The 576,716-nt window shown below is 40.9% G+C and overlaps 21 protein-coding genes, 1 long non-coding RNA gene and 2 other non-coding genes across 55 annotated transcripts in view; 13 read left to right on the top strand and 11 right to left on the bottom strand.

The window, feature by feature from the left end:
• Positions 1–22,968, top strand: part of ntrk1 (neurotrophic tyrosine kinase, receptor, type 1) — a 59,233-nt gene extending 36,265 nt beyond the window's left edge. For 4 of the 6 annotated variants that reach the window (XM_067510977.1, XM_067510975.1, XM_067510976.1 and 1 more), the window contains 14 exons: positions 1,202–1,270; positions 2,608–2,759; positions 3,902–4,044; positions 4,575–4,713; positions 6,853–7,185; positions 9,107–9,124; positions 9,226–9,278; positions 9,378–9,480; positions 11,245–11,400; positions 11,627–11,757; positions 12,543–12,715; positions 16,611–16,851; positions 18,115–18,273; positions 21,484–22,968. In XM_067510977.1, coding sequence (XP_067367078.1) covers positions 1,202–1,270; positions 2,608–2,759; positions 3,902–4,044; positions 4,575–4,713; positions 6,853–7,185; positions 9,107–9,124; positions 9,226–9,278; positions 9,378–9,480; positions 11,245–11,400; positions 11,627–11,757; positions 12,543–12,715; positions 16,611–16,851; positions 18,115–18,273; positions 21,484–21,669 — 2,056 coding nt within the window. In that variant the 3' untranslated portion in view covers positions 21,670–22,968. The remainder of the gene's footprint in view (positions 1–1,201; positions 1,271–2,607; positions 2,760–3,901; positions 4,045–4,574; positions 4,714–6,852; positions 7,186–9,106; positions 9,125–9,225; positions 9,279–9,377; positions 9,481–11,244; positions 11,401–11,626; positions 11,758–12,542; positions 12,716–16,610; positions 16,852–18,114; positions 18,274–21,483) is intronic. The other 2 variants (XM_067510979.1, XM_067510981.1) reach the window with 2 other exon arrangements.
• A 1,729-nt stretch (positions 22,969–24,697) lies between these two features.
• Positions 24,698–46,243, bottom strand: paqr6 (progestin and adipoQ receptor family member VI). 5 transcript variants are annotated; one of them, XM_067510982.1, is made up of 8 exons: positions 46,049–46,243; positions 35,692–35,963; positions 34,076–34,203; positions 33,056–33,261; positions 30,463–30,589; positions 29,774–29,870; positions 29,203–29,347; positions 24,698–27,951 (listed from the first exon to the last, which is right to left on the bottom strand). In XM_067510982.1, exons 1-8 carry the CDS (start codon positions 46,107–46,109, stop codon positions 27,686–27,688), a joined length of 1,302 nt encoding a protein of 433 aa, XP_067367083.1. In that variant the 5' UTR covers positions 46,110–46,243; the 3' UTR covers positions 24,698–27,685. The 5 variants fall into 5 exon arrangements, with proteins under 5 accessions (XP_067367083.1, XP_067367086.1, XP_067367084.1 ...); XM_067510985.1 differs by lacking the exon at positions 46,049–46,243 and adding an exon at positions 45,568–45,875; XM_067510983.1 differs by lacking the exon at positions 46,049–46,243 and adding an exon at positions 42,315–42,473.
• A 1,353-nt stretch (positions 46,244–47,596) lies between these two features.
• Positions 47,597–63,997, bottom strand: smg5 (SMG5 nonsense mediated mRNA decay factor). Its single transcript, XM_067510974.1, has 22 exons — positions 63,547–63,997; positions 63,076–63,174; positions 61,751–61,874; positions 61,233–61,389; positions 59,812–59,901; positions 59,336–59,425; positions 58,585–58,663; positions 58,374–58,499; positions 57,036–57,104; positions 56,114–56,355; positions 55,605–55,742; positions 54,302–55,231; positions 54,026–54,195; positions 53,855–53,930; positions 53,039–53,214; positions 51,628–51,786; positions 51,343–51,402; positions 50,808–50,967; positions 50,224–50,314; positions 50,024–50,098; positions 49,775–49,913; positions 47,597–48,993 (listed from the first exon to the last, which is right to left on the bottom strand). Exons 1-22 carry the CDS (start codon positions 63,609–63,611, stop codon positions 48,910–48,912), a joined length of 3,399 nt encoding a protein of 1,132 aa, XP_067367075.1. The 5' UTR covers positions 63,612–63,997; the 3' UTR covers positions 47,597–48,909.
• Positions 63,998–67,162: 3,165 nt separating this feature from the next.
• On the bottom strand, positions 67,163–187,146 carry syngap1b (synaptic Ras GTPase activating protein 1b). Of its 14 annotated transcripts, none has more exons than XM_067510307.1 (22): positions 186,762–187,144; positions 158,121–158,461; positions 144,084–144,189; positions 108,842–108,933; positions 105,434–105,555; positions 100,257–100,410; positions 99,836–99,934; positions 96,772–97,011; positions 95,896–96,225; positions 95,186–95,330; positions 94,345–94,489; positions 93,986–94,222; positions 93,055–93,256; positions 92,071–92,273; positions 91,766–91,967; positions 90,795–91,388; positions 89,266–89,706; positions 88,811–88,984; positions 88,222–88,433; positions 82,739–82,811; positions 77,449–77,510; positions 67,163–69,845 (listed from the first exon to the last, which is right to left on the bottom strand). In XM_067510307.1, the coding sequence occupies exons 1-22, from the start codon at positions 186,781–186,783 to the stop codon at positions 69,728–69,730; spliced, it is 4,314 nt and encodes a 1,437-aa protein (XP_067366408.1). In that variant the 5' UTR covers positions 186,784–187,144; the 3' UTR covers positions 67,163–69,727. The 14 variants fall into 14 exon arrangements, with proteins under 14 accessions (XP_067366408.1, XP_067366417.1, XP_067366405.1 ...); XM_067510308.1 differs by lacking the exon at positions 67,163–69,845 and adding an exon at positions 72,494–72,673; XM_067510316.1 differs by lacking the exon at positions 77,449–77,510 and having other exon boundaries at positions 67,163–72,673; positions 108,458–108,933; positions 186,762–187,146.
• A 3,711-nt stretch (positions 187,147–190,857) lies between these two features.
• On the bottom strand, positions 190,858–208,587 carry phf1 (PHD finger protein 1). Of its 2 annotated transcripts, none has more exons than XM_067511257.1 (16): positions 208,064–208,587; positions 207,313–207,391; positions 207,100–207,181; positions 206,385–206,471; positions 205,420–205,514; positions 204,732–204,880; positions 204,190–204,285; positions 202,371–202,439; positions 202,040–202,163; positions 199,837–199,904; positions 199,125–199,262; positions 197,527–197,605; positions 195,957–196,066; positions 195,007–195,093; positions 193,576–193,963; positions 190,858–191,759 (listed from the first exon to the last, which is right to left on the bottom strand). In XM_067511257.1, exons 2-16 carry the CDS (start codon positions 207,388–207,390, stop codon positions 191,709–191,711), a joined length of 1,701 nt encoding a protein of 566 aa, XP_067367358.1. In that variant the 5' UTR covers position 207,391; positions 208,064–208,587; the 3' UTR covers positions 190,858–191,708. The 2 variants fall into 2 exon arrangements, with proteins under 2 accessions (XP_067367358.1, XP_067367359.1); XM_067511258.1 differs by having other exon boundaries at positions 199,131–199,262; positions 208,064–208,585.
• A 3,220-nt stretch (positions 208,588–211,807) lies between these two features.
• rgl2 (ral guanine nucleotide dissociation stimulator-like 2) lies at positions 211,808–238,151 on the top strand. 2 transcript variants are annotated; one of them, XM_067511883.1, is made up of 20 exons: positions 211,808–212,208; positions 213,975–214,135; positions 222,397–222,444; positions 223,017–223,097; positions 223,208–223,374; positions 224,089–224,145; positions 225,437–225,633; positions 226,292–226,401; positions 226,865–227,080; positions 228,086–228,189; positions 229,222–229,306; positions 232,988–233,047; positions 234,017–234,103; positions 234,209–234,241; positions 234,504–234,625; positions 234,781–234,867; positions 235,356–235,449; positions 235,569–235,793; positions 236,012–236,126; positions 236,404–238,151. In XM_067511883.1, exons 2-20 carry the CDS (start codon positions 213,983–213,985, stop codon positions 236,583–236,585), a joined length of 2,223 nt encoding a protein of 740 aa, XP_067367984.1. In that variant the 5' UTR covers positions 211,808–212,208; positions 213,975–213,982; the 3' UTR covers positions 236,586–238,151. The 2 variants fall into 2 exon arrangements, with proteins under 2 accessions (XP_067367984.1, XP_067367983.1); XM_067511882.1 differs by lacking the exons at positions 211,808–212,208; positions 213,975–214,135 and adding an exon at positions 219,527–219,750.
• Positions 238,152–238,337: 186 nt separating this feature from the next.
• On the bottom strand, positions 238,338–245,396 carry dnase2 (deoxyribonuclease II, lysosomal). The gene is made up of 7 exons (XM_067511885.1): positions 245,238–245,396; positions 244,713–244,807; positions 244,373–244,547; positions 243,511–243,613; positions 242,346–242,510; positions 240,143–240,361; positions 238,338–239,889 (listed from the first exon to the last, which is right to left on the bottom strand). Exons 2-7 carry the CDS (start codon positions 244,805–244,807, stop codon positions 239,525–239,527), a joined length of 1,122 nt encoding a protein of 373 aa, XP_067367986.1. The 5' UTR covers positions 245,238–245,396; the 3' UTR covers positions 238,338–239,524.
• Positions 245,397–247,323: 1,927 nt separating this feature from the next.
• LOC137131075 (uncharacterized) lies at positions 247,324–250,217 on the bottom strand. Its single transcript, XM_067511886.1, has 5 exons — positions 249,946–250,217; positions 249,101–249,574; positions 248,620–248,785; positions 248,154–248,380; positions 247,324–247,967 (listed from the first exon to the last, which is right to left on the bottom strand). The coding sequence occupies exons 2-5, from the start codon at positions 249,554–249,556 to the stop codon at positions 247,827–247,829; spliced, it is 990 nt and encodes a 329-aa protein (XP_067367987.1). The 5' UTR covers positions 249,557–249,574; positions 249,946–250,217; the 3' UTR covers positions 247,324–247,826.
• A 545-nt stretch (positions 250,218–250,762) lies between these two features.
• On the top strand, positions 250,763–257,071 carry pbx2 (pre-B-cell leukemia homeobox 2). Its single transcript, XM_067511884.1, has 8 exons — positions 250,763–251,167; positions 251,807–251,880; positions 253,021–253,265; positions 254,098–254,288; positions 254,770–254,905; positions 255,103–255,244; positions 255,574–255,665; positions 256,291–257,071. The coding sequence occupies exons 1-8, from the start codon at positions 250,926–250,928 to the stop codon at positions 256,369–256,371; spliced, it is 1,203 nt and encodes a 400-aa protein (XP_067367985.1). The 5' UTR covers positions 250,763–250,925; the 3' UTR covers positions 256,372–257,071.
• Positions 257,072–257,166: 95 nt separating this feature from the next.
• LOC137131076 (transcription factor HES-2-like) lies at positions 257,167–259,934 on the top strand. The gene is made up of 3 exons (XM_067511887.1): positions 257,167–258,367; positions 258,576–258,671; positions 258,786–259,934. The coding sequence occupies exons 1-3, from the start codon at positions 258,323–258,325 to the stop codon at positions 259,326–259,328; spliced, it is 684 nt and encodes a 227-aa protein (XP_067367988.1). The 5' UTR covers positions 257,167–258,322; the 3' UTR covers positions 259,329–259,934.
• Positions 259,935–264,271: 4,337 nt separating this feature from the next.
• LOC137130524 (transcription factor HES-2-like) lies at positions 264,272–265,746 on the top strand. The gene is made up of 3 exons (XM_067510809.1): positions 264,272–264,503; positions 264,639–264,725; positions 264,817–265,746. The coding sequence occupies exons 1-3, from the start codon at positions 264,459–264,461 to the stop codon at positions 265,327–265,329; spliced, it is 645 nt and encodes a 214-aa protein (XP_067366910.1). The 5' UTR covers positions 264,272–264,458; the 3' UTR covers positions 265,330–265,746.
• Positions 265,747–267,109: 1,363 nt separating this feature from the next.
• LOC137130537 (transcription factor HES-2-like) lies at positions 267,110–270,399 on the top strand. Its single transcript, XM_067510839.1, has 3 exons — positions 267,110–269,298; positions 269,434–269,520; positions 269,612–270,399. Exons 1-3 carry the CDS (start codon positions 269,254–269,256, stop codon positions 270,116–270,118), a joined length of 639 nt encoding a protein of 212 aa, XP_067366940.1. The 5' UTR covers positions 267,110–269,253; the 3' UTR covers positions 270,119–270,399.
• A 3,706-nt stretch (positions 270,400–274,105) lies between these two features.
• On the top strand, positions 274,106–275,570 carry LOC137130581 (transcription factor HES-2-like). The gene is made up of 3 exons (XM_067510927.1): positions 274,106–274,462; positions 274,598–274,684; positions 274,776–275,570. The coding sequence occupies exons 1-3, from the start codon at positions 274,418–274,420 to the stop codon at positions 275,280–275,282; spliced, it is 639 nt and encodes a 212-aa protein (XP_067367028.1). The 5' UTR covers positions 274,106–274,417; the 3' UTR covers positions 275,283–275,570.
• A 5,865-nt stretch (positions 275,571–281,435) lies between these two features.
• notchl (notch receptor, like) lies at positions 281,436–291,935 on the bottom strand. Its single transcript, XM_067510925.1, has 11 exons — positions 291,707–291,935; positions 290,721–290,865; positions 290,150–290,476; positions 288,983–289,203; positions 287,320–287,644; positions 286,414–286,589; positions 285,446–285,507; positions 284,597–284,720; positions 283,414–283,511; positions 282,969–283,300; positions 281,436–282,331 (listed from the first exon to the last, which is right to left on the bottom strand). Exons 1-11 carry the CDS (start codon positions 291,756–291,758, stop codon positions 281,824–281,826), a joined length of 2,370 nt encoding a protein of 789 aa, XP_067367026.1. The 5' UTR covers positions 291,759–291,935; the 3' UTR covers positions 281,436–281,823.
• Positions 291,936–292,072: 137 nt separating this feature from the next.
• LOC137130579 (uncharacterized) lies at positions 292,073–296,280 on the bottom strand. Its single transcript, XM_067510926.1, has 5 exons — positions 296,084–296,280; positions 295,303–295,410; positions 294,584–294,721; positions 293,696–294,307; positions 292,073–293,572 (listed from the first exon to the last, which is right to left on the bottom strand). The coding sequence occupies exons 1-5, from the start codon at positions 296,127–296,129 to the stop codon at positions 292,641–292,643; spliced, it is 1,836 nt and encodes a 611-aa protein (XP_067367027.1). The 5' UTR covers positions 296,130–296,280; the 3' UTR covers positions 292,073–292,640.
• A 2,540-nt stretch (positions 296,281–298,820) lies between these two features.
• Positions 298,821–306,724, top strand: tap1 (transporter 1, ATP-binding cassette, sub-family B (MDR/TAP)). Its single transcript, XM_067510394.1, has 13 exons — positions 298,821–299,226; positions 299,619–299,951; positions 300,996–301,224; positions 301,483–301,597; positions 302,089–302,219; positions 302,583–302,788; positions 302,938–303,135; positions 303,673–303,801; positions 303,912–304,112; positions 304,407–304,580; positions 304,765–304,924; positions 305,257–305,393; positions 305,482–306,724. The coding sequence occupies exons 2-13, from the start codon at positions 299,631–299,633 to the stop codon at positions 305,686–305,688; spliced, it is 2,208 nt and encodes a 735-aa protein (XP_067366495.1). The 5' UTR covers positions 298,821–299,226; positions 299,619–299,630; the 3' UTR covers positions 305,689–306,724.
• Positions 306,725–307,625: 901 nt separating this feature from the next.
• On the top strand, positions 307,626–318,335 carry brd2b (bromodomain containing 2b). Of its 6 annotated transcripts, XM_067510392.1 has the most exons (13): positions 307,645–307,775; positions 308,027–308,147; positions 310,187–310,475; positions 310,807–310,944; positions 311,784–311,928; positions 312,226–312,389; positions 312,629–313,141; positions 313,388–313,516; positions 313,622–313,867; positions 313,958–314,211; positions 314,389–314,705; positions 315,289–315,417; positions 316,660–318,335. In XM_067510392.1, the coding sequence occupies exons 3-13, from the start codon at positions 310,215–310,217 to the stop codon at positions 316,788–316,790; spliced, it is 2,427 nt and encodes an 808-aa protein (XP_067366493.1). In that variant the 5' UTR covers positions 307,645–307,775; positions 308,027–308,147; positions 310,187–310,214; the 3' UTR covers positions 316,791–318,335. The 6 variants fall into 6 exon arrangements, with proteins under 6 accessions (XP_067366492.1, XP_067366490.1, XP_067366489.1 ...); XM_067510391.1 differs by lacking the exon at positions 308,027–308,147 and having other exon boundaries at positions 307,626–307,775; positions 311,784–311,913; XM_067510389.1 differs by lacking the exon at positions 308,027–308,147 and having other exon boundaries at positions 307,626–307,775; positions 313,622–313,855.
• Positions 318,336–324,218: 5,883 nt separating this feature from the next.
• LOC137131040 (vitelline membrane outer layer protein 1 homolog) lies at positions 324,219–327,530 on the top strand. Its single transcript, XM_067511818.1, has 4 exons — positions 324,219–324,487; positions 325,261–325,373; positions 326,204–326,510; positions 327,448–327,530. Exons 1-4 carry the CDS (start codon positions 324,278–324,280, stop codon positions 327,448–327,450), a joined length of 633 nt encoding a protein of 210 aa, XP_067367919.1. The 5' UTR covers positions 324,219–324,277; the 3' UTR covers positions 327,451–327,530.
• trnar-ucu (transfer RNA arginine (anticodon UCU)) lies at positions 327,179–327,270 on the bottom strand. The gene is given in 2 exon segments: positions 327,179–327,214; positions 327,234–327,270. It is a non-coding gene; the product is annotated as a tRNA-Arg (tRNA).
• An 11,128-nt stretch (positions 327,531–338,658) lies between the features above and the next one.
• On the bottom strand, positions 338,659–421,554 carry LOC137131099 (raftlin-like). Of its 2 annotated transcripts, XM_067511926.1 has the most exons (10): positions 420,940–421,554; positions 409,094–409,265; positions 384,237–384,414; positions 374,239–374,347; positions 369,537–370,023; positions 363,057–363,260; positions 355,072–355,190; positions 346,686–346,789; positions 342,029–342,104; positions 338,659–341,259 (listed from the first exon to the last, which is right to left on the bottom strand). In XM_067511926.1, exons 2-10 carry the CDS (start codon positions 409,239–409,241, stop codon positions 340,639–340,641), a joined length of 2,046 nt encoding a protein of 681 aa, XP_067368027.1. In that variant the 5' UTR covers positions 409,242–409,265; positions 420,940–421,554; the 3' UTR covers positions 338,659–340,638. The 2 variants fall into 2 exon arrangements, with proteins under 2 accessions (XP_067368027.1, XP_067368028.1); XM_067511927.1 differs by lacking the exon at positions 363,057–363,260.
• A 360-nt stretch (positions 421,555–421,914) lies between these two features.
• Positions 421,915–435,090, top strand: LOC137130181 (serotriflin). The gene is made up of 8 exons (XM_067510000.1): positions 421,915–421,922; positions 429,517–429,590; positions 431,842–431,942; positions 432,523–432,613; positions 432,968–433,110; positions 434,079–434,167; positions 434,359–434,441; positions 434,559–435,090. The coding sequence occupies exons 1-8, from the start codon at positions 421,915–421,917 to the stop codon at positions 434,681–434,683; spliced, it is 714 nt and encodes a 237-aa protein (XP_067366101.1). The 3' UTR covers positions 434,684–435,090.
• A 3,316-nt stretch (positions 435,091–438,406) lies between these two features.
• LOC137131098 (inactive phospholipase C-like protein 2) lies at positions 438,407–472,553 on the top strand. Of its 2 annotated transcripts, none has more exons than XM_067511924.1 (7): positions 438,407–438,807; positions 439,267–439,714; positions 454,911–457,394; positions 458,454–458,657; positions 462,195–462,270; positions 466,144–466,253; positions 468,766–472,553. In XM_067511924.1, the coding sequence occupies exons 2-7, from the start codon at positions 439,463–439,465 to the stop codon at positions 468,967–468,969; spliced, it is 3,330 nt and encodes a 1,109-aa protein (XP_067368025.1). In that variant the 5' UTR covers positions 438,407–438,807; positions 439,267–439,462; the 3' UTR covers positions 468,970–472,553. The 2 variants fall into 2 exon arrangements, with proteins under 2 accessions (XP_067368025.1, XP_067368026.1); XM_067511925.1 differs by lacking the exon at positions 438,407–438,807 and adding an exon at positions 438,868–439,146.
• Positions 464,735–509,288, bottom strand: LOC137131100 (uncharacterized). The gene is made up of 2 exons (XR_010914943.1): positions 508,839–509,288; positions 464,735–464,869 (listed from the first exon to the last, which is right to left on the bottom strand). It is a non-coding gene; the product is annotated as an uncharacterized lncRNA (long non-coding RNA).
• A 46,826-nt stretch (positions 509,289–556,114) lies between these two features.
• On the top strand, positions 556,115–556,187 carry trnav-uac (transfer RNA valine (anticodon UAC)). Its single transcript has one exon. It is a non-coding gene; the product is annotated as a tRNA-Val (tRNA).
• The last annotated feature ends 20,529 nt before the right edge of the window (positions 556,188–576,716 follow it).

Genomic DNA, 576,716 nt, shown 5'->3' with positions numbered 1-576,716 from the left:
GGCATCACCTCAGCCATTGGAATGCATTGCCTGACAGCCATAATTGTCTGTATTATAGTTTATGTCAGTCTGTTTAGCACATGCTGAGCTATGCCATAAAGACAGTGAACCATTTCATCTTTCACCCGTTGGAAGGCAGCATGATGGAAGAGTGGTTAGTAGAGTTTCCTCCTACCAACAAAAACATGTGTTTTAGGGACCAGGTCAAGTTGTTCCAAAGTGGGGGTGCACTCAGTCGCAGGGCCTCAGCAGTAGCCGTCCATCTGATCATCTGATGTAATTTCATTGTACAATGTATAATGACTTATTATAGCACTTTTTTTTTTTTTTTTTTTTTTTTTAGAGAGTCCATGATAACTGCACCATTTTCAACTTAACCACCCAGTTAGACAGAAAAGTGTCAGGAGAAGTTGGAGATCGACAAAGTCTGAACGTAAGTGTCAGCACAGAGTTATATAACCTATAAGAATCTGTCAGGTAGATGTTAAGATTCTCCAGTTGACTGATCGACAACCCTAGAGTCCCACAGCAGATGGCATCTCTGTGAAACTTTGGTTTCCAAATGCCTACAGTATGTAGTTTAGCAGAGACCTTCCTTCGTCACTATGGAATAATCACCTAATGGACCGAAAGCTGTGCAAACGGTGTGTGGGGGTGTTTGTGAATGTAGCTCCTGGCTGGTGTGAAAATCTTACCAAGGTAATTGATCAGAGCCCATTTAGATGCATTAAGGTTTTCCACGGAGAGTAATTCAAAGCACGTATGCATTGTTACGAAAGTGTGCAATCAGACCCAAGCACGTCGGCAGAACAGGAATAACAAAAATATATATTTTTTTTTGCTAGAATTATTATTTTATCTTTTTTGAGAGAGAAGTATTTGATTTAGGCTTTTTCCCAAAGCAATGTCTGAGCAGGCGGCAACAAGATTACTGCCTAATTTCAGATACACAGCTGGGGTGTATCTTATTGTGTACTGTACATGCAGTACTACATCAGCAAGTTTCTGTAGATCTTTTCAGTTTGCTGTTTACTCTCATGTTGGTCGTGTCGTTAGAAAAGTTTACTACAGGCAAAGTAAAAGTATCACAAGACAAACTAGACACCTAAAAGCCTAAATTACTGTTGTAGGACATTTAGCTACAGTGAAGCGCGGCATATGTCATTGAAAATATCATGTATTTTTCCTCTTGCTTTCACAGAAACCTGGCATCAAACGCTCTGGAACACATCTCCTGGAGGGTGTTTCATTTTCTACCACTGCTCAACTTGTGAGTCTCTTTTTTTTTTTAAACTGAGAATCTGATTCATTCAAATAGGCTTAGCATTAAGGTCAGGCTGGCTTTAAAAAAGGAAATATTCTTATGCTGATTATGCTGCACATCAACAGGAGGCAAAACAAAAAGATAAAAAAGGTTGAGCTATGTGCCAAATTTGTCCATAAGTTCAAGATATACCGATCAAAGACAAACCCTTTAACCCACCCACCCACCCACCCACCCACCGAAGAAAAGGTATTGAAACACCAGGGCCAAGGCACTTGTATTTACTGTGAAGACATTTTTTAAACATTAGAAGGTTAATATGTGATGAACGTTCAGAATTTGGGCTTTTATATCCTGGTATTTACATCTAGAAGCGGCAAACAACGTAGAACATAGCAGCTTTTGTATCAGATCACCCAAATTTAGCAAGAATCACATGACAATCACGAAAGATTAAAAAAGTTTATTTTCATGTTCAATTTTAAGAGATCGCGGTATCATGGAAGAGATCGTGGTATTAAAAACGCCAGTCCAATGTGTAACTTGTCATGTGACGTATCCTCAGTTAGCTTACTAGCTATAATCTATGTGTGGTGAACGATATTCTAACGTCACATGGTTTTCAGTTTGTATAAACGAGGTGCCAGGTCTTTAATGCAAGTGCAACAAACGCAGCACTAAATGCTCTCGTTGGCTCTTGTCTTTCCAGTTGTGTTCAAGTGCCACTTCGCCTTTGCTAGTTCTTTTACGTTGGTTTGGTGTGTCCCTGGCCAAAGAGACACAAAACGCTTAAAAGGACGCACAAACTGACAACAAACAAGTTGAATAATAAAGGGACAAAACGGTCCAAATAACACAATGTGAACTCAAAATGATGCACAGAGACAAAGGAAAACGCCAAAACAACCAAAAAGACTCTTGTAAATTGATGGACATCACAGTTTTTACTGGCAGCACCACTATTTTTACAGGTTATGTCACATAGTTGTTTTTTTTTTTTTAAAGCTCTAACAAAAGAAAAACCAATTAAAATTAAATCATTGTATGAAAGTTTTTTTTTTTTTTTTTAAAGCTGAAAAAACTTCAAGGATTTATACTATATCAGAGTTTTTTCATATAGATGTGTTTTCCAATGTATGTTGTATTATATCAATTGTGCTGGATGTTCAGAAAGGAAGCTGTGAGAGCATATTTGATCTCAGCTAAAAAGCTCAGCATGTTTGGGTCTAAATAAAGTGGTTTATTAGTTTCTTTGTGGAGGTTTTCATGGTGGAAAAACTTGTTTTTCTTTTTGTGCAATAATGTAGCTGTTATCCATTTAAAAAAAATTTTTTCCCTCTCAGGGTCTTGAGGGAAAACCCCCTTGTCTGCTCGTGTGACCTCCACTGGCTCCAGCAGTGGCAGCGTAATGATCGCGGCGACCTGGACGCCCAATTCTCTTGTTTCTCCGACAACCAGGAAATACTTCTGCACTCTTTGGTGATAGATAACTGCAGTGAGTTCAGCTTTCATTTTAATCTCTGAACCTAATTGTATTCATCGGACAATCTGCATGTCTGGTTTAAAAGATGCTCGAATGTCATGAAAACACGTTGTATACACATGCACACAACATGTGTACACCCTCGAGTCAAAGATGAGTTGTGATTATTATTATTATGACTTCCCATGGATGATTGACCTTCACTGTGAGAATGATGTATTGTGTGAAAGTATTAGCCAAACTGCACAAACTAAATCTGAAATATTTGGCGTGAGCCGCCTTTGACTTCGGTTCTCCACAGTTTTCTTAGGTTCCTTGCAGGTCGGTTGTTTTAAAACGTCAGAGAACCTGCAGCAGTTTGTCTGTGAATTAAGTTTTCTCTGTGTCATGTCAGAGTCCATGTTGATGAGATCAGAGCTCTGTGGGGGCAGATAAACTCTTTAATGACTCCTTATTCTACTGGAAGATGGTACTTAAGGGCTTTTTTGTGTTTGGGCTGGTTTTTATGCTACAGAATGAATCTGGGAACGATCCTAACGCTTGGCTGATGAAATACATAATTTCTAAGAATCTAAATATCTAAAGTAAGATGCAGGGTTGGATTTGTCTACCGAAGCACTTATACATCTTATTAACTGACTTATGTGAAGAACTAGGAACGATTTCATGTCTTGAGGATAAACTCTTGACATTTTCATATTCATACGTTCAATGGGGGACAAATGTAGATGTATTTTCAAGATTTTCTAATGAGGCAATTGGACTTGTTTATGGAAATTGTCTTTTAAAAACAAAAGTGTATTGATTGTGAAATATGCATGGAGGAGGAAAAAATCTTTATCATTTGGTTTAATAAATACTTGGTGCAGCTTCATCGACTTGGCTTGAAAAGGGAAAAATAAAAATAATCTGATTTGTGATTTAGTGCCTTCAACAAGCAGCAGCACCGAAATTCAGGGAAGAAATTGGCTCAGCATTGTTGCTTTAATCACATACGGTATGAACATCTTGTTGCCAGGAAACCTATAAGAGAGGCTTTGGTCGTGTGGTGTTTCTCCGAACCACAAAAAAAATAAAAAAATAAAAAATTCCAGGCTTAGTCCTACTATCACCAAAGTGACCTGTGCTCCTGCTGTCTGTTCTGCGTCTGTCAGGTTTGCCCGAGGTGACGATCATCCCCACCAAATACAAGATTCAGGAAGGAGGTAACCTGACATTTGAGTGTCATGTGACAGGAAGTCCTCCTCCCGATGTGAGATGGCGAACCAACGAGCTCAACTCTCCCTTCTTTACCCAGGTAGTGGAGAAATTTCAGTCTGTGCAAAAAGCATACAGACGTGAACAAATTGATTTTCTACCCGTCGCACAAAATGCTCTGTTTCCTGTTTTTTGTCATGTCAGATATTTTGTGGATTTATAAAAAAAAAAACCCTACCCATCCTTGTTCCTGTAAGATTCACCCCGCCCCCCTTCGCTCTTAATGCAGCCTTTAAGATTCAACTTCTGGCTTTTATTTAGTCTGGTTGTTTTTGTGTGTGTCTATATTTGTCTTCGTTGTTTGTTTTTGTTTTATTATAGCATTTCCTCTCCTTCCGTTTTCTGATTTTTCTCACTGTTCCATAAAGCTTTTCGGATCAACTGTGCAGCCCTATAAATAAGGTTCAGATCAACTCTGTAATCTCTTTATCTACAGTCGAGTAAATTGGATCCCATTTCATCCCTCTAACCTGTACACCTCTAAGTGATCCATACATAGTTGTGACCTGGCTGCATTAACCCCGCTCTCCTCCTCCTGCTAACCTTTGTGTGCACCGCTCGCTGCTGCAGGAGAGAATCTGGGGCTCCACTTTAGAGCTGGTGCTTTACCTCACCAACGTTTCCTCCAAAGACAACCTGCACAACCTGACTTGTGAGGCGGAGAACCAAGCTGGGCCCGGAGAGGAGATGGTGCAATTGGACATTGAGTGTAAGTGCCTGCAAAATAAAACCACACTCCTGAAAGCTCGCAGGCTCAATACAAGTCGTCGGGCTTAATGGAGGTTAGGGCGAGAGCACACTGGGGCCATTTTTGTAGTGCAGGCGGGGTGGACAGCCAGAGAAAAGAAAAATGCACTGCACTGATTTCTTCTAAATGCCCCTTCTACAAATACGAGTATGTACCCACCATGCTTCTAATGGAGCTCTCTGTCACCTGCCACTCACTCTGGCGACTGGTGAGAAGTGTTAAAATAATATGAGTGAAGTGCTGCAGGTATGGCTTGCCATTTCATGCAGGGATACAATGCGAGGACAAAAGGAAAGTGAACTTTCCTCCTCTTTGCTCTTAAAGAACTCTTTCACTTCATAGACACGGTGCTTCTAAATTACAGTTGCAGCTTGACCCAGGAGGTTTGCTGTTGTTTTCGGCTCTCACATGCATTCGATTTTGAGGAACACTAAGGAATGACAGCACCCAGTGGTCCCACAGAAAACACAGTAAGATGCATTAGTGATACATTACTGAAAATACTGCCCAAACAATATCGTATATCACCAACCCGGTCACGCCCCTTAGAAAATAAAGCCAAAAAGAGCAGGGGCGCCAATCATCTGAAGCCAAATGCACGAGCATCAAGGGACAGATGATGAACATCAGGAAAATGGGTCTAATAACCCGTGCTAAGATCTGATTTGATCCTGTGCTAATGGACCTTTCCCCTCCTACTCCGGAAAACCGCTTCATCCACAGTGATTGGCAGTCTGTAAATGCGTTAGTGCAGCTAATCTATCAACATCAGCCCCCCTGGTGGACGGACACTCGTTAACCGCTAGCCCTTTAATTACTCTTAATTACCTCCCTGAACAGTGGGTGTTTACTGCTGAGTGGCTCTCTGCAATTGATTCATAGTACTCGTGTGGCTTCCCTTTTATAAAAGAGCTTTTCTGAATTGTTTTTTTGCAATATCTCTTTTTTTTTTTTTTTTTTTTTAAGTTGAAAGGTGAATTTCAGAGCACAAGTTTTATCAATTTCCATCATCACAAAAGTTGATATTTTGTATTCAGAGAGAATGGGTAATTATGAATCTGCCTGGACTGATGCTACGAATCATTTTGTGTATTTGCCACAATTTTTCAAATGCTCATTTTCTAATTCTGCAATGAGGTCTGCGAACTGACAGGCTCATTAAACATAATTCTAGCCTTCCTTTTTACCCCTGCGGTTTAATAGCTTGTGTAAGATTAGAAGAGGTTGCTAATGGATGATTAGTAAAATGTGATAAATAACGCTAATTTTCACCCGGTGTAACTACAGCGAGCCCCTGAGTAAAGACACAAATGGCTCAGTATCCCCTTAGCACAGCACTTTCTGAGGCTGGGTCATGGGTTAAGAGCAGCAGAATAGCCTGAGCAAAACGGGGGTCTCTTCACTTGAGAGTCGTGTTCGATCTAAATGAGGCCATTTCCTGTAACTTTGTGTCCAGCGATGCTTCCAGGTAGCTTTTGTGGTCAAGGGTACGACGATGACCAGGATTTATTATTCATGGCAGGTCAGCCCAGGTTTACAGAGTAGATGGAGAACATTGATTCATGGAAACTGAATGGGAGCCTGTGGGGCAGTGGACTCCCCCTCGTGCCATATATGATCGAGCCAGTCATAAATTCATGGTGTACAGGATTGTAGTTTAGTTCTAGTTCATCATACATGTGATCTAAAATGTTAACGCAGCCAACCCTCACACTGGTGAAGCTGCAACGTGAGAAGGTTGGAAACCACTATTAAAACAGCTGTCAGCTGCGTATTTTTGTCCAATCGGCTAATCATTCAGCCATATCCCAGAGTTTTGCAAATACTGGGAATAGGGGGAAAAAGAAAGTCTGGCTCCACCAAAAAAAAAAACTTTAGAGAAGCTTTAGAAGAGCTGCAAGGAAGATTTTTGGGACTAGTTGTTTTCTTGTGTCTCAACTGAAGCCGGCTTGGCATCATATTTGCTGTACCCACATTTTCATCCGATCATGAGTTAGAAGCAGATCAGCAGTTTGCAGCTTAGCATTTGTCAGGATCAAAGGACTTGTTCTTCTTGCCTCCAACCTCCTCTGAACTCCCTAATCTGTTCTCTCCCACCAGTTCCAGTTAAAATCCTCTTCCTAAGGAATGCTGTGCAGCAGCACCACTGGTGTTTCCCCTTCGCTGTGGATGGTAATCCGGAGCCAAGCATCACCTGGCGCTACAATGGCAAAGAACTGAAAGAGAACATGTACAGATACACCCAGTTCATCACTGACTCAGGTGACGGATCGGTGAAACACGGCTGTCTCTTCCTCAATAAGCCCACCCACATCAACAACGGCAACTACACTCTGATTGTGCAGAACAAACTGGGAAGGGATGAGGCCACTGCCTCTGGCATGTTTATGGACAACCCTTTTGAACCATTCGATCCTGAGGGGATAATTCCTGGTTAGTTTCCTGATATTGTTTTGCAGCTGCAGGATGTTTTTATTTAATTATTTATTGTTTTTTGTTTCCAGAGCAGCGTGTCATAACCAGCAAAAAACGCCCTCATGGCAACTATTAAAAAAAATATATATAAATCTATATATATCATCTTTGCTTGGTCCAGTGCGGAAACAATTAGTTGATTTAATTAGTAACACTATACAGTAGGGTACAGAAAGTCTGTGTCTGCAGATTCTTAATAACTCTGCATCAAGGTCTGTTTAGAATAAAATTCAATGTGATGTCAGATCCGTGAATCGACACACGAAACGCTTTCATAAAGAGTTTCTACTGATTTGAGAGGCAAAATACTTACTGCAGAATTTCTAATTAGTAGCTTAATATGAAAGCTGGAGAGAGCAGAGTACACCTAAAATATTTTAATAATTATATCTATGCATATATATATCATATTTCATAGTTATAGCGATGCTAAAAGCCTGATCAATAAACTGTACAATTTTCCTGTATGTTTAAGTTTTATTCTGCCAATAAATTGGGACACAACGGGTCCCAGAAGCTGATCAATTCCCAGCTGAAGCTCCTTAGGAAATGCTTAAACATAAGAGTGGCGTCAACTTTCTCAGCCGTTTGGCCACAAGAAAGACAGAGGCAAAGTGTATTTGGCAATATGGTAAATGAATTCTTTAAAATATTATTTAATCCTAAATAGACTTAAAACTCTGTTTCATGAAAAATCTACCTATGAGATCGCAGTTGCGTCATCGTTCGGTATTAGAATATTGTTAAGAGATAAATATTTTCTTTTAGGAAAGTCAATCTGAAATGTAAGCAGTGTAACAAGAAAGCAGGTTGGGGTCAAAATTACTTTTTGAATAAGATGCATGCAGTATTTCATAGTATCTTACAATTGTTTCACTGATGTCAGTACACACCCAACTTCACAGTCCCAAGCCGCTCAAACTAAAGAGCTTTTAAGAATGAAGGCCCATGTTTCAGTTATTGCAAACTCCTGGTTTGAGGGAACAACGTAGCGTTACCTTAACGTGAACACAACTTTACCCCATGCAGCCACATTATATCAGTATTGCACAAAATTTACTGTAACAAGTAAAAACTCCCATTTCACAGTTTATTTATACCACGTTTCATTAGTGAATGCAAAGTGAATATATTAAACATTATTAATATTTCAGTCACATCACAATAAATGTCACCATAATTGATGTGCAAGTCATGTAGGTGATGTACTGCTAAACAGTAACACTGTGCTCTGTTGCCCATAGAAACACTAGGTAACACACAAGTACCTTTAAAAATATACGTACTCACAGTCTGACTATCTGAGTAAAGTAGTAAATGTTTATACTGTACATACAACAGATTGTAAAGCAGCTAATTTTCATTCATTGGATCTTGACTTCAACCATGCAAGTCATTGCATGGTTGACACGGCTATTGTGCCCGGGACCAGGGGCCTGAGGGATTGGATCCCATGGGCTGAAGCCCCTAAATTTACTTCACATACGTTTGTTTTTAAGAGCACAGAGTTGCACAGTAAACCCAGAAACACATTAAGTGACTCCAAAATGATGAGCTTGAACTACTCAAAAGGGAAGCAAAGGACTAAAAACTGAAACTACTCATCCAGAAATAGAAACAAATTGTCTAAAAACTTTTTGGAAAAAATTTCTAAAAAGCTCTTAAAAAAAACAAGACACTCGACTTCCAAAAACAAATGTAAAATTGCCAGGGGCCCGTTTTCTCATCATCATGCATATTTTCCATTGCCATTGAAACAGGCTGTGTGTTGATGTGTGGTATGTCAGTAAGGAGTCAGCCCATTGCACAGATTGCATCTTTTGGATTTGTTCACTGTGTGTTCATAAACGTGTTTGTGTTCTCGCTCCCCACATGCCAGTCCTTGATGTGGCTCCAAGTAAGTCTTTGATTGACCGAGTCTCTTCATAACAGCACAGTCTTTATGTGAGATATTCCTTTTAATAATCGTCCTTCCACGCATCTTCTTCTGCCTCTCAGTTCCCACGAACAAATCCAACGTCACAGAGAACTTGGAGAGTCGGGTGTTTGTGGTACGTTATCATTGCACCAAGCACAAATGCATTGACAATATTACATATTAACAATAAGTAACTACAGATGTGTGTGTGTGTGTGTCTTTGTTTAAACAGGTGTCTGTGGCTGTGGGTCTCGCTCTGTTTGCCTGTACTTTGTTTCTCATCATGGTTTTGGTTATTAACAAGTGTGGGCAGCATTCCAAGTTTTGCATCCACCGTAAGTCATTTCATTTTACTGCATGTGTAATGTAGCAGCTAGTTGACTGTAGGGATCTACGTCTACAGCCATTGCAGCAAATGCACTGTTTAGCTTCAGCCATGAGAGTTACAAAAGTACATAAGTGCAGGATTCTTCCTAACTTTATTAGAAATCACACGTTACACAAAATGCCTTGACCCGTCATACAATCCTACAACATTTAAAGAATAGTTCAGCTGTGTTCAGTTCTTGTGGAGAGTTACAATACACAGGAAGACAGCTGTGACCGTCCATGTAGCACCGACAATGGAAAACAGCTGGGATGTTTCTAAGGTACGTTAGAAGAGCTATAGAAGTGCTGGAAGGAGGGACTCGGGAGACCAATACCCGTCACAGGTCTTGTCGTTTGTACCTTTTTTAACGTACTGTACACGCGACAAAAATGGCTTCCAGCGCCTCTAAAGCTTACAGACTTATCCTGTCCAGACTCCCAGGGGGCTGGAGTCTAACCCAGCTGCCATTGGGCAATAGGTGGGGTACACCCTGGACAGGTCTCCTGTCTATCTCAAGGCCAACACAGAGAGACGTATACAGACAGTCACCATTTAACCTGCCACGTCTTTGTGTCTTTGGACACAAGCAAAGGCCGCAGCCAGCTGACGACCTTCTAGCCGTGATGCAGCAGCTCTAAGCCACTCTAGAACATCTGAAATGTAAACCATGTAAAAGAAGTGGACGTGTCGACTGTGACCTGCTCCTCAGCCAGCTCGAGATCCAAATCAGATTTGAACTTTTTCTTTTATTATAATTGATAATACTGTAGCAGCAAAATCCTAAATTAGTGGAATTGAGATGGGGAAAAAAAAAAAAGACATCTCATCATAACTTTGACTTGGTCTCAGTACAGAACCACATAAGAACCGGAATCTGAACTGCAACGAGCCATAATCAAACATTCTGCTAAATCACCGTTTCAAAATCAGATGTTTCTGTCAGGCGCAAGGTAATGCATAGGAGAGACGGACTAATAGAGGATTTCCACTGAGCTGGAACTTTGCACGCAGGCAGCCGCTGTGTCTGCCCGGCTAAAGTGCCTTAATTACTGCATGAGAACAGCGGCAGAAACCTCTCCTGGCCACCGCCACGTGGTGAGGGCCATTAAAGAAGATGGATGGATGGATGGATGTAGGAACAGCTAGATGTGCTATAGCTCCACTTGGACCCCACCCCCCCCAAACACACACACACACACACACACACACACACACACACCTACCCTTCTCACTCTCAAAGTGCCTAAGTGGGCCTGATTGCCTAAGTGGACCCTGCTCCCTGTTTCCTTCCCTCCATTGCCTCTGAGCTTTCGCTTTGTTGTTCCATTTTCTAGCGTGTTGGACTCTGGGGGTTCTGTGGTTTGCCTTGCTGAGTGGGTTTACAATTTGGGCCCCACTTGTTTGGCTTTTAATACGCAGCATAGTCAGGGGTTGCTAAACCATTCAGGCTTCCTATATGATCTTTTTTTTTTTTTTTTCAGTTCAATGTGTCCTGATTGCTGCATGGTTGATGATGGTGATTATTATAGAGCTTGTCATCTTCTGTCACCATGGCACCAATAAATGTGCAACCAAGTTGGTAGTGAAGAACATCAATTCCTCGAGGAGGAAAAATGGGCTCGGAATTGCTTCTTTTGATGGCCACTACAATCACAAATAGTTGGAGACTGATTAGGTGTTACACATATGCCTCAGTTTCGCTTCTTTGCATCCCTCCCGGTTTCATTAGGTTCATCAGTTTTGGGTACGGAGGACGACCTGGCCGTGTCGCTGCGTTTCATGAACTTTGGCACCAGCCCACCCTCCTCAGATGAAGACTCTGGTTTGTCCAGCTTTGTGGAGAATCCACAGTACTTCTGCGGCATCATCAAGGACAAAGACATGTGTGAGCGTCATTGCTGAGCTTTGTTATTTTATGCTCAACACATTTGATTGTGGATTTATTAGTCGCTGGTATTGATTTGAGCATCTTCACCACTACTAAGGTTAGATGATTAAATGATTCCATAATGCACAACAAAGTCAACTAAATGGGTGAAACTTTTACTGCAAACGACGACACCAGATGTGTTCATGCACGTATTCACTCTCTTTCTGTATTTCATGATCAGGCGTTCAGCACATTAAACGGCAGGACATTGTGTTGAAGTGGGAGCTGGGTGAAGGAGCATTTGGCAAAGTCTACTTGGCAGAGTGTGCCAACCTGAGCCCCAACAACGACAAGATGCTGGTCGCAATCAAAGTGAGTAACTGTTTATGTATTGTCATCCGCTCTAAACGTTGCAAGTGTGAGAACTAATCAGCAGCGTACAGAGACTTACTGTATGCTTAAGGGTAAGTTTAAAAAAAAAAAAAATAACAGTGGGAAATTGTCTCAACATTGTGCCAAGTTAGAAAAACAAAACAAACCATTCAATTTGATTTTCCTGTGCATTACAATCAAACAAGCAGTAACTGCATTTTCAAAATCAAAAAATAGTCATTGAAGTATCACCAACTTTACTAAAGTAAAGATGCCCCAAAAGCTTAAAGCTAAAGTAAATCACATCCTGTGGTTTCAGAGCATCTTTTGTTAAAGGACAATCAGGTGGTTTAATGCACAGCTCATGTTACTAAAGGTTAATGCAAAACCACTGTGAATAAAAACAAGACTATGAATCTTGATCATCAGACATTTCCTTTTATTGTGGCCCAGCTGTTTGCAGTGCATCTTAGTACTGGAAATAACAAGGTACACAAAATAAATCAACTTCTCTCATTACTTCTGCAGTCTATTTGTTCCCTTCCTTTACTTTAGGGTTGTTGTTTTTTATTCTTGTTTGTTGATTGAGCAAAATACACTGAAATCATGTTAGATTTCTTTTAGAATTTTAATTTTTCCTAGCTTATTTTTTTTTTGTTTCACAGTTGAGTTCATGGCTTCTACTTCTCTCCTACTGTGTCACATTGGTTTCATTTGTGATGGCTGGATTATCCGGCTGTACATTCTGGAAGAAATACCCAGCACGTGTATGTAAATGATTACAGACCCTGAAGGATGCCAACGAGTCGACTCGGCAGGACTTCCAGAGGGAGGCCGAGCTGCTCACCGTGCTCCAACACCAGCACATTGTGCGATTCTACGGCGTCTGCACGGACGGAGAGCCGCTGGCCATGGTGTTCGAATACATGAGGCACGGTGACCTCAACCGTTTTCTACGGTGCGTAGCAGTTTGATTCCCACAACAGCCAAACTGTTCCCGTTTTCCCAGGAACCTGCAGAGCCTTCCAGTAGCTTATGTGACCGAAACACATTCCTTATCTCAGTCACTCACAAAAAGTAATGGATTCTCGGTGTTTATCAACAGAAACATATTCTACTATGATCATGTTCAAGTCCCCGTTTGACTTTGATTTGAAATAGTAGGACGAGGCAATTCACAGGTGTTACTGAAGACATTAATGACAGACAAAACCAGGATCCTGAAACTGAACAGTGTTTTCAGGCCTTGTTTACTCCAGTTAAACTCTTGGTCGGGTTCCACCTAGACCCTTCACTCAATGTGGTCACGGTTCCAGGTGAATTCTACAGCATTGTGTTTTTGGCGAGAACCTGATTTGCCCCTTGATCTGCCCGAAACAACAGATTTTTGCTAAACCGATTGTTCCCATGTTTTCTTTTTTTTTTTTTTTTTTTTTTTTAAATTTTAATTCATTCAGCTTCTGCTTGGTTCATTGCCTAGATAATTCATAGTAGTCCACGAATGGAACCGTAAAATTATTTAAATTGGAGATAAAGCAATGGTTAACTAACACGTGCGACAATTTCTTTGATAATTTTTAAAGTACGTCTTTAAGCAAAAGTTGCATCTTGCTCCACAATATGAATGTGTTCTTAGTCTTATAGCCTCATAATGAGCTGGATCTCTGTGGGTTTTGCATTTTGCATTGCCGGTTTGAACAAAACGAGCAATTTCAATCTTAACTTTCCCTTTCAAATACTTCGGTTGATGTTCGCTTAATTTTATAACATTTTATAGACCAAAGTAATGGAGAGGATCACAAGTAGAACAGAATACAAAGGGCTGGTTAAGTCTGCTGAGGGAGAAGAAGTGGTGCAATAAAACAAGACAGTTTGTTTTTGTTTTGTCCTTTCGGCTTAAACCGTGAGTTCATAGTCGCCACAGCGGATCATTGTCCACACGTTGCTTTTGGGACAGTTTTTACGCCGACTGCCCTTCCTGACGCGACCCTCCCCGATGTCTACCGGCACTGCATAGGGGAATGGGCTGTTAGGGGTTTAGTGTCTTGCCCAGAGACATAGACGGAGTGTGATGCCAAATATTAAATGAATAGTCCAAAGTTAATCTTTTAAATTCTCTTTTCCAAAATCCATCTATTGAACATTTGTTCAATTACACTTTAGGCCGTCGTGAGCTGCAGAGCTTCTGCAGTATAAGTCAAACCTGACGTGTGTTTAAAATTTAAACCCACTTACAGTAGCTGACCTTGGTGGCCCATGTGGGCCCAGCGGCCACTCAGTGGAGCTGCGGCCTCCATGGTTAAGCTTAAAACGCTTGAAGCATAAACCACAAGGACAGCTGAGAAGGTCCTGGTGTTTGTGTTGCTGTGTTTCACGTTGCTTTTTTCTCCATTTTCTGAACTTCAAAGTCTCTTTAAAGCTCCGTTTGCATGAATTTAGATTGGTAGTCTGGAGACCTGGAGTTGTAAATAGACATGCCTTGATTTAAGTCAAAAAAGATGAACGAAGCCCTCTTTCTTTTGCTAAAGTGTCGCAAATTCTTGTTCATTTTAGCTTTTAGTCTTACCTCACACTTACCTTTACATGTAAATCACCCCAACGATACAGAAAATGGAGGGTGCAGTGATTTGCAGAAGGGGACATTCTTCTTTGGTACTGTAATTCAGAAATGAAAAATACAATCTGAATCTCACTCGGTACATTCAGAAACAAATGTGATCACAACATGTCAAGGTACAGGGCAAATATAAAATTACAAGATGTCTGCACACAATAATAGTAAATTGAGTGAATTTCAAATAAGGCAGGATTTCATTGGAATACTGATAGACATAGTAAATGACCAGACTCAACACTTTAACAGAAATAGACACGTTTCCTTGAACTGCACCGTAGCAAATTAGTTCATAACGACATGGAATTGTTGCGCGACAATGTGACGGAAACACACGAGAACCTCTTCATTCAACCGTTTAAACTGTAATTTAACAGCATCTAAGTTTAGAAACCCGTGGATGCAGCTGAAACAGCCGGAGAGGCCGGAGACAGCGTTGACCCATTAGAGGTCACTTGGCACCTTGGCACTTGGGGAAACGATCAGCGCAGACGGAGTTGATGATGTCTGCCAGGTGTCCTCCACAGGAGACAGATTAAGAACCAAAACACTCACGCATGCACACAGGCTTTGCCTAAGATATATGTTCACCAATGGATGGAAATCGCATTTCCAGCAGACAGAAAGGGTGAAACGTCTGAGGGCCCCCACAATGCAGCTGCTTTCCCACCCTGCCACCTGCCTTCTAAACTAATAGTGATTGTATAGACAACTTCCTTTGTAAGGAGGGGACAAAGTGGAGAGGAGATATATTAGGATGGATGGAGACACATCATCTGTGATTTGCTCATTTAGTCTGGAGTTAGACGTGAGAGTGGGTGTTTAGGATCCACAAGAACGAGTGAGACTCAATGTGCTCTGCATCTCCGAATTGCATTATTGCAAATCAATTGTAGGCATATTACAAGCCTTGTGTTTTCTATTAAGCATCATTGTTAATTGGCTTGATTATGGCGTGGTCACACTGACCACGTCTGTAAAGCTCTGAGGAGCTCATAAATGTCAGAAATGCTAAATCTGCAGATTGCGTGCTGACATCATTGTCCTTCAGGTCACCCAAGGTTGATGCCGTAGTTACCAATTATTGTGTTTGATTAATCAGTTCTGCCACAAGAAGCAGAAGAACAGTAGGAAACAGCAGGTGCTATTCTTTACAATTTAGGAAAAAAAAATCTTTTTACAGTCACTACACTTTGCACTTCACAGAGGAGTTCAACTCACGCAGGAAATGACTTTTTAATGATTTCAAGAAAATCTCTGTAAGTTGGCGATCTTTGGCAAATCAGACACATCGCAAAACTACAGCAGTTTTACTGTAAACATAATGAAACTTCATACTTTGACAAAATTTGACCCCTTGCAAAAAAAAAAAAAAAAAAAAAAAAAAGATGCCCACGGTTTTGGATTTAACAATTGTGCCAAATACCCTCCAAAGGTACCAGGTGCTTTTATCTACAGTTAAGTGCAAAAAAGTAAAAAAAAAAAAAAGAAAAAAAAAGCCTATATTTCTTCTATTTTTGGATTATGCTCGTATCTGGTGTCCAGTAATATTTTTAGGTCCCTCTCCAGCTTTGTGAAGGTTTACCAGTTTTCTTTTAGTTCTTCTGAAAGCTTCTTCCCTCGTTCCCTTTGTTGCTCTATTCAAACTGCTTGAGACTTCTGGAGATCGACACTCTTGCAATTTTGAAGTGGAAGCCCAATTTAACACAACTGGTGCCACTCATGAAGCATGAAATGTGTTTTTTTTTTTGTTTGTTTTTTTTAAGATCAGACGCCCAATTTTACATTTTACAGTTAATGATCGAAAGTCTTTAAGCTAGACTTTTTTTTCTGTTCACCACGGACAAAACATTACATTTTTACATCCTTAAAACCCAATGAATTGTCCCACAGCTCAAATAGATTTATTTGGAGAGAGAACTTGACCCCTAGGTTTGGGATCACTGGACTAAAGTACAGTAGCAAACTCTTAAATGCTGCTTACATGTTGATGCATCAGTGATAATATACTTTTTCAGGGGGGAATAAATATTCAACGCATAAACAAGTGTCGAATACTTATTTCCCTCGGTGTACTTTATATAATACTTTCTTAGTCACAGGGGGCATTTTTGTGCTGTAGTTTTACTTGATACACTATATTTTGATTTAATCAGTACTTTTACATGTTGGATTTTCACTTTTACAAACTGTTTAATTTCCCTTTTCTGAAATAAGCAAATCACTCACGTGTCTTTAGAGCACATGGTCCCGATGCTCGTATTCTGGAAGAGTCCAAGATGCCCCCACTGGGTCAGCTCACTCTGCCCCAGATGCTGCACATTGCCGCCCAGATCGCCTCAGGCATGGTCTACCTGGCGTCGCTGCACTTTGTCCACCGTGACCTGGCAACCCGCAACTGTCTGGTAGGGGAGGGCCTGGTGGTCAAAATTGGAGACTTCGGCATGTCACGAGACATTTACAGCACAGATTACTATCGGGTAAGTGACTCAAAGCTTTATTTATTTATTTTTATTGTTGGTTCTGAGATCAAAACTTTGTGCAGCCAATTTACAGAACTGTCATTGCATTTGGATTTGTATCCTGTAGTTTGACTCTCACAATACTTCTCATCTTGGGTTGAGCATTGTCTACCAAACTGGCATCCTGTGGGGCTTGAGGGTGACATGGTCTACAGACCCTATCCTTTTCCTCACCATTCTTATAAGAGGACCCAGACTGTGTACAGTATGGATGTGCCACTGTGTAGGAAAAATCATACCATACTTTAGTTTTGCCAATTAAAGCCCTCAAACATTATGTTTTAGCAAACTATCAACCATAATGTTGCCGAAATTAGTCTGAGAACTGGAATCAACTTTCTTGTTTCTAGATGCCGTATGGTCAACACTGTCCAATGCTTTGCCAAGGTTTTAAATACTATACTAATATTTTCTTTAGATGTTTAGAGTGGATACGCAGAAATGATGCTATCTCAGGGTCAACACACAGAGACATACACAGACAGACAACCATTCACATTCACACCTACGGCCAATTTCAAGAGACAACCCACCTGAGCATGGGGAGAACGTGCAGCCTCCACACAGAAAGGCTGCAGGTGGATTTTAACCAGGGGCACTAACCGCTGCTGTGAGGTGTTTTTTTTTTTTTTTTTTTTATTGTATTCATAGTCCATTAACAGCAGTTTCAGTTTTAGAGGCTTTGATTTGATTTGAGTTTTGCAGCTCAACATCACTCAATTCCGTTTTACTGAGCTTTTCTGTGTTACAGCATGCTTTTGTGCCTCCACGTTTGCACGACCAAAGATTCATTCCAGAGTGTTTTTCATGCTGCAGAAAAATTACAAACAAAAGAAATGATCTAGGTTGATTTTTGTTGGCACTGGGTCCATTTTCCCTTTTGCATTGAAATAAACTTGTATGAATTGAAGCGGTAAAAGCTCTTTTTGTCCACAATGTCGTGAATGGCCTCAGACTAATTTCAAGCCGCTCTTCCAGACAGTTACACTGTGGATAGGTCAAGGATGAACAGCAATAATAAGAATCAATTTGAGATTTGCTTAAAATATGTCTGTGGTACTAAAGGATGGGATGTCTGCCTAATTCTATCAGCTAAAGCAAAAGCTTTACCTTGACATTTCCATTATGCAATAATGATAACATGTTTCACATTCCCCAGCAATATTAATTTATACTGGATAAGCAGTGGGCATACATACATTGCCGTGTCTTCCTCCTCAGGTGGGTGGACGGACGATGCTGCCAATCCGCTGGATGCCTCCAGAGAGCATCATGTACAGGAAGTTCACCACAGAAAGTGACATCTGGAGCTTCGGCGTGGTCCTCTGGGAGATCTTCACCTATGGCAAACAGCCCTGGTACCAGCTGTCCAACAGTGAGGTGAGTTCTTCAATAGACTTTCTTTTTGGTTCTTTTTAACATTTTGTCAAGTGGTGATGATCTTCGCCCACCCAAAGCTAGACCTAGTCATTGCAGTCAAAGGAAACCCTCAAACAGCCTATACTACCTCATGTAAAAGGCCAGTTCACCCAAATTATACATACAATTTTGTGATTTTATTTTTCGTGATATGTAGCTACTCTGAAAATGTAGTTTTCACTTATTTCCTCTGTCAAGAGAGAGATTTGTCTGTGCCACTCAAAATACTGACAACAGTGTCAGCAGTTTTTACTGGAATTGCAATTTCTTTTGTTGAAAATAGTTTCAGTTAAAAAAAAAAAAAAACAACTTCATCCTCAAAACCTTGACAAAACCAAACTATCTGCATGGACGAATAACACAGTATTTAGATGAGCTGCAACTTTAAGCTACAGCCTAAAGATTGAAAGCTGAAAAAGGTGTACGAGCAAAAACAACACAAGAGAAACAGTCAAAAACAGTGATAATAATATGTCCATAATAATATATATATATTTAAAACATTAAATTGAGATTCGTATAATCCATGGAAAATGTTAAGAACAAGATAAAACAAAAAGTACAAATGTGAAAAATGACAAATCAGAGTAAAGTAATAGATAAAATAAATATGTAATAAATTCAATAAAATAATAAAAATAATAAATAATGAACATAATTAATGTTAATTCCAGCAGCCAGTTGGCCTCAACTGGATGGCTGGAAACCAATAAGATCAACGATAAATTTATTCGTTTTGCTACCTCCAGTTTCTTTCTGCTAAACTTGGCTTGACATTCATCCTGCAGACTGGTGTATGAAGCCATGATGCCACTCTCATGTCTGTGTGCTCTGCAGTGTGGCCAACAATTTTTAAGGAAAAGTAGCTAAAACCTGCTCACAAGACGATGCCATGGGCTCATTTGCACAGCTGTGACATCATGATGAAACGTCTGTATTTGCGAAAAAGTAAAAATCAAGATTACATTTAGATTTAAATGAAGTCAGCCAACATCAGTAGGTGCTTGTATTTTTATACTGCACTGGGGATTTTTCTCCAGTACAGTATAAGTAGTTTTACTAAAGTAAAGGCTCTAAATACTTCTTCCATCACCTACTTTCACACAACACGCAGAGCAAAACATTTTCACAGTAGTTGTTGGTGCTGCTGAAGTTTACGTCGCACTGCAGTCTTAATCTAATCGATAATTTCATAGTAATTAAGGGCAGTGCAGTCTAGCCTTTTCAACTTGAGCACCAAGAAGTGGGACTCCATTGTGACCACAGCAGTGCTATTACAGGCCAAAACCCTCTCCCCTTTCAAGAGAAGGGTAGATCACTTTTCCCTGGCACTCAATTCTAATCTCATTGGCTCTCATTTTTGCCCTGGGCCAATGAGCTCTAACCTTGTTAACCTGATCTGTCTCGGCCAATGAGGGACAGGTGAAATTATCGTGTTGCCCAAACACACAGCGGCGGAGATAAATCATCCTAAAATACCGAGTCTGCACGCGGTCGCGACAGCAGCCATTTTGAGCAGCCGCTCCGAGCCTTTTTGTTCGGGCTGTGAGGCTGACTGACGGGCCGTGTCGGCGAGAAGTGGCTCGGCGGTGACAGGCCTCCTCTGTTCATTTGATCAGGCCGGGGTTAACAATGGGGAACAGACTGAGTCAGTAACCCTTCAAATGGAGAGCGCGGTGAAGTCCTCTCTCTCTCATCCTCGACAGTGATTTATTCACTGAGCAGCAAGAGTGTGTGAACTCAATCAATCATCGCAACCATTAGTGTCTGAGCTGGAGGTTATTCATAATTTGGCTGCTCTCGTTTGTCACAAGCTCTCTATCGGACACACCCATGAACATATGGAGATGCTAAGGTCACTCTGCCTCCCCTGCAGTTAGTAAAATTAAAAATAAAACACATTTTCACAAAAGTCAAGAGCAGCGTCTCGCTTGTCACAGTGTCCCAGTTATTCTATATAATACAGAGAACAAACAATCTTTTCAGTGCATGTGCAAATTATCGATGCACAGTTAGAAAGCCATAACCTCTGAATTTTTTAAATGCAAATTCTAATCACTGATGTTGCATTGAAGTACAATTAAAAATCTGACACACAAAGATTTAAAACAAACAATACAGTACACAGACTGAGAATGTAGGAAACGTTTGTGCACCAGGAAGCACAGTCGAGCTTATTTCCAGCCGGAAAATGTATACAGGGTATATTTATGGTGTCTGTATGTATGTATGCATATTTATGAATCAGGTCAAAATTCATATTTGCCCAAACTTTGGTTTAGTAATAAAATCCACATTGACTTCAACTGTACTTTATGTTCAGCAGCATTTAACAAATGTCAGTTTGCTGTCAAGGTGCCGTCATATTTGCTGAAAGTGTTCCTGTAAACCCTCAGACCCCATCTAAAATCCATAAAATATTTGTAATTCTAAGTTTGAAGTCATAACTACATTCTAAAATAAAAGCTGTAGTGCGTTCACATGTGGATGTGGTGGGAGTGCAACACCCCATTTCTCAAGTATAAGCACAAATACTTGTTTTAAAAGAATACCCCACTACATGTAGAGAGAGTACTACAAGAATTGTAGTACTCAAGTTGAAGTATCCTTTTGATGCTCAAAAATTTTGTTGTAGTACAAAAATACTCCACTAAGAAAACAAATAAAATCAACATAGAAATGTTAGATTTGTTCGACAAACATTCAAGGTAAAAATTATTGCAAAGAGAATTTTTGTTTAAAAAAAAAGGGGGGTGGGGGATGAGTAGTAACATGGTGTGGAACAAAAATTGCACAGCTGATAAATATAAAGCAGATTTTAGTCGCTCTCCTGTACTGAAATGTGGAGAATCTATAATAACACAATTATTAACTAACTATAATAACACAGTCTGTATTTTGGTGAAGTAAAAAAACCGAGGAGCAACTTCAAATCAAATTAATAGTGTAACGACTCAAAAAAAAAAAAAAGTCTTGGTAGCATTAAACATGAGTGATGAATGTTGACAAAGTTTGATCAGTAGGAAATGTTTTTGCATGCTAGCTGCTAAAACTGTTAGCATCATTAGTATTAAACTGACATTATGTGTCTTGTCTACTCTGGAGTAAGGAAGCACCAACCCAGAGTGCAGCATATTTAAATATCAACGTTTTAAATTCCTACCTCAACAGGCCATCGAATGCATCACGCAGGGTCGTGAACTGGAGAGGCCGCGCACCTGCCCAAAGGAGGTATATCTGCTGATGCAGGGCTGCTGGCAGAGAGAGCCACAGCAGAGGATGGTCATTAAGGACATCCACAGCCGCTTGCTGGATCTGGTCAGGAACCCGCCGGTCTACCTGGACATCCTGGGCTAGAGGGGTCGGGAACCCAACTAAGGAGCTGAGATCGGATGCTCGGGAGGTTGGCGTTTTGATCTCGAGACTTAAAACCTCCAATTTTAATTCCACCAGGCTCCTCTCGGCCGTCAAAGTCGTCTTTTTCTGCTGTAGAACGGAGCCTGCTCGGTTCCCCCAGTTGCAGCTTTTCCAGCCTCGATGCTTGATGGAACACCGCAAACAACCCTCAGCGAACCTTTCTGTTTCAGTTTCGCTTCATCCCGGCTTGACCCCCGAGCCCTTTTAACTGCCCCATCGTTCTCTGGAAACCGGTCAAATGTTTACCAAAGTGTTTTAATTTTCTGTGAAGTGGAAGCAGCCTGATGGGGGGGACATGCATGGATAAGTGTTGAAGTAACAATATATGGGCTTTACATGCTGGGAATACGATTTCAGGTAATGGCTTGTCAAGGATTTTGGCTCTGAAGTCCCTGCAGAGGTTTATGAGCTGTGTTGTGGTACATTTTATACGACTCTACAACTGACACTCGTGTTGAAAGGCAATTGGAAAATAAAACAGATGAGTACGAGAGAGGGCTCTTCATGAGTGAAAAGTGAAAACCAGTTTTACAGCTTCGGGAGCAGCAGACAGACATTTGTATAGTAGACTCAGACATTTTGATATGAGAGGTTATTTCAGTAAATGTATGTAAGACACCAAAGTCGTAAAATCGAAAACCTCCGAAAGCTTCTTTGTTGTGTCAAATCTAGTGTATTACATATTATTATTTTTCGTAAACAAGAACAAATTGTCGTATTATCCAAAAGGTCTTCTAGTATATTGGCCGCTATGTTTACATTTAGTCCGTTTTTTTGTTGTTGAATGATTAAAAAAAAACAACACTTTTTTTGACCCATGTCTGGCCTGTGAGACTCTCTCAGAAGCGAATTAGCGATGTTTGACACGCTACTGTGGTGACCTTTTTGAAAATCAAAGCACTGCGGTGAAACTCGGTACGGGGGCCAAGATGGTGAGGAGCTGACACCGTGAGCTAACAGATGGATTAAAGGGAGTGAAACAACAGGAGAAGAGCCACAGATGGTACTGAAACAGACACTGGAGGTGAGGCCACCACCATGAAGGGGGGGGAAAAAGGAAAAATCTACCAGACTATACAAACCATTGTGATGCCTTTAAGTGTAAATACTGAATGTACATAAGCTGTATTAATGTCCATATATATATAAAATAGGTATTGTTACTTCAGCACTTTGTATATCGCCTGCCCTTAAAAATAAACAAACTTGATTAAAGTATGGCTGCAGCCTGCACAGGAACATCCCTCAGCATCAGTCAATCCATCATTATCGTATGCTTCAGAGCGAACAATGATTTCGGCTGCCTCCTGTACTTAAAGATAGACATCTTAACAAGGCTATTCAAGAGCTTTCTATTATTTTGACGAACTAATCAGCAACCTGCGACGTCTCCACGGGATGCTCAGCAGACAGTTATTGAAAAGGAATAATCAAGTTTCATATTGCCTTACCGCTGGCCCCTCCAGCAAACAAACACCCTCCAAAACCAAACCCCTCTTTCGCTACCTCCCACCACCACCACCACCCTCCCTCCATCACTCTGCATGCAGAGCATCTCCAGGGAGTGGTAATGGATTGTGAGTAATGCTATCATCCCTCTCTCTGTCTCTTTCTCCCTACCTCCTCTGGTGTACCGTGGGGGATGAAAACACTTGGAGGACTCGTGTCTGGCTTATTGTTTCTTCTAGTGTCGACAAGCAGATTCTGGCCAGATAGGATTAGTACACCTCTGTAGTGTTTGTCCCCGTTACCCTTAAGGGCTCCATTTGTGGTTTCAGAATGAAGCTTTTTAATAAGCACTCGAGTCTCCAGCCTGTTTAGTTATGGAATACGACTAGAACAACAGCTGGAAATGAAGCCATATTTGAGATGGAACTTCTATTAGAGCTTTGCACTGGGAAACTTTTTAATCTTCCACCTCATTATGCAATGTGTCTAAACTGAATATTGATTTCTTATGGTGATCATTTGTGCCGATTCATTTTGGACTATGTCTGCTGCTATTAATAAACCACGCTGTACGTCTCCTAAATATAATGTATAAAGGTTGAGTCAAACGCAAAGCAGGAAACTCTAAAAATCTAACTAGTGAAAAGAGGAGTGACTGTGAAAATACCTTAAGTTAGGAGGCAACTATTCCCACGTCCAGAATTTAGTGTTGCACCTTTGCATTTTGAGCTCAGTATTTTTCAAAACTGTGTTTTGATAATTCACTCAAAAGAAGTTAATCCTGACAAAATGTCCACAGCATCCTGCATCTTCAAATCGAAATTGTGGAGTAAGAGATAGTTTCACTTCAATTTGTTTCAAAGTATTTCTCAGTCTAATTACATTTTTTGCTTCTTGTTGTTGACACAGGATGCAGAAATTATATCCAAGTTACAATCCAGAGTCCTTAGGAAAATCTGGTCTAAAGACAAACATTTTTAAATATTTAAGATTTTTACTGTTTGGTTTTTTTTAAACATGAAGTTAATAAGTAGTTGGTTTTTCTGCAGATAGATATTTAGGGATTCACATGATTGCAATGCTGTAAATGCAGCTTGTTTTATTTATTTCAAATCTGATCAGCAGAGGAGTGAGGATACTCTCTTCCTATGCAGCTCTGCCCTCTGCTGGACGGACACACACACACACACACACACACACACACACACACACACACACACGTTAAAATCAAGGATCTTCAATCTTATGCCAACAAATTTCTTTTTTTCAGGTTTAATTTTAATCAAACTGTTTTTATGGTTGTAAATATGGACCCGATAAGTTACATGTCTGCATGTCACCAAAAAATGTTGCTTTTTTGAACACAAACCAATGAAGATGATAACTGACATTGATAGATAGTAAAAGGAGCTAATCATTTATTAATTATTAGGATTATATAGTGTATAAGATAAAATTATGCCAAGTATATTGCATTCAATCTCTTTCAAGATGCTTGAAATTATTCCAGTGACAAATCTTACATTTATAAAAGGTTTAATTAATTACACAAGCCTAGTAGAACAAAGTAGCAAATTACAACTTTTACACAGCAACAGAACATATGGTATTTATACATTTTAAGTGTAGTTTGTTTTTTTTTGTTTTTAAGGATAAGCAACAAATCCAACATACCATAGAAACGCTGTATAAAACATTTTTAAAAAGAGCACCGATAACTTTCAAAACCAGTTCCTTGTTTTTTTTTTTTTGGACAAAAAAAATCCTTATGTCAAACTCGCCATTGCTCTCTATTTCACTTTATCAAACATCCTTCAGTATTTTTTTGAAAAGTTGTCACAAGAAAAGTGCCCGGTTTCCCTGATAATTACAACCTGCATCAACCTGTCAAGTGAGGAGTAAACCAGCAAGGTTTCCCCGACAGAGCCAGCAGAGTTAACCGTGATCTGGTCTGTATTCGTAATTGGTAATTTGGTCAAAATAACTAACTGCAATTAAAAAAAAGAGTCAGTATCAGAATTGATCTATCTGATGAGGAAGCTTCGACACTGAGCTTCTCTCAGCAGCCTGAAACTGTTGAAAACCTCACACTGAAGGCACCATACGGCTCACAAAGAGTGAGATGACAAAAAACAGCAGCAGCTTAGAAATAAATGAGTTCCAAACTAGTTTGGGTCGATACCAAAGAACAACATCAAAAGCGAGTAATGAGTAATTCCAAGAATCCACAGGGTCAAACTGAGGACCGCTGTAAGATGATGACTGCAGAGTGAAATAAAAATCGATCAACGCTCGGCAGGGTTGGAGGTAAAACACAAGAGTCGTGGAAACCACAGTGAGGGCAAATGCTGCTCTGTTTTGTCTGCAACATAAAGGACGACTTTTATATTCTGCACACAAGCCGTGAAAACATCGTGAACAATCCTATAATACAAAAGTGTGTTTGTGTGTGTGCGCGTGCTCTATTTGTGAGTCTACACTTTTACTCTGCATCCAACGTGGACCTGTAACGCACCTCATTCCTATAATCACATACATTTCCCCTCTTATTAAAGTAGCTACCAACACAGATAAAAACATCATTAGTGTGAGTGTATTGTGGGTTGGGGGCAAAAACTACAGGTGGATTTAGGAGTAAATGTGCCATTAAATGCTTTAAAACATGTTTTATACACACGAGCCTTCAAAGCTCTTTGTCAAGTAATAGGAACACTACTGAAGTCTGTACCTGTTGTATGTTTAGTAATGTGATTCCCAGTTTCCTACTTCCTATTAAACAATACTTGGTTTCCAGTCTCTCAACGATATTGCTGTACATTTTTTGGATCTATAAAGTTTCAATTTCTTTAAAACAAGTTAAATAATCAGTATCTTTAAAAACAAACCTGGAGCTACATCTACTAAAAATATCCATTATTAATTGATCTGCCATTTTTTTTTCTTCTTTGTTTAGTCTTTAGAAGCTTAAAAAGGAGGAGAATTTTTTTTTCATGAATAGTGACTCAAACCATTATTTGGTTATTTTGTCATTCAGCTAAACTTTTCTGCTGCCAGATTTTTGTTTTTAACTCTTCAGTTTTGATATGTTATGTGAAAAAAAATTCCGATGAACACATTTACTTGTTTTAAGTAAAAGTGTTCAATAATCAAATAACAGCAATAAACTGGAAAAGATGGTGATTTTTTGGTAATTATTTGATTAAGAATTTTAGTTAGCTTATCTATAGTATCAGAGACTCTAAATCCATATATATTTTTTAGTATATTATAGTATTTCATGTATATTGATTGCTTGTTGTGCAAAAATGAGACAGCAAAAGAGAAGATCGTTATTTTAGTGGTGAATTCCACATGGAGCAACAACATACTTACTGTATATGGAGTGGTTTGTTAGCGTACAAATACTACCCCCGACAATCGTTAAATATACTTTTGTCTCACAGTTTCTCTGAATCCCACTAAAAGCTGATATAAAACAAGTGCTGGAAAAATCTGACTGGACTGGAAATGTGCAAATACCCAAAAAGGTGGAATCACAACGGTTCTTATTTTTTAAGTGCTATTGTACATGAAAGATGTTTATCATGGATCTTACAATATGTGATGGAAGAACAAGAGAAACTGGTGCCATTTGCTCAGAATATTAAAAAAAAAAAACCCACTGAAGACCTTCAGGGGGCATGAGGCCACTATAGCACTGCCATGGAAACACGCCATTATAAAAAGGGTACCTGTCTTTTAATCACCAGCGCACTGTAGCAGTTTTTCCCCACCGAAGGCAGATTGTGGGGCTCATAATAGGCTGGCAATCAGAAAAAGAACTACACAGGCCTGCAAATCAATTCCAGTCAGTGCAAAGTGGAATCAATAGGTAGATATATAAGTGCTAGCAATACAATCTGCATTATATTATGTAGAGCTGGATACGGTTTGTCCATGCTGCTTTATATTTTATACAATCACACTAACCATACAGCCCAGTTAAACAGACCACTTCCAATAAATCCTTAAGGTTGTGGTCTATATGCAAAAAAAAAAAAAAAAAAATTTAAAAAGCATCATCAACCCAAAAATGCAATCACTGCAGACATGAAATGCTTCCAGTTTTGGATTTAAACTTGCACTTGTAGTGATCAACTGTAAACACTGTAAATGAAGTGTAGGTCTCTAATAAAAGGCACTTATGTATTTTGTTATTATAGTGGGCCTTGTTCAGGCTTTTTGAATGCACACTTTAAAAATAAGTTAAACATGTATTCATGCTCTCACATGAGCTTAATGTACTGTAACATCAGAAAAAGGCTTCAATAAATGTAACTGGGTCCTCAGCTTCTTTGTAAACACTTGAACAAATAATGTGTGTAATGCTGTAATAGTAATTCTTCAGCACTGAACACATTGGATAAAAAAACAAAACAAAAACTAAACATATCTGAATGATAAAACTATTGGTGTTAAACGAGCCCTACTGCTCAAACCTTTCTCTTGGAAAGTGAAAAATACTCCCTCACTGCTCCTTGCACTCGCACTTGGTCTTGTGTGACTGGTTAGAGCCGCGGCAGGGTTTCCACAGCAGCGGGGTGCTGAAAATGCCGATGATGCCCAGGTTGAGGACGAGGCTGACGACCAGCGCCCCCATGGTCCCCAAGAAGGACGGCATCACTCCGTGGGCCATGAGCCACGCCCTTCGCGACGCCATGTCTGCTATTACACCCTCCATCTGGAAGTGAGTCCCCACCACCGCACAGACGTGGAAGAGCTGGTGGCTGTGGCCTGTGTAAAGAGGGCAACATTTAGTTTGTGAAACAGAGAGGTGGACGGGTAAAAATATTACAGCATGATAATCTTAAATAATAAACTAGAAGTGGAGAACGAGAGCAGAAATGATAAATCAGGGCACAGAAAACTCTTCTACCATTTTCACAGTTGATTAACTATTTGAATTGTTTAGCACACACACGAAAACATAAAGTTTTAAAAGGTGTTGTTTTCTGATATTTTATCTAGAGCTTTGATAATTAGTTGATTGGCAGAAAATTAATTTGCATCTACTGTTTCTATTGTTACAATTTTAGCCAAAGAAAACACTTCGCTGCATTGCTTTAACCTGTGGGAATTTGTTCAATTTTTTTTATAAACAACAGCTTAATCAGCTGGTACTCATAATAAAATAACTTAATTATTAATCAAACGGATGTGTTTGTTAGGAATAAATTATTGAGGCTCTTATGTACAGACACATACTATTCATTAGCGGGCCACGGGGAAAGTAGTCGACCAATTTGTGTGTGGAACAGAAAGTTCAATCCTTAAATTACTTTCTCTGTTTTTAACTTTAAATACATTTTCTCAGTATTAATCAACTTCAATGTGTTCAAGTTGACAACTACTGTTATTTTTTAACATCATCAGCGAATCATGTACTATTTTTTTTTTTTTTTTTTTGCACAATGCAGCTCTTCCTCTGCAAGGGAAAATCAGGCATTTGGAGACAAAAAACCTGTGCGAAACCTCAGAATGAACAATACAAGAAGCAAATAAACAAGCAGCGAGGTTTTTGAAAGTTTACGTGCTATCAAGTCGAAAGCCTGTTTGATACCGAGCTGTTGTGTGTTCATTGTCCATCAGTCAACAGGAAAACCATTCAACAACAGGCAAAGACAAAAGATGGACAAAATAACAAGTTGCAGCCTGATGTGGACTCTTTTCTAAATCCCACTGCTGAAAGCAACACCCTTTTTAAGAGAACACAGTGCTCACTATATAATTTGGACACCGACTGGGGGCTTTATACTGTATACTACACCACATGCTCTTTTTCAAAGTTTTAAATTACAAAGTCACACTTGATTAGACGTAGAAGCTACACAGAAAAAAGTGGCTGCCTACAACTCTGCTGAAACTGCTGACGATACAGCATCTTTGTTGTGGGTTGTGCATGTATTTTAATTTGAATGACAGTTAGCACTACGCTTCATAATGTCATCACACATCTAACAACATCTATGCAAGAACAACTCATACCGAAGTAGTCAAATCGCCCTGGAGCCAACCTCTCCGGGAGGTGGGCAGTAAACAGGAAGCAGGTGAGGAAAGCGAAAAGGAGGTGGTAACCGTGATTGGACAAGGCGTCGCTTGGAGTGCAGCTTTCCCCACAGCACACAAGGATCTAAACGGAGGAAAAAGTAACTAGATTAAAGCAAAAGATTTCTCTTTAGTCCTACAAACGTAACAGAGAGCACAGTCAGAAGAGACAAACTTATGGAGATTATCAGCACTGATGGTTACAGATTCTCTAGCACAATTTCTTTACAGAATTAATTACACAAGTGTATTACGTAACGTAATCATCACAGGGATTAGGGGGAATAATCGATGGCAGCTAGACATTTCTATTAGATAAGGACGGAAATCAGTTTCTAGGTTAGTGTGCCAAAATCCTGCTCAAAGTGTTAATGCCCGCCATCAAATCGGATCAGAGCCTTTACATAAGCAAAACATTCTGTGGCTTTTGCAGAATCGAGTAGTGAAAATTATGTCTTCAGGTGCTGTTTTAATATGTGGACAAAAGTAGAACTCACAGACAGACACTCACCCTATAAACAAGAGGGACAGTGTCAAATATGAACGGAACGACAAAGGCTGCTGTCCTTAGAACTTTACTTCTGTGTGGAAATTGTATCTCCAGAAACCTACAGAGACAAAGAGCAGTAATGACTGTCTATATACACACAGATGTTTTTACATTAGTTCATTTTACGACTAAACATCATAATTGTCTCATCACATTGTCAACCTTAGCTTTGGACATTTCAGTGGGTACCAGCACAGCAATGGTCTGGATTCTCGTGAACTGATCACTGATTGCTCACAGTCAGTAACAAGGCGGGACTAGATGACAACATTCATCAATTTCACATTGGCTTTAAAACTCAAATGTAAAGGAAAAGACTTTTTTTGTTTAACAGAGAAATGCAGACACTCATGCCACTGACGAGTTGAGCTACATCACTGTGCCTTTCATACTTGCTGAACTACAAAAAATGATTTGTTTGGGTTTTAGCTCAGAGTTTAAATGTCACATGATGCTTTTCCAGAGGATTTTTCATACTGGCAAGACCACAAATCTTAGGGAAACACTGAAACCTTGTGTTTTCCTGGAATAAAAAAGGTACATTTGTAATCGACGGCTACTGCAGTTACCTGGAATCAAAGCAGAGGTGTTGCTATAAGATCTTATGTTTGATGGCTTTGAAAACCTTTATTTTCTTTGCAGCTTCTTACCTGGAATAGCAGGACATGCTGGTACAGAACAATGTGTTTCCAATGGCAATGGGCACAAAATGTTGATGAAGCAAACTGTTTACCCAACAATCTGGCATGACATAGTATCCATAGCTTATGGCACAGCCTGGTCAGAAAACACAGAACATTTTTAATTTTAGTTACATTAAGATCTCAGGTCCTTTGTGTTTATCTTGTCAGGAGTTTTTAAGAGATGCTTTTGTGGCTTTTGTAGCTTCCCACCTCTGCTACACAAGCTTGTGTTTAATTCATTTGCATACGAAGTTAGAGGTTTCCTGCATATGCAGGGCACGTGAATGCATTTGTGTACAGATTATTTATCTAAAATAATGTAAAGTAAGTTTTAATAACAGTTACTTGTAGGTAACGTCTTAGGTTAGTGAAAGGAAAAACTACTGAACTAAGGGAAAAAAAGCATAAAAGGAAAAGATGCATTAATATATTAATATCCTGTACATTAAACCATTTCCTTCTGCTTGCTGGCAGACAATCAACACGATGTGCTAAAGTGTTTTCCTGATGCAACCACTAGGGGTTGCCAAAGTAAAAAAGGAATATTTTAAAATGTATACACTGTGGCTTTTAGGTTTTATAATACCTTTACATGGCCAGTGTGATTTCATTCTTTCATTGGAACTAAAAGCAAGCATCTGCCAGCCTGAAATGAAAAAAAAATTCTGGTACACTTTCAGGCTGGCAGATGCCTGAAAGCTCTGCAATGTACCAGAATTTTTTATAGACTTGCAATCAGTTCGAACTCAGGAGAGATGTTATGTTTTTCCCTAGAAAGCTCCTGCTGTATTTTTTATGAAAATAGAATCCTCCAATGGAAGCCCAGCTGCTGGCTGCAAAATTCTTGTTCTGTATAGACAACCCCCACCCTCCCAGGTCTTATCCCTAAGACAGACTTTTACAACACTTTAAACTGGGCAAACCTTGACACTAAGAAGCTTTGCAGTAGATTGAAAATGACTGTGCCGGGGCCACATCCCGTTGAGGAGACCTTCAGTTAAGGTTTGTTAATGTTTAACTGCTGGTCTGTTTGTGGAATCTTATACACATGAAGCAGAGATCATAAACACACCCACAAAGACAAATAGACTATAATCTGAATGCCCACGTGTGCAACGCATACACAGATAATACATACAGTAGGCTCACCTTAAAATACACAATTCTTTGGTATTTTATGTTGATGTGCAGATACAATCAATACACCGAGTGATATATGTGGGTGCATATTCCTCAGAATAGGTAGAAGAGGCTGGAGGAAAATTTGATTTTCAAGTGACCACATACAGCACCTTGAAACAACCACGAACATAAACGTATGTTATTGGGAGTCTGTGTGACAGACCAACGCAAAGTGGCACATATTTGTGAAGTAAAAAGGAAAATGGGAAATGGTTTTCAAACTTGTTTACAAATAAATATCTGAAAAGAGTGGTGTGCATTTGTATTCAGCCCCCTTCACTCTGATACCACTAACTAAAATCCAGTGGATCCAATTGTCAGCGTCCATCCGTGTGTAATTTAGTATAAATACAGCTATTCTGTGAAGCCCTCAGAGGCTTGTTAGGGAACATTAGAGAACAACCAGCATTACGAAGTCCAAGGAACAAGCCGGACAGGTCAGGGATAGTTGTAAGGAAGTTTACAGCAGGGTTAGTAAATACAAAAACATCCCAGGCTTTGAACATGTCACGCAGCACTGTACAATCTAACATCCAAAAATGGAAAGCATACTGTACAAAGACATGGCCATCCGCCTACACTGACAGGCTGTGCACGGAGAGCATTAATCAGAGAAGCAGCCAAGAGGCCCATGTTAACTCTGGAGGAGCTGGAGAGACCCAGAGCTCAGGTGGGAGAATCTGTCCACAGGACAACTATTAATCGTGCACAAAGGAGAAAGGCCAAAAGCTTCATTCTCTGTATGTGCAAAGCGGATAAAGACTCACAGGTGCAAAGCAGGTAAAGACTTACAGGTGCAAAGTATTGACTCATGGTGGCTGAATACAAATGCACATCACACTTACAGATATTTATTTGTAAAACATTTTTTCTAATTTCCTTTCACCTCACAAGTATGTACCACTTTCTGTATGTATATTACATAAAATGGTTGTGGTTGTAACATGACAAAATGTGGCAAATTTAAAGGGGTATGAATTCTTTTGGATAGGAATTCAGATGTGTCCAAGTAGATGCTTTTCTATCTGATCAGAAATGTCTTAATTTCTTAGGATGGTTAACAGTACGGACGTGATACGAAAAACAACTCTTTACCTCAATTACTATTATGTAGGTGCAGTATGGTTACTTGATATAAGCAGATGTGATATCTCAAACACTGCTGATCTTTATTCTTTATTCAGAAACTAACTATCTTCCTGCCTTTGTTGCCTGACCCATGAAGGACAAGACTGCTCTGTGTGAAACTTTCTTTGATAAACGGAGATGAAAGCAAAACCCACTTTTTGAACTTGCTAAGAAAACAACTCCACCTCTTTGACTTTGAGACCTTGTCCTTTTCCCACATGTCTAACAGGTAAACAAATGTGTGCCTTACCCAGGCTGTAGAGGCTGAGCGCGCCATAGTCAAAGAAGTAGCAAATGTGGCGGGATTCTGCAGACATGGTGCTGAAGGTGTGTGCACAGCTGGAGGTGAAAGGGTAAATACAAATGAGCAGCATGTACACCAGGAGGGGCCATGTGTAGCTGTCAGTCAGGAAGTTCAGAGTGGTGCAGAGGACGCAGAAACGCCACAGGAAGTACCTGCAAAATGCAATTCTGCGGTTATTGCAGTGCTTCACACATCTTGCCTCAATTTTCACACCTATACCATCCATGTAGGTTTTTGCAGTAGTATCTAAACAGCATTCCAAAGCTGATGCAATTATACTTCAAATACTAAAGATAGTTCCACTGATGGTTAAAAACCTGTTTGTACAGATGGAAAGGTAAATGTTCATTTCACAGCTTGCTTTGGCATCGTGCACAGCTAATCTTAACTTGGCCTGGTGTGTATAAAGCCGCTCAGAGTAAAATCATGCTGTTAAACACCTTAGAATGAAAACTAATTTTGATGCAACATTTTCCCTAGGTCCAAAATTATTTAGGATATCAGGAGTTACTAGCAGCCTCACAGGCTATAGACAACTATCCTTCTTTGGGAAGTGTACGATATTTACTTGCAAATACAAATACATCTGTCCTAGTTCCCACACTAATAATACAACATAAAAAGCTTGTGCTCTGATAGGTTCAACATTATATATAATTAGATGTCCAGATGCTGGTGTACATAACTGGCAATAATGTTCACATTAATCATGCTTTTATTATTATAGAAGTGAAATAGTTACAGTATGTTGGCTGGGCTTGAAAAGATTAGGAGTTTATTTTAGAAATGAAGATTATTCAAGACAAACAGTAACAGCCCTCATTTTTGAAGACTTGAAGAATTCCATGTCTGCAGTTTGTGATCAGGACCAATAAGACGATCTGAATATGTCTCTGTTTTGGTAGAACAAGCTAACGCATGAAACTGCACCGAATCAAATGAACGTAAATGTGGCCCTACACATACCACGTTGGCAGGAAATGGGTCCAGATGTTGATTGTCTCATTGTTCATCTGGAAGCTGCTGAGCACACAGTCCAGCGCTGAGCTCCGCGGGTGACGGTATCCAGAGATGATGCTGTCCTCCCTGAACACCTGAGGACCAACCAGAAAGTCCAGATGAGGACGGATACAACACCAAACTCTATTTCTCCCCACAGGGATCAACAAACTCCCCACCTGCTCTTAAGACAGATGATGAATGCACAGAAAGTGTACAACTGTACCTTTTGTTATTTAGGATCTCTCACCACTAATAATATCCCATACAAATTTTATGTTCTTATGGCGTGTGCTCGAGAGTAACTAGAGCCTTAATGACACTGGATTTGTCAAATGCTCCACTATTCATTGTTTTATTTGTATAAAAGCCACAGTAGTTCATATCTAGGCTTAGGGAAAGTGATAACACACACATTTGTGTAGCAGAATTATGAATTGAGCCAATATTAGGATCCACTGCCTCAGAACTTTTCTGTTACTAGATGTTATTATTTACATTCATTTTGAGGAAGTTATGAAAACCCGTTTCCCCTGGGCCCTAATGTTTCCGCGTTTGACTAAATATGCTAACAACAAAAACCTAAAAATAACTAAAGATGGAAAGATGGATTATCAACCTACCAGTTTGAATAAAGAACACAAGAGCAATACAGTAAAACAAGTTAGGGATTACAACTTTCGAGTCTAACAGGATTTTTCATTTGGTAAAATGTTGGATGCATCAATGTTACTGATTTTAGATAAGATTTATATGTGCCGTTTCAAAACTTAATTGTGCAGCTGGTCTCGCCAAATACAAATCTAGCTCGAACACACAGGAACCTTTGCGTTTTTACATTTGTGACCGCAGCAACACCAGTTTGGAACAAACAAACAAAAAGCAACATGCCAAATCTGGTCCACAGCAACGTGTATTTTTAAACTCTACCTCCAGGAAATCTGGGACGTGTACTGTATTTTTAGAATGTGTCAGTGACAGTGTAGACTGGAAATATAATGTAAAATTAATACGGCTATAACCACTTATCACCTAAGATAAAGTCTCTACACCAGAGTGGATGACTGTAGGGCTCTGGCTCCTGTTGAAGCACGCTCCACCCCAATCAGCTACTGTAGCACATGTCTTTCCTATGCTAAAAATAATACGACTTTCTGTTGTGCAATTTTATACATTTGGGTTTAGCAGTGTTTGATTTTTTTTTTAACTGACTCATAATTTAGCAATTTTACCAGGTATTTAATCACTGTACCGGATTATCCTAAAACATTAATGTCAGTCTCCCTATTTATCAGTTAGCACCAGAATCCATGTTGACAAGCTAGACTGCATTCACCTTCGGATCTTTTTTGAACTTCATATTCTTCCTGAATAACTTGATTAAGCAGGCCACCTATGACCTGTGCTATGAGCCATTTACACCAGTAAATAAACTTGACTGTGAAGAATACATGACCTCTCCATTACAGATGTTGCCAAACTGTTTACAGCTTACTGCCTAAATCAAGAATCAGCACAATAAAACAAACTGGAAGACACTTCCAGCTACAGTGTAAACCACATAGTTACGGTCTCGGCCTTACCTTTGGGACCTGATGGATGTCAAAAAGCTGGGGAAGCTTGATGCTAAGCATGTCTGTGGGTATTCTGATGGCACCTCTCCCTCTCTGACAAACCTCCCTGAGCCTGGCACGTCCCTGACGACAGAGGACCAACCAGACAGGGTAGTCAAATACTGGGATCCGGGCCCCTTGTCCTGGACTATCTGGCTCCCATCGCAAGCACCGTCCCCAGCCCTGGCTCCACCCGCCTCCGGCACCACTACTGGCCCCGATCCCCCGCCACACTGGAAACACTGCAGGAACACACAACAAAAAAGTCACAAGACCAGAAACCAATTTAAGAGTCCTCCACCATTTTAGTGCTGTGCATGTTCAAACACCTGCTTATATTACAGCTCTTCTGCAGGTCCATGTTATCAGCAGGCCTCTCAGATCTTCTGAATAAAATCTGTTGGTTGTTCTTGATGCTATAAGCACCCGATTTTACAGGTTCTGCTTCTTAAGATATTATGTCACATTTCACAATAAATCCATGTGGTGCTTTAAATGTTTTCTTTTATTGTAGATGCTAACTAGTCCCTTTCAGGCAAAGCAAGGCGCGGGTGTCTGAGTGTGTCGATAGCTGAATGCTTAGTTATATACATTTAAAAGTAAGGAAATATTTCGTACACAAATATGCAACTTCTTCAACATACATGAGCCTAAAGGATCATAACTACACACATTTGCATGAGTTTTTGTTGAAGCGATTTTGTGATTTTAATTACATAATCACAATCAATTAATTACATTTAATTACATGTTAAATCTATCTTATTATTGATTATAAGAAGATAATATTTAAAATGAGTGAGGGGGCAAAAACTTTAGAAACCCTCTTCATATAATGCACTCCAGTATCACTCCACAATCCACTATGACTTCAATAATAAACACATAGTACAATTATCACCTTTTTTACCGCTTTTGTTTAGAAAATAGTAAAAAATTTAAATAAAAACTTGATCATGTAATCCTCAAACCAAAAAAGGGTAAAGCCATAAAGCACAAACTACTGTGTTATTATAAAATAAATACTTCGATTGCATTCATGAAAATAACATACAATAATTGATATTTAGCCTGGTGCCAGAAAATGCAATCCTGTAGCGTAGTGCTTATTAAATGTTCTGAGGGTGAATGACTTTGCAGGTTATATAAAGGGAAGGGAAGAAACGCTTTTTAAGTAAACCGTCTAAGTAAAGTCTGAGCTCATATCGTTTCTTACTGTATGAAAATGACCTGAGCAACATCTGGCTTGTTTTGGTCACCACCTAGACGTATTGGAAGTATGGAAAATGCTGTATTTCTGAACACTGTGCTTTAGGTTCATCTTTGGGGTTATGTTCAAAAGGCAAATGTTTAAGATCAGCTTTAAAATTTAAATGGCAGAGTCCTCATATGTAATGTCTTTGTTGACTGGGGCAGACACTGACAACAATCATCTTTTGTGGTTGCTCTTGAGACATACCCAGACATCAACGTGAAGAATGCTTGGCATTGTCACACTGCAGTGGACTGGGACACAAGGCGTTGCCATAACAGAAATATTTCACAGAACATTCATTCTTTGACATGTGATAACTGTTTCTTGCAACACAGCATGTTTTTCACTTCACACACACACACACACAGGCTGCATCTACGGTATTTTGCCGGACATCATATTGTTAATGGTCAGTTATAGGTGGCATTGGCCTTAGAAGTCATTGGTCAGACTCTAAGGTGCATTGTGAAAATAATATGAACCAAGTTAGTTCAAATGTTTGTGAAAAATAACCCGTAGGCAGTTTCACTGTTTGGGTCTCGCTCATCGGCTTTGACAGGATAAAACATTTCCTAGCATCTCTGCTGCATGTCTCCTAGGAGCTCCTTTCTGGCAGTGTGGGAGCAACATGAGGCAAGTGCCACTCACTGCAACCCAGCTGTAGGCCCGAGCCTGTTAACTGTGACAAAGTGAGCTTTGTGGAGAGTACAGGGGCCAAAGGATGACTGTTACACACTGCACTGGATGGAAATGAGATGCCTCACACTCTCACATGCAAATCACCCCACCGCGGAGAACACGCACAAGTACTTGTGCACCAACGTGCACGCACAATGGTACAAATCCTGCATTCATCACAGCAGCACAAAAAATAAACACAGAGAAGACCAAAGCTTGTGTGATGACAATAGCTACTAAAGGGCACTGGGTTTATTGCGCAAAAAGACAAAACAAACCCCAAAAAATAAAAATAAAACGATAGGATCATTCAAATTCACATCGCTATTATCAATCACGTTGTGCTAATGATTTGAATAGCTAATTTAAGATTTGAATGTGTGTTTTTTTTTTTCCTTTTTTAATAAAGCTGTGTCCGTTTTGAATGTTAATTCTATGCATGCAAAATCTGGGCTTCATATATTAGACTATAACTGGCTATGGGAGAGGAGAAAAAAAGAACAAAACTTAATGAACACAAACACATACTTTAAGGAGCTAAACTAGTCAAGAATGTTAATGGTTCTGGTTGTGAACAAGGAGCAGAAAAAAAGGCCATACTTTTCAGCAAAGGCATCAGAGATGCCAGGACAAGTACTACGGACACACAGAGCAAGTAAATATATCGGCGTGTCTTGTCATGCTGTCCAACGACACGAGTAGAAATGTGACAAGAAGTGTTTACATCACAGCAGATGTTGGGAAGGGTGGAAAAGACACACTGGATTCCAAAACACGAGATACGTGACAAAACGAGTACTGAGCCCATTATCGTCCCAGGAAAGGAACAGCAGCACAATGAAACAAGGAGAGGCTGCAGAAGTCAATAAGGGAGGGTTGTCCTTTTACAGCTCTGTGCCAGACAAACATCAGGCCTCAACTTACAGGAACCTCAACCTCAACTCTAAAAAGATAAAAACATGCACTAAAGTTATTTATTGTGTAATACATCTCCAAAGAAGACCATACGCCTCTCAACTCCACCCATCTGCCTGAGGTCATCCTGTTCACATGATGGAATAACTGAATCACTTCTTCTCCAGGGACCAGAGGGAAGCGTTCACATGATATAGAATAAGCCACACAGATTTGTGTTCTGCTGGATGTGACACACACTGTAGCTGATGCAGTTATATAAGACAGGGTTAAAAATGTAGTTTCCCTTTGTTTAGCCTCCCTAAAACCTGGCTAGACAAGAGCTTTTTGTCTAGGTGGTTTGCTAAATCTTGGACACATCTTGCCTTAAAACATAACATCCACGATTACAAACTGTCTGTGGTTTCCTGAAGATTTTGAAAAAAAAATTACATTTGGCCCTTCCTGTTCAGTGTGTGTCAGAAAGGCAAAGTGAGCTGAAAAGGAGCTGTTTATGTCACGTTGATAAATCCAGTTAAACATCTGTGTTTCTTTTGGCCTTTAGCTTGCAGTACTGTCTTTCAAAATAGTTCCTCTTAAACAGCCAGTGCAAAATGTGCCTTCACTACACAGGAGTTTAGCTGTTTAACACTAGACCGGCAGATGATTCTTCCCTCTCTACGATGCAATGGATTTAAATCAAGCAGGTCAACAGCAACAACAATGACTAACAAAACAAACAAACAAAAAAAAACCCTACATCCCAATTTCACAGCATCTCTATGGTTTAAGTTTAAAAGTTAGCGACTGCAGTTTCTACCAGTCAATCACAATAAGCTAGATTCTTTGAGATCGTTTTTTTCTTCCTTTTGTTTTTGTTGTTACCATCACTTGCCAGAGATGCTTTAGTTGGCTGGAGGCTGAAAATGAGAAGGCTATGCAGATGGGCACACGTGCTTGCACTGCATGTGACTGCCCCACCTCATTCTTCTGCTTAAGCTATAGAGCATTCCACAGTCCTGCTGAAATTAGAAAAGACGACGCCAAGAAACCCTCACACAGACTGTAACTCACTGGTGATCTTGCTGTTGGTCGATGCACCGGGAAAATACTGTGGAATGATATGTTTTATGAATTCAAGCGTGGTAACATGGGAAGTTGTCATTAATCATTCTGACTGCTCATATACCATCCTTCGTCTTTTGAATCTAGGATTTCCTACAGTATTTCACTGGATTAGGTCTGGCAGCCACGTACAGAACGTGCCTAAACACGCCACACCAACACGCTTTCTGTCCGAGAGCAACACAATCAAGCGAGCCAGTTTTTCAAGTTAAAAAAAAAACGTTACGCGTTACACAATGCGTTAGAGGTGGAGACACTCATCCTCTTTGACATTTGAGCATCTGCTGTCAGTTTTCAACAGTAAAGTGGCTTTAAAACCTAAATTACGCCCAGCAACTACACAAGCCAAACAACTAAATAGTCACATTTTAACAGGGTACACATTTAGGTTAGCTAGTTATCTGAAGGTAAATCATTTTGATAACAATTTTGACTGTTTTCAACTTTTGGTTGCAGCTTAGACATATTGAAAATTCTTTGGTCTGTAAATATAAAAAAAATGGTAACTGGTTTCTAATATAATGCTCTAATATAGCGTCTTTTTACCTTTTTTTTTTTCCTTTCAGCCTATTCCCTGATTTCACAGTCACCACAGCGGATCATTTTCCGCATGTTGATTTGGCAGTTTTTTCTAACGCCGGATGCCTTCCCTGATGCCACCCTCCCCAATTTTTACCGGGTTTGGACTGGCACTGTGATGTTCAACTGGGGAATGAGAAAATGAGAAAGGGATGTTGGGGGTTCAGTGTCTTGCCCAGAGACAGTTCGACATATAGCAGGGACCGGGGATCGAGGCACTGACCCTGTGACCTCTGTGGACGACTGCTTTACCAACTGAGCTATAGCCGCCCCCAGTCCCTTTTTTAGCATATTGGTAGCCAAAGCCAGACCCCACGAGTGCTCTTACTCCTGAGTAAAAAGAGAAATTGGGAAAAGAAAGCCAACATTGACTTATTCCAACTGCTTGTTTGTCTAAAGCCCATAAATATTCAGTTCATAAAAGATAAGAAAACTAGCAAATATTCACATACGTGAACCTGGAACAGATGGATTTTTTTGGGAGTCTTACTTAAACCAAATGTGTCATTTAGTTAAAGGTTTAAATCAACTAATTGCTCAAGATTCTTTTGTCTGTTATTTAGCCTATTGCTTTGGATTAAATTGCTTGGAGTTTGGGCAAACAAAAAAAATCTGAGATCACATTAGGCACTGTTCCCAAATGTTCATTAAAACTTTAGACTATTTTAATCTAGCTACGCCATCTTCCACATCCCCTCAAACAGCAAAAAAAAAGCCTCAGAGTTTACTCCAGTATCTGAAACTGTATGAGGTAACCCTACACTGAGTCATATCATGAGATGTGTTTTAAAACTTCCCTATTTTTGCTTTCAGTGTGAAGTCATGCTGTATTTTTTTTTTTTTCTTTCTTTTTTTGTCTCTCCCTTTCTGGTAAGTGTCCACACCTCACATAGAAGAGCCAATGTCTACACAATCACCATGTTCCTGTGGGCTGCGTGCATCTGTTGTCACCCTGTGATAAATAAAGGGAACATGATGTCAAATAGAAACCACTTCCAACTCATTGCTAAATGGGGCATAAGGCCATAAATTTAAACATGAGATAAAAAGACAACTGGCTGGCTGTGCTGTAGAGCCTCCTCTCTGGTATGGTTGTCATTTCGAATGTTCTGCTCTCCCTCTCCTACATTTACTCAATAAAATCTATAAAATAGGAGAGAATATTGAAAAATGCTCAAATGTCGTTTTAGCTTTAGACAAAGTTAGAAATCCCAACATATTCAGCTTATCATCTAAAATAGAAAAAAAAAAGAAGAAGAAGGACAACTTCATATTACCGGGGGATTTGCAGGCCGATTTCTTGTAGAACAAACAGTTGTTTAGGCTCATATTAATTGCCAACCATTTAACTCATTAAGCGTTTTAGTGCTTTTAAAGCAAAAACAATCAATATTTGTTGGTTTCAGCTTTTCAAATGCAAAGATTTGATGCATTTCTTTGCTCTACATGACAGTAAAAGGGATGTTCAGGGCTTCTGTAATAATAATAATAATGTTAAAGTGGGATAGTGAAAATAATAGTGGATACTATAAACAACAACAAATCCATTAATCAGAACAATAAGCTGCATGTGTTAGTTGCATCCCTCTAGCAGCCTACTTTTTAAAATTGAGCTGCGACCCTGGAAGGGGACAAACATGTCAAACGTATGAAGCCCTATGGGAGCAGGGAAAGAAGAGGTTCAAGTTCGTCTGGCAGCTGCACGCAATTCCAACCACTGCGAGCTAGAAAAAAAAAAGCAGCTAGTGTGTATTTGCAGAGCAGCCGTATAGGAAAACATGCTAGTCACATGTAGCCAATTCTCAGAATGACTTTCAGCCCTTAAGCGCCCCCCACCCACTTATTAAACACCACTTTCGAGGAAACAGTTACAGCTGCTTAAGAAATTAGACACATTAAAAGAAAAAGTTCCTGCTGTATCTCGGGACCGTGAAGAGACAAAAACCTCATCAGCTGGAGGGAATCGGCAGAACTTCGCCTCAACGCAGACACGGAGGACAGTGAAGAACAACAGCCCCCGCGCCTGGTTTGTCTCACTAAAACCTGCAGAGTGTGGACTCACCGCGACCCTCGGGCATGCGGAGCTGACACGACCCCTCCCGGGCTGCTTCCTTAAAAAATTAAAACAAAACGATAGGAGCCTCTTGGTGTGCGGTGCCACCCGCGGCCGTGTGTCTGTCTTGGTTTTCTCGTCCCTCAGTTTTGTTTTGGAATTGTGACGGAATCTATTTTCTTTTTTTTTCTTCCTCCTGTCTCGCGCGAACCACTAAGAAGCGCTGCTCGGTGCTCACGTGGATCACTGGCGCAGAGACAACGCGACGTTTGTGCGCGCGCTGCTGCTGTTGGTTAACATATTTTATCCCAAATGGTTTTAATCACCGCCCGCCCTCCTAAAAAACTTGGAAACATATTGAAAAGTCACATGTTCTACTAATGCTCCTGCCGGTTTTTAGGTACCTGGGTGAGGTTTGTAAATTTGTATCTCAGTCATTAAAATGCATGGATGGATTATGAAGACCCCCCCCCCCCCCCAGCTACAAACACACACAAACACACACAAACACACACACCCTTAAGACTTTCAGACAGAAAAAAAGGAATCACACTGCAACAACAAACGAGGCCATCCTGCAATTTTTGTTTTTGTTGCTTCAGTCTGACATCATTTTGTGTGTTTTCTTGGCTCGGGTATACTTTACATTTTTGGGGGGTTATTTTACTTTAGCATTTATCTGTGTCAATGTTTGGTACTTTTTTCAGAACCAGATTTATTCACCAAATACAAGGGATTCTCGTCCCGTCTCAACATAAAACACATTATGAGCATCAACAACATGTGTTAGTAATAATAATAGTAACAGTGAGCCAGGAATGTTGCATCACTTAGATTCCTGCGAGTACACTAATGTGATATAGGTGTGAATTTAATTTAAGTATTGGTGTTTATGGGCTATGGAATGAAAACCTTTTGACCTTTAGACCTTTTGTCTTTCTAATTGTCCTCTGGGCCCTGGGCCTGTGTCCAGTAGGCCCTGTTTAGTAACATGAGCAACCATCCATGCCTGAATGTAAATAAAACTACAACGCCAATTTCAAAAAAGCTGAGATTAAAATACATAAAATAATAACTTTAGCCTATGAGTTATACTGTAGATTTGTATTAGTAACACTTGCTTTCTTGTTCTGACCCCATGCTGTAAACAGATGGATTCTGCAGCCCCGACGCAAAAAAAAAAATTGTTAATCACTTTTGAAATTGACTTCGACATTAAATGGGTGTCTAATTATTTCCCCAGGCACCTAGAAATCAACAATTACTCTAAGCAGTTATTGATTAGTTGCTTAAACAATTAGACAATTATCAAAAAATGATTTGGGAACAAATTATTATTACAACTCATTGACAAAAGGACACGGTTAAATACACCGACATGCATCAGCACACTAGCCCTCGTCAGGGTGTTTGGAGACGCTGAAACCAACCCAATTACCGGGAATTCCACTGTGAACTCATTGTAAACTAAATATGTGGATATGTGGTTCAAAAGAACATATTGTGACAAAATGGAGTAGCTTCATAAAATATCTAAATTAAAGAGAATTTCCCTTTTGCGCTATGGGAAAGGGGAAAAGTTAGGTTCCTATGACTTTGAGGCTTCAGAGCCTGTATGTCACTTGCTGCACGAGGCCTTTATCTCTGTCACCATGTTCCAACCTGGAGTGGAGCCACAGCCACACTGTGCTGTTGGATCACATCTGACCATACCCCAAAGTGCAGGCCCAGTACAAATAGTGATCAGCTACCTTATGTCTATAATTAGTTGGGCCTAGCAGGCATAGGTATGCAGAAAACGTGGGAGGTGGTTAACAACAAAAAAAAAAACTTCTGTGTTTTGAATAACATCATTGGTTTGTTTTTAACTAGTCCTGCTGTATTGTCCAAAGCAAAGATCACTCACCATAATGAAGCATCAAGACAATATCACACGTTTTACTATGTCGTTGGCTCGTTTACATGGCAGGCTGCAGGTATGGGTGCCCACAAAAACAGTTCTGGCTTATTGCCGGTGAAGCTTCTCAGTCATCCAGGTTTGGGTTAACCGAAGGTTGAATCATGACAACAGTTCTAGCTTATTGTTGCCTATTTATTATTAGTGTGCATTTTAGGGCATGTGGTGTAAATGTCAAAATAATTTATTATTATTATTATTATTATTATTATTATTGTTGTTGTTGTTATAATGTACAGGCATGTTTAATAAGCAAATTCAATACTGATTATCATACATGTTTAATACAAGTAGCTGATTTCCTCCTGCAGTGATTATGGCATGTTAACCGCTTCATCGTTTCCGGAGCCACATTTGTCATGAACTTAGCAGAAGTCAGGAACCCGTTGGCCTACGTGTTGGGGTAGTCCAGCAGCTACACCGTCAGTTTTCACTCTCCTCTTCTTATTACGCACAGACTTTACGCGTGAACGGAGCTATTGCTTTAATGGAGCCACGCCTCCTTTTATTATTTTTTTTATTACACGTGAGGTGCTCGGGTTTATTCGTATCCACTCGGGAAATAAACTGCCACACGGTCCCAAGTCCCGTGTGGGTAAAACGAGAGGATACCTAACCCCATTTAGACGGAGTATGCAGACCGACTGGAAAGCGACCAGTGCGTCTGGCTGCCACTTTTGAATGAAGTTGATTCAGGCGACACATCAAATCAAACCCATCTGCATAACATATTGGCCTACTTAGAATTCTTAAAATAGCACGGTATTTTAAATAGAAAATAACTTGATTGTCCCAGTAGGGAAACGCAAACACACACTTCCTTTTGTGTAACTGTTTACACAAGAAGCTGCTGCGCGCACTAAAAATACAAACCTAGTCTAGTGATTACTTTTGCAGGCGGTGCTCCAGGTTTTACGGACAACACAAAACAACGAGAGAGTAACGAGGTAAGAAAGGATGAAAGTGAGGGACATATAAAAAGTGATGTTCTATTAGGCGACAATGACTCTTGAAGCGCGAAAAGATCGCCACATTGCTGCGCAAACAACATCCGCATACATATTGCGCCAAAGCAGCGTTGTGTACTCTGCACGTTCAGTTCCCATAAATGGGAGTGACCCATAAAAATACCAGCCCGGGTCAGGGTCTCTTTACGTGAGAAAGGGGAGCGAGTGTAGTGAAGCAGTTCCGAGAAGAGATAGTTCTCAGAATAGGGAGACACGGTTGGGGAATCTGGGCTGTTATGATGGAAAACTGCTGCCAAACTAAAACATGCTGCAGGGGGGACCCCGAAACTTTTCTGACCTTTCAGCCTTACGTGTCCGAGCGGATCATTGTAGTCAGATGAAGCGACTCCGGAGTGTGGAGGGAGGAAGGGAAAAACACGTGCGCAAATACTTTTCTGGGAATAGAAAACTTATAATTCCATCACTGTTCCCCACGCAGGCTCGCGTCTATTGTAGCGAACGCCCGCCCTCTTCCTCTCCCTCTGTACATTCCTGCAGCGACCGAATAACAACACCACTGGATTTCTCGGTGTCGAAATCCCACCCTCGGTGCTGAGGCGTTTTTCCATTGGATGTGGCAAAGAAAGAAACCTTGTTTTTGCACGATCAGGAGACAAGACGGAGAGGACAAGAGCTGCAGGATCATAAAGACAGAAGCGGGGGGTAACATTCATTCTGAAGGAATGGCATTACAATTTCTGCATGTATGCATTATTAATTTCAGGTAAGCACATGTGGTTCAAACATGCAACAAAGGTAAACACACTGAAGTGACTTACGCATAAACTGCAGGCAGGCAAGACATTTCCCCACTGCCAGCACAGAACCCTGCATGGACATTTCTCAGACGAATCACGGGCGCCTCTGGCCAAGTTAGAAATCACAATAATGGGGTTTTTTGTATGTTAAAACCTATCATCCTGTCCCTGCAGCCCAGTGCGTGCACGCTCAAGTCCCTGCAACCCCGCAGCCTGAAGTGCGCACAGAAAGAGGAGGGCCCTTGGGTCAGTGAGGTTTCCCCAGCCCCATTACCCAATAAAAAAACTGGGCCAGCACCAGTGCCAGCAGTCTTTTTGGGGTGGCACTTGTTCTGCTGCCAGACGATTGGTCATTCTGTTTGCTCGGTCAGGGGCTGGCATGTGGCCCAGGACAGCATGGAACATGAGATGAGAGAGAGAGAGAGAGAAAAAAAAAAGATAAAAAGACATATGGAGATCCAGCTTCAGAGAGCAAGGTGTATGCACTGACTTCACATGTCAAGTTCAGAGGGTTCAGGTCAGGTTCAACGTGAGCACTTCTGACACAGGATTAGCATTAAGGCTGCACCTGCTAATTTCACTGCTGATTTAGCAATTCTTTTCATTCTACCACGCACAAGCCGATGTCTCCACATTGTTGCTCTGTCCAACCAACTTTGTCCTGAACTGGATTGAATTTACAGCATCTTTTTTCACATGCTGTATTTTGTTGTAGCAATATTTAATAATTACTGCATGACCACTAATACATAGAACACTGCACTGTTTCCCTTAGAGTTAATCAATTATATAAATGACAATTTTAGAAAATTCCCTGTGAATATGTGAAAGTGCTGCACATGCGTTAGCAATTATTACTGACATTTGTCAAATTAGTCCACAAACGTTTGAGACGTGACACACAAACAGTCAAAATTGAATCAGTGGGTTAAAGATATCCCGATTTTTAATCGTTAGCATGGGATCAAGTTCTGTCACATCTTACATCACTCTTCTGCCCTGTAAACACCAGTGCCTTCACAAATCCTCAGGCCAACGGTGTTAGAAATGGTTTTCTGTTCCAGGGGACATAATAGTTTTTTTTTTTTCATTATTCTAAATACTTGACCACTGGTAAAAACACAGCCCTTCCCCTCAACTCAGTCAACCTAGCAGCAATGCATGGGGCTACAGTTATATATTTAAAAAAAAAAAAAACGTGTTCTGGTATGGCCCTGCTTTGGCCTATCAAATGGAAAAGCACATTCCTAGGAGATATCTTTTGTAGTGTGAACAGTGTGTTTGTTCATCTCATGTAAAAGATACATTTGCTTCCCGTGATAATCTTACAGTTGTAAAATCATGCCTGCCGCGTGTCTTTAACACAAAGTTGTTTTTAGTTTCAACAACTGATTAAGAAATCTGTTTCTACAAACTCCTCATGATGAAAAACCTCAACTTCAAATGTAGAGCTGTCAGTTAATTTTCTGTCAATTACCCAATTGAAACAGTTTCTGCACTAATTATTATGTATATGGTGAGGAAGTGGTCAAGTGGCACAGAGGGATGAACAAAAGAAGGAGGTCAACATCTTTTATGAGTTTCATTTTAATGTTCAATGCATGGCCACACACGTATACTGTTTTTCTGTTGCACGGCGTATGACGGGACAGTCACTATGGAAATGGTGATGTAGATGGAATACATTTTAGTTTACAGGGGTCCAAACACAACCCACATTCTTCTGGAAAGGCACCCAGCCCCTCTCCTCAAAGTAACCTTTAAGGCTAGCTACAACATGAAGCCAATCAGCGTCCACCTCCCTCCTCCTCACATGACACCTTGATAAATAAATTCTAGATTATATGATTTTTTTTTTTTTTTTTTAAGAACTGAAGGACTTGTTCAGTGGATCAACACACAACAGCGTCTTCTCTTATACAATCTTGCATATATCATTCTGATTTAGCTTACAAAAAAGAAAAATAAACATAATTTGGGTACAAAAATAAAATCCAAATTAAAACCTTTTACAGGGCAACACCTGCCATGTGTTTTCTTCTTTTCTCATACAGAGATCATAACAATACATAAGTCACTGGTCACAAAAGACAACACAAATAAAGAAAACCAAAAAAAAAAGAAAAAAAGAAAAAAATAAGCCACCAGGAAAGAGACAATCCCAGAGAAGCATACATCTGTCTTCCTCAACCCTTTCTAGAGGACCATGAGCTACGAGACGCCTGGTTTATTTGTGAAGGCAGCAAGCCTCAGGTGTCAGGTGGACAGAGTGCAGTTTCTCTGTCTCAAAGTCGTCTTCTTACACCTTGAACTTTGCTAAACACAGCCCTGCCAGACTCTCCCATTTTAGAACCCGTTTCTCAAATACAGCCACAGGTAAGGGGAGGTGGGAGGGGGAAACTAAACCACTGCTCTAAATATCTATATGAAATCTTGTGAGTGTAAATGTGTTTGTGAGTGCATGTGTGTGGTTTCTCTCTCGACATGTATGTACTCATTTGCTAACATATACAGTGTATTCCTGGTTAGGGTGTGAACCAGGGGCACTTGAAAAGTTGTGCAGCGCTCCCCCACTGTTTCCTCACCCCTGACCACCAGGGGTCACTCATCATGTTTAGGTTTAAGGAGTGGGAGATCTGCTCCTTCTTATAGCGCCGTTTCGCCCGCATTTCTCTTTTTTTTTTAAACTCCACTGTATTTACTTTTTCAGCCCTCGAAGCCTTAACTCGTTTCCTACGATCCAGCTTTCTTTTGAGTTGGTTTTTTTTTGCCTTTGGAGACGCAGATACACACAGAGCAAAAGAGTGGGAGAGAGAGAGGGAGCGTGTGTTATGATCGATCAGCTGTTCGCAGCGCCGACAGCTGCCCCCCCTTTTGACCTCTCAGCCGATCTCCTTCCACTGCTGGTAGAACTCCACAATGTTCTTCATCTCCATGCCCGCTGAACCCGCTGCCTGGATCGCTGACTGGCAGGGGGGGAAACAAAACAAGCAAATCAAATAATGTTAAGAGGGAAAACTTGTCCTTAGTGTCGGCACTGTACATTGTTTAGCTACACCACCCATAAAATGTGTTTTCATATTTAATGGCTGGAATGCACAAGGGCTAGGGGCTGTCCTGAAGAAGTCCAAAACAGTGTATGTTGTACAGTAAACTACTTTTACTATCGAAGCATTATGAATATGATATTCTGAGCAAGTTATTTTACAGTATTAATCATACACTCTAAATAAACTTAATGTTAGATTATCATACGTTCAAGGTGTAAACAAACCGTGTTACTTAACACACATATGCAGTTATATCTGTCAACAACCAACACTAACTATATAATATTGGCCCACCCTCTTTATCAGTCAAGGTCCAACTTCTGCCATCAGCTGATAGTAAAAAAATCAAACATGCTTTCTCTCACAAATGACGCTTTGGGTCATTCAGTGTAAAAGTGACTAAAAGTCATCTCAGAGAATCCCGGCCAAAAGAGAAAGCTTTCATCTGGAAAATGTGATACTAAAAAATGGCCTCTGAAAAACTTAAAAAAAAGAAAAAAGAAAAAGAAAAAGAAAAAAGGATTTCTACTAACACAACACAACTAGAAAAAGTGCTTTTACACAGCAACAGAGAAACGATGAACATGAAGTCTGTAGCACAAGCAGCAGAAACGAAAATCCATTAAGCTTTGTTAGGTTTGGTGGTAAATGTCAACTTCTTGAGTGTTTCTTTGCGTCTCTATTATAACATACTGACCTTCATTGTTGCAGACTGAGTGCTAAGCTCTTCCACTTGATGGCCGGTAAGAATGGTCACCATACCGGCTGTATCTTCATCTCCATTGCTCTGAGAGACTGTTAGCTGACGACAACTGTCCACCATCTTGTACAGATGCCTAGAAATAAGAAAGAGGACCAGTGGAAATAAAGTAATTTAGTCATATTCTTACAATGAGCATGTTAAAAAGATGAAGAGAGCTACAGATAGAAGGCATGCAGGGCTTACCAAGCTTCAATGTCCTGCCGCTTCAGTTTGTCTCTTTCAAAACTGCGACCTGACTCCTTTTGACAGCGTATGTACCTACACGAGGCAATAAAGAACACTACATGAGCGTGACGTCACGTTCAACATATTACACCAATCAGTTTTTTAAAAATGTAGACAGTGAGGAGCTCAGTCACTGTACTTCTACTACATGCACCCACCTGTTTCCTTTGCGAAATTCAGACTCCAGAAAGCGTATGCTATCCCTCGCGCCAGCATTTTCCTTTTTCAGCCTGTCAAGTCCATCAATAACTACAACACAGAAACAGTCCAGATGAAGAACCTGAGCAACCATTGATTTCAGCGTAGCTCAGAGTTAACTTGAATCCACTTTGTAAAGAGACAGATCGGGTCTATAACAGCTAAAAGATGTTGCATTAGCGTTCATAGCACATTTACTGTAATTTGACTGACTGTATGAGTTGTTATTAAATCAAATTAGACAGTAGCAGGAAGGTATCAAGCTGACAATGTAAAAACCACAGCTGTCATATCGCTATTGACACATACCCCATAATGCACTGATAATACTAGTGTCAGGTCTCGTGCCAGATATCATTCAAAAGTATGTGAAAATACTAAACTGAAGGTAAGCTCAGTAATTAGAAAGTAGTCAAATAATATATTTTGCTTGACTGTTGCTATCCACAGTAAAAATCCAAAATCATGAAAAGTGCCCCTCACTGACACTCACAGCACAAACATCTCACCGTCGTGCAGACAGGGGATGAAGGAGTGCACTGACCTGTCCTTGGGATGATGATGATGAAACAGCCACTGCCCGCCAGCTGGCGGATGAGGTTCAGATGCTGGCAGAGAGCAGCTGTGTCTGGCACCAGGTACGGAGACATGGATGACTGGGCCTTAGGCTGTTGAAGGCTGCCCTCTAGTTGCGACACCTCCAGCTGCAAGGATCAAACCAAAACTCAACAGCTGATGGTGTGCGATTAATAAGAGGAATATGGGTTAAATAGTCAAACAAAAAACAAAACGACTATCCCTGGGTTCTTATACAGATCATAATGCCTCTTCATGATAAAGTCAGCTAAGCCACATCCATTCTAGAAAACATCAGCAAAAATTAAATGAAAAGATCAAAAAATTCCACAAAAGCTAACTTTATTAGCTTCTTCTCGAGTCATTAGACTAAAGCTTTTCCGACATTTTACATCTATAAAGGGTTAGGAAATCTGGGCTTCTGGCTGAAATTACTGACATTAGGACAGAGGGAAACATGGGCAGGGTAAGCAGTCAAAAGGAGAGAGTGATCATGTAAAAACCTGCAGTCGAAGTTGGGCCATGTCCCTCATTAAGCGATTTCGACGAGCCTCCTCTTCAGCCTGGATAGACAAAGATAAAAAAGGAGAGTCAACATTTAAGGCTGTTTTATTGAGAACTAAATCCATTCTTATTATGGCTCATTATTTAGCAAATTTCACATTAATTGAGGTTAGCAGTTACTCAACAACGGTGGCTGTTTGAGCAGCCCACACAGTAATGAGACATGACTGACAAAAGGCTCCTTTTGGCTCGTCTGGCCATTGTTGTATACAGATGTCACTCACCATTCGGAACTGGGCCTTGGCCTGCTGCTCTAGATTATCCTGTTTGGACTGGCTGATACTGGTGAAGATGCCCGCCTCTGGGTTGAAGTGTAGCACGTTGCCCTGGAGATTTGTTAGGAAATGGCCAAAACTGCGAATGCAACACACTCGCACCACACACTGGAAGAAAAAGAGAGAGACGAAACAACTATAACATCTATATATCTATATATCTATATATCTATATATCTATATATATATATATCTATCTATATCTATATATCTATATATCTATATATATCTATATATATATATATATATATATATATATATATATATATATATATATATATATATATATATATATCTATCTATCTATCTATCTATCTATATATCTATATATATATATATATATATATATATATATCTATCTATCTATCTATATATCTATCTATCTATATCTATCTATATCTATCTATATCTATTTTTTTTTTTATTTTTTTTTTCTCTCTGTAAAAACACTGAGCTGACAGAGGAACTTGGATTTGACAGACTTCCAGGAGACATTAACCCACATGAATGGTTCTTCCTCTTTGTTGCCAACATTTTGTTTTTTTTTTGTCCTTTCGGCTTGCTCCGTGAGTTCAGGGTCGCCACAGCGGATCATTGTCCGCATGTTTTTACCCTTTGCCCTTCCTGACGCAACCCTCCCCAATTTCTACCGGGCTTGGACCGGCACTGCACAGCTGGGGAGGGGAATGGGCTGTTAGGGGTTCAGTGTCTTGCCCAGGGACACTTCGACATATAGCCAGGGTCGGGGATCGAACCACTTACCCTGTGGTCAGCGGACGACTGCCTTTACCAACTGAGCTACAGCCGCCATATTCTACTTAAAGCTGACAAAGTGTCAATATTCAGTTAACGGCTAGTTGTCCTACCTGAAGTGGCCAAAACACATTACATCTAAGCATTTAAGGACATTTTGGGCTTCTATTACTGTCATTACTGACAACCAACACAAAGCAGTCCCCATTTTACCCACACACTCGTACTGGACAAACAAAGTGATAAAGTAACATGTTGGTACACATTTTTAACACTGCAGATGGTGACGAACATTGTGATTTGTCATCAAGTCCCAAACACAAGCAGCAGCACCTTTTCCCAGCAAAGAGGTAATAGTGGTGTGTATTGATTAAATTAAATTAAACCTGACCCAGAGAACACAAAACACAGAAAGGCCTTTTCACATCCGTACATTTTCTATGGTCTACTATGTATTTTCCAAGGCAATTTTACAAAATGTTACACATCTTAATAAAGTCACGTGCCAAGTTGGTAATACACCGGTAATTCTGTGACCTAAGTTATTGTTAACAAGCACTAAACATTTATAAATTTGAATCCTATGTATGTGTTTAAGTGTGTGTACCTCCTGTAGAGGGGTGAGCGAGGGGTTTCGACGAGTAAAGTCAAGGCGACGGTGAGCTACGTTGAGGGCAGGCAGGTGTCGCAGAGCCAGATCCTCAGGCAACAGAAGCCTCTGGACCAAGCCAGGCTGCTCACACTCGTTCACCAACTCTGTCACCTCTGCATTCAGACCAAGCTCTGCAGTGCACACATGGATAAACATAATAAGCATGCTGGGGTCTCAGAGCACAGTCATTAGTGTGTAAATATCACACAGGCAGACCAACATTCAGTGTGAGAGTTGAGTATTAGTACTGTTTGTAAAGTCAGTCAACATTCCCAGGTTGAGATCAGAGGTTGGATAAAGCTATACAGATTTACAAAAATCAGCTAAAATTGAAAATTACCAATATATGCAAAAGGAAAAAAAAAAAAATGATTTGTTTAAGTTTTTATTTTCCAGGAAATTCTTTATTTTCACATGTGGCATTTAGTCAAATGAAGAACCACCAGACAGATTTTTTACGTGGCTCATATAAATGATTTAAGAGTTAGTGGCAGACTGTGCGATAGTTAAAGTTACTTTGAATGTTGTAGTGTCGATTACCAATCAAGCAATGGTGCAATCTAACTTGTACACAACTAAAACTTGTAGCCTTGCAGGAAAATGAAGAAAAAGAAACTATTCTTGCATTAAGCTCTGCATCTCAATTTCGTGTCTGAAAGTATCAACAATGCAAAGCATTATAGTGTTAATGATTCCAGTGAAAATAAAAATCCAAGATCTGCCTGCTGTTGTGACAAGTGTACACAGCAGTACAGTCCATCAGTAACTCACCAGCCTCAAGCATCTTGTTGCCATCTGGTAGCAGGTTGAGCAGCACAGAGAGGCGGTTCCATAGGCTTTGAGAACTCTGCAGAAAGAATAGTTTGATTTTTTTTTTTTTTTAAAGATTAGTAGAAATACTCCTAAGATATCACTTTTTCATAAACAAAACAGTCCCCTCACCTGTGCACACATGACAATAATGTCAGTGTTTGTCCTTAGCCAGTCAACAAAAACCTTTACCACCTGGAACAGCCCCTGATTGCTCATGATCTCCAGCTTCTCTAATAGGGTTTTCTCACTTTGTACTGATTGAGCGCTGTGTTGACTGCCTTCCGAATCGGAGTCCAAATCTAAAGAGGAAGGTCACACAAAAATGAATTTTTTTTTAAAAAAAGGACAAGTTTAAGTAACGTCACTGACTCAATAATTGTTTAAAAAGAACACAAGGCACATTACCATTTTCATTGGTTCCGTTGGCAGTGCCAGGATTCATGTCACTGGGTGAAGCCTCCGGTGGTGGAGGAGGAGGAGTAGGAGTCTCTTGGGCAGGGGGAGCAGAAGCATCAGTAGTGGTGGGAATATCACAGGAAGATGACGCTTGAGGCTTTAACAGCATGTTGCTAAAGGTTGGTGCCAGGCGGAAGCAGCGCTTGGACTGGAAGAGTTGTGTGGACATGGCCTGGAGGTTACTGCTGATGCTGGAGTCACTAGGCATGAGGGGCCCATTGGTGGTTGGAGGAGTATCGCCATCCCTGTCTCCTGCCCCTTCCTTTGGTTGTTCTTCATCTTCCTCCTGGTGTTCCCGAGCCCGACCCTCCAAGTTTTCCGGGTTCTCAGTGTCCTCAATGTCTTCCAGGTCGGATCGAGACTCCTGGCTGTTCATGTCAGAGTCCGTCTCTACGTCAAACGCTGTTCCACCTTCCTCCTCCTCTTCCTCTGAGCCACTCCCCCAGCTGGCCTCCTCACCTACAGGGTCTCCCTTTGGCTCTTCCCTGATAGATGAAGAATTAATGGGGGTTTCTGTCACAGTACCACCTGTTGAATCAGCACGACTTCTCCTCTCTTCATCATCATCTTCATCTTCGCTCTCGAAGCCTTCGCTCAGGTCGCTTTCATCCTCTCCATGACCATCCTTGCGCGCACAGCGACGCCGTCTGAGCCTAGAGAGGCGGGTGTACTTCTTCTTCTGCCTTTGCTTCTCTTCTTGCAATTTGGACTGCTCTTCCACACTTACAAGCTTTTTGGCACCAACCAATTCACAGCCATTTTCATCCTTCGTCACCTCCTCCTCATCTTCTTGCTCTAAGGAGCCGTTCTGCAGAGGCTTCGCATCAGAGAGATCGGTCTGTGTAGCCGACAAATCCCTGATCTCCATGTCATCTAGAACTGGAAAAATATATTTTGGTTTTACTCATCCTAGATTTCAAATAAGTTTCTCTAATAACTTTAACAACATATTTCACATAAATGTAATGTTGTCCAATGACTTTTTCGTGAAAATGAGCTCAAATTAAAATCAACAGCCAGTTAAGCCAAGCACTAAGGCAGTAAATACATTGTTATAAGTTATGGAGTACTGCTTCTCTAAAAAATATCACTTTAATGATAAAAGATGTAATTTATCAACATCACCAACAACAGAGATGTTTGTCTGTTTAGCAGATGCTGGCTGGGAAGTTTCCTAGCTTCTGCTGGGCCAAGGATGTTTTAAGAACTTGCAGTGTAAGTGGCATATGCAAAAAAAGTGATTACGTCTCACCTGTGCCATCAGTATGAAGTGGAGGCACCTGGCTCTCTGCTTCCTCCAGTTCAGCCTGAAGTCGGATGTTGACATGGTTTACCAGGTGGGAGAACAGAGCCAGGGTAAAAGCTATGGATGCGCTGTATTGCTTTGACCCTGAAGACACAATACATCAACATTTGGTCGCGTAAAAATATTTACTTTCAAAGTTTTACATCATGAAAAATTAATACCAGTATGAGCAGATGTGTTTCCTCAGATTTAAATTTCAAGCTCTCCTACGATGGCAAAAAACATTTTCAACTTTAGTTGGTATAATAGACTAAAGTTGTGTTGCCTAGTTAACTGCAAAACTAACCAAATATAAAACCAAGTCTGGCTGGTGTCTCTTTATCTTCAACTAATTCAACTAAGAAAAATAATACAGTTTGGTTACTACTCTTAGAAATTATTTACCAAAATAAATATAAACATTTTAGAGCACAGAAATGGGCAGGCCAACATCATTGACATCGTGCTATGCTAACCTCCCCTCTTTAGGCTGTGCACCACCATCAGACAAGTGACCACCATTTTGAAGACGAGGGCGTCAGGCAGCACGGGGCAGGAGACTTCACTGTGCTGCTGCTGCTGCGGCTGCTGTTCCTCCTCTTCCTCGTTCGTGGAGTGGTGAGTGCTGCCATGTGGAGGCGGTGGCACGTAGAACAACACTAAGTTGAAGTCCTCCAGCACTGATTGGCAGAGTGGCGTCAGTTCTGTCTCCATCAAACTAAATGCAAACAGACCAAAGGAAGGAAAACGTAATGAAAAAGATGCATGCACTAAAATCTACATTTAGCAATGAATAATCCAACACAGAAACAGTTGAGTGGTAACTGGTAATGTTTGCTCAAGAACTATTTGTACACATTGCTGGTAGTTAAAGCATTGTGTTTGAACATTTTGCAGGCAGCCAACATTACGCTGTTAACCTCTGCCCACACTTTTCTTTGTCCTTTCGGTGTATCCTGTGAGTTCAGGGTCACCAAAACAGGATCATTGGCACAGTTTTCCTGACGCAACCCTTCCTAATTTCTAACGGGCCTGGGACAGGCACGTCACCGCTGGGGATGGGCTGTTGGGGGTTCAGACACGTGGCCGGGAAGAGAGGGGCGCGATCTTCCGACTCTATGGTCAGTCTACCACCTGAGCCACTGCCATCCCACTAACCTTTGCTCACACTTAACATCAAATATTTAACTTGGATATCACTAATAGAAGTAAGAGGTTAGCTAAAGTCACATTAACGTGACAATGTTTAAGCATACATAAAACCCTGTGCTCATTTGGCCTTAGCATAACAATAAAGCTTTTAAAGACTGAAATTCAGTAAAGCTGTGGATTTGGCTTTTGAAAATAGTGGATAAATACTTTAAAAAACAAGAAATGAGCCACAGCACAACCACTCACCTGTTCTTGGGCTGCAGCAGACTCTGGAGATACATGAAGCTCACCAACAAGCGCTTAATGTCTTTTGATCTGCAGAACAAGAATCCGAGGTTACTGATAAATGCCAGATGACAGGTATTTTGATTACATTTTAAATTGAGCCATTTGCGTTCATTTAAAAATGCTAATACCGTCACTACTTTTACTGTTGAGTGAGTGATTTTAAGTGTTTTTGCAATTTACAAACTGCTAAACAACATGTAATGAAATAGTTTAACATACAGGGAAATATGCTCATTTGCACAATTTTCTCTATGGGATCAATAAAGTTGTTGAATTCTAAATTTGATTTCTTTTCAGGAAACATATGAGAACAGATATTCCACATGGCAAAATAATTTGTGTCTAAGATAAATACCCTTAGTGTTCAATTTATTAGATGCACCAGTACGGTTCTATACATTCTAATAAAACTCTTTTCTGCTATAAAATCAGCATTTATGATGCCTATTATGTTCAGATTTTGTTGACACTGTCATAGTCTCAAAGACGTAGCAATCACGCTCAATCAAGAGAGGGCCATGCTCAACTGCAAAGCACCGATGGCGCTACAGTTTATTCCAAAAGAATTAAATGGAATGAATTTGATCATAAATACTGTCAAAGTCATATTAAACTGTTTTTAATTAATTAATTAATTAATTCGGCTTATGTATTTACATTTATGAAAGTATTACTAACATTTCTCAATATAATTTACCTTAAAGGAAAAGACCTCATCAATAAACCTATAAAAATTTACATATTTCAAACAATGGCAGCAAAGACTGATTGTCAGATGCTTTCAAAAGGCAGATATGGCAGAAGAGTTTTACTGAATTACACTACATTGTACGATTGCTTATTGTACATTCTACACTGTCTATTTGTTTTATTCCTACTCAATCCAGCTATGTTTGCTGCTTCAACAATCTAATTTCCCCACAGGGATGATCAATTATATAATCCCAGCAGAGAGATGCTGCTTTATCCCACCACTAGTTACAATGGTACTGATTTGCACAAGGTAAGCCGATAAAAATCATTAGTAATACCACTGCTGCCCTGAGGGCTTTTATGAGCTAGTGAGGCCTATGAGGAATTTGTGCAGATCAAAGTTAATTCTTAAAACAAAAACTGGCTGCATTGGTCTGCTGTAAGACAGAATACAAGTGAGTGCATTTTATTTCCAAAAAGTAAGTAAATAAAAAGAACTTAAAGTACTAAAAGTAAGCAAGAGTTACAAGAGTAAGGGAAACACTTGTTTTGTTGTAAATGCAGTGTCTTGAGACTTTCTAGAATCCTGCAAATTCTCCTCACCTTTGTCGAGATGGAGAGAGCTTTTTCATTTCGTGCTTTTTCACTTGATGGTACATCTTGGCAGCTTTGTCAAACAGGCGCTTTACGTTCCCGTAAGCGCCCTCAAAGGGAACATCTGATTGGATACTAAGCACAGATGACATTTCAGTTCAGACCTAGGAAATCTGAGTCCTAAAATGACAAGTAATAATGGCACATAAACATTCCTTACCAACGTAGGTAGTAGTAGGTAGCTTCAGCATTGTAGAACTTGCTGCCTGCCAGTGTGCCGAGTTGGTTAAATGGCATCCCTGTAGACAGGTGGGCAAAAAGGTGCGTAAACTAGTTAACATTATTTTTTGGAAATATGTGTGTCACATTGAAGAGTATGGAGCTTAATTACTGTTGAGCCAAATCTCTATAACATATGCGATTTGTGAAGATTTATTGTTAGTGTAAGGACGGATTGGAGGTACATGCTCGCAGAATTTAGATGCAAGAGTATTTTAGAATTTTGGCTTCAAGAAATCATTACAACTACAAATACAATTGTTGACAACGTACGTGACCAATGACCCATTTATCTTAAAGGAACTATGGCCCTATGAATTATCTATCCAGATCATCAAGGAACAGTTTTGGGAAATATATTTACCAGCAGATGTGCTGATAAGGGTATTTTGTTACCTTTGGACAGGGCCAGGCTTGCTGTTTCCCCACTGTTTCTAGGATGTATGCTAAGAGTAGTGTCAACCTTCTGATCTAACTATTTGCACGCAAGCAAACATGAATATTTGCCAAAAAGTTGGACTTTAGTCCTTGAATACAGTGCTTTTCCAATCTAATCTAAACATTACATTTTTTCACAATAACATAATAAACATCTCTGTAATTGCTTCTTTATGTACTAAACATTTGAGCTGTTGTTACAAGACCTCTGACACTCTCCCTGTGTTAATAAAATGTGGATTGCATTCACTCACCCACATGTGGCATGACGGACAGGGCCTGATGGTAAAACCTTTCTGCCAGCTGCTCAGCCTCCACCCCAGCAAGCTCATTTTGGTAACGGGCTGAAGAAAAAACATTAAACATACCAATAACAAATATAGATATCAGCAATGACAAAAGCTTTTGGTATGGCCAATGAATAGTGGCAGAAACACCTGATAATGATTTGAGTTAATAATGGACCTTTCTCTAAAATGTTTCTACAAACATTGGACAAAGAATATTAAGACTGCAGACACAATTTGCATTGATTGTGTGATGTTCAGTTAAATGATGCTGAATCTAAATACAAATATTTCAGTATCACATGACTTTAAATCAACCACACAATCTCTTGACAGTTACACTAAGCCAAAATTCCGAACACTGAATCATACACTCGCCATTTCAGACCTTTAAAAGCAGGACAGAGTTTAACTATTTGCATTTTCTATTATCATGTTATTACCTAGATCTCCGAGGTAGACCAGACAGCGATGACAGGCCATCTGTGCCCACTCCATCTCCTTGGGGGTGGCTGACACTGGTTTCTTTCGCCCTGTGGGGAACATTTAAACAATGTTTTTTTTTCTTTTTCAAGTGTTTAGTTGATGCACTTCTACAAAATTACTTGGAGTTAAGTAATAAAAAGAACACGCTTCCAGCTTCCAAGCATTCCATTAAGGCAACAAATGGAACCAGAGTAGAGCCCGCACTTTAGACCCCACTAAGACATAACACTTTCTGTGACTACGTTGCTAATGTGCAAAACTGCCTTTTTTTTAGTGTGACAAAGAAGAACTTGTGAATAAAATTCATGCTGAAATGTAGGATTACAGAACACATTAATCAATTGGAATTTCTAGACGAATTCACATTTTGAAGTGCTTCAATATAATATCATATTTCTATTAATCACATTTTTGCAGCGTGTTTGAAAAAAAAAAGAAAAGGTATGGAACCAAACAGTACAAGCAGGGCAGCTGCTGGCCATTTTGGCATCCTAAGCAGCCTTGCTCTATGTTTTCTTTATCTGCACCTATGCCTTTATAAATGGTTGCATTTTGTGTATCTAAATGATTTGTATGGATGGGTACCAATACCAGATATTAAACAGACACCAGTCATAAATTATTAGAGATTGCAGTATTAATCAGTATTAGTATATACTCTGCTGTCGGTACTGGAGAACGTAAGACAAGGGATCCAGACATACTTGCTGCACCTGCCGCCACAGATACCTGATGTCATAAGACATAAGCCAATTGATGAGGGGATAGAGAGATGACCCATTTATTACATTAATCTTCCACATTTTATCACACCACCTCCATTTTTCATTTAAGGTCAAGTTAGATTTTTGCTATTCCCAAAACAGAAGAGTGATCTCTCTCTCTGAGCCTGTGTGTGAGGGCTGGGGGCATTGCTATCTGTCTCATTACACAGACACAAACACACTGTGCTCTTCAGTGACAACAGCAGAGAGAACTAAATGTTCAAACGTGTAGTTACACTTCACAAGAGGTGATGCTGACAATGCTCACTGCCACAAGTGCAACAAGGCTCCTGTAAGCAAGGGCAGAAACACGAGCAGTCTCTTGAAATATCTAGCAAAAGTCCATCACACACTGGGAGAGAGGCTGAGTTTTCTAATGTCTACCTCGTAGTTCATGTCTCGTTGCCGAAAGTACTTCAAGTATGTCATTTAGGCAGGCAACATTGAGCCCAAATATGGGACAATGATTCAAAGTAAGCATTAGCCACCTGAATGTTATGGGTGCATTTAAAGACTCAATATAAAATAGACAGAGCATCATAAAGTACTAGATCAATAAGCAGTATGAATAAGTAGAGCGGTACTATTCAAAGGTTAATGATACCCATTCCTACCGATCAGTGGGTCTGTGACGTGGGTCCAGTCAATGCAGTCCTGCAGTTCCAGCTGGTAATGAGACTGGATGTAGAGCAGCAGGTGTTGGTAAAAACCCACGCCAGCGATCAGGTGTGTACGGTAGGCACACTCCAGAGTGCTGCGGCTGTGGATGTGCTGCAGGACAAGTAAAAGAAAGGAAAGAGTTAACATTAGACAGAGAGAGAAAGAATACATTGGATATATGGCAAGAATTTCAACATGGACAAAAATGTAATCCAGAGACAATCCAGCTGCATTTGTTAATGGTAATAATGTCACTTAGTAGTTGTAATGTGTTAGTTCAACAGCAGAACAAAGTGCAAAACATTTACACTGGAGCCACTATTGGGTAACATATACACATTCCAGGTACTCTGATGTCTGTTACAGGCCAGTGAACACAAAATGGCAGTGCTGACCTTTATGTGGTGGCCTTTTTGTTATGCCAGCTAACAAGAGAAAAACTGGTTTGCTAGCACATGCAGGAGGCAGTTACCTTCTTGTTAGTCTTGATAACCTGGATGACCTCATAGTAAACCTTCCTCCAGAGCAGCTCTTCAGCCTTGCGGCCGTAGTCGACAGGATGGAGAAACATCAGTTTCACACAAAGCTCCCTCAGCCTGAAAACACAGACAGGAGAGAGTTGGATCACTGGAGGACTGAGTGAACCTAGTCTTGCAGGAACAGGTGGGCCTACACCTGAAAGTGAACTCCTAATACGATGCTTACCAACAGATGATTCCCTCTCATCTCACAGTTACTCTAGCTTTAAGATATCAACCTATCGTTATAGTGTAAGACATTAGACAAATATTTAGACAATATTTGTCGTGTCACTACAATGTTTGCCTCTTTCTGTTTCTCACGATGTTCACCAGAATAATGTAAAGTGTGCAGCCTGATTTTGTTGATACAGTCAGATAACCACGTAGATACTCATTATCACTACTTCCAAGGGATGCTATATTTGATTTGTTCCTTTACTCTCGACTCCCTAAAAGGAAGTAATCTAATACTTCACAATAATAACAACTTCACTTGCATACTCACCAAATATGTCAGAGGGAATGTCACACTTGTATGTAATGCATATACACATGTGCTGTGGTATTAATGCAACTGCTTGTTCAGATATTCACTGGACCATATTTGACAGGGAAGAAAACCCGTTTTGTCAACTTTGTCTAAGTAAAGGTTAACAAAGCACTCGAGATCACAGAGACCTCCTCCTTCACTGTTTCTTATACAAATGCACCATGGTTCTGTCACATTTATCTCTAATTTCCTCTTTTTGAAAATTGTTATCATCAATATGCAAAAAAAAAAAAAAAAGCAACTGCTAGTTTCAGCTAGTAATTAGTGTGGATAAAATGTTTTTAAAACCTCCTCAGTTTCAGCTCGTAATGATTTCTTGTTTGCGTCATTTGCTGGATTAATTGAAGATATTACCTTGGGCTTTACGAATTCGTGACAGACAATTGTGGCAGTTTAAAAACAACACAACCAAGAAGACGACTGGTGCTGGAACATTATTCCCGAATTTAGTTGTTAATCATTCACCCACATAAAATGAATTGAAGTTATCCAGTGACATGTGGTCACAGTGGATGTACCAGAAATGTCTGAGCTTGATTTGAACAGTGAAAGACATTTGAACACGCTTAACAGTGTAATGAGGCACTAGCCAGGCACAAGTAGTTTAAACCCATGCGGATGTTGAAAACAACTGTGTAGATTCATAAATTCAATATACTCCTGCCTCTTTTTTACACACACACACACACACTCACACTCACACACAGCTCACAAATGTGAACGTACTTGTTACGAAGACTGATGTTCTCCGGCTTGAAGACCTCTCTGTAGGATGCTTTGTTGCCGATGATGGCATCCAGCTTATGTACAGACTCCACCACAGCCCTAAGTAGCATTCGAGTATGGAGCAGATCAACATTAATAACAATCTTCAGTTAGAGATAAAAAAGTGTCAACCAAGTGTCACACTAACGAGCCAAACCCTTTCTGTTTCGCCGCAATAATGACAGTCATGGCAGACTTAGCTACCTAACGGCCTGATTCATGCTACACTCACTCAGGGCATAATGTGCGTCCGGTTTGCCCGATGGTGCACTGACTCGCAGCGGTTGTGGGGGACTCGCTGTCGTGGCAGGTTATTTATACCATGTCGACAGTTCAATGTAACAGCAAACACTGACAGAGCTAAGTTAGCTAGTACAATGCCGTTTAATTAGCGCCTTAGTTAGCTTGGCAAAAACGGCCTCGTCAACTTACCTGTAAAGCCGCTTGATGAGAAGAACTTTAGCCTCTGGCTCGCTGTCCTGGCCTGGTCCACTCATATTAGCGACTATGCGGTTATTTGATCACACGCTCCAGCGTTTAGTCTCCGTTTCCCTAAATCCTTCCGACGCACAGTTATCACGGCTACTCGTGTTTGTTCCCCGGCAGTGACAACCGTGTTGATAGCCAGCTGACGCTAGCTATCAAAGTAGCGTTAGCTTTCCTCCCCTTCCCTCCAAGTCTCTTTCGTTTCTTGTGTCCTTTGGCAGAACCCCCTCTACCCATCCGTTCTGAAAACCGGGTAGGAGGGGGTGCCCGGTGATTTACGTTCTTCCTGGTCAGCTAAAACGCTCTGATATGCTTCTTGTGTTGTACCCTCTTCGAGCCATTGCTACAAAGATAGCCATTATTCCTACACGGCACTGAGCGCGTGAACATCGCGAGAGTACACAACGAGATTACTTTGGGTGTTGCCAGTTTCTCCGCAAATCCCTCGTTTCAAAAACATTTGATTGATGCGTATCCTGCAATTAACAAGTGAAAGCACAAATAAAAAGACCGGACCAAACCGAAATACATCTATCAAAATTATTAATATTAATGAAAAATATTAATATTCATCATTAATATTTATCATCAGATAAACTGATGCTGCCAATCATTATTTTGTGCCTCTTCTTCATATTTGTATGTATTTTTCTCCATAAATATAATCAAATACTATATGCAAACTCTGGCCCTTCTCGATATTATAATTTTGACACTTATTATTTGAACTTTCTTATTAGTCCTTGTTAATCAAGCTGTAGAGTCAGGGGCAGATTTAGTGGTTCAGGCAACTGATTTCTGGTTTTGCCTGGTGCCAACCTGTGAGTTTATTAAAGTTTTATAGCATATATTTCATTGTGTGGATTTTGACTTTTCTATATATATTTTTGTTTTCTCTTTTTTTCCCACAGTTTTTCACTTGCATGGAAATTACCAACCGAAAGACTTGTCTTGAACAAGAGATGAATAATGGCCGTCAGTTGGATCTCTACTAGTCAAGCTGCAATGGTAAACTAAAATCATTTTATCCTGACAACAGAGAATTATGACTTATTGCAAAGAAAAAAGGGAAATGTAATCTATTTATCACTGCCATAGGTAATTGTTAGAGCCCATATGAAGGTGTTCCAGTTTTATTGCTCACAGGGAAGAATAGTAGCCGAAACTAACAGAGTGGCTGTTATAGTTTATAGGGAGGAACCGGCGCTGTCTGTGCCAAAAGATGTTCAGATCTCATCAGCTCAGGTGATATGAGATGCCTTTTCAAACCCGCCATCTCAGGAATGGTCCATTTTTCTGTAATATGTGAGGGTGCGTTTTGGAGTATGGGCTAAATTAGGTGCTTAAAGTACAATTTGTCAGTAATTCCAGAGAAGGCTATGTCTATCAGTAAAGAAGTATTTGAGTATGTACTGTATCAAACATCATAGCAACCCTCTAGGTTGGGGGCCCCCAGGCAACTGCCTACCTTGACTAATGAAGTCCCTCTGCTTAAAGTTATTACACACCTCACTATGACTTGAAGTCATCACTCCTTTGCACACATCTGTTACAAGCTCTATGCACCTGCATGAACTGCCCACACAGTTAAATTTTGACTAATTTTGCCTGATTAGACTTCTTGTCAGGACTGTGTGGGCAGGTACACGCTGTTCGACAGACATCTCACCACTCCTGTTAGGCTACAAGAAAACAGTAATATCACAGCCTAAAAATACTCAAGTAATGTACACAAAGTGTGGCTTTGAATGGCCCATTTTACTGTAACATACACTTGTAAGAATCACTTTCAGGATGCATGTCTGTACTAATTGTATACACTAGTGTGTAGTTTAATCTATAATGCATCATAACTCATTTGTTGATTTTGCTGTGATAACGTGATCACGAATCTTGTCTTTTTGCTTGTTTGTTTATTACAAATATAAGGTTTATATAAAACTGCTGCCCTTGCTTATGGAACAGTGACCATGGCCACTTTAAACTCCGCTGTTGTAATTCCTCCCGGATTCCAGCAGAGGTCTTTAAAGATCATTGATTTGTTGGTGTCCCATTAATGCAATGTCAGAGTTAGACAAATGGATTTTGAGTGATGCTTACTTCCATTTTTTTAAGTATCTCCTGACTGTCATATCAGGATATTGTCATGGAGGAGGTGTCATTCAGAAAGGAAGCTTATGATTATAATTTCAAAGTAAGTCATGTCATCAATTGAATAGTTATGTAAATGCACTGGAAAAATGCACATTTTGTCATCTAATCTTATGGGTGCATATGGCAAACAAACATTATTGTTCATTTTATTGTGACGTGTATATTTTAGCACCTGATTATTGTGACTCAGAATAATTATTTGATGTATTTAACACTCAGGTCTAAAGCAACTCTGAGCTCAGTTTGTTCTGTTTACACAGCATGAGCCTCCATTTCTCTTCCATTGTGTGCTAATTTTTTTTTCCGGCTCTGTCCAAACTCAGAAATTGCCAACCCACTAAGGAACTGCAGGCAATGAAGTGTAGGAGGATGAGGATAATTACAAGCTTGCTATATTCAGTCAAGTCCCCTGTTTCCAGATCTTGCCTGCTATCCTTGTGCTCAGTATCTCAACTGGGGAGAGTGTAAGGAATTGGTTGGCTCTGCTCATTCGAAGAAGAATCACAGTCCTGAAACCCCAGATGAGCCAGAACCTTACCTGTGATCCTTTCACAAATCTGGAAATTGGATGAGCTCTTGTGTCTGGAAAACGATTAATTGAATTTATATTGCAAACATTTAAGGAAAAGTGTAGAGTTTCAGTTAGTGTTCACATGTAAAGTGCAAATGTTTTCACTAGAGAAATGTATTTATAATCTTGTGTACATATGTTGTGAGCCTACAAACTAATAGTTGATTAATTACTTAGTTAATAGGATTATGGTTAATTGAGAACAATGTTTCATAATAGATTTATCAAGCAAATATTTCAAATGTGTTAGCACCATTTTTAATATGGGAGGGTCTTTCGTTATTTGTTTGACATGATGGACTCTAAATTGAAATTGCCACAAGCATTTTTTATTTTTATTTCCTGACATTATGTGGTACAACTAATTAAGAAATTAATCTGCAAAATAATTTCCAGTACAGTCAGTGATTATGATAATCAAGGTCTAAAAAAAAGTGCCAAACATAATTTCCAAATGACAAAAACCTAGTCCATATCTTATATACTTTGTTGGCAAACACCAACAATGTTATAGTCAGTTTTGCATTTTCTGTGGCTTTCACACTGTCAATTTCCTACAGTTGGGAACTCATTTTTTTTTTTGTCATAAAGGAGGAAATAGCACATTTGTTAGGGACTATTTCAAGCTGCCAACTATGGCCACGTTTATTATAATAGAGGAATATGTGAACTAGTGCAACAGTTCACGTGATTTGAAAATAACTGGACAATAATGGAGGTGGAATATTGTTGCTTTTGGCATTTTCTTGAGATTATCACCTCACTAAACTGTCTTGTCTGAAATAGATGAGACGATCAAGTGCTTGGAAAAACAGAACACGCATTTCGACACCATGATAAGAATTTAATTATTTGTTTATTTGTTAATTTATTTACGTAATCCTATCTCCAGATTCACCCACCCGAAAAATATAAATTCCGGTGTATTCAAAAAAAAAAAAGAAGAAAAAAAAAAGAGGAACAATGGCATCTTCATCAACGGCATCAAGGGAATTAATCAACGAAATTAGAGTGGCGATAATTATTATCATTATTACAATAATAATTCAATGATCAGAATATCCACATTCGTAACAAATCCATATACAACTGCAATACACTCTTCAACACCACTCTTCCATTAATATACACAAAATCCCCAAATGTCTGTCCTGTCAAAACAACAATAGGAGTTTTGGGGAGATGGGGGGGGGGGGCTATGGCTTGTCAAGGGGTATGAATATGAGTGACCAGTGAAGTTAATGGATCTAAAGTTAGCAAGAGTATTAGGTGGGAGGCACACTTATTTAGTAAGGACCTATACAAAAACAAGCAATGTTAAGTAATGACAGAATACTTTCATGGAAAGATTTGCCAGTCTAACTGCATCCTATCAAATGGTTAGAAGGCTCCATGAGAGGCAGAATTTGGGGAACAAAATGTCAAGAAATATATAAGGGTTGTCAGAATAAATATATAACTCTGACTGACAACCGTTGCAAACATATACCATAGGAACCTAAAGTGTAAGTCAGATACGCAAAAACTCAAAACAGGTTTTCAAAGAAATGCAGATGGAGGTTTCTGGAAAAAAAAAAAAAAAAAAAAAAATTTGTCTTAGTCTATATATGTACAAAGATTGCTTGGTCACCCAGATCTACTTAGAAAAGCTTTTTAGTTGGTCACAAAATGAGTGCAAGCTTAAGATTACGTGAGTTCTTGTATGAGAGCTTCAAGATTGCAGCTGTTTAAGTGACAGACCTTGCTGATATTCTAAGCCTGCACAGAAAGTGCCTCTGGAGCTGTCAGTACATTTAAAAACCTTTCCATGCCTCAGTATTGGTAACTTGAGAAGACCTATTCATAGAAAGAGAGAGAAACATTAGAGGAAAAAATAACTGTACACTCTGCATATACAAACAAACTGTATATACACATAGACATACCATATATACACATTTACCCAGTATGTACACAAAAGATTTAGCCAGTACACACACTTATATACAAACACATTCACTCGTTTCAGCAGGACCTCTAACATGTCTCTCTCTGTCCTCGTCTCAGTCATAAGTGAAAATGGCAGGGATTTCAACTCAGATTGGTGTCAGTGGAGTCCGTATATAGAAATAAATTGGGCGGGGGGGGGGGGGTTTGCAGCAATTTGGCTGCAGAAATGTGGCCACACTGAAACCAAGAGTTCATCCGCTGCTCGGTTAAAAGTCTACAGACAGATAGTCAAAGTGGAATACAAAACAGCAGTTAGAATGTCCTTGTCCGTCGGCCTTTGCGTCGTCTGTCAATGGAGAGCTCCATGGAGACGGTAGGGCAAGAAACATCCGTCCACTTTTTGAGGGTGTGTGTGTGTTTATTGATTGATTAATACGAAGTGGAAGGAGGGCACAGGTCAAAGCAACGTGCAAACTGTTGTAGAGGGAGTAGGTAAAACACAAGTTCGTCCCTTTTGTCACAGTCCTTTAGGGGCAGCAAATCTCTCCACAAGATTGATTTAGTAAGAAAACGTAGTTCATATAAAATGGGTTATTTATGAACTTCCAGTAGATAGAGGCGTCTATCTATATCAAGAAATAAATATCTGCTCCGGAAGATTTCTGATGAAGAGTTGTTGTTTTTTTAAATACTATCGTAAGAATAAGCAGTGTTATAGAAATATAAATAATAACATTCTCTCCGGCTTTTTCAAAGTCTTCATTGAAGCAAGAGTTTTGTTCTGAAGCAGTTTCACTTGTTGTATTAGGCTGTGCATATTTAGTTTCCTTTAAAATCAAAGTATCAAAGTCTGAAAGAGATATAAACGGAAGAGCTAAACTTAGGACTTGAGAAAGAGATTAAGTGATCAAAATGGAGTAAGAAGGGAAGTGGTTAAATAATGTTCTGAGGATCCTAGATTGATAAAGAGTGAACAGATGAAGAGGAATCAAAGGTAATTTGAAAAGACTATAAAGAGAGAGAGAGAGAGGGAAATAAATGCTTTGAAAGAAAATCAGCTTTGACTGAAATTTTAAGAGAAGTCAAGCACCTTTGAAATACATTTCACCCACAATACTGTACATCTCCCCGCCCTCTCACGCCGGACATCACGCTTCCTTGGCCTTTGCGTTCCTCCGTTTTGCTGATTGATCTGAATGCATAGCTGTTCTTTGCATGCTCGGCAGGCCCCAACAAATTTGCGATTACATGTCCAGCCTACCTTTAAAAGTAAATTGCAGATCCAACCGCGAGGTGTCAAACACGTTTAAAAAAAATCCTGCCATCGAATCAGAGAGAGAGGGCCCAAGGAAAGTCAAAAATCCAAATTAAACCCCCCGCCCCCCCCCCAGCATTTCCTTACATGGTCCGCTGGGGTTCTGCACCATCCTTTGAGCAAACAGAATGGGACCAATGCCCCAAGTTCTCCCTTTGTCAGCCAATCGCGTCACGAGAGAGGGCTCTGGACATTTGGCCATGCCACCCTGTGGACTGCCGATGGTGCATCAGCCAATTAGGTTCCACATTGTCCTCCATGAAGCTTTGAGAGTGGCTAGGGGGAGAAAAAAAGGGAGACACAGAGAGAGAAGAAACGGGGGAGGGTGCTTGATCAGGTGCTATTGAAGCATAGCTACTGACCGAGAATCTGCATGGTGGCAGTCCTTTCCAAAGCTGGACTTATCTCTTTTTCTAGCTTTATTTTTTTTTTGTGTGTGTGTGTGTGTGTGAGTCTGTATGTGTGTGTTCAGCTCTGAGGCAACTGCTTGTTTACCTGAGTCACTGAGGTATTTTCACAGCAATGTTAATTTCTCAATCACAAATCATCTCACATCTCAGAAAAGACACTGATGTTCAAACCTGGCCGGCTTTAAACCAAACATTCGTCAAACAAAAGTAATTTTACAAGAAAAAAGTAGCCCTACAAGCTGTCTGAATAGAAGACAGTCTTTCCCTGTGTGAGACCGCTAGCGTTATTAACATTTGGTGGTTCAGCCGTGATTATGAGTCTAATCTGCGCTAATCCACCGGCGCTGGCCGGTGAAGTACAAGCATTGGCCGTTTTGACCTTTGACACTGCAAAGTAAGTAATTTGTTCTCTCTAAAGAGAAAAATGGCTGATGTGGTCCTTTTTAACGTCTGTTGGTTCAACCTGCACGTTCAAACAAGCTGAGTTGTTGCAGAGCGACACCAGTGTGTGAGGCTACGCGGACAAAAACAGATTCACATCCAGACAAACCTTACAACAGACAGTTCATACACAAAATGAAGGGTTATGGATACACATTACAAACAGTTTAAAAGACTTGTGTTGTCAGCATTTGACACATGAGAAACTGAAGAGTTCATTTCCAAAATACATCAAACCAAACGGCAAATGTGCTGCAAAGCAAACAGTTTACTCTAAATCTGTCAATTTGGTTTAATGCTGGTATAATGCTTCCAGGTAAAGACGCTGCAGTTTTCACATTTCATTTCCAAAATGAAACTTCAAATTATGAAAACTACACAAAATATGTAAGTATGCAAAAATTTGAACATCAGGGGCAATATGTTCTCGGTGTCGCAGGGCTTATAAGGTGCATTTGGTTAATGACTAGCTAGTCTACTGGCCAAAGGATGCGCAATTTGAGAATTACCAAAGTGATCCTGGAAATTTGTATATTGTAGAATGTACATGCACAAAATGAAAACCTAAGGGGGCGGATGCTAATCTGTCATTAGTATTCGTATGCACTTATATTCACATTACATTTGGTAAATCTTACAAGAGAAAACTGATTAAATGAGGCCAACACTTTTTAGATAAAAGGAACAAAAACCTTTGAGGTAACCAATTTGAGATAACCTGCACAAAATAGATGTTCCATCGAATCTGAACTGGTGAGCTGCTTTTAATATACCGAAATCAAACCAGAGATTGGAGGAGGGAGTTTCTAAAACAAAGACATGGAGAACCCCCCCCTCCCAACCACCGCCATCAGACATAAGAACACAACAGGATGAACAAAGAACAAATACAGAGACACATACAAAACATACTGGGGGAAAAACATGTCCTGTCAAAGACAAATTGCGGGGGAGAGAGAGAGAGAGAAAAGACAGTAAGTGAATCATGAAAGAGGCAGTGCTATGGCAGACACAGACATTTGACTTGGAAAATGGCACCATTTGTTTCTGTTTAGCACCAGTTTATCACATATCGGTTCTGAGATTGAGAAGAGAAAAATTGCACGAGCTCAGTCAAAAAACAAGAAGTTCCTTAGACAGAAAAAGAAAAAAACAAGTTCCCAAAAACATCTTCCGTCATTCGAGCCTCTACGACGCTTGATCATTTGCCTTTGAATCAAACTGTTTTCAGCCCGCAGATCATTTCTCTTACTAGCAAAGCTAACAAGGATCTCCACCTGTTACCTCTGTTAAAATTTAAAACAAAAAAAAACCCTGTTATAAAACACTCAAGGCACTAAGATAGCCAGACTACATCCTCGCATCTCTACCTCTAACCTTAAGCAGCCTGGCATGTTCAGGGTAGGCATATTTAATGCACCTACATCCATAGGAGTCAACAGTTACTATAAGCTGGATTATAGCACTTTCTTTTCTAATGGCTACTATGAAGTCTTTGGGCTGCAAGACATTCTATAGTTCTTGTTCCTTACGGTGTTTGTTTCTCATGAAGCCACAGGCAGGCAATGAGTGCACAGAGCAGGTGTTCACATATTGGCTTGTTATGTCAAAATGCTTTTGTTTTACTGATTCAAACAGTATGTGAGAAAGTATCGTTATCTTGTCCTGCAAGACTGAGATGAACTTTAGCTCCATGTGAGCATCAAGAGAACAAGTGTCCATTGAAGAGCCCTTTGTGTTGTGTGTTCATGTGTTATGCACTGCACAGTAGTTGAGTGAGTACTACTCGTCTCCTGTGCACTTTTCTTCTCTCTCTTGCCTGGAGAAGGAGAATACCTATGGTGATTTCTTTTCAAAGCATTGTCTTGCTAAAGAGGAAAAAGATGGAGGCAGTGTTTTCCTTTGCTTGTCATCTCTCTCTGATTTGGCTCAGTGTTGTGTTTGACCTACTCCCCCTTCTTCGGCTATGCCTCTAGTTGCTGTTGCCGTGGTTCCAGTTGTCTGTGAGGTTGTCATGGGGGAGGATGATGGGTTGCCACGGAGCTCTCCATTCTGACTAGGATGTTGATTAGGAGTGGGTAGAGAGGGAGGTTCTACGGTTTGGGGGAGGACTCCATTGTGGGGTGAGCTGTCAGAGGAAATGGCCGAGGAAGAGACTCTGAGGCCTTGATCGTTGGTTACTGCTCCTCCTCCCCCTCCACCTTCAGTTTTCACACCGGGGTCTGCAGAACCCAGGGAGGAAAGCTGGTCCTCCTAGTGAGATAGAAAGAGAGGGGAGGGGAAAGAGGAGTGGGAGCAGGGAGAGACGGTCGTAGAAGAGAGGCCATTCAATGAACGATGGGAGGGAGATGAGGGGTTGTATACGACATGTCCAATCAAGGCAGATAACGTCACATGTGAGGGGGGTGGGGGGGGATTCACATGTTAAGGAGATGTGAGAATGTGGGAGGAAGTAATAACAGCGAGATAAAGATGAGGAGGGGAGGACACGGAGGATAATGTGGTTGAATTGAAGTGGAAGGCATCAACATTGAGTAACAACAGAAAGAATCGGTTGAGAACATGGAAAAGCAATGGCAGGAACAAAGTAAGGAGGGTGTAGGAAATAAAAGACGAGTGGCAAGGGATTGGAAGAACCACACAGAAACAAAGAGAGAGACAGAGAGAGAGGGGAGAGAGACAGCCAAATGAGTTCCGAAGTTGATGCGTGACGTACACCAATAGAAATGGCAGCACAAGGAGAAGGGGACACAGAGAAAGAAGGGGTGAAGGGGAATTAAAATTCTTGAGGTCAAAGGGGTCCCGATCTTCTTTTGATGAGAAGCAAAGGGGTGTTTGTCATGTGCCAGGCGTAAGGGAAAATCAGCCGGTCAAGTGAATTAAATCACGCTGGAAAATGACTAAATTTGGATTTGAATATGCGTCTGCCTGAGTAGTACTGTAGAAAAACTCTACGAAATATATCTTAATAGCACATCCTGTAGCCTTAGCTTATGACTATAAACATGCAAAAAAGCCACATAGAGCTTAGCATAAAAAAAAAAAAAACCAACCAAAAAAAAAAACAATGATGTTAAAATGCATCCAATGAGCCTGGAACAAAATCCAAATCTCTGTCAAATCCACCAACCAAAATTTCTAAGCCAAACCCATTTGCTTGCATGGGTGTTGAGAATTTTGATCAGTGACTAAGTCAAAGTTTGGTTTTGCCCTCTTCCCTTACCTACGCTTGTGGTGAATAGCAGCAATGCAAATACTATTTTCATCATAAGTATATGTCAGGGCCCGTTTGAAAGCCTTCGCTCCCAGTGTTGTTCACTGACGTCCGTGCATTAGCAGTGGGAAGAGAAAACAATTGGATTATTGTGCCAACTGACAACTATATGAGGACTTTATTTATAATGGTGCTTCATGTATCCAAGAGCTTCTAAAGTTGATTTGCATATAGAAGCCTTTTGAAAAGCGGAATTCACAGTTTTAACATCAGACCTGCGTAGAAACCTCTCGAAATAATTGCACTTGATTTATCATGCCTGGCACATTTACTGTGTGGTGTCTAGACATAATTATAGAGACTCTGTTCCACTGACACTGAAAAAAGGAGTGTGGAGCAGTCTTAAAGAGCTTGTAAGTATCTGCTGTAATTTAAGTCAGGTTAAGTTACTGGAACATACGTATGACATCAAAAAGGACTTTTAACCTTACGAACAAGAAGTATGAGGTGCTGTAACACGAATGAGATAAAAGTGCGGTAGAGGGGAAAGACAGGAAAGAGGAGAGATAGTTTGATCTGCATCCAAATGAATCAAAAGCAAGCAACCACTGGATAAACTGCATCTGATGGATGTGTCCATTGTGAGTGGAAGGTGTTTCCACTTCACTTTAAAAAAAACAAAAAAACAAAACAAAAAGAAGTGAAAAGAATAAAGGAAAAAAAAAAGTTACCCCTTGAAAGCGTGGTGTTAATTTGCAGGCCTTTTCTCTTCTCAATCAGAACCAAAATGAATAAAGCATTTTCTGTTGCTAACTGGTGCTATGAACAGCTACGATATCCACTACAGACAATTACAGGATGCCAGTAACATGACTCCACTAACGCTGGGTTGGTTACTCTCAAACACAACCAACAGTGACATTTAATATCCATGTGTAGATCAATACACATGTCTATTAAACTGAGAAATCAAGCAGCTGAACAAAGAGATGGCAAAATGTTTACTGACATCCTTTTCAAACTTACCAAACTTGCTCCATTCTCTGTGGGTTGTAGTGTCTGATTACTAGGTGCATTCAATGACACCTTGGAGTGAGTGTGTATTTTTTTTTATGCTAATGAAAATTGCAGTACTGGAGACAGAGACACAAAACACTCAGTGGGAATATAAGGTGTATGGTAAATAATGCAGATAGAGTACACACAGGCTCTTACCCATCTCCTCCAATCTCCAATCAAGTCTAAAGCAAAGTGAAATTTTTCTCACCTCCACATTTTAAAATGAAAAAACCTGCTGTTGGTTTAATTACTCTATATTTCAAAATGTAAAATAAATAAATAAATAAATAAATAAATAAATAAGACCCTTTTGATGATAAGCCTAGCAGGTGGAAAAAAAAAAAAACGCCTATATCTGACGCAAATAAAACAAAGGAAGCAGGTTTACACATCATCAGACACACGAGAACGACTGGCCTGTGCCACCATTCAATCGAATAACTGAGGTGCTAGACACATACACAAACACATCAAAATCAGAAACACGGACCCTCGGAAAGACACAGAAAACACACACAACATGTGCACATTGAATCAGTGTTCTCCAGGGAGGGACTGGGTCAGATACGGAGATTTCCCATAATTCCCGTTGTTTGTCTGAAGGTGTGCTGGGAGGGATGAAAACTCGAATGGAAATGTAAGTTCATGTTTGTAGTACAACACACTGGTAGAAAAACATTTTTAAAAGGGTGTATTTCAGCTAAAAAAAATAATAAATCGACAGTAAAAGAAAATTCACATTACATTCCACTGACTTTCAGATTCAGATTTTACCACCAGGAGCGGTGAGCGTCAGAATTTGGGCTCGTTTTTAAGCAATAAACAAGCCAAATTGTCACGTTTCATATTCCTTCTCACAAATCTGGACTGAAGTCTGTGGAGCCATAAGAAATGTGTATTCTCTTTTCAGGTGGATTGTTTTTATCGCTTGCTTGGCAGGAAACAACACTTTTGCATTGAAAATAGTTTAACCAATCATTAAAAAAAAAAAAAAAAAGTTTTTTATTGAGTTATTTCTGACTTCAGGTACAAAGAAACATCAACAAAAGTAGGTGAAGCTTTGTAACAGTAATACTTTACGTTGGTGTTTAGAATAAAATGATGGATGCGCGTGTGTTGCCAAGAATAAATAAAAACACATTTACAGTTGATTTTTTGCAAATGCCAACATCTGAAAACGGTGGAACCTTTTTTTTTTTTCCTCTACATTTCAACAGCTAAGTCAACCTACCACAGAGTTACAGGAAGGTCTCCGTATATGACTTGAAAACCATTTGTGAATAATAATGTTGGCATATGCTGTGTGCTTGTGATTTCCTGGTTATGACTGTGTGTGAACAAGCAATGGTATTTTTATCTGTAGTGGGCTGCAGCAGTCGTACTTCAACAAGACTGAAGAGCTCTGTGCTACTGTAATACTGCTGTATACTTCTGCCAAGGAATGTAATGTGCTCATTTGTCAACATGAACCGAATTCATGCCAAATATTCCAAGTAAACTCGCTATTTGAGATCTGCCACAGAATATTCCTAAAGTTAAAGGTTGCCACCTCCTCCTGCCAAACCTGACAAGGAAAACGTCGATTTTTCTCGCGTGACGGAGGAGAAGGACGTTTACTTAACACAATCCTGCCGCTGCGCATAAACGACACCTTCCTGCCGTTTATTAGACAACAAGAGACTTTAAACTAGCAAACAACTTGGGTGCAATGGTGTCACGACGAATATTTGGCCCCTGTCTGAAAAATGCCTCACGAGAAACTAGCAGACTTTTGTGGGAGTAACGGACTTGGGGCAAGCGGTTTTTCACCTTAAAATGGAAGCACACTCTTGTCTGTAATCAAAGTGTTAACATCAGTTATTTCTTCTGGTCAAAATCACATTCTTAGTATTAGAAGGAAATGTATTGGAAAGTGTCCAGGGTATCTACGATTAACAATTTAAAGATGGGTATTTTTTGGGGTATATTCATTGTGGATATCTGCAAAACAAAACCCTTTTCCCTGATAATGTTAATGCTCTGGTAAGGCTGTGCTATGGACAGCACTCTAAAAATGTGCACCTTTCAACAGTTTGGCATGGTGGACGAGTCTGAATATCTCTGCGTCACAGCGAATTTGAAACAGAATTATTCACCATTGATGCACAAAATCTTTTTTTAACCTTAGGATTTTTTTAGTCTTTATTCTTTTCTGCAGAAATAACTTTTTCCCTGCTTTTTAGCGAGCGCGGTCAACGAGAGACAGAGCCTTTATTTGCCTTCGCTTTATTAAACACAACCTTATTTGCTGTGATAATGCTCTGTGTTGGGAACAAGTAACTGTAAATGGCAGCAAGTATCTTACAACACGACGTTTGTTCACCTACAGGAAATTGTCTCTCTTGTGACTACAGGCCGGCCTGAAGCTGTGTACACTGATATTGCATTACAAGATTTATGAGTACTACACCTCTGATAAAGTCTTCTCGCTGCCAAGTTTTTGCAGGGTGGAATGTTTGAAATGTTTCCTTGTCACTCTTTCTACATGAGGCAGGCCCCTCAGAGCCATCCGTAACCTCTGTCTAAACATTCTGTGACAGGCCTCTTTTTTTCTCAAAGATGAATGGAAATGTACAGTGGGACTGTCAGTGTGTTGGCTTGCAGTGAGTTCACAGGGTGCTGCAAACGGACAGGGACGCACACAGAGAACAGCAGAAGTGGAACAGAGGCAGCAAGTTATGGATGGAGAGTGAGAGTTTGCCGGTTTGTTTATTACCTGGATACTCGGGGTGGGACAGGCGCAAGACGGGGCTGCACTAGGATGGACTGACGCCTCCCCTAAGAGAAATCACCGTATCTCATCAACACAGGAGGAAAGGAGAGGAGAGGAGATGAGAGAGGAGAGGAGGGTTGATAGCAGGAGGCAGGAGGAGGAAGCTGACAGCAAAAAGAGGGGAGGGAGGGCTCGTGTGCGGTGGGCAGGATTCGGGAGGGCGGTGAAAGTTGAGGGAAACAGCCACCCACACAACAATACATACACAGTGCACAACGAAAAGTTTACAGAAACAAGGACATAAATATACAGAAAAATCCTTAACACATGGCAACAACGCACACAAGATAATCGGACAACCCAACAGCCTGAAAGCGTCGAAGCAGCGTGCCATGCTGTGTGTCGTTAGCAGGAACCATGCTCATAGGTCGAGAAAGAAAAGGCGTCGAGTCGTGCACTCCAAACAACAGCTGCTTCTGAAAGTAGCCGATTAAGAAATAATTCAATAGCATTTAGAAAACTGAAACTTTTTTTAATTCCTGGTTTAAAAAAAAAAATCTGTAAAATAGATTGTGGAGAACATGCTTATGTCAAACATGCAATCATCTACCCCATGGAGATGAATATATACACACTTGGAGAACTATTTGCAGCACATCAACTCTATAATATCATCAAAAATCACAGAGCAATTTGTTGTTCAACCACACACACTCCACATAAAAATTAAGGAGACTTCTGGAACTTCTGGGAGTCGTGGAATGGTTGCCGCCACACACTATGCAAGATGATTCCCCGATGCTTTACACCGAAGCGGAGGTAAAACAATCTCGTGACAAAACCCGAATAAAAATCACGGATTGCCAAACACTTTTCTCTGCAACACACACCAGGAAAATGGCTGAAACCCAGTGACAGAGCCGACGAGCCACACTGACAGAGGCTGCTACATCCGGATCTGTTGCAAGCGAATAAAGATTCAAGGTGATTTGCGTTAAACAAGCACTTAGTGCTCACAAAACTGGTGCGTGTGTTACTGAGAGCGGACAGAAGAGTGTTATTTCAACCAGCCTTGCTGGTATAAATGGGGCGGATAAATAAAAGATGTAACTGTCGGTAAACACCACAAACTTCGGCCTCTAAAAAGACATTACAGTTCAGTCTACTATTAACGAAGTGTACCTGATAAACTGGCGGTTAACCAATTAATATGAGCGACACCTAGATAAGTGGAAAAAAAACTGATAAATTAAATTAACAAATCCATTCATTTTGACGGGTTTGAGCTGCTGTGTGTCGCTGTGGCGACACTGTTGATGCCATGATGCTGATTGAAGCTCCCCGGAAAAAAATGAATTAAGAGCACAATGCACAGCGAGCTCAGACCATACATATTGAAAAATTAATTAGACCAACATTAAACATTAATTTGGCGACACAGGTGCAGGATTTAGAAAAAGAAAAAAAACAAAAAAACAAGCTGCAAACAAGAAGACACAACCGAATACGAGACACATTTACATGCGCGTTTCAAAATAATTTTTGCTTCGCTTCTGTTTATTTGGTCGTGGATTCTTGGCCTAAAAAAATAAAGTGCATTGACCTCTCAGGGCCACCGTTTATTAAACAGCCTTTCGCACAGCAGAACCACTTTTGCACCAGTCACTACGTGTATAATGTCTCTTGACAACCGTGACCAGGCAAGAAGAACTACTAAAGACCTTCACAATACTTTTCAAAACCTTCATTTACCCAGATGCTGGAGCATATTCATCAACACATCAGATACCAATGCACCCATGTCTCTAATGGAGAGCAAATGCTTTATTGCATCGTGTCTTTAGTTTGTAGGCACAGAGATGCTCTTGTGGGAAGCTTTATAGCATCTTGCACCTGTAATATGAGTGTTATGAGAGGCCTAATTAAGTGTGTGCTGTTGTTTTGGAAGCTGGTACCAGTGGCCCGAGGAAACAACGGCATTGCGTCTCTCCCCTCTCGCTCCCCATTAACTCACTTTCCCCCCCATCCCCCACCTCCCAGCCGCTGTGTGTGCACCACCTATTAAAGCTGAATGTCATCACATTGGACTGAACAGTTTGCTCAAGTCTGAAGAGCAGTGGCGATGAACATTGTGGCCTCGAGCTAAAACACCCAACTAAACAGTAAATGGCTGATAAAACATCCGCGCAGAAATTCTCACCCAAAAATAACGTCCACTTTAGCTTTGAGCACCATTAGCAACATGTCAATGAAAGGAGCCTTTCAGCGTAAAAGTATTCTCCGGTAACAAATCGTTATGGCGGAAGCACGAACACGTGCACAACACAACCCACCTGAATACACACGTTCAGAAGTTTACTTGCTTGCAATGTTTGTAAGAGTCGTATGCTCCATTTCCAATAGCACAGTGAAGGTGATCTGCAGGCTGCAGGGCACCTTTAGCTCAGTTTGAATGTTAAGCAGGGTGCTGCTCACAGTGTGCTCTTCTGTAATCCTATAAACACTTTAGTCAAGGCAGGCACTTGTTGGTATAAAGCCACACAATTGCTGCGGAAGAATAAAAACACATATACTGGTATAAAATGATTTATAAACTTGTTATCATTTTTGGGGGAGGTTTAAAAAATGGAACATTGCTGTTTTCCATACACACTATAATTAATTCTCAAAGTCTTCTTCTCCACTTCACAGATTAACTATAATTGGTTGCAATATTTCACTCGAATTCAATCACAGATGCGTCGGCCGAGTGTAAAGGCGAGGAGGTCAACGTGGCCTCATTAATACAAAGCACAAGTGCGAAAGGCTTTATGTGAATTGGCATTGAAATAAAGTGGAAGTTGAATGTGAGGAGAAATATGAAGGAAGGGAATCAACCTAAACGAGTCCTATTACTCTTAACTTCCATTGTTTCCTGGTTACAGACCACCCTGAGTACTGAAGCTTAGAATATGGTTTTCATTGATACTATTGATAATTTTGGCAAAACAATAAATTTCCAATGTCATATAATGATTTAATATTTAGGTAAATGCTGTCCTACAGCAACATCCCAAATATTATGTTTGTAATACAGAATTATTGCACATATTTTTTTAAAAACTAACAATTTACTGCATTTTGGAGATATATACATATATACATATATATATGTATATATGCACACACACTTTTTTTTTTGGTTGTATCTATTAATTTTCCTAGAATCTGCACAGTTTGATACTGTCTGATTACCTACTTCTGACCACACTAACCTTATCATTCCACATAGTAAACTTTATTCATCTGGCAACTAATTAGGTTTACAGGAAGACAATATTTGGAATTAATCCCCCCCCTAAAAAAAACATCTGCTTGTTCCTGTTTAATGATAAATATACGGTACATGCAGCCTTGTGCAATTTTCAGGATGAATCACTGTGATATTTGTTGGTATAATGACCATCATTGTGACGCTGTGAAGCACGTGTCAGCTCCGTTTCCTACTGCATGTTTCTTTTTTTATAGCTCGCGTGGCATTAACAACTGAACTGTTATGACAGTTGTGTTGCATTTGTCCTGTAGCAGAAGTAAATGTGGGGAGTAGAGAAAGTACTGTGCTATAAAACCCTCAGCGTCAGATTGTCCTCTCACTCCTCTGAGTCATCACTTAGTCACATCTGATCCCCATATTTTTAGATTCAGCCAAGCTTCCACGTTCGGACAACACCATTATCTATGATGTTCATTGCGAATAAACACCCATAAATCCACTTGGAACTCAGAGAAAAGTGACACATCCTATAGCTCCAGAACTCATCGTGTGTTAATGTTTTTCTCGAGGTTCAGAGTAATTCTGTAACAGGAAGTACTAATAGCAAATTCTGCTTACTTTGCTAAAATGCAAACAAACACACACTCACACACACAAAAAGGTTCCAGAAGCTGGAAGAACAATGTGATTAACTAAATCAATGATAACTATACTTTCTGTTTACATCACTAAACCATCACGGAAACTATGGATGATGGTAACATGACCTCAATGGGGGCGGGGGGAAAATTCACATCTCAGTTTTCCAACTGACCCTGCACTGCACATTGTTGAATGCCTGGATCTGGTGTGTTGTGGTATCTGGTATCTTCCAGCTTTGGATTGACAGAACACATGGTCCAGGTAAGTACATGTACTCAAGCGCTGTACTTATGTGAGCAAAAAGTTTGTCTATGTTCTGCTTCTTAACACTAGAACTCAGCCGAATGTTTAATGCCGTCATTTTAAATCCACGATTTGTATCGACACATTCGGTTTCTCATTACTTAGCAGAGTCACAAGCTTGAAAAGATGCTTAGCAGCATTTAAAGTCATTTCAATTATTCTTAGGTTTACTGGCTGCAAGATAAAAGGGATTTTTGCATTCATGCATAGATAATTGTAATCCAATAATAAATGATATTCAAACAGGCCATTCTGCAGAATTTACTTTACTTTTGGTTGAGTTTTTCTGTACTGGTGTACTGCCGCTGCACGTTTTGCTCGGTAAAAGGCCAGTACCTTGCTGGTGACAGTCATCTAATACATAAAATAAAGGTTATTCCCGTTTGAATATTAAGAATATTAAGAGGAACTGGAGCTGGACAAATGTTGAGTGAGGAAATTAGTGGCTCTCATTACTTCTTACATTCCTTGCATGTTTCCTCAAACACAACGCATAGTATGTATTTATATGTTCACACGCACACACTATATTTACAGCATGAGTCATGCGTGAAGGTGGGCTAGTTCAATATGACAGGAAAAGAAAGGGGGCGGATTGAGGGCATGAAATGAAAAGCACTGAGGAAAGGAAGCTCCTGAAGACATGGCACCACCAAAAGCAAAAACCACGCAGCATACAGGGCAGTGCGATTTGAGGCTCAGGTGTTCAATAACCAGGGTGCAAGTCTGAGCCTGTGGAACAGGTTTAAAGAGGTTTAACCGCAACATGCTTGGCAGAAGATTTGAAACCACAACGTCACAGACCCAGATACGCTCACAAACCCAGCTAGAGTCAGAGACGTCTGAGACAGCTAGAGCTGAGGAATGCAAACAGCCACAATCTCTGATCTTCAAAGCTCCCAGGTATGTTGGCAGACACATGGCAGTCAAACCCAAACACAGGGACTAGTCAGGGACGGGGGCAAGACAGTCAGAGGGACCACATACACACAGCAGACAAAATAATAGCAGCAGGGGTAAAGACAGGTAGAGGGGAAGAAAAGATAGCACGGGCCACCGTACGAACTCGACGAGAGAAGAAGCAGTCTCACAGACCTGATCAGCGAAAATCCTGGTTTTTGGCTCAATTATGGGTCCTCCCCTTAACTCATCCTCCACAGCCATGAGTCTTGGAAGCAGTGAGAGAAAGACAGAGAGAGAGAGAGAGAGAGACAGAGAAAGAAAGGAAGAGGGGGGGAGGGGTGGGGGTGATAGAAAGAGAGGGAGTATTGTGAATCCAAGATGACACTTAAGAAGTTAAGCAGAAGCGCCTTGAACATCTGTATCAACAGCAGCACACAGTGACAACATGCTGGTTACCTGTATCTCAAATCTGAATCCCAATCTTTTAAGCCCATGCAAATGTTGAGCAGCAGTAACTCAAGCCATGCTTTATGAGGCACTGCCAGTTTTCAGTGCTGGGGTCTGTTTTTCTTCTCGCTCCCGTGGGATTCATCAAAGCTTTGTTTGCCCAATTTAAGGTGTTTTCCAAGTGCAAATGAAAGCCAACTGTGGACCGTTATGCTCAGCTATGTGAAGTGAGTGGATCCCCGATCCTCCCCAGGGAATTGCCCATCTTGTGTAACATGGAGCGACCAAGGCACGGGTGGAAAATCCTTTGACTGGTCGTTTCAAAGACTCCGCTCACAGATATGGGCGCGCTCGCTGCTGCAGCTTTCACAAGCCAGCGGACGGTGCAGATTTTCCCAGCTCTCGTGATTATCCAAGTGCCAGGGATATGCTCCAGATAGGATGATTCAAGGATAACTGTCAGGGTTATCTTGCAGTTACACCGCCAACTGGCTAAACTGTGAGTATTGTTATGGTGGTGATAAATGCCAAATGGAAGTTAGTGTGAATAATAAAGAGCTCTTCATTTGATAGGTTTCAGTGCATTGCTTTCACCACTTTCCATCTGTTTTTTTCCTAACAATTTGTTAACATCAAATAGGTTTGCTGGGATACACGTTTGCCCCTAAAGTTGGAATAAAATATCTTTTGCCTCTTCTCGTGAAATCGAAACAATTCTTGATAGTTACACTTTATTGATCAATCCCTTCCAAACATATCGCAGTGAAAATTAAAACGTAATAAACGTGTCTGGACACGAAATGATTCCAACTTTTCGGGCAACGGTGTAGCACAATGCTGCACGAAGGAGTAACTTGGGCGAACGCATGTCAATTTAATTGGGCAAAAGGGACCAAAAAGATCGTGACAGGTGTTTTCTAATCCACTAAGCCAATTCGAGAATTGACAGCAAAGTTTAACTGCCACCATGTTTTTCAGTGCAGAGTAAATACACGACTAAACAACTCATATTGTATCACTCAAGGCCATTTTTCAGCACATTCATATTATTTTATTAAGAGAACACAGACAGGCACATGTTGGTCAATAAAGAATGAAAATCCACAGGTGAAGTTTCAAACAGAAGTGTTTGGATGTTTTATTCCATAAATAATGTACAGTGTTAAGAGTTATTTTACAAAAGAAGAGACTTGGAAAAAGAAAAGAATCAATCATAAGCACAGACAGAAATATCAGCACTGCCCTGAAAAACAATGGAATGTAACATGGGTATACAGCATTAAGATTCTGACATGACTTCAAAAGGCAGACAATGATTCATGTGGGTGATATGTTACAAAAAAGAAAATAAAGAGGAAAAGTTGATGTTTTTTATATCCAGTTGCTCTTCAAGTAGTGTGCTTTTGAGGTCAAGTCGTACATAAAGTCAAAACAATGTGTGTGTCTACCAACATGAGGTCAAAATGTCTGAATATTTGCTACAGAGAAAAAAGGCAAGAGACAAAGGTGTCCAATAGGATGTAAAGGTAATGTAAAGTCAACGGAAAGACAACAGACCTGGATCAACCGCAGCTGCAAATACTTTCTTTTTTGCCAAAAAGTGCAACGTAGTGTACGTGTACGACTGAAAACGTACCTCTGTGCATCTCATTTGTGGCGATGCAGCTGACCCCCCACCAATCCGCTTGAAACGAACTAAGACTTATTTGCAACTACTTGACACAGGTCTGGCCAAAAGTGGAGAAAAAAACAAAACAAAAACCCCTTGGCTGTTGCTACGAGCCATGTCAATCACACACACACACACACACCAAGCCAAAACTCATCATCATCATATGAATTCATTGCAAGATTAAAACATACGTTTTGCCGTAGCACAATCTGTACAGCCTATCGATATTTTGTTGCTACAAAAGAGAGACGGATATACTGACACCAGATATATTATCTATTTCTCTGTTGATGTGGAAACCACCAACGTGGTTGCAACCTTTAAATAATATTTAAATCATACTGTAACTGCATAAGTTAAATGACAGTACTGTCTGACTTTCTCAAACAACTAGTCTGATCACCATGTCACTGGACACCACCAATGACGGACTGCAGGTCAAAATTCATACCAAGGAAATATACAGGAAAACCATACAGATAGAAAAAGAAAATGCTTTGCGATTTCATCAAATAATATCCATTGCAGTCTTTCATTTCAAATGCAAATAAATTCACAAACACCATACAAATAAGCCCAAAAAACAACTTGAGAACTTAAGAACACACTTAAAATATGATGAAATACTGTTGTGAAAAAGTCACGTCATCCATGTCACGTTGTCTCTGTGGCATTTTGCACATTACAGTAATCCAGGTCTTTAACTTCTCTGTTTAGATACTGTGGATGGCACCTGGTAAAAGGTTGTTTTTATGTACACAAACTGCATACAATATACCTCGTCAGGATCCCTCGTGTGCACTTGCCCAACCAGAAGATGTAGACATATTGTATCTATTATTGCGCTTCTCCTGTTAAACTATTGCAAAGTTAAAATAGTTATAATCTCACTCTCCATAGGATTCATATAGATTTAATATATTATTATTATTATGGCTCTTGCATCACAGATTTTAATATGCTATAGATTATCATTAAAAATAGATTATTACTATGACAGCATTTTGTTCCCCCCCCCCCTCCCCTCCTGCAAACTCACCGCATTTCTCCAACCTAAAGCAGTTGTTCGGTTCACAGCAAACAGCTTGGGAAAGATAAATAGTTTCATTCATATTTATAATAACCAAAATACAACCCCCCCTCCCCGAAAAAAAAAAAAAAAAAATCAGAAAGGAGTGCCTGTAGCCAACTAAGTGGATCGATATACTAAAGGAAAAATATAGGAGATGCACGTGCTACAGGTAAAGTGGATTCAGTGTTTCTGTGGATTTAACCTAGCATGACCTAAAACTCAATATGTGGCTTTGGTTTAAATTAGAATGTTGTGAACAAGAAGTGGATCTGGTCTAATGACAGATTTGCTCAAGAGCTTAAAGTAAATTTGTATTTATTTTTTTTATTTTTTATTTTTTTTTAAACAGAACGTTAAGGCTTCTATGAAGAACAAATCTTTGAAACTGGAAACACAATGCTAAGATTTTTAGTTCTGCAAATAGAGAGATTTATTCAAGCGTACACAGGAGCCATGAATTCAGGATCACACCTGCTCCCGTCTGTAGAACCTGAGCTTGCTTTTGCATCGACTTTTTGAAAATTTTAACATAAAAGTCAATTTAGGATGGAAAAAAAAGTGAGGGAAAAGAAAATACAAAAAACATAAGTCTATGGTTACACTTGTCACTGAGTCCAATCATTTTCGGCATCCTCACTATGAATTGCTCATATCTGGATTAATATTCAAATGTGTCCAGAAGATGCATAATTGTTACAATGCATTTTGATGACATGGTCTGGCTCAGTTAATTGTGAGTAAAACTTGGAAGCATCCAGATCTGCTACTGAATTGGTCCTTGTGTGGTCGGATGACTAAAAGTCACACAAGTTACAAGTGTAAGCCTTGGAAACACAACCTTCCTGCACACTATTCGTGCAGCACATACGCTGTATTCCCCTTATACTCCAGGGGAGCACTAATCAGTGGGCGAGTGTTCTGATAAAGTTTCCTCTATCCCGTTATGCTTGAATCTTCACAACGGACAGAGCGATTCAAGTTTCGTCTGGGACTTACTTTCTCTCCTTCAGTTACACCGTAGCATCATATGTATGTAAACAGGAAAGAGGCATCAGTCCCCATTTTCACTTTGTAGAAAGACACGTCAGCAGTCCTTCGGTGAACAGGGTTCACCTTGTTTTAAGGGATGGAAGAGCAAATTCTAAACCATGGTCTTCCATAGTCCCGTGCCCCGAAGGTCCAAAACAAGGCTTTGAGTTGCTTTAAAAAGGTGCAGACAAGTTTGTGAAGGTATCAATTTTTTTTGTCCTCTTGTGCTTTTTTTACTGTGCAACCCTGTGGGAGTGTCAACTGGAAATTAAGCTAAGTGGAATCATCTCAAATGATCCCAAGATCCAGTTAAAAGCAAGAACTGTGTTCACACAAATGGCTGATGATTAGTGCAACAGCACAAGGACATGGGAAGGTGTTTGATGATGCTTTTATATACAAGGTTATGGCGTTAGAGATGCTATCCCATAAAAGGTGAGCAGGACTGTCTCTGTCTTCATTCCATGTCTTCTTTCCTGGAGTGGATTAGAAGTGGCAATATTCTCTGTCACAGATATCCACCCTTCAGTTATAAGATCTAAACATGAAAAAGTGGTGCTCGTTTTCCCCGCAGAGACTTTTAACTGACTATATAAAACTACATTTGAGCAGCATTGATAATGTGCAATCACACTTAAAGTCATCAAGGAATCCTTACAACACAGCAAACATTTTGGCTTTTTGGGCCCGAATACAACAATATCCCACTCGTTTCGCATCGGCTATGAAATTTTGTGGTCGATCAATGAAAGCTAAAAGATTCCGCTCAAATGCTGCACCATGACAGTTTCACACAAGCGCTCGATAAATTAGAACTCAGCCGAGAGAGTTCTCCACTCTCATCCAAATATGATGCTCCTAAAAGCCAAGCGAACAACTTTTCAGGTTATGATAGCAGCTTTTCTATAGCAAGAGCTTAGAGGACAATCGAAAGCTCTCTAAAAACTGTCTAGTTCTACTCAGTTGAACACCACCAGCCACGATGGGAAAGTGCCCTGGACGTTTACCATATCCTTTTTTTATATCGTCTCATTTAATTTGTCCCTCTTTACATGCGTGCAGCCTTCCACATGCGGCTGCTAGCCTTGCTCCTGGGGCTGTAGTTCTTCCTCCCACTAGCGCTACACCCTACTCCTCAGTAGCCTTTGCAAGATGAAAGCTTCGGGTAAATGGAGTCCAATCCAATATGCAACGTAGTTTTGGAAATGAATGCTTCGAGATCAGGTTTCAATCTGGTTAGGTATGCTGACACTCACTCCTCAGAGTAAAATAATTTAACTTAATGATTTCTATCCATCGTCACTTTATCCACGTAAAATGGAACAAAACCCATATACAGTAGTCTATTCACGGACGGTGTCATAATAACCAAAAACAAGGTTGATGGCCTCCCTATAAGACACCACGTGTCTTATCGGTCTTTTGCCCTCCATCCCAACAACAGCCTCCATTTACCTGTTAATTATTCCTTTAATTTGGGAGTCCTTCTCCACTTGCTGTTGCCGTAGCCTCCTCTCACTGTCCTCGAGCCGATTCTGGTACTGCAGGAGGATCTTATTGGTCTGCTGCTCCTGCATTAGGAGCCTCCGCTCATACTCCTCCAGCTTTTTGTGGGACATCACCAGGCGCTCCTTCAGGGAGTTGATTTCCTCCTCATACTCTCGTACCTGAGGCGGAGGTATAGAGAGTGAAAGCAAAATTAGAAGTGTTTATATTGGGGACATATTTACCAGCCTTGATTGCTTCATTGCAGCTACAGTGACTCTTGGGTTTAAATGTGCTTTATGCACTGTAAAGTGCACAAGCTGTAAAGTAGAATCACGCCTCAAAATATTCAGAAATACAGTGGCTGCCTTCCATGAATGCTGAGGTGCAATGACTATATCGAACACTGAAAAGGATTTCAAAACATGTGGCTGATGGCTGTTGTTTCTCACACTGTTTGAGACCTCTGGACTTCTGTGTTGAGACCAGATTCGAGGGCAATGATAGACATAACTCAGCGTTTAAAGCCGACTCTGAAACCTGTGATATGGATACCTACCCTGTCCATGCGGGACTCATCCATGCTCTTTGAGTACTCCTTTAGTTTGAAATCTTCACGGTCAATCCGCGAACTTTCAATGTCAGCTGACAGATGAGGCATGTTGGAGACCCAGGCCACTGTTCGCTCATTGGCTGGGGTCGGGGGATTGAGGGTAGATGGAGACTGGGAGACCTATGAAGAAAGGTCGGCATACTGAATATGAGAACATGAGCTCTTAGGAGGGTGAATTCATACATTTCAGGCAGGGTCTGCCCCTGGTGGGACTCATGCCCTTAATGCTGCAGTGTTACTGTCATTTTCGACTGCTCGCTGACTTACACACACACACAATTAAAAGCCATTCAGATTAGAGTAACTGGTATCTTAAGCATTGCTGAGAAATTGACCAAAAAGCTGAAGAGAAGAACAGAGAAAGAAGAGAAGAATATATATTCAGGGAGTGCAGATATTACCTGTTTGGTCATTGTGGGTTTGAGTAGATGTTGTTGCTGCTGAGACTGTTGCTGTGGTGATTGTTGAGTGCTCTGACTAGTGGTTCCCTGTGGACTCTGACTTTCCTTAACAGAGCTCTGCTGGTGGGGCAGGCCCGGGGCGGTGTTGTCTTTGACGGACAGCTGCCGGGACCCGTGCTGCCTGCCGCCGTAGCCGGATTCCGGCGACTGCAGGAGATTTCCGCTTTGTGGGCGTGTTTTGGCTGGAGCAGCGGGAGCGGCAGCTGCACTGACGGACAGCTGATGGGAGGTCTGGGACTTCATGCGCCGGCTGGGCGGTGGGGCAACAGAACTCTGGCGCACAGGTTGGACTGTGGAGGGGGGTGTGGTGGCCAAAGACGAGTGGGAGGTTCCTGTCTGGGAGGTCATGCCCATCATTTGTTGCTGCTGTTGGAGGTTATCCTTCCCAAAAAAAATAAAATAAATCACAAACACAAGGATTCGTTTTATTTCTTTGAACTTCGTTGGCTTTCAGAATGAACACGCCCTCTATTTAAGAAACACATTGCAATCCAAATTTAGTTTAGCGAGACATCGATGAAAAGGAAAGCTTTTCAACAAAATAACCACCGGGTATGTGCACTTGTATGTATTTGACTGAAGACACTGCATCATCCCTAATGCTTAACTGGAGCAGCGTCATTCAATAGACAGTGGAGGCTGCAGGTCTCACATCAGTCTCAGTGTGGCTTTAGCCTGTGAGCTTTGGCTTGAAGATTTTGCCTACTGCCTACAGGTAAGTAGTCTAATGGTAGGCAGAGCACATGATCCCTGTGCCTTGGCAAGCTAGTCACAAAATGCTAAAGCCACTATGTGGACGCAGTGTCCCAATTTGGTTGTCAAAGCTGCACCTGCAAAATGGTTAATGTTACATTATCTCTTTGAAATAGTTGTCGATTTCAGAATATTTTATTCTGGTGAATGGCTATAACATTACCTTTGATTTCATCTCATTTTACAAATAAAAGTTAATTGACAAAAAAAAAGACACATTTTAAATTTGACCTTAAACGGCAGCAAAAATTTGAATATAAAAGTGCCATTAAACAGTCTGAAGACTCTGATGTAAATGGGCAGAGATACTGACTATTTTGATCGGAATACTACAGTTGCTGAAATGAATCGTTGAGTCAATCAGCAGCAATTTTTATAATCAATTAACTGCTTATCAATATAAGCATTAGGTTCTTTTGTCTGTTTGCTTTCACATAAATATCTTTGGTTTTTGGACTAAATTAAAAAAGCACCTCAAACACCTTTTTTTTTGTAACTGCGACAAACATTTTCACAATTTTCTGTGTTTTTAAACAAACAAACAAAAATCAATAATTTAACAATGATTAGGCGAAGCCCTAAAACCATGCAATTAGAACCGATTAATTAGAATAAAGTAAAGTAAAGTAATTAGAATTAGGAGTAATAGGAAGCAAATCTACCCAAAGGGGCTTTAAGATGTCATGGGACACTGGTGAATATTTATGGACATTTACCTGCACATGCATGGACATCTGCCTGCGTCCGTACTCTGCCCTGCTGTAGTCGTCGCTGTAGCTGTGTGAATGGATGATGCTGGGTTGGCCCAGGTCACTGTCCCTGGTCCTGAGGGTGGACAGGTCCTCGCTGCGAGAGAACCCCCCATGGGCGAACTGTGGGATGTAGGACTGGTGAGAGGGATCAGGCTCTGGGGCCAGGAGCAGTGGTGCTGGAGGTTGAGCCCGGCTGTGCTGGTGATGGAGCTGTTGCTGTTGAGGCCCATCAGCAGTCGCCAGATGAAAGAGGGGATTCTGGAAGGAAAGCGGGTAGCGCATGGCGGCGGCCTGCTGTTGCTGCTGCTGGGATAGCGAGTCGGTGGTGGTGCCCATCTGGCTCAGCTGGCTCAGCCGAAGGCCGCCGGACATGCTGGAGCCGCCAGAGCCAGCTGACAACCTCCCACCGGCCCGCAGCTGGCTGCTCAGGCCCGACCCCAGGCCGCCACCGCCTCCGCTGCTCAGCCCTCCGAAGCTGCCCATGCCGGCGATGGAGGCCTGGGAGGAGTTGAGCATGTCCACCGACTGCAGGTTAGACACGCTGTTCATTCGGGAATCCTGGAGGTCCATCATAAATACGCTTTTATTGACACTGAGCACCTAAATAATAAGGGATATGAGAGGCTAGTGTGCCCCCTGCTACTTGCTATGTTAGGCGGCCACGGATGATATGGGTGAGGGTGGTGCGGGTGTTTTTACCGCGAGGCCTGGATATCGGAATGCCTCAAAGTATTTCCCAGGAAATACCGCTAGGATGAGTTGCGTGGTGAATCAGTGGAAAAAAAGCAGATGTCATGATATACTATAGCCTCGATCACACGATGGCAGATTGTATTAAGTATGACTAACATGCACGTCATACTAACCTCACTTTGGTAAAGATAAACCTAGTGGATGGGATGATAATTCCCCCGAGTCAGTGTGATAAAACTCACCTTAGGGTCTGGTTCTGTGATGTCTGAGCTGCTTGTGCAGTAGGCTGGGCTGGATCGTGCCAGGGGAGGGCGTGATACGTAAAACATGTCTTTGGAGGACGCTATATGAGGATGGTCACGGTCCTGGAAACTCATCTGGGAGCGGGGCGGCATGACCCCTCCGGTCGAGGTAGGGGAAGGTAAGCGAGTGATATCTATAGAACTGGAGAACAGCGGTGGGTAAGATCAATGGATTACGAGCGTAAGCATTTCTCCATTCGCTGGGAAAACACGGCTGTTATAGTCACAACGCAGATGTCACATACCTATTAAGATCTCTCATCATGAGATTTTGGAACTCGGATGAGATGCCCCTGTTGAAGCTTGGCCGTGACAGCAGCCTGTCTGTCTGTCTCTCCTGGACCCGGTCTGTTTGATGACTGGGCTGCCTCTGGAGGTGTGGGTTACGCAAGGCCATACTAATATCATTCAGGAGACGAGGCAAAGGACCCAGTTTTATAATGGCATCCTGTGGTTAAAGTAAAAAGAAAAAAAAAAGAGCTTTGCTGCAGATTATTATTATTTTTTGGTCATTCAATGCAAGCGTTTCATTAAAATGTCATATTTCCACCTCCACTTACTTGGTGTCTGTAACTTAATGACAGCTCAAGTTTGATTAATGATTTACAGCCTCGTGTAACCACAGGCTTCAGGTGAAAGATCAGTGAGACGTTTGTCAGAGTGAATGGTTGAAATTCAACGTTTAAGTGACATATCCAGCCTGACTTTAGTTTAGTTTGTCTGCACAGTATTGTACCAGAGCTGAAGAAAGCAACACAAACAGCTGTGAAACATAATGCTCAGGAAAAACCACTGGTGTGACTCAAGTCTAGCAATTTAATTGAATTTAAATCGTCATATTGTTTTGCACTGCATCATATTATCAAGTTTACATGTACAGTACAGAGTAGGTGTATCTATATGGCAAAGAGATAATATTGCCAAGAAAGTAGAAAAACGAATGACTGCAAAACCAATACCGTGCTTGAAGACAAGACATCTTAAAACGACACACAAATGCAAAACTGATGCTGATATAATAGGTATTAATGCATCAAAAATACAGCAGTATTAGTCAAAAATAAACAATCACTACAAAAACATCCTGCATAGAAAAAATCTATTCAATTAAAAGGCAAATAAAATGTAAACTACTCTAAAAACAGATACATTTTTAGTATTATATATGGAGAAAACTTAAAAAAAAACTTAAACTGTTTAAAGCTATAAAAGTAATTATACTTTCTCACCTTGCTGAGTTGAGCCATGACCTCCCAGAGGAGACTGTGCAATATAGACAGCTCTCTGCCCAGGTCGATGTATCCCTCAAAACCACCTGCATTGCTGACACTGTCCAGATTGGAGATCTCGTACAGAAACTGCTGCATCGAGCCCCACTCCATCTCTAGAAACTCATTCATGAAACACATGTACTCTTCTTTACTGCCAAACCTGCAGGTAGGAAGGAGAGGAATGTCGTGAAGGTGATGAGTAGGTGTTCGTATCTGTGTGTCTCTTGTAAATCTGGTTATTTATCTTCCACATAAATAGCCCAGAGTATGACTTTTAACCCCAGTAACTCAGCTTTCACCGTGGTTATGATTAAAAAATATAGCATAGTGGTTCTCACCTAAAAACAATTTCAGCATCACTGCGCTTAATGTAAAACTGTACTTCAAATTTGTTGTTGGCAAATTATGCAACATTTTATGATGCACAGTTGGGAAAGAGAGTGAAAATTGCCACTCACTGCCTGTCAAAATTTATGTAGCGCAACATTCGATTGCATATATTGAAACCGTGAACAAACATGCTAGTTTTCAAAGGCTTAAAATGAAAAAAAGTTTTCTGAAAGCATGAGTGTGAAGGTGTAACTCAGAGTTTAGTTTCTGACCCTTATATTGATAACTTTCATCATGTATCAATGTATCAATATGCAGATGATACTGTCATTTATTATTAAGTATTATAAAAAATTTAACAGCAAATACAGAAAGACATAGTTAAAAGCGAAATCAGTTTAGTATTTTGTTTATTGACTTAAAAAATGCATATTTCATTTTAGAGAGGACTGTTGTCTTGTAATTTCAGAAGAAATTGGTTTTTAGTATACGTTTTTAGGTTTGACTTTGTTAGTGTCCGGCTGCAAAGTGCAAAGGTTGTAAATAAAATAAAACTGACTTGGAGAAGTTTGCCAAGTTTTGCACTACTTTAGCGATGAGAGTGAGTGTGCGTGACGTCTGCTCATCGGGATACTCTTGGGTGAGGTTGAAGAGTGATGGGGACATGATGGCAGGACACAGGAAGCGTAAGAAGAGGGAACCGCTGATGAGACGGTCGGCAATGTCCTCCCGACCCCTCTCAGCACAGCGCACTCTCCAGGAGGCAAACACTTCCTTTAGCTCCCGGGGGAAAACACTGTGAAGATGATAAAAATATAAGGAAAGGACGGAAAGCGTGGAAGTTCTCTGAATAAGAATCCGAGTCTATTTTTAACAGAACTGAAAGCAATATGTTGTTTGAATTTGCTAACTACTCACCAATGGGAGTTAACGATCTTGCAGAGTGCCAGTTCACAGCACATTCGGAGATTGGCTTGTTGGTCTGGGAGCACGGAGGGTGGTGTTCTCATGGGGTCCACTTCACAATTTTCCTCTGACTCATACAAGGCCCTTATGAACTCCCCTACAAATGACATTTCATTAGTAACAACCAAACAACAGAACCTATAACAAAGATCAATTCAGTGCTGTTAACACAGAAAGCAGCAACAACAAGAAAGTCATAATGCAAAAGTTTATTAGGATTCATTCAGAGTAAAAGAGATATGACATAGCTTGAAACCCCTTGGCGGCAGACTAATTAGCCAACATGCTCCAGTAAATTCTCATACAAAAGCAAATACTGGCTGGAGGCGTGGACAGCACAAACAAATACTGTAAAGGCCAGTCGTGAATAAACGCACTGAGGGGAGCTGAATTATTGGCAGCCTACAACCACAACTCCCATGCTAAATTTAGTGTACTTTCTTAGTATACTTTCCAATTCTTTAATGAAACTGATGAGGACAACATCTCAAGTCCCTCCATTCTTTTTATGAACCTATATTTCCACTGTACTGCTCTGCTAGACGTCAGGCATTTGTGATGAGCTTGGGCAGTTATGTAATTCAAATATCAAACACTATGCAGAACTACGTTAAATAAAGTTTAGCCGTGAGTATGAAGGAAAGTAATAATCTTCCTCCACAAAAAGGAATGATATCTTTAGGCTGGTGTCCTTTAATTAACAGCTTCTATAATTTTAAAGTGAAATTGGAGTGAAAATTGCTGCTTCAGTCTATATCATGACAAACTCAAACAACGAGCGACCCTGGCTCACCTATAGCATCCTTGAGGTACTTGTGTCCGATCAGTTTGAGGTACTCTTCTATGGCTTTGGTGGCCAGAGTGTTCTCTCTGAAGATAAGGTGTTCTCGGTCGATGAATCTGTCTACCTCACACATTGCCATGTCCGAAAGGAAGTCCTGGCAATTAGGAGAACTAAATTATTTGGCTTCCATTTAGAGAAGACAGGAAAAAATATTACTAGATTTTTTTTTGGTCTTATAGGACACGTTCACTCATAATGAACTTGCTTCTTTTGGTTCTAGTTTGGGTGGTATATGAATGTAAATGAATGCCATTAAACTTTCCTCTGACTTCCCAATATTAAAATATCTCTCTACTCTCTCTAGCGAAACAAACGCCTCCAGATGACATCACATAGAGGAAGTTTCAGTTCAGATTATGGCACCTCGTCGCCCACTCTATGGAGTTTGTAATCATGGTCAACCTGCTTTTCCAGACCTCCACCAGATGACATCATCTGAACTCCTGATGATAAAAAACTCCTCCAGGTGATGTCACATGGAGGAACCTTTTAGCTAGAAGCAGAGAAATATTTTAATATAGAGGAGTTTTAATGAGGGATGTTTGAAAGCCATAATGTACACTTAAACGCTAAACTAAAGCCTTAGAAAGCAAGTTGAAAATTGGTGAAGTCGCCCTTAAAGATCAGAGAATATTGAATAGAGGAATCTTATCCTGTACCTTAGCTTTGCCTGTGCTCTGCAGTATATGCACCAGTGCACAGGCCACTTCCTCTTTGCTCTTGACACTCAACACGGGCTCCAGCACAGCACACAGAGTGCGGTAGTTATTGGTGACGTACTCTGCAAACTCCTTGTACAGCTCCATGGGCAGGATGTTCATGGTCTGGAAACGGGATTTGAGGCGTAGTGATGCGTTGATGATCTTCCCACCTCCGACACCAGCTCCCTTTGTGAGGACGCTGGGCTGGATGACCGGGTACCACTGCTCCACAAACTGACGTCCAGTGATGCTTGAGATGGGGATGCTCACAAGTCCTAAGTATGTGCTCTTTCCATCAAAGGGAAAGAGGTAGATATTATAGTCATGTGTTTTTAGACCTTAAAAAAAAAATGTAAATGACTGGAAATGTCAAAAGGTGTCGTCTGAAGTAAGAAACCAGCTGTTTTGGTATGGTGGGGCCAATCACGTACCACCATGTTTAGAATTAAAACTCTCACATTTGCGGCGCATAATTCATCCTCTTGATACAAAATATATATTTTTTCTTTTAACAATAAGCTAAATGGTCCGAATATAAAACAAATAACACAAAATGGCCATATTACAAAGTATCTGCAGGGGGTTGATAAGGTTGTTGAACCATAGCAATGATTCAGTGATTATGTCATCAATTATTTCAGCTGCTTTTATTTCTTTTCAAGCGGTTGTGGACTCACCGTGGTTTGAAAACACTTGGATTTCCCTCAAACTCAAGCTATAGGATGTTACAATCTATTATCACTTATCGTGACTTTGAGCAAAAGTACGATAAAATAAATCAAATCTAATGTTAACACGCTGCTGGTATGACAATCATTACCCCACAGTTCTTACCTTGCGTCTCTTCTTGTCTGTCTCCTTGTATAGATGAAGGCGTAGGTTGCGGACGGCTGGCAGGTTGTTGAATTCAAAGTGCTCTCCCCAGAAAACCGTGTCGGTGCGGGGTTTGCTGGTGGTGCGTGCGTACAACATGTCGTCCAGACAAAGTTCGCAGTAATAGCGCTTCTTGGCTGGAAGCTCGCGGGCCTCGATGATCCACAGTTTGAGCACATTGTCCACCCTCCGGCTGTTGTCCTGCACAGAGACGAAGTCAGGTCAAGTAAGGTCAAGTGCATCTAATAATAGAGTCATTAAAAAGCTGTGCAGAGAGAAGATGATACAGTGCAGCGTAAAATATGACAAAGATTAAAGAAAATAGACGTGGAAGCAAAGACAGGGTGTGTGTGAATAAAGGGCAACGTCAGGTCAGCCTTCAGGAGAACAGAGAAACGGGACAGGAAAGAAATGACTTCTGACATGGCGGCTGAGTTACTGTCTGATTGTAGGCTCTACATGATAAATTGCTTTGAACTTTGGACTTCAATACAGAGACATAAGACAGCATGTCAGAGACAGAAAAAAAGAAAAAGATATGAAGGATAAGAGAAGTGAGGGGCCTGAAAAACGTAATTCACACAAGCGCATAAACAGACAAATGATACAATGCACATGTGCTGCAAAAACGAGGGACAAACAATGGTGATGATGTTTCCCAGGACAGCTACACTACCTAATCATGAATGTAAGCTACATTTGACGTCCCCCATGGGTGGAGAGAGCGCCGTGTTGATTGCACAGCGAGGTTTTAGTGAGCGTGGGGGGGGGGGGGGGGGGGGGGGGGCACTGAAATGCCACAGTTGTTAGCCCTGTTTGCCTCAGAATATTTAAGTCCTAATTTAGACAGCTCAATATGTGAGCATCAGTGAGTTCCACTGTTGTAAACTTCTTCATTTGTATGCTCTTTGATAACCAGAGCCAAACACAAGGCATAATTAATTCCGAAATTCTGCGTTTGAATGCTGTGGGGCATCTGGTGGCTCAGTTTGCCAGTGCACATACAGCGCAGCAACACCAGCATGGGCTCGAGTCTTCTGCCTTAATATTATGTCACATCCTCCATAGCTTTTGTCTTATCTCAATTTTACTATCAATAAACTAGTAAAACACTAGAGCAGGGTGGAGTTCGTTCCCTTGCTTTTGAAAAGGAAATCAGAGGAATTAAAAGGCTCGGGAAAGTTTAGAAGCATAATGATAATCCCTGTCTCAGCGGTGAGTCTTATCTCTGTCGATGCATCTGGTCTGGGATCCGTGGTGCGTGTTGTTTAGTTGTGGGGGTTGATGGGGGGGGCATTTGAAGAGAGCCTCCACATGGAGACGTTGGAGCTCCATGACTCAGCCAGGAACCCCATGGCTTGAGCATCTGGACAAAGTCTTCGCCTTGGGTGACGTTCCATCTCAGTCTGGATTAATAACTCTTAAGTCCCTGATAGTCATCAAAGCTGCACGTGTGGCATCGCTGCTCGCTTTTTTAACATCACAAAGGGGAGATGTGGGAAAATGTCACCGAATTTCTGAAATCTGGGTGAAATTGTGGATACTAATTTCACTGAGCTGATATAAAGAGCTGAGATGTTTTGTTTTTTTTTGTTTTTTTCATTTTTAATAAAAGGTTCAAATATAATTGAAGTACCTTAAATTTGCACTTGTAAAATATTTTTTTGGGGGGTGAAAATACTGCTTCTCTTAATAAATAATATAGTAGAGCTGAAAAAAGTAAAATTTCCTTCCCCACTAATTGACTAGAAACTGGTGTCAGGACCTAAGGACACTGAGATGCAAGAACATTTTTGTACAAACTAAAACCTCTATTTTTGCTCTGAAGTTTGTTCACGCGAGTAGTTGGTTTAACTAAACCTCTTTAACTCCACAACCTTCAGCATGTTGAATGACACCTCATTGGGACGATGTGTATGTATATCAGCATAAAAAAAAGGTTTGTAAGTTTTATTTACAAAAATGTTGCAAGCAGAGTAGAATGAAGACTCCAGAGTTTTAGGTCCCGATCTCAGAAAACAGTATATGAAACCTGACAAGTTTAGAAGAGTCACAGATGGTGTTGAAGGAGCCGAAAGTTATCAGAGGAGCCGCAAACAGGAAGTGATCTAACAAGGGGAGACGCTAAAAACATCTTGTAAAAGTGAAGTGGTCTATGTCATGTAGATAATAGAGGAGAATGCTTGTACACTAGACTACAGTAGGTGCACTGCAGTGAATGATGATCCTGGACCAGCTGCTCAGTTTCAGTTTCCCTACTGAAATACATAAGTTGCGGTTCCAAAATGATCACAAATAATTGTAAAATGTAAAAAAGCTAGTGATGCACTTGTGACTGCACTTGCATTGCGTCTGTCTTTGATATATATTTGATGTAGTTCACTTTGTTGCCACTTAATCTAATTTCATTCAGATTAAGGGGTTGTGATTTGGGGGTTTTTCCCCTGCAAAGAAAAGCAGACTAATAAGTCAGGTCATGACCACTTATGAAGGGAATTTTCTCAAGCAGCAAATTTGTGAATGGGAGAAAATCTCTTAAAGCACTTGAAAATGCAACTTAAGAGCAAATCTGCTGATTGGCTGTTGTTCAGAGCTCACGTCTCCTTACGAGTAGCGGGAAAGGTGCTGAACTCATCAATGTTCAATCTTTTGCCTCTTCTGCCTTCGGTATCAAGTATCACAGACACGCTGGTCTGGTAGACGTGAGCTTGCTGTGTGCAATTTACTGACATCACAGTACTTGATTCGTAGACGTCAAATATTTTCCAAACAGCTATTTCGATCCTCCACCCTGCAACATTATCTCGTGCAGCTTCAATATTTGCTTGGAGAAGTGACTACATTGTTCAACACAGACACACACAGACACGAGGATGGAGTTCACACAGAGAAATGAAGCGGTGCGCTCTTATTGACAACAGACAACAACGGGAGACGAGGAGGAGAGAGAGAGACACACAGACAGAGGGCTCATCCTTTTTTTTTTTTTTTTCTTCCTCTACCGCATCCCTTTCTCTCCCCTCACCTTGTTGGGCTTGACAGCTCTCTGCAGGTTCTCGATCCATTTGTCTCTCTCTGCGGCTGAGCGACACGCAAAGCACTTGGTTCCCGATGCCGTAGTCACCTGAGGTTATAGCCAATGGTAAATTCAACAACCACAGCCATTAGTAACTATGGAGACTGCAACTAAGGCGCCAAAACAAAGTCTTGCATTCATTGTCAACCTTTCATGCTATGTTCCGTTAATGGAAAGGTGATGAAAAAGCTGAGCCTCCTGCAGCAAATTATGTACGGACTAAGGCTCATTTCATTGTCCCTGTTCCCTTTATTTTATTCCACATGAAAAAACATTTTCATTTCACATCACTGTCACTGCTCAGGATGGAACAACACATTCATTGTCCTGCACACTGTACTTTGTCCACAATGTTCCGCTCAGTTCTCACCTCAAAGCAGTACTCTTGTCCCAGGATGCTTGAGTGGACAGGCTTGATGATGGCGTCCTCATCCAGAGTGAGGTCCAGCGCCTCAGCAGCGCTGCTGGGGGACAGCAAGGACTCATGAGAGTGGGACTCTTTGAAGCTCTGCATCAAACGGGTCCTGGGGCGGGGGGCGTGACAGTTGTGTTCAGATGTGGAAAGGAAAGAGGGAGGTCTGTTATTGAAGGTGGCATTAAGTTTCAAGCCTGTGAAAGAAACTACAGGAAATTTCTTTTTATCTGTCTATGAGATTTGTGCTGCCAAATGTGTTAAACTGCACAATTAAAGCCATGTTTGTTAGTGTGTGAGTATCTGGTTCCAGAAAGAAGCCCTCTAATAAATAACAGATATTTACAAAGTTGAATAATGACAAACTGCACCAAACATCGAAAGAACACGGATTTGTTTTGTAGAATAGAAAAAGAAGAACTTCTATCCAGAACATGTTATTATATTTATTTTGAGACAAGTTGTTGGTGAAGGCCGATTACGATAAAGGACGCCTTCACTTCTCTATGCCAATAAACATCCCTTTGCCTTCCATATAATAAAATCTCTCTCTTCTTCTAGCCAAAACAAAAAAAACGACTCCAGATGACATCACCTGGAGGAACCTTCAGTTCTGATTATGTCATCTTGTTGCTCACACTATGGACTTTGTAATCATGGTTAAGTGTGTGCTTTTCAAGAGATCCTCCAGATGACATCATCTAAACTCCTAATGATGAAAAACTCCTCCCGGTGATGTCATCTGGAGGAGTTCAGCTAGAAGTGGAGATATAGGGAAGTCAGAGGAAGCAAGTTTACAAGCATTAATGTACATTTACACCTTAAACTAAAGCCATGGAAAGCAAGTTGAAAATTGGTGAAGTCGCCCTTCCAGATTTAACCTCAACTTACAGCACTGGAAATTACTTTTCAACACAGTTTGGACAAAATGTTTAACCTTTTATAATAAATGTTAAATAAAGTCCTCCGGCAACTAAAAAAATAATTATTTAAAACATGTAATTATTTAACAGACAGCTGTGAAGTGGGCAGACAGGAAAAAGGCTCTATGTGACAAAGTTAATGGGCTGAAATTGAAAGATAATCAAGTAGATTGACTGGACAGTAAAGAAGCTCTGATTTTCTGTTTTCCAATTCTGAAACACTCATTATAACCTGGATTGTAATGCGATTGGTTGCATCATGTCAGCAATTACACTTGATCAAAAGATGATTTTTTTTCCTCAGTGAGTTACTGTAACTAACTGCAGTATTCCATTACCACGTGTTTTAATCTTTGACTAAGCTGTCTTTGCAGATCTCTCTAGTCTTTTCAACTCCGCATACAATATTTTAAAATTATTCTTAATGATATCATCAGCCGTGACGCGCATTTGCAAAGGGCTCACGCTAAGTGACCGAGGTTACCACTAAAGCCCACCCATCATGCTCACCTACGCACCGACTCCCACCCACGCATGCACGCACGGAAGCATGTGAAATTACCGACCAGCTCAGGAGCAAGTCAAAAAGACGGACGTATGATAGAAGGGTGAGTCTAACCAGAGAGCGTGGAGGGATGGTCAGGTGTGTAGAAGCCCCTCAAGAGAATAAAAGGGGGGATGGAAATGAGCAAAAAAAGGGAAGATGCTGTAGAAAAGATAGTGTATATCCTCCGCGCTGCGTCCAACTCTCAGCGTCTCCCCTGCGTGCTCACACTGCTTTTGTCTGTGTTCAATCATAATGTTCATCAACAGAGCGCTGATTACAGGGGACCGGGGGGGGGGGGGGGAACAGAGACAGAGAGAGAGAGGAAGAGATAAAAATAGACCCAAAGGAATGAGTCAGATCGAAGGGAATTCAGAGTAGAAGAGAGAAAGAGTGGGGGAAGTCATGAGAGGATGGGAGAGAAGAAAAGGCAAGAGAGAGACCAAGGTGAGAGGTGGGGGATCGGGAGAGAGAGGACCTCTCGGTGGAACTCACATTGATTATGTAAACAGTGGATGCTCTGGAGAGGAAGAAAGTTAGATCAAATGAATTAGGGGAAAGACAAAGAAGGCTGGGAACGGTGTTAAAGGGCTGAAGTGGATGGAGAGATTAAGAAGGTCTCAGTGGGGAGACAAGAAAAGAAGACACGCAAACACACCTTGCAAATTGTATTTAACGCATCAAGACTGACGAACCACACATCTGAGAAAACAACCGCAGCAGGAGCGATCACTAAAAACGAGGGTCGATTAGGCAGAGGCCAACTTTTTATGTGCAATGTTTCTAGTTTCCTCTGCAGAACAGAAAGAAATTTAAGGGAAGAAAGAAAACACTAACAACAATTGTATCACTTGAAGTTTGTTCTATACGACAATCAAACATGTCCAATAAAAAATGTACAAATTTTGAACTGTTTGTGCGTCATTTTTCACATATTGCCTTAACACAAATACACTCCAACACTTATCCTGATGTAAGAGATGCAGTGGAAGCCTCCGGTCACACAGGCTCAATAAACAGCTGGCGGAGATATTCACTTCTGAAAGCGTTGAAAGTGAGGTTCAGCCAACTGATCAATCAGAGAAAAGCACATATTCGGAGATATTGAAACGAGCGGAAGAAACTGCTGAAAAACTGGTGAAGATTGACATTTTTTGGTGCCACTGTGACCTCTGGGAAATTGGGACATGCTTATTTCATTATTCATGGGCTAATCGACAAATCTATTATTTTAAAATGTTCAACAGATTCAAGTGGGTTAAAAAAAACAAATGACAGAGTGGATTAGAGTTGGTGAAACAGAAGGCTGTAAAATTCCCTTTGGGTCTTGTCAGGGCACAGAAACTCTGCTGGATTATCTCACAGTGGCCTACAGTGTTATGTGAGAAGGAAACATTTGTATTAAAAAAAACAACTAATTATTGTATAAATATATGTAAAATACATATAATTGCAGGTTTTAGAACCTGTTTCGGAGCCCACAGGCACATTTGCATGAATTTCAATCCATAATAAAAAAAAGGGGGGGCTCGTTTTCCCAGCAAACTCTCTCTGGGTAAATAAAACAAGAATGAGGAAGAATGAACAACGCTGCAGATGTTCGCCGACATTCCTGACAGAAAACATCTAGAGCAGACCAGAAGCTGTGAAAATGGATATCAGCCATCAGGGCTTGGCAAACAACCACGGCTTCACAAGGCTCTTGACTTTTTCTCCTCTGACCAAACAGGAATAATAGACATCCACAATCTTCCCAAATGAATAAATCATGCAGAAACCAGCCTTGGCAGACACCTGGCTCAGACAAGGTTTTTTTGCTCCCCTGTGTGCACGTTTGCCCTGGGTTTAAATTATCAAGACGACCTTGTTCACATTTGAAGTTTAAGTTTGTCTTGGCTGTAACAGTGGAAACATATAGAAAAACATTAAGGCTTCACAGTATTAACCACTTTTTTGATTAGTCGAATGGCATAAAACTAATTAACAACAGTTTTGTGTTCTTTTGTGATCTTTAAGCCAACTTTCAGCAGTTTCAGCTTGTCAGCTTTGACGATTTGCTACTGTTCGTTTTTTTTTTTAAATCACATATTAGGTGAATAATGAAGAAAAACAATCATTAGCTGCAGCACCATGGAAAAACACAATACTGTCACTTATTGGGCGAATTTCAAAATCTTGAAACACCATCCTTCATTTATTTCTCTCATTAAATCGACACCATTTATCAATATGGATCTGAAAACATGACGACAAACTGTTGTTGTTTTCGTGCAACAGAAGCAAAAAGTCAGTGGAAAAACTTGTTTTTTTTTTAAAGTGTGATTTAATTTTTTCCCTAAGCAAAATAACATGCATCTCTTGTGCTGCTGTGCCCGAAGGTCGCCAGATACAGAGGGGGTATAATTAAACAAATCTCCTACTGACTCATTATGGTCTGTACAGCCACCATATGGCTGTCTACTGGTTGCTGTAGAGAGAGCAGGGGTGTTTTTCTGCCCTGACACAAACAGAGAAGGTGGTAAGTGTTAAATGATTTTAATGACACTACTGTGAAAATAAAAACACTAATAATAACGTTACGTGGAAATAGAGACGGAGAGGTAGAAGTACTATAGATGGACACATTGATAGAAACAGCGCTCGAGATGACAGAAGTGCATAGTGAGGGACTGAGATGGAGAAAGAGACACAGGCAGACAGACAGTGATCAAAATATCTAGACAGCCCTCCACAAAACCAACGGGATCCAGCAGTCCGCTTATCTTCAGAAGCTAGAGCCTATCTCACCATGCACTGTGGCACACAATTGGCTGCTTGACACCATAAGGGCAAAGTGTAAATTCTACATTCTTACTCCAACTTTCTGTGAAGCAGGACATTTGACGCACTAATAGAGCCATTTGTGGTCCTCCCTCAATAATATATCTAAAGTCCGTACAGCCGTCGCCTTGTCATGTTTCCACATGAGTGAAGTGCCTGAACACCTCGCACAGAGCCACATTCTGATGAAACACAGATGACCTACATTTTATAGTGTCCGTGAACTCACTTCGCCTGCAGACCTCAATATTGTGAGAACTGTGACAGGTTTTGTAACCCTTTAAAAAAAAAAAAACGTTTTATGTGCCGCGACATCTCTTCCAGGTCACATCTCCACCATGATGTGGCCTTGTTTACAGTGTTGTGTCATCACTCACAGTAGACCATTGACTTCACAATGGACCAGTGAGCAAACACTGTGTCCAGCTTTTGCTCATGGGAGTTCTAGTGTCGTAGCGTCGCATTGTAATTATTTGACAGGACTTTAGGGACTGCACTTCTAAAAATATGTATAAAATTTTTAAGTAACCAAAGTAACTAGTGGAAGATGCAGTGTTACCTGCCACTGCTAAAATCCACCCGCATTTGGCGAGTTGGTGGGTGTTGATGTCAAGTCCGACTGGCCATGATTAACAGGTGTCAGAACACACACAGTGCATGCTGACCTTTGTCCACCACGACATTAACATCAGTGCGTAGTATTAATGTTGTGGTGGACAAGGGTTACTCACTGCTCAGTGTACAGGAGGAACACACAAAGCAAGATTTCATATTTAAATGCATCTGCACAGTGAAGGGATAAAATACAGACACAGCAGAGTAACACACACACACACACTCTTACTGACCTGTCTTGGTCGGCACTGCGGAAGCGGGGGAGGATCATGTGGCGGAAACTACTTGTTCGGTCCAGTTTGGGCTGGCTTTTAGCTCTCTTGATCGAGCCCTTCAACCTTCTACTGAGGAAACTCTGGAGCAGGTGGAGGAGGAGAGCAACAACAAGGGCAAACAGATGGAGACGGAGAGGGAGGACACGCGTGGCGTCGAGTTATCCAGACAGCATGAGTCGGCAAAGACGAGCAGTGAAAACAGGACAGAAGAGTCAGGGGTGGTTTGACGGGAGAGATTGACATGTTTGATGAGTCCCACAGTGTCAGTGTGATTTGTGTCAGATGCATTTTGAGTGACACCGAAATCAGATGGGAGACACACAAATGAAACACATGATGCATGATGGGGGAGAACACAAGGTTTATTATAATTATACACAAGGACTCACACACCCACACGTGTCCACTTGCCACAGGGAACTGCGGTGCTGTAACAGACCCTGTGGTGGGCATTAGTGTGCCATGCAGTCCAGCAACAGGAGCATCAGTTTGTCTTACACAAGCCTCCTTAGATGAGCCCATTAATAAGTACATAGCATGGGATCAAAACATGTATTTGGATAAGAATATCATCAGTAATTATTCAACATCAGCTTAATCGAAATGTTTATTTTAGTACAAAAAAATTATCAAAATTGTACCTGGTTTCTAGCTCCACTTGTTGAGAAAGTCTATTTTACTTTGTGTCATTTTCTGTTCTTTCTTAAAAAGCAATTTTAAAAAAGTGGAACTACTGCACCATTAAAAGATGCAACACTTCTAAAGCTGAACTATTCCTTCAGCAATTTTTATAAATGTGCTGCTTATATATTAAATATCTTTGGTTTTTAGCTATGTGATTACAGCAAATTGTGACATTTTGGCATATTTCTCTATTTATTTTTTAGACCTCTTAATTAAAAAAGACTGATAAAAAAAAAAAACAATCATTAGTTGCAGCATTTTGCACGTAAAAAAAAAAAAACATTTTTCTGTTCTGTTAATATCATTAACTTACAATAATGACACTGTTAGATCCGTAGACCATAAATGTCACATTTCCAGGCTATTTTCACCCTCTAAACCCTACTTACCTATGAAAGAAACTTAAAAGACGCATGAAATGTTATCTACCATCGTGCTTGAAAGGAGCTCAGGTGTGTCCTGTAAACCTAGAGTATTATCATTTATATACCTACAGCATAACAGCATTATTCAGTGGGAGAGTGACTGGAAGGAAATGACACATAGTCATCTGGCATGAGTCGAATGGCTTTGAAGCCTGTCTTAAGGATATGACTAAAGACTTGGCTCCATCTGCTGGTTCCAAGCTAATAGCCTGCATGACTAAATCTAATTTGATTAGCTGCCCCGTTTGGACACTTTCGGCCTCAAAAATGTAAAAGTATTCAATGCAGACAAAGAAAAGCCGGTATTATCTTTACTGGCTATGTTTGCATGCACATGGCAAGACGTGCAGATATATGTGGCTTATTTTAGCTGTGCATATTAAGCAAGTAAACGTAGCCGCCCAGAATGGGTATGCACGGGTACTTCTCCTGTAAGGTGGTGTACAGGCAATCACAAAAGCTGATAAAACCTTTTGTTTGCATTCTCGAATCAGGCTATGACTCTTCTCCTTTGTGCTTCAGGCCTGCTCATCCAATTAGAGAACCACACTCATTCTGGCCACTCTAATGCAATATCAAGCAATGATCCAAACACCAATAAAACACCAAAACTTTGACCACCCAAATGAAGGCTGCACATTTGCTCAAATGGATTTTCTGGCATCTGCAACTTTCTGCTCTATGAAAGATGCGTTTCATATTGCAGCGGTGAGTGGGCCATTGAAGAGAGGAAAACGAGTTCTGCTCATTCCAGCTGCAGTGACAGGAAGCAAACACTAGCAGGAATAATGGAAAGGAGATGGCCAACATTATAGACTACTGTCAGTAACTTAATAAGACAGCAATCTATTCTTTTATGTGCACATTTGATAACTTATGATTGAGTCACCATTAATAAAACTATAAACAGAGCATTTCTGTTTGGTGTTTTGCTGCCAGCTCCTCTCTGTCAGCACAATTTTTATTTTGCGCTTCTCTTTTTTTGACATTAAAGAATCGTACCAGGCGCTTAGTGTGTTTTAGTCAATTTACGACGAGCCACATTTAATATACATCAAAGTTTACCATTTGTAATACTGCTGTTTTACAAATTTGGACATATTTTCCCTGACATTCAAAGCATCCGTTAGTTTGCATTCATTTCTGTGAGATGAAATTGTATTGTCAGTCTCTTGAAACTTAAGTTGTCTATTTCATCAGAGTAAATACGCTGACAACACTGTGAATTAACCGAAAAATACAAAATACTACTACTAATATTTGCCACACAGACAGATAGATACACTGGGACTGTTTGTATTGGTGTGCATATGCAGAAACAGTGGATGTATGATACAGATGTTGTTATGTTGTCATGAAGGAGGGTTGTTTCATATATACAGTACATGTCTTTATGTCCTTTATGGAGATGCAAATAGAGAATTAAAAAAAGCAGTGCAGTGCATTGTTAAATTAATCTGCACTTAAACCTTATTACCAAGCACATAATAAACATTCATGCAGATTAATATGTTCAATTACATAACTAAAGTATGTTTTTTAAGAGCTGCTTATTGATTTTCCTGCAGTTGGGAAACGAATGGAGAAAAACAGATGCTTTATATGGTGGGAGAAATAATTCATAGGATAAAAAAATATATAATAAGACATTTTAAAATAGTCAGTTAGGGAAGGTGGTCTTACACACATACTGGTATGGGTCTTTAGCGTGTAGGACACCGACTAAAAGTGAAACGTGTTGAGATGTTTCCTACACTGTGAGATGTTTCCTCCTCACACCTGTCAGACCAACACCTGCGTATGTGAACATGTGTGATGCACGTAAACGTAAAGTAGCCATCGTGTCTCTGCCTCAGCCATGTTTGTCACATACCTCAACAGGGGGCAGTGGTGCAATAGACATTCCTCCCGCTACTGGACTCAAACCGGCAGCCCTCCAGTCTCCGCCCCAGTACGAGAAAGGGGGGGAGGAGGAGGAGGCGGCAGGAGAGTGGGGCAGGGTGAAGGAAAGGGAGGGAGAGAGGGGCAGTGAGAGCGGAAGGGAGGGTGTGCCTGGCCCTTTCTTGGAGCGCTTTTGGTGCTGCTGGCACAAGGCAAAAGAAGGGGAGACGGCCAGGGAGAGGGGAAATGGGTGAGGCGGAGTGCCACTGGCCCTACGGCCACAGGTGTGCGGCGGCCCCAGGACGGGAGGAGTGAGGAGGGACAGCGGGAGGGATGGAGGCAGCGAGCGAGGCCGGGGACAGGGGAGGTTACTCACGGATTGTCGGAAGGGTTGAATAGGGGCAGTGGGAGGGACCTCCATGCTGGGTTGCTTCCCGGTGGCTATGCTCTTTCGCCGGGCGCGATGATCTGTGAGAGAAAGAAAGAGGAGAGGGTGAACAGAAGACACTATTACGGGAGTAGTGCAAAGGAAACAACAAAGTTAAAATGAGGACAGCACCAAAAACTGCGGCTGCTGTAACAGGTAGAGCAGGAAGATGTGGAGAGAGAAAGACGGGGGCGCCGTGGAAATAAACAGCTACAGGAGAGATGTTATTGACAGTCTTCTTCAAGGAATGAAAGATGGGAATGAAAGCTAGATAGAGGTCAAAGGGGAGCAAAGGCAGAATATAACCATGTAGGGTCACATCCATCCATTGTCACTGCTGCATTTACTGCAACACACACGCAAACCCATAATCACCTTCATCTTTTGAAGGGCGGGGACTGACAAAATGGGCGAGGGACGATTGGAGAGATAGATTTTCTGTCTGGACGTCAGATGAGGAGAATGCTAAGAGTCTGCATGCTGGAGGGAGGGAGGCAGGGAGGGGGGAAAGGGTGGGGGTGGGTCGGGGGGGCGGGGGGGTGGTCTGGGAGATGGGAGCGTGGATAGAGAGGAGTGAGCATTAAACAAACAAAGCACTTATTGACTTCCGTTGGCAAGTTGGTGCCTAATGCATTGAATTGGCCAGTAAGGAAATAAACTCCTGTCCTATACTTGATGGGTGACAGAGAAGAGTGTAAAAGTACATCTACAGAACAGGAAACCTAACACAGGAGGTCTGGCTGACGTGCTTGGCCTGTTTTTCCCACTGCAGGACTATTACGTCACCAATCGGAGTTGACATTGAATGTATATATGGTCTTCTTGGGCAGTACGTCTTCCACTTTCCTGTCGTCCTCCCACCAAATGTCAAGAAACTCAACAAAATGTCAGTAATGTAAAGCTGCCTCTGCATCGGTGGCCTCAAGGCAAATCCCTGTACACGCACTGCGTGATGAAAGAGACTTCTGCGACTGGCAATAGAGAGAAAACGGGACGAATGGTGGCTGTAGTTCAGCCCGGCCAGGCAGTCGTCCACAGACCACGGGGCGGTCAGTGGTTCGATTCCCGGTCCCTCCTGGCTGCGCGTGGAAGTTTCTCCCGGGGGTTGCTCCCGGTGGGTCAGGTGGGTCAGGGCAGTACCTTGCATGGCAGCCACCGCCATCGGTGTGCGTGTGTGTGTGAAAGGGGGAATGAGAAGCAACACTGTAAAGCGCTCTGGATAAAAGCGCTCTGAACATGGCCACGCAGTGAGATCTGCCATTAAAATCTGTGAAAAATTCATAATTTGGCTATAACTCCGACTTGTAAATATGTGTGTTTCCTCATTGTTTGCACACGCTGCGTCTTAACTGCAATTAAAAGAAGAATTGAAACTGCAGTTCGGTACCACCGTCTTCTTTTTTTTTTTAAACGATTCTCGGTAGAAATATGCTCCAAATACATCCTCACATAGACAGGTGCCGTCCGTGGTTTCTGGGAGCAAGCCTTATTAAACAGCCCTGTCAGCAGCAATGCAGAGATACGATCTTCTAAAGGTTCCCGAACAAGGCCGGCCCTCTAATCAGTCAGAGGCAAAGGGATTTTTTTTGTACTGCTTGACTGATACGTTTTTCTCTTAGTTATTGTAATATCCTCACTACAAATTGAAGGCTGAGCGGAGCAGAGGGAAGGATGGCAGCACTGCTGTAGTCTGATCCCCGAAAGCTGCACATCGCCTTTAAAAAAAAAAAAAAAAATATCTGCGCACTCCTTCAAACGAACAACTAAACATTCAAAACTAATGCCACAAAACAATTTCCTATATAACGAACAGCATGTGTCCTAGTTTGCTAATACAGTTAGTTCATACAGTACGACCAGAGTTTATCAAGTATTTGTTGCCTCAAAATACTGATTTTGAAAAATATCACTCACTTCAGTCTCACTTTGGCTCCATGTAAACACAAACCTGCATTCGGTTTATCAAAGCCTGCAATCAAGTCTTATCTACACATTTTATTTGGTTTGTTTGATTTTAAAAAATTGAAAAATTCCTCTGATTCTTCACTTTGATAGCAGCCATGCACTCAGTGGGAACAGGAAGAGAGCGTACGTGTCGGATTTTTAACCCTTTACCCACTAAGTCTCACTTAAACAGTTTCCAACAACTGTCAGATTTATAGTCTCTGGAAGGAGCCCCCACCTGATCCGTGGAAGTCCCGATGCAAACAAATTCTGCAAGACTGTGAAATCTCACGTGTTCTCCAGTCAAAACAACTTTGCTAAAAAAAAAAAAAAAAAGCACAGTCGAACAAAGCACAGACTTGGGATGAGATCCTGGATGGAGAATCACAGACAAGGACTGTAAAGTCTACAGAGGAACATGGAGTTAAAGCAACTTTGTAAAACACAGCAAGTTAAAGCTGTAGTTAACGTGGGTCTCCCTTGGTTGTTGCCGACCTCAGTCACGAATATTAAAGTTTAAAATAATCTTTATGAGAAGCAGAGCAGAGCTTGCAGTCGGCTTTGCTTTTTGCGGTTGTGACTTATCTTATAACCGTCCCAGACCACAGAAGGTTTCAACCTGAGATTAGTATGTCTATAATAGAGTATGTTATGTCATAAAAATACAAAATGTCTGAGGTTCTGCTGCGTCAGGTTTTGATCAGTGTCCATCTTGAGTTCGACCGACACACCTGTATTAGCACAATGTTTAATTGAAGTAAGAAATTCAGGTTTTATTTTAGATTCATGTCATTTTGGTTCCCTTGTCTGAGACACAAACGTTAGTCTATCTGTTAGCGTTCTGACCTGAATGTCTACAGAGCCACGTCACTATGAACACTTTTAACAGTTGGACACACTCGTCCTCAATGAATATGTAAAATTATCTCAAGTCAGCAGCCGGTTGCACATTTGCACCTGATGAGACTAAAACTCGGCAAAGCCAGAGGAACCACCGCTTGGATAATCATTGTGTTTACGGCATTTAAACTACGGCCGGATGATGGGAAAGCTTTATACATCTACACAGCTTGTTCATCTCCTTGCTTTCTCTTTCAGTGCACTGCCCTCTCAAAGAGAAATCAATATCAACATGATACCCCTGATGCAAAATGCATCGAATGGTGGCATTTATTTGCTCTTATTTCTGGTCTATTTTCCCACTATTTCATCCTGTCTCACTCCGACTCTTCATGTTGATCATGTTATCTGTCTGTGCTCTTCCCTTTGCTCTCTCCCTCTCTCAGCCTCTTCTGTCACAGTCGCACTAATAACACACACACAGACGCACACCTCCTCTCTCCCACGCAGCTATTTTACATAATTCAAATAGTGCATTTATGCCTCTACCTATCCTCAGCCCCCGATCCCTCCTCTCTCTCTCTCTGATTTTCTTTCTTCTCCTCACACCCCTGTTCTTGTTTTCCTGCCGTCCTCTTCTTGCCTCCTTTTTAGATACGTGTGGCATCCACAACCCCACATTTACTTACCTTTATCTGTATTCCTCCTTTATCCGCACCATCCCTCTCCCTTCGCTCTCTTTCATTTACCTGTCCAAATGGCAATCTTTTCACTGTGAGCCTGCCCGTCTTTCTGTCTGCAATTCTAACATTTTTCTCCAACCCACGCAAGAAGGGAAAAAGATGACCATGAAGGTGTTTGTCAGCCAGCCGAGACATCAAATTATGCCAGTGTCTCTGCCCAAATCCACAGCTTCAAAACTACCAGATGAAACTCTGAACTGTTTGACTGACTGGTGGAGGACTCTTCTAAATTGAATTTGGGAAAGCAGGGGTCTTATATGAAGAGGTTGCTGACAAATCACAGGAGAGGGGGGGTGAAACTGAATGCCTACCTCTAATAAAATATGTCAAGAGCACGTTTGACAGCTGATTGTAACTGTCTGAAAAGTCAGTTCATTTTGATCTCTTTCAAAATGCATTTCGTCATTCTGGAAAATCAAAGCTTACACCTGTGGGATGAAAATGATAGCTTTACTACCTGCCACATTTCAAGAATCTTAAGACACTGATTGGCTAAATTGTTCCAGAAATTGATTCGCCTTCTTCTCACAATATGTTTCAATTCGTGAACTTATTCAAATAGATTTCATCTTAACTGGCTGCAACTGCTTTTGTCACTCTGCAATAGGTAACAACAATTATTATGGGTGATGTCCTGCACAGCTGGAGGTCGAGCCATCATCATGTATGTGTCATAGCTGCAGCCATCTCCGTTGGAAGGCCTCAGAATAGTGATATCAAAATCCGCTTTAGAATTTATTGCTTTTCAAACTAATCGCCTTCCCCTAAAGGTGCACATTATGCCAATGAAAGAGTGGTGATTTAGAATTGAGCTGGAATCTATGTTATGGTAAGAAAACCAAGTTTGATCGGGTTCAGCTGAACGGTGAGACTGGAAAAGAAGCCGTTTTTGAGATAATGTACTATCCCAAGCCTTAGGGCGATAAAAAAAACAAAACAAACACTCCGAACTCGGTGCCAATTTGGAGTTGTAAGATTCAGAGGGAGCACATGTTTTATTACATCCTCCAATGGAGGGTTTCATTGGGGAGACGAGTCTTGATTTCTCTTGGAAATCAACCAAGTTTTTGTCTGCTGTAAGAAGCTGCAGCTGTTGTTTTCCAAAAAAGTGTGTACTTTTTTGTACACACACGATGATGGCTTTACTTTTTTGACTGCAATGTCCACGCTGTTATGTCCCTGTCACTATCCAAAGAGCAAAGCAGAATAACACAGCAAGCTTTAACAAACCTAACTACTGCAGCAAAAGTAATTGTTATGGAGCCAGAGAGAGGTGAACCAGATGCTAGCTTCATTTCCTCTCCTGCCATCCAGCTGAGATCCGTTGACATCACTGTCAGCTGCCACACAGCACAGATAGGAATATAACACTGACGTGTGACTAGGACACATGCTTTTAATTTCTTGATCACTGTGGAAACCTGATGATATTCTGATATTCTAATGAGCTACAGTAGGTTCTTATGCCCAGTAGGCTGTTACCTGGGTTCAGTGTGGAGCTGTACAGTGCATATCCTGGTAGGGTTGCTGGGGCCCAGTGGTCACCGGCCAAGTGACAGGGCATAACCTATTATACAGTATGTTTCTCACAATCTTTTGTCTTTAATTAAAAACGAATAATTTTGAGTATTTATAAAAATGAACAAATTGTAACCACAAGCATGTGGCAAAAACATTTGGCAACCCTGCCAATTAAAGTTGCAGTATGGAACATTCTCCAATTCTTTTAATAGAAAAGAGTTCATGTTAGAGAGGCAATATTGAAGCCAGGCAACAGTGCAAACATATTCATTTTCTCAAATGTTTTTTTTTTGACTGTGGCAAAGCCCTTCTGATTAACAAAACGATGAGCAACAATTTCTGTTTCATTATTTAATTGGTATTTATTGAAATTTCAAGTTGTCGACTACTTGAAGGTGTAAAGTGTAAAGACCGAAGCAAAGCTACAAGAGAGCGGGAAGAGGGAGAAGTGCTAGTTTAAGCTGCACACTAACTTTAAGGGTCCATCCATCCATTATTTAATCTGCCCATCCTATCCGTATGCCAGCTTTCACTGAGCAACGGGTGGGGTACCCCCTGGACAGGTTCATCAGTCTACCCCAGGGCCACGCATATAGACAGACCATATAGACAGACCAATTCACACTCATGCACCCCTACAAGCAATTTACGGTCACTAATAATCAATCTGCATGTCTTTGGATTCTGGGGAAAAACCAATGCAAGCACAGGGAAAACATGCAAACTAAACACAGGTGCATTTGAACCTATAGCTTAGAGATGGCAGATCGCTAACCATCTCCAGCAGCATGCTGCACTCCAATTAAGACGCAAATTCTGAAGATGAAAATGAGACATCACCAAGCAGGGCGGTGTCTCATTAACGGCTATTCTGTATTAAACAGATGGATCAATGAATCAGAGGATTTTAGGGGAAAAACTAAATTTTTAGTTTATTGTTGATTTAACAAATGATCTGTAACCAGCAAAGGAGAACTCAAAGTCTTACTAAGCAATATGTTTAAAAAGAGCCACCTGCAGCAGTTTGTGTTCACATTACATTTCATTTGGAAACTGCTGAGCAAGAATCCGTAGCACTGCGTAAGCATTTACTTTGTTCATCTCCAAAGAGACTCGGGAGCGGTGCAGTGATTTGTGATAAGATGGTGTTGAGGAGTAACTAGTTACATGTAACGGAATTAAAAAGCAAATACTTCTTTCCCAGCACAAAAACACACGGCCTGCTTTTATTTTCATAATTCTGTAGAAAAAAAAAAAGCCAGAAGGTGCACGCTGAGATTAAGATCGTTCTGTAAAATATCCAAAGAACAACAAGCACAACACGACGGACAAGTGAATGTGTCTTCAGCAAGACACTAAATTCCAAGTTGCTGCAGGTGGGTCAGGTGAGCACCTTGCATGGCAGCGTCAGGCTCAGCTGATATTTGAGCTCCTGTTTAGTCCCACCACTGTCACACACAATCTTTAGCATCGCACCCAGATGACGGTCAACCGTTGTTGTTAAATGATCTCTCATTGTTAAAATCTTTGGTCATTTCTTCAAACACAACAACATTGTTGAAGGTGTCCTTGGCCACATCACTCTTTTATCTCCTGTTATTTTTAAAGAGTTGCCCTTTGCTTGACATTGTTGGAAGGACTTTGGACAACAGTCTGTCCACAGCCAGTCTGTCCACAGCCAGTCTGTGGACAAGATCTGAACGCAAAATTAGGTTCAGATTCCTCTACCTATGTTTCATTACGCACCTGGATTCCATCCACTTGTTGCATTTACTATTATTTTGTAAGAGTAGCTGTTGAGAGCAGATTTTTCAGTTTGGAAAATGATTTTCTCTAAGTTTAATACCGAACCAAATTCACTTTTTCAACACAAGCCACCGTACCTGCCCCTTTTCCTTTAACATTTAACATGCACAAGGTGAAGAAAGGTGGGCAGTAGCATGTGCAAAGACTCTTTCAGAACCAGTCAATCTTCCATTCCACAGCCTTTATGGGAGATGTGAGATGGCTGAGGTTAGCTGGGGGTATTGCGCAGTGACAAATTAACAGAAGTGACATGGTAATAGCCTTTTTATTTTTTTTAAACCCGCATTCTCATTTTTATAATAGCTTTAATAGCTGTCTAAATTAATCAAAGCCATTAAACATGCCTTTTATTAAAGTGTTAACAAAAGCATCAATCTGGAATGATAAAAGTCCAGCTAAGTCCATTTACATCCATTTCTCACTCACTCACTCATTTTTTTAAATCCCAACTCGGGCTCCATTTCGTTGCCATGGCAACATTTTTTCCTGAAGTACCTAACATTTTAGTTTCAAACATACAGTACTATACCACAAAGCTCAGAATAGAGAAAGTGATCCCCCCCCCCCCCCCCCCCCCCACACACACACACACACACACACACACACACACACACACACGATAAATCACGGTAAATAGCTTCATTAGTTTTAGGATCACAGCTGATGACTGACATGAAATGCTAATCTGTTTGGTTATGAGCAGCATTGAACAGAAAGTGTGAAGACATCTGGAGACCCGTTTTGATTCGCCTACTGTAAGTGTTTTAAAATGAAATTATGTAACCATTGTTTAGAGATGATGCAAAGCCTTGAAAAGCAGACTTGGGGAAAAAAAAAAATTTGCCAACCTCAGGCGCCCTCATTTTACGGCAGGCTGTGATTCAGTCTGGCTGGAGTCATGGTAAAGGTACAGTTGACTGGAAAAAGTTTTCAGGTTTTTCTGATGACGAAAGAACATTTGGACTAAATGTTATGTTGATGAAAAAAAAAAGGATTCTTTTTGAATTTCAAAGTAAGGGCATGGAAAGTTGTGCACTCAGTTGTATATTTTAAGTTGACAATGGCTGAGACCTGATGGGCTGTGCAGAGAATGATAGACTGTAGCAGGTGGTAGAAGAGCAAAGCAGAGAGGGCCATGGCTGCGTAAAGCAGAGTGGAGTGATTCTGAATCTTAAGCTAGCTGAAAGATACATTATGTAATCGTTTCTTCCAAATTTCTTCAGTAGATATGCTACACATCTTAATGCCTCCAGGAGCACAGACTTACAGAATGACACAGACATATTCCCTTGAAACTGTTTTTTTCAAGAGAGGGGCCAAAATCTGCGTATCTGCATTTCTATGTAATGCCTCAGGCTTTGTCACAGTGTCAGTATTACATCCTGGGGAGACTGATTGTGTGATACTACAGCCTGATTGCTCCCCCCAAAAGTTGCATCTTGTAGATTCAAGACAGAAACCTTAAATACAATTGGCTGAATGTGCAATACAAATGTTATTTGATTACATTTCTTGGATTTATTTCTTTTCCTATTTCAATAAAAGGGGTAGCAACATTTTTCACCGAACTGTTTTAAGAATGATTTTAAACATACTAAGCAAATAGAAATTGCTAGAAGTTTCTAATTTTTACCTGAATTTAGGTGAGGCTCACCCAGGCTGTTAGAAGCAATTGGACATCATCTGCACTGCTGCCGTTTAAAATTCACAGGAGTCATTGACAGCAGCCCTTCAAAATTATGATGTTCTGGTGCAAATTTCTACCAAACTATAGTTAATAAAAATGCATACTGTAGCTTCAAATTACTTTTTTGTTCAAGCAACAGTCTAAAAGACACAAATACTCTATTATCAATGAATTCCCAATTAATCTTCTATCCATCAGTGCATCACTTTCATAGTGGATCGGCATGTCCACACAGAAAACCAAACATATCATATCTCATAAAAAATCATATCTCCTATACAATATTGAACAACGCAGCATGTCTGCTTAGTGTGCTGACAACCAGCTTGCGTGCTCACATGTTTGTGTGTACAGCCATGTGGTAGGCAACATGTGAAATGCTGTGCTCGTTCGTTGTGAATGTAAATCTGATGTCAAGCTGAAAGCTGAAGAGGGAATGTGTGGGTGGCAATCGCTTCCAGCTTAGACCCTCTGAGAGAACTGAGAGAGAGAGACAGAGTTAAAAGAGTGGGAGGAAGGGATGTAGACACACATGAGTAAGAGGTTGGTCAAAAAAAAAAAAAAAAAAAAAAAAGGGAACACTGTGTGTGTGTGTGTATGTGTGTGTGTGTGTGTGTGTGTGTGTGGGGGGGGGTGTATAGTGGGTATGTTTTCGCGTAGGAGCAAGACTATACTGACTCAAGACAGGATGACAGAAAGAGAGATGGATTCACAGGAAACACAGAACAGAGTGAAATGGAGGAAATGCATTTTGGGGGAGCAGTTAAAAAACAGGGGGCTGTAACAGAGATGGGGGAGTTGGATGGAGAGAGGGAGGAAGCACAAGAGGCAGAGATGGAAGCTGGAGAGGGAGTGGGTGTCTTAATAGCGCTAAAACGCTCGTGGCTTTTTTTGTATGTTTGCCTTTGTTATGATAGAACGCTGGTTGGCTCCGTGTTTGCTTTTGATCCATGAACTGTGACTGCAAATGCAAGGCAGTCTCTCTCCCGTGTTTAAAGTATAATGCAAGGGCCACATGTGGGATTCTCGTTGCATAATTCAATGTATAAATGTCTCGGAGCCCAGAGCCCAGCATGCGGAACAAGGTACTGTACGGCTGCTGGAGGTTTGGGGTTTCATTCCCTGCCACATGCACAGAGCAGATTTCAGCAATGTAACATTTTAGAAGGATTCCTCAGGAGAGGTTTTGGTGACTTGCTGAGTTCATAAAGCTCTGCTGTGGCTGCACACAGCTGATTTTAACGGCAGATAATGTGCACTTTTTCCATTTGTTCATTCAGCAGCAGCCACATTTCTCTTTAAACCGTGGCCTCTGGGTCAAGTCGTTCTGTTTTCAGAACAAATCACTGACAGCATGCAAACAGCTACGCTACGTTTTCATAAACTATGAAATTATTCGGCCATAAAGCAAGGCCGGATCTAGCCTGTCTACTGCAGTAGACAAATGTCAGGGGGTCTACGGTTAATTATATCGTTTTGTTGTTCATCTGGTGTGGCTGTTCGGCCCTCATCAGATTTAAACTAAGCTGTATTTCTTATAAACTACCTGAAATTTTCAATAAGGATTTCAAAAGGATTTGAAATCAATAAGCAGAATCTAAATTGGATTCAGGTAGTTATTAAGAATCTGCAATAAAATGCTCCAAAACTTTTTCTGATTGGTTAGAAGCGCAAACCGTGTTCAGAAAACTTTTAGAAGCCAGTATCACCTACACTGCTGCCAGTGCCGTTCAATGAGTCTGGGTCATAGGAGCCTCCAACAGCACCTCTCCACATTAAGATAAATTTGGGTTAGAACAAACAAAAAAAAATGATAAGTCTTGGTGTAAAAGTACTGTGTTGTTCTTTGCAACCTATTGATTGCCCCTCACAATCTCCCAGAGCTTATAGCTCCACATTAATAGTTTTGTCTGACCAAAAATTGGCAACCAAAGAACATGTATGCAATTGCAAATCATGCCGAATGAAACTGAGAACAACTGCAACTCCTCCAAATCCATTTGAGAAGCTGGAAACAAGCAATTATTTGTCATTTTTGCTTTCAAAATGACAGGTGCACTCCACCGAGTTCCATGTCTGTTCTGAGTCTCTGGGGGAGCTTTCTGAAGTTTGAAAAAAAAAACAACAACAACAAAAGTCTCAGTTTCTGCTTGAGACTTGAAACTTTAACAAAGACACAGTGTTACAAACTGTAGGTTTGGAGTTTAAAAGGTGTGGGTGTTTATCAGACAGGAAACCGTTTCCATGTTGCTTTCCAGAACTAAGAAAACATCATTCAACATCCTACTGACATGTGCAATAATAATAATAATAATAACTAAAAATCCAACATTAAAACTGAGCCAGCGTCAAAAGTATGTTGTGTTACTTACTTCGAACCACAATAATATCAATGATAAATTAATATTTCTGTTTTTAGCTGCCTTAGGTCTAAACCACTGGGCCACTCATGAACGATCCGAGGGACCACGGTTAACACAGACGACGGAGGGGGGACTAAATGTGGAAGAGGGATTTAGATTTCAGAGATTACAGCTAAAACACAACACACAACAGCTAAATGTACAAAAACCAAACACTCAAATGTGCCGTTAGATGATGATTCTTGCGAAATGTCCTACTCTGAGAACTGAAAGCATGAGTGAGGGAGAAGCAGCCGCCAACAGTCCAATCATGAAACATTTTGACTCCAGATCACAAGTTCCTCCTCTCAACATGAAAAGTATGAGCCAAGTTGGCCGATAACCAAAAGTCTGGACAATCCTTTGTTTTGTCAAAGCTGATCTGAGCTTAATGTTTTGTTGTACTTTGCGAATCCACCAGCCTGTAGTAGAAACATGTTTTTCTTCGAGTTTCTTCTGTTTCTTAAGCGGATTTGTGGGACGCTGCAGCTCAACATATTTCACTGCTCTTCATCCCACAGTGTCGTAGGGAGAAGTTTACATTTTGTTTGAATCAGACACGAGTAATTTGGAGGAAAATGAGCAGCATCATCACAGTATATTAGTTTTATTCAAAGTGCCAATTGTGCTCTGCATTGGCCATTTGAGCTAAGCTTTTGAGAGCAAGACCTTAATTTGGAGCTGTCAATGAACTACCTGGGGAATGGAAGGAGGGGAGAGCGAGGGAGCGCCTTTCTGCTAATCCCCCCCCCAAAAAAAACCCACTGCAGCCTTAATGCTAAATAATAAAAAAGGTCTAATTTTGGATTGATCTTGTGTTTCACACTAGGGATAATTTGAGACCACAGTCTAATCTGAGTTACAGGTTTGTATAATTGCTATACATGTGCTTTTCCCTGGAGTGCAACACAAGACCATCAGGACCCAGCAGACACTTAGCCCCAAAGGCCCAAAAGTGGGCTTGCCCCCAGTGACCTACTCAATGATGCTCACAGGGCCACAGGTGTGGAATTTATCACACCTTTATTCCTGCATATTACTGACTGAACGGGAGGGAATAACACATGTTTGTGCTCCTGAGCTTGATGTCACACCCACATAGACACGGAAAGAGAGAGAAAAGTGATGTCACTGCACAAGAAACGGGTGTGAATGATGTGAAAATTATGAGCGCATTTATAGCATACTCAGAGAGTGCTTTTTACGCCTCACCTAAAAGTAAGAACGGAATCCCAAAATTAGATTAGGGCATTTGTAAAATTGAAACACCCACTGGGAAAACACTGGTGCTAGCATGAACGGCACACTCAGTGTTGAACATTATCAGCACCTAGTTTCAATCTTGGAATTAATAAACGGCATTTCTTGAGGACATAATGCATTTCTGCAATGGAAATTCACCACAAGATACATACATATTAGGGGGTGAAAGGTGAAATAATGTCCTACCTAGATCAAGTGGGCTTGTTGTGCTTTGGGTCCAGACTTGTCCTCCGTCTCCAGTCTATATGGCCCCACAGTGACCTGATGCCAGCTAAGCCTAGAGATGCATTCACTGACTTCCGCTTGTATTCCACTGAGTCTCGGGATCAGTTTCAAACTGCAGCAGCTTCGTAGTTTGTGTTACATTCCGTCGAGCATTCACACTGAATCGATACTCCAAAAGCACACAGTGATATTAGCGTCTATAAATAACTGAGCGTGTCGGTGTATCTGCAAACAGCCCCTGCCAGCCAGTGTCATAACACATGTGTGTCGGTCCGACTGTCTGGCAGGCAGGTGAGCATCCTCTGGTGGGTTTGTAAGGCCGTGTTCGAGTTCCAGAAAGGGAAGTATTGCTCAAATAGTCAGTACTTAAATCAGCCTAGAAAAAAAGCAGGAATTAAGAGGACTCCAACTAAAGCAAAGCAAGTGAAATCATTTCGGCTCCAAAAGCCCCAAATACAGCGAAACACTTCTGTGTAGGAAATGGATAAATGATGGTCTCGAATCAATCCAAGACTTTTACATATTTCATAGACAAATAGATATATGAATAAATGACGAGTCACTTGCCTCCACTACACCAGGCACCTGGAAACATCTGGATATACTCTTAGTAAGGCTATACAAAGAACTATAGTGGTCTTATAATAAAGTTCAATACTATACAAATATCACAGGAACTATAAACTATATATGTAATATTTAAATAAATATCATAGCTTAGTAATATTTAAGAGTAAAAAATACCATCAAGTGCAATATGGCGACCATAAACTCACTACTGAGCACCACAGACACACGAAGTCTCTATATAAAGATTAGGCTTTTTCTCTTGGGTAAATCTGCCCTGTCAACTATAAACAATTGAAGCTATTAAGAAATAAAATAATTACTACAGTTAAAGTGTGTGGCCTGCAGGTTTGAGGACGACGCTGCACAGGTGTATTCACAACTGCAGGCCCTCACTTTTCCAAAGTGCTGAATTTACCTTTAAGGTGACCCAAAAGTGCCAAACTGATAAAAGTACAGGACGACAGTTATTAAGTAGGCCACAGTTTGTTATCCTGCATCTTCAGACTAATTAGTGAGAGGTAAAGCGACAGAAAACAAACACTTCCGAAGCCAGCTGAGCGTTAGAATTTCACACCGAGGCACTGTTCATCTCCCCCCCGCCTCCACCCGGCAGCAGTTGCCTGCTTCTTGGGCACCGGCAGCAGCGGCTGTTCCGTGGCGGGTAGCCCGGCTGAGAGCTCCCCCTCCCCGCCTCTCCCTGTCCTCTCTCCCCGGTGCCCTCCGCCGCGACCCCGCACTCGCTTTTCCGGTGACCGACAGAAGATCCGCTGAGGCCAATTTCTCTCATCTTTTAGATGGGAATGTTTCTGCGATGGTTTCCTTAGTGCGCGTCCGCCTTGTGCATGTATGATAATTAACTTGCGAGGAATGGATGGGTGAAAGGCTTTGGACTCTGGAGAAAGCTGACGGCGATTAGTTGCAATCAAAGATTAGGTGCGTGTCTAAATGTGCATCCACGCGTGTGCGTGTGCACGTGAGCGTGTGTGTCCATGCCCCCTGTGTGCGTGCAGGCGCGGTACGGTGCGCAATAGATCAGCCTCCCCGTACGTATGTGCGCCAATGCACAAGAGGACGCGCTCCGCTCCGCTCTCTGCTGCGCCTTCTTTACTGATCCGATGCCTCCAACGGGGCAGCCAGCGAGCGAGCAGGTGACATCAAAACGGAAGCCGCAGTTTCCAATGCTGGCGAAAGAAACGTGGACCAATACCAAAAAGCACAGACCGTTGTCAGAAACGAGAAAAATGAAATAAGCCGGTGGAGCGGCCAAGAAACAAGCAAACGCCACAGACTAAAGTAGAATAAGACCTGCAGTGCCTAAAAAACTGAACGTGTGCCAGTAGCTGACAGGCAGAACAAGTTAAAAAAAAAATAAGGAAAAAAAAAAAAACAGGCGATAATGGCAACTTAGTCCCTCGTCTGTCTTCCCACCAAACGACGGTTCATCCTCAAGTAATCCGCTTGGCAAGCAATGGATGTTGTAGTGTCTTCTGTCTGCTGCCTGGATGGAGATTATCCCGCACAGGTGGACAGCAGCACAGTTTAGGGAGGGAGCAGCAGAGCACTGATGCCCTGCCTTTCTCTCCCTCTCTCTGTATTTCCAGTAATAGGGAGAGAGAGAGAGAGAGAGAGAGATGTTTAGAAGGGGTGGGGCTGACTGCATGCCCACTGGGACCTAGAGTGATTTTAAACCCTGCAAGAAGTCCTCATCACTTGTTTCCATACTACATCTGCCTCTTCCTCACACACACAGTGCTATGCAGGGATGTGCAGAGAGTTTCCCAGAGGCAGAAAAGAAGCGTCTACATGTATCAGCATGAAGCTACTTAGGCGTAGAATTAAGCAACTTTGTTGCCCAGGTTACTCACCTAAGCTCCCTTGTCGATTCATTTGGGGGAGCATATTTCAAATCTGGGGATGATAATGATGATCATGCAAAAATGCTGCTCACCGTCACGATGAGTTTAGCAAGAATGCTTGCACCATCAGCGTGCCTGTCTGCCACTCGAGTCCAAAGCAAGAATCAATGCGTAGCAACACATTGGCTTTCATGGCAACAAGATTTCAGAGTGTCTGAAGGCAGAGTTAGAGCAAACACACACGGAGACTCTTGACTTCAGTGTGATTCACTTACTGTGCGTTCTGGTTTTAAATTTAAATGCATCTGGTTTTATTAACCACAGCATAATGATGACAACCAACACTCCCATAAGCAAATCATGACTAATCAAAATTAAAAAGTACTCTCAGCGACGATAACCTGCATTTACAGAGGGGTAAAGGGCCTTTTAGATCTGTTTCCATGACAACTGTGGGTTTGAAGCAACTTTTTAAACCATTGTACTATGACATTGTATTGTTGCTGTACTAACACAGTGCCACACGACAGTCCGTTCGCACCCTAAGAGATAATTGAGCATTTAAAAAAACCATTGCATCCATGTTCTGTAGGTGGTGGATATCACTCATGCTTTTCTTCGGCCGCACACAATGTAGCTTTGTGTAGTTTCATATGAGAGTAAGCATTTAAGTTAGCAAAAGTGACTTAATGTGCATTTAAATTACGGCACGTCGCCGTTCGTGCCATCTTGAAATATTTCCCAATCATAAGAGACCACAGGGTTTAAAGATTCCGACAAACATTTTAGCTACTTTACCCCCCACAGTTTTCCTTCTCTCGTCCTCTCCTGTTGTCTTTTCCTCTCCCTCCCTTTCCCTCTTCCTCTGTAGCTCTCACTCCCTCTGTAACACAGTCTGTCGGTCTGCTCTATAATTATTTCCATGGTTACCATTAAGGATGTGAAGCTTAGTCTGATGTACTATGGTAGTAATCTTTTCCTCTCCTCTCATCCGTTGCTGCTTCTTCTTATGCTGTGTTGCTACATGAGTCTCTGCAGCCTTCTCTCACACTTTTCAGTTGCTACATGTGCAATCTGCTTAAAACCAGCATTCAAATTGGAAGCTTCTTCAACTCCAGTACACGCACAAATTCATACCCATCTAATCCATACGTGAGCAAGTCAACCTGTGCTATACAGTGGTAATCGCAGCATTGTGGGTAACTCTTACCCACAATGCTGCATTTTATTCCTTAAGTGGAAAGAATTTCCAAACATCTACTCTACTGTTCTTAAACAAGACACAGGGCAGCAGGGTAAAGAGTAATGTTTCGCATCCATTGGCCCCCCCCCCTTTTTTTTTTGCAACATTATTAATATCCTGTTATATCCGTGATCGTAACAAAACCATATTTGGCATGAATAAACTGGGTGCAGTGGTGAAATGTGACACTGATGCAACCTGCAATCTGTATTTAAGAAGTCTTTGCAAAATTTGGCCTTCGGTTCTGCAAAAAAATGTCCCTGAATGTTTTGCATGCAGGCAACTGGCAGTTCCAAGGTTCAGGTGGGCATAAATCATGAGCATAAACCCCGGAGCAACTATGTTTTAAAATATCTACACTGTTGCCCATGAAGTTGGAATAATTGTGTTTTCAGACTCATTCCTCTTTTTTGCAAAGGTTAATTGTGGTTTAATTTTTCACTGTGACATGTTTGGGAGGCATTGCTCAATAAAGTTTTGAGAAGCTATGCACCTTATCTATCAAGAACAAGTCACACTGTCACAATAATTTCATGAGAAGAGGTAAAAAAATATATTGCTCCAACTTTATGGGCAATGATGTATTTTTCATAAAGAGTGAAAGGCTCATACCTGTGTACATTTTAGAAAATATGCTTATCAGCTGTGTTGTAAAGAGTTAGATGAGAAGAATGATATCACTCTCATATCTGACAATTATAAGCAGCCAGAAGATGCTTACACTGTAACAAATTGCTGTAATTTCTACCGAAGCTTCTTGTTCTGTCGGGTCCCCTATGACATATTGTACAATTACAGGCAAGTTGTCTGTTGACTGTAGATGATGCACAATACAGCAGAATACTGTTGATTTAGTCGGTTGAATTTGAACGAAGAACAGGAGCATTTGATGACAGAAGCAGAGGAGCAGTCGTCTCTTGGTCCTATTGCAATTCCCATACGTGCGTTTGTAATATTGTACTAATTCTGTGCAGTTTTGGACGTTCATAATGCTAATTAGCGTGTTAGCATGAGCAAAACTGTCCTCCATGGACCCGTGTGTACAAACTAACTTTGTTTGTGTGTTATTTTATAATGTGTGGTTATTATTATTATTGAACCGTTTAGTGTCACACTGCCATGACTCCTTTTTACAGGAATTAAGTGCAAATTGTGCAAAGACTTTATTGCCAGGTAATTACTGTAAATTCTACAGGGAATTCGTTACAGTATAGCTTAACATGAAGACTGGCATAAGGGGAAAAGAGTTATGGTTATGTCCAAACTGTACCAAAGTGTGACTACCAGCACAGCTATAGCTCAAAAATTGTTTGTGCTGTAATTTGATTTAGACATTAGAGTAAATTCTATCAAAGCCCATTAGGCAACTACTAATAAGCCAGAGTCCCTCTCCCAGGGAACAGGTCATATGACTCCTGATTAATATGATTTCACACTGTCATGTCTCCCAAACCTCCCCTACATCCTCCCTGTCACTCTAAAGTTGACCAAGTGCCATCAGCTCCGATTCCACTGGAACCACTGCAGAGCAGACACCAGCTTGTGTCAGCCTCCATGTTTCAGACAGACAGATAATGGGAGCTTTGGGCTGACAGCAGAGGAAGGAAGCGCAAGAGTTGTAACAGGAAACACACTGTGACAGCTAGACCCCTGAAGAGCTGGAGGAGAAAATGGTAAGGTGGGAGGGGGCTGGGTGCCACACTGAAAGAAGCACCACATGGAAAGTCTTGTATTCTGTGACGGGATGATGGATGGTTGAACAAGAAGGACAGGACTAAACGTGCACATTGCCACCTGGCTGGGCCCGAAGCCAAGGCAGGATGGAGATAAGCAAGTGTGGGATGCTGGCATGTACACATTCCTTTTGAAATCGTCATCTGACCAGTAGGAACGCTACAGGCAGCAACTGGACTGGTATTTATTAAGACTTTGAAATAATAATGAAAAACAGAAATATGAAATGGCTTAATGCAAATTGACAAATGGCATCCTAACAGTTTTCCCTGCTCACTCCATCATGGCTGCCCAAACTGTGCCACCATGGACTTCTTGTTGCCGTCTAGTTTCACATTTATTCAAGATGGCCCTGCTTGATGCTACACAAAGCTACCGTGGATCTTTGGTTGGTATTGCTGTCACTGTTATTATCAGCTCCGTCAAAGAGGCCAGAAAGACAGACATCGATGGTAACCTGAGAAAGCCTTTTAGGCCTCACAACAGAAACCAGAAACCGAAACCACAACAAAACCAACCTACAGGGAAAAGATAATCAAGTGAGGAGGAGTATTATAAGAAGCTAATTTTACAACTGAAGAGCAAGAATGCATTGGATATGTCAGCTGTGTGGCTCTAAATACCTTGAATAACATCAATAGAAGAAGACGCAAGACCCATAATGCAGAGGAGCAACACTGGGGTTCTGACAGTAAGAGGAGATCGTCTTCATCAACCAGGGGCTTCTTCACAGCTGTGCCGGAGACAAGTGACCCAAGCCGGAGAAGGTTTCTAGTAACACCTGGCCTGGGAGTCTATAGGAAGACAGTCTACAGGGAGGCCTGTTAAGGGCAGAGGCGTACCTGAAGGCTATCATTGGTATCATGGAGGTGGTAGCAACTATGCTGCGCCAAACCCCAAAGAATCTGCTAGTAGTACCTTGGTTTAGCTGCTGGAATGACCTTCCACATAGTTCGGCAGCAACATGAACAACAAGTGCCCAGAAGAGAAGAAGAAGTGTGGGTGGAGAGTGGAAACAGCGACTGGGAAGTCATTCTGCTTCCAGGCCCAGATGTAAAATCCATAATATCCAAAATATTGAGAAAAGCTGTGAATGGCTGTACATTTAGAGAAGGCTGGTTCTACAAAGCCTACAAGCCTTTAATCTAACCTATTTATAACATCATCGTTTAGTTCGAGGTTTATATTTATGTTATATTAAAAGGAAGTAAATGAATCCATAGGATCTGGCCAAAAGCAAAGAGCGGAAACACCAAGCAGCATGAGAGGGAAGCAGAGCACACAAAACGGTCAGCATGGTAACCGATCCAAGTCCAATGTGGTCCTCAGCCACAGTAAATGACCGAGCTTTAGAGTATGTACAGCATCACATTTACATACTGGCCACTTTTCTAATAAGCTGTGTTTCAATCAACGTATGTTGGGGATCTTGATTTCTGTAGGATTAATCTTCTTGACCACAATAAGAAGAACTTTAGGTTTAGAGGAAATCCTCAGGATCAAACCAACAAAAGTCACTGTTTTGCGTTATTTTGCCCTGAATTTCATATTTTTCCAGTGACATTCTGCAGATTCGATTCAATACATTTCCAGATACAAGCCCACATTTTTAACCTTTAAAATACTGCCACCTGCCAATGGTGCACTAAACACCCACACATCTCTGCAGCTCCAGTTTTCTGCTCTCCGGTTGTAAAGTCATTTGTGAATCATCAATACCATGCCAACTTCTGCTGTGCAAGGAGATGTGGAAGAATGTGAGGAGGGGACTATTAACTTCAACAAGGCCAAGTCTGTCCTCGGTACATGCTTGTGGGTGCAATCTTCAGTGCGAGGGCATGATTATGGCATGAGAGCTATGACTTTAGACATACAGCTGGGCAGCTCGAACATTAAGTGCTACATTGACGACTCTCTGACAGTTGGACGCGTTACCCTGGATGCACTTGCATGATAGCCAAGCCGAACTGCTGTACGAATTCAAAGAACGACTAAAAAAACCCATTGTTGCTTGAACGCATCATGTCAAAGACTCATAAAAGTCTGTTGTTCATGGAAGAATGAGCACCTGTGCATCTGAAATGATTACTTGACACAGCCAAATTCAAAGTGTAAGGACAACAACAAGTATTCTCTCTACGAGAACTCACAAAAACATGCATCACAAGGTGTGAAGCCCAAACAAGACATTCTTGGATTTGGTTTACACACATACACAACTTCACTGACATATGTTAAATCTGTACGACAACATGAACATATTGCTTTCTTTGTCACATCCACCTACACACGAATTGGAAAAGAACCACTAGTATGAACACTGTACTGGATATACTGCATTGAACAAGATATGGCTCAGATCTACTGAGTTGCATCTGTTATTTTAGCATTTCACTGACAACTCTGTACAAAAAAATAAAAAAAAATAAACGAAAAATCAACACGTGAACAGGTGATGCATGTGAAAACTGATACATACTGGAAGCTCAGACGCTCGCAGACGTAAGCACCAACAGAGTAACATCTTACTCCGGGGTGAAGAAGACTGTGCACATCAGCATAGAAAAGCACAAAGCCTTGAGTTGGCAGTGAGAAACAGAGCTGGTGTTGGCCTGACAACACCAGCCTCCTCCTCTCTCCCTCTCTATCTAAGAACACTAACTCCTTCCCTCTGTCCCTTCTTTTTTTAGTTCCTCCCTCCCTTTCTTCACCTCCTGTCTTGCTCAGGCTGCATTACACTGCTGTGTACAGATATTCAATTAAAAGGCTGATGGGTATAAACTGAAAAACTTTATGGTGCCATACACAGCCACACACACACACACAGACACACAGATCACCAGGGAAGAGAATGAAATGGATGCAGTCTAATATCACACACCAGTAGGTGCAAAGGGATGGGGAGTTCTTGAGATATTTGTCATTGAGATACAATTGGATTTATGCAAGAACTGTGCAAGATTGCAGATTGTATCATTCCTCAAAGTTTTCTCTTTTTAATTTGTTCTAAGGCAACCAAAAAGAGTCCCTCGTTTTATTTTCTCCTTGAGAACACCTTTGACGCATTGTTGTTTTCTATATATAGGTCTAGAGCAAGCTTAAATTCATATTTCGTCCAGTTTAATTAACTATAATCTTGCAAAACCTACTAACCCTTTTTTTTTTATCATGCATGGATTTGCTTCCCCCAGCTACTGGATTTGAAGAAAATAAAGGATTTTAGATCCTCATATACTTTAAAATACACGTTAAAATAGCTTGCAGAGACAATCAGTATAAAAATCTAAAAAAAACAGCTGAGCATACACACACACTTAAAAGGCCAATAAAGTGCATTTCTTCCTTTTAGTTTTAGTGGTTGACTTCTTTCTCTAGAAGACTGCCCAGGTATTGATCCACGGCTGCGTAATGAAAGGACTGTTCATTATGCAAAGTTCAGCAACGGTCTATAGGGTGTTACATAACAGCCTCCTCCTTTTTGATCTCAGACATGGCGGTGAAATACATCACATGCATAGTTTAGCTGACCAAAGCATAAGGTGATTAGGGTGAAGGGACTGGCAGCAGTAAGTGGAAGAAACATCTGAATCTGAAGGAGTTTGATAAGGTAGCTGATCAACAGGCTGTGCATTTAAATTGCACAGCTAAAGCAAGGTCTCGCGTGTGATGTGGGTCAGTGTAAAAGGAATGTTGGCCCATTGAACTAAATGAAAAGCAGGCAGCAATACTTTTCCCTCTCACGCCTCTTTTCTTTTCGGAAAATGTTTTCTTCCACACGTGGAAATAATAGGAGATCTGCGAGATGTGCCACCAGAGTTGCACACAATGTTGTCATACATGAATAATCATCAGGAGGAAAATGTTTTCTGAAAGTGGTAAACTTTCTTTACTATGTCCAGGTGTTCAGCTCCATCTGTGCAAGCAGCAGACTTCGGTTTTGTTACACAATAATTCAGAAGTTTGCTTGCCATTGAGGAAAATACCAAATGCTAGCTGAGCTAAAGTGATGCAGCTTTTGTCTTAATTTCCCTTTTGTCCCATTTGATTTTTAATTTTTAAATTATTGTTTCCAGATTAAGTTCGCAGTAGGGCGTGATTTGTGATGCGACTGGTTAGTGTCCAACCCTGACACTTAGTAAAACTCGCTGGAGAGATAAAAATGATCAAACATGATCTTGTAGTATAAAAAAAAATAAAAAAAAACTTGCTATGTTTTGGCCATTTGGATTCAACAGCCAAAATTCATCTGAATCATTGTAATATTTCCCGTAAGAACCTTCTGCTTGAGCCATTTCCCTTTGTCCACAATACATCTGCTGATGTGCTGTGTATGTTTCTGAGTGATTGTACTTTAAATTGTGGTAACAGCCCATCATTGTCTGTCCTTTAAACAACAGCTTTCTAAATTTACAACACTTTTATCAGAATCCTTCAGTGGGTTCAGTTGGAGCCATGCAATTATTTAATCTACTGTACATCACTTTACTGCACTGCAATTAAAGCAAAGTTTCCTTTGGTGATAGATTAGCATAACAGTATTCATTATCAGCCAAATAAATACAGTAACTAAATTTGGATCTAGCTGAGGAAATGTTGGAGATTCTGTACAGTGTTTTATATTTTTGCCATCACTTAGGCCCTCGAGGATTTTGATGATAAGGACGGCACAGTAGATTTTCCATTAACATACCCTTAAAGTTACAAATGGGAAAAAAAAAAAAACGATTATTCAGGACTAGATGTCTTCAAATTAGAGGCCAAGTCACACTCCACTTTAAGCTTATCCCCAAAGCTTTGAGTTGCTTGGCTGTGAAAAGGTTCTCAACTAATATTGTTTATCATGTGTAACTGAGCTGGTGCCAAAGCCTCCATTCACAGTGTTTCTACAGAAACCAATACTTCAGCTGCTGTTTTCACGGGGGCCGCATCGTCCTTTACCGTTTCTCCTTTTGCCATTTCTGCTCTGTAGTCATGGGGGGCGTACAGTATTGCCAAGTCGTCAGCAGCTCTGTCAAGGTTGTTGCACGTTGATTTCATTGCGCATCTCTATATATTCTCCACTGTACCAGCACTGTGGCAACACTGCTGCTATTACAAAGCCATTCATGATTCGTGCCTGGGTGGCTGACAGTGTTGCAGGAAGGTCGCACAAAGTTAAAGGTTATAGCTGTGCTTTGAGCTTGTGTAAGAAAGGGAGTGGATTTTATACATGTACTGATACACACCCGTAAAAGAAAGATTTAACTTTACCTTTTTTTTTTTTTGGCAAGTCTTTAGTGTGTTCATGCAGGACAACATGTAACAATTTAAATCCAAACTAATTTCAATTTATCAAACCTTCCGGCAGACTTCCTTTATTTTTAGCTGTACTAGCAGCAAGGCCCTAGGGATGGCAATGTCAGTGTGCTGTTCATTTGATCTACCACTTTGAATATCTTTATTACAACTATTGCGTGGCCTGGCAACATTTGGTAAAAAAAATATCCATGGTACCCAAAGCAAGAATCCTAATAGAAGTGATGATCCTTTGAATCATCCAGAATTCTCAGTTATCAAATAGAATCTCTGCAGTCCTCCGATTTTATTATGTTACTTTGTTTATGGAAATGCTCTAAGCATGAATTTCCAATCTGGATTTTCATCTTATTTAATAAATAATCTTTTTTTTTTAAGCTGATGCCATTATTAAATTTATCCAGGGGTTCTGCAGCTAACACACATATAAAAAGACACCCTGACACTAAGGGCAATTTATAGTTACCTGTGAAGCTAACATGGATGTCTTTGGACTGTGGGAGGAAACCAAGCAAGCGCAGGGAGAACATGCGAACCCTAGCTCAAACCGGCGACCTTCTGGCTGTTAGGTGGCAGCGCCAACAGCTCCACCGCCAGGTTTCTGTCTTAGCAAAAACAACATCTCATGAAAATCCTTTGTTGCCTGATATTTCAGTTTTACATTTTCATATTAATATTTTCATGCACAGTTGTGTCCATGATGAGTGTATGTAAACTTTTGTTCGCAACTGGATCTTATTTAGCTATAAAATTACAGAAACATTCAGGTGACATAGCAAACAAGTGCCATGTGCACAAAAGTGGACATGCAAAATGTTACTTGACTGCAGAACAAATGAGAATACAAAATGAATATCTTATAACGTTGGCTCATATCAGAGAGACCAGCCAAAATCTTCACAGCTAATTACGAATTTTTCAATGCGGTGCCACTATATTTTTTTAGTCAGAATATACTGTAAGTCTGAATGTGTGGCAAACGTCCCACATGCAGCTGCTGCTGAGACGAGCCTGAACATAACACTTCACCCCAAACCTCTGCTTGACGAGCTGTGAAGTGGCTGATAGTTGTACTGGGCATGTGCCAGGTGTGAATGCATATAACTCAGCGTGAAGCAGGGTGTCACTGAGCACTCAGCAGAACTGAAAAAACCGAACAACTGCAGTGAGAATGTGACTTGCCATGTTTTATGGAGGTGAAAGATGTTGGGTTTGATCCTGACTACTTGAGTCCTGGGGGAGTTTAAACAGCTGTATGAAGCAGTTTATTTCCCAGTAGCATATATGCCAATCTGTCAGGTCTCCATAATGCCCCCCCCAGGGGAAACTGTCAAATGAGCTGATGTGGTTTGGTGTGGCACATGTAAGGGGCATGACCGTCTGTCTGTGTTTTGATGTATGTCTCAATCAGCGAGGCTGAAAGTCATAAAGGCATTTTAGTTGCCAGCTGAAAAGTATTATTGGACAAAATGATCAAAATAAAAAATAATTAGTCATAATTTAATAATTCATTGACCATGAATTAAGAAAATAGTTTTAGTGAATTACAACTTGTTTGCAATTTAGGCGATTATTTCTGTCAGTTCGTATAAACTGTAGCTTCCAACGTTGATGCTGACATCTGATAACAAGGAAACATTAGTACAGCAAAGTGTGACACATCAAGAAATGCAACAGGTAGATATGTTGTAAGCCAGTGGTTTAGCCATTGTTTTGACCAGTATCTTTTTACAGGACATCAGTGCTGCATATCAGAGGTCAAATGACGCTTCTCTGCCTGATGGCGGGCTCATCGTGTCTTTTTTTTTTTTTTTTTAAGAACCTCAAGAGGAAATGAAGTGGTCCTGTCCAATGGTTTTACATGTTGTTGTTTTGTCGTAACTGGTCATCCACAAGCAATAGTTGATTACAGAAATGAATCGGTCAGTAACTCAAAGTCACTATTTTACCGACATTTTATAAAAAGAGAAACAATTATGAAAATAATGATTAGTTACGCACTGATTTAACACTGAGGATAATTTAAGACCTTTTGAAAACTTGCACGCAATATTCTCAATATGCTGTCCCTGACCAACCTGCTGAATGGAATAAAACTGAATATCTCATGCTTAGAACATGAATTCGTATTTATTCTAAAATTCTTTTTCCAAAATACCAGAGTTTCTGTTGTTGCATTTGTATGTGCATGTACTGCAGAGCCAGCTGCTGCCAGACAATATGGGCAAATGGTAATGGTAAAATCCCAATGCACCGCAGGGTGTAGAACAGCAGAGGGTGAAAAGCAAACACAGATAAACAGTAACAGTGCAAACGTAAAACTCAGTGCTGCATTACTGAGTGAAATGTCGCTCTCTGCAACTCAAGCGTGTGGTGCCGGGCCTGTCTGAAGAGAACTGCATAATGTGGGCAGCGGAGTCTGCAGGTGGGTCATTTTCAAGTCATTTCCAGTGAACCACAGGTCAGGGAGGTGCTCGCTGGAAAAATGCAGAATCTGTGGATTTACAGTTACTGTGCCTGGTGAAATCTTATTTAAATTGATGCCATTGTGGCATTTTATCTCTTCAAAGTCATCTGTCAGTTCAGAGACTTAGTAAAATAAAAATGTATTTCTTAATTTACTCACGCTTCTACACAGTTTTCATAATTAAACTTTCGTTGTGATAGTTGGTGCCGAACATCTTTCGTTAATTCAAGTTTTTAACTCTGAAGATGATCTTGTTAATCCCTGCTACGACCAGCTAAATGTGTGTTTGAGATGAAATGACACTGGTGTGACACGTTCAAGTGATCTGAGACAGATTCCGCTGACATTTTGCTTTGGGCCCTGATTGAACTGAACTTGGGCTCTGATCTGGACCAAAGTTTGCTTACGGACTGTGTGAATCAGTTGTTTCTGACCTCTGTCTGACTTCCACCCACAGCTGCAGCATGTTATTTACCGCTATTAATTATATGAAAGCCTTCATACAAAAATCTCTCAGAGTGGCAGAAGATGGACATTTCTTGCATTTATCCATTACTCTCAACAGTTGCTCTCTGCTTGGTTGATAACAAGTTTTCATGAATTTGCAATTTCAGCGCTTGGCGTTTATTAAAAGAGGCATTCAGTGAATCGTAGATGGTATTTTATTATTACTTGTAACAAAATCTGTTTTAAGCCAGTTTGTAACATTTCTGTGTTTATTTTGCTCTTAAAACAACGACTCTGGGTATAGAAAAGAATCACCCACCCTGGAAATTTTCACATTTATTTTTAAAAACAATGGATCGTGGGCATTTTTGGCAAAAACCTGTAAGATGCCACATTGATTAGTGTGCCTTCATCTTCATGATGTAGTTGTGGCCAGGATACATTTAACCAACTTTGCGACTTCTGAAACCACATGGCTGCATCAATGACGACTTACAGTAGATGAAAGGGGAGACTATTTATGAAATCAAACTACTTTAGTAGTTGGTTACTTGGTTAAAAAAGGCAAAATAAAAATTAAATAAAACTGAAATAAAAACTAAACTTGTATTAGCATAATGTGGATATTTTGGCCAGTTAATGTTTCCAGATAACTTTTTTTCCCATCAAAATATCTGATCTTGCAGTAACATCCACGGCCAGAACGTAATTACACTTTTTAAAGATTATGTTTCTGCAGACCTGTGCTTTGTATGGGTTAGTACACTAATTGTTCACACGCTCTTTATTCGTACCTTCTGGCAAACTGCAGAAGTACCACCTGGTCGAGAATCACTGGTTTGGATCATCAGTACTTCAGTGATCACTGAGCTTTCACAACGCAGAGATGCTGTGAAGATCAATGAGTGCAATAAAACTGTCAGAATCAATCCAACACATGTTCCTGGAACATTTATAGATGATATGCAGATTCTAAATATGCAAACATATCAAACACTTAGAGAAGCAAAGTTCGCTGGATTGAAACCATCAGTTTCAAACACGTTGAAGGGAAACGGAGTTTAGTGAGTAAACCTTTCAGAGGCTTAAAATCCTCTCATCGCTGCACAGCAGAGAGAAGCAGTCCCCATGGACTTGAGAGCCAAAAGGATGCTCTGTGTGTGTGTGTGTGTGTGTGTGTGTGTGTGTAAGCTGACTACCACACCTGAAGCTGACTAAGAACTGCAGCGTTGGAGAGCTGAAGAACCTCGTGTGCGCTGTGCCGGTGGCCAGCTGTCAAACTGAGGCCGAGCTTGCTTGCTTTCTCTCACTCACTAGTTTTCACTTTATGCATGTTGTTAAGGTTTGATAATATAGCTGTCCGCTACATCACACCAGCCCACGGGGTATATCACTCAGATAGACATTTTGCGTTATATAATCCTTCCATTTACATATAATTTTGCATAAAATTCTTAATTCACAGTGCTGCTAAGATTGCCCCTGCCATATCTCCAAATGCCAGCTGTGACCAAACACATTTAAGAAAGCAGGGGATCTAATTGTTCGCCAGGTGGTGACAAGTTTTAGTCTAGAAATATCAGTCTCCTTCTTTAGATGTTTTCTAATGATGTCAGAATGAGTTGATATCACTCCATCTGACTGAATGTAACCACCCACCCAAACACAGCAGATTTCTCTGCTCCTGCTGACTCGCCTGTTTCGACACGAGACCTTAAATGTGTGACTATAAATCTCTGCTCTTGCAACGTTCTTTTAACGTAGTTATATTTTAGGCTTTGAATAAAGTTGTTCAGTTTTGTTTTCTGCAACTAATAACTAGTGAATATCTCTACAGACCTGGAAAAAGGTTACACATGGCTTCATTTCCCGATGGGAATGCCAGTCGTTTTTAGGTATCATGTCAAAAACTAATCTTTTGAAAATGTTCTTTAGTGAATATACATTTTTGTCAAATTTAAGGGGAATAATCCAAAACTGACACAATGTAGGCAAAGGGCTGTGACAGCCCACGCTGACATCAAAGAACTAGCAGCAACGAAGACCAACTGCTGCGTCGGCTCATGCTGGTTTTTACCTGGGCCGTCAAGAGGCACCTAAACACACCGCAAACTCCAGTTGGTCTGACACAGGCCCTACATTGGTCAAGGCTGGAATGTTGGCTTGATGTTTCATGACCCAAAGAAATATAGAAGGGATGTTTAGTTGATATGCCATATAAAATAGTTGTTTTTTATAACTGATATGATATAAACCTGCTGTCGTCACTGACACTCAAAGGAGTATAAGGCTTTCAAAAGTCCACCGTCTGACAAAGGGCTTATTTCATTAACATTTAAATCTTTGATTTGGTTTAACCCTGTCTAGGTGATAAATTACAAAACTTCCAAGAACCATCGCACCACGAATCAACACAGTGTAAAGCAGTTTTAGCAAAGTGCGGCATTACTCAGCCTATTGATCCAATCAGCAGATATGCAGCTTATTTTTAGGAGGCCTCTGTGTCTACGTCCATCAAAAACTGAACACAACAGCGCAGCAAACCATTTGTATTCATCCGGGGTTCCAACGGCAAGACAGCTAGATGATTCAGCAAATCTCTCCACAAACACAAGTCCAGGCTTTTGGTGGATGTGGGGGTTTTGGGGAGGACTTTCACTTTTCCCAGCAACTCACAAGGTTCATAAACTGCCACACTAGCTTTGCTACTCCAGCTCAACCCATAATACTAAAGGACTACTTCATCCCAGTTAAATACTAAAAAGGGAGCTGTAAGTGGTTAAATGAAGTTTGACTTTCCTTGGACCCACTAAGTAAATCTATGAAGTTTTTCAGACATTAAGGTCAGCCACAGCAAAGTGCTGAAAATTGCCCAGAAAGTCTACAGTATGCAAGGATCGTTCGGGGTTATATGAAAGCAGATACAGTATATTATGCAAGCAAATTCATCAGAATTCGGGACTTCGACTACTGACAGGTTAGCAGCCCACAGCTGGGTGCACTTCCAGAGGGAAAAGCTGGATGACTTGCTGTGATACTTTATTGGTTTTATTCTGCAGGCATGTTAATAAAAACCAGAGGTCACTATTCTTTTTAAACTGTGACATTTCTTAATTTTAATATTTCATGGTAACCCTTAAGCTCGGTGTATTTTGGGAAAAGTCCCAAGGGGAACTTGTTAGACCGCTGCACATAAAGGTTAGCGCTGCTACAGGGGTTTCAGTGTATTATGCAAGGACACTTCCATATTAGGTCTACGAGGAAGCTGGAATGGAATCACCAGCTCCCCATAAACTGCAGCCAAAGTGCCCATATACTGTGGCGTTTCAGTGAGGGCTCTGCTCAAGTGGCAACCTGTGGAGTGACTTACAAATATTTGAGGACTGAGTCTGTTGACATGAGTGAAAAACAGGAATGACTGTAAAAAAAAGATCTATACAGGGAAATATGTTTATAACCCAATTCAAATGAGTTGGCTTTTACTACTTTACTACCTCATTCTCAATCAGTAGAATCACTCACACTGGTGGTTGTAATTGATGTGCATCCCAAAGCAAGGCTTTAGGACACAAACTGAAAATAAGGAAGGGCCAGGCAATCTACATGGAATGCAATCAGTTTAATTTTTGTTTTAAAATTCTTAAGAGGACAGATTGGACGGTATCATGACACTTGTCTCACCACTAACAACAGTTGAGTTTTTTCTTATGTGATGTGTCTGGTCTGTCTCTGATTTGCTCTGTCACGGTTTTATCCTACTCTTTTTGGGTGGGAACACGTACGCTTTGGACCTGGTTGCGTGGGCAGGTGGAGCGGGATGGTGTCAGGACTTGACAGCATGGTGGGAATGGGATGGGGAGGGTTAGTTTAAAGTTGGATGTCCATGCTGATGTTGATTTAGCTATACACCACCTTGCTACAATATTACCACCGCCTGGTGGTTTTCGAATAAAAATACGATGTGTTTTTTATTAAAATAAGATGAACTAATAAATGCTGATGTATCATTATGGGTTTAACCACCTGTCAGCACAGAAAGTAGTTAAAATTAGCTCCACCTGTACCAACAGTGACCTCTGACCCTTATTATTTAATATTTACTGTACGTGTTTTGCGGTAATTAATATAATCAATATTGTATAAAATATATTGTTTTCATAGTGAAGTACTTTTGTACTGTACTGTACTGGTGTAGAAACTTCTACCGCCCCTTCACACAGTATGTCACATTTTGGGCTTGTGTGGCTGCAGACTGCTCAGAGTGTGCATGTAGAGGATGTGTGCACAGTATAACGGGGAAACATAGGAAACTCTCGGTTTCCCGGAGGATCATTAACCACATGTATATGTGTATTGCGAGTTGCTCCAGTGCAGCTACTTTTCTGATAAATGGAGCTGGTTTATCTCCAGGCTCTGTGAGTTTGACACATGAATGTTTGGGTTGTCTGGGCACTGGAGTTGATGTTATGGTGTTGACCAGTTATAGAAAGCAGGAGAAAGGGTGTAGAGACGTGCAGCTAATATTTAGGAATTATTTTGTTAACTGGAGCTGCATCATTTTATTTTACGCTGGACTAAATGTCTATTGGCATGTTTTACAAAAGTACTGCAAAGGTACTAAAAAGTATTAAGTTGCAACTTTGGAAAGGAATATTGTAACTCGTTACTTTTAATGAACAGTAATAAGTAATACGTATTATATTGTACACAAGGACAAACTGAGGACAAAACATTGCATTAAAATGCTGTTGCTAAAGAACTATTGAGGCGAAATTAACAATCTGCTTTGCAGTGCTATGTTTTTTTTTAACTACAGATAAGGTTTCTCTTAATAACAGAGCAGACTTAGATAAAGCCAATTTACAATTTGAACAAAAAACATTTAAGGCCAAATTCATTTATGGGGATTATCAGATTACAGTCTGGAGAGGTTAATGAGAGAGAGGGGGGAAGAAAGTGACACTGTGTAGTTTGCCTACTGTGCATCTAACTAAAAAAAAAAAAAAAATCAAAGTATAGATGACAATCTAATAATGCTATAGAAATTAGGTAGAAGTGGTCCTCAATACACTTGCAGCTTCATAATGGATTTTACTACATAAAGAGTAAAGAAAAGAAAGAGTATTTATGATAGCACCCAAACTGTCGTTGAACTGAATTTTGCAGAATCCATCTTGAGAGAGATCCTTGAGATGCCAAAACCAAACCACATGTCGTTAGTGATGCAACATAAAACAAACACGTGAAAGTGAAAAATATTTTTGCCTAGTTAAGACAAACCATTTTTCTCCTGTCACAATTATAACATTCTAATTAAGTCTTTTGTTGGTGGTAAATGCTTACGTTGCACTGTAATTATCCAGCAAAATAAATGTCTTCATTGTATGTTAATTACCTACTAAACTGTTAAATGTCTTCTGGACACTTGGTGCATGGCAGTGCATGAAAAAGGAAAAATGGATGCATCTGCATTGCTTGATGTGTTGCGACAGAAATAGAGAAGCCAAAAAACCTATTGAGGCATTGTGTGTTTGACTAATCGCAGATCAACTGTAGAGCCTGGTATCATATAATTGTGTCACTACATCAGGTATCCAGCTGGGATTCTTGTCAGATGTCTCCATTCATCAATATCACGTGAAAAATACAGGCTTTTACCCCTGTGATAAATAATGGATGGAGGTTGATGTATTAGTGTTGTCACAAACACACGGATGGGTGTTTGGCAGCTGTAGCAGCGACGCTATCTGCAGCTTAATCTTCTCTCAGCACATGGAAATGTTCTGAACCGGCGGGCCTTTGTGAATCTGAGGCCATGTCTTTCAATTTTGTGAAAGGAGCCTCTCATTCATAATTTTGGACGACAATAAATAGGTCCGAAGTGTTTGCAAAATGTGTTCAGTGTAAGCCCAGTTCAAAGGAAGATGCACAGCATCCTAAATTCAGACTGAATTGAATTCTCTAAATAAGGACAGCCACATAAAGCAGCCTGGTACTTGAACTCACCACTCCATCTCACCCTATACCTTCTAGTCTCTGGACCTTGGTACTGTTTCGGTCCTGGTTGTGACCCAAATAGCTACTGTGGTCTTGTGCTAGGCATTAGTATCAGATGAATATTATACTAACTGCATTTTGAAGTTGTAGACAAGCAGTGACGCAGGCCTAATGAAAGTTATGGAATATTGTAACATACTTAAAGCAAGACCATCCTATACTGTATGTATGTCATACTTCTGCAGAGACTAAACCTTAAATGCTGCTGTCACAAAGTGATAGTGAAATATTCAGCTGCTTTTTATGCATAGTGGGGATATGGATAGTGCATGTTCAACATTAGACTCTTCTGGATGGAAGTTCAAACTTCACACAGGGACAACCCATATGAGAACATTCTTGAGTTAGATGACACGATCAATACCTCTACCAGAAGCTGGTGACCTTAGCTTAGCCCAGAAACGGATCAGCACACCATTTTATTAAGATTAATAAGATGCAGCGGCTAATGTTTTGACATAAAGCAGGTCGGTTTTGATACCGTAGTTTGAACAGAGCCATGCGAGCACTTCCAGTTTCTACTCACCATTCTTAACTCAGACGAGCAGCTTGCCGGGTGTAGCATTATACTTAGGATAGACACGAAAGCAGTATCAATGTCCTCATCAATACGTGTATTTTCCAAAATGTCAAACTGGTTTTATAAATTGTGGTTGCAAGAATGTCTTTGTCTGTACACTTTATACTTTACCCTTCTCACCTGTGCCAGCACGTGTTTTTGAATAGGCTCAATGTATTTGGCATCTGCTGGGTGATTGTTTTGAGGCAGTTCCCTCCCTCCCACCCTATTATTTCACAGCTGACGTGATGTTTTTCAAATCTTTCTCTGGCCTGGAGATGGAGACCAGGAAACCTAGGCAGGCAAATTAGGGCAGCACACACATTGAGGAACGACAGCTTAAATCCATTTCAGACCACACAATACGGTATATTTTATTATAATGACCCATTTTGGTGAACACCAAAATCTCACTCAGACCAATTTAGTATCGTCACTGAGACCTTATCAGCTCATTGTAACGTGCAGGGGATTTTATAGGAACAGGTCATATGGCTTAGCACCACTTCCATCTGCTTTTTTGTTGATCTGTAAATAATTACTAATTGCCTGCTACCCCCTAATTTCTTTTTGTTCTTTGGGCATAGTAACCACACATGGTCTGTAGTGGTGTCAGTGTACAGTATTATGTGACTGTGAATATGTTTTTTAATATGCTCGCATGTGGTTAGGGCAAACTGGCCTTGCTTTGTCACCAAACTATGTGTGAACTGATGTGTTTGACCGGCTGCAAGTCTCATCACTCATGTGAGAACTGAGGTAAATATTCATCCAGTTGAATCGGCACTAATGTTTGGGAGGCAGCAACGTCACAACCAGAGATAGAGGACGTCGCTAGGGAGAACTTAAAATAGCTGAATGAGATGAAAAGGTGGAAGATAAAGGAAGAGGAAGAAAGGAGCAGGGACATTTGTACAGTAGAGAGACTGAGTCAGGCTAAACAAACAGAGGAAGACAGTTATCAGAGGGTCAGTTTCACAGAGTCCAAGGAGAGTTTGAGGTGACGCTACGGAGATATAAAAGTTTAAAAGCATACAGAAGGATGACGGAACAAAAAATGAGATAGACAACTCAAAGGATATGCATGATATTCAAGGTATCAATACATAACTTACATTTCAAGATAACTGATAAATCACCCAACCTGACAAAGGAAGTCAAGCCAGTCCAAACGTGGTTGAGAGAAAACAGCTGCCTTAAGCTCTGATCAGATGTGAAGCTTTTATCTCTGCTCAGAAGCTGAGTGCTGCTGTGAGCGCTGCTAGTACCAGTGAGAGTAATGGCTCAAAGGATGCAAAGAGCTTTATATCGTTGTCGTTGCTATGCAACAATCCTGTTATTATTAGCAAGCTAACCTGAAAAAATACAGGTGTTAATGTGTCTGAAAATCCAAACGGACAAGGGGAAGAGAAGTTGATTAAAGGTGACACATGCAAGGCGTCACAAAGTTAGAGTTGTCAGGCTGCCGGTCTTAAAACAATTCTTAAATGCCCCTAGGAACATGGAAAAATGTGCTTACTGTAATCATCATCAGGCCTATTTCAGTGAAGAAACGCGTTTTAAAGTTCTGTTGAAAGTAATAAAAATTAGGATCAGATATCAGACAGCGGGCTGACTTAGTCAAATCAAGTGGTTATGATCTGCAGTCACATAATTCACTCTTATCACAATCACTCAACTTCAGTTTAGCAAGAGGAAGTGTCTGGATAAATGCTAATCCGCAACTCTCTCCGCGGAACATTATGTTCATTATTCACATGCATTCATCAATCCATTATCAGTAACTGCTTATCCTGTTTGGTGTCACAGGGGGGATGGAGCCTATAACAGATGTCGATAGGCGAGGGACGGCGCACACCCTGGACCGGTAAGCATGGGGGGTTTAACCAAACTCCACACAGAAAGGCCACGGCCGACCAGTGATGTGAACCCACGACCTTCTAGCTGTGAGGAGGCAGTATAACATCTGCTTTGACCTAAACCTAACCACACACACACACGACTTAACGATCAAACTCAGGTCTGTGTTGTGAGAGTGGTGCATTTTTAACATCCACCACACTCGCACAACCACCACCTCCTTGACTCTGTGGCTAATAATAAAAGCAATGCTTCATTCATTAAAAAATGTGTTGCATTATAACAAAAGCCAGTCAGTGATTGGATTTTTTTCTCAGGAATTTGCAGGAGACAGAGTTAAAAGAGGACATTTTGTCCTAAAAAATGCAAAATGGATGATATTCACTTTGTTTTTTCAAACTTGGATTGTTGAAGCTTCATAAGAACTTTGGCTGACTTTTGAAAGACATTTTACACAGAATAAGGATTTTGTCCCTCATCACCTGCTCTGAAACAATTTCCGTACTGATCTCTACAGGGCCAGTACAGGAAGCTAACAGTAAGGACCTATTCTTTCTATATATAAATGTTTATTAAAAATGATGTAAATCTACCCTCTGATATATTTCCTTTCATTTAATAAGACCTCAGAGTAGTTTAGAGGAAGCCTGGCGGTAAAGGTTTGCTGCTCACCCATCTCTGGATGGTGCCTGCCCTCCACAGGAACGCTGACTGTCCTCCTCAGCAGCTTGTTCCTCTGAGACTCTGAGCGCCTCTCGCGCATCAGCAAAGGGTGTACCTGCACAGAGAGAGCACACGGTCAGTGCACACAGACACACCTAAAGTATTGCGTCCTGTGGTTTAAATATAGAATGTGCACAAAAGAATTCAACTGCACACTTTGTCCTTCTCTGTCGCATTCAAGGAGCTATTGTTTTGACTCAGACTGATTTAAAAAAAAAAAAAACAAATGCAATACAACTGAAATAACAGCTGTACAAAACAGCTGTGCTCAAAACTATCTTATGGCCGGCAATTATTAAAACACACGAATTAACTGACAAACATCTGGTGAAAGCAACAAGCAGTGTATGGGAGGTTAATGTGAGGTCAGGTGTAAACCACAGACTACAAGTTACATCATATTCTTTAAAGCACATCATTCAACAAAAGTAGATGGAAGAATGGCTTGTCTGGTGAAAGACAACGTTAGAAAAAACATCTTCCACAGCAGTTCTTTATATAGTGTGTCTGATGTAGAAGAACTGAAAAATGAAAGCAAAAAAAAATTGTTTTTTTATATATATATATATATATATATATATATATATATATATATATATATATATATATATATATATATATATATATATATATATATATATATATATATATATATATATATATATATATAAAAAAAACCACATTTCAGAGCTCCGCCATATTTGGCCCCACAGTCCCTGAATTCATAAAAGTGAGACTTGAGGGAAAATAAATGGGAGAATGTGCCACACTAATCAAAAACACCAGTTCTTTGGAAACATTGTAGTTACACTCTGAAAATACAGCATACACTGTAAAGTACAGAGCTATAAATCTTGAGCGAGCACCAAAGCTAGTACTTTGTTGCCACTCCGCAGCACAGCAGAACAATAAAAAGTGACTGCAGAAACTCATGATGCTTCCGTTCAAAATAACTTTGTGTGCTGCCCAGAAAGCTCAACAGTTGTACAACTTCCACTGCTTCCTACACACATTCTTTACACCTACAGCCAGGTTTGTACATTGACGATGGATAAAATCTGCTCAAGATTTTTCAACAAACTCTGTGTCAAACTGCTGCTATACGCTATTCAGTGTGTTATGTCATTGTTTGATGGTCCACAAACTTCACATTTAAATGACTTTTGGCAAACAAGCTAAAAAATACAATACATTGGAATGAAGGTTTCGGAATAAAAATTATACATGTAAGTATTTTCTCAGGGCTTGGAAGGGACTAAAGCAGAGCTAAAAGAAGCTGGGTTTACAATGTGTCCCTCACACACACACACACACACTTACACTAATGACAACAAGCTATGGTACCAGGTTTGTCAATGGCTTTTCAGTGTAGACAAGAGGAGCCAGAGGTGGTTGAGCAGACCATCACGAACCCAATGGTCAGCTGATGACCAGACCAGCTCTACTTCCTGAGCCGCAGCAAACCCTTGTTGCGCTTGACCTTCCGCACTGCAAGCTGTTCAACCAGCTTTACCGAGTGCTGAAGAATGGATTAAAAGTGATTATTTCAAACACTGATGCAGCTTACGTCTGGTGAAAGTGAATTGCAATCCCCGTCCATACAATGTGTTTTAATTGACAAAGTCGTGGCGTTTGTGGAAATGATAGCAGCCTTGTTTGTTGCTGATGATAATTATGGCAGGAGTGTGCCCCACTGAGGCTGGCATCTAACAAAAGTGCACATAAAAGAGATGGTGCGGACGCAGACGGCCCTTGTCAGAAAGTGGTAATAACTGCAGAGAGCAGCGTAGGATTGTGCAGCCTGGGGGGCTTTGGGGAAAAGCCAACACTAGCGAAGGACACTGGCAGGTCACACTGAGCCATATGTCCCACAAGACAGCTGAGTGCCACTCACTTTAAAGGAGCTCTGTTAACATGAAAGAATGCCAGAGCGGGGTTTTTTTGTGTGTGTGAATGTGTACAAAAATGCTGAATTTGGTGTGTGTACGTGCACATGTCCATCAAAGCAAGGGCACATAAAAATTTAATGTGGACACTTCTTACTTCAAGCTACTAATATTCTCCACTATTATGCTCCAGATGTATCACATTGGGCACATGAACACACACACACACACACACACACACACACACACTTTTCCACAGCAATAATGTAGTTAGTGCAGCAGAGCGAAAGATGCTTCACATAAAGGCATCAGGATCCAGTTTATGTGAATCTCCTTATCCAACATAATCAGGGACAAGCATCATAAATCAGCCTCTGTGATTACTTTCTACTTTGCTATTTTTGCTATGAAAGTGCACAGAAACTACAATGTAATTCAGCCCTTTCCTGGAACCCAACATATTGCTTGTCATGATAAAATGATTATACAATGTCCTTGATGAAAAATACATTAAGCAGCATCCGTTCTTTATGAGTCCAGTGGGAGAATGTACAGAGCATATACAGTGTGCTAATTTACTGAGTTCCCCTATTTGTTGGGACAATTATAACGAGAGGTTTTGTCTGTTTGCAACTGTCCGCGTTGGTCCATTGTAAAATATGATTAATTAGATATGATTAATTATTGGATGGATTGACATAAAATGTATCTCTAAACATTTACTGTAGGCAGAAAACAAACAACTACGTTACCAGTAGCCACAGATGTGCTAACAATGATCGAATAACAAATGAATAATGAAACGAAATTTAACAGTTTTTTTCCACCAAGTTGTCTCTGACTGCTACAGAACATTCTTGTTCACACAGACATGATTTCAGATCCCCAACAGCTTGTCCCCATCCCCAGCAGCGCGGTGCCGGTCCCAAGACCAGTAGAAATTGGGGAGGGTCGCGTCCGGAAGGGCATCTGGCAAAAACCCAAAACAACATGCAGACAAATGATCTGCTGCGGTGACCCTGAACTCACAGGATAAGCTGAAAGGACAAAACAAAAACAAAAAATAATTGTGCCTTTTTTACATTGTTACTGACCTGTAAGCAACAGTAAAATTGACAGACAGTCACAGTGGTTTGCAGCAGCACCTGCACCTTTCAGTCTGGCCAAAGTGAGGGAAGAAAACAGACTGCTGTCGCCTGTCTCATAATTTTACTGTTGTTTACAGGTCAGTAATAATATAAACAAGGCACAAATGTGCATCTGAAATCATCTGAGTAACAAGAATGTATGTTCCGATCTGTAGGTTCGCTAGGAGATGTACGTTATTAAAGATGTAACCTAAAACGGTTCAAGCTAAATATGAGCCAAATATTGTTCTTATAAAATTCAGTGTGACCCCACAGTCGGCCTGCCCATCAACTGCAACACTACTCACTTTGGGGGGAATGGGAGGCTGATGTCACGATGGGTTCAATTTTTTTGTTTTGGTGTGCCGTGTTGTCACGCTCCCCATTTTTCCGTTGGTGTGTTTGAGTGTGTGTTTTGACTTTATCACGCATCTATAAAAGATTCGCCAAAGTAGGTCAGTGCTGCTGCTTTAGTAGGTCGGTGGAGGAGGGCCGCCTTACCTTTGCCCCATTTCCGTCAAATCTGAACAATTTAAACAACTTTTGAGCAAAACTAAAACAAAAGGCATGCAGGTAACCTGATATAACCATGGGCCCACGATGGTGGAATGAGCTACCAGGCCCCACACCAAATATTCAAAAAACTGCTGAAAACAGACCTCCTCCCTCAACGGTTAACACAACCTCTCTATAGATAGTTTTTATTTCACCATCGGCTAATTGCTCATACAATATTAAACCAGAAAAAAAAAAAAGGACGCCCAGCTTCAATGTCAATTCAAGCCCTTTAATGCATCCTTCAATTTAAATCCAAGTCTTGTCAGTGCACACAGCTTTTCTCTAACCCTATTTTAATTCTCTTTGCTAGATTAATTTAGAAACCCACAGTATAGTGGCCGAGCACTCTCTTCGGCTAATTGAATATGCTTTAGTGGCAATGAGTAACAGTAAACCTGAATTAACCTCACATTCTACCAGCCCTTCAACGATCGGGAATGCAAATAAAGCCGCATTTGCATACCGGGCCTTTATTGCGACCATGATGCTTTATAGTGTTTCTAAATAAGCAAAGTGGTTACATGATGGCTGACTGAGCGCTGTGCCATCTCCCCCCCTCCCCCCCCAAAAATAAGGCCAATCAGTATAGGAGTATGGGGAAGCTGCTCAAACTCCAGGTAATCTCTTTGAATGGTTTTTGCAGTAATTGAAGGAATGGCTAGATGATTTCTGAAGGGTCGAAGCAAGACAGAAATAGCTAAACTCGTCTCAAATCCACGAGTCTTAAAAAGTAAAATTCTTGACTTGCCATTTTGATTTCAACACTAGCTAATTACAAGGAGCTAAATATGGTCCTTTTCTCCAATCACATCTGCTTGAACCAGAACAAGCCTACTCATTCTCTCCACTAATGCTGCCCTGCGCAATTCATCACCCACGGAAAAGACCCGGAATACACATCGATTGACACATTGATCACATTGATCCACCAATAAGCATCATACTAGGGGGTGGCAACACCTGGAGGCTATTTTCACTTTGCATATGGCAAAATTATGGCTCTGGAGTTGCCATCACTGGGAGCAGAAAACCACAGAAGGCCAGTACTCGGCATTCGCAGAGAGGCAGCATTAGGCTCTGACGTTTCAGTCCTCAGATGGCGGACTTGCACCACATTCGCAGATTTAAGGGACCAATTTTATTTGGAGCACAATTTGCCATTGCTAAAATAAACACCATCGAAGCACCCAGTGAGGTGCCACTTAAAAGGTGCAAAGCTCCTGAAGCCCCACTGGACAAAACAAACCTCATACTGGCTGTTCTGGAGGTCAGGGTATGCTGGCCTCATATGAAAGAAACAGGTGTTTTTGCCAGTTGCAAAGTGCCACACTTAAAGGAGAGAGGGGGCCTTTCAGAGGGGAAAAGTGCAGCAACTGGTAAAACTAAAATAAAATTACTTTTGGACCCCACCACTGTTCTACTTGGTAACACTCCAAAGGAGCTGCAGTGTGAACAATGAAGTAAAAGAGACTGAGATAGAAATTTAATTCCTATGTCCAATTTTTATCCCATTCCTGTATGTCTTTAGGGTGCAGAAGAGAATTTAAGAAAAACACTAACATCTTGTGGGGAATATTAATATCTTGAGATAAGATAAGATAAATCTTTATTCGTCCCCCAGTGGGGACGTTTTTTGTTATCTTAACAAATGACAACTTATTTTTAAATGGCAAAAAGATTAAAACTAATAATATTTAAAGCATATTTAGCTTGTACAGTGTTCCTTCATCAGAAATTAGTTAATTTTGAATTTATTTATCAAGGGGGAGCAAACTTGACACAATTTTTATTTTTTTACCATACTTGACTATTTTTGTTAATTCTGATCACAAATCAACACTTGTACTAGCTGAAATAAGCATTATTATTATGTTAATAATATTAACGTTATTATTAAAGCTAAATGTAAAGGGATGTAGGGGGAAGTGAAACATACAGTGTTTAATATCTTGAGTGCTGTGTTGCAATTGTCCATCTGGGGAGACATGTGGATGAGTGGGTATAATCAAAAGAATTACAACACTCGATCACAAAATAGGTCCAAATGACTCACACAAATCTAAGAATGTCTGCAGTTGGGACATTTAATTTAAGTTTCTGGACCATGCTAGGGCACTGTTGACACAAGTGGTGTGGCAAACAATTTCATCCAATCTGGAATGAATATTTTATGCCTGATGGATTTAAGCATCCGTGACAACTGTTATAATGGGCAAGACTGAAATCAATGCATTTTTGATGAGAATTTTAATAAACAATTAAAACGGAACACGTCAGATTTTAGTTCAGAACCAAACACATCATCCGAGACAGATGATGGTCTTGGCATGAAGGGAGCGAGCTGAAAAGGGGGCTGGAAAGAGGCACGTGGGGTCGGAGGACGATGCTAGGAAGTAGAGCTGGTGGAGGAGGAGGGGAGAAGGAGGGGAGGGAGTGCCATTGATCAGAAGTGGGAGGAGGAGGATGTTTTGGTTCAGCTTGGCAGGTTGTGTTGAGCGATGCTGCAGGCTGGCTTGCCCATATGTCACTACTGCTTCCTCGGGCCCAGCTGTGAGGAGCACTGGAATATGGTGGGATGCTGGGAGTGTGTGTATGAGTGTATGTGCGTGTGATTGAAAGTACACAGCTGTGTGAAAAATCAAGTATGAGAAGTGAGGTGGCGAGCATGCATGTGTGTGATACCGCAAGAAAAAGAGTGTGTAATGTGCAACAACTGTGCAATCCATTATTTCTTAACAGGGCACTAATCAAACACTGCTGGATTTCTAACTCTGGCTCAAACACAAAAATATACACACAAACAAATGAACCTGAATTAGGACACACATGCAGGCAATAAGATGTTGGCTGTGCACCTGCACAAATTTAGAACAACATTTAAACACAGCTTCAACACACACAGTCTTATGGATGGCACTACATGACTTTCCTCATCATACAATGCTCCTCCTCCTGACCTCAGACAGTGTAAGACACAATGAGTAGGCGGCCAGGTTTGGCCTTCCATACGCAAAATCAATCCAACGATCATTTGCAATTATTTGAATGTTTAAGTAGCAATTTGGAGATCATAACTATGGTACATGTGATAAATACAGTAGTAGATAGTAGGTAACAGCTTCATATGTGAAACGGAACGTTAGAGGCGACAGTGTTATTTTTTTAATATCTATTTTTTAAATAGCTTAAAGCTACAATTTGTTTATGGAAATATGCAACATGCAAATAGAAAAAACACAGGCGCAGCATTGGGAAACGCGCTGCAAAAAGCCACAACAGGAGGGAAATGTGTAGACAACTGACATAGGAATGTTTCCAGGGGACACTAAAAAGTGACGGACATTTAGATCTGTAGGTGTGTTTTTAGTTGCTCCCGGAGAAATTTCCATTGCATTGTGACCTTTTTCACGGCACTTAGCAAACGGGTAACCCTATTTCCGCTTTCCGCTTCCCAACGCAGTGACACGGTAACAGTGGATTGCAGTAGTCTCCTTTCAGAAAGCAGGGCATTCAGCCGGGTTGCTGTATTTCAACAACATGTCAGAATACTTTCATGTGACATGTTTGATAAATGCGATTGTGCCCAATTTAATGACTCGAGTATAATATCGCATATATCTCTCTGTCCTCTACACAGGATGCATGTCAAACAAGGATATTTAACTTTACTGCAAGTACTGACAGTATTACTGCATGTGAAGCTCACCAGCTTTCCGTTAGAGCCAACAACACAGACTGAAAACAAAAATGGGTTAAAATTCCGCCATAGGAGTCATTTATATTACATTGCGGCCAATGATATTCATCATTTCTTACCTGCGGGTGGGTGGGAAACATAACCATGTGTCCAGCAGAGGAGTGTAGGTGGCAGCTTACACACTTACATCAGACGAATTCCTCCGCAGCTAAATGTTTACTTGCCCTTGTGAAGACATTATCCGAATTTGTTCCACGAAAAGAGGCTTGAGACAACTCCAATTTTTGAGTGAAGCGGTGACTACAAACGTACGTGCTACCTCTTAGCAGCTTCATATTTCCCCCCTTCATCTCGCCTAATCACCTGCACACATTCTCTTCTAAGTTGGGGATTTTTTGGGGGGAAATTAGTAAAGTGACAGATTGGCTGTTTTTGCGCCGAGCACGAACTTTCAGATACGCTACAAAAGTTTAGATTTCTAGATTCTGCCCTTGTCCGCATGTAGTAACTTAGGCCGGAAGTTAAGCAGCCCGATTTCAGCAGCTTCCAATTGAGAAATTTGAGAAGTTTGAAAAAGCTTTATTAACTGATAAAGTAGTGTTATTTTTGTATTTTTATTTTTTTTTATTGCTTGTGTTTTCTTTATTTGCAGTGCTATGAGCTCTCAGGGATTTTTGCTTTCAAAAGGTTTTGCACTTCTGACCAATCAGAGACAAGCAACATTTTCTGCTTGATTAGTAGGTTTTGCAGCATAATTATTATACTTATTTATTGTGATTTATAAACGGTGACTACCTGAAGAGCTGTGCAGAGTCTGGCAGAGTGTTAAGAGCAAAGCAGAACTGTATCGGAGCAGGGAGACTAATAACCGGGTGGAGCAGAGATCACTGACTGACGCTAGCGCTGGCTTGAGTTGCACATTGCAGCTTCGGGCAACACGGTGGTGGAGTGGTTAGTGCTCACAGCTAGAAGGTCTCTGGTTCAAATCTGTGTTGAGGGGTCACAGATGATGGATGGATAGAAGTTTTGCTACTAGCTCACTAACTTTAAGCTGTTGTGCATAAAACCATCAAATAAAAATTTGAAAGGCACAAGCGGGTCAAGTTAGGTTATTATGTGTACTTGTAGAAGCTAAGTGCATAGAAAAAGTATAAATGTTCACGTCCCGCAGAGACAGACCGGGCCAAGTACAATTCTTCTTAATAAAAATGATAAATGGCAGAGGATTGCTTTTAAGGTCATGGAGATCTGGCAGCTACTCCCGGTAAGTTGGCAGGAGACAAATTAGGCCTAGTTTTCCTTTTTCTCTAGGTACCTCTAAGGTATTGAAGAAAAAACTGTACACATTCCCACAGGGATAGGCAAATTAATCAAAACACAGAGATAAAAGCCATTTAAACTCTTGTATGTACAGAGTGACCTTTTGAGAAATGTTTTATATTTGAGTGAGTGACAATTTATATTTAAATGGCACCTAATAGTTACTCAAATATCAAAGAGGTTTTGGGTTTTTTTTGTCATCACATAAGGGGGTTCAGGTAAAGCCATGCTACTAAAACAATCGACCTTTCTCTTCTCTTCTGCGAGTCACTGCCCACCTACATTCATTACATAATTAATCCCTCCAACTCCCACACTGCCGCCACCTGGATGTGTTCTCCAGGGTCATGGGCAAACATACCATCCACCTCTGAGCAACTGTTCAAGCTCTGCGACAACAACAGCTACAGGCCAGAGCTGAAAAGGTGCTGTGGATTGTTTGCAGAACGACTCGTGCCCTGAGCTTTCAAATTATCCCCAAAATTGTTCACCCGGAAGCCAAGAATTTTACCAAAAGATGTAAGAAAATGTACTAAGCAATCTGCTTATTGAATTGCTACAGTGCTTATAGTGCAGATAACGTTCTGACACTTGCAGGCTAAATAACGCTTGTGACTGTCCCCCATTGTTTTTATTCTTACTGGCAAAGTTGGGGGAGCGCAGCCTGGACACATGACTTGGGGGACAGGGCACTGGTGCGTGGCGGTGGTATATGAAGCTCTGTCACCTCAGATTAATGTGAGATGAGAGAAGAAGTAGGAGAAAAAGGAGGAGGGGGAGAGAATGGCAGCCAGCCATCACTGCCAGCCCTCTCACTCCCCCTACAGCACAGAAGGAGGCAGAGCATCATGCCGAAGGATTGAGCAATGAGGAAAATTGCATGGAAAACGAAAAAAACTATTAAAAATCTCAAAGAAATACTGGCCCAGGATTCTCATCACTTATTCTCATGATTGCTGCATTGACCTTTCCCACACAAGAGATCGAGTAAGCGAGGAGGTCTTTAACCAGCTTGCTTCAATTCTACATTCTAAATACTTAAACCACCTCAAATCACATGAAAGGTGTGAGACGTCAAGTGAAATATGATCCAGTTATTACATTAAAGGTCCAAAATCTCAAGCTATTTCAGCTGCAAGGATCAATCCATTTCATTGTGAATTAATATGCCAATTATTCTTATGTCAAATCAAAGTGAAATATACTCATCACGTTTTCCCAGAGCCCAAAGTAACATCTCAAATTGACATGCATTGTTCAGCCAACGGTGCAAAACCTAAAAACATTTCATCTACTTTAATAAATGACATGGATAAAACAGCAAATATTTGGAGGGCAGGTTTGGAAAATGAGACAAATTACGGCAATTATCCAATCTTTAAAAATAGCAACATTGACTATTCCATTAATCCACTGATCGTTGCAGGTCTACAAACTGCAAGTCATCAATTAATCTGCTGCAGCCACTATTATCACAATTGATTGTTCTGACACCTATGTTCTTAATTAATTGATCTTGATAGCAGAATTTAGGGTACTTTACAATTTGTACAACAATTTCATAAAGCCCAAACTCATTGTCCGAAAGCCAAAGGTATTGGATTTGTTTTTACATAAAAAAAAAGAAAGAAAGAAAAAAACAACTGAATGCACTACCAGACTTACAGATCAATCAAATAGCTTCACCCCTTCTGCTATAAACTTCGCTTCCTTTTTTTCTTCTGCCATAACAACGGAAGCCGTGCCGAACACTGCAAGTAGATTACTGAACACCAAATGCTAATATCCAGTGACACATGAACAGAGTGTACCATTTGTCTGTTATGACTGCTTTACAGAAGTGTTGATTAAACTCTATGGTAGTTTTTGAGGTGCTCAAATGCAAAGAGATATTTTTCTTCTTTTCCTATGACATGATCACAGAGACTGAGTAACGCTAAGCAACATTTTCTGCTGCCTAAGGGTGCGCGCTTGCTTGTTTTCTAAGTAACATGGCTCCATTTTTCTTGCTTAGACTGCATAAGAAAGAATTTTCGACAAATCACACACAGAAGCTCAGGGGAAATGGTGTATGCACATTTAGTTGTGTGAGTACTGAATGACAATTTAAGGGGGGGAAAAAAATCTGTAATTACACGCGGCGTGTTTTTGCCTCGTCATTTTATAATTTTTTTTTTTTTTTAAACTTCCATGGGTGTTTTGCCCGGGATGCACAGTGTCAAAACGTGCTACTCAGACAACTCATCTTGTCGGCGTATCTATTATCCTTGGCAATTAAAATGAGCCAAGGGTGACGTGTCAGAGAGGGTGTAATCCCATTCTTGCTCTATAAAGTGCCTGCACTTCATCACTAGGAAACAGCTCAATGAACCTAACACACCAGGCGACGTGAGCTACACAGGCACACGATTAACACAAATTTACATAGTGACACATTTTAGACAGAGCAGAGGAGCCTTGTTCACGGAGCGACACCTCAGCTCTTAAGGAGGATGTCTCTGCTATGGTTTTCTGATGGTCGTCATTCATAAACACACCACACAAAAGGCAGAATTGCGAGTGAATGGAGCTGTGAGGAGCACAGAAACAGGTGGCCTGTGGGACAGCCAAAGACTCCTGCCAGTCACCCTGGAGAGATGGAGAAATAAAGAGAGGGAGAAAGGGGAAAGGGTGGGTGAGGGAGTAAGGTGAAAGAGCAGAAAAGAGAGAAAGACTATAGCAGAGAGATGGAGGGAAAGAGGGGAGAGCAGTGTGGTAGCAGTTATTATGGAGACAGAAGGAGAGAGGGAGAGATTTGGCATGGTAGAGGAAGAGAGAAAAGTGATGGAACAGCAGACCGATCAGATAAAGAGAGGAGAGATATAGAGAACAGGATAAAAGGTAAGAGCGACGGATCGATGGAGGGAATTAAAGCGAGAACTGAGCCTGCAGGATGTGGTTGTACAAAGAAGAGTGGGGACTGGACATGCGGTGCTGAGCTCAGATGTCAATCACATAGCCAAACAGAAAAGCAGAGAGGTGAAAGGTGTGTATGCAAGATGGGTTGATATCAAAATATATGGGATGCAGCAATATGGGTGAGGAAAAAGAGCAAAAAAAGGCCCTTCGCCGATCCTCACGTCTCCTGCTGTGAAAATGTACAGAATGACACTGAAGCTAAACCACAATGAATGGAAATAAATTGAATAGTGAGTGTCTGTATGACAAAGCGAGAGAGAGCGAGCGAGAGAGAGAGAGAGAGAGAGAGAAGAACCAGCTCTACATGAGCTAAGAGACAAGCATGAATATTTAATGTCTCTTGCTGTCGCTGAGGTGACGGATATCAACACGTCAGTCCTGCCTGCGATTCTTTCACAGCTGCTGCCTTATTGGCACAATTAGACAGCGATAGGGCTCCGATTAATTGAGCTGGGCTCTCGATTCAATCCCTCCAGAGTGGTACAGGTCTGTTATCAGGATCACTGCGCACTATAACCTGTGAGTGATGACAAGCTGAAATACTACTGGCAACTGTGGGCGCACACACACACACACACACAGACGCAGTCGAGTCACCTTCTGGATGCTTTGATTGGCCACATAAAGATTTACTACTTTATTGATTATTCAACAAAGCTAAACATAGGAATTTGCCCATGTATTGTCTAATAACAGGTGTGCACGGTTTGGTGAGGTGACCTATGGATGTTAGTACCTACCAACTCCATTAGAGCTGGTGTTATTATTATATTATTATTAAGTTGTATTATAAATCGTTGCAAAGCAGAGGTAGAAAAGTTGCAGAACAGTACCATCTCCTGGATCGAAGTGCAAGATGAGATTTTATTTACAAGCAGCAGCAGGTTTGATGCTCAAGTTAGTCAACACAGTCACTGTGCTGTGTCATTATAAGTAATATGAAAATAATATAGAGCCAACAGAATTAACAATAATTGCATCTTCTTTAATAGTGGCTGCTGTGAATGAGTTAAAACAGCTGAAAGACAACACTACTATCAAGCTTTCCAGCTCCATATATGTTCAAACTAGCAGATAATGTCTCATTATGACTAAATTGCTGCAGGTTATAAACCGGTTATTTCATAGCGAAATTAAATAGGCAAACTTCAAGTAAAGTGTTGCTGAATACACAAGAATGAAAGCCAATCAGAGGAGACACAACGGGCAACACTTGTTGTTTCTCCACTGAAAAATGACCTTTTGACCTGCGTCAACTGTGCTACTGAACTATAACTTTTTTCACTTGCGAGCACAAACTCAAAATAATCACTCAGAATAATTTATGGAACTAACTGATAATCCAATATCCCATAGTTATGATCTAGTAAAAAAAAAAAAAAAAAAAAACTGAGAATAAGCAAAAGTTTCCCTGAAATTCAATCCCCAGAAGCCAGCCTGAGGTGACAGTGATACAGGGAAGCTCAAGTGTCTGGATACATTCAGTCTCTCCAAACTCCTTTTGAAAAGACATTAGTGGAAAACTAGGGTTCTTTAAGTAGCGCAAAGTCTGTCTGAAACTCATAAGGCACTACAAGCATATGTTTTCCTAAAAAGACACAAGGAAGTGTGTCATGAAAAAGCTCTATGTCTATGCCGTGTTTACACGCCTGTGTATGGGTACAGCTCACGTGCTGATCAACTCTTTCAAACGATTACATTAAGTCTATAATCTGAATTCTGTCTATTAAGCTTTATTATTAATTATGTGCTCTTAAAGGTAAGAATTCACAGCTTCTTCTTGTCTTACATTATTAATAAAAGGTTTAACATAAATAGTGAGTGGTAGTCAGTCGAAAGAACACAGTAATAGAAATCATAGAATATGTGTTGTGAAGTTTCTCAGACCCCATGATTGGTTAATGTCAAAAATTATCAGCAGGATAATCTGTAATGTAGATAATTAAATGACTAAAATGTTCGTCTTTCATACACAAAGAGATTTCTTTGAAAAGAGAGGCAATCGTCTTGCAGCGCAATTTGCATGTAACCAGCTAAATCAGATTGACACAAAATACATCTGTTAAAATCTATTGGATGCTTTTCGCCCCCACGTAAACTCAGACATAACACCACTCTGACTCCAAAACACATATTACCAAATACCCCAAGGGTTTCAATTGGCAACTTCTGTAACCAAGCTGCACTAACAAACTAGAACTACATCCTAAACTCACTGGCTCACAACCAAGTCTGGGTTTAATGGTGAAATAAGTAAAATGTTTGCACTCTGAGAGGGTTTAAGTCCTCTATCTGCACGGTGCAAAAATTGTTTTTAAAATCTGGTATTTTTCTCTTTTTGTCCAGTTGATGAGTTTTGTGATCATATAAGTTCATCCTAGGTTTTTATGACAAGTGCAAAACCAGTGTCAGTGTATTTCTGGTGTGTGCAGTGCAATACCTCCTCCTGGTCCAACATGTAGAGCTGATTTCCGGAGCTCACGCGTAGACGGGCGTTCCAGTGATCCTGGGGTGGACGGTCGTGTGAGGGTCGGTCGTAGATGGGACGCTCTTGTGTGGGATGGTAGAAGGAGGGACGATCAAAGGAAGTGCGGTCGAAGGAGGGGCGATCGAAGGAAGGACGGTCAAAAGAAGGGCGGTCGAAGGAAGGTCGGTCGAAGGAAGGCCGGTCGTAGGAGGGACGTTCGTGAGTGGGACGATCGTAACAGGGAGCGTGGAAGAAGTGGGCGTGGGAGCGAGGATGGTGATGATGGTAGGAGGGGGGGATGGCACACCTTGCATCTGGACAGGAGAGAAAGGGGAGAGACAGGGAGGAAAGACAAGGTCAGTTGGCAGTTGGGTAGAAGGGCTGTGATATATGTCTGTGTGCAGTGTCACCTGAGTGTGTCACCTTGAAGAGGTCACGAGACATAATTTCTAGGTAAACTATGCATGCCAATGAGCATGGAATGTATCGGGAATATCTGTGAGTGTAGAATGGGGATTTCATTTCATTTTTCATTTTAGAGCTGTTTTCTTTCATTAAAAGGCTCGACATTCTCCCCGTCTTACAAAAAGCTACTGTGAAGGTATCGTGACCAACATTTCACTATGATCTGTTAAAGAGAATAACCACAATAAAAATAAAGAAGGACATCTTACAAATAACGTGTCTTGCATCCACAAAATGTAGCAATATTTGCTTATTCCACAGACGCACAGCACAGACAAGAGGAGCTTAATGCCCACAGGAGACATCAGCTGAGAACTAAAAAAAAAAAAAAAAAGTCATGAAAGAGACCAAACATCATTTAAAGCAGTCAGAGTCAAATAAAACTGGTGATGAGTTGGAACCACATTAATGCCCACAAGGCTTAAAACACCTCAAACTAGTTCACATTTCAAAAAGTTATATAATTTATTGGTCCCGAGGAAATGTTCCTTGCCCTGGTTTTCCTTACTGCAATTTCTTTTAAACAAACAGGACAAAGGAAGAAACAAAGGCAGTTTTAAAGACTAAAACGTTGTCAAGACTGAAACAAGCAAAGCAAAAGTTTATTGGACACACAGTTTTTTTGGAGGGTAGAGTACTGAGGTACCAACCTCTTCGAGATCAGAAGGTACTGGAAAGTAACTTTCCAAACACACAAGTTGATATCTTTGTCAATGATATCATAGCCACAGCTAAAAATGATATTTGTGTAAATGAAGAAGTCCTAGATCCAGCTCTCCACCAAAATCGAATCATCTGTTCCCCGGCCCGAGGCTGTCCAGTCCACCAAATGTAACCCAAATCGTTTGTGAGGTTCCTGAGAGGAACTAAACTAATCTGCCCAGTGGGGTGAATTATCTTCGACGTTATCCCTGATTCTGAGGATCATTTAAGAAGATGTAGGGGGAAAAAATGAAAACGATATTTGAGGACTCTGTGCCTCCAGTATCTAAAGAAACTGATCTCACTGTGTTGGAGACATTTCTATGGATTTTCCCCAGGTAGATGTTTGACTTCACCTTTAGGGACAATTGTGGAGCTAAGGACCTTTGTCTTTTCGTTTTTGGTCCTCACTGGCCTGGTTACACTGGTTTTTAAAGAAAAACTCCACAGGCACAGATTGATACTGTACGTGAGAATTTGAATCCATACAAGCTTCATTTCTATATTCTTGAACTCCATTAGTATTAACAGCATTTTCATGCATTCATAAGTATTTCCAGTGGCTGACATATTACTGGATGAAAATGCATTCGAAAGACTTTTTCATTACCAAACTTTTGCCCCATACGACCCTACTCAATCTTCTGCATCTAAATCGGCTCCTTTGATGCGTCCGTTCTCCACTTCCTCCCCCTCCTCTTAAGTTTCTGTGTTTAATTTCTATAGTGAAGCAACAGGAAACAGCGGCATCTCTCTCATGCCACAGCACAGTTTGTAGTTTTGTACAAACAAACATCTTGAGGAAGTTCACTAACTTTATTCCACCTGATGCTAGAATTGCTGGAAGACATTTTTTTTTGTTTTGGTCAATAGCCTGGTGAAACATGTCTGGGAACTTAGCTACAATGCATTGACATCAACGACTGATCTTACAGTCAGATCAACGCAGCTCTGCACTGTTAGTATAGATCCCCCCCAAAAAATGATCCAAGTGGGATTTTTAAACCACAACCCCGGCACCAGGGAAAAGGCAAACTCACACTTATGACATCTGCAGGCTGTAGGACAAAGCCAGAACACACACACACACATACACAGATTTTCACATATCATACAAAAAGGGGAGAAACAACAGCTGTTCATTTGACCCAATACACACACAAGTGGAAGCTGACACTCCTGACGGTGACCACTGAACCTTCACTTATGTTTTTCAAACAAATTAGGCATTGGAAAAGGTAAATAGAGGTGACAGACTGAGGCTCTACACTCTCCCCTGTTGTACATGAGCCAGAAAGTCACCTGCATCCCACAATGCAACACTACAGCATGTCAAAACAGATTAGTTCACTGCATCCGTCCTTTAGATTAAAATTGCGTCTCCGCACAACAGGCATATTTTTATTGCTTTTTTTTTTTTTGTCAAGAAATAACAACTCAGTTGATCTTTCAGGTTCCCGTTTGAATTATGAATCATACCGCTGAATTATAAATGAACTCCTATACAAGCACAGCTAATTAGTATAGGCAACGAATCAAAAGGAGAGGAGTAAGGAGAGTGAATTGTGGAGGACATGAAAAACCGCTCTTACGCGTTGGCACACATTTATAGTCTCATTGAAGAAAGGAAAGGTTTGGGCGCTTCAGTCAGACATGTGTGTGCTGCGATGGAATAAAATCAGCGTGCTCCGCTATGTTGCGTGATTTCTTTAGACTCTCTTTGACCATTTTGCACAGCAAACACACACACACACCCTCAGGAAAAGAACACGATGCCGTCCGAATCCTTTGGGCGGACACAAAAAACATGCGATGCCACTGCATTAAAGGGTCAGAAGGGAGCAGAAGCAAAGACCAAGGGGTGTGTAAGTGAGAAAGACGTTGAGGCATTTTTGGCAGCCAGCCACCTGATCTTTTCTTTATAACAGAGTTTAATCTCCGGGCTTTTCTAGAGTTTTCATTAAAGTTTATTTTCATGAAATCCTAGCCATTACTTTTGTGATTAATTGAGTAACTTTGCGCAGTAAAAGATCAAACCATTCACTGCATTTACTAAAACCTTACATTTGAGTGGCATTCAGTGGCCAAACTATTATAAATGCATGCATCTAGGGCAGCCTGGTGGTGGAGAGGTTACAGTAGCTCTACCGTCTCACAGTTTGACTTTCCCCAGTTCCCCACGTGTGAAAGTCAGTGTCAGTGCTTGTCTGTCTGCGTATGTCTCTTTGCTGGCCTTGAGACAGATTGAAGACCCGTCCAGGGTGACCCCGCCGCTCGGCCCCACGACTATGAACAGGATCACATTTTCTAATTGTTAACAGCTCACGTGTATAAATGCGGACTACACTTCAAACTCTTGACTTATTTTGCTCTTTACCAGTTGTTTTTTATTGTAGGTGGGTGAGTGGACTTAAAGCAGGTGACATGATAGATGGTGCACTATGAATGTTCGCCAACATCACAAGGCTTCGGGGAAATTCAGCACTGTGTGGCTCTGCCTTTCTCCTAACAGCACCTAAGCCCCTGAATGCAAACTTTGCAACTGTGCAGAGTCAAAGTCATGATGCTGAGATATTCACGGGGGGATAGCAACATGAGTCATCCACAGCCCAATCCTTGCTACTCTACTGTAGGCCTACCTCTCCACCCCCGAGGCTGCCTATTAAGGGCCTGTGAAGAGCAGTGGACAGAATTTCAATGAGCAGATTCATTCTTCTGTCTGTCCGCTCCTAAGTACAGGGTGCTCAGGCGCAGCCCTGTGTTGTATGAATACACTGTAACGATTTAGCACAAGCAGAAATGCTGAGATGCTGCTTTTCTCTCCTCATCTTCCTCCACCACTCTGTCTTTCACTCGCTCTCTACGGTGTGCTCTCTGTGTTTTCCTTGCTCTGCCTTTGTTCCTCTCTCTCCTTTTCCGTCTCTGTGGGCTCTTTCCCTTTTTCTGCCATCCTTAGCAGTTTACAAAGAAGAGTGCCATGCACCAATCGGATGACTGGTCAGCCTTAGTCAACTTTGTCATTACTGGAACCCAACAGGCCTAATGTTGATTTATACACATCGCTGGGCTCCAAAACAGCGCTAAAAATAAAGCTTGCAATATCCCTGGGCTGCCTTGGGCAAATAATGTACTCCTGCAAGCATGGCGAACCAAACCATGCTACGTTCAAGGCAAGAAGGAACCACACAGCCACTTCATTACTCACATATACCAACATCACATATCACTGCCTTCAGATGGATCTCTGGAAAATATACCAACATAATGCACCGTGTGATGGAAGAGCGCGTGCTATCAATGCGGCGCTGCAGACAGGCTGTGGGTAAAAGTGTTGGATGTATACAGTACAGAGGGGCTGCTGTCAGTGCTGAGTCAAGGGGTTATGTCAAGTGTCACCACTGGGGTCATAGAGGCCCAGAAGTACTAGGCATCTCGCTGAACAAGCACATTGGTCATGCTTTCAACTTCTGCTACACGCTGTGAAGGAGAAACACAAGCTCGTTGGACTTGCATCCATTTTGTCCTTGCAAGTGGATGGGTGTGAGCATGCAGCACAATCACTGGTAATAATCTACAGAAACCAGCCATTGCTTCATTAAGAGGTAATTAATGTCATTTTTCTGCTCCATAGCACAAAATTACCTAAATATATCTGTGGGGGGGGGGGCTGATAGGTTTGGTGATCAATACCAGTTACTCAACGATTAGCTCACAGGGTGGTGAGACCTCTGGCTTGCAAAACTCAATATGCAGACCATGCAATTTAAAGTGCTCACAATCCCACCACCTCCCACACCACAAAAAATGATGTACTGTGCCGTGTTCAGAGCAATCAAGTAATTTTTCAGCTAAGAAAATGACAGCAATGGTGCGATTACAGAATTTCGCATCATTCCACTACTTTGGCATTTCTGCTGGAGCTCTGCTTTAATTAGACATTACTATTGTGGAAATATGAACTTATTGGTGTCAACTACGGGCTCCTGTCACTCAGGGGTACAGAGGGAGTCTGAGGCAGTGTCAGACAAGAGCAGGAGATACGTTGTGTAAGTGTTGCTGCAGATACAGCTGTTTATTTCATGTCGTTTCATGATCAAAATTGCAATGCTCGTTTGTCTTACCTAATGAAACCGCGTACAATGTGGACTTTGACATATATATTTGACGCATAACCTGCATCTACAGTATGAGCTAATTTGTCATAGTTTGCACTCGTCTGTGCGAAAGTGAAATAAAAGCCACTAAGTCATTTAATTCTTTTGGTAAAACACATTTATCTGCTGTAGCAAACGATCAATCAGCAAATGTCGCAGCATATTTGGTATTTTTAGTTTGATTTTATTTTTTTAAGCATCTGTTTTTCGGCTGTCAATCTGGCTCCGTTCCCCCACTTTTGTAGAAATGTAGTACTGGAGTGCAGTACTCTGTGGAGCATTGAACAAAATGTACATGTCCCAAACTGCAGAACATTGTTCTCCCAGCTATAAATTGACATTAGAGTGGGATGATCCCATGTAGAAACAGAATGATACTGCAAATCTTCATCTCAACCAGGCTTGAGGGTAGATGTGTCTTCACATCTTTTTCAACTGTGCCATAAGACGGAAGACATTTATGACTGGGAGCAACAATGCACTTAAAACAGCCAGTCAGATCGCTGACACTACAACACAGTCCTGTGTGTGTGTGTGTGTGTGTGTGTGTGTGTGTGTGTGTGTGTAGCACTCTGGCAATGGCTTCTTGAAAACCAGAGAACTGTCAGAGCTATTTAAAATGCAATCATTTTATTTATTTTTTTTGAAGGGTAACAGGAAGCCAGGGTTTGCAATGGCAATAAAAATGAGTAGCCCAATGTGACTGAACAAATGACATAATAGAAGAAATGCTGAATTTTGGCAAAGAAACTAACTTTGTAATGTGCACTGGTCATATATGATATGATTAAGATGTCACTGTGAGGTAATACTGATCCGGTGCATCAGATCAATGCATCCTGTGTTTTTAGGCTCAGTTCAGCCTCATAACCAGCAACGGTCGCTCTCCTTAACCTCAATTTTGGCAGCAGGACGATGCTGTTTTCAGCAAAAAGTATTCATATAAATAAACTTCCTGCTCAAACATACACTGGGGTCACTGTGTACCTCACTGTGTACTTCCTGCACCTACTCCCCTTCCCTCAAACTGCATCTAACTCACCTCCATATTGCCACATTACTCTCTCTTCAGGGTTACTACAGAGCTGAAACAAAGCTTCTGCCGTTGAAACATAACTACATCTAATAACGAAGCAGTGCAACTTGGGAAAATGTGAAAATAAATGTGTATATATTTATGCATGTGAGAATATAGTTGACAGGTTTTGTGCTATCTAAGCGCAGACTGACTAATACATATGCAAATTAAAAAAATAAATAAATCTACTTTCTCGTTCAGTGAACCTACTGTATGAATCCAAGCAACAGACGAGAAGAAGGGAGGATGATGGGGTACAAGAGTTGTGTGTGCACGTATACTTTATGTACATGTGTGTGAAAGACAGATTAGAAGAAAAGAATAAAAAGTATGAGAGATGGAGAGAGTATTCTCACCTATCAGATCATTCACCCAGCCCTCGCGCTGCGCGTCCCAGGCTCCCCATTGCTCACCCAAAGCGTCCACACGGTGTCACTGTTGCTGCACTGCTAGCGCCTTGAATCCGCCCCCAACTCCACCACACAGGAAACAAGGTTACTGCCCAAGAGATGTCACTTCCGAAACACCCACTCCCGCTCGCTTGCTCGCGCTCGCTCCCTCACGCCCCCAGCCTATTGCCATGACAACCGAGAAAAGAATAGAATATAAGTGAGTGTTAAAGCGACAGAGGGATCAGAGAGACAGTGGGAAAAGAGGGATGGAAAGAGAGGGGGGAACAGACAGGAAAAATGTGGAAGAGTGAAGAAAAGGAGATGGAGAGGATGGACAGAGAGAGAGAGGGAGAGAGGGAGAGAGAGGGGTGAATGAGTGGGCGGGGAAAAGATGGATGACAGGAGTGGATGAGAGCTAGAGAGAGAGAGAGAGTGAGAGAGAAAGAGGGAGAGTGGTGGGATGTGATTGGGGGAGAAAGGGAAGAGGAGAGGTGTAGATGCTGCAGATGCCGTGAAGAAGAAGAGAGAAATGAAGTGATGAGATAAGATACAAACAGAGGAAAAGACAGAAGGAAGGGAACAAGGAAGGAGGACACTTTTTTGGGAATAGGGAGCCCACATCTTGTTCCCATAGCAACACAGCCATCCATGAAATACTGACTTGAACCTCCCTCTCACTCTGTTACTCTCTCTGTCTCTGTCTCTCCATCCCTCCCCCTCTCCTTTTTCTCTTTCCATCTATAACTATATACACACACACACACACACACACACACACACACACACACACCGTGAGCGTAAGTTGGCACTGAGTATGTATGCAGTAATCCAAGCACTGCAACACTGTCAAACACATCTAAAGGTACCAAATATACCATCAATGTATAGCTGCACAGAATTTCATTGTTTACACTCACAGTAGCCACATCTTAGACTCAGATAACACCCGTACACTGGTCACTGTGCTCCCCAGACTGGCTGTGAAGTGATCCCTGCCCGATTGCACCTACACTGTAAAGGCCAGGGCACGAGGGAGCAAACCAGTTCTTTGGACCTGTTGTTTGAATACATGTAACGCTTGTTCCAAATGGCAACTCTCAATAGTGGGGTGAAAAAAGCCGTCTCGTAGAGGGATGAGACATGATAAGCTGTACTACTGGGCACAATTGCGCATACTTTCAGACAGTCTGTTCGCAAAAAGCACTCAGTTGTTCACACCAAAAGTGATGGAAAATGCTGTGTGAAGAATGAAAAAATGCGATGTCGAGAGAGAAGTTCAAGCAGAAGCTGATTCCCGCTTGCTTTCTCAGTTCGGCACCTCCTCACCTCTCCACAGCGGCCAATCGCCGCGTGAAGTGGGCATAGTTGTCATGCTGTCAGGGTGAGAACGTTACAAAAGTAGTCAGACGTCGCTACCTCAGCTCTGACGTCAAAGAGACGAAGGGGAGAGAAAGTTTGAGATGATGTTTTAGGGCAAAATGTACATGTCCATGTCCGGAGACAAATTGTGGCAATAGCAAGTGGGTGTCCAAACCCGTCCTCTTGTTGGACAGGGCTTCCCCTCCCTTCAAACAGTGGCCCGTCTCATTTTAGACTCGGATTTCTTTAAGGAAGGATGTTTTAAAACTGAAACGGAACTTTCTGTCCACGCAAAGCATGTGAGTGTAGATTAACCTGAGCTTTAGCGATAAGAGCTAAAGTCAGGTTGAACAGATCATCTGCCATCTCATGTGTGGAGTTAACCTTGGAGAAAAAAGCCAAAACGCAATATGTCTAAAGGGGGAGGGAGGAATCGATGTGGCCATCATCCCGCCATGAATCCCAATGAAGTCCAACTTTCTGCACTAACTCCTGGCAGCTTCTTCTCAAAACCCCCAATCCCCTTTCCCATCCATTGCTCCCCTCCTCCGTCTGCCACCCATCTGTTTCTCTGCACCCCCCCCCCCTTTTTTTTTTTGCTCTCTGGCTCCCTCTCTGGCTTCTTTTTTACCTTGATGTGGCCTTATCATTCATACCCCTCTGTAAGGCTTTTATCTCCATCTCTGTGCCTCCTCCTCCCTTTTGTATTCCACACTGTCACTCTTCCACCCTTTCATCCTCAATATTTCTCTATCTGGGATTAAAAAAACCAAATTATCTGTCCTAGAATCACATTCTTGCCATTCACCTCTCTCCCTTTGCCTCTCACTCCTCCATCTTCTCTCACACTCAGTTATTCTATTTTTATTTTTAGACCTCTGATGTTTATTCTGCCTCTCTAAACCTAAATTCCAGTGTATCTACCTGACTTTGAGTCTAAATTCCGCTTCACCTTCTTTCTCTAAACACACTGTTTTGATCTTGCTGCTAAACATTCAGCACAAATTGGCATTAATGAAGCTAAACACAAGTGGGCACATTTGTAAGGATTAACAAATTGCTAATAATAACTACACAATGAACAATAAATACAAATGACTCCATCTGTTCAACTTTTGTGTTTTATACTTGTGTTCTTCCATTTCCATTACTTGTGCGGCATGAAACTGTGGCCAGTAGTAGCACAAACAGCCTCAAGATGTCCCTGTGAAGCATTTGCATTTGCTTGCATAAATTTGGATGTGACTTATTTAAAACCTCTGAGGGAAATCTTGACCATAATCCCTGCAATAAGTTTTATAGCACAGGCTGAAAAATATGCAGAACACTAAATTTGATTCCATTGATAAAAATTCAATACCGATGGCAGGGATGAAGAACGCTTTATGTTTTCTCTTCTACATTTAGATGTGTGGACGATCTCCCCCCCACAAGACTTTGAATGGGCCAGGGTGAGACACAGCTTGCAAGTAAATACAGATGAATGACAGAAAGAGCTCGAGGCCATTCAGGCTTTGGCCAAAAGCAAAGTTGGTTACAGCTGTACAGTAGCCTTCCCTCTGCTGCTCTCTCGCTCTCAGTCTCCCACTCACTTACACTCACTCCCACAACTCTCTCTGCCTCTCTCTCGCATGCACTCTCGCCCTCATTCTCTGTTCCCATCTCTCCTTCACTTACCTAATGTCTTTTAACTGTAACTTGCTCAGTCTAGCACAACGTCTCTATCAAAATGTCAAGCAGCTCTTTTTCATGAACCTTTTATGTCAGATATAAAATGTGATTTGTATGTGTATATTACCACCAGTTACTATGTGTGGGCCGAAGAATGTCTTTGCATCTCCTGCACGAGAAGTAAAAAATTCCTTTTAAAAAGCGCTGTTGTCTCTGCCAGTGTTGTCCACATTCAAGAGACAAAGTGCACGATACGCTGTTCGATACAGGTCATAGAAAACTAAATAAGCACCTCATTCATAGAAACAGCATGAGGTATTTGTGTAAGGTCATAGTGAGCAGATAATTACATAAAAATACCTCAGTGTCCGACCTGAGTTTGTGCGGTTGTACACCTACACTGAACAATACAATACAGGTTTTTCCAGCCAAGTCTATGTCGTAATCATGTCATCATTCACGTCACTTTATCTTTAACTTCACAAAACTCGTTCGACCTCAAATTCAATGATTATTGCTGCTATAACTCATGTTCTCTCCTATAACTCCCCAGTGTAAAATTGTTTCTATCTCAGCTCCAAACAGTCTCACTGGCTACATAGGAAATTCTCCGAGTTGCTCTGTGAGGCCCTTTTCACTCGGGGTGTGAATAAGTAAACACTGTGTGAGAAAAACAAAGTGCTGGACATCGCTCTCGCTGCTCCTTCATTCAGATGTGCAGTCCTGCCTCTGCACCTGGCTGAGAAGGTGATATTCACTGCACTGAGCGGAAGAAATAGAAATTAATGGGGAAAAAAGGAGAGCTCTGTGTGTGTGTGTGTGTGTGTGTGTGTGTGTGTGTGTGTGTGTGTGCACACTTACAAGACTGTATCAAGTAATACTACACAACTTTGTGCATTCTTAGATTCTTTTGAACCTGTTTTATGTTCGGTGGCAACCAGAAAAGGGATCTACTGTCTGTTGGCTCATTTAAAGTTGTTGTAGTTGTAATGCTGCTGCTGCAACAGACGGAATAAATAATGCCCCTATTATAAAACCTACTTCTTTTCAGTTCAGGAGCTATAGAGTTTAGCTGAAGTTGGTCAAACAACAAAAACACACAATTATGTGCCTTTGTCAACATTTCTCAGAACCAGACTGACACTGGAGCACATTTAGCAGATGCAAATAAACCACAATTTGGTTAAAACCATAAGGGCAGATGCCATTTTAAGTGTTGCATAATTTTAAATGCCTCAAACTTGAAAAAAAAATATTTTGTTTATAATTGAGAACTTCTGGGCCCATTTTTGCAGGGAAACACCTGCTTGAATTTATGACTTTTTCAAGTGTCTCCGTGTGTGTGCACCTTGAAATACCATTATTATGGTAAGTGTTAAATATAACCGTTTTCAGCTCTCTTGGAAAACTTTCTGTGCATGTTTTTCTTTTTTTGCAGCAGCAGCAAATAACAATTTGACTGATGGCAGTCCCTCAAGCAAGACAAAATAACTTTCCTTGCTGCTGACATCTGCAGGTGCCATAAAGCACAGAACAGAGATTGAGAAAGCACAACTACTGATGTCAGGGAGAAGGTTATAGATGCCCCTGTCCTCCAGTTAAACTGCCGCTGGTTCATTTGGCTTCTCACCTAATATCACTTAGTCATTACTTAGACTGGATTTGCCTTGGACAAGGGCAACATGGTACAGTAAGCCAATATATCATCTCCCCTCACGGTAATTGAATTCATGGTGTCACAGATTCTTAACCTCCTATCATTAAAAGAGTCAGAGCACTGTGGTACAATGTGCTCCGAGCACATATGCACAGCTGGCGGTAGCTTATCTTTTTATCCCAATGCTTGATTGACATCAGCACACCGATGGCGAACGAAATTACTGAGCTGCTTTAGTTGACCTATTCTGCAGACCGGGGGACGTTAACAACAAAATCATGAAGGTCTGGTCACTTGGCCTCCACCCAAGTAGCCCGGAATATCACCCGGCCGTCAAGACTTTAGTTTCATTCTGCAATTTTTTTTTTATCCCCCGCAGTTAAGCAGATACATTTTGAACTGTAAATGGAGAAGCCCGGACAAATAATCTCCCTCTCTCACTTGTCTTCAGTTCACTATATAGTAGAAAGGCCATTTTTAGCCGTGTGTGTTCATTCACAGAAAACCTTATGTAAAGTCCTGTTGTTGGAAAACTATGACAGAAATAACAATAGAACAGTAGAAAATACCTCCATGTCTAAAACAATTATGGCTAAACGTCTGTGTTTAATTTTGTAAAGGCATTTAACTTTTTACAACAAAAAACACGAGACTCCTGCACATTGCACAGGCTGCAATCAAACATTTGATTAGATTAATTCGATAATTGATTGAGAGCAAACAGACCAATTATAAATATTACAGGCTAAGTTAGTGCGCGGGAGTCTTTCATGTTGTTGCTGGTTTGATTCAGGTGTAGAGACATCCGTCTGATGTAGCTTACTAAGACAAACGCTGCACAGCAGATTTGCTGGCCTCGCTGTGGTTGCTGTAGGATGAATAAAGTGGTGCTTGAGTGTACAATTGTGTTTGAACACTTTCTATGTCAACCCTCCTGAACTTAGAACAGGATACCTACACCCAGGACTTGCTGTGTTCCACTTTCTGATTGGCATTGCATCCCAAGACTTCCGGGTAGATTCTGAGGAAACTGAACCTATTGGAAACCAACACGTCACCCTGCCTGTTCATAAGTCTTGGGATATAAACTTTTCCCTAATGTTGGTTGTCTGGGCTTGTGGGCTCTATGCTGTGCTCTCCTGCTCTCCTGACTGACTGGATAAGATGCAGCAACAGAATGAACCACGCATCTCTGTGCCTGTTCAAAAATCTTTTTTTAATTCTTATCATTTCAACATGAAACACTTTGCTTTCTAGATAGAAGCCTCATCGCCCCATCGACTTAAGTCTGCAAGTAGGTGATCAGTACTGTGCATAAACCTCTAAAAAAAAAAAACACACACACATATTTTTGGTCATCCTTTTAATGCATGCTGGTTGTTGACAGAGTAAACCTGGTTCAAAAGTGAATTCAAGTATTCAACAATTCTCCTTGTTCACTCTTTGGGTGTATACTGTACCCATATACTATACCTGTGTGCTCCAAGGAGTGGCACTGCCTCAAACCTGTTGATCCGCAATGCTGTATGTATAGATGGAAAGTCTGTTTAATCTCAGTCATACACATTCTGAGGTTGAGCTGAGCTGCGCTCAGCATATTTTGTAATGTCACTGCAAGTCATACACCTTGTGCCCTGACCCCTCCGTGTTTTTGTTTCTCTCTTTGGTGTCACGCTGATTGAAAGCGGGTCGAGCCAAGCTGTTCCTCAGAGATAAAGAACAATTATAGTCATCTGTCCTCAATCCAGAGATAGACTAGGAACTGTGTCATTGTCCCATTACCCAAAGGGTTGTCATAACACACCTTAACTCATGATGCCTCAGCATCGTCTGACAAACAGCTGACAGATACATAGAGAAATGGACAAGTTAGGCACAGACCCGAATTGGAAGAGTAACAACTTTTGCAACCAAGTCCAAAGTAATTGTACTAGAACTTTGTAAAAGTAGCGGGTGAAGAAAGAGAGTCACTTGCAGTTTACACACAAAAGTCTATATCACATGTACTTAGAGAATCTGTCATTACTTTGGGTTCAGTAGTTGTAGTAACCCTAAGTATAAATACTTCCTAAGAGCCTGCCTACAGCTATGCAAACAATACCTGCAAGTGGATTTACTAACATATTCTGACACAGGAAATGTGGTGCACCAGCCTGGATGGTTGCAGACTCAAGTTTACATACACTCATCATGGACATGACAGTCATGGCAATTCTGGTCTTTTATGAACTGTCTTTTTTGCTGAGGCAGAATAATTATCCAAGGTGAATGTCGAACAAACAACAAAAAGCCCAAGAATTTGGTGCACAAGGTTTAATTTATTTGGGGCCTTGTGACATCAACACAGGATCAAAATTATACAGGCCTGTCCGAGTTTCAAACACGTAGCTGATAGTCCGAGGTCATGCTAAGCATTTCTGAAGTAATCCTACTTATTCATTATTCCATCCACCATGTGCAGTACACCAGGTCTACTCGCACCTTTTCTTTGTCCATGTGGCCAGCTGCAAGGTTTTGATTGAGTTTTAAGGAGCCCATTTTGGAGCAGGGGCTTCTTTTTTTGGACAGCAGAGCTGCACTTGCTTGACGGAAGCCAGTGATACTCATGTTGCAGCAGTAACCAGTTGAATGGCTTTTTCCTGACCAACTGAACCATTGTCCTCACAGCTGAGTGAGACAGTTTTGGTCTTCTTCCAAAAGATCTTAAAGGTTACTGCACCTTCCAAACACAACTGTTTGAACTTGTGATCTTGGGATGTGCAGTTGTTCAGAAATGGCTCCAGAGACATTCGCAACTTGTGTAAAATCGACCATCCTCTTTCTCAGATCTGCACTGAGCTCCTTGTACTTTCCCACTGTACTGTGTGTTAGCTAATGCTGTCAAGCGAACCCTTCATTTGTTGGCACAGAGAAGACTCCAGCAGTAGTCAATCACGATCCCTAACAGGAAGTGGGGAGGCCTTTGGCTGGGCAAATTAAAAGTGATGTTTAGATTCTGCTTTAGAAAACCTCAATTAAACCCTGTGCACCAAACTGTTGGGCTTTTCATTTATTGAAGATGTTCTTCAATTATATCGCATCAGCAAAAAAACTGTTCAAACAAATCATTCAAAGCCCACAATTCCCATGAAACTCACACCAATAACGAGTGCATGTAAGCTTTCTTTCGCAACAGTACGTTTAAACTCCATTAGCTCAATTAGCTTGCACATATCTGAACTGCACCTTGTAATCTCTCTTTCACTCAAATAGTCTGTACAGAAGTCAGTCTGAATCTCTGGCTGCATAATTAGTAAATCAGACTTTAAGGTAACTAAGGTTGTTAAGGAAAGATTCAATTAAATCCAAATTCGGCCTCAAGAGCATTTGATTTTTGTAAGAAAAATGGAATGTTATAGCAGGGATCATTTGCACAAATGATCATCCATCTACAGTTTCAGTCTAAAAGCCTAAGTTTTCCAGAAATACATACATCTAAAGTATTAGACCGTCATTTGTTTTGCAGCTGGGAGCTGAGGACCATAGGACCGACATGGCTGGTTCCACCTGGCCCATTTTTTCACTGGCAGGGTGCTACAGATAAGAACTGCACCCACTGTTCAACATGCTCCTCATACCGCAGATTGGATTCATTTCACTAACATTTTGAGCCCATGAGCTAAAACATCAGTGGACTTGATTAAATGTACCTACTGGGAGCCCGGTGAATAAAGTCTGGCTGAACTTATTATGTATGGACTGTCTCGCCGTTTGCTGAGGATGATAAAATGTATTTTGTTGTCAATGTGACCAGCTTTGCACTGTGAAAGTTATAATTACGGGCAGATTTCATTCTTTTAACATTATACTGCTGGGGTACGGGCTTTTGCTATAGCCAGGGTTCATACGCCTTTAAACATGTCAAATGTAAGCACTTAAAACTAGATACTTGCACAAATCAATGAATAGTGTAAATGATTGTCACTTTTAAAATCATATTTAAAAACATGGCATCACGCTATAAACAACCAAAACTCATTTCTTAATAGCTGAAGAAACAAGGTACACACTCGCTTGACAGGTCATTTTCAATAAATTCGTTACTGAAAAAAATGTAAAAACATTTATCTTTGTATTGTGCAAATTAAAGACATTATTAAACATTATCTACATGAAATCATACAGGCCAATCAGTCACACGCAGCTTTAATATTACACTAGTTTATTTCTCCACCTACTAGTCACACTGCTTTTTATTGTGAAAGTCAAACTGTTACTGTTTCAAGCATTTTCAAGCACTTTCTTCAAAATTCAAGCATATTTCAGACCTTGAAAACACAACATTAAAATTAAAGCATTTTCAAGAACTTTTAGTGCCCGTACGTACGCTTGAGGCTGGGAAGTTACATTTTGACGGTGGCATTTTTGTTTCTCAGGGGACTCCCAGTGCATCTTAGGTGACGACAGCACCTAAAATGGTCATAAGCAATATTTTTGACCTAATAATGGTTTGCACTTTTCCACCATACTGGCACCACATTTACATTCACCCATGTGCAGTCACAATCAAACTGCATCGTGGGAACTGCAATGCAGATGGCGCGTACTCAATCAGGCCAAGCTGAGAATCAAACGAACAACCCTGGGAATGGTGGACGACTCCTCTAACTCCTGAGCCACAGCCACCCCATAATGATCGTACTGATGTATGAGTGTATGAATGTGATATTGTGAAGGGGGGGTCATCCGACTGTCGCCACTCTCATAACTCAACTGTTTTAGTGGCAGAGCTATAAAAACCTACTGTAAATCTGATTAATATCACAGAGCACACAGATGTAGTTAGAGAATAGCTGGTGAACATATTGGAGTACTTAACAACTACATAGTCTCTCAGGAGTAAAGTTACAATACAGCAAATATAGGAGTTATGCTGCAAGGAAGTCTCTTGAAATATGATAATGGTTTGGAAATGGCGAAGGTGTAAATACAAGTTTCGATTTAAACAGGGATGATGTGTCTATTTGCGGTCACAATCTGCTTCCTATTAAAGCTTTAAACCTTTCTATAGCTTTAGTTTAGGGTTCAACAGTATATTAATGCTTTTAAACTCCCTCCAACTTCCCTGCATTAAAATTGTTCTCTAATTCTAGCTGAAAGAATTCCTCCAGACGACATCACCCGGAGGAGTCCAGATGACGTCATCTGGGGGGAGTTGCAGAGAAGCAGATTGCCCATGATTGCTCACACTCCATAGTATAGTAGTACTACCCAAAGTAGAAGCTCAAAATCCGTGAAGGTGTCCTTCAAATTATTTTAAAAAGCACCGAAATATATGAGCCAACCGGAGTTTTCTCTGTGTGGTTCTCTTTCATTTTTTTTCTGTGGTCGCTGTGTCTTGAAAGGTTAGGGAGATAAGTTGCATGCAAGTGTATGCATAAGCATCCCGATGATGTCATCAATGACATAATCGGAATTGAAGTCTTTGCCCCTCTTACCGGGTTCTGTGGAGTTATCTGTGGAATGTGTTTCTGGGCTTTATTGTAACTTAGATTTGATGTTGACTGTGAACAACTTGTGATTACCTGCTTGACAGAAAGCAGTAGCTGCTGATGATCCTGATGAAGAAAAATGCCAAATGCATATTTGATGGAAATAAACAGATGTTGCAGTGTTATGGTTTCGGTCTTAAATGATCATTAAGAAAACGTTAAAAGCAGTGTTTTACTAATTTATATGCTGTGGCAGGAAAAGCAGTTAAACCAGGTCAGGAAGAACAAGATTACTGATAAGTTGCTCTTCAAAGATGTTGGCCAGTTGCTCTGTAGCCACAAGGGGCGTTTTGTATTTACGTTGATTCATCACACGCTACACAAGCACTTCATGGAAATCACGGAGATGTCTGTGTCAATAATCTCACACAGACATGTTGTGTAGGCTTTTACAAGGGTTCGTTTAAAATCCCTCCAAGACCCCACTGGAACCAACATAAATCTTTAGCAAAGAAATCATCCCTAAAAAGGATTTTTTAGGGATCTTGGAAATGTTCAATTACATGTGGGGTAGCGTGGAATTCCCGCTGCTGGTGGGACGTATCCCGGATGCACCAAAGCCTGTACCGCACTGTACGCCGCTGCGGTCAACTGACTTAATGGCTCCGCATCATAACGACAGGCGCACGTGTCTACAAGGACCAGGGGAGCTTATACACCCTACTGAGACATTAACCCAGCTGTTTAGTCAGCTGCCACTAGAGTCCTCAGATATCCAAGACTAAATGGTGTGAATTCAGTGCACTGTCACTTCACGTGAAAGTTTATCAGTGCACATGTTTGCCAACTCCATTAAGTACAGAGACGTCGGAGCCAGCGGTGTAGGAGACAAAAATATGGTTTCTCGCATACATCTGCCAGCAGGGATAACACATTCACTCATTCTTCACAGCTCACTTTGTAGCGAGTACACGGCGCATCAACCACTCAAGCACAAACACCCATTTGCAGAGAGTGCAAAACATTAGGAACCCCCACCCGCTTGCCGTCAACCTGTCTCCGATCCACATCCCCACAATCAGGGGTCGACGGAGGTTTGTTGTTGCAGATATTAATTAATTAATGCCGTATCATGTCATCTGGTTTGCTTCCTGCACAGAAGGGGCAGGTGCTTCTATTTCCTGTGAAGAATCAGCATTCAGTCACAAAGCCTACACCCAGAGGAGGGGGCATAGTCACAGACGCTCGCTGAAAAGCGCTACGCGAGATGCTCGTCGTGAGAGGACGTTTGCAAACAAACAGCTACATTTGCTAATCACACAAATGGGTAAAGACTATTAGTTCAGCTGCCAGAACACAACGTTGAGCTCACAGCGAGTGAAAGAGAGGAGGTTCTCTGCAACCACCTTAAATAGGTATTGTAATTCATGACCTTTGGCTTTTCTCATTTTTTGATTAGAAAAAAACCTGCGAGAATGATTTGTATGATCATCGGAAATATTCCCTGCAAAAAAACAGACCCGTGTTTGTTTGGACTGGGCTTCCGATTGTTGCTTTCGGCCGTGTTTCTGTGAGCACCCCGAGGATTAAAGAGCCTGGCAGTTTGTCGTCTGATGTGCATGTGTTTGGCCAGTTGCTGACTCTGAAACAGACAATATCACTAAACTAAATAATACCAAACGCCAGGTATAACTAAACCTTAAAACAGCTGATTGCCTTTGTTTTGATCACGTTTCGCTTGGCATTGGCAGAAAGGTATCTTCAATTGTCCTTCCATTGACTTGAATAAAAAAAATCCTATTACTGTCTACAAAATGCCATAATTCATGTCATGAATTCACAGAGCCCAGGTTGATATTAACAGATCAAAATCCAAAAGAATTTAAGTTAGAATTATTAAAGCAAACATTTTAGTAGCTGGAAAATGCAACTTTGATTAGCACCAGCGTTTGATTTGTTTCCCCTTTGTGTCTAAATAACTTAATTTAGCGTTTCTCCCTGTGAGTTTGTGTGTGTGTGTGTGTGTGTGTGTGTGTGTGTGTGTAGGCAAGTGTTGAGGCTGAAGCATAGGAGTGTGTAAGACATCAGCTATCCACTTGTATAGGAGTGTGTTTACGTGGGCACAGACATGTGTCACTATGAACTCTTTCACTCCCCATTATTTCCACTGATGATGTCAGACAGTATGAAATGATGTCACTGCCAGCTCCCCGAGAGCTCACCTCAGGCCTCTCCAACCATTTTTCTCTGTCACTAATTCGAACAGACATATACCTCCAATGGAGGAACATCCGCCTTCACTACAAACAAGACATAAGCAGCGGGCTTACAGTGCACAGCAGCCATTCCTGCCACATGCCATTATTTCACATCTTCACTCTGAATTCACGGCGAGTTAAGTGAACGTGTAACACTCTTCCCTTCCTGGAGGGTCTGAGAGGTGCACTTCTGACTAAAAGTTTTGCCGGTTCAAATCTCCGAGCCTGCTAGAAAGAAATCCTTGGTTGGGAACCGTAAATGACAGATGCTCTCAGCTGTCCCTCAGCAACAATCATCAACTGGGCAGGACAGCAAAAATCAGGCTGTCCCCCTACAGTGCACAACATTAGACATTGGGTGGGGGGGGGGGGTTGGTTTAAAGGAACAGGTCTGTGATTTCCTTTTTTTCGTTTGCATTAAATCGTAAACAGAATCCGAAAATGAGCATAAACTAAAAGATTCCTGCATTTGTAAGAAGTGCATGCGCTGTCTTTGGGGGACAGCTCGGCCTTCATTTTATGCCACTCAGCTCTTACGTTTCACTACAGTATATTATCTCCATGGCCCCCCCTCCTCCACCTCCATGTTTATTCACTGGCTGAGGCGATGACATCACTTGAAAGATCAGACACAAAGTGGCTTACTTGATTAAACCAGTCAGATAATAGTCTTATTATCATATCAGATGTTTTCTTTAGTTTGAGATGCTGCGATCTGAAGTGAACGCCGCCTGCAGACTCTCCTGATGGGAACAGACAGGCGAATGAGAGCTGGACATAAACCAACATCCCAGAATTACTTAATCAGGCCCTTCAGGATTGTTTCCGTGAGTGTAGCAGCCTAAAATTGCATGAATTGAGGACAACTTTTTTATTAAAATACGTGATGCGTGCAATGTTCTTGTCATGTTTTAAATTGCAAGGTTGCCGAGAATTCACGGGATATGGCTTGAATTAATTGTTGGAATGGCAAAATTGCAAATATCTAAAGCGACTGACTTAATAAATGCACAACACACAGAAGGTGTGTGTGTGTAGAAGGGGGTCAAAATGAGGAAAGATCCCCACTGTTTCTCTCTTGGGGTTATTTGTCTTTTTTTGTTACTGCTCGGCCACTTTATTCATAATCGCACATAGTTTACTTCTCGTCTTGTGCGTGAGACCCCTCTCCGACTTTGAATTTAGGGCATAGTTAAAAAAAGCTCAAATGAGGTGGTAGCAGTGTTAGCTCAGGTGTAAAATGTTGAACAATATGTTAGGAAATATGCAAATTTGCAGTATGTAATTAAAAACATATTGGATCCCGTGAGAGAAATTACATCACCCATTTTGTCATATATTCATTTTCCATCCCACTGCATGTGTCCTACAAAGCCAAGCTCGAGGGCTTGGGGGTCATAATGTTGTGCCAAACCGACTGGACTGTGTCATCTGGAAGACAACCTTTCACCTACATACAGCACAATGGCAGCGTGTGCCAGACCTAAAAGCGGAAAGAAAAAAAAAAGCTCATTTGATGTAACTTCAGACCCCCAAACCAAATGTCTGGAGCTGTTTCTGGCTTTAAATAGAGCGATCATAACACCTCAGAACATTTTATCAACGGAAACAGAAGGTCAACAATTTTGTAGATGACCGAAAATCACTGCTTTGCCAAAAGGGTCCGTGCACAGTGCACTGCTCTTTTGGTTGGGAGCTTTTAGTAAATGTTACAGAAGATGGTCCTGAGCAAGGGGGGCAATTTCCAAATTTAGTGAGAACGCAAAATTAAAAGTTTGGTTCTGGCATCCTGCGAGCCCTTCCCATCCCCATCCATTCTCACCTGTTTGACAGTACCATTACTACAAAATAAAAGTCTTACATTAAATCCTATCCAGAAAAAAACTCAACACCCAAGACTTAAACTTTCATTTTTTTCCCCCCTATATAAACAAAATTGCTACTTTTCCTAAAATATTGCTATTACAGCCACCTCTGACATTCTGATCATTAATACCTTGAAATAACGGCACATAAGTGCATAGCGTGCCCGGATGTTGTCTGATGCAGGAGAAAAATACTCGATGTGTGTGTGTGTAAAAGAGACTAAATTTACCATCAGCTGTTGAGTGAGCCCGCTAACCTTTACGAGGTCTTTTTGAGTGGAGGTAAAACAATGCCACACACACACACACACACACACACACACGCACAAACACGCTGCGCCACACACATGGACAAACATACTATTGTAAGAAACACAACCATTTTTGTGAAATCTGCAGGTAACAAATTGCTCTAATGTACATATGACAGTGCCACAACTTTCTGCTGTTTATCGTCCTTATTGTCTGAAATCCTGGACATAATGGACACAAACATTGTCGCAGCCTGATATTAGTTTCCCCTACTGATTAACCACCCAGTTGTTTTCTTATCAGCAAAGAATTTCGTATAAAGGATCAACGGCTTTTGGCTTGTGTCCTTCAGGGGTCGTCACAGCAGAACGTGTTCCGCACATTTTCTTATGCCAGATGACCATCCCGCCGAAACCCTCCCAATTTTATCCGGGCTCGGGACCGGCACCAAGGTGGCCGTTAGTGGCCGAGCGGGCCGCACCTGGTGGTGCGATCTACCACTGAGCCACCAGCCCCCCTCAAAGAATTTAGTATAAAGCATGTCAGCAAATGTGAAAAAAGTTCTAAAGTTGATTCAGAAATTCAGTTTACTATCACACAATTTTATCTGAAAAGCTGGAACTAAGGAAGGTTTACATATTTACTAGAAGAAACAACGTTATTAATTGATTATCAACATAATTAATTAAGACTGATTGTTTCAGCTGCAAAATGGTTCATGTGTTAGAAATGTAGGGTGTTAATTTTAAAATATTCTATCTCTTTGATATGTTTTGATATAAAGACAAGGTGCATCTGTTAAATCATTTATTCATTCAATTTCTCAGCCCAACTAATCCTTTACTGGCACAGCTGGGGCTACAGCCTCTCCCAGCATGCACTGGGAGACATCAGGCAGGTCGCAACACAGAGCGCAAGAAAACCACTCACGCTCACACACACTCACACAGGCAACTTAGAAGCTCCACATTTGCCTGACTTGTACATATTCGCAATGTGGGAGGAAACTGGAGAAAACCCACACAAACGTGCAAACTACGCAGAGGAAGAGCCAAGGATCAAACCTGAGTGTTCAAGCGATAGGGAAAACCGCTGCACTGCCAAACCTGTGGTGGATTATTTCATGAGAACATCATGAAAACGGGTAATTTAATACTGTTTTGGACACAGATGTGAAGTAACTTCTCAAGAAATAATCATTTAAATTATTTAGCTTGATTACTATGTTGATTCATTCAGAAATCCAAATTTAAGCCCATAAAACTAATTTCCAAACGTCTGGTGTGTGAGAGGAACAATACAAAAGTTTAAGATGTTCTATATACACTATAAAACCACCATATCCTCACATTTGAGAAACCAGCTGATTTTCAGCATATTGCTTGAAAAAATATTGCACCGATTACCAAAGGTGCTGGAGAGCAATTTAACGTCATTTGAGTGGACAGCAAAATAAAGTGAACCCCAAACATGCTTGTACAATAGTTAAAAGGAAGGTACATAGCAATCGTTTCATTTTCAGGTTCTAGACACTTGGAAATGCTTTCATTTTAACAACCTGTGTAATTATTCATATTCGTTGATATTTTATTTCCCATAGCAGAGTGTTTAAATGTTGCTTGGGTATTGTGACTTTCTACTGTTTATTTTACATGATTTTACACTATAGAGCTCTTCATATGTGTCCATGTGATTATGAAAAATCAAAAGGCTTAAGAAAGCAGAAGTGGGGTAACATCCAGCTACAAAAATGTAAATGAGAGCTGATATCCTTAATAGTCTTTACCTGATCGTCACAAATTTTTAAAAAATGAGACGCAGGAAATGCACTACGTTGTGAACGCCCCCACTTCTAAGTGAAGGTCGTGCGTGTCCCACTTATTCCAGAGTTGAACGGAGAGTCGGTTCAGCCGAGCTGCTAGGACAATTTCCACGACCTGATTCGACCGCATCCCTCTGCTGAACTGAAGGAGACTGCAGCGTCTCAGTGTCACCCACAACCAAGCATGCACTGTAAAAACACAAAACTCATACGCAAGCAAACGCAAAGAGGTAAAACCTAGAAAACTGTCTGACGTGAATGGTTCTACAGGTGCCCGATTAGACCCCCCCCCCCCCCCCCCCCCCCCAACAGTGCAGTTTGGTGTAGCCTGGTGAAAACCAGACTGAGGAGAGAGCTTTGTTCTCCTCATTCAGAGGTTGATAGCCTCACACTGATGTTTAATCCAGCTTCAGGCTTCAGTGCACAGAGACAGGTTTTTTTTTTTTCTATTAATTTCAGAGGCCATTATTTTCCATCCTGTGGTAGTGGCCCCTTATTTTACTGGCTCTCAAGCTACTTCAGGGAGAATTTTAAAACGTACTTGAAATGTATTACATTGAGTTTACATGTCAATTTTTTTTTAACGTGAGCTTTTTTTCAACCATATTACAATAGCTCATAACATGTAACTGTGCTCAGCGATGGCCATAAAGCTTCTTCAGTATTCAATAAATGTGGAATAAATGTGCTTCATATTAGAAAAGTTGAATTAATGATCAAAGTACACTTTTGGGGAGACTCTCGATTTTCAAAAGTTCATTTTATTTTACATGTTTCTTTAATTTCACAATTAAAGAAACATGAGACAGTATTTCAATATCGCATAATTACATTATCTGAAGAGGCATCATCAGGTATTTCATGAAATGCAAATGACGGAAGACAGAAAGTCCCTTCGAGCCATAAATTCTTCTTTAAAAAAATATTCCATCAGTTGGTCACCCTGTGATTCACGATGACCTGCGTACAGTAACTTCTCACACTGCCCTGGGTGTTTGGCTACAACCTCATAGCTTTGAATCATGAGCATCCACGGGATTGGATGACATCATAGCTGCAAACCTTGTGAGCCAACCATATCCAGAGGGAGATCATTATCCCGGATTGGCAGCCATGTGATTGGCTCAGGAGAGAGCGAGAGAGAGAGAGAGAGAGAGAGAGAGAGAGAGAGAGAGAGAGAGAGAGAGGCAGCTCATCTTGACCTTTTTGCTGAGACTGAATGCTGACAAGATCAATCAAAAGCCGAGGCATTTTCTCTCCAGGCACAAGCTCATTGAGTCATTCCACTCAGGCTTTGCAGCGGAATTGAATTACCCACCCACCCAAAGTATAGCTGAGTCTAAACTCCTCCCAGCGACTTTGTTCCAGCAGCCCCATGTAAAGCGCCCCCCCCCCCCCTCCAGTATCATTGAAGCACTACAGGCTCTTACAGGAAAATGGACATGGGTATTCTTAACTAAAGGGAAAAAAAGAGGATCAGCGGAACGCTAAACTCAATCTTGTGATGCTGAGCAAACACCAGTGACGACACAACTGGTCCAAGAATTAATATGTTCTTTGCCAAAAATGAACCATGTGGAGCCAGTGGTGCTCCAGGAAGTATAAGATGTCCTGTCAATGCATCTACCTCACACTGGATGCAGATTACCCTAGAATAAGTAGTGATAAAGGAAGCATCTGTTATGAAATGTCATGTTAAGATCTCACCTGGGGGGAAACCAGAACTCCCACTTGTTGCACTAGTAAGTGGTCTACATGGTCACAGTCTGGTGCAATACAGACATATTTTATGCTGCAGAGGTCAGCGATTGATTGACCTCTAGAGTACCAAAGATGCTGAAGAGCGTGCCAGATGATACATGTTAGAATAAACCGCCGCGCACACGAAACATCGGATCACTAAAGATCTGTCGACACTAACCGAGAAGCTTTCTGGCTGTGGAAATCAGCCCTACGTGTGCGATTAAAAGCAAATCACTTCTCCCAAACGCTTGTAGCCGGTCGACTCCTCCACTAATTCGACACAACACTTGAAAACGCAGCCGCACACGCATCTCCAATACACTCAGCACCCCGCCGGAGAGAATGAATGGGCTCTCTCTTTTGACAGATCATCCAGTGCACAGGGCTAGATGAATCTCGCGCATGCGGTACAGTAATAGCCTAACAGATGATGGTTCTTGGCACAGCCTGAGTTGTAGAGGGGTGTAAGACGGTCCCTTATGTCACACAGGAGAAAGAGAGGGAACAAGAAGGAGGGAGAAGAGGAGTGCTGCAGTGCATTGGTGCTGTGCTGTCTCTTTAACTATGGCCATGCTTGACAGGAGCTGCTGTATCAAACTACTGTAAAATCGACAAGGCCAGAGATAGATCAGTGGCTGGCTGCCTTCTTCCATACTGTCCATCTCCACTCCTGGATACAGCCATAGTAGAGATTGGAAAAAAAAAAAAAAAGAGAGAGAGAGAGAAGAGTGAGGCAGTGAGGGGGTAGAAGAGCACGTGTTTGTCTGTGTGGGTGGTTCCGTTTTTTTTTTTTTTTTTTTTTGGGGGGGGGGGGTCAACCACAACGAGGCAGAGAGAGAAAGAAAAAGGAGGAAGAGATAGACCGAAAGGAGGTGTGAGTTTAAGAGAGCGAACGAGGGAAGAAAAAGATTTCGCCAAGATAGGAAGGCCTATCTCTGCTGCTGCTGCCTGCCTCCCACTAACTGCCTGTTCATGTGAGCCGGTACTTGGCATGACTGCAAATGGCCTGCCCGGTACATTAGCTTAACACACTCATCAATGTGGGCTCAAATACATCTGCAAGATTGTTCAGGGCTTTATCCCCACCCTCCCCCCACCAGCCCCGCCTCACCTTCCCACCCCGCACTCCCCTTCTTCTGTTATGTGGATCTATATCACATCAGAAATCAATGTCACACTGAGATCAGCCGTGGCACCATATATTTTATCTCTACACGTTGAGTCACAGTGTGGTAATAAATATCACACGCTGTTACATAATCGCTTTGAGTAACCATGGAGCTTCTGATGTATAGGTGGACAGGGGAGATGGATCTGAACGTATCGAGCTGTTTGGGGAACATACGCAACAGGATGGTTTTAGATAATTGTCTGGACTTTACAATGTCAGACTAAATCACAACTTCTCAAATCTCAACATGCTGTTTTCTAAACGGCTCCCTCTGCCCGACACGCTCCGAACACCATGGTTCTAACAATCGATCAACAACGACAGAAGCAGAGAGAGCAGCTAATTCCCACGGATGATTTGGACGCCGGAACCAGAATTCTGAGAGCTACTTTGTAGGTCTGGTTCCAATACATTTAAAGATGCTTTTCTGATTTCTAGGGCTGCAAATATATGTGTCATTTTGACTGAGTCATCTGTCTTGGTAATTTCTACATCTTAAAAAAATAATTAACAAAACAATGATGATCTGTCAGTTAACTAACAGATGTAATACTTTTAGGGAACCTACACTGTGTGAATGTGCATTATACAACACTAGAAATTAAAAAAAAAAAAGGTTTAACGCCGTTTTAAATAGCACCAATAAGCAAGTTATAACACACAACCTCTTTGCAGATCGGTGTGTTTTTGTATTGATGCGCTTCACAATCCAGCTCATGGCTAAACCCAGAGCACTTGTACCAAATTGGATAAGACTAAACGCTGCTTAGCTGTAAAAACAATGTCTAAAATGACACACACCACTGTGTGATCACGGACAAAGAGTGCCATCGCTGGCAGGTTCTGAAGGTGCAGCACTGTGCTCACAATTTCCTGGCAGTGACTCCCAGAGTGGGCTTATGCTCACACACACACACACACACACACACACAGTGGCAGAGCATTTCACCAACATTATGCAACCAACTTCTATAGCTACACTTGCACAAGAGGTCATTTTGGCCATTATCTGCTTTCCTCTGAGGGAAAAAGGAACTGAGCGGGTTGCCACCGTTAAATTTGCTCGTCCATTTCCATGTGCGGCTCAGATGACGACGCCGGGCTCACAGTGAAGTCCAGGAGAGCAGAGGGCAGATTTATTTTTTTATTTGTTTTGTTTTTTTCCCCCTTTCAGGTGGAGATTAGTCTCCATTTTGGAAGCACACATATTGTTCTTCAAGGGTTACAGGTTTGAGTGTGTGCTTGTATCCACACACACACACACACACACACTCACTCATCATTCGCTCTCACCCTAACAGTCACATGCAGCACACCTCCACTCTCTCCTGAACCCACACACTGACTACACACTCTTTTTTTTCCCTATCTCTGTCACACACTCACATCTACTCACACACATCCAGTTCCTCGTCATACCTTTTGGCCTATCTTATCCTTGATAACGGTTACTCACACAAACAACGACAACCCCCGATCCTTCCCGTTTCTTTCAAACTTTGTGCTGGGCTTACCATCTTACTTCAGTCTGCCTGCTGAAGCCTGCTCACAAACTACCCTCTCTAATCACACACACACACACACACACACACACACACACACACACACACACACACACACACAAAACACTGCAAACTGAACATTTCTTCTGGATAGATGTGTGGCAGCTCACTGCAGCACGCTTGCTCACATATAGCATTAGTCACAGTTGCAGTGCAATGATACCAAGGGGAATCTGCCTTTACCGTACACTGAAGCGCCTTTCACCCACTCACACTCGAGTATGGGGGGGAGGACGGGGGACGAGGGGGGGGGGGGGATAAAAGAAGAATGAAAAAGCTTCTCATTATGGTCATCTACATATTTTAGTGCACCACGTTTTTCCTCACAGCTCACAGAGAGCAGGATACAGTCTATTCAGACTATTTGCATCCTCAACATATTTCACAGAAACCTGCAAATCCTTAAAGGTCTATTTATATCACCAAGAGCAGGAGATAAACCTCATTAAGTAATAAAACCACAGGGGCAAAAGAAACTCTACCATACAGCGTTAGAACAGTAGACAAGTATCTTCCTGTGGCCACAAACTCCTTAGGAGTACTCTGTGATATAGGATGGTGGAATCTTTCAGGAATACTATAGCCTTCACGTTCCTCTCCAACTGAGGGATGCACTTGCAAGAGTAGACGCCAGTACACATGCAGACCTTATTACAGTACTATCATTTCTAATAATTGCCGCATGCACGGGTCTGTGGACACAAGCTGCGCTGGATCCCAGTGTGTTTTTGCGTGCCTGTGTGCGTATGTGGCCATCTAGAAGGCACGCTGAGCTATTTCTATGCACCTGTCGGCTATGGAGCGTTTAGATATACCTATTGGAAATGATAGTGACAGAAAGACAGCGGGAGAAGAGAGGGACAGAGAGATAGATATAAATATATATATGTATATATAAAGAGAGAGAGAGAATGGTGAGGAACAGGGGAAGAGGACAGAAAAGAAAGATGCAGTAGGTGACAAAATAACATAAAATATCGGCTCTGTCTTACCTTGAAAGGGAACATAGGACATGTTCCAACGGCACTGAACGTAGGCTTTGCGTCTCAGCGGTCTCTCGGCGCAGAGAAGTAACGGGGAACCAAATTAGAAAGAAATCTGGAAAAAATTATAGGAATAAAAAAAAAAAAAAAAAAAGAAAAATACGCGATTCACTGCTATTCACAGTTGGAGCCGAAAGAGAGGCCAATATTCCGCCGTTAGAAAAACTGGAATCATAATCCACGACCGCTTATAAAGCGCCCGATTCCCGGTGCGTAAAAAAAAATACAGGATGCAGAAATGTGTGTGTGCGTGTATGCGTGTGCATGTGTATGTGTGTGTGTGTGTGCGCGCGCGGGCGCGCGTTTATCCGCACGCTGCTGTTGAGGTGTGAGGGTGAAACACGAGTGAGTGAGCGTGTGAGTGTGTGTGTGTGTGTGTCAGAGAGAGAGAAAGAGAGAGAGAGAGAGAAGGAGGTGGAGGACTGAGCACGCGCGCACACGTGCATGCGTGATTTTGAACGTGTGTGTAAGTGTGTGTGTGGGGGGGGGGGGGGGGGGGGGCGCGCTTTCCAATATCTATAACCTATCTTTAGCCTATGCATTTTACATTTTGTGCCCGCCTCCTGGAAAAACGACATTATGATAATGTTGCAGTGAGTGTAAATTCACTGTTCTGCTTCAGGCGATGGAACAGACTGTGTTCCTGTGTGCACCTCAAACTTTACTTCAGTACCAGGGTTCTGGGGACATTTCGAAGGAATATTTGAGCCTCACAACTTTAATGTCCTGTTTGACGTTTACGTGGGTTTGGGCTAGAATATAGATTTTGATCCAGGGCCCCTGATAAAGACCAAGTCCAGGGTTTGTCATAGTTGATACTTAAAAATAATTAGTTAAATTATGTAGACATAAATTACAGGGTCAATAAAGGGGAGGGGGGGTTGGATGTCCTGGGGAGCTAGTGTGGATAATGTCCAAACACTAGGCCTTGGAAAAAAAAGAAAGAAAGAAATCAGACGCGTATTGTATTTTAAAGAACCCTCAAAAACCTTTTTAACATAAATTGTCAGGTGGGCTTGAAAACCCATTGGGGATCATTGACGGTCCAAGGCAACACTGTGTAGCCCAATGTCTAAATTTCCACATGGGTTGAGGCCTACAGGTTAGTTTCCTGGGATCTGTTCTTTAACTCTGTAAGCTCTGACAGACCTGCAGTGAACAAACAAACGACTGGTTTTTCACCGGCTGATGGGTCAAAAAGCAACGAACCCTGACATTAAATCCAGAGTCCGGTGCGTGACCAAACACAGGAACTACTACATCACGGAGGGAAGCTGTGGAGCCAAAATGGCGCCCTGAGGTGACATATGCTGCCTTCAGGTGACATTGGGAAGAAATGTAAATCGAAGCAAGCAGGTAAGGAACATGAACAACGCAGCATCTGGTATTAACAGCTCCCCTGAACATAGAAGTGTAAATGTGGGAAAGTTGCAAAAAATTGTTCAGTGGGTAAAGAAATAAAACTGATTAGATTAAATTAGGTTTTATACAGACTGAGCTGAGACAAGTAGCTGAGCTGACTAAGCAGAACTGGCTGCAGCTGCAGGCCTGAAAAATTCAGCACAGCAACACGAGGTTTCAGGGTTCACCATGTTAAATTAAGACATTTTACTGTGACTTGAATTAACTTTAATTCTAGTTTCGTGATCATATTTAAAATTAGGCCTCCTCATGTTCTGGTCACTACTTCCTCTCAATAATTACAACAACAAGCAGAACGAACATGATGAATTCTTCCTCGTTGCTAAACCACAGTAAATATTTAATATTCAAAACATTCATGGCCTAAAATACCTTTTATGGCCCTTTCAGCACTGTTCAAACACCTGCACATTGCTTGATAGAGGGGGTTTAAAAGGACATAAAAAAACCCGAACGTTTACTTAGCGACTCACATGTTCGAAACACATACTTCCCTTTGTGCATCGCTGCTTGACAGACATGTTACATGTTCTTCGGCTCCTCATGACTCCTGCACTTCACAGCTTCACAGGGGCATTTGAAGGCAGCACATTGCAACGCCTGCTTCGCTTTAGATGTTGATGTGTGGCCGCCACCTTGTGGCCAAAAACAGCAGCTGCACATGCAACTGGGATCAGGAGACGAATTCAAGTGGCTTTATTAAATATAGTGGGAAATAACTTCTCTTTAGCACAGCAGCTCCATGCACCACCCGAAGATTTTTACAAATACCTAAAACCAGAAGTGATATAAAGTGTGATGAACAGAAATGACAGAATAACGTAATGATAAAAAGCTGGGTGTGATGATGATAAAGACAAGTTAACAGTCAGTGATAAAATGTAGTGATAGTGTAAAGCGTATAAGAAGAACGACGGAGCACACACACACACACACACACACACACACACACACACACACACACACACACACACACACACACATTGGGTAATTTCTTTCAATTAATGTTGGTACACACTAATTGCCAAAAATGACCCAAAATGTATTAGTTTTATCCTCATCCTTATCCTTACGAAGCCTATGGGGGCCAAAAAAACCCACAATCCTTTTCCTCTTCTTTATGTTTCGGCTTCCACTTTTGGTGTATAGTTAACACTATCCAGCTGTGACATGGTATGTAAAACAGGCTCTAGTTGAGGAGTTTTTTGGGGCAGTGGTGGTTCATTTATGGGAGGTTTAATGGGGTTTCTAAATTGTAATTGCATCATTTCCCTGGTTTCCCGACGTGACAAATATGGCTCTGCCTCTGAAATACATCAACTATCCAAGCAAAGAGTTTAACATATGCAACAGGGCGGACACCACTTTCATCCCAATTTATGAGCCTCAGAAACGGGATGTTGGGTTGGGTAACTCATGTCAACATGCGACTTCTGCGACCTCTCAAAAGTATGTGTTGTTGAAGGGATGTATATAAATGTCTGTAGTTGTTGCTAGTCTCCCGTCTTCTTCTTATTACCAGTTTAATTCCGAAACCAGAACAACTGTGCAGCACTTCTCAACGAGACAGACGTAGGAACAGGTGTTACTACTAACATTACCAATTATCCACAGTGACACGTGAAATTGTAACGTCTTTTATAACACAACCACAGGTTTCCTCAAGACTCACAACGTTAGCGAGTGATGCTGGAACACAATTATTTCGAAAGTTATTCACAAAAATAAAAATGAAAAAAATTGGAACGAGCACTTTTTAAAGAATAGTTTTGACTTGCTGTAGAGCAAGAGGGTAACCTTTTTATTGAAATTCAAAATAGAGGATTTAATTGTTATTTCTTCTGCTTCTCAGAAACACGTCAAAGAACTTAGACAGATATGCGGTAATAGTCCCTGGAGTCACGGTTTGGCACCTCCATCTTTCTTAAAAACTCATTACAACTGGCACCAACAACAAAATAAACATCTGTCTCTCATGTTGGCAGCAGTACTACATTATCTGCCAAAAAATAAAAAATAAAAAGTAAAAAGTAGCTAAGCCCTTCCACAGGTCATATTTGGCTGTGATGCAATTTATCAGATAATTTCAAGGAATTCTCACCAACACTGTGTTGATTATCACCTACAGTGGCAGCGATCAGTGGCCAACGAAAAGCAGCTACCCTCACACAACACGTGACTTAAAAAGCTCGTTCATTCTTCAGAGGTGGCAAATTGTTTGCAATTGTGTGCAAACGCCTTTAAGTTGGGTTTTTGTGTTTAAGACACAGGCTAACAAGTTTGCAAAGCCTTTAGAAAGGTCCATTTCTGCTTAAATATGACCTAAAATGGACTGATTACATTTTTACGCAGGTCCTAAAACTAAATAAAGAGAATCCATTTTTTTTTAAATGACACAAAACTATAACACCTACGCATTTATTTATTGTTGAAAATGATCCACAAATAAGTACAATCCATTCCTAAATTGTTCAACGCCATTATCTGAGGCTTATTTTAGGACCTCTCGATTACACATTCAGTCTTATTAAGTCGTCAGAAATGGAGAGAAAATTCTAAAGGCTTGCTGAACTTTGAAGCAGCTGATTATTCCCGTATACCAACAGATTAAAAACACGCTGTATGAGGTGAAAGCCTTTTTTTTTTTTTTAATTACTCATGTTACATATTCGGTGTGTCAACGCAGAGTATACATGTACAAACATAATTTCTCCAAAAATACATAAAACCAAACCTTGGACTTGACTACTAATCAGAAAAAGAACTGAAGGCTCCCTCTCCTTAAGCAAATGTTGGGTTCTCAAAATGATGATGTCTTTGTTTCCTCCTATTTTGTTTTACACTAATCTGGTTGAGGTCCACCCAGAGTACAACCTAGAACAAGCACTTGACGGGTATAGACATTCCATAGAAAACACACAAATACATTCATCACCATTGCCAAGAAAGGTTCAGCACGCCCCTTCCTAATAAACTACAGTCAAAAGGTCGTTGAGGAGGATGAAAATTGCAATAAAACACAATTGCACTGGCCTGAAACGTGCGCATATTTGCAGGAGATAATTCAACAGAGAGGTCAGCATTTAAATAAAATCAGTGCTGCACTGCTTTGAACATAACAGTAGAAATGCCGTATTTGTCTTCAGCCCCCCACTAAACCCCAAACTAAACCTGTAAGACAAATGACAAATGCACATGTTGTTTAACTTTTATCGAACACATTGCTGAAATAAACCTCTGTATAAAATATAAACTCTGAAACTTGCACCACAGTATTCTAGATTTATGTAACCTGTTTGTAAAATGATAAAGTCCTACTTCAGCACCCCGCCTGCCTCTCAAAACACACCTCACGAGAAAAGGGGACATGATCAATCAGGCCTTGAATTATGGATTCATGCCTTCCTATCCTCTCAAACTGCAGACTGTTAGACCCTGGAAGATGCTCTGGGTTTACGTTAGGAGTTGGGCCTATCAGCGTCTTCCTCCCCTGCACCGTAACTTCGAATCCAACGACTGAACGTCCTGCAACACGAAACCAAGCAACAGCAGCGGTTACTGGACCTTTAGCTGATCTTTATGACATTTAACGCTCATCAAAACCAAAAAGCACTGCTTTCAAAGTAACTTCCGCTCTCCTGGCTTCAGGCGGACATTTCTTTTTTGTTGTGTGTTGGAATGTACAGTTAGATCACAGTCTTATTTCGATTAAAATTCAACAGTATATCTATTGTATCTGTCCACTGACAAAGAGTCATCCTCTTATTTAGTAGTAATATGGCCTCATTCATCTTATCATCTGTTTGACCAATTAGCAGGTACACAACCCATATAGGCACTATGCATCCACTTCAGTAAAAGAAAACAAGAGTTATTCAATCATGATAATATATTGTGAATATATAATTCTATCTATAAAACAAAAGCCCTCTTGTGGCTCCTAGTTCTAATACATACATTAGTCTAAATGTAAATTATGTATGACAAAATCTATCATAACAAATATGTAACTCCGTAATAACATGTATACAATCTCATATTAACATACTGCAGTGAGGAAAAGTCTGTAAACCTCCAAAGAATATTGTCACCTTAGCTGGTTTCTGAGCCGATGAAAGGCCGGGGGAAATCTGGGTGAACCCCATCGGCCACCACTGTTCCGGTGCCCTTAAGCAAGACATTAAAGTACCTTCTGGGCGCAGGTCTGGCAGCGCTGCTCTGGCTCTCCTGGCCAATAAGAGGTTACTGCGTTTTTAAAAGCCAAGCGCGATGGAAATGTGGCGTTGGCTACAGGCTTCTTAGCCATTTTTGTTCCACATGAAAAGACCCTCTTCTTTAAAGTACCCATGAAGCACCAATGTGATGATCTGAGTGGATGTGTAGATTCTGATTAGGGTTAATTTGCTTTGAGAAGCATCTGGTTTTGGACACTAAGCTTAAATTATTAAATGATGATGAATATAAATTCATTATGAAATGGACCAAGAATCTTTTTTTTATTTTAGAAAATTTGGTTTTCTTCTCGATCTCCCCATTTGTTTAAAACAAATCAAATACTTTTCTGAACTGTGTGTTCATTGCACTCGGAGTTCCTGCAATTTTAAAATGAGCTTCATAGTTATTTTGACTAGTACACGACCCGATAAAAGCCAAACTTGTCACGTAGAGTTTGCCCTCTATGCATCTCTGTGCATCTCTGTGCACTGTCTTCATATTTATCATCCAGATTAATTGTATTGAACGATTATTGTTAAGCAAATGCAGCACATTTCCCCCAAATAAGTAACGATTCCTTTAAGTTATAGCATGACATCCACAGTACATGACAAGCAGTGGAATTTCAAGTGTGATCACCTGAGCGCCGAACTCGCGACGTCTTTACTTTTAAGTTAACAAAACAGAAGTGAAAAAGCAGTGATCTTTTTCCTAATATCTTGTACTATAATATATCTTGCTTTTCTACAATGCCGTACATTAGATTGTGAGCGCCCATGTTCCACCTAATGTGGCCCACACAGTGACATATCATCAGGAGGTTTAAATACTTTCCCTCATTTTTGTAAATCATGATAAATGCAAAGGCATATTCCAAAGTTAACAGTACAAATATCAGAGAAACACTAGCAAAGAGGGACATTTAAGTAACGAGTAGTGAGGTTATAATAATGTATAATAGAGGTGATACTATGAAAGCAACCTGGATTTGCAACGTGTAGGTATTTTCTTTCTTTTAGTTTCCTTTGTACTTTAAACACTGCCACATGTTACATACGCAGTTTTCCTGTGGCAAAAAACAGTCTTTGCGTCTCTTGTTTACTCTCAGGTCTCAGTACAAACTCACATTCTCCCACTCCACAAGGTATTGCACCTTCCCGTCAGGTGTGACGCGTCTCGCCAAGATCCTCACTGCCTCCCCTACTCCCCAGTTCCTGGCCACTGTCCCGTCTCCCCCTCCGACTCCCACCCCCCCTGCTCCACCTCCTCCTCCTCCGCCTCCTCCGCCTATGCCACCCCCTCCGCCCATGCCAGCCTGGTAAGGGGGCATGTCGCGCAGGATGAGAGGCTCCATCTGCTTCTGCCCTGGCTGGTGTTGGTGTTGGTGTTGGTGGTTGTGTTGGTGGCTGTGATAGTGCTGGTGGAGGTGGTGGTGGTGGTGGTGGTGGTGGTTGCCGTTGGAGTTAAGTGGGTACGGAAAACATGGCGGTGGTAACTTGCAAGTGTCCTCCATGCTGCGAAAAGAGGCAGACACAAGCACAGGAGTCAAGAGCAGGGACCATTTATGCCATCTTATTTAAACTGTGTTGACCGTCTGAAGAATCCGTACTTTACCATCAATTCACCGCAATGCTCTTGAAAGTTTGCCTTAAATATACTGTCACAGAAAAACGTGTGGAGAACACCTGAGTGCAGTCAATGTGCTGGTATAAAAGCACCCGTATCTTGAAGGTCTGGATGAAAAGCAAAAACATTCCAAGTCCCACAGAGTATAGTTTTATCCATCATTAAGGAACATGGCACAGGTATAAGTCTGCCTAAAGCAGGCCATCCTCAAAAACTCAATACTGTAGCTCTACAAGACGGGGACTAATGAGGGGGGCCACCCAGACTGTTGCCTCTGTTCTTCCCCAGTCAAAAAGCTCCATAGAACCTCAGTCTAGCTGAGAGTTTACCTTTTTGCTCTTTGCCACTCTCCCATAAAACTTTAGTTGGTGAGGAAGTTACTGTACAGTGAAAGCCTGGCAAAGCATCCGCACACTTTTGTCAAACCCCTGGAATTAAAGCTGAAAATCCTGACGTCGCTCACATCTTGAGAGCTTCATTTCTAATACAATATGGTAGAGTAATGACACCAAATGCCAAAAAACGTATCACTGTTCCAATATTTATGAAGCCGACTTTATGTGTTTTAATATTTTTAATTAACATCCCGGCTATATGTCCAAAAGCCTAACAACCCATTCCCATCCCCAGCTGTCCAGCGCCGCCCCAAGCCTGGTAGAAAGTGAGTTCACATACTTTAATGGTGATACTGTAAGTCATTTAAGTTATTTAATACTCAATACTCAAGAAAAATAAAACACTGAAGTAAATGTGAATGAGCTCCTTCAATATTTCCTCATTGCTGGTGAAACATCCTTAGTTCTTGAAGACATTGGTCAAATATTGGTTGTCGAATAAAGAAGCCAAACCATGTGACCTTAAGTTTAAATTTATACACGATAGCAAAAAAAGTCAAAGTATTTTGTCACAATGATGCAATAGTGATGATAACCTGTTGTAGTGATGGAGACTCCTAGAGAGTGGAGTATTTCCATTGTAAGATGTGTGGTACAGGGCGTACATCCGCTTGGGAGGAGAGCTGTGGGTGAGAAGCACAATGGTTGAAGACAACGACACAACACTACAGCTTTAATTAAGATTGCAGTTTAATTTTTTTTGTTTATTTTTTAAAAAAAGGATTATTTTAAATTTCTGTTCACTCAAAATAATGATTAAAAAAAAAACATGTTTAGACTTTGTGGTGTGTGGCAATACAGGTAGTTTTGTCTGAGTTTATTCACTTAAGTTTTGAGACTTCAGCAGTTGTGTCCATCCAGAAAGAGTTTGGTTTGTTAAAAATTTCATTTGAAAAAAAGTATCTGCTGTCAAAACGTTTAAATGGAAATCTGTAACTGATTTTGCAAGATTTTGATCGGATCTCTTTTCAGATCCTGCAAGATACTGATCTTATTACTCTTATTATCATCACAAACATCAGACGCTCTCCGGTTAGTCTGTACAAAGTCTCTACAAACCCCATTTCCAGAAAAGTCGGGTCACTGTGTTGAATGTAAATCGAAAGAATGCAATATTGTGATTGCAGCAGCATGTTTCATAAAAGTTAGAAAACTGGGCAATGAAAGACTAGAAAAGTGGCACAGTAAAAAAATAATGGGGGGGGGGGGGAACACCTGGCAGTACATCTTAAAACTAATGAGGGTAATTGGCAAGAGGTCAATATCATGACCGAGTATAGAAAGAGCATCCCAGAGATGTCCGAAGGTAGAATCATGTCAATTAGCCTTCTTGTCCTTGGTTAGAGGAACCAAGGAAAAGAAGTCCTGTTGACATGATACAACCTTTTTGGATAACCAAACCTGGAGGACTGGGAATCTTCACTGATGAAGTGAGGACTGGGTGAGGTATTACCACAGAGACCAACGTGACACATGGAGCCATTACCTCAAGTTAAGCTCTTCCTCTGACTTCCTGGAGTTGTAAAGACTGGCCCCTCCCATGTAGCCATGGCAACATGGCAGCAGCTCAACAGGGTTGGCAGCAACTGGAGGCGCCTGCGCTCAGAAGACACGCAGAGATCAGCTTGGGTCTGGATGCCAACATTATCACGGGAGTCAGTCGAGCTGTGATACCTCAGTGCGCACGCATGCAAAAAGTTCATTCTGCATTTCAACATTCAATTCTCCAATAAATACATCTACATACAGATTTACACGGTGAAAGTCAGGGAAAATATTTTTAATCTGAGTTCATATATATGTATATACGCAGTATATTTGCTTATTCTTAAGCATGCATCAGCTTCAATTCCGTGCTTCTATATCATCCTAGAGGCACATAAATCTATGAATCTAGAAAAAAAGCATCAATGGATGTGACTCACATCATGTTAACGCTCTGACACAGCCATAGAATGGCTGCCTTAAATGCATCACCGCTACGGCGCATTTCATGGAGGTGAGTGGTTAGTGAGGCAGCTCCCCTCACACGTCGTCTCACAACCCCGTGAAAGCGAAAAACATAGGAGCATCAATCGCGTCAATGGAGAGGTGCCGCCTAAAAGTTCTTTGCGTTTCTCATCGCCGGACTGTGACACATGGCATCACATTTGGCCCATTATCATTTCTCACCCGAGCATTACTATCAGGACGGGAGATTATAATTCAGTGTCCTTAGTCTGTGCCTTTAAATGGACGCACTTTGTCAATGCTGCACTGCCAAGGTGCCAGCGCCACCTGGCCAAACTGTAATCGACTGCAAAGTGCAGTTGGATGTGATCCCAGGCTGTGCATACCAGCATCCCTTCCCATCTCACTTTCCCCTCAACAACGAACCTGCTCCTTCGAGATGGCCGGAGATTAACATCAATCAGAGGGGCACAATTTGGGCCTTGATGTGCCAGAGTGAAAACAAGTGCTCCTTGCACCATATTGTTCCAGGATTACTGTACGCGCACGTATACGGATCAGAGTGATGTGTAGGAGGACACAGCATAATAAGCATTCTCAGTTTACAACGCAGTGTAAAAATAGTAACCGCCACATGCGATGTCGCCTGTTCCAACGTAATCCACTGGGAATTGGGTTTGATGATGATGATAAATGCAGCGCTGAACTGCAGATGTTGATGAAACACATGAGCGGGTTTTTGTGCAGCCAAGTTTGTATTTGAATTATCTATTTTAACTGAACAGAACACACAACACACCTCGTCTCTCGCACACGCTATCTTTACCCCCAACCATAGACTAAAGCATCAGCAAGGCACAGAGCAGAAAAGGAGAAGAAAAACGCTGAGGCACTGAGCTGCACTGCGTGTTAAAAGACGTGCAGACTGATGGAGACTGCAAAATGAACCTTCATCACAGCATCTGACTGACAGGTTATTTGGATCACAGAGAGCTGTTTACTTGGCTGCATAAAGAATGAAAAAAATAATAATCAGAGAGGTTTTGTGGCCTAGAACCCCCCCTCCCCCCTCCACCCTTCCTTGTGTTGAAGATAGAACCACTGACCTGTGTCTCTATGATGCGACGCTTTGATTTACGTGACTCTGGCCCCCCCACTTTCCTCTGGCAGGGTAGTGACAGTGGGCTAAAGTGAACATCAGCACAGAGAAATTATTTTTACACGCGGAAACATGCACACATCGTCCCAAATTAGCGTGTTTCCTGAAATGTCTATTAAGGGGGGTTAAAATACAAGGTGAGAGCAGTGAGATGACTAATACATCACAGTAGTAACAAATAGTAGATATTTATGAGCCCAAATATCATCAAGGAGACAGGTGGAAACATGACATGCATAAAAAAAAAAAGATTACATACAGCACCCAAGTTGTTTATGAGAGTGGGTGTTTAAGGTTCAAAACCCCAGAGTTGCCCCTAAGGGCTGATACGGCCATTGCAACTCTATTTTACAATCATAAAACACTGCATGCAACAGACAACCCAGCCGTCATCCTATAATTAGCGTTGTGCGAGTATTTAGAATTGAAATGCATATTTTGTCTTAAGGGTGATGGTAAACAAAGTAACATGGTGTCATTAAGATAAAAAGAATATGTTCTCCCAGTGGCATTTGAAGTGGCCACTTCATTATGAGACATCTTGTGTACAAAGTTTGCATTTTTGGCCTGAGGTGGACACAGAAGGAACACTTATGTAGTGTCTGATACTAAAACAAAAAAAGTCTGTCCTCTGAGAAAAGTTAATGTGCTTGGTGAATTATAAAGGATTACTGTGTGTGTGCGTGTTCATTTTGACCCGTTGGTGGCACTCTAGGGTAAAAAAAAAAAAAAAAAATCCTACTATTTTCAAGTGTTAGTTGCTGCAGACAAAGGTAGCAATTACACCCTAAATGAAATGAGTAAAGAAAAGGTCATGAAATGTCCAAAATAGAAAAGATTCTTCCACTTCTTCCTCCTGGAAAACAACCACAATTTAAACTGACAAACCACCATTTTTAGTCTTTAAAGCTACTGCAGCAGCGCAAAGTTAAACAAACCCACCACCGCACCAACCGCGTCGGCTCAGAAATACAGCTTTTGTCCAACCAGTGGACAAAAGCTTACACACCTTTCCAACAGCAGCCTATTGCCAGAAAAGTCCTAATTCCACACATCAATCAGGATTTTTACACATTATAGGTTTTTATATTGCTTGTCTGTTTTATTACATTGTGATCCCTTATGTGTGTTGCTTCTGCTGCTGGCAACTGGAAGCGCACAGCTTGAAAGACATCGTTTGGATGTATTGTGTTTCGGAGGCTAAAATAATTTGATTAGTTTCGTAAAAGAATGGGAAAAGCTTACACTGTGCTGCGGCACAGCAAATTATTCCACTGTAACTCAATTCAGAATAAGCGCCAGCTAAATGCTAAAAATGATTGCAAGTCAAAGTTGTGTCGTATGAAATATGCAGACACACAACACTCACAGATGTGTACATGTAGGCGCACTGTTCACTCTTAGTGAACTGTTACGTTGTTTTAGCGGGACAATAATACTTTTGGCAGCATATGAAAACCCCATTGCTTTGATTCCTAAATTAATTGTGGGAACCCACGAGCTGTTGCTGAGATAAGAGCTGAAAGGAAACCACGCTGTTCTTACTCTGACCTTCTCCTGTGCGTGATGTTGATAGGCGGGTCGGTGATGAGGGGAGACGAATCGGACGTCAGCGGAGGCGGGGCTCGGACCTGAAGCCCGAAAAGACACTTCTTCTTCTTGATCTCCTTTCCGGAGACGAACCTGGACGACATCCACAGAAAAAGTATGAACGGTGGTGTGTCGGTTTCTAAAAATGCATCCTCACCGTCACTCGGTTTTTGTCATTGCTCCTCCTTGATGCTTATAATGGACTGCGTAACATAATGGAAACTTGTGAGACAAAACTGACTGAATTCTCCTTATGAAGTAGACACAGCAACATTTCAAAGGTGGTGACTGCATAATTAAGTATACATATTTGGAGCAGACTTTGCCTGGAGAAATTTGCAGTCTTATAACTGCAAGGTCCCCCCCCCCCCCCCCCAATTATTTCAGTGAAACCACACCAAACGCATTTCCACCTCTAGACTTGGAATTAAACACTAACAACTTGTGTCTTCTTTTAACAGGGTAAGATGTGCACCACCTTGTTTAACTGACAGTTTCCTCGCTCCTTATTCAGAGTCACACATTTCACCTCGGCCACTTCGCCTTCCACGGTCCAACGTTAGCAACTATGGGGCACTAAGGAGACCCCTCTATTCATGGGGCGCTACTCATCACTCCAGTCTTGTGCGGTCGCTGTTTATTCTTCTCATCATATGCGATGACTTACCTGTCCTTGTGGGAGTTCAGAGCGTTGAGGAGATTATGACAGCGGTCTTGCCTTGGCGTGTCAGAGAGCTGGAAGATAGACAGGAATAAAAAAAAAATAAAAAATCAAAGCTGTGTTTACACAGTGAAAGGCCATCACACAGAAAACCTTTAATGCATACAATCATTTTCTTTTACACTGACAGCAACAGCATCTATATGGAAAACTACTTGTTGAAGCTACATGGCTGAAAACTCCCGCTGCCATGTGATGACATGACAAACAATTCATTTCAAAATCCCTTTGAACAGCAGCTTAAAGGAGAATCCAGAACCTCAAATACATGTACAGGAAATGCTCAGAAAACTCCCCCCGGTGTCTCTCGCAGTCACCTCTACTTTTATCCTTGTGCTTATTATCTGTGGAGCAACTTCAAACTGTTAACCAGATGGTATCCCAACTTTGAGCCTTAGCACTGTCGATTGTCAAAAGCTCATCAGTTTGTCCCTAATCAGCAATTCCCAGCGAGGGCCACTTGTCCCGAGGGAGCATGTGGAAAAAACCTCAAAATGACAAATAGAGAAACGAATGTGATTCAGATCTTTAGTCAAATTATTGTCACAATAACTAGTAAGCTGTCACCAGCTGCAACACCTTAACAGAAGGCACTGGAATGTGTACAGAAATGATAAAATAGTTACTAGTCTGCAACCTGGATTAGCTTGTTGATCTGTGCCACTGATCTCTGTTGTTTTCCAGAAGCTATTAAAAACACTCCGCTCCACATTCCGAAAGGTCGCGATTCTGGTATTTTCAACAAACATTGCTCCACATGCAGCCATTGGTATTTATTTGTTTATTTGTTATTTATGGAGGACATACGGTGACTCATTTTGGAACAAGTTTATAATATATTTATAATAATAAGATGGTTTTATCCAAAGCATCTCACAAGTGAGGTGCAAGGCATCATGAGATCATGAGATGCAAGTGCAACACAGCACAGATAGGATTTGTTAGTTTCTTCCTTTTTAGTTTAAGTACTGAGGAGGTGGTGGAAAAGGTGAGCGGTTTAGTAGCTCGTTCCCCCACCGTGGGATCACCGAGGTGAGAAGGTTTGCTTGGGATCTTCTACTGCGTGGTGACATGACCAACAGGTGCCATTTGTTGGCAGACCAAGAAGAGGGAGTTCGGGTAGGAAGGTGCCCCCGGTAGTGAGAGTCGCAGCTATGAACCTGATGCGGGCAGCTATTGAAAGCAATTGCAGGGATCTGCAGAGTTGTGCGACGGCTCCTCTAATTATCACAAATATTAGAATGAAGTAAATGAAGTGTCACCCAGAGCAGCAGTGTGTCTGGCTGGTGTGTTTTAATAGTTTGTGGCATAGTAGAACAAGCTAATCCAGGGCGAAGGCTGACAAGCGTAAGCTGACAGGATGTTGGTTTTGGAAACTGTATGGCGATTACGGACAAAATGGTTATTTTGGAAAATGAAATGAGAAGGCAAAGTAAATAAAAATAAAATGATGATCTACACGTGCAAGGAAAATTGTAAAGCCTGTAAAGCCAAACTATAAAATAAGCAACTTAAATACTTAGAGCAAGTCAGGCAAATAAGATTGGAAACCACTGTTTGAAATAATGTCCAAAATCTCTCCATATTTACTACTTAGTGACTGTAACCATAAGAGCCTGGATGGATAAGCAAACAGGAAACATAAAATCATTACAATTTATTTACACCATGAATTCTATTAAAACTGAACACCACTACATTTAGGACAAAAGCCTGAATTTACTAGACAATGCAGTTAAAACCCACTAAACTTCGAGACATTAGCATTGGCAAGTAAATGATGATGAATAGAGAGAGACAGAGATACTAGTGGCCTAAAATAGACCAAAATCTAGTGTAACTTCTACTTTAAATGACTCGCAAGCTAAATCTGAAATCTCAACTTCCTGCTCCCTGCTGACTGAACTATCGAGAGTCCGTTACGCTGTAAAAGAGGCACTGAATGAGTCATTTCGAACTCAAGCCCCCCAATTCTTTAACTCGGTGTTCCACTTTAAGCTTACGCAGAGGTCGTACTTCTTTTTTTTTTTCTTCTAAACTTTAAATTTTACTTTAATGGTGGTTAATAGGCTTCAAGTCTAAAATGCAAAAGGGATGGCACAATTTCACATCATTTCATCATGGTGCTTAAATGGGGAAATATCAATACCGCGCCTAGGAGCAACGAGTCCCAATTCTCATTGGTGAAGGACAAGATTTCATGGTCAAAATCAAAGTATTTCCTCTTGCAACACAGCGAGAGATGGTAGAGCACTAAATGAGCCAAATCCACCCTGCATTTAAAAAAAAAAAGAAGTAAGAATTAGATAAGAATCAGGTAAAATAGGGAGAAGACAACAAATTTCAAATTGCAACTTTCTCAAAAACTACACATTAATTCAATAATAAATTACTTAAAATGCAATCAAGGAAGAAACAAAATATCAAAACGAGATATTTTAACTTCGGTGCAAAATGAAAAGTTTTGTAAACCTCCTCACCAGGTCATGGGTAATCTCTGGATGGTCTCTGGTCCCTTTGTACACACCGAGCACTGGAACTCATAAAACCTACAGACACAAGGAGAAACAACAAATCAGGCTCATTTATCATTTGTTAAAAAAAAAAAAAAAAACAACAGCGGTCATGTTAAATTATGTCTTTTGTTCCCATTCCCACCTGCACAATCTGTCCACTGACATATTTGTTCAAAGCACATTAACTCAGTTAAACTATTTTTGTCCTAAACAAGGACATTTTCCACCTTTCAGACCTCTTACCAAGTCATCTGTGCATTCAGATTTTATTATTTCTTTTCTATTTTGGGATATTTTAAGATAAACCTGAACTGATCCGTTCCACCATAATAACATCCAGTCCTGGGTGACCCTGAAACTCGGCTGTGACATAGCACAGCAACACTGAGTGCATCCGTCCTTCTGTATATATGCATGTGTTCACTGAAGGTCACTGCGAAATGTGAAGCGCAGACACGGTGTGATGACAGTACGTGCTTACTATTCCAACTGTGGACTCAGTCTTCACTCTTCCTCCATCGCCTGCTCAGCAGATGTGGTACCAATCTAGCCTCACCTCACCCCCCCACCCCCACATATGTCAATCTTAACCCCCCCCCCCCCCGCACAGGTTCAATAACATGGTTTTTAGGGTGGTTGTAAAACCCACTTACCTTAACACAGATGGTTAATGACTTAATGGATGGATACATTTTATTGCATGCACGAGATGCGGTCGATCAAACTGCACCGCGATCAGCAGGTTGCAGACCCACCCCTGCATCGTGTCAGAGCTACTACAGCACCAGAGAGGTGATACGTCTGCTCTGCTGTCTGTCACTCTTGTCCTTGTAACACAAGTCCGTGAATGACATTAACATGTGCACTGTTCACTTAGCCTTAAACTAATTAAGGCGGATCTCTGACAGGAGATGCTGTCATGTCGACATCTTCATATTATTATCTTAACCAGAGTGAAACCCACTCCCGACACCATTAATGTGTCGGCTGACTGACAAAAACAATTCTGTTTTGATAACTGATTCATAGTTTATATTCATCAAGTAAAAAATGTCAAAAGTCTGAGTTGTTCCAGCTTCATAAATGTCCTGCTTTTCCCCGTTTTGAATAACTGGAAACATTAAAAGTTAAACATGACTGAGAAATAACTCACTTGAACTAATCTGCTAATTAAATAAAGTGTTGATGTATTATTAAAAATGATCGTTTGATGCATTCTTTCCAGGTTTGACAATTGTTTTTCCCCAAGTTGGCACGAGCGGGTTTGTGCTCAGTCTTTCAGGTATTTTTCCTCAACAACTAAACGGATGTAATGAATGTTCTGAATCAACAATTAAAAAAAGGACCAATGCTTGTAAACAAGGTTTCACTCTCCTACTAATGTATTATTTTTTTATTTAATATTTAAACAATTTGACATATGTTATACTGTATTAATACCTTTGCTGCACTGAGTGCACCACTTGTAAACAAGCTACCAAATTGCTAATAACAATTAAATGAAGCCAGTCTGTAAAATATTATATTATTAGAATAATGTGCTCACTGATTCTGTAAATTCAGTTAATATCTGCTTTAAAAATCCCATGTCAGGTTACCAAATATTGTCGTGCGCACCCACAGGAATAAATTTAGTGTGTATTTAGTGCACTGAAATGTTTGAATGTGACCCTGTTGTACCAAATTGCAACCAGGCATTTGCAATAATTACTCAACATAAAGTATGACATAATTATAGTTATAAATATAAAAGACATTTTTGAAATAATGCTCAATAACGCACCTGTCTCCATACAGTAATGGCTTGGTTAGACACTGTGTGCAGGCTTCGTGGAACCACTGACCACAGCTTCCACACTGTAACATCTTCAGGTTCCACCTGCAGTCCAACAACAAGAAAACACAAAGAAACGTACAACACGTGAATGCATGACCCTGTCACCCGGTCTGAAACGTGTCTTCAGGTGTAAACTCCCACCGGATGCTACTACACATAAAGATACAGCAGTTGGGAGTTTGTTAGAGCTTTAAGAGTTTAAAAAAGGACGGCAAGTGCATTGAAAAGACACTAAGTTTGGATTTTGATTGACAACATCTGTATAGTTTTTGCAGTAAGCTTCATTCTAACATCAAATGTCAAAAAAAAAAAAAAAAAACTGTTGATACTGTTTGACATGTCTGATACGCTGCGTGCAACTTGCGAATAATCCACAAGATGACGCTGATACAGATGAGATGAAGCTTTGCTAGAAGTTAAAAAAAAAGTTAAAGAGCATACATGTACGGTACATTCAAACTTAAACTGGCCTCAGCAGTGTCACTCACTCTCCAGGTCCGGCGCAGTAGCAGTAACACTGTTGCTGATTGGTCAGATGCTGCGGGTCCCAGTCCAAAGACGACAGCTGGTAGGGGAGTCTCAGTTTCATAAACTGCATGAGCCGGGCGAAACGTCCCCGTTTGAGCGCCCCGCCTCTCTGAAAGCAAAATTTTGGGACAGAACGGGATTGGTGTGTGACCCCCCCCTCCCCCCCTCCCTCAAATCACTGTCATGTCAGAGCAGTAAGGGAGACAGATCACATTCAGTGGGTATGAAAGCAATTCGTCTCATTTTTATTGTAGGTCAGCTGTGAGAGATTGTGTCTGAGGCAGCGGAAGTCTGGACAATCAGATATGGACATTGACCGATTGACAATTAACTGCGTGCTTTCTCATCTCATATCTACAGAAATGGAGCACATGTGATTGATTGACTTTAAATGTACTTCTCTCAACTTCAGCGTAGCTTTTCAGCTTTATAACTATTGATTGTTCATGATTTCTTGAACACAATGTAGAACATCTAATACTGAAGTCAATACTGAGGGAATTAGTGTGCTTTCGCCTCAAATAAACCCATTACCTGCCGCACACAACCACTGTAGAGGCAGCAAAGCCTGATATATTTGACTGGATTCCTCCCATATTCCACCCCCCCCACCCCCAAGAGTGTGAGACAGGAGATTAGAAGCCTGACCTTGGTTGCGACTGCAAAGACACATTGCCGACATATCCACGAATCGCTGTCAGCTTCCGGTTCGATGGTTGGTGTGTGGCACTCCGGATGATAACCTGTAATGGGAGAAGGAGGCAGAGCGTTTAATACGCGTTTACAAGACAGACAGGCAGAGCGACAATAATGGCAAAGCAGCTCCACGTTTAGTGCTTTGCGGGTTTGTTTCGGCAGCAGGCAAAACACTTTACTACACTATTTGCATCCACGGTGCAGCGAGTGTGTGTTTGTCTGCCTTCTCCACCAAACAAACTGTCAGCAACCCTGACAGCAATGTGAAGACATGACTGTAGAACCTGCTGCCATTTCCCGCCTGTGCATCTTGGCGCCGTGTGTGTTTCTGAACTTCTTCACAGTTGCACTTTATTATATTTCGTGTCATCATAATAGTGTTTTTCTCATTGATACTTCACTTGGATGTTTGAGGTTCTCTGTGCACAGGGATGTGTGCGTAGAAGTTTGACACCAGAAGGCTGATCATTGCATTCAGCTGCTGAAGGGGAAAGTCTGTGTTCACCTTCAATCTGAATTTAAACTTAGCCCATACAAGCAAGATTTTGCAATATCACAAATTGTTTAGGAGCCAATCAGTGTCCAACGCAACGTACAGACACGAGAAATGTTTCAGACAAATTATTAATTCCATCTTAGAATATTTTTGAATGTCTTACAACATGTCATAAGAGCAACTTTAAATCCACCAGCACCAAGTAAAATCCAGTTGTGCCACTTAAGTGTAAAATGCATAAAGTCATGTCATTTATTTTCTTTCTACTTAGGAAGTGGGTGCAGCGACTTGTTTGTACTACTTTTGAAATGTGGCTTCCTCTAATAACGTCAATATTTTTTCACTATTTACCACATATGTCAAAGCTTCAAGGTCAGTGCGACAAGGATTGACAGCGTATGACGGGACGGCGCTTCCTTACCGTGGCGACATTTAAGACAGTTTATGAGAGGTTCTTTAAGGGGCGGAGCATCACAAACACAGCAAACTTCTTCCACTCCAGCAGCGACTGAAGCAAACAGACAGAAAAGAGAAGCAGGGAAGTGGGGAGGAAGCAGATGTGAGAGAGGACGACAGAGACATAGAGAGAGGGGGAGAGCAGTCAACAGCATTAATTTATGTATATTGATTCACATCCTCACCACCCCATTGATTTCAGTGTCTCCTGCACCCTTTCAAATTCCACTTCAATTGACGGGCAGATATTCAGCTTGGTCCTAACAGGCGTCCAACTTCCTCTTTTTGCTTGATGTTGGCTGGAGTGGGGGGGCTAATGAATTCATAAACAGACTCTAATATACCAATTACACCTTAACGTGCCCCCATCAGACCACTCCGAGCTCTGCATCGTAACCTTGAATGTGTTTCTAATCTCTTTTCTGCATGTTTCACGTGTGACAATTCTTACATCCTGAGACTAAAGATGCAGAATTGTTTAAGTTGTGGCCTCACAAGGGAGTAAAAAAAAATTCCTCAGGCAAAGTTTCAGATTGGAGACAAACACTTTTCAGTTTATGTTCACCTGAAATACACTAACTGCGAGCACTTTTTTTTTTAACCCAACAAATTCAAATTCCACCCAACTGGAAGCCATTTACTCTACTACCCGAAGGAAAAAAAAGAAAAATGCTTCTTACATGAGTGAATGTCCTTTCTCAAAACCCAGAACTCAGAGTTGTCCTCAAATCTCACCAGACAACATTGCTTGACTCCATCTACCTGAGAGGGAGATAGCAGGTGAGCAGAATGATTGACAAAACTAAATGGAAGTCTTTTCAAATCTGAGCAAACACACTCACGGACTCACACACACACGCATACACACACGGAGAAGACACACACGCACTTACTCTTTTCACATTGCCGAGGTACAGTAGCCCATCACTCCAACGAGCTAACACATCATCTCCTTCACTTACTCCCCCCATCCTGAGGAGAGAGACAGAGGGGGGTGGGGGTGGAGGGGGCAGAGAGAGAGAGAGAGAGAGAGACAGAGAGAGAGAGACAGAAACAGAGAGAGAGCAGGGCTCATGTGAAAAGGAAATCCGATTTATTCGCTGAATACTTTGCTGCCATTGCTGACAGAGGGGTTTATGGCCCCGGCATTTCAGCTGGCTCTCAGACGGGCAGTCACTGGCACAAAGGGGTTAAAATCTACCCCCCCCCCCCCCAAAAAACCACACACACACCCCTTCTCCTTTTAGACCAGAGCATAGCGACAGCCTGTATCCTCCACAGTGAAAGATGAGAGTGAGTACACAACCAGAGAGCAAGACAAATGATAAATGATTACTGCACACATGAAACACACAAAGCGCTGCATGACGACTGCTGCAATACAGTTTGACTGAATGAGCAGCTACTTGAAGCATCTGCCGTGCACTTTGCTGTTACCTTCCTCTCTCCCCAACATCTTAAAAACTTGAATAGATGCATGAAATGACTGTGCAGGTATTATCTCTGCACGTTGAGCATTTGTTCCAGTGCATGCACACAAGTCAAGACAGACGCAGGATACGTTACAGTGTATGTAGCCGTTTATGAAGCGAAAGAAAAAAGAAATCGGGCAAATTGCACAGTGAGCTGGCCGGTGAACGGTACCTGTCAAGTCGAACTCCTTTCCGTCGGGGTCACAGTGATTCCTGGCCAGGCTGGACATGAAATGCCCTCATCTGCTGTGGATCTCCGCTGCCCAATTACTGCTCGTTCGGATGCGCAGCCTGCGTGTTTGCAAAAAGTGGATGATGTGCATGTATGTCCCTGTCTGTGCCAAGCGCCCGTGTGTGTCAGTCAAGCCGTCAGCGAGGAGGGTGAGGAGGAGGTGGGGAGGGGGGTGTGATCTGGGGGGGGACGACTGACTGTCCGTCCGTCTCTCAACCTAGTTTGTCCGTCCTCCGCGATGCCGTTTCGTCATGTTCCCGTCGCTTTTTGCTCTCTCTCTCTCTCTCTCTCTCTCTCTCTCTCTCTCCCCCCTCCCCACCACCTCCTATTGATGCTATTAAGGCGGGTTTGTCAGAGCAGCACCGGAATCAAGCCGCCAGAGACGCCATCATCCCTGCCTCTCGCTCTCGACCGACTTGTTGTGACGCAGACATAAAACACCGAGATAGAGTGGGAGGGAGATACTGATAAAGGGGGATCCAGGGGTGGCGGGGGGGCGGCGGGGGGGTCCACGGAGAGAGAGCACCTTCCCGTCTGACCCTAAATCGTTGTGACAAGGTGGGATTGTGACGTGTGAGAGCAGGAGGAGGGGGGGGCGCTAAGAGGCAGCGGAAGCGTGCGCGCAGCGACAGGGGCCAATTAAGTGGCCAATTAGTGAGTTTAGCCGCCTCATTAATTGGTCTCCAACAAGAGGGACCAACCAAGTTTAGGAAATCCGTGGAGAAAAAGTTTTAAAACAACAAAGCAAGCACAGTCGAACACTTAAAGCTTATCTTAATCAATACTGATTGTTTTTTGTTTTATTATTGTTTTTACCAGAACTAATGTGGCGTATTTTTCTAGGTCATGTCTTACGTCATCTCTGCTGAAAAATAAGTCATGCTCTAAGCTCTAATAAGGTCACTAATCTGAACAAGGTATTCGTGTTGATCAAAATCAAAGCAAGGTCTCTATGAACTAATTGTAAAAAAAAAATTGGTTGAAAAATGCTGAATTGATTGAACGATACTATTTGCTAAACATTCCGGAAGGCAAAGTGGGACAAATGTCACCTGTGCGGGACAGATCCAGAGGGTCAGCTTCTGCCAGGACATCCAGGATGTGATTTTAATGTGTGTGCTCAATCCATAGATATCAAACAAAGCAAGACTGCTGCCCACTGTAAAGATCAATGTGAAGACTATCAGACGTGTATTTTGATTATACTCACCCTGTGGTTGCTTTAGGAGCATAACACGCTTTTTTTACAGGCACGTGCATCCATTTCAATTACAGGGTTTGTTTGTTTGTTTGTTTTCTTGTTTGAGTGTGTTTTACACATTCCTCACACCAGCCGACCGTGTGGTAACACCGCCGAGCAAAATGGCCCCTGGCAAATCCAAAAAAGTGGTATCTTGTCCATTTCCGGTTGCGACCACTAGGTGGCGAGCAAATACAAGGCCTACACTCCAACAGCACTGCAAATTCAAGGCCTACTGTAAAACCATACCTGAGGTGATGATTAGCAAACCAAACCATTTCCCTTTATTCTATAGAGTTGCTTTCATTTTTTTAAAATTCTGTTCATATTATAGTTACACATTTGTTTCTCTCTCTACCAAATAAGTCCATGGTTCATAATGTATTTGTAGCTTTGCTCCCGTTTGTACTATTTAGTTCGACCCTAATCTGCCTTTTGTTGGTATTTACTGTGTGCAGTAAAAATTACAATCTAATCTAAATGCGACCACATCGTGTGTTTTGTCTTTGTGTTATTTCGGGCGATCTTTCACTCAATACTGTTGTCAAACCCCTACTCATAGTACTGATACACAGTCCACTTGGTCATCAGGGTGATATAATTGCTGAAGTAATCAGTGAGGCAGGAGGACACAGCCCATTGCTCCCTTCAACACATGGAGATAAGAAGCAGCGACATGTACAATGTCAATCAATCACGATGACAGACCCCCACTGAGTAGAGCTAATTAATCGAGGGTTGTTAAGAGAGTTAGGCATCACGCTGTTCAGATGCTGTGACAGCCAGTGTCACACGCATACAGTAGGCCCTTAGTCAGAAGCTAAAAGTGACTAAATGAATGCTCGAGACAAGGAAAACCAACACAAGGCGTCTTAAAATGTCCCTTCCCCTCACTGTGACCCCGCACAACTGCTTCAGTGGCTCTTGTCATAGATTCGCTGAAAGCCCACAATAGAGTTTAAACCCCTTTCTTCCAGGAGACATACCCTGGTTAGGCATTTGGATGATGCTGGTGGATCCAAAGTATTCCCTATAGGGTTGAAATCTTGAGAGAGTGTGAAGGCCAAAGTATTTCAGATAATGTTCCTGCTCATCAAATTGCTCAGTGACCCCTGAAGCACAGGAAGAAAATTTATTATTTTGCTACCCTCGTGTTTTGTCACCTGTCTGAACAGTGTGACTGTATAAGGGGTCTTCTGTATTATACTTTGCTTTACTACCCTCAGGAGAAACAACTAGTTTTAGAGACAGAGTGGTTCCAAGTTGTTGTTGTTTTTTTTTTAAAAAGAAACATTAAAGGGCCACTCCACCAATTTTACACGGCACATTTACGAGGTGGGTACACCTTGTGAAAACAGTTGCGTAATCTCACCCATTGCCATATAAGGAGCTTTCCCGTATTGTAAAATACCCACGAGCATTTCATCAGAGTTATCAGCATTGGTTTGGATAAAAAAAAAAAGAAAAAAGGAGAGTAAATGTCGTCAAATAAAAACACAAATTCTGAAGGTTTATCTTATATCCATCTTTTAATCTTAAACCCAAATGTTATCAGTATAAAACAGTGCACAGAGTTAGACAGTGTCATGCTGAAAAGTCATTATCTGCCAACAACTGATTTTCTAACCTACCCTCATCCTGTCCCCTAATCCTGACCTCCTCTCATGGAGGCAGTGAGTTCCTACTTTACAACTGGGAAAAAACAGAGCCTGGGCATAAATTCTGTATATTTTGGCCTCTACAGCTTCTTTGACTATTTCTCTTCAGATCTTCTTTTCACCAAACTTAATGGAAGTGCAATACTAACATGCCATTTACATAACTGGAAAGTAGGCTTGATAAAAAATGATTTGGTCTAGGATTAAGTCTTGGGTTTTGGACCAGGGTTAGAATTTGGATGAATGTATATATAGCTTTAGCTGCCTCTCCCTCACACAAACACACACAAACCCTAAACTTTTAAACAAATATTAAATGAATCCACAGAACCGAGCCACAAAAGGACAATATGTTATTGATATAGGCCCATGTCTACAGGGTGATGGAGCTGAATCTGACCTTAGCTGTCCCTTAAAGTAGATGTGTGACAGAGTTTAAGAGCGTTTTACTCGGATTTAGGTAGAGCAGGACTTTTTAGTTTTATAGTTCAGGTTAGCAGCTAAGGCTAATGCTTAACACATGCGCAGAAAGTTTATTACATCATAAAAGAAACGTTTTTAAGCTGAAGGTGTTTTAAGAACGTATCTGGACTGTGTCAGGATTAGGCTGAGCTGATCGGGTTGTGGGTTTAAAGACGCTGGCAACAGATGAGCGCCCGTGTTTGCGTGCGTGCGTCCGTGCGTAAACGCGTGCATCCGCGGTCGGACTGTCTTCTCGCTGGTTCCCGAAATCCCATTTCCTCGGAGGAGCGGCGGACTGCAGCCGGCCTGGTGCACAGTGTCCTCGCACTGTGCACGACCCAGAGAGAGACGGGGCTGTTGCCAAAGCGCTGAGTGCACAACATACAGGAACTGCGACGTCAGTGAGAGAGAGAGAGAGAGACGGGAGGAGGAGGAGGAGACGGAGGGAGTTTGCAGTCAGACCAAGTGCGCTATCAGCTGCTGAAGGCTGGACAGACGAACAGTGTGGGGACACTGATAGAGGGGACAGAGAGGGTGGGGAGTGCTGGGCGGAGAGCGGAGACTCCCTCGTTGTCGTCGTCGTCGTCGGTGACAGTGGTACAGATGGGTGCGACTCTGCTCAGCTGAGCCACCGATCAAGCTGCACCAGCGGTCACCTAATGCAGCCCGATTCCAGCTGACCACAGTTGGATAGTCCGCATCCTGCGAATGACACCAGGCTATCGGTGAGTTGAATTACGGCTTCCTTCGTCTGTCTCCACCTCGGTAGTTCCTTCCACGGCTTATTTTGTAAATTTGGACAGAATACGTGTCACCGAGTGAGTCACAGTAGGAAGCAAATGTCATCATCTGTCACTCATGTGTGCTTTAAAAAGGAGTGTCCGCGCGCACAAACTTTTACAGCACTCATATTCTCGGCCGTTCTTCCCATGCTCAAGCCTACAGAGTGACAGAAGAACCATTAGGTCTGCACATAACCGCACCACCACCACCACCCTATGGCTGCTTTTATTGAGCCGGAAAAAAAAAAAAAAAGCATTATGGGCTGAGAGTTACTGTAACCTAGTTACAGCTGTATGTGTGTGTTTGCTTTGGTCTGAGCCAGTGAATAGCAGGCATTCAGGCCTCTGCGTACCCGTTGGTAAGGGCACAAACTGGACTGTTTATGACTTGTTTTCCCTGCTGGCCTGCATGTGTCTTTTGCTCTGCTCTCCTCTAAAGCGAGAACCTAATGGGCCCAAAAGTAAAACCCCAAAGTGATGATGAATTGTTATGCAACAGAAAGTAAGTGTTGGACAAGAGCTTCAGAGCTGCAGGAGTCCGAGACAAAAGCACAATGGAAAGTTGGGAGTGCCAGTACATTGAGGCCCTTAAGCTGCTGCTGCTGTTGGCTCTCCGGGAGCCAATGGGAGGTCCAGCTGCTTGCTCTAGGCCATTTTCACCTGGGCTGAAGTGCCAGTAGGGGCTTTAAGGACGGTATTGTGTGAACCCTCAGCTCTGACAACCTCCACACTAACTCACAAAGGCGAATAAAAACTGCACTGCACACGTCATTGAGTGACCAGCGGAACAGAGGTTTCAATACATTGTTTCAGGGCAGCACTGCTAAAAAGTACAGTCTGCATTTCCATAGTGCTTGTGTTGTATCAGCCTCTCCATCTCTCTCCCTCCTACACTTCTTCCTCAAACAGTGTTTTGCAGATGTCTATCTCCGCGGCAGTCCAAATACCATAGAGGGGAAAGGGAAATAGAAGGAGGAGGGGTGCTGTGCTATGCAAATCCTGACCTGCTCTGGGGGCACAATGAACGCGTTAAACAAATTAACTTTGAAATAGCTACCTGTTCTAACTGCAGTGCGTTTGTTTCATTTCAAAGGCCAGTTCCAAAAGGAACAGCTGCATAATATTTTGCTCGGTGATGAATATATTGTGAGTTATTTGCAACCCCTGTGACAATAGTTGGCATATAATTTTAAAATGGACTACAGTGGAATATTTTGTTTTTGAGTTCATTAAGCAAAGTTCTTTTATGTGACACAAAAACAGGCATAAGACAAAATCCAATTTGTATGTTTCCAACAGAAACTAAACAAAATACTAGATACAAAGTTATATAAAACTGAAAAGATTGTTGAATGGTACAGTGCAGAGCAAGGTGTGAATGAAAAATTGTAGTGTAGCTTGATTTTAAAGAAGTTGGGAGTCACAGTTTGGTCTGGTGTGGTTAAGCTTCTTCTTTAGGTTTAGTTTTTCATCCTGAACATGATCTAAGAGACGTGGTTCTGGCTCACAGTGTTCAGTGGGCTAAACTCAGTTCTTTTACGCACAGGGACCTGGACTAATATGGCCGTCATGGTCTCAGTGAGGACTCAGGACAGATTGAGGGCTATAAATATTGTACTTATTTACCACCAACAAATGCCAGAGACGTTTGGCCTGTCTGACACACCATGAATGTGTTTATTTGCTTTTGTACTTCCTGTCTGTGGCAGCTAGGAGCATGCTCCCGCGACACCTGCGAACAGGTGGTTATGACCTGCCTGGGGTGGAGTCAAGTGACGTGCCTCTCATTGGCTACCGGCCCTTAACACCAGACAGTGGCACACCAAGCAACCAATCAGGGAGCGGCAGCGATGTACTGGAAACGTCACAGGTGAGCGTTTTGGGTTTTTTTTTTTTTTTTTCATCCTTTTTTACTTAAAACTCATCTGTCTCAGAAGCTACGACTTCTGAGGATCTTTGTGGCGTTGTGTGTCAAGTCCTCCTGCACCGCATGCTTTGTTTTTTTTTTTTTCCTGACACACAAGTGATCTGACAGAGCAAAGACAACTTTTCATTTTTCATGGCTCCCACAGCCCTCACAGCTAACAGTGTTTAGAGCGGCGCTCTGCGAAACCATATGGGCTGCACTCAACTACAGTACAAGTTTCATGAATAAACAGCAGATACAGTCGAATGGTTTTCAGAGAGCGCCCAGAGGGAATAACGTCAGTATGATTCAGACAGAAAGTGTTTGTGTGTGTTGTCTGCTTTTCCACTCCAGAGACCCAGGTGCTGATATTATCTATAAACATAAGAAAATGAAACCAGTCAAATACACATTAAGCACATGTTTGTAAAATAACATTAGCATAAAGGCTGACTATAAAGACAATGATGTGGTAGTGTCATGACAGAATTGTTATTCAAATATTTATATGAATACCAATTTTGTCAGGACACTTCCACATCATTGAATAGAAAAAAAAAAGTGGTTGCTAAATGAGGTTGTAGGAAACTTTAAACATCATCAATCCGGGTGCTCATCTACTCACTAGTCTGCCTTTACGGCTTTGTTACGCTTATAGTCATGATCATCAGCTATAAGAAGAAAGGGGTTTTTGCAGAAGAGGTTTGTGCATGAAGTCAAATTACAAATTAGAGGGTTAGTGGCGATTGCCCGGAGGACATGTGTTCATTAGAAGTTCATTTATAGCCCAACAATAGGCTTCAGAAATCAAAAAAAGTGGCGTTCATCTGTGACGGCCATCTAGCTCAGTGGTTCTCAGTCTCGGTCCTTAAGGATCCATGCCCTGTCCACTACCCGGATCAGGGCTGTTCAGTCAATCGGAAGCTGGAAGGTACCACTTCTCTTTGTCTTCCAAGACTCTACTATTATCTACGATGGTGTATTCCAGCTTCTAAATGACTCCATTTACCTGCGGCAACAGGTAATCAGTAGTGAGTAGGGTACAAAAATGAACAACATGTGTAAGTAATATAAACCCTTTTGTCTCATTTTAAGCAGTGATCCAAAACCTAATGAAAAAGTCTGGTTGGCTTTTTTGCCAAGCGAGCTTCCAGGCCGGCCTACAAAAACACATGTTCCACATCAATACAGCACTTTACCTACTTTGGCGAAACACTAATAGTCCCTCTAGCATCACCACACTGTTGATCATTGTGTTCATTCATTATGTATGTCATCAAATATAAGAAGGATTATTAAAATACATGTTCCACCGGGGATGACTTGCACTAACTTTTGTGATCCCCTAACATTTCCTGTTGCAGCATCATGGGGGTCAGTAAATAACACACTTTATTTTATGACCAAATACCTGCAGTGATATTTCCATCATGTGTTTATTTGTGCCTCATGCGTGGCTGTAGACGGTTAGTCGTGTCGAGACGACCATGTCACTTTGTCCGCACTCGTGTGTGAAAGGGCTGATTTTTGTCAAGGAAATGCAGGACTGGAGGTTAACTAATGTAATATGGATAAACATTGGACTAAAGTAGAGGAAGCCAAGAGGTTCAATGGCACTTATGATTTTCCCATGATCTTTCCCCTCTGTTAATGTTTAGTAAAGGGCCTTATCAGAACTTTTTTAAAAATTTTTATTGAAGTCTTTCACACGCAGTTGGAATGTTGTGTTGATGTTCTTTAAAGCTTTTTACTTTTGTATTTTCCTTCTGTCCTGCATGTGTGTTTAAAAAAATAAATAAATAAATAAAATAGGTGCTCAAAAGTAGCCTCATTGCTAACAAAACATTATTACTCCGTATGATCCTCAGCCACACTTGACCGACACATGGTTCATTTTTTTATGTTTTTTTTACTTCACACTAGGCCTCAAGAATCGTCTCTTGCCTAAAAAGAAAAAAAAAAAAATAAAGAAGTTGCACTGAGTCTTTCCGAATGAGCAGACTTCCTCCATGCTCGAGTCACATGCTGGCTGCTAGAAGTCTGAGTAAATAATGTATGTGGCTGGTCGATGCTATGAACACCTGGTCTCCATACAACACAGTATCCAGTGTTACAGCTTGTCTCCAAGGACAGTCTGTCAACTGCAATCCAATAAGGCCCAGTCCTTTAACTAAGGGAGACCTGGATATGTAAGTCAAGATGCCTAAAGTAAACAGCTTTTAGTTGAAAGAAAAAACGTGTTTTCAGCTTTAGTTATATTTGGAATGTATTTTACAGTTTCACTATATGGTTTCTCGTGAATACACTGTACATCAAGTGCAGATACAGTCTATTTGGCAGCAGAAAAAAAGGAATGTATCCGTCAGGTTCTGGAGTCAGCCCTTCAAAGAGCAAGGTTTACTTCTATAGTCACAATTTTCCTATGAATGATAAACAATTATATCCAAGAAATGTTCATTAGTTCATGTATTGATGGTAAATTGTATAGACCAGATAAGGGCTAATAAATGGCCCAGGGTCTGGGGTTGTTGTTCCTGGCTTGGGCTGGGTAGCTAAATTCAAATTATTGGAAATTTTAAAAGCTAAAGCACAGACAGCGATGCCCTCGTGAAAATTTACAGAGAGAATGCCAGGAATAAAAAAATAAAAAAAAGTTCAAAGTCTTCCTTTTAAGTTACACATAGCTGGCCAACTGCGAAAATCACTTAGCAAAATAGATTGTAAAGTAGAATCAGAGCAGTGAGGTTAGGGTTACGGAGGTTACAAACTGCACACGCCAAACGTTTAGTGCCTACAAATGAAAACACAGAACATCACAGACTAATGATATGACGATATCCAACAAACTAATCATATCCAAGAGAGAAATCTTTTTCCCTTCCAGGGTAACAGACCAGCTTTGACCTGAAAGCCACAGTGCTTTACTTGAAAGAGGGAAAGATAACAGGCACCAGGGGATACATAGATGAAAGCATTGGAAAACCAAAGAAAGATAGGAAGGAAGGGGTTTGAGATGTGGGGCACTCAAAAAACAATGGCCCTCTGTAAATAAGGCTTCAGAAGATGTATTTATGACCCTGTTTGCTTGAGACGCTTAGTACAGTTGTAAATAAGGTCCTTTGTAGGGTGTGCATGATGTTCATTCATTTATTAAAAGTTCAGAAAAATTTGTTGTTTTAAAACCCCGGGGGTTAAAATGGAGAGGCGGCTTCCTGTTCCGTTCTTTTCTGGGACCGTCCAATAGCTGATGTAGTGTTCAGGAGGAAAAGTTGATGCAGCCTCAACTTGTGATGGAAGGAGAAGGGAAGAAAAATAGCTTCACAACACAACTGAACGTCCTGCTTCCTGTGTTTGTCTCCGCTTATTGTGCACTTCCTGGATACAGCATAGGGTGGGGGAACTTTAAAAGAAGAAGGAGAGTTTAGGGCCTTTAGAGAAGCTCCTTTCTGCAGAGGATATAAACAAAGTCTCACATCTGGTACTAACAACATTAGGGAAAAAAATAAAAAATACAAAAAAACAACTCAATGCTTACTTTGATTACATTAAAAAAAATATCAAATTGTGAATCATGAGATCCCCAATTGACAGCCTATAATCATGGGTCTTATCCACCAGCCTATGAGATAGCTGAGCCCCAACGTACACACGTTGAAAAGTTTCTCAGCAACAAAAGGCTGGATTCTCTGATTCTGCATGGTTTCAAACTCAATGATGGTCCACTCAATATCCTTTTATCTCTCATATCTCAAAGTTCCAGCTTCATCTTCAATAATGAAGCGGGGCAAAGGGTCACTACCCTTTGTGACTGTCATTCTGGCCCACGTGGTCGCTAGGTTTTTGTGCCGAAGGCCAGAGAAGGGATCAGCAGAAGCTTTAAATGACTTTCACTCTTTCATTAGTAAGCACTAAGACTTTCTTGGGGGAATCATACTGTCATACCGTATATATAAGCAAGCTCTATTTAAAGCCCCGTTTTCTTTTCTCGGCGCACTGAGACTCATACTGCTAACTGCACGTGCTGTTACACACATGTAATTGTCCCATTCTATCACCTTCTGATTTATTCTGTTGTTGCCTGCTTCTTTAGATTTGCACTTACTTCAACTCCATTATTTTTTACATGATGGTTAAGCCACAACATTAACCCTACTGGTCTTAATAATGCCATGGAAGACGAGGGTCAGCATGCCCCCTCTGAGCAGTCTGCAGCTGCACAGCAACATGTGATGAACTTTGGTGGCAGAAGTGCACAAACTCAATAGTCAAGTAAAGTATTGGCCTAAAAACATTTTCCACTACAAGTACTACTTCAAATCTTTCACTTAAGCAAAAGTACAAAACTGATTATCTGAATTTTATATCAAGTACAATAATTTACTGTTTACTTTTATTCTTTCCAATAATCATATCATTGTAAGTGTTTGTGTTTATCGGCCATGACTTAGCTTGTCACTTTACATTAGGTTAACTTATTCAATAAAATATATTTGGTTAAAAAACCAAATGCTAAAGTTGTTCCGAGACTCTCAGGAAACTGAGGTCATAACTTTATGACGTGAGAACGGCAAATAATTCATGTACAGACTATTCCGCTGCCCCCAAGCTGCAGAAAAAAACCGGAAAAAAAAAACCCAGTACTATTGTAAACGTCGTCCTTGTTGTTTGGGCTGTGTGTTATCAAGACTAACGGCCTTCCACATTTCTACATACTGCTGTGAAAGTTAGCATGGCCTCAGTCTGTGATGTCATTAGTTTAAATAAACATAGCTCGCTTCCTGGTTTAGTGGCTGTGTTAACTTTTTTTTTTTTTTTTTTTTTTTTTTTTTTTTTTTTTTTTTTTTTTTTTTTTTTTTACACCTCCGTTACAAGACTACAGTCCTACGGCTCAAAGAGCAGGTTGGGCTACTAAATTCAAAGGTGAAAGAACATGTTATTAGACAGCAGTCTTTTCAGCTAATTGTCACTTTACTCAGTGTTGTATTAATCAGGACACTGAGCCAAACTGGTTTGGCTGCACAGGAAGGTCATCTACCAAGGAAAAGGGAGCAGGAGAGACTAAAAGAGAGGCTATTGTTCTGGAAATAGCTTCAGGGTTTTGTCTCCGTCTGTGTGTGTGCTGGTGCAGGTAAATGGCCATGCATACTGATCAGTACGTTTCTATATGTGACTCTGTAAAAAAGCGACTCATTTAAAATGAGTGTTGTCCTATTAATGCTTACAAATTTGTCGGTCCATGTTTGTAGAGTGTGTGTGTGTGTGTGTGTGTGTTTGTGTTTGTTATGGGTGTGCCCAGGTGATGCAGGCTCGGGGGGGGCCGGACTTAGCTCCTGCTTCAGGTGTTACGTTGTAAAATAGAGCCACAAGAGGTAGCGAGGCAAACAGGACACAGACGTACAGATCCAGGTCTACCTATGAGTAAAATAAGAAGCAGGGAAGAAAAGAGCGAAAAGAAAAAACAAAGGACAGAACATCAAAGCACGGAAAGTGGACAAAATGATAAGATTATTCCAACTTTTATCCTGAAGATTTCCAGGAAGCTTAGGGGTTGCTACCTGTCTGGACTTGCCAAAGCCAAGGTAACTTATGTGCCTGTTTTTGTTTTTTTTGTTTTTTCTGTTTTTGTTTTGAGTATGAGCTAGTTTCATAGGAAAGGTGGAATCAGATCGGATGATTTACACCATTTTTTGATTGAATACACAGACTCAGTCAGTGTAGTTGGATCCAGGAGCGTGTGCTCAAAGCATTGACCTTCGATCAAGTCAAAAGTAAAACTGAAAAATGTTAAGAGAGGCTATTGATTAGAATTGACTATACCACGAGTCAAACGTAAAGACTAGCAGACCACAGACAGCAGCACCCACTGCTCACTTCATCTGTATTGCCAAAATGCATGTTTTCTTGGGGAAAAGGTCTTTGAATTTGTACACAAGAGAGTTGATAGGTCTTCATATTCAAATTATAAGAAATTATAAGTCAGGCCACTACGTCTGCTGTTTAGTAAGGTTATAAATCAGGCTAAATTCTAGAAGACGTGATTTTAGTTGGAGTGTCTTCCCAAGGTATTGCTCATGTGTTTTTCTGATCACAACTGTTGACTCACAGTTAGTGTGAAGCATCTATGTTTCATCAGACACCTGGGATGACTCCACGTAGTGTTTTCCCTCATGCATTTTTTTTCCTAATGGAAAAATTCACCGTTGTGAAAGCATCGATGTCAGGCAAAGTGTAAAGTGATATTGATCGGCATTTTCATTTAATGCACAACCTGCGATGCTGATGTAAACAGTGCAGTGCAGTCCAACCCACCACAGATGAGCTCAGAACGGACTGTCCTACTCAAATACATTTACAGCTCCTTCACTATGAGAAGTAACATGAAATAATAATTAAAAGGTTTTGTGGCGCTAATAAATATGACATTTAAAGATTAGATCGGAGTTAAACATTATCAATATCAGCTCAGCAATGGTGGTTAGCTTTAATTCCAGTACTTCATGCACAAATTTCTGGTGCTTGGGTACTTTCATTTTATGATGTTTAATACTTTTTCTTTACTACACTTGTGAGAAAATACTTGTGCAAATACTTTGTAGTTACTTAACTTTCCCAATTCAGTTCTTATGTGAAGTTTAGTTCCGCAGTGGTTTAGCAATCACAACCCAAAAAGATTTGGAATCAATTGCAGAGTACGTAGTAACACGTTACAGGCAGTAAACAGTATAAAGTATTTCTACTATTTCATTTTGCCTCTGAAAATGAGGTGTATCAAAAAAACTCAAGTCAAGTGCATCAAAACTGTACTTGACTAAAGCCCTTACTTTTAATTTATGTACTTTGCGTTTCTTTTAAAGCCAAGTGGAGCAAAGTAAACAGCTTATAATATTACCAAATGCAGAACTTCAATATCATAAAAAAAGCATCTGGCTTTTAGCTTCAGGGGTGTTTGACAGTATTCAAATGTCTCTGTAGCGCAGCTGGATGTCGTTGTATTCACTTCTTATCTTTAGTAAAATGCTATGAGTCATCTACCATTTCGAACAAGACTCGAGCTGCAGGGTCCTGCTATCAAAGAACTGCGTATGTCAATATGTAGTTGTTGATAACACTAACACTAATTGTGCCAAGACAAATGCCTGTACATTGATTTTGCTGGGCCATAAGTGATTTAAAGTCAGCAAGAAGAATTGGGAATTGTTCAACATATCTGGATTATTGTTGTATTATATAATATATTTACTATATGTACAGTATGCGTGTGATTGACAGAGAGTATTTTGGATTGCACCCGCAAAGGATGTTTCAAACCAAACTGAAATACAACTTGAAATTGTGTGGTTTTATTGCAGTGGAACATTTAAACTAATTCAAAAACCTAAGATCATTTTGTTTATTCAATGAATAATATACAAATTTGTGGGACATAAAACCAGAATTGGAAAAAGGATTTCAAAAAAACTAAATAAATAATGCACTGTGAATGCTTCGGCGCTGAAAGGAATTTCCAAGCAAAGCTGAAAAAAGCTGAACCATTTTTTGCTGAAAGAAAATGTCGCTAGGCAAACTTTAAGGCAAACGTCAAAGCCAGATAGCCTTAAAAACGTCATTAGTTTTAGAGAAACCAACTTAGATTAGACAAATGTCTTGAGGTTGTTACGGTTTGTAAAAGGTTGAACATGGTTAGGCTGCATCACATTTATTAGACTATTTATAGGTGAAATTTAGAAACCTTTGTTTTTATCTTGTGCATACCAAAGTCCTAGAAGATTATAGATGTTTTTTCATCTGCGAGACAAAATAAACAAAAAACAAGATAACTTGTAAGTCTGTGATCATTAGGTCAACAACTCCTCAGATACACAGGGCAGAACAAAAATCACTTTAATTTGACTACGCTAATGTTTTGGTCGTTTTCAAGGTTCCACAACTCTTTCCTTCATATTGTGAACTACAGACTTATTTTGCAATCTTTGATATTCTGAATGTGGGAATGATCAAATGAAACAAGCTGAAAGACAAAAACCTTACTTTGACTGAAGTGCATGTGCAGTCTGTGATGGTAGGTCTGAATAGTTTTGCCTTCATATTAAAAGCATCACAGAAAGAAAATACTGACAACTAACTTCCTCAGACTCTATATGCTTACAGGATATGTAGCTTTACTGGTGTAAGGCCCTTTCAAGACATGCATGTTATTAATTTTTGTATGCGTCTGTCCTCTTCAGGTAGACCCCTCACCGATGAAGACTACCTGGTACTGTCCTCTGGATTTGGTAAGGATGTGTTGCACAATGTAACATGCACAGGATGCTGAGCTTGTGAGCCTGCACTGGCAGAAAATAGGGTAACTGTGTCAGGAACTTTTCCCGAGGCTAAAATGGGATCGTTTGAGCTCAGTGCAGCATGGGAGAAATTAGATCAAAGCAAGCTGCATGGATATTGAGTCCCTCTTGTAAAACCGATTACATTTTAATCATTATTTTGATGTGAGAATCTAATGGTGCGATTCTGGTTAGTTAATTTATAAAACAAAATTAATTCTAGTCTTTTTTTTTTTTTTTTTTTTTTTTTTTTTTGGTCCTTTCGGCTTCTTCTCTGTTCGGTTTTTACACCGGATGCCATTCCTGACACAACCCTCCCTAATTTCTACCGGGCTAGGACCAGCACTGCACAGCTGGGGATGGGAATGGGCTAATACTTTTAGTCATTATTAGCAGCAAAAACAAAAACTCATATTCTGATGTCAACTTTGATTTCCTCTTAATGTCAAGTAGATTTTAAAAATAATATTAAAAAAAAAAAAAAAAGTCTTAACATTGATAAGTTTTGTTCATCTCCTCTTTAGTCCACAGTGGTAGAGGAAGAAGAGGATGGAGTGATCTACACAGTGGTGGTCAAACAGCAGCATGGAGGCTCCACCAGCCCAGTAAGACACACTCTACTGGTCAGACCGAAAAGCCTCATAGTGTTTATGCTCAATCATTAACTTCCTTTCTTTTTCTGTCTTTACCGGTTTTCGCTTCCTTCCCCATCCAGCCAGCTGTTTCTCGCTCCCAGTGTGTTAAAGCAGGAACCGAAGAGAAGCTAGTGCTGCACCTCCTCCACTCATTTTCCATGGGAGACTCATCCTTCATCACGATCTTCCTCTCCACCTATCGATCCTTCACCTCCACAGAGAGAGTGCTGGACATCCTCACTGACAGGTAGACACATTTTCAACTGTTAATACAAAATGTGTGCTTGTAGTTTTTTTTCCCCGACTAGTAAGAGAATCTAGTTTTCAAGAAGAGTTTTAAAAGGACAATGAACAACAATAATCCCAGCAGCTGTCAGTATCTGGTCTGTCTGGAGCAGTGTAACCTCAGACTGGAGGGATTTTGGATGAAACACCACAATAACGGGGAATTTCAGAAAGACTTTCCTTTCTGCTCACATTCAAGTGGAGATGGAAGCCTTATATTACTAAATTAAGAGTCTACATCCACGCTAGCAGCTCCAGCTCCAATAATTGTTACAAAACAGATGGTAAAGCCTTTTAATTTGTCTCATCAAGTCTAATGTAATCAGCAACTTTGAGAGAGTTTGCGTTGCAGGAAACACACGTCCGCTTAAAACAACTGCAGCTTATTGTTTTTCTTAGCAACACAGGTCAGCAAAAAGGTCACTTGTGAAAAATTCATTGCAAAGACTTTATTAAAAAAATAAAACCATTTACAGGAAACAAAGAAGCAGCTCAAACACTTACTCAAAACTGTTACTAAAAAGAATGAAAAAAAAAAAACACAACAAAGCAAAACAACCAAAAGCCATGACTACATTTATTAGTATTATTTATGGAACAGCACATTCAGATTTAGAGCTGAATAATACTTTGAAGCTGATGTTTCTGTTTTGGCTTTTATTTTTTTTGTTCACAGATTGGAGAACCCACCTGGGGCCAATGAGAAGAGCCAGACGAGACACTCTTTCAACAAGTGAGGAAAGAAAAAAAAAAAACAACACACCTTTGGATAAATTGGTGAACGAGAGTGTGTGTGTCTATAGCCCATCTTGACTATAAATCAACAAAACCGTTCATCTCCTCTGCTTCCTCATTTCCACGAGAATCTAAGCCATTCAGCAAGCTAGCCAACATGCTAATTCATGCTACGCTGGGCAATATGCTGTCTGAGCCAACAGGCCTTTCAAATACATCCGCCAAACTCTATTTGCTTATTGTACATCACAACCAGTATCAATCCCACAAACAAAAAAAGACAACAGCCAAACCTTTTCAACTTTTACCTCACGTTTGATATTACCTCACAAAACAAACATGAAGCCAACTGGATTGCCATGCTAGCCCACAACTAGCCAGCTCTCATATGTATCATTCAGACGTAATTCATAACCACCCAGCTTCCTGGTTTCACTCAGTCCAGCACTTACCTATTTCTGCCCTCGTTGCACACCTTTCTTCAAACCTGCAGCCATTCATGGAAAGTGGCTGTGCAGTCAGCCATGTTTCCACTTCCTGATTAAGGCTCCGCCCCTTTATGGAACTGCAGTTAAACTACACTGTGCAGTTTGTTACCCCCGACCCTCTGGAGGACAGGTTTCTTAAAGCTATCAAGCTTGTTTTAATGTAAAGTAGGTATTTCCCTGTTTTGTAGTAATCCTGGAGGCGCATTCTATTTTTTTTCCGTGCGGCTCCATGTTTTTCTATAAAGAGGTTCTTTAGAGCTTAATGGTTCGAAGAGGTTTGTGCATATACTTGCAGCTTTGTAAACCGCCTATCATTCAACCTCTGTTAATATAATACACTCTTGCTTTCAGCAAATTATAGACAGGCCTCTAAGCTCTTGTCCACACCCATTGAGAACATTATTTCTTTGGAGCTTTTCAGATGTCTTGGAAAGTATTGATATATTCAATCAATTTCAATCTGCAGCAGCTTATTTATGTACTTCAGGCAACCTGCACTAACTCAGGGTTCAGACCAGAAACAGATACAAACAGATCTCATATCACACTTCCCTTCACTCACTGTGAATTGGTTTTTAAAATTATTCTTTTATCTTACTAGATGGGTCCTGATGGCTCTGATAGCACTATAAGCAACTTTTTGTTCTCAGAAATCTGAGCTGTGAGACGGGGACATAACAAAAGATTATGCTGGCTTTGATTTTTGTGGCCATGAACTACCATTTCCCAAAGCCTTGAAAGTGGTGAATCTAAACAATTTCTTTAATGTATTTCCTTTTCTCCCCCTCCCTGTCCCTGCAGAGCGGTCTGTACGGTGTTCAGGACATGGCTTACAGAGTATCCTGAAGACTTTATAAGTCTGAGGGAGCCCTCTCGCCTGCTACGACTCGCTCCCCTCCTCCCACTGGACTCCTCCTCTGCAGCCGACCTCCGTGCTAACCTCCTCAGGATAGCCGAGGAGCTGAGTGAGAAAGCGCTCCTCCCCGATGCCCACAAAGGTCTGTACTTTACATGGGATTTTAATGACACAGCTACAGCCTTAGTAGACGGGGTTTTTTTTTGTATAGAAACGTGCACCTTTCCTGATTTGAAAAATTTAACCAAACGGCCTTAGAAGTTTTCTGATCTCAGGTGGGGCTACAGGGTTGTTTAAAACCTTTGAAAGTATGTTTCTAAAAAAAAAAAATACTGTTAACTGCAGCTGCTGTGACAGCCAAAGGCGTCAGCCAAAACAGATTTGCATAAAATATATCAAGAACTAATCCTGTCCTAGATGTCTGTAGTCAAGGTGCAAATGTATGTAGCATCTAATACACTAATCTGAAATGTTAACATGGCAAAAATGATACCTGCTGAACACCGGCATGTTAACATCATCGTTGTGACCTCCTCAAAAAATCACTGTGTACAACCTCAGATTCACTACGTTTTATTTTTTGTGTTTTGTTAATTGTTCACATTTTCATGAGATAAGATGTTTATAACTAACCCAATATCTTGAAAATACAACCGAACACGGCAACAAAACAACATTATTACACAGACACAGTGACGGATCAGAGCTCCGAAAGAAATTTCTATAACTGGAGGATAGAAGTGCTTTTCAGGGCCTGGATGGTTTGAATCCGTTTTATTGAACAGCTTCATCCTTTGCAGATCAGACTGGAATCCCCAGCCCTCCACCAGATGCAGCGAACTTCGAACCCACCAGCATCCTGGGATTCCCTGCCGCCCTCATCGCAGAGCAGCTCACCAAGATAGAGACGGTGAGTTCGGAGCTTGTTTGTGATTGTGGCATGAATCATCACAGTTCTTAAGTCAGAGTTGTCATTTGCTTTATTGTGACATTTACAGAACGTGTTTGCATGCTGTTGTTTGTCCCTCAGCCTTTAGGTTAGTGTTGACTCTGTAGATTAGCTCAGCTACATTCTGCTCCAATAGTCCAAACCATACTGCTCTATAGTGTTGTCCGTCCAGATGAACCTTCGAACAGATAATCTATTTTTTTATTGATATAACATCTATATTCTTTTTTTTTACCATTCGGTTTGTTTAAAGTACACAAACCACAGTGGATGAGAACACAAACAGAAAGGTGTCTCACACAGAGGAAAAAACAGAAAATTGGCAGAAAAGTCAACCAAGAGGTTCCAAATTGTGCGCGTCATGTCGCTTGATGTGTGGATTTTATGTGTGTTATTTATAGATGTGAATGTTGTCGTTTCTCAGGATCTATTTGTCCATCTGATCCCGTACCACTGCCTCGGTTCGCTGTGGTCCCAGAGGGATAAAAAAGGGAGGGAAGGAGTTTGTTGGTCCGTGCGAGCCACCGTACGTCAGTTCAACAAGCTGGCGAATGCAGTTCTAGCGTCCTGTCTGTGGCACACGAAGCTCCGCAGCCAGCAGAGAGCCCGACTGCTGGAGAAGTGGATAAGCGTGGCAGAGGTCAGTTGAACAAAACGACAAGGTCACAGCTCAAAAAACAAAACAAAAAAAAAAAACGATTTAATGCCATAAACACATTTTTACAGGCTGCAAAGGAAAAATGCAGTTCATCTAAATAAAAAAGCAATATGTCACCAGGGTTTTCGCATCCTGTGCATTTTTCTCCAATAAACACTCTGTAATCCCTTAATCATAATCCTATTCTCAGCTCTGACTGTGCACATACCATCACAAATTCACAGTATGCTTGGTTTCTGCTCCGACTTTACTAGTTATTTCGTTTCAGCCAATAGCTGAAAGCAAAACACATTGTTAAACTCTTGATTTATGGTCCTATCCTCCAGTGAGCAGCAGCAAAAAAGGGAATAAAGCCCCTCAAGTTTCAGTGCAGTTAGTGCAGCTTGACGTTTAAAGTAGAGCTTGATCAAAATCAGCTTTTTTTTTTTTTTTTTTTTTGAAGCAGGAGGTATATATACACTTCCAGAACACCTTTAGGAAGTGGAAGATTAAATGTTCTCGGCCTCAACAGTACAACATTTTAGCAATGTGCCAAGTCAAAAATGGGATTTATGGCCTCAACACAAGCTGTAATGCCTTAAATCTTTTCTTTAAAATCTAAGTATTGTAAAAGAGGAAATGTGAATTAGCTGTAATCATTCTCTACTTAGGATTTGCTGAAATATATTTACTACACGCATGCACACGATCAGTTTTGTTCAGAATAAACATTTTGCATCACATACACACACTCACATACTCCCAACACTCTGTTTGGCAAAGTCAGGTACTGGTGTGCTGTCAAAGGCTCGTCCCAGTCTCACCCCAGGTTTCTTCTGGGACAATCCCCTTTAGCAGGATACATTATACAGCCTTACTCTGTAACCTAACACCAGCCGGCCCCACACCCGCAGGTGTTCTCAGTTACGCCGAGAGTGCGAGTGTGGGTATGAGCCCGTGTGTTTGCATGAAAGTGTCTGAGTTCACCTACATGTGCTCGTTCGACAGGAGTGTCGAGCCAGGAAGAACTTCTCCTCGCTGTATGCCATCGTGTCTGGCCTCCAGAGTAATCCCATCCACAGGCTGAGGAAGACGTGGCAGGACACTGACAGGTCCGTGGCTGAACACCAAACTAACTGATTTTCTAAAAGGGAATTAATGCCCAAAGACTACACAGACAAAATAGTCATTGAAATATACTTTGTATTATTGCATTGTACTAGGAGGTAATTAGGGATTTTTATCAACCTCTGCTGGTGACTGAGGAATTGCAGCTGTATCCTTTGAGGTCCCTGACACAGATTATAGTGGCCTGAAACTGAGCAACACAATTACATCTTTTTTGAAGTAAATTTGTTTAAAAAATGTCTCCTGAGCTCTGCATGCTACAACATGTCAGGACACCTACCTACTGAATAAGACATTTCACATACAGCATGTGTATTTCAACATTTCTCTGTCGTGTTTTTGTATGTTACTGTAAGAAAATAGGTGGATGTTGGTTAAAAAGTTAGTCTAAAGTGCTGGAAAAAGCAGTTTACCAGTGTACACATTCAGTACTTTCAAAGATATTTTATTGAAAATACTTTGAGACTCTGGGTGATGTGCACCAAAATTAAACAGCTCCCGTTTTCATCTCGATTCTGGATGTGTGTTTTTCAGACAAAGCACACTGTACTGTATTTGTGCTGTGAACCGTGACATGATCTTTTTGATTTCCTATTTCCTCGTAAATGCATCTAAAATATAAGGAATAACATTTTTCAGGTGCATAGAATGGTTTTTACACGCACATCGACAAAACAGCTTGTATTAACTATGAATGAGCTGTGTGGTTAGAACCAGGAGAAGAGTTTCAGCCTTACAGGGAACTGATGTTACCCGGAGGGGTATTTATTAGTGGTTTATTTATTAACCACCAACACAACCGTGCAAACAATGTTCAGTCGCATAAAGATGTAGAAGTAAAAAAAGTCCTTTACTTGAAACTAGAAAATGCCATTTCAGCCATTTTCGCTTATTGAATTACATGACACGCTTTTGAGACTCTTCCAATTCAGCTCTTACAACCTGTATTCATTTCATCACATATTAGCTCCAAAGTAATGGCTGTGAACCAACTCACATATCTGGTTACTTCACAGGGAGGCAGTGAGAAGATATGAGGAACTGTCAGAAATATTCTCAGAGAAGGACAACTACTCGCATAGCAGAGAACTCCTGAAGGAGGTGAGTCGAGATAAAGGAACGAAAGATAGTGGAAATTTAATACTCTGTATCTTTTCAAATTGGCTTAACCAAAAACAGGATGACAGGCACTGAATGATGAGATCATCTACTTTATAATGTGTGAGTGGGTTCAGTGAGAAACTTGAGATGTGATTTATTACACACACACACACACACACACACACACACGCTGCTTTCTGCTGATTTCTCATTGGAACAGGACTCAGCATGAAACCATGTTTGCTTTTTCCAAGTTAAAAGCAAAAGGTCCAGGGCTGAATGCAGTGTTTTCCTATTTGACCACGTCTGTTGGTTTAAGATAAAAAACTAACCGCTCGGCCTAGAGGCTCCAGAAGCAGAATCTTGATGCTGGAAAGCTGCCAGTTTGAGCTCTCACTCACAGGGTTGGAGTGTAGGAGTGAAGTGCTGTTCAGAGGCAGATTTCAACAACACTTTTCTGATGTTTTGCACTTGTTTCAGGCCTATTTTTACTCGGGTCTGTGTTGTTCTCGACTGCTGTTTGGAGATTTTTACCACATTGGTAAGATAGAATCTTCAAATGTGCTTTTTCACTCCTTTATCACCACCAACAAATTTGGCTTTAAATCTTTGTCTACAGTGACACTGCACTTTGGATAGATGAGTTAAACTCCTGAAGCATTAGTCGTAAAGTCACTGTTTACTGTACACATGTCTCAGCCTTTTCCTGTCAGGATTAACATTGTTTTCTAAATTCGGAAATTACTGTTTAATGTAGGACCCAATCCGTGTGAAAAGCCTGTAATGTCCTTGTTTTTCCCAGTATCATAAGAATTAAGCAGGATATTCCAGTCGAACTATCTTATTTTAATGAGTTAGCAGTGGCTAATATATAACATTTAGTTTTCTACTGATTTTGCATGAGTCTACTGCACTTGCTCTGTGTGGCTGTGCAAGACGGAAGTGCTTTAAGAAACCTGTTAACCTGTCGACAAAATGATACAAACACATAAATGGAAGTAGCAGTGGACTTTTGCAGGTATTTTTTTGTCATCAAGCTGAGAAAACAATGAGTGTTTGACTTGATGGCGCTATGTATTCTCTAAATTAGGGATGTGAAAGTCTAAAGCAAAATCCGTAAACTCCTTCCCATATCTGGCAAAAACATTTCAATCAAATTTGCGAATGTAAATGCCATGAAAAAGAAAGCAATCACTGAGGTCATGTGGATACACCCTCAAGGATTAATGAATGTCTGCAAATCCATGCGTTCATTGTTGGGATATTTAATTCTGGACCAAAGCGAACCAGTTGATGGTCTCCTGTTTCCATGCATACTCGCTGCTGACGTGAGTACATGCTCACAGCAAGCTTACGTACTGTGTGTCCATTAAGCTTGAAACTGCAGCTTTTTAAAAAAAACGGGACTCGTATGCGCTTTGACTCATGTGTCACATCCTGGTGAATAACATCTTATAACTACAGCGGCAGTATGAGACATGTTTTAATGTGGCTGTCGAGTGCCAGTACTGACCCACATTTGTTAACTTCCCATCTCCACACGCTGAAGTCGATTCTTATCCTCAGCTGAGGACAACATTCACTGGTAGACGTTTGGGACGGCTTTAAACACCAGCAACCAGTCTAATCGGGCTGAGTCGAAAAGTGTCCTTATTCTGTCAACTCTTTTGCTGCTTGAGTGTGAGACATCCACCCGAAAATGTTCATTGTATTTAGTTTGAGAGTAGCAGAATTGGCAGGACTAACTCGGTTTTGATTCGCTTTAATAATGCAGCGCAGACATCAATACCTGTGCATTAGCAGCCATTTTGCCCGTGATACCCCCAGAGGAATTTATCCAAACAGTTGCTTTCATTTTGGAATCTTCACTCCGAGCTTTGATGCCAGAAAAACAACATCGTCTTCTTTTGCTCTTTGATTTTTTTCACATTTACTTGCTTGCCTTCATCTCCCAGCGTGTCAAAAAATGACTATGACTTGCAGACAGGGTGTAAGATGAAGGAATCCGACGAATAAAAGACTTAATAAAAGTCAGATAAAAAATTCTTCACTACTCTGTCCCTGGATCCTTTGAAAGCGTAACAGCACTTTACTGTAGCATGTCCAGAAAAAGCGTCGCTTTTTTTGGCCGCTGTGAAGCATTGCAATTTAAAATCACTAGCCACTTCATTAGGTACACCTGTACAATTTAATGAGTTGGCAAAGACAGTACAATCCATTACGACTCGACCACCCACTATGACCTCAACTATAACTCAAAGTAGAATTATCACCTTTCTGACAGTTTCAGCCTATAAACCTAGAAATTATAACATCCTATAAGTAAAATTCATGGCAGAGCTGCTGTATTGGGTTGCATTAGACTGTACAGGTGTACCTAATGAAATGGCCAGTGAGTGTATCAATAGTTATATGTACCAGAAAGCCAGAAACATGACTTCAAAAGAATGATGAAAGCGCATCTGCTGAATATATGACTAATAAAACAAGTTCGCCATAGCAACATTTCATTGTTGTGCTGTCACCCTGCCTCCAAGTGGCCATAACAAGTATTCTATTGCAGGTATAAAGCCACTTAGGGCTCGGTATCAAAATGTGTGATCGCGATGTCCCTCAGTGGTCATTTTAATACACACTGAAAGACATTTTACCTCAACTTAGCAAATACACTTTTCCCACGAGAAAACAAAGTATTTAGTAATTGTTATTGTCATGGTTTCCAGCTTTACTTCCACTTTTGGGCTTTTATTTTGACGTCAGCACTCCAGATTGTCCGCCCACACTGGTTGACTCTCCAGCAAATCAGATCTCTTGCACTGACCTGATCTTGTGTACGGAACCTGTTTTGGATCTCGGAGCTGCCTCACCGCCTCTGCCCCTATCTAACTGTGAGCAGACCTTGTTAGTTAAACGGGGTTTTCAGACCTTGGACCTGCCCCACAGCCTCTGTCCCTGCCTGAATTACTCTGACATTACTGGTAGTAGACCTCGGCTCTACTAATTGGACCTCCCTCGGCCTTCCCCTCCGGACCCTTACTCGGTGCTCTCTGCCTTATTGTCCGTTCTGCATTTGGATAGGATTCTGACCATCACACTTCGATCGTAAGTACTAGGAGGACCAGTGCATGTGAGACTGTCGTACAGAGAATCTCTGCTGTCTTCCTCTTTCCCTACGCTCAGCATTCCTTCGGCCCAGTCGCACGAGCCCCGCCGCACACTCACTGCCAGACCTCTCATGTCTACGGCGGCTCGCATCATCTCCCCAGGCTGGCACTAATCTGTCTCTGTCATTTTCCCAGATTCCCCATTGAGCGTTCTCCTCTAAAAGCCCTTCCACAGTCCTTGTAGCTAATTCATTAATAAATCAGTGGAAAACAAAATTATCCGGAGCTCTGTTTTTTTTATTGGATCCTGTTGTTATTATTGTATTCTCACACACATCGTTAGTTATAGAGGTTTCTATCACATTGCTTGTTGAATTTTGGGTGTAAACATTTTTTTTTTTCTTACCACTTTATGGACGCATTGTCCATGTTTGCTTCAAAGCTCAGGTTCAAATCCAAACTTCTGCATCTGGCACTAAACTCCAGCTGCTTTTGAAGCTCATGTAATGTTGAAAACCTCCAGATCCAGCTGTAAAACGTCCCTTTTTGTGACATTTCCCTGGCTTTTGTCTTGCAGGAGGGCACATCAAAGTTTGCCAACATTGACAACAGGCTCAACAACAGACACATTAATAAGGTAAGAAGAGTTGAAATAAAGGACTTTTGTTTTTTTTGTTTAAGATCACAGGGTTAGAAATTTCGGTTGTGCCTAACACTCCCCCTCTCTTAACGCTGTTGAATAGTTCTATATTCCGGCTACAAATACCAAAATTTGAACATGTTTAATTGTGTATCTATGAACTGGAGTGTCACATTATGCCGCAGTTACACCACCAATCTTTAGAGAGTAGAGGAGAGGTGACTTATGGTGTCCTCAGCATTTGTCGCAGAGGCAAAAACAGATTACATCGCATCTTCAAGCAAAACATATTTTTAAAAAGAATGGTTTTCACTAACTTCACAGCCCACATCTGGTGTGAATACCAAACATTTTAGCCTGAAGGGGTGTTAACCTACAGGCTTGGAAAATTTAGAAATGATGTAAGACCATGCAAAAGTGTTAGAATTGTAAAAGCTAGAGGGATGGAAATATGGTACAGTATAATATGATTAGAAAAGTGATCTGTGAATACATTTGCTTTCGAGTGCATTTTTAGAGTGTGTGAATCTTGTACAGTGCACGAGTTTGTCAAAAGCGTTGCAGTGGAAATGTTGAAAAAGAAAAAAATCGCACTCAATCGCAATTAGGCTAATTAAAAAAGATGCGCCTTTGGTGAGACCTTAAGAGTGTAACTGTTTTCCTACAGTCAACCATTCAAACCATAATAGTGATGTCAGTTCTTCGAAGCGGGGGGTGTATCAGTGGTTTGATAGACGGTTGCAAGAGGGATCGACCAGCATGCAGCACTGGAGTGGAACGGAGAGCTGCTTTGTGTGTGTGTGTGCGTGTATGAGCTGAATCCTGAGCCATCATTTGAAAAATAGCTGCAGGCAGCTGCTCTGAAATCCCACCCTGGGTGGGCTCTTTACAGTGTGAATAGAAATCCCCAGGGAACTGATTAAACACTTTCTTTTTTCCTGTTATTATTTTTTTTTTTTAACACAGTCCAACGCTCAGGGCACTGTGCCCTACCTGGGAATCTTTCTCACAGACCTCACTATGCTGGACACAGCAGTCAAAGACAGGCTGGATGTAAGTTCACCTCCTCTTTATCAAGGGGGAAACCTGGTCACAACCCCTGGAAGTTGCTCAGCCTTTTACAGTTATCAAACTGACACCCTGTCACTTCCTTTGCAGAATGGCTACATCAACTTTGACAAAAGGAGAAGGGTGAGTGTCGCAATATGCATCGGGCTGAGAGATAAAAGGTTAAAGGTGGAGTACATTATCTGTTGAATTGCCCTTAAAAGTAGAGGCGTGGTCCGTGCCCCTCAACTTGGCTGATGCTCGGACCATGAGCAGGTTTCAACAAGTGAGACAGCTTCACTTTCTGCAGCACTAACAAGCTGCATGTAGTCAACACGGGTGCTTTTTTTTTTTTTTTTTTTTTTAAATTGTGAAACTTTGTGGTGATATGATGCTTTTTTAACAGGAATTTGAGGTTTTAGCTCAAATCCGGCTCCTGCAGTCCTCCTGCAAAAACTGTGTTTTCACCACTGACGAGGCCTTTATACAGTGGTATCACAGCGTACCTACACTAACAGAAGAGAAAAGGTAAATGGCTAAAACTTTGGTTCAGATCCTGATTAGAAACGTGTTGTCAATGCCTTCATTTTTCTTTCAAGTGAGCAAATAACATTGTGTCACCTCATTAAAATTGTATTCGTTTGAACATGTCTACCATCCATCTTTCATGATCTCTATCGCAGTTACAGACTGTCCAATGAAATCGAAGCCCCCAGTGAGCCGAGCCCCCGTGGTCTTCCCCCAACAGTCATCATCACACAGTGCACAGAGTAAGCTACGCTGGGTGCCGACACTAATCTACTGTAGATAATTACTGTGTTTCATTATGGAAAACGTTCGATTATTGCATGTTATGGACAGAGTCATGATGTCTCCCTCTGCTTCTCCATTAGCTAGTAGCTAGATAGTAAATACATCAGATGAAAGTTGTTTTAATAATTAATTAATCATACCAAGGATCATGAATAGGAGAGCACAAACTTTGTGAGCAACTTTGTGAATCTATAACAAGCAGACATTGTGTGTCAGATATTCTGTTTTTTCTGTGTTTTATTCGGGCAACTGAATATTTTTGAGTTGCAAGCTATTGGACAGAAGAAACAGCAAATTGAGCTCAGAGTAAATGTGTTTCACTTATTTTACTATTCTAGAGTAAATCATTATAAGACAAAGGCTGATTAATAAATGTGAATTATCAATGGAAACAATGATTAGATGCTGATGTGGTGTGTTTGGGCATTTTCACGTGCTATAACAGCCTGAGCTCTTCCCGGATCAGTCTGGCTGGCGACAGTGAGAACCACCTTGACTTCCACTCCCCTGTCAACAACCTGCTCTCAAAACTTACTAAGGTAAATACTACTGATACTCTTATGAAATCTCGACATTACGGACACTGAAGGTAGTGTTTGTTGTCTGAATCTCCCTAATCCTTGCTAACATCGGCCACATTATTTTCATTCCTTTGCAGCATATGAGATCTCCATCTGTGTCTTGTCTGGATGTTGACACATCTCCTCCTTCTAATGACTCCACACCTGCCATATTGACTCCATCCACTCCAACAAAGTCACACCGCCGATCGGCCTCCTGCGGCAACAACCCCCCCAATAACATCCAAGGGTCAACGCCTGACATGCGAATCATCAGGATACGGATGGACCTGCATGACGGCAACCTGTACCGAAGCATACTGGTAGTAATTCTCGCTATCAACTATACAGCAGCAGCGAGGCCAAACCCTCTGTCCCTAATTATCTGTGACATGCTGCACTTACAGCCTTTGCTCTTATCTGCAAGGATCCCGTAATGATAGTCGTCCGAATCAGATCCTCAGGACACAATGAACCCAGGATGTGATTAGCGCAAATCAAGCTCTCATTGTGTCGTTGTTATTCTTGTCTCTCCCCTCAGGTTACGAGCAATGACAAGACTCCCACTGTGATCAGCTCTGCCTTAGAAAAGCACAGTCAGGACCCCAAACAGGCATCCAGATATGAGCTGATCCAACTTCTGCCTGAAGGAAGAGGTAAAGATGTCCAGAAAAACTTGTCAAATGGTACACGATGTGTCACTTTGTCTGATGACGTAGTATTTTTCTGCTTTTTGTGGAAACTCGAACCTTCCAGTATACATACATACACAACGTACGTCTCTCTTGTTCTCTGAGTATTTTCAGACAGATGCAAATTTGTTACACAGATTTGACATTTGAATTGTTTTCTTTGTTTTTCTTCTCTTTTATTAAAACAAACATCACAAGCTCTGTTGAATCTGATGTGTTTATGTTTTTTCTCTTAATGCAGAACTGGTCATCCCTCCTACAGGAAACGTCTTCTACGCCATGACGTCATCCAGTGTTGACTTCCTGTTGAGGAAGAAAGGCGGAAACACTCCTCTTGGCTCACAGTCGATCAGCACAGAGACAAGCGCCACTTTTCCCCGAATCAAGGCCAAGGGAAGGAGACTGGTCAGAAATTTATTTTGACATCAAACGTTCCTCAACTTGTCCACAGTGACGGACATTCCTAGATGTCCGGACATGACGGCGCGAAGGGGCAAAGCAGAACTCTACATATGCCTTTCGTCTTCTGTACTCCTACAAATCTGGTTAAACCAAAACACAGAGACCAAGTTTGCTAGAAATTTCAGACCTCCTGCTGCCCTGCTGTTTTTACCAGAGCTGTTTGCTGCTGAAGAACAATGTCAGTTTTCTTCTTTATCCAAACGACATGCATCAATGAATTGCATGCAGAAGAAGAGCAATTGAAGCTTTTTTTGGTGCTGGCTCGACTCGTTGTTGTGCGCCCTCAGTTGCGAGGGACCCTTACAGATGTAGAGATGATTGAACTGCTCCCCGCATTCTTCTGTGATCACCTGAGATGTCATAAAAGCATTAAGGACTTTGGTTTTCGGTGAAGAAGCATAAAGAAACCTAAGTATAATGAGCCTGTAAGATATAGTTGTTCTACAGCACACATCAGGAAGACGCATGGATTGTAGAATATGTGCAAGTGCACCATTGTAGCAGAACACTGGAGCTTGTCAAATGAGACATATTTTTCATTTATATTAATATATTTTGTACATCTGTATGATGTCAACATTGTGTTTACACTGGCAAGGAGCTCTACACCCATGTGTCAACACAGTGAAAGTGATCATTCTAGCTATGACTCAAGTACATGTTCAGCTGTGTCCTTTTAGCCTGGTTTGGTTAAAAAATATTCGCTATATTTCTCACCATTTGACAAACGAGACAAAGCAAACATCCACCCAGATATTATTCAAGGGAGTTGCTAGAGACCAAACTAAAAACCATGAACTAAAAGCGATAGGAATTAATTTAATTAAATAGACAGAAATACAGCTACAGGAAAGCACTGCTCCTTCAGCTGGTAGCTGTTACAAGAAAGAACTTTATATGCAATAAAATGTTACACAGGCTTGTTTTGATATGTTCTGTTCCCCTGGTGGCCAAATGATTATCGCAGCTTTAAATTTACATCAGTATATCGCTCACGTAAGGAGAATCAACTCGATATGCCACCAGTATTATGTTAAAGTTTTACAAGTCTAAAGTTTTTAACAGAGCCTAAATTTACTTATATATTTAATTTATGCAGCAGCTCAGCAGGACACACCGTCGCTGTTGTTCACATTTATTACAAAACCTCAGCTCCAATTTCATGTCCTGAATTAATGTGCAGCTTCGAAACGTTCAGCCTCGACTTTGAGGGAAGTCTTGTGACCCCTGGTTGCCACACGCCCTGCTCAGCGCCGGTGAGGCCTCTTCCTCGGCCGAGGCGCGAGCACGGTCTTACCAGGGAGAGGATTCTGGGTAAGAATCGAGGGTGAAATGCTATGCTACCGGTTGTTTTAGTGCCTTCCTCTACAGGGTGCTCACCTTTCTTATGTTTCCATTAGAATGTACAAAGTCTACATGGAGGAAATACAGTCACCGACCGGTGCTGTGTGGACTCGCAGCAAAGCTATTTATGCACTACATACAGGATGTCCTATTTTTGTGGTAATAAATTTACTTTTCTATGAATTTAATTGTATTTTACTGACATGCTGTAACGTTTTCTAGGTTCAATACAGACATATTTTCCATGCTACAGAGGATCCCATAAAAAATAATTAAAGCTGTTTCTACATGTCAAATACTGACATTTCTATTTGTCCTCATGCAAACAAAACAAAGCAAGGTGAATATACATCAGTGACTAAATGCACGTTTGTTTTAGTCTCTTTATTCAAATACATGGCAGCCAGCATCTTTCATCTTTAAGCAAAATCAAGGTATTGATGTGTAAATGCAATACATACAAAATAGTTTGGGATATGTTATTAAAAACACATCGGAAACACTTGAGAACACAAACCTTCTCTAAACAAAGTATTAAAAACATTCCTCGCACCAAAATGTTGTTTTACGGTCTGTGGTTTAATAATGTCAGTAAAACGTGTGCATGTGCTAAATGATGCACTGTGCGTTGTTCTCTCTGGGAATTTACCCCAGAACCATCGAATGGTAATTTAAACAGAAAGTCAGTGAGGCAGCACTTCTAAGACAACACTGTCTATTCAGTTTCAGTTCAAACATAAACCAGCAGCTGCAAAGACACTTGAACCAGAGCTTTCATGTAAAGTGGCACTTCGACTTTTGTTTTTCAAAAATGAACAGAACATCACACAAATCCTTTTGCTTCCTGCCACATTTGACTACTTGTCCCGCTCCAGCATTGTGCTGTGTGGAATAAATCCAGAAAGAATAATGTAACAACCCTCCAAAGAAACCAATCTGAAACTCACTCTGAACAACTTAATGAACAGGTGATTGTTGCGCCTTAAACGCTCTGAAGTAATTGTCACTAACCGCACTAATGTGAGTATTGAGTGTTAAAAACCTAAACACCTTTCAGAGAGGAAATTATGATTCAATTTTAATTCAAGCGACATTGGTCCTCACACACATTGTGCAAACTGCAGTGTTAGAGAGACAAAACAACACCACGATGTTCCAGAAGTTAGAAACTGACATTTGTAACTATGCTAATAATTAAAAATACAGCGTGTGTGTGCAACTTGTTTCGTGTGTTTAACTTACGCTGCATTCATTACATCTAATATCACAGTTTCTACGGTACTCAAATAACAGCAGGACAGACAGCTGAATGTGCAGTTTTAGTTTTAGTTCCAAGCTGCAAAGCTACATTCATACAGCACGTGGAGCATTATGCACATGGATGAAAGCAAAGTCCGAATCACCTGTGGTTTACCCTAAAGCCACAAACTGCTAAAGTGGATTCAGAAAATAAAAAACCTCTCCAAACCAGATATTTACATGTTAAAAATCAGTGTTTGTACCACTCAGAGCTTTTACTCAGGCCCAGCCCCGTCCCATCTGGATCCAGTAGGACGTCAGCACTGGATGGTCCCACCTTCACAAGCCTCACACTCCAGAGCTGCAGCCCGGTAAGCCTTCCACACTACTGGGTCCTGGTGACACACTGTGCCTCCCCCTCGCTTCTCCTCTGCCTCGTTCCTGTTTATATCTCCCACACACACCCAGCCTCCCCCCTGCTCAGCTGCCGCGGGGCTGACCGCCCATTTAGAGTGATCCTGACTGGCCTTGAAGGTGAACGTCTGCCCCGGATTAATGAGTGTGATGTCCAGGACCTTCCGGCCCAGTGAACAGTCAGAAGCGAGGACGCCTGTGGAGCGTACCCAGAACTGCACCAGGAGATCAGACTTGAGGGTGGGGGCCACAAAGGCATGATATAGGTCTGAATAAACAGAGCGACAGGAAAGATAAGAACATGTTTGAATTACTTTATTGCCTGTAAACTTTAAGTGACCTAAGAAAACAGAAAGATAGAACCGAAGGGAATATGATTAAAGGGGTATTTGAAAAACATAAATCAGAGCTCGTCATGCTCAAACTGGACATTTTAGATCTGAAAAGACATTGTATGTGAACTATACCAGGATTAAATGCTGCGAGACCACTACAACAAAATACTTTCTGGAAAGTCGTACCATTGTCAAAAGAGGCTCCTTTGGCAAAGCTGATGAAGTCGGTTCCCTCCTTTGAGGTCAGAGTCACGCTGCGATTGGATACACTTTTGACATCTGGAAAGATGTGACCGGACAGATGTCTTTTCTCACAGACCTCAGCCAGTGAGGGAACCAGGGACGCCAAGGACTCTGGGACATCGCAGTCGTACACATTAGGCTGATTGATCTGCAGCTGCTCTCCTGAGGCCCAAAACAAAGGAGATTTAAGGAAAATGCTTCTAAAGACAAAACAAGCTTACTTTACCTTTATTATGTATTAAAAATAAAACTGATGTGTACTTGCATCAAAACTTAATACGTCTGTTATTTTCCAGTGAACTGATTCATCAGTTAGTCTATTAAATGTCTTCAACATCTTCAGATAGTTTGTTTTATCCGTCCAGTTCAAACCTCAAATAAATCCAACTTAGATTTGGATGAGAAAAGGAGCAAATCATCACAAGATTTGAACAACTACAATCAAAGCACTTTTAGCCACGGTAGCTGGATGGCTCTAGGGATGGTGGTGTGAGTCTGTTGGCTGATTAACAACTTTGAACAAGACTGGGGTATTGTACGAACTGCTGGACTGATTGCCCTATCATTTTGTACAGATCTACAAGATCTCCAGAAAAGAAATCCAAACGTCGTGGTCATCTCCTGATTTTCTCTCTCCTGAATAAAATATCTCAATGACTACTGGATGGAAATTATCCTCATCTTTTCCTTAGGATTTAAATAGCTTTAAAATAAGCCGCCACCACTGTTGTCAGCTGACTTGTTATTGTGCAATGGCTTTTATCAATATGACAACAAATACACAGCGTTTGTGAAAAACAGGCTTTAAAATGGAATAAAAACAACCATATTGACTGATTTGGCTGTTTCCTTCATCTACACTGGTTTTGCTCTATTTTCATGTTTTTTTTTAGCTGCAGTTCATTGAGCTTTCATGGGCCCAGCGTTAACCCGCTTAATATTTCAGTACTCGATCTGCATTCAAAGTGAGCAGTTGAGCTAATCAAAAAACACCCAAGCATTTGTTTCTGACAACACACTAGTCTATGCATAATGGATGGGCAGTATTCATGGACTTGCTGTGAAAAAAACTGACAGTAGTGTTAAATCTCACTTTTGCCTCATCGGTGCTTCCTAAATGAAACGCGAGGAGGCAAAAACACCTCGGACACGCTCACAGTCTCCCTGCTGCAACTTATGGAACAAATGGCTGCTGTAATGCGAGGGCCAATATCTCTATGGTTACATACCTCAGTCTAATTACATGACCCCAGGCACTGCCATAGCAACTGTGCCAACTGCTGGGTCTGCCAGGTAACTGCAGAGGCAGCGCGGCGACATGGTGATGGCACCTGTTTACACTGATTATCTTGGATTAGGATTGTTGTTGTCGTGTCAATACCTGAGTCGATTATTAAGTGCTCAGAGATGACAGGGCAACAATGTGAAGAAATCCTTGTTAGGATGAGACAAGGATTCCCTCTAAGACGAAATGTAACCCTACACAGATCGCACAAGTTCCCCATTAAGGCTTCACAAAGGCAGTAATGTTTTCATGCTGGTGCAGACGATAGAAATGATGTGCTGAACATCAATCTTAGTAGTTTTCCATTTTGTGACAACAAATGACTGATGTTTAGGGATCTTGAGGAATGTTCATGGGAACGGCTCAGAAAAAAGGCCTAAACCTTCATGGGAAACCAGGACTAAAACATGCTGAAGCTTGGAATGGAAACTCTTAAAATGTCATTACAGGTTTTATCCTTTGTCTTCACTGAAGGGCCTTCATTATGTTAGCGGGGAATCATATGATGATGATGACTGATATGGTGAATTATATGCAATTATCTGCAAATTATCTGCAAAACAATATATCATACGGTTAATTATTATTCAATAGACAACATATGAAAGGCTACAACAGCTCTGTAATGCACTGTTAAATAAACTGGCTTTTAAAAAATGAACTCTCCTCATCAATTGAAGCTCATTGTTAATTAAAACATGTTAATGTACTGTATTAGCAGGCAGGAAACAGCGTTTGAGTGTTCATGGGCGGCCCGCTTCTTCTCTTTTTCACTCACGTGGCCGTCCACTTAACCATCCTAATAGAGTGTTAACTGCATTTTTATAACAAGTCTGTCACATGGCAGAATACCAGTCCTACCAATGGTCTGGAAGCGGTCAAGCGGGTAGGTAACGCAGATGAAGTTTTGCCCATTGGTCACACCGCTGCTGGGGTAATAATACTCTCCTGCCTGTCGTTCAGCGGGGAAGTGAGGGGTGCTGTGGACCAGCCAGAAGCCCTGGTTTTTATCTAGCATCACCACACCTGCAGCACAGAGAAATGATGACAACTGTCAGTGAAAAAGAAAAAAAAAAAAACAAAGAAGAAGAAAGAAACTAAAATACAAGACCTTCCAGATGGTTCAATGACATCAAAACTAAGTCCCCTTAACTACACTATTTCTACATAATCACAGGAGATTTAAATTCATGACAATCTGCTCGGATTCCATCTGTAAGTGATTACACAAACAATTTGAGTCCCGATGAGACAGAACAGTAGAAAACATCCAACATAGTGTTGGAAACTTACTGTTCCAAGCACAATTACAAAATACATGCAATGTGATGAAGCAGGATTTGACACTATTTTTTTCATATCAGTAACAGTTTATTTTTACTTATAAAAATGTTTAATACACTGCACTATATATTTTCAGTTCTTCCCTTCCAACTATTGTATAACCTCAAATTACATTAAAAATCGTAGTATTTATTCATAGGTTTGTTTGAAAGTTTTGTGGCTGTCGTTTGAACTCTAAAATGTTATAAATAAATATTTTTATGTTTGTTTTATATGCATTTCTCTGACTAATCTGTGGCTGTACACATCAACAATACATCCACTTTTGCACGTTTATAAGGGACATCTAGCTCAAACTAATGCAGCCCAGTGTCACAGGCCATAAATTCTCACTTCAATAATGTTATAATGTTTCGTTTTTGTTTAAGATTTGATTGGTTAAGACAGGTGTTGAATAGACTTGATGATAATTCTGAAGCATGGAATACCTACAGTTTCATCAACTATTAAACAGTACAACCTTAAAGTCAGAATTAATTGCAGGTCTGTTGTATTTGACTACATTAATTTAGCTGGCTGCACCTACTAGCTTGACTTATTGTTCACCTGCTGTTGTCATAATATACTGTATGTGGCGCATTTGCCACTGTTTACTGATTTTCTGTGTTAAGTCAAATCTTCTACAGCCTGTCCGGGCTATGGGAGTATTAGGGTATTAGAGCCCCGCAGCTCTGTTGTTCACCTTTTGTGTGCCCCCCTCTGCTTCCACTGTTGTCAACCCATCTGTCACCAAAGTCTTCAAGTGGCTTCTGGTCATTGTAAAGGATGTACGCTACCTCACTGTTCTGTGGAGAGGACAGAGATTTTTTGTTTTTATTAAGTGAAATGAAAAACTATCATCCTTGGACACACACAGGCGCAATTTGAGCTGCGAAACTAAAATAAAAGAAGGATCCATCATGTGGTTATGAGTGGCCTTAATTAATTGTTTCTCAATTAATAGTGTTTTATTCTATTACTGTTCATAAATTTTGTTGTGAGCCTAGTTTGTGTCTTTTTGAATTGGGTTGTGAGTATTCTATGTTGGGTATTTGTATATTATAAAATAAACACTAACAAAATAAAACAGCAGAGCTTTGATAAGTTAAAGTACATTTGTGGAGATGTTTTGTATGAGCTATATTTTTGAAACTATAGCATAAGACTCTCACAGCTGCAGTGTGACAGAAAAACAGACTGCATATAAATTTACACATTTTCAGTTCTCATTCTCAGTTTGTCATTCGGACATAACAAACGGTGGATAAAATGGTTTTACTAGACACTTCTTTTAAAAAGTGCTTACCACTAAATTTCATAACTTCTATAATATGAGAAGTCTTGTGACTGCAGCAAAAAAAATAGAAGCAAGCAAAAAAAAACTGTTTGCTTATGATATTCTATTTCTGCTGATGTCTGGATGTACTTTCAAGTTATTACTACTAACGATGCTTAAGTAATGTATAGTTCTCTTACAGGGCAAATATAAGAGAAAGGTGTATAGAGGAAAACAAACTTTGTTTAATTAATTATAGACAAAAAAAAAAAACATAATGGAAGCAGACCTTTCCTTGGGAGTACAGCTGTCCAACAGTCCTTCCCAGGGCTCCTGTGGTGTCGTTGACTGTCCCTTTCCCTTCAGTCCATCCTTCACTCCCTTTCTCCAACAGTAAATACATCTCACCCTCCTCTTTGGGAGATTTTCTGCTATGTTCCTTAGGCAGCTTGTACATATAGAACCTAACACAAACAAAATACACAGATGTGTGGCAACTGTTTACACTGACGATTGACGGGACTTCCTACACAGGTTTTCAAATTTATGTTTCAGCCTTATACAACGCACGATACCTGGGTTATAACAAAAGAAAAAAAAAAGTGGTAAGACAGTTAAAAATTAAATACCAATCAACAGCGTCCCCTCGGTCATTGTAGCAGGTGATTGGTGAGGTGTCGCCCTCTAGAGGCACAAAGGAGAATAGCAGGGAGAGGAACAGCATCTAAGCACAAGTCAGATTAATTTTGGTCATTATAAACATATATATAAACAACTGAAAATAAATCGAACGTTGCATTTAACTAGTTTTCATTTTTTTAAACAGTTTGTAATGCAATAAATAGGTGGATCTTTCTAGATGAGGCAGGTCGCCGCACATGCATTACTAAAAATGTATCTTGTAATACTCTCATTTCACTTTTAAATATAGTTTTCAAATAAACAAAGTGGAATTGAACGTAGCATAAAATGAAATGCGCTCAGGTTAAATGCCCACGTAAATGCACTCAGTCGCCTAAAATCCAACAAACTAGATCTGAATCTGAACTTCTAAGGGAGAAACTAAAGCAAAGCAGCGTGGGCACAAGAGAAGACAGCTAAAAATTAAAGTCTAGCACCAAAGGCTCCACAAGTTATTTAAGCCCCACACCCACCTTTGACTAGACGTGTTGTTTCCTCAAAAGATTCTAATCGTCTATCTGTCAGATCCCAATCCAGCGCTTCCCTGTGAGTTACATCCTTGTTTTGGTCTGGGACTGTAAGAGCAGGATAAGACTGTGACGTTCCTGTCAAGAGACAGCGGAAGGAGACATCCTACGGGATGACGTAGGACGTTTTTAAATAAAGACATTTTAAAAAAGCACAACGTACTAGTTTTACTTTAAGAGTATACACTGTACTACTGTACGACAGATACTTCAGAAACATACGTTTAACACAGTTTAAAATGCTCCATAACTTCGTCACCTTTTGTCCCATCCTTGTATAAAAATCATATATTTGAATCAGGTGGTCAGTGACGTAATTGAAATAGCGGCGCCGCACGGAAACCATTCATTGCTACAGTATAAAAAAAAATGAAATACAAATATATATGTATATAATAATCAATGATGTTTTCGATAAACTTGGGGTTATTTTCACGATTAATTGATTAAATAAGATAGATTAAAATGGTCATGCTGACGACATTTATGAAACTTTTTTATAAGTTTGGGACTCTGATACATGCAACATACATTATTTCAGTTATTTCTGTGGTAGCAAACCTCCGGAGTACGGTTAGACTGCAGGTTTAAAGAGCAACTTCACCAATTTTTAATTTGCTTTCTATTTATATCTATCTAGTTTAGGGTGTTAATGTAGCTTAATGCTTTGAAACTTCCCTTTTACTTCTCTATGTTAAAATATTTCCTGCTCCAGATGACATCATCAGTTACTTAGAACCAAAAGAAGCAAGTTCAAAATCAGTGAAGGTTTCGTAGACTTGTGTTTGTGTGTTTATGTGTTTACTACCTCTCAAGTAGCCATCTGAAACAACATCGATGATACTAATAATAATGGCAAATACCACTTGACCTATTTAGTATCTGCTCTTTGAAAGAACATACCAGCTAGCTGGACCTAACTATAGCATGCACTGCATGTGCCAATAGTCACCTTTAATCTGATTGCTTGGGCGGTTGCTTTTAGAGAGAATCTTTCACAATGTTAGTAAAAAGTTTTTTTTTGTTTTGTTTTTACATCCTTTTCTTCTCCTATTTGTTTGAAATGTTGTTTGATTAGAATCAGACTAAGAGAATAGCAGGTCACAGGACCAAACCGCCAAAAACAACATGTTATCAAGTCATCATAGCCTTTGATGTTGCATCTAAAGTTAAACTAGAATTTTAACAAAAGCACTTAACTTTGGAAGCATTTTTTTTTCTTTTAGTTGACAACGACGTTGGTCAGAGTGCTGCTATGTTCACACTCGCTCTGTTTGAGGAAGTGATAAGCCGCCCTCCTGACACCTTTAACCTCCTTGTGCAGACCAACTAGAATTTCCTCAGAAAGCTTTCCTCTGAGCTGGGTGCAGGGGTGGCAAGTTTTCACGAGGCCCCTTCTGGTTGATCAGACACTGCGGCCCTGCATTATACCATGAGGTATTTTTGCAAGGGTATTAGGTTCTGGAAACCAGAAGGGTTTTTCTTGAGGCCCACATTTGTTCAATTTAGCTGTAACCTTTAAGGAATTTCTTCACAGTGACTATGTCACAAAACACATTGAATGTTTTACTAAACTGGCTGTTAAACAGTTTATGACTATTTTCAGATGTTTATGAATTAAAATCATTGAATATGCTGTAACGATGTTATAAACACTGTGTGCCTATAGCACTGTAAATCACCTACAAATAAAAGCTGTATTGTAATCAACAATCAAAAGCTTTCAGTCCAATTCTTCCGTGACAAGTTGACACCATGATCTTGGTCCTCATTTGTTTTTCCCTAAATGACACATCATACACTAATCTCACTCTGTGTGCATGGTTTGATTTTTGTGAAGCAGAATGTTTAAGATAGATAAGAGTTTTATCACGGTAATGTAACCTAGCAGGGGAACGATAATTGACGCTGAAACTGCTAAAATGATACGGAGTTTTTGATTTGCAAAAAAATAAAAAATACGCTCTAACGTTATCCTTGTGTTAAATGCATTTTGTATTTAGCTCACAAATTTTGCAGCAACTGCAACAGCTCAGAAACACATTTTATTAATTTTTTGGAGGAGATTTCTCCAAATACAGTTAAGCAATGTGCATCCGTGGAGCTATTATCTCCTCACTATCATCCCTGGTGTGTTTAAAGTCTACTCTACAAATAAGGAGAACAACAGAAATCAGTAGACTGCCACTTCCATGTTAAGAAGAGGAACACACATTCAAAAACATTCAACATTGCAGACATTCAATACATTTCTATATTAGGCAATATTAAAGCATATCTACTGACCCTAGGAATTAAGAAGGAAACATTAACTAGAATCTTCACAATCTCCTCAGGAACATTGCTAATAGTCATTTTGAAAGCCCTTTTGCTCAAATATTAGCGTTTTTGCTACAATTTCAACAGCTAACCAACACTAGAGGAGTAACAAAGCATCGTTAAAGTTGACAATAAAACCCGCTTTAATTTTGCAGGAAATCGAATTAAAAAGGCTACGACATTAGGAGAGCTACCACAGTTTTTTTTTTTTCCATCTCAGGTTTGCAGCAAGCATGGGAGTTCAGTCCTCTGTTCATCCATGCGTCCCCCCTGGACCCTCAGGAGCAGGGAGAAAAAGTCGTCATCGTCCATGGGACCGGGAGCCCTGCTGCGCTGGTCCTCCAGCCTGCCCTGGGCCTGTGTTGGGAATAAAAGTGGGTGGGAAATTCAATGCCTGGAGTGAAGTGAGTCTCTGACGTTGACATGGTTCTTAAGTTTCGCAAGCTGTTGTGACTTGTGAGAAAATTAGATTTTTCTTAAGGACAAAGTTGGTAACGCCTCATACCATGATAAAAACATTCAAACTAGTTCTCTATTACTCACTTGCGTTGTGAGAATCATATTATAAAGATCCTCTTTGGGCATGGGAACGGGTGCAGGCTTTTTCACAAAAGAGAGTTGCTTTATGCTGCCTCTAAAACTCCTGGATTTTGGTTTGGGAGCCGACCTCTCGAGCTGCGCCCTCTGGTCATCCAGTCGGCGAGCTTGGGCGGTGGCTACCAGGTCAAAAAACTCCTCTTTCTGCAGCGAAGTCATGGAGGAAAAGACAACTGTGGATAAATGAGATAACCGAGATTGGATGGTCAGATGCAGGGAGTTCTCAGCGGAGACACCGAGGCATAAATAGTCACACAAGTTCTAAATGATTGTTCAGTTGCTGAGTTTCATTTTGTTTCACCTTGACCGACATGAGTCAGCATCACTACACGAAAACATATTTAAAGCAGCTGCATCGGTTTCATCATCTCACTACCACAAAACACAATCCAACTTCTCAAAGTGTCCCCACCTCTGTTTGACGGCTTGCTGGCATTGGGCTCGGAATGGCACCTCCGCCTCCTGATCCCACCCTCCATCCTGAAGGAGCAACGCTGGTCATTGAGCCGTCTCCCCTCCTGAAGGGTGCAGACCAGCTCGTACAGGGCCTCCGGGAATTCGGGGGTTAATCGGTGAGCCTGAGAAAACGCGGGTAGGTGGCAGAAGAAGAATGAGAGAGGGAGGGAAGGTTTCTCAGTGAGTGGCCTCAGACTGTTTGTTGCCGCAGCAAAAGAATTCACTCAGCTCCTCTGTACTCCCACATGCTCAGTAACAAAAGGCTGCTTGCTGTTTTTCCACCTCAAGATAGTTTTTTCCTCACAGGGCGGCTGGTTAACAAAGTTAACAGCAATACAAACAAAAACTATTCAATGTTTAACCTACGAAGTGAGTTGCTGTGAGGTGTGCACACACAAGGTGTGCTCAACAAAAGGCTAAAACGAAAGTTTACACACCTTTTTTGAATCCTGTTCTTGGCTTTGCGTCCCTTCGGTTTGTTGCTCAGAGAAATGTAGTCTCTTTGTGTCCACTTGAGGGTCATTTTGTGTGTCCTTTTCCTCCGTGTCACGTGGTTTCTCAGGTTTTTCATTAATCCCCATCACTTTGACTGTTTGCCCAGTAGTCTCACTATTCTCTACGTCCTGTCCATCATTTGTGCTTTCAGTTTGCTCTGGTGGGTCCTTTTGGCTCTCCGCTGTGTTGGCTTGTTGTTTTCCCAGATTCTGCTCTTCAAAACCCATTTTACGTTCTATACTTTCTTCCTTCTCGTTCTCCCTTGTGTGAGCTTCTTCCTTGTACAGAGCTCCCCCTCTTTCAGCGACTCCCTCAGTTATGTCTCCCTCCTCTGTGATGACAAGAGGCTCCAGCAGTCCCTCTCCTGTCAATTCAGTGTTGATCTCTGGGCAGTCCATTATTCTAGCTGGTAAATCCTGACATCAAAATACACAGAATCAGAAGTTAGATCGAGTACGTTGGGGAGCCCATTCTTAATTTTTCTGAGAAAAAAATCAAACGTATCTGTACTAAAGTGGCATGGAATCCACGGCTGTAGAGCAGCTGTGTCTTTCACTTGCTAAGTATGTCTGAGAAACTAGTTTGGCAGGTCCTAGCATGTTGACTACAGATGTTTAAGCCAAAGAAAATCCAATTGTAAGTCAGCAGTGTAACACACGATCAGGGCAGATGTTGACTTCTTGAGACTAATGTTTCTGTTGTATATTTTACCAAATGCGGTTGTTTAGTCATGTAAGTGAACTTGTGTACCAAGCGGCAAATGTAAATTCAGCAGTTTCATTCTTACCTTGATCTGTTGAAATTTCTCCCTTCAAAGATTCATCTCTTGACGTCCTCGCAGGGTGAAAACGTCATTTTTCGCTCGCCACTTGCCTTGTCAATATCTCAGGGGGAAGAGAAACACTGCAATGAAGAGTTTTACATTTCAATGTGGCAAGTGCTCGCCTTTTCTGTCTGACTTGCTACCTTCCCTCTCGGCTCCTCTCTTCCTGTTCCTCTTACCACAGCCCACCCCTATTTATTTGGGCCGCATCTGACAAGCCATGCTATTGTGAAATATTACTGCCAAAACAAAAGGAACATCCTACATGCTTTTGGGCAGCCTAGGAACGATCCCAGACAGAGGCTTTTCGTCATGTGAGATGAAGTTAAAGCTGTCAAATAATCCACAGGCATCTGCTTCTTTAACTGCTTTCTCATTTGACTATGACAGACACAAGTGCAACCTGTTGAAAGAGGCGCACAGTTCTTCTGACACTGCTGTGGTTTTGGCACACATCCTGTTGACTCGCAGCTAAAACGAGAAGTAGACTCAGACAAGTGAGAGATTCAGTCTGAGTGAAATCCTGCAGAGAAACTGAAAAGTAGCCTCTTGAACCCCAATGACTCTGTTTACGCTCGTAAACGTGTTTAGTGCAAAAATAGCGATTCCAGTCATTTCCATTGGTATTTGTTCGAGCAAATAAATGGGTTATTCCCTGCCACAGACACAAACACACAAACATCCATCCTCACACACACACCTTCTCCCTTCTGAAAATCCAGGGCGTGCAGATGTTTTGTTGTTGTGGTAGCATTTAACCGTGCAGTTGCGCGGCTGGCGCCTTACAAAAGCACTGGGAGCCGCACGCTGCAGTGTGCTTACGTGGTTGTACCTTTTCCTGTAAATCGCTAGGGGAACGCGCTTTGTGCGATGCCTCGGATCAAGTTGTGTTGTGTCTGTGAGCACAGTTGGGCAGCAGTCGTCGCCACTGTGCGTCGCTGAAGATGTTGCAGCAGCAGCCTCTGACGGGCAACGGGCCCTCCAACGGCCGTGGACTCGGCATGAGCGGCCACCCCGGGATGCACGCGCTGAACTCGGTTCGTCAAGCTTCTCAACACCGGCCCGACGGAGGGGACTCGGGCCTCGAGGGCACAGAGAACGGACACGAAACCCGCCGAGATATCGGCGACATACTGCAGCAAATAATGACAATTACCGACCAAAGTTTGGACGAGGCTCAAGCAAAGTTAGTGACAACTTTGATTCTTTTTATTCGTAATGCCACTAACGCCGCGGCTGCTTTTTGATTCACCGTGTTGTAGACTCCGACTCAAACGACAAAGTTTCCTGAACTTCGACCTATTATTTACTTTATTTAGCCAGGCGGTAACTAATTACCCCACGGCAGCTAGCGAAGACAAAGTTGGTTTAGTTATATTGTGCTCAGATTCGGGTCTGTTTGCGGTTGCGTTGGCTTTTGTTTATTGTTCCTTTGCTCTCCTTTACAACAGCGCGTCTTTTAGCAGCGCCGCTCCGGAACGTAGCCATTGTTAGCTCGCTAGGCTGCGTTAGCCGCGCTAGCGAGCTACGGCCACAATAGGCAGCTAACGTGTGGAGCTGTCGAAACAATTAAAGCATTTCTCTGTATATGTTTGGACGCCACATCATCATCATAAACAACTGGGGAAAACGGCTAAACCCGCTGGCTAGCGCATACTGACAACTCACTACTGGCTAGCTACCTTGTTAGTTTGCAGCTAGCCAGAAGCTAACGTTTGCTAAAGGTAGCGGTGTCTCAATGTGTGTTTTGGTTTTTGGCGATTTGTATGTTGTTCGCCTATTATGCGAGCTAAGTTGCAGCTCATGCTCTTTTGTTTGTGCGCAGGAAACACGCACTCAACTGTCACCGGATGAAACCCGCATTGTTCAGCGTTCTGTGCGAGATCAAGGAAAAAACTGGTAACGTTTCGTTCTTTGACCTGGGTTTTTGAGTTTAGCCGACAGACATTGGTGGTTTGTTTTGGTGTGAAGCGGAATCCTGTTGCAGCGTTATGACACAGGGTTGTTGACACCGTTGTCATCAGAAGCCATTAAAATCATGAACAAGTTTTAAGGCTCAAGTAGTCGATACACACATAATGAATTTGATGCCGATAGTAAATAACTAATAATATTTTTGCGCCTAACGTCAATAACAAACACACAGAAGGATACACATCATTAGGCAGCTGTTAGGTAAATTGCCGTTTAGTTTAAAAAACAAAAACAAGTGACAGCTGATGGGCATATAGACATAATGCTTACAAGGCCTGTTTAAATCACTTACAGCAGTCACAGGAAGTCAATAGGGCAACCAGTACTGTTATTAATGTAATTCATTCCATAGAAAATTTTTTCATCATTTGTTGTGCAAAGCAAACTTCTCTGCTTTCTGGCATTAATAAGTCAGAGAAATTGCACAAGTGTTTCTATAATGCAATCGGCGAGTTAACGTGGTGCACCAAAGCAACACGATGAGGAATGGCTGAGGAATCCACATCTAAACCAAGATTCACCATGGCAAGGGCCAACCTGCTCCACAGCAAGTTACCTTCAGAGGATTACATCAAAACCTGTCAACAGAGACAACTGGAGTCATCATTCAGACAGGACTCTTGACAGGGACTAAAGCAAATGCAATACTGCGCTAAATAAGAAAAGAACAACTATTTTTGCAGATTTGCTCTTCATAAGTCACTGGTTTCAAAACATTTTCTAACAAACTGAGGGACAGCTTATCACTAAATAACAAGCCACATAATCACTATCAAATTCATCGAATATTTTATTTCTGACACTGTCTATACATTTATAACTTATATCATCTTATTTATGACTGCAGGTCTGAAGGGAAGACTGTGATAACTGGTGTTTTATATATTTAAGAAAAGTAATCCATAGCCTACTGTTATTTATAGGCTTTATAGTGTGTTTCACACACAAATCCATAGACATTTGTGTCATGTGCTATATATAGATTTTAACATAGCAACTGTACACTACACGAATCGTTTTAGGTAGGAAATGTACTATAAATACTCTAATTTGTCTTACTGACAGGCCTGTCAATGAGGAATGCACAGGAGGAGGAACCCCAGGATCCTCAGCTGGTGCGACTGGACAACATGCTGCTGGCGGAGGGTGTGGCAGGGCCAGAGAAGGGTAGTGGGGCTGCTGCTGCTGTATCCGCAGCCACCAGCTCGGGAGGGATGTCCCCTGACAGTTCACTTGAACACTCCGACTACAAAAGCAAGTTGAGCCAGATTCGCAGCATCTATCACACTGAACTGGAGAAATATGAGCAGGTAGTGTGTCGTAACAGGAGACGAGCACTGACATTGCCTGTACACGCTTGCTTGTCCTAAAGCTGCTCACCAGAGGCGTAAACTATTGGCATGTTGGGTCTAGAAATCACTGCACATGACTTTCCTCATCCTGGAATATGTTTATGTCGTTGCATTGCTAACTATACACAGCAGGCGTAAGATCCATATGTCTCTATCAGAGCCTTTCTAAAAAGGTTTTCTTTCAAACGTAAAATGTTTTTCAAAAATTTTAAGTGGCTTGTTGAGTTTGCTGCACATAAGTGGTAAATGATCTGCACCTATATGTCACTTTTCTACCTTACTGGTACACAAAGCGGTTTACACTACTATTCATTCACCCATTAGCACTAACAAGCACACACACACACTCGCACACCAATGGGGGAGCTGCTAAGCGAAGTTCAGTGTCTTGCTGAAGGACACGAGGAGCTAGGAACCAACAACCCTACAATCGGTGGATGAGTGCGCTACCTCCTGAGCCACAGTCAGCCCCACGTAATTTTTCATTAACACGGTACAGAATGCAGCTGATGCATGGATGATGCATTCCTATGTTTAATTTACCAGCGGGACATCAAAACAGTCATGTTAATACATATTTCTACATGTATTCAGAGACATACAGGCATATTAAACTGCCAATTTGTACATAATTTTGTATGACTTGACAAGGTGTAAGCTTGGCGTGTGGTACAATTTGCCTTTCGCTGAGATACATCCCAGCAAATCAACATGAAAAAATTCACACAGCTTCATTGCTTTGTGCGTTTCGGTCCATCACTGTCTATGTTTTTATGCCCTGCATACCCAGGCATGCACTGAGTTTACCACCCATGTGATGAACCTCTTGAGGGAGCAGTCACGTACACGGCCTGTGACCCCACGGGAGATCGAGCGTATGGTGGCCATCATCCACCGCAAGTTCAGCTCAATTCAGACTCAGCTAAAGCAAAGCACTTGTGAGGCAGTCATGATCTTGAGGTCCCGCTTCCTCGATGCCAGGTGGGTGTGGATGTATTTAACTTAAAAAAATCTTTCCTAAATATTGTGCTTAAAATCTTTGGAGTGTCTGATAACTTCGTAGGTTTGCATATTATTCTTTTTTGAAGGACAGATTCACACATTTGTGCTGGTGTCCTAGTTTAAACCGTGGTGATTTGCTTAATTTTACAAATGCTTATGCTTATAGGTCAGAGTGAAGGAAAAATGCTTTGTTAATTCAAGATATTGCTGTTGCATATTTACCAAATAACATTTTCCTCATTTTTTTTTAGCCTTTCCATGTCAGCATGCACCTTCTTATACACATTGCAAAGTAGAACTTGTATTCTATATCATTATATAGCCACTCGGGTTCATATGGAAACCCTGATCACCTCTTAGACTTCAAATAAAAACTTTGACTTGTGAAACAGCATGTAATTGCTACCAAAGGAAAGATTGATGGCAAAAGGTTTTCCATCACCTTTTTATGTCTCATCAGACGCAAGAGGCGTAACTTCAGCAAACAGGCCACAGAGGTCCTGAATGAGTATTTCTACTCCCACTTGTCCAACCCGTACCCCAGTGAAGAAGCCAAAGAGGAACTTGCCAAACAGTGTGGAATCACGGTCTCTCAGGTAAATCACTAAGATCACTGTGCTTGTGGAAACATGCACTAATTAAACTCATAGCTGGTTAGGCCATCTTAAAAGCATATGATTTCTAATTCCTCCGTTGTTGGAATAATATGATAAAACTTTTATTTGCACAGTAATTTTAAGGAGTAACACTACGGCCAAAGACTCTGTAGTAAGTGTTTTTGTTTTTCTGCTAGGTCTCCAACTGGTTTGGCAACAAGAGGATCCGCTACAAGAAAAACATTGGCAAGTTCCAAGAGGAGGCCAATCTCTATGCCATGAAGACCGCCTTGGGGGCCAGGCAGGGCGATGATTCACCACATACTCCCAACTCAACAGGTACTGAAAGATAATGAAACGTACAGAACGCAAGTACTCACCTTGAGAAGGGGGAATAAATTGTTAGCTCCGCCCTTCTCTGCTACAGTTTGTTAATGATGAGCTGACATTGTCAACTCGTTTTCTAACCTCTGACCTAGGTAACTGGTGTTTGCTTTTATTTATTTTATTGGATCATGTTTTTATTTTATTATTTTTTTTTTTATACAGCACCTTTACACATTGAAGCAAACCCAGTTTGCTGCACATTTGCTTAAACAGATTAGAAATGTCTATATGTAAAACCGGCACGCTTCTTAAAGGTAATGAGCTTATACTTCTATCTTTAGGGTCTGGGTCCTTCTCCCTGTCTGGGTCAGCTGACTTGTTCCTCGGGGTTCCACCTGTGAACGGTGAACAGTCCTACCAAATGGGAGTGCAGGTAATTAAATACTACTTATCAAGTATTTACACTCACAGCTGGCGATGTGGTAGTAGTTAATCAACCAGTGTTCCCTGTGTAACCAAAGCCTGATAAATTAGTGTTCCAGAGCTCCACTGTTCTACAAAAACACACACATCAATAAGCTATACTCTTGTTTCAAAACCTAGTTGGGATCAAAAACCTACATACACCACACTGATAGAATTTTTACTGTCATCATTGAGCACAGACACATTACAATAAAATATTTCTCTGCTTTCAAATACCTCAGGGGGATGAGTTAAATGCAGATCAGAAGCCTGTGGCTGCCCACGAATGCATAGAACAGTTTTACTGTAACATGCGTGTGTAAATGTGTATGTACTCAAAGATGACTATAAAGATTTAAAAAGTTGCTTTTGAATAACACATCAAAAAGGAAGAGTTTCTCCAATAGCATTACCAGGAAATGTATTATTACTGTAACAGATCACAGCTGAATTAATCCCAAACCTCTTTATCTGGTTTTACAGAATAGTTGACAATAATGTTTTCAAACACTTTTATTTAAAGGAATTAAACACTTAAACACAAAATGACAGATAACAAACTGTTTGTTTGTTCCTTTCTTTGGATTTCTCAGGCTAACGGGAACTGGCAGGGCCGAAGCTCACCCCCGTCTGGCGCCTCGCCCCACAGCGACCACTCGGAAAACTCCGACTGATGGCGCTGCCCACTGGCACCGAATGACAGTGATGGAAAGATTGACGATGGAAAAGACAGAAAGAATGATATCACACTTCCCACTTGGCTGCAGTTGTTTTTGTATGTTGTTTGGTTTGATTATTTTTAAATGTACATTGATTTCTTTTCTTACCACTCAGCGTCGGTCACTATTATGTTTGTATGATTAGCTGAGTGCATGGATGGCAGAGTGAAAGCGTGTGCGTTTTGTGTGCATGCAAGTGTGGTTTTACTATCGGGGTAGTAGGGTTTGTTTTCCACTACTTTTGACATGTTACTGAGGTGTGTTTGTGGTTGGGAATGGGAGGGTGGGACTACATTATTATTTTTAGCACACTATATCATTGGTATTAATATTATTGCTGTTTTATTATTAGTGCTACAACTATTTTCATTTTAACAGCTCAGAAAGAGAGAATGCATTTAGTGAATGAGAGGGCAATAGAGAAAAATCCAAAGATTTTGTGTGTTTGTTTCTCTGTTCTTTATTTTTTTCTTTCTTCCCTTTTTTTTTTTTTTTTTTTTAACTGGGCTAATGTGTCCCTGTAAAATGAATGAGGTGCGCCTGAGTCCATATTAATGGTTTGAATGAGTGTATCAACAGTGCTGTCTTTTGTTCTGTACAGTGAAACACCTGTATTCTCTCTACCTCTTTTACAATAAAGACTCTGTATTCACTACCGGCTGGTGACTTGTTCCGTTATCTGTAGTCAGTGGCTCATGAAGAAACTCTGCCGCATTAAAGATCAACATCACTCAAATTACAGAAGACTCCAAATGTTATCACTCACCTACGTTTGTGGTTTGTAATTTTCCCTCTTATTTGATTAGAAGTTATGGAGCTCAGTGGCATTTCTGGTGCTTTGCAGCTCTGGAAGATGAAATGTAATGGTATTAATAATATTGTGTTTCTCCAGTAATAATGGTGTGGCTCCTGGTCAGTGTAATGAACTAATGTATTACCCACGTGTTGATTTCACTGTCTCCTGATTTTCAAACCATAGGCGCCCAATGAAACTGCACTGCTAGATTTGCAGTGCAGGATTTTGACCGTGTACCGCGCGCAAGGCAGTCGTCCACGGACCTCAGGGTCAGTGGTTCGAACAAAAAAAGAACCAAAAAAAAAAACCGCGCCCCCTGGTTTAATGTGTTTAAGTTTGGGACTCCGTTGTTGAAGTGTTGCACCAAAAGGATGCCAGCTATGCGTCAACTACTGTTACTTATCTTTCCCACGATCGCACTGGCGCCATCAAAGTGCCTTCGAATAGCCAAGTGTGAACAACCACAGCGCTTAATGACGTTCGAGCACGAGACAGTAGCTCCAAATGGCACGCGCGGAGGTGTGAACGCAAAGTGTTAACCATGATGGCACCTTCCGTCTGCAGACTGACTAACAAATGCAAAGGGGTGAATGGTGAACAACAGGGGGTCAGCAGCCACTCGCCATAAGCGAGCGCTTACCTGGTGTTAGAAAAAAAATGGACTCCATTTTTACATAACCTAACGTCACTTTTGAGAGTTGTTTTCTCGCACAAAACGCACAAAACCACCTTCCTGTTTTCCTGTTCTGCATTGTCCTGCGCGTGCTTTCACGCGCGACTTTACGCGTGAGTGTTTTGCTGTCTTGCGCACAAGTTGGTGTGTTGCGCCACAGTGAAAGTGGCGCTTCTGTGTATCAATAATCGTAATGTGCGCCCACTCAACTCAGTTCCATTTATTACAGGGCAAATTAGGAAATCTCTGGGAGTTGGAGGATGGATTCGACGTTTCGGTGGGTGTCTTGAAGGGGTGGGGGCAGGGTGTAAAGTTCGGTAGGAGGAGTCAAGTCCTGGGGGGGGCAGACCATATAAGACGTGGCCTTGGTCAAGAACTGCATTACGTGACCAGAACTAACCTGTAAGCCGCGGACAGACTGGAGTGGGCTACTGGCCATGAAGATGTTACACGAAATGGACGATATGACAAAAGACAGAAAGGTAAAATAAGACATACAGCTCCTTTTTTTCTTTAATTGGACTTCTAACTACAACTGAATTTATTTAGCATCATTGAATTGAAAAACATTGATCTCAGTTTTGGCAGGGAAAAAAACTTTTCAGCCTCCATTAATTACATTGAACAGCCATTACGTGTACATTTGGGTCATCTCATTAAGGCTTTCTTTCTTTCTTTTTGCTTTTATAGCGGATCAAATCTCAGGTGGAGAAACGTCGAAGAGAGAGGATTAACCGCAGTCTGGAGCATCTGAGGACCATGTTGCTGCCAGAGCCACAAGAAATGGTATGTTGAACACTTTTGAATGATAAGAGTTAGTTTGAAAATTGAAATACTTAAAAGACTCATTCAGGCCTCTTACTGTTGACTCCAATAAATCACACTGGTTCACTTTTGCAGGGTGGAGGTCAACACAGAGTGGAGAAAGCAGAGATCCTAGAGCACACTGTCCTCTTCCTCCAAAACATGGCCAAAGGAGACAAGACAAAAGCTGGAGGCAGCAGCCAGAAACACTCTTTCCAAGGCGGCTTCTCCACCTGCCTGCACAGAGCTGCTCAGTTCCTGGGACCCGAAAGCAAAGGCCTGTGGCTCGGAGCAGCGCTGGATGCGTCTTTTGCCGCTCGCTTTGCCAGTGCAGACTCAACCGCCACAGGTGTCCAAAAGGGGACCGAAGCCTGTTCTTCCCCCGAGTCTCTGCAGCACACAAAGTCCATTCTTCGGATGCTTAGGCAAAAGTGTAAGCGCAGACTGCAAAGAACAGGGTCCGGTCTGAGCAGTTCTGTTCATCCCTACCCAACTCCACTCCAGCAGGGATGTGCCAAGGTTCCCCAAGAGCCTCAGAGACAAAATGAGCTTGACATCAGAGCGGAGGGACAGACGTGCAAACAGAGCCCGTCTGAGAGTCATCCGATCAGCCAGGCTTTGTGGAGACCGTGGCCCTGATCCCACTGAAGTGACTCTCAACTCTCAACACCTGATTGATATTCGTTGTTGTTCTTTACAGAATATTTCTATTGCAGTCTTGTGAGCAGAACAATAGTCAGTTATAACCCACAGTCATGCTGATTTTCATCCACAAACCCAAAGCCTGTAAATATTGTAAAAACCTCATGTTTACATGTGCTGTATGTGTGATTAGGGTTGACTCAGTACTCTTGCTTTATTCGTTCACGCTCAGTCAGTGGGGCAGCCATTCATTTTGCCAACAGACACGGGGACTCTCCCAGTCTAGGACAGACACGAGATGTATCCGGTAGCTGAGCTAAACTGCTGCCGCAGAGCAAATTCAGAGGTGAGTATCGCGGAGCTTCCCCCTACAAAGCTAATCTGCTAAAGCCCTCTGTGAAAATTTGCTCTCGTGATTCAGGAGTATGATTCTGGTGCGGATAATAACTGGGTGTCAATGCATCACATTTCTAGGTGGCTTGAGGCAGGGAGAGCCCCTCACATACACCTACAATGCCATGACCTTTGACTGAGAGCATTCTTTTTGACTATATTATTGAATATTTTGCACAATTATTTATTCCGGATTTCTCCCTATGGCGAGCAGTATTCTTTTTTTAAAAAAATATATATATAAAATAAAATATTCCTCAAAATGAAAACATGGTGTCAAATGCTTGTTTTGTCAAGTCTTGCTTAGGATATACCTGATGTGTGAAGCGTGGGCCTCCTGCAGAGCCACATCCTGCAAGTGTGAGGCCTGACGTTGAGGTGAAAGGCTTCAGTAGCAGTAGACAATCACAGATCACCCTGCTCACACACTTCACTCAGAATCAATGTCCTTTTGGACCTAACCAAGAAAAAAGAAGCTAATAAATTCCTGAAGCTCACTAAAAAAATGTGTAATGTTTAGTATTTAGCAGCCATTTTAACCCTTAGATGCAAAATGACCCGCTGAGAACGAAAAGCTGTCGTTTCATACAAAAATAAAAAAAAACACGTTTGTGATATCTTGCCACTAAACGTTCGAGCCTTTATACATTTGATGAAATTGTGATTTCTGTATCACTACCACTTTTGTATCACAATTACCTAAACATATACTTTGAAGTTGTCACAAGAAAGAATCCATCATTGCACCTTCCACCCCTCAGGTTTTCTGCCGGACATGTAGGACTAGTGCTCCATAGTGACATCAAGCAATCTAGGTCTCCCAAGTCTGCAGGGAAGGGATCAAACAGCTTATAATAATAATAATAATAATAATAATAATAATAATAATAATAATAATAATAATAATAATAATAATAATAATAATAATAGGTGGGTAAAAATTACCCTGGGAACCTCCGACTCTTTGACTGTCAGGAATATATATTCTGTGGACCACATAGGCTTTCACACAGTAGTAGTGAAGGACAAGCGTGCACATCTCTTAGGTACAAAGATGACGCTAACATTACTGTATTGCCTGTGTGTGTGCGTGCATGCGTGAGACAAGAAGGCAAGAAAAGAGTTACACACACACACACACAAACACTCACATACTCTCTCCCAAACAGCCCGTGAGCGAGTATTATAAATTACGTGGCTGTAGCTCAGTTGTGAAGGCAGTCGGCCACAGACCACAGGGTCAGTGTTTCAATTCCCGGACCCTCCTGTCTACATGTCGAAGTGGCTCTAGGCGAGACACTGACATTGGATGAAAAGTGCTATATGAGTGCCCATTTACACACACACGCACACACACACACACACAATGAATGTTGACATTGTTCTACTGCTGTTGTGTAATTGTTTTTTTTAATGTTTAAAAAGTGAAAAATAAAAATATTTCAAACATGAACTCATTCTTGTGCGAACATAAATATAAAAAGAACACATTGATTCTAAGGGTGACCTAAGGGTTAATTTAAGGGTTAATTTGAAGCAATTCACATAATACGTGAACTGAACTGAACTGTGCAGTTGTTAATGTCTTATGTTATTATCCTGCAGAATCTGTTAACATGTCACCGTTTGTTGTCCTTGTGTTTAGTATTCATTCTGTCACCTACATGGCATCCAGCTGTTCATGGGCCATATGATTTCTACGCGTTTTAACGCCCCCTGTAGCACTTTGAAGTTTGGTCACAATCAGGTTGTCAAGTGTCTCTCATTTATGACACTTATTTACCACAGATTGTTTGAAACCGACGGAAAATAAAATCACACCATTAATGTGAGCGCCTGCGGTGGGATACAGTGATTCTGAGAAATCAATAAATGTCAAATCCAAACTTTGACCAGATGTGGACATTAGTCCTACTAGTAAAACTTTAAGTTGTGAGGGTTTAATTACTGATTTAATCTGCTTTTAGTCTTTTCTTTGACTTTTACACTGACTGTGCCCATTCTGGCTCTTTCTCGTGGGAAAACGACAGTGAGACGCCATTTGCACTTTGATTATCTGTTAGAGTTCGAACCTACATGCGGAAAAGCGTGTGGAGGACTGCGGGCCGTCAGCTTCCCACGCACAGGTCACGCCAATGCAAATTATAGAGGCTCGTTTTAAATGCGTGTCCCGTTGTTGACACTTTTAACGAGATCTCCCATGGAAAACGTAATTCCCCTGAAAACTGGTCGTCGTGCTACTAAACCGTGTGAGTTTTCAAACACTTAATTTGCACCCAGGCGTTAAACTGCGGATGAATTAATTGTAAAAATGAATCCCAGCGCATTTACTGCATTTTTATTTCAGTAAAACCACAATTTTACAAGTTCACACTGTCTGTGTGATGTCTTTCTAGTTCTTAGTGGATGAAGGTGGAGAAGCTCTACAACAATAAGCTCATATCCAAACGCTATCAGTTGTTTTTACATTTCTGATTACTGTTGTGTTTATTATGTATATTATGTTAACTGTATTATTAGTATTATCTTTATTATTTTTATTTCTCCATTGCAATAGAAAGCAAAGGTTCTAATGTATTAGATGTTTTTAATTATACGTGACACTGTTTTCTCAGGGGGCGCGTGTATGTAGGAAGTGTGAAAAGTGTTCGCGTGCTGCTGAAGCTGCTTCACGTGCCTATAGAGATCAAAGGGTTAAACACGGCAAACATTTTCACACATCACGACTCATCAAAGTCAACAACACCCCAAAAAGGCAAATGGCCACACGCTTTAACACATGAGGGTTTAAGTGGACGCAACGTGTGTGACGAATGCGGAAATGAGTAAGTGTGACAGTGAGAGAATGTTTTCCAGCGCTTTCTCATCACGCGGGGAGATGGAGCAGGAGGCTTCATGCTCTTTTTATTGCCTGTTAACACCGAGACGTCATTTACTGCAAGTGTACTTGGACGAGATGCGTCTCTCAGGTTCCCCCACACTGAAGAGTTTCCCGATTCTCTAAAATATGTCTATCATCTGACAAAAATATGCCGCTTATTATGCTGCAGGAAATGCTTAGTAACACAGGTGACTCCATTGATTATCTGGGAATAGATGGCAGCACAGAGTCTGGCTCAACGATTATGGGAAAACTTGGGATACGTGGGAAAGTCGAGCACCGAGCAGCTTTAACACGTTGTTACGTGTTAGAATTGATACATCATAACAGAAGAGATTTGGGGAAGAAGTGGATTTCGGGTTCCCACGCGCTGGACTCTCAAAATCTTACACCCGCACCCTTGTCACCTTTATGTCACTGTTTCACAGGTGTGTCGGTGCGCGTAATGGCAACTTTACGCACTACAACATTTTGCCCCAAATTGCAGATTGGTTGTAAGATTAAACACACAATGTGACACAAATGTAACAAACTTTGCAAGAAATAATCAATGAACCACATTAAGTGGACTTTGCTCTTTGACTTGGTTCAACCAAAGAAACAATTTACGCATCTTAGCATAAACATGTTTCCTTGTTGCACTTGTTTCAGACCTGATGCAGGTCTCGTGACGAAATGCGCGCCCATTCCAAACGCTCTTGACTTCCTCGGACTTTGTTGCACCACAGTTCTGTTTCTCGCTATTGACAGCTGATAACAGCGTGTGTCTGCATTCGCCCTCCATGATAACAGCGTGTGTCAGAGCTTCGTGCTGTGTTGGCGGATGTTTGTTGCATTTCCCTCACAGATGCAAACACGCGCCACACGAGCTGATAACACCTTTTAAAGACACGTGCCGCTCACGCAGACAGCTGCAGGGCGGATTAGTGAAGGGTCTCACAACACCATCCATTCCACCCCTCACCCCCCTTGTTACCCGCTGTAACAGGCTCCTTGTGTCAGTAGCTGTAAGTGTCCAGTGCTCAAAATATCAAATATACTTCACACTGTGCTGCATGACCGTCAAATATATGTTTTACCTGCAGCAGTGCACATTCGAAAAATGGAACCCTCCCTCCATCTTTAGCAAAAGGCAGCTGATGATCCTCCAAGGGCAGAAAATGGGGGAATGGTCAACTGTGGAGGGTGGATGAATTATGCCAGGGTGCAGTTTGATGCCCCCTGATACTTACCTACATGAACCCGTTATTACTACCTGAACTTACCTGCCTACAGGTTTTCCGGGCAGACTGAGCATCTTTTTCTTTTTTCTTTTGCCATTTACTGCCTCCCACTGCTGAAGTAGTGTCAATAGCTCATCTGTTGCTGCTGTTCTAGATTATTTGTACGATAGCGTCAACAGAAACAGGACGTAAATGGGTTTGTGCACCCTGCAGTAAACTTTAAGCTGATACAACGTAGGGAGAAGTTTAAATTGTTGATAACTGTAAGTTAGATTTTACAGTGTACACAACATTAAATTGCTTTCATTTTCAGAGCATTTTCAAAATGTGTTCGAAATGACAATCAAGTAAATGAAATTGATCAACAAAAGCCAATTTCTTCATGATTGTATTGGAATATTTTAACCATATTATCCGTTCACTTTAATAAATGTTCACTTTGATTGTTTCTGTTTTACAGACATTCATGGATAATAACAGAATAAAGGAGAGTTAAAAAGTGTGATCAGAAGCCGGTGGGAGGGGCCTAAAGGTACGCCCACCTAGAGACCTAGAGCTTAATAGCCCTCACTGAAAACTGTGTGAACCATTTCAGCTCTGAAAGCTGCAGCTCCCGGATTCTGTACAATCATGAAAGTGTTTCAGGATGTAAAGGACGCAAACGCCAAAAGCAAGGTAAGTTTCGCTAGTAGAGACCAGAGTTCAGATTATTTTGTAGGACATTATCACTGTGTGTCCTTCGATGCACATCATTCTGTATGAGACGAAAACGTGGATTTCATCAAATTTGCTTCACTGTGTCTTATTTAGAGTCTCAAACCTCTGGTGGAGAGACGTCGAAGAGAAAGAATGAACCGCAGCCTGGACGCCCTTAAGAGTCTTCTGCTACAAAGACAGGTAAATGGCACGTGGCACAGCTGGACACATGTAAATGCCCCTCAGTGGGGGCTCTGAGAAACGGTTTATTAACTGTTGGTTTCTGCCACAGGAGGAGAGTCCACGCAGAGTTGAGAAAGCTGAGATATTGGAGCACACAGTCCTCTTCCTCCAGAACTCTGCTAAGCGAGACAAGACGAGAGCTGGAGCTGGAGGTGAAGGCCATAAACACTCCTTCCAAGACGGGTTCTCCACCTGCCTGCACAGAGCTGCTCAGTTCCTGGGACCCGATGGGAAAGACGTGGGGCTCGGCGCAGCGCTGGAGGCATCTTTTGCTGCTCGCTTGGCCAGTTCACACTCGGAGTCAACCAAAGCCTGTTCCTCCTCCAGCTCTTCGCTGCCCACAAAGTCACCCAGGGCTGTTCTTCGCATGCTGATTCAAAAGTCCGGCTACAGAGGGTGCACGGCGGCTCTAAATGTTGTCGGCTGCGTCCGGACCTGTGGAGCGACCAATCGCTCTCTCACCACCTCCCACCAGCCCCACAATGGGGCGAGTCGAGCGAACAAACAGAGCCCAGCTCAAAGCCACCAGGTCATCCAGTGTTTGTGGCGGCCCTGGTTCTGATCCAACACCAGAACCTGTAATGACTCTGACATGCTGAATAATATTCACCCCACAGCATGTGGCGTTCACGTGACTCTCTCTAAGAACATGTTGAGTGCAATATATTGAAGACGAATCTGCTGCTGTCTGTAAATTCAGATCATTTTTATACTCTAAGTTTATTATGATCACATGCTGCTACAGCTTCTACAGGCCAACCTGTGTTAACATGTAACTGTTATTAAGCGTTTTTGCACAATAATTTATTGTATTTGCCATTTGTAAATAAACCCGTTGAAAATCCCTAAATCCACTCCGTCTGTATTCATTGCTTGTTGCTGGCACGTGTCTTTAAGGGGGTGTAAGTGTGGACTGACACACCCGAGGAGGAAAGACGGCACGAGGTGACTATTGAGTTTCACACAGTGGGACAAGCTTAATTCTCACTTCTTGAATTCGTAACATTCACACAGGAGGCCAAAACATTCCGGGATTCAAAGTACGCACTTTATACGGATTTGTAATTTTAACTGTTTCCACTGACGACTGTCCAGAGTCAGATGTATTTTCGACCAGAGTGGCAGAATTGTTCAGTTTAAATTGCCATCGTAAATAACTATCTTTTAAAAGAATTCAAACTCTGCGTAAAATGTGCCCTAATATGGTTTTTGACCTGTCAGACATACTGTGCGTAAAAGAGCTGCGCAGGGCATTTTACACGCATCTTTATAGCCAGGCATTGGTACAATAGGTACAAATTATGTTGCATGTTTAAATGTTCAAATATACGGGAATCTCAAACCTTTTGTGGTGAAATTTCCCTCGTTTGTTTTTATTTTTCTCATTTATTTTTTATTTTTCGGCCGTGCGTAAAACAGCTGCGCGCCGTCAGATCTTTCACAATGGGAGATTTCTGTCTGTCCGAGTCTCGTTTGCATCTCAAACGTCGACCAAACCCCGTGGGAACGTGGGAAGTGTCTCCTCTCCGTGTCACTTTTTCCAGTGACGTATCAATTTTAACAGGTAATAAAGTTGTAAAGGCAGCTCCGTGTCTCTTTCCCAGGGAAAATCTTTGGAAGCCGCTTTAGTTTCAACAATTTTATTGTTTTACAATTTAAAGGAAAGAAACTGTAGAAAGCTGGAAATTACCATCTGTCTTAGTTGCGTGGCTGCCTCCAATAACTTTGCATTTTCCCAGCGCATTTTAAAGTGTCTGTCAAAGGCCCATTTTTAGTTCTATTAACTAAAGGGTTTGATAAATGAGTGGTGCATGATTTTTGAAGTGAAATGCTCAGAAAGAAGATTTTTAAACTTGTTCTTTCTTCCAGTCTGTATATTAATTGAACACAGCATTTTTGTAACACCTGTACATGAATGTTGACTCTGGCAAAAATGGATTTTCAAATAAAAGACATTAAAATGTGTTTTAAAAGTTGCATTGTTGGATGCAAAATAATGATTCTGACATCTTAGTGCAACCAAGCACATTTTAGTTTTAATATCTTCTATTGAATATTTCTGCAATAATCCGAATACCAACTGTCACACATACACAATAATAGCACAAAATATGTCTATCAAATAATGTTTTACACTTTCGCAGTACATGCACTTTACTTCAGTATATCCATTTCATGTTACTTTACACTATTACTTCATACATTTTGAAGGGAAATGTACTACTTTAATTTGTTTGATTAATAGATATATTTTACAGATTTTTTATTAAAATTATAACAGGCTCATAAAATGCTCCCAACAAATGTATCCAGCTAACAAAAATCTCCTATGATGGCTTTGTGTACATTAGAGAACGGTGCAATAAAATAAAGGGCAGAGATTCCATCTTCCATTAGTCATATGACAACTTGTTTTTCCCTCAGCACGCGGCCCTGGCCCCAGTTTGAAAGTGACACCATGACTGTGTATCTCAAAAATTCGATTACATTTCAGCTGAAGGATTTTTTTCATGTAAATACTTTTAATGATTCCTTTTGTTACAATCAATACACAAAAGTGTAAGACGTTGAGATGTAGCAGGGGTGGTGTGGGGTTGGGGGGAATAAGGCAAATGGCCACACGCATCCATGGAGCAGGAGGCTTCATGCTCCTTTTATTGACTGTTAACACCGAGACGTCATTTACTGCAAGTGTACTTGGACGAGAGGCGTCTCTCAGGTTCCCCCACACTGAATATTTTCCCAATTCTCTAAAATATGTCTATCATCTGACAAAAATGTGCCGCTTATTATGCTGCAGGAAATGCTTAGTAACACAGGTGACTCCATGGATTATCTGGGAATAGATGGCAGCACAGAGTCTGGCTCAACGATTATGGGAAAACTTGGGATACGTGGGAAAGTCGAGCACCGAGCAGCTTTAACACGTTGTTACGTGTTAGAATTGATACATCATAACAGAAGAGATTTGGGGAAGAGGTGGATTTCGGGTTCCCACGCGCTGGACTCTCAAAATCTTACACCCGCACCCTTGTCACCTTTATGTCACTGTTTCACAGGTGTGTCGGTGCGCGTAATGGTAACTTTACGCACTACAACATTTTGCCCCAAATTGCAGATTGGTTGTAAGATTAAACACACAATGTGACACAAATGTAACAAACTTTGGAAGAAATAATCAATGAACCACATTAAGTGGACTTTGCTCTTTGACTTGGTTCAACCAAAGAAACAATTTACGCATCTTAGCATAAACATGTTTCCTTGTTGCACTTGTTTCAGACCTGATGCAGGTCTCGTGACGAAATGCGCGCCCATTCCAAACACTCTTGACTTTCTCTGACTTTTTTTGCACCACAGTTCTGTTTTTCGCTATTGACAAGCTCGATACAGCGTGTGTCTGCATTCGCCCTCCATGATAACAGCGTGTGTCAGAGCTTCGTGCTGTGTTGGCGGATGTTTGTTGCATTTCCCTCACAGATGCAAACACGCGCCACACGAGCTGATAACACCTTTTAAAGACACGTGCCGCTCACGCAGACAGCTGCAGGGCGGATTAGTGAAGGGTCTCACAACACCATCCATTCCACCCCTCACCCCCCTTGTTACCCGCTGTAACAGGCTCCTTGTGTCAGTAGCTGTAAGTGTCCAGTGCTCAAAATATCAAATATACTTCACACTGTGCTGCATGACCGTCAAATATATGTTTTACCTGCAGCAGTGCACATTCGAAAAATGGAACCCTCCCTCCATCTTTAGCAAAAGGCAGCTGATGATCCTCCAAGGGCAGAAAATGGGGGAATGGTCAACTGTGGAGGGTGGATGAATTATGCCAGGGTGCAGTTTGATGCCCCCTGATACTTACCTACATGAACCCGTTATTACTACCTGAACTTACCTGCCTACAGGTTTTCCGGGCAGACTGAGCATCTTTTTCTTTTTTCTTTTGCCATTTACTGCCTCCCACTGCTGAAGTAGTGTCATTAGCTCATCTGTTGCTGCTGTTCTAGATTATTTGTACGATAGCGTCAACAGAAACAGGACGTAAATGGGTTTGTGCATCCTGCAGTAAACTTTAAGCTGATACAACGTAGGGAGAAGTTTAAATTGTTGATAACTGTAAGTTAGATTTTACAGTGTACACAACATTAAATTGCTTTCATTTTCAGAGCATTTTCAAAATGTGTGGAAAATGACAGTCAAGTAAATGAAATTGATCAACAAAAGCCAATTTCTTCATGATTGTATTGGAATATTTTAACCATATTATCCGTTCACTTTAATAAATGTTCACTTTGATTGTTTCTGTTTTACAGACATTCATGGATAATAACAGAATAAAGGAGAGTTAAAAAGTGTGATCAGAAGCCGGTGGGAGGGGCCTAAAGGTACGCCCACCTAGAGACCTAGAGCTTAATAGCCCTCACTGAAACCTGTGTGAACCATTTCAGCTCTGAAAGCTGCAGCTCCCGGATTCTGTACAATCATGAAAGTGTTTCAGGATGTAAAGGACGCAAACGCCAAAAGCAAGGTAAGTTTCGCTAGTAGAGACCAGAGTTCAGATTATTTTGTAGGACATTATCACTGTGTGTCCTTCGATGCACATCATTCTGTATGAGACGAAAACGGGGATTTCATCAAATTGGCTTCACTGTGTCTTATTTAGAGTCTCAAACCTTTGGTGGAGAGACGTCGAAGAGAAAGAATGAACCGCAGCCTGGACGCCCTTAAGAGTCTTCTGCTACAGAGACAGGTAAATGGCACGTGGCACAGCTGGACACATGTAAATGCCCCTCAGTGGGGGCTCTGAAAAACGGTTTATTAACTGTTGGTTTCTGCCACAGGAGGAGAGTCCACGCAGAGTGGAGAAAGCTGAGATATTGGAGCACACAGTCCTCTTCCTCCAGAACTCTGCTAAGCGAGACAAGACTGGAGCTGGAGGTGAAGGCCATAAACACTCCTTCCAAGACGGGTTCTCCACCTGCCTGCACAGAGCTGCTCAGTTCCTGGGACCCGATGGGAAAGACGTGGGGCTCGGCGCAGCGCTGGAGGCATCTTTTGCTGCTCGCTTGGCCAGTTCACACTCGGAGTCAACCAAAGCCTGTTCCTCCTCCAGCTCTTCGCTGCCCACAAAGTCACCCAGGGCTGTTCTTCGCATGCTGATTCACAAGTCCGGCTACAGAGGGTGCACGGCGGCTCTAAATGTTGTCGGCTGCGTCCGGACCTGTGGAGCGTCCAATCGCTCTCTCACCACCTCCCACCAGCCCCACAATGGGGCGAGTCGAGCGAACAAACAGAGCCCAGCTCAAAGCCACCAGGTCATTCAGTGTTTGTGGCGGCCCTGGTTCTGATCCAACACCAGAACCTGTAATGACTCTGACATGCTGAATAATATTCACCCCACAGCATGTGGCGTTCACGTGACTCTCTCTAAGAACATGTTGAGTGCAATATATTGAAGACGAATCTGCTGCTGTCTGTAAATTCAGATCATTTTTATACTGTAAGTTTATTATGATCACATGCTGCTACAGCTTCTACAGGCCAACCTGTGTTAACATGTAACTGTTATTAAGCGTTTTTGCACAATAATTTATTGTATTTGCCATTTGTAAATAAACTCGCTGAAAATCCCTAAATCCACTCCGTCTGTATTCATTGCTTGTTGCTGGCACGTGTCTTTAAGGGGGTGTAAGTGTGGACTGACACACCCGAGGAGGAAAGACGGCACGAGGTGACTATTGAGTTTCACACAGTGGGACAAGCTTAAGTCTCACTTCTTGAATTCGTAACATTCACACAGGAGGCCAAAACATTCCGGGATTCAAAGTACGCACTTTATACGGATTTGTAATTTTAACTGTTTCCACTGACGACTGTCCAGAGTCAGATGTATTTTCGACCAGAGTGGCAGAATTGTTCAGTTTAAATTGCCATCGTAAATAACTATCTTTTAAAAGAATTCAAACTCTGCGTAAAATGTGCCCTAATATGGTTTTTGACCTGTCAGACATACTGTGCGTAAAAAAGCTGCGCAGGGCATTTTACACGCATCTTTATAGCCAGGCATTGGTACAATAGGTACAAATTATGTTGCATGTTTAAATGTTCAAATATACGGGAATCTCAAACCTTTTGTGGTGAAATTTCCCTCGTTTGTTTTTATTTTTCTCATTTATTTTTTATTTGTCAGCCGTGCGTAAAACAGCTGCGCGCCGTCTGATCTTTCACAATGGGAGATTTCTGTCTGTCCGAGTCTCGTTTGCATCTCAAACGTCGACCAAACCCCGTGGGAACGTGGGAAGTGTCTCCTCTCCGTGTCACTTTTTCCAGTGACTTATCAATTTTAACAGGTAATAAAGTTGTAAAGGCAGCTCCGTGTCTCTTTCCCAGGGAAAATCTTTGGAAGCCGCTTTAGTTTCAACAATTTTATTGTTTTACAATTTAAAGGAAAGAAACTGTAGAAAGCTGGAAATTACCATCTGTCTTAGTTGCGTGGCTGACTCCAATAATGTTGCCTTTTCCCAGCGCATTTTAAAGTGTCTGTCAAAGGCCCATTTTTAGTTCTATTAACTAAAGGGTTTAGATAAATGAGTGGTGCATGATTTTTGATGTGAAATGCTCAGAAAGAACATTTTTAAAGTTTTTCTTTCTTCCAGTCTGTATATTAATTGAACACAGCATTTTTGTAACACCTGTACATAAATGTTGACTCTGGCAAAAGTGGATTTTCAAATAAAAGACGTTAATAGAAGACACCAAGCAAAACTGTTCAGCGCAATGATCCCACGATGGTGGAACGAGCTACCAAACGCTGCACGCTCAGCGGATTCTCTCCCAATATTCAAAAAACTGCTGAAAACTGAACTCTTCCGCATCTTCCTATATGCACTTAAATCTTAAAAAAAAAAAAAAAAAAAAAAAAAAAACAACATTCTGCTCTCTTGCACTTGTATCTCGTGAACTGTGAACACTTTTCTGATAGGACTTTGCTTTGATGTTTTCTCCTTGACTTAGATTTTTGCTGCCTTGTACCTCACTTGTAAGTCGCTTTGGATAAAAGCGTCTGCTAAATGACTAAATGTAAATGTAAATGTAAAATGTATTTTAAAAGTTGCATTGTTGGATGCAAAATAATGATTCTGACATCTTAGTGCAACCAAGCACATTTTAGTTTTAATATCTTCTATTGAATATTTCTGCAATAATCCGAATACCAACTGTCACACAAACACAATAATAACACAAAATATGTCTATCAAATAATGTTTTACACTTTCGCAGTACATGCACTTTACTTCAGTATATCCATTTCATGTTACTTTACACTATTACATCATACATTTTGAAGGGAAATTTACTTCTTTTATTTATTTGATTGATAGATATATTTTACAGATTTTGATTAAAACTATAACAGGCTCATAAAACACAACCTACTTTGAGGATCATGCTCCCAACAAATTTATCCAGCTAACAAAAATATCCTATGATGGCTTTGTGTACATTAGAGAACGGTGCAATAAATTAAAGGGCAGAGATTCCATCTTCCATTAGTCATATGACAACTTGTTTTTCCCTCAGCACGCGGCCCTGGCCCCAGTTTGAAAGTGACACCATGACTGTGTATCTCAAAAATTCGATTACATTTCAGCTGAAGGATTTTTTCATGTAAATACTTTTAACGATTCCCTTTTGTTACAAGCAATACACAAGAATGTAAGACGTTTAGATGTAGCAGGGGTGGTGTGGGGTGAGGTGGGGGGAATAAGGCAAATGGCCACACGCATCCATGGAGCAGGAGGCTTCATGCTCCTTTTATTGCCTGTTAACACCGAAACGTCATTTACTGCAAGTGTACTTGGACGAGAGGCGTCTCTCAGGTTCCCCCACACTGAAGAGTTTCCCAATTCTCTAAAATATGTCTATCATCTGACAAAAATATGCCGCTTATTATGCTGCAGGAAATGCTTAGTAACACAGGTGACTCCATGGATTATCTGGGAATAGATGGCAGCACAGAGTCTGGCTCAACGATTATGGGAAAACTTGGGATACGTGGGAAAGTCGAGCACCGAGCAGCTTTAACACGTTGTTACGTGTTAGAATTGATACATCATAACAGAAGAGATTTGGGGAAGAGGTGGATTTCGGGTTCCCACGCGCTGGACTCTGAAAATCTTACACCCGCACCCTTGTCACCTTTATGTCACTGTTTCACAGGTGTGTCGGTGCGCGTAATGGTAACTTTACGCACTACAACATTTTGCCCCAAATTGCAGATTGGTTGTAAGATTAAACACACAATGTGACACAAATGTAACAAACTTTGGAAGAAATAATCAATGAACCACATTAAGTGGACTTTGCTCTTTGACTTGGTTCAACCAAAGAAACAATTTACGCATCTTAGCATAAACATGTTTCCTTGTTGCACTTGTTTCAGACCTGATGCAGGTCTCGTGACGAAATGCGCGCCCATTCCAAACACTCTTGACTTTCTCTGACTTTTTTTGCACCACAGTTCTGTTTTTCGCTATTGACAAGCTCGATACAGCGTGTGTCTGCATTCGCCCTCCATGATAACAGCGTGTGTCAGAGCTTCGTGCTGTGTTGGCGGATGTTTGTTGCATTTCCCTCACAGATGCAAACACGCGCCACACGAGCTGATAACACCTTTTAAAGACACGTGCCGCTCACGCAGACAGCTGCAGGGCGGATTAGTGAAGGGTCTCACAACACCATCCATTCCACCCCTCACCCCCCTTGTTACCCGCTGTAACAGGCTCCTTGTGTCAGTAGCTGTAAGTGTCCAGTGCTCAAAATATCAAATATACTTCACACTGTGCTGCATGACCGTCAAATATATGTTTTACCTGCAGCAGTGCACATTCGAAAAATGGAACCCTCCCTCCATCTTTAGCAAAAGGCAGCTGATGATCCTCCAAGGGCAGAAAATGGGGGAATGGTCAACTGTGGAGGGTGGATGAATTATGCCAGGGTGCAGTTTGATGCCCCCTGATACTTACCTACATGAACCCGTTATTACTACCTGAACTTACCTGCCTACAGGTTTTCCGGGCAGACTGAGCATCTTTTTCTTTTTTCTTTTGCCATTTACTGCCTCCCACTGCTGAAGTAGTGTCATTAGCTCATCTGTTGCTGCTGTTCTAGATTATTTGTACGATAGCGTCAACAGAAACAGGACGTAAATGGGTTTGTGCATCCTGCAGTAAACTTTAAGCTGATACAACGTAGGGAGAAGTTTAAATTGTTGATAACTGTAAGTTAGATTTTACAGTGTACACAACATTAAATTGCTTTCATTTTCAGAGCATTTTCAAAATGTGTGGAAAATGACAGTCAAGTAAATGAAATTGATCAACAAAAGCCAATTTCTTCATGATTGTATTGGAATATTTTAACCATATTATCCGTTCACTTTAATAAATGTTCACTTTGATTGTTTCTGTTTTACAGACATTCATGGATAATAACAGAATAAAGGAGAGTTAAAAAGTGTGATCAGAAGCCGGTGGGAGGGGCCTAAAGGTACGCCCACCTAGAGACCTAGAGCTTAATAGCCCTCACTGAAACCTGTGTGAACCATTTCAGCTCTGAAAGCTGCAGCTCCCGGATTCTGTACAATCATGAAAGTGTTTCAGGATGTAAAGGACGCAAACGCCAAAAGCAAGGTAAGTTTCGCTAGTAGAGACCAGAGTTCAGATTATTTTGTAGGACATTATCACTGTGTGTCCTTCGATGCACATCATTCTGTATGAGACGAAAACGGGGATTTCATCAAATTGGCTTCACTGTGTCTTATTTAGAGTCTCAAACCTTTGGTGGAGAGACGTCGAAGAGAAAGAATGAACCGCAGCCTGGACGCCCTTAAGAGTCTTCTGCTACAGAGACAGGTAAATGGCACGTGGCACAGCTGGACACATGTAAATGCCCCTCAGTGGGGGCTCTGAAAAACGGTTTATTAACTGTTGGTTTCTGCCACAGGAGGAGAGTCCACGCAGAGTGGAGAAAGCTGAGATATTGGAGCACACAGTCCTATTCCTCCAGAACTCTGCTAAGCGAGACAAGACTGGAGCTGGAGGTGAAGGCCATAAACACTCCTTCCAAGACGGGTTCTCCACCTGCCTGCACAGAGCTGCTCAGTTCCTGGGACCCGATGGGAAAGACGTGGGGCTCGGCGCAGCGCTGGAGGCATCTTTTGCTGCTCGCTTGGCCAGTTCACACTCGGAGTCAACCAAAGCCTGTTCCTCCTCCAGCTCTTCGCTGCCCACAAAGTCACCCAGGGCTGTTCTTCGCATGCTGATTCAAAAGTCCGGCTACAGAGGGTGCACGGCGGCTCTAAATGTTGTCGGCTGCGTCCGGACCTGTGGAGCGACCAATCGCTCTCTCACCACCTCCCACCAGCCCCACAATGGGGCGAGTCGAGCGAACAAACAGAGCCCAGCTCAAAGCCACCAGGTCATCCAGTGTTTGTGGCGGCCCTGGTTCTGATCCAACACCAGAACCTGTAATGACTCTGACATGCTGAATAATATTCACCCCACAGCATGTGGCGTTCACGTGACTCTCTCTAAGAACATGTTGAGTGCAATATATTGAAGACGAATCTGCTGCTGTCTGTAAATTCAGATCATTTTTATACTGTAAGTTTATTATGATCACATGCTGCTACAGCTTCTACAGGCCAACCTGTGTTAACATGTAACTGTTATTAAGCGTTTTTGCACAATAATTTATTGTATTTGCCATTTGTAAATAAACCCGTTGAAAATCCCTAAATCCACTCCGTCTGTATTCATTGCTTGTTGCTGGCACGTGTCTTTAAGGGGGTGTAAGTGTGGACTGACACACCCGAGGAGGAAAGACGGCACGAGGTGACTATTGAGTTTCACACAGTGGGACAAGCTTAAGTCTCACTTCTTGAATTCGTAACATTCACACAGGAGGCCAAAACATTCCGGGATTCAAAGTACGCACTTTATACGGATTTGTAATTTTAACTGTTTCCACTGACGACTGTCCAGAGTCAGATGTATTTTCGACCAGAGTGGCAGAATTGTTCAGTTTAAATTGCCATCGTAAATAACTATCTTTTAAAAGAATTCAAACTCTGCGTAAAATGTGCCCTAATATGGTTTTTGACCTGTCAGACATACTGTGCGTAAAAGAGCTGCGCAGGGCATTTTACACGCATCTTTATAGCCAGGCATTGGTACAATAGGTACAAATTATGTTGCATGTTTAAATGTTCAAATATACGGGAATCTCAAACCTTTTGTGGTGAAATTTTCGTCATGTGTTTTTTTTTTCTCATTTGTATTTTATTTTTCGGCCGTGCGTAAAACAGCTGCGCACCGTCTGATCTTTCACAATGGGAGATTTCTGTCTGTCCGAGTCTCGTTTGCATCTCAAACGTCGACCAAACCCCGTGGGAACGTGGGAAGTGTCTCCTCTCCGTGTCACTTTTTCCAGTGACTTATCAATTTTAACAGGTAATAAAGTTGTAAAGGCAGCTCCGTGTCTCTCTTTCCCAGGGAAAATCTTTGGAAGCCGCTTTAGTTTCAACAATTTTATTGTTTTACAATTTAAAGGAAAGAAACTGTAGAAAGCTGGAAATTACCATCTGTCTTAGTTGCGTGGCTGCCTCCAATAATGTTGCCTTTTCCCAGCGCATTTTAAAGTGTCTGTCAAGGGCCCATTTTTAGTTCTATTAACTAAAGGATTTAGATAAATGAGTGGTGCATGATTTTTGATGTGAAATGCTCAGAAAGAAGATTTTTGAAGTTGTTATTTCTTCCAGTCTGTATATTAATTGAACACAGCATTTTTGTAACACCTGTACATGAATGTTGACTCTGGCAAAAGTGGATTTTCAAATAAAAGACATTAAAATGTGTTTTAAAAGTTGCATTGTTGGATGCAAAATAATGATTCTGACATCTTAGTGCAACCAAGCACATTTTAGTTTTAATATCTTCTATTGAATATTTCTGCAATAATCCGAATACCAACTGTCACACATACACAATAATAACACAAAATATGTCTATCAAATAATGTTTTACACTTTCGCAGTACATGCACTTTACTTCAGTATATCCATTTCATGTTACTTTACACTATTACTTCATACATTTTGAAGGGAAATGTACTACTTTTATTTGTTTGATTAATAGATATATTTTACAGATTTTTGATTAAAACTATAACAGACTCATAAAACACAACCTACTTTGAGGATCATGCTCCCAACAAATGTATCCAGCAAACAAAAATCTCCTATGATGGCTTTGTGTACATTAGAGAACGGTGCAATAAAATAAAGGGCAGAGATTCCATCTTCCATTAGTCATATGACAACTTGTTTTTCCCTCAGCACGCGGCCCTGGCCCCAGTTTGAAAGTGACACCATGACTGTGTATCTCAAAAATTCGATTACATTTCAGCTGAAGGATTTTTTTCATGTAAATACTTTTAATGATTCCTTTTGTTACAATCAATACACAAAAGTGTAAGACGTTGAGATGTAGCAGGGGTGGTGTGGGGTTGGGGGGAATAAGGCAAATGGCCACACGCATCCATGGAGCAGGAGGCTTCATGCTCCTTTTATTGACTGTTAACACCGAGACGTCATTTACTGCAAGTGTACTTGGACGAGAGGCGTCTCTCAGGTTCCCCCACACTGAAGATTTTCCCAATTCTCTAAAATATGTCTATCATCTGACAAAAATGTGCCGCTTATTATGCTGCAGGAAATGCTTAGTAACACAGGTGACTCCATGGATTATCTGGGAATAGATGGCAGCACAGAGTCTGGCTCAACGATTATGGGAAAACTTGGGATACGTGGGAAAGTCGAGCACCGAGCAGCTTTAACACGTTGTTACGTGTTAGAATTGATACATCATAACAGAAGAGATTTGGGGAAGAGGTGGATTTCGGGTTCCCACGCGCTGGACTCTCAAAATCTTACACCCGCACCCTTGTCACCTTTATGTCACTGTTTCACAGGTGTGTCGGTGCGCGTAATGGCAACTTTACGCACTACAACATTTTGCCCCAAATTGCAGATTGGTTGTAAGATTAAATACACAACGTGACACAAATGTAACAAACTTTGGAAGAAATAATCAATGAACCACATTAAGTTGACTTTGCTCTTTGATTCAACCAAAGAGGCAATTTACGCATCTTAGCATAAACATGTTTCTTTGTTGCACTTGTTTCAGACCTGATGCAGGTCTCGTGGCGGAATGCGCGCTCATTCCAAACGCTCTTGACTTTCTCTGACTTTTTTTGCACCACACTTCTGTTTTTCGCTATTGACAAGCTCGATACAGCGTGTGTCTGCATTCGCCCTCCATGATAACAGCGTGTGTCAGAGCTTCGTGCTGTGTTGGCGGATGTTTGTTGCATTTCCCTCACAGATGCAAACACGCGCCACACGAGCTGATAACACCTTTTAAAGACACGTGCCGCTCACGCAGACAGCTGCAGGGCGGATTAGTGAAGGGTCTCACAACACCATCCATTCCACCCCTCACCCCCCTTTTTACCCGCTGTAACAGGCTCCTTGTGTCAGTAGCTGTAAGTGTCCAGTGCTCAAAATATCAAATATACTTCACACTGTGCTGCATGACCGTCAAATATATGTTTTACCTGCAGCAGTGCACATTCGAAAAATGGAATCCTCCCTCCATCTTTAGCAAAAGGCAGCTGATGATCCTCCAAGGGCAGAAAAGGAGGAATGGTCAACTGTGGAGGGTGGATGAAGTATGCCAGGGTGCAGTTTGATGCCCCCTGATACTTACCTACATGAACCCGTTATTACTACCTGAACTTACCTGCCTACAGGTTTTCCGGGCAGACTGAGCATCTTTTTCTTTTTTCTTTTGCCATTTACTGCCTCCCACTGCTGAAGTAGTGTCAATAGCTCATCTGTTGCTGCTGCAAATGGGTTTGTGCACCCTGCAGTAAACTTTAAGCTGATACAACGTATGGAGAAGTTTAAATTGTTGATAACCGTAAGTTAGATTTTACAGTGTATAACATTACATTGCTTTCATTTTCAGAGCATTTTCAAAATGTGTTGAAAATGACAGTCAAGTAAATGAAATTGATCAACAAAAGCCAATTTCTTCATGATTGTATTGGAATATTTTAACCATATTATCCGTTCACTTTAATAAATGTTCACTTTGATTGTTTCTGTTTTACAGACATTCACGGATAATAAAAGAATAAAGGAGAGTTTAGTAATTTAAAAAGTGTGATCAGAAGCCGGTGGGAGGGCCCTAAAGGTACGCCCACCTAGAGACCTAGAGCTTAATATCCCTCACTGAAACCTGTGTGAACCATTTCAGCTCTGACAGCTGCAGCTCACGGATTCTGTACAATCATGAAAGTGTTTCAGGATGTAAAGGACGCAAACGTCAAAAGCAAGGTAAGTTTCGCTAGTAGAGACCAGAGTTCAGATTATTTTGTAGGACATTATCACTGTGTGTCCTTCGATGCACATCATTCTGTATGAGACGAAAACGTGGATTTCATCAAATTGGCTTCACTGTGTCTTATTTAGAGTCTCAAACCTCTGGTGGAGAGACGTCGAAGAGAAAGAATGAACCGCAGCCTGGACGCCCTTAAGAGTGTTCTGCTACAAAGACAGGTAAATGGCACGTGGCACAGGTGGAAACATGTAAATGCCCCTCAGTGGAGAATCTGAAAAACGGTTTATTAACTGTTGGTTTCTGCCACAGGAGGAGAGTCCACGCAGAGTGGAGAAAGCTGAGATATTGGAGCACACAGTCCTATTCCTCCAGAACTCTGCTAAGCGAGACAAGACTGGAGCTGGAGGTGAAGGCCATAAACACTCCTTCCAAGACGGGTTCTCCACCTGCCTGCACAGAGCTGCTCAGTTCCTGGGACCCGATGGGAAAGACGTGGGGCTCGGCGCAGCGCTGGAGGCATCTTTTGCTGCTCGCTTGGCCAGTTCACACTCGGAGTCAACCAAAGCCTGTTCCTCCTCCAGCTCTTCGCTGCCCACAAAGTCACCCAGGGCTGTTCTTCGCATGCTGATTCAAAAGTCCGGCTACAGAGGGTGCACGGCGGCTCTAAATGTTGTCGGCTGCGTCCGGACCTGTGGAGCGACCAATCGCTCTCTCACCACCTCCCACCAGCCCCACAATGGGGCGAGTCGAGCGAACAAACAGAGCCCAGCTCAAAGCCACCAGGTCATCCAGTGTTTGTGGCGGCCCTGGTTCTGATCCAACACCAGAACCTGTAATGACTCTGACATGCTGAATAATATTCACCCCACAGCATGTGGCGTTCACGTGACTCTCTCTAAGAACATGTTGAGTGCAATATATTGAAGACGAATCTGCTGCTGTCTGTAAATTCAGATTATTTTTATACTGTAGGTTTATTATGATCACATGCTGCTACAGCTTCTACAGGCCAACCTGTGTTAACATGTAACTGTTATTAAGCGTTTTTGCACAATAATTTATTGTAAATAAACCTGTTGAAAATCCCTAAATCCACTCCGTCTGTATTCATTGCTTGTTGCTGGCACGTGTCAGGAGGAAAGACGGCACGAGGTGACTATTGAGTTTCACACAGTGGGACAAGCTTAAGTCTCACTTCTTGAATTCGTAACATTCACACAGGAGGCCAAAACATTCCGGGATTCAAAGTACGCACTTTATACGGATTTGTAATTTTAACTGTTTCCACTGACGACTGTCCAGAGTCAGATGTATTTTCGACCAGAGTGGCAGAATTGTTCAGTTTAAATTGCCATCGTAAATAACTATCTTTTAAAAGAATTCAAACTCTGCGTAAAATGTGCCCTAATATGGTTTTTGACCTGTCAGACATACTGTGCGTAAAAGAGCTGCGCAGGGCATTTTACACGCATCTTTATAGCCAGGCATTGGTACAATAGGTACAAATTATGTTGCATGTTTAAATGTTCAAATATACGGGAATCTCAAACCTTTTGTGGTGAAATTTTCGTCATGTGTTTTTATTTTTCTCATTTGTATTTTATTTTTCGGCCGTGCGTAAAACAGCTGCGCACCGTCTGATCTTTCACAATGGGAGATTTCTGTCTGTCCGAGTCTCGTTTGCATCTCAAACGTCGACCAAACCCCGTGGGAACGTGGGAAGTGTCTCCTCTCCGTGTCACTTTTTCTAGTGACGTATCAATTTTAACAGGTAATAAAGTTGTAAAGGCAGCTCCGTGTCTCTTTCCCAGGGAAAATCTTTGGAAGCCGCTTTAGTTTCAACAATTTTATTGTTTTACAATTTAAAGGAAAGAAACTGTAGAAAGCTGGAAATTACCATCTGTCTTAGTTGCGTGGCTGCCTCCAATAATGTTGCCTTTTCCCAGCGCATTTTAAAGTGTCTGTCAAAGGCCCATTTTTAGTTCTATTAACTAAAGGGTTTAGATAAATGAGTGGTGCATGATTTTTGAAGTGAGATGCTCAGAAGATATTGAAACTTGTTCTTTCTTCCAGTCTGTATATTAATTGAACACAGCATTTTTGTAACACTTGTAGATTAATGTTGACTCTGGCAAAAATGTATATTTATTTTAAAAGTTGCATTGTTGCATTCATAGGAATGATTCTGACATCTTAGTGCAACCAAGCAAAGTTTATTTTCAATAATTTCTCTTGAATATTTTTGCAATAATCAGAATACAAAGTGTGACACAATGTGAACACCGTATTATCTTTGCAGGGTTCCTGCTGGGTCATGTCAGACATGTTTTATTTGACTATAATACCCCCTTCCCAAGTAAAAGAATAGAATAATAATTATTTAGCAAGATTGAGGAAAAAAAAGATTTCAGCTGGAACATCTCCAAATACCCAGCAAATGGCAGAAGTCCCAGATTGACAGTAAAAATGTTGGACTACCTCCAGCTTTTGCCAACTTCTAAGTTTTTTCATTAATTATTAAGATATTCGAGTCCTTTTTGTTTGTGCTGGTCGGAAAGGTAAATGAATCTTTACAACTCGTTCCTCTACAGGACTGTTTGTGTGGAGTCTGTAGTGTTGTTCAGCCTTTCACCTCTAGATTTCTGCTCTGTGTTTGTGGAACTCAGAGGGGTTGGCTCTAGTCTACTGGGATTGTCCCCGTTCACAATGGGCTGGCGATCTGATTGGGCGGCAGCGTCTGTGGGAGCTGAAACAACTACTCTTTCTATGGGTTCGTTGGCTGTTCGGTCTGTCACTATAATGTAATTGGGCTCTGGCTGGTGGGCATTGGGGCGACGCTGCAGTGCATGCTGGGTGCAGGAAAAGGAGCGCTGGCGAGGGGCTGGTTGGGGTGACAGGGTGTGAGGTGTCGTAGCTCTGGGGACTTCCTGATGTCTGTCGCGATCCTCGTCTTCTGAGGTCACCTCCTGTAAAGTGCTGATTGGCCGAGGGGAGCGGCCCATGACTCTCGGAGGAACTAGCGCTGTTGCCGATTGGTTGAGCTGAGGGCGCCAGCTCTGAGGGGGGGGATACTGCACTCCGTTCATTGACCAGCTGGTGGCAAGACAAGAAAGTCATTAAGTCACTAAAGTGAGTAAGTACACATTCCCAGAGAGGCTGATAAAGTATTGATGTATTTTTATGTTTGAAAAGCTGATTATTGGTGGCTTGCACTTAAATCTTAGAATGCAGAGTGTCTTTGAACTCACCACACTCACAACTGTTAAGCTTTTTACAAAAATAAAACTTCAGAAGAGCATAAATGCTAATTAGCACCAGTAAAATTCTTTTCTTAAAAGAGCCCTCAGTTACCTGAAAATGTTATTTTTTGGTACAAATATGCTCCAGAATTCATATTGTTGTGAAGTCAGACTACCAACAGCATTGGGAGTAGCGCAGATTTGCTCCTACGAAATGTTTAATTTCGCCAACCTCTCTTAACAATCAAAAATTTCAATGGTTGGTTGTCAGGTTTAAAGTTGTCAAGTTCTCATTTTCATTATCATCATTTAGCAGCCAACAGTCAAGTCTGTCTCACACCTCACAATCCACTCTGTGGTTGTGTTGTCAGTCCATGGACAAATCAATCATTTGAAAATAGTTTCAACTCGAATTTGTCACTTGCCCATGGTGGCACATTATAGAAGTAATTCATTCCTGTAATTCATGTATTAAATATGTGTAAACGTACTTCTGTGGTGGTGGGGTCATGTCTCGGTGTTCTATGATCCCAGAGAAGGAGGCACTTCTTCCAGGTAGGCCTTGTGATCCAGCCCACGGTGGGTACATCAGGCCACGCTCCTCCCACAGCATATCAGAGGCTGAGTTGATGGGGACAGGCCCTCTCTGAATTTGATGAGCCAGAAGGAGTTCCATGACCTGGTGATGCATGGCCTCTCTGGCCACGTCGATGGGGCGACGTCCTCTCCAGTCATGCAGCTCAAGGTTGGCACCGTGAAGGAGAAGTTGTCTGGCGGTGTCATAGCAACCGTGGAGGGCAGAAAGGAAGAGCGCGGTTTCGCCCTGATGCAGGAAAGGGAAAAGATCCTAGCTATAACATACTTCTGAGCTGTTTGTCCAACGTGATGTTTTGTCCCACTCAGTGCCAAAAGAGTGATGATCCTTTCAAAGCTCACCTTGTTGTCTTGCAGGTCCACAGCAGCCCCATAGCGAAGGAGGGTCCTTGTTAGGGAGAGGTGGTTTACTGAGCATGCCCAGTGTAGGGCTGATCTCCCTGAGAGAGTGTGAGTGGAGGGGAGGTGAGGGGGAAGAACGGAGGGAGTAAGTCAGCCAATGAACAACCATTACACAAAAGAGTCGAGCCCAGTGGGTGAATCGAGGAGGGATGAAGGGAAGGGACGTGGAGATGATTTGTTTTCAGCCAAAATGAGAAGGACATGAGAGACGGGAAAGAGGGAAACAGACGAAAAGAAATCAAGACAGCAAAAAGCAAGAAAGAGGAGAATGAGCAACAGAGTTAACATCCAATCAGCGTCTGAGTACGAGAGCCCATTAACTTTGTTCTGAGTCAGAGAGGGGCAGCAGGGGAGCTGAGGAAGGAGACAGAGAGGAGAGATGGAAGCCATATGGAGGAAAGAGGACAGAAGAGGAGAGGAGGGACACAAAAAGAGGATGTGAGAGAGACGGGGTAAGTTACACCGGATACTCAACCCCTCAATGTACAGGCGTCAGAAAACAATGACATGAGCTGTACATGTTTCAAATATAGCATGTGAACAGGTAACAGACATTTTAATTAGCCATGCTGTGGGCTGTGTGAGGGACACAAAAGTTTGTTTGCCGGTCTTAGACAGGTGACTTGATTTTCTAGAGGGATTGCAATGAAATCTGGTGCAGACCTCACCGCTTAATTTTTTATTTTTTTAAATTTGTCGAGCTCTATGGTTTGTGACCCAATTCCTGCAAAACTAAACAGTTTTGGTAGCCATTCTCGGAAATGTTAGTAGGCAAACGTGCAAAACCTACATATGCTACATAAACATTACACTCGACATCACAAGGCTAATAACGTCATTGGAAGCACGTTAGTAAGTAGTGATTTCACACATGAAGCGGTTGAAGCAAATTTCTCAGTGTCTGCTTCTGCCCTTGATGCAGGAATATGTTTGGATCTTGTGGTAAATTGCTGCACTTAATCATTTATTACATGTTGTAGCCTCTGAAGTTTATTTCAATACTTGCGAAACTTAATTTCAATACAAATCTGCTTCAATCTGCTCTTACTTCAAGCAGGTTAAAACACACACTGAGAATTGCATGCACACACTGAGGTTTAGGGTTGAGACTGTCACGCGTTACCAGTATGATCCGTGTTGTTGACCGACACTCCTGCTCGCAGCAGTTCCAAGACCACTCGGTCGAGCCCGCTCCGCACCGCTCGGATCAGAACCACCGACCCGTCGGGGCCACACCACTCTGCTGACTGCCAGGATAAACAGGTAATGATGTGTGTGCTGTAAATACTAATCTCAGAGCCACCAGCCTCTTTACCTGCACCCACACAATCAACACAACCCTTCTTCATTAGTATCCACTGTACATGTGCACCAACCAGTTTCTCATCAGTCGACCCGCGTGTGCTAGTTTATGTCACCCAGGCAGTCCTGATCCGTACCCACGTAGGTTAGGCTAGCTGCACTATGAGCCATGTTTTCACTGTCTGCTTAAGGCTCCACCCTTTTACACTCTACTCTTAGTTTTTTAAAAATCTTTCATACCTAACTCTTAGTTTATACTTATGTGTCCAATAAATCCTCTGGCCTGACCTCAGCTTTCCAACCACATCCCCGAACAAGTCACGTCCTCCAATTGGCCAAAGGTTTTCTAATGACCAAACAAGCTCTGGTCTAGAAACTATTAGCCGACTTCCTAAATCTACTCTGCCTTTTGCCGAACTGCATTTTTCCTGTTGTTAAAAAACCCCCAAAACAAATCGACATCAAAACAAGAATTAACCGTTTATAGAAATGAATCTATATTACAACAATGTAATTTAAGAATTTACACAGTTGGTCAATAATATACAAACATCTAATGAATACAGCAACAATAGTAGTGCGCAGGTAGTTAATAATAAAGACTCCTTAAAACATCCATAAAATGAAATGAACACTGTAAAAAAAAAAAAAAAAAAAAATCATGACAGACCTGCTGAGGAGGACTGAGCAGAGGAGGGGGCATGGCGTTTCTCTCCCATCCTCTAGGTGAAGCTAGCGAAACAAGGATTATTACACATTATGTCAGTATGAGTTAGTGTCGCTATTAAAACAGCTGTTCATTTATTAAACTTGTTGTTTAAGTGTTTCTGATTTTGACATTAAATAGAGCCCACAAAATGTCATAAAATAGTTAAAAAGCTCCAATTAAAAACCAGCAATTTACACTGAATTTTACAAAAGATACTCGAACAACTTTAACGACACCTTCACCGATACTGAACGTGCTTCTTATGTTTCTAGTTTGGGTGGTACATGTAGATGAATACCATCAAACTTCCCTTTGACTTCCCTATATTAATATCTCTCTGTTTTTCTAGCTGAAAAAAAAAAACGCCTCCAGATGACATCACTTGGAGGAAACTTCAGTTCAGATTAGGTCATCGTGTTGGTCATACTATAAAGGTGGTGATCATGGTCAACCTGCTTTTCCAGAGCTCCTCCAGATGACATCATCTGAACTTCTGATAATAGAAAAAACCCCTCCGGGTGATGTCATGTGGAGGAGTTTTTCAGTTGGAAGTAGAGGAATATTTTAATATATATCAGAGGGACGTTTAAAAGCATGCATGTGCAGTTACACCCTAAAATAAAGCCAAAGAGAGAAAGTTGAAAATTGGGGAAATCGCCCTTTAACTATTTTGTGCCATTTTTTGCATGAAAATGTTTAGATGTAAAAATAACAACTTAAACTGACTATTCATATTCTGTGCAGTAAAATAATTGCATCCAATGTGACATGTAGTCGCACTTTATCTAAATAATAATAATGGAATTTATCTGAACTGACCACCTACCAAACACATAGATTTTAAAATATATGCCAGATTATCAGAGGAAAGTTTTGGAAGCTAGGAATGAACGAGGGATTATTAATGCACTAGCGGCTAAAAAGCTTACGTTGTGGAGGTCTGCGAGTCTGAGAGGTCCCCCCTCTGTAGTGTTTCTGCTCCTGGTTCCTGTGGTCACAGATGGTGGCGTCCTCCTGTCGTCTGGAGCATCTCACACTGATGTCTTCCATTGAACTCTGGGTAAAGTCTGTATCACTGCCTATGTCCTGGTCCTTTTTGAGAGGCCTAAAAACCAAAGTACAGTTTATTAAAGAACACTAATTTCTTCTCGTTTTTCTTCCTTTGTGTTTCGATGTTTGAGTCAACAAAGAGCTATGGCGCACACTCAAACACACTTTTAGAGAAAATAGACAACTGTGGTCACGGGGGCTCAGGGCAAACAAATGGAGGGGGTAACAACATATAAGAAAAGATCCTGGCTGCCATCAATCTGGGACCACAGAGGATTTCTGAGCATGCCACAGCCTTCGCCATGCACTCAGCATTTATGTCTGACTGTTCCTTATATTAATTGCTGATTATAATAAATGTGACATTTAGTTTACAGTAAAAATTATTAACACAGATAAAAAACTAACAATTCACTTAAGCCCAACTGACAAATTAAAAGTTTAGATTGACCGATCGTATAAAATCTAATACATGGAGGGAATCAGTAAATGTTTAGCATTTCTGCCTGATGTATTAGAAATAATATGATAAATTGACTTAGATTTGACTTAGATTTTTGCTGCCTTGTACCTCACTTGTAAGTCGCTTTGGATAAAAGCGTCTGCTAAATGACTGAATGCAAATGCAAATGTAAGTACAAATTGAATAAAAATACCAATCCAGCATCAATTATTACCATAGCAGACAGACGCGAGTCAGTAGCAGTCCACCAGACTGAGTGAAAAAGTGATATTCAGTCGCATTTGTTTACAAGACATCAAGTGAATAATATAATTCCTCTCACCGCATTCGAATAGCATCCTCCCCCAGCGGTTCCCTTCTTCTCTTCTTCTCTGCTTCCTTTGCCTTCTTCTTTTTCTTTAAGCTGATCTTCTCTTTCTCCCTGCTGGATTGGACCCGTTGTTCATGGTGGACCGTGTGCGGTGTCCACACCTTGGCTTTGCTTCCATTGTTGGTGGCTGCGGAACGGTGTCTCACCCTGTCATTCACCTCCCTCTCTGCCCGCTGCTGCCTCACCCTCCTCACCACCAGGAACACCAACAGGGGGAGCAGCAGCAGCAGGCCAATTGATATGCCAACCACAGCCCATAGCCACACAGGGGTTGATTCTTTGAATAATAAAAACAATAGTGAATAATGCTGACTTTTAATAGCTGCTATATCCATATGGATAAAATAATTACAAATACATTAATTACAAATTGATAAAGGTGTCCTCACACTGAGTTGAAAGGTTATATTGTGTTAACACAGTTAACACAAAACCTTACTTTTTCAAAAAGATCAATTGTCTTCATTAGTTTTCATTAAACCAGAAAATATACTAATAATGTTCCGGCTAATCATGAAGTTTTTAGCAAATAGTTAAATACTTGGACTCATTTGTTTTGCACACTGCTGACTCTAAGTATTTTTTATTTTTTTGTCCTTTCAGCTTATCCCGTGACTTCAGGGTCACCACAGCGGATCATTGTCCGCATGTTGATTTGGCACAGTTTTTACACCGGATGCCCTTCCTGACGCAACCCTCACCAATTTCTACCGGGCTTGGACCAGCACTGCACAGCTGGGGAGGGGAAATGGGCTGTTAGGTGTTCAGTGTCTTGCCCAGAGACACTTCGACATATAGCCAGGGTCAGTGGGTCCGAACCACTGACCCTGTGGTCCGTGGACGACTTTCTTTACCAACTGAACTACAGCCGCCAAAAATCTCTCAGGTAAACCCCAGCTGTTTAGTATTGGATCATGTACTCAGCTTCTGAAAGCAGAAGGACTGAACCATAACAGTAATGCCAGGAGACAAACCACCAAAACATTGACTGGAAAGAAGCTAAAATGCTTCGCGTCTGATCCAATGTTAGTGTAAGATATTAGAAGCTGCGTCAAATAAAATAGACAAATGTCAAATAAAAATATGGTGTTGCTTTTTCAGAGCCCAAACATCACAATTTCCTGGTTAACCCAGCGTTTTGTTTCCAAGTGATTGTCAGCGGTTCTTCTTGCTCACTAAACTACATTTCTGTCTTCTGTACAGGTACTTGTTAAAAGCAGTCTTGCCTTACTAAATCACTTACATTCAATGAAATGTCTTCAAGCCTTAGCAAAAATGAAATATGTGTCAACTTAATCTAAAAAAAATGCCAAAATGCCATATTTATTCCTGTGCATGACACTAAGCTTCTGATTCAAACACAGCGTTAGAAGATTAATATTATTGACCTACTCACAGCATAATGACTAAAAGTTTAAAAAGGGTCATTTTTGGAGGGCGGCGTCTGAACTTGTCATTATGTTTGAGAGATAAAATGTGCAAACAAAACTAAAAACCTGCAAATGTGACCAACACATCTACATACCTGAAGCAGAAAGATGTTTTATAGCATTTTGTTTGGATGGAATTTCAAAGCTGGATGTGTGCATGTGGAAGACAGGAAATGTGAACCTACTTTTGACTTCCTCCTTCGTCGTTTCCTCCTCTCTGCTTCCTATTTCCTCTCGGACACCTCTTATAGCGATGACGCCTGTCAGCTCCGGGCGGGTGGGAAAAGAGGGAGGCTTCAGGAATGTTACAGCACGTAGGAAAATGGCAGCTTCAGTGGCATACGGGAAACAGGTAGAGGGCAAAAGGGAGCATGGCCTGTTGTCCACTTGGAGGAAAAGGAGGGAACTAGGAAAGAGACAAACAGTAGGAAAGAGCAGGTACATCATTTCGAGGCGACTTGCATGCTTGTCTTGATATGTTTGTCAAATCTGGAACATGTAAAAACAATTTCACCATTTGCGAAAGGTTACATCTTGTTAACAAAGAAAGAAACAAAAAAATAAATTGAAGCAATTCTGAGAGTGACTTCCAAAACACTCATAGATGCTAGTAATTAGATCAGTTCCCCTGCTAATCAGTGAGCTCAATTCAAGCTGGCTTACTGTCTTTAATGCATAGCTGGAGAACTGAAAGAGCCTTCTGGACCTTTGGGGCCCCTTTATGATGGGAATAATAGTTCTTGTTTGGAATTAACAGTTAGGGACGCAAAATGACCAATAGGAGACACGTGGCAACCATAAATACACACACACACAAACAAAGACTACAAATGATGGAAAAATTAATAAAAAGGGACAAGTAAACACAATACACAGTTTTAAAAGACCAGAAACAGTTAAAAATGAGGAGACACGCAACAACCACAAACAGGCACAAAATTATCACAAATTATCCAAACAAAAACTGTCCCAAAGAGACCAAAAGAAAAAAAACAAAGTAAAAGCAAAAGAAAGACTAATAACAACCACAAAGTTCCCAAAAAAACATAATGGGCTCATTGCTTTGTTTGCACCCCACAGCCCTTTGTCTCATATTCACTTCTTGACATAGTGGAGTTCCCCCAGGGTTCTTTGATGGGCCCACTTTTTGTCTTTACACAAATTATTTAGGTGTGAGTGTGCATGGATCAAATATGTGTTGTTTTGCAAATGATACACCCATGGATCTCTGTTGAAATGGTGCCGTCAATGCCTGTTCTCGTTTCAAAATGGGTCTCACAGATAAGTCTGAATTGCATTCATTACTTCTGACACCTTGTCATAATGCCGTCAGCAGTTCACTCAGCACCCACCCATTTGAATCCGCTGGTGCTGCACGCAGAAGGTCTTCAAGCTGCCGGGGTTCCAAACTAAACAGGTTCTTGTCGGTGGCGAGCGGGACGGAACCTCTTAGTTTGAGAGGTGACCGGAGGAGGACGCTGAGTGCCCAGAGCAATGAGCTGTTGAAGGCGCCTTGTTGATGTGGCACTCTGGTGTGAACGATCAGGGTGCCTATAGCCCAACGAGGGCTCTGGTGTGCGAAGCAGTCGCTGCCATCCCATCCACAGAGGGCACTGTTGCATCCCTGCTCGCAGTGGGAGTTGGCGTAGTAATCTCGGCAGTACTGGATGTAGTCTGGACTGAGAGTGATGGTGGGGAATGATGAAAGTGCAGGGAAGGAAAGAAAGGCACAGAATTACTCGTTATTATTCTCCAAAAATCGTCACTTTCATCCAATATTATAAAAAACATTTGTCTGTTCAGTAACAATAACAATTTTTTTAATTATCATTAAAAAGTACATGATGACAAAATATTTACACTATTAAGTTGGAAATGTCTGCTGTCATTCTAGACTAGGAGATGATAACAAAGTTATTTTACTTGCAGCTCTGTCTCTCCGTCAGACAGTCAAAGCCGTCTCTAAGACACTCGGGCTCCATACACTGTTTGTCACATTTCCCATCTCCAAACTTGGTTTTACACTCTCTTTGGACTGGACACTGACCCCATGGATCCCGAGGTGCAGCTGTGGGAACAAACACAGATTGGTGCATTTGCATTTAACATTCCTTGAACCGTGTATCATGCAGTAATTAAACTGATTGTGAAAACAATTTTATCGCCAGCTCAGCTACAGTTTGAGACTGCTCATTGTTTCGGAGCATTAGCAACTATTCATAACAATGCAGGTCAAGCCCATGCTGGGTCCTGATAGACTGTTAAAGGGAACAGGAAAAGGGGCCGACATAAACAGGAAGTTCCAGGAGAAGGGAATAGCAACAGGAAATGGAGTGGGCTGGGACTTGACAAAGGTCGAAGGTCATTACTGTGTCACTACTGTGGCAAGTATGATGGAGTTGGACAATGGGGTTGGCAGGTGTGTGACGGTCGATACAGTCATGGCAGAAAAAAAAACTAAACAATTGAGCTGAAATTAGAAGTTGTATAGTTTTTGCTTCACTTGGTCAGTTGACCAGGCTTTATCGTTATATAAAAAAGCCAAAGGAATGTAAAATATTAACCAATGTCAATAAGTAAATTAGAGTTAAATGAAATGTAAACGTGAACAAACGAAAACAAAAAAACACTTTTCATTATCAATGTAAGGATATATACGGGTATGAAATATATTAATGTATGTATTACAATTTCATATTTCAAAATGCATTTGGGGAAATACATCTCCCATCATTTCGTAAACAATAGAGGCCTAACCTGCGTACTTCCCCCAAGGCCTTAAAAATTGTAATGAGCTGTTCATTAAACATTTTCTTCCTAAACCTAAGAAGTGAAATCTGGACACACACAGAACACACACACACACACACAATGTATATTTAGAAAGCAAGATAAATGTGCTAACTCACCTCGACATGCCCAGGTCAGTCCCAGGAGAACAAAGGTCCTCAGAGCCAACATCTTCAAGCCGTTTACGTTGCCAGCCGCAGGCACTATCTTCTCTCTGCTCTAATCTGCCCCCGATCAGCAGAAGCTCAGCTGTAACCGAGGTTCTTCACTGTCTTAACTAACTGTTTTAGCCTGCTGCCCACACTGAACCATTAATTCTGCGTGAAGTCGCCCAACTCCATCACCACCACTGCCACCAACACCTTCTAACACCACCACCCAGCCCACTTTGTTCCCCCCCCTTTTTTTTTTTTTTTCTTTCAGAGCCCCAGCGGATATCTGGACGACTTCCTGCCACTGTTTGGAGAAGAATAGGAGGGCGTTGACTGTATGCGCACAAGTTTGTGTGCACAAGTTTGTGCTTGTGTGCGAGTGTGTGTGTAACTCTTATAGTGACACAGTGCAGGGTACGTGAGCTGTCGTAAGGGCCGTTATGTCCGAATTTGTGATTGGGAGGGTTTTAACTTGACCTTTTTAAACAAGTAGGAACAAACACATAAACACAACATACACATACATACTTATTTAATTTAAAATGTAACAAAAACCTGAAAAAACCTGGGCTTCATAACGGCTGTGAAATGAATGGAAACTAATACAGGTAAGTGCAGCTTCGTGAGACCACTAGACCTTTCACATTAATGTGGTTCAAAAACAGCAGATTTTACACATGAACGTGATCTGGTGCATTTTCTACCGATGTAACAAATTTTGACCTCATAGGATGGTTCTCCAAAAAATGAACAACGATCCTTCAGTTACTGTGAGCCTAGAAGCGGGAAACGCTCTCTTTAACTGCATATAATGACTATTATGTTAGGTACAGTTATGTTCGTTTTCACGCATCACACACATCATTTTGTATGTAACAACTACCCCAACATAAATCCTTCTTTAGTGATGACCCACTTTCTCTGGTTGTGGGCCTGGTTGTGGGCCTGGACCTCCTCTTTCCATGCAGTATTCCTCCCAAAGCTCATTAAACAAGTTTCCTGTCACAGCAAAAGGACAACCCTCATCCCTTTTCAGGTCGCACAATCCCAAATCCATTTTTTTAAATACAGCACAAAAAACCTGCCGAGAGAGCGGCGTGGACTTCTTCTCTAAGCAGTGGTTGTAGTAGTGCCGGTACACCTCCGACATGTTCGAAAAGACCGGTTCCAGATACAACTTTGAGATGGATGTCCCACAACAGTAAGAGGGCACTTTAGGTAAACTCTCCAGGAAGTCCTTCAGGACGATGTGTTCGGACGCTTTACGGGACTTCCTCTGTGTTGTCTTCTTAGTGTTTTCCTCGGAATTGTCCTGTTGGGATACATTTTGTGCCCAGTTGAGCACTGACCACTCTCCAATCCCTAAAGTGGAGAGAAACATCTTTTTGCAAACCTGCTTTCTTTCACCTTCTGCTATTAAATGATATCGCATTGAGACCGATCTTCTCGACAGAGTCAACGGCGCTCGGGTTCTTTCCACTGGGTCACAGTCGACCAGTCCAGAAACGTAGATCTTTCTCTGGGCCCAGTTCATGCACTGCCAGAAACTAGTAAAGAGTTTGGTCCTGGTTTCTGCACTGAAGTCCGCACAGAAGCGGTTGGAGGCCCTTTTGCATGCGCTGGACGTGCATCTCGGCCCCATTGTCCTCTGAGCTTTCGTTATGGTCGCACCGTCTTTCTTTCGTTTGCTGATGTACGGTTTGCCCTCCATTCTAAGTTGCTTCTGTTGATTTTGCTTCCACGTTAAGGGCTTGGCAACTCTGGATTTTTTTCTGGCCGGCTCCTCTGGTTCTAGTGCTCGGCTTCTATCTTTGTCATTGGTATTCGCTTGTTCTGCAAAAACACGAAATCTCATTATAGCACGGCGTGGCCTTGTATGTTAAAGACAACAATTTATTCAAATTCTAGGTCTATTCTAAGGCTCCCTCTGCTTCCCTGACTGAAAAAAAAACTCACCCTGGTTAAGTTCCACTGTATTACTGATTGCAGAAGGAGCAGGATTCTGTAGTAGATGCAGAGCCACAGCCTGGCTGTTGCCACTCGGTTCACTCTTTTTCAGTGCTCCTTGCTGTGCCCAGCTGAGCACAGACCACTCTCCAATGCCCAGAGTAGACAGGAACATGTTCTTACACACTTGTTTCCTTTTACCATCCACCATCAGGTGATAACGGAGGGAAATCGGCCGGTGTAATCTGTGTAATCCCACCGCTTGAGATCGTTCCTCGGTTTCACAGTCAACGTGTCCTGCTACATACAGTTTTCTCTGAGTCCAGTTCATGTGCTCCCAGAATTCTTCAAACACTTTCTTCCTGGCGTCTTCGTTGATTTCCCCGCAAAGCCGGTTGGACGCCTTTTTGCAGGCATTCGAGGTGCACCGTGGTCCTATTGCTCTCGGCTGTTTTGTCACAATCTCGCCCACTTTTTTGCGTTTGCTCACATATGCTCTTCCCTCCACCCTCAGCCGTTTCTGATTGTTTTGCTTCCAGTTTGATGAATCTGTGACTTTGGCTTTAGGTGTTTTACTTGGAGTCCCTTCTTTGCTCGGAGTAGTGTTTCCAGTTTTTTCACCTGCACAAAAACATTTGATGAATTATTGGAAGCTGTGCACTGGAAATACATGACATGCAAATGACATTTTAACTTTATCAAACACAAAATAATGTGGTAGAGCAATTTTAAACTGATAAACACAAAACCCAGCCAGTTTGTTTGTGGATCTATGGACCGTATTTGCCAGGTTAGAGTTATATAAACTATATTAACTAACGTGATTAACAAACGCCCTTATGTCAGAATTCAGTCTACTGTTACTGTTACACAGCACTTCATCACACTGTTACTTACTAATATCAGTGGCCAGGAGCAGTGGGTTCTGTTGAATTATCTGCGGGTCTGATATGATCATTAAGTTGGACCTTTTTTTGGACAGTTCATCTTTTTCCATGTCAGATTTCCTGCTTGGGTCAGTGACATGCAGATGGTCTGGACAGAACAGCACACATACAACTTAAACATGGTAAAATCAGAAGCTCGCAGGAGGCCCGGGGGCACACATTTGTTGCTGTATACCCGATGACCTCCAGTCAACATTATATTTTCCCCGGGCATAAAGGAACCAACAAAATATTGGCAAGCAGAAAATTAATTGTCAACAGTTTTTGATAATTAATTTGTCCTTTGAGTCACTACCAGGTATCGGTTTCTCACCTTTTTATTTGCTTGTTTCCCATTTTTTGATGTTTTTAAACTCAAGAGCTTCATAGCATTGGCTGGTATTTAGACAAACCAATACACACTGTGTGCAAGCAATCGGGGGAGGATCTAGATTTTTTTTTACTGAGCTGTCCAGACTGGAGCATAAGTCCAAAATAGGGTGATACATTTAGAAAATTATTAACACAGTTTTAAACTCAAACTTAAAAACAGACTATTATAATGATGTGTTTATAAATTGTTCAGGGTAAGAAATGTCAAATATGTAATCCAACCCTAATGTTCAAACAATGTCGTTCCTTTATTAAAAGCATTGCACACTGAGTGACACAGATTGACTTCATGCTCACCCGGAGGGATGTGGTGGTACCCAAAAGTCTCAGTGACAGTGGGTCGGTGGACAGGGGGGTCACTGGTGGGCTTGGGAAGGAGACCGATATCCTCCATTGCTGCAATGGCTAAAACATCAGTAACAAGTTGTATGAACCTTTTACACCATGTAAAAGAATTGAAAAAGAATGATTACAGGGTTTTTTTCATTCTAAGTGAGATATCCATGTATGTGCACTCACGAAAGCAGAATTATAAAGTTCTCGTGAATGTAAAATTATGTTTCCTATGCAAAGAGCTCCCTTTCTAGACATGAACACAATCAGATATGGTCAAATGGGGAAAAACTTTGCAGACTGAAATAAATCGTTTAACAAAGAAGAATTTAAAGTATCTGAAGTATTTTTAAAAATGACATTTTTTTCCTTTTCTTTACCAAAAGAATAAAGCGTCCATGAACCAAGAAGCGAGGTTTAAACAGAATGAATGCATTTAGGATTAAAAACTAAATCACACAGAAAAGCTTAACTTTCCCCCTTAACAGTCATTTTTGCTTTTAGACTCCTAAACGTGTCAGTAACAACAGTTTATGCGTTTTAATTACAATCACATAAAATAGGATGAGTGTCCAACTCCTGAGGATTTTGCACTCTACCTAAAAAAGTAAGGCTTCAGGTGCCTGATGCATATTGAAAAGGTAAAAACGGCACTTATTAATTATTTCGCTACCGTAATGTGAAGCTAATATTCATCAGCTCTTCGTGCAAACCCCCTTTTAAAAGACTGTAGCCGTTTCCTTACACAGTGTTACACATTTGAAAACGTCTCGTAGGCCCGTCGCTTCCATCCAGACCCGATCGTTTCCCCGCTGCCGGCTCTTTACTCCATCATGACCGCGACAGTGAAAGCCAACACCTGTCAGCCCCGTTTCTATTTTTTAATTTGAGAAATATCTCCACTAAGCGGCTCCAAGGAGAGTCTGACTAGCAGCTGCCATGTCTGAGCATGCGCACTGGCTCCCATAGTAGGACAATTCAAAATAGTCAGTCAGCAGAAGTCTGCTCTAGAAATATGGCTCCTCATGATAATATATGACGAGATTATGTTTTAGATTAATATTGATTCAGTCCAAATGTAAATAGGAGCTAAGACAGTAAATATACAGTTCGGGAGACAAATTGAGCCCTTTTTATGGAGCGGTGACACATTAAATAGGATTTTACTGCACAAGTTTGCATTTGTTTAAAATGTAAAACACATACAGATAGTTACTTGAGTCAAACAATTTAAGATCTTTTACTGAAAAAGCCTATAAGTCTTTAGAAGCATTTTAACAAGCTATGGCAAATCTAGTTTATAAATGTTGAATCTACAAAAACAATGATTAAATCTGTTGTTAAATCAAAATTAGTCCTATTTTTAACTATAGGTGCAAAAAAAAAAAACAAACAAAAAAAAACAGTGGAGTAGTACACAGTAGTACAACAATGGAATAATCAGCCTTTCATGTGATTGATAATGATATATTTTTAATATTTCTCCTTCATTCAGTTCAAAATGTACAGCGCATAAGCATGAAATACAAGTATTTGTGATTTATGGTAGCGTACAAAGAGGCTGCTAAAAATAGTAAGAACATTTATAGCTTTGCTCATCCCATTCTTCTAACGTGACAGCAGAGGAGGGGAAGGGAGCTTTCAGAACAAGTTCAGAGTTTGTGCCAGGGGTTTGAGTCTCAGTTGTCTTAAAAGCTCAGATCACCAAGCAGATACAGCTGACAGCTGCCTAAGGGTCATATAGGACTGCAGCAACGATTTTTTTTTTTTTCCTGGTCCTGGCTATATGTCAAAGTGTCTCTGGGCAAGACACTGAACCACTAACAGCCCATTCCGATCCCATCCCAGCTGTGCAGTGCTGATCCAAGCCTCGTAGATATTGGGGAGGGTTGTGTCAGGAAGGTCATCCAGCGTAAAAACTGTGCCAAATCAAAATGTGGAGAATGATGTAGTGACCCTGAACTCACGGGATAAGTTGAAAGGACAAAAAAAAAGTTCAGGGATAGATTTGGACTTTATATGGTCATGTTTATTAGGCTCTGATTGTGTTTAAGCATGTTTTTAAAACTATATTTTTTGAATTTTTTTCTGTCTTTTTACATATTGCTTTTCACCTCTATGTGCTCTGACATTGGGGTTGCAGAGCCACAGATATGTTTTTTTAAGCATTTATTGACATTAGGAAATTTCTATCAATTAGTGCTTGTATTTAAAGTTGTTGGCAACAGTAATTCAACAAATGAATCTTTTAAAATACCATGTTGTTTACTAGCAGTCATCTCTTTCCATCTCCTGCAAAGAAATGGTGTCAGTTCCTTCTTCAAACTTGAAAAAAAAGATTTCACGATATCTGATCTCCATCCTCTGGGCTTTCTCTGTCCCTCCCTTTAGCTCTCTGGTCGGGTGGTCCAGTGGTGAAATGGACCAACATACCAGCTCTGGCAAACGTATTCGCAAGCCCTCTCTGCTTTATGAGGACTTTGAGAGCCCCTCTCTGCCGCACACAGTGCCCCAATCGATATAATAAAAATAATAATTTATAACTCTGGCATGATCAATGAACTAACAATATGAGACATTTGCCAGGTTAGAGTTATATAAAGCAAAACATTAACAAACACCCTTATGTCAGAATTCAGTCTAACTGTTACTGTTACACAGCACTTCATCACACTGTTACTTACTAATATCAGTGCCCAGGAGCAGTGGGTTCTGCTGAATTATCTGCGGGTTCCGATATGATCATTGAGTTGGACCTTTTTTTGGACAGTTCATCTTTTTCCATGTCAGATTTCCTGCTTGGGTCAGGACTGCAAGTAATGCATTGATCATCTGATGTAAGAACTTTGGTGCAAATGCTTGCACGCTACTACTCTATAAAAGAATTAATAATTAATACGAGCTGAGTGTGCCTTAAATGGGGGCGGCTGTAGCTCAGTTGGTAAGGCAATTGACCACAGGGTCAGTGGTTCAATCCCCACTCCTGGCTACAAGTCGAAGTTTCCTTGGGCAAGACACTGAACCCCAAGTTGCTCCCGGTGGGTCAGGTGAGCACCTTGCATGGCAGCCACCGCCATCAGTGTGTGAGTGTGTGTGAATGGGTGAATGGGTGAATGGGAAGCTATATTGTAAAGCGCTTTGGATAAAAGCGCTATATAAGCGACTATTTACCATTCTTTTGCACTCAACTGTAAAAAACAATATTGGATAAAACATAACAAATTTAATAACAATAATAATAATATTAATATAAGCTAAATTAAGGCGCCTTTTTGTTTTAATGTAACTGTGAATGTAATGTAACACTGTGGTGGAGTTGATGTCAATTAACATTGTTGTGTTAGATTATTATTTTTTTTACTAAATTAGTTTGAATTACTTTTAGTTTTAGCATCTCCCCCATCTCAGTCCACCTCAGGGGGGAACATGGTCTTATTTACGGAAGTAGATCACATTTTCCTGCAGTTCAACGTCTCGCCACATCCGGTCGCTGTCAGGCCGTTTGGAGCTCGTGCAGCTCTAGGAAGCTCGTTTTAGCACTGAGCCGTATTAACGCACGTTATCTTTGAAATAAGCGAAAAAACTGCTTGTTTTTTCGCTCGGAATAAATACAGTGATCACAGGTAAAAGCTACGCGTGTTTTAATGCTCGGGAGTCTTTGTCCGCCATTACGTTCACAAGGGGACTTTCCGTAGTAAAAGACTAAACGTACTTAGTTTCACTTTCTGTTTAACGTTAGCGCTCAGTCGACGTCAGAACGAACGGACGGCCGGTTGGGAATATTAGTCTGCCACGGTTTGAGTTTGTCACGGACAAAACGGGAATATTTCCAGGCTGCAGGACGAAAACCAAGACTCCGCCGCAGCAAACCAGCGTTTTCTTGGAAACGTAAGTAGGACTCAAACAGCTAAACGTGGCAGGCGAACTGTAACTGTAACTGTACTCGGTGTAAGTTGGCTTTTTTTTTTTTTTTTGCTGTATTGATACTGATAATAATCTTGTTATTTTGGGTGTTTCGTGTGTGGAGGTAAGATTACAGCAGGTTGTTTAAAAGGAATCAGCAGTGCAAATGAAAATGAAAGTAAAGGTCCAGCAAACAGAAAGTACAGTCATTGTTTGTAAAGGGCATGGAAGAACAAACTGTGGGACTAATTTGTAGCTACGAAGGGAGAAACAAGCTAAATAGTTTCTGGTATTTATGTTTCACCTTTTTTTTTCGAGGAGTCTGTTTCCTGACCCTGCTTGTTGATAGCAGCCACTGATCATCCCTGTGTTTGCAGGACCTGTGCAATATGCAGAAGATGAGCTACTTCTTCCCCCTGCTCTTGGTGTCTCTGGATGTGTGTGTGGTGCACGCCATCCGCCTAGCCCACCTTTCACCTCTTCTCCTCTCCCATCCCTTTATCACCCTGTGGGGAGGAGGGCTCATCCGGGCCTCCCTGATCCTGCTCCTCACCTTAACCTATCCTGGAAGCCTGCCGTGGATGAGCAGCCTCGAGGGGCTCCAGAGTTTAGGGATCCTTTGCCTCCACTTCCCTGTGTACACCACTCTTCTCTGGGTGCTGGGGCAGTCTGTCATGGAGGAACTATGGGGGTGGCACTCCTGGGAAAGGGTGAGTGGATGTGTTGTCCTCGTTCTTATGTAGCCTGTTTTGATTCCAATAGTGTGACATCCAGAAAAAGGCATTTGATGCACTAATGCTGTGAATTTGAATAGAAGAATAGCTCCACCCCATTAACATCCACCCTGCAGTATTTCGCTCATAACTGGAATTGTGATTTTTTTTTTTTTTCCTCTCCGTTTATCCTTTGAGTTTTGGGTCATCACAGGAGATCATTTTGTCCGCATGTTGATTTGGCATAGTTTTTATATGCAGAATGCCCTGACGCAATGCCCTCCCCAATTTATATTGAGCTTCAGACAGGCGCTGCATGGATGGGGATGGGCCTTTGGGGGTTCAGTGTCTTTCCCAAGGACACTTCGATATGTTGTCGGGAAGAGCGGGCCGCGAAAACCGTAGGGTCAGAGGTTTTCGGCCTAACTATCAACTGAGCCACTGCCGCCCCGCCATAACTGGAATTGGGATCAAACCAGAATATTTCTGATTGCTTTTAGCGTCATAACTAGTTAAAAATAACAATATAAGCCTATATAGTGTTTATCTGTATATTTTATGTAGTGTGGTCAGCAATTGAAAATTCTAAAGGATTCGTTCTGCAGTGACATGACAAGCAAAATTTAGTATTTGCATTTGTGGACTAGTAGTCAAAGGTTTTCTAAAAGGATTCATATAGATGGCTGATTTACTATGTAAGTTAATGTAATGTATTTGCCTTCTTTAAATGCCATTGCAGAAAAAAGTTTGTGGAAGTGGAATCTTAGTTGAGCTTATAAAATATTTAAGACCAACCAAGATCAAATTATTGTTATTGTATAATTATTGCATGGCGGTGAAGATACTAAATCTTGAACAGAAACCAAAAGCAAACCGGCCTGAAGAGTACGTGAAAGCTGCACTTTGTCAAATGTTGTTTACCTACACAAACCCGTTTTTGGAAACGATGAAACATTTTCTCTTTATACAAGCATATTAAAAATCACCTGAAGCAGGAAGCGATTTGTCTTTTTCGTATTAAACATGCATTTTGTTTTGCAGGTGTTACAGGGTTATGTCGTGACACTTGTGGCCTGGCTCTACTGGAGTCGATACGTGTCTAATTTTTTGATCTCCTGCGGTGGCTACATCTCATCCCTATTCACGACGGGACCCTCTGAGAAGCCCAAAGATGACACCCGTGATTCTCTAAAGAAACTGATGGGATACATGATGCCATATCTCAACCGCTTTGTTTTTGTCCTGTTGCTTGTGCTTCTGTCTTCCTATGGTAAATGAGATACTTAAATGTAAATAAAGTGTCCGTAAAGTAGTGTCCTTATATAGCCTCAAAGTTTTGGAGTTGCATCCTACATGGCTTGCTGTGCTGTTAATGACTGATAACTTGCAAAATACTAAAATTGATTTAGAATCGAGTAAATGCTTTCTACTGCTTACTACTACTGCAAGCTCAGTGTTAATAGTGTGGCGTGGACCAATTTTCAAGCTAATCAATGCAGACAATTCTGTGTGATGTTCCAAACCTCAGGTGAGATGGCTGTTCCTCAGTACACCGGTCGTGTGGCCGACTGGATCATGAATGAAGAAGCACCTGATGCATTCACAGAGGCCATGACAGTCATGACATTAATGACCATTGCGAGGTAATGTGACCTTTTTAGCATAGTCAGTCAAGCTTTGCTGCTTCCAAACATTTAAAATCTTGCAAAATATCCTTCTCCAATCTTTACATCCCCTCACTCTTTTCCCAGCCAAGAGTAATGTTTTCAACTAGTGATTCGGTTGAAAAGAAAATATTTGCACTTAACTTTGCATTTAACTTCCGGTTTGGATTTAGCTAAGTGCATTTTATAGTGGACCGAAATGATTTTAATCTTTTAAGATGTTATCAATTACTATACCAGTTGGTGCAGTTTGTAGTGACCAGTTAGGAATTTTGGATCATGGGTGCTTTTATCAAATTTGACCGGCATTTTCACTGCACATTGTTTTATTTTTTATTTTTTATGTCTATGCAGACAGTAACATGCTAAAATCAGCCCAGTGTTCCGTTTCCAAGTTGAAGTGGTAATCAATCCTAACATTAATATGTTTGGATATTTTATGCCACATTGTCCTCTGTTGTGTTTTTCAGTGCTGTGCTTGAGTTTGTGTGTGACCTCACATACAACATCACCATGAGCCACATACACACCGTACTGCAGGGAGATGTATTCCAGGCAGTGGTGAAACAGGATATTCTTTTCTTTGATGAGAATAAAACAGGTAAATCATCTGCACACTGTACTTTAGTCTCTCCCAAAACTGAATCGTGTAAAGATAACACATAGGTCATCATGAATCATTTACTAACACCTTTTCTGGAGTATTTAAATTTTTTACTTAAACTTTTACTCCATTACAATTCAGACAGATATAATGTGTTTTTACTCATTACAAGTATTTTATAGCTTTAGTTACTAGTTACATTTTGCAGATTTAGATCTTAGTGAAAAATATAATCAACTCTCAAATGCTGATGTATTACGATGATTCAAGCAGCCACCTTTACCACCGGCTTCTGTTGTTCCACACTTGCATTTTTACATGACCCCTTATAAGAACAGTAATGCACAACTCTTATCTCAGGTGAACTGGTGTCCCGCATCACCACCGACACCAATGACATGAGCGAGGCTCTGAGTGAGAAACTAAGCCTCGTGATGTGGTACACAGCGCGATTCGGATTCCTCTTGTTCTTCATGGTGAGCCAGTCGTGGAAAATGACCCTGCTCACTTGCATGGGTCTGCCCATCATCTGGGTCATACCTGAGCTCACTGGACAATTCCACCAGGTAAAAGTTTACATTGTTTTTTTGAGAAAAAAAGCATATGTTATCAAAACCAATCAATCAAGTCAAAGGAAATTATATTTTGATACACAATCAAATTATCACAATAATACATGTTTTGTCTTTGTATCTATTTTTTGTATATGTTTCAGACTATCGCTAAAAAGGTTCAGGAATCGCTGGCAAAGGCCAACCAGGTGGCCACAGAGACGTTCTCCTGCATAAAGACAGTGAGGAGTTTTGCCAATGAGGAGGGTGAGACAGAGAAGTACCGAAAACAGCTGGACAAAACCTATGCACTAAACAAACAGGAAGCAGCAGCATATGCAGCATCTACCTGGGCCAGCAGCGTGAGTTGAATGATGACCTATCTTTTTAATTGTTTTTTAATTACAATTATTTCATACGCTGTTTCTGTGAGTATAAGTTGGAATTAACCTAGAGATTATAGCACAATATGTGAGAATTGTCTGCAATAGAAGATGCAGGTTGCTGACAAGACATACAGTATTAAAACCATGCTTTACCACTTTCCAGAGTCCAATTGGTTACCACAGAAATGCATACGGAAATACACCCAGATAATGTAAAGTTTAAGTAACATGTTGGAGCATAAGTGGTGTTGATGTAAGACAAAACAGCAGACAACCATTTCTTTAACACTGCTACTATTCATCAAGGCAAACTGAACCGCAGACAAACCCAAGCTTATCCATAGTTGTCACAAAAGCGCACTGGGACGTCAATTAGCTCAGACTGCATCTGCAACATTGCCATGTATTTTACAATGACTCTAGTCTCCATGTTTATTGAATTGAAATCATTTTATCATTTATTGAGGTTTCTTTGATGTGAGTAAGAAGTTTAACCCATTTATATTCCCCCAGATGACCACTTTGGCCCTGAAGGTGTTTATTCTGTACTATGGTGGGACTCTAGTGACCAGGGGGGCTGTTAGCAGTGGAGACCTGGTGTCATTTGTCCTTTATGAGCTACAGTTTGCCTCTGCTGTTGAGGTGAGCTATCAAGGCTATCAAGCAGAAAATTGTTTAGATAAAAATATCACACACAGTCACAGCAATAAGTTTCCATTTTTGCTCGACACTCACTAGTACCTTTCCTTCAGGCTGTCATGCGTTATTACCCGGAGGTGAAGAAGGCAATTGGTGCCTCTGAGAAAATGTTTGAGTATTTGGATCGGAAACCTGAAATTCCCCCAGACGGCACTTTGGCCCCTGAAAGTCTCAGGGGACACATTGAATTCAAGAATGTGAAATTTTCCTATGATAAAAAGGACAAGACAGAAGAAGCCAATCTGGTGCTAAAGGTATGTGTCTACATTTATCTCTTATGTTTTTTTATGTATTTAAACCTGGAGTTCCCAACCCTGGTCCATAAAGCACATGTTTGAGGTTTTAATTCTGTATTTCCCGACACTACCCTGATCTAAGATGGTGTCTTCCAGCTTCTAGTTGGCTGAACTCATTTGATCAAGGCAACCTGTAGTGTGTTGGGCAGGGATAGTTGGAAAACAAGCAGAGCAGGACGGCTTGAGGACTAAGGTTGAGAATCCCTGAATTATGATTTGAATCACGCACGACATATTCCTCTCTTCCTCCAGGATGTGTCTTTGGAGGTTAAGCCACGCCAAATCACTGCTCTTGTGGGGCTTAACCGATCAGGGAAGTCTACCTGTGTCAAGCTGCTGGAGAGGTTCTACCAGCCCCTAGCAGGGCAGATCCTACTGGATGGGGAATCACTGCAAAGCTATAAAGACCAGTACCTGCATGACAAGGTTTGTTTTGTTTTGCCATTTAGCTGACACTGACAATTAATTTGACTTTCTTTTAAGGATACACAGGGCATTTCATGAGAAACTCTACCTGTCTTCCTTCTGCTGTTGCCCTTATTGTAGACCTGAGTGGGGAGTGGCAATAAAACGGCCACTGATGTTTGCTCTTCATTCTTTGTGTTCATAGATTGCTGTGGTGAGCCAGGATTGTGTGCTGTTTGCTCGCTCAGTGCGGGAGAACATCAAGTATGGCTGTGAGAATGTCTCTGATGAGGAGATGTACAGAGCTGCCAAGCTGGCTAGTGCCCATGACTTCATCATGGAACTGTCCAAAGGATATGACACAGGTTTGGTCCACAAACTCAGCCTCTAGTATCCTAATGCAGGGAGCTTAACATGGGTACTTGCTATTTCCTGGAAGAAATATGGAATAACTTTTTATCTACATGTTATTTCTTACTGTAGAGGTTTGGCTTTAATGGATCCATTTTTTTACAATTGGACAGTATGCAGGTCTTAAAAAGCATGTACAGTATTTTGGTATTAGATTCTAAATTAAACTTTGAGAACTCTACTGACAATAATGAAATGACCACGAACCAACAGCGATTTGGCCTTATGATATTGCTCACTTTCTACCAGGGATGTAGGCACTAACATGTGTAGTTCTGTTGGATAGATGCTGGGGAGAAGGGAGGCCAAGTGTCTGGAGGCCAGAAGCAGCGCATAGCTATCGCTAGAGCTTTCATCAGACGTCCTAAAATCCTGATCTTGGACAACGCCACCAGTGACTTGGATGCGGAGAACGAATATCAGGTGGGGAATTCATGAGTCCCTCCCCTGTCTAAACACCTTTTACATTTTTTCTTTCTGCATGTAACACTAATGTGATTGTGCTCAACAGGTCCATCAAGCTTTGTTGGATCAAGCCAAAGACTGCTCTGTGCTGTTGATATCCAACAAGTTGAGTGTTGTAGAGAAGGCCAATCATATAATTGTCCTAGATGACGGGACAGTTAAGGAGGAGGGCAGTCATGATGAGCTGCTCAAGAAAGGAGGCCTTTATGCTGAAATGGTGGAGAAACAGAATAAGGGCTTTCACCGTCGATAAGGACAGGAATGATACACAGTGAAATGTGGGAAATTGTTGCCTAGTCAAGTACAATTAGAGGAGGGCTGCTGGTTTAAATTCACACTACACTTGTAGTAAACAGAACAACTTAACTGGGTTTTTACACTTTTTACCACAAGTACATGTAGATTTTTGACCCTTTAACTTTATGTTCCTTCACATACGTTGAAAATAGATGAAGTACTTGAAATCATTACTATATATTTCCAGACTGTCAAAAATAATGTAAAAAAAAATACGTGCCCATCAATCAACAGCCCCTGGGCTGGGTGTGTAGCCCCCTAGGGCTCAAAAGAGACTAGGCCAACTCTCCACATTGGTGCAGTTACCAGTGTTTCCCCACACAAAGAAGGAAAGGACATTCTGGGTTTAAAGCTGTGGGATGACTCGACCCTTTCTATGCGGATTTTGTATTTTCTCCTTGTATTTGAATGTGTCCAAGCACTTTAGGTTAGGTGAATTGGTGACTCGGAATTGGCAGCGGGCCTGAATACGAGGTTGTATCTGTGTGTGCGCTTACTCTAGGATGAGTTGGTGATCTGTCCAGGGTAGCTAGCTTTGATATTATGCTTTGATATGAGTATTAATGAATGCATGGACCAGGTGATAGTGATTGAAATCCTTCAAAACAAAAATGTGATCAGGAATACTCATATTCCTGCCTTATCCAGAAATCATTTAAATACATAATACAAAAAACACAATTCAGTTCAATTCCTATTTACACATTTAATCGGCACTGATGGTAGCTGTCTGCCATGTCAGGTGCTGGTAGGCTTGAAAGGCCAACCCTGCATTGTCTGCTCAAAAGTAGATGTAGATAACTGGTTTAAATAATTGAATTATAAGAGTTAAGTTATTTAATAGCTGTGCTTGTGCACATTTTTCATATGTGTCAAATATTTCCATTTATTAGTTACCTTTCCCTGTGTTGTTTCTTTTATTTAATGTTTATTGCTTGCACTCTGCTAGGGTCAACATTGTTACTGCAAAATAAAACTTTTCATAAATCTTGTCTGCCTGTGTTTATTTTTTGGATTTAACAGCAATGCCACGTGTTTCATTCTGTGGAAGACGTTGACTTGTAGTATGGCACTTGTTGGCTCCAGTGTTTTTTAAGCTTGGCCTATACTGAAGACTAAACCTTAGACGCAAACAGGGTTGAGGTTGACAGCCAATCACTAACATGGCTGCAGACTTACAGAAAATAAATGGGCTTTCAATTATGTTGAGTTTAAGGTCAAATTAAGAGCCTGTATCAATCATAATGTTTATTTTTAAAATATGTTATCTAAGCATGTTCAACTTTAGCAATTGACTTCCATTCATTCATGCCGCTCATACAATCGGATCAGTCGGTCGAATTTTATACCCGACTGTTTAAGTCATGTAATAAAAAAAAGTTAAAGCTTAATACTTGCTCGTTTCCCAGTTTTCCCAAACCCCTGCGTAGTTGCCTACTTTGCCTTGTTGATATTTTATGATTGCCTTAAGCCAATTTATTGACCACACATATCCTTCAAGCCAAAATAACGCCTTGGTCTTAGGGACATAATGTCCATAAAAACAGGAACAGTTACTATGTGGTAATTGTAAGAGGTTTCACAAGGCAGAGAAGACCCGCACTAGCAACCCAGATCCTGCAGATAGACAGAAACCTTACTGAAAATCTCATTCCCTGCAGACAGAAAGACCGAAGTAAAACTGTGAGTGAATGATCTGCAGCTAAAATATAAAACCTGAATCAATTTAACCCAGTTGCAATTTACCCATGTCTAAAGAACAAGCTGTACCGACAAGGGAGTGATGGAGGCATTGGCTCTGCGTGACTGACAGCTGGTCATCTAATCAGGGCAGAACTGTCCCTCGCGTCACAGGAAGTACGTAACGCTGCCACGTGGTGGGTATATGTAGGGTCAAACGGAAGCGTTCGGGCGCCATTTCATTGCGGAGTTCTTCGGTGGCGATTCAGTGGTAGTGCAGCGTCAAGAGCGGTGGAAAATTGGTTCGTTGCAACACTCCGCCTTCAGCCCGATGGAAGCGGCCGTCAACCCGTCTCAGGATAGGTAATGTCCACAATTATTTGGATCAAACCTAGGAGAATTATTAGGCCCATTTTTGCAGTGCACCTAAAGGTGGAACAACATTAGCTAAATCTCATCATATTGCTAGGTTACTGTTATCGTTAGCCTCCCGATAACTACACCTTATGACCGATTTGCTGCTTGCTTAGCATGACTAGCTTAACGTGCACTAAATTGTAACGCTAGCTATATTTCCTGACGCAATACGTGACGCCCTTTCTCTTAACATTCAGCTTCACATGGGACCTGAAATAGGGAATGGTAATGACAGCTGCAGCCCCACCGCCTGGGTCAGCCGACTTTCCCCCCTGCCGGCTCTCTGTCATTCGGGCCATTCATTGCATAGACACCCAGGTAACGCCAATTAATTCCGCAGCTCAAGCGACTATCGCATATTAGAACGGCGTCCTTATACCGGACCCACGGTTTGTCTGTAAACATTATTTGCTAACAGAACTAAGCCGTTGTCTGTTATTTTGCCGTTAAACGTTAGTTTTCTAGAGTTGCTGCAGTCCGGCGACGCTAACGTTAGCTAGCACCGTGTTAGCTTCCGGCTGCACGACGTCGCTCCAGGACTGGAATCGGCTGATGGATTAATGTTGTGATCGTTTATAGCAAGCAGCGCCAGCAGGTAAATGCTTCATGTTTTTCGCGTTTTTTGACAGAAAACCGCCGCCCGTCATTCGTCTCTGTCATTGTGAGGCAGTGTTTACAAACAGTGAGGGCGGAGCTTCCAAACCACGCGATCACCAGCTGTTGGGTTGTGATCGAAGAGTCCTGCTTTTTCAAATTACGTTGCCGTGAACATGGTTCGTTCAGGTTGTGCACGTGTGCGCTGGTGCATTTATTAGAAACAGAAGTCAAATGCATGATGAAAATGCAAAACTTAAAAAAAGTGTATGGACTTACATTTTATTGACCATGATCTAGTTGTTAATAAGCTGTTGTGCACATGTAAACTATTTAAAGTTTGCACTGTGTGGTTTTTAAAAAGTCTTTTGCCAAAAGTCTTCCTGGCAATAATCTGCTCTGAACACTACAATCCCAATGATTTCAAGACAAACAAAGTATATTTGATTTTTCAAGCTAGTTGCTGAGTAAGTTTCTGATGATTTATTAATTGCTTTAAATGTTGCTCTGTAATTCAAAAGTAAAAACAAATGTAATACTTAATTTTTTTAAGTATAAGCAGTCATTCTTTAGAGACAAGCTTACAAGCTAACACAACTCATCTTTTCTCTGTGGTGAATTAGCATTTGATACTTCGTGACTCGTGATGTGTGTGTTTTTTTTTTTTTAGCACATCTTAAATTAGTTTTTTGTTGAACACATGATTAAAGCTTTTTAACTAAAATAAAAGTCACAAAACATTTAACTCACTTCAAATGTTATTTATGGTAATTTTATTACACTGAGTGATAGGCTAAATAATCAAAAAAGCTTAATTGCGCTTAAGTGGCCCATGTTTTTCTGATTCATGAGGCTGAGCTGTTCTTTGTATTTCTTGGTTTTCACCCGGTGAAGAAACACTTTGCCATGGTTTGTGTGTCAGTAGGGCAGGTGTTTGCCCTGAACTGTGGCATGAGATTTAACATTTAAATCTGGTTCATGCCTAAAGGGGGGGGGAAAGGGATGATGGTGGCTTCCTCGCTCTGGCTACATTGTTTGAAACATTTGGTGCCTCAAAGTAGCCTGAAAGACAGAAGATTGTCTAACTTGAGCTTTTTAAAATACATTAACTTCCCCTTTTTTTTACGTAAATCTACATTATGTACCTTTTTCTGATTATTATATATATTTTTTAAATAACTTGTATTGGAGAGTGGTGCTGTTGATCACTTTAGTTAAGTCAGATTTGCAGAACAGTACTAGCATCAGTGAATACTTTACTTCTAAAAGTGTATGTGTGGGGTTTGCCCTGCTAACCAGTCAGAATATTTAAGGAGATCTTCTTGATTAGTTTTTGTTACATTGCTATTTATTCCAAATATAGTCCAGGGGTAGATTTGAACTTTATATGGCCATGCTTATTAGCTTATGATTTTCTTTAAGCATGTTTGTAAAAGTATATACTTTTTGAAACAGTTTTTTTTTCTCTTTTTACATATTGCTTTTCACCTCTATGTGCTCTGACATTGGGGGTGCAGAGCCACAGATATGTTTTTTTAAGCATGTATTGACATTAGGAAATTCATATCAATTAGTGCTTGTATTCAAAGTTGTTGGCAACAGTAATTCAACAAATGAATCTTTTAAAATACCATTTTGTTTACTTGCAGGCATCTCTTTCCATCTCCTGCAAAGAAATGGTGTCAGGTCCTTCTTCTAACTCAAAAAAAGATTTCACATTATCTGATCTCCATCCTCTGGGCTTTCTCTGTCCCTTCCTTTAGCTCTCTGGTCGGGTTGTCCAGTGGTGGGATGGAGCAACATACCAGCTCTGGCAAACGTATTCGCAAGCCCTCTCTGCTTTATGAGGACTTTGAGAGCCCCTCTCTTCCGCACACGATGCCCCAAGGCCCCCCCGCACCACCACAGCCCCCAGTCAAAGATCCTAGCCGACCAGGCCGCATAACCAACCAGCTCCAGTATCTCCAGAAGACCCTTAAGAAGTTTCTTTGGAGGCATCACTTTGCCTGGCCGTTCCATGAGCCTGTGGATGCCTACAGGCTCAACCTACCTGTAGGTTAAATGCTGCAGCTTAAAGAGACAGACTTTTATTTAAGTTTTATTTATTTTGTTTAACCTATAGTATCAAGGCTCAGGTGTTGATAAAGAAAGATCCTTTGTTGGATGTTTTTAACTAAAAAAAAATTTAAATTTAAATAGGTAAAATTCAATTTACCTAGTTGATGGTGTTCTAGAATCTTGCTTGTCAGTTTTTTCCTTTTGAAAACAAAAAATACAAACATGTTATCCTTCTGATTGATGTTAAATGTGAATTTAATACAATAACATGGTATGAGTAAAAAAATTAATTTCTACAGTTGTCTTTCCATCTGCCTTTTTTTAGGATTACCATAAAATTATTAAACAACCTATGGACATGGGGACCATCAAAAAGCGTCTAGAGAACAACTTCTATCGCAGCGCAAGTGAGTGCATACAGGACTTCAACACAATGTTCACCAACTGCTACATCTATAACAAGGTAGGTTCAGCAGTAAAAACAGATCTTAAGCCACACTTTGTTTGTATTGTTTTTATTGAATCCTTCCCTAACAAATTTCCAATTCTAATGAAACTCTCTTGATTACATTCAATATCAGTTTCAGTTTAGTCACAGTAATGATAACACTGGGTTTACCTTAAATATGTTTGTTGAAGGTTTACTTTTCACCCACACAGCACAGCTTGCCAGTAAACTCATTTAGGGGCAAAACGGTGGCATTTAAACTCAAAGCTGTCACAAAAAGATTTGGGCCCATGTGCAGACACAGGAGTTTTGACATTGTGAGAAATTGCAGTTTCCTCTATTTGTCTTAAGATTTGGTTCATCTGATACTTTGCAAACATAAACTTGTCTGGGATGCTGTGCTATCTGATGTAATACCAGGACATGTGCTGACTTGCACTTACTTTACCTCTTTGGCAATAATAACTAAAAAAATGTAAAGTGTACTGTAGTTGAATTGTCTTTTTATGATTTTTATGTAAGTAGTTGCTTTAAAAAGTGTGTTTACTAACTAACTATGTAATCTCTTGACTTTTTTACAAATTTTCTTGCATAAACTAAAATAATGTAGACTTTTTTTCTCCCCCCTTCATTTGGCACATATTTAATGAACTAATACTTGGTAGATAAATAAATACAAATAAATAAAATAAATATAATAACCAATCTGAACTCTAGTCATTTCTAAATTTAAATTGAAATGTGCCCTAATATCAGCATCTTTCTTTAAAATAATGGGTACTTATGGGTGCTGTATCTTTTATGAACATCTTTAATATAAATGTGTTGATTTAATTTTATTTGTTTTTGGTTAGCCAACGGATGACATTGTGCTGATGGCCCAGTCCCTAGAGAAGACCTTTCTCCAGAAGGTGGCCCAAATGCCACAGGAGGAAGTTGAGCTTCCTCCTCCAGCTCCTCGAAACAAGAACAGCAGGGGAAGAGGTCGGAAATCCAGCAGTGAGTTAGTGACAAAATCTTAGAGTTTGAATGAAAGTAGTTTGTACTGTTTGTATAGTATCATAATTACTAGAATCTCATTTGTTATGAATGTTAAAAATTGCATTTCAATATCTTTTATTAATTTATTTTGAAATGGATTCTTAATATCTTCCTCTTGCAGAATAGTACCATGTAAAAGTAGCTCACAGTGGTAGCCACGTAAAAAGCTGTGCACGTTTCCAGTAAAAACGTCTCCAGTTAGCATTGGCCATTGTGTATCGGGGTTAGATTTCTAAAGGTAAACGTCTCTTTCAGCATCAAGGGCTCAGCAGGTGCCAGCAGTGTCACAGTCGGCCTATTCCCCTTCTTCCTCTGACACTGGGGACTCCATGCTGGCCAACTCCCCTCAGACCGTGCTGACCAAAAGCCTCCCTTCAGCCAATATCATAGGCCTGCCCCCTACACAGCCTACAACCAAGGTCTGCAATAATCTTTGGAAATTGAACAATAACTAAATTATGATATGCCATTATCCTTAGGCTAATGGTGTATGTGCATAACAAAACATGCCACTTACAGCAGTATCATAATTATGCATAAAATATCCCGCAAAATATTGGTTATATTCAGTGTTTTTGTATAAGACATAGCAATAATGACTGGAATGAAGGCAGCATGTTGGGATCATCGTGACTTCCGACCGTTTTTCTTCTTATAGAAGAAAGGTGTAAAACGTAAGGCAGACACTACCACCCCTTCCACCATGGGCTTGACTGTGGGTATGTCAGGTGTGGGCATGTCGGGTCCAACGCACGTGGTGGGCCTGGGAAAAGGAGGACATGGGGGACAAGTCCATGAAGCCTCCATGCACACACTTTCCTCAATGGGAGGCATGAGCTTAGATACTCCATCTGGAATGGGTTTGGTCAGGAGCCCTGGAGGCCCTGTTCTCCTTCAGCCCATGATGGCCAGCAGTGGGCGAAGAGTGGGCAGTGGACGCCCCATCAAACCTCCTAAAAAGGACTTGCCCGATTCTGTCCAGACTCAGCCCTCGCGGAAGGGCAAACTGAGCCCTCAGCTGAGGCACTGCAGTGGGCTGCTAAAGGACATGTTGTCAAAGAAACATGCTGCATATGCCTGGCCTTTCTACAAACCTGTGGACGCAGCTGCACTAGGACTTCATGACTATCATGATATCATCAAGTGTCCCATGGACCTCAGCACCATAAAGGTGACGTTTTATGTAGCTTTGATTCTCAGACAATCATGCTCCTGCTGTGCTACTAATTCCACAGAAAAGTAATGTTCTTTCAAATTTTTGTATTTTTGATATCGGTTATTTCATTTTAACATTTGCAGATATTATTGTTGGGCTGAAAATATTCAACATACAAGAAATAGGAAATGATGACAGTTGAGAAATTTCCAGAAAGTCTGTTCCAAACACTAATGTTGTACTTATCCAATTCATCGTCAGAGGAAGATGGACTGTCGCGAATACAGGGATGCTCAGCAGTTTGCTAGTGATGTCAGACTTATGTTCTCCAACTGCTACAAGTATAATCCCCCTGACCACGACGTTGTGGGTATGGCACGGAAGCTGCAGGTGAGCATATCTATGTAATTCTACATTCCAGCCTTTAAGATGCATTCAGACGGTGAGGAACAGCATCTTAACTCATTTTCTACATTTCTTACTTCGGTACAACAGGATGTGTTTGAGTTTCGTTTTGCCAAGATGCCTGACGAACCGCATATGGATCACACTACTATGTCCGTGACTGGCCACCCAACATCTTCCTCGTCATCTTCTTCCTCCTTCTCGTCCTCATCTTCCTCCACCTCTGAAAGTGAGCCCAGCAGTGAGAGTGAAGAGAGTGAAAGCAGCCCCAGCTCAGACAGCGAAGAAGAGCGAGCACATCGCTTGGCTGAGCTACAGGACCAGGTGTGCACACAAGTAAGACTTCAAGTACTTGTTATTTCCTTTTTATTTTGTTGTTGGGGGGCAGTTTTTGGTGACCGTTTTTTAAATGGGCTTTTCTCACAGCTCCGAGCTGTACATGAGCAGCTGGCTGCCCTCTCTCAAGGTCCCATCGTCAAGCCCAAGAAAAAGAAAGAGAAGAAGGACAAAAAAGAGAAGAAGAAAAAGAAGAAGCTAGAAAAGAGAAGTCGGGGTAGCAGAAGCAGAGCTGGTTCTGAAGAATGGAAGATGCCTGGCAAGATGCTGAAGAGCAAATCTGCCAGAGCAGGTGGCTCCCAGCCAAAGAAGGGCCAGGGGAAGAAGAGTCTCAAGAACAGCAAGTTAGTAGTAAATTATTTACACATCACACCAGTTACCATGACCATCTCATCTTTCATCAGTTTGGAGAGATTAAAAAAACAAACATTATCTTATCTCTGATTGCCAGTTAAGGATGTCAGGAAGCTGGTTATCTTCATTTTTATCCTGACACTGTCCCTTCTCCTTTGGATTTTTAGGACCACGAAGAAGCCGTTCTATCCACCAGTGGCCCCATCCATGCTGCCCCACTATGACTCAGAGGAAGAGGAGGACATTGTTCCCATGACATATGATGAAAAGCGTCAGCTTAGTCTCGACATCAACAAGTTGCCAGGCGAGAAGCTGGGTCGTGTGGTCCACATCATCCAGTCCAGGGAGCCATCACTGAGGGACACCAACCCGGAGGAGATTGAAATTGACTTTGAGACACTCAAGCCATCCACCCTGAAAGAGCTGGAACGCTACGTCATGACCTGTCTGAGGAAGAAGCCTCGTAAGCCTTATGGCGAGCAAGGTAGATCAAATGTCCACCATTGTGGTTTTAAATAGAGCTGGGAAATTAATCAAATGTTTATTGCAATTATGATTTTAGCTCTTGAACACACTTCGTTGCTTAAATGTATAAATAATACAATCAACATTTCTGTTTGCTCTCCATCTGACCTGCTGCTTTCACACTAGCTGTTTGCGGCTTTCTTTAAGCCATCAAGTGTTTTTCCTTAAATATGCCCCTCGATTGAGGAAAACATTTTCAGTATCAGATTTGAAGAATTTTATCCACATGTAGGCACAGTCAGTTTTTCTTAACCTGAACATCCCAGCTGTATTCCAACATTTATTTAGCGATGCTCCTTGCTGCTTTGCTAACAACTTATTTGAAGACTTAGGTCTTGTGTGCTTTTTGTTAGAAATAATGATTTTTTTAAAAGGCCTAAAACAAATCTGCCAGAGGCATTAGCATATGTCATCTGCTAATGCCAGTCAACAAGTTGAATATTAACTTGTACTGATACGTGTTCAATAAATATTTTTTGTTTGTCCACTAACAGATTAACGTTCTTGCATATTTTTTTTTTTTTTTTTTTTTTTACTTGCAGCAGCAAAGAAAGGCACTATTGGCAAATCTAAAGAGGAGCTGACTCTAGAGAAGAGGCGGGAGCTGGAGAGGAGGCTGCAAGATGTCAGTGGACAACTTAATTCTGTCAAAAAACCTACAAAACCTAAAGGTAAGTGCCCACAAAATCAGTTTACCGGGAAACCCTCACTGAGATCAGAGAGATCTTTTGCAGGCCAAAATAAAACTAATATTACATACAGATATAATCTCTCATAAATATTTAAATTGTGGTAAAGTTACCATAAAAGTGAATATGCAACCATAAAATATACTAAAGTAACCTTCAGTCAAAGTGAAATTAAAACCTTCTAGAAAGATCAGGAACATACAAAAAAAACTGACTGTAATTTTTGCCCATTTATTAGAAGCTTCCAAGTAAAGGGAACTGCATATGCAAAAGATTGTTTTAACTTCAAACACAATAAACAGACTGAGGATCTGTGAATTACTCTGTGAGAAGCTTAGTTATTTTGACATACAGAACCAACCTGAGCGTACATAATTATTTATAAAGAATCTCAGTTTGAACAACATCTTTTTTTTTTCTTTACTCATTGACCAAATATGTGGAATTTTAACTTTTAATATAGAAACATTCAAGTGTTAAAAGTAACTAATTTCAGAAAGTGAGTACCCGTGTACAAGAAATGGCACAATTCATGCAGTTTTCAACAGGAGGGTTGATGAGCATCAAACAGAGCAGAAGATGCAGTGAAATATTTATTTAGGAAGCCAACCATTGGAGTTATATCCACATCATTATCACTTTTGAACAGATGGCTTAGATGAAAACCAGGGGTCATTTTTGTGTATCACTCAAAATTTCTAAAAGGAGGATGCTTATTATTCACACTGCTCAGGCTCAAAGAATATATAGGCCATTTGTAATGAGAGAGTCTTTCTAACTTAAAAGAAGCAAGAGCGTGCAAAAACATTTGAACAGAACAATATTTTAAATGTAACTTATGATGCAAGGGTTTTATATTATAATGCAGAGTTCCAGCTACACAATGATCACTAATAGGAAAGTGAACAAATAATTGTGTGGGGGAGTTTGCTAAAGTTAAATCATCTAACAGACTGTATCCAATTCCAGTTATCATCTTGTTCTATTACATACAAGCTTCTGTTAAAGGATGCAGTGCATCACGGCTGGCAGAAGCCGACGGCAGGCAACCAACCACGACGCTGCGCAAAATACACACACATGCACACAGCATACATACATACATACTGAGAATAGATTGAGCTTTACTGAATACTAGTCTATACTTTAATGATTAAATTTTTTTTTTCTTGTGTATCCATAAAAACCCTTTTTATTTCTTGTTACTCGCTCTTCTCTCCTCAGTGGAGAAGCCCAGTGCTGTGGAGACTCACACCCAGCCCTCACGCCTCAGTGGCAGCAGCTCCAGCTCCGACTCATCTTCCTCCTCCTCTTCATCCTCCTCCTCGGACACCAGCGATTCAGACTCTGGTTGAGATCCGCAGCACTAGCTAAGAGAAGAAGCACTAATAACTCAGGGACTTGGGCTGGCCCAGAACACAACACACCCTGAAATAATAGTGGGTTAAGATATTAGACACCACAACAAATCCACATCACTCCAAGTGGACTCTTAAAATGTTTTGAATGTGGGGCTGAGGGATATGAAACAACATCTCCGTGGATAATTGTAGAACCCAAACACTAAATGCCTTGGTTTCTCCCTCCTCCCCTTTGTAAATACTTGTACAAATGTATGTTTCTTTTATAAAGAAGACTTTTATGGTGATCCCCAAAGAGGGAATCAGAGTAATAAAAGAGGCTGTGGAAAGATGGGCCTTACTCCAGATCTGCTTTGGCCGGCCCCACGCTGCATCCTCTGTGGTGAGGGAACGAAGAATGTTTTTGTTTTCTTTAGCCACATTTCTTCACGCGTTACTAGAATTTGATCCAGCAACGTTTTGGTGGTCACAAGCCTTGCTTCGTTGACATTAAGCCTTCTGCCACTTAACTTTAGATCACCCCCCTCAGACTCCGCCAGTGATTAGGAATTAGGATTGTTGGCAATGGTAAGATTATTTGGAGTCACCCCCCCCCCTGGTCACCGGTTTAAGAGCTGTTGAGCAGTACATAAAGCTAAACTATGGTATTGACCATATGCCCGTCAGTATGTAAAGCAAAATTGCTGTGTGCGTCAGTTGGACAATGAGCCTCATGCTGTTGTTTTAGAACCTGTTGTATATGAAAATGAGGTGGGTCTATACAGTATAGAAATGGCTTAACATACTGTAATTACAAGGTTTACTGTTAAGAGACCTAATCATTCAGTTTGTATTGATTTTCTATGGGTCTACTGTGATAAAAGCCCACTGGCCATTTTAAAATTGACCAGTCTTATAAAAACTAGTTGAAGTACTGTCTGTCCTTAGTATTTCATCAACAGTACTGCTCTGATCTTCTCCCCTTTTCAGTTCATTGCATCAAACAGTAATTTAAGTATGCACTGGTTTCCTGCGAGCTAAACACAGGCTGCTGAATGTTATCCGATCATAATGCAGGTTTCTAATTTCCTCAATATCCTCAACATGTGAAGTACTTCATTACCATTTCTCAAAGAGTATCTGTAGCACTTGAAAACTCAGTTAAGGTTTCTAAGAAGAAATCTTTTGGCTGCTCTGCACTTACTAGAACAAATCGTCTGGACTGAATAAACTGCTACAAGTTTCCCATACAGAACCAAGGAAGCCCTGATAGTCCTCACATAGTGGAAGCTCCTGTTGACTGCAGTGAAAGAAGATATGCTTGTATATACTTAAACTGTATTTGCTGTTGCACAAATTATTGTATTTCTGCTGTTCGGTCTAAGTTTTCTTCCTTCTTTTTTTTTGTTTATTTTTATTTTTAACATGCTGTTATTTCCCATGACAATTGACAGTCTTTGTTTCCTGAGGAGTGTTGCTGCCTCTGGCCAAGTAGGTTGCTGCCTCTCAGAAACATACCTTTCATCTGACTGCTGCTCATTAAAATGTTCTGTACAAGGAGTGTGAGTTATGTCTTTCTGTTTGGGATCAGTGCTTGTGATATTTGCAGTTGATCTTTCACCTTTTTGTGTTTTCCATCACCTTATCCATTAGGATTGGTCAAAAGACTAATTTATGGACCAAATTAAATGTTGTCCTTAATGACATGGTACTGATTGGAGGAATAATTGCAGATTTATTGTTTGCAAAAAAAAAAAAAAGAGTCCCAGAATAGTAAAATATGTTGGGGCATTTTATAGTTTTCAAACACCAAGGAAACACTGTACACTAGGAATTTTCTATTGTTTGCTAGGTGGCAGCAGTTAGTCATTCTGAAACCCAAATGGCCTGTTCTTCAGTGTATTTAAGAGGAATTTGCAAGCATTAGTGGTTTAAAGGAAACCTTTTAGGAATATAAATCTAAAGCTAGTCCGTGAAACCTTTGTGAGCCTGAAATGCAACGTGGTGGTTAAGTGGTTACATAAAGTAAACTTCTATAAATTTCTGAAACTTGCAAAAGGACAAAAGCCAAAAATGTTTACAACTAGAGGTTTAATCTTTAAAACTGTGCTACATTCCATGTTAGTACTTGCAGTACCTGCACTTAGTTACGTGCCCTCACTGCTTTTCGCTGAAGATCAAGATATAGATCAGTACGTCAGAAGATCCTTGTCTGAAGATCTGACGCTGCAAGGAAAACCTAATGAAATGACAACATCCCACAAAGCATGAGGAAACAGCCAAACATCATGCTGTCTGTTACATCTTTCTAAAGCTCCAAGTAGGTTGCAACTTACTGTACTTCAAGAAAAGAGAAGTCAACTTACCATAGTGTAATGAGAGCATCAATAAGCAGTGCCATTGTAATACCAATGAAACCCAATGTAATAAAATGAGTGTTCTGGTGTGTTTTGTTTAGAGAAGAAAAGGCACCAGAGGAGTCACTGTGAGCTGCATTTAACCTCTCTGGGTGCGTAATCATGGAGGTTAAGGCGTCTGCCACTGTTTCCTGTGCAGCTCCACACTGGGGAGTTTCATTCTTTCATCTTTTCACATCTGTTATCTAATGCTTTTATTCAACACGCTTAGGTCGGAATAGCCCTAACAACCCTGACAAAGGCCTTTTGTTTTGCTGCTAAACCACCAGGACTCTGATGGTTCAAATCTAATTCTCATCAAGGAATATCCAGGATATTTACATGAGCAGTAATTGTACAATTGTAATTGTAAAATGTCGCCTTCAGACAGATTAACTGAAAAATATAAAGAGTAGTGTCACCTATTCAAATACCTATGTCAGTAAAACTAGTATGCTGTCTATCTCTGTGTGTGTGTGTGTACTGTGTTTTCCACAGAAGTTTAAGTAGACAGAAACCGTCAGCAGTGTGTGAGTAATGTGATGCTGTGGCTGATCATCATTATAGCAAACAAATCCTCCCAGGTGTGACACGCATCAACACAAACGCCTGGATTTGGATATCAGATGAGTGATTGCCTTTATCTGTTTGTTTTTTTTGCACTTGTGCTTTTCCTGTAGGACTCAGATTCCATTTGGCTTGTTTGCAATTAGATTTTTTTCATTATACCTGCAAAGTCTGTGTGTGTGTGTGTGTGTGTGTTTTAATTTCTGCAGCAAAAATGAATCTAAACGTGAGCCAAAATCCACCACTTTGCTTTTTGGCAGAGACTCCAGTGAGAAGATTGATACCTGTACAGTAAATCAAAAGGTACAGCAGTTATTTTTGCTTAGTACAAAGTCCACAGCGAGCCAGACACCTTTAGGCCTCTGCTACCAACAGCCTCTGTTCTGTGTTGGATGTATTTGGCTCAGGCCTGAATCTAATTTTTTTAAACAGTGATGGATGGGACAGCTGCCACATTATATTACATGTGTAGCCTCTGGGGGATGAAGTTTAGATCTCAAACACTGAAACTCCAAAATACCTCATCTTTGATTTTGACAACTGCAGTATTTATTGAATATTGTCACAAATGTACTGCAGCAGAAGTCAAATTCCAGAGTAAAGAGAACAAATTCTGACACATTCTGGCACATTAGTTTTACACAAGTGGCATTGTACTGGCCACTTCTGTGTTTTGCTCGTTTACATCTCATTGTGCCGCTAAGATGAATTTTGCACATGCACAACTTGGGATGTGGTTTAATTTTGGGGTCTGAGAGCTTTTATGGTCATGTTTGAGGCCGTGGCCTTTTTGCAAGCAGCTCAGCGAAGTATGTGTAGTGATTAGTATTTCTTTATTTCAGGAGTACTGCATACTGTTGTATGCAAACGAATTGAGACTTTTAAGGGATTGAATTGGTGTCCACTGAACTCACGGGATAAGCCGAAAGGAACATCACGTCGTGCGTTTCTGACTTATTTGCTGTTGCCCGGTGTCGTGTTTAAAAAATAAACACTGTGTGATATTTTAAAAATGACAAAACCATCATGTTCCTTTTATAAAAGAAAAGTTGCATTCATAAAAAATACATCTCATCTTTGCTGCAGTTCAAAAACAAATATACCTTTTGCTGGTAAAGCCTTTCTTGATCCCATATGACATTGAAAAACTTGACAGCAGGAATTGTCTGACAAATGATAACGTGCCAAACATGGTTTAGTGTTCACTAAATGGATAGAAGTTCTTGGCAACAACTGCACATTTTGAAATGGTGCTTCTTCTAACAATCGAAAACTAAATAAAACAAAAGGGCAATAAAACATATTGCATCACAACTCTGTACTAAATGATCCTCTTTTGCTGTTTCAGGTGACATGTATTTCAGATGATATATGACCCCATATAGATGTGTGGTCTTCTCTGTGAAGAACATGTTTGACCACAAGCTTAACAACATGTTCATCTCTTGGGTTGAGAAGTGTGTTGGTTTTAAAGATTATGGCAGTCATTGTTAACCCGGGCTCTTGGGGATCCGGCATGGAGTCGGATTCGGTGTGGAAGTCATGGTTTGCATGTTTAGTTAACGTAGCAGTGCCACTTCATTGGCTTAATTGGAAAAAGGAAACATCTTTCTCTCCTCATTCTTTAATTAAATGGCTTAAAGAAAACAGTTTGGCCCTGTTTTCTACAATCCAGTGCCTCCAAAGGACCGTCAGACCTACGCCAGCTGACTATGGGGAGTGGACATTAAGCTTCCCTCTTGTATATAATGTACTAGAGCTTTCAAAAGAATTCACTTTGCATTGACTTGCACGCTACTTAGAAGTCCAAAGCTCATACTACAATGACTCTAATATGAACATGAACGCAGCATAATGATGGTGATGTCGAGGCAAATTATTCATGAAGTCACATTCCCTTCGGCCTCAGACATTCTCGCTCCTCCCAGGACCTGACATTTGTATGGTAAACATTAGTAGGCAGAGATAAGGTCAGGGACAGGTTAAGCATCCCTAAATGCTTTTGGAATCTAACACTAACTGCATCTGAATGGAAATTTCGAAACCTCCCGCACTCTGTGCCTCAGCAACAGTTGCCCCCGGTGTGTATGTTTCAGCATCTCCTGGCCTGTAAATTTTTTTTAGTGGGGTGGTCAGACTGGGGCACAGGCTCAGAATAGGGTGGCACATTTGGAAAAGGTTTTTAACTCAAACTTTATATTAATAGGCTAATAGTGTGGTGTTTTTCAGTGTCACAACTGTCACATATATAACATATCCACCATTTTAACTCCAAATACTCATTCATAACTAATAATAAACAAGGTGGGCGGCTGTAGCTCAGTTGGTAAGACAGTTGTCCATGGACCACCGAGTCAGTGGTTCGATCCCCGCTCCCAGCTACATGTCGAAGTGTCCTTGGGCAAGACACTGAACCCCAAGTTGCTCCCGGTGGGTCATGGCAGCCACCGCCATCGGTGTGTGAATGGGAATCAACTTGTAAAGCGCTTTGGATAAAAGTGCTATATAAGCAACCTTTTACCATTTTACCAAATTGGAGTTAAAACTGCTAGTGCTAATGTGACAAAATATATGAAACAACTTTAACGACTACTTATGATAACAACGACTTAATGACTCTACTTATGATGCTTCAGATTTGCTTAGTTGTCCTTGTGCTGAATGTTCTACAGCAACTAACTACGACCTTGTGATACCGGCAGGGGGTGGAACCTGACCACTGCCACCCCAGGCAACACCTCTGGCCCTGCCCTTAATCTGCTCTGTCCCTGAACCCAAACATCTACTCCCAGAATTATTACATACTGGATATTTTAAAAGCAGCATTCCCACAAATCATAGTGGGAAGAGTCGGAATTGTCCAGCATCATGTGAGAGAAAGGCTCTTTCTTTTTGAACATTTCCAAAAATCAAAACCTTCAAAAGCTTAATTAGATGTTAAACTTCCTTGCATATTTAAAAGAATATTTAACTAACAAGAATATTTAAAAGAAAACTTATCTTGCAGTTTCCATTTGACAGTAAACATGCAACATTTTGACGTAGACAGTGGTTGATTTTGTGTTATGTTTAAACTCTGGATGACTAGATTGATGATAGCTGTTCAGATTTTGTGCTGCTCTGACTACATACAAATGTAATGAATATGGTGGAGTCTTCTTTACTCTATGACAGTTTTCCTAAAAAAGAGGCATTAAAACATCTCAGTATATTGCATTGCTTTTAGTATCATATACACAGCACAATATCTTCAGTCATAACCCCTGTATCCTGATACATATTGTATTCCCAGATTCTTGCCAATAGACAGCTCCACCCTCTGCCCATGTGTGTGCAATGTAGAATTATCAGTTTTAATTTACTATAATGGAAAAGGAAACTACTCAAGTGCCCGTCTTAGCATACAAAAGGTCGACGCCGATGGAACAAATTCTTTACAGAAGATTCCATTATAAGCAGTAGTTTGATGGACATTTATAGTTTACGCTGTGGATTTAGAAACAAAACTAAGGGATTATTTAAGCATTTGTGTCATGTTTCAGAATTTCACAACATTGTCTTTTCTTGTTTCAGTACCTGACCTACAGTGGGAGATAATGGCATCGTGGGAAGGTTACATGCTGTTCCTTAACTGAGGAACAGCCTCCCCAACATGGCATTAGAAACTCCTCTTAAACGTGGACTAAAATTTAAATACTTACAATAATAGTGCCTGGTAATTATCAGCTGAATGGCAGCACTTAATTCCCCCCATGCAACCCACACACATAAGGAACATTTAACTTTCCATGTTGTGCCATCTTACGATAATCATGTTTTGAACATAAGATGAAAAACTATTGTCTATGTTTGTCAAAATGTTGACTCCCAGGATGAAAAAGCTTGGCAAGAGAGACATTTTTAATATGACTGAGATTCCAAGCACAGTGTGAAAATCCCACACATTTTCATGCAAGGAAAGGTGTGAAGCTGATGTGACCAGGTATTTTCCTTTAGCCTTTTTCAAAGTTTAAAGTAGAGCAACAAAAACCCTCGAGCAAAGAAAAGCTGAAAAGGAAAAACTGCAGATTGTCTTTATCATCCATGCTCAGTAGAACAGAAGCGAATTAAAGCCAAGTCGTAGCCTTCAAATATTTGTGTAACAACACGAATGACACTGTGTCCAAATGAATGTTTCAACGCAATGACGTTACCAGCGACGACTTTATCTTAGAACGAAGCTGTTATGATTAATTCGATTGGCGACTGTGAAGGTTGTGTTGCTGTTGTGGAAAACATCCGTGAAGGGAACCAAGAATTTTGTTCCCTCTGGTATAAGAAAGATGAACTGATGTATTACAGAGAGCCAGACTCTTTTTTTTTCCCCCAATGTCACCAGCTGTTTAATCCCATGCCCCTCTATCACTCTGTAAATGATTCATGCTGATACGAGGGGTCTATTTTGGAAACAGGAGGGAACCCTATAAAGGTTTTGAGTCCGAAGCCCTGGTACTTGTTAGTTGGCATTTCAGAGTGAAACGCTGACTCACTGCTGTCAACATGGCAAGTCTGTTCACCGCTGTGGTCGTGCTGGCTGTGATGTCCAGTGGGTTGTGTGAGGAGAAAAGCTTCCTGCAGCGAGCTGGTGTGGGTTTTAACGGCCGACAGTACAGATCGCTGCTGACTGTAAACAATGGAGAGGCGTTTGGAAACTGGACCTGGCCAGAGATGTGTCCTGACACGTTCTTTGCTGTGGGCTTCAGTATCCGGGTAAAAACACTGGCTTCATCGTGTATTGCAAATATGCTATTCAATATAAAACACAAATAAAATAAAAACAAAACAAAACATGTAATTTTAATTTGTCCATTTACTTTTCTTATTTTTACTTTCATAACTAATGAGATCAAGTCCAAGTCCTTCAAGTCCAAATCCATCATCTAGTGAAGCAAGAAATGCACACATCAGGCATATTTTAAAAAAGGGACTATTGAAAAGCAATGTTCAATTAAAAGTCTGACACATTTATTTATCAAGTGCTGCCAATGCAAACAATCACTATGGATGTATTCATTTTATCCAGAATACATTTCTCATTTGACCTTTTATTTTCGCAGCTAGACAAAGACTTTGTTCTCTGCAGAATTGCTTTAAGTATGATCAAAGCTAACGGCTTAATCGAATCAAATGGGTTGCAGTCGTTTCAGGGTTGTTTTGTGGCTATTTGCAGCGTGTTTCCTAATGCTGTGCCTGTGTTGTTAAATTGATGAAGCTGTTTTTTTTTTTAATTTGCTTGTGTTTTGTCTGTTTTCATGCGTTTTCTCAGTATGCAGTGCTATCAACTGAATTTTAACCACTATTCACAACAATTCTCAGAGATTGAATCAGAGATTCACAATAAAAAGATTACAGTCTCTTGTTCTACTTACTAGCCCTCATGATTCTGCACAGAGTAAAACACATCCACTAAACGATCACGAGATCAAAACCTGGTAAGACCAGAGCTCTTAGTGCTTTGTAGGAACTGTGTTGTGTTTCCTCAGGTGGAGCCCAACCAGTATGCGAGCGATGACACCGCCCTGAATGGGATCCGTCTCATCTGTGCCAAAGATGGGAACCGAAGGTTCCTGTACACTATTGAGTCCCACGCTGGCTAGTAAGTCGCCCACAGTGGTACCACTTTGAAATGAGCCTTTCTAAAAGTTATATATTTGCATTAATCGTAAACATGGACAGACTATTTTATACTATTTTTTTAGACTATTTTATATATTTTTTTTAGACTGTTTTTTTTATATATATATATAATTGATATATATTTATTTTTAAATTTATTTTTTATAATTTATTTATTTATTTTGTCCTTTCGGCTTATCCCATGAGTTCAGGGTCGCCACATGGATCAATATCTGCATGTGGATTTGCCCTTCCTGACGCAACCCTCCCTAATTTCTACCAGGCTTGGACCGGCACCGCACAGCTGGGGATGGGAAATGGACAGACTTACATTGACATTTGATAATGTTTTTTAATGTAATAAAACAAGTGCATGGTCAGGGACCACCTGCAATGCCTTCATAGATCACAAATGGGCCATGGACCACTAGTTGAAAACCCTTCATGTGTATTCAGGAGGGGGAAATCTTATGTCGGACATATCAATTACTTACACTGAAATGATTTTACTGCAGCTCAGATCTATCTTGTGAAAGAGATCCTGGATCTCAGTGGGACTTACCTGGCTGTGCCATAAAGGTTATAACTAAAAATCAGAAAACAAAAAGCAGAAGAAAGCTGCATACTGGCAGTTCCCCCGTGAGGTTCAGAGGGGAAATTAAAGCCCAGCTTCTGCCAGGACTGGAAATTACCTGTTCAGATGTTGAAATGTCTTGTATTGGCTCCAGTGTTTCCAAACCACATCTGGTTCTTTTCATCTTGTTTTGTTCCTCTTGACTCACTGGTGTTATTTGCGTCTCTCCTGCTCAGCTTTGGTGACTGGTCCCAGCCTCAGTACTGCCCCACTGGCGTGCTCAGCTCCTTCCAGATTCGCGTGGAGCCCCATCAGGGTTTTTTTGGTGACGACACAGCTGTCAATAACATCAAGTTCCGCTGCAGCAGTAACCCTGTGTTGGAGGCCCCTGGCATGGACTGGGGAGAGTATGGCCACTGGAGCCAGGAGTGTCACGGTGGTGGAATCTGTGGCATCGAGACCAAGGTGGAGGAATATCAGTACGGCCTGGATGACTCCAGCCTCAATGATGTGCGGTTCCATTGCTGTGCCAAGTCTCAGCAGGTAAGATGGAGAGTTAATATTTGGTTAAAAATGTCCATTCACAGAAAATATGGATGGTTTACATAGACTCTATGGCTTTAATTTTTGTTCATTTCAGTTGGTGAGAACATTGTAGCTTGTTTGCCAACTCTTATCCTAACCAAACCTACAGCAAGATTTCATTAAGAAAATCCAGGATTTTTGTCTTCTCTCAAGAAGCCAAACTTTTGGCTACAGACAGCCGTGGAAGAGGTATTCAGTCATTTAACAGATGCTTTTAATAAAGAGGGATATTGTTATTGAACATCATTTCCATAGACACTTTGACATGTGGACTGGAGGAGCTGGAATTGAACTCTGGAGCTTTCAAGGGCTTTATGTATAGTGTTTGCAATTAGGACCAAAACATTAGAAACACCTTGTCTTATACTTTAGTTTCAACCTAACTTTTTTTTTTTTTTGTCCTTTCGGACACCACAGCGGATCATTGTCCGCATGTTGATTTGGCAGTTTTTACAGCGGAAGTCCTTCCTGACACAACCCTCCCCAATTTCTACCTCTGGTCGGTTCAGTGTCTTGGCCAGAGACACTTCGACATATAGAGAGTGCCGCTACTGCTGCCTCTTTAATAATCATATCCAGTTGGGGTGGTCACTCACTGACATTGGTTGTGGGTAAAGCCTAAAGGTTGACTCTGGTGGGACTCGAACCCACAACCTTTGAATCACCTCTTCAGGGATTAACTAGAAGTCCATTGCGCTGTCCATTGCGCCACAGAGCCTCCTATCTTTGTTTTGACCTAACAAAATGAGAAATTGTAACCCTGAAAAAGTAGAATTCATGTATTGAATTGCATTAAATTGCACAGCTGGTCATAATGTTATGTCTGATTGGGGTTGATACACTGCATCATCAACTGCTGTTCATTTACTGTATGTATTTTGTTTTTTTTCTACAGTGATCATCAGGTGAGAAGCTTGATCCCCTGCATCTCCAGCCGCCTGAATTCAAAGATGACAATTAATAAAAGAGTCCCAGGAACTGCTGCTGTCATTGTATTGCTTCACCAGAACCTGAAATGTCTTGTGCAGTTTCAGTCTCTACCTTTTTAGAAATGTAAATATGTATTAAGATCAAGGTTTGTAGCAATAATCTGCTCAAGGGTTGGATCTAAAAGTTTTTAAAGTACTATTTTAATATCAGAACTGTCAAATACATGTCTACAATTTTTAACTGCGTATAATCATCATAAAAAAAGGGGAAGAAGTAAAAATCCATCCTTTGCAGTCTAGTCTAATCTAGTAAGTAAATAAGTAAATCATATTTATTTATATAACACCTTTCACAGGTAAAAGCACAAAGGGCTTTGCAAAATGTAAAAAAAGAGAAAATGTGGACAATAAAACTTCAAATCTAGATTAAACCACAACTACAAGAAAGATGCAACTATAAGAGCCCAGTCAGCTAAAAGCTAATCTGGAGAAAAGGGTCTTCGGTTACTTTTTAAAAGAATCAGCAGAATCGCCCACATGCAGAGACAGTGGCAGGGCGTCTGGGAGCCACTGACTGAGAACAAAGATCCCCAGAGTTTCAAAATGGCTTTTAGGGACCACAAGCAGATTTTGACCCGATGACCTGAATATTCTAGTTGAGCTATAAGGGGTCAACAGGTCAGAGATGTACTGAGGAGCTTGGCCTCGAAGGGCTCTATAAGTGAGCACCAGAATATTAAAATCAATTCTATATTTGATTGGTAACCAGTGAAGGGAATATTAAACCGGTGTGATCTGGTTCCTGTTAAATGCCTCGCTGCTGAGTTTTGAACAATCTGATAGCGATTTATAACACGTTTGTTAAGACAAGTTAAGGGTGAATTACAATAGTCCAAAGGAGACAAGATAAAAGCATGTATGATTATCCGTAAATCTTCAATGGACAACATTTTCCTCATTTGAGAAATATTGCGTAGATGATAAAACCTGGTATAGGTGTGCGAAGAAGGACAAATAGTGTCCCTGATGTCCTGCACTTTACTGACAGTCAGCCTGTGGACATGAGTATACTATATGCACTTGGGACAATATTTTTAGTCGTATCAAACAAGACTTTAGGATTGTATGTACTGCTTTTATTGCAGCTGCAGCAAAGTTTGCATTTGGTAGAAACAGAGGTGTGTTGAAGTCAGTGTCTGTATTATGGAAGCAAAATTTGAAATTATGGTTCCATAATTATGTTACCTATGGTGACCTGCTAAAACTGATCACTGGCTTTCATACCATTGTCTTTTCAGGCTTCAGGTTTGACTTTGACAATTGCCATTAAAGGTATAAAAGTGACCCCCTCAGCTTTCCTCAAAACTCCCCAAATCCTTCAGTCCACTAAATTAAAATCCTTCTCACTTGACCTACATTGGGAGATAATGGCATCGTGGGAAGGTTACATGCTGTTGTTTAAATATGGAACTGCCCCACTGACATGGCACTAGATACTCCTCCTAAACTTTAAATACATAAAGTAACAGTGCCTGGTCGTGGTCTGCTGAACTGTAGCTCCAATTTCTCCCAACATGCCGTAACCCACACCCACATGTTGTGGCATCTAACCATACAATTTTGAAATGAAGGTGTAAAATATTTACTCTTATGTATGTATGTTTCCGTGTATTAGGATAAAAGTAGAAGGGAAGAAACGAGCAAAAACAGTTGGAGTAAAAGTTGAATTCACAAAAACTAAAAAGTTAACAAGCAAGAAGCTGACATTAAAAGAGCAGACAATGAATGAGAATTTTACACCGGAGTGTTTGACAAATGCATCCAAAGCTGAAAATAATAGAACAAAACATAAATACAGAAGAAACAAAAAACTGAACAGTTGATATAAAAAAGGACTAATGGAAAGACAGACAAAAGAGAAGTTGAAATTAAGGAAGGGAAGGATGGAAGAACAAAGCTAATTAGTACGTGAGGAAGGAAATAAATAATAAGAGAAGAGTTTAGCCTTACAGTCTGTATCGTACAGAGGAACAAGTGTACACATTGTTTTAGTTTTAAACACACACACACACAATTATATTATGTAGAGATATATCTACTAGTACATATTATGACTAAAATCAGCAGAACATACAGTACACTATAAAATATTACATTATAATTATGCCCTTAAGATAACCACTGCATTGACAGATGGGAAATGAAAAATTTTTTCCCAAAACCTAAACCTATGAATTAGAGTTTATCTTAAAATATTTGTATATTTTGTTGTTAAGACAAGATTGTTTAAAGCTTTTAACAAAAACTTAGGAAAAAAAAATTATATATTTGACATTTGAAAAAATTGCTATGTTGCATAAAGAGAAAAACACTCAAGAAATGTTTTATGAGTGAATCTAAATAGTAATAACAAATAATACATTTCAATGTCAAAGTACCAGAAAATACATAAAAAATGAATTTGCAATTAGACTTATTTTTAACAATTGCATAATTGACATTTTCACCATGACCATGGCTCTGCTGTTGATGGATAGGCCAACTGTGGCAACATGATGTAGGCAGTAATTATTTAATGTTCTGCTTTGATGAATAAAAAGGAGGTTTGTGAATACTTTCTGATGTGCATCTGTCTTAACAGCTATTTACAATACATACAGTAGCTGCCATAACCCTGAGCCATGCCCACCCCGAATAAATGCACACGCCAAAACATGCCAAATGTCTATCTGGAAAAAATATAATATAACAGTATTTCTTCATATTAGCTTTAAAGCTCATCCGTCTTCTTTAAGAAGTGTTAGCAAAGAAAATACACGGTATATAGCATTGTTGTAACTGGAGACACTGTTCTGCTCACGAAATGTAAAAGGCGTCCAGCAGCATGTTCCTCTGGGTGATGGCAGAAGAAATATGCAACAATGAATACAATATGTAACATGAAGTGAGAGTTATTTTATATCTTGGGGCAATTCCAAAAGCAGGTTTCCGAAGTCGTTTGATTATTCACTCAGTTCCCTTTTAAAGCAAATTTTTTTAAAAAAAACATCAACAATATATGGATCAGAGGTGGAACAAAATGTGGAACAAAACATAAAGTTAAAGATACTGATTTTTGAAAGCTGTTTTTATGTTGTCAGTGGTGAATAAAAAAAAATACTTTTCATTCAGTATGTTTGAAAAACACCAACACAGTACACAGCAAATTAAATTAAATTGCGTCTCTCAGGGGTGGTCCGCTGATCAGCGAGAGGGCTTAGAAAATGCCTTTCGGGAGTGGTCCCCTGATCGGAGAAAAGTTCGCCAATCAAGGGGGACTGGATTGTAAGCTAACCGCATCACGGTGCTATCGAACATACAACTGTGTATAACTACTGTGACTCCCAGGATGCAAAAGTTTGGCAAGAGAGACGTTTGTTCAATATGACCAAGAATCCAAACACAGTGTGAAAATCACACACTTTTTAAAGTTGAAGGTAGAGAGACGAAACCCCCTGAAGCAATGAAGAGCTGAAAAGGATCCTCTGAAAATTGGCAGACAGTTTCCCAGATTTGTACGAAAGTCTTTATCCTCCATGCTCAGTAGAACAGAAGCAAATTAAAGCCAAGTCTTAAAGTCTTCAAACAGCTCTTTATGATGGATCTTCTTGTTGTGCTTCAAATGATGGTACTGAACTAGACTTTGTACATTTGCATGTACTGTTTTGTCAACAGTGCATTAAAAAATGCTTTTTAAATCTCCTATACTTGCAAATACTGAGGGAGAATTTGTCTTAATTTCATATTTGGTAAAAGATGAATTGATGCATTGCAGAGACCCTGTTTATATGAAAGTGAGTGTGAATGGTTGTCTGCCTGCACATGTCTCTCTGTGTTGGCCCTGAGGTTGACACGCGATCTGTTGCCCTATGATATCTGGGATATCTATAGCCCCTCTGCGACCCAAATCGAATAAGCGGTTACAGATAATGGATGGATATATTTGCAATAAATTTAATCATGGACAAAATGTTATTTAGCCTGATATAAAAAGGAAAAAAAATAGTTGTTTGCATGGTCAGGGATCACGAATGGGCCATGGACCACTAGCTGAAAACCCTCCATATGTATCCAGGAGGCGGAAATCTTATTCTGGTCATATCAATGACTCCACTTACACTGAAATGTTTTTACTGCAGCTCAGATCTATCTTGTGAAAAAGATCCTGGATCTCAGTGGGACTTACCTGGCTGTGCCATAAAGGTTATAACTAAAAATCAGAAAACAAAAAGCAGAAGAAAGCTGCATACTGGCAGTTCCCCCGTGAGGTTCAGAGGGGAAATTAAAGCCCAGCTTCTGCCAGGACTGGAAATTACCTGTTCAGATGTTGAAATGTCTTGTCTTGGCTCCAGTGTTTCCAAACCACATCTGGTTCTTTTCATCTTTTTTTGTTCCTCTTGACTCACTGGTGTTATTTGCTTTTCTCCTGTTCAGCTTTGGTGACTGGTCCCAGCCTCAGTACTGCCCCACTGGCGTGCTCAGCTCCTTCCAGATTCGCGTGGAGCCCCATCAGGGTTTGTTTGGTGACGACACAGCTGTCAATAACATCAAGTTCTGCTGCAGCAGTAACCCTGTGTTGGAGGCCCCTGGCATGGACTTAATATTTGGTTAAAAATGTCCATTCACAGAAAATATGGATGGTTTACATAGACTCTATGATCCCCTGCATCTCCTGCAGCCTGATCTCAAACATGACAATTAATAAAAGAGTTCTAATAACCGCTGCTGTCATTGTAATGCTTTGCCAGAACCTGAAGAGAGATTTGTGCAGTTTCAGTTCCTTCCTTTTTATAAATGCAAATATGTACGAAGATCAAGGTTTCCAGCAGTAAACTGACAGTTATTTGCCGAAACATCCAGCTCTCAAAGCAAAGTCAAGTGTCACTTTCAGCAGCAAAAACAAAAAGATTAGGGAGCGCTGCTTCTTTAAAGCTGCTTTTAATATCACGACCCCCCTAACTCACCTGTCATCAGCGCGAGTGCACCACGTTTTCACATCCTATGAACCAACGAGCTCTCAGCAAAGTCATAATAAGAGTGAGCAGGAAACGGAGCCGCTGACACAGGCATTTTTCAGCGATCCCCGCTGGAACTAAGGTAATTAAGAAATGACAAGAGAGCGCTGTTAATTAATTTACAGTTTAAGGCCTGACAAAGGTTGATAAGACACCGATTGGCACACACAGAGGTAATTGTGTTAATTAATCGGTGAGTAGTTAATCTGCTAATACCGAGAGTGAACGGAGGGTTGGGGCAAGGAAGTTTTGTTATCAAACCCTGCAGTAATGGTTTTTGGACGCTTTTGCAAGTCAAGGCGAAATGATTCTAGATACAGAGGGTCTCACTGTTATGGTAATGAATACACTCACACTGCCCTTATATCCAAGCTCAAAGTGTACTTCTTGGAGTTAGATGCTCAAATGCACGAGTTTTTCTGCTTGGAATATGGATATGCTAATATCATACCGGAGGAGGGCGGCGAGTGTGTGTGTGTGTGTGCGTGTGTGTGTGTGGGGGGGTGACCTCCTTGACCCTATAATGAGGGAGGTTTTTTTTTTTCTTGAGTTGTCATCATTATCATCGTGATCATTATGCAATACTATAATAATTACTGGTGCAATAAATAAATAATGATTATGAAATTATTAGGTTACTTATACTGCGCAGGCGCGGGCCGAGCCGCAGCCTGTTGCAGCTGCTCTCCTTTTCTTACAATGTATTCTTCTCCTTTTTTCCTATTTTCAGAGGAAAAAAGTAAAGTATCCAGTTTTACTGAAGGCTCTCTGACCATGCGGTCGGAGGAGTTTTTATCATTGTTTTTATCATCTTTATCTTTATTAACTTTTTCTCCTGCAAACTGTGACCAGCGCGCAACAGCTGGATGAAACTGGAGCCGCTCGTTTGTTTACAGTCGGGAACAGCTGATCGGGCTGCAGCGGACCGGCACCGGGGATTTAAACATCCAGGACGAAATAAGAAGGAAAACAGCAGAGCTGCTAAAAAGCGGAGGGGTGGAAAAGAAAACAGACGAAAGGGGAGATTCAAGCCGCATCTCCCATCTCTGATTATGGGCAACGTGGGGTCTTTGGGGAACAGGGGGGGCGAGTTGACTGAACTGGTGAGGAAGGAAAATATCTCAAGAGTGTAGCGTAATGTGTTTCACAGAGACATGGCGGCAGGACAGTATGTCCGACACATGCATCAGTACAGTGCACGCGTATCAGAGGAGAGAGGACAGAGGAAAAGAGGGGGCCTGGTCCTCTACATCAACGACAGGTGGTGTCAAACTGGTCACGATACTGTGAAAGAGTCTGTTGCCTGGACATTGAACTGTTGGCGGTGGGCCTCCGTCCTTACTAAATGCCCAGAGACTTCTCACACGCCATATTGATCGACGTCTAAATTCCTCCCTCTGGGGCATGTGACGTCATACACTCGGTCGCAGCCTGTGTCCATACCCGACATCCTGACGCCCTTTTTATGATCTCAGGTGACTTTAATCATGCAACTCTCTCCAAGACCCTCCCCACCTTCACACGGTATGGGGATTGTCAGAGAAGGGGGGAGAAGACACTGGACATGATGTGGTCAAATGGTAAAGAGGCCTACTACTCTTTATTTTTACTTTTTTGATCAGTAGCTTGTATTTGTTTATTTTCTTGGTTTGTCGGAAGTTCTTCTCCTTTCTTTCAACTTTCATGCAGAGAGCAGCTGTAACAAGGCAACACAATGTCCCTGTGGGATCAATAAAGTTATTCAATCTTGAATGTAAATGGGATGAAGTATGAAGTAGCATGACATCAAAAGTACCTGGATCTTAAAATAAATACAGTAGTGTACATGTACATAACTTTTTTCACCGCTATTGAGGAAAAATCTATTTCAGAACTAGACCCAAGAGGAGCAATTGGATTCTTGGGTGTTTTGAAGCGTCACTGCGCATGAGACACTGGATGGCAGTGCTGCGTCAAGTGGGGCCCTAACTCACATCTCACCAGAGCAAGTTACTTTTATGGCTCGGCACATCCAATATAAACACCCTAGAGTGACTTTATGAGTGTAGTGAATTCTAGATCAATCAATTCAATAATGTTCAACACTCGGCTTCACCTCCTACTGCAGCCCAGGAGCCCTCTGGGCACAAAGGCCTAAAATTTGCATTGAATCAACCTGAACCTCAACCTGCACAGCATCCTGCACTGCAATCATTAAAACAAAAGAACTTCATTATTCCAAACTTGCTGCCCTCAGCAAGTTGGGTATAGCATTACCTTTAAATCCTATGGTGGAACCTACGGGCCGTAACACCCCAGGTCATAAGTTTAATATCCAAACCACAGGCTCAATGGGTTTTTGACCAGCTTAGCGGCTCGACAGTGGCCCCCAGTCGGCCTCGAGAGCCATTAATGCCCCCTGCAGTGAACAGGATGGATATGGTGTTTGTGGTTTTGGTTGAAGGCAAAGCCTTCCTCCTAATGACCTTCCACTCCCCTTGGCTCCAAGCTCATAAATTAAAGCCTAGATCATACTGGCTGTGTTGACTCAACTGTAAATATAGTTCAGTTCATAAACACCTTAGGGTTATTACGATGTCTGCTGGCTTGGCTTTTCTGTGTGAAATATTGATGCATGAAGACAGTTTTGGGGCTGAATTGCATTGTTTTGATATAAGGGTGAAATGAATGGTATTGTTGCGATGTTAGAGTGCAATAACTGTAAACTTGATCTATTCTATAAGGTTCCCACAGAAATGAAGGTAATAACCGAATGGAGCACATTTAAAAAAAAAAAAAAAAAAAAAAAAAATAGAGCGGTCCGGGTCTATGATTCTCATTTCCCTGCAGCAGTCTGCTTCTTTTCCACCATGCTCACTGGACTGAAGTTGTAATTTCCCCTTTCAGAGGCAGCATGGACTGTCCTTGTAGCCAGTACCGGCACATTTCTAAGAACTTGTTTCTGCTGGTTAATGACACAGAGCCATCTGGAGCACCGGACGAGGGGCAGCCTTCTGCTTCTCAGGGCTGCAAGCAGGGCTGTAGTGCTCAAACTGACTCGTGATCCCTCGTCTTGTGCATCTTGACTCGAAATGCGGTTAAGTTGCCAGCTCCACTTGGAGACACAAAGGGAATGTAAAATCTTTAAATGTCGATTACAAGTGCAGATAATGTTTGTTTTGCATGGTTTGCATTCTGATTTAAAAAGGTTTTATTCACAATTTTAGCAAATAAAGCGACATTTAGGGAAATCTATGATGTCTCCTGTTCAGTTCATTTCTCTTCCATATTTGATACTTTGATATATATCTCATACCAGCATACATATGTCACAGTTTATGTCGCGCCATAAACTAGGCCTATGGCTGAAAAGGTACAGTATGTCTGTGTATTCTGTTTATTTGGGGGCTTCAAGTCTCTGAGTCCTGCTTTAAAACAACACTAACACACTTTAAATGTGCAGCAAAAAAAAGTCTTGCTTGCTATAATGATTACTACTGTTCATACTGGCCAGTCAGTATCATTGTCTTACACGTTTCAACTGAACAGACAGTTAATCAGAAAGTATTGTGTTAATCCATTATTTGTTTAAGACCATTTACACACATAAAAAAAGAAGCAAGGACACACAGACACATTAAATATAAATCATTTTATAATATACAAATTGTACAGATGTCAATGAACAATAGGAACGTAGACATACTCGGGATAGCAAAGATAAAGAATACTTTTTCTTCCTTGAGAGCAAATACTGCTATTCAAGTGACAACGGCAAACGATCAAAGATGCTCAACATTCAGGATGGCAGCCAGCGGTGACAAAAAACTAACAGCGGACAACATAAAAAGGAGACAATGTCTTCCAGAGGCTGTGAGCAGCCTTAAGTGACAACACAGGAAAAACAAAAAAAACAAAACATGGCATCCTACTGTATCATGTTTTGCCATTTCTACTCTGCCCATTTCAAATCATAGTTGCACACAGGAAACGAACCGTTACATTTTATTTTTACAGCGTTACCAAGAACAATTGCACCAGCGCCACTACTGAGGCTAAGAGACAATTATGCTGATACAGGGACAGGAAACTGTATTTCACCCTTTTGTTTTACATGAATAGGTAGAGAAGAGTGCAAATGTATATTTAAGCCTAACATTAGTCAAAGGTCTCCTTCTTTTCACGGAAGGCTAAGTTAACACGGTTCAGTATCATTTAACTGATGAATGTCAGATCCTGCCTCGCTTTCTCCATGTCTGTGTTTTCTTTCTTTCTTTTTCTTTTTTTGTGTGATACCAGACAGGGAAAAAACAAAATCACAATTACCCACCGTCCCTGGAGTGTACCCATGTCAGAGGTTAGACTGCACAGCAACCAGTCAGCTCTTATCAGGGCGAGCTGGAGCTCTGAAGGCCGCGGCCTCAGGTATGATGGGCGGATATACGGCCGGTTGTAACTTTTGTCAAGGTTATGAACATCCATGTTTGACTGGAATGCGGGAGTCCAAAAAAACAAAACAAGAAAAAAAACACAGTATCAACATGTGAAGGATTTTCTAAACACTGCTCTGTTAGATAAAGTGTGTTCACAGGAAAGGATGGAATAAATGTCACAGTTTCCAATTAAATAACAACAACAACAAAAAGAGAGAAAGGCAGGTGAATAAAATAGTGAAATAAATTCATATTAATGAAAAAGAGGTGGGAGTTAAAATGGTTATTTTGACACTGGGGGGAATAAAGAAATTGATTAAATCTAATGACATAAGTTGACCAGGATTTAGTAGGAAAGATTCTCAAATATTTATAACGAGCACATCAGCTATCAGAAGCTGTCTTTTATAATTTATATTTGTATTATTCTGACAAATGTCTGAAAGTGACAGCTGAGTGTTATTTGTGCCCGAGCGGCTCTGATGCGAGAGGCAGCATAAAATATTTCTTGAATACAATAAGTGCTTATTAAAGCTCGAAGAAGCAAAAGCTAAAAGCAGCTGAGAGAATGAAATAAACAAAAAAGGGGGAAAACATCACAGAGAATATCATGTTATGACTTCATATCCTAATTTTATATCAGAGTGGTTACTTGTCATGTGCTCTTGCAAATTCCTGTGTACAGCTGTGGAAAATCCATTGTGGCTCAAAACGTGACCCTTGACCTTCCCTGCCATTAGCAGTGACCTCCGGCACACAGGTCTGGGCTTCGTCATAGTGGAGGGCAAGAGGACAAGGAGCATATGTTTCAGGGGGTCACACATGCGGCGACCCCCTCAGTTTAAAACCAACAACAGCCCTTGGGAGGTAGCTTGAAGCGTCAGTCAGAAAAACATTTTAGTGGAACAGCAGAGGCAACACGAATCCCACAGTTACAAACAAACAAAAAAAAGTTCAAAACATCTGAAAAATAAATCCCAAATGTATAACCTTCATATAAACAAACACGTCGTTTTTTTTTTTAATCCCCTCACTGTGAATTCCAGTAATAAAACAGGGAAACAACAGCTTCGAAATACCAACACTGACTGCAGCAAAACTTTCCAGTATGACTATAACAAACATATAACACTTAAATCACCATTGTGCCTCTAAAAGACATTTCTAATAGCAGATTGTGGGCCATGTACAGTATAGTTATAAGGCTAAACTGGTCACAGTTAGTTTTATATTCTACTCTACACAAATACATTTGCCATTTTACATTGAAAAGAACAAAATCTTAGCGGCGGGGGGATCAGTCCGCCCCTAAAAAGAGAGCACTTATTCGGCAATCAGTCTCACTTTTGTGGAAATGAAGACCTTCGTCTGCAGAAGGAGACGTTTCTCCTGACCGATGTGTCACCTATACTCATTAAACACACAACCCAAATCATTACGAATTACAGGCTGTTCATAACAGCAGGTAGTTTATGTTCTTGATTAACCGATTGCCAACATTTCAATAGAGACACACTTTAAGATGAAGTGTGCGCGTGTGTGTAATTACTTTACAATGTTTTAGCATTTTGAACACAAACAATTTCTCCTCAGTGCAAACGATTCCACACGTGACATCACCTTTAATCTGAAGGCTGTTTGCTTGACATGTTGAGGTGTTTTGCTGTCAATACCCCCCCACACCCACCACCCCACCCCACCCGACCCCCACCCATAGTGACCTCCATTATAAATGCATGATTCCTGACAGATACCCCACTGACAAAATCCATTAGCGAGCTAATGAGTGCTCCACCAGGAGCGTCAGCACCTCCCTCCCCCTCGGTTGCCCATTTTGGATGGAACGCTACACAATGCCACGAAACGGCACCTTACGACTTGGTTATTGTCAGAAATTATGTCTGGTAAGAGGTGCTTAAAGAGCTGGAGGTAAAATAATGAAGGACATCTCAACGGGGAATGTGAGAAGCAAAAGACAGTTACTTTAAATGAACCTATTTATTCGACTGTTCTACGTCCCGTGGTTGTTCTCTTTCCTTCTCGACTGCTTTCTTTGTCTCAGTTTCTCCCTCTCAATTTTCAGTTTTGGTCTCAGTAAACAACAAGCTTCGGTCCAGACCACACAGCTTTGCGTTGTTTCCAGCCCCGTAAGTGCATTGTTTGTGGCCATTCGCGAGAAATGGGCTGTAAGTAAAAATGCAGCTTTCTGTAGAAACAAAATCTTCACTCCTGCGTGAAAAAAAGCTAAACAGGTGCGTCTACATATGTGTTCTGACATTCTGTATGCAAGGTGAGCTCAGCACACCGCACCAAAGAGTGATTATCAGCTCTCTTTGGAGCACTTGACGGCTTAGAGCTCAGCGTAAACAATTATCTCTTCAGCCTACTTCGGATTGCCTGTCGCAACAAATGCCTTTACAATCACCTTGACCAGTGTTCCCACCACCTCGCAACTCACTAAAGCAAACAGAACAACTGAACGGGAAGCGGCGATGCACTCTGTGATCACGACGGACACTTTTCTCTTTGCCTTGTCATTCGTATGGATGAGGCCTGTGTCTTGTCAGCGTCTGAGCTGCAGAAGCTGCTCCACAGTCAGGTAAAAGTACCTTTTTTTTTTTTTTTTTAAACAGGTGCTACAGTACGTTTCAATAAACCTGATAAGACACCGAGAGCTCACAATTGTTCTATCGTCCCTATTCGAACTGGTGGTGGGCAAATTCCTTTCTAGAACAACAGCACTGCTGTTTCTTAGGTGGTTCAAAGCCTAATCGCATAGGCTGCAAGGAAATGTCAAACTCGGTGTTAACAATAATGATGTAGCACTTTTTACCCCCCTAAAGGCCTGGACACACTCAACGGCCCACTATTCTATCCCTGTAGCAGAGTGAAATGTATGGTTGGTAAACCACTGTGATTGACATATCAGTGCTATTCAGTGCAGAAAGCTCTGCTAGCGTTTCTCTAGTTCCTCTTTATTGAGCTTTTATCTGTTTTTAGGATTGTGCATCATTTCCTTTGAAAAGAAGGTTGCTATGACAATCGGGCTTAGTAAGGAACAGGTATAATAAGCTCACAGTTTATTGGTTACCATTTACGCCGACCTGATAACTGCGTGCAAACCATTGGTCTTCAGGTTTGGCAGGTTTTGACTGTTTAGATAAGAGTTGTTGAAACCTCGGCCTCTAGACTCTTAAAATTCCTACATATTTGTTGTGCCCTCAAGAAGAACTCCAAAGATCTGGAACTGCGCTTTTAAATGCCGATGTAACCTGGTCTTTTGATTGTTGCTCAATATTCTTAAGTAAAAAAAAAAGAAAAAAAAAACAACACAAAACAAAACAAAAGAAAAGTTGCCCTTTCTGCTCAAGGCATTATTCTAGATATTGAGCCCTCTGTTGCTCCTCATCAAGTTATTCCAGTGACTCCACATTGACTATTAATCCCTGTTTCAGATACATTCAGTATGTGTGGTTATACAGTAGGAGTGATGTCTGCAGTTATATGAAATCATTCTGTAGCTACTCTGTGGCAAGCTGTGGGGAGATCATCTATGAAAGATGGCTTGGACAATGCTGCAACAATGCAGTCACTGGTAATTTGGATCAGGGACAGCACTGTTAACCAGTTCTTAATTTGGGGAATTTGAGAGGTAGGGTGGGAGAAAACCTTGACCTACGACTAAATGGGGCTACTCTAGAGTCGCCTCTGGGTTTGGATTAGTCGCCTGTGAATCTGCCACGACTGCCTTGGAGATGACCTCCACACCTTCTGCTTCTTCTGGCTCGTGTTTGGTTGCGCTTTCTTTACCCTCACGTTTCTCTTCATCTGTCTCGACCCCGTTTTCAATCACAGCTTCAACTACTGTCCCGTCCTGGTCCTCCTTTTCTTTGGTCTTGCTCTCTGTCGCTACGGCTTCTGCCCCTTCCTGGACTTCTCCGTTTTCGTTTGATCCCTCTCCACCCACTGTTATTTTTTCTTCCTTTGTGCCATTTTCTGCTCCTTTGTCTTTTGTCTCGGCTCCTCCATCTTTTTTCTTGACAGTTTCTATGCTGATTTCAATCCCATCATCAATCTTTCTATCTTTCTCACACCTCACTTCCCTCACTTCTGGTGCCTCATTTTCTCTCACAGACTCTGTCGGATTCACTCTTTCATCCTTGCTCTCGTCAGCCTCTTTCTCAACCTTTTCTCTGTCGTCAAGTATCTTGGGATCTTCTCCATCAGTTTTGTTTTTCTTCTTCTTCTTGTTTTTTGCTGTGTCTTTGATGCAGTTCTTGTTGGACTTGTTCCGCGTTTTGAAGATCAGTTTCTGAAAAATTAGCATGAGAATGTGAGTGGAATGCATTGTAACCATTGTAACCTTTTTAAACAGGCTTTCGGGCACAGAGCATTACACACAGACTTAATTAAGAATGGATCACAGTGGATCTAATATTGCACTGGGATAACTAGCTAATTCAAATGAGTCTTATTGATGCAGAGAAGGAAATTGGGGCCATTTTGAGTGGAGTTATTAGTGGCCTCAAGGCCTTTAGTCCGACCAAACAAACAGGCCAAAATGTATTGCAGTCCAATGCAATATGTCCTACAATTACTTGAACAGCGTCTGCAGGGTTCTATGCACTGCAGGGCTATAGGAAACAGAGATAAACTGAGAAAATAGAAATCTTGTTAACGCTAGCAATTCTTGGGGCTGTAGGGCTTATTAAATTTGTTGTTGGGATGGCAGTTTAAATTCAGGTCATAGAAGGCATCAACGTGGATTCATTCCACTGTGGACAAAGGTTAGCTTTAGAGGTTATCACCACTATTCAGGGTCACAAAGAAAGCATTAGCAGCCGGCTTCCACAAACCAAACATTTTTCTGTCGCTGAAGGATCCCCGATACCTCAAATAGACGACGGTTTCTTCAAATTTGTTCAGTGCTGTGTGTGTTTTTCTATTTAAAACAAAAACAGCTGTGGAAGCCGAGGTGGCAAAGGTGATGTTGGTTGTTTGGCAAGAAGGTGACGGACCAACTGGCGGGACTCTAACCAACACTAACCAAGAAATATAAAGAAGAAAAGAAGACTATTTACCTTGGATTCCCGACTCTTTCGGTTCAAGACGGGTCTTTGCAGGAAAACAATCTGTTTGGTAGACAGACTCCCATCACTAGAAGACAACAGAGAGAGAAAAAGAAAGAACATCAAATCATAATTTAGAAATTATTCCATGACATAAGAATGGGAAATGAAATACGAGTAGAAGTTTTCACACTTGCTTGTCAACATCATAACATTTGGAATCAATTTTACAAAAACTGACAGAATTTTCGTGATTTATTGTTGCCGCAAAACTCCCAGATAACATTGAGTGACCCACGCGTTTTCTGACCTTCCATGGAGATAGTCAGATGATTGCAGGCCGCCACTCATGCTTCACACGCTTATCTTACACCTGACGGAATATGGGCTCACATTCGTGGCCCAAAGTCTTTGCTGCTGTCATCTGTCAGTGTCATTTTGTTTGAACGGGGGCAGGAAAACAGATCACATGCTGCAAAGATGCAGATTTCTGCTCTGAGGAAGAGGTTTTCCTGCTCTTTTGCCCATCTCCCCAAACGTAATCCTCCATCCTATGCACATGTCACACTCAGGTGCAGATTATCCCTCTCACGACACAAGTACTGGTGCTGACAGATTAATCATGGCAGGAAATGCAGATTCGTTTCTGAGTGGTCTTCCTGTTTCTCACGCTCACTCTCACTCTCCTTTTCATAACCCATTGTGCTCTCAATAACTAGCTGCCTGCTCGGTTATACCGGTCTGCTTTTATCTCGTGTGACAGCCTGATTTGTGACAGTTTTATTGTTTGTTTCTGCTTCAGTCCCTCTATTTCTTTTTTGCTATTATTGGACATGGCTTACAAGGAGATATGTTGTGCTCTGCCACTATCTGACACAAGCTCAATAACACATGCACACACATACACATACAAGTTTCGATGCTGCCTTAAGTTAAGCTGCCTGCTCAACCTTGCACATGTGGAAAGATGGCACATTTATGATGGCTGCAAACCTCTAAAAGCCTGCTACAAATCTTCCCTTACCCAACATCACATGGACTTCAGAGTCATGCAGCAGAAAGCTTACTATTTAAACCACCCGAAACCCACCATAACTTCTTTTTTCCATTACCTCCTTTTTCCCACCATTCATCCACAAGCTATTTTCTACGCTGTCAAGAACGCAGGACAGATTCCTGGTTAAGGAAAGCTGAAAACTAACTGGAGTTCCCAGGAAAAGCCCCAGCACATTAGGCTAGAAAGGAGAGGATGGCTTAGAAAATTGCAGGCCTTCACTGAGCCTGCTCCCGGGGGTCAGTGTCAGCTTGAAGCCATAAGAAACGGCAATAGCCTGCGGTGTCCATTTATGGGTCAATGTACCAGTTGGTGGCTTTGTTTTTAGGGAAAAAAAGACAATTCTCTGCTGCAAAACTGAAAAAAACAAACAAAAAAAAAAACCAAAATGCTGCACCAAAACTGCCCTTTCTCCAAAAACTGAGATGTGTTGCTTGATTATCCCCACAACTGCAATAATTAACCAATTTATCTGAACCTTCCTGTTGTCTGGTTGTGTGCTTGCTTGTTCCATAGTTAATGTAGAAAGATTCCCATTTACTGTAGGTAATGGCTCTAAAATGTAATTACCATCTACGTTAATTGAATGCGGCAAACATGAATGCATGCTCTGAGACAACTACACGAATTAATGTTGTGTGGAGAGTGCTGCCGAGCACAAGTTAGCATTAATTTCAGACGCCGCTGAGATCACTGACACTTATCCGACCCCTCCAGATGAAGTGCAGCCCGCAAACGCCGACTACAAAAAGGGCGCGTTTGAAAACGTGCTATTTAAAAATGAAGGAGTCAACAGCACAAAAACAAGTGTAATGAGTATTGCTAATCTGAAATAGATAATCAACCATTATTTCAGTGCTCAACATGTTTTGCGAGACAGGGAGAGAAATGAGCTCTGTTTTGTACTGTATCTAGGCCGGCTCTGATTAATTAGCCATGTTGTGCTGTTGTGTTGTGGCATTTTGAAAGAGAGGAGAGAGGGTGGGAGGGAAAGTGGGTGGGTTGGGGGGAACAAAGGATGAAAATAGAGAGGTAATTAATCAGCCAGGTTATGAAAAAGCAGCAGACGAGAGCAGCTGAGGTGGTGGCAGAGCAAACAATCGGTCAGTGTACTGATGGAAATGCACGCTTTATCAGAATGACAGATCACAACGCATTATTAAAGCACGGGTTCACATTTTTCAAAACGCTATTCCCATTCTAGTTTCGACATTTAAAAGCCCTATTGGTGGCTTTAATCCATACAGCTGCAAAAAGAAACCTTCGGAAGTGAGTTAATTGTTTCATTGGTGAAACTAAAGTAGACAAATCAAGTTGGGAAAAGCTCTAAAGGTACAGCCCTTTTTTTAAAAACTCTCTGTCTCTCTCTTCCATGTTACAGCAAAGTGGCATCAAGTGGAAATCTGGCACTAAAATGACACCAAATGCACTTGGTTTGGTTAACTTACTGCAGATTCCATCAAAGTTCCTGCCGAACTTAAAAATCATCATTGCACAACGAAAAGGATTTTAAAGTAAACTCCCTGTATTTGCAGCATTTTTCCTGCTACATATCAAGAAATGCAGTGACCATACAACAATCAGGCATAACATTATGACCACCTGTACAATTCAATGAAACCACACCACCCTATGTGCAAAGTTGTGATTAATTTTGTGGAATCTAGGGCCTTTCCCTTGTTCAGTATCATCACGAAATCACGCCATGGTCACTTTGTCTTTTACTACAAAATTTGCTGAATAATGTCCTGTTGGTGTTTTGATTTACATCAATGTGTTAGTCACAACCTACGATTCAGTAAAAAATAGTTGTATAATTTTCATTTTACCGTGTTGTCTTTAACTAGTATGCCGTTCTTACATATATATTAGTTTACCGAGAATCATAATGAACAAAACATATTAAACATGTTATATATAAAATATTTCACAGTGTAAACTGTTTCAGAGTGGAGTGTGTCTGAGAACAACCAGGGCCTTTGACCATAAGAGGATGTACACTCATATAGCAGCTATGTGTTGCTGAGTCAGCACAGGCTTAGCTGAGGAACCGTTACATTTGTGTGAAGAGTTCTTCCACCAACAGTCAGAGCGGCTGCTTTTAAACTTTCACAATTGCTGCTGCTCGGCTCGAAGCTCAGCCATAAGTGGCACAGATTTAGGTCAATTTCTTCTAAAGGCTGTCACATTTCTTTGAATAACTTGAGCCTGTTATAGTTCATACCACAGTCCAGTTTTCACAGAAACGCTGCACCAGATACAGTAGGCAAGAGTAGTTAATTTTCAACTGTATCACACATTTCCACGCAAGGCCCAGGTCTCAGATTCACGTCGATTTTAGAAGGTACAGTAGGTCGTACGTGAAATCAAGAGTTGCCGTTGCAGAACAAAACTGGAAGATGTCATTGATAACGCTTTAATTTTTATTCACGGAACCTATAACAAACAAAAAATGTGTGTTACCTCAGGGAACTGTGGCAAAATGTTCTTTCATCGTTATCTGGTAAAAACCATCTCCTAAATGTCAAGTTTTTTTTATTTTTTAGGCGGAAAAATTCTTGTAGTTAACTTAGCAACGATGCGTTTTAGGATAATCACCTTTTAAAAACTGTTTCAGGAGCAGCGGTGGAACATAAAATAATGCAGAAGTGCACATTTAAATTCTTATACTTTACATGACGACTACTTATTCGTATCTCTCAGTGCACCGTGTTTTTTTAAATGATTCTTTGAATCCAGTTTTAAGCTTATTTCCTTTTCCTTTTTCATTTACATCTCACATAAAGACACAGAGTTGTGTTGACGGAAGGCGCTGTATAAAAACTTGCCTTCCCTCTGGTACTTTTATAGTACTTTCATTCTCATTTCAAACAAAACCTACGATCAACTCTATCTCAATGGCAACTAGTAAATGAGCCACCCTATCTAAAACTGTCCTGTGGTGTGCCGAGTCGAAATTTGCCAAACAGGGACCATAGGAGCTATTATCAGAGGACAGTCACACTGTGGCAGTGCATTATTGCAGATCTGTAAATGGTAAATGGTCTGATTAAAATGTTGCTTCTCATTTAGCCCGGAGGGACCAGGATTCAAACCACTGACCCTGTGGCGTTCGGACGACTGCTTCCGTTCTGGAGTTCAAGTTCTGGAGCAACATATTCTACCAAAAATGTATAATTTCATCAAGACCAAACCAGACCACATTCTGCATGTACAGTATTACCACAGTGTGCCTGCACTCTGGACCTGTCATGCACTGAAAACATTTGGAACATGAAGCAGAAAAAAGCCCACGGTCTCCTTAGTTTCTAATGAAGAGACAATGCGACACAGTGGTAAACAGGTCCATGTTCCAGCTTTTTTGAAACGTGTTACTGGCTTAAAAATCAGAATGAGCATAGATCTCGTCATATTTCTCAGTTTGAACTTTCAGTAATCAATTTCCAAACCTTGCATTCTCTTTTTATTTACCCTCTTATCCAAAATTCCTATTCCTATGTATGAAAACATGTACTGTATGGTTGTCACAGGATTTTCAGGGGATGTAGTTGCTGCTGGTTGCCAACAGAGGTCGTCAGACATCATAGATGAATTAATAGTCATAAGTGTGATTACCTGTTTGTCTTGATTACAGGAGTTGGCAGCACACAGGTGAGTCTCCATCCATATGTTGCGAGGGACTGAAGCAGTGGGATATAATCAGCCTTCACCTGTAAACCCTGTGGAGAACACAAGACGCCCATTACAACCTCGAATCCGCCCAAGTCAGCCTAAACCTGTTCATCCTCTCTGCATGTCTATTATGCAGTACAGCTCATTTGCTACTGTGACTACAGCAGCAGAACGTGGACATGTGAGATACAATCAAATACTGTCAGCATCGCTTAATCTCGGTTAAAAAAAAACGCCAACTCTCTCAGATACGGCGGCTTTTATATGATGTATGTTGGTTGTCTGAGAAGTGTTTTTTAACAGTGATGTACGCAGGACAGAGTCGAGATATAAATCAACTGCCACAGAAAATCCCTGGTTGCCATGAGTCAACATGGCAACCGTCTCTATTCATGACAAGCATTTGTCAGCTCAGTCCTTGAGCAAATAGACTGCTCATGTGTAACTGCTCACTTTGTGCTAAACATTTTGTGCCGTAAAATGGGCGAAAGCCGCATTGTCTCGACTGATGGATTTAAATCAAGAATGGATGAAACACACACACGTGTAAATGCCTATTTTGACTTGGGAAATTAGTCATTCAAACCGAAATAAACACAATTACTTTCAGACCTTCAGAACACACACACACACACACACACACACACACACACACACACAGACACACACAAACTGCCGTTCAGAGAGGAAGACTGCGTGTGGTTTCCTATTCTTGTCATCTTGGCACCTGCCGAAAATGAAAAACCACAACGCGTGTCACTCAGATTGCTTTTGCACGGACACACACACACTCACACACACACACACACGTTAAAACGTATTATTAAGAAAACCTCACGGAATGGCTCCGTGTTCCCTCATTTGATTGAAGGAGTCATTTGACCGTTATTTTCTTTACATAAATTCCAGACTGTTAACTTTGGTAGAGCAGTGCAAGTATAGCTATGAGTCAAGGAGGCAGCGAACATGAAGCAAGTACACCACAGAACTTCACAGTCTATTCACAGTGCACTGATCAACTGTTTCACCTTCACCCTACTGGAAAGTGTGAACGTCTTCTCTAATCACAGCGGCACCGGCCGAGGGTTTCACGAGGATACACCTACATGTGAATATGCATTAACCCGCCTTTGTCGGCTTCTTTCACAGAGACATGACCTCATCATATGAGTGCCCATTTGTCCTTGAGGGAACCACAGAAATGTGATGACAAATCAGAACTTTGGATGTGAAAAACAAAAGCGTATAGCCTGGCCATCACATCTGGTTTCCTCTGTGTAACACAAGTCAGGCATGAGCATGCTGTGTGCAGGGGATTTTGGGCGCTCTCTTCCTCCTTTCACTGGAGCTGCCAGAATGTGTAGTTGTTCTACTCAGCTCGAGTGCCGAGTGCAAGCTACTGTAAATAATAACAACTAGTTTTCTGCTCTGAGTTGTGGTAACCATAGCGTAGGAGGAACCCTAATATATAGTTAGCTATCATAGTTACTACAGCAATTGCTATAAGTAGAGCAACTACTACAACTGCATCTGCTGCTGCTCCTTGAGCTACAGCTACAGATGATTAGGCTTCTAACTACAATTCTTTCTGTTTCGTTAGCTGGGTAGGGGGTGGTTGTGCAGACGGGCCCAAAAAGTGACAAGAGGAAAGACCGATCAGTGCGTGCAGGGCTCTGTGTCTGCCGTGAGACGGACTTTTAAGGGAGACACTTAACACAGAGGCTAATTTTTCTTCCACACAGTCTTATTGACCAGGATGACAGACCATAGACAAAAAGTAGTCAAATATCAAGATGAAGGCTGCAAACAGATAATCGTTAGAATACAAGACGCTGCTCTATGACATTATTTACACAGGCATTACTTTTCCTATACCTCCCTACTGGGAGCAGCACATCTACATTTTTCAGGGGTTTATATTGGAACCACTCCCAGAAACAGACTCTCTGTCAAAGCCTGCCCACACAATAAATTGAGAAATAATTTTTCTGTAATGGTTCTTTGGAGTAGGTGGGAGTTAATCACAGTCCCTGGAGTGTAGTACCGTGCTCTCCTGGACTTATTATGCAGGGCCACCTTGCTGCCTCAGCACTCCTGCACCAAGATGTGAGCCTAGAACCAAAGTAGTCACACCGCCAGTTATGTCTTCAAGTGTTATCCGAGGGACTACGGTACATAAAAGGACTGCGAGAGGAGCGAGAACCAGTAGCTGAACCAACTAGAGCTGGTTGTTCTTAGGTTTGTCCGGAGGCTTCCTCTTCACAGAGAGAACTTGTGCATTGGTTTGCCCTGAGTTACCCTAAATTGCATCCCAGCAGGAAAGAGAGACTGTGCAATTCCCTTTTAATTATCACCATTTCCAGCTGGTGAGTTTTAGCTAAAACAACATATATGCTTACGAAATAACCCCGAACTAAACCTTCGAGTGTTTCAAACTGTTGAAGCTCTTCTTTATTATTTTCAGAAAAGCTATGGAGACGTATTATGCAACGTTTGGAAACATAGGCCAAGCACAACATTTGTTTTGAGGCCTGTGGGGAGAGGAGGGCGTCACTACAGGTCAACTTGAAGTTCAGAGTGCACTTTGAGAGTGAGCTCAACAAAAACACGCTCTGTTCTTTTCCTTTTACCCCTCTTCACCGACCCTACAAGGTAGACATAACAAACCCTAACTCTGTTTTTCACCGGCTCAGAATACAGCCTAGATATTTTTATTTTTTATTTTTTTTTGCAGACTACTGAGGTCAACAGGTTTGCAGACACAGCCCACTAATGATGAAGCAAATACTTTTAAAAAAGGCCACTGAGATCCTGCTCCTGATAGGCTGGCTTGACTTGCAGCGTTGTCACAGCAACAGAAAATTCCGCATCCACTGTGACTTAAATCACTGCGGAAGCCTATACTTAATGTGATTAGCTTCATCAAAAACACAGAAAATTTTGTCCCCTTATGTTACATCTGCTCAGTTATGTGTCTAGAAAATATCGGCTTGTGATTTGAATTGTAATACACGCACAGGCTACAAAAAACATCCAGACTTTATACTTTTATATGCCTGAGTTTTTATATGCATTTAAAAAGGGGGGGAGTAAATCAAACGAGAGTAACTCTAATAAATATATTCAAATAAAAGAGGGCCACAAGCTAAATTAGGACAGGTTGTGCTATTTTAAAGATGACAGATCCTTCTAATACCCTTTTATTATTTTTAACAAAACAATGACACTGACTAATTTGTTATTTGCAGTTAATGTCATCACCTCAAATCTTTGAGTTCTCGATGGCAGAAAATGAAACATTCTGGCTAAAAAGTGCCATTAAACGCCTGAAGTAGGTGCTGATGCTGAAAGAGATCCTCAGCATGACATTTGCCAGCAACAGTTGAAGCGTACAAATGTTAAAAGTTATGTGATATGCACAGGTCGCCTCTAATCTAGGTTTGGAGTTTCCTGATGCGTCCTGTCTGTGGTAACTTCTCCAGCATTCATCTCGGGAGCATTATATCTGATTGTACAGGTGCGTTCCCTGCGCTGCCTGGTTGAGCGTCTCGCTCTTGATACATTTTTTTTTAAATTAAAAAAAAGACAAGAAGTTCTGTATTGCGAAATCTGTGACACAACTTTGTACAAATACTTGCTCTTAGATGTAGTGGAGTAAAAGTCAAAGCAGTCACAATTAAATCTACGCCAAAAATGTGGTAAAGTACAGTAGAGTACTTTTGCTTTGTGACCACTGCACTAGTGTGACTCACTGATGTTTTAATGGGTTCTGAACAATGGAAATATATAATGCAAACTGAACAAAAGCTTAGTCTGAAATGTACTGGACCACTATAAAACGGCAGTACTGTTGCTTGGAAATCCAAAACTGTTAGACCTCTACTCTCTTAGGTACACGTTATTACTTGTTTCTCATCTCTCACATGTTATTACTGGTTTCCTATATTTCTAACCAACTACACGCTGCAAACCAAAACCTCTCCCTCCATCCTGCGGCCATCGGTAGCTTTGTCACGTTGACGCTGACAGAGTGGGCGAGATCTCTCACTTGTGGGGACGGTGCAAATTGCTCTCCTCCTATCTAGGTCACCTCTCCTCTCACCTCAGCCAGACACAATAAAGATATCATAGACAGGCGATGCACATTAACACACAGCTCTCTGCACAACGTGCAGGCCCCAGCATGGGCACAGTGGATCAAAAACGTTATACATCATATACTGACAACTGTGAGCACTGCATCAGGTTTGACATTAGAAGAAGAAGAAGCACATATCTGCACAAAGTAATTCTCATGAAGAAGGACGCCAGGTGGCTTTTGTCATCATTCTGTGCGTGTCCTTTTTCTGTGTCTTAAAACTGTTTCTTCAAAGATTCCTCCCTGCCGCACAGACGCTGTGATGTGGACCTCTAATCCCGTTTTAGATGTAATTTAGCTCCTGAACACTGTCAAGTGTGGTTCTTCAAAGCCGGGCATGCTAGTAGATTCTGGGAATGAGTGACAACAGTGTCAGTGCTGTTAAGCTCCTTTCACTTGCTTTGACTTTGGACTGCCATTCTTCAAATTTGAACTCCGGTGAAATTTTAGGTTTTCGGGTGTGTTTCTTTTCTCTAAATCTGTCGTTTCATCGACATAATCAAACTGCAACGCTTGATGTGGCTGAAAAACCATTTTACTTCCTGGCAATCATTCTGTGCACAGTCTGATAATTATTTCCCCTTGAGCATGACATGTTTAGATGTGTTTGTTGGAATCTTGAAGTGGATAATGGGGCTACTGTATGTCCCACATTGTAAGAGTGTCGGAAAGGGAAGCTGAAAAGCTGCATCAAACTCGTTACAGACCTCAGCTGATGTCAGGCCGTCTTTAAAATAAAAACGCCCATACGTGGAGGGTTTTGTGACTCGGGCGTGACTCACCGTTTTATCTCGATACACAAAGACTGAAACATAACACCTTCCTGCTAATGCACTTTGTCCCTCTTGATAAATAAATTCTCCTGCAGCGGTTCGTGGTGAGCAAACATATTAAGGCGAACCCGAGCCGAGGTCTGAAGGAGAACATGTTCTGTTTGTTTATTGCTCCAGTGATAGGATCGAGGGCTTTCAGTCCATTACAGTATTTCCAAGGCAACTCCTCTATTGATTTTCTCCTAGGACACAAGAGATAAGATGCACGTCCTAACTGGACTTTCATAGCACCGACCCTTGATGAGTTATTCGTTTTGAGCACTTCACCAACCGTCACCATATGGTTCCTATTTGAGGGATTTTGCTGAGGAAATAGCTGTTGTGTTCAGGCAGCTGCTTGATCTTCAAATTAAATTCAGTATTGAGGACATCTGTCCAAGGTCTGTGTTGTTTTATTTTTCATGTCTGCATAAGCTCTTTAGCAATGATGGCATTTTTTAAACACAATATAAGCAACCCTCTCCATGCAGAGCACCGTGCATGCGCTGTGTGCTTTTAATTTATTTCTCTTGTTTGACATTTTGTGCATTTTGCTTTGTTTTTTGTGCTGTTTTTCTCCGGGCTGTCTTCTGCTTTCACTTAGCACAAACTGTTTCCCTGGCACTTGCATCTTAATTTGTCGGTTTGACATTTATTTTTGTTTCCTCTTTTAATTGTGTGATTTGTTTAACTGCGTGATTTGTTTTGAAGTGCGTTTGTGTGACCCATGGGCTGTTTTTGCTGTCACCTAATGTCTGATTTATGTCACATTGTTTGGCCTTTTGTCATTGTACATGAACGCTATTTTAAAAACCAGTTGTATCACAAGTTGGTTATAAACATGTTATATTTAAATTGGCATCTTCCTGGAATGTATGTGCTTATAGTCAAACTTGTCATAAGGACTAAAATGATGTTTAATTGACTGACTGAAATGGGCGGCATAGTGGTGGAGTGGTTAGTGCTGCGACCTGTATCTAGAAGGTCCCTGGGTCAATTCCCTGGCCTACTGTAGCTACTGTATAGGCGTGAATAGTTGTCTCTTGGTTTATACCTGAGAAAGACTGGAGACCTGTCCATGGTGTATCCTGCCTTTCGGTTAATGAAAGCTGAGTTAAGCTCCACGTGTTTGGTCTTTTTAATGATGTTTGAGTGATATCTTCATGATTTGTTTGCTCAGTCTGTTTCCACTGCACACTGTCACATTCTGTTCACCTGTGACCTTTTTTCAATTTACAAGCAACGTTGTTAAAGCATGAAACTAATTTGTGGTCTTTCAGTAACCAGTAATAAGCATTTGCACATTTCCTGTAAGCCAGTAATAAATGTTTTGTTTTGAAGGAACAGAAAAAAGGATTTGAGCTGGAGTATTATGGATCTCACGTATGGATATATACTCAGTAACTGCTGGAGCTCATCACCACTCTGCTGCTTTACAAACACCTGTAAATCTGGTGCCTTTGGAAGTGTGGTACTTTTTCACATGCAAATCCTCAAATTCATTGTAATTCGTCTATAAATGAAACAATTAAAACCCCCTTTTTTTTCCAGACACCATGCCTGAGATGACACGCTCGCTCTTGACGACAATGTAAATGATTGCATGCCCTCAGTGAAACAGCTTGTTTGCCTCCTCTTCTTCTCTGAGCTTCATACATCCAACCACCTGTCAGACTTAATAAATACAACTGTGACGCACCAGAGGAAAAACAAGATGATGTGTATAAAGAAGAAGGAACTAAAAAAAAAAAAAAAAAAACCGACGCAATCAATATGCAGCCCTATTTTTCATTGTAATTATCTCGGCACTAAATAGTAATGAGCTGTGAGGATACTTTGCATATTAATTTTAGGCGGTTATCACAATCAATGGGGATGATGTGAGGCCATCGTCATTTGTGAAATAGAGTGTTGTCAATCAGATTTGGCATGGTGCAGATCGCTCGGGTGAAACAGCATTTGATAAAGTCCCAGCGGAATAGTTGATTGGATCTCCTGGAAGACTGGGCGGAGGTTCGGCATCACTCTCTGTTGATGTTTCTGAGGAAGCCTTGAAATCCATTAAGCTGTAACAGTATTACCATTCATCTCAGAGGACAGGAGCCTGTACTCCTGCCATCAGATGACTGCAGGGGCATTTATTTATTTATTGGCCATTTATGTTGCCATCAGTGCCGGGCTGGTGCAGAGTCACATTTGGGGGACAAAAGTCTCCTTTCACACTTGGACAGCCACAGGCCGCAAAAAGCCTAAATTCAATTACTGAGATAGCATCAGCAAACACATAAAGACACACAAAACTAAACTAATCCACACATACAACGTGCATGCACAGACATGTATACATGTGCACACACACACACATGCAGATGAAAGGCAATGATTGACCACAAACCCTTCAACTTTAGACAGATTTTCAATTTCCCACTTCGAACTTGTACTGAGGACAGACACTAATCGGAGGGCAGATAAGGGCTTGTTTTGCTCCTGATAAGACAAGCAACCACAACACATGTCCCATAAATTGAGATTAGCCAGATTTGCCGTTGGAGTTTCTGGGAGAAATGTTGTGTGAAGAGTGAGGAGCCCAGAATCTGAGTGGCAAGAGATTTCAATACAAGAGCTGGCTCTTAACTTGTAGATGATGAGGTGGATTTCGATTATTGTTGAATGTGACGGCCATATCATCATTCAAGTTATTTTTGTACGTATCAAGAACCTCTAGTCCTGTATTGCGGCATCTGCATACTAACTTATTTAGGTTTTACCCAAGATTTGCAAAACATTTCAATATCACTATATGGCAAAAGTTTGCAAAAGGTAAAATAAGTAGACTGAACGTGAATTGTAATAACTGCCGTCCACGGTTGTGCATAACAAGGTTGGAAATCCAACCCATTTTCTTTGATAAGTCCAAACTATCACTACGCAACACACATTAACACAACGGTTCTTTCTTATTTTGTTTAATATCTGATGGCAAAATGTTACAGACCTCATCTGCCACCCCATTAAAGGCCACACTACTTCCTGCAATGAGACTGAATGTTGGGCCTTGACATATATTGTGAGACACATATTCTAATATGAAACCGTTTTTTTTTTGGGAGACTGAGGTGTTTTAATTACAGATAGACTGGAAACGTCAGAAAGTAGAATTTAAAAAAAATCTCCGTATGATCAAAACAGCACATCTGCGTGGTTTTTCAAAGGATTAGTTTCAAAAAACATGCTTTACATTTGCCATTTTAGATGATTGCGTATTGCAAAGCATTTTTTGCGACCTCTTCACAGCACAGACTTCCACACATTTTCCACCTGTGACAGGAAGTGCAAAACCCGTGACCCTGTGACGAAAAGAAAAAATCTCTCCACTCACATCAATGACGGTCCACTGCTCCACCACGATGGCATCGTACGTCGGCGTGGCCACATTGGGCTCGCCCTCAATCCCCTCCTGGAAGATGAAGACACTTTCCACTGACTTAGGCAGCAAATCTGCAGAGAAGTAGAAAAAAAAAATCCATCCGTGAAAAGGGTATTTACTGGATGGAGCATGGAGTCTGCCTTGTCTGCCTCTCCTGTTCACTTAGGTCCCTGAGGCTACAGGAAATGGAATGATATCACTCAGCCACATTCACACAAAACCTTTTATTACATAGCCACTGGTGTCGGCCATTTGTATGAGCAATGTGCATTTAAACATTATGCAGGGAGACACAGTAAAAGAAACGAGCAGGTATTCCCCTTCTAGGATTAAAGGAAAAAAAAAAAGACATTATGTGCTACATCAGTGGTTCTTTTGGACCCAGAGCCCTGCTGGTTTTTGTGCTCGACAGCTAAACAGAGGCTAATTACAAGTGGGAAGCAAGGTGAATGCAAAAACGGATGGGATTTAAAACCTGAAGTACTCTGGGTCCCGAGGATCAGCGCCGAGGAGCGGTGCTTTGAAAAGGTGGACAGATTTTAGTGATGGCAAAATGTAGCTGCTGAATTAATTAAGTCGGGGCATTAAAGCTTAAATCCTTTTGCTAAGCCTGCATAATTCACCTTAAAAAGACTTGAATCAAGTGAGCCACACGAAGACATTGACGCTGATGCTTTGGGCCACTACTGCGATTGTTTGCTGCTGGCCGAATAGATTTTTAAAGCTTCTCGTCTGTTGCAGGCTAACAATCACACGATTGGCATGTGAGACGGATACAACACTCTGGCCCCCGTGTGCTGGGACCCCTCTCCACCCGGTGTCTGTTGTTATTCATTTGATACGCATGCACATTACATGCAAGTACACACACACACAGACACAATATACGCCCCTCGGTCTAGTCTTCCTGGCTGGCCTGAGTGCTTTCTCATTACTCCCAAACCGTTTACACACTAATACAGTTTCCAGGGGCCCAGGCACCAATACGAGACACTCCACATTTCATTACTGGGCCCTAATAATAGAGGGACGAGAGGTGGCCTGAGAGCTTGGGGAGGGAGAGAGGATGTGGAAGATAGAAAGAAAAGGAGGGCGTGAGCACGACAGAGGGAGATATGGAGTGGAAGCATGACAGGCTTTTTTTTTTTTTTATTTCCCCCTCCCTGAAAACCCATTTAGGACTCCTGCACGCTCAATTGAAGACATCTCTTAGACATCTACTGGCTCCGGCAAATACAGACATTGTCGTTGTTCACCCCATCCCATCCCTTCCCTTTTCTCCTCTGCGCCGCTCCGTCCATCACCCGCTTCACCCCCCTGTACTCCTCTACCTCATTCGTCAGCCCACCCTTCTTGCTGTATAGTTGGAAAGGAGCATTTGAGAAAATGTATGGTGCAGAGGCTCACCACTGGTTTGTTGCAAGTACCACAGGTATTACTCGGGTGAGCTCGGCAAAGGGGTTTCTCTCTTGCTGCTCCACAGGGAGCATCCTGTCTTTGGTGATAATACAGAGGACACTTGGTGAGTGAGAGAAAAAGATGGAAAACTAGGGAAATGGAAGAGAGGGAATGGGTTGCTGGGGGCGTTGAGTCCATCAGGGGAATGCAGCGGTTGTGTGCACGGGTAAACATTATCTCGCGCCTATTGACTGAGAGCTGAGCTGAGCTGCCAGCAGGCCGACTGAGAATAAGTTGTTTACACTTGCAAAAAGCCACTGTGAGCAGGCAGTAAATGTATTGTTCATCCTGCGTCTCACATACTCAAGGTCAAAGGGTCATACATAAAAAACAGGCAGTGACAACACTGGAACCGCTATGCAAAGATGGAAAGGAAGGGGGAGAGTCACATAGCTTAGAGTGGCAGGGTGACAGCGAGTGGCGCCGGGTGGGTGACCCACTGCAGCTGAAATCAGCACCCGAATGACAGAGGAGAGCAACAGACACCCAGTGGGCGTCGGCATGCTGACACATGCAGACTGACACTTTCAGGGTTGTTGCGTGTCTGAGTATAGGTGTGAGGGCTTAGGTTGCACGCACCATGCTGCTGTTGTTCCCATGCAACTGTCTGCAGCTGTGCATCACTCATTGCTGCAAAAGATTCACCTCTGATTACTGATCCTTATGAATGGTGTGCATTTCTGTATCACCCTGGCTCGCAGACAAACCCAATTAAAGAACATGCTAGTAGTTATGCACTAGATGTTTTTATATTCCAATCAACCCCAGACTGCATAAAATATAAATGTAAGTGCTACAGTATATTACTTTTTGATAGGTGATATTCAGCTTTTAAAAGACACTGAGGCTCCTGAGTGTAGCTGAGCTCAGTGAAACAGTGGAGTTCATGACAGTGAACATCAAATTTTTATCAAAAACTGAATTATCATACTGCAGCTGTAAAACAAACATATTAAAAGCATTTGTGCAGATTTGATGTAACGGATGGATTGTAAAGGATTATACATCCCCAGAAAGTTTTAAGCATCTGTTAACGTCATAATTCAAAGCAGTAGCTGAGTGACAAAAATCTAATATGGTTTGTCTGTGCGTGAAGTCACTCCCTCATTCACTACCCCCTATTAAAAACACTGCATCGATCATTTAAGAGTTTTTGGTAAAATAGATTTCAGATGTTAATCACCATTTAGCATCTCGTCTGGTATCGAATTGCACAATGGTGATTTTCATATATAAAATTAAAGACATTCATTTACTGTGAGTCAAAACAATAAACAAAAATCATCTCAGTCTGCAGACTCAGTTGTCTGCAGCTGTCTTTCTGTTTCCATCCTCAATCTTTTACTTTCGTGTTTGTATTTATAGTCTTTTACTTTGCAAACATGTCTAGTGCTAAAGTTTTTGCAGCCATAAATCAGAATCACTCTTTGGGGTGTAATAGGTAATGTATTTGGTCATTAATTGGGAAAATAACAGGAAGTAAACAGGATATTATTTATATTATTATCTAGTGTTTAATAAGATCACATGATATCGTGCAATATTGTTTTAAACTTTATATTAATTCACAAAATAGGACTTTTCTAGTCCCTGAGGGTGTGAATGGGTGAATGGCTGTCTGTCAGCTGTGATCAATTGGCAAGGGTGTAGCCCACCCAGTGACATCTGGGATGTGCAGTCACTGCCCATGCAGCGACAGCGGCACAGGATAAATGCCACAGACAACGAATGGGTGGATGTGCACCTTGTGCTCACAAGTGCATTGCACTTTCACAGATCCCCATTTGTGTGTTCAAGTCCAGCTGACCGCTGCCAGGAACGTGAGCCTGCTCTGGGTTATGCTTGCTCACATGATTTCAACATGCGTGCAAGGCACTGGCTCAGAGAGCTGGAGACAGGCCGCTGACAGCTTATCTATATTTCAAACAGGATGAGAGGGCTTCCAGAGAGAGGGATGGAAAAAGAAAGAGAGAAAGGCATGAAAGCTCTAATATGTGCGGACTAGATGTGGCTCTTCACTGTGTAGCCAAAGATTTGGCAGCTGGACGGCAACTACCTGTGGGTTACCAGGCAGGCTTCAGCTGGTAATGAGGGAGCTGAATACTGGGGGATATTAACGAATGAATTGTCCTAGTTTTTTGGTATGAATTCAGAGGATATAAGGCTAAAATCTCTTTGAAATAGCTGCAGCTGATTTGCTCGTTAACATACAGTGTACTTACAATGTAATAAGTTTGCAATATAGTTATATAGAAACATCATTATTAGGAGACAGGGTCATTTGTAAAAAACAATTTCCAGAGGAGCATCCTTCCCTGCAAAACACAGTTAATGGACTGCACGTGCGCAGCCCCCTTAATTCATCGTTCACGCACACAATGACAGCAGCAGGGTACCTTGCAACGTGGCCTGACAGTAGGGAGCAGTGAAGCTGACTCTGCACCAAATATTAGCAGCGATTTAAAGTCGAGAGTCGTGTTTTCTTCCGTTGACTGCTAAGCTGCGCTGCCGAACAGTGATTTAGCAGCTGATATGTGTTGTGCACTTTAACCGAAATTATTAAAAGTACGAGAAAAATGTGTGGTGGGAAACTTCCAACCCTTCTCGTGACTGCAGCTCAAAGGCTTAAAGGGAAACATGTTAGTGAAACCTACACGCTGAACATTCGCCACATAAAAATATGTGCGTCATGTAGGCTCCTGAGTACACAACCACATGCACAGACATCTCAGGGCTTGTATTTCTGCCACTTGTCAATTTTTGCATCAGGAAAACTCTTGCACATTGTTTCATTTCTTTTGACAGTAATGAAAAAAAAACTTGGAATTTCATATTCCCTGCATCTCTCTCGCTCTCCACCTCCCCCTGTTTTCCCCCTCTATTGACTTTGCCCAAATTTAGAAACCAGTGAGGGCTGACTGTCATGCATATGAATAGCTCAATGTCTCACAACCGGGCTACAAATCCTCATTGTGAGTTGGGAGATAGCTTGAGCTATACGAGTAACAAAGGCAAACTCCCCGTCAACACCATTACTGTCAGTTTTTTTAGTAAACAAACTCAATCCCCCAACCCTGCACCTAGGAGCTACTATGAAACTACGTGTGTGCAGTGTGTGTACATATCTGTTCAAATGGTTGCATTTGTGTTTCTTTTGTAGGTACAGTAAACATGGATATTGCATTGTACTGTATATTCAAGTCTGTGTGTGTGTGTGTTTGCAAGCCGTGTGTATGAATCTTTAATGTGTGGCTTATGACAGTGGGGGCCTGCTGCAGTTTAGGATCTGTAAATTCAATATCATTTTAATATCTGACCCTGTGGCTCGGGCGAGGTGTTTGCTTACGGCAAAACGCTGCTGCCACACCGAAGAGAACTTACACACACCTAGCAATCCATTACACACACACACACACACACAACTGCACACAAACACATGCGTATGCATACAATGCCCCCCTAATGTTTTCACATCTAACTTCACCATGGAAACCCATCTTTAGTAGGAGCCTGGAGACACGTTGTGTGTTTGTGTGGACGAGTGCATCTCTCTGGACCATGGCAAAGAGACAAAAGAAAGGTAGCCTAGTATGTAAGAAAAGGCCAGGAAGCAGACTGACTGCACAAACATGAGCCGTGGCTCCTGAACATCAGGAAAGCTAATCTGTGAACTCGACAATCACAGGTATAAACCTAACAAATGAGTATTTTCATGGATTTTAAATATTATTTTAAAGGGGCATTCAATTCATGCACTATTTTTAAATATTCTTTAATGTAGATGTGGCAAACACATCGGGACAATAAAGTGCATTATACGTATTAGCTTATGTATTGATGTATCTGCTTGAGAGGTTTCAAATATATTCTATATTATATTGCTTTAATATACAGGCCTCAAAAGCTCTCCGTTGCATGAATAATCAATTTTATTCAATTACTAAATTATGGTCTCTGCATAACAATAGAGTTATTATGAATAACTATTCATGTATGTGGTTTGGTGCTGGACAACGGCAGTGAAATATCTTTTTAATGTAACCGTTGTCTAGGTAAGTGAGATAAAAATGTGTTTTCAAAAATGCCAAATGTGATCTATGGGAGATTACACAGTATTGGAACTTCTTAAATCGTTCTAATCTGGATGGTTTGCAGGATATTGAACAGAACATCTGCGATTATTACCAGCAGGACCCACAATCCTCCTTCAGTTGATTTGCTTGTTAGTGAGAGCTGAAGGTTTTCCAGCCATCTCCCACTTATTGTGCGGCAAGGCATCGCCGAACCACGCAAACAGCTCTGTGAGGTGCAGTGGGGCTTTGAGCTAAACCTAATATCAGCATGCTGTGGTTCTTTCATCGTGCCGAATCACAAATGTCAACCTCCCAGAGGTGCTAGAGCAAAAGTCAAGAGATCCTTTTCTGGTGTGTCTGCACCAAATTTCATGGTAATATGTCTGAGAGTTGTTGAGATTTCCACCAAACACTGAGTGACAGACAGCTGACACCTGCATTAAAAAGCGGGGATGCTCAGCATAAAGAATAGATCAGGCTGCATTTTTCCACTTAAACTAACCAAATCCTGAGAGTTTGGTTGCCTGACTTGACTCGAAACTGGAACCAACGTCAACATTTTAGTGTATTATAGCACCTTAAATTAGAATAAATGGACTGGCGTAGTCTGTTTTATAGTTCTAAACATTTACAATTACAGTAAAGCTTTTTATCCTAACCTGACTAAACCCCGTCCAAAGCAAAACGTGATTTCAAATTTTTTGTCCACCCATTTACTCTCACATTAGGGGTACAGTGGGAGTCCATTTCTATCCCCCAACATACAATCCACAATCCCTCCAGCCCCAGTGACAAGCACTTGCACCCCTAAAGGTACAATAATGTCACTTCGATTCTGTGGTTGTATCCACTCTTTAGGTGTATAATAAGACACAGGACGGTCAGTTTTAGAAATAAAGCACAATTACACCCATTAAACCTCCCATGCATCTGTCAGTAGTTAACAAGCTAAAGCACACTGTCGGCTCTGTATCCTAAAACAAGGCCGTCACTGTCACCACCATCTTCCATCCAAATGCATGTCTGTCAGCCCAGGTCCTTTAAGTGTGTTGTTTTTCTGTCAAACATGTCCTTGATGTTTATGAGGTTGCGATGGTCTCCTGCTTCGTGTTGAGTGTCTCATCACGAATTCAGAAACTCGTTTCAAAGAAGCAGCTAAATATGGAGCCGACAGGAATGGATACTGATTCTAAAGCCCCGAGCTCCACGGCTGTTTGATGTAATTAGCTTATAACAACAAATGGGATGCCTCTTTGATGTCATATTGCCAGCTTTTCTCCAGAGACCGGAAAAAAATCCACAAAGAACAGCATTCACCTCACCGTAAAGTTGTCTGTTTTCCAAAGCGGTTGAGCTTGAGCTGTGTGCTGATTTCAGTCCTATAAGACAGTGAAGGGCAAGGGCGTTTCATAATGCCTCCTCTCCTACCCAGTAATTTCACTGTTCCAGACACGCATATCTTAGCAGCGCATGAAAAATGCAAAATATGTTCGAGGATCCTAATAGGCAGAAAAAAACGGAATCATAATAATACACTTCATTACTCCATTCTCAGGACATAAAATATGCAGGGAGGCACTAATTTGTTATCAGGTTAATTATCTGTGTTTCAGACTTGCTGAGGCGTTCACTTTCCCAGATTAATGAATTATGACTCTTATTTACTCTGGTTGGCTTATTTCTCCAGTGTCAGGGTGAAGTGCAGCGCTGCCGGGATCTGATGGAAGAGGAAGAGCCGTACATGAAATAGTTTTCAAGAGGATAGCAAACACTTCCAAGAACTCCCGTTTTCTAAAGCATCCCCAGCAAATGAAGACTTATTATGTCAGCCTCACTGCACAGTGTTGGAGAGTTCACCCTTCCACCATTTGGAAAGAGATGCAATGTTCTGCAGTGCAACTCTACTGTCTGTATCATGTTTCTCCCTCCGCTGAGCAAAACTAGGTTTACTGTACTATAACGTACTTGATGTTGCCGTTGTTCTAACTGTAGATGCAGTCCAATTAGCATGCTGTCATGCTACCACTAAACAGATCATTTAATGTCTTTAGTAAAGTTTGGTTGGTTTTAAATGATGAAAACTGAGGTGCAAATGACTCTGAAGTAAAATCTTACATGTGTCAAACATCAGTGAATGTTCTGGTTAATGCTTATAGGTGATTGCAGTATTTAATTAGTTTAGTAGTGGGTGTTTGGTGTTTTGGACAAAGTACGAATTGAAAGTGATGGAAATCCATCCAATGTTTATGTGTCGTTCAAAATTTGCATTATTGTACATTAAAACCTGGGATTGTAATGTTTCTATATTTAGTGCATAGTAGGATAGTAAAATTACACTGAGCTTCATTCACTAATCACCACCACGACCTCTGTTTTCGTCAGTGACAGCGCGTCCCACTTGCTTACCATTCACGTTGCCCAGGTGAAAGTATCCATCGACCAGCGAGGCTCCATTGTTGAAGTGCTGCGTCATGTGATCCAGCCAGTTGGCCTCCACACCCTTGACGCCCTCGTCGCAGTTCTGAACCCGAAGTGGCACTTTGACAGTGTAGTACTTCACATGGCCCTCTCGGACTGGCGGGTGGTTGTAGAACGCGAGCAGTTCCACCCCTGTAGACAACAAAACTCTCGTTGAGTTAAGTCCCACATTTTACTGAACCACTGCTGTACAGTGGCCACAATGCAAAGTGAAATTTAAACTTTGTCCGTGGGGGTTCTTTTCCTCTGCTCAGCTGTCAGAAGTTACCAGCCCCTGTTCAGTAAATAATCAGATAAGAGGCTTCAGAGTTTCCTTTTTTTTTTGCAATGCAAGCTATCTGCAATATGAAGTTGCAATATGATACACACTAAATGCTCTTCACTTTAGGGACTTCTGACTTTTGGAGAACTTATTTTCCTGTGACTGCGATGAAGTGGTAATAACTTTATTGGAAGTACATTTATTTCCTGTGAGATAAGCAACCAGGAACACAAAGCCAAAGTGTGGATAGTCAACAAGCTTCTTGGCTAAGAAAAGCTGGCCACAGTGTTTGTGCTCATCAGCCATCAGCAACAGCAAACGACAATTTATGTGCTTTCTTGTTTTCCAGATTTTCTTGTCCTGTTGCGAATTAGCTACTGTAGGAGATGAAATTTTGACAGATAAAGATAATATCCAACTATAGTAGAGAAATTTACATGTGTCCTTGGAAATATAACAAAAGCTGAGCTTCGGAAACTGTTCAAAGTGAAATATGAGGTTTAAACTAATAAAAAATACAGTTAAGTAGCTGAGACCTTCCGACAAATTTGACTTTGTGGTTGGATTTGACATTTGTGTTCCTTTCTCTGTCTCAAAACAGTAATTGTACAATATTTAGTCCTGGGTTTTTATATTTTATAATCTCCTTTATAAAGAATAAATGTTTATACAGCAATTGTGGACACGCACTTTCTGAAAATCTTATTATGTATCAACATTGAAACTATTTTTCATTTGCAGATGTGACACAGCTTTGTATTAATTTCTTGTGTTTTACAACCTATTATAAGAGGACGTGTTTGTGTGTAAGACACTGTAAATAAAAACCTAAACATTATTATCATATTATGAACGAAAGTTCCACCTGGCAGGTGCAAAATAGACAAAAACTGTAACAGTAATGCAAGATGAGATTTGCCTCTCTTTTCCACTGTCTGTGTTCGAACAACAAACATGAGGCGGATCAAAAGCAATTTGATCATATTTATGCGACAAGTCGTCCCCGTATTCCTCTTAATGTTTTCCAGAGGTGGTGCAACTCTGCTGATGCATACCTTAAAAGAGACTGTTTCATTATGACCACGTTAATTCATAGTATAACCTCAAAAATTGCATTAAAGCTCCCCCACTGTTGTGTACATCAAGCAGATTTACTGTATGCATAATAAAACAGGTCTCGTGAGGAATAAAGCACTCTGGGAATTTGCCCACAGTACGTATGTCACTGCACTTTGCACACATCTTATCAAATCAAAGTGGCAAGAGTTTTATTTGTTGTGATGTGAGTGAGTGAAGGACTTTCTTTGTAAAAAAAAAAAATAAAAAAAAACACAAAACATGAGATGTGAGCAGGGTTCAGTTGGGCAGAAAGCAATTCAAATCGAGCCTGCTAACATTTTCCCTTTCTTTGGGATGCAAATGTCGAACTGTCATTCCCCAAGTGAACCAGATGGATGAGCAGAATGTGCAACACTGCCACCCACCCATCCACCCACGCACACAAACACACACACACACACACACTCTTACACACATTTTGGCATGGGGTAGGAGTGGTTGGGGAGGGAGTCATGGCTCAGTCTATTTGGTTCTTGTGTCCGTCCATCCGTCCGGCAGACACCCAGGAAGAATGAATCATTTATAACCATTTCTTGTCTGGCTTGTCTGACTGATATGACAGCTGGCCACCAAATTCCCTAAATCTTGTCATTTGTCACTCTTGAGAAAAGTCGAATCACAGCGGAACGTTCACACACCCTCCCTTCGTCTTCCCTATGTTACCCCTGTTACAACAAGGACAATATGGCAAACAAATCTTGGATAACACATGACAATGAAATTACTTCCCATTCAACATGCCTCCGATGTGCCAAAACAACCCATTTCTTCACTGGGAATGATTCTGTAGCGATCTGCATCATATTAACTGGCTTACAGCTTATGTGCACAAGCCCGGGATGATGTATCACTGCAGTTTGTCCTCGTGAATTCTTTCTGTATCTCAGCGAGCTTCAGGCAGGACACGAAGAAAAATTGTGTCATGCACACTAACTGATTTAGAAAAGCAGTGAAAGCTGTGGGTTCACAGCTCTAAATTTCTGTAATCACAGTGTAATTAGATAAGTAACAACATTACACCATATTTGACACAGATTATTCGATTTGTGGCACTTTTATAGAGGTTGGTCAGATGTGTCATTTATAACTGTTTGACATAAAACAACAGCCACTAACGAGAAACACGCTGCCCGGCTTCTATCTTTCTGGCAATATTAGCTGTTGTCTGTGTAATAGCTAAGAGTTTCCCATGCATTATATTTCATTATAGTCTAATTATGCCGTGATTATGGCACCAAGGCAACTGTAATTCAGGCGGATGGGCTGGCAGCTCGTTTTCGAACCTTTATTTGGTCTGGAGAAACCGTAGGGGTCTATAAACGTCTCTTTGGTGTTGCTGCGTTCACAGGAGTTAAGCAGGAGAGAAGCCACGGATGGCAGCGTCAGCAAAGGCAAACGGGGCAATACCAAAAGATACGAGGAATTTATTTGGATACAATTTAGGCATGAAAAAGTCAACTGGTTTGTTCATCCAAACCAGTATTGTATTGGTATTCAGGAGTCAAGAAAAAAGAAAAACGAACTCCTATTAAATCGACGCATCCGTTAAATAATATAAAAAAAAACATAGGCCATAATAATTCAGCAAGTTGCCACAGTGGCAGTGCATCATAAAGAGGAAAGAAAATCACGTGAGATGTTCTTTGTTTCTAACCAGTACAACTCTCATTGCAATTCAAATGTCAAAGCGTCGGCTGTTTTGACGTTTGAATTGCATGGCTGCACACTAAGCATTTTGTTGATATCAAATGAGAGTCGATGACGGTTGGCACTCTGCCGTACAATGTGGGAATCTCAAAGAGGACTACAGGATTAATATATGCTTTTGTAGCATTAATGAGCCCAACATGGATACAAAAGTTGAAAAAAATGACAGTGTGAATCAGTTACATATTCACTATAATAAGCTGTGTTACAAAACAATTTTGTTTTCTCCATGAATAAACTTACCTGAATACCAGATACTGTATTGTGAGAAAGAGCATACAAATAAGTAATCTTTGGTCTTTAACAAACTACTTAAGTAAATAATAAAAATCTCCAAAACTAAAGTCCTGTCAAGATCCTCACCAGTACAAGTGGTAACACTCTTACTGCTGTGTTATTCACTTCTTGGTTTTATGACAAGAATTTGAAAGCTCAAAATGTCATCTTATGGCCAAGTATTGTTCCTGATCAATTGCTTTATTGATGTTTCTGAGAATTATTGTGGGCCGTTTTAAACTAAATGGTGGTAAAATCAGATTACATGTCCCCAATAATTTAATATATACAGCAGTGGTTTATCTTTGTGTTGTATACTCACACACACACACACACACACACACACACACACACACACACACACACACACACACACACACACACACACACACACACACACCAAAAAAGCATGCCAAAGTCCTTTGAACCTAATCACATGAACTCATCACATCAACAGACAACAGCTAAGCCTTTCAGAATAAAATCTGTACAGCTAACCTGACCCTTGCCATTGGCAGGACCAGCTAACAAGGAAATGAGCGCATGAGCAAAGTTAGGATGCTGAAAGCAATTTGCTTCAAAAGGCTTATCTGTCCAGAGGATGAGCTTGGCAGCAGTAGCCCTGGCGTGACCTTAGCACCGTGGCTTTTCAACGTGTCATTATTTCAGTGTCTGTTTTTACAATGTGAGATGCTACTGTAGCTATGGATCCCATCAGAGGAGAAAACAGCAAAAAAGATGCCTTGTCCAGAGTGTTAAAGGTTGTAGGCATATTGTATATGTATCACCATTACAGTACACATCTGATAAAGCTCATTATATGTTTAAGTTAACTGTTATAATGACAAGAAACTCAATCAGTGCATTTTAGCATCATGCAAATATGTTATTAGTTTCCAGGTGACCTTGTCATGACATTCACTGCACACAGTCTAATTCGAAAAACTTCGATTTCAAATATAGTCATTTGCATTTTTTGCAGTGCAAATACAAGGAGGTAAGTCTGGATGGGTGGGTTTACAGAATGCATGACCCCTGTTGCTGGGTTTTTATCTACTAAAACCACGGATCCAAGTATGCTCATAAAATGTAACCCAGGTGTTTATTCCTTTCTCAAAACGTTTCTGCTCATGCAAACTGTATTTGAAATGACTTGTATTATCTAGCCGTTGTTGTGCAGCCGTCACAACCACGCCTAACTTTTCGTGCGGTCTTCAACCACAATCCCTGTCGCTCAAACCATCCAAGCATTTGAGACTTTAAACTTATGAGCTGATTTTCTATCCAGAGCTCCAGTCTTAGGGATAGTGTTCTTCTATCAACTGTAAGCTGCAGACTTGCACCAGCTTTACTGCCAACACTTGCGAGGTGTTCACCTCAAGATCTAAGGATTAGCATGGACAAGGCAGCAGCAGCCAAGACTCCTGCGCCTCTTCGGCAGACTGGGCATTATTAGAGAGGGACACGGGCTCTTGGCAGCCTCCCTTACCACCCCAGCTGGCTGCTACACTGGCGCTGTTGGCATTGTAGCAGAGATTCGGGGGGGGGGATGAACGTGGGGGTTGAGAGAGAGCTGTGAAGCTGAGGGAGGTAGAGGATGAGACAGTGGGGGATTATCTCACTGCAAAATGCACTGTGGGGAGGCCCAGATGGACCAGAGAGCTGTGGTGCGCCGTGATGCCAAATGTGTCCTATACCTAAGGACTCACACAACCCAAAGGATGGTGAGGTCTGCACACAAAGAGTACATTAATCACACCTGGCATTAGCTACTTTAAAACTAATCACTTTGTTCGCACAGACCCAAACACACAAATGTTAACACTCCCACTGGGATCCGCGTCTAATGCAGTTCCCACATTGCATTGACACATATCACAAATAGATTCTGTTAGACGATGAGAGCCGGTGGAGAGACGAGGGTGGTGGGTGTCTCTCTATCTGCTAATCCAAAATGCTCAAATAAAGCTGAAACTATAAATGTCTGTGCTAATTTCAACACCATTCCCATAGAAACAGGGGCTATCATGAATAATGAAGGTGCAGATACGTATGGCTCGGTTTCTTGGAAGACAGAAAGCGAGCCATGAAATGCGCAGCTTGTGGGGGGAAAAGAAAAAAAAAATGACAAAAGTGTTGTGGTGAATTTCACAGGCTCTCTCCGCTTCATCAGCTGAGTGCGACCGTGAATTTGTATGCACCACAGCTATAAGATGATTCCCTCTGTGTAACGGATAGAGGGGATTATATCCCAAGGCAGCACATTGTTGTGTAACATTGAGGCAATAGCAAGAAATGACACCTCCACTGTTGCCAAGTGTTTCGGGAGGGTCCGTGGTTAAACAGCCAAAAGGTAGAGAACGAAGAGAGACGGAAAAACAAAGTTACACATATATGACAGGTATCGGCTAAAGATTAGAAGCTTAAATTTCTGTGAAAACGTGGCACAAGAAGCCATAGTTCACAGTGGATGCCCTTGAGTGCAGGATTTAATCCTCAGCTCATTTAGCCTGCGGAAAACGTGCGGCACAGAAAAGCAAAAATGATCAGCTCACTTGTTTAAAAGCCATAAAAGAATAAAATAACATGCATCCATTGTCTATAAAGGAGGCGGGAGTTTCATCAGCGTTGAGCATTGATTAGTGCACCAGTTTCAGCTTTTCACTGTTTGGAGTTTTGACCTTTAATTATCTTAATTATCATTTCCCATCGGTCTTCTCTTGGTTATTTGAAAGAATGGCTGGATTTGTGTGGCGGCAGCAGCAGCAGCAGAAGCAACAGCAGCAGGTCTAATGTTGTTTAGAGCCGAGAGTATTGTCAACCTTTCAAGCCTCACGAAGTTTAAAATTTGACCTTTTAATTACAGCCCACTGACTGGGCCAAATAGTGCACTTTTCTTTTAAAGAATCAGTTCACACGAACATCAAAATCCAGTCTTTTGTGGCAGCATTTAAGCGCTACAGTCCTAATTTTCATGGTGTCTGCTTAACACATCGTTTCAATCTTGGTTAGAGTTTATAATGGTAACCATGGAGACCACTCACCATCGCCTCTCCTCACCCGGTAACTCTGCCTCCCCTTTATCTCTGTGCCACCGTCTTTGTTGTTATTGTGACATGGTGAGTCCTCCTCCTTCAGCTCCTCACTGTTCTCCAGATCTCTGTCTGATATTGGAGATGCCACAGATGAGACCTTGTCCTGACTGTCCTCCACCTCACTCACTGAAGGGTTCCCAGTGTGGACGCTTTGATTCTCCTCCCGACTCGTTTCATCGCCGGTCTTGCACGAGGCTCCTTCCTCATTGTCATCTTTGTTCGCTTTTTTAGCTTCAGCTCCAGGTCCTGGGATGTTTCTGGGGCTTGAGGGGTTCGAGGGGCTGCAGCTGCCCAGAGAACCGAGAACAGAGCTGGGACTGGAATGCAGGGAAAGGGAGGGGGTGTCTGGTTCTCTGATCCTGGTGCATGGAGCCCCATAGGGTTCCTGGACAAATCCCACGAACAACACCCCCTGGTCAGCAGCATCCTGGATCTGCTGTTGTGAGCAATAATAATAACAATGATTAAAAAAAAGTTAAAAGCTAGAAAGACAATAACAAGAGCAATGATATGATATGATTGCTTGCCAAAAGACTAATCATTGATTAAAATGACCTTTGCAGCTCTATATTTGATACTGTCGGATTTTGAGGGTGGGAAGCTTCTGCTGGCGATGCAATGAGCGGGGTTTAGAGGAAAATGCCAAAATGCTGATAAAAATAGGAAGCAGAATATACAGTATGTGAGTTATTTCCCAGGAGAACTCAAACTGAGACCAAACATTCAGAATTAGTTTCAGATCAATTATTTAGAAGTTTTTCCACCACTATTTTTCCTCTGCATCTGCTGGCTGATTGTTTTTTTTTCTTCGCCCCCATTTCTCCTCATCCCTTCCCCGCAGCTTCTCCAGTTCATTAGACTGGAGCGGCCGCAAACCTAGTTGGTCCTGGGCCGCATCCCAATTCGTGTGCTCCACTTTCTGTCTCTTTATTGTCGGCTGGCATTTCCTGTCAATATTTGTGTTATGGCACGGAGCTTGAGATTGAAACGTTAACTGTCAGAGAATGTTAATGACGCCATTCTCCACTTTTTTCAACCCAAACCCCCCCTACCACCAAGCCACCCACCAACCCAGGCAAGACGATGCCCATCTCTATCCCAAGTCAGAGTCAGGGAAGCGATTAAAAATCTAATCAAATTGCAGGTTATTCAGTATGAAATTAAATTGGAAAACAGTCACATTGTTTCCAGCCATATTGTTTAATATCAGTGAACGCTCTCTGCGTTCTTCCACATATTCCCCATACCAATATGTTGAAATGGAATTGCTGAGATAAAAGAAAGCAACTCTTGGTTCTCATTAAACGGCAATGCAGGCAGTGAGAGAGAGATGAATGGCTTTGAGTGGCTAATGTTGGTGCAGTTGATAGGATGGAGGATTCAAATAGCGGCTATAGAGGTTGAACTTTTTTTAAGTACAAATATTTTTATTTTATTAAATCCCTTCAGATTACATTTATTTTTCTTGAGACTTATGTTCGCCCAAAGAATCACCAATATTTCTGATAAGCCACAAATATATTTGGATATGAGTAGAAAAACTAAAGAGTACATATATAAGTATAATGCCAACATTAGCTCCATGTGTGGTCACAATATAATATGCACAAAAGGATTTTTTTCTCGTTGGAACTTGAATATCTAAAGATTTGAGATATGTCAAGTTGTGATTGGTGCACAACCTGCTCTATGAGGCACAGCCGCTCCAACCAAACTGAACAATGATGTTAGATTAAAAGAAAAAAATCCATATTTTATGCTTTAAAAAAGTCAACATTTTGAGAAAAGCATTTCAATACTTGCTTATACACTTTAATATTAATAAATGAAAAGAAAAAATGTGTCAGATTCAGGGTTGTCCTAAAAGAAATGTATTGATAGGTTCCTCAATATCTGAAAAAACGTTTGTGGACAGACAACAAACCTTACCATCCCTTGAATGCCAAAGCTATTGGGGCAAGTGATGCATTAATTAATATGAATAAGATGATCTAGAGTTTAATTATTTCCCCCGATAAAAACCACTGAATAGCTTAAAATAAAATCCTGCTGAAGATAAAAAACATACAGTATAACATGAACTGAAAGAAAGTGTGGAATAAAATACTTTTTCACAACCTTTACTAAACCATCCAAAAGGCGTCAAGTAAAGTAAAAACTGGACGTTAAAGGGCAACTTCACCAATTTTTACTTTCGGGTGTAAATTTATATTAATGCTGTTAAACATCTCTCTGCTTTTACTGAAAAACTGAAAATGTTTTTCATTATTAGGAGTTCAGATGATCTGGAGGAGCTCTAGAAAAGCAGGTTGACCATGATTACAACCACCACAGTGAGAGCAACAAAAGGACATAATCTAAATTGAAGGTTCCTCCAACTGATGTCATTTTACAGCTAGAAATAGGGAGATATTTTAATAATTAATAATAAAGTCAGAGTGAAGTTTAATGGCATTCATTTACATGTACTGCCAAAAGACTCAGTGAAGGCGTCCTTTAAGACATTGACTGAAAATGCGAATAACTTTTAGATACAGCTAGTCGATGTATTGTTGGCAGTATCTAACAAGGAATAGGAGAATAAATGTAAGATAAAGATAAGTAGTTATCAACTCCTAAATGTAAATGAACAGATAAGTTGCAAAGGCTCAGAAGGCACCACCTCAGGTCAAGAAAATGAGGTTTCGAGGTCAATAAAGAAACTTCGCATTATATGATTTCTCTTCATTAACCGATATGGTAACAAGCACAAACTTGATCAAATTTTTACTGGAAGCAGCTTCCCTACCAGAATATCAACTGCCTGTGGTGAAAAACCCATTTCAATTTTGACTTGAGACGACATTTCCTATTTCCACCGTAAGTTATTAAAGTGGCACCAGGAGGAGGTGTCTGAAGGTCAAGATGAAAACCCTGGAGAGAGAGATCGAGCTAGGCAGAAAAAGAGAGGGGAGAGATGACAGAAGGAGAGGCAGAAGGGATAATGACAGGGACTGAAACACTGAGGACATGAGAGGGGAAAAAAATGAGAGAGGAAAAAAAAACAGAGATGAAGAACAAAGAGAAAGAAACCAAGGGAATGGACCCCGCTCACTCCCCTACCGCTCATCCATGTCCACTTCCTTTTTAATAGATTTTTCCAGCATGGCCTCCTCCTCCTCCTCCTCCAGCAAGCCTGTACCAGCTCGCTAGATTAAAATGATAACCAACAGTAATGAGGTCCTACAGGACTGCGGTTGCATGACTAATCGAAGGGCAAAATGCACAGTAAGGTGGAGGAGTGGGGCTTCAAGGGCCGGCATAACGGTCGGTAATGTACAGATTAGGCAGGAGGCTTGAATCCCGGCGACGAGCAGGGAGTGTTCATCTACAGTCCCACCAGTGACATGCACTGCAGAGCCAACTCATTGTTACATCACAGGAGGTTTTTTCACATCTCTGGATTTTGTTCAAAATATAGAAATGTCAGGGCCGTGACATTTGCTAATTAACAGGAGCTCTGATACGTCACGTACATGGATTTAGATGCTACTTGGAGGAAAAATGCTGGATTTTAATACGCACATTATACTAATGTTAAATTCCAGGTGAAGTCAAGAGTGATTTCTTTTTTTTCACTTTATGAACTCTGTGCTTTTCGTCAAGTGCTTAATATAACTTTCATGCCCTTTTGTACTGAACTTGATTTCCACTTTGTGCAACCTGAGGCTTATTTAGTGTCTGCATCATATGCTGTTTTTGTTCTTTCTCGGTTTCCGTTCATCAAGTTGACCATTTTGGATCTGGCTTAAATATTTGGGTTTTTCAGTCTGCAGCCGACATTTGAATGTCTCTAATCTGATCCCATCACTATGTTTTGCTGTTTTGCCCGACATTTACCCCAGATTTGACACGATAAACTGCGGCCAGTGAAACACTAATGTGGCAAATTTGAAGTGTAGGATCTTTGGTGTGTAAAAACTATGATTTCCTGAAGTTTAAAGCTAGAGTGCGTTGGCTACTCGGCTCGAGTGGGCAAAAGCTTCACATGTGAAAGAGAAACTGTTCTGCAAACCTAGAAACTCGTCATACAGTAGCTTCCCACATTAGAGGAATCACAACAAAATCAAAAAACGTATCACTAATTTATACCTGACATCTCCTGAAATACACACACTGTGTCACCTCCTCTATGATTTTTTATTATGCTCTAAAGTGGCAATTACATTAACAGAAAATAAATAAAAAATCCCTATTTGTCACTCCTCCAACACGACGTACTTTTTTGGTGACTATGCTTCAAGCATTCAGTGACAAGTTGCTATTAAAAGCTTGCATTCTGCCAGCAGTGAGCTTGCTAGCAGGTTTACCCGTGTGCTTTATTCACTAAAATACAAACAATGGGTTTTCTGAACCTGCACAGACTGATTTCTGTATTGCTTGCATACTGGACTGACATCACATGTCAGTCTATGCTCTTCTATGTTTGCTTTGAATGTTGTGACTCATTATTTTATGTTGGAATATGTACCTACATCTTTTTAGGGAATAAAAGGCAGAACAGGTGCTCTGTATTCATCTCTTCCTCCTGCCTTCCCTCCCTGGATTTTGCCTACCTGCTGGGCACAAACTAACAAAACCCTCAGCTTTGGCATCGGTGAAGCAGCCCTACCTTCTTGACGTAGCCCTGGATGAGCTCAGGGGTGGGCACCTGCTCGGCAGACAGACACTCTTCCAGCTGTAGTTTGTATGGTGGGCAGACTGGCTGGCTCCTTTCCACCCTGCAGGCACCACAGTGGGGGAGAGAGGACAATGAGTTTCAGCCTTTCAGCCAGCCGACCTGCTGGAGAAACACTTACCGTACATGGCGGGTATTCACACACATGCAAACACACAGCCGCGAAGTGTAAAATTCCGAAATTACAGCCATAAAACATTCACAAACAGGGTGCTATTCACAGGCATTGAATCTACAATACAAAAGTAACCCCCATCAACAAATTACGCTGCATCAAGAACCTTTATTAATATTATTGTTGCCCTGTGGGAGGCGGCAGAAAAACACAATAAAGCACTAAGATCCACGTGGATTAAAGCAAACACACCGAGAGCACTAAAAGCAGGGAACTCAATGCAAATCTCGTCTTGGCTCCCCCCTTCACCCCTCTCCGCGGAGGCCATATCAGTATTTTGAGCAGGGAGAATCTATTTATATGGTGTTGTATTTTCCTATTCTGTCCTCTGGAGGAAATCCCAGAGCCAGCCCCGAGGAGACTAATGCCCCAGCTTCTCCCTGCTCCTCATCCTGTTGACAAGGCGAAGAGGAGCCACACACCCTTTTCCTCAGTGTGCAGCACAGTCTGTGCGCATATACAGCACAATAACGTGTGTGTGTGTGTGTGTGTGTGTGCTCTGCGTGAGCTCTGACTTTACACGGACACCTGATGTGCGACAGGGTAAAAGATGCATGCGTGCATGCTGATGTGTGTATTAAAGGCGGCTCTTTCAGCTTCTCATTCCACACAGAACCCCTTCTGCACGTGCAGGACTCTGCCTCTGTGAGTGTGTGTACATCTGTGCTGCATGTGCTCCTAATGCAGTACCACAGTGACTGTGCAATTCCATTAAATTAACGACAAAACAACAGCATAAAGGACTAAGATTTGGGGAACATGCAAATTTTCTTTTTTGTATGAAGCCAAAAAAATGGTTCAGGGCAATTGCAATTATTTATTTTTTTTTTTGGTTTTTGCTTGGACTCATACATATGTATTCATTTGTGTGTTTTCAGACGTACGGTTTGATTTGTCTTAACTTTTCTTTGTATCTTCTCATTCAGCAAGCAAGTTTTTGTCAAAGTGTCAAATTACTAGTGTACAATACAAATTTAGGAAACATTTTACTTTTCTTTTAAATGCTAATTGAAGTGATTGCACTCAAGCCTTTTAGAAATGTTAAAAAGCTGAAAAGATCAAACACTTACAGATTACAGAGCAACTCTATTGTTATATGACCAACGCATTTGGGCCTGTAGCCTTCATCGTGGTCTGTTAAAGGACAGAGTAAAAGGGCATTTAAATAAAGTTGGATGTGGAAAGAAAAATTAAAAAACAACCAATCATATACAAACACACATATAATAGCCAATCAGAAATGGTAGATGTTAACATTTCTGGATGGATAAGAGCAGCCGGGACCTATTTAACCCACAGCACCAACATAACGTGATCCTGTTTAACCTGAGATAACTTTTCCTCAGAATTGACAAAGCTCCTTCCACAGCGTGTTCAATGTTTTTGCATACTGTGTGAGTAGTGAATTCACTCTGACACGTAAAGTCGGAGGAGTCTTCCCAAATTGTCAGGGAGCACATACACTCTTTTGTTAACACAAGGAACCTGAGAGCAATGTGAGCTTCTCTATATTTTCTTGTCATTTTCTCTCAAGAGCTTACGTGATGAGGCTCCTCTGATTCTTTTGTTCCCTGTCAAAAATATGCATAAATTTTTCTACTTTGCCATTTTACTGTCCGAGTAAATGTTACTAGCCTGCATTTTTCTAAGGCTTTAGAGAATGAAAACATCATTGTAAATTGTTTATTGCTTTAAGCAAATCCTAAATCTTTATGACCATTAAGTCTTCACACCACCTCGCATAACAAGTAAACTCATACCACTCATAAAACACACGCACAACTCAGACACATTGCTGTTGCAGAGCAGGAAGTGGGACGACCGACTCAGTTAGTACAAACTTCACGTGCTTTGTGAAACATTCATCACAACCAAATGGGAGCCGGTGTTCTTTTATTTGTTTTTTTCCAATCTTAACATTAACCAGTATGAAGGTACAAGCCTGGTGCCACTGTCTAAAAGGTGCATGTATCCCCCCATTGGTTGTGACATAAATCACAACCAACTAGCACTGGCTGTGCTCCGGGCTTGTGGAACAAAACAGGTTAAAAGAGAGAGAGACAGACTGCCAGAGTGTGGCAGACCATTTGTTATCTTTTCTCTTATATTGTGGAATATTATACTCAGAGCATTAACCATTTGCAACATGTGGCAATATTTTAGAGAGCGGTCTCCAGGTGGCCATGTGTGCTGCGAGTTAAGCAGTTTCAGCGTATGAATTGAAAAGAATATCTTCTTCAAAATATCACAATCTATCAGTAAAATGACACCAAAGCGAATACTAAACCCAAGTGTAAATTTGACACTCGAGTCCCATAATTTGATTTAATTCTCTGCTAGTAATTCTCTAAGAGAGGGTGTCATTACTTTTCAAATGGGGAAAAACTCTTTTTGGAATCAAAGTCTGAATGCAAGCCGGAGAGCGAAGGAAAGGGGGAGAGGCAGAGGCGATTCGAACAGGCCCCGGCTTAAAAATAGCACCTGCATCGCCTGCAGTCCAGCTTCTCTGTGTGAAACGGTGACTTTTCATGCAGCGTGAAGCAGCGGCTGTCAGCTTGCGAGGCCTCTTGTGGTTAGACGGGTGTCAAATGCCTGCCTGCCTGCTCGCCCACCTACCTGGAGTTCCCTCTTGGGTGAGTACACCTGCTAAACTCCCTCCCCCCTCTTGTCTGCCCACAGATGGGTCACATGCTTTGTCTCGCCACTGAACATCTGTGTTGCACTAATCACTCCCAGTGGAGCTGAACGTTCGCATGGTAACTAATTGCGTATTACCTGTTAGTGGCTTGCTCTGGGATTTGTTTTAACAGTGAGGAGGATACAGCATTTGTAAATGTATGCTATCCAGTTACACTTTGTTCACTGAGGTATGAAAAGGGATTGTGTTTGACATCCTGTTTTTCAGTGGACGCCAGCAAAAAGTGTCTCAAAACAGGTTCTTTGATCCTCAGAACAAACCTGTGATTTTTGCCTGTTCCACCATGATTTTTGTTTTTTGCTAAAGAATATTAGAAAAAGTAGTTTTCCTCTTTTCTTAACTTCATCCACAACATGAATGTGGTGTAACAGTTCTTCTCAATTGCTAAGATGCATTTAATAAAACAAGGATTTGAGTTGATCATCACTTTCTTCACCTGAACAATATGGAAAACGAATCAAATCTGATTTTAAGTTAATTGTTTTGTCACTGAAGCAGGAACACAATACATACAGTATGTTGTGCCATATTGAGTGTCTGAACTCGTCCAGTCCACACTCAGTGACCACTTTGTTAGGTACCCCAGTACAATCTAATGTAATACGATACAGCAGCTTCGCCATGACTTCTACTTTTACAATGTTAAAATGTTTTTAAGTTGAAACTGTCAGAAGGCTGACAATTCTACTCTCTGTTTATTATTGAGGTCATAGCGGGCATTGGGGTCATACTGGAGTGCATTATAAAAAGAGGTGGTTCCAATGTTTTGGTCTATTTAAAATGACTGAGGTGGCCATGATTTTATTACCTTTCTGACAGTTGATAACATTGTAAACGTAGAATTCATGGCAGAGCTCTGGTGTTATATTGTTTTAGATTTTACAGACGTACCTAATAAAGTGACCAGTGAGTGTAGATGCTGACTGTAGGTCCATGCAAAAAAAAAAAAAAAAGAACTGCACACAGGAATAAATTAAGAAAACATCCTAAGTAATTCTCTACAGTAATTCAACAGGCCATCTGTTTACAATAAATATTTTAATAATTAAAAAAAAAAGATTTCTTGATTTCAAAAGAGCAAAAGTCAGAGGTTAACCTTTGGCAATCAATGTCTGCCATACGATCATATGAGTGAACTGACCACCTGACTGGCTTCCGCAGAGTCATATATTAATACCTCATAAAAATCATAACTTCATCACTTCCCGTGAACAGGAAAGATGTCCGGTCCTAATTTGTTTAAAACAAGGATTTCCGGAAAGCCAAAAAGCATGAGTTTAGTCAAATGGTTTAAATTATTACTTGAATGTCACCTGTTGCAGGAAATTGCTTAAGTGGAGTTCAATTGCACTTACTGTCATGCTGTAGAAAGAAAGGCCGAATGGAGGCATTTGCTCAGCGTAGTCGACGAATATGAGTGGAAATGGGAGTTCACTCCTGCTCCTTGTGCATAAGAAACAAAGCCGTGTCAGACCTCTCACCCACCTCCATCTCTCGTTGCTCATCTATTGCTATGACGACACAGTCAGGGAGCATCTGAACCTGTGTTTAGTGCTCCGTCACCGTGGAGCTTTGGTAATACAGCACATCTCTACTAATGTCACATTTTCACACATTTCTGAATAGTTTCACCAGCGCGAATCCGCTCTAATGGCTTTTTGTCTGTACCCCTTGATTTTCCTCTTCCTCCATCTCTTCTGTTCACGCTCTCCAACCCTTTTCCTACCTCTCAGCCGATCTCTCTCTGCCTGAGCTTACGGAAGCTCCTTGCAATGACCCGATAATGATGAATATATCCCATCAGACATCGTCTGCTGAACTGTAACCTTATTCTTATCGAACCAAATTGAACATCGAGAAATTTGACAGTTGACATTTTAAACCTTCAAGCAGTCCAATCCATTTCGCCTGCATTGCAGGTTTGTTTTTCTCTGCTCTTTTACTGTAACAGTCACCGGTGACAAATTGCCGTCTAAGGTTTCTGAAGTTATGACCCACTTAAATAGACATGTCAGTCGGGTGACAGGGAATATACACAACCTCTGTAGCTCCTGACTGTAGGTGGACTTGTGAAGCATCACCCTCTACATGTAAAGTGTCTCAGTGGCTGAGCTTGTCACACAGAGGCTAATACTGTAGAGACTTGACTGCGAATGTGTCCACAGACAGACATACTGCGCAAGCTAAACAAAGGCTGTTGTACACCGGTCGGCTCTTACTCCTTGACTTCTTTCTCAGATTTTCTGGACAGTCTCCCAGAGATGTTCATTTTGGATCGACAAATGAAATGCTGCTCATTGCCCTGCTTTCAAACGTTCCCCGTTACCCCCACACCCAGTCCTCCGCACTCCTCTGAACCTGTCTTCCTCCTTTCTTCTTCTGACTGCAAAAAAGGAACTTGGGAGGAGATGCTCTGCTGTTTGGGTCCAACCCACACACACACACACATTTTCCCCCTGGTGGAGATGTGGATTCCCCCTGGGCTGGTGCTGATGTGAGCATCTGTCTCCACGGTGACAGACACTGGAGAAAAAGGCTGGGGCCTGCTTTCGGTCAGGGCCATCAAAGGATGGAAGACTTCGCTGCCCTTTCCGCTCAGTATCTCTCTCTTTTTCCTTCTATTATCCTGGTTATCCACCTTCTGTCTTCCCTTCTCTCTCCAGCTCGGATTTTCTTTTCTTTCTCCCTCACAGTGTCTCTTTCTTCGGAGCAAGGCAAGCATCCACCTCTTTTTAAGAGACAGATGGCATTCATTCAGCCGAAGCCTTTTCACACAGAATCAATATTTCTGTTGTGTGGTTTTTTTGCAGCAGCAAAGAGCTAAAGAGTGTTTGGACTGTTTGTAAAAATGTTTGTGCCGGCTGAAAGTGAAGGTGCAGCATGGGAGGTGATTACTAATGGACACCATCTGCAGAAAGGTAGGGTCAGATGCCATGCACTTTATGACCTTCTAAAGCATGGATAGCTTGTGTTTACTCCATAATGGGTGTGTTCAAACTGTTTTTTACGCCTCTTTCTAATAGAGCTGCGAAGTCAGGACTTATGTCAGGCATCCAAAATAAAAGCATAAATTCCTATGCAAAATGTATCTGGATTTTAAAGCGTGTCTCCTTTATCATGCATTAAATGCCTCCACTACAGAATATGTGTCCCCCTACAGTACATTTTATTCCACATGGGTCAGAACAGACTAATCCACTCACTGAGAAACAGTTTGAATGCCAATCTTAGGTGGCATGCAGCAACAAAATGCTGGGATGTATCAAGGTTACTTGTGCTTGATTATGTAATGTTGTCATATCCTCTATCTACCTTCTTGAATACATTTGCATAAAGGCAGCTGATGAAAACATGCTCTGCTTTGCAATTCTTTTTTATTTATTTATTTTTTTTTACTTTCAGACGGTGACTCAGAGCTTGTCTATCGTTTTAATGGATGAGTCAGCCCTCACCAAACAAAAACAGGGCTTTGTTCAAACAGCCCGTGGTTATATTTTCCTGAAATGTGACCTCTTGGGGTTGAACCACTAACGGCTTGTTATCCAGAAGTGAAGAAGTGGTATAAAGCCACGAAACAGTTTTCAGGAGGAGGTCGCGATGGATAGTTTGACTTTTAATCCCATTTCATTCCAACGTCCAATGCTGGTTTCTTTGGATCACAGCTGCAGCCCTCACCTAACTAAACCTAACCAGATCGTAAACATCTCATAAAACTTGCTAAAGGGACCTGATTTTATGGGTTTCAGGCCTAGCACCGCTAAACTCTGGTTAAATTTAAATAAATGACAATAAAACTGAAAGCTTTACCAAAACTAAGTTGTCATGTTTGCTGGGATGAATTATCTCAGTCTGTGGAGGTTGTTTCTCTTGCAGTTAGACAAGAACAAGCAGCAGACGGCTTCTTCACAACACCAAAATGAATGAGGGAAAAAGAGGAAGAAATATTTTTCCTCAACTGCAAAACTAATTTATCATCAGCCAACACGGTACGACCTCAAATTGTGAGTCAGCTACGTTTGTCCGCAACGCAAAATGTGCCAGTGTCCCAACATGAGCTGTACGAGCTCACAATACTGTGCTTAAACAATCCTTAAAGAAGTCACTACAATGGGCATCGGTTACAGAAAAGTTCTGTGCTAATACAAATTAGACTGGGCTCTTATTAAGTATTCTTTTCTTTAATTTTTCAAATATTGTCTCGTGTATCTTTTATGCAGCACATTAACAAAACCTTGACGGACCACAAAGCCTTAACCACGCGCAATCAGTGTGAACTGTGTAATTATCTGAAACGCGGGACCCTTTTTAACTTTCCCATTATGTATTTCTGCTTGTTGTTGTTTTTACCTCGTTGTCCTTGCCCTATTTTTATTTTTGTTATACATTTAAAAATGTTTTAAAGCAGGTCAGAGCACTGCTATTGAATAATTATTATTAAACAGGAATGGGTCAGACATATTACTAAACATAGTTGTGTTGAGGAAAGTGATTGTTCACCGCCACCATAGGTCAATACATATTTAAAATAACATTAGTTCATAACAAAGTTGTTCTCAAATCCTAAGTGTGGCACCATATTGATCCAGTTTCTGATAAAAAAAAAAATGTCCAAAACGTTGGAGTCTGTCCATTTCTTCTAGTAACTGTGAAATGTTTTACAATTCTAATGTTAAATGTTAGATAAATGATAAAAATATCCTTTCCCTTAAATTAGCGTCAAATGATCTAAAAATTTCTTTCTTTTTATACAACGATTACCATACATGCAAAATATTCTGGTATAAAAAATTATTTTTCTAATCCATAACAGTTGTAATATTTAACAGGCCATGCTGTCTGCTCTAATGTGGTTGGTCATACGTAGCCATCACTGAACAAAGATTATGGACATAAAATTTAGCATTTTCCACTGAAAATGTAAACAATGTCGGCCATTTTCCTTTGTTTTCATTGCCACAAACTACCGTCACGTGATTTAGTACCTACAAAGTTTACAGTTTGTATTGTGAGACGTACGGTACGTATTACTTAGGGGACCAACGTCACTGTTGTACATTACATCAACATTTACACAAACCAATTAGTAACTTCCTGTCTAATATTTTACTTGTTTACAAGTTTTTCCTTCCATTCTAGTTTTTCTTATTCTTTAATCCGTGCACATTCTCTTACACCCAGCTCTCCTATCAGCATGGTTTCATCCTATTTTATCTTAAATTTATCTAAATTCCTTCTGAGTCATGTACCTGATCCTCTTTTCATTTTTTTTCGCACAACAACAACAACAAAGTCCTGTCTTTTGTGTGGCTTTTTCTTACGTGATCACTCTGGCTGCAGCCGAACTGTCGGAGCACAGTAGCTCTGATTATTACACTCCTTACTCTTAGTTGCTCATGTTATTGGTTATTGGTTTTTGCAGTTATTGTGCTGTCGCTGTGGGTGAGAGCATTAGCTAAACGACTAAAATGTCAATGTAGATTATTAGCCGTGGTGTTGTGTTTATTCTCGTCAACCGGTGATGGATTCTGGCCTCGAAATGTGCCCAGAACAATGTCCCCCACATGCACACACATGCACATGAAGTCACATACTATACAGGCAGAGGCAAATGTACTGTCCATTTGAGGGAAAAGGTTCAAGTGCTGGATTTTTGACCTCTTAAGAGAGGAGCATGATACTCACACACACACACACACACACATCCATTTTTTGGTAAACATGCTTGGATGTTCGCTGGGCTTCACATCCAGACAGAGCAGCCACTGGGGCTTCGGTTGCTGGACTTCACCTGTCTACGTGTCATTGAAGCCAGGAAAACAAAACAAAACAAGACAAAAACTTCTGCTGAGATTCAGTCTTTTTGATTGTCATGTTTTTACCAAACCTGACTTTTTAGTGCGTGGTCCTGAATAGGCTCAAGTTTCATGACCCCCTGGGGGCCGTCAAACACATAATCAATATTGAGGATGAATATCTGTAAAAACCAAGCCAATGTTTCTCTTTAGGTCCAGAGAAAGAAACCTTTCAGATAATTCAGGCCATAAAAAAGCAACCATTACCCCCCTTCAACCAAACCTTGGACCTGCCACTGTGCTTCCTGCCCACCCCCACAGTTCCCAGGACAGAGGGGGCTCAGGCACAAGGCTGGAGGGCAGATATAGTGGGCAGCAGTGACATTGGGCCATGCAGCTGGTTTTTGGCTGGAGATTTGAAAGGGCTGGCTGGAGATAGAGGACTGAGATTATTGCTGACTCACGTCCAAAGGCGGCTGCCCACATGACGGCTTGCTGAGCCACAAACACATGTTGGGATGCGCTGGTGCAGATGCTGAAGCCGCACTGAAAGGCTGAGCGACTGATTACATATATGTGACGAGCCTCTGCTCTTTTGTGGTGGTTGTGGTGACGTAAATCATCTGCAAACGAGCCTCCCACACAAAGTATACAATACTGAAACATGATAATGCTGTAAAAATATAAATTACGAGCCCGCGTACCTTTTACTGTATGCACCATCCAATGCATTAACACACAGCAAAATCTCATTCCCACCAATTAGATTTTGTTCTTTCTGTATAATCACACAAGTACATTAGCAATCTGAACAATTTTCCTGTATGTATAACCTTTGCTTCACTTAGATGGTGTGACTTACTTCTCGGGGCTAACTTGTTTAGTTGGACAACTAGATTATTATTTACTTTTCCTTAGCAGAAAAAAAAATTCCAAAGCATCTAAATGTCTTCGGAGTTGACATGCAACTCAGTTTTAACTGATCTGCTCCCATTTTTTTTTGTCATTTATTCACTTTTGTCCAAAGATTTTCTTCATTACACAACACAATGAACAATAATTTGCTAATAATATTTTTGCATATTTCACAGGAGATTAAACCTGATGCCCTTGTTGCTAATTTACAGGAAACCAAGGTGGATGCTTGTGTTTCCATTAGTTTGTGGGTAGAAACTGTTACTTTGACCCCTTCATCTTTATACTGTAGTAACACCAATAAAGAAAAACACAAATTTGATGCGTCAGCTCGCTCTTATCTTGCCCTTACCCATCGTTGAGTCGAACCAGTATGGCCCTGTAGAGCTGGTGCTGTGGACTGTTGGACTCTGGACCACAGGGGTGGATGAACGGGTGAACGGCTGCCAGAACAAAGCCCTGCTGATAAAGCTCCTGCAGCTGACCCGGAAGTTCCCGCACCGAGGACAGACGCAGCGTGGACGTCCCACCTGAGAAACGCAAAAAAACAGAGGGACCGTGTGAGACGACGCTACTTTCTGCTGCTTTTGCGCAGTTTTCCCACTGACGTTGCTGGATAAAGTTCTGATGGCAGTTTACAGTACACATTTTGTTGTCGAACAGATCCAGCCGAACTATAGTTCTGATTTTCTTTCCTTTCAGCCATCGTCTTTGATCGTGTTCATAATGCACCAATCGCCACCGAGTCTCCAAGACAATACTGATTATTATAAGACTGTCACTGGGTTGACGTTTGGAAGTATTCAGCTTCACATTTTTCTTGACCTCTAAATTTCCATAGTCCTTTCCCTTCTGCACCTGTCACCTGATCTTATTCCTCTCTGTACTTCTGACCCTCATTGACTTGTCAGCTCACACCTGTCCCTTATTCCCTGACCAGGCGCTACCATTTACACAGTATATACTGCTGTCTTGATCGCTCTTAATGTCCCATATTTTCCAAATTTGTTGCCAGTGTCTCCAGTTGAGTCCTAAAACAGTGTAGCATAGATATACTTACCCGGGTGTTCATGCGGGAAAAGAGCAGTTTCAGGTAATTCTAAAGTAAACTGACAAGAAGAAGCCACTTGAGAAATGTTTTCCGCTGCACTTCTCGGTATCTGCACTATTTCTGTCACAGTATGCAAATGACATAAATGAGAGTCCATTTTCTCAGGAGTTAGCTCCTTTTTGATTTCTTTGTCGTTTCATTCAGGTATATGAGGTCTTCAGTACTGTAGAAAGGTTTCCTACAACAAGACCTGCCTAACCTCACACACATTTATTAAAGATAATGCCCATCAGCACAACATAGATGAAGAGGCACCACATCAGCAGACAAGAAAATTGCTGATGGAAAAAAAAAAAAAAAAAGAAAACCTAGACAAAATTAGCAATTCAGATGGCAACACTGATTTTAGAGTCATTCCCAGTTTGTTTTGGCAATTAGCATCTTGCTTTTCACTGCATCCTCCTCAATCTGAGAGTTAATAAGAGTGGATCAAAATCCAATCAGAGCTGATTGCTTAGGTACTGTATCACAGCAGTTCTCTATATTATGACACATACTTTCATTCCATCTCGGCTCAACTTAACTGTCCAAGTAGAGCGAACAGAGGCCTGACGTTAATTAGCTGCAATCAGCGAGTGTCCGACTGTTTATTAAAATAAAAAGTTTGCGACAGATTTGCTGTGCAAAGCTTTTTCCTCAGTGTTATTTTCCCTTCCCACCTCTCCTGGGGATGTAAACCTGCAGCAGACAGCCACTGGTGATGGGCCCCGTTCAGAGAGCGGCCAGCTGTGTTACAACAAGCCACACACAGCTTCTGTCAGGCAACATCAGCCAATCAGGATGTATGGTAATGAGTGTGGAAAGGCAGATAGAGGCACAGGTTCAGGAATGGGAGCTATTAGTTAGAAAATACAAAGCCTAAGAACGAGAAGAAGAGGAAGAGGAGTATGGACAGGAAATATGGAGGAAGAAATGATAGAGAGGTGGTAACAGAGGAGAGAGAACGTTAGAGAGGCTACGAGGGAACTGGCCCTTGGCTTTGGATGCATATTGTCTGGGATCCCTGCAGTCTGCTGCACAGGCGACATTTACCACAGGTCAAACAGCTGGGGCTCGTGGGAGAGCGCCAAGACAAAGAGCTGGATGCAGAATGAGAGAGCGGGGAGAGAAAGGCAGAGGCGGTCTGGTTCTCAGAACGAACTGTCACAAGACGTGGGAAATGTTGCTATGGCTAATTAGAGTCAATGAGACTATACAGAGCGAAAGGTTCAGATGCATGGGAAAAGTCAAAGTATAGAAGTTCAATGGGAGGTCAGACGCAGGGCGAGCGTGAGCAGAGCTGCCTGGCAAGATGCTGCTGTTTATTTGTGTGCGTTCGGTCGAATGTGGCATCAGGGCATTTTAGAATATTAGTGTAGGCCACAGTAAGTATGAGCAACAGTCTCCCACTGTTCTCCAGGAGCCAAATGTAGGACATTCAGTTAGTTATTTCACATTTCAACTCCTGACACCAGACATCACGTTCTCACACATCCTGAGTGTTTGATGTTAATATCTCTACACCCGGCAAATAAGTTGTGCATGACATTACATTTCGCCAGCGCAAAGAAAGATCTTCAATAACAAGCTCATGGGTTGTGAATGTTCTTAATACTTTTGTAAATAATTCATTCACTGTATCTGCTGCTGTGTGTGTCTCTAAGAGGTGAAGAGCCGCTGTAAAATATTATATACCTATTGAATATGGTTGATTCTAACCTATTTCATTAGAAGATGTTTTGCCTTGTGTTAGCATGTTTCGGTTTAATGCTTTTATGGTGAAAACTTTATTCCATCTAAATTCAGTGCTAACACACAAGTGGATGCAGGCCGATGCAAACTGACCTTGATGCATCCGAGTCGAAAATGCTTCAGCTTGAAGGAAGCTAGGACTTTATGACGCTAAATCTTGAGGATGCAGATATAATAAGATAAGCTCCTGGCACATACTGTACATCACTGATGCTACTGAACTGTTCCTTCAAACGTCTCTGAAATGTTGAGAAAAGACATCACGTTGTATTTTCCTAATTTCATGTCACCATCTATTTGCAAGTGTAATTCATCAGGAAAAAGCATATTTTAATCCTTTTTGCATTGAATCAGTTATTCTGCAACCTCCTTTTTGCAGGCACTAGAGCTCACACCTGTGACATTTTTCGTTTTCGTGCCGGCTGTAACATAATGCCGTCGCTCGCTTTCACGGCGCCGAACACATTATCCGAACCGCAAAGGAGGCAAAAAAGGATTTCTGGAACAAGTCAGCTAGTGTCAGTGAGGAAGCAGCTCCTGTAGTGTGGATAGAGAGCTGATTCAGTTCGGATCTTAACTCTTCCTTCTGGGCACAAATCCAGAGGTTTATTGTGAAACCACTAAAGAAGAAAGAAGTGGGGGGGGGTTGGAAATCATATGCTGTTCCCGTAGGGCAAGTGAGTGCTTTGGCTAAAAATACTTCTCCAAATTTCTCAATCACACTCTGTCCTACTGTGCCACAGTGCAAGAGCTTTAGAAGTTAAAAGGCGTGGAGGAATTAACACAAAGAAATAGGCCACCGTCATAAAGTGATGAAACATGTTCGCCTTTTTGCCTCTTCCTCCACCACTGGCTGCCTTAAGAAATAAAAATTAATCCTTATGTGATCTGCGATTTATTTATTTATTTTTTTCTCTCCTTCCCTCTTTATTCCGATGCAACATGAGCAACCTGCCCTTTTCCCAGTGGAATGCTGTTATGAGTGTGCGTGGTTCACACGGCAGTAGATGTTAAGTGGAAAGTGAAACCGTCTTTGCTTGCTCTCTGATCCCCTTAGTTGAGATGAGTAAATAAGGAATGGTTTCAATTAGGAAGTGGGAACACAGCCGCTGGCGACTTCTTAATCGCTGTGTGAGCTGTTAATAATCTCAACCAGACGCCTCTAAATACACAGACCAAATTTTATTTATCATGCTGTCCCCAGAGCAAAGTGTTACCCAGCGCTACGTTTCTCTGAATCGCTTGCTGTTGTAAGGATGTTTACTGTGCCCTAAAACCATGTTATCCAAGGAGAATCGCTTTGTTAGCGCAGATGAGAGCAAATTAGATGCCGTATAACTGCAGTACGTGGGTGTCAGTACTGTGATGTTTTATAGTGTTGTGATGTTTGAAAGTGCAAATATTCAGGCCTCTGAAACCGTCTGTGGTCGATCAGACAGGCAAACTGGCAGCCAATTACTTCGCTTTGTCTTTTTGTTTGCCCTGGAAGAAAACTCTCGCACGTATCAACAGAGTAGAGCCTTAAACTCACAGGAACAAATCGCTTCGTGACCAAAAAAAAAAAAAAAAAAGGGGGCGGCATCTGGCTGACAACTAACAAATTGGTTTTCGGCAAAATTGTTACTGCACAGACATCAAATAGACACTGCCATTAAACGCAGAAGAGTAAGCAAGACGTCGGGGATTGTATGTACTGTACGAAGATATGAAGAGGGAGTGATTGCTGTGTTTACTAATGGAAAGATGCAGAATCGGTTGCTCACTGTTAGTGGGGGATGATAGGTTCATGGTTGAGCCACAAGAGTTGTGGCCCTGCAGATTTGTAGTGATCACTTCAACAGCATGAAGGAAACACATGGGTTGCTATTGTTAAGCAAACCCTGCTGATGACTATTTGATCAAATGTAATGATATAGTGGACTTGGAATGAAAAACTCTCTCACTGCAACCTTTTGATTATGTCACATGATGTTAATCAGTGGATCAACAGTGGGCTTTGAACACAGAATTGGACGAAAAGTCTTTGAAATCGATGACAACCAATTTTAGCTAAAGACTTTGGGACGTGCATGAAACCTCCAACGAATCGTTCTTAACAAATCTTAACCTGACTGTCATTGCATTTTGTGCCTGCCGCGAGTTAAATCGGAGGCGAATAAAGTAAATTACACCAAAAAAGTCCCTCGTATCCTATAACAGGAAACAGTTTAGCAGTGTTTTTGATGTGTGTGTGTGTGTTCGAAGAGGCAGTGCAAGAGGGTTGATTATGTGAACCCAACACTGACTTCAGAGTGGAGATGTAAACATGCATTTTGAATATTCATGCCTGAGAGAGTTCATCTAGGGGGCGGAATAAATAACAAGCAGCCGTTCCATCGCTTTGTTTCCCCCGATGGTGACCTTGCACACATGGCTACAACATATTTTACTGACTCATCACTTGGAATTAGCAGCTGCCCTCATTTCATAATAGACCTATATTTACACTAACAAACCTGATTGCATCTGTCCGTGTTTTCCTACCCTGCAAATCTGAATAGCCCCTGCAGCAGTCCCATCCAGGTGGTGGAAATGCAACTAAAGCTGTTTGCCAATCATTCAAAAAAAAAGAAGCAAGAGTCAGAGGACGGAAAAAAATAGAGGAAGTGGCTCGATGTGAGTTCTCCGCTGATGAGAATGTGAATAGACCCACCCACCTGTGACTTGCCACTGTGACCCTGCAAGTGGCTGCTTTCACATAGTGACTAAAATAGTTCCACTTCAAGAAATAAAGGTCACAGCACTTGTGTGGGCTTGAGAAATGGATGCATTTACACCACTGTAATGTCAGAACGCATCCTCAACTGTTTGTGTTCGAGCAACTGGAGTGTTTCTAACGCACTGTGACAGTTTGAATGTTCCAAAAGACACACAAAGATGCAGCTAAAGTCTTCTAGCCTCAGAAAATGTTGTTAGTGTGCCCTTGGCTGGAGCATTTAAGCCTTATTCTAAACAAGTGTATCAGATTGGCAGCACCCATCTAGGCTCAGTCAACTTTCCATGACTAATTCTCACTTTCTATGCATAATAAAAGAAAAAGATCCCTCAACTTTGAATTGAAATCCTGCCCCTGACACTCGCTCGCTTTCCCTTTTAAACCCATCTGCCATGTAAGCACCTTTGAGCTGCAGCCTACCGCATTTCCATCACTCAACACATTTAAAAATAAATGAGTAAATATGAAATTAATAAGCTGAAAGATTGGAGCGCCAAGGCTCTACACTCGCACGTGCCATGCACCGCCTCTGGGAGAAATAGTTTGACCACATTTGCATGGTGGAGAAAATAGCCTGGCATACATTATCCACCCGCTGCAGCTGACTTTTGATCCTGCTGCTTCTATCAGCTCTCCATCTCTCAGACGGTGATATTACCTCAAATCATTGTGATTTGTATGTTTCGGCTAATAGCAATAGCTCAATTGGCAGCCGATGTGTTCACACTGGTGAACAGAATCTTGGGGGCCAAGGTGTTTCAACACATTCTCATCCCTCAGCGCCAGATACGGACGCTTTCTACGGCCTCACATTGTGCTGCTTTGTACGTCCTTTGGCGTATCATATTGACTCCACAGGTACCCTTGGGCGTTATTATTGGATGATCCAGGAGCAACACTATTTGACGCCCTGGGAACAACTGCTGCAGGTGCACTTTGGCCTCAGTGTTGGAGGCTCCTGGAGCGTCACCTTTTGACACAACAGGAACAACTTTATATGCACAGAAAAAACTACATTACGATTTGGGAAAACAATTTCAGAATAAGGGGTTAGGGTTAGTTATAATTTTTTATTTTTTTTATATTTTACGTCATCGATTTAGGCATCAAATATTGAAGCGCCATTAACAGCACGGAAAGCTCTGAGCATCAATCACAGACGTGAACAGGCGCCTTAAGTGTCTGCATGTAACGCAAAAGGAACCGGACAAACCGATGCTTTTTGACGCCACGGGACAGAGGTGCTTTTACTTTGTAGGGAAAGTTTGGAGAGATCACGACGGTGCTTTTATTTTTTAGAAAACAGCAAAGCGTTCAGTACCTGCATGAGATCACTCCCATCGGGGTAGAAAAGTCATAGGATAAAGGTGACTTTCGTCTAAGGGGACACAAAATGCCCCTCCCCTGAGGTCAAGCATTCTGGTCACTACCATTTTTTTGGTGTGTGCCTCATGCGCCACTTATTGAGATTATGTTGATTGACATATCACTTTTTCCCCACCATCTCTGCAGACCAGTGCCTTTAGTTTTGAACACAGAATTGGATGAAACCACTGAACTCTCAAATTTGAATTTGTCTCTGTAATGAGGGACTTATGCAATGCAGCCCTACTGTAAAATCCTTTCCTCTGTAATTGTCAATGGCCTGTGGTTGCTGATACTGTCTGATCATGTCCCGCATTGAGTTGCTCATCCAGTTTTCTATCACAATTTTTTTCAAATAGATTCAAAAGCAGATGTCACTTCAGATGCTGCTGAAACACTAGCCAGTCAAATCATCTTTGTGATTGAATGTTAATTGCTCAACCGTAACATGCAGTTCACCTGTGCTCTTGCATCTTCATTCATAATGTTTCTCCAGTCATTTATTTGGACTTGTTATTCCACAGATTCTCCACCCACTTGAAATATATGGAATTTGGAGGCCAAGGGTGGTGTGTGGAGTTTAGTAGCTTCTTTCTTTGCCCTTCGGGTTTGTAGAATGGTATTTTTACAGCTTAGAATGGAACCAGAAGTCGTATTAACTTGAAAAAAAAAATAAAAAATGAGCAGACACACTATAAACTACAGAGTCAGAACCTACAGATTCAGGAGCAACTTGTCATTTAGACTAAATGATTGATTGGCACAGGTTTAATGCATTTATTCAACACAGAGTTGGTGTTTTATTCCTAAAAATGTTTCATCACATTTGTGCGACAGCCTGTGCATCCTAACTCACACGCAAGATAAATTGTGCCTATAAAACATGGCTGCAAAAGTTGTCAAATAATGCCACTTGTGCATATAATCAAGATTCAAGATTCAAAAAACTTTATTGATCCCATAGGGAAATTGTGTTGCCTTGTTAATCCGCTCTCAGTACAAACTACTGATCAATAAGTAAGAAAACACCCACCAAGTGGTGTAAACATAAATGAAATCATTATGGCCTCTTATTCCAAAGCTATCACTCTGTAACGGCAGCATGTATATGTCCTCAACAGAATTAGAGTCCAACAGGAGTCGTACTAATACAAACCTGTGCACCTTTACAAGGTAAACTCTAATTGGCCTTTTGGAACTGAAAGCATCACCGCACTACTCTCTCTGAGAACTAGTCATATCATTATTCAGCGTCCAATTAAAATGGCCTTGGTCTCCTCAGGAACACTCCACTCTTGTGATGACCACCTGCTGAATCTTCGCTCAGTCTCAGCAGCCTGTCCAAAGTCATTAGCCTTCATACAGGCTTAAAATGAAAATGCCAGTAACTACTCAGTCTTCCCCACCATCACCTTCTTTATTTTTTTCTCCCCCTCCCTCAGCTTAGAGTTCTCTGGCCCTTTCATCCACAGGAGGGGGACGTTTCCTTTGCTTGGTTCCTCTGCACATTTTAGCCTATTTTTCTGCCTCTGGTCTCTGCAGGGAATCTGCCTTATGTTCTCCAGCTCTCCTTCTCTCTCTCTCTCTCTCTCTCTCTCTCTCTCTCTGTCTCGCTTTTACCACTATTCCTTTCTCCTTGCTGTTACCGCCTTAGAAAACCCCCTCAGCCCCTGCCCAACACCAGTTAGAAGAGGAAAATCTTTGAAGGGCCTCCTCTGCTCTTAACCTTCTTCTCCGCCTCTACATGTGAGAGTTTATTCTCTCTCTTGTTTTCTTATCTCTTCTCTTCTGTGCCAAGACAGGGGAGTAAGCCGGGACAAAGTGGCAGTGATGTGAGGGTAAAAGAGAAAAAACCAAGACCTCCGGTTTGACCCTCAGTGACCAGTATAAACAAAACCAACATTTACTGTGGATTTTCAAATGCTCGGGTTGATTCAGCTCTCGTTCTAGTCATTATGCAATAGTTGCGTCTCCTTTGCATTTTCCTGCAAATCCCAACCACACACAGTCATGTGACCATACAGCATCAGCTGTGTGAGGCTGGATCTTATGAGATGCTGTGAGAAAAAATGCTATCTTCAGCATACACGTACTGCATTAACATGCTCACACTGACAATGCTGAGGTGCTGATGTTGAGCAGGATTGTTTACCGTGTTTAACACCTCACTTTGGTGCGTTAACATGCACATATTTTGCTAATTAGCACTCAACAATCAGTAGGTCTAGTACACTTTGGCATGTGACTTGTTTACAAGTATTTGGTCACAAATAAAGGTGTTAACCTGATAATGGATGAAAAGTCATAAGGACTCGTCCCATTTGCAACTGTTCATCCAGTATTTGCTGAGAGTTTCACACAGTTTTCACACACCTCATAAAACCAGGTGATGTAGCAATGGTGATGTTACTTGTGAATTCTACTGATAAGTCATCTTTACAAGAAATAGCATTGGCCTGGAATAAGCAATCATCACCTTACTTTATAATTGTGTGGAGAACATAAAGTCACATCACACCATGTCACATGGTGTTAACTCTTGGGGGATGGGGCGACTGTTTTCCTTTTAGAAAATGAGTTCCCTGCATATTTTCTGTTTATCTAAACAGTTATTCATTGCCTTAAGTTTGCACAGCTCTACTTTAACTGCGACCCTGTAAATATTTTTTCTAATCAAATGTGTCTCGTAGAACAAAATTCCACCTTAGATCGACGAGAGCTCCATTCTAGCAATTCCAGTCACTGCAGCTGTCGGGAAATGGAGGTTTTTGCAGGTCTTTTAAATTCTGGTATTGACATTGCAGTAGCTGTTACTGATGACTTTTGTAATGTTGTTAAAAATCTAACTAGCAGCACGTCTCCAGTACTTCACTGTTACAACAATCCGTCGATGCTGCTTGGGATTTGTTCCATTTCATTGTTTAGGACACCGAGGTGAATAAACTCCAGAGAAAACCAGGTTAGGTGGGTTTACTGTCCATTACATCTCAGCAGGGTGTGAACAGTATCGACCCCTCTGTCTTTTCACCTCTCAACAGGAGAGTAGCAGTCAGGGCACCTCCTGTGTGGACTAATCCATGTCTCTTCTATGGCGGCCTCTTCTTCTCTCTCTCCATCTCTCTGAGGTCCAGGACGCCGTCATTAGCAGCTGGGGCTCAGAGTGCAGCTCAGTGGAGCCCTAGGGCCAAAGCTCTGTGCTTTAATTACACACATAATGAGTCACTGGGAAAGTCACTGGGTCTGCTGGTGACTCCGTTCTATCTCTTTCACTCACACACTCACTTGTGCACTTCATTACTCTTTGACTTGTATGCGTAAAGACTCATTCACCCATTGGCGCACACAACCACACAACTGCTACATCCACCTAATGACTGCAGTCGCACTCGCTCACTCGCTCACTCTCCTTGTTTCGCTCAGCCGCTTGCTTGGTCCTTCAGACAGCCAAATGTGACAATGCTATTTAGGTGTGGAAATGACACACGCTACTGGTTATTTTCCGCCAGATCTCCAAAACCGCTCTTTCATTTGTCAAACGACAAACCGTTTGTGCCACGGCAAACACGCAATGAAGGCAAACAGACACGGCCCACAGCCTCAGCTGAGTCTCAGCCGCAGAAACATTTCTTCTGTGCCCTGCTGCTCTTTCTGCACAATACACTTGTTTTTCTCATTTACACACGGGTCTGTTTCAGTTGTTAGACAATGAAACAAGCATCAAATAGGATTGCGTTCCTGGCAGACACTTGCTGTGATCCTGCTACAGACTCATTTAGCAAATCACAATTTTGTGATCATTAAGTTGTCGAAAAGAACATAAACAGAGGATAATAACAAGAGCAGTATGTAGCACTAGACTATATTGACATTTACAACAAACACTCATAGACAGGGATAAATATATAAAAAGAATGTTTAATCAATCTGCCATAAAGCTCCCTGGCTGTTCTCCCAGAAGCCCCGTTGCTCTTTACACACAAAGTTCACGCAACAGAGAATAAAACTGATGCTGTGTTAAGTTTGTTGACTTGAAAAAAAAACTCCTCCTCTTAATATTACAAACTGTTGCAGTGTTCGGTTATATAATCAATGTTTAATCTTGCCAATCTCTCCCACTCAAAGCGACCTTCCTATAATCTATTTCACCTTCACGTGTACCTCCACAAACAATGCAGCATTGTAGCTTGGTTTATTTTTAAACCCAGGGGCCGTTTTTTTGGCGTGAACGCCTACAAACTCACTCACTTATCAACTCTTGCCTTTTTTCACTCCCTCAGATGTGTTGAGAGGCAATCAGATAGAAGCACCATATCCACAAACCAAATACTTTACATTAGAGCGAAGTTATTTAAATGAAATTATATTATAGGGCACAATTCTCCGCATGCACACACACACACTCTTCCTGTGCCTTCACACCTCCTGCGCTCTCCCGCCCCACATTTTCACAGTAACACTGAGACCGATGGGATCACACCTGCATGTGGAGCAGAGCGACTCCTGTTCACTTCTCAGATACTGCGAATCGACATGATGACACTTGCTGTATTATTGATGCAGGACCGAACCACTGCAACAGGGCCAAGTCCCACTGCTGTGAAGTGCTTCTTTTAAACCCGAAATCAACGAAAAAATGGTATAGATTTTCATATCACACACATCAGTCTGACAATATTTAAGAAATGGGCACCTGTTCTAACAAAATCACAGGCAGAAGGTGCGAGTTTTGCAGCTTTCATATGACCTTTGCGTCTGAAGAACATACTTGATTGAGAATTGAAGTATTTATGTTTAAAGTCTTTTACTGATGTGAAAACTGTCCTTTTCAAATCAAGTTGTTTTGATTTTTTATTTCATATCTGCACATTATAACTCCTCACTGCTGCACTTTGTGAAGTTTGACAAGTCAAACATTCACATTTCTGCTTTGGAATAAGTTATCATCAAGGCAATAGGCAAAGTGGAAAGGAAACGGGGAAAGCACTGGTGGAGCATGTTGCCTGGGGCAAGAATTCAAAAGGCAAACTGGTGACGAGTAAAATGTGGACGCGGGAAGCGAATGAGACACGCTTTTTTGCTCCTTCAACGACTCCCGTTAAGATGCCCTTGAGCAAGGTGCTTAGCGGCGGACTGCTCCAACGCAGTCGCTCACTGGCTCCAGAATGTGGTCGCATTTGGGCAGCTCCCAGGTCTTAATGTCTGTAACTGAGCGAGTGTGAAGGATGCTGCTGAATGAAAGCACGCAGCAGAGCTTTTCTGGGTAAATAAAGATAAAAACAAATAGCCTGGATGGCCAGCTAAATGCTAATGCAATTGCTTTCTCTTTGTCTAGACAGAGCATTTAAGGCTGCCTGGGCAAATTTCTAAATACATATGCATCTCTCAATCTGTCTCCAGAGCTTTGGCGGAAGCTTTTACTGGCGATGGGGAGAAAAGCAAGTCAAATTCATCTACTGTTCCCCTTTGCTTAATGACTGAAGCACTGTATTTTGAAGGCACATGGCTAAATGAAAATGTTGGATGTCTTGATGGAGGAAAACTACCTGCAATTTGTTCAGGCAGTAAAAAGGTTTATATTTAGAAAGAAAAAAGGGCTGTGTCTTTTCCCTCCGTGCCATTCTCTCTCTCTCTCTCGCTCCTTTTCTCTCGGGGATTGAAGTGAACCTCCATCACCAGTCCTCAGGCTGACAGGAGGCCTCCAGAGTGCGTTTTGTCCGCTCGATGCCACCTCCTCCGCTGACAGCCCTCAGTTGCCTGGAGACGCCGCTTGAGAGACAAGCTGTGGTAAATGAGCAGGTTGTTGATCAAAGCCCACGACAGCTCAACTGCTGCGTTTTCAACAGCGCGTCGCTCAGGCTCCGCGCACCACTCTCACTTCCTGTTCTCTGCTAACTACAAGTTGTGGGCTTCTCCGTACAGTGCACCCTGACATTAGCCTCCTGTCGAAATATCACATTTGAAGCTTTTTCTGCCCGAGACATTCTGGCTTGATTGGGGGGTTTTCTGCTATTAGCAATGCAAAAGAGAGCAAATTTGAATTTTAAAACATGGGGTTCTGTGATGATTAAGCTCTCTGACAGGCTTGGGATGTTTTGGTGGCACTGTGAATCTGCCATTAGATGCTTTGTGCTGTTGATTGTGGTGCATAATTTGGTCCGTGCGCTGAAGACTGCCACCAAGCCAAACAAGCAGTGTTACCGCTGCTGTCACTTTACAGCAAATAACTGAGCTCAGTGTTGGATGGGAGCTAACAAACACAACACATTCATGGCTGTTTTACACATTCAGAAACATTCTGAAGAATCTGTATTGTGGAAACACTACAGATGATGATTATTTTAAGCGGAAGCTTGTTCACAAGAGCAAAAGCCCTCGTGCTCCTTCAGGCTGCCACCCACCCTCGGTGCCACCACTGCCAATATGTTTGCTCAAAGTGGAAACAATGGAGCTGGCGGTGGGAATCGCTCACTGTTTGAAGATTTTTAAATATAGTCAACTGTGATTGAATGGGTGAAGTGGATTGTTCAGCAATCACAGGCTCGTCAGTTTAATACTTGGCTCTCTCCTTGTTCTCAGGCCAAATCGTCTGAGCAAGACACTGAACCCCAAACACTGTAGCTCACCGTCGTGTGTGTGTGTGTGTGTGTTTATGAATGAGAAGCAAATTGTAAAGCTCTTTGAATACAAGCACTACATACATACCCTTCAAAATGCGTAGTATCTGTTACGTAGGCTGCATTTCTACATTCTCTGCAATATTATTAATACTTTTACGGCGCACGCATTTTAATGTAAGCAGCAACGTGGGGCTTTATTTAAAGGGTCACCAAACTAATTTCAACTTGCTTCCTACGCTTCTACTTTATGAAGTAAATGTATATGAATGGTGCTAAACTAATCTCTGCCTTCTATGTATTAAAATATCACTCAGCTACTAGCTGAAAATAGTCCCTTTTGCTTCACATGATATCATCTGGACAGTTTACAGCTCCGATGATGCCATCCAAGGTTGTTGCATCTGGCTGCTATTAGCAGCTCCACAGTGTGAGCAACCAGTTGACATCATTAAGAAAAGCCCCCCAAGTGACGTCATCAGGGGGAGTTTCTTTGGCTACAGAAGCAGAGGGATGTTTTATACATGTGCTCTCCAAACTAGAACCAGAGGAGGAAAATTGAAAAATGGTGAAGTTGCCCTTTGTTTTTCAACTTTATGATAATGCATTATATTTTATATGCCCATAAGTTTTAAATACCTAAACTATAAAATAAGTAGTAACTGCAGATGAAATATAGGTATGTGGGAGTAAAGTGTAATTACTTTAGCACTTTAACCTTAGAACAGTTATTGAATAAATGGACTCATATCAGTGCGTGGTAGTGAGCATCGTGCACCGATCGTGTGCACCTGTCAACAAAAGGGGAAGGAAACACATAACAAAAGAAGCAATGCACACACACGCACACACACACACACATACACACACTTAAAAAAACTAACTTACACTCAGCCTGGAACCCTTAACATTCCTCCAGTTCACCCATTGAAATGTCCGCAGTGCAGAGCAGTGTCTGCCTCTTCAATTGCTACCAGAGTGCAGACAGGAGACGAAGCTTCAGATAGTCTGCAAGCAGAGAGCTTGTCCCAGCTACCTGTCTGGGAGAAGTTGAGTGTGGAGTGTGGAGGCGAGCATGAGTGTCATTACGGTGACATCACCGTGAGCTTCTGGGACATCACACTTATACTGCTGCATGGGCTGTGATCTACAGAAAGACTCTAGGACGCATCTGAGTCCTTGTACATGTACGAACTCACTTGTCACTCGTAATGTGGGCCAGACATTTACAACATGGGTTTGTAGCTATATTTAAAATAATTTTTACGACATTGATGATGAGCATGTGAGCAATAGAAGCAGAAAAACACAGTTGTCTTCTGGATGTTTTTCTTTTTTCTTGAGATTTTATTTCCATCAAATTGTAAGGTATCAGTGCAGGAATACAGCTGCTGTTCTCTGTTTGTAATAAGATACACAAGTTGTGTGATAGAGACACTATTTTGCCACCAGTCAAACTGAATCATGACAAACCACAGCCTCAACAAAAAATACCTAAAAGGTTCAGCTATCAAAGAGCAGGAGATGAACTTCTGGAGGACATAGGTCTGTAAAACTGCACCTGACAAAAAATGTCTTTGAAAACCAGATCAAAGGCTCCAATAGTCCTCAGTTCAAGACGAAATATGTTTCCCTTATAGACCCCACCAACCAACTGTTAGCCAGTCTGTTCCACACTTACATAATGAGGTGTCAGACTAAAAATAACAACAAAGTGTGAAATGGTTCCAGGCTTGCAACTTGCTGCTGACTGGGAAACTGTACAAGAGCTCTGGTGACTTGTCTGTTGCAGAACGGTGGGGCCGTTCTGTCTGGAGCCTCTAAACAGCCATAAAAGACCAAAGTGAGGGCTACAATCTTTTATCTATGTCTACCAGCTGTTAGACTGGGGTTTGATGCTAAAATGTCTAGTGTCTTTCACTTCCCGGTGCACAGCAGAGGACAATCAAATCTTAACTGATTTTAAAATGTGGAGGACCACAGATATTAAGACAGGATTAATCAATTTTTAATATTTAAATCTTTAAATCGCGGTCACAAGAATGCTCAATAATAAACAATGAAGAATCTAGAAATCATCTATCTGATGTGATTCCCTGCTGAGCAGGTATGACTATGTGCTCATAGCACTTTCATACCTTTTCCTAAAGCACTTTGCATGTTTCAGAATGACTCGTTCACGCATCGGTAACTGTGGTCCCCATGCAAGGTGCTCACTTGGGGTCCAGTTCGATACTTTGACTCGTGGACAGGAGGAACTGGGAATTAAGGCGCTGATACTGGGATCAGGGACCTCCTGAGCCACAGCTGACCCAGGTACAGCTGGTAGGAGGAGGGGGTTGGTTTGGGATTGTGGGGGATGCTGTTTCAAAGAGAGAGAGACTACCAAAACATGTACATTTGCTCAGTTCATAAGTTATGTGACAAATCAGGCTAAATGCTTAGCGACAGCTATCGTGCTAGCATCCTGATGGGATTTATCAATTAACCACCAAAAAACTCACTATCTTGCTTGTTTGACTCACTAGGTTTTTATTGTGCATACAGTATCGAGCACAAACATCATAAAGCTAAGTTTTTTACCTCTTCTCCTGGCTGCTGCCTGCTGTACTCTGTGTGGAGGAGCTGAGCCCTGCCTTCAAGTCAGACACAGAGAGCAGAGCCAGACAGCGGAAAAACTGCATCATAAATACCACAGCTGCAACTTCACATCCATTGTTTTCACTCAGTGTGTTCGTCCCGTGCAAATCTGTGAATCTGTCAGCATGTTTCACATCTGCATGCACAAGTTCTTGCTGCATTCGTGATGAGACGCTTGCACTTTTAGGCTTGTGCTCGTGAGGCAACGTGTTATCATGACAGAGCTGTGTTAACGTTGGAGTCAAAGGAATTTGCATTCATGTCTTATTATCACATTAACTTTGATGTTTCCCAATGCTGAAAAGTAGTAGTTCAAACTTCTGTTTCTTCAAATGACAGATGTTTCTTATTGCAACAAACAAATGTAACAGCTGTAACACACATGTATTCTTATCTGGTGTTAACATCACCTCAGGATGAATAATGTAATTGCAATGTACAGCACTATAAGCTACTGGATCAAGTAAGGCTCTTGCCTATCATACCAATGCCTATATAGACTCATTATTTCGGCTTTACACTTATGAGAGGAAGATATAATGAAGTATTATTATAGTGTAGTTTTATTCTTGAAATAGAATTGAAGACTATTCATTTCAAAACTCATTCTGATCCAGTTCTATTAGAGCTAGTTAATTCCAGCCTTACACACTAACCAAACAATATGTCATCTAATCCTAATTCAGACTTTCAGTGTGGAAGAAAATGGATGGCTGGATGGTTTTGGAAAACTGAGAGCTTCACTGGGCTGCACTGGAGGGCCGTAGGGAACCAGAGACCAAGCGTATGCTAATAGGAACACAGAGCTAATCCATCACCCAGTCTCCTCAGAAGTAATTAAGTCAAATTATAGACGGCCCCTGCACCCGCACCTTAATCTCCCTCCAGATGGAGACCCTGCTGAGCAACAGGTGGCCTCCTTTTATACAAACCCGCATCCCACCACTGTCATCTGAAACCGTGGAAACAATGCTGGACCAAAACAGCCAGACACCCGAGTGAAATATGAGATTGATGTGTAATTATGACAGAGCGAGTGTACGTGTGCGATATCTATTTCATAATTAACCACCTACTGTGCCTCTGTGACACCTGTCTCTGTCTTTTGTCTATGATTATCACAATAGACTGACTAGAGAGATGCACAGAGCTATTGCACACAAATGGCTCCCTCAAATGTTCCTAGTTCAGAAAGTTCATGTCATCAAGTATGTGTGGAATAAGGCAAAAGCATCATCCACATTTTCCTCATCCTATGCTTTTTTTTTTATTATTTCCCATAATTCAAAGGGATCATAATTTGTCAGAGAAGATTATCTCAGCTCTGCTTGGTGAAAATAGTTCAGCTTTTTTGTGGTAAATAACATAACTTTTACATTTATGTGGACATATAACTCAGTTGAACATGTATTGCCCCCTGCTACCTTTCATACATTTAGATTTTCTGGGGTTGAAAAAAAATTGTAAAATGTATATATGTACAAGTGGATAGCTTCTGCACAGTGTGTTTACACATATCATCATGCAGAATAAACTGTATCTAATCAGGGTGCCATCGCCCGTAGTCACAGAACAATAGGGAATTATATGTCCACGCCGCATGGTGAACTTTGATTGCTTCTACTTCTCTCTGTCTTCCATGACTGCAATTTCGCCACGCCGACAAATCACTCTCTGCATCCCACGTGGGTGTGCAATCAAACTGTAACGTGCACGCAAATCGACCCCAATCAGCGCCCTATTTTTGAACGCCGGCCCCTTGATGTGACGGGTTGAAGACACAAGCAGGTCTGAAGAGTCTCTATTCCCATTTGACAATGACTCTGGGTAAATTGGGAGTCCACGCTCGCAAGAATGAAATCATATTAAAGGTCTGCAAGGTCACTGTTTACACAGCTAGGTGAAGAGTGGCAGTGTTGTGTAAAGATGCCACTCTCATCAGTGCAGCTTCAGAAAGAGTCAATTTGGCTTTGCTCAACATTTTTCATGAATTCACTAATTTGTACAATTTCACGTCTGTTTTTCCTCCATTTACATTCTTGATGATGTATATTTCACTTCCAATTCTAACAGGAGGAAGCTTAATGAATATGCCTTAAAAAAAATATCCAGTGTCCAACTCCTAACAGAATCCACCGAGAAGGGGCTCAAACAACTTCACTCACGTTAAAGCTGTTTAATGTGAGTGCATGGAGAAAGGCGACCAAGACTGTGTGAAAACCGACGAGAAACGGTTGCTTCGTGGTCTCTCATCTAGGCAGGAGATCCATCACTCTCAGAAACCGATTAAGCCGAGGTATTAATGGAAATCCAAGATCATTTAGTGAAAGAGGATGTGCGTATTGCTATCTCTAATCAATGCAAGGATAATTGTTTAGCTCTTATTTAGAATTTGACGTTTGTTTTTGGACTAAATTCACTGCCTCTTCATTACAGTTTTATCCCACTGCTTTGGAAATTCGTTGTCCCCACTGAGGACAACAACAAGCAAAAGTAATACTAGATATATGCTTTGTTGCATTATCATCTCTTTTAATGAACACAGACTCTTTTGCATACACTAAAACCTGATTTATAAAAATGCTTTGTTTTGTTGTCAGTTCTTAATGTATTTGGAAAATTGAAGATTTTCACATTTAGATTACGGCTACTGAGAAATGACACCTATTCCAACAAAATGATTGATGGCAGCGATGAAAAAGTGAATAAATATTCCGTTGCTTACAAGGCTGTTATGTTTGGCGATGAGAGAAAGATTTCTGGGTATTTTAGCACCTGCCGATGGTTGTGACGTGTTTCTCTCTGCAGAGTCTTACAAGATGAGCAGTTTACAACAAGCAGCGGGGAGGCAGCGGAGAATTTCATTACAAAGCTGACAGATCATTGTCATTCACATACAGTAGCATTTTGTCAAGAAAGTATGGAAACGCTGAGGATGTGCTTTGTAATACCATTGTGCCAATGCCCGCTGAGAAAAAGAGAAAACTCCCAACTCAGATTCTGATTTGTTTGTTTTTACTTCAGCAGACTAATCACATGGTTCCTTCATGAGCTGAGAGGATTGTCTGACATCTTGAGCTCATAAAATCCTTTCAAAATGCCCCGTGAGGAATGTCGAGCGTGCATTTGCCTAAAGCTAAAATCACGTCGGTTTACATTTGAGGTCACCAAACAGCAGCAACATGTCAGCTTGCACACGTGAATTTCGTTTTGGACACATTAACGTCTAAAGGTTTTACTCGTTAAACTGAAATCTGACGCCAGATGTTGATTCCAAAAACACATTTTGCTTTGAGAGCATGCAATAACCGCACACTTTGCAGGAAGTGAGGTCAAGGCTGAGGTCACTTCCTGTATATTCTGCTTGTGTCATCTCACAGGCTTTTTGGGGCGAGTGTCTAACAATAGCTGGGACCACGTGAAAGATCGTCACTTTCCATCTGCACGCATAAATACATTTCTTCCTCATCGGGAGGCGCTATCACGGCCGTGCTGAAGGCCAGCGGAGGTGTTTTGTTAAATTTAGATTGTTTGCTCCTCTGCTGTGGAGACCCTGATTGCATTTCAACACAATCAATACTGGCATATTGGATCTGAGTGAGAGGGCAGTAAGAGCCAATAAAGCTTCGAGGCAGCGCTCGGGCGTATTGTCTGTCAGGGAGGCTCGAAAACAGTGGAGGCCGCATTAGACGAGGCGACACGCACAGCCGGGCTGGATAAAAACGGCAGTGTACAAACACACACAAACACTAAATAAACATGTCATCTAACTTCATGTGTACATGTAGAAATATCGTACAAGCCGCACACAGTCTCTTTCTCCCCTCATTTCCTCTCTCTTTAAGACACTCATACTCACTTACTCATCTATAATGACGCACGCAGGTCCACCAGCCCGCAGAATGTGCATCTCATAATCAAAACCCACAGAGCCTCAGGCTGGGTTCCTTTTCTGATGCTTGATAACGAGGTTGTTCAGAAAGGCAGTTTTACTGGGTATTGCAGGCCTGCTTTCTTTTTATTTTGCTTCTCCTTTCATTCCCTGTCTTTCTGACTCTCCATCTAATATTCCCCACCTCCTATCTCACACAACAAGATCTGGCATCCAGCTGAGAAACCTGTTACACACCTATCGTTGAGGCCTGAACAACCTGTATCAAATCATGAGGAGAATATTTCTCTGAGCGAGGGAAATTGCATTTGCTGCAACACTCTCCACACACACACAAACACACACACACACATAGACACACACACGCATGCATATTGGAAACTGAGTTCAGTTAACTGCAAAAACAAAGCCTTCAGAAGCAGGAAATAGTCTGCACAGAATACGAGACATTACAAGGAAATCTAATCTTAAACATACTGCTGAGCATGAGCCAAGGAGGGAGGGAGAAAGGGGAAGGAAGCGAGCAGAAATCTGCGTTTCCTGTTGCTGAAAACTTTGTCAGCAGTTGCAGCCTTTTGAAGCTTAACGAAGGGAACCTGCTGAGCTCCGGCTCTGTCACGCGCCTAAAGTGCTGCTCTGACATCTTTGTCTCAGCAAACGATGGCTCGGCATTTTGCTGCCTGAGTGGCTCGAAACAGTGCACGTGGAAGCCACTTTGTATGCGTCTAAGTGTGGACGCTGGCAAAAGGAGAAGCAGCGACACAAGTCTGAATTTGTACTGTCGGCGTGGCTGGCAGCTGATGCATATTTCATGCACATTTCTAAAAGATTCCACAATTTAGCGGTAATCAAATTGAATACCTTCATCAGGAGCACTCAGTGTGCAGTGACAGGCCTTCTCCAAAGGAGGGTGGAATTATTAATTCGGTATTTTCCAATACATAATCCCCACTTGCCCGTTTTGATTTCTCAGGCCATCAGAAATACATTTTCCATTAGATTCACATCAGACTGCATCTAATTTACAATCATGTTTGGATTTGAGCAGCGCAGTCAAACCCTGGACAGTGGGAATATAATGGAAATGTAATGTAAAAACCAGATGACCGTGAATTCACTCTTCAATGTCATTCTCCCCTTCAGTAACTGCGATTCAATTCCACCTCTCAAGCTGAGGAGCTAGGGGATAAACCCCGGCTCCCCCGCCATCCGTGGAATAATCTGGCCTCGGACAGCCAGTGTGGCGTTCAGCGTTCCTGCTGACCTCTCCTGCGGCTCGGTCTTATATCTGAGTGGAGTGATGAGGAGCGTGGCTGCTCCTGCGTGTCACTCACCTGCTACAGCTCATATTAACAAGGGGACTCGAGGCTCTGGGGGTTTTGCATATAAATTATGTGTCTAGCTCCCTAGATGATATCAAAAGGTGTGTGTGTGTGTGTGTGTGTGTGTGTGTGTGTGTGTGTGTGTAGGTTTCGCATGTCGATTCACCACTTTGATGGTTTTGATGTTAAGGGTGACATCTTTACATTTCCATTATTACCGGCCTGTGTGCCGAGGAGACGCGGCATATTGAGTGCGTTTTCAATTTTTCATTCCCACTGACAATTTTTAACATTTCAAAATCACATCGGTACAAATAAGATTCGGGCCCCACGTCTAAGAGTCTGTGGTGCTTGGCTTCTTTCCACACCATCTAACACAGCAACTGTGACACGCTTTCTCAGTTCCCTTCGGGGTCATGATCTCAATATCAAACAGACTCTGTGTTTTGTTTTTGTACAGCTCTTTCAGGGGTGAATCAATGGGAGCAGAGTGACCATGAAGCTGAATGCATTCTCCAGAATGATAGAGCAACACGAGGCAACAACTCATCTGTGGGCTGATGTTGCTATTTAGTGCAGAGGAGGTTTATTACCTACAGCTTTCCACCAATGCACCCTTCCTTTCATCCCTGTTTCAGCAGTGAAACCTGTTATTTTTATACATTTGGTGGCTGGTTAGCAGCCTGCGGGGCCATTGTGGCTGCAGTTGCAGAGAGCTATGATCTAACACTGTGGCAAGAAATTATTACAAACATTATTCACAGTGCAGCGGTTAGAGTGAAGTGAGCTCAACAACACGAGGGCATAACGTATATGGCAGGTGAAGGCAATGCAAAAAAGTCGGCCTTCATTTGTTCCCCTGTTAAATGTGCTGATGCCGAACACGTTCCAGCTGTTTTTTATGCAAAGTTTTCTTACAAAAGCCAATGAAAATGGTTCCTATTTATAAATTAAGAAGGAGCTGAAGCTGCTTGCACAGTTGCTGTTGTTTTGCACAAGACAGAGTAACTGTCTCTGGTCTACGGGATCATTCAAACCTGGATGCTTTTGTTGTACTATGTTGTGATACACTGCAAAAAAACCCTTAGATTAACATAATCATATCATATTTCTTGTTTCTGCAACGTAGTAAAAATGTAACATTTCTGTTTCAGTTGTATAATTAAAATTTGGAAAAAAGGTCTAATGTTGAATTTCAGTTTAAAATGTCACAAGTGGCATTTGAAAGACAATGGTACATAAGTTCCCCCTTATTTTTTATGCCTTTTACAGTTTGTGACCTGCCAAGAGAGAATGAACTAGGACAACAAACAGAAAACGATGAATATGACATGTTGGCTTTATTTTTTATTTTTTGTTTTATTTGTTTGATTTGGTTGCTTATCAATTCAATTATTTACCATCATGAAGTAATATTTTTAATATTCATAATCTCGGACATTGTCTTGGAATTTTTTAGAGGCCTCCCTAAGAAAAAGGCCAAATACATGACTCATTACCTACACTTACATACTACAGTGTGAAAGCTTGCAGAGTCTCATTTCTTAAACTCGATATGCTCCTATGGGAAGTGGTAGACACACACACACACACGCAAAGAAACATAAACAGAGGCGCACTGACAGTGACAGAGAGACAGACCACGAGAAAACTGATTACAGTAAGTACCAACCCCCTCCGTTATAAGACATACTTGAAGATAATAATGTGGCCCTGAGCCAAAGACACACGCACACACACAAACACACAATTCAACAAAAGGGAGGTGCCCGTCCACCTCCCTAATGACAGGTCCCATATGAGGGAGGATGGAAAGCCTGTCTGGCCCCCAGATGCACATGTTCCCCGGCTCCTTCATCCATCCACTCCAGTCAGCCTGACAAACTAATGGAGACTAATCAAATGTCAGGGCAAACACGCTGCACACTACATCTCCCAGATTCCTGAACCACACCCCCACTGCTCCACTGAACCTCCTCTCACTATCGTTTCAGCTACAACTCTCGTGAGCAGAAATAACAGACTTGCACAGGCTACACACACACACACACACACACACACACACACATGCAAGAAGAATTCTCCCACTTGCTCTCCTTCACCTTAATGATGGACTTTTACTCCAATCTAATTCCAATCTGCCCCTAATTTTAAACTAACCTTGACTTTAGCCTAGGTGCTGATGTCTAATTTGTAAAGTCTTAGCCAAATAACATTACACTCTTTTTAAAAAAATGAATGTATATGATGGCTGTTGTCTGGCTTCTGACTCTGTCTGCAACCTGCAAAATGTTATAGGAGTGAACTAGAAAAAGAGCAGTGTCTTTGAAAAATGAGTGCTGCGCCTAAATATGGAAGAAGAGGAAGGAGATAACATTTTTGTGGTGCCTTGTCAAAAGGATCTTCCTGTCTCAGTATAAAAAGACATGCCAATTTGTATAGTATCAATATAAGTTAATGATAATAATATAATAATACACTTTTTTTTTGGCTGTCCCCAAAATGCCCACATATACAAATTATATTGCCACATTGTTTTTACTTTATTATAGCATATTAAAGCATATTTCTAAAGCTGATTTAATAAAACTACCAGCATAAGAAAAATACATATGTGTATTAATTGTAATATATTACCTGATTTAACTGATTTGACCAACGTCTCAGTCAAGCGTGACGTAACCTTATTTAACGGAGCCTGATCTGACATCTAAATCTGATCTACACAGCATAACCAATCTTAAACGTTAAAAATGTACATTAAACTCAGCCCCACTTTGAGCAAATACTGTCTGCCTTTGTTGGAAAAATGTTGTTTTAAGCTCAGAGTACAATGACACAAACACATATGCTCCTACACACACACACACACACACACACACACACAGAAGCTGTTAGTTTAGGTCTCTCTCAGGAAGCAACGCCCACATCCCATCTCATAAACACCTCAGACTGAGAAGAGGAAGGGGGGCAAGCTCTTTCAGTGTGTGTGTGTGTGTATCAGCAACAGGATGGTATCTGTATTTAATGTGGTGATTCAGCCTCATATTTGAATGCACAGCACAGGGAATCTCATCTATTGTCAGCAACATCTTCACAGCTAACTTGTTTACCCAGTGAGCCAGTGTCTCACCTACTGAAACATATTGACACATTTTTGTGGAGATCAAACCTGTGACCTTGAACAGAACTCTAACAAGCAGGCTGCACTTTATTTTGTTTGTGTTCCCTTGCAGCGGGCTGGATGCGGTGCCATACATAATTGATGGCCGCCAGCTGGGTGTTTGGCGTTGACTGGACTGAAAAATTCTATATCATTAGCCCAACGTGAGAGCATGACTGACTAATTGTCAGAAAAGAAATTAAAATGACTGCTGCCATACAGGGAGCACGTGCTAATTAACACTCCATCATTAGAAGAAAGTCCTGATGAAAATTACAGTCGGTATGCTGTTGTTCCACATACATGAATGATATATTTCTCTTGCATCTAAACCCTCAATTTGTTTTTTTCTACAGGGAATTTGCAGGTACAGCATAATGACATTTTCAGAAAGGAAGTAGACAGGTAGCATTAGCAGTAAAATACTACACATGGTGCAGAAAACCACTGGACCATTGGAAAACCGGGGATTTGCCACTTTATCATGCAGAGGTACCATGCAGCAAAATGCCAAATGCCTTGAGCTATTCGTATAATTTCCAATGTGCATGTGAAAGAGGCAATAATATTTTAATCAGAATTTGCATTGGTATTCAAAAAGAAGTCCATTTCTTACCATCTTTGCCGATCAGGAAATCCAGGTAGCGGTAGGTGTAGGCCATGCCCACCTTGGTTTCCACCTGCGGTCTCTTGAGGGTGGAGTAAATCTTTCCCGGACTGTTGTCCTCGGACGCCGGCTTCATCTTACGCAGCCCGCAGCCCATGGCTCCACGGTGTGTGCACAGACCCTGCCAACCGGACAAAACAGACGGAGACAGTGTTTCATTGTCACTTCCGTGTGTGACCACTGAGAATAATGAGGGCGCGAGTTAGAGTTGTGGTGGTACAAAACTGGAGCTCAGGCCTGTGCATGCCTGGAATACAACAGAAAGTGTTGCACGTTGCCATTTTATATTAACTGTGATGCAATATATTACAGAAATTCAACGAACACACAATGTAAATTCACTCTTTTTGTATGTGTTTACTTAAAGTGAAGATTACATGTAAGATTGTATGTATGTGACACTTAAAATATGACAAAAAGAGAGTAAACATTCACATACTCAAGTAGCCATAATTCCTCTGGGATTTCAAATGAAAAAGAAGAGAAAGCTTCTATAAATTATTAAATAAACAGGAGTAAATGAGCTTGATTCTTCACAGGCTCCCTCTCCCTTGTTCCCAGGGAGACCAAATTAACAGAGACAACTGTGGAAGAAGAGGAGGCCTTAAAGAGCTGGCACTATGGACACAGCCTCACCCCAAATGGTTTGTGACAGCATCACTGCTTCACTCCACTGGCTGCATCTGGAGCAGGTGACATCCTATTGTGTGACACTGATTAAACTCAAGGCTGGATGGATGGACGGATATATGGTGGCGGCAGTGCCCTCCCCTCCTCTTCCACCCCGGCTGATGAGGAACCCTCTCTATTATTCGCTCATCTAATTACAGAACGTATAAGTCCTTGGCCGGAGACAACGGAGCCATGCTGGCCGTCGCTTAAGAGACGTAAGGACAGGAAGTTAGGGAGGGTGGGGGGTTGGGATGGAGGAAAGAGTGGGAGGCTAAATAGGAAATGAGCAGATGTGGACTCTGTTAATGAGGTGAATGGCAAGAATGGAAAAGGTGAGAATCAATCAACGTAGAAAGAGGAAATGGGGGCGGCCGGGTTGGAGATTGTTCGTCACAAAAGGGGGTAGGGGAGCAGAGAGCAATGCACGGCAAATAAAGTCTGAAGAGAAAAAGAGCGTGTAATGAGAGTTGCTTCAATATAAAAAGGGTGATCAACATACAATGTAGGAGAAGAGAGAGAGAACCAGGGAGAACTGGAGCAGGAGATTCATTGTGGCTATCCTGAAAGCCAGTGTTTCCCAGTGGCATTGACATGAACATCTTTGTTGGGCTTCATGAATCCCAACGTGCATCACAATCATATCTCTACAAGCTTGGCGGCAGTTCCCAGAAATGGACCGCAGGCCGACGGACGTGTGATTTATATCAGAACACACTGAGCCCAGCATACTGCAATCCTCCTGCTTGTTGTGTGTGTTCAAAGCTTAGGAAGCCTCCTAAGGGTTTGTAGGCACTGAACATATACTGAGACGTTGCCTCTTTCCCTCTAAGCATGAGCCAAGCAGGACTGATGTCTTGCTTCCGTTTCCAAGAACAAAAAAAGCCAAACACAATCTGGGGAAGCTGGTACAGTATAAACAAAGTCCCGAAAAGCACTTCAGTCCCGCCCTAAATTGTCACTCAGGACTGTGCTGCAGATCACCATGCACTATCACAAATGGCTCTGCCATCAAAGGGAAACAAGGTAAAAAAAAAAGTGAAAACTTGAATTTTTCCCACTCTTAGATTTCCACTGTTGCCTACGGTTACTTGTAAATAGCTGTTATCATTTCTGCCTCTGGCCCAGAGAGAGAAGGAACAACAAGAGGGAAAGTGAGGCTCTGTCATGTCGGCTACAATAGATGGAGAAGTCTGAACAATGGGATGGAAGAGTTTGAGGGTGGGGTGTGGAAGGAAAACAAAGCCAACGAGAAAAAAAAATGGAGGAGCCTGTATTTGCATACCTCCTTGCGACCTTAGAGGAGACAATGTGAGGCAAAAGTGAACAGGAGGTATTTTTAGAGCTGAACTGACAGCAGAAATATGAGATGTTTAGGATTTTTTTTCTTCCTTTGAACCTTTTTTTTTTTTAGCGGAGGGGGAGCTCAGGAGAGTTGCGGCCCCCACTTGCCGCACTTTAGCTCCCTTTTTCTTTTTTTTTTTTTAAATTGGCAGGCTGGAAGTCGGGGATGTTTGACAGAGTCGACGGACAATTGGTAGCTATGGAAAAACAGAAGATGGCTATCGACTTCCCTTTTGCTGAATTAGCAATGATCTTCTTGCTGTTTTCTTCTATTTTGTCTCTTGCTAATGGCATTTTGAGGACATATTCGATAAGAGGTTTTCTTTGCCAAGGCTCCCTACTTGTGCACCATGATTGACGTTTAGATGTTTTGTTGTAGTTGGAATTAACTAAGCTTTGGCACGCAAAACAACCCCGCAGAACAGCATCCTGAATGTGAAAGACAACAGCATTAGGCTCCTTGTCTTTCATTGCCGGGTTTCATATCTGTCAGTCAACAACAGTTTGTCAATCTGTGCTCTAATTAATTAAATCGACGGCTTTCGGCTTGTCCTTTCAGGGGTCGCCAAAGAGGGATGTGTTCCGCACGTTGATTTGGCGGGCGTTTCTACGCCGGATGCACTTCCTGCCGCAACCCTCCCATTTTACCCGGGCTTGGTACCGTTGGGGGGGGCGGGGCTGCATTTGGTGGGGTGGGATTCAAACGTGCGGCCTACTGCATCCCAACCCAACGCTGAGCACTAGTTAATCAATAGGGTCATTGCCAATTGCTTCTCCGGGGATTTGGCCTTAGTATTAAAGCTAAAATAATACATTTTTCAGCCCCTGTGGGGTAGAACACAAAACACAGAACCCTGATATATCATCACCTTATAACATTATTGTGGCTTTTGGGTTTGCAAACAGTCGCCAAATCCCACATTCTGAAGATGCTGGTCACCAAAAGCAGTCATTTGGATCTGTTTCCCAGCTCTGTTTCAGCCTCATTGAACTTCTGAAGGCTGTTTTGTGGCTAAATGTGCCTTTAGGTTCATTCGCTTGCTGCCAACATAGTTTGTGTTAATGCTGCACAGGTAGCATGTGCTGTGGATTTTTGTGCGGAAAACTGCTGTTTTCTCTGTTGTTTTGATCTCAAGAAACTCCAGAGAAACATATTTGCTGAAGTTTGTCTGTCTGCCATTGTCTAACCTGCAGCACGAGTACATTTGGTTTATCACACGTTATAGTTGAACTGCAAACGTCAGATGTGCCGTAGCAATTTGAACCACTGTTCATGCAGCTTTAACCAGGGCTGGTTCTCTAATGAGGAATAAAAACCTTGTAGTCGTGTCTTTTCAGCCACATACGGTACGTTTGCAAACATCACAGCATCTACAATGTTTTTCCTTAATGCTGTCTGACTGAGATCTACCCCATACTACAAGACCATGTTACAAGGCTTTGATAACAGCATTGCAGAGATCAAACCCAGCAGCATGGGAAGCTTCAGAGTGGATTAATGGAGGAAGACATTAATTAGGACACTGTGTTCTTCTGTTCTTCTCCCATGTAGTCTCCCTTTTAAGACTGCTCTCTTTCACGTTCGCTCTTGCGCTTTATCTCCCTCACCCTCTTTGTCTTTTTCTGACTTTTGATCTTTTAAATCTGACAAGTATGAGAGGAGCACTATGAGGCTGCATTTGGCGGTGGTTACTGTGAGTCCATAGTTTATTGTGAGGAGTGGAAGCAAGGGCTGTGCCTCTGCAAGGCAGAGTAGTAAGAGCGAGCATCAGATCAATGAGAGGGTAACCTCACCGAAGAGAAAAACAGCAGAGGTTGTTGGTTGAAATGCTGCAAATGACCCAGGTTTTTTTTTTTTTCTTTTTGTTTGTTTGTTTGGTTGGTTGTTTTCGGTCACGTCCTCTTGAGAAAAATGTCGTTGCGAGAAAAGGGGAGCTGGATCACTGATAGTCATTAAGACTGTGGCACAGACGGTCATGGGTCTAACCTTAGTGATTTTCTCCGGGCTTGCTTTGGTTTCCTGTATGTCCTGCATGCTTCCATTTATGTCAGGTTAATTGGTCAGTCTAAATGGTAGAAACACCGATCAGACATAACATTATGACCACCTGTGCAGTCTAATGCAATCCAGTACAGTGGATCTGCCAAAACAATCTGCTTTTACAAGGTTGTGATTTCTCAGTTTTTAGATTGAAAGTTTCAGAAAGTGGACAGTGGAGTCGTGTTGGAGTGTATTAGAAGAAGAGGTGGTTCTAATGTTTTGGCCATCTCATTCTTTTTAAATATGTGGCCAAAACAGAAGAACCACCTCTTTCTGTAATGAGCCACTGTATTGGATTGGAGTGAATTGCACAGGTGGCCATAATGCTCCCGAGGAAAGTTTAAGAATTGCTTTACATTCGGAGCATTTATTACTTCTAGGTTGGACTACTGTAATTCCCCTACTTCCAGGATGCCCCACTAACTCCCTAAAGAGCCTGCAATTAATCCAAAATGCTGCAGCAAGAGTGCTGAAAGGAATTAGCAAAAGAGATCATATTTAACCTTCACTAGCTTCTCTCCATTGGCTTCCCATAAAATCTAGAATAGAAATTAAAAATGGTCAGGCTCCGTCATATCTAAATGACTTCTTAGTAAAGCAGAGCCTTTAGCTATCAAGCTCCTCTCCTGTGGAACCAGCTCCCAGTTCAGATTCGGGAAGCAGACACCCTCTCTACTTTTAAGTCTATGCTCAAAACCTTCCTGTTTGATAAAGCTTATAGTTAGTTATAGTCATGCTGCTATAGGCTTAGACTGCTGGGGGACCCACCCCCTGATGCACTGAGCTCCTTTCCTCCCCTCTTCCCTTCACCACTGCATGACATCAACTTTATGTCTTCTCTCTCCCATAGTTGTCTTTCTCCCTTTCTGTCTCCCTCTCTGTCCCCTTCTCCAGGTTACCCTGGCTTTGGAGTTGTGAGTCTTGCAGTGCGCAGCTACTAGTCCGACCAACCTGTCCAATGTTTTGTTGATGATTTTTTTCTTTTCTCTCTCCACTTTCCACTCACCCTAACCGGTCAAGGGAGATGGCCGGCCACCCTGAGCCTGGTTCTGCTGGAGTTTTTCCTCTCCACTGCTGCCTAGGGCTTGCTCATTGTAGAATTGTTGGGTTTTCACTATACATCTTTATAGTCTTGACTTGCCTTGAGATGAGTCTGTTGTGAATTGGCGCTATATAAATAAAGTTGTATTAAACTGAATTGAATTGAACTGTAATTCAGATTCCACTACAAACAGTTATCTTTGCTTTTCCCCTAGTTCTTACCAAATTATTTCACATCTCCTAAGGTGCAGTTTTTTTTTTTTTTATATTGTTCCTCCCAGCTCTGGTGCATTTTATGTTTAAACACTGAAGTCTTACGAACTGAGTTGATTGGACAGTTTTGGCGACGTTCACATGTGGAAAATAATTGGACCGAAAGCAAATAATTTTACTAAACCTTTTTTTTTTAGGGTGGTCTCATGACCACATTTTAGGCACTAACATTAGCTATTGTATGTTATGATAGAAATAGGCCATGAAAATGGGACAATTGGTTATGTTACGGTCAGACTGGTAATGAGTTGTCATCATCACCTTTTTCTGGGGAACTGCTAAGACAAGTAGGACAAATGCTCAAACACACTTTTTGGTGTTTCTGATGTATCAGGGAAAATCCCCACACTCGTGTTGACATCCGGAGGTGTTACCGTGGTTACAAAATAATCTTCCATAAATACATTTCTCTCTTAAAGCCAAAATCACTAAGTTGACACCGTGAAATTCTGCTCACAAATAAATCCCACCAGAAACAAGATGTTTCTCTGGAGGAGGTCTGTTCTCAGATGTTCATCGTGCACCAAAATATAATATAGCCTTGATGTAAACAACTGCAACCTCACCAGAGTGTGACTGAAGTGAACACACAGAGCAAGTCACCTAAATCCAACCACAGAGCTGGCGAAGCAGAAAATGCCATGAGCTACTGTTCTGGGAACCAACCTCAGCCAACCAATTTAGAAGGAAAGGTCACAGGACACATAACCACTCTGTCCAATAGCTGTGTGTCCAGTCAAAGTGTCCTTCAGTGTCCTCCTGAGCTTCAGCCTCACTTTCTGCTGCTCTGAGTAACAGTATCGGCTAAACGTTAACACACCCCCCTTCGGAAATCCCCCAATCTTCTTTTTCTTCCCTCTTTTTGTCCATACCACCCTGAATCCTCAACTAAGTTGAATAACAGCAAGTATAAGCAAAGGGAGGCACCCAGGAGTTGATTACAGTGTAGATGCATTGCACATGCCATTTATGGCATCATTTATTCCTAAATGATTTGAAAGCTTGTAATGATATTGTGGCACCACTTAAAAATATCACTTGTCAAGATCATACCAAACCTTCAAATGGGCAGAGAATGAGAGGTTTCTGCTGCATGACTGGCTTAGAAAGCTTCAACAGAAGCTTTTACACTTATTCTCCCCACGGAACTGGATTGGCGTTGGAACCCATTAACCGCTGTGGATGGGAGCAGACTGCATCTGTCGTCTACCACAATAGAGCAAACTACAAACTTCCCAGAGCAAACCATTTAACATGCAGGGAAGGTTGAAAATGAACCATAGCCTTAGTTCAGGCAGAGCACTTAAGTTGTGCTTGTCGCTGCTTGGACTCAATGGGGACCTTTTCCAGCAAATCTAACCGTGTAACAGTTCACGATGAATGGTCAGTTCTGGATGTAATGGGGCTTTTTTTTGGGCGAAGCTTTTTTAAATAAAGTGTTCATGCTGCAGTGATTGTAGGTTTTCACGGGAGTTGTTTGCACCCTAACTATGAATATTTGTAAAATCACACTTTCAGATTCTAACACAACATTGTGGAGTGTAAATGGGTGCAGTTTTTTTTTTTTTTTTAACAATATGAATACGTTGAATATGCTCAATATTTTTCTTAAAAAAAAAAACACCTAAACTGATTAAATGAAACGCTAGTCTAGACATGCCACCGTCACTTCAAATGTAAGGTAACAAAACTTTAGGCATTTTGAGTGCATCCATTGTAATATGATTGGCCCTTGAAACATTTCTACATTGAAGATGCATCAGAAAAGCTGAAATGTGGACATATTTTAGAGGCATCTCCACAACTAAACCCTCATGCTCCCCCCTACAAGGAGGCCTTGTGTGCCAAAGGTGGAATTGCTTTTTCAATTCAGAAAATTTGTTAGATTTGCTTTGAATGCCCAAGGACGATACCTAATGGCAAACACACAGCTACGGTAAAAAAAAAAAATTGAAATAAAAAATAGCAAGATGAGGGGTGAGAGTCAATTGGAGAGAACAGACGAGTAAACAAGAGTGTCTGTCTGAGATTCTGAGCCACGTCAAGGTTCTGGGGTGGCTCCCAGATCGTCCTCGGCCAGCCTTGTCTCGTACGGTCTCAAGGCCCGATTTTTGTCCGTCCTCACACACGCAAATACACACACACACACACACACACACACACACACAGACACGCATTCATCGAGGGAGCTATTGCCATGGGAACCAACCCCTCTATGACTATTCCCTTCTCAGGAGAATAATAGGCACCAATCTTCCTCAACCTCTCTCTCTCTCTTTCATTGTCAGTTTCTCTCTTTTTCTGCTCTTTTTTTTTTTTTGGTCACTGTACGCTCCCATCCCTCTTCATTGCCAGCACTGGCTCCTTCTTCCCTCTCCTCCCCCTCCTCCTCCTCCTCCTCCTCCTCCTCCTTCTCCTCTGTGTCCAGGAGCAGTCACTCACCTCCTCCTGTTCCCCTCCTCCTGCACGTCTTTGACAGTCATGAGTTTGATTTGTTATGCATGATCTGTCCACGCTGGGATTTGTACAGTTCTCGCTGTGTTCTCACAAGTGAAAAACAAAACATTATCTCTAACCAAATTTGCACAGACACCACGGTTATTGTCTTCAAGCCGTAGCCAAAGAAATGATGAAATGATTTCGTTCATTTCACGAAAGAAGAGAGGGACTTGACTAAAAATAGAAATTTCTTTGGTAACCCCCTTTTGTTACTTTTTTTCTAAAACACAGAGGGGTTTGAAGAGATTTCCCGTGAGCGACTCATTGCTTTCTGTGAACTTGCTCCAGGCAGGTCATTTTTTATTAAAGCCAGCAGAAGCCAAGTTCTTAGGTTTTCAGACGCCCTATCGACATGTCCGTGTTGAACATTACCCAATCAATACTGCTGCAATTTTCCTGACCACCCATTACAACAGGACTCAATTTGCCTTTGGTTTGAGACTAAGCAACTACACAGCAGGCTGAATATTAGTCCCTGTGTTTTCGCTTTTGCCTGGAGTATTCATCCTAATATGCTGTCTCAGGTCCAGGGCAATGCCAGAGGGTTGAATAACTTAGCGTCTTCAAATGCACGATCACTGTCACCTCGCAGGGGTGTGAGGGAAAATAATCTTTGCCTGAGATCTTGTAACCAAGCATTTCAGGGGGGAAAAGATGTGAGACTTGCAGCCGAGGCTGCAATCAAGATGAAACTCTGTCATGAGAACTGCAAAACTCACACGCTATCTACCAGCATGTCATTTAGCCATGTTTGCTGCCCAAAGATTATATCACTGCCAATATGGATGCCAAATCGGATTTCTGTTCATTTAATCACAGACGAGTGATTAAATAAACCATAAAAACCAGTTTAAAACTTTTCAATCTGCTTGATTTTGAATAGGTAGAAGTCAGCATCTTTTTGTGGAATAAAGTAAGACTAGAATTACATTGAGATGGTTTTAAAATAGCCGCGTTTGATTTCGATGCACCCTACATTTTCAGGTCCTAAAAATATAAAAGTGTCTGTCTGTTAATGTTTGTGTGCATATACTGAGTGGGAAGGAGTTCGCATTATGGTTTACACCAGTCGACGCTTGCCAATTACCTTAATCAAATTTCACACCACACAGGGGGATTCAACATGCCCGGATCAGATAGCAAACATAAGTTGATTAAAATACATGTTTGCAAAAAGACCCAGAGAGAAAGGAAATCAACACCGCCAGAAAATAAACAAACTGATGGCTGAGGATTCAAGCATCTCAACAGAATCACAAATCGGACAGGTTTGCTTGTGTCGCTGCCGCACGGACAAGATATTAGTCCTCGCTGTTTATTCAAATTGCATAAAACACATTTTTCTCACTGAACTTGGTCGTCTTTCATACTGGGTGTCCAGTGTATAAGGGATTCTAAGTTAAGGGCTGATAAGTCATCGGTCTGCTGCTATAAATGTTAATAAGCCGTCAGTAAAGGTTAATAGATGTAACTGTGTAAAAATACATCAACTCTGCAGAATAAAATGCTAATAAAATCATTCATAAATAGAGGCTTTTTACTTTGTTATAAGCTGTCACTAAAGGTTAGTGTGTCATTTATAATCCTGAATGTTATAAAGTCACTAGGAAAAAGGCTTTTACAACAATCCATCAAGTCTGCAGTTTTAAACTTTCTCAACTCTATCTTGATACAATATTTAATGTTCATATATTGAAAAAGGCATTGGCCTGTGTGATTATTCCTCAGGCTCAAACTGGCCGTGAATAGATTTCTTTCTAGCATGACTACACAGGCCGTAATGAGGAACTTCAGCAGTGTGAATGCGCCAAATCAAATGTCTTTCAAACAGTCTTACAGTCTTTATGGTACAAAAACTCCCAGCTTGTATTACTGTTCCTCCCCCGTGGCTCCGCATGGAAATGCTGTCAGGGAAACTCAAAAGAAGGAATTTTATACCAAAAAGACTGTAACTTCAGCACATGCCAACTTGGTTCTTGTAAGTACGAGTCTGCCAAAACCTCATATTAGCTTCAGATGAACTTGAAAACACAGTTGTTGTTTTTTTACATGAAAAAAAAAAAAACCTCTGGATTTTGTCTCCCACTTACTCTGCAATAAAAAGGCATCACTTCACGGCGAATATGGACTGGAGGAATTGTTAGATATGGGTATAACTTCAAAAATACGTGTTCCCAAATGGAGTTTGGTCTCAATTACCTGCTACTCTTTAAAGCAGCTGGTTCAACAGTTCTTTAGAGGGCACAGCAAATGTCAAGCACAAGAGTCAACACCTGCAAGAGAGATTTTCACGAGCTGATTCGTGCCCCTCGCAATAATATCTTATAACTGATTTATAATGCATTCGAAAATTATTGTTTTCAACCTTAATGAAGTCATTAGTTACACTTTAAAGCATCTTTAGAATGTGAGCCTGATTAGAGAATGGTACCTACACACATGAATTTTGGTTTCTTCACCCTTTGACCTGACTAATGGCCCCATTTTCTACACGACATTAAAGCGCAGTGAGGCCAAAACCACAATCACGTCCACATTTCCAGCTGCCATACGGACTTTCTGTACGGAGAGCTGTTTCCTGTGTGGCCACATGTGCGTGTTTTAAGGGTGTTTATGTGCACACGACATGTGTGCGGTATGGTGCTACATGTGTTCAGTGAATGTCATACAGTACATCCATGTCCTTGTGTCTGTGTGTGTGTTTGTGTGTGTGTGTGTATGCATTTGTCAATAAGTCTGGAAATGTGTTTTTGTCTTTATGTAAAGTTCATATCTTTACGTCGTTGTTTTTACATTTGTTGGTGCCTTGGTATCTTAGTGTGTGTGTGTCTTTAGTGTTTATACTTGTCTTTGTCTTTCATCAGTGGATTTGTGTACATCGTGTTTCGCATGTGTTCGGCTTGCCATTTGAGAGTATCTGCTGTTTTGAGGTGCTGTATGAGCCATGTCTTATTGTGTGTGTGAGTGTGTGTGTGTGTGTGTGTACACTAAGACAGAGAGAACTCCTGACCCACCAACAATGTAGAGTTAAGGCAGACAGACGCTCCACAACTTACCAGCTGGAACTAATTAACAGCAGTTCAGTCAGATTGAGCTCTCTCAATTTCTTTCTCTCTTCACACACACACACACACACACACACACACACACACACACACACACACACACACTCCTGTTTTCTCCACTTCCCCTCGGCATTTACTCTCACTCATGCCCTCATCTTCCTCCTCCTTGACATCCCCTCACCCTTTCCTCACCTCCTGCCATCCCACAACTCGCATTTTGCTGTAAACCTCCCCCGCTCGTACACTCACACATGCTTGGATGAACTCCAGTACACATAGCACATAGTGTAAGCATGTAAACACTCACTTGTTCACAGAACATGTCGAAATGCACGCTGCACAAACAAAATCCACACTTTTAACCTTTACACATGCAGTACAGTAGCTCAGAAATCACACACTCCCCTGTCTCTCCCCTCACTAGTGGGAGTGGTGACACATTGTAAGCACATCTTGAAACACTGATTGGACTGTGATTGGATCCAGGTAGACATTTTTGGCATTCTCAACCCTGCTCGTCGCCAGCCACCATGCATGTGACTTCAAACAAACTGACCTATTGATGTGCCCGATGAATGACCACAGTGTTGTGCGAGTGTTCGTCCGTGTGAACAAGCAAACGTGTGTGTTTGGTGTCGTCGTATTCGGAGCTTGTTGTTGAACACGGTGCTCGGAAGCCAGGCGCGTGGTTTGCAGCATCATCTAATCAATCAACTCTCTGTGGTAATCAGTTGCCACAATAGAGTCCAAGTTTACAGTGGCCGTTGTCCAGAGAATCAGGCGTGAGCACAGCGACACACATCAGGAAGTTCAAATTCGCACACACATTGAGGAGCTCTCACATAGACAGAAAACAAACTCACCTGGTTCACAATACTCGAAAGGTTCACTGCTGGGATGCAAACGCGGCAACTGAACCAGAGCTTCCAGCAGAGAAGAGCATTCTACTTGGAAGAAGACCAGCACAGAAGGAGCGTAGAGGTGGTGTTCAGATCCTGTCCGACAAGCTGACTGAGGTTGCCGTGGAAGCCTGGCTGGCTTAAAGGAAACACAATCCTCCAGCAGGCAGCGGAGAAAGCAAAGTGTCTGTTATCTCTGCAGCAGCAGTGGCAGCAGCAGCTCCAGCGGTTTGCTTCTTCTTCCCGCTCGCCACGTAACGGAGCTCAAACACACTTGTACGCTCAGTGTGTTTAGGTCATGCTTAAACTATGCGTGTAACCCAGTGTTCTGCAAGCTTGGGGAAACCACATCCTGTCACATATTTACCTCCCTCCCCTATCTCTCCCTCCCTCTTCTCTGTTTTCAGTCTATCTTTCTATGAGGTGTTGTCTCTCACTCTGTGTCTCTTTTCCTGTGTCTTTCGCTCATTCCCCTGTGATTGTCTGAAGCAACTAAGCGCTCTGACCCAGCGTCTGTTCAGCACAGCCTCTCTGCCTCTCTGCCTATCTCTCTGGCAGCCGCACCAGTTCCACTCGACTGACTGAAGAATCCATCTGAGGAGAGGAGGGGGGAGAAAAGAGGGGAGGAAGAGGAAGAGGGAAGGAAAGGGGGGGTTTGGGGGGTGGGGGAGTGACTGAGGGGACGTGGGAAGGAGGCTTCACTGGGAAATACCAGAGTTGCAGACAGGGGAGGTGGAGGAGGAGGAAGGGGGGCTGGGGCTGTTTAGGGAGTGAAGTAGAAATATGGGTGGACGGAAAGAGTAATCAATTTCTCAATGATTTGAGAGAATGAAGTAGAAAGAAAGCAGTGGAATGCTGTGCCACATAGTCAATACTCACACACACACACACTCTCTCACACACACACACAGACACACACACGCACACACACACGTATCCATGGCGTGGTAACTGTGAGCTGGTGACAAGTTAACATAATAAAGGGTAAAGGTATGATGCTAGTTTTTTTTTGAATGCATGTGCGTGTGTGTGTGATGCTCAGTCATCTGTGCACGGTTTAGTGCAGATCATGAACCCCTGACAGCTCTGTATTCAGTATTTAATCCAATTGGTTTGATGAACCACGAGGATGGAGAAACACCAGGCCTCTCATAGCCGCTTTGCACCACAACATCAACAACCGTGGTGATCTTTGGTACTGAGCATCTACTGTACGCTGGAGCTTACCACAAACCGCCAACACTGCTAATATCAGGGAATGTGTTTCCATCACTGTCTGCACCATTAACTCTCTGATCTCCCAAAAATCATTTAATGGTTGGTAAGTGACTGTGGCCGGATTCTGTTTAGGTGGACAGAAAAAAAGTTTAGTGCTATGATCTAATATCATCCATAATTTAATGATGATGATGTTTTGATACATTAAAGGAGCAGTTTGTAAAGATGAACCTAATCAGAATTATTACCCAAATCTCCGGTTCTTCTGTGTTTGATGGTGTTTGACAGTGTTGCTTTAGCCAACCCGCAGCTTAACTACTTGGTTTATTCTCACCGCTCATACAGTATCATTTTCAGCCACAGCAGACAGTTGTTTCAAGGAAAGTAACACAACTCTGATAAACACTGTAGGCTTTCTGCCCAACACCAAATGGAGGGCAAAGAGTCAGAGCAGCTGGTGAACATCGTAAAGAGCATCTAGTAAAGTCTTACATTTGATTTCCCTCAGTGGTATAGTGGTTGGCCAGAAGAACATCTCCAAATTAATGATTTTGTTTGGGTTTTTTTATAGCTGCTAAACAAGCGACTGCTACTGTAGTAGCAACTTAAAAGGTTTTGTGTTTAGTTGGTAAGTTTATTATTTTTTTATATCATCACACTTTGAGAGGGCTGAAGAGCTGATCAGCTGTAACTTTTCCGCCATTGTTATTTATTTGATATTTCTCTTTGAGTTCCTCTGTAGCTAAGTAACTAACCCGTCCTCACTGAGCTCAAACAGTCCTTCCTGACCACAGCCATTTTTTAGGCCAAGAAACAGGGGTTTCCAATCTGCCCCCATGTATGACCACCTGGTCTCACATGACCTACATCCCATAATTTGCTCATGTGATAACAAGCTCAACCATCTCCTTCCCATGAGGGTCATATGACGAACACTTCAAGAACAACGTTTAAGTTGGACCTTAAGAATAAAATTGAGTGAATCTCTTTTTTGAACTTCCAAAATGTATTTGGCTGCTTTCCAGCTCAGTGTGACCAGGCCAATGTGGATCTTTAACTCTGATGACGATTTTAACAGGTCTTGGCATCTGTTTCTGTTATTCCAAACAGGCCCTGACAGTATATCCTTTGTGAAAGAGGTAAATGCCAGCAAAGTGTGAACTTTATCAAACGATGAAATGCAAATAAAACGATACTGACAAGCTAAGTTAAAAACCCAGCGGAATAACAAGTCAGTTGCCATAATTAATGGTGAAGAGCTTCAAATGCTCCAGCTCTGCACAATGTGATCCTGACAGTCGGCTCTTCTCAAAGTCATTTTTAACCTAATAGGGGATTCATTCGCTCATTTGCCAGGGTTGTAGCTGCCTTCCCAAGGAGAGGCTTCGCTGTGCCTCTCAGACGTTGCTACGAGGACCTAACTCCAGGCTGCAAATTAATGATATGTCTCTTTTAAAGATGGAGATTTTCTGCCTCTGCTTGCTGTCGCATGACGAGCCCCATTAGACTTTAATCACCCCTACCGAAAGCATCAGCACGTATCTGGATCCGGGCAATGTATGTCTGATTTTGGAAGGACACTTTTCAGCTTTAGACCACCTTCACATGAAAAAGGTTCAGCGCTAGAAGGGAAATGGGCCATTCTGGAAAATTGTATCTTTGAAGCATCAGTGAAGAGACCTGAGGTTAGGAACCAAATAACAAAAGAAGGTGACATTCTCAGCATTGAGTGGACGATTGGCTGGTTTTCTAGCTTTTCAAACCAAATGAAATCAAAGGGATTTCAGCATGCTGAAGCCATCCTGACAGGTGCTGAGAGCTGGATGACACTAATGATCACCTAAAGTGTAATTGCCAACATGCTTCAGCTTTTGCTAATAGCCAAAAAAAATAAAAAATAAATAAAAACTGGGTGAGATGACATTTACATGTCATGTAAATCTCACACTTCAGTGGCTTTATTGTTGAGGTGCAAATTAGGCGTGTTTCATTTTCCCCAAAACTGTGTGTAAACTTGACCTTACAGCTAAAACATCCAGAAAGGACATGCCGCTGAGCGTCTGTCCCACTGGAGAACTGCAAGGCTGCTGAAATGGGACAAATAACGCGAGACGAGCTATAAAGTTGAGCGATCAACCCTAATGTTTGTGCAAGCTGGTGTTTGAGGAAGCATCGGTCTTACACGAGTGGACGAGGAATCGGATGGACAGTTGGTTGGATGGGACAATGAGTGAAGCACATTACTTTTAAGGGAACCAGAATGAGTTGCCTTATTTTGCAGTAAAAACAATAACAGTGTTCAATCACTGGCTTTGTTAGAACCAAGGTTTCATATAAAAAGAACAGTTGTGCTTGTTTATTAGCCCTCTGCCACTTCCACAGCTTCTCTGTGACTAAAGATGTGATAGTGCCCCCCAGTGTTTAATGTGGAAAGTGAACTCAATTTATTGTTTTCTTGCATTTACGGTGCCATGTTCTTACTTTTTCATGTGTGTGTGCGTTGCTTCATGTATGGTTGCATGCTCCCTCCAGTGTAATGTTGATCTTGGTGCGAGTATGTATCATCCATTCACAGATTGCAGATTGAAAACAACCTCATGCTAAATTCTGGTGCGCTCAAGTCAGATAAACATATCCTGTAAGGAAATTAGTGAGGGAGCATTTATTTATTTTTGAAAAGACAATGTAGAACTGCCTAATAAAAGCTCTTTTTGATGGGCTCAAGTTTCAAACAAGGCCGTTTGTGAAAACTGACCAAATTTATGTGGATCATGCGCATATTCCTAAAAATTTAGTCACTACAGTATGTTAAATACTGAATGGATGGATGAGAAAGTGGTTTTGGACAGACATGCATTGTCTTCTCTTGTGACATGGTTTCAAAACGCATTGTTTGTTTGCAAATGATGACAATGTGAGATGCTCTTTTGACTTTTCAAAATGCATGTCCACATCATATTCTCTAGTCATTGGCTCTTTAATTGAACCAGACTGCGTGGACTCTGAAGCCTGCATTCGGTAATTTAACAGCGATTAGGTAGCTGAATTCAGCAACAAGAAAAAAGGTTTCTAACAATAGTCTTCAACCTTTCCCACATAATTTCCACAGAACAACACTGAATTATGCTGTCAGTTTTCTGCCCGGGGTGTCCAACTGGAGCTGCACTCAGGCTGCTCTGGTATTGTTTCCTGTAATGGCTACTATTATTTTAATGTGTGCCTTCATCCTTACCTCAAGGGGAGAGTTTCAGTTCAAAGAAAAGTCTATATGGGAATGTATACAAAGCCATGGGTACACACCCACAAGCACTGCACCCTTACCATCCGTCATCGCATAGAACATGTTACTGTTTACAGTAGAGGGCAAACGTGTTGCAGTTGGGATTTTGTATCACAGTACACAATTCATATGGAGCTGGGTTCACACACAATGCAGCTTCGACAGCAATATCACAATGCAAAACTAGACGAAGCTTTTCAGAAAAAAACACAGAGGGTGAAAGAAATGTCCAAGCGTTGCCGTAAATGACAGAATCCTCAGCAAAAAATTGCTGAAAAAAAACATCACTTGACGTGTGAAACAAACCTGAGACTTTGCCAAGGATCACCATGAAATGGGAGACTGGTACTTCTTACATTACGTTACAGATTCGAGATTTAAAAAAAAAACTATTAATCCCAGAGGGAGAGATAACCTTTGCCCCGTTAAAGCTGCTCTCTGCTTAAAAATAAAGTAAAATGGAAAGATCCACAAGTAAAAGGATCACACTTACACACATGTCAATATTATTCATTAGGAATAAAGACATAATAACGCAAAATGGAGCATTAATTATCAGAGCCAATGTCAGGGGAGTGTATGTTTAATTCCTCCAGAAACTCTGATCTGATCTCTTAAGTTCATCCCCACCAGCAGGTTAAATGCAGGTTGCTGCATATCTGCAAAACTGTTTTACAATTGTCTTAGGGTCTGTTTTGCAAAGGACATCTTGAATAAATGTACCTAAATAAATGAATGAGGAAGTTTAGCATTTAGCTCTGTGGCAAAGAGACCTGCTAAAGCAGTTTAAGGTTCACTTTATTTCTTCTTCTTTTTTTCTAAATTGGAACACTCTTCCTGGGATGGGAACCCAGGCTTCAACATTTTACAGTCATAAGATTGAGCAGTTAATCTATTTTCTCATATAGCAGTAACAAGCGGCCTATAAAAGCATTAAAGCGGGCATAAAACACTCATATTGCTTTTACAAATGTTTGAATAAAGCTTTTATTACAGCAAGACTTAAAAGCAAAAGAAACGAGACTCGTGATCCCGGCGTAAGCTTCAAATCCATGAAGCATAACTTGTTTTTGGCCTGTGAGACCATTCGACTCCAACTCCCATTGTACTGAATAACAAATAACACAAGGCACTGAGCAAACAGGCAACAGCAGCACAATGCGTATTAAGGATAAACGAAGGCAGACGAACTGCACAATCGTAACTTTTGCCACCTAGAATTCTCAATTTAGAGTTTGGAGTTATAAATAAAGCATACGAACTGTTACAGGTGGGGTAAATTGAGGGCCAGATGTTTGAGTGCTATAAGCAGGAAGAGTGGCAAAAGAGGAGCAAGACATATCCTCTAATTAATCCTGATGTATTTATAAAAGTGTTTTAGTCACGTTGAGCGCATCAAGAATACCTGACAGGAGATTACAGACAGGCTGTGAAGAGACTTTCTGCTGAGGGCTGACCCTCACATAACCTGCTGTATCTCTGTTTTTTCCAACCAATGGTTAATGGGCTCACACTGATGTGTAAGAAAGATATATGAGTCACCAGGGTATAGGTTCCATGTAAACATTAGGCTATAAGCTGATTTATGGTGGTATAAATCAAAGTCAGGATACAGACAGAACTTTATGTGAGCAGGTGTGTCCCCGTACAGTCAGAGAGCTGGTGAGTTTAACAAAGCAAACCCTAGAATGTTAACTGATAAATCCAGATGTTTGCTCCTGTAATGACAACTGTTAAAACCTCCCAACTGTGCTCCATCAAACCACGGCATGACGCAAGGATACTTGCGGGGGGTGGGGGTGGGGGGTTATTTACCCTAAATTATGCTTCTAAATGTTAATGTATTGGGCTGATAGAAGGCGCCAACAAAACCAAACTGGACTCATCTGAAGTTAACAGAATTATCTCCAAAGAATCATACTGACAGTATGATCAGTACAAGTGAACAGTAACAAGTGAAGCCCCAAACCGAACACACAGGGGAACATGTCTAATGGCTGAAAGACAAACACTTACAATCAAATCCTAAAGAACAAAATAGAACAATAAATCTAATGGGTGCAAATAATTAAACTACTATAGAAACAACTACTGTATTTTAGTTCTTTTAGCTCCATTTCAAGCTTTACGTGCTCCACAACAGTCAGCCCATGTGGTATAACCTCATTATAGGGAAAGTCCGTTATTATCATGGCCATAATTACTCTTCTAAATCAACTGCACCCCAAAGTAGTTCAGACGGTAGTGGATGTCATCATTTTAACGTTAAGACAGTCGTAGTTGTTACTTAAATTACTAAATTAACTAAACTTAAAAGGGAACTAAACCAATTTTCAACTTGCTTTCCATAGCTTTACATGTACAATGTAAAGCTACATGCTTTTAAACCTCCCTCTGACTTCCCTGTGTCAAAATACTTTTCTGCTTCGAGCGGCTTCATCATCAGTAGCGCATCTGGAGGAGCTCTGGAAAAGCCGGTTGACCATAATTACAAACTCCATAGCATGAGCGACGAGATGAAGTGATCTAGACTAAAGGTTCTTCCAAGTGATGTCGGCTGGAGGCATTTTTTCAGCTGTAGGTGTAGAGAGATATATTAATATAGGGAAGTCAAAAGGAAGTTTAATGGCATTTATTTAAATCCAAACTAGAACCGAAAGAGGCAAATTCCAAATCACTGAAGGTGTTATTTAAACTAAACTCAACAAAGGTCATTTTGTGATAAAACCTGGTACAATCCATTTTTATTAATGTGAAGGTCTGGGGCTGATAGCAGCCTACTTAGATACCGATAGCGGTCTAACCCACAATGGCTATTAAATGGTGGGAAAAGGTTGCGTAGTTGATGTTCCTGAGTGAAATATTTAAAGCAAAGTTAGCTGATAAATGTTCCCACGCCTCAGCAGCATGCTGGTCACCTCATGTACTGTTCGGTGCTGGGCAGGTAGTGTAGGTTCATCAAAGCTTCCTCATGCTGCAGCCGGAACAACGGTGATTACAGAAACAGTGAAGCTAAAACCATAAAGGAAACAAAACGAAACAATGAGCTGAGAGAAGATAAACAGGCACGCAGAGGGGAACAACAACTGAGGTGGATGGTGCTTCCTGGAATTCCTGTAGTTTGTTACCACAACCAGCATTGTGCATATTGTACACATATTGTAATTTGATCCATAATTAGTATGGATTTACAAAAGTTTGAAAGAAAAAATTTTACAGTATCATAAACATAGGATTTTATGACCTGGTTTACAGTTTGCATGTTCTAACTGTGAAAAATATTTTTAATGCTCCTTCATTCAAAATGTACCTTATATAATTAACCTCAATGTTAGCAACAGGTTCCATGTTTATTTGTATTTCTTTTTTATATTTAAGCCACATTTAGCCAACGAACTGGTCTTGCTACTTCAAAAACAACCTTTCTGCATCTTTTTCTGGGCTTTTCCCCGAAGTGAACCGGTACCCATCTTCCTGTCCCCACATATGGGTCAGACTCTGCATTCTCCCGTGTTTCTTTTTGTGCCAAAGCAAGCAATGGGCGTCTCTTCGCCTACATAAGCAGTATGGCATTAATCCATTTGCATACAGTGGGCCTGTAATCTACCACTGTTCCTTTCCTTTTATTTACCTTTACCTCAGACGCCTCCTCCTCATTCTGTTCTGTGCAAACCTGTGCCAATACATCAGGCAGCTACTACACCCTACAGCTTAACAATTCCCTGTTTACTCCCTGTCAGTCATCCTCTTTAGAAGAAAACGCCTCCTCAATGCCATGTGATAGACTTGTTTTAGTCCTGTACCCACTGTGTAAAGCCCAGGATAATTACCAGCCGGGGGAGAATGTGCTTTGTCTATAAAAGGAAACCGCGCAAAGTGCCAACTCACCTTCACCTCCACCTCCAGTGATTCCTGGGTGAAGGTATGTCTGGTTCTTCTAACATATAACATAGAACAGAAGTGTTTTTTTTTTTAAAATAATTAAATTTTAAAAAATGTTCATGCCGTCTTTTACACTTTGCCTTGTTTTTCTCGCACTGTAGTTATCCACAGGAAAATGTTTGCGTTCCTGATTTGCACCTTGACACTGCATCATGTGCACTCTGCCTGCATTGTGGTGAGTAGATTCTAAGTAAATAATTAACTAGGTGGAAAGGTGTTTTGGAATATTACAGGATGTTTTACTGTACGTTACGCGTTACATGTGTTTTTCATAGGCTGGAAAGTTTGTTCCTCAAATCCTCACTTTTTTAGTAAAGTTTTGAAGTAATGATGTTTCACTAATGTTCACTTCACCTACATCGGACTTCTAGTATATTTCAATTTATAAAACTGTATTAAAATCATGTTAATATCATGCATTTATATTACCTGACATTTATAGCTGTAACTACCATAACATTATGAAAAAGCTATTTATACAATAAGTATTTTTACTTTTATTGTTTACAGTGCCGATAAAAAGTGTTCACCCTCTTAGGGGTTTTTACCTTTTATTCTGACACCAATTCATTTTCCATCCTATCTGCATATTCTGTTAGGGTACATTGAATAACTGTGATTAATTTAATTTAATTTGACTTTTTTTTTTTGTTAGTTTTTACAAAAACTAATTTCTATGAGGTAATATAAATTTGATCAAAATATAAATAGATTGTATTCACTGCCTTTAAAGTGAACCAACTGAATGATGAGGAAGCCAACTGGCTTCCAAAGTCCCACCGTGGGTAAAATTAAGGTTACCTGAGTGCAGTGAATGTGTTTACATGCTTGGAGTATAAATACACATGTATCTGGAAGGTCCAGTTACTGGAAAATCACTATCCCAGCCAAAAGCCACACCATGAAAAAAAACAAAAAACAAGCAATTCTACAAAAAGGTTATTGAAGTAATGTTCCACTTTACTGAGTATCTGTTGAAGTTTAAACATTTAATGCTATTGCTAAAAAAATATGGAAAGAGCATGCAGGAGTTGTGACTCTGCCACCAAGGCCACCAACACGCCCGTGACTCCACTGAGCTACAGGGCTTCTGCGGCTGAGATGGGAGAAACTGTGCAGACAGCAACTGCTGCTGGAGTTTCTCCGGAAAGAAGGTCAAAGGAAATCTTAGCTACAATTTGTCAGATCGTATGTGGAAGACTCATGACAAGTGGAAGAACTTTCCAAGGTCTGACGCAACTGAGCTTTTTGACCATCAGACTTGATGTTGTGACTGGAGAAGAACCCAGGGAACAGTTGCTGTACAGTCTCTCCAACCTCTGCTGCCGAAGCTTTTAACCCCCTGAGAAGAATCATATAGGTGACTTCTCCCTCACTGGTCTCTTACGTGTACGGTCCCTCAGACTTTCAGGACCACAAAGGGCAGATTGATACTTGTGCTATTTTTCCTTTCATTTAATTCAAAACAAATTTATTGATCCAATGATGAAATTGTGCGGCCTTGATACAGCTGCTCTCCACATACAAGTACAAGTAAAAGTACCACATCTACAAACTACTGATCAATGAGTAAGAGAAAAACCCATCGAGAGGTGTAAACATAAATGAAAGAAGAAAAATACTATTTGTCCATTTTGACCATTTACTCCCCCTCCCTCCCTAATGAGGAATTTACCGATAGTCCAGGGGATGTAATTGGAATTTTTACTTTACTTGCCTGAAGTGTTAATTTCTTCATCTCTGTGCAGTAGACTTCTAATTCTTCAGTAACAGGAGCTTCCAGATACGTGTGAATTTATAGGACAATCCTTTAAACACCCTCACTGCACTCAGATGATTTCCATTTATTTATTTATATTTATTCCATTTATCCATTTATTTATTCCATTTTATTATTTCTATTTATTTCCATTTTTAACCAGTTGTCCTCCAAGGGGGTGAATATTATAGGCATTGTACTGTTTATGTTCTTTTAGTCAAGTAAAATGATCAGCTTTTAATTCATCATTGCAATATAAATACATCTATATATATAGAAATTACTTTCACATCTGTTTCACTAAAAACTTAATTTAAATTTCTTCTCTCTTTGCTACGTGTCGCAATGTACCCACAGCAAGGTAAGCACAAAGTTAAATGCATCAGACATGCTCAACTTCACAGAGATCATTTATTTACCAGCATCAGCTTGGAAAACCTGATAATAAGTCTCCCAATAATATTATGGGATTTGGGGCAATCATCTCTGAATGATCTTTTGTTATGTTAACTAATTTAAGAGCAATTAAACGGGGCTGTGAGTCATATTGTGAACATTAAGTCGCCAGAGTAAATATCTGTCTTTGTTATGTCTTTAATCTGGTATTTACACATCAATTTTAAGTGTATGTGCATGTCTGCGTGTGTGTCTGTGTCTGTGTGTGCAGAATTGTGCCCAGAAAACACAACCGTTCAGGCCGAGATCGTTGATCAGCACAACGTGTTCAGGAGAGCGGTTCAGCCGTCTGCTTCTGACATGCTGAAAATGGTAAGTCCTTTTTCTAATCAGACGACTGCTTCCAATACTTCGGAGAGTTTGTTTTCTGTCGTTTGTGGGCAGGAGCCTGGGTGAGGTCTTTTGCACACAGAGCTTGTCAAAACTCAAGGTTATAATTGGATGACTCAACGTTAATTGTTTAAATGCAGGAAATCACATTAGTTTAAGCAGGTCCAAACCGCAGATGTTAGAAATGATCTATAAATGCTATTAAACATGCGATAAGATGTTTGGATTATGGTGTTAAAATGTCACTCTTTGATAGGGAACCGAGCCCAAACACTTCAAAGGCATCACACTGTTGACATTTTGTCAGTCAATGGGAGATGTCTTCATTAATTTATTTGTTTGTTTGTCTTCAAGTTGCTGCATAAATTAAAAAACTGCATTGTTATATTGAACGGTTCAGCTTAGGGCTGTTCCTATTGGCACATCAGCTTATCTCAAAGGTTTCATTTCAAACCATTTTTTTTAAAGATTGCAGTTGAACATATTTTCATCTATTCCAGACTTTTCTGACATACATGAAAGTCTGCATTGATGGGGGTGTTTTTTAAATTTCTTTTTACAGAGCTATAGTGAGGAGGTAGCAGCCAGTGCTCAGGCCTGGGTGGATCAATGTGCTTTGGCTCATGGACTCCCAAGTACACGCATGCTTGATGGTAAATGTCCCCTGTCTCTATTCTCCTCCGTCCTTGTTTCCTTTTCACTGTGATTCACTCATGCAATGAACTTATATTACCTTAGAAATACAAAAGGACCTTGTGAACTGACTAACCCTGTGACCGATGGCTGGAGTCACAGTGAACCTTATATTATCAGTAGTCTTAAGACGTTCTGTAATAACAAATTACACTGAATATGATATGGTATCATTAAGGAGATTGTCATCAGTAGGCCCATTAATAAAGCCAGATTTATCAGAATAATGTAATCTACTGGGGTATGAATACAAAACTTTTTATCTGCACACATCCATTAATCAGAGTTGTCATGTGTTTCTCAACGTCGAACAGGATACGAGTTAGGTGAGAATCTGTTCTATTCATCTGCACCTTACCCGTGGTCGGAAGTCATCAATGCTTGGCACAGTGAGTGGATCTACTTCACGTATCCCAATGAAACAGCTGATGGCCGAACCAGTGGCCACTACACGCAGGTAAATGTTAAAAGCAGCGTGTTGGCAAAGAAAATCACGGAGGCTTTGGTTGAGATTTATGTCACACTCTTGATATTGAGCAGACTATGAGAAAATGGGTCCTGGGATAAAAAACAAATAAACAAAAAAAACCTCCCTCCCCCTCCTCATGACCTACCTACCAGATGAATTTCGTGCAACTTTCTAGACATTTAGTGACTCCTTCTTTTAAGTCACTATTGTCTTTTCTGGTCATTTTAAGTTTAAACCTCATGATATTCTGTTTATTGATGGCAATTTTCAGTACTTTGTAATTCATTTTTTGTCTCTTTGCATATCTTTTGTGTCTTTGTGGTATTTTTTTTTTCTTTGTAGTCAGTTTATTTTGTTTAAGCTCTGTGGGTTTCAAACAGGAACTACATCACTTTATACAAAGACCCAAGCCCAGGGACCTCCTGAATCTCAGGCTCATAGATCAAAAAAACTGCTTGTACATGAAGAGGGGTTGGTTGTAGTGATGAACTCACCAAGAACATTTGCAGCTCTTCTCAGCTACACAGACTGTCAACTCATTATTCAGTTTTTGTTTGTGGGTTTGTGGGTTTTTGGGCTCACAATCGGAGCAAACAGCAGGCTGAAAGCACAGCTCCAAACGTCTGAATGATGCTAATATTGTTCCAAATCTGCTGGAGGTGTAAATACAGGAAAACATATCATTGTAGAAGGTGATCTTTTCTGTTAAATGTGCTAAATGGCCCCAAAATGTAATTCAATTTGTGATCAATCCTTTAACCACAAAACACCTCTTTTTTTTTATTTCATTTTTTTGTGAATGTTCACACTATCATGATACAAAACCATGTGTTTCAAGAGTTTTTAAGAATAAGATGCTTAAATATAAAACAAAACTGAATGAATCAACAATATACATAATTATTTAGATGTTTGCATTTTAAAGTCAAGCTACAATTAATTTTTTATTTTGTCAGATTGTTTGGAACAGCTCCTACAAAATTGGCTGTGGAGTGGCACTGTGCTTTAACAATGTCTATTACTACGGCTGCCATTATTATCGAGCGTAAGTGACCCTCATACACCCTTCAAATTGCTTCAAATGCTTAAGATCCCTTCACTTTTTCCCCTGGGAAAGGCTCATCGGTGTTGAAAAGAATTATATGAAAATGTTGATATAGTTCAAGCGTTTTCAGAGGTCGGTTCAGACTCATATGGGATTTAAAAAACAAACAGACATTTGTTTGTATTCAACAGAGGAAACTTCAAGACATGGCCACCTTACAAGGCTGGACCCCCATGTGGTCTCTGTCCTAATGCCTGTGAAGACAAACTCTGCAGTAAGCCTGGGATATACGATTATTCTGCATCATCTCTGTGGCAAATACGGTGAAAAGTATGTGCTACAAGTCACTGAACTAATCTCGGCATATCTTTGTCTATTTTTTGTATTTCAGCCAACCCTTGTCCACATATAAACAAGTACCTCAACTGTCCATCGGCAGACTGCAGCTATGAGGACGTGTATAAGTATTGTCCTGCCTCATGCTTATGCAAAGATGAAATCATTCCAATAGGCTGAGAAACTTGATGAAAGTTAACTTAGGGGATGAGAAACTGTCTGCAACTGACTGTACTGTTTACACTTTGCACATTGTTCTTGGGGCCTCAGGCTAATTCTATTTTCATCAGTAAGGTAACATTTCATATAAACCTTAACCACTGACACAAGCAAGAAATCATATCTGCACATGTTGGAAATTAAAATCTGTTCATATTTAATCACAACATGGTTTTCCTTTTTTGGTTTTTTTGGAGTTTTTTTTTTTTTTTTGCCTGCATATCCTGTTAATTTCAAGTATAATCTCTACAGATAATCAATTAAAACTGCATTAAAAAGCAAGTAGCGTTTGCTGTGCTTTGGTCATGCTTGTTTTGAAATGTATAAATATGAATGATTTTTAAATATAGATTTGCCAAAAGTGAAACATCTAAGACATTTTTCATTGTGTATTTGTCTGTAACATTTATATTTTTACCCAAACAAAATATTTAATTTTTGTCATTCTCTTGCAAAGGGACTCAATCATGTAACAAAAGCACCAAGGAAGAGTTTGGCCATGTTACAATTTTTACAGTGGATCAAACGGTTGCTTATAGTGATGAACCCTGAAAATATTATCACCTCTAAAAAGCGTTTCAGCAGTATTTAGCTCTGTCTTTTTTCAGCCTGCAAATCGATCAAACTTTGGGAGACGCAGTAAGAAACTGAATGGTGACAGACATTTCACTCAGGGCTTAGTGGAAACCAGCAATGAATTCTGGACTCAACATTTATCGGGTGACATGTTTTACCATCTCTGCTGGTTGTGTAGATAAGCAACTGACGGTGACGGGTTCGGGTTACTTTTGATCTGATCTGTAAAACTAAAATAGACATTGAAAGGACAGATACCAGTGACACTGCCAACCTGGAAAAACGAACCCCGATTGACCTATTTCAGTAGCAAAGCAGAGATGAGCGTCTCCAGGTAAATGTGCAGTTTTAGTGTTAAACCATCCTACAGCACATAGATTTAGAGGGAAACGGTTTTACTGCACTGTCTTGGGTAACAATTGCCAATGAAAGGCTAGTGCTAACTACATTATAACAGCCAGAACGCAGTCAAGTATTTCTGGAGAACTGAGTGTACACACACACACGCACACACACACACACACACACATTCAAAGATCTGTTCCTAAAACACAATTCAAGCTTCCCATAGTCACTAATCTAGAAAAAACTCATTCTAGATTGTAGACGTTTTGAAAAATATTCACATTATTTAAATGATCATAGGATGGGCCATAGAAAATAAACTGGACTTCATTCTTAATGTCACCGAAGTTACAAAGTACAAAACAAGCAACGTTTTTTTCTCTTGTCAGCCCATTTCTCTGGCTAAAGGTAGTTATCACATTACAGTTATCTCTGTAGTACCACACCTTATTAGACCATCTCCCCCTATATATCAGACACAGCTTATGCTGTGCATCAGAAATATTATGCTAGTCTGTTTTGAAAAAACAAAATTAAATCTTTCAAATAAGCCACTGTTGAGAGATTTGTACAACTCTGTTCCAAGGTTGAATCATCTACATCTATGTTTGTCAGTTCATGTATGTTAAGGAAGGAATTTAAATACTCCTAAATTTTCCTCCAACATCATCCGGAACAGTTTTCATCATCGGAAATGCAGACGATGTCATCTCTGGAGTTCTGGGTGCAGGCCACACGAGACTGCAACCTCCATCCAGAGAATGCCTACATTATTTTCACAAAAAAAAACAAAAAAAAATCCTCTACATGATGTCATCTGAAGCAGAGATATATTTTTAATGTAGGGGAGTCAGGTATTGTATGTATTGTGTCCTTCGTATATTTTTACTGCCCAAACTTCAACTGCGAAAAGTTGAAAGTCAGTTCATTTGACGTACAATTAATTGATTTGTCATGTAATGATCAAAATTGTAAATATTTCAGCTGATATGCTAATACTGATTAGAGTATATCCGAATAGCAACGTAGATGTATTGAAATACTGAAGAATCGTAAAATCAGCATTGCTGCATAACCCAAAAGACAAAAGACAAAACCCTGTACACCAGCAGATGGCTCTGTTGTACAACTAACCACATCACCTGTTTGTAACTGTTCTGTGATCTGCCTTCATGTAACCAGTGGCATAAGAATACAAATCATATAATATTGTATAATAATGTTATGTCTCAATACTATCTATAGAGGCTAAAGTATGTATAAATAAAGTCGAATTTAATATGTCAGTGCTCTTTAGAATGCTCATTCGAATTTAAAGCAAAGGCTGTTGATGACTATTATTGTGGCCAACTTGTTGTTAGGTGATGCAAACAAGAGGCAGTTGATATTACTTCATCTTTGATATTAGTTCATCATCTCCATGCACTGCCCACATAAAGAGGAAGATATGACATTCAGTATGACTCCAATCAGAAAAACAATTGTCATGTGATTCTTTCTAGAAGCTAACCACTGTCCCTGTGAGACATCAAATGCAGCTTCTGAACTAAGTTGACAACAACAAGATTAATAATACAGATGTTGTTATTTGCAATGCTTTTATTAGTTTAAAAGTAATTGAAGGCCACGAGGAGCCTGTGAGGTTAGTGGTTCAAACCATCATCCTCTGCCAAATAAAAACTTTTATTTGAACCTTTGTGCCTGTTGTTCCTACGTGTCCCTTAGAACGCCTTCTTTTCTGAGATCAACTCTTTTTTTATCTTCAGTTCTGCACTTAAGTGTCAAAAAGAGCATTTGTTGCCAAAAAAAAAAATGCTTTAATGACATCATCTGCGGTATTTCTGGTACATGTTGATGATATTTCAGAAGAAAGAGGAATAAAAATAGTTTGTGGTTTCTGTTGTTTATAATGTTTCTACCGTTCTTAAGGTTTGTGTTAAAGGCTTTTTTGCGATCTGAATTCTTTCTTCAGTTACTTGCTTTTTTCTATTTACACATATGTTCTTATTGACTTTGAGGTTGTTTACGTGTTTTTGGCTTGTCCAATTTTTTTTTATTTAATCTAATTTCTGTTTTGTATGTAATTTCTTGTTGACCATTTTGTTCTATAAAATTTCTTGCTAAGTTTTGGGGTGTTGTTGAACCTCCTCATTGAATTTAACAAAGTCTCACAGAACTTTTGTTTTTAACATTTTGTGTGCTTTTTTTTTTGCAGCTTTTGTAGTTTGTGAGTTGGTATATTTGTATGTTTAATTTTTATTATTATTGAGTGTTGTCTCTTGTTGTCTTTTGTGTTTCTGCATCACGTTTTGTGCTGTTTTAGATGTATATTATGTTTATATTTCTTAATTATCTGTGCAAAGTTAGTATTTTGGGTTTTTAGACTCCTTTTAGTTCAACTTAGTTTTTGTCAACTTTTGAGTCGTTTGGAATTTTTTTCCTTTTGAACATTGTAAGTTGGAATAAAAAAAAGTATTTCTGCGGTTTTTTATTTAGCCTATTGCTGACTATGCTGTCTGTCTGCAGAAGGACATGGGAAACAAAACTAATCTCATATTGCAAAAGAAAAAAAAAATCAGATTACACCTTTTGAGTGACCGAACTTATCTGGACCGATGAATCATGTCTGGTAAATAAAGTTCTCCCTTACGCCCACTGAGGCACCTGAAGGACCATGTGGCCTGGGCGTTCCCGGTGCCTGTTAATAAATAAATAAATAAATAAATAAATAAATAATTCGATTTGATTGACAGCACGGGCTGTGTTGCGTGTGGCGCGTTCACGAGACGTACACAACTGTGCTCCTTGGAAACGGGCTCATGCTTCACGGGTTTTCAAGAAGTCGCTACGTAAAGACACATTTGCTTTGAAAATTAAAGTGGACCGCCGCGGTCTGTGGACGGACTGTCCTCCTTTGTTCGCTAACTGGGCTCCGACAGGGGGGGTTGTATTGACTGGACTGTGGTTCGGTCTGTGGAAACTAACTTTGCCGAGCTAGCTAACGAGGAGCTCGGTTAGCTGTCTGACGCTAGCTCAGCGCAGCTCAGCAGCACAGGCACCCAACGGTGGCGTGTTGTGGCTCCCGTCAGTTGCAGCAGTAACTCAGCAGGAAAACTGCGAAAGGAAAATCGTGCCTCACATGGAAACACAAGGCGGTTCAACAGGCAAGTAAATAAAAATAAAAAATAAAAAAATAAAAATCAGTCCTACGTTACGCTACGTTACGTTACATTACATTATGTAGCTGGTCCTGAACTGAGAACTTCACATGCTTTGGACGTCTTTGCTTTAAATAACGTTTACGTTACACACCGATCCAAAGCTGAGGAATGTGTGTTATTTCTACATTAATAAAAGCATCACATGGCAGTGGGGGAAAAAACAAAAACGGTGCAAAGTGTATTTCATGAGAAACGGGAAAGAAAACAAGCCCATACATAAAAGGAAGCACGTCGCTCGTGTTGCCTTTCATGTTGCATGTACGATGACAGCGTTCACTGATTGTAAGTTAACATCCGCATTCAGCGCACATTACATGTGACTGGATTTGAAATAGCTGCTTTTATTAACACCACTGGTGCATGGTGGCTTATCGTGGTAATCGCCGTGGTTTGTCTTCACAGAGCACAATGCACGGAGCAAGAGCCTCTGTGTGTAGGATCCTAACCGAAATGTGCACTGAGAGATGATCTGGCAGAAATGTGTGCAAATGTTACGAGGCAGTAGACCGGGCAGGAAATTGGAGTGAAGCACAAACCCGAGGCTTTGCTACCCACAAGCTTGCCATTCTGCGTGTGACCGTGTGTGCTCGAAGTGCCTATGGCGGAGTGCGGGGAGGACGGCAGCAAGTCTCCATTACATCAGAGGGACACGGCCGTGCCCAGCGAGGGGGCAGCGGGTAAGACGCATTGCGAAGTGTCGGTCTCGAATGGAGAGTGTTGGATATCGGAAAACATGGTCGGTTCGGGATCGCTCGTCGGACCCTGCGGCCAAGCCGGAGTGGAAACCGCCGACACCTCTTTAGAATCGGATGCCAAATCTGAAATACCAAGGAGGAGCAGCATTATCAAGGTAAACGCAGAAGTTTCAGTCACTGTGGTCTGTTATTCATTTAGGAAACGGAGCCCCCACATATTCAGAGAACATGGGGCGTTTGAAGTTACAATGCGCCCTCCTACCCTAATTGCTTTTCAGTAATAACCTCTACAGCATGGTTCGGCTTAACATTTTCAGTGATCTAGGGGGTTTTCACAATATAGAAGCACGCCCTGTGCTTCAGATAATTCGTATTGCCAAGATCCTTATTATTGCCAAAAGAGGGAGAAGTGTTACAACACCAGAAACACAGGGACGTCTGTGAACAGGAATCCCACAAATCACATAGTAAAACGTGGTTCTTTATGGATGCTCTTCTTATTCCCAATAAAGCGAATAATGATATACACGCACACACTTGAGCTTATTTGTTTGTATTGTAGCCTCCCATATACACATATTAAAGATTAAGTCTGTCTCAACATTTTTATGCGTTAGGCTTGGGTAAGATAGATTTAAATAAATATTAAGCCCCATACTTACTGGGCCATGTCCAAGTTAGACCGTTGGATATGTTGCTTCCCTAGGATGATGACACTTCCTCACGTTGCATCAGTTTACTGTATGTTGAAAGCTTCCAAGACATTTACTGTAGCTAAAGTCAGCAACTCTGAAAGTCATTCTGTCTTCTGCTGCTGTAGCTTTCATAAAGTCAGTCATTAGTCAAACATGAGAGTGTAAAACAAGTTGGAACACAGCGAAGGGGAGTTAGTTGGCTATTATGAACTGTACTCTACGCCAAAAGAACATAACCATAGCACAGACCCGACATGGTTCCTTTTAAAGAAGTCATAAATGTATACATCTTGTTTTGATGTTGCTGACATTTTGGGTTGTAGAATTTACAAAATACACAGTCAGAGAGTCCATTTCCTGCAGGACCAACTACATTTAAAATGCATGAAGAAGCACTTTCAAATAGCATTGTCTGGTGCATATGAGTGAATCTGGCGACTTAATCATTCTGTTCCAAACCAATGCAATAAGTAGGGCTATCATTTTTTATAGCTCACAGGTTTTACAGTCAACACATTGGCACATTGCGGGTGCTGAACATTCAGGTGCCCTTTGTCTGGTGATTGATGGGGGTAATATTGGCATTTCTGTCTTGTAAAATCCTAAATAATCTCTTACTACACAAGGAGCCTGTCTCAGTGCCTAGGTCAGTTGAGTGTGATATATTTTGGTGGTATGTCCACTCGTGTGGGGTATAGGCTCTCTCAAGGAATATGGAGGCATTTTACATTTAACTCTAAACATCTTGTTAAAGAAGAGACAGAGGGAACCTTCTTCATAGATAATGTTTTTCCGCAATCTTCTAATTGCTGTTTTTAAAAGGATTAATGGCTATTTCTATTAATAAACTCCGGAGGTTTCCACATGGTCGTCCATTGCATCCAGGCAGATAAGAAATGTAGAAATGGTCATTAACCTAAATTTAACGAGTTCCATGTCAGACTATGCAAAGCCTTCACGACATTGCATATGAACTAAGTAAGATATGCAGTAGCTCATTTTGACATGCTTAGCAATACCCTGCACATGGATAAACATCCAATGAGTCACAGTGGAGATGAAGACTTCTGATAACTTGGAATCAAAATATGTGAGGTTACCATTAAGGGAGCATAGCCTGGTCGATCCAGGAAGTGAAAATATCAGTGAAGCTACTAATAAATGTCATCCTTAGCTCACAGTTGAAAACTTTTGTTTTGGTTTGAGAATGTATTAAATGCTATAAACAAGAATTCATATTCTGAACTAATTGGCTTGAAAGTGATTAATACTTCTCTTGCATATCATTACATGACATTTTATATCATAAGCTGATCAAATACTTGTGCAACTCGTGCCCTTGTCTGCATGCCAATATTTTCTTGAAGGCAGGTGTTTTTTTTTTTTTGCTTCCATCACCTATGACTGATCAAATATTGCATTGAGACAGGTTGTGAAGGGCTGGGCTGGTGTTAAAAAGGCACACTGTTTCATATTGCCAGTCAGAGCCCTCGCTTCTAGTTAAACTGCTTCTCTGAATTGATGGGAGGATGTGGTTGAGACAACATGAACCACATTCTCATAGTAACAGCTGTAACTTAGTGCACGCTGTGCTTAAAAACAACTTGATTTCTTTTTTGTTGAACATGTTTGGTGTGTGGTGAGAGGGCACGAGTTAATGGCATATTTGAAATCACATCTTGAAATCTTTCATCCAAAATTACAGGTGCACTGTCTGAACAAAGTAAAAGCGACAGTTGTTGGTTGACGCGATGGTACCATTGCTTTTAATTTGATGGTTGGTGAATGCTGAACTTAGTGACACTCCCCCTACAGTATATAGTTGCCCACCCACTCATCCTTCCAGTGGTGTTAACTATTCACATACCAGTATATTAATTGACTCTCCTCTAAACCATCTAACTATCCATTCAAAAACTCAGTATATTTTAAGTAGTTGTTTTTTTCCGAAAGGTCCCCCCCCCCCCCCCCCCCCTCCCCCTCCCCGAGTGAAACACAAAGGCAATGTGTTTTTTGAAGAGAAACCTTTTTGGCACATAGTGATCAAATGGATTAATGTAAAATAGAAAAGATTATAACGTTGCAGGAGCAGTTGGATAATTATTTATGGAGGTTTTCCTTCTTTGGTAACCGTTTTAACTGAGAAGATTTTAAGTTGACCTCAACACATGATCACATCCTGTCGATGAAAAAGGAAACCGCTGTTTGACAGCCACCTACACAGGGTGGGATACTCGGTGTGAGCACCACTTTAGGAGAACCTCTTTTCTCTGTGTATGTATTTTATTTCAGAGACATTGCACATTAATCAACATGTCTTTAATTGTCCCACCGTTATGAAGAAGGCTAATTTGTAACTGTTGTTCTTTGTACTGAAATTACTCACAACACACAGTTAGAAAAATTGCATATGTATAACAGTACACTGCCTTTGGTCAAATACCAAAACAAATTTTGAGGTTTGTGCAGCCTTAGCAGAGCTGTACACACTTTGGTGCTGTGTATTTTAAATTATAACTCCTCTTGTTCTTAATATACATATATACAGCTTAGCAGTTTAGCTGTTCTTTGAAAGATAGAGACGTGTATATTTAGGTTAAAAACAGTAAATTGTTACCATGTTGTATGTGGGTAGCAAGTGGCAGAAGAAATAACGTCCAGGTTACACTTTCCTTACTCACCCTAGATCTTTTTGAATGGGCAAAGTCTTCCCATTGCTTTGTTAATAACACTTATTTCACACCTATGCTAAGAGAAGAAAACAGACTTGGCTTGTTATAGCACTCTGTGAAACAGGACAACAATATGCTAATAATTATGGTGGACCAGCAGTGGTGTGAGTTTCTCTGGGTCTTCATCACATTGTACTATCATTCAGTGTAGCGGATTGTCACTTCAATTTTTATTACCCAGATTCCCTTCCAAATGTTTTTACCTATATAAAGCTTAGCATTTTGTTTTTGTGCTTTACATTAGATCAGATAATCTTCTTGTTTAGAAGTAGCTTTAAACCATTTGTAGTGAGTCCCCAATTGTAGGTCTTCTGTTTTCCCTTCCTGCCCATCAAGGTGCAGAGAGTATGTGCTAGTTACCTGTTGGCCTCTATCACCACACGTTCTTAGATGCTGGCTTGGTGTGTGTCTGGCCCTGAGCCATATAAGACTACACAATGAAAGGTAATTTTACAATTGTTCTGTATTTAATTTGATAAGAAGTTTCCAGATTGCTCAGTTCTCTATATTCTGAGGACGGTTTGCTTTAAAATGTGCCTGTTTGGTCCACAATAGGTACAGTAGCTGTTCAGTTAAAAACCACACACTGATCTTGTGCTTCTCTTGGAACAACAATTTTTCTATCTACAGTTTCCTTTCTTTAAAAATATATCTGTCCACTGTATATCAAGTACTTTGTGTTAAAGTCAAAGCCTTTTCTTAGGCAAGATAGCCAACTTTGTACTACTCCCACTGAACATAGTGGTTCAGTAAATTGCCCAACATCAAATAAAAGATGTGGAAAAAGTGTCTAGTGCACATTGTCTTTACAGGAGGGGGTGGCATAATATTTCCAATAACAATGTGATGATCTAAATGTTGATGATATTGCCCAGCATTGTCAAATCCACTGTTCATTGTGTCACTCATGAAACTCACACTTTAAGTGTTATGAGCCTTCTGCTAAAGAACAGGTTGTGGTTTAACAAAAACCCAACATGTGATTTTACTTTTGAGAGGGATTTGCTAAATACATCTGAGAGCTATGTAGTTTGCATGCCAGAGGGTAAATCCAGTTCCCCACACCCGTCCTACTGGCATTTATCTGATGGGGTAATTCTTTTGACTACCATCTTTGATGTGGGGTCTCAGCAGCTATCTTGCATTTACTCGGTGTTGTATGTGTTCAAGGTCACTAGCAACAGCACTCAGTCACTTACCTGATTCATTGCCTATTCATTCATCAGCTCATGTGTCACTGATTTACACCTGCTTGTCGCACCCAGTCAAGGGTATCTTAAATTACTTGGCCGGGATTACAGTTCTGACACATTAATGGGGAAAGTGGTTCTGTGTCCTTATGATGGATTGTGCTAGAGTTATACTGTAATGTTGAATGAATCAAAGGGAGGAGAATACATATTTGAACAGTTAACATGAAGTTTCTTTATAAAATATTTATGTTTCTGCAGCTCTATTGAGGCTGTGGCTCTGAGATGTTGCTAAAAGATAATCGTATAGGTCCCTCTGGTAAGAGAAAATAGAGAGCTGACTGTCACTATAATTATACGATTAGCAGCAGCTCTGCTGTAAATATGTTTCAGAACTTATTGTGCAGTGGCACTGTTGATGCCTCATGAAGTCAGAATATGTTATTTAACTGTTTGCAGTGAGCAACCACATACAGAATCTGTTTCTTGTTGACTTTGTGAATGGGAAAGCTTTGTTGGATGAAATCTAAGTCTAGTCTATTAATTCTATTAGCTATTTATGGTAACTGACAATCACAGGAGGGTCCATACACTCAATAACATATTGAACAAAACTGATTAGCCAACTGGTAGTTTGACATATTACTGTAACAGGACTTTTAGCAGTAATGTAGCACCATATTTACTTTGTTATTGTCATATCAGATAATCGTTTTTCTTTACTGGAAAACCAGATATTTGCGGCTGATATCTGTGGGTTATCTTGCTTAACAAGAAACTAAGCCGGTAGCAAATTTTATATATAGGGAACTACACCAGATAAAACAGATTTCTTTCTTATGATTCTGTGTGTAGTGTGAGGTTAATAACAGTTCGGGCTACAATATATCACCAATATCCCTAATCAATTAGATTTTATTTCACACAGCCTAGAATCGACTAAGTTCGATTCAGTTTTACTTGATTTTGATTAAGGTACATAAAGTAAATAACAATGTTGCATTAAGCACTAGAATCTGCAATTTAATTTTTTCTTCTTTCATCAAGTGAGCAACACTATGACTTTCTTCAATATATAATTTAATGCTGTGTTTTCACTGTATGAAATGTCCTTGAAACTGAAACTGTATGTCTTTCACAATAGTGGTGTGACTGAGTAGTTAATACGCTCATGAGGAGGAGTATTAAATGAATCTAAAAATGAAAATGTTACACTTGGGTGTCGCTTGGTCCTCTCTGTGTGACTGATCGGTCGAGCTGTTTTTATGTGTGACCCCACCCCAAAGCAAAACCAGCCAACTTATGGCTATAGCAAAGTGAAAAAAATGCTTTCACATGCTTTGCAATCCGCAGCTTTTTCAAGCCTTAATCAATCCTCATCAATTTGTGCAAATATCTAATTTACCACAGCTGGAAAGTGCTGGAAAAGCTATGAACCCTGAATACAAAATTGGAAATGGATCACATAAGAAACTAACCTGTAAACGTTTTCTGTTTAGAAAAAAATGCTGAATAATGTTTTTTTCTTTTTTTGGAGCAAATGCAAATCAGTAAAACGGTGCATTACAGTATTTTTGTTTACACTCGCGTAACAGTTGAGCAAGAATAATGTACACATATAGTTATATAAATGCTATTTACACATGGACTATCAGCAGCAGGTGCTCCAACTAACGTTAGCATATGTACCTTTGTCTGGCCAGACTGAATGAAGTTGAATGCACACACTGTTCACTCAAATTCCATCCATCACGTCTTGTAATCACAGATAATCCCAAATGTAAAGCTCAGAACAGTTTATATTATTTTTTTCAGTCTGTCCTTGTCAGACGTATTCTCTAGATCAACTGTAGCCGGTCAGCTGACCAATCTGAGTCACGACAGTCCCGTGAACTGAGGGTTTGCATAGACAAGCATTCACATCACAGTCTACTGCAATGTCGTAACTAAAGATGAATAATATAGTCAACTGTCATCTACCAACTTCTCTTTTAAGCTCATAATGTTTTTGTGCACTTTGTAATAACTAGTTTCACGCAAAGTTGACATTTTTATACACAGCACTAACTGAACGGCTTACAAGAAGTAACAGTAACTGTATATAACATGTTTAATGTAACTAGGAACAGGTGCAGAAGACAATGATCTTTGGATTTATAGCTGATATTGAATTGTTCAAAGGATATTCACAAAATCTATATTTTTCTCTAGTTCTAATAACAGTTCTACACTCTTACACTGGGTTACATGTTGTCCTTTGTTCCATTTTGTTGCAGATTAATTGAGACCATTGTCGTGTCATTTAAAAAAAAAAAGACAGTTTTATGTGAAGTCCCTGAGATTTCACAAAAAAAGAACACTTTCTTAGTCAGACCAGAGGAATGTGAACAACAGACATGAGTATTTTATCATGATGCAATTATATGCTGAGATGCATAAAAGAGAAATTATACTATTGAGTCACTTTCTAACCCTATAGCAGTCTTTCCTTAAGGGAACCATAGGTACTGCTTTCTTCCTTTTGATTTGAAGGATTTAGATTTTGAAAAACGGTACACGTCCCTCCACTGTAGTCCTCTCTAATCCCATTGACGTTGCCTTTTGCATCTTCGGTTAAAGGCTTATGACCCCAGATTAGCAATACCTGTGTATTTTAGGCAGCTTTTGTTCCTATAGACCTGTCAGGGTCGGCAGGTTGGGTCCACTTATGTCTACCATGTTTTAAGGTTGACGATTCATTTTCTTGCTTCTGAACTCGTTAAAAGTGGACTTCTTCTTTGCAGAGCAATGTGAGACGAGTCCATTTTAGCATTTGTTTCTTTATTTTGCCTTGTCTTGTTCTATCTAGGGAATGCCCGTCATACTGAGGGAATGGGCTCCCAGTGAAATGAAAGGAGGAATAGTACTCATAATGATTCAGAGTATTGGCTTGCTGGTTGATTCATTCACATTAGTAGACATGAAATAGTCTTGGAAATTGTTGTAGAAAATTACATGGTCAAGCTTAAAGTTGAACAAAACAATTAGTATGTACTGGCCCTACATGGTGGAAGAAGAAGGGTTTATTGTCAACATGGAGAATTTGTACACATACTGTACATGTTACAGTGAAATTTGGCCTTTGGATTTGGGGACAGGGTTAGATGGTTGCACATGATTCGCTGTGGCGACCCCTGAAATGGAACAGACCAAAGGAAAAGAATTTAGCCCCTCCTATTTCATCAGCAAAATATTTTAACCATATGACGTCCTTTTTTAGAGGCTATACCCTAATAACTGAAATTACTACAATAAAAAGCTTTCATGATGTCAGCTTTTTTTTTTTTTTTTAGTGAAGTCACATGTACAGGCCACACCAAGGAACACTAAAAACTTAAAAATGGGCGAACGAGGAAAATCAAATGTCTATACAAGGCGGGGCAGAGGAAATTGTGGCAAAGAGAGGTCACACATCATGAGTGATTTTGTATTTCTAAAGCTGGATAAACAGCAGAGCAGTATCTAAGGGGAAATGGGAAGCTGGGAAACGCATCAATACGTTTCCACAGTTTCGCTCAAGTCAGTTTGTGCCAAGCTTTGTGGTAATGGTAAGTAAGACTAAAATTAATATAACTATATATTTAGTGGAGTTGAGCCCATTTTTGCTTTATGTACCACATCAAATGAATGTTGACTATGGATTTTATTTGTTCAGGATTTAATTCTAAATTGAATATACATAATTTTAAATTAATTTGTTTTTTGTAAACAAGTTTTGCCCAATTGGGCAAGTGAAAAATACATGTGATGGCCTGCAGTTTCCCAAACATTGATTTGTGTCTCCCTGCCACAATATCAACATTGACCGCTACTTATAGATTTCCTATTTTTGCGACTATTTAAATTGTTTGAAATCATTGTAGCGCTACGTGCAGTGAGTTCGATCTCTTTTTCAGGAGAACCAGGGACAAGGTCACTAGTGTTTTTCGTTTTTTTTGATCACGTCTATCCCAAACTAACTTTACCATAACATCATTAAGCAAAAATAACGTGAATCTCTGCTACAAAGAGTGTTCACCCTCTTTGTCACAAAGCAACTTTTATCAGCTTTCCGAAGACTCTTCACGTGTCCTTCAAGTAACAAGCATAAGCTGCAGCCTGCCAAACAGATTTACAGTATATTGTGTAAATGTGACAAATTAGCTGTGTTATTAAAGTACAGAAACTATTCATGGGGTATCATCACATTTTTCTTATTAGCACAAATCAATACCATTTTTGTTTAAACTCTTTAAACCTCTCTCCTCTGAAAGACTAAACTCTGCCACAGTTCAAAAAAAGTGAAGTATTTGCTCACTATTAATAAAACACGCACTACTAAATTTAGATGATTTTAAGTATCACCCAAATAAAACCAACTACTTCTTCTTTTAATTTGGGCTGTTCACCACAACGAATCATGTGTCTCCATCTAACCCTGTCCTCCGCATCCTCTTCTGTCACACCGACTAACTTCATGTCCTCTCTCACTACATGCACAAACCTCCTCTTTGGTCTTACTCTAGACCTCTTGCCTGGCAGCTCCAACCTCAGCATCCTTCTACTGATCTGAGCTATTTTCTCACCACTGGGGAAACAGATTCTCACACTCTGACCACTCTGATCTCTGCCTATGAACACACTTTCCTCCTCTCCTTCTTCGACCAACAGTAGCCTAATTTCCACCGGCACCCTGTAGGTCAACAGCCCCGGGCCCCGACTGATCCGGTATGGAACTTCGATTCGGTGTGGAAGTCATGATTCGCATGTTTAATTTGGCATGTGTTTTACGTTTGATGCCCTTCCTGACCCTCTGCATTTGTCCAGACTTGGCACTGGCACAAGAAAACACTGGCTTGTGGCCCCTTGTGACTGCATTATCACCAATAAACTAACTAGTAAAGCCGAGCTACAAACATGTGTTATTGGTTAACCAAAACTAGAGTTGACCAATACTGTATGTGGTCCAAATGATTCTTTTGGTTCTATGGTGGCCACACAGGGGCCAAGACCTTATGCCTGATTAGTTCACTTGTCAGCTGTACACATAAAAGAACAACTGAGTGATGGACATCACAATGTAGGTGTTGGTTATTGCAATATGCTTCATCAAAACATACCATACCATGCCACTAAAAAAATTGGGCTGTGCCATATAGTATGTGTGGTATATAAAGAGAATTTCCCCCTATGACTTTGAAAAAAAGAGAAAAGAAAATTGCACGTACTCCCACGGGAGCCTGTGAACATGTGCACACTTGAAGAGTATAAGAAAGCGTTAATTCTGGGTGGAAAAAAAAGCCTCTCCTGTTGTTTGGAAATAGTTGAGCAACAAATGAGATATGAATCAGGCGTTTGTAATTTGTAAATTGTCAGAAACCAGAACCAGCACTGAGTAAACTTGAAGGATAATTGTTTAACCAGCTGTAACACCAGTTTATAAGGAGATCATTGCAGATGTTGCAGCTACAAGGGTAACAAACTCAGTTTACTTTAATTTATTTACTTAAGGACTTGAATTGTATCGTAATAATTATAAACATGGGCTGGTATGAAAAACCTGTGTGAATAATAAAAGTAAAAAAAAATAAACAAACCACCAATATATAGTCAAAGTTGGGGGCATGCATCTAAAATCACACAACTTTTTAATCCCAGCCACAGTCTTCCAGAAATAGACATGTTGCTCTCAGTTATGTTGATTCAGGAAATACTGTAGTAGTTTACTCTGGGAGTAAAAGTGTACACCCAGGGTACTCACCCTCTTCACATTTAATTCGATCAACAACTGATATCACATGGTACAGAACGGCAGCAGCAGCTGGGCCTTTACCAGGTTCAAACTCCTGGGGGATTCGACTGCATTGCAGCGGGAAAAACAAAGTCTCGAAATTTGAATTTTAATGACAACGAGTCTTTAGCAAATAACTGTTAGAATATTAAATGATGAATACATGTAGAGGTTCTCGTGGACAGGTTATTGACTTGTTTATGTCATAATTCACCTGATGAGGTTTCTCTTCATAAAAACAAATCTCAGCACAGAGGAGTGGAAAGGTTCATTTGTGCTGTACTGTTACAGCAATGGGGGAAAAAAAACATTGACGCACTTTGTTTTTTTGTTTTTTTTGTCTTCCAGTCTTTTAATAGGTCAGACTGTGCAGGTGGAAGAAACATTCAGGTGTTTTTGTTTGCCTTGATAGCTTCATCTGCTTGTATTTTGTAGTGCGTTGTGTGGTTGTATAAATTAATGCCACAGTTGCAGTGTGTGCAAAAGGAGTGTCATCACCGCTTCACAAGTTTTCACAACACACTGTAACAGCACAGTACTGGCTTTCGGTGCATTTATTTCCTCTTCCTTATTGTCACTGGTGAGGTTTCCTTTTGACTCCTTTTGTTCTAGTTTGTTTTTCTAAAGGCTTCTCTCACCTTTATACTCTCCCATCTCTATATCACACATTAACTTTGTTTTCATCTCAGGCTTCCCAGCCTGTTGAACTTTACCAGGTGCTGTTAACACAGTCTTGCTTCTGACTACTTGGTTAAATGCAAAAGATCTCCCTGTTGTTGTTGTTGTTGTTATGCAATTATAGCAAGCAGCTATTCAGAACAAATTAGATTCCATACACTGTGGCTTCAGAAAGGTTTTCAGATCCCTTCACTCTTTTCATCTTTAATTGTGTTGTACCATAGATATCCTTTCAAAATCAAAGTCACCCTACATTCAGAAGCCCATAATGACAAATTAAGACCTCCATAAAAAGGTTTTAGCGAGGGCCTGATCACAGCAAGGGTCTAACACCATTTTCTAAAGCCTCTAATGTTTCCAGGAGCACAATGACGTCAATTAGTAAAGAAGAAAGAAGGGCCATGGTCAGTGGAGTGAGCACGAACCAATTGGTTGCTCTGATAGAACTGCCTTAAGGACGACCATCTCTGCAGCTCCATCAATCAGACCTTTTATGATAGAATGGCCAGATGAAAGCCACTTGGAGGGAAATGTACATGACTGGCTGCTTGAATTCATCCAACATTTAGGGCAAACAGAGTGAATGCACTGCATCTTAGGGATCCATAATACATAACTGTTTTCAAATAAAATATTTTTTTCCTGCTGTTCTAAAAACCAAACTGTCCCTAAATCTGTAGTGTGGTTTTTTTTTTTTTTTTTTTTTTTTTTTTTTTTTTTTTTTTTTTTTTTTTTTTTTTAAGCCTTTAAGATCCCAGCTCTCCCACCCTGCAGTAGCAATTATTTTAATGTCATTTTGTATTTACATATGTGTAATAGCAAACACTTTGAAGTATGATAGAATGCAGAAATTATAACCACTACAGTTGAATTATTTAGTCTTCAAAAGAAGCGAACATTCATGCAACACATATCCAGATTTAGATTGTAACTTGCTCATAAGTACTAGCCATCTTCCTGAGAATGTCCGCGTCTGCAATATCATGCAAAATATCATGCAAAATACCAGCCATAGACGTAGAGAGCCCAGGCTGTATTCATGTGTATATCTGTACATATTTTTGATCTCTTTGTCTGTTTATGTGAATGTGTGCCACGGCAGGGCTTTGCATGAAAATAATGTATTGCATTAGGAAAGAAGTTTAACCATGCTTTTTTTTTTTCAGCTTTGTTTTCCACACAAAGCGTATGGGAGCATAATCAGAGCCCCAGAAGATAAACCTACTGTGGAAACTAAAAGCACAATATAACAATTAATAAATGACCATATAAGAACCTGTCTAATATTGAGCAGCCTTGTATTGTAAGGTATTTTGTCATTTACTGTTGAGTTGGAATGTTGTTCCAAAAAAAGTCAACCTATGTATCCCATTGTTAGGGCTGCGGGATATGCATAATCTTCTTAGGGAAACCATGCTGGTGTCTCAGCTTCCTTAGTATGTGGCGGAGAAGACTTTAATGCAGAAAATGACTCAGCATGTGACTATTGGTCTGAGGAGTGAGTGTATATATCATAACTTTTTTTGACAGATCGTTGCCACTCGTAAAAGGTTTTGCAGCCTGAATGAATAAATCTCGTACAGTGGTTTTATAACATCACACGTAACCGTGATCACTAAATGGGCCTTTACTTGCTATACTGTATGCATTTCCACAAAAGATGTTGCTTTAGGCTACTAAAAGAGCAGCGTTATGGTGTATGGTCTTCCATTTGCACTCCGATGAAATTCCCTAATCTAGTTGAGTGAAATAAAGCCCATTCTTTAGCTGAAAGCAGGTTTCTGCTGCATGGTGATTCAGTTTGCTTGTTGTAGGGGATGTAGTTAGAACAGTGGTGCCCCACCCCCCCACCCCCCCACCCCCCGACCCCGTGATGTCCTGAATTGTGTACAGCTGTCATAGCTGCTCATTGAGCCAGAAAAAAATGCAGCATTCAGCCCACTAGGGGATTCGGATTCCTATGGGATTCCCGAGCATTCGGTCACTCTCTCGATCTTGCCATTTCATGGTTTCTTCCTGTATTTGGCTCTTTCTCACCCTGTCTCCTTCTCCCTCCTACTCACACACACACACTCTCTCTTAAACAGACTAAACATATATTGCAAGAGTATGTAAAGGCATAAAAGTAATTTCCCCTGTCAGGTGGTTTCTGCTGGGATTAGCCCCCGACTCCTTCTTACGACACACCATGAAATTAATAATTTCTTTTTTATGTTCTTTTGATTTTATTTCAAAATGTACGTGAACTAACTAAAATGACGAAATCAGGACTTAAGATGAAAGCTTGACTTATATCTTATTTCCCTAACATTGAGTTAACAGGTACAGCTCCAAAAACTGTTGTGCTTATTGCATATCAACCCAAAATGGTGATTACGCATCAAATGGGTTTGAATCCTATTGTTGGTCAATACCAATGACTCAGTATGTACTCAATGACTTATGAAATGTACTTTACAAGCCAGTAAAGTTAAAGTGGAAATATGTCATTTTTAGCACAAATGGTCCCTTAGTCCTTAAAAGTAATCATTTATCCCTTTTGCTAAAACACACAAAGTCAAATTCTTTAGCAAAGGCCAAGGTTGTATACAAGTTTATGTGCTGACATCACTTGGAGCTTTTTAAGTCTTCTTTCCATTGTAAAGTTTGATTTAGTGATGTGCTTTTTGCTAACACAAAAATTCTTGATCCCAGTTCCCTATGAGTTTATAGTTGGAGATGATGTGATGTTTGTGTCTAGATGTACCCTATAAAGCATAAATCTGATTTTACAGTAAATGGATAATCTGATAATGGTGGTCACACCTTTTTCCATACCATTTAAGGACTGATACAACTAGGGCCACCTGACCTCCACCAGAGGCAGAATAGGGACTGCTGCATAAGAACTAGTCCCCTCAGGAAATAATAACATATGCTAAGACAGAGATGGGTGTGTGCCATATTGTTGTCTAGTTTTGGCAAAGGAAGTAGAGTGAAATCCTGAGAAGAATGGCAGCAGCCACATACCACCAAACACCTCCTTTCAATAAGCAGCGGCAAAAAATGTGTGCATAGAAAAGTAGAAGTAGACACTGAGTAATCATACGTTACCCATTAATTTGTGACCTTACTTCACAAGGCCGTGATAAAGCGCCTAAGCACCGCTGTTTTTATTCTGTGTGCACATCTGAGTTTGATTGCATAGGAGGCTGTGAAGGTTTTCAGATGGGACTTCATGTTGAGCACTCCTTAGTTTTGGCTGCTGGTAAATCTGTGACAGAAGCCTAAATAATCTAAAAATAAAATTGTATCCTTGTGCTAATATAAACTGCTGCAGTGGAAAGAGCAGGGTTCACTGAAAATGTCAGAAATGTGACTTCTGTAGTTGACTAGATTTGTGTGGGTGATACTTTCCTGAGGGAGCTTCCCTGTTCCATCTCTATAATATACAGTGACAGGTACCTTAGGTCACCCAAGGATGTTGCTGTCGTGAGTCTGCTCAGTAAATTCTCAGAGAGAAATGAAGAGGGGCAGGAAGTGCAGACAACACATGAAAACTGTAGGCTGCATCGGGGCAGGAAGCATGTTGTTGGGCTGTATTGTCCCGTGTAGTTGAGATTTGACTTAATTCCTTTGGTCTCAAGGTTAACAAATAGGAACTAATATTTAATTTTGAATCCTACTGTAAAAAAACACTTATCAGACTCAAAGCCACCTAACTGAAACATGCCTACTGTTAAAGGCATTAAGGCCAGTGCTTGTATTCAGATTTTATTTCATTTATGCAGTAATTATGATAAATCCATGCTGTGGAGACCAGGCTTAAGGTTGCTTTAGCAATGACTCTCAATATGTTTAGTTTGATTTACTCCAAATTAATGACATGAAAGGACGATCTTTACATACAGTAAGCAACACATTGGCTGGTTTGAGTAGGACAATGGATGTGAAGTTCATTTATAGTTTTATTTTGCCTTAGCCAAAATTTTATGTGTGCACACAATTAACTGTATTTTGATTTTTGAGCAATGCTGCTCTTATGTTTCTTTCCTCTTAGCTGTAAAAACAAAATGAGGGAAAAAAGCATTTTTTGTGCAAGACCCTTCCATCTTCAAACTGCTTAGGAAACAAACAAAAAAACAAAAAATGTGGATTTACAGAATAGATACGCACTATACTATGTCAACTTAAACATAAAACAGTAAAATAGAAATTATTATAAAATTATTTTATTTTTTATTAATGAACATGTTCTCTCTTTACAGGATGCCTCAAGACAACGGAAAGAAAGAAAGAAGACTGTATCATTCAGCAGCATGCCCACTGAGAAGAAAATTAGCAGTGCAAGCGACTGCATCAGTGCGATGGTGGACGGCTCTGAGCTCAAAAAAGTGCGATCCAATTCGCGCATTTACCACCGCTACTTTCTTCTTGATGCCGACATGCAGTCCTTGAGATGGGAGCCCTCAAAGAAAGAATCAGAAAAGGCCAAAATTGATATAAAATCCATCAAGGAGGTTCGGTCAGGAAAAAATACAGACACTTTTAGAACTAATGGAACCTATGATCAGATATCGGAGGACTGTGCTTTCTCAGTCATTTTTGGGGAAAACTATGAGTCTCTGGACTTGGTGGCAAACACTGCAGATGTGGCGAATATATGGGTTACTGGGCTGAGGTACCTGATCTCCTACGGAAAACATTCGTTAAATATGATGGAGAGCAGTCAAAACAACATGCGCTCATCATGGCTAGGTGAACTTTTTGATGATGCAGACAGTAACAACAGCAAACAAATAAGTATATGTGCTGCTGTGCAGCTAGTCAAAAAGCTAAACCCAGGACTTAAAAATGTGAAAATAGAACTGAAGTTTAAGGAGCTTCACAAAGCCAACGACAAAGCAGGTTCTGATGTGACAAAAGAGGAATTCGTTGAGGTCTTTCACGATCTTAACACCAGGCCGGAAATTTATTTTCTCTTTGTTCAGTTCTCCAGCAACAAAGAATTCATGGATTCCAAGGACTTAATGATATTTCTGGAGGCCGAGCAGGGTATGGCCGAAGTCAGTGAGGACACCAGTTTAGAGGTAATTCGGAAATATGAGCCATCTAAAGAGGGCCAGTTCAAGGGTTGGCTGTCTCTCCATGGATTTACCAACTATCTCATGTCACCGGAGTGCCATATATTTGACCCTGAACAAAAAACTGTCTGCCAAGATATGAGCCAACCCTTGTCTCACTATTACATCAATTCATCCCACAATACATACCTGATAGAAGATCAGTTCAGAGGTCCTTCAGATGTGACTGGCTATATTCGTGCCCTCAAGATGGGCTGCCGCAGTGTGGAGCTGGATGTGTGGGATGGGCATGATAACGAACCTGTCATTTACACTGGTCACACGATGACTTCCCAGATCGCTTTTCGCAGCGTCATCGACAACGTCAACAAGTACGCCTTTGCTGCATCGGAGTATCCACTGATACTTTGTTTAGAAAACCACTGTTCCCTAAAGCAGCAGAGAGTTATGTTTCAGCACCTGAAAAAGATACTCGGAGACAAGATCCATCTAAATCCACCTAAATCTGAGGACTGCTACCTCCCCTCTCCGTCTGATCTGAAGGGAAAGATCCTTCTGAAGGGGAAGAAACTGGGCACCAATTGCACTGCTTCAGAAGGTGAGGTGACAGATGAGGACGAAGGCGCGGAGATGTCTCAAAGAATGAGCATTGAGTCAACTGAACAACAAACTATTGCACCCAAGAAATTCCAGCTTTCTAAAGACCTCTCCGATCTGGTGACTTTGTGCAAGTCTGTGGAGTTCAAAGACTTCTCAACGTCCTTTCGGAGCCAGAAGCACTGGGAGATGTGCTCATTCAATGAGGTCCTTGCCAGCCGCTCTGCCAGCGACTTTCCAGGTGATTTTGTGAACTACAACAAGAAGTTCCTATCACGAATTTACCCCAGTCCCATGCGGATTGATTCCAGCAACATGAATCCCCAAGATTTCTGGAAGTGTGGTTGCCAGATCGTGGCTATGAACTACCAAACTCCAGGCCTGATGATGGATTTAAACATTGGCTGGTTCCGCCAGAACGGGAACTGTGGTTATGTGCTGCGTCCAGCAATTATGAGGGAGCAGGTTTCATATTTCAGTGCCAACACTAAAGATTCAGTGCCCGGTGTTTCTCCACAGCTCTTGCACATCAAGATCATCAGTGGTCAAAACTTCCCCAAACCCAAAGGCTCAGGTGCCAAAGGAGATGTAGTAGATCCCTACGTATATGTGGAGATACACGGCATTCCTGCTGACTGTGCTGAACAAAGGACTAAAACTGTTCACCAGAATGGGGACAACCCTCTCTTCGACGAGAGCTTTGAGTTCCAGATTAATCTCCCGGAACTTGCAATGGTGCGTTTTGTGGTGCTAGATGATGACTTTATTGGGGATGAATTTATTGGCCAGTACACAATCCCCTTCGAGTGTCTCCAGCCAGGTTTCCGCCATATACCTCTGCAGTCTCTGACGGGGGAAATTCTGCCACACACCTTGTTGTTTGTTCACGTGGCCATGACCAATCGAAGAGGAGGCGGCAAACCCCACAAAAGGGGACTGTCTGTACGAAAAGGCAAGAGGAGCAGAGAGTATGCCAGCATGAGAGTGCTGTTGATTAAGGCTGTGGATGATGTCTTCAAAACAGCCTTGCTGCCACTGAGGGAAGCAACGGACCTCAGAGAAAACATGCAGGTAAGATATTAAAAACAATTTTTTTTTTTTTTTTTTTTAATCACTCGTATCATTACCTTTTTAAGCCAATAGTATCCTCGTGGTTTAATGGGTTAGCGTGGTGAAAAGGTTTTACTCTGAAAGTGTAGTTTGGATAAGATGTAGCCCCGAGTCCAGCATACATTATAACCACAATCACAATTAGGAGTCTTGAGTGTCTAAAAAAAAAAATCCCTCTCTTAAAAAAAAAACAAAAAACCCAAAACAACCAGGCTTCACTGAATCCAATGTGAGCTAATCCTTATGTTCAGTGTAAAAGTAAAAAGCAATGCAAGGAAACAACCCGAGAAACATTATGCTAAGTGTAATTTGTAAGAGTGAGAGGTTACTTCTTTATGAAGCCATTTACCAACAAAAGCACAAGAGTCATCCCAAACCTTTTTTCCTGATATTGAAAAAGCCTTTCTCCCACGGGGTCATGAAAACAGCACGACTTTGTCTTTTTTCGAGTTGACATTTATGTCATATTTGGGTTCCTCTATCCTCAGTTGAAGTTTCTTTAAAGAAATACAGGAAATTGTATGAGAAACGTTCCACTGGAGTTGTGAGAGATCCCTGTGGTTGGTCTTATTTTATGTTTCTTCAGGCATTGTATTAGGATTTATTTTGGTAACTGTGTTTATATTGCAGTCATTGTGTGATAACAAGCCACTAGCCTTGAGACCGTAACACTTCTTGGCTGTCCTGTCAGTTTGTGCCTCCGGTTGTTTATCTGGGGTTTAAATTTGGCCTTTCACAGGAAGGTTAGGATTTGTGTGTTTGTTCCATTTCCATCTGATACTCAAGTCATTCCAAAAGGATGGAGTGCTCACCAAGTGCCAAAATGAAAGCTCTCTCAGCCACTTCCTCTGACAGGAACTTTTTGGTGTCGTGGCCATGTTTTCTACAGGTCATTGCCGGAGTTTAGATACATGGAATATTAAGTTCAGTCTTTACAGACCTGTGCTGATGCTTACATTGTTGTTCATTTGCCAGTATAAACTCGTATAATTACACGCAACTGCACTTCTTTCTCTGCAGAACGCCATAGTGTCCTTTAAAGAGCTGTGCGGCCTTTCAGCGGTGGCCAACCTGAAGCAGTGCATCTTGGCCCTTTCCCCTCGACTGATTGGACCCGACAGCAGCCCCTTTCTGTTGTTTAACCTCAATGACCAGTATCCCAACTTGGAGCCTGAAGGCCTTCTACCAGAGGTTCTCAAGAAAGCGGTCACCACATACGATATGGTGAGTTTCAGCTGGAACGTTACACCTGGCAACAAAAATCCTACCAGCAGATAAATCCACCGAAAAAACGATTACAAACACAATGGTCACATATGCAGGTAAAATAAAAAAGGGAATATTACATTCAGTTGTGAAGCAATTGACAGTGGGCACTATTTAAAATTGTTATTTTTTCCTCTAATCCACCTTTATGGTTCTTGTTCAGGCCGCAGGGGAAAACACACGGGCGAAAAATCTACCTCTCAACATATGAACTGTAGTTTAATGGGGAGTTTGGCAGGGGCCCGATCGGCCTGTGTAGCCATCTATTTGTGCTTTCAGCCATCAAAGGCGAAAGGCAGGCCCCACCAAGCAAACTAGCTTTGGACTCATATGAAATCAATGCACTGGCTTTACTGGAGTTAATGGGGACACAAAGAGATGGTTAGGTAATGGAGCCTAAACGCTATTAAGTAATAAAATCAATGTGCACATGGGTTACAGCGTGCCATTGATGAACGCCATTACCCTTAACATATCCTCTTGGCACTTTATGAGCAAGTCAATTTTCCAACATTATTTCAAGCAGGAGGCAAAAAAACAAACAAACAACAAAAGGACCATTTTACATAAGATTGTATTCAGTTATTAGTGTTCATTTTTTATCAAATCCATATCCACCCTTGTTGGATATAGCATTATGTCCCCTGAATATTAAAGTCAGAGAGATTGTGTTTTGCATCAGTGTCAAAGCCCAGCTGTTTCGGTGTCAGACAATTAGACTCTGCACAGAAGGAGAACGAGCTGTGAGATTAACTCGCATTAGGGAGGGCACACATGGTGTTAGAATCCGCATATTCAATATTTAGTTTGAGACACCTCTAATATTCAGTCGTCACTGTAAGAGAGAAAGACGTTGATAGAAATGTCCCATAAAATGAATCGTGTTAGGCGAACGGTATATGAAGAGTTTGGAAGAAATAGTAAGCGATGACCCAGTTAATGTTTTTCTACAACCAGTTGTTTTTATAGCACACTTCCTCCCTTGAGACTCAAAAGATGAACATTGGATTGGGGGGAAAGAAGCTGAGAAGACTCAGACCGATTAAGGTGACCTGTCTGCTATGTTCACACTTTAGAGTTGGAGGCTGGCTAATTGGCCCTGATAAAGTGCTAGACAAATTGAGTTGGAGGGGAAGAAAGGAGAAAATGACAGGTGTTTGGGGATCAACATTGAATAAATTAAGAGCGAGGACGTAAGTGGCGTGAAGCTGCAGGTCTAGATCGTTAACGAGGTGCATATCTGAAGGGGAGCTGACAAATAGAGAGGCAGAGGGCAAATGTGAAAAGCTGTAAATAATGTATGGAGCTGTACAACCAGAAATCCAGGCACGGTGTCAAAATCTACCAATGGGAGAAACGGGGGCCTTTGCCTGCTATTCGATAAAAATAGAACGTGGGTCTCAGTCCCTGCCCATCTGTGTGCGGTGTTAAATATTGTCTTCTGATTTTTGCTTTAGATAAATTAACTAAGGGCCGAGTTGGCAGATGGAGAAAATAAATGACTAAAACTAAGGAGCCTTAAAAACCCATGTTAGTGCTTTATTCGGCAGAACTTTGTACTGTTACTCATCTATTTTGAAAAGGTCTACTGCATTAAAGATGCCCTGTCCTTTTGTTTTTACTAGTTACATGCATGAAAGTATCACAAAACAAACTTCGCCCCTAAAAATAACTGAGCATGTGTGTTTTTGTTAGATGTGGGTAGTAATAATAATAATAATACTAAATCTAAACATGCCTCTTGCAGGAAGTAGTCTTTAGTGTGCAAAAGTGGGCACAGTCCACCCACTTACCTTGTGCCTTTAAATACATTTTAGATGCTGCATCTGCCACCAAGACAGTAATTTCTTCTCCCACCAGGGAAGTAATCACAGCATGTGCGATAGCTCTAAGTGCCGCCACTGCAGCTGCACAGCGACACAAACAGCCACAATCACTTAGTCATGACTGTTTTGTAGATTAACATGGAGCTTTATTATGGAAGATGTGTTTGTGAGAATCTGTTCGGCTTCCCCTTGAAGTACCATCCAAATATCAGGGATAGATTTTTATCTGATCATGCTGAAAATAGTAAGAGCGGTTAGAAGGTCTTTGGTAAATCCCTCTAATTTCATGTCCTGACCAAAAAAAAAAAAAACCCAAAATGCCTTAGAGCTATATGTTGATACTGTGTTGTGACTATGAAACATTTTGTCATGATAAAAACTTGTTATTGTGTAATTTTATGTGGGCAAACCAGACTGTCAGAGGTCATGACTATTCAGTAAAACCTGGTGCAATAAGGTAAAAAAAAAGTCATTTCATAACATGACTCCTAAAACAACTGTGTGTGTGTGTGTGTGTGTGTGTGTGTGTGTGTGTGTGTGTGTGTGTGTGTGTGTGTGTGTGTGTGTGTGTGTGTGTGTGTGTGTGTGTGTGTGTGTGTGTGTGTGTGTGTGTGTGAGACCTTTAAGGTCAGCGGCACATGGGATGAAATACACAAAAATACTTGTTTGGATTTGTTGTTTGATAGTTTGGGTTTTTACTAGTTTACAATGACAAAAATGAAGAAGATGACCAGAATTATTCTACTAAAACCCCAATTCATCTGTGTGTTTCTACAAAAACTTTCCATTTACTCCTCCGTATTGATTGTGACACCCCCTGCACACAATCGCCCCCCCCCTCTCTCTCCCCTCTCTCTCCCCTCTCGCTCATGCTCCAGCGATTGCTCTCAGGGGCATGATGTTGGTCCCTGCTGTTTCACAGAGTGGTTTTGTTACAGCCCGTTTGGATAAAAATTGTGTTTTCCCCTGCTTTTCTTCTTGGCAGCCGACAGGGCAACTTGGCCCTGCACTGCACTTGTGTCACATTGTAGGTGTATAAGTAAATGTACAAGTCAATTACAAACAAACCTGCTACCATAAACTATTAGTGACATTCTCAGGTAGAAATATCTCGATGGCCCGTCTAAGTGCTTATTTACCTAAATCTGTGCTATGCTTCACTTCAGTACCCCGTCATCTCGTCACTCTGTGAGGAAACACGCTTAGTTTTTTTTGGTTTTTTTGAGTGATGTGAGGAGGCAGAGGTGTTGGCATAGCGTGTTTCACAACTGTAGTTTTACAGTTAATATGCTAATGATTGGCTTCAAAATGACTCGCGTGTTTACGTTTTACTCGTCTCATTATCTCTTTTTAAAACCAGCATTCAGAACTGAAGATATTTTTCTCCTGAATACAATACACGGTTTCTATTTGTAGGAGGGGGAAAGAAAATGTATAACTTTTTACAAACACCCTAATTGCTTATGTCTCCTTCCCTCTAATTTTGGCTTTCAAAGTGCTATGCACTGACTACACCCAAAAGCTTGTCTGTAATAACAGCCCTCCCCGGACAGACACACCCATCCACCAAACAGAGTCTGGTTTGTTGTGGGATGCCCGTTTTGCTGATGTACAAAAAAAAAAAAACTAAATCAGGGTAAATATGAACAATCTGTTTGTCTTCTTTCAGGTGATCCAGACCAGCAAGACTCTGTTAGAGAACTCAGAGGGGCTGTATGAGACAATTCTACAAACCCAAAAAGCAGGTAAGATGAGTTAACCAAGGGGATAAAAGTGCCTGAATGTTGCCTGCAGCTCCAGCATCCTTCTTAAGGTACAAAAGACAGATTAACCCACGTGAAATTCAGTAGAACTCGTACTTTGCTTATCTGCACAAATTGATTTAGGTGTAGGCGCGTGATCCAGCTGTGAGAAGCTGGGGTTTAGGCAGAGGTGTTAAATTCACCCTCTATGCATCGCTTTGATTTACAAGGTTTGCTTTTATACTAACTGGGGGAACAGGGCCGGAGAGGGGAGTCCATCTGTAGTTCTTCTCGATCAGTCAATCCACTTACACCCCCTGTGCGTGAATTTGATGTGTTCATCCATCTCTGGCTTTATAGCCTATTATAACATAGTGACCTAATCTGGCCTGAATGTGAGCTATTCGATTCAGCTTCTCTGTGAAGCCAAATTTGAGTGGAAAATTTCAGTTGGTGCAATTCTCTTTACCTGCTGTTTATTATCTGTGCTTTTAACCATAAGAGGTCAGCTTTCACTCCGCATTAATTTAGGGTTTATGAAACAAGGGTTGCAATCTACCACTGGATAAAACGTGTTAATCAGGAAAGAAAATCAGCTTTGACATTATGTGCTATGAAGCCTTGGCACATCAGAGAGGAGGAATGCGTCTTTTAACCCATCACAAACGAGCTTCGTGACGTTTCCTTATTCCTTTTGGCATTTTCAGTTTTACCACTAATTACTAACTTATGTGATGAAGATGTGCTTGAACTTAGTGGTGTTGGAAAAATCACGCAAAGCGACCGTCCTCATTCGATTTTCCGCCGGTTGTCTTGCTAGACGTTCACAGATGTGTGAAGTGACGTCTGTTGAAGTTTGCGTTGTTCAACCACCTGTTGATCAGCTTCAGTGGGACTATTAGAAATCAAAGTATTTAAGCCAAAAGAATAGAATTGCTACATTCAATTTTTTTTACTACTACTACGTGTAATAATACTAGTGTCATATGTCCTAGAACTTTAATATTTAATGAGTTGTGCATTCAAAAACAGAATCCTTTTTTCTGCTCAGTGAGTTTGATTAAATGAATTGTCACAATGAAGCTGCTTTTTTTTTTTTTTTAAATGTCAAACAATAGTCAAATTAATGACACAGCAGTGAAAATTCTCAAGTAGACCAAATCTTTTTTCAATGGCTTCCACAGAGGCTTTGTGGGGATGTTTGTCTCAAAGCACCATTATATATGATTATCTGAAATCAGCTGGAGAAAATTCAAGAGCTAACAATTATAAACTAGGACACAGCAGATGGCAAACTGATGAACTTGAACATTGATTTATTCTCAATTCAGAACTGACATAATTTTATCCCAGTGGGGTGTGTGTGTGGTTTTCTGCACATTTCTGTTACGTAGAAACTGGGTCAGTACAAACCCAATTCCCCTTTACAGCAGGCAGATCATTTGAGCAGCAACAGCTATTAAAGTTGTGAATAATCCATCAGATCAGCCCAGAAACAGCCTACTTTCCTCTGCGTTTAACAGTCAGGTGTTTACCTCAAACGTGGATGTCGCTTCACTTACTTGGGTTCTATTTAACATTCAGGGCAGCTGGATGAGTGAATCTGCAGCAGATTAACAAGATCGGCACAGAAAATAGATCTGAAATGACAATGTTCTGTTTTGCAGAGAGCTGCAGTGACATTTGGCACATTACAAAGAGCCAGAGCCAGTGTTTGTTGTTACACACGTTAAAATATCTTTTTATTGGGGATTATTGAGATCAAACAATAGAATGAGATCTTTGTTCCTTGGGTGAAACACAAGAGCATCTCCTTCAAAATCCCACTGCGTGTTGTAATAATGAAGAAGGTCATGCAACTTGGTTTGTTTGGATAGAAGTTTTAGAAGTTTCTTTGTGTTGGCCAATAAGATTGACTGTTCCCCACCAACTCACCCAACAACAGCTGGGACAGGCTCCAGCCCCCCACCATGCTGAACAGGATAAGCGGTTACAGATAATAGATGATTGTCTTTTGGTTTAGTTGCTGCTTGATCAACTTAAAATCGATCAACGTAGGCTCTGAGATTATAACTGATAACTTACTTAACTATTTCCAAGAATATATCGGTCCAACTATTGAATAACAGGTATAAATCCATCATGGTTTGCAGTTTGTGTACTAGTGCAATGTAATATGCTCCACTGGCAGTATTCAGTAATGTGAGCAGATAAAATGATGTCTATTCCCTAATTAATGCCACATTATGGTCAAAGGACCTCCAACCACATAGTTCTGCCCCCCTCCCTATTTTTTTTTTTTTATGTTGTGAGATGTATCAGCCTTTACATGACAGTTGTAGTGTTGTCATCCTGCAGCATTACCTCACAGAGATCAGTGTGAAATGTTTTGCTAAGAATGAGCTTCCCTCTTTCAAGCATGCCAGACTCCATAAAATGTTGCTAGGCAACCACCAGTGTCAGTTAAGTGTGTGTGTGTGTGTGTGTGTGAGAGAGAGAAAGAGGAGAGGGGGTGGGGGGAATAGAGGAAGCTTTGCTCCTCCTTCAGCACAGTCATGGTTCGCATGCACCATAGCAGCTCTGCAGCTCCAGAACAGCAAACCTGAAATGGGAGAAAATAATGTTACATGTGGTTGGAGCTCAGGAAATGGAAAATAAGTACATTGATGTTTTAGGAGCAGTGATGGCGTCTCTGCTTTACAGATGGTGAATGTGCCAGATCTGTCAGCTGTTTGAGCTGTGGTGGCAGCATAGTATCCTCACACCACACCTATTATAGTGATTTCACACGTAGAGGGTTTTTCTCTCGCGTGCACACCATGTTTCCATGGCAACAGCACCAACAGGGGCCAGGACCAGTTCTAGTTGACACCAGAGCTACAACACAAATGTGTTGATTCTCAGTAATTCTCAGGGTACATGTGTGTTGTACAGTTGGAGGCTTTGTGCGTAGTAGGAACCCCCCTCACTCCCCCTCCCACCCCTTTGGTGTGTTACCCTGCAGGGCTGGGGTTGCCTGGTGCTGTCATCTTAGTGCTCCTATAAAAAGCAAATTAAACGTCTTCCCTCAGGATCAGTCGTGCAAAAGGGAGTGTGTGTGTGGGGGGGCAGGAGATAATTCCTTCCTCTGTTCGATGCCTTGATACTAATCCCCAGCGTAAGAACGTCACATCTGTCTGCCTTCACCACATTTCTGGGGCTCTCAAAACCCCACATCCTGCTCTCTGCTTTCTTTTCTTCCCTTAACACACATGCTCACATGCACTGTTTGCACTGCCAGGGACAACACTTTGCAATTTGTTTTAGCAATTAACTTTCATACTAGTGCATCAACAAGATTTCCATTATTGACATTATATTCTCAATCACTTTGTGTGTATATGAAACATACCTGCTAACATTTTCCAGACAGACATGTTCAAAATACAATCTTGTGATTTGAGTCAATTTCTTTCTTTGATTATTAAAAAATAAATAAATAATTGCTACAGAAGTCCAAAAAGAAACATTTCCCTTACCAAGTACCGGACACACTGAGGAAATCTCCTAGTTTAATTTGAATCCAATGCTCAGCTTGTCCTAATTTTGTTCAGACCTGACACGCATGCTACAGCAACAACAGCCACTGTGATTTATTCACACATTACAGATATATAATATTTCACATAGCCCAGAGTCGTGCTGCAGAATGTGAAATGTTGACAGCACACATCAAGGTCTTTGCTCTAATGTGTTTCCTCACCGTGGCATCATGTCTAGCGTGTAGACTCTCAGACTACAGCCACTTCACAGCTGCTCTACTTATTTACAAACCACGATGAATTCAGAACATAAAGAATGACTCGAGCTTTGTTCTTGTCTGTCCCGCTCTTGCAGCGATGGAGTTTCACGAGAACCTCCACGACTTGGCTGTGAAGGAGGGACTAAAGGGCAGGAAGTTGCACAAGGCCATAGAGGGCTTCACATGGAACATCACTATACTAAAGGTGAGAGACACACACTGCAGATTCTGGAAACTCTAACCAAGAACTGAGTTTAACTTCTGTCACACGTTTTACACTGCTGAGACCTGTCACTTCTGCTCACTGGGGATATTGATTATTGACCAACGGTTATAATAATCAACAAGTTTCTAAAGTGACAAAAGCCCACTGGAGCCAGTAGCAGGCCGGAGACCGATGGGCTGGGGGGGGACGAGATTTAGTGAGGACTAATTTCTATATTTTTTTTAAAGTTCACTTATTATTTTGGTTATGTTTAATTTAAGGGAACTATTTAATCTTTGTTGTTATATTACTCAATAATCCAGAAATGATCATTTTCATTCATCGGTTTATTAGGCAAATTGAAAAGTTTAACTGGTTTAATCAGTGTCGTACAATAAATTCTCACTTCACGAAAGTGTCAATGTTTAGTTTGAAATGGTTTTAGAGGAGTTGATCCAGCTGTTGAACTGTCTTACAGAGAAGTTTCACTTGACATATCGAAAATATTTGGAATGAGAGAATCTGGGACTAAGAACTGGGAAAACAACTCACAGCTTCATGGAAAAGTACCAACTGAAACTCTCACCTTGAATTCTTTGTACAGACTTTGCTAAGTTTGAGGAGTTTCTTCCTTTAGTTTTGAGGAACCATTTGTGTCGTGGTTTTAATAGCAGATAATATGTCCCTGCTCATCCAGTTCAAAGGCAAAACGTCTCCATAAACATCTTTTGGCATTTTTTTTTCCCCTCCCGTCCTTAAAGCTGCAGCAGATGTGTTGCTGCAGCTTCTCGTTGGGTCTAATGTCAGACTACACTTGGAAAGTTATTATGCTGCTTTTTCAAGGTCAGAGAAATTGCTTTCTCCAGTGCCTACAGCTACTATGATACTTTCAGTACCATTGGAAAACTAGTATCATTGCGTTTTCAGAATTTTGGTATCGACTGTCCAGCACCACATATTCTCTATAACGTAATAATATGGGAAACACAGGACCACGTCCTTTATTTTTATTCAACAGCCGATAGTAATGTTCTGTCTTGAATAAATATTGTAATTAAATGTAACCTGGTTGCAAACCAATATTGAATATAAACAAGACTGTTGTATTGCAGACATTTGTCACAGGGCCTATTAGAATCCTCATACTGGTGTGACTGTGTCAGTTTAAGCATTTATTTAATGCTTTAGTGATTTCAAAATATTAAGATTTGGCCTAAGAGAGTGATTATGGTTATCAGCCATATCAGCCCCATCCCCACTGTAGTGTGTTAAGCCTTTGTGACTGTGTTGCTATTTTGTAGCGACGCTCATCACTGGGCACGTTTAGAGTTTGAATCAGACCGAGAAAAAAAGAAAACTAATGGGAGTATTACAGATTTTGCTAAAGAGTAACTTTTTAAAAATTAAGTTTTAGCAATGGGTTTAGTGTTCAGAAAAAACTCCTTCCTGCCCACTATTATATTATTGTAATCGTAGTGATAGTTTCTTTACATCAAACCCACATATAAAAAGAAATAACAGCTGAGCTGTCTGTGAGCTGCTTGGTGTCCTCCCTGTTTTAAAAGCACACAGAGCCCAACGGTGTTTGTCCTCCGACTTGTTGGTGCTTTTAAAGAAGAAACCAAGGTCTGAACAGAGCTGTGCATTTGGAGAATTGATAAACGCTAAAAATTAGTTCATTGTTGACAATTGACAGTGCTTGTAAAAATCATTTTACTCCTGCTCTACAGTTCCAGATGTAGTAAATTAGGAGTAGAACAAACCTTGTGCATAAAAAAATATTAGTGTCCTTGTAGGCAAATGATTACAGCACATGCCCTCGTGTCAAATAGTTAAAGGGGGAAAAAAAAACTTTTTTTTTTTTTTTTAAATTGCAGTTTCTAGTCTGATCTGTGGTTATCTGTCTAAACATAATCCAAAGTACGGAACTAAATTGATGCACTAGTATTGAACAAAAACTGCTGCAAAACGTGCCCGTTTACTGTAATATTCTAAATGACACAGCTTAAAAAACCCCACTACATCCTTCCTAACCTTTGTACGGGATCCAGTTACTAATAGAACTACTTTCACCTGTTACTTTCACTAGTAAAATGCATCTGTACGCAGAGCTTGGGCTGTTGCGTACACAGTTAACGACCTTTGCACCGTTTTGTCTAAGCACAGCTTGTCCTGAACGTTGGCAGCAGAGCTCTTTGCTGTCGGAGACGCTGCAGCATTAACAGAGTGGCTGCTTTTACTGAAGACGATAGTTTGTTGTTATCATGAGTTTCAGATGGCTACGTGGCTAAACCAGGGAAAAAATAACCACACTTTTATTCATCGCAATGTTTAGTTGTATGCATATTCCAAAATGTTTGGTTTACATTATTGATAACTGTATTTTCTCTCAGTCTTTGTGCAATTCCACAGATATTGTATAACTTTTTTTTTTAAGTAAATGCTGGCTTGCCTCCTTGGACACTGTCTGTACCACTGTTGGTGACGCTTTGATCTGCCTTTACCCTCTCAGGGCCAAGCCGACCTACTGAAGCACGCCAGAAGTGAAGTCCAGGAGAACCTCAAGCAGATCCACTATGCTGCACTCACCTGTAACTTGAGTAAAGGTGGAGCAGTGGGTGGCTCCTCTGGGTCTGAGTGCAAGAGCAGGCCCAGCCTCGAGGCCATTCCTGAAAAGGCTACCGCAGAGGAGGAGCTCACAGACGAAGACGACTGAAGACTCACGGTCCAGCTCTGGGACTAGCACCCGCAAACCAACCTCTACTCTGTTCCTGCCTCTTGAGCGCAAACCCTAATGCTCTCTCTCCCCCTGGTACAATCCCTCTACACAAAAACACATTTTCCACATTCCACTGATTACATTGCTGTACCCCAAGCACAGCTGCAGCATCTTTTAAACATCAGCAACATGCCACCACTGGGACACAAATCCTACACACAGACAGGTCTGAGTTTCAGATGTCTTTCAAGTATTGAGAGCTTTCAATGAATAGTGTCATAACTTTTAAGTCTTAAGATGCACAGGAGTCTTACTGAAAGCTCCTGAACAGTACAAGTGTCTTTTTAAATATTTGCCAAACATCCGACAAAAACAACAGTCCCCCTCAAAAAAAAAACTAAATGTGTACATCCACATTCCTGGTGCAGAGGCTTGCTGCCCTTCCTGGCATCCTTCTGTTTGACTGTGTCCCTCATTTCCTGGGCCAGCTGCAAGAACCAAGGGAACTACAAGCCACGTGACTGATAAAGACGTCAACCTACTGTCGGGAGGCAAAGCACTTCTACTCAGTGGGCTGCGGTGTTACCTAAAGTGACAGAGCCCCCCTGGATGTTGTAAGAGATTTTTTTTCCCCCAAGCACAATTTTCTGGAGCTATGAATGTAACACAGACACAGGGATTGATTGGAATGAGAAGAAACTAGAACACAAAAAGAAAGTGGTCGAAAGTATCATGAAGGAGAGTAAAGAGCTGTTTACAATACTGAACTCGTTTATGTTATTGTCTGCCAAAATAGTATAATATACAATGTGTATATATGGAGTTTCCAGTTACTTTTTTTCCTGCAGAGTGCATCATTTTATTATTGTATACTTGGAAATATGAGATTTATTTTATAAAACGTATATATGAACATGTCTGTAGACGTACAAAAAAAAGTCTCGTCTGCCTGTAGGTATCTTCTAACTAGTGATGTCACTAGAGAAAGTGACCTGAAGTTGTCCTACACGCTGACACAGAAGGACAAGGAAGAGAATCTATTTGTACATTAGGTGCTTGTGTGGTGCAGACAGCAGGACAGGCTCAAACATCCCAACCAGCAACTGTATGAGGAGGAGGTAGAACGGCTGCTGATGACACGCACTCAGAAACATCCACACGCTTTCATATTAAATGCATTTCAGGGTGCTAAGCTAGTTTTAGTGCTCGGCTGGTATATTTTACTAAAGTCTGCATTACATAAGAAGTGCCGGATATTTTTTCCAGGTGCAGACCCAAAAAATGCCACTATAATTATAAATACTTCAATGAGGAATTGAACTATAGTGCATGCAATTAAAAAAATAATAATAATAAAGAAAACCTGTTGCTCCGTTTAGTGCTGTTTCACCTCGCATTGAACAGCGACGAACTGCAAAGTGCACATCATCCAACTACAGCGCTTATGGATTTAGTCGGAGGAAACATGGTGCAGGTTTTTCATATTTTGGATTGCTCAGGTGGCTCCTGTCTGCATGGCAAGTTTTTAACGAATCTAAACTCAGGTCTGTGAAGATGGTTAAAGAGTGAATTCAGAGTAATAATTGCTTCATAACCATTCCTGGTAACACAGTTATGTCTGATCCACAACTACCCTGTTATTTATTTGTGCTTCATTACTGCTGACTAAAAACTACTGTACTGGGTACGGAGTGACATGGGTGTTCGTAGATGGTGGCTTGACTTACTTTTACATAACAAAATTCATTTTTAATGATTATTCAAGGGGTATTTAAATAAGATTACACACATGGCTAGTTTGTCATTAGGGCTCCGACTAATGATAATAATTATCAGTTGCCCGGTTTATTTACAAATAAAAAAATACGAGGAAAACTCTTGAAATAGCTGCTGTTGTACAAACAAACCCAAGAGTAATTTTGTTTTTGCTATATTACACACATGCTGTATTTGTATTTTTATCGTCTTTGGTTAGTTTTATTCAATGGCAGGTTTGTGAAAGGATCACAAAAAAAGGTTCTGGGTTTTTTTTCTTATTATCTGAGCGCAGAATAATGGTCAAATCAAATTTGCATGTTAAACTTTAATTTCAACTGACAAATTTGTGGCCCAGGCTTTAAAAAATTATATCCATTTTGCTTTTACTGCATAGGAAGAGATTTTTATTGAAAATTTGGCCATTTTTAGGTCTAAACAAAAACTGCTTTCCTGAGTCAGTACTGAGGGAGGAAGATAATGCTGTTGGAGATAACATGGCCAAGAAATCAAAGATTTCTTTAAAAGGTGTATAGTCTCCGGAGAGATGCTGCAAGTGGATCCAATCAGGACAGAAGATGCAGTGGGACATTATTACTCCCAAGTGTCCTCCTTAAGATGTCAAGGGGGAGGAGGGGGGGTAGCGGGGGGGATTTGATGATCTGGGCAAGCTTTGGCCATAGTGGGCTATCTGCATCGCGTGCAAGGCATCCTCAGCCATTATGGCCACTACTTCATGCTTCAGACGTACTGATTGGGGATAACGTCATTTTTCAGCGAGACACGGACCCCAAGCCCCATGTGTAATTATGTGGAGAAGAAAACGGCCGTCAGCGATGGCATGGCCAGCTCAGTCACCACATCACCATCAAGCTGGTGTGGGAGAAGCTGAACCCACAGGAAGCACTGCCCAACCAGCACACCAGGTCTTTGAGAAGGTCTGCTGAAGGCCCGGGATGATGTCACACCTGAAGATCTGCCTGACAACGCTGTGGGGTTTAACTTTTTGCAATTATTGCTGCAAAGGGCAGTTTCTTTAAGGGAGTTGGACCATTGTTCTGTGCTTAAAATTGGTGTGTGTGTGTTTTGTGATCCATTTTCAACAATTCTATTGAATAAATCAAAATTTAAAAACAAAATATAACAGAAATACAAATGTGTGTTTCTGAATATTAAACAACTTCCTCTATCAATTTAAATTGGACCGGATTAGGGACGGAGCTCCTAATGGTTAACACGACCAATTGTTGCAAAAGTCTGCCAGTGTCCCTATGAGCATCTGACTATTTTAAAATATTTCACAATTTGAAAAATTGTGCAGTGGTTTGTCTTCTATCCAAACGAGCATAAACGACAAAGACCAACACGGAGATATCGTAATAACCAGATATCACAGAATAAATATGCCAACAACTGTCACCATTACAACCAACAGTCACTGACTACATGTTTTACCTGTTTTCTGTGGAGACACGTTTGAATATGTACGTACAGTTAAAACTGCTATTAATGTTCTAAAATTCTTAATCAATTGTTCAGCCCCTTTGAATTTACACATTATTACTTTTGTGGATTTCTTGGGAATTTACCAATAATTACTGTGTTCACCACCAGCAAAACAAATAATAATTCACAGGATTTTTCCAAACATTCAATTGTAATTTGTTGGACTGTTAAATGAAGTATTTTTAAATGTTTGTCCTGCAGCTTGCTTCTTATTCCCCCCCCCCAATGTTGTGTTTTTACAGTAAACACTGTCCACACATGTGCTGCATCTCATCCACAAGACAAAAACACACAGTCTCTGAATTTCAGTGCTGTGCCAGTCAACGCATTTTTAATTGTTGTTGAGAGGATGAAAAAAAAGAAGCGTTTCAGCTGTACTCCTGTCTCCCCTACCTGTCAAGTCCAATAAAAAGGAAAAAAAAAAAACATTTTGGAAGTGATTTGTAATTCATGTTCAGGACACATTCCTGCTATACGCCACAGTTCATCTGCTCTCTCTTCCCTGCAGCAACCTGATCGATGCTGCACCCGACCTCCACTCTACCTCTTTACCCCCTTCAGGCTGCACCATCTCGGACTGAACTCTCTCCACACTGCTGTTACCTTTTTTCCAGTTTGGCCTCTATATAAAAGTTGTTGACATCATGTGTCTCAAATCCCTTTATTTCCTTTTCGCTTGTGCACTTGGAAAAGAAACATCACTACTGAGTCAAAGAAATACTTTTTAACGGTTTTTCTTTCCTTCGGGGCTGAATAATCGTCTCTAACCCGGCAGCTGAAGCTCAGTCTCTTGCTGTTCGAATTCCAAGTCACTGAAAAACAAACATTGCAGCCAAGTTGCCAAAATTATACAAACCCAACTCCTGTACTAGTCATGTTTGCACACACAGCCACACGTGAATGTGATTGATTGTTTTTGAGCACAGAGACACCTAGTCCTGACTGTCCCAGCTGTTTTTCCAAAGCTGAAGCAGCACATTGCATCAGTATTGATCAGCTCCCTGTGTGTTGAGTGGGGCAGAGGGAGCCTGGGGAAATAAAACGCCTGCCCCCATCATGCAGACGAACACACACACACACACGCACACACACGAGCACACACGCACACGCATAAGGCAAAAGCAGGCCCCATTTTACAAACGTGCTAGTTGTGTAGTTACTTGCAGTAAGTGCATAAACATTATTTGTCCAGCAAGTCACAAAGTGCTGTGCATAATACATTACATTTATGGCCCCTGTCTGCAAATGCTCCATGGTTGTTTGACTGTGAAAACGCCTGGGGAGGATCAAGGGACTGGCCTGACGTTTATGAACTTATACACTAAAATAAGCCGACAAACCTATTTTGTACTGTGAAAGCAATTAATAAAAATCACCACTCTCCTCTTATCTCATGTTAAAAGCCATCTTTTTGAATCGCTGGCCCCGATAAGCAGTGGAAACACACACATACAGGAGTGTCCCCGCTGGTTCACCCCCTCCTCAGACAGCTCTGCCATTAGCTAAATGATTGACAGGAACATGTAAACTCACCAGAGCGGTCCTCTAATGCACTCAAAGGCCTTTTTACAAGCGTTAGCCTGTCACAAAATGTTGATACAGTAAAATGGATGTTATTACCCGTAGGAGAGTTTACTGTTGGCACCTTTCATGCCATAGATTGCTCTTACTTGGGAACATTATTCTGTAACGTCAGCACGGAGGATCTTAAGTGGTCAACATATCACAACACAAAACTGGAGTCATCCAAACCTGTCATGGGGAAAAGGTACAGGTTCAGTTTGGCAAACTTGAAGTGACAATGAAAGAAAAGAAGCTGATGTCAGACGTGTCCCAAGTGCTGTGCAAGTGCGGAGAAACTGAGCTTGCAAACAATGAGACTGATTTCAACAGGAAAAAAAAACAGCATCAGCAGATAGCGTCAGACAAAGACCCGCACATTTCCCAGAAGTAAGCGACAGCAGCACAGTGAAGATGGATGGACGGACCGTGCCTGGTCCCACATGTACAGTAAATAACGGTCTGCTTGTTCACAGCAGAGTGGTGGCACTCAAATGAGCTGTGCGGGAAATGTTTGTACGTGGTGTAAAACAAAAGGCCGCGCAGCTTTGTGTTTAGATCATCCAGGCACGTGTCTTTGTATCCTGTGGTAGCTGCACTGCTGGCAGAGCACTGTGTGTCCACTGCTAGTGGTGCTGCACGTCTCTGCAGTCAAATGGGGTTGACACTCCATGACAGCCTCCAGATGCCTTTTACAGATGAGCTCCAAACATAATAAAGGTCAGCAAATGCATCACACTCAACTTGTGCCTCGTCTCTTTCTGTAGCATTTTATTTCTTCTTCTCTTCCTTCCTTCCTTATTCCCTCCTGTTATTGATTTGTCCTCCCTTCCAAGCATTTTGCCCTCAAGTTAGGAATGAAATGACATTTAACCCCAGTGAGTCCAAGTGAAGATATACAGAGCTCTAAAATACAATAGCATAGGCTACATTTTCCTGTACAAGGTCACTATGGAGCTTTTCAAATGCGTTTGGTTTCAAGAAGGAGAAGGAGCTGATGGTCTTGATTCACCAGAAAACTGAGAGAAAAATCAACCAGATACTAAAATTTTATCTCTAAAAAAATAATTTCAGCTCTAAAATGACAGTAAGCATCACAAAATGTATTTATAGCTTGGTTTACCATCAACTTTTCACATAAATGAACAGCACTAAATGCTAATAATATTTAAGGTGAAAGGGTCCTGACTGTTTGGTTCAAGTATTGATTTAGCAAAGAGAAAAATGTTTAACAATCCTTAAGGCTTCCTGGTCCTCTCACTGACCACGCTGGAGATTAAAACAATCATTTTTAGTTTCCCAAATTTGTTTGTTTGTCGACATTAGCAACGGCCCATCTTTCTGTTTTTTCATGAGTCTATAGCCTGAACCATAAGAATGAAGAGACAGATGCTGACATGACATACGCAGCAGTTTATCACGGTTGGAAGCCGAGTCATGCACCAAGAAAAGAGAAAATGCGGATGTGGACTGATGTCTTACCACTACCCCTAGTGGTTTTTAGACTTGCAGTTAGTTCCCTTTTTATTTACCGAGGTCTGAATATGGTGGACTTCAGCTGCCCCCAGTCTGCCATCCACCATGTTCATGATACTTGGCTAATGGTCCCGAAAAGCTACGAACGCTAAAGCAAAACCTAATTTGCCACGTTTGTTCTTGGGCCCTAAAACAGCAGCCGGTTGCATCTGTGTCTACCTTTCTGCAGGTAACTTTCCAATGTGCAGCTACTGGCCTCACCAACCTGCCCGTATTGTGTTGTTGCTTCTTCTTCTCCTCTTTCCGTTATCTCCACTTTCCAATCATCCCAACGGGTCGAGGCAGTTAGCTGCCCCCCCCCCCCGAGCCGGGTTCTGTCTGAGCTCTCCAGCATTACTTCATTGCTTGCAACAACTCTAAACACTGCACATTATTACTTGTATTTTACAAAAATAAACTGTACAGATGATTGGATATTCAATAATTTTCAAAACTTTAAATGAATTTTAGCTACATTATACAAATCTGTCTCCTCACTTGGATTAAAAAACAAAAAAAAAGGCTCTGTGCTTCAGCACCTCCACACCTGTGCCCACAACAGACTTACACCACTACTACCTAGAAGAGTAGTAGCAAGAAGTAGCAAGAATCATGTTAAATTAGTCAAATGAACTATGTAATTCAAATTTTAGAAAGAAATCAGCCTGAAAAACGGGTTTTTTTAATTGAAATCACTGCAAATATGCTTTATTGTGATCTATATAATTATTAGGATATGAAATTAACAATATTACCACTAATATTAACAATAATACTTCCAAAGTTAATCCTAGTTTACCGATTGTTATGAGATTAGAATTGTTTCTCCCATATAAGTCTCCCTCTGTACACATACGTGCTGTTATTTCACACTGTCTGTAAACTGACTTGTATCTTTGAATTTTTAATGTCTAAAACAATCCCTGCTGTGTCTCGCCTGTTTTTTTTTGTTGTTTTTTTTACTCGCACTTATGCAGTTCAATCTGCTGCTATTCTTTCTTGGTCTGCCTTCTGTTCTCAGTCACTGACAATAAGACAAACTGGGGAGTGGGATCGACTTGTGTGTTGAGCTGAAGAATGAAGTGGCCTTCGTGGAAGATAAACAGTGCATCACCTGTTTGTTTTAGCTCATTTCTTTTGGTTTCTTAAAGCCTGCTAGATAAATGTGTTTGAGCTACAGTTCAAATACCAATTTAATGTTTTATAAAATATTCTCATAAACCTTGAGCGTGTTTGTTGACACGGACATCATCTAAATACTTTTCTAATTTCAAATGACTAAACACATAATGAGTCACAGTGGTACAAAACTCCACATGAGCCTTGAATAGGACAATCACTGCATCTGTGCCTTCTGCTCAAGAATCTCCTGACTTCAAGGTGCCTTTTGCACCTTCATGTCTTTCCTTATTAAATATTTCATGCAGTGCTAGTCACTGAACTGCCCGTCCCAGAGCGGCATCTTTCTCTTTGTGGAAACCCAGTGGTTGCTCTTCAGCAGCACTTAGTGCCTCTTCCCCAGATTGAGTGTTGCTATGATCATGACCAAGCCATGAGTCCCAGAGGGCACTTAAAGTAGAAACTGAGGAGGTAGTTCACTAGCTACTCTAAGGGTAAAAGACCCATAAGAATTTCCGCCCCCCAAGAGCAAAGAGGAATATCCTAGAAATTGGGCAGCTGCCATGGACAACACAACAGCCAATGACACTAGAACACACTCAGCTGGAAGGATGAGGTACTGTCTGGCAGTCTTATCTCCAAAGATACTAAATGGAAGGAACCTTTATATGACCAGTAGCCATCAGAGCAACCTGTTTTACAAGTTGCCTTGTTAAAGCATCAAGTATTTTATGTCCTCAAGAGTTTTTTTTTTCCCCTCTCAAAGTGACATTGAGGTCACTTTGGTCCAACGCTGACCAACCAATGTCGGTGCCATGAAAACCAATTTAGCCTTTTCATATTGTGTTGGGCAGTGTATCCCAGTGTCCAACTGTCTGATGACAGCTGGCAGAGGCTCTGTTCCTTTGGTAGATTAAAGACTGGAAAACAGAGGATTGTGTCCAAGAGAAAATCTCTCTGCAGTTTCAGCACATTTTCATTCCCGCGGCGTCAAAAAGCGCCGCTTTGTCCAGTCCCTTAGCTTTACATGCTGTCGCTTAAGGTAGCCTTTAGCAAGAGAAAAGGTGTCATTGGACGGGGTGGTGGTCGGTACGACGAAACACAGGGCTTTTCCACGGGGGACTGGGGTTCAACTCTCGTGCAAGAGGTCGTGCACTTTATTGATGATTGTTAACGTGCCGCACAGTTTCCATCGTAAGGAAGTACGTTTGTGCCTTTGAGCGTCTTGTTTTGATGTTTTTCTTCTAACTTAAACTTAGCCTGAGGTTTTCGTGCGTAACCCTAACCGTAGATGTTTCCTAAAATGATGTCCCCCGTAACGTTGCCAATAAGTTGCTTTCCTTAACCCCAATGCCGTTTTTCTGTACCTATAAAGATGATGCTCCTGGAGCGTCCAATACTGAAGCCAAGGTGCACCTGCAACATCAATACTGGATACACTATACACTTACTCCATCCCCTGAGCAGATGGTGTGATGAAAACTTAAGTTTATGTGATTACAGTCACTGTACATGTTACAGGCAGAGGGTCAGACATTGCTTGAAGATGCATTTTCTCAAAGCATGTGACAGGAAAAGCAAGCAGTGGAGTAAAATTACAATCACAAAACATTCCACATATTCAAATACTTCGTCCAGTTAGACAGTTTTTTTGATGGGGAGATGAGGACTTCACCCAAACTGTTATGTAGCCTAGTTTGAGAAATAATATTATTACATTTTAAGAAATGCTTAAAACTATTAACAATGAAATTATTCAAGAGGACGTTTGTGGCAATGGACTTATCATATAATGGGTTGGTTATGTTGGTGGTTATATTGAAAAATGTCTATTAAATGGTTCAGAGTCCTGGATGATTTTCAAAACCAATCGCTTAATATTCAAAATCCTTTACACCATCCTGCCAAGAAGCGTGAAGGGATACAATTTGTGTGTGAATTAAATAAACGGCATGTCCTCAAGAGGTGTAGGCGTATTTACGTAACAGACTGACATTGATCTTGCATGTTTGCCCTAAAGTTTTGAACTATTCCTTGAACAATCAAACCCAACAACAAACACATCTCAGACCTATGTAATAGCTGCTTTGGAATAATCATCATTCAATTGATAAGTGCTGTTACTAAAAAAAAGTGAGAATGTAAAGCCAGCAGAGGTTTCAGGAAGGAAATGGCGTTGAATGACCTGTTGTTGCAGACAATGTCACACTGCAGCCCGTACTTTTTTCTCAGAGCGTGACACAATAACGACTTGTTCGTGCCATTGAATATTGTGGCTGTGTTTGGACTGGGGCCATAACTGTACTGTCAGGATTTTGCTTCCCCTGGCCGGCTCCCACAACAAACTGACTATACTCTGCCTATTTCTGCCACATAATGGCGCCTTCTTCTCACACAATGCAGTCACTAAAGCAGGCAAAGTGACTGCGGCTGATGTAACTGCGCGATCCCTCAAGCAGTTAGTCTCGCCTGGCTTGCTCAGAGGCACGTTGGCAGGATCTGAGCTGCTTCACTTCAACAGTTGGGGGCAGCTGGTGTGTCTGACACCGTAACTCACATATGCCTCACCCGAATGTAATGTTGAAGAGGAACATTGTACGGTACGGCACTAATGCTCAATCAAAGGAGATTGACAGTGAGCTATCTGTTCCATAGAGAGGCAGCATCGTTTCCTTTGTCTTGATTAGTGTGGTTGGTGCACCAATAAACTCTGAGTCAGATATTAATGTAATTGCTGAAACAGCTGGCTCCTGCCTGAGTTATGATCCATTGTTTGAGAGGGAAAAAACAGACAAGGGTAATCAGAGGAAGAGGGGAAACCATGTGGTACAATAACCATTTGTTAAGAGAGAAAAAGAGGAAGTCCACAAAATTGTATTTGCACAACAGACAGCGGCTGAGTGTGAAGGGCCCATCAGTTATTATCGCAACTTTCAAATGTCACCTTTTACAGTTTGATAAGTAATAATCTGTCAGCACACATCGCAAGTGAGAGGTCTTGGAGTCGAGCATTAACAAGCACCGTCCTTGCCAAGGTCTTACCTAAGTGAGTGCTCTCCTAATTGAATTTTCCTCAGCTGTCCGCTGCTTTGTCTGAAGCTTCAAATCAAACCGGTTCCAAAGGGCTTCACAAGACGAACTACTTCTAAGCATCTTGAGCTTGTATGGCTTGGACCCTTGCACTCAACGGTTTTTATTCATGCAGTTATGATCAGTCAGGTAGCTTTTTGAACAAGGATTCCTCCATGGAATCTCCTTCATTCCTGTGTGCACGTTTTTTGAGAGGCACTGTGGACTTTACAGTGGTTATGTACTGCCACCTGGTGCTTAAAGGACAGTACTGTGAACATAGTGCAGCCACAGGGGAGTCACACAGTTACAGCACGCACAGCTGCACACATCATCTGCACCTTGTCCAAGCAGCACGTTCTGTTCTAAATAAAGCCTTGAGCAAGGTCTGCTGTTCCGAGGCGAGCGAGGGCGAGCGAGGGCGAGCATCAGCACATTTCAGACGCACCCAAAGGTCTGTAGCACAGGCAGTCAATCAATTTAACATTGATTTAATAAAAATTTTAAATGTAATCCTTATTTCAAACAATAGTCCTAAAAGTGATTCTTCGTGAACATTTAATTCTAGTACAACACGGTCACGTTTGTTGTTTGTTTGGCGCTGCAGAATGAGTTGTAGCAGAAAAGAATCTTTGTGCACGTGCACATAAACGTGATTTCCACTAGATGGCAGGTCAAGCTCAGAGACACACCGTCTGTCTCTTTCCACTGAATCTGCTCATGAGTTTCCCATCTAATCATGTCTTAAGTCTGCAGGGAGCTGCCTCCCAGAGAATCCCACCTGCCCACTTCTTCCTTGCTTCCCTGCCAGGGGAATGCAGTAACCCTCTCCCACAATGCAGTGCAGCTTGCCTCCATGAAGAAACACCATAGTGGTGCTGTGAGCATATGGCACAATAAGTCAGAAATGAACCTTTACTAGAGATTGTTGTATGTATATGGTGACAGACAGTGAGTGAGTGGGGAGTGAGGGGATGTTGGAGTCTCTAAGGCATCAGGTGACTTCATTTTTTGACGTTTTAAACTTTGCCTTAGAAAAAATCCTTGAGGCTTGTTTTCATATGCAAACATCTGTAAACTGGGACTTGAAACTTTTTACTGGGATGGCAACAAACGCGAAACTCTTCACAATCCCTCCTTTGAGAGAAAGTCTATAACTAGAACCCGAGATTCATTTCAAGCTTGATGTAATCATAACTCACGACTAAAACAGAAAATATGAGAACAAGAACATACACTGCTGTGCAGGTAGGTCTGCTCAAATGTGGGCCTCCAACAAGCTTTTATCCCTAATGCTAATACAACAAGCACTCTACATGAATACGTGACTATCATCGTTATCAATCCTTTTCTGATGGCCATGATAAATTCCAAATCGTGCGAAGAGCTTCAGTATGATATAGGTTATGTCTGCCTGGACTGAGTACGAGTGTCAGCAGTCTTTCCTTACTTATCACATACTCGGCCCTTTATTTACTGCAAATCACACTGTGCTGCATTGTTTGTCAGGCTGAGGGAGCCTTGATGGAATCAGAGACCATTAACATGGAAGGCAGCATCGAGGTGACTTTAGCTCCTAATTAAAAACAGATGTGTCCATTTAATAGTCTTAATACTTTGTGGGAGAGCGAGACAATCACCGCAGAAATATCTATTTGCCTCATTAAATCGGGAGGCTTGATCATGATGAGAAGCAGGGTAATGAATGAAGACAGACATGTTTACCGGGTTGTTTAAACAATGTTTGGCTGGGAGGAGAGGGTGGAATCTAGACGGACTGCTGTTTGGTGATGAAGAGAGGAGGAGGGAGTCTTCATCTAGCTGAGGACTGATATGATGAATGAATGTGAAGTCAGGTAAAAATATGGAGGAGGAGACAAGAAACTAGATCTACTCTAACAATCAAACTATAATTTTGAGGATACTTTTAAATATGCCACAATTTTTACATGGGGAAGCTAAAGCCAGTGAAAATATTTAGAATTGAATGTGATGTTTGGTAAGCACATAAACATTTACACGTTGACCGGATGGTGGGGTTTCATTAAAGGATCACTGAAGTACAGTAACTGCTATTCATCTTGACAGACTTCAGGTTTTCTTTCTGTTCATTTATTTTAGATTAATGACAATCCAGCCAAGGTATCAAAATCCCTCTAAATCACGGATGTTATGATGGTGGTAGAGCAAAATCGGTAGGATTATCTGGAGGCCTGTGCAATATACGGGTGAATCCAACTAGTGTTTGTCAAGATTTTACATTCTGAACCAAAGTGCTTGACCAATATTGTTCATAGTTCAATATCCACAGTTATTGTGTGGCTGGGAAACAGAACATGTAATTTAACTTTTCCTTTTGCATTGTGTTGAATCAATGATACTAGCCACAGTTTAAATTTCTAAATTCAAATTCAAAAGGAAAAGTAATGGAAGTGTTTGCAATATTCGGGTTTTCTGCATACTGCAAGCTTCGCTTCATTAAACCAGGCGCAGGCTGTTCATAGCGTTCATGGAAAGACTTATTTGACATATTAGCAGTGCTCAAAGTGAGCCGGTACTCACTAATTTTACTCTTTGGCCTGTTGTGTCTACGGGGTTCTGCATTCCCTGCGCAGGAGTGCACAATGCTAAAGCAAAAATAAATAAATAAATAAAAACCCAGACTAATGGTCTATTTGCAGACATGAAGCTACTGAATTCATTGTAAAACGTGACTTCAAATGGGATCATTGTAGGTGGTGTCAAAGTCAAAGTGCCAAACAATATAACGAGCAGCGCTCCAGACGTTTTGGCGTTGCCGCCCTCTTCACCTTTGTGAAAGCGGCAGATGTAAAGCAGAGCTATGTGAGTTCTTTGTCTTACTGCACTGAAAGATGGGACAGGGCTGGTCCCTGCTGATTCGCGCATTCATATGACTGAATGACCGAAGCAGTTTGGTTTTGCTCTCCTCTCCTTCTGAAGGACCAGCTACACGCTGCTAGTGCGCAGTGGGATTATCCATCCCCTGTGCTTACTTGGACTAAATCAGCTGCGAATAACCAAATATTGCTAAGAAACCCACATACATTTACAGTCATATTTTCTCCTTGTTAACAAATTTCAGTGGCCCTTTGTTCACTGCATCCTGAGTTTATTTCCAGCTCTCATGACATTTTATCTGTATTTTATTCTTGAACTCTAAGTACACTTAGACTCTTACTGTTACAACATGAGTAGTTTAGAAATAAAACTGAAAAAATCATTGGATTATAGATAAAATCCATCATTTATATCTATTACCATAATTAGTTAATGCAACCCCCAAAAAACTGTTGAGAACTTTTACTTTTATTACTTTAAGTAAAATATAAATAATGTACGCACTTCCTTTTACTTAAGTAGAAATGTCAGTGGGTACTTTTACTAGAGTACATTTTTGTTTGTGTATTTGTACTTTTACTTAAGTACAGCTTTTGAGTACTCCACCACTGATTATACATGCACATTGTTCCGGAGGCTTTTTGGACACGCAGTCATTGTGCAGGGGAAAATCATCTCCCATGGTCATCACAGACTGATGAATATCTAAAGTCTATAAGATTACTCTGTGACCCCCGTCAGCTACACCCGAATCAACTACTTTTGACTGTAGGTCTTCTGAGATCTCGAGATTTCTTTGTAGAAAGTCATGGATCACATCAGCTGAACATTATGTTTCTTAATATTTGAATTATGTGCACGTATTGGACCGAAACAATCTCCACTACATTTGAAATCTTTTACTTAAGTAAATGTACTACGTTTGTTACTTCATAAACAAATGAAAAAGTATTCCACTAAGAAAACGATGTATTTTTAACAATAATGATTATAGTAATTATAGCGATGCATGTACAGCAATGTCATGTAACTTCCACTATATACAGAAGAAGCTAATTTTCCGAACAACCATGAGGATGGAGATAAGGAGCAGCTGTCTCCTTCTTTTCTTTTGGGCTGTTCCCTTTCAGGAGTTGCCACAGCGAATCATGTGCCTCCATCTAACCCTGTCCTTTGCATCCTCTTTCTCACACCAACTAACCTCATGTCCTCTCTCACCACATCCATGAATCTCCTCTTTGGTCTTCCTCTAGACCTCCTGCCTGGCAGCTCCAACCTCAGCATCCTTCTACCGATATATTTACAGTTTCTCCTCTGAACACATCTAACATGAGCTGTCCCTCTGATGTCCTCATTCCTGATCCTGTCCATCCTCATCACTCCCAAAGAGAACCTCAACGTCTTAAGCTCTGCTACCTCCAGCTCTGCCTCCTGTCTTTTCTTCAGTGCCACTGTCTCTAAGCCGAACAACATCTCTGGTCTCACCACCGTCTTCAACATCTTTCCTTTCATTCTCACTGATACTCTTTTATCACACAACACACCTGACACTTTTCTCCACCTGTTCCAACCTGCCTGCACTCACCACTTCACCTCTTTTCCACACTCTCCGTTGCTCTGAACTGTTGACCCTAAGTACTTAAAGTCCTCCACCTTCTTCACCTCTGCTACCTGTAACCTCACGGTTCCACCTGTGTCCCTCTCATTGACACACATGTATTCTGTCTTGCTGCGGCTAAGCTTCATTCCTCTGTTTTCCAGAGCAGACCTCCACCTCTCTAGATTTTCCTCCACCTGCTCCCTGCTGTAACTACAAATCACAATGTCATCTGCAAACATCATAGTCCACTGAGATTCCTGTCTAACCTCATCTGTCAGCCTGTCCATCACCAGAGCAAACAAGAAGGGGCTCAGAGCCGATCACAGACCGACCTCCACCTTGAACTCCTCTGTCACACCTGCAGCACCTCACCACTGTCTTACAGCTCTCATACATGTCCTGCACCACTCTAACCTACTTCTCTGCCACTCCAGACGTCCTCATACAATACCACAGCTCCTCTCTCGGCACCCTGTCATACGCTTTCTCTAAATCTACAAAGACACAATGCAACTCCCTCTGACCTTCTCTGTACTTCTCCATCGGCATCCTCACAGCAAATACTGCATCTGTTGGACTCTTTCTAGGCATGAAACCATATTGCTGCTCACAAATGTTCACCTCTGTCCTTAGCCGAGCATCCACTACCCTTTCCCACAACTTCATTGTTTGGCCCATCAGCTTTATTCCTCTGTAGTTGCCACAGCTCTGTACATCTCCCTTGTTCTTAAAAATGGGCACCAGCACACTTCTCCTCCAGTCCTCAGCATCCTCTCACTCTCCAAGATCTTGTTAAACAAACTAGTCAGAAACTCTACTGCCACCTCTCCTAGACACGTCCATACCTCCACAGGTATGTCATCAAGACCAACTGCCTTTCCACTCTTCATCCTCTTCAACGTCCTCCTCACTTCACTCTTACTAATCTTTGCTACTTCCTGCTCCACACCAGTCACCTCTTCTACTCTTCGTTCCCTTTCATTTTCCTCATTCATCAACTCTTCAAAGTTCTCCTTCCATCTTCCCATCACACTCCTGGCACCTGTCAATACATTTCCATCCTTATCTTTATTCACCCTAACCTGCTGCACATCCTTCACATCTCTAGCTGTATTTCCTCAAAAAAGCATAGCCAGAATTTCACATAAATAACATCAATACCTAATGTCATAGCTGTATATCAGCATGCTATGACTGGAGAAACACCTTCATCATTAATTACTTGGTTTGCTCACTTTACTGCTTAGTCTATAAAATGTAATAAAATACAACATCTTCTAATGGTTTGTTTTATCTGCCACAATCAAATACCCAAAGCACAACTCAATTGCAATTTGCAAAGTAACAAATCCACAAATTTGTAAAGCTGGAACCAGCAAGTTCAATTATTTAAGAAAGTCAATCAGCTATTAAAAGCATTGCAAATTAAATTTCTGGTGATCGACATAACAATTAATAGGCTGTTGCTAAGGGGAGCTGGCTTGTCAATTATTTGGAATTCTTGTGGTATCAGAGTATAAAATATGCATGTCAAGTTCGTTTAATTTGTAAATCATCAAGCATTTAGTAAAGCATGTACAAATACACACACATACACACTCACAAAGACAGACACACACACAAGGCCTACACACAAGGCATAATATCAAAGCAGAAGTCTAGCCCCAGCTCACTAGCTGTGTGGTGCGACTACGCTCGTGTGTATGACAGCGATAAAGATGTGTGTAGACACTTCAGCCTTGCACAGGGATCTGCTGTCACATCCCATCATCAGAATGGTACATTCACACCAACCGCCACTCCAGGATGGCTCACCAAGTAGGTAGCGACCCTTCTACAGACTGACAGTGGTGCTCGTGTAAGGATCAGCCTCAGCATCACAGTTACAAGCGATGCATAGTGAAAAGACCTGCATCATTTATATGTGCTGAAAATTAAAACCGTTACTGAATCATTATCAACTCTCTTCAGCAGTTTATTTAAACGGAGAAGTGTAACCAAGGTAAGCAGAGCTTACAAAACAGTGTGGAGAGTCATACTGGGAATAGTTCTTACTGAACAAAAGGCATAAATAAAACACACACACACACAAAATGCAGCACAATTTGAGCACAAAAAACAAAGTGAATATAAATAATGGCTGAATTGAATAGATATGTTAAAGTTTATTCATGGATTAATATACTAGACAGAGTGAGGGATTTCTTTCACCCTCCACTTGAATCAACATTTAAATTCAAACAAAAAAGCCCAGCTGCAGATCAGGTAGTTATCCAGTGCAGAGGTTGTTCTTTGAGATGTTGGCGTAAATAATGAGCTAATTGGCACTGGACAGATCTGCTGTGTATGCTGGAAAATAAAAACCTCCTGAGAGACCTAAACTCTACTCCAGTTGGGAGATTGTGAGGAAAGGTGTGTGTGCGTGTGTGTGTGCGTGCATGTGTCTTCCCTCAGTGATGTAGTTGTGAATGTAGCAGAAGCAACATGACAGGAGATGTGAACGAGACAAATTTGCAAAGATCAGAGGGAAAGTTAAACAGAGGTAGAGCCGGAAAAGAAAACATGAGGATGATGTATGAAGCCTGAAGCTGAGAGTACATTTGGGCATGAAATACTATAAATATACTGTGTTGTCAATATTACAACCAATAATAGCACTATCAACATCAGTATTTTATTGATGGAAGAGACAGATTTTGTTTGATTATAAATATATATCTCACACAGAAAGACTTTACTGTTGTATACAAACAGGCTTCAAAATAAAACCGGTCTATAGCCAAAGATTATCTATATGAGGTTGGAGGTATCACTCCATAACACCTGAACAATCAGAAGACTGGTTGTCTCTGTAGCGCCAAGTCGACATTTCAACCACATTATTTTCATTTATATGAGCATATAACATCGATAATACAATATATATACATTTGATATATCTGCAATCCAATGTCAACTATCCCTTGAGTAAAGACTTATCAGTGTTCAGGGATCCAGGTGGAGTTGACTGTAAACATGGCTGCATGAGCTGGGACTTAACAGTCTTCTGAGGGGTAATTATTATTATTAACACCCTGAGCTGCAGGATGTCCCCACGAGGTCTCCAGAACAATGAAGATCAACGTGTGAGACAGGCGCTGTTCTAGGTATCAGAGTGAGTCAGCTAAACCTTAATACCCAGGCTAATAATGGCTGCCAAGTGCGGCTAACACAGAGCTAATAGCTTGAGGGACAGGCAGGTGACACCATAGGGAGGCACCTCACTCAAACCTGGCCATCCAGAGGCCTCCTCCTCAGGCTGTAATTAGTAGCCAGTGAAAACAAGACTCAACAGAGGAAAAGAAGCATGCCAAGCAAGTACACAAGGGTCTGAGCAACAATTATAATTACCAGTCACTAAAACAATCAGCCCTCGATGCTAAATATTCTATTACATAAAGTCTGTGTAAAGTTTTTGAGAATCAACACAGATGTCGGTCAAGTTCAATAACCAAAATAAACCCAAAACTTTCAAACTGTAATTGTACAAACTGCCCAATCCATGACAATCCAATTATGTATAACACAGTTTTTTGAAGCCATAATTTGTACTGCAAATGAATATTAGCAAATTCCATGAAGAGACCAAAATAATCAATAAACTAGAACTACAAAGACCAAGACACCAAGGCAACTGGGGCAAAATCAGTGAAAGCTAATAGCACTATTTCTAAAGCTCTGAGTGTTTCCTGAAATACAGTGACTTCAGACACTGTGAAGTCTGGAATATGAAATATTTCAACATATGAAATAATCCAACAAAAGAAATGAAGCATCTTTTACCCTTTGTGACCTTTCCTTTTGCACCAAATAGCTTTTTTTCTCCACTGATGATAGTAGAAATGGGTGCAAAGCAAGCGCAAATGTTTTGACAGCATTCTAACAAAAATGAGCCAGAGGCCCATTATCCTTCTTCAAAATACATACCAGGGCTTTACCAAGAGACAATTTGTGTCCTCACTGATGGTCTAAGATGCAATTACCACGTTCAATAAAACAGCACACATTTTCATTTTTCATTGTCCCATGTGTACAAGACCTGCTATGCTCAACTGCTTGAGTGTATTTTTAAATATGAATGCCACACATCTTACAAGCATTACATTAGAATCCTCTCTATCTTGTAATGGCCAAGTGCATGTGGTCGAAAGGACATCAAACATGTTTCAAATGAAAGTAGACAGGATGAGCAAGTGACCCAGAGACTTTTTCTTCTATTCCCTCATAAGATCCTTGGATCTTCTACTAGTCCACAATCACAGTAGGCATAAAAAGGTTTATGGCTATAACTATAAACTATAGTTTAAAAGAAGAATAGAACCAATGAAAGAAAATTTACGTCACTGTTAACCATGTTTCATTTCAGGACGTTTTGTAAACTTAAAGTAAGAGCAATCTGCTCTCTTACTTGGCTTTTAAAATTTGAAGCCACACCCGAAGCAATAAAAAAAGATTATGCCAGAAACTACCATTAATCTCTGAACTTTTCTTTATTTTTGCTATGGTCTCTTCTTGTGTACCCTATTAAATATAAAACAAAGACCGTACTATTTGTGACTGATAGATCAGGAGTTCTAGTTGACAAAGTTCTCCCTTTGGATACCTCCCAATGGGGCTGTTGCTGCTACACAGTATCTAAAGCCGACCCCTCGCTGCACCGAGCCCAGGGGCTGATGGGAGTTCTCCGGGGAACCATTAGCAAGCGGATCAGCAATGTGTCGCGCAGGGAGCAAGAGCAATTCATGGGAGAGGGCTGAAAGAACTCACAACACTCTAACAACACCTGTCACCCCTGTGCCTAATGAGAAACACAATTAGCAATTAACAGTGCGATCTGTCAGGTCTAATACCTGCCTCCATGAACACACGCACACACACACACACACACACACACACACACACACACACACACACACAGCCGGGGGGAGAAACCAGACCCCCTTCATCAGCACTTCCATGCAGGTATGAAATGAGCCCAAACAAGCGGATCAATTAGACAGGTGATGTAATGTTGTGAAACCTAAGCTGATGCCTCACTGGCAGATTTTCCAAACTGCGTCCTCGCTGATGCTCCACAGTGACTTTTAAGACAGGAATTAAGTCTGATTTTTATCGCTCAGCGGGGTACTGAACTTTGCAGTTGGACTTGCTGCACACTGGCCATAGATCATACAACGTGGGCTATTAAACTGTGTGGGCAATGGGATGTTTGTCAAAACGCAGTTTGCTGGTAGATTTGGTGCTCTATTCTCCTGTAAAACAATCGCTGCCATGGGAATTAACAGAAGATAAACTGAAGTGAACATAAACAGCACCCGGTAAAGTTCCCTAAATCAGCACAATCTGCGTTTATGTGGATCCTTTTCAACACTTTCCTCCTGGGCCAATTTCCCAAGGTTGATCAATGCAAAAACAGTATTGATCCTCACTCACCCTCACTGGTGTTTGTAATTGATTCGCTTTGAGGGAGCATTTGAGGATACTTCAGTGAAGTCTTCACTGTAATAAAAAGAAATATAACACACAATCTGCACGGACGATATTTAGAATAAATAGTTAAGTAAAAGTTACCATTCAGGTATTTGATATTACTTTTGATTAAGTTGAGTCCCCTTATTCCCTTACTCTGTAATAGATTTCCTAAACAAACAAAATACAATATGGCTACTATTCTGTTGCTGAAACGCCAAGCAAACAGACCCAAATCTGCTTCCTAAAATGATATTGATTTGCCGTTGTTCATGACGAGTTTTCTTCGTAGCTGTAACTGAAGTTGTCAGAGCTTAGGGACACCTTAATAGTAATAGTAATAATAATGCCCCCCAAAAATGCTACCACTTTTCATTTTCATTTAAGCAAATACATTCTGTTTACGGTTAACTTTGTTTTCTATTGTAAATATAGGCACTGGAAAACTTAAAGATTATGAATTAGTAGTAAACTGTCTCTTACATCCCACCTCTCACACACACACACACACCAGCATAAACACTGGCTGTGTTGTAATTGGATTACATCAGGATGTGTTTGTGTGTCTGCGTGTTGCGTCTCCAACATAGTAATTGTGTCAGCCTTGTTGGTCAGTGGGGAATTGAAGAGTTAAATCCAATTCTAAATTTGTGTCTCTCGTACAGAGGAGGGGGAGATGTAGCTTGAGTACCAACCATATGTCACGCTCCCCAATTCAGAAGGATTGAATATGGATGAGAAACAACTCGGGGGTCCTGGCATTGCCACCGGTAGCAGGTTTAGATTGTGACGGGGTGCCCTCATTTGTTATCAGCAAGGAGGAGTTGTAGACACCAGCACTGCAAAACTGACAAAGATTTTCCTTAATGAAGATAAAAACTGATTTAGTGGCTTTGGCCTAAAGTTTATCTGCTACAGTGCTACTCAGTACAAGCTGATCTGGATAACAGAAACATTCTCAAATGACTAGATACTGGTATCTCCTTTATTATTACTATAAACATCTCATCATCTCATTATTTAGTCTACTGTATGCAGGGATTTCAATATAATGACATCTGTCAAGTGACTCGTGTAGTTATAGTCATGGAAACAAATCAAAATGCTGTGTTGAAACACAAGTCGCATGTAGGTCGCATCACTTTAAATGTTGCCTTATGATGACTTGATAGTTTCAGTATTGCTGTATTATTACACATAGTTACTTACTATAGCTTGACCAGGTAATGTATTTCTTTGTCCTTTCAGGTCTAACATACTTTGTTCTGTTTTGCAAACTTAAATGAAAATCCAATAACAAAATGTCCCCATCTGCCAGCACACATCCATCAAACAGCATACTTAACTTTTAGATTGCCAAGCAATCGCTGGGAAAGTTACAGCAATCAACACCTAGCACTAAACATGCTACTGTATAAGCCAAAAACAAAACGGGAATCTTGTGAATTACCACTTAAAATGAATAACAAAAAGGTGTTAATATTTTCTTCTAATATTCACTGGTGTCTTAATGTTTTAGAGACATGGATAAAGACATACCAAACAGGTCTTACATAAAAGATAGATAGATATAACAGAAAGCAAGTCCAAAACCTATGGAATCAACATATTAAATATCAAATTTTTTTTTAATTTTTTTTTTTTGCCTAAGATACAAAACAATGAGAGAATGACTTGAGCAACTTAGTGTGGAAATAATGTGCACAACAGCACCTTTGCAGTCAGATGGGAAAATGAGATTTTGTGAGCAGGTCAGGGATGACAAACAGTGCAGATCTGACACAGGCTCTGATTCCTGTTGCTCACTTGTTTTTATAAGTACACAACATTTGCTACATTTCAAAAGCTTGTTAACAGCTATGTTTCTGGAAATGTAAGTTTACATTACAAAAGGCGGCTGGAATTAACTGCAGTGTCCATATTGGTTTCACTGAATTCTTTGACTTAAAGCGTTCTACAATATTTCCACCCAAGAGACAAGAGTCATATATTGCATACACTAATATGCAATATAAAGGTATCACATATACAGAATGGAAATTGTTTAAGGGAGTTTGTTTGACCTTATGCTACCTTTTCTTTTACAAAAGTTTCTATCGTGGACATTGTCTCTTCTTACCATTAGTGAGAAATCTTTGCCATTTTGGCTGATCCATTGCTCCACCAGGTTTTATTAACAACCCACAAAAAGCATAATTTCTAGTGAAAATGCCAGGCTAACCTTAGTGTTGTCAGCCTGTTGTAAAAAGGGCTCCCATGTGCCTGATACCCGCTCCTAAACCGACAAAGACAACCTTCTGTTTTCAGTCAAAAAGAAAAAAGGCCTCTGACAGAAGCTTGGCATTTTTATCAGATGTGGCTATTGCTTTGAACTTTTAATACACTTAACAACATCCTACTGAAAACTTATTGAGTCAATACACCAAAAAGTAGAGTATCCACACTAAATTAAATGAAATAAACCTTTAGTTAAAAAACTGCCTGCTACAGCATTTTAACAAAATTGTTAGCCACAGTTCTTTTTCCAGACAAAAATAGGTACAATGTTGAGATTAAAAACCAATACATTTTTAGACACTTGACAGACATTTTTATCCAAAGCAATGTCCAAGCTAGGAACACACCAGGAGAACCTTTGGGTTCATTGTCTTGTTGAGGGACACTTTGACATGAGTGGAGGAGCCATGTCCAAGCCTCTTTACCTTCTGAACCACAGCCACCCAGGCAACATTGAACAACAATTGTGCAAATGGCAGAGTGGCGACGAGGACAGAAGCACTCTCCAAAATAATCGTTGCTGATCATCTACAGTTTGTTCAAAGGCATGTGAATATGGCAGAAGGCTGTTTGAAGAATATTCTGTCAAAACAGGAGAATAAAGTAGAACTTTAGGATTTGAATCACAATGTTTGGCACTGAAAAAATTCTGCACTCAAGCACAAGAACCTTATCTCCTCTCTGAAACATTGTGGTGACAGTATCATGATCTGTGCCTGCTTTGCTACTTTTGGACCGGAACAGCTTGCCATCATTACAGCAATTATGAATCCTGAGCTATACAAGCAAATTCTACAGGAAAATGTCCGCAGGAAAAACACAAAGCAAGACAGCAAACCTATGCACACAAGTTGTTCTACCAAAGAACGATCAAAACAGAAGGCAGGCAACAGCCCTGAGGTGAAGCTGTTGTGTAGGGAAGAACGAGCTAAAATCCTTCCAAGCAGATTTGCAGGGCTAATAAATGGTTACTGGAAGCATGTAGGTGACGGCCGTACTCAACAGAAGTCACTAACTTTTGTTCTCTCCACTGATGTTCTATGGGGCTTTCATCTAGGCATTCATCTTTAGCTGGGACACTCAATAACAGTCACATATTTGTACCCAAGCATAACCAGCATTATGGAGGCTGCAGTGCTTCATGTCAAACAGTGTGTTTACATGGACTTAAGTATCCAGGTCCCACAGAAACTTTTACTTACACAAAGTTACTCATAGACGTCTAAATAAGTCACTTTCACCAGCCTTTTTATTTTTTTTTAAATTCAGACATTCCCTCTGTGGAGCCGCCGTGTTCCTCTTTTTTCCTTTCTCTCCCTCTGTGCTGTCACTTCTGCAGCGACACGAACACAGCCAAAAAAAGAAAAGAAAAAAAGAGAGAGAAAGAAAAGTCAGGAAGCAGCATTTTCTGTCACTTCACATTTAAAATCTGTGAGCCAGGCTTCCATAATCCAGGCTGGAGGAGAAATCATATTACTCCTCTGCCACATGTTTAGGCAGATTTCCTCTAACCAGGTTTCTTAGGTGCATTTACACTGATGCAGTCAATGTTGTGCTGAAAGCTGAACCATCACACTCGACCACAGGCCAAACTTGATTTTTAGAACTAGTGGAGTTACGCTCACGTAAGCTTGAGCCCTCAAGCTTGATTTATGTTCTCGTGTTCTAAACGAGGGCTGCAATTACATCACCAAACTGGTAATGGGTGGTTGGGTTTCTGTGCCACCATGTTGAATTTCTTCAGCCGTGTGCTTCCTACTAACAATAGTGCCTGAAAGTAAGCAGATAATGTTGAGTTGGAGCTAACCAATTACTTTTACTAGTTTGTGCTGTAAGGCAGCAAAGGGAGCAGACATTGAAGGGATGCTTGTACAACCACTGGACCAATTGAGACAGAAGGGCCAAGTTGACTAATCGCGGTTGTTTGTGGTCTACGTCGCCTCAGTGTGCAGTTGCATTTGGAGGTGGTGCACATCAGGGTATGGCACAGGAGTCTGCGTAGGGTCTCCAGCTATAGAGGGTTTGTGCAAGACCTACAGCATAGATTTAACAAAGTACATTTGAGTTTTTCCTATCCAGCATCACCTAATGCTCACTCTGTAATTCTTTAAAGTCTTATTCTTACCAGTTAAAGTGCTTTGAGATGACTCTGGTGCGATTTGGCACTATATAAATAAACTGAAATGAACTGAATTGAATATTTTCCAGACAGGTGGTTAACCTCTACATCAATAAATGCCAGGTCTGTAATGAGCTAATTACAATGTCAACTGGTCTATTTCTAGTAGGTTGAGAAATGTATGTGATAATGTGATATTAAATTTAAGAGTTATTTACAAAACATACATAAACCTGAATCCCATTCCGTTATCAGCGGTGACACTCTTCCAACTATAGTGGCCGGTGGTTTGTGCAAAAGTGTACACACACTCACTCACTCACACACACTCACACACATCCTCCTTTTCACTGGAATGCGGTCTGAGTTTGCTTTTGTAATTGCTCTGCTCTTGCAGAGTGTTTGACAGGCAAACAGCAGTGTGGTCTGGCTCTTCAATGTGCCAGAAACTCTTAAACAAGCTGTGATTAACTAGAGGGTAGACAGTCACAAACCACAGATTCACTGTCAAAACCAAAGTAAAACCTAAATACTGATTAAGAGATCTACCCTTCACCATTCGAAAACTATCTGATGCAAAATATGCTGCTGCTGTTTTAGAACCTGACTGCATTGTGATCAAAATCCAGTTTATCAAGATGTTGACAAAGGTCACCTATTGGTTTGACACACATGGGCTCAAAGCTGAAGCATGACATGATTTGGATTGACCAAGCTGCTGGCTTGGTGTCCACATCTGTACATTGTTTGAGCAAACGGGAGCCCAAATCTATTTTTAGCTGGTTTAGTGATTGTTTTTCAGAGCTAAAAGTAACAGTTTGCCACTTATTCACCTTTTGCTAGAGTTGGATGAGAAAATCAATATGATAAGTCCACAGCTAGCAAAAAGCCTACAAACAGGAGAAACGGGTTGTCTGCTTCTATCTAACAGTAACAAGATTTATTTTCCAGTACCTTCAGGTGTATTCCACAAAATCTCTAACTTTTCCTTTCATTTTGTGGCACAAAATGAAAGTTGATGAAACAGTGTTTGCTATTTAAAGGCTTAATTGACGCAAGGTTAATGTTCTGTAGTCACAGGTGGCTCAATGGCAATTTGTAGTCATGTTTGGGCTCTGAGCAATATAATTTATAACTTTTACAATCATGGCCAAACTGTTAGTCCTGAAAGTGATATAGCAATCACATCAGAGTAAAGCGGTTCCCAAAAAGGAACCAAAGAGGTAACTGCTACGATGCCGGCGTGTTTTTCTCTCTTGTTTTTGAGGTACCTTGTTTTACACCTGAGAGCTGCCCAGTACAACTACATTCTTGGCCGCTGGCCTTGATCAAGGGCACGCACCCGATAATTACTGAGGGAGATCACAACAGAGTTGCTCATTACTTCCCCTACTCTGATTTTGACTGCCGGTCCGGGGATCTGAAGCAGCAGGCTACTGATCACATATGTGGGGCCATTCATCTCCAAAAAGGCTCCTACTATTATCTAACAGCCCAAAGTGCAGAATTGCATCCTGGATGTACTAAGGAGCATATGGATAGATTTCTTTACACTTTAAAAAGTTAATATACTGTTGAGATTGGAGAGGTTGGAGACTACAATTTTCCTCAATGTGCATAATTTGTCGGTCTCTTTAGAAAATTACACGTAAACACAGGTAAGTGTGCTATATATGAAGCAATATCGCCCCCAATATATTTTACATATTACAGTAATCATATGTACATTCCTAATACTGAAACCAATAGTAAAACCACCACATAACTAATTAACTTCATTTCAAAATGCATCTTTTATACCTTCCAGTCAAAACTGAATATATAATATGTGAAAACAACTACAGTATGTCAGGAAGCTCAGTGTGTCAGTTCCTCTTCACCGTCATTATCTCTCATCTCTTGGCAAACTTGGGTCTTATCTATCAAGTCTGCAGCAGCTCTTTACCGTCAACACTTGTCTGTGCCCTACTCCCATTCAACTCTCTCTCATCCTCTCTCCCCCCTTGTCTCGTTCAAGCCCTTCTCTCTCTTTTTTCAGCTCGAGACAGGAGACACGGCCATAAATCTCAGAGTAGCTAATGAACTGCATTTAACAATAAAATGCACTGGAAATGGAACATTTCATTTACAAGAAGATCAATGGCAGTGACAAACACCCTTCTCAGAGCGACTAGTTAGCGGGATGATGTTCCGCAGGCAATCCAATCTATCACTGCACACCGACGCTGAGATCAATCAAAAGAGGAAAAAGAAGAAGGCAGAGAAAGACTTGAAGCTTTTCTCTTCATACTGTATTCATGGTCTTTATTGAAATGGGTCTACTAATCACTTAGAGAACAGTCCACCTTCTTGTCCTCTTATTTCTTGCACTATTGATGTCCTCTCTGTCTCTTTTTCTTTACATCCCATTCTGTTTCTCCCTCTTCCTCCCTCTCACCCACCAAGCACTGGAGAAGGCAGTTGAGAGGCAAGAGGAGGAGAGTGAGTGATAACCATCCGGGGAGTCAAGTGCTCCATCACCGCCATCCCCATCTGCGACCCGACAAGTTCATAATGCCAGGCATCTGCTTTCATTTATAAAGGCCTCACTTAGCCCTCATACACACTCACAGTCTCTCCAGCTCTTTTGCTACGCCCTCCCCTCCTCCTCTTGCTTTTTCACTCCTCACTTTTTCTTCCCATCCGGCTGGCTGAGGCGGAGAGCCCCGCTTGGCCTCTTCCTCACCTAATCCTCCTCATCTCCTCCTCTTCTCCTGCTCAAGCCCCCTCATATTTTTTCACCATTTGTCCTCCACAGTTATCCATTTCTTTTCCCTGTAGTTTTCCATCTTCTACTCTAACCCTCCCCCCGCCGTCCCTCTTGAATAAACAAACTATGAATTAGCACAGTTAATATTTGGGTAAGAGTGCTTTTAGTTTCATTTGACTGATACATTAAATATTTCTCGTAAAAACTTTAAAATAAAAAATATATTAATTACTTCATGTAATGAATGAACATATCATTTAAACTTAATTTAATATTATTTAACATTAAATTAGGCTAGTTATAGATTTTAAAAGGAATATTAACGGTTTTCAAATTGTTGTTTACAGTATTAACACATTGTTAACATTCCACTACTGCAATATATGCTTTTAGAAGTGAGTGATATTTTTCCACAGTTCAATCATTAACTGCAGCCTTAATGTTTACTGTGTTTTTCTGTATTGTGGTGACAATTCGGTTCCATGTTCTCTATTTGAACTAAGCTGTCAATCAACAGAATGCACTGTAGAGTTATTTCAAAAGTGTGCAAGTAAAGAGTCATGTTGTGAAATTTGAGTGAGGAGATAGTCTTTTATTAAATCAATCATATAGTAGGCATATTATGAAAACACAAATTCATTGTAAATGCATACTCCATACTCAGTAAAAAGTTTGGCATATGCTACCATTAGGTGGTGCACTTCTCTCACTGTACATAGTAGAGACCTCAAGAGAAGACAAAAAAGAAAGAGAAGAAAAACTTGCTTAGCCCATTATGAAGTAAATTTTCTGAAATGGGTTTTTATCATGAAAAATAAAATGCAACATCTGTTGTAAATATATTTGGATACATTAGTGTGTCCTCCGAGGGTTGCATGGAAATCATAGGCAGTCTGTGTGTGCGCACACAAATAAGCACAAACACTCAGTTGTGTGTGTGTTTGTGTGTGTGTGTGTGTGCATGCTTGATTTTGGCCATGAAGTGGCCACACACTATTTAAAGGAACAGACAGAAAAGAGCATTAAACTTAAGAGTGGACTTCTCTTTTCCAGAAGGCTTTTGTTAAATACCTCATAAAGTACATTTGATGGAGTACTTCAGCATTAAACGTCTGTCTGGCGAAGTTAAAAAAGGGGGTAAATGCAGCAATAATCAATCCTGAATGTAAAGAAGCATAAACTGAGAATATGTGGCTTATTATGTTAAACACTTTCACAGAAAAATAAATATAAACACTAAGCCTTAATACTTTTGACGGTAAAACTTTCCTGGAAGGATTTTCATGAAGCAATAACCGTCAAATGTTTGGCATTTTCGTCACTCCGAGGCCCATGACTTGTAATTTCACAAAATCCTCATTTATAAATATGGCCGCATATGGTTGAAACACAGGTAACACCAAAACGATTAAACTATTTTCTGTGTCATTTCCATATTAATATATCAATAAAGTTGAATTGAATTGGATCCTACTCTGTTGGCACGTGGCACATGAAGCGCGTGACTTAAATGTCCCTTGCAGCAAACACTTCACTAACACAAGCACACCAATATTGCTTAAACTAATACATGAAAAAATTAATTTTTGGTTTGACTGGAATTCATAATTTAAACTTGAAATTGATAAAATGGTCTATGACCTATGAGCGGAAAACTCATAACCAGCTATAATATTGTCATTAAGCAGAAATTTTACCAATTGGCTGCTTCAAGGTTCTGAAATATCGAGATTTCTCTCATATTTGTGGTTTTATTTACAAAGCATTAATCAGACAAAACATTATAAGGAGATCACTCTAACTTGCCTTTTTTACAACTAGCAACTGGATGTCTCTTTCTGACATTTTATACAACGTTCCACATCTTGTCAGGTACCAATGGGTAACCAACTAATCTTTTCTGTAACCAGTAATTCAATTCCAACTAAATCACTGCTGCCGAGATTATTCGACATTGCCCCAGGATTGTAGGATAGTTAAAAGCAAGTACATCTTCTAAGTTATTGGTCTTTTAAATGAAGACTGAAAAGGGCATTAATACACACACTAAAAAAAAAGGTCAGGCAGCAGTAAGACTCAGAGACTTTACTATCGTAGACAATGGCACAACCCTAAGTGAAACTATTGCTATTAAAATCTCAAACCTAAACCTTTTAAATCTATTAGTGTTGTCACAATATAAAAATGATTTTGATACTAAAACCTGGCTAAAGATCTGAATACAGATACACTTCTTGCATGTACAGTAGGTTTCTTTTTTAAAGCCTATTAACGCTTGGCATGGGCTGCAGTAATCGGATCTCACCATATGGGAGTTCTTTGATAGTAAACTTTATATTTGTAACAATATATCACTGAATAATACAACTTAAAACAGAGGCTATAACTATGCACATGTTGCAGTAATAGTAGAAATTATTATTGACAAAAATGCAGAATATGAGCTTTGATTTCCATTAACAATAGGTATTGTGAATAAATGTATAATTTATAACTTTTACTGTTGATCTACCCTGATTTTCAGCAACATTTTGTAAAATTAGCATCACTCATGTGAACTTTTGCATATAGAGACAATGCCCCCATCTCCAGGTTTGCTACGAAGTCTAAGTCAAATTAGATCTTATCCTTGTCCTTACCAAACTCTGAAGTTGGAAAAAGTTTTGCTTGACACATAATGAATGGCACTGGTTTGACTTGTGTTTATGGGATGGGAATGGTGCATTAGATATTACATTCGCCAACCTGTTGCTCATTAAAGTTGGCATGTCTGTTGGCGAGGTGGTTTTTGCCAAGATGGACGCGTTGTCTCGTTGGTTTGTGCTGGTTTAGAACATATTTTACATAAGGGCTTTGTGGTGACCACCCTGACTGTCAGCTCCATTTGCAAAAACATGCTGCATTTTGCTTGGTGCATATGCTTCGTCTACAAGTGGCTTGTGATCAGGAAGAGCTTTTCTGCTTGCAGTGATGCCTCTCATTCACCATGAGAGCTACCTGCCTGCAGAGAGTGTGCAGATGACAGTGATGCCCACTAAGCCTGCAGACAGGCAATGAAAACAGCACTCGTACACACTGCTGTCCTACTTTGATGAGACTTAAAACGATGTCATTCCAAAAGTACCAGTCCTGATATAACGTGGTTCAGTACTGATTTTAAATAAAGTCCATTGCGATATCTTTCTAATATTGGTTTACAGTGCAACACCAGCAGCTATGCTGAGGTCAGGACAAGAACACCTTATAGACCAAGTAAAGATTTTTCCAATTTAATCCCTGTGGCTATATACACTTGACTGAATGGCCCCATATTGTATCCTTGTAAAAATCTATTTATGTTTAGTGTCTTTCACTGACTCTGCTGCGGCCATTTACAAGGGGCTAAGTGTCCTTGTGACAGTGTTGTTGACAGTTGACAGCTCCCTCCCTGTGTGCATACTCCCCCCCCCAGATGGCTTGCTCTAACGCTAATGGTCGCCCTCAGTAGGAGCTGGCGGGTCACGGGTGCCTTTGCCGTCATCATTAAGCACCATTGGTTTAATGAACGCAGCATTTAGGAGTGCTTGGACCTTCATGCTCTGCCACCTCATTAAGTGGAAAGCAAACTAATATGGGGAGCAACCTAGAGATCACCTCTACAGATGAAAGAGAGAGAGCGAGAGAATGAGAGAGAGAGAGAGAGAGAGAGAGAGAGAAAACGCTCAGACAGTATCTTGAAAAGGCATTTGATGCAAAGGACTTTAAGCAGTTGGAGCAGCAATATTAGCTTTGGTAGCTGCAGTTTTAGCAGTGGTAATTGTACTAGTAACCGTTTTACTACTACTACTAAGTCCAGGTTTTTTTTGATAGTGGTAGAATTAAGAGTGTAAGTCTTAAGAGTCATAAAGTTTTGTGTTTATCTGTGGAACAAACAGATTTTTGATACTAGTTTAGATAACAATAATTTTAATTGTTTTAATTGCTGTCTTATTTTTTTATTGTGGAAGATGAAATACTTTCGGATTTTATGCAGATGAGTGTACACAACAGCCATGTCAATATGGTCCATTCTATGCAAGTTGTAATCAGCATTTTTCCCTCTTTTTTACATTAATAATTAAAAAAAAATTAATTACAGACCTAGTCCAAAAAAAAAAAGAAAAAAGGGGAAAAAAAGAAATTGCAGGTGCTCAGAGAGATTAATTGCCAGATACGATTACAGCTCCCTGTGGATAACAGTATTTACACAAAGGCCAAGATCTCTTTTGCAAGAGGAACCAGAGAACAAATGAAATAAATACAATACAATACACATTTACAGATTAAGAAAAATACTAAAACTCTCTTCATCAAATCAATTACAAATTTACCTCACTGGGCAATCAGTACAACAATGACACCCTTCTCCTTAAACTATGTTCTTACTATAGGGAAACAAGAGAAGCTGCATAGATATTGTCAGATCATTGTGAGGGTTTTTTCAGTTGGTTTAAAAGGAGGGGTTCAGATTTCTTTTAGCTAATCTGACGATGTGTAAACCAACGCTCTATAGCAACGTAGGCCACACGAGGTCACCATTTTGAGTGTGCAAACCCATACTTAAAGAAAGCATATCTGAGGCCTCATTCAACTTGTCTGCCAATCAAAAAACTAATTTGCCATGTCGAGTAAATGGAACTATTTTAATCTAACAAAGCTAATGCAAACAACAATATGCTGAATAAAATTAAAATATAAAACTGAAAATATAAACCTGCCTACATGCAAAATCCATACACAGCACAATGATTTCAGTCATGACCCAGTTTCAGTCTCAAGTCTTTGGCATTCAGAGGAGCTGTGAATGAGGGAGACTTCTCAACCTGCCGCCCACTCCCTCATGTGGCTATGCCAAAATCTGCCCACACCTTGCCATCCATCCTGTTATTTTGTCCAACCACATATACCCTCCTGCCCCTCCTCTTCTTTCCTCATCTCCTGGTCCCCAGGGTGGGCCTGGGTGGAGATAATTCCCTCGCTCCCTCAGAAACAATTAAGGGCTCGACTCTGGGCTTTATGGTCATAGGAGCAGCTGCTTTCTGCAATTTCTGGGTCCATAACTGTCTGAAATGACAATGTGGGGGGTAGAAGAGCATACAGGGCCCCTCCTCCTGAGTCTATAGAGAAGCCATATTTTCTTCTGCTTATTCAGCACATATAATACACATCATTAAGACAACTATAAGTATTTGATGTCTCTGTGGCAGGTCAGCATTGCTGGGAGGCTATAAACATTGCTGTCTCACAGATGCTGACAAAGCCTAAATAATTAGAATGGATCAGTTTCCCCTGAGTGGGTAGAACTAAAGAACCATACTGAAGTCCAGAGAGAGGCAAGAGATTTGTTTTTTTAAATGTTTATTTAAATTAATCTATGCCTATTACCAAAAGCTCATACTAAGGGTGGAAGTCCGAAGGCTTAAGTCAAATGTTCAGACTTCACTTGCAGCCTCAGACTCAGCAGGTGCATTGCCCAGTGGTCAAGTGGATTTTTCGGCAGACCTCTAGAGAGTCCGTACAATCGTAACCATTTATGGTTATGTTTTACTCAACACCACTGACTCCCAGTTAGGTTTTAAATGTGAAAAACTAGCAAAAGTGCATCATGGTTTAACCACTGCTATTGTCACGAAAGCAATGTACATCTGATGAGTGTGTTATACGTGGCCAAACTCCACCTAAACAAGTACTGTAAGTGCAGTCAGAAATGGGTTTAATCAACAAGCTGCGAGCTGATTGAGAATATACACTGACATCTGCTAATGACAGACTAAATCACATCAAGTTTAACAAATCAACTTTTGGCATTTTGCCAACAAGGGTATCCAAACTCACTTTCTGGTTTTTGATTCCTGCCCTCTAATATTTACTGTAATTATCTTATCTGTTAAAGGTTTTGTCTTGTCTGTGCTTATGCAAAAAAAAAAAAATACTCGTTTCATCTGTTTTGTCTATAAGCTGTGTACAGTTGGGATGAGTTTCTGTATTTGCAGCCATGATTCGTATTTACCACAAAAGCTGCCATTAACACGTGTAGGGACTTATCCAGAGGTTGAACTCCGCTGATAAAATTATTTTCTTGTCAGAATTTAACTTCCTCCTGAGCCTATTGACGTGTGGACACGTGCTTGAAGTTTTGCGTGTAGGCCAGGTTCACGCAACAAAAATTTGGATCTCTGTATTTTTAAGCTGAATAGCAATACACAATATACACGGGTTAGTTTTAATTTCAGTCTGACTTCGGGTAGAGTTTGATTTCAAAATGAGGAGGAATCACTCCATGTTAGGAGCTCTCAGAATGCATCAAATCATATCAATATAAATGGTATCCTACACCTCCCTTAAAAGTTAATGTACTGGCCATCTCTAATCTGGGCTACTTATATCTGTGTATGGTAAAGTAATAGAATGATGAAGAATGAGAGAGAGTTGTGAAAAAGAAAACTCAATGAGTGGGAAGTGGGGAGTGAAAAAATAGCTTGGTCTTTGGCTGTTATCATCTCAAGTGTTGATAAGTGATACTGAGGGAGGTGCGAATGGTGTTAACAGGGTGCCCTAGAGAGGCTAATTGCTTAAATAGAGAGTCTAGTCATTATAGAGACCCTCTGAGTGATTAGAGAAAACAGTGAAATGATAATATACAGCAAATGATTCTGCAACTCTATTCCAACTTAACAAAAACACTTTAAGACTCTGCTCAACAGCATTCAAAATAAAGAATTAGTATTAGTAATTAGAAGTATTGTAAAGCACATAATCAAAATCCAACCATATTATAAGGGGAATACGTGAAGTTCAGCTTTACTGCACAAGTACTTTTCCACAGTGGAAAACATTACTCTGACTAAATGGTCTGCTAGTGGGAAAACTAGTCATGAAATGGACTTAGCTGGTTGTGAGTCAGAAGAGCCAGGTGGAATTCATCCAAGGAAAAATAAACCCTCACGTTGATTAAAAACAAATTTATGTGTAAAAAAAAAAACACATACTGAAATGAATTTATGAACAAATATCTAGACATTTAAAACCATAATCAACCTTTTTCCCATTGACTTAATGACGAAAGACAAAGAGAGAAAAGAATTTAAAAAGGAGGCAAAACTGTAGAAAGATGAGGCAGAAATTGCCTGACAAATTAGGTGTGAATCCTTAACGGCGCACAATTCACTGCAAGTTAGATTTGGACAGTGCAAAATTTGTTTTGTTGTTTGCCGATAAACTCCTTGAAGCATTTCCAGGTAATTTAAAGCAAATGGGATGGACCTAAACACAAATGGAGTGCAAAACCAAAATGTCTAAACACTACTATAAGTGAGTGACAGATTCCGGTTTTTGATTTTGAATAAATTTACTGAAATCTCTGCCATCTAAAAAATAAGTTTTCGCCCTTAGTGATTTTGAAAGGAATGGGTCAGTGTATATGCAACTTTGAGGTAGCAGCTTTTTGAATTTATAGTCAGATCATCAATTTTAATGTTTAAAATAAAACGTTGTCACTAACTAATGAGGATTTCGATACAAGGTACAGACTGGATTAAATTCCTACTAAATCACAACCCTATGTCTAAAAAAATTACAATTAGCTTCCATGAAGCACGATGCATCCAGAGAAAGTCCAGCTTACAGGTTTCACAATACTTAAGTAGTCTACTATAGGATATACAGCCTCAAGTGTCTGTGCATTGCTTTTCTATTTAACAGGATGGTGGTCGAAATGTAATTTCTGATCACTGTCATGACCACTGCAACACTGCATGCAACTCCATACTTCTGCCACATTTACTCATTTTGCCTGTCTAAAGTGTAATTACCCCTTCTTATCACAACGATGATCATCATTCCTGTATCCCCTCAGCCAGCTTGTTATTTTTTCCACATGGGGGTCATGCAGCTCAAGCAAAGATATTTTTGGTAGGACTTGCACAGAAAAGTTGCATCTGTCTTGAACAGGTTGGCCAGAAGGAGCACAGATGACTGGAAAAGCTGTCTAATGCTACAGATATCAATTGCATCGCTGTCAGAATCAATAAAGTTATAAAATGAATAAATGTTAAAGTTGCTCCTGCTTAAACAGGGAACAGTGTAGCTTTTTAATGAAGGAGTGCTTGAAACTTACTCACTGAATTTGAAGGTCTTGTATATTGTATACAATAAGGTCTTGTACACTGAATTTGAAGGTACAATACAATGCAAGTGCATGGATTTTTTTTACAGTTGCACTTGTTTTTATTTCAGGTCCAGCTGAATAAATGTACTTACCATGGTTTACATGTTTACAAGTTAAGCATGTACTTCTATAACAACTCTGCCTCTATAGAAAACTGGTTCATAAAGCTACTACAACTGTGTAAAACTGCTACGAAAGCAATAGCCAAGCCCATCAAGAGTTAATCCCAAACACGCATTGTTCAGACTCAGTGGGGTATGTGGCCTCATTCAGCTACCTGCAATGCCCCCACCATGCCCCCAGAACTACTCATAGCCAAGGTCTCCATGACAGGCAAGTCACTGTATTCATTAATTATCAACTCCATTTTTCACTGCAAAAATTGTAAACAAGATGGGGAAATGGGGACCTAGAGAGCGATTAGTGTGATAAAGCAAGCTAAGGGAATGAGAGTTAAGGAAGGGGTGAACAGAGACAGCATGGGGCAAAAGAAAGTACAAGAAGGTCAATCAGAATTCTGCTGGCCAAAAGGAACAACAAACATGGCGGGAAAATGAGAAAAGTGGCATATTTTTTGCAGGGTTTGTATCTTCTCCAAGCAAAAGATGTTGCAGAGGCATCCCAGTGCCTGTTTCCCTCCTAATTATTCCAATTATCATGGCACACTATGAAACCGTGATTAATAACACAGAGGATATTGTTGTGGCAATTAGCCATATGGTGGTGGGACTCTGCTCTGTCACGATTTTGCCATTAGCATCTACTTATGTTTGTCAGAGGCATGCAGCCATGACAAGCTCAAGTTCTGCTCACCTTGCACTCCCCACTGAGAGGCACACACTGGGGGTGGGAGGAGCTAGGTATTCCTCCCGGCTTCTCGCCAGAGTGATTTTTTTATGTGGCATCCAGTCGGACTGGGGACGAAACGTCAACTGGCGTCTGGGATGGCCCATCAAACTCTGGTGCTCTTGAGATGGAGAAGAGAGAGGAGGGAGGAGGCAGAGGAAAATGTGTGCTCGTGTGTTATGCAAACATAAACAAAATGTATTGTCTCCTTTTACTGTGCATTTCCCTTCAACGAAAATACATGTGCACATGCACACACACACACACACACGTACCTTACATGCAAACAAACACAAGGTCACCGCCAGTCAAATGAGCTGAGTTGACTCTGTCTCAATGGTACGCAGTTTGTACAGTGAAAGCCCCCTTGTTAAGACCTGTTGGTATTCTCCAGATGGCAATAAAAATGCATGAGGTCTGCTGAAACCGTGGAGAAGAGCTCAGCCACTTAAGTGGGAAAAACAAAACCTCAGAGAAAAAAAAAAAAAAGCAGGTAGAGTGTTTCGCCAAGCTGATCCTCTAAGGACTGAGGAGAGAGCTTCAGATGAGTGCAGCACCACTACGGTTGCTGGTGTGCACTTCCGAGAACTGAGGATGTGCATCTTGTTATCTATCTTATCAACTTAAGATGTGTCAACTTGTTATGCCACACAAGCTGGTATCTGACTGTCAAGAGTAATGCTCTATGGATGTTTGAATATCATTTCAATGGAGTCAAAGTGATAATGATGAACAGGGTGCAGTGTTACAAACTTTGGAATGGAATGAATTGGATTTGCCCATAAACAAGTTAGCCCTTGTTTGAGGAAATTGAAACCCTTAATTGAAAACAAAATGAGTGACAGAAATATTTTTGCACTTTATGAAGTTTTTGCTGGACAAAAATTCTGAAACTTCTACACTACAAATGAGATTCGGATACACTGGTATTCAGAAGTTTGTGAATGAATTACATCTTTTTCCTCTATTTCCGTATCAATACATTTAAAAAAGAGAATATAAGAACTCCACAAAGAAAGGCCACGGCCGGCAGGTGGATTTGAACTGGGGACCTTCTAGCTGCCTTATTTAAAGAAAAGAAATCTGGGTGTTCACTATCAAAGTCTGATCTTGACAAATTTGTCTCACAGCATTAACAAAGAAGATTTATGAAGCACTTATAAGGTAAGTTGTAGATGCTCACAAGCCTGAAATTGGTTAAAATGAATAACTGTCTATCTATGAACTAAAGATCAACAGAAAGTAGATCATGCAGCAAGACTTACTATCATCCCTGAGTTGAAGGTGTTCACACAAAATCCCTCCAGGCTAATGTGCAGGGCTAGAGAGCTACATTTAGTTGAACTTATTGCTGAAATGGGGGGTCTCACCAGTTTCCAGAGGAACAGGTTAACATACTTTTACCACATCCAATAATTTGGGATCTGATCATTTTCTCCAACAAATAAAATTTCCTGTATGTGTGTATGATCCTGAAGGCTTCTCGACATATAAAATAAAAGTCTTCTAGCTTAATTGCTCTGCTAACTAGGAGAATATCACGCATGATTTCTGACTTAGGTCAATTAGAGTCATAATTTAACTTATTTTAAGAAATCGACAACAAGAGTTTATAAATTCGACTCAGCGGTATGTGACCTCTCTATAAAAGACAGTATGCCATCACACTTTGATCCTTAATGTCTGACACCGAGATCATTTCTCATTGGCTTTGTTGAACTACAATACAATCTCCTGTATTCAAAAAGATGAAAAGGTACGGGGAAAGAATATCTGACAGCAGGGAGGATGGCTACATTATCTCAGGACCTTAATATGGGCTGAAGAGTGCAGCTGAAGAGGAGGGATATGGGACTTTTCATAGCCATAATTAAAACAGCAAGATAGATTCAGTAATTGAATGAAAAATCAGGATCTGAGCAACATCTGTGCCAACCACATAAATCATTTCAACGAGAGGCTTGAAATGCCATAAAACCTGTGTGACTACGAGTCAGAGAGCCTGTCAAATGCATCTCAGGGCAACGTGGATGACAAGATAACAGACACTAGACCTGTCACTTTAATTCACTATTCTAAAGAAACTAGGGGGAATAAAACAAGGACTCAGCACATGACTGAAATGTCACTAAACAGGGGTTAAGACATGAGTGACGTCCGAAATATAGATTGAAAGTGTGTTTTGTATTATTTTTACCTCACAGGAGAAATTTCTGAAGAATGTCATTTTAAAACACTGCTTAAAAGGACTCACATGGTAAAGGTCAGGACCTTACATCTATTGAATGCAAAGGGAACAAAACCTACGATTAACTGTGAGACTTCACAGACAATGACTAGCAGGTGGCTGAAATTCTTCACTGGGGCATAGTACAAACAGGGTCACGTACACTGCTATTCACAAAAACCACATCAAAACTAAATGAAAAGGTCACTGTACTGCCTGCATTATTTCCTGATCTGCAGGTGCAACAAAACATCACATGATCATAAACATAAACCACAAACTGTCAAATGTGAGTGATGAATGCACAAACTTATTTTGAAGATGTTTTACACTGTCAACGAGAACCATCACATTTATATCCAATTTTATCACAACTCACTTTCCATAGAAGTAGTTACTTTTACTAATTTTTGATTCGATTGTATTTTTTAAGTCATAAATAATGTTTCCAACTAAAAGATACATTTGACAAGCTATAAATAGAGAGTGTTATGCCTTTCACATCCTCGATGCAAGGCTACTCCTTTCTTTGCAAATGCATGACTTATTACTTCATCATTCTAAGGGGAAAACATATTTAAGACTGGGACTCATAACTGTAAATATATTTTAAACACCAAATAAAGCATGATATCTTACCAACAGTATGACTTTTCATTCCAGGCCACATCGCAACCACCCAGCAGTATATAATAGTTTCACCTTGCCATTTTGCAGTATATTAATTTTATGAAGCGGACTATGTAACAACCTCCACGTGAAGATGAACAAACACATGTCTAAAACGTTTTTTTGGCAACAACAATAACAAACATTAAACATCAGGAGAGCAGGTGTTACAGGTGCTACAAAACAGCCTTAGTTAGCCTCAGCTAACTAGTTGTGGGCTCATATCCTCCATTGAGTTTATTACATTAATTTAGTGTTTGACACTCTGGACTCTAAAACGAAGAGGACTATTTGGGGACATACCTCTTTGACCACGTGGCTCTTCAGTTAGGTCTCCAACACCGCTGGTTCTTCCCCTTCTGGCTTCACAACAGGTTTCTTTCAGCATCAGGCTCCATAATCCAGCGATTTTACTGCGTTGTAAACACAGCGGGAAGGTTTAGTCCGCAATGTTGACTCGGAGTTCCAGTTAAAGTAATGACGTCAGCGTTAATTAGCTAAGAAAAAACAAGCTATAGAAGCCAGATTAGCTTGTTAACACTAGCATTAAATTAGACGTCACTTTCCCGGGTGTTTGGCTACATTCCAAACGTCCGCAAGCATTGCAGTTTCTCTAACTTTAGATGAAACACTACGAACGTTTTATCAAATTGCCCGTTTTTCTTTAACAAACCAAAATGCTGTCATATCATGATTTCAATATTAACGCTAACAAAAACCTCACAGCGCTCCCGCGCATTTTGTCTTAGGCGCCATCTTTGTTTATTTTGAAAATGAAGCTCGCTTCCGGCATAGTGACCCGAGAAAATAAGAGCCCCCCCATTCCAATTTTATTTATGAAATTCTATATATAATAACACAAGTTAAGTAGATGTAGCCAAAAGAATTTAGCTGCATTTAGTGATTTACTGAACTATAATTTATTTTTTTAAATAATTTAACTGAATTGGTACTGTTAAGTGAAGCTGCATTCTTAGCAGTGACAGCTCTTGAAAGCTGTTTAAACCCAGGCTTAACTGTCTTAAATGGTCACTAATGGGAATAGACTTGATTAAACAGTTGATCTGTATTGATTTTTACACTTAATTAAGTTATCTTACAGGGTTTTTTTTTAAACCTAGTTCTGCTCCCTGTGATTGGTATATAATCGGAATAAGGCGTGTTAGAGGAAATAGAGTAAGCTACTGACCCTGAACTAAACCATAATGGCTAAATTCAAGAATGACATCTGATGCACATGTGACAAAAAGGCAGTCCAGATTATTACATGATTCTTTTATAGCTAAAGCTGGGAAATCGGCCCACTGTACCTCACATTATAAAATGGCAATTGATAATTCCTCCAGTTCTTCAGATCTTTGCGGGAAATGTTACAATCAGAAGAATTTGCATCTATTTAAAAATGCATCTTAAAAAAAATCAAAAAATTCAAGCCATGTTTAGAACTTCATGGAACCTCAGCAGACTATAATGCGCTTTATTTTCATGCCAACAACAATTTTGTAGGAGTACTGTAGGTGTTAATATTTTCCGATGGTGCATACCTCATGTTGATATCCCAACATCTCTTCCACCTGAGATTTGCATCTGACTCAGACCTAAATCTGAGAACTGCCTCTTAACACTAATCTCATTTTCTTCATAGTCTGAGATTTCAGACATATTCTTATTTTCACTGTGCTGTCCCACCTGACCACAAAGAAAGTTCCTAAACCACCGTTTCCTACAGTTAAACAGTAAATGTATGATATAAAGTGGGAGAAAACCCACTTAGCTCTGTGTTGTAGCAGTGGGTGGCTCCTGAGACAGTCCCTTGTCGTTTTGGAGACGATATCACCTGAGACGCAGAGCAACCTTCATTAATAAAAGATTCCTCACTGCCCAGAGCAACATAGCCTCATTTAAAGTACTCCTTCAACTCAACAGGGACACTCTACTCATAGGAAGATACAGTGACTACACAAGAAAATGGCATTTATGTTCTTATATTAAGGGGCTGAGTGCTCTAACAAAATGCCTTATTGTCATTTTGACTTAATGAAAGTTGCTTTTATTTGTATGTCTCAAATTTTGCTCGGAGTTCCTATTTTCCAAACACACTGCTGCAGATATCATGTTGCTCTTTCTGATCAGGACCTCAGTCACACACACTAACACAGTTGAAAGGCATGTTCTCTGGGTAGACATGATCCCTTCTCTAATTATTCAATAATCTAATGACACAATTGGTCATGGTGAGCAACACCACGCACTGACACCAGATGGTGGATTTTGCAATGAAACCCCCTACACACCCTCTGTGCATCCTCATTTTTCTTCAAGCCAGGCCTTCTCTGTGTTCTTGCAAAGGCAATTTGAGGAAATTGTCTCATTCGTGCTTTAGTTTGTTTTGGAATTAAAAAAATCACCACCACCTTATTGTTTCGTGCCTACATATGCAGACATTGTTTACAAATGTGAGTAATTTGTCATGGCTTTTTTTTCCAATCAGTAATTTTGAAGCAGCAGGTGTGTTTCATGTCAGGTCTTGTTTTAAAGATAAACTCACTGTCTGTAGATCTAGGGGTTTTTCAGGGCTTACAACATTTATTGACTGTTCTGGCTGCAGCTTCGGGGCCTGAACGATGTGATGACCTTGATCTGAGGCTGTCTCCTCAGGGCTGCTCCAGGACAGGGCGACAGAATGTCAGGAAAGGTTTGTCAAATGTGCCGTTACTGCGCGGATATGTGCGAGTCTGTGAGTGTGTGTGTATCAGAAGAAGGTCGATCACATATTAACAGCCTGTTTTGCATGATTTGTAGTTGCACATGTCGTCTCCTTGGAGGCCTGTGTTCACGCTGTAGATTTTGTAATTTTTATAAAAGAACCTGGCACCTTTGAACGTTAGTGCCTTCAAGTGGCAAAACAATCAACCAGTTAACTATTCAGTCGCATTAGTAAAGTAGATATAGTCCACTATCTTAATACTACTGTACAGTTCGTTTAGAGAGTACAGGTTTCTTTATTTGGCATTCTGTCTTTAGCATTCAGTGAGTATTCAATAACAGTGCAATGTATTTTTTAATATTTCATATCATTTATTAACTTTCTGAGATCTTTCTGAACCGTTCATAGTGCATTTCTATATATATTTGCCGCATAAATAAAAACAGAATGCAACGATTTGCAAATGCCATCAATCCATATTTTATTCATAATACAACACAAACAACATATCAGATGATAAAACTGACTCATTTTAACATTTCATGGAAATTATTAGTTCATTTTGAATTTGATGGCAGCAACACATCTCATAAAATGTGGAACAGGGTGATGTTTAACATTGTGTAGCATCCCCACTTCTCTTAACAACTGTCTGTAAATGTCTGGGAAGCGAGGAGACCAGTTGCTGGAGTTTTAGGTAGAGGAATGTTGTCCCAATCTGGTCTGATGAAGGATTCTAGCTTTTTGCCACATGTTTTTGTTTTATGATGCGCCAAATTTTTTCTATTGTTGAAAGGTCTGGACTGCACGCAGGCCAATTCAGCACCCGGACTCTTCTCCTGCAAACCCATGCTGTTGTGATGGACGCAATATGTGGTTTAGCAATTTCTTGCTGAAATATGCAAGGCCTTCCCTGAAAGGGACATTGTCTGGATGGGAATTATTGTTGCTCGAAAACCTTTATGGTACTTTTCAGCATTGATGGTGCCTTTCCAGATGTCTAAGACTATCAGAGATGCAGGCTTTTGAACTATCCACTGATAACAATCTAATCTGGATGGTCCCTCTCCTCTTTAGTCCACATTCTGTTTTCACATCTTCCCAACTTTTTTGGAGTTAGGGTTGTGGATTGCAGATTGTATGGATAATTCAGAGACCCCACTGTAAACAGTTTTACTAGACTTTTACAAGATATCCTACAATATCACAGCATAAAGACGTTGAATACATAGTCTTCTTACACGACACTCACTCATACACACTACTAAAAATTTACAATGAAATCCTTTGGCTGTACCTGAATACACTGTGCATTTCCGGAGTTATTTATACACTGTTTTTTTTTTTTTCCAAAACAGGCTCATCACAACAAAAGGCATAAACGCAGATAAAAACAAAAGCTGAAACAGCTAAAGCACTAAGACATGCTTGATCATCAGCATTAATTGGATAGTGAGGGAGGATAGGAAACTTTGTTGCCATAAAAATCAAAATAAATAATTGCTAGGTGAAACTCGGGGAGAATGCATTCTCTATCTGGTTGATCATAAATCCTGAAATAATGACATGCTTACCCATAAATGACTAAACAAGGGGCCATTAAGGCATGCATGACTTCTCCTGATGTCTGTGTAGCAGATGTTAATAATTTTTCCATAATGGAGAAGGAGAGAGGAAAGGAGGAAAGTGCTCTGTTCGATCATATCAAAGGAAATGTCAAATAAGGGTCAGCAATGTAAACATATCAAATGTTAAAGACAACCTGAAAAAGTACAAAGAGTAAATGTATTTACGTACATAGGATTGTCGTTAAATAATTTAAACCAAACCACAGCAGTTACATTGAATGGAAAATACATTACTCATAAACAGTGTTTTACATTGATTATTTCAAATGAAAGAAAGTGAAAAAACATGGAGTTGACAGTTAGATTGGAGTAAGGTGACTTAACAGCTCAAAGCAGACGTAGATGTTATCACAGCCCGCAGTGTATCTGTACATCTCCTTTGTTCTCCTCGCTTTGCCGGCTTCTTCTTGTTGTTTTCAGATTTTAACGGGAGATATTTTCACGTTCGCGTCCGATCTGACAATGCAGCTGATTGGCCCCAAATTTGAGTTCCTTATCTCACTCAGATTGGTTCCGCCAGCAGTGAGACATGAGATTATCAGTCTATTAGATTCTTACTGGCATATGGCATGGATCCCATTAATGCTGATCTTGATTCACCCGAGCTAAAATGTATTATTTCTTAAGGCTTCGCCGGGATCTTATCAGCTAGACTGTCACATAACAGCCTATCTGCTTACAAAAATGTCTGTCTGCTCTATTGTCGTCAGACACTATCTTCCCCATTGTCTTAATTAAACACTTTGTCACTTTTTGTTCGTTGTCATTTACAAAGTGCCTCAGTTCAGGCTAAACTGTACAAACTGACACAAGTAATAGAAACACATTGGAAATTCAGTGTACAAGTTTCGACATTGTTTCTTTTTTACTCTGGGGTATCTACATTAAATACAGAAATGACTTCAAACATCATCACTGCTATATTAATCAGTGCAATATTGTCATTTTGAATGTTATGCTTTGTTTATATTGCTTTTCATTCTGACATTTTATGATTGCTGTTGTAATTAGAGCAGGTAGATTATTGGAGCGTGTTATGAGACTTGCTGCTTTATCACCTGATATAAATCCAGAATATTTATCCTGCTTCTGTGATGAACAACAGTGGTTTTATTGACAAAGAAGAAAAAACATTGCAACTAAAGTACTTTGTATTACTCAAACTCACTTTTTCTAAAATGCCAAAACCTGTCATTTTGTAGTGTAAAACACTAAGAGAAAATCAGTTGGACTTTATATAGAAAAACTAAATGACATTTGACATTTTCCTTTCATCACTCGATTTCTGCAACTTACATAAAAAGCAACTTGCACGGAACTGTTGCATTTAGGAAATTTCACGAAGCTCTCAGCAACCTTGAAACTTCTCCTGGGCTCTGTTCAAATGACAGGCAAGACAATTTCAAAGTCTTAACAGTCCAACCATATGTGCTTTGATTATCCTCTTTCAGCGGCGTTGTTTTGTCTCTTCAAACTCTGCCAAGAAATTAAAAATTGAAAGCAAAAAAGAAACACCTGACATTTCATACCATAAAACGATTAACGAGTTTAATTCATTAGCTTGGAATCGCAGATAAAAAAGACATTAAGCTCCAACCTTGATTTCTATAAGTGCATCATTCACTGGTATATTACATATCCATTTATATTTGATATAGAATGCTTTTATCTGGGTTTGCTTCAATGTAAATCAAGCTTCTCGCTCTATTTAACCTCCAACAAACATAACAAATAAAGCTTTTTAAGGTGTGTGATTAATTCACTCTACATACAATGTCAGTCTTTGTATCGAGGTTGATTCTGAAGTCGACTCCTATGTAGAGAAGCTGCCCTAAAACATTTCATCAATTTACATTTATAACCTTCGCACATCGTGCCGTTAATGTAGTAAAGTGACCTCAGTCTAAATGGTTTGAATTGGCAACATTCCATTTTCAGCTCCAGAATACTATGCGTATTCATAAATCACTTGTTGTATTCCTGCCTAACTTCTCACTAAATCTAACACTGGTTTGCTACTGTATCATAAGTCTAGAGTACGGGAGAAGAGATTATCTCTTCCTTTGGTTGATAATAATTTTCAATGGGAAGATTTTTTATGAACAGTATATATTTTAAAAGTCACATATTTTAAATTGCAATGTTACAATGTTTTACTAATGTCACGTCGTGCTCAAATAACATCAGCTGTCTCCCACCCATTTAAAACTTTTGCGTAAATTTTAAACATAATTTAAATTAACGCAAGCAAGTTACAATATATAACTTATGCTTTAACAGATACTGAACATCAATCCACTCTCCATTGCCCGGCTACTTCCTGTCTCTGCTTCATGCTTTGCTTTGCTCCATATAGTATTGTCAAAACAATAAAATAGGTTTTTGAGCACATTTCTTCTAAAACAAGATGTCACATTGTAGCTCAAAGTTTATTATTATTCCTTTTGCACTGTATTTTTGGTAGTGGCAGTAAACCAGAGTGTGTGAAGCTACCGTGGTTCGTTGATTGCTTTTGTTTCATAGCACGAATCACCATTGAATCACCATTTTAAAACTAGCTAGTACATAAAGCAGGAGTTTATACCCAAATTTAGTTATAGATATAAATGTGGCCATTGGTGTTGCCCCAAACTACAGGCTGGCAGGAAGTCCGCCTCCATCTGATCCAGATCCTTCTTTTTTCTGGAAGGTTTGCTTATTGATTTACTAAAAATGTATCTGAAATTTCAAATTCAAATTGCACTGTATTGTAGTCTTTTAATTCTCTCTTTTGCAGTTCAAGTATTATTTCCTTTCAGCCCTTTAATACTGTAAGTTCCTATATACAACAGAGAGTGGAGGCACTGCTCCTTGTATTTAAGTAGCATTAAACGCGTCTAAATGACTGTGTTTTTCAGCACTTGATTGACACATTATTCACCTTATTGTACCTTATTGTCTCATCACTTGTCTATGTCGGTTAAATCCCAAATTCTCTTTGTTGCCAAAATGTCTGATTTTAGTTACTGGCACCACGTTTGTGTCTGAGAATCCCAATAAAGGTATTGAGAGCCATTCACAGTGAAAGGGTGAGGTTGTTTGATTTTTAAATAAAGTGACAACTGACAAGACAGGAAATATGACTGGATAGCAACCTTTCATTAAAAAGCAGAAAACGTGGTACCTTTAGGTTACGTACCCACAGAGTAAAAAAAGTACTGATGAATCTAAAATGACTGCAGCGACCTTGAGAAGCTCCTGAGAAGCTCAGGAAGTTTTTCCCACAGAGATTTGGCTGCACTGCTGCTGGATATCAGACCGTGTATTAGACACTGATCTGTTTAATTACAGCCTGAGTCGTACGCCATCTGTAAGAGCACCTCATCGCCTCTCTGCACTATCCAAACGACTTAAAGAATCCAGAGATATTGTACTCCAAGGACATGCTTAATTGAGTCTGAGCGCAAAGTGCACTGCAGCATTCCTCGACTCCTCTGATGCAAACTTGGCCACAGCGGCAGCTTCGAGTGCTTTGTGGTGATATGAATTGATCGGAAATTGTTTGTGATTGTCAGTTACATGCAAAACAGGGTTCCGAACAAAGCATGATTATAGATTTCCTCCTTGGTAAAACATTGACTTGTGCAACAGAGTGGGCCAGAGCGAAGAAGGTGAAAATAACCTCAAACATGTAACAATATTGTTCCGGAAGGCATGAAAACAGACGTTTTGCAAATGGATTTGGAAGTAGTGGGATGAGGCGCGAGGGCTAAATCTGTCTTGTTCATTTGTGACAGACTTGGCGTGAAGCAGTGACTTGAGCTTGGATAAAGAAAAGACACTTGCAACAGAATTCTGCCAGTCTTTGGTTCTCTGTGTTTGCCGTCCCCCCACCGCTATTGCCACCACCACCACCACCGCCACCACCATCATCATCACACACAACTACACATCCCCTTACCTTCCAACACATTGCCGAACCTGGTGCTCCACAGTCACCCATTAATCCCTGCATGTCGGATCCCAGCCAGGTAATTACTGTTTAAAAATATTTCATCCCATTCTTTCCCTGTAAAAAAAAGAGACAAACGAAAACAAAGGGAACACAGTTCTGAACAACGACAAAGAGGTGCTTTAAATGCATTCTCTTTTCTTTGGTGGAAATGGTGGCTTTGTTTGCATACAGTACAAGGTGTCTGAAACCAAATCTGCAGCTATTTCATATTTAAACGCAGCTGTCACGCTCTAGTTTTTACACCCAGTTTAGAAAGTTGGTGATGCTGCTTCTTTCAGAGAGAGGGAAAAAAAAAAAAAGCTTCTGTTTGTGGTGCAAAAAAAACCTGTTTGTTGAGTCACTGCCAGCTAACTTCCAAACTAAATAATTTAAAGAGGGATGAAATATTTCAGTCAGTCACGGCTCATGCGGAAAGTTATACGGATACCTTTTTCGTTGCATTCAGTGATAACACTGATTATAGCAGTTTAGTCTAAACCTCTGACTCTGCTGTAACCTCAGCCTGTCACAACTACTGTGGTCTCGAACAAGCATTGATATTACAGTTTGTTGATGATAAGTGGATTTGACACAAGATAATGTAACAGACAAGGGCTATCAAGCTGATCAAGGTCAGGCTTTCACTACATCCACACCACTTCAGCCCGTAGAGCGATCTGAACGTTGACAGATCACCATGCTTATAGTCACAGGCGATTATCGGGCAATCACTGAGTTAAACTGCAGTTACTTCTGCATTCATGCTTGTTTCATGATGCACCATCAGTTACTCTGCCAAAATAATTTCATTAATACTGCAAGAAGATGCCAAAACTTTCCAACACGGTGGATATAGTGTTCCTGACTTCACTAAAGATAAATAAATAAAGTAAAAAAAAAAAAAAACAACAACATGTACTGTAAATTATATAGCACATTTCATTCTCACAGTACAGCTGCCTGCATTAAGAATCAATGCTGTGGTTGCATAAAATCTCATTTCTCTTATTGTTTTAATTAATGAACTGGGAAAATGTCAAAAACTTTTTTGAGAGTCACTAGTCATATATAACAACAAAGCAACACATGCAGCTATACTTCGGGAGCCTTTCTTGTGTTTTTAATGTTCACACCTGTCCAACACATTTCGCATTTCTCAAGCGAATAAGGTGCAAACCCACTTTTCATGTGCAACTCCGCAATTAGTGAACTTGATGCCTTAATAATGTGTGAGGCGACTGTGTCAAATTCCTTGTTACTTCACGCTAAATCGTAAAATGCTCGTGTTGTGACATTACGTCCCTAATAATAGAGAGAAGAAGTGGGAGGGCGGGTGAAAAAAATCAATACGCTGGCAGTTGCAGGAGATGTAGTTAATATGTGGCTGGGTGGGTGTAGTGAAAGATGGGGGAGCATCAAATGCATCCACCCTTCTGTCACCGTATGAACCTGCAAACACAACTGCATGTTAATGCCTGGGTTTCACTTGGCACAGATTGTTTGTCTCTTCTGGTTCCAGTGGAAGATAAATATGCTCGTCCTACTGTCACTGGAAACTGCATCTCCAAACAGCTTTGGTGTCAAATAAATAAAGAAATAATCCAGTCATAGGGTTTGTTGGGCTTTATGTCCAGGGTTTGTTAAAGTGATCTGGATGTGAACGTAAGTGTCAACTTAACACAAAATTGCAAAATGTTGTCAGTCACAATTGTATTGACTAATTGGTCATTTTATTACTGAGAGCTAACACTTGAAACAACTAAATCAATGATCTGAAGTCCATTTTGGAAGAAATCATGTCAAATTACATTTGAAATCATGCATGATTTAAAATTGAATTGAATGAATTTAGTGAATTTAGAAGTTTAAGATGAGCTCTGGGTGTTTATAGACTGATAAAATGAAAAGTGACTTACTCTCCATTTCGTCTTTTATCGGTCTGCCTTTGACATACTGTCATACTTAACTCAGTCACCTGCTTACTTTAGATCAGTGCGGGTGATGTCACCGGGAGGAGTTTTTAGAATTAGAATTGGAGAAACATTTTAATATAGGAAAATCGGCGGCAAGCCTAAACTAAAAGCCATAGAGAGCAAGATGATATTACAGTTAACTGTACATGTGTACATGCTGTTGAATATTGTTAATGGATGGTATAAATTCAACAGAATTCACCAGCTGTTCACTGAAAAATAAAAAGCAATGATGTTTCAATGAGTTTTCAACATAAGCAGATAATCAAAATGTTTCATGAACCCAAGACTCATAAAATATGTTCATTTTACAACACATGAGAGAATAAGCAATACTTCGAGTACAATTAGGAACATAAATAATAGTCTCTGGTCATTTTTCTTCACAGGTGTATTCTCAAACTAAAACAGCCTGTTTACAATAAAACCGTCGAATATGCACAAAAGAGACATCTGATGGCATATGGCAGGGTCAGATGGAGAAGGAAAATCTTGTCATACAGCGGCAGAAATCTATTAACTTGCATACATATGGATTTATGACAACGCCTGGCACAAGGAATCATGAATAACTTACAGACGGATGTTCTTATATAAGCATCAATTGTTAATTGAAGGAGCTGTCACACTCCCTGGGGCTGTCAACATAGTTTTATAAGCATTCAAACTCAGCTTTATCAAATTAATGGTCTATTCAGTGCTGCTTGATTCTCCTGTAATCCATCTTTGATGCTTTCCACAGAGGAAAAGAAGCTAAAATTCTGTTCCTGAGACACATCATTCACTTTAAGAGGAATCCAGTTTTCACTGACACTGGCCCAGCAAAGAGGGTTGCGCGGGCTCAGGTGATTTCCCCGGACCCCGAGACACTGAACGATGACGTGCTCGGTTGCATTTTTCGTGTCTCGTCTCTGTAAACAGAGTCAGCAGAGTCAGCAAGAAAGGCCGGGTTGTGCTGAGGAGCTCAGGTGTGCTGACAGGTAGATCTCCACAGGCCACGCGTGGGCTCGCTAGGGAAATCAGGAGAAACCCTCCGCTCTCGAAACATTTGTTTTTACCACAGAGAAGAAGACAAATCCCGCTCTGCACAGAGGAGGCCTGGTCCTGTTCTTCGGAGCAGTTGAATACACGTTGGAGAACAATGACGTGGACTATGGTGTTTCATACTTGTTGACCAGTTTGTGGCTCCAAAGGGAGCAAAAATCAGTCCCCCAAATATTTTTTTCCACGCATTCTTTAAACTGTCTTCAAGTCCTCCAGGGTGTGAAAAAGTGAAAGAAGCTGAGAAATGTTTAAACCATCAAATGGGAACTGGATAGAGTAGTAAAGTATTTTAAATGAAGCTCCTTTACAGCTGACACACTGGTCCAACACTGTTATCTCATGTATGTTATCTTCAGCACTTACTGTTCTTAAGTAAAGAGACAGCAATAAATTAATATAAAATAGCCTCTGTTACAGCTGTTTTCATTTTAACACAAATATCTGCAATGCTAGAAGATCAGTGGTGCGGGATGCGTTAGGCTGAGTAAGTGAGTGAAACTAAGTCAAATTAACATCTCATATTCTTCTGCATCCACTTGCTGACTTGTTAAATGTGTCATTATTTAAACACGAACTGCCTGAACTCCCAATATTTGTATTTGAAAATGTTTGACCGGAAATGCTTTTTCAAATACTTTAGCAAACTATAACAATATCAGTGACAGTGTGTCGTTCCACACGTGTAGATCATAAAAGGAGCTCCTCAAAGTTCTGCTTTAGACCCACTTGTGCTCGTTGTATTATACAAATCACACTATTGAACACATAAAGTTGAAATAATTTTCTTTGCAGACACATTCTCCTTTTTTGCAAAGATTAATTGTGCTTTCATTTTCACTGTGGTATGTTTGGAAGAGATTGATCAATAAAGTTTTGAGAAGATATACACTTTATCTATCACGAATAAGTCACACTGTCACAATAATTTCATGAGATGAGGTAAAAAAAAAAAAAAAAAGTTCCAGTGTATATACCTCCACGCAACTAAATCTTTTTAATTTAAGTTTGATGTTTTACAAACTTTGCTGTCAGGTTATAAATTATCATTTTATTTATCAATTTAACACATGACAATGAAAAATAAAACAACAACATAGACAGATAGAGATTTGTTTCATGCACATTTCCTACCTACTGTATACTGTGACCAATGCAACACCGTTCATCAAAATGCTCCAAAAACCCGACTTCTTCCTGTTAATGTCAATATAATAAAAAGCTCTGCAGATTTGTTTCGGGACACTTCTTTTTACACACCACAGAACAATGCTTGATAGACTAATGTGACTCCCTCTTGAAATGAGATGACAACTGGTATCAGTTTATTTTCAAATGCACTTCCTCCAATTATCCTTATTGTCTATTTTCACTTGAAACTCAAATTTTCCACTATAGAGCATTTTAAGGAATCTTCCTTAATCATTCCATGTGTGAGTTGTATGAGTTTTCTATGATTCTGTCATGGATTGCTCGTCACTTTTAGGCTGTATTATTCTTTGTTTTACTAGTTAATTTGATTAGATGTCAGATAGTATTTACCAAACTGGTAAAAAAGTATCTGACACGACACTGTTCTGTCAATACAAATGTAAGAGTGAAAATATACAGTGTAGGAGTTTGGAGGATATTTGCCTTGTCATCCATGACAACGAGTAACATGCCATGATCCACATCCTTCTCTATTAGACACTCGGTTTGAAAAGAGAGAGAGAGAGAGAGAAAAAAAAAAGTGTGGTACAAACACTGGCCAAATCAGAGGATAGCAGCAAAAACAGAGTGATAGCTGCGTGTTTGAACTTGGTAATTGGTTGGGCACTCGGTAGGCAATACAACAGAGGACCTACGGAGCGTGGTGTGTGTTTCGCAGCCCCACTGTGCAGCCTCATAGAGTACAAAGACAGAGAATGAACTTCAGAGGGTTTTAATGCCTGAAGAGAAGAATATGGACATTAAATTATCAGGGGAAAACAGCAGGGTATGAAAAAAGAGCCTTCTAAAGCCTGCAAATGCAAACATACATAGAGGCTGCTTCTGACACAGAAACCTGGCCAAATTCACAGACTCCTTTATTCTAAGCTTCACACTGATACTCTCAGTATTTGTGTGCCTGTGTGCGTGTGCATGTGTGCGTGTGTGTTACTGTACGCGCGCACATGCCTCACTTTTTTAATTTGGGATTTAGAGCAATAAGCTGCCATAATACGCAACATTTTCTTGCATCGGAAGGGGTCGTATTTGCAAAAATGCACCACCCGTCTTTAAAGTTAGACTTAAATCTGTTATATAAAAACAGCAACAGCAACACTGTGGCCGATTTAATGCGTACAGGGCGAACATTGGGAAAACGTAGTTGTATTTCACAAATGAATGTGATTATATTGGCATTGGATCTTAAAAATGTGCCCCTGATGCACAACATCCCCCTTTTTAGACACAGTGTTGGTCAACAGCAGAACAGCTACAGGTTCATTTCTGTCAAGCCCCTTTGGTGTTGAGTTCTTAACACGGGACGGTTTATCAGCAGTATGATTCCCAAAACCAACACCGAAAAGAAGAAATGTCCAGCATTGCGCCTGTAATGATTGACAGCTGAAGCTTGAAACTGGTTTTAAAAAAACAGCTTGAAAACGCACCACCCCGCATTACACAGCAGCAACAACGAGGCCTTTGAGGGTCTCTCCAAATAGTCTGAATTTCAAAGTGAGCGAAAAATAAGTACAATGGGAAATAAAAGACTATAGCTAAATGAAAAGAATCACTCTTGAGAGTTCCGCCTTTACACGCACACACCTTATTAATCTTTAATATCTTTCCGTGCTCCCCCTTCTTTCCACCTCTCTCCCTCTCTCTCTCTCTCTCTCTCTCTCTCTCCAGTTTATCTCTTCTGAAGCAATTATACCCAAGAGGACGGAGCACATAGGACATGCTCCCACTACCTAGAGCAATAATATATCATTACATACTAAACATATAGCAGCTACTGTATGCAAACAGCCTTTATTGCTACTGCAGGGCGAGTTCTATTTATAAGCGCAAGCATAGCCACAGAGATCACTCCTCTACCTGAGCTGCATTTGTTTGTTTGCAGATCCTTTTAGATTTTTTTTTTTTTTTTTGCTTTTCTCCCAGTGTTTGTGACTTTTTACATTTCTTCCCCCAGTTTAATGTCAATATCTTCATATTGACATTAGGGGGTGCTGGAATTCTTTAGAGTTGAGTGATGAGGTGCTGGATGTGAAATGCACTGCAACACGTGACAGTGTTTTTTCCTTAACACATCTAATATTTATGAGAGTTTTAATTTAAAACTATTCAGAGCAACATTTTCAGAAAAGCTGTTAAATGCAAGCTTGTTTTTTTTTTTGTTATGGTTTGTTTTCACGCTACATTAATGTCAAGTGAAAATGACCGAATTTTAAAATGCACAAAAGCATGTTAGGCCTTTTGTAAAAATCTTAAAGCTTGAGCGAAAATTGACTGTAATAATTGTGGAAATGTTTGCACAACACTTCCAAAACGTTTGAAAATAAATCTAGGGTAAAATATTTTAAGGATTCCTCTTGACCTGGTCTGGTGTTAAACTGGAGTCTGCCCAAAAAACTTTTTTTACTTTGAAAAAAAAAAAACAAAAAAAAAAACAACTTCTACTAAGTAACTTATTCAAAGTACAACTCATGAATTATTTAAGAGAACACATTTCCCCTTGTTTATTTATATATACATATGTTTAAAATATCATTTATTCTAAGAGGGTCTATAAATCAAAAGTATTCCCAGAGAATAACAGATAAGTGAGGTTATTGTGCAATGAGGCCAGCTGGTGGTAATAATTTAATGACGTTTTACAGGCGCTATAAAGACACCAAACAGATGTGGCATTAAGGATTATAAAGTTGGTAAAACTTTTAACAAGTGCTATGTATTTCGGCAGTACAACAGCACAACCCCCAGAATAAAAGGAATTTACACATCCTTCAATTCCAAAGCTATCAATCACACGCATGTTATTCCCCTGGGAGCGTCTTTACATGCATATTTATCAGCTCAACATGCTAATTCCCGCCGCTATACGCCCGCCAGGCACGTCTCCAGGCGTGTTTATGACTCGTAATTGTTGATATCCTTTGATATATTTCTCTCAACTAAGACATCATTTGGTTTTTGTGGTCGAAAGTCAATGAGGCGCAATGACCCGAGCTTTCAATTCAAATTTACAGTTCAATATCTATTATATGCTATTCAGTGGCTGGGGAAGAAGCCTCTTTCCAAGCAGAGGGGGGTGGGGGGGGATTCAGCCGTACTGTCTAGCACATGGCAGCAAAGCTCATTTCAAGGTTAGTTAATTGATTTGAAAATAAAATAAGGGAAATTGAATTATTATTGCGGGGATGTAGCACTGTGTTCCATGCTTTTCAGCAGGTTTTTGCTTGTTAGAGTAGCACCTTCGGGGAAAATAAATAAATAAAACGCATGTTTGTTGTACACTTGCATAACTTGGATGTTGCTCACAGGAGTTCTGAATAGTTTATCATCTTTTGCCAAACAATTAACTGTGAAAAAGTTTCCGCGGTATAATACACATGTGCCATATTGTTGCGAGATCCAAGTTCACCAGCATGCATTTACATTGCTAAAGAGCATATATGGCACATCGGCAAGAATTCAGCTCCACATCAGAGAATGAGTGGGAGATCTCCCTCTCTGACTCCCTCTCTCTCTCTCTCTCTCTTTTCCTTGTGCTCTGCCTTCTCTTTCTGTCCCCCCCCACCCCCCCATCTTTCTTCCAGTTCCTCTGTCTCGCCCCTTCCTCTTCACTTTTCCCGCAGACACCTGCCGCCAAGCGCACACCTCCAGGGAACCAACATCTGAGAAATGCAATTTGAGCATTTCAGCACCACAAAGAAAAGACAAACAATGCTGGAAAAAAAAACGAGGGGGATAAACATGCTGCCGAGTTGATGCTGGACAAACATGTCGCGTTCCCTCCAATTCACAAATGGCCCTGCGACGTTCAGCGCTCACAGGTGTGGAAATTCAAGGACAAACGTGATTGTGCCCGTGGTTGCTGTTGTTGTTTCTGGGTTTGTTTGCTTGTCGTGCTTGTCTCTCTACTATTGTCTGACAATTCCACTCCTTGAAGGATATGGTCCTTTATAATGACAGGAGAAAGATAGGTGCTCTTGAAAGATGCGAACGAGGGAATTGGTCTCCATCGAATATCGACCTTAGAGGACGTAACCAGCCAGCAGGGAAGCCGGGGCCATGGGCCCAGTTGTTGAAACTGCGACTTGAAAGTTGGGGACTCAAGGGCCTCATTAATGCGTTTTATTTATATAATATGTTTTACTGACAATAACTTGGACTACTCTGTGAAAGCTGTACAGCTCAGCAAAAGGACAAATAAAAGGAGAGGGGAAAAAAAAAGACAGAGCTCTCGGTCAGTCTGTCAGCGGAGAGTTGTTCCTGACAATATGGACATTGTCAGTGGCTCAAAAGACAAATAAGTAGGTGTCACTGCAGAAATTACTTTCCATGATGAACTACATAGCCAATCATCAGCAATGACACAGCATCATTCACATCAACAACACAGGTGCATGAAAAATGGAACGGGCTGGCAGGAAAATGAATTATTAATGACACATTTAAGTATTATAACAGAAAATCAATGAGCATACCTGGTGTAATTAACATGCACAATGTTTTCCATAATCCAGCACAGTATAATTACGCCTCTCTATTCCAGAACACGTTAGCATTAGCTTTTTCTAAAGCACACAACACCTGTTTATTTGGTTTGCTTGTTCTCTGCCTCCCCCCCCCCCACACACACAGCCCCCTCCTCCCCCCCTCCTCCACCCCCGTAATGATAAAGAGACTGAAAAATGTTATTTAGCTCTGGTGTTGGATGTGGACCTACAGTTGTTTGAAGGTGGCCACGGGCCTTCAGCTCAAAACCTGAAGGGATCAAAACTGGGAACGCAGAAGGCTTTTGTGCTTCTGCTTATTTATTATTGCTCCTTTTTGAAGTTGACACATATGTTCGTACACACTTTAGTCACAGAAATTGATTTCTGCGAGCCCCCAATGTTTATGTTCCTGGTTATTCCTCGAATATCTACCACAAAACATGTACATTTATGCATTTCATGTGCTGCTATTGATTCAGATTGAAGGGTTGGGGTGTGGGCTTATCTCTGTATACTGTAACATGTCCACTAATCACTGATTACCACCGTCTGTTTGTGCTGTGACCGGTGGCAGTGTACAAGATTTCCCATCGTTCCTGAAGGATGCTGGGGAACAGCTTGAGCGGAATCCAGCACGGGACTGGGATTTTTGGCAAGTCAAACTTTATCAGCACAAACATGCGCAAAATGAAAACAAACACAACCCAGACTGCTAATTACCATCCGCTTGGACCTCTGTCCCCTGTTTCTCACAGAGAGACACAAAATGGCCGACTGCATCACGCACTCCCCTAAAAAAGAAAAAAAAAAAAGAAAAAACTCTGAGGAAGCTGCTGCCGTTCCCTCGGTCCAAGGGACAATCCTTGTTGCCTGAATAATACAGGTTGACACACTCGTAGCCCTAGTGATTTTTCAAACCTATTATTTCATGTGCAAAGTTATAAATTACACGACTGACACCAGTCTGGTATCTTCTGGGCCATGTGGCCTGAATCAACGCCAAATCCTGTGCCACTAATTTTACTAATTGCCTGAGCCCGGCCAACACTTTTCATTGGTGTGGAGCCTACAGTGTCACAGGAAGCTAATGAGAGCTAAATAATGTATGTGAACCTCTCTAATTGCTTCATTTCTCATTTTGCTTACCAATTCTCATATCATAGTCAGGGATGCCAATTTCCTTACCGCTGATGATTCTGACATTGGTTAATACTAATAACTCCACCAATCTGTCAAAGGGCAGAGCCTGGGAAATTTAAGCTTGTGACAGTGTTGTCTATGATAGAAGAGGATTGCTGGGAGTGTAGTTTTACATTCGTTATTTATCAAATAATGCTCCTCTCCACGTGAAATATTCGCACAGAATCTGAACTCCAACCAGCCATCTTTGGGTAAACATTGCGTTATTTCAGATGCGCTCACTGATGCATACAGCATCATCAGGTAAGGCAGCGTATGCCAGCATGTGCCACCTGGGGCTGTATGTGTTTATGTATTTCTGAGGTGTCTCTACGTGGATATACAGTTTGCATATGTATTTATGTGCTTCTCTGTGTGTCATTGTAGCTCACACTGATATGCATATGGCTTTCTGAATGATTTGTGTGTGTCTGCGAGTGTGTATGACTGTGTTGTTCCCCTTGCTGGCGAGCTTTCCGCCGCAGCACCCGTTGGCCACCTCTCCTCCCTGTCCTATCAACAGGGAAGCTGTAATTTAGCAGCAAATTTGATCATCCAAATAGCTGAATATTTAATGGTATTAAAGCGCAGGTTAAAAAAAAAAAAAAAAAAAGCTTTATTATTTATTTACTCCCTATAGTGTAACCTCTATTCAGGCAACACCAGGTGGTCCCGTAAATATACTCTATCCAACACACGTGCTGAATTATTGACTGATAATTTATCACAATTCATGTCACAGAAAACTCAATAATGCTCTCCAGGACCTCACCCCCTCCTCCCTGCAACCCACGTGGAGAAGATGGCCTGTCAAGGTGTTGAGAAGGTCGTCGTTTCATAGAGTCAACGCAGCTCGACTCGTCTTTGGTCGAAATCACGGCCCAGGCCACAACCACGGCTTAAATAAAAGGCCCCAAAAAGCTGTTTTTGTATGTCTATGTAAAAATAATGTTTAGGTGAGTGATTTATACGTCATTAACTTTGAATGAGTAGCAATGGGTTTGGTATTAAATGGAAGAAACACAGTAGCTTTAATTGTGGCTGTTTTACCAAAGACAAAGCAAAGACACGATTAAAATGGCCACTTCCTATTCTCTTTATCCAGATTTTATCCAGACAGATCCAAGTCACAACAGAGTCAAAACCTAAAAAAAAAAAAAAGTGTTTTTAAAGACCAGATTCGCCATAACAAAGACAACAAGGTGGGTTTTCAAGCTGTCAGGATGTTTATGTCTCCCCACAACAGCTTCCAAACCACCTGCAGCTGCATCCTTCCACTTTCTGTGACAGATATAATGTGAGGTAGAGAGATGGGAGTGAAATGCAGGTGGCACACTGGGCTGATGTCGTTTTTAGAGTTTGAAATGTGCTTTTTCCTCTTCTATTTACAACCACATTACCACACCTCTGGGTCATGTAGTGTAGGAAACAATATTAATATTTCAGTGTAAAATGAGTGTGAACTAAATCAAGTGCCGGTGACACAAATATCTTGGTTGTTTAATACATGTATTGTGTTATGTCATGTTTATTAATAACTTTCAGCATTAAAAAAGTACCGAAAAGTTCAACTTTAGTTCATTACATTATTTAGCAAAAGGACTGGCAATGGCCAAACGGGAAAACAATATCAAAATCTATGCAACAGATGCAGTTATCGTTTAAATTCTTTACATTCCACCTACTCTTGACTTGTATTGTCTTAATATAAATAAAATATGAAATTATTCTAATAATTACATAATGTTAATAATCTTCCCCTAATGGTTTAAAATAGCGACGATTCCTACGTCCAGCAAACTTTCTGTGTCCTTCACCTGATGTTATCAGGTTTATGGACTAAATGAATTTGCAGAAACAGACAAGTCGACGCAAATACAGCTGAGTTTACTATGAAAATGTAAATTTGTTTAACAACTGTACTGTTACCAAATCTTTTAGCTTTGCCTGTCAAGCTGAACCCAGTGAACAATTTTTTAGACAAAATAGTAGTGAACCAGCTTCTGAATCACAGAGCTTGAACAAATAAACTGACTTTTATCTCGTGATAAATGATCCTGTGACGTTTCAGCCTCAAATAATATCACTTGGGACAGTCGTGCAGTTTCCTCTGACACTTCTGCAGATGTTTCAGGGCAGGAGCTAAATACAAAGACTACAAACTACAGGCTACACTCACCCTTTAGCTCAGCTTTTACCAAAAAAAGTTTTACATGAATGTGAGAAGAGAAAACTGGTTTGTGTGTGTTACAAGAACGTGCTATAAAGGCTATTTCTGAACAGACATGAATACAGGTGTCCATTGAGTTAGTTTTTTTGCCCTTTGGTGTCCATGGACACAAACAGTTTGGAAACCTAATCCAGATGCTTTAGCACATAGCACCAATGGCAGGTAGAAGTGTGCCTACTAAACCATAGTTATGTGCTGATAGGAACTGATACCAGAGCACTGAATGGTATCATAATGTACTTTTAAGGTGGGCTGCCGCCTAAAGCCCACCGCCGCTGCATGACCCAAAACGTCATGTACATCTGCACCTTTTTACATAAAGTATCTGAAGTATCAAGACCTGTTTCGCTGGGCTGAACTACACATTTTTCCCTAAACTGTGGGGATTAAAAGGCTGAGCATCACGAGTATGTCACGTTTGCTAGAAGAAGAAAATATAACATTTTTGCAATATATAAACTTTTAGCCTACAGTTATTGTATTTTTTGCGTCGATTTATCATTTTGCACTTGTTCTAATGTCCAGGAAATGTGGATAAATGACAATAAACCTGAACTGGGCTGCAACACTGCAAGTATACACTCACTAGCCACTTTATTAGGTACACCTGTTGACCCCCCCTATTTAAAATGAATGAAGTGGCCAAAATATTAGATCCACCTCTTCTCATAATGCACTCCTGTCGTGTTGGATTGCATTTGATTGTACACGTGTACCTAATAAAGCGCCCACTGAGTGAAGTTTGAAGACAAGTCACAACCTTTAAGTGTGTTAAGCTTCCACATTTCTACACCACTTCAAATTTCAGACTGTGCATCAGAACTAGTTAGTGATAAGACATTTAATTCTTGATCTAATGGCTCTGACTCACGGTTGCTCGAGAGACAGAAATGTCTGTAATTTGAAACAGACTCTCAGATCCTTTCTCTTAATCAGTAAAATATTTACAAGAACCTGACCATTCAGAAGCATTTATTAAAACCCTTCATTCAGTACAACTGGCTCTCTGATACTGTGTGGTTTTTCCTCCTCATTTGTCTTTTGCAAAGGACTTAGGCGCTGTGCTTCAGTAAAGTGCTGAATAAATAAGGATTAATTAATTGATTGATTGATGAAAGGGATCTTGTGGCACATTAGAACAACAAAAGTCTGCAGTCTGGATTGTTAAGGGATAATGAAAAATAGTGGTACGCTGAAAGAAATGTCTAAAAATACAAAATACGCCTATTATGCATTAATGACAACACAGTACAGTAGTCATAGTCTCTAATGCAACACCCAAACAGAATGTCACTGGCAGGGAACACAACACCGCATCCCTTAATAGGATTGTGCCTGTATAGCAATTTGTCAAGCCAAAATATCCAGTTATTTATGAGACAAATATAGCACATTGGAACAAGTAAAAGAGAGGGAAATTGCAAAATAGTCAATGGGATTAACCAAAGCATAAACTAAATGCCTCTTGATGTGTCATCGATAAAAGGATTTTTGATTATTTGTCACCATAAAATGCATGGAAAAGATTGTCATGCCATCATGTTATTACTGTATCCTCTTTATCTGTATGTCAATCTAGCCACATTAGAATCTATCTGGGTGCTGCTTTCTCCCCCTGCCTTGTTTTTTTTTTTTTTTTTTTAATGGATTAAACACACAGTCTGCATATAGAGTGCAAAAAAAATAAATAATAAAAACAACCAAAAAAACAACAGATTATCTCATCGCCTCAGGCCGACGCTGTGTTAATAAATGGTGAACTTCTATAATTGAACCCCCACCAGAGACACAATGTCATCTTCAATTAATTCATCTGCAATCAATACGTTGGATTTGGCACTTTACATTAGTAACCATGAATCATTTTATTCACAAACAACAGCAAACAAAAACCCAGCAGGCAACTACAACTTCTGTTTCTAATGGGAAATGTAGTGTGTTTGTTCGTGTCGGAGCTCTTAAAGTCATCTGGGTCACCAGTTGTTCATAGCGTTGCATTTTGCTACAGCACGATGGCCTTGTTCTACTGTGTAAGCTGCTGGAAGATGTTTGATTCTCACTTCAGGTGTTCAGGTCCAGTCTGACTCGGCGTAGCTCATCTAACTGGAAGGCTCATATTAACAGGTAGAAGTATTGTACAACTCAAATGATGGAGGTGAAACATTTGACACAAATATATAATAGAGTAAATGTCATTTTTGCACCACTTTTGAGTTGATGTTTTCTTATGAAACAAGTTGTACCATTAAATAAAGCTGCAATTAAAACACAACACGTTTGGAAACATTGTTGGTTTCATTGAATCAAATGTTCAATTAAATACTTGAGTATATTGAATATTTGAGTATAGAATAATAGTCAAATAGGCCAAATAAAAAACACCTTTCCTACAAAACCTATTGGACTATTTTTGTCTTGAGAAAAGAAGCTTATTCTCTACAAGATATAAGGTGAACACAATAGTCTGCACAGGCTACAACTGGATTCAGTCGGGACAGAACTTGGACTCAGGTCTTCCGCTAACAACAGCAAAAAAATAACACAAAATAACACAAGTGCTTGTTTTTACCCAACCCTTACAACACACAGTACTTGGAAATGGAAATGCTTGTAAATGCTAGTAAATGTAAAGCTTAGTTTGTTGAAAAATCGGTTGCATAAGAAGCTCAACATTTACTGATCACGGTTCGTTCAAAAGTATGGGAACTCAATTTTTATAAAAGGAACTGAGAATAACTTATTTTCTTTATCAAAGAAAACAAATGTTTGGAAAATGTTTCATGAAATATACGGTTAATTAATTTTGGACATGTCGAATAGAATCACTTGGATTTGTAAAAGGTGAGTAAATAATAAAACAGTGTTTCCTAATGCAGCAGTTGTCACATGATGAATTATGTGGCTACAGTCTGCAGAAGATTAGAACAAACTGGGGATCAAGCCCAGTCTGCAGACATCAGTGAGTAAAAGACAAAAAGCTTTCAAATTAAAAAGGAGCATTAAAAACTACAACTTGATCAGAGGCTTGACAAGTGAAATAAATGTTTTGAATAATTCAACCAAAGCAAACATTTCTAGTTAATTTTGGGCTAATTATAGCCATGCTAGTGGAGGGAGGTGGTAATTTAAGCTCTTGGGCTCTGCTTGTCACAACGACTCCTTGAAGCTTCACTGAGTGCCACAAATAATGTGTGCACTTACTTAATAAAAATTTGCTTCGCAATCATGCAAGTACAAAGGGAATTCCGGGTGGTCGTGGATTAGTCTGTCAACGTTACACTGCAGTGAGTGCGGATTGTTGCTGCGAAGGAGCAGCAGCCCAAATCACACCGGTCAAATTACAGCCTGCTTTATGTTATTTAGATGATAGCAATGAGAAAATGAGGGGATCACGAACAAATCTCTGCTGTTTTATCTCGACGGGTGAGGCCGCGGTAATATTTGTGGCTCCAAACTGTGAGCTAAAGGAGCCTAAATAATTGGCAGAAAGGGGTATTTAATGAGCCAGCATCAAGGCCCTTATAGGCTGTGAAGTCAACATTATCAAGAGGATGCAGGTGAGTACAAGTGGATGCGAGCACGGGATGTTTGCACAGAAGACCACGTTCAGCATTTCTCTCTACATATTTAATGGGAAGTGAGTCAGACCTAAGATGACGCTACTGATCACTTAGGGTGCTGCGTATTTTATATCTTGTTTTATAAGCAACAGATTTATGTGAGGAGCAAATTCACCCTTGCGCAGAGCAAGTGAATATCACAACACTACAGATTTAAAAATATGCATTTATTCAAGCAAAACTGTTAACAAGCATGTGGAAATTGCTGGACTGATGTATTTATTTACATCATGCAGGGCAGCCACTGTATTGATTAGGTCAGATGTAACCGTGACTACTGAAAAAATAAGCAAACGTGTATTTATCTTTTCAGCATTTGCATGTCCATATTCTTCTTGTTAATGCCCAGCCAAAAGAGAAATTATTGGCCATTTTTCTCAGCTTCACAGGTTTGCATCACAGCAGATTTTATGCAGAGGAAAACTGTAACATACATTGTCAACGGGAACATAGTTTGAAAATTATTGATTCATTTATGCTTTTTTTGGGACATGCAAATATGATGACAGTGTTTGCTTCAGTTAAACGTCCTCCAACGTAAATGCACATATGCATCAGTTGTCCTTTTATTCTCAAACAGCCCACAGGTGCATTTGCTGAAACAGCGCCCTCAGGCCTGCAGGTGTCTGTTGAAATTGCGCCGTTTTGGTGTCAGGGACCAAAATGTCAGCTGATGCGACACTATTTCTTTATCTAAACACTCAAAAATGCTTGTTTACAACTGTGCAAAAATAGTGGTGTGATTGGGGCTAAGAACAAAGACACACGAGTTTAAGCAGTAAATATAGAGGTTGAGTTTCTTTCCTGTCAGGTACAACAGGTGACTCATATAGTTACATACGACAGAACAGGAAGCGGCTTCACAATGGGCTTAATCTCCAGCATCTTGTGGGAAACTGCTCGGCTTGGTTGGCCTGACCACCAGTTACATAACTGTGTCATGTTCTCTCCAGACTCTAGATGTAGACGAAAGGTGTTACTGGTACAAATGTGCGTAGAAACACATTTAATACCACGGTCTTGGTTTAATGCAGAAAAAGTTCCCAGTGACTGGACGAAACACGGTTATTTACATCAGCCATTTTGATCCTTTTGTTCCCTAAACTTTTCTACCCGTTACAAATATACACGTACAATTTCTGGCACATACTGACTCTACTTACATGTACAAACACCATAATAACCAAAGAATGTGTAAAACCTTAATCAAACAATAATTCAAAATGAATTGTGAAACAATGATCACCTTCCCCTAAAGAGTCAACGATTACTTCAACCTCAAGGAACAGACAAGGACAAATAGGCAGAGCAAGAGCATAAAATGGACCATAAAAGACAGCAGCAACAACAACAAGCAGGGACCTAATGAAAATTCTAGAGTAACAAAGATGCTCTCCCTCCTGGCAAACGTATATAAAAGCCTCGGGATGCTGATAAACTAAAACAGTGTGGATGGGCAACACTCCCAGCAATTATCAACAAAATGAAAAATCCTATCAAATGTTTCCTGGCAACAAGAAATCCCACAGTGTTCAAAGCAACCGTTTTTGAGGCAACTCCAAGGATACTGTTGCTCATCATGTCAAACAAAAAAATTATTATTATTATTATTATTTTTTTGGTTGTTGTTGTGTTTCTGACTGCTGCTCGACTTTTTGGTTTTTAAAGTTGTTCAAGAGTAACTCGACTTCAAAATTCCTACGCTCGTTTTTGACGGGCCCCAGTCATTTCCCTTTGAACATCTGCACTGAGAAAGTGTGTGACAGCTGTTTGTCTGATTGGACATTCCAAGTGTTTCATTTACAGTTTGCATGCCATGTTGCGAAACTGATTTTGACACATTTCAGTGTCGATACATTTCTAGTTAACTGCACATATTGTTTCTTTGCCTTTCAATTTGAGAGAGAACCAAAATGAGGTACTTGAATATTCAGACGAGGACACTGATATGTGGCTGTAAATGATTTAATCCACCGCTTGTTTAGAGATGCATGATGTGCCACTTTTTTGTCTCACAGTAAACAGTCAGATAGATAGATTGAACAGCTTTTTAGACTTAAATCTAAAGTGCAGACACATGTGATGTTTCCTCAGCTATGACACATTTAGTGTAAATGGTGATGCAAACAGTTCTTGTGGTTTAAAGCTAAAGATAAACCAGGTCAACTGAATATTCCTTGTGGCTTGTGGTAAGCCCTTGACTTATACATTACATAGTCAGAGTGTGCCCTGCCTGCACAAAGCCCTGTCTGCATGCACTGCAGCCTGCTGCTGCGTCTCTCTCTGTCCCCCCAGAGTTCCTCTCAACTCGCCCTTTTTACCCCGCGCCGTGTTCGTAGCTGCAGGTGGCGTTTCCGTACAATATTTAACAGATTCACACATGCGTTCGCCTCCCCCCTGCACCCTCCACCCCGCTATCCCACCGGGTCCCTGCATGGCGTTTGAGCTCTGAACAGCATTACCATCAGTCCAGTGTAAATAACATGAAGTGGCAACTCATAAATAGTTAATGATGCAAAAAATCCATGAAGTCGCTCCCTCGGCTCTCTGAACACTGTGCTGCTGCCGGTTGCTGCATTTCCTGGAGGGTCTTGTGGGGCGCCCGGTGTTAGTTTGAATCATTGCCGGTGCCGTGACGAATTCACAGAGCGATTAGTAACAGGTGGTAAAACGCCACAGCAGGTTATTCAAGGCAGCCTGATATCGCAGAGCTAAAGGTAATTATAAATGTTTGCACTGCGTGTCAATAAAAGTACACAGGAACACAAGACCTCAGCAGCAAATAAGCAATGAGCTCTTTGTTGTTATGCTCAAAGGAGCTTGCTGTGCTGGACAAACTGCAGATCTGCATGTCTAGAAATGGATCACAGTGGGGGATTTTGAATGTTACTTTTTGAATAATGCAAGTACTCGGATCACCGTCAATCCTCGGTTGCACTTTGCTTTTAAATCAGCTCTCCATCTTCCACCAAGGTCAGAATGAAGTGTCACAGTGCTGCAGCACCTAATAGTATGGCAGCCTTACCCTTGTTTAATGTGATGCTAAGCTAACTGAGATTTAGTAACAGTTTGTACATCCAGGTCTTCCGCTCTTCCACAGAACATGGAGCACATGGTTCAAGTGATGGAAGAGTTATTGTTCAGGTAGGAACAAAACAACTTGGCGAGGTTGAAGATACCGTAGGCCCTGTGTTAAAAGAGACTTTGTCAGATAACAGTAACAGTTAAAAACTGTTCCAAAGGCTTAGAGAACCCATCACGCCCCCCTTTACTCTTTTTGTGAGTAAGACACTTGTTTTTCATGCCTTGCTCAACGTGGCTTAATGTACTGCTCTTGATGTGTTACGAGCTGTTCATCTTCCTTTTATTTAAAGTCTGCCCATAGACAAAGCAATGTACTGTGCGCAACTAAACACAGCAACATTACTTATATTTGGGGTCATTTACAACCCGGACAGTTTTACCTCCACCTCTTATGAACAAACTCTCATGAATCTCCAATAACAGCAAACCTAATCGATTAATGTGGGTTTTAGGGGGCTGGGGGGAGGTGGCTGGGTGGCTAGTGCTGCATAAAATGCACCGATATGTAGCATATGAAAATTCCAGACTCCAAACGGAGCCAATGTGTGGTCTTCGGCAGGCTTGTAGGTCTTTTCAAAATCATTTTTATAAGCAATATTATAAGAATCATTATGTAATATCATTATATAATCATTATGAATAAGTGATAAAAAAAAAGAAAGAAATTCAATAAAATAAGTTGTTTTGTTCTTTTAAACTATTTGATTTTCATTTAATTGTTGCAGAAGCGACGGTTCATTGCTGAACTATTATAAACTGTCACAATTCCATTCACTTTGTCTCCTTATCTTTCTGTCCTCGCTTCATAAATACTTTTAAGAACTGTAAGTATTTAACCAAAGATTATAATACTACTGGATTAAAAATACCAACTTTGTCAATCTTGGACTGATTGAATTCTAAAGCATTTTTTTGGGGCTGTACTGTAGTTGTCTTGTTGTCACAATATATTGCACTGTACTGTATTGTACAGATGTTTTTGTTATTCTGTCCACCCCCACCAAATCCCGTCAAATATAAAAATGTAGCTGTGCTCTTTCAAAGCTTTCATTTCAGGCAGTGGAGGGCTGCCAGCTTGAAATCTGCAGCCAAAAAAGGAAGGCAGCATTTGGGGAGCGGAATAAATAAAGGAATTAATAAATAAACATATAAATAACTACACAAAGTATCAGACTCTGGGAATCGCATGCAGTCGGAGACACAGTTGCCGCCCAGACCCAGTCCAAGCTGGTCCCAGACTGTGTTTGAACCTGGACCCCTCCCACCTCTTCCTCCAGGGCCGCCACGTATGCCCCTTGATGCAGCACATTAGTTTCATCTCTGAATTGGTTCTCCTCATGCACGCAGTGAGTTTCCCCATCAGCTGCCTATCTGTCAGTGTGAGGATGGTAATTCAGGAGGGAAGGAAGCTGGGGAACAGCTGCTCTCGCAACAGCCAATAATAATGCAAAAAAAAAAAAAAAAAAAGACTAACCTTAAAAACCACAGAGATGGGAGTAAATTGGGAATGTATACAGCTTTTGTGGGCCCTCTCCCGTGAATTGTCTCTTCCCTGACAAGCAGCTCATTGCATTTCCCATCATGCATCTGATCGGTCATTCAGAAACACAAAACACAAATAAGTCAAGTCGACCATCTGCTTGTTAGTGGCAACTATAAAAATGCTTTTAAAATAAACAATAAAATTACTTTGAGGGGCCAAAGACCACCTGAATGGAAAATCAAATATTTTGTGTTATTTAAGGTGGGCTTCTGCAAAGTATAAAACAAAGCTTGTCTTTAATTTATTACAGCAACACACACACACAACCACAATACTTGTGTCGTCCTCATTTTCTAAATCAATAATCAGCCCAGCATGCTTCATTAACAGTGACCAATCAGAGACAAGCTGGGGATCTCATTTTACAACATGAGCATTCTGAAGACATAAACCATCTGCTACTTGTAGGAACAGAAAAATCAAATTAATCCATTCTTATCATGCATTCAGATTTTAAAGCAATTAAAGATGTTCTCAGTCTAATCGCAGACACAGAAGTAGCTTGGTAATGAGGAAGGCAAACTCTTAGGTGAACTTTCCAGGGTTCTCAATGGCGCGTTTGGAAACTTTACAAGTCTCGCACACTCCAGTGAGCCATTAGCCTGTACAATACAGATGTTGGCAACAACAAGGAATTTTTTATTAAGCATTTAATCATTGCGCAAAGCCAGATTTCCCATAATAGAAGGCTCAAATTCAAAATCCTGGTATGCCAAATCATCTACAGTGTAATGTTTTCTTTTTTAATATAAGAAATAAACAGCTGCCAAACAAGTGCAACTGGCTTTAAGATTATATAAAACCCAATGATGAACTAGAATGTTGAATTTACCTTAATTAAGCTCGGGGAGTTCTGCTTGCCCAGAATGCAAATTCGAGCTCAGATGTGGTGCTGGGGCTTGGTAACCTCACAGGGCTCGGGCATCAAACCCATGCAACCACAGCTTATTACAGCGTGATGCTGTCCAATTAAAGCTAAAGTATGGATGGCTTTAGGACAGAGCACATTATGGAGCACTGCTTAATTCTCACATTGACATTTTAACCTTTATCGTTAACCTACAGCACACACAGGCCACGGGATAAGAGACGCTGTGACAGCTACTGTCCGGTGAATCTGTCATTAGCAGCAGTTCTGTGGGTGATTATTCCAGGCTTTTCCTTCGGCCCCCTCGGTGGCAACCAGGAGACCTTTTATTACTATTATTATTATTATTAATAATAATAATAGTCACCACATGTCAGTCAAGTGTTTCCAAGAAAGACACTCACGCATTTGGCTGACATTCCAAGAATGTGAGTGATTTGTTTAGTAAAACTCCTTTTTCCTTGTTACAGGCCGTCACCAAAGACAAACACAAGTGATATTCTGAGGTCCTGTACACATGTGTTGCTGGATCATCGTGGATCATATTAAGATAAATAAGCTTTGATGAGGCAGCACATCAGTGCACTCACATCTTTGGTTTTGCAGTTTTCCTGTTGTAAGTACTCTCACAGCATACTGTGACATACTGAACCAAAATATATTACAAACGTCAGTGCTCCAGAGATTTTAATTTTACTTTTCCTTCTTTTTCCACCATGATTATTTTAATTATCAGGGTACATTCCTTGTTCAGTCCCTGTCCCTCCAACCCAGCACAATTTCCATGTGCACTCACATTTGTGGCCCCAGTTGAAATTCATGAAGTCCCCCCTGTGCCGGGGGTTTGCTGGGCTGGCGACCAAGCCAAGAGCGCAATGAGCTCATTGTTACGCTCCGACTGCTGCTCTCGACTTCAGAGCTATCAACAGCTGTCGATCGGAGATGTCCTGGACCCCGTCCATCAATCACAGGCCCCCCATCATCAGGAGACAAAACACATAACACTCAGCCAAATGTACAGCCCAGAGTCAAACCAGGTGCAACAAAACAGCCAGACACAAACGCAAACATGACTCAACTTTGAAATGAAAAAAAAAAAAAACAGTTAAAAAGGTTAGAAGTTCGGTAGTGTGTGAAGTTTACGCGCTGGTCCGGTTCATAACATCACAACAACGCTGTGAGGTTGTAAATTTGTCTCCAGCACCGTCTGGTCAGCCATGCTGAAAGAAAGAAATGTGCTCGCCACTCTGCATGTAAAGGCAGTGCTCTCTGGCACCTGGACTTGAAATTCTTGACGACATTTCACCTTTCATCCAAAAGTCTTCTTCATCTACCAACTGAAGAAGCTTTTCAGGTTTCACTAGAAAAGTCCAGGTGCCCCTTAAACAAGCACCTTTGGGATAACTGGGACGTGCATGACTGAGAATGTTACACTGTGCTTCACAGAGCTACAGTATTCTTCCTGCCAAGGTCCATGACTATCTTCATACCGCAAGTTACTTTACTGGTAAAGACGGCGTTTGTGAATGTATGCATAACAATGACTTACTGTGGGTTGTTGATATTAAATGAGTTAAGTACGTTTTTCTTCAAGTCACAGAGAAGGAGAATGTTGAAATTGAATAGAAAAAGACTGAAATAATCACCAGAGCCTATTCAGCACCTGTAACACTGCTACTCCTACTTAACTAATAGTTGACTATTTCCTACTTGTCATATCACAACTGTGCATGCAAAACATGAAATACATAATTATTTGTATTACATTTGTTGGACAAACATGTCTACAATAAACCTTGTAAGAGATTAAATTATTAGTTCATCAGTCAACGAGTCCAATCCACGGAAATTCTGCTGGTGACTATGCAACGTTAGCTGCCGCTTTTGAGATTTCAGGATGTGTCCATTTGTGATTACCTGGACCAATCTAGCAACTTTTAACCAAAATCATAAACAAAGTAATTAATAACGAACATAATCATTAGTTGCATTCTTTTGCACACGGCATCTACCTTATGTGTTTGCTCTTACGGTGTCTTCCGCTGCCCAGATACAGTTTGGAAGCTAGGAACCATTTTACTGTACCGGCTTGGATCTGACTGACCGAGTGCAGGTAAATAAACCATCAACCATTCCTAACCCTTGCACCATCTGTAAGCATCAAAACTGTATGACACAAAGATACATAATTAATAGTTAAACACAATCTAATTAAAATGGACAAACTGGATGCTCTTTCCATTAGGGAGCTCTAATTACGGGCTAAATTTTAAGCTAGAATAAAATATTTAAGCAGGAAAATCATCTTTCACTCTCCAGTCCTGAATGCATTAATGTGAATATGTGAAGTGCATTCAAAGTGGGACCTACAAGATGTAATTTTCCTTCATCAAAGCTGTTACTAATTGTTAAGTTTGCTGCTGTGCCATATGTGCAGCAATGCTGAATAAGAAATGCAAAACAATCTTTATTTGTGCTTTTCTCTCATCTATAGAGGTGTTTTCTCTTTCCGCAAAGCCAAAGTTTGTACAACTCTGTTTAGAGGAACCTGTGTGTTCTCTTCATCAGTTAACCAGCTGCTCCGTGTATCCCCGTGCAACCTACATGAGCCCATTGACCCCATTTATATTAGTTACATCATCGTGATGTATGAATGCATTATGCAAAGCCTTCCACCTCTTGATTTTTCAGGAGAGCAGAGTTTTGCACATACAGACCAACAGATGTAGATACACAGATTTGGATGCACATGCACACACACACACACAAACACACACATCGATGGTAACATGATGTTTCCCTCAAGGCCTATCAATTCCTATGTGTAGCAACCACAGATTCCAAGCTGCCATCAAAATCCAAACAAGATCCGTCAGCAATTAAGGGAATACGGGGGGACATTAGAAAGACGAGCTGCTATCTGGCCTACATTCCCATTCCCTGCACAGTGAGCAATGGGATGAGTCTGGCATGGAGGCACTCATGGAAGACCCACGCATACCCTGGGTCATCTATATTCCACCCATGTTATGGCAATATTGATATTGGCAGGCAGGCTGCTGATATTGGGTACGTAATGATGCAATTAAAACGGGAGCCATTTTACTATTATTGGCAAGAATGTGTGTACCCCCCCCCTCCTTTTTTAGGAGGCAAATATGATTTGGAAGCAGTGCAGAGACATCCAGAGAGAACCCACTCATAATAAAGGAATTCTTCTTGTCATATCAGTGTCGTTTCTGGTTCATCTGTTAATGCAGTTTATTAGAGGAAGGAACTGTACCTTTTGTGGTTTGCTTGCATATTTACATAAATCTATCATGCAAGTGTTGGTCTATGTTCTCTTCAAATCACAAAGTACGGCACCATAATTCACCTTGCAACAAACCACTGAGCCGAGTCTTATGTTTTGCTTAACTGCACTCAAGTTGAGAATCAAATATATAATGAGGAAGAAATGCTTTTCTTATCCATTATTGAAGTCATCTGCAAAGATATGAGATCTGAAAAAGAGCCCAGAATGAAAGAAAAATGCAAATCAGTTCAATAATATTGGTTTACGCACAGGTTATATACCTTGGAAATAAAAGACCTGAGTGCTTTTAGAGCCATATGTTGCTCCTTTGTTCCAAGAGGGGAGATGCCTTCATGTCACTTATGTTTCTGATTAGCAAAATGATTTATGCCACAATCACTCAAAAATTCAGACAGTGAATGTGAAAATGCATTGTGACTCCACCAGATGTGCACAATAAAACAAGATTCCCATTGTAATCTGGGGTACTTAGTTTATATGAAGCTAATATAAGGCACACTTGGATGTGGCAAAGTCACTCTTTTTAAATTTTGACTATAAATGATTGGAAATAAATTGTGTGTTTTATGCTGGATGGCACGACTAGGTTGATAAATTAGGAACAGTTTTGTACCCTGACTTATCTACAAGACAAACCTGGTGGAGATCACAGGGATTAATTACTTCAGAGGTGTGGAACGCCGCTTTCCCATTCTTCCTCGCACATTCTGCACCTAAACAATGATTAATCACCCTTTAACTATTCTCCAGAGGATGCCAGCCTTTGCCAAGCCTGGCCTTATCCTCTGAAATCCGCCTGTGCAGGTTGGGGAAGGTACTTGCCAGGTACAGGGAAGGCAACCTGTCCTCATCCGTTATCAGATTAGCAAAGTGTCAGGGAGCAGACCCACAGGAACAACGCTGTTGTTCCTCGCAGATCCCAAACCGCTGCCCTCAAACTCCTCCCACTAAAACGCGGCCCTTGCCGCCGCCTCAACCCCACCCGCCTCAGCTGCCACTCACTTCAATGCGAGCCCCCTTCAAGTTACGTGTCAGTCACGTGGTTGGGCGGCTCTGGCAGCTCTGGCAGCTCGCAGTGCTGCTGCTGATCTTCTGCCAGCAGTGAATGCAGTAAAGCTGTGAATCAGATCATGTGCCTCCAACTTCTGTGGAGAGTAAAAAGCGCCCTTCAAAAAGGCTTCTCTGAGAAATGACTGCAACACACATTGTAAATCACTGGATATAAACCCATGTTATCAATTTACTGGTATATCTGTCATTGGGGCCAGTCGTGCATGCTACCGGAATCCTGTTACAACATCTGAAACCCTAAAATTCCCTTTGACAATAGTGAATAAAAGTATACTCTTCATCACTGCTGTAAGAATTTTCACAATACGATTTACATGATTGTATAGCAACTGGTCATCAGCTCGCTGCCCTTTAAAGCAATTAATGCCACTGATCTGAATTTAATATGAAGGGAAGAGACTTTACAGTGACTTCCCGAAGCGTGAGGTTACCAAGCCACGAGCCAAGGGTTTTGACAACCTGTTACATGTTTTAAAAAGAAGGAGAACTTAAAATTTTAAGTTCACGAGTGGAGGTGCTGTCGGCAGGTTCAGCTGTTTCCCCCAGCTCCCACTCTTTACATTTATACAACCGAAAAGTTCCTTAAGTTCCTCCGACTACGAAAAGCTACCGAAAATTCGACTTTGTGAAGAACATGCCCCTGTAAAATAAAAGCGTGTAGTGTTTAGACACAGACAAGTTTGCCAGGAGGAGGCTACAGCGGATGGACGGGTCAACAGAGCAGAAGAGTGTCCTACAGGACACACATCAGTAACTTATGTTTCAACACTTGACCATGTTCATTTACCGTGACCTTCACCTAACCACTACATTTGCACAGTGTTGTTGACATACTGGTCACTCCAGACACCACTGTGCTGCCCTGTCTCCAAAAAAAATCACGTTCTAAACTGCGAATGTGAACAGGTTTTTGCAGCGAACGTAAAGACTCAATCATTATGTTCCGATGCCATGTATTTTTTGAATGACGCAAACTGTACTGTTTATTAAGGGACAGGGTGATTCAAGGAGGGGATTGGGTAGGGTGGGTGTTGTCGGAAGCACTAGGCTGTCAGAGAGTCCAGAGCCCTGGGTTTTGTTGCGTTCAGGCAAGAAAAGAAAAAAAAAAACACGGTTAAATTGAAAAAACACCGATTTTAGGGTAAGAGAAAGATCTTGGATGTGTTTAAAAGCAAGGAAACACATTGTGGGCAAAATGATTTGTTTGAAGTTCCTGTGTTACACCAGCCCTCAATCTTCCTCTGACCCTAATCATCTCCTCTACCTGCCTCATCACAACCATAAAATGCTCTTACAACGATGCAATCACACAAAACTGGACATTTTCCTCTTCAATCAGATATTATGCTAGAAAACAAAACCAGATGTTTTGCACCAGGATTACAATATTTTAGCGACAGAAATACGTTGTCTGGTAACATGTATGTTCAGTATCAACGTATTCTCGCCATTGACATTACATATCAACACATTCTCATTGTGTTCTGGGGAAACGTAATGTGGTTGGATTGTTATGGATGGTGAACTGACGCTGTTGTGGCACTAGGAGAATTGTAATTTCAACAAATGGATGTGTAGGTTGTATGAGAATGTCGGGACAAACGACCTATACACAGCCTGGTAATTACACTGTGGCCTCAATGTTAGATATCACATGAGGTGCAAAGCATTGGAAACATTTCAGTCAAATGCTGCTTGTTGTGTCTTTCTTTAATTTTATGATTGTGCAGTTAGTGTTGCTAAGACAATAAGGGAGGGATTATTCTGAATCATGGATCCCGACAGAAAACAACAAGCGAGAGAAGTCAATAAGTCAGAAACTTCACCCAGGCCGAGGACACATGTGACAACTTTGCTCTGGTCAGTCAGCCAAGTGAGGTTATGCTTTTAATATTTCATGCCACCTGCAGCAACCGCCTGCTTGCACTAAAGTGGCAGAGAGATGAACAGGCGGTGGGTCCCCTTGCTGATATTTTTTTACGAACGTGGCTCATAAGTGCACCCTTTATCTCCATATCGACTCAGTATCTCAAATGGATGACTTGTGTTGCCTCTGATTTGCATTGAAAGAGGAGTGAAGCATGAAAGCTGCGGTAGAGGCAGGGGCACCTCTCGGTAGTGCCGTTCGAGCTGTCTCTGGGCCCTGAGGGGGCTGCCTCGCATTCTGCCTCTGTCTCTCTCTGTTCCCCCTCATCCCCCTCACAGATGGACCACACTCCACCACTGTCTACTTAGCGCTTCCCTGCTCTCTATCGGCTGTCAGATGCAATGTTATCACTCTGCGATACAACAAAAAATTGCAATTACTCAACAGGAGCTTCACCGCAAATGCTGAATGGGGCACTTTTGCAACAGTGCTAATGGGTCACCGTACGGGATTACGTTTGGATACGACGCTCTCACTGTTGCCAAAGGTTGACTTGACATATTTTACCAAAAGTAGCATTTATCACATTTAAGAATTGGATCCAAATGATCCCAGACATTATAGTCCACTTTTAAAAAAAAAACAAAACTCTTTTTTGTTGTGGACATGTACCATGAATTGACTGAAAAGAGGCTTTTAACTTTATACTCTAGTTTCCACTTCCTCTCGTATGAGAAAGCCGTTTACCTGCACAATAATACACATTTTACCACCTTGGTGTCAGTCCGAGCTCGGGTAAAAGTGGAAAGGGTTGTTCCGCTGAGGGGTGACCCTGAAAGGACAAGCCGAATTTTGACACCGATCATGTTGGAAGCAAAGAAACAACATGTCGCTCGTTGCAAAACTTCCGCTCATTTTGGTGGACAACCTATGGCACCAGCTATGTTGAGAGATACTGGGGTTTGGCTGTGCAGGCTGACTTTGTTAGAAGTAGGCATCGCTTCAGTGGTTTCATAAGTAAACTGTACATGGTTAGAAAGTTAAAGAGTTTATCAACTAGAGCTTGAGAATCAATCAGAAAGTCCTTTTTTTTTTCCTCTCTCTTTTTTTCAGCACAGTGAACCAACTGCATTTCAAAGACGGCTTCTTTCAGTCTGCATTGCTAAGTTACATTTGTCATTCTGTCATTTCACTTCAGGGCTGAGTCTTTTAAACCTGTCATCAGCAATGAAATGTAATCATTTGATTCCCAGCAGGTGCTGCCTTCCTCTGGTTATAGAGCTGTCCTCAGAGTTGCCTTTCTGAAAATCTCAAGGGCTCAGCAACCAACACGAAAACACATAATCTTAAACAATATTACAATTATGTTTCTATACAACTATCTGTATATTAGCGCACACATTTACACGGACAGTGCAATTTGCACAACAATTCATAGAGTGTATTTTTATTTTAACTTGCAAAAGGCCATAATTCACAAGATAGAAATAAGTCGGTGCATGTGAGAGGCTCCCTTTTTGCGTTGCCACATTTACAAAGTTCTTCACACTCCTCACATCTGAAGCAGCTGGGATTGAGGGCCTTGTCTAAGGGCACCACATTGGTGTTGGCGAGGGAGGGGCAAGCACTTATTTTCAACTGTCCCAACCAGATTTGTTAGACATTTCTGACTTCCATAATTGCAAGAGTGTGATAGAACAGACTGAAGCCCGAGATCCAACTGACAATCTCAGACCAACATCGACAGTTTGCTGAGAAGCAAACTGATGTCATTCAATCCACAGCTTTTTACAAATCTCTCTAAATAAAGGCTGTTTGCTTAAGTAATGAAGTTCAAAATAACTATTAAGTGTAAATTCTGATCAGAATTCTGTAAAATGCTATGTGTAAACGCATTGTTTATTCTGCTGATTGCGCAAACATGTATATAGTGTGCGTGTGCATTAAATGTAGACCCTGCCAGCACAGGGTATTAAACAAGCAACCGTCTTCTCACAACTTTGCTTCCCTAACTATTAGCCCACCGCCAGACCCTCCAATCCATAACATCATCCTCTGCAGAAAAGTATCCAACAAAACTCCCGAGCATGTACAGCTTGTTTTGATTGACAGTAAATACTTAGTCACTATATCCAGTAACACTAATGTTTGTTAGGCGAATAAAAAGTTAAGGCAACTCTCATATGCATTAAAATGTATAAATTGTTACGTGAAGACAAAGGATAATACAAACACTGTTGTAAATAAAGAGTCATAGTTGGAACATGGAGCACATTTCTCATGGTGTTCACTGGAATAATGGTGCTGAATAAACAGTTCTCTCAAAGAAACGGAGCAACCACACACACACACACACACACACACACAAACATGTAGGTACAACTGTGAGCCTTAAAACTCCACGAATCGTGTGTTGCCCCCAGTTTACCTTGACACGCCTTGCTCCCGGCAGGAGATCTGCAGGAGCTTGTGTGCGGTAACTCTCTAATTATTCACTCCACAAGTTCTTTCTTGTAGCAAGATGTGCATTACGTTTTTTTAAACATGTGACATAACATGAGCATTTTTATTTTGTCATATCTCACATATGCTAACAATGCAGCACTGAATTAATCTCAATGCAGCGCTGAAGTAATCTCACACGTACAGACACATTTTCATAATGTCACAGTATGCTACCTGTTATGTGAATGTGTGAAGGTATAACACTGCAAATGACTTAGATGTACACATGTCAGATGTGGGGGACAGTGAAAGATTTGTTTGATCATTTGTTTATTTGACTATTTGAATAATTGATTAGTGGATGATCAATATTTCATTACACTAGGACTTTGAACTCAATAGCTCAATTAATCAATGTGCATCCATCTGTCAGCCCATTAGACAACCCAGACAGAAAGAGAAAAGGAAAAGTAGCATCATAGTGTGAAGAGTCTTTGGAGTTTTTTTCCAACTGTCCTGCACAAACCCTGATTTCTGACCACAGCTCATTTGCAGCTGGTGCAAAGGACTGTTTTCAACACACAAAGCCAATGAGCTATATTTTAAGGTAACCAGTATTTGTATGTGTGTGTGGACCCTTAATTTGAATAGTAAAAAAAAAAAAAGAAAAATGCTGGAAAGGAACATGAAAAAAAAAATGCATCAAATGACTTCATGAGGTGGTAAATGGAGTAGAGTGCATGAAAGAAAGATTTACACGATGTGCATGAAACACATAACTTATTTTTCACTTAATCTTTTGGGGACTTTACATCTATTCCAAATAAATTCAAAACAACATTTTAAATTTGGTTTTAACTATTTGAAATGTCCTTTTTAATTACATCACGCCACTGCACCCTCTTCTTCTGCAGTTATTTAATGGTACTCGCATGAAGAATTAGCATCGCTAGCTGTTTATGAACCAACTCCTAATATTTGCATAACAGTGGATGAAAATAATTTGCCTTTTTTGTTTCTTCTTTTTTTTTTTTTTCAGATTGCTGAATGGGAGCAAGTTCCTGCTGCCAGGTTCCAACATCTGTTGGGAAGTCTGAAACCGCAAGATTGGGGGATGCTATAGAAGCATGTTAATCCCCAGGGCTTTGGGATGAGATGCTCAACGGTAATAAACTGTAGATGTCCACATACTTTTGACCACATGGTGCATGTCTAGGAAGTTAATGCGCTCACAAATATTAAGGTGCACACATCATTCTTTATAATCTTTAATAAAATAGATGCGTAGATCTGAAAATGCAAGAAACAACAAACAAGATCCAGGTTCACAATCTGTAGAAGGGAACTGATTTACAGAAATGCAACTGAATCGCATGTGTGGTTGTTGAGGAAGTGTTTTGTCTCAGTGCCTACTTTTGTGTCCTAATTTTATTCATTTGTTTTCTTCTGTGCACCCACTGTGCCTGGTAACGGGCAGCTGTTTGTATCAGGCATGGCAGAGAGCAAAGTTTGGGTAAAGTCGTCACTTTCTGCTCCAAGGAATCGTGGGACCAGCAGCTGGCAGGTGCAGCAGTTTATCACAAAACCAGAAATAATTGAAAGTGACAACTGGCAGCACCACAAATGATTTATTAGTCTTTTACTCAGCTCCTAACCATCCTCGGGGCTGGAATCAATTATTTACCAACTATGTGTCTTCAAATCATTAATTCTACTGTGTGGAGCCAAATGCCGTCCCACTTCATGTACCTCCTCGTGTACCAGACCCTTGGACTTGTTCCACCAGGTTCTGCTCCATCTGGTAGACATCTGCATGTGAGCGTCCAGCAGAGACACACTCAGACTTGCCTGGACAGGGTCACATCAGGTGGCTTAAAGCCCTGCGAGAATGAGTCAGATGAAGTTATTTAGAAGAGTTTTAAACAAATGGCTCAGCCAGTCCAATTCATTTCACCATCAGAAACCTCTAGATTTAATATTCAAATTATCGCGATACATTGCTCGTGCAGCACAAATTAAAAGCTCAGAACCAATAGATATCACCATATAGAGCAACTTATCAGGATGATATTACTTTAATTAAAAATTGGATATCAGCCAGTCAGTGTCCAGCATGAAAGATACACTGTATACTGGGTATGATTTTAATTAGGATTATGAATTAGTAACTATGGGTTTAATATTTTCAGCATGAAGAGTTTTAGCATCACTTGGTCAAAATGTTGTTTCAAGAGCCTTGTCCAGCCTGCTAATGAAAAGGACAGTGTTTCAAAGCGACGTGTGAAATATTACAACCTACAATATTACAATATTAATACGTGTACCTACGATTATTTCCTCTATGCTACTGGCTCCCAACAAGGTCTATTCCTGTGCTCTAGACCTCAGTTCTTACGATTACCTGCTGGTGGTCCTACCTACTGATTGTGCACCTTCCCCATTGCTTCTAAATCTTTTGTGGCAAGTACCACCTCTAAACCCCCCTGAGAATATCACTGTTGTCAAGACTTTGCATCTTTCTGTCTCTCCCAGATCTCCCAGTGTCCCTGCTTTCACCACTGGGGGAGCCACCCTGCCAGATTTACCAGCAAAAAAATAGCCCTAGCTGTCACCCCACCCCTCACCTGCCTGAAGATTCCCTAACTTCCCATTACACCTTTTACAATAAAATAACTGGTGTCCGAGTTTTTGGGTCCAAAATTGCTGAAAACGTAATTGTACAACCTGGGCAGACACGCACTCAGCCAGAACCAGTGACTCACAGCCCGAGATCCCACCACGGTTGAGGCAATACAGACGTGAGCATCAGATTGCCGCTATATAAGCTGGTTTTAGGGAGCTAACTCACAGAATCACCTCGTTACTATAACATGCTTTGAGAGCCTGAACCCATGTCTCAGCCCCCCCAAATGCTTAAACTTTGAATTACAGCCCTTGTCATTTCCAATGAAATGTTCCAAGGTAGATACAGCTAAGGTTGATCTGCTTTCAGAAGCTCCGCAAATTTTTTGACCCACTGATGCCATTGAAGGAGGCATCCAGAGGACTGTTTCCCATAAAGTCAAGGTAACCGATCAAACACTGATTATTTCAATGAATTCAGGACATATGCAGCTGACAGTCAAATGACTAAACCTGCTCTATTTGATGCATTTTATCAGGGTTTCCTCAGATTTCCTAAAAATTAGTTAGCAGCCTCCAAAAGAAATTGAATAACACCGATCGGCCACTGAGAGTGGACTCGATTCCGAGCGCTTGGCAGCGAATGGAAGCGCTATACCAGACCACACGACCTCGATCCATTATGATCGAGCCCTAGTTGTTCATACAGAAGCCATGAAAATTGGTAGAACTAAATCAACCCTAAAGTCATGACTAACCTCTGTGGTAAACCAGGTCACATAGTCAGAACCTGCCCCCTAAAGTAATTCACCTGGACCTGGTATTGTACTGGGGAGCGGTCCACTGACCACTGAGTTTATTGATGCAGAGGTGGCCAACCATCTACTACTACACTTTATACCCCTGCCAGAACCACTACAAAAAGTCCGCTCATGTCACCCTGTCTGGCAACATCAGTTTTCACATTGTCCTTTATTCGTTTGACATGAAACAGGTGATGGCAAAACATGTCAGTGACCCGGTATCATTCAGCCATCTTATTCACCTGATTTACAAGAATTGTTTATGTGGATAAGAAAGATGGCGACCCCCTTGATGCTTTGACCATCATGGCCTGAATGAGATTGTTGTAATGAACACATCCCCACATAGCCAACACTCGCATTTGCATTTAAGCTGCTCGAAACTTGACCTGAGAAATGCCTAATATCTAGTCATATCAATGCTGTGTCCTCAGCCCTTGTAAAGTATGTCCTCAGAAATATGTTGAACAGTTTGTGTTTGTCTGTCTTGTTGACAATTTCATCTTCTCCTGTTCTTTCCAGGAGCATATCCAGCGTATTAGACTGCTAGAGGATAACCAAAAAAATAATGTTCTCCACTGTTTCTGTTTGTGGGGACGTTTTGTCCCCTTGCTTAACCAAAGACAACCCCCTGCATCCATGTGCATTCTTTCCCAACTATCATCAGCAGAAAGGAACTATGACATCGGAGACGGAAAAATGATTGCAAAGCTGGCGTCACGAGGCTTGAAGGGGCAAGAACAGCAAACCCAACACCCTATCTCCCCAGTTCAGCAACAGGGAGGATCAGGCTCCAGACTGCCACCTACTGTCTTGGAGCAGCCTGCTTGGAGATTGAAAGGAAGGTAGTCAAGTGCTTTCCCAGTTAGGAGACCATTTACTCTCTGGTCCCAGGTTCACCACTGGTGTCACAACTCATGCCTGACTTTGCTCATTTAAGTAGAAAAAAAAAAATCGCGTATGAACCAGCGTGGCTTCCTGTCAACGTACAGTACATCATGTCGTGGTAATTCACTTTTCTATCATTTTTTAAAAAATCCTGTCAGTGATGCTGTCTCTCATAAAACAGACAACAGGAAATTAAGGAAATTCCTTTCGTATTTGTCATTCAAAAGGGTTTAAGGTTTATGTATAATTAATCCGCCATGGTTTTAAGTTCGGCAAGCAGTATTTTATCTGTTATAACTCAAGCCCTCTCATCTTTATGAATACAAAGCATATATAATGTGCCACCTCCCTATTATTAATTATGGAAATAACACAACAAAAGCACATCCTAAATCCATTACTGTTGTAAGCTAGACTTGTCTCAATAAATCAGCGTCTACAATCAAAATTGAAATAATTTTTTATGCATAATGTATGTGCTTGTTTCCACAACATCTGTTCATTATGCAGAGTAATGCATTCTTGTAGTTTTTAAAAACTTCGGTCCTATAAAATAATCATAATGACTGCTTCATTATGGAGCACAGGAAGACAGAAGTACATTTTACAATACGTCTCATGATTTACAGTTTCATCTACTTTTTATAGTCAAGTCAATCACAAGTTTGAGGGGAGAAGTGTGGGGGAAGACTCATTAAGGCAGATGTTTGTGAAATCACATGCGTTCATACAAAGCACGTCAGGCTTGTATGTGAAGTGGGTGTGAGGGGTGTTTGGCCCCCAGAGCCAGAGTCCCCTGTCACTCACGAAGAACCCCATGACAAAACAGTTAAGAGTCTACCTGTGCTGCATTTAATGGGGGGTGCTTTTAATTTCGTTCACATATCATTTAAGATGCTGAAATGTAGAGATGTGGAGATGTTTGTCAATTTCTACACGTGTGAAACAAACCTGAAAGAATATGGTCTTCAATGGCCACCTGGGGGCGCTACGACAAACTTTCACCTATGATTGACATGAAACTCCATGAATGTAAGTATTGCAAAAATATTTGTATTAGACAGTTATGAATTCCCCACCACTGTGTTTATTAATAATTCTGATCAATACTTAAATAATCAATTAATTCTGCTTATACTGTAGGTCAAAATTTTAGACCTCTATAGCCACTAGAAACATTACTGTTCTCTGCAAATAAATAAACCTACATTTATAATACAGTTGCATCAGACTTATTGTAAATTAGTAAATTAATTATGTTTTAACTTTTATGTCAGAAATAAACAAATATTCTGAGAAATAAAAGGGAGCTGTAATGATTAAATGACTATTGGGAGTTATTTTTTGCACTAGGACATGCTAACTTGACAACCAAACTTTGAAAATGCCACAATCCATCTATCAATCAATGTTCAAAAATCAAAATGTACATATTCTGTATGGTGTCAACAAAATTAAATTTGAATGGAGTTTTTAGTTAATAACTATACTGTAGAATAACACAAGATACTTGCAGCAACAAACAAACCAAATGCTCGTGTTATAAGGTAATTTAAAGGAACATGGATATGCTATTGATCATCTTTATTGTTGACGATCTCAAAATCGCAGTAAAAAACATTTTCATTCGTTGATCATTCAAAATGTAATAGGATTTCTCATCGTGAATAATTGTGTTATTTTAGGATTTCAAATCTCTTCATTGTTCACCTGCTCCACAGAAGATAAAGATGACTACTTCATCCATTAAGCTGGATGTGATGCAAGGAAAAAAATATAAACAAATAAACTGTGGTGGTGTTGGATTTTTCTGATAAGAACAGATCAAGATTTGACAACATCTGACACATTAACACTCAACAACGGCTGCAGTGCACGAGAACAGACCGCGTCCTGAGAGCTTTTAAGAGGATGATGCTGCTTTGAGATGGGCTGCATATAAACAGTTATTATCTGTGTCACAGTACTAGTGGCAGTGCTGAAGTGATGAAGAGGAATATTCCTGTTGCCCCAGCGTACCGCTGTGGGACTGTTATCTCTGCAGCACATACATCAGACACTGATGCACACACCTCTTCCCTCTGAATGCAACATGACAGGTTCCTTTAGTTTCCCACTTCCAATTCAGATAACACGGCAGTCTTGATCTGGCATGAAGCGCTTAGGAGATGTCGGCTGATATGAATTGAACTGTCAGTAATGTGCACAGCAAAACACAGGGCTTTTAAAATATACAAGGTCCCAAAGAATATGTGTATTCTCTGATACAGAGATTATGTTATCGCTGTTCAGCGTGTCTATGCAGAGCGCTATTCAAGAGCTGCTTGATAATGCAAGACAGGATCCAACATTTTGATTATTTACATTTACATAAGAAGGACGGAAATTGATTTCCTTACTAAACAGTGCACACAGTGATATTTACATTTTAAAGGCCTTTAGTGGATGCGTTTCTCAACACTGACTGTTGCAATGGATGCAACAGTGGGATACAATTTTACACTTAAGATTAAAGCTAATAGAAATGAGAAGATGTGTGAAAAGTTTGCACATCCGCAGTATAACGATGCTCCTACGGTACCGTACATAATGTATCCAGCTGACGTCATCCTCCTTTCTGCTTTAGCTGTGGATTAAAAGTCTGCTGTATAAAATCTATATATGCTGCATGCATAATGTTGTGGTGAATGCAGATTAGAGATTTGCATAAAAATAGAACAGAAGCCAACAGTTAATGGATACATATAGCAAATAAACGCTGTGAATGATAAATTCATCATATTTGTGATGACTTTTTTGCTCAGTCTTGAATGGTTTGTACAAGCTCTGCACCACCTATCAAAGGATTTTTGACGTTTCATCGGATAAGAACAGGCTCAGCGGTTTAGATACAAAATAATGTGATGTTTATGCTCGGACACCTTGAATTTAGCTCCGTGATCACAGAGAAAATGAAAAGTCAATTCTTTTAACAGCGTCCTCTGCACAGATGCATTATTCATACCAACATTTGTTTTAAATACCAAAATAAAAATATATTTTCCAAATTTTGTTAGTGGCTTTAGCGGGAAAAGTGTGTAAAATGTTGCAGTAGGCATCTAGTATATTTCACTGTGAAGCAGTACATATACATTATAACAAAATATACTGTATATACAAGATATTGACAACTGGGATGGGAATCCAATTGTAATATACAGTTTTCAAAGACCACATTAACAATCTACATTAATCATGTTTTCAAAAATCCTCATAAAGACATTGAAACTAAAAATAAACTGCCTACGGAAGCTGTCAGTCTGCAACCTGGATTAACTAATTCGTCTGCTGCTGAATAAAGGTCTGCTGGTGTCACGAGCAATTATAACTTTTAAAATGTTCACCCAAATGCTCCAAATCCGACCACTCGGCAAAACGATGTAATGGGACCAAAGTTATTCTTCGGTCGAGTTAGGGACATTTTTTTTTGACCTTATTCAAACGACTGTATCCAAAAGTTTCCAGTAGGTTTGAACCCAGATTCCAGCCACAGCACCACCATGAGACCCACAGTATATGCACATGTACACGTTAGCAAATCTGATTCTTGTTGAAAGAAGTGACGAGTTTGTTGGACTGGACTTTCTGCTCCAAACATCCCAGTTTGTCTCCACTTTAGGAGCAATGCTGCAGCTTCGGCACAGCAGACCTGCAGTGGAACGGGCATCAAAGGGGGCTGAATAAATTTCCATTTCTCGCGCAGCTCTTGTCTTTAGGTGATCGATCAAAGGGATTTTCGGCGTTTGTCGTGAGGCTGATCATTTCTTCTCTTTCTGATGTGATGACAGTTTGTATGTTAATAGCGAGTTTCCCGGGTCATTTTTCTACTTCTTTCACTTCAACGAAAAAATAGCCCGAGAGGTGGATTTAATATCCTTGTCTGACTTGATGTGAAAAGGCGACCCTACACTGCAACAATGCGGCATCTTGATGCAATAATCTCAAATTAAATCATGAATAATGTAAGGAAAAGTCATGAAGAAGAATTAATAATTCAATAGATAAATAATTTACAAAATAATCAAATAAATAAATAATGACACACCATAAATAAATCATCATCTTAAAGCTTTCCGCCAGGCAGCCTCATGCGAGAGGCAACACAAACAAAAATAGAAGAGGGAGAGCTTCACTTCATTGTTTTCTGAGGTAGTCAAGGAGATGTTTGTCCTGGTAATCACAGCACATACATTTCACAGCGTTTGCAAGTAGATGTTAAAACCTTTTTTATATGGCAATAAACCAAAATAATTATGGGTTTCCGATCAGTTGTCTTGTTTGCTGTGTGTTGACCTGTTTTTCTGACTGTAACCCACGGTTAGGCCACCTAAACACACTCATAGGTCGAGAAAAGGAAACAATGAAGTGCTTTCAGAAAAAAAATAAAATAAATAAATCTTTGGACTATTTAGAGACTCTATAGACCAGCCCCTTTCTGATTCAAAGCCTTGTTTTGGTTTTACCAGTTTTATGGAGAACACACTGTAGGTTTGAACAACCATCGTTTAACGTAAATTAGATGACATTTCGAAAAAGGGCTTTTTTCATGAAGGAGAGGAAAAAAACCTCCCAGTGATGCAAAACAGTCCATTCAAAAGGGCAAAAACTAAACCGGAGCTTTAACCCAAACAGTGTGTAACCACATGCAGTGATGAATCGTCGAGCTCTGAAGGTTTGTTGTGCTGACCTTGTTTAATTGTATGCAACAGGACGCCGACGGTGTCGGCCATTGCTTTTTACAATTCACTGTTTTCTGTCCTGTCACACCACATTACACAACGTGTAACAGCAAATAAGTGGCCATCGCCTTTTCCTCGCCTTTGTTTGAAAGTATCTGGTGATCAACTGACTCTCTCCTGCAGTTTCCTCCGGAATAGAAATCGTCTCCTTGACAATAAATACGTGGTATAGCTTTCGCTGGCCAAAGGATTTTAAGCATTTTAAGTTTGAATGCATTGTAATTAGGACAATTATGGAATTATAATAAGTGGTTCTGTAGTGTAGTGGTCATCACGTCTGCTTTACACGCAGAAGGTCCTGGGTTCAAACCCCAGTAGAACCACAGTTCTATTACATTCTTAGAGAGAATATTGATATAATTGAAGAAAAATATCTACAGCAGGCCAAGCTGTGAGGTGACTAAATGTAAATTATGACTCTATTAATGTTATGCTTTGTAATTGTCAGACTTTTCAAATGTCGCAAAACTGTTCATGATTTGTTTAACAAATGCAAACCTGCAACCTTGGTATCATGGTCCCCTTTGACTCATTATTATAAATACTGATTTGAATTAAACTTATCTGTTTAATTAGTACGGTAGGACTCGCACACGTGCACTGGAATCCTGAAAATGTCGGTCAAACGTTTCTGTAACCAAAACTCTGTTTCCCGCAGCCCAAGTTTTCTATCATGTTGCTCTGGCTTCGCACTGAAATCAAGCGGAGTTTCTCCCGTGAGGACACTTCCCTCAGACCATCTGTGTGACCAGCTGTGTTTTACAAGTCTGAGTCACAGCTCCACGTCTGGGGCCGATTTTGCCAGACATTGTCCAGAGTTCACGTGTAAAACTGGCTCATGGGTCATTTTTAGGGCTTATTCTTGCATATCCCCATTGTGATGTCACATTGGGAGCAGGTGCAACACTGCTCGATCTACAAGTGGGAGACTCAAACTTTGGAATAACAGCACAGAGGGGGCTCCCATCATCACCTCAATTCACCCAAAGGTCTTTGTTTTATTAATACTAGCTCTTTAAAATAGCATTTAGGAAAGTAAACTCAAGCTTTCTGTTTTTGGTGGATAATCAAAGCGCTCCTGCCCATAAACCAAGTGGGATCCATAATTCTGGATTCCTTGAAGCAACTACGTGGACAAAACAGTCCAGATTTCAATAATGTCAAAATAGCGTTGACATGACAGTAATAATATATGAGGAGAAGTATGTGTTTGTTTGGGCCTAAGGGCAGAAGTACATCCAAGTTCTCTGTGGCTCAGTTGGCTTTTACTTTGTCAGCCAGAATTTTACAAGACATGCTGTGAAATTATACGATAGGCTTATATGGTGAAGACTTCTTAGCCTGAATTGTCTTCTGCCCATTGAAGACATCGGTTTTCCCCGTGCCATCTGCCTATCAACCTTACCCTATCAAGAAACAATCAACAGAACCATCTGCGGTCTAGTCACCAGTCCTGTTATCCCTCCAAACCAAATAATGACAAACTGGAAAAAGCAGGGTGAGCAAGTCACTGGTGTATCAATCAAGGAAGGACGTCATCCAACAAGAGAGCTCAATCAAACAGAAACACAGGGAGAGAAAATACTGTTTGACTTCTCAGTCATAATGGGAGCTTTTAAGAGACTTTGTGTGGATTTAGGGAGAATTTTACAAAGCTGTTGGGTAAAGAAGGTCATTGTAAATAGTTTGTATTGTATTTGGAATGATTCTAATGTTAAAATTAATTTCGATGCTGTATTTTGATGACACACCCACTTGAAAGTGGAAAACTGCTCAGGTACTGTTTGACTTTGGATATTCTTTCAAACTGCTGCCTGAAAAGCCAACAGCGGCTCTGTCTCAAGCCATTAAAATTCACTCACTCCTCGTGATTGCAAATAATGAGGATCCAAAAGCGAAAGAAAAAAAAAAAAGAGAGAGAGGTGGCAGACACAAAGATTAATTAAAAAAAGAAAAGCTGTACAATGGACACATGGATTGTTTCATTAGAAGCCAGTTGTGTGGCTGCAGAAATGCCAAGAAAATATGTATGAGGGTTCGGGGACGGACAGCGCTTAAGATAAAACAGTCAAAAAATGTGCAACAGACAAAACCAGGGAATGTGGAATGGAGGAGGCCCCTAATGAAGCCAGCTGGTCCCAGTCCAGACAGGCAGAGGAGGGGGAAGGATTGATAGAAGGAGAGACCCACGAGGGTGGGTGGGGGAGCGAGAGAGAGAGAGAGAGAGAAAGAGAGAGAAAGAGAGGGGGACAAGGGAGTAAGACATGCAGGATGTATGGCCGCCCAGGCAGCTCTATTGTATCAAGAGGCAGCAGTAGGTGTATTTCTTCCAAACTCTGCAGAAAAACCTAAAGCCATGCCAAACAGCACGTCTGCTAATCGGGCAGCAATTACTAGCCTAATAGATGTTTTTTTTTTTTTCCCATTCGGGTTCTTGCCGCCTTACAGTCGCCATGTTGGAAGGCAAGAGTGTCACCGCGGCGGTGAAGAGGATGCAGAATTCCCCGCGCGTTGTTCCCCTTTCCATCACGGGGATCTTATCCAGATTCTGAGGCTACCTGTTCCTGTGGCCGAGCGGTGTTCCAACACACTACTGGAGACCCAGCCCACCTCCTCTGCACCACGCTGCCTGAATGCACACATGATTAAATATGGAGGGTGCCATTTATTTATTTATCTATTTTGCAGCCTGTTTGGGTTCTGCTCCATTTCTGTTAGGTATAAACATGATGTCTTTACATTTTTAACGCTAACAAATTGACAGCTTTAAACCAATATTTACATATTTGGGGGAGGACTCGTTTACCTTCCTTGCATAAAGTTAGAAAGATTTACGTGTCTCACGCTCTGAAACCAGCTCTGCCTCCTAAAAATGATGTTCCCATGCAAGTGAATTGACTTCACTAACTGCTTTGTGTTTCGGTGCAACATATTTTAAAATATAATTATTTTAAGGTCAATGGACGACAGCATTTGTTGTCTATCTATAAAGCATGTAATTGAAAGATAATAAGGACCACAAGCCTCGTCTTCTGAGGAAGACATACCATATCATACATGTTTTGTCAGTGGTGCTGGACATAAATCTGCAGAAGCAGCGAAGTAAGAACAAGCCTTCATTTCTCTCTGTGATTAATTTTAGAAACACCGTGTATTATTAATAGTAACTTAGTTCACAGCAAGTGTACTAAGTGTCCCCTTTGGGAATTTCGGGGGCACAAAATATCACATTTGAGGTGTCAGAGCAAGATAACAGAACAGAATACAAAGACTGGAAAATAAAGTGATATTACTCACTATGTGCCAGGCACCTGAAACTTTTAGCAGCGTGTCACTCGGCCTGTCATATGCATCATATAATCTCTAAGCATGTGCTGGGAATGTTGTGATTCAGCCGGACTCATGTTTGATTAAATGAACTTTGTGTTCTGTTTGTGGTCTTAATTTCCTGGTTCCGGCACTTATTTACTTACTAGACTACGGTATCAATTGTGTCACTCAAAGAGGGGAAAGGCCTAACATGTTGACGGGCTCCACCTCGGTTCACCGAACCAGGGTTACAATAAGCTCCCATGCACGTTGCCTTAAGTAGAACGAAGAATCAATCCCAGGACGACACCGTAAAGCCACTAACATTCACGCTGACTAGCAGAGGGTTGTGTAACTTTCTTTGAGCGGATCGTGCCGTTCAGCTGACTGAGATTATGCTCTTATCCACCGCTACAAGCTCAAAAATCCTTACAACTTTTGTTTTTTTTTGAGGGATCCATGACTCCCACTGGCATTTTCACCGAAACAAATGCACTGAACAAACATTTCTCAAACCTAACTTGCTCAAAGGGCCTAAAAGTGCCTCCCCCCCCCCTCCCCCTTCATGTTTTATTAGAAGCATGACTGTACATGCTGAAATAATACTGAAAAATATCACAGGAAAGTGTATTTTTCCGTTCACACAGAACAAAGTGCCCTTCTGGGGAGAAAGAATCAGATCCTTACTCCACATATGTGTGTGTGTGCTCATACCAGCTTATTCACTTATTTCTTTTTTTCCTTCATTTTAAATTCTTTTAACTTGCTTTTTAACTGACATTGGATTTGTTTGTTTTGTCTGTGTCTGGTGTTTCAGTTTGTTTTTGTGGGTACAATCTCCCAGCACAGTCTGTGAAGCCCATTCTGCTTCCACCTGGAATTGAATGTGCTACCTAAATTAAGTGCCGCTTGCTCGTTATAATGCACCATGTTTATAAAAATTTTGCACTGTCATCTAGTGGGGAACTGTTTCAGAAGTGTATTAATTTATTTACAGTCTTTTGTTCTCAGGAGGTCTCAATGGTAAACACCGGGAACTCAATATTAACTTTTCATTTGACATGGAAATGATTTTTTTTTTCTTTATGCTGCGACTTCTACAGTCAGTCATATGACTAACATGTTCATTCAAATCCCTCCGACTTTTTAAAAGACTGAGGATTTGTTGTGGGAAACAATTGGGATCAGCCATATTTAATTATGCTGTTAAACATGTAGCACAAGGCATCATTGGCTCCCTGGTGATGCAGTTTAGTGTCCAAATATCTGAAGCTCATGGCTGCAGTACGACTCAGTTCACTCCTGTGACATCAAATTAGTCCCGTGTGCAAATATAAAACAGCTTTTATTAAAGCCGTTTTTCACCAAGTCAGAAATACAACATTCAGGTTTGTAAGACAAATTGTTCTAAATTTAATGCCACATGTTGCTCTGCTCATCCAGACCAAATAATTATCATTTACCGCCTTAATTGCCGTCCTGTCACGCAACTCATTATGGTCAGTCATGCTGTCATTATTAAATTTGGTTGTTATTTTTCATCTTTTGTAGTTTTTTTATTTTTTATTTTATTGTTGCAGGATTCTTTGAAGAAGTGTTGCATTGTGTTTTAATCATAGAATAAATAGGTTATGATAAATCTAAAGGGTCCCAGCGTTGAAAAGAATGACCACAGTATGCTGTGCTGGGGTGTGTGTGCAAGGTAACGTAATAACATATCAACACCAATCACTGAACAAATGCTGCTGCATTTTTGCCTTTTTCCCGTTTATATTTTACAAACAATCATATGAAAATTAATATCATTACTGAGCCGAAGGATTTTGTGCTCCTCTATGTCAAGCGTCCAACGTGTTTTTGGGTGCACAGGTTTTTGATTAAAGATGTAATGACGGAACCAGAGGAGGTCGCTGGTGTTGAGAGTAAATCAGAACAAGGTGGAATTGATCTCCTGTAGGGTGTCGACTGCTCCGTGGACCCTTAATAGACATTTTTCATTTTTAATCTCTGCAGTTTTCTCCTAAATGCCCGCAGAACTATTTCTTCTTCATCAGCACAATTACATTTAATAAAGTTCCATCCCAAACCCAATATGCCTAATGTCTAAACCTGACACCAGCCGAGATTCCAAGAGGATGCCATTACGTTATTTAGGGTTCTTTTTTTTTTTTGATGTCACATTATTGTTTTTGTGGGGGGGTGGGGGTTCAGAGAATCAAATGTAAATACCAGGCATCCTGGTAGATTTAGTGGAGTTACTGGCTTTGCAAATGTTTGAATAACTCCTCAAACACTTTCTTGCTCTCCATGGGCCTCAGCGTCTCATCGCAGCTTTGGAGCTAAGTGATCGTTTGGCTAAATGAGGAGCCCCTGTCTCCACATGTTTGTGGGAGCTATAATGACACTGTACTCTCAGCAGGCTTATGCAGCACTGCACTGGAGAATGAGGAAGACTGCTGGGCCTCCAGCATGCCGTGGCCCTGACTCATTGTCCTATGGACCCATTATTCTGCTTAACACTGATGCTCGAGCAGCAGCGGTGTCTCTTCCTATGGACCCGTTAGTCTGCTGGACGCAGACGGTAAGAAAATGCAATGATGCGAATTCCAGATGCTGCAAGATGGTTCAGTTTCTGCCTGTTAAGTGCAGCACTTTCTTTGCAGCTAATTATTCCGATTTTGTTAGGCTCTAAACGGCTGGTAAACATGGCCAGAATAAATATAAGACACAACAAGAGGGTTGAGTGCGAGGGCTACAAGTACAGTAAATAGACTGTTTACACCAGTCTGAGACTGTTGTGACATTTAACATTCCATCTTGGTTCAGCAATTCAAGCACACGAGCGAAGCCAGAAAGAAAAGGCCTGTAAGCACGGATGAAGAAAAGGTGCATCAAACTCCAGAGATTTTTTCCTTTTGCTTCGTCTTTTCTAATTTGACAGGCCTCCCAGGGAAATGCTGCAGGGTGCCCAAAGCTACCGACATGACGATTAAGAGGCCTTTTACTCCAAGTGTCATCTTCCTGATGAACAATAAGGCTGTGCGACATTTATTTACGCTCCCCTGCTCCAGCCTTTACGCCAGATTTCTACTTCAGCCCATACTTCTAATCCCTGCACACATTCATACCTTTCATTGCAAGCAGAGCTGCATGACTTGGTCAGCGACGTTGTATTGCAACTGTTGTGTTTTTGCGATTTGCCACTGCGATATATGATGACTCTACTAGCTATTTATCAAGGAAAACTTTTTAAATGTCTTTTTCACTTAAAACCTACAAACCTTGAAGCACACAAACCAAAACTTAAAGCACACACAACATGACCAACTACTTCACTACTCACTGTAACTAATTCGACTACTAATAAAAAAAAACTTATATTGACTGTTATAGAGACTAAAGCATAGAATGAACTCATGTTACTAAACTTTTTTAATAAAATAAAATAAAACTCAAATTGTCAATTTAAATTGAACTTCAACTAACATAACTAACAAACTTTTTCCCATTCCGTCACTGCTATTTGGATCCAGACAATGTCAAAGGCTGCTTTGTCCTGACATTGTCCGGAGTTGTATTTCACGCATGTAACACGCATCGGAAGATCGTCCGAGTCAGAAACTGTGTGTTTAAGGCACATCGGAGCCGTGCAGCTAATAAAAAAAGAAGGTTCTTCGTCAACATCCCCATTCGCTTGCTTTAAGTCCTCGCGACAATTTGGGACAGAACAGTGGTGCTTGACACGTGGTGTCACGCACATAATACCGAATAAAGTCCGGACATTTGCGTTCTCACATACACCCCTCTGGACAAAATCAGGAGAATGTCAGTTTAGGCTCTAGTTTAGGTTTGAAAGGGGACTAGGGACTTCTCTGATTGGACAGTCATTGTAGTGAATCGGTGCACAAGAAGAGACCGTGGTATTAACAACAGGTCTTCTGCTCTCCGGTTTATTCTCTCGAAGGTAGAACATGCAGCGTTACATGCTCGTTTGTCGGCCGCAAATGGTGACCTGAGCTAAAGCAGCAGGTGGCGTTTGGTGCCACTAGTTTCTTGATTTCTTGGTTTGTCCCCGAAAGATATTCAATTCAATGTCACCATTGTTCTACATTCAGTCTGATTTGTCACCGATATGCCCTTTAAACTGTTGTTTGGCTTAAGGCGTGTTGCAAAAGATTGTTTAACGCTGCAAGTCAGGGCAATGTGACTGGAAAGAAAAATGGGATTTTATATTATTTATTTTATTAATTTACCACCATTTGGGGTTATATAACTGCACAGGCTGACATTGGGATTGTGATTAATCATGCAGCACTAAATACCTAATTTATAAATTATCCTTTTCCTCAGCCTTTTCTGTGCAAGTAACGGCGCACGCGTCTTCACTTATCGTCACACGCTACAGTGAATTTCCTTTTGATTCAGAAACAAATGTTGCATTTTCTTCCATTCTGTCAATTTGGTCACGAGAGGAGACTGTTGGTTTGTAGAAAATATTAGCCTAGCTTTTAGCAAAAATGAAAACCACGACGTACAATTTGCGTGGGTTCTGTATTAATACAAATAAATAGGGGATTTCTGGGCTACTGAGCTAGAAAAAGCTTTCTATGTACTTTCACTAAGAGTACAAACCCACAGCTGCTTCCCTGGCAGATGTATCTAAAACTGTTGGGTTGTGGAATTGAACTGTAACACATGCAGCTACAATCACAAAGTTATACACAGCAGATTTCTTTAAATTGGATTTTACTGTAATTAATTCAGTAACTTATTGTTAACAAGGGCATCCTGACGATGCCAGTCTTTACTGGACACATAAGAATATTTGTACATAACATGTTCCAGTAAAATTTTGGACTTTGCATGTTTTACATTTCTATAAAAGAAATCAGTTGTCAAAATTCTGTACTGTTGCCAAAAAAACTAGACTTTCAAAATTAAAGTACGAGCCATCAAACCGTGCAGTCAAGCATTAAACAATAGATGACATTTTCTGAAGAGCATTTATGATGTGAGGAGAGCGTGGTTCTTTATTGTACATCGGAAATTATTTTCACCAAACAAGCCATCGTCGCACGAGAAAGTTACAAAACAAAGCAAATAAATAGTTTTTCATTTTTCACTAAGGAGGAGAATAAACATTCATTTGCAAAATTGACCATAAACAAGAGACAAAATAAAAAAAAAAAACAAACAACAATGCCAAAAATGTCTGAAGATGAATGTTGCCAAGACAGAACAAGATGCACTGACAACAGTGAGGGGAAGGCATTGTCTGCGGATCACACAAGAACCCATTGAGCAGGCATGTGTTCCTCAGTCATCAGCTACAGCAAATCATTTGTTTCATATTCAAGCAGCAGAGAGAAACAAAGAGTGGGAGAAAGAGAGGGAGATTTCTTTTGCGGATGAAGGAGTCAGAGGTCTCTGTTTTCCCCCACGAGCGAGCAGGGCGTGTCCACCGGCTCACCTGGGAGGGTCTGCTGTTAGGCAGGAGGCCAAAAGGAGAACTTTCCGGGTCTGATCGCGTCATAGAAAAGCAACGTGACTGAATCAAGCGCCAGCTCAGGAGGAAACGGATTCAAACACTGGACCGATACCTGCTTGAAGCTAGATTTTTACCTGAGAATACAACGCTCTTATCAGGCAAAAGCACAAAGTGGAGCTACTGCAGAGAAGCACATCCCTCACCAGCTAAGACACTAATGATGTCTCTTATTTACCTAAATTAAATTTTGGTGTTGGATCTGTGGAATGTTCAACCGGCAGAAAGAGATTTAACAAACATCTAAAGATGTGACTGAGCGTTCTGTACAAACAAACCTGGATGTTTGGCTTCCTTTCTTATGAAGCATCACAGACTGGCTGAGGTGACAAACACAAGCATATTTTCTGCCATGTACTCGTGTCACAGTACATGATTTCTTGGAATTGATGTCTTTCAGCTTTAAATAGTTACCCCTGGCTGCAGTTTGAGGAAGACATCACACAAAACGTTGCCTTAATAAGTACATTTTCACAGTTATACAATCTAAATATGCAGGCACGTGGGAGGTTTTTCTAAAAAAAAAAAATCCCCGGCAACTAACAAAACGATGGATTTTATTCATCAAATAGCACTAGTTTTTTTTTTTTTTGGTTTGTTTGTTTGTTTTTTTACATAGGTGACCATGGAAGTGCTGCAAAGATAAACCCCTCGTCCAATAAACGTGATCATATATAATACATAACTCTTACCCAGCTCTTTTCATGCAACAAATTCCCAGCATGCTGTCAACAAAAACATGACTCAGCTGTCTCTTAAGTCATGCACTAATTATATTATTAATTTAATTCCAAGGCAGGATGTTCACACACAGAAATAAAACAAGCATTTCAGTATGTTCAGATTCTTTGCTCACAGTGCCTCATGTTTAGTAACATGAAAGGAGGGAAGCCGCCTGTTTCCCTGTGGAGCAGTAACGTCTCTATTTGTCGTCCCCGGGGACCGGCACTTGTCAGCATGCAGCTCTAAAGAGATGGATCTCTCCTCTGACTCTGAGGGGAATCACCTTGTTTGTTTTGTGTCAATCCACTCAAATCCTGCAGTGCTACTGTGCCCCCCCCTTCCCGCCGCCTGCCTCGGCCACTCCCCCTGCACGCTCCCCGGAGAGAACAGGCCGTATTATTTTTGCCTTCATGTGGAAAAAGGTCAACTTGGCAATTTAAAAAGCAGAGTGTACGCAGTTTTTTGTGTGTTATGCTACACAGTGACTACTTCACATTTAAATTTACACCAGTGCAACAGAAAAAAAAGAAATTGCTGGAAACTACCTGAAAGCGTCCCGGTAGTTTAATTCTGTCACAAAACAAGAGTCATGTGCCCATATGAAGACAGGACTACGTGTCCTTCTACTATTACTGGCCTTTCGAGGCAATATCCAGAGAAACACACTGGAATTTTGACATTGAAGTGACTTATATGAAAAACAAACTGAACAGCATTGTTAGAAATCACTGCTTCAGTTGCAAGTAACTATAGAAACAACAGAGCTGCGCATGTTCATCATCAGCTAACAAAAAAAAGTGTCCATGCCAAAAGTATAGATTGCCTTGATTTTAATAAAAAGATAAGTGTATCAGTCCTTCTACTACTTTACTTTTTGGTGACTAGTAGGCAGAAGAACAAGTTGTAAACACGTGTTTTAACAGCCTGTAAAGTTGTTACAGAAACACGTGGAAATAGTTGCTTAATAATACATTAAACACACACAATGCAATGCAGCAATTATTTGTAATTGTGGAAGTCAAGTCCAAAATCCATTTTCCTGTTAGCTCCGTTTTGGTCTACACCAACTCCTGCGAAAAAACACCTGTATCTGTAGCTGTTAAATGCTTCACTACCAGCCTGTTCTCACATCCAAGGCGTCACACAGACACAGGACTTTTCCACAGGAGACTCTAGTGTGGGCTGTTTTAATGATGATCGTCAGACAACACGGGCACGTGGTTACTATAGTAACGAAGCACATGTCTGACGTTGTCACTATTTGCGTATTTGATTTATTAGTAATATAAAGATATAGATTAGCGCGGCTTTAGCACGGGGGCTCTAAACAGGATTATCATTATAATTACGCTCTATGAAACATAGTTTTTTATTGGGCACAATAAAAAAAAGTGGAAAAACTGAATGTGCATCAGGTTTGGTGTGAGAATAAAAGTAATCAAAAGAAAGACACAAACTTACAGAGGCGTTGTCAATTAGCGGCATCGGGTAAAATGCACCTATAGTTACAAAAGCTAAGTTTAGTGTTAATCGCTAAGCAGAAACAGCAATAAATACAATTTAAAAAATGAGGTTGAGAGACACTGAGGCTTCTTGACCAAAAAAGTTGGCTTCTCTGCCAGGTGCTAAAACAAGCAAACTCTGGTCTGAGCACGTGAGCGAACGTACCTTTGGCATCTTAATTTGACACTGACATTCCACATGCGATGAAGATGGCAGCCTACAGTATGTACCGTTCATGTTGACAGCACGTAGTGGCACAAACAGCATGTAGGCACCTCTCGCACAAATAATAAGCATTGTGGAGCAGTCTACCGAGGCAGGTGCAAAAAACGCCCACTTTTTTTCCTCCTCCATCCCTGACGATCCCCCATATCACACACAGATGTTTCCCATCAAAGGCATCCACAAACCTCTCCACCCTGAGTATGTAAACCAAGATAAGGACCCATTCAAACAGAGGGACTCTGCAAACTGCACCTTGCTATTGAGCCTTTCTTTCTTTTACAATACACACTTCAAGACTGCGAGCTCCGGCTTATTTTTCCCCCTTTCTCCAAGGGGTCGCATGTGCTTTAGCGCCGTGAGCAAAACATGTAGGTAGGACGTCTGTGATAGGCATTTGTAAATTCACAAGAAAAAGGGATAATACCAGAGTGGTATTTGGATGTGTCGGGGAAAAAAGGGAGTGATTGAATAACGGTAATTAAAGCAGTTATTCGTTCGGCGAGCACCTGCATGAGGGATGATATTGCTCCTTAATTCAGCTCAGTTTAACTTCTCTCAGCCGGTGGTTCCAGCGTCGCCTCATTAATCGCTGATTGGCATCGAGCTGTTCGCGGGAGCAAACTGTTTATTCTGTCTTGCTTGCTTTCCCTGGGCTGCACACGATGGCGGCCTCTCTTAACTGCAATATCAAGGCCCCACTGTACTGATTGAGGCCAACACCTCACTTTTGTAGATTATGCGACACAGCTGATTTGATATACACATATGCAACAAAATAGGATATATCGCTGTACAATCAGACTGTACATTCACCATTTTCTACATGCAGCCCAACATTTGATGTGAAGTGATGTGCACAGTAAAAGCTGCTCTCAAGCAGGTGGCTGTTTTAGTAGGTATCACATTTTCTTTTTGATAGTTCATAACAGGTCTGGAACATTGTCCTTGATGAATTTCCGTCGTATAAAATAACAACTGTGGCTTTAGAGTAGTAGAATGGCCTTGGGTGCATTTTTTTTACCACTGTAAAATGATATAGTAGTAAATACACATGGACTTTATTTAATTTAAATAGTTGATGCTGTGACAGCCCGCTCTCACAGGTTTAACAGGGTCTGACATTCACCATGTGTGGACGTGTTGTTTGGTTTGTCTTTGTGTTAGTTTCTCTTGTAGTTAAGCAAAATGAATAAAAATCTGTATTAACAGGTTTTATTGACTCATTCTGTATCAGCTGGTGAACGTAGTGGCACATTTATCAGCTAAAGAGCAAGATATTCCCCTTAAGGGTTGAGGGGGACTAAAAAAAAAAGTCCTAAGAAGAGTAAATATTGGACGGAACACAATTTGTATTGTTTGCTGTAATTTCACCATATTTTATTAGAAATACTTGCACAAAGGGAAACTGATGAAACAACTTGGGAAACTAGTGGGCGATCAAAGCGACAAAACATGAATAATCAGGTACATATCAAATGTCGATGCTTTAATACAGACAGTTTACTGACTGGTTTCATGTGTATGAATGATGTGAAGGAGACGCTCTGTCCTGCACAGTAATCACAATAAACGGTTCTTGACCTACAGGTTACACATCGCTCTCTGCTAACAATATTCAAAACACCAAATGAGGGAAAAGGGTGTATTTTTACCTCAGAGTTTTTTGGTTTTTTTTACAGAAAAGCTATGAAATGGACCAATGATGGAGAATAAAACCTCTTAAACCAAACAAAGTTTCAGTAAATAAATAGCACAACTGGTTTCTGGTTTTATCGGAAGTCTTTTTAACGACAAACCGAATTCCCGTGTTTAACCACGAGCAGCTACACAGCCTGTATAGAACAGAAAGTCAGATTTGCATACGCGTCCACACATATAGACTCAAACGCACCATTCTTGGAGCCCTGCAGGGGCGAACCTCCCACTCCTGCTGCCTCAAAACACACCTGCCAGTCAACATAAAGTGGGGTCAAATCTCAATATGCATCAACTATAAAACATCCTGCAGAAAGAGAAACTAATATATGCAAGATGGATTGGCAGGTGGGAATAAGCTATACATTCTCCAATATATCACAACACAATTAAGTGAACTGACAATTACAGTGAAATGAGAACCTGCAATTATCTCTTTGAGGACTAGAACTTCAGCTGATGGGAAATAATAGCCGGTTATGGATAATACTGTGGTCACTTAGTGGTTTATCTGCCAAGCAAGTTTGATCAACTTCTAAGTGCAGCTTGTGAACAGTAAATTGGTAGTTTCAGTTTGTTCACATTACTTAGTTAACATGGGTGTTTGCTCATTGGGCATAGAGGGGCATTCATGCATGCTGTTCTAACAGGAAAAAAAATATTTTGGAGGGGAAAACGTTTGTTAACCCGGTGGAATACAGACTTCTTGATTCTCAATATCGTGGTTGTTGTGCGTTTAACAAGTTTTCTTCACTTCCTTTGAGCAGCAGTCCACGGAGTTGTCGCCTAAGTTCAGCTGAGATGAGCTCCAGCATGGAGATATGGAGATACGTAAAGACCATTTAGGTCCTGTGAAAAGATAACATTCCAAAGACTTGGTTTTCAAAGCTTAAATGTGTTTAAAGGTTCTTAAACACATTTCATTTAGATGAATGCGAAAGACAGATAGAAGGTGTCAGTAATTCACACGTGGTGCTCCTGTGTTGATGGTCAGAATTGTGAGGGCCCAGGTCCAAGTGAGCAGGAAGAGCTTGATATAGAGAGGCTCTAAAAGTCCAGATGCTAGATCGTGAGGTGCAAACCTGTCCAGACAATGTCTGGAGAATCAGGTCCTGAGTCCCTCTTTCACACCTTAGAACACAGCCAGAGAGTGGCCATTTCATTTGGGTTGTCTCTAATGCCGCTTGATTCAGGCGAGAGCTGACGTCTGGGTAGAACATGCAGGAGGCAGGAGAGGACATAAAGAGGACACTGTGGAAATCACAGTGTTTTCTTTACAGCACTTAAACGCAGCACTAGATGCATGATTAGAAATGACGGGTTATGTGCATGTGTGTGTCACCAAAGTGGAGAAGTAAGATTTCGTAAATGGGCTGCACTTAAATAAGTTCTTCTCTACGTATTGGGACTCAAAGTGCTTCAGACTGCTTCTCAATCACCTTTTCGCAGTCACATCTCACACACACACACACACACACACACACATCGATGGGATGGTGGCCAACACCCACCAGGAGCAACTAAGTTGGGGTTCGGTGTCTTGCTCTAGGGCACTTCAACATGTGGAGCAGGGGATGGAACCAACAACTGTGGGGTTGGGGGACGACCGCTCCAATTCTTGCGCCCCTACAAATACACAAACAACTCTAGTAAAAGTATAAGTACTCACTGACATTACTACTTAAATAAAAGTACGTAAGTACATACTTCATATTTTACCTATCATATTAAAAGTAAAAGTACCTAACTTTGTTTCTCTGCCTGTCTAAACTTAAAGCAGCACTGATACGCAAATTTTACCCGTAGATGTTAAGCCTGTTAAAAGTTTGTTAAACTGAACAAAATTCTAAGCTCATGCAGTGTAATATTTACGCCATGAAAGTCCAAATTGTTGTCTAATACTATTTCTGAAGTTTTAAACCAGGTAATAACTCACATTTCCATGGCTACCAAACAAATAAAGAGAGGATTTCATTGTTAGAAAGATTCTGTAATGCAGCCCCTGGTGATTAGACAGCCAATCTGTCAACTGAAGCACCTCAATTTAAAACTGGGAGTTGGAAATCATCCCTTTTACTAAAGCGTGTTTGCATGAGCCCTTCCAGCTCCAGGGCCGCTGCTCTTTGGCTGACTTCTGACCTCACCGCTGAAGAGAAGGTACCGGTAACATGGACAAATGCAGCTTCACATTATAATGATCTGTCTAGTGTGCATTCGGTGCCATTGTTTTCATTTGTTGGAGAGTGTGTTTCAAAGAGTGTGTGTGTGTGTGTGTTGGGTGCTTGAGAGTGAAAGAGCAGCTGTGGCAATATTTCCAATATTTACTCTCCTCCACTGAGTGCAGTTGCTCGGGCCTTTGAGGAGCAATCAAACATCCGGAGATGGTCGGAAGATTCTCCCTCTAAGCCACGAGGTTTTATTTGAGAAAGAATACCTTCTGTTCATAGGATTTGCAGCCATTTCATTTGAATCCATCTGTTTTTAAGGTGAAAAAAAGAAGGAGAGGGGGAGTGAGAAAAAATAAAACAAACAACGAAACAACAGAAAAAACAAGCTATTGAACTGAGGATGTTTGTGCATTATATTTTGCTTGATGTAATGTAGGTCAGTGTTCTGCACAGCACCAGATAAGACACAGGGAACAAGTGTTGTGTGTACTTACAAGCAAATATCTGTCAAAATAGCAATTGACAGATCTACAAGAGCCTCCTCTCCCTCTCGGTTCTCTCTCTTTTTTTTTTTTTTTTTTTTTTTTTTTTTTTTTTGGCCAGGGAAGTGGTTCCTTCGTCATTAGCATTTTTGAAAAAAGGGCCAGAGATTTGGGCCTATCTGCCTCCACTCACTGCTGCAAAGCCAGTCTGGCCCAGGTTGTTATCTGTGCACTACAGAGGTGCAGCTGTTTAGCAAATGGATTTGCAGATTTTTAAAGGGAGATGAGGAGGAAAAAAAAAAAAAAAGAGGGGGAAGAATCAGGTATTCACAACAACCCTCCCCAAACTGGCATTTTGTGTATGTGTGTGTCTGTGGACATGTGTGTGTATGTGTGTGTGTTTTCTTAAAAAATCTTTACCTTCTGTTTTCTCAGGCCCACATTATTTTTGGAAATGGCCTTAAACACAAAAAAGCATGAAAAATGCTTATTCTCTCTTTCTGCCTGTTCCTTTATTCACTTTCCAGCCTCCTGAGGGGCCTTTTCTTCTCCTGAGCAGGCGCCATTGCTGCTCCCGTTGCCTAACTGGACCGAGGGAGGCTGGGAGTGGAGGGAGGAACCAATGGGGTTCTTTAGTTGGGGTGGGGATGCTGCTGTCTTCACCACAGCTGCTGGCAAGTGCGTCTCTTTTGTCTAATGCAAAATCCCAGCAAGGCCAACATTCACTCACAGACACACATTCACACACACACACACACGTGTAGGAATTCTGGCTTCGATCAAGGGCCCCCCATAGGAGAGCGAAAAGGGCCCTAAGCCTTTGGAGACACCGAGGGTGGTTGGCTTTGCTAAGTGGGGGTATGTACTGTATGCATGGACACACACACATACACTCTTTAACACACACCACCTTGTTCTCTTCTTCTTAAAGATACATACAGACACTGCCAACACACTGTATGAACATGTGTGGACACGTGCACAACCTGCACTCAAACACACGCCTCCACACACACACACACAGACTGTAGCGTGATGCGTTCAAGCTGCAGCCTCTGTCTCTACCAGTAGGTGTCATGTGACGAGCCAGTGGGTGCAGAAATTCTCCTGCAGAGAGAAGAGGGAGATGAGCATAGCTGTCAGGAAGCTGCTGACACCTGACACTCACAAACCTGACAGGGTCAGAAACATTCACTCCAGAAGAACAGATAATATATCAAAGAAGGTAAAACAATCCTACATTTTTTTGCAAAAACAGTTGAGATTCAGACTAATTTATAAAATACATTTCTTTACATATACAGAAATAATCTTCAAATCTCTGTTCTTAAAGGCCTATTTATTAAGATATTATGTAAATAATGAATATTCCCCATCTGTAACAGCAACTGTAAGTCAATCCATGCATGTAAGTTATGCATGCTGTCATCCACTCTTCCCACTCATCCATTCTACCTAACATGCCTTGAATGTGTGTTTGTCTGACTCCAGCTTCATGTTCGTATTCTGTGTTTTCCCCTTTTGCAATCTTGTTCCTCTGCGGCAACAACACAACAAAGATCGTTAAAGTTTCATCCCGACCTGGTGAACGCCACCCATCAGGTACACGGAGTAGCTCGAGCATATGCAGTAGGAGGATTTTAAAAAAAAAAAAAAAAAAAAAAAAAAAAGAGATTTTCGTTACAAACCTTGAATATGTAGTAGGAAATGTGAAATGAAGTTAGATCTGTGCACATCAAAAACATTTCCGGATTTTCTTTTTGGAGTCGTATTCGCAGTAGACTCCTGCATGTGTTAATTAAACGAACACTACATAGTTTTTCAGTCAGGAGCAAAGGTAACGAGAAAAGATACTTCCCATCATGCTTTTCCACCGCGTCACATCTCCTCTAACCTCCCCGGTGTGTTTATCCTCAGAAACACCTTTGACCTTTGGCTCTGATGTTCTTCAAAAGTCAAAGTGATTATTTCCGTCGTGGCTGCCTCTCAACAATTAACAGCACACAGACTATTTACAGACTGATTAATGACAGCAGACACAGGCTGATACTGAGGGAAATTAATTCAAATTAAGTTTCAGCATTCATTTCATAATGTCAAGTTTTAATTTTTTTTTTTTTTTAAGTAAGAAACAAGAAATTCCAAAACTCAACAGATGCACTACTTTGCATTTGTTATCAGTGTAATTGAATAGGCTATTGTGCTGATAAATGCTTAAATGTTTTAAACTGCAGCTTAGGGGACAGTAGGTGTTCTTTGTAATGACTGAACTCGCTTCCAAAATTAACAAAGAAATCTATTCAAATAGAAGAGAAGAGGTGTGCAGGTGTCTTTTAATTTTATTCATCTTCTTCTTTGCTAAACCATTAGTGGTTTTTGTCTTTGCCCAACCATTGTGTGGGTGGCAGAGCTAACAATTAAACTATTGTTAAGACAATTGAGAACTGATAAAACTGTATTTAGACAGTGTAATATTCAAATGTTGCTTTACTATAATTACTATTAAACCATTTAACCTTGAAATATTTTCAGCAGGGAGGCACAAACAGGCAGCTGGTGTAAAGTTGAGGAATTATCAAATGTCAGAGTAGGTGGAAACAGATAAAATGTGTATTTTTAAATTGTTGTAATGAAGATAAATCAGTTTCCCCCCTTTGGGAATTTATCTTTCTGTTTGATAAAGTTAATTCACCTTTCCAGGCTGCTCTGCAGGCAGCAGCAGAATCAGGTGAGCTGACCGTTGTCAGAGCAGGTGACGAATGGGCGCAGAAAAAGACTTTTTGGCCTCCATCAGAGGCTGTAACAGATGCTGCCTGTCCGCATGTTCCTCCCCTCTGCCAGAAATATCGGGCTGGGGAATTAGGGGAGGCGATCCATAATTTAACGTAACAAGTGACAGTTCACATGCTGCAGCAGCAAAGAGCCACAATAAAAGTGCATCTCAGTGTTGGAGATCCAGACTCGCCTCGAGCCGTCGCCTCCTCCTTTAAAGGAGAGTAGAAGAGAGGAATGGTGACAAGGGGAGAAGAGCACACGCACAAACACACACACACACACACACACACACACACACATTTTACTTTGCTCTCCTGCCCTATGTCAGGGAGCAGGAAGAAGAACCTCCACTGCGGCGTAATGACTGTTGGGAAACAATAAGAAATAAATACCTTGGAGCTCGTCTATTAGCCAACACTTAAAAATGATTTTTTTCCCCTCCCTCCCTCCCTCCCTCCCTCCCTCCCTCCCTCCCTCCCTCCCTCCCTCTCTCTCCCTCTATCTCTCTCTCTCTCTGGCTCTCTCTTGGTGTTAATGAGCCTCTTGTTGGAGAGGTAACTAGGGCTGCCGCTCTGCTCTGCGGCGTTCACAATGAGGAGACTGTTCGCCGTAATCACGCAGAGGCTTGAGATGGAGGGAGCCTGGATTAGCTGCTTTACTGTGTGTGGAGTGTTTAACATGGCACCCGACACCATGCTCCTTCCTGTCTTCACTAGACAAACACTCACCGTCATTAATTTCATTTGCTCATCACAATCACCCCCCACTGTTCTCTTTGTCTCCTCCCCTCCCCTCAGTCCTCCAAAAAGCTTCAATTTGGACCCTTCCTGCTTTATCGATTCAGGCGTTGGTACAAATTATTGCTGCCCGCTGCTTAGAATTACTAGGTAAAGAAGCTAAATGAAGATGAAGAATTGGAAAATGTTTCCAGTTGGAAGAATGTTGATTACTGGGGCCGGGGTCCTAGAGGATTCCCCACTATTTATCCTCATATTTTGGGCTGCCTCTCCTTTCCTGCTCCCCCCACACTTCTCTTGGGGCCTTGGAGAAGCAGCTTGCACTCAGCGCTGCCAAAAGAATTTATTAGAGCAAATGGTATTGTAAGCCCTATGGAAGGCATACCTTATGTGAAGATTTAAAAGATATTAGGAGGATGGCGCAGGCGGAAACCCAGGTGTGCCTGGTAATATCCATTGTCTTGAAGGGGGGGTGCACGTGCGCGTGTATGTGTGTGTATTTACATGTGGCTCAGAGTGTTTACAGAGCTTCTGCCTGGGAAGACAAGAGAAGGAGCACAGTGCACCCAAGACACCCGAGCTGGCTGATTCTGATGTGTACATACAGCACACATCTTCGTCATAAAGCTGTTGCAAAGTCTCTCAGCAGTCTATATCAAAAGTGCTCACTCTGATCACTCTGCAAGTTAGACCCGGTCAGGTGCTCTGGATGGGTGGGGTTTGTCGTGTACAGCCTGCTCTGATAGGTTCAGGTACACTTGCCAGTCAAAGGGAGGAAAGTGAACTTCAAATGTGGTCAAGCTGAATGTTCCGGTGTGTCGATAATGATTGTTATCTTCGCCGACTTCATTTCTGAATGTTATGAACAATAAAAGAAACTCGAGCTGCGATTCTGGAAGAGAACCATTTGTTGTGGCAGATTTTATTTGCAAATCTTGGGACGGAAGCCCACACTATGTGTACGAAGTTGTATTTCACCAGACAGTTGCTTCAGCAATTTAACAGTATTTTCTGGCGTTGCATAAATCCATGAGAGCTGGGTACAATGACACAATAAAAGATGTAATAATGTACATATGGACATTTTATTAGCTTTAGTGAAACCTCTAATCGCTGGATCAATCATCTGCGCCAATGTATTTAATATTTGGACATTAAAAGTACCTTTGTGAATAAAGACAAACCATGTCCATTGCAAAAGCCATTTTTGCCTCAAAAACTCAACTTGTAATGATTCTGTACTGGCTGGAGCTGTTTTGGTGCTTAAAATGCGTGTTAAGTGTAGAATGGTAGCAACACCTTATCCACATTATGCAGCTCAATTATTCCATGAGCAACACCTGCAAAACAAATTTGGCATTCAAATTTGCTAAGGATGATCAAACAACGCCGAAACACTGTCATTATTTCTCCCTCACATACGGCAGCGAGGGGAGGAGGAGAGAAAAAAATAAATAAAAAATTAAAAAAACAGACTCGCTTTTTTTCTGGATGCACTGAATTAACTATTCAGCTGGAAGCAAACTTCATTTTATAGGTTTCATTCACCTCATTTCCCAAAGTGTATTTAACTGCCATCGCAAAAACAACAACATAAATCGATTTGGATCCACAAAATCTCACCTGCCAGAAAAAAAAAAAGAAAAAAGAAAAATAATCACTCTGAACACACTCTGATGGAACTTTTCGG

This window comes from Channa argus, chromosome 7 (genome assembly GCF_033026475.1).
Source record: "Channa argus isolate prfri chromosome 7, Channa argus male v1.0, whole genome shotgun sequence".
Lineage (NCBI taxonomy): Eukaryota > Metazoa > Chordata > Actinopteri > Anabantiformes > Channidae > Channa > Channa argus.
The sequence above is the reverse complement of the archived record's forward strand: the minus strand, read 5'-3'. Positions and strand labels throughout refer to the sequence as shown.

Excerpts from the sequence above, each read along its gene's own strand:
- syngap1b (XM_067510316.1), bottom strand. The coding sequence starts at position 186,783 with ATGTCCTATGTTCCCTTTCAAG. Across the intron at positions 100,411-105,433 it reads CGCAGTGCCGACCAAGACAG|GACCCGTTTGATGCAGAGCT; the intron begins GTCAGTAAGAGT and ends CCCCCGCCCCAG. Across the intron at positions 92,274-93,054 it reads TCATGGCTCAACTCAGCAAG|GATGCCATTATAAAACTGGG; the intron begins GTGAGAAAGTAT and ends CTTTAACCACAG.
- LOC137130181 (XM_067510000.1), top strand. Across the intron at positions 433,111-434,078 it reads CCAGTGGCCACTACACGCAG|ATTGTTTGGAACAGCTCCTA; the intron begins GTAAATGTTAAA and ends TTATTTTGTCAG. Across the intron at positions 434,168-434,358 it reads GGCTGCCATTATTATCGAGC|AGGAAACTTCAAGACATGGC; the intron begins GTAAGTGACCCT and ends TGTATTCAACAG.
- LOC137131099 (XM_067511926.1), bottom strand. The coding sequence starts at position 409,241 with ATGGGCTGCGGGCTGCGTAAGATGAAGCCGGCGTCCGAGGACAACAGT. Across the intron at positions 363,261-369,536 it reads CCGGGTGAGGAGAGGCGATG|GGGTGGAACTGCTCGCGTTC; the intron begins GTGAGTGGTCTC and ends TGTTGTCTACAG. Across the intron at positions 355,191-363,056 it reads TCACCTGGGCAACGTGAATG|ATTTGCTGCCTAAGTCAGTG; the intron begins GTAAGCAAGTGG and ends ACTTCTCTGCAG.
- phf1 (XM_067511257.1), bottom strand. The coding sequence starts at position 207,390 with ATGGGGGGAGTAAGTGAAGGAGATGATGTGTTAGCTCGTTGGAGTGAT. Across the intron at positions 202,440-204,189 it reads CCATTACTGTATGGAGACAG|GTTTTATGAGTTCCAGTGCT; the intron begins GTGCGTTATTGA and ends TTGTGTCTGTAG. Across the intron at positions 191,760-193,575 it reads ACCTTGTGGAGTGGGAGAAT|GACGTTCAGTCGTTGGATTC; the intron begins GTGAGTTTGTAC and ends TTCGTGTTGCAG.
- tap1 (XM_067510394.1), top strand. The coding sequence starts at position 299,631 with ATGCAGAAGATGAGCTACTTCTTCCCCCTGCTCTTGGTGTCTCTGGAT. Across the intron at positions 301,598-302,088 it reads ACATTAATGACCATTGCGAG|TGCTGTGCTTGAGTTTGTGT; the intron begins GTAATGTGACCT and ends TGTGTTTTTCAG. Across the intron at positions 303,802-303,911 it reads AGTTTGCCTCTGCTGTTGAG|GCTGTCATGCGTTATTACCC; the intron begins GTGAGCTATCAA and ends CCTTTCCTTCAG.
- LOC137130537 (XM_067510839.1), top strand. The coding sequence starts at position 269,254 with ATGAAAGTGTTTCAGGATGTAAAGGACGCAAACGCCAAAAGCAAG. Across the intron at positions 269,299-269,433 it reads ACGCAAACGCCAAAAGCAAG|AGTCTCAAACCTTTGGTGGA; the intron begins GTAAGTTTCGCT and ends TGTCTTATTTAG. Across the intron at positions 269,521-269,611 it reads GTCTTCTGCTACAGAGACAG|GAGGAGAGTCCACGCAGAGT; the intron begins GTAAATGGCACG and ends TTTCTGCCACAG.
- dnase2 (XM_067511885.1), bottom strand. The coding sequence starts at position 244,807 with ATGCTGTTCCTCTCCCTGCTATTCTCCTTTGTGCCTCTAGAGGGCGAC. Across the intron at positions 242,511-243,510 it reads CAGAGGGGGGCACACAAAAG|GTGTGGTGATGCTAGATAAA; the intron begins GTGAACAACAGA and ends TCTGTGCTGCAG. Across the intron at positions 240,362-242,345 it reads TGACCGCTTCCAGACCATTG|GAGAGCAGCTGCAGATCAAT; the intron begins GTAGGACTGGTA and ends TTTGGGCCTCAG.
- LOC137130581 (XM_067510927.1), top strand. The coding sequence starts at position 274,418 with ATGAAAGTGTTTCAGGATGTAAAGGACGCAAACGCCAAAAGCAAG. Across the intron at positions 274,463-274,597 it reads ACGCAAACGCCAAAAGCAAG|AGTCTCAAACCTTTGGTGGA; the intron begins GTAAGTTTCGCT and ends TGTCTTATTTAG. Across the intron at positions 274,685-274,775 it reads GTCTTCTGCTACAGAGACAG|GAGGAGAGTCCACGCAGAGT; the intron begins GTAAATGGCACG and ends TTTCTGCCACAG.
- LOC137131098 (XM_067511924.1), top strand. The coding sequence starts at position 439,463 with ATGGCGGAGTGCGGGGAGGACGGCAGCAAGTCTCCATTACATCAGAGG. Across the intron at positions 439,715-454,910 it reads GGAGGAGCAGCATTATCAAG|GATGCCTCAAGACAACGGAA; the intron begins GTAAACGCAGAA and ends CTCTCTTTACAG. Across the intron at positions 466,254-468,765 it reads GGAACATCACTATACTAAAG|GGCCAAGCCGACCTACTGAA; the intron begins GTGAGAGACACA and ends TTACCCTCTCAG.
- LOC137131040 (XM_067511818.1), top strand. The coding sequence starts at position 324,278 with ATGGCAAGTCTGTTCACCGCTGTGGTCGTGCTGGCTGTGATGTCCAGT. Across the intron at positions 324,488-325,260 it reads CTGTGGGCTTCAGTATCCGG|GTGGAGCCCAACCAGTATGC; the intron begins GTAAAAACACTG and ends GTGTTTCCTCAG. Across the intron at positions 325,374-326,203 it reads ATTGAGTCCCACGCTGGCTA|CTTTGGTGACTGGTCCCAGC; the intron begins GTAAGTCGCCCA and ends TCTCCTGCTCAG.
- LOC137131076 (XM_067511887.1), top strand. The coding sequence starts at position 258,323 with ATGAAGATGTTACACGAAATGGACGATATGACAAAAGACAGAAAG. Across the intron at positions 258,368-258,575 it reads ATATGACAAAAGACAGAAAG|CGGATCAAATCTCAGGTGGA; the intron begins GTAAAATAAGAC and ends TTGCTTTTATAG. Across the intron at positions 258,672-258,785 it reads TGCCAGAGCCACAAGAAATG|GGTGGAGGTCAACACAGAGT; the intron begins GTATGTTGAACA and ends TCACTTTTGCAG.
- pbx2 (XM_067511884.1), top strand. The coding sequence starts at position 250,926 with ATGTTGCAGCAGCAGCCTCTGACGGGCAACGGGCCCTCCAACGGCCGT. Across the intron at positions 251,881-253,020 it reads CGAGATCAAGGAAAAAACTG|GCCTGTCAATGAGGAATGCA; the intron begins GTAACGTTTCGT and ends TCTTACTGACAG. Across the intron at positions 253,266-254,097 it reads AACTGGAGAAATATGAGCAG|GCATGCACTGAGTTTACCAC; the intron begins GTAGTGTGTCGT and ends CTGCATACCCAG.
- paqr6 (XM_067510982.1), bottom strand. The coding sequence starts at position 46,109 with ATGTCCATGCAGGGTTCTGTGCTGGCAGTGGGGAAATGTCTTGCCTGC. Across the intron at positions 34,204-35,691 it reads ACATCCATCAGGTCCCAAAG|GTGTTCAGGGAGGACAGCAT; the intron begins GTAAGGCCGAGA and ends GTTGGTCCTCAG. Across the intron at positions 27,952-29,202 it reads AGGGCGATTTGACTACTTCG|GCCACAGCCACCAGCTCTTC; the intron begins GTATGAGTTGTT and ends CTCTTTACACAG.
- LOC137130579 (XM_067510926.1), bottom strand. The coding sequence starts at position 296,129 with ATGGAAGCGACGGGCCTACGAGACGTTTTCAAATGTGTAACACTGT. Across the intron at positions 295,411-296,083 it reads TTTCAAATGTGTAACACTGT|CCATTGCAGCAATGGAGGAT; the intron begins GTAAGGAAACGG and ends CTGATGTTTTAG. Across the intron at positions 293,573-293,695 it reads TACAGTGGAACTTAACCAGG|AACAAGCGAATACCAATGAC; the intron begins GTGAGTTTTTTT and ends GTGTTTTTGCAG.
- rgl2 (XM_067511882.1), top strand. The coding sequence starts at position 219,586 with ATGAGTAAAATAAGAAGCAGGGAAGAAAAGAGCGAAAAGAAAAAACAA. Across the intron at positions 227,081-228,085 it reads AGTGGATAAGCGTGGCAGAG|GAGTGTCGAGCCAGGAAGAA; the intron begins GTCAGTTGAACA and ends CTCGTTCGACAG. Across the intron at positions 234,868-235,355 it reads ATCATCACACAGTGCACAGA|CCTGAGCTCTTCCCGGATCA; the intron begins GTAAGCTACGCT and ends GTGCTATAACAG.
- LOC137131075 (XM_067511886.1), bottom strand. The coding sequence starts at position 249,556 with ATGGACTGCCCAGAGATCAACACTGAATTGACAGGAGAGGGACTGCTG. Across the intron at positions 248,381-248,619 it reads CAGCAAGCCGTCAAACAGAG|TTGTCTTTTCCTCCATGACT; the intron begins GTGGGGACACTT and ends ATTTATCCACAG. Across the intron at positions 247,968-248,153 it reads ATATGATTCTCACAACGCAA|GCCCAGGGCAGGCTGGAGGA; the intron begins GTGAGTAATAGA and ends TTCCCAACACAG.
- notchl (XM_067510925.1), bottom strand. The coding sequence starts at position 291,758 with ATGTTGGCTCTGAGGACCTTTGTTCTCCTGGGACTGACCTGGGCATGT. Across the intron at positions 290,477-290,720 it reads ACGGAGAGACAGAGCTGCAA|TCCAGACTACATCCAGTACT; the intron begins GTAAAATAACTT and ends CATCACTCTCAG. Across the intron at positions 283,301-283,413 it reads TGGACCTGCAAGACAACAAG|GGCGAAACCGCGCTCTTCCT; the intron begins GTGAGCTTTGAA and ends TTCCTGCATCAG.
- LOC137130524 (XM_067510809.1), top strand. The coding sequence starts at position 264,459 with ATGAAAGTGTTTCAGGATGTAAAGGACGCAAACGCCAAAAGCAAG. Across the intron at positions 264,504-264,638 it reads ACGCAAACGCCAAAAGCAAG|AGTCTCAAACCTCTGGTGGA; the intron begins GTAAGTTTCGCT and ends TGTCTTATTTAG. Across the intron at positions 264,726-264,816 it reads GTCTTCTGCTACAAAGACAG|GAGGAGAGTCCACGCAGAGT; the intron begins GTAAATGGCACG and ends TTTCTGCCACAG.
- smg5 (XM_067510974.1), bottom strand. The coding sequence starts at position 63,611 with ATGAGTGGACCAGGCCAGGACAGCGAGCCAGAGGCTAAAGTTCTTCTC. Across the intron at positions 58,500-58,584 it reads ACCTACTACTACCTACGTTG|TATCCAATCAGATGTTCCCT; the intron begins GTAAGGAATGTT and ends ATCTGTGCTTAG. Across the intron at positions 50,968-51,342 it reads TGGCCCAACTTCGACTGCAG|CTGGAGGTGTCGCAACTAGA; the intron begins GTTTTTACATGA and ends TGATCCTTGCAG.
- brd2b (XM_067510387.1), top strand. The coding sequence starts at position 307,744 with ATGGAAGCGGCCGTCAACCCGTCTCAGGATAG. Across the intron at positions 307,776-310,186 it reads GTCAACCCGTCTCAGGATAG|CTCTCTGGTCGGGTTGTCCA; the intron begins GTAATGTCCACA and ends CCCTTCCTTTAG. Across the intron at positions 310,945-311,783 it reads ACTGCTACATCTATAACAAG|CCAACGGATGACATTGTGCT; the intron begins GTAGGTTCAGCA and ends GTTTTTGGTTAG.